This window comes from Manis javanica, chromosome 2 (genome assembly GCF_040802235.1).
Source record: "Manis javanica isolate MJ-LG chromosome 2, MJ_LKY, whole genome shotgun sequence".
NCBI classification, from domain to species: Eukaryota; Metazoa; Chordata; class Mammalia; order Pholidota; family Manidae; genus Manis; species Manis javanica.
In genome coordinates this window covers 109,232,413-109,809,128 of record NC_133157.1, presented here as the reverse complement: position 1 = coordinate 109,809,128, position 576,716 = coordinate 109,232,413, and the positions used below count along the sequence as shown (strand labels likewise).

The following is a 576,716-nucleotide window of genomic DNA, read 5'->3' as shown; positions in this document are numbered from 1 at the left end:
GTTCTTTTATTTGGCTTTTTTTCAATTTGCTTTTTGTTTTCATCAAAGTTATGAATGCACATAGTTAAGTCAAACAGTTCTTTTAAACACATCAGGAAGAACAACAGGGCCCTGATCCAATTATCCAAACATATGTGTATTTCCCCCTCCTTAGTGGCTACCATTTACAGCTTACAGCTTTTTTGTTACTATCGTTTACAGTTACCCCTGTAATTCTAAATAGCTTACAATGCTTCTTTTAGTATTTGTTTTAAAAATAATCTATCCTCTTCCTTCTATGGAAGATGAAGACTCAGGTCACTCCATTCTCTGTCAACCCAACTAACCACCAGTATCATGTTCCACTGACTTTGGTTAGATTGCTATTCAGTACTCACCTTATTGTATTTATGTGAATGCCAGGCCATACATTATTCTAAGTTTTCCTTTCTTGTTATACAATATTTTGCTTTACCACTTCATACTTGAATATATTAAAATTAGAGTTAATAATGGCAGCTTTTTGTTTGTATAATTTCATACATCCTTATCACTAATTCATCTGCAAGTTTTCCCTCAGGTGTCTAAACTTTCTCTCAGAAGTTTCCAGCATGTAAATTACTTTTATCAAGTTCATGTCAGGGAAGATGTCATCTTCTGACCTCTTCTGGTCTGGGCAGGTCTTGTCCTGGGCTGCCTCCCCAGCTGGCTGTTTCTTAACCACTAACTTCAGCTTGGAACCCTCTACCTGGACCCTGTGTTCTCCTCATGATCAGTTTAGTTCGTCATTTGGTGAAGCATATTCACAGTAGCATCCTAAGAAAGCATGTGTGTGGGAAGCAAATTTTATGAAGCGTTGATCTGAAAATACCTTTATTCCTGATTGTAAATAATTTTCCCTCAGGATATTTAAGGGATCACCACTAACTTCTTACTTCCAATACTGTTTCTGAGATGTCTAGAGCCACTCTGATTCCTGACTCTTTCTCTGGAAGCTTTCTTTGCCCCCAGTATCTGAAATTCACAATTAGATCCTTGGTGTGCTCTGTTTTTATAGATTATACTGTATCCTCAGTGGGCCTTTTTTGCCTACAAACTCATATTCCACAATTCTGGGTAAATGCTTGAATTTTTCGTTCTGGTCATTTCTTCCCCTTCCCCTTTATCTCTCTGTTATTCAGATGTCAGAATTTGTATACTAAACTTTAACTGTTGTGTTTCCTCTTTCTCTCTTATTCTCCTATATCTCTGTTGAATATTTCATTTTTATCATATTCTTATTTCCCAGTGGCTTCTTCTTTCTATTGTTTGCTAATTGTTCTGTTTATACAGAATGTGTTTTTATTGCATACATACAAAATGTGCTCTTATCTCTCCGTTACAGTAAGTGTTTTTCCCTTCTGGCACAGCCTCGGTTTCTCTCAAGGCTCTTTCCTCTGCTTGTTTGTCTTGCTCACTTTCATTCCTATTAGAAATTTTTGTCAGATGACCCCAGATCTTAAAGAATTCACTTAAAAAACAAAAACTGAATGGAAAACACTTAAAAACAAATACTGCTTGGAAAACTTCTGCAAGCTGATGAGCTTATCAACAGTGAACTCCTTCCTTTATTACACGGGAATTTGCTCTAACCTTCTTGTTTGGATACCCCCAGAGCAGAGATTTTTCCTGTTGGCCTAGTCTGAGCACCCAGAGAAGACTCTTCTAGTCCCCTGCCTTGAGGCTAAAAGCCTGACCCTCTGCTTGGGAAGCCAAAGTGGAGAAGAGCTCAGGTGACTCAAAACTCAGCATGTAAACTTTCCCTTAATCCCTTTGTTTGTGGAACGGTGTCGCACCTCACAGGATTGCTCACGGCTTCCTGCTCAGAGCCACACTTTGCCTCTGGCTTGCATAACCCATCCTCTGGCTTTCTTATTTTCCCCCCAAACAGTGATTTTAATATCATCAAAGTTCTTTACTCCTGTCATCCAAATATTGTTAATACACAGTCTACCATAACAGGGCCAAAATTTTGTTTCTTTCCCCAACCATTTATGCTTCCCATTTTACTCTCTCCTACAAGATATGAAACATAGGATATATGGCAATATAGAAAATATAGTCAGTTTTGCTATAGTGAGACTATTTCCTAAAACCACCAATGCTGTCCAAAATTTTGCATTTAACACCAGAGAGTTTTTAGGAAAATGAGGTTAGAGAAACAGCACTTAGATGCTGGCAGTCAGTGATACTTTAAAGAGACAGAATTAAATAGTAGCACCATTGTACACATGAGAAGTGGCTAAGAAATATACAAGTACAGTAAATCTCGGGCTTTATCTTTAAACAGCCTGCAGTTTGCCTGGAGATGAGGGCATCACAAGAATGGAAACCTGTGAGCTATTAGGAAGGTGGATGGAGGGACAACTGAAATGGGAGGGACATTGTCACACCAGGTGTGCATGAGTGTCACTTACAGCCCCTGGTGAACTGAGGGCCCTGGGAGGCATTGAAGGTGTGTACTTTGTGTATCCTAAGTGGCTGTATTCAAGTGGCACACATTTCCTGCTTCCCCTAGCATTTCTTGTGGATGAAGTAAACTATGCACAACAAACACAAAGCTTCAGCTTCCCACTGATCTCTATATCATGCTGGGACAAATTCATGTTTCCAGATCAAGCTGTATAATGAAACAGACCGTAGTCTTCCCCAGCCCAGGCAGCTGGGCCTCATTGCAGCCCCCTGCTTTAGACCTGATTCTGTGAGCAAGCTTTTGATTCATCTGGATATCATTGAATCCTCCTCTGTAGATTCAGTGAAAGACAGGGACGAAGTCAGAACTCCATAGTGTGCAACAGTATCATTTTAAAATAATTGTTATCTGGTCACAATTTTTAAACAAAATGATTCCACCAACCTCTAATTCCATAAAGGAGAGAACTGCGCCTTGTACGTGGCATGTAGTAGGTGCCAAGTGATGATGATGAGTGTCCATTCCACGTGAATAACAGCTATACTGTGATTCCTAACATCCCTCATATTCTGTTCTGGACTCCATAACTAGAGCAGTATGTTTAAAAAGGAATTAAGCTGATATACAGAGAGTTGGTAGCAATGTCTTAAGAGCCAAACAAATAATTATATACACATCATCCAACTTTTAACAATGAAAGAAATTGTCTATTTCACAAGACGAAGGGAAAAAAGAACATGTTCTCTAAAGACATATGACTGGGCTGAAGACAGTGTGCCACGTAAATGAGAGAGGAAAACTTCGGGTCTGGAGAGCCCTGTATTACTCTATTTCTGTGTCAGGAATTTATGGCCTTAAAGTGTCTACCACCAAAGTTTAGAAAAATTAAGTTCTTGCTTGCATTGATTTGTGTCCCAAATCTTCATCCTATCCTTAAGAACCAAAGAGATTTCTATCTGCTTTGCAAGGATTTCAGAAGTATGTAGCAGCTTCTAAGATGGAAGAGAGAGAGAATTAGCTAAGCCAAGGAGATTTTCTGGAAAGAATGTTCTGTGATGTTCCTCATCCTAAGCACTAAACAGAAATTGCACATTCAGAAGTTTCTTTCAAGAAATGCCTATTTAGTTTGGTGAAGAAGCTGTCTAATGCCCTGTGGTTCCTAATATTTTCTCAGTCTATACTAGTTGTTTTTAAAGATACTTCAATTGGAAGATTATCAGACATAGCACATTTTTTACATGAAAATAACTTAGATTTAAAAATAGTAAATGGCCAAATTTCACATTGTAAGGCCTATATAAAATTAAAAGATCACCAAATAAAATTGCATACATTTGGAGAAAAGTGTCAATAAATATTTGGAAAGATCAAAAATCTATTGCAAAATTATCATTTCAAAGAATTTTGCAATAAAGTCAATAATGTGGAAATCAAAATATATGCCAGCCCTCATTTGTCAATTGTAAGACTTCCAAGGGCCATTAAATGCCTTTTTTTTTTGTAAAAGAAATTATTAAACACAACCATTTGCACTAAACTATAGATTCTCTTTAGGATGAAAGAGATATACAATGTACCATTCCCCAAAGGGTCTATTTGATTTCAGCTATCAAAATGCATAATAAAGAGTAGGAACTATAAGCAGGATGAAAGAGTTCCTAAAAGTATTGATCTACTTCCAGTAGCAACTGGAACTATGGAAAATAAAGCCACAAATTGGCAAACATTCTAGCGTGCCCTTCCAGAAAGGACAGGTATTTCGCCTTGGTCATCAAACAGTTTTTAAATGAGAGAGCATGAACTGAATCTTTCAACAGAAGAGACAGAGCACTTAACACACAGTTGTCTCCTTGCTGTGAGGGATGGGCTTGGTTTACAGTCTCTGCCTTCCAAGAGTTTACAGTCTAAATAGAGAAAATAACACCAATGATACAAGAATTAAATATAAAACAACTGCTCAAGGGACACCACAAAGCAATGTACTGTTATTTACGACATGTGTGATCACAATCTTTGCCTTTCTTTTGGAAAGGTATATATAAAATCCAATTATTCCTATAGTTAATTCAATGCCAAGTACTGCATTATTGTGCTTACACTACAATAAATATTAACTTATTACAATATGAGATTCAGAACATGGCCAGACTTGGTAACACAAATAATTCAGTACAAAGAAAGAAATCGTTTGTCTCTGAGTGGTAAAAACCTTACAAGGGATTCATATTTATTCTGGCAAGACAAATTTTCAGAAGCTTACTAGGGAAGCACAAAATTGATTTTGAGGAAAAGCAACAAATATTTTAATGATGTTATTAAGTACTAATCCCTGAGAAAATAAATGATTCAACATTCCCTCAGATTTGTCTAAGGACTTGGCCATATGTGGCCAAAAAGGACACTTTGTTACAAAAAATTGGGGTTTATCCCTTCAACCTCTGACCCTATATTTTTCTTCCCCAGTATTTCCTCCCCCAACAGCTCTATTCTCTTCAAAACTTTTCTCCCAATATTTCTCCAAAACTGCTCTCAAAAGTCAGTAATGACCTCCATGTCACTACATCCAGTGATCAATTTTCAGTCATCATACTTGACTGCCCCAAAGCTTATCACATTGACAACACTCTCCTCTTTAATATACTCTCTTCAGCTGACAATACACCCACTGGGTTCTTCCCCTATTCTGTGGGCCCTTTGCCGAATCTACCATTGTTCCCTCCTTCTGAATGTTGGATTGTCTTTGACCTCCTTCTTAGCGCCACTCATTCCCCATGTGACCTCATCCATTGCCTGTGGTTCCAAACACCAACCTTGTATCTCCCTCTAGGAATGTATACCTCCAGCCCAAAACTCTCCCCTGAGCACAAGACTTGAATAGCCAGCCACCAACCTGATTCCTTCCCTTGCGTGTCTACAAGGCATCTCAAGCCCAAAGCAGAATTCCCCGTCTCCCCCACCTCACACACAGATCAGAGCCTCGATCATCTCAGTCAGTGGGGACTCCATCGTCCTGCCTTTTCAGGCCCAAACCACTGTTTCCTAATCTGTCAGGAAAACAAGGGTGCTCTGTCTTCGACGTTCCTAGCATCTGGCCACTTGCTGCCCCTGGCATGGCAATCTCTCTCAACCAAGCCACATCAGCTCTCAGCTGGGTTAGTGCAGTAACCCCAAAACAGGTCTCCCTGCTCCATCTTTGCAGCCCTGCAATATATTCTTAAAAGTGAGACTTTTAAGAATAAGTTAGATCATATCACTCCTCTGCTGAAATGACCTTCAAATGACCACATTCATTCAGAATAAAAGCCAAATCACAATGGCCTTCAAGGCTCTACACAGTCAGGCCTCCTGGTTGCCTGTCCTGCGTCATCACCCACCTCTTAGCTCCACCGCGGGCTGCAGCCACGCGGGCTGCTTTGTGCAAGATCAGATTTCACCCTCTCAGCGAGGCCCATCCTGATGACCCTGGTTATAAAGGAGCCTCTTCTGCAGCCCACCCCGCTAACGCTCCCCGTTGCTTTCTTTTCTCCACACCTACCACCTTCCAACATGCTTAAAATGTGTTTTTATTTATGTTCACTTCTATTATCTTTTTCTTCTAGGGACCTTTTGACACGTCGATTTTGACACGTCTGAGCACCTAATACACTTCTTAGCACAAGTCTGCATTTAATTAATACTTGAGAGGAGAACGAATAATGGGCTCAACCATGTCCTAGGGGCTCAGACCAACTACTTTGGAATCATCCTCGATTCCTCACTTTCCCTAACACACACTCAATCTATGAGAAGCGTCTTGTCATTCCTGGCTTTGAACTCTGTCTACACTAGACCTACACTTGCCGCTCCGCTGTTGTAGCTCTGAGAGAAGAAGTGGTGTCCGCGGGCCCGTGACCTTGCTCTGGGCTTCCTCGCTCCCACTTTTGTCCTCCCCTACGGAATGCCCCCACAGAACAGCCAGAAACACGTAACAATCTGAACTGTTTAATGTTGCTCTTCTCCAAATCTTTCAGTGATCACCATCATAATTAAAATAAATTTAAATCCTAACCTGACTTCATATGGCTTTTTGATTTGGGCTTTATCTATGCTCAGATGTATTGTTTTCCTCTCTCCACTTGCTCCAGCAAAACTGATTTTCTCCAGGATCCCCCCCCCAAAAGTCCTGCATTAGAACTTCTGTCCTTGCTCCTCCCTCTGACTCTTCTTCCCGCTTCTTCCAGATTTCAGACTTGCTCATAGCTCCCTGCCTCCCTTCACTGAGTCCCACCTTAAATATTAAGGGGAGCCTCAAAGACTTGCCTGGCCACCCTATGTAAGAGAGCCCCTTTACTCATTTTCAATATTTCCCTTCCATCCTGCTTTTTCTCCATAATGTGCACTATATATGGTAACATTATACTATATAAATACTATGTATTTGTTTATTGACTCTTTCCTCCAAAATATCCTTCCCAGGGAATCAGGGCCTTTGACCTACCTACTGCTCTGGAACAGTCCTGGCACATAGTGGGCGCTCAACAAATATTTAGTAAATGAATGAGTGAATTTTCAAGAGATTTATTTTAATTCTTGAGCTGGATAAAGGAACAAATGGAAATATGTTCCAATGCATTAGTTTTTAATGTTGATAGGTACTAAATTCCATCCAATAGACTGAGCTTTGTATAAAACATGAGTTCACTCAAAACAATCCATAACATTACTCGGTTCCAAATTGTAGACAGACAGCATTTAAGTTGTAGGCATAAAAATGACTAAGTCTTTTTATGAAGATCTGTGATTTCTTTCTAAATGGAATAACTCTGTAAAATTGAAAAGGTTTTTATTCTCTTCTAGTCAGCTATGACCTCATGTGGAAATTCAGCTATGTAAATTAATTGCCAAAGCAAGAATGAATAATCCCAGAAAAAGGTTATGCTTGAGATTTAGAGCCACAAATCAGAATTATTTGGATATAGTCCCATCGTCCAGATGCTCAACCAAAAGAATCCTCTTGGAGGTTTCTCCCATTACATTTTTGCATTGCAGGCAGTGTTTGCTGAGTATTTATGGATAAAGTAGACAGACCTACCCCTAAACACTTAGTAAGATTTTATCTACAAAACTTCATCCATCTACCTAGGTCATAACAAGAAAAAGCAGTGATAAGGAGGGGAAAAAATATGAGAAAAATCTGCCATGACATATCAGATGATTGCTACTGTTAGTTTAGTTTTTTTCTTTTTTGGATTTGGGTTTTGACTGTGTGATAAATGTTGGCTTCTGATAAAGTTTCATCAAATGTTTCTTCCCTCAGGTTTTGTCTAAGTGCTCACCATGTGGAAATAATTACAACATGCTATTATACATACATGAATTGTTTTATTAGTAGAGCATAAGAAACATCCTTGAAAATTGGCTAAAATCTCAATGATGGTGTAGGCAGTAATCCCTGAGCCATTTGCTAACCATTAGAGCAAACAGAGCATTGTTTACTTACCTCTTGTTAGCTCCCCATGTGCCTTCTTGGAATGAGGTTGTAGGTTTTCTGTTTGATTTTAAGGGAGGCCACAACCCGAAAATCATAACCCTGAACTAAAGAAGCCACATAGACATTCTTTGCAAAAAAAATTTTTGTGATTCTAACCTGTCTGCAATGACTTCCCTAGCTCCAAAGTATCTCCTGATGATCTTTGCTTTTTCCTGATCTCACCTTTAAATGTAAATAGATAATTACATATTCTAACAGCACTTTTTAACCACTGGAGTCAATGGCCTGTGCTGGCCTGGGGATTCAAAAGACTTTAAGGTCAAGTTCCAGAGTAAAATGTTCTTCCCACAGCTGGGCCTGAGGTCCCAGCCTTGTTTCTGACTGTTCCCTTCTACATCCAAACGCCCACCTCTCAGTCTAAAATGTCAGAGGGAATCATTTTCTGCTGTAGCTCCTGTTTTGGTCTGCTGTAACACCACCCCGAAGACAATCAGAGCTTTCAGTGGCATGAAAGCTAAGGGCAGAAGAGGCTGAGACCATCTAATCCATCTCCTTTCCTAAAGCAAGATCACACCTTAATGATCTCAGTGGAGCAGTAATTTAGGAACAAAAGGTCTGGTAAGCAATTTCAGACAGTCTTATTCCAAGCTATCCAACCTAATTGATTGTTCTATACTCTGGGCCTCTTTCAAGTCATGTTCATCAGAAAAAAATGTCACACACCTTTTCATGGAAGAAAAAAATCCTTGAACAATGAACGCATTTAAGAGCAATACTCTATTGCACTGTCTCAATTTGTTATTATCATTTAAATTTAAGATTATTCAGCAAGAAGTTTGTAAAACAGACTCATGTTTTCTGTGTTTGGGACAAGGATGTTTTATGAAGTAGTGGCAACTCATATCTTTTGCAGTCCAGTGTCCTTGACTGGTTTTTAGTGGAACTGTGCAAATAAATGAGATCCTTGGAGCAGAAACATCAGGAAGGTCACAGCATGGTTTATAGATTGAAGCTTTTGCTACTGAACTTCCCAATTTACTTCTCAAAGAACAGAAAGAGAGAATGAACATTTATACGAATATTTCTAACACTAATAGGTTACTTTTAGCTATTTTATTTTTAATAATATAATATTTTACAATTACAGATACAAAGATAAATGAGTAAATGAAAAAAAATATTTTAACTTAGCTACAAATTAATTTTTAATTTTAGAGCTGTCATTTGAATGCAGACCAGTTAGTGTTTTAGGGGCAAAATATGCAGATAAAAAGCTAATTAAGTTATTTTATTATACACTAAGGATATTTCAAAGAATATATAATACATACCTTCCAAGGTTTTAGAAATCACAACACCTTTGGTTCTAACTTACTTAAATTTCAGTTTTTGTTCTTTCTCTGGATCTAATATTCAGAACTATATTAACTTTCTAAGATCTTTTCATTCCTGTTTCACATCCATATTAAAATTAGGTACTTAGCTTCCTGAATTAGGGAAGGATTTTAAATTGAGAACAGCGCTTTGTCACCCTCCTGTTAACTGGGAGCACCATATCACTTAAAACCTAAATAACTTGTTTGAAGAGAACTTTCTTCCATTTCTGAAAGAGTCCTCTTGCCTGGCTGCCCTGTAAGCCCATTGGCTTTAAAGTCCAATAATATTTTTGGATCTATCAGCATTGGCTCTACTGGATCAGATTTTCCTGAAAGATGATATGCCTTTGCATGTACATATGCACATATGTGGGTATAAAAATATATATCATTTTCTTAGTAAAAAAGATCAGATATAAATATAACAAAATGTGATGTGTGAATTAAGGGTGGTGGTATTTGTTGTATAATTATTATTTTCTGCTTTACAAAATTTCTAAATTATTAAAAAGAAAGAAAAACAAAGACTGTTTATCCTTTAAACAGTCATAAACATCATTCTTTATTTAGGCTTTTCATGGGAGCTGGAAAGGAAGGTGAAGATTTTCTGACAAGGGTCTGGACTATATATTAATGGAACCACAGAGTATTTTTTAATTTGAATTTGACTTTTCTTGTTCACATGATGTCTATTACATTCATCCATGTGGTTTGATACGCTTTTTTAAATATGCAGATTCAAGTCTTCTTTAAGGAATGTTTTCTTTTAGTTTAAAATACTTAATTCAAAAGCCCTCTTTTCACTCAGCTCTGCTCTACTGTACATTACATTTTCATTATAACTCACTGGTGGACTATAACATTTGGGAATGTCTGTTTTTTATGAGGCTTTGTCCAAACTATTTTACATATGTTGTTATGCATTATGTATTTACAACCCCATGAGGTAGGCATCGATATTCTCATTTTTACAGCTGATGACCAGGGTCAGATCTAGTAGGTATCAGAGCTGGGACTTGAACCATGTCATGTTCACCTACAAACCATATATTTTCCAGTATATCATCATCATAAAAGGTAGATGTACACAGATTACATAGTAACATAGAAAATAATATACATACATTCACTTTTAGATGCTCAATTATCTGAACATAAAGCAATGTGAAAAAATTAAAAATTGTCAATATTAGCAGTTTTTTTAAATGTTGCCTTTGGCTATTACAGCATCTGTTTAAGGTAGAAATTCCATTTCAGAGAGAAAAATGGTATAAAAACAGTGATTTCTTAACTGCAGGACTAGATGTCTTTGGCAAGTCACAACTGTGAAACACTGTTAGTGTAGTGGATAAAGTTCTCCCTGATGATGTGTTTGTGGACCTTCTTAAGAACTTACTGTAGAAAAGAAAGGTGCAAAAAGATGAAGTTCTAGCTATGCCTGAGTCAGAAAAAATATATATTTAGACTTATCTCACTCTGTCTTCTTATTCTGTAAATGAGAAAAACCAAGACCCAGAGAATTGAAGTCAAGTGTCCAAGATTACGGAATAACCAGTTAGATGCAGTGCTAGAGTTTCTCTGAGAATTTGAAACAGTCCCTACTATGAGAAGAGAGATATGAAGAGGAGTTCAGTGTAATTTGGAACTCTTCTCACTTTACAAGATGATTTGCCTTCTTAAATTAATTTTGACCTTCCAGAATGGGGTTGAATAAGGGAACTAAGACTCAGTGTAGCAGATGCCAAACTTTGTCATGTTCATTGATTTAATGACAAGGTTTTAGTGCTTAGATGACTCCTGCTTTGACTGTTCATGTAGAAGCAAGCCATGGATGTACAGCTAAGTCACCTTGTGCAGTTCACAAACGATATCTCAGTGACCTGTTCAGACCATCACACTATCCCTTTATCAATGGTGGCAACTGTAAGATAATATGCCTGCAGACATAGTAAACTATATTATGGCAGAATTCACCGAGGCAGTAGAGAATCTGAACACTCATGGAATAAGATGACAGTTAATAGATCAAATATTCACAAACTTAAATATTATCTAACAACTCCTCTTACTGACTTCTCATGTCTTATAGGAAGTAATTCCTCTGTGGTCTGATATGCATCTTACTCTTTCTGCTTTTGAAGCACTGGTTACTAATCCTCTTCCCTTTAGTATATGGTTTTCTCAATCTAGTCTAGTATAACATGAAATTGTTGCTTCCATATTTGGGGTATATGTTGTAAATTAGAGACATTTTACCATGTCTTTGTATATTATTCAGACTTGAAGTACTTAATTTGTAGTGTGAAAAGATCATTCTGGCCCCTAAGTGGAGAATAGGTATAAGAGAAGCAACAGTGAAGAGGGAGATCAGCATGTAGATCACATGAAACACAAAGATGGTTGGGACTAGAATGATGGCAGGGAAAAGAAATAAAAAATCACCAACTTTGTTTTTTGCTGAGATAGTTACAGGACTCGCTGATGCTTAAGTGAAGTAGAAAAAATAACCAAGGATAATATCTAGACTTCTGGCTTGAGCAATTTACTAGACAGTAATGCATTTTTCTATGATAGATAGGACTATCACAAAAATAGGTTTCACAAAAGGAAACAATCAGATTTCATTTTGGGCACCTAATGGAAGAACCCTATTACACATCAAATGAAGATATGTGGTAAGCAGTGGCAACAGAGAAGGGCCAACTTGGAGTAAATTTGGGTGTTTTTCACAATATAAATGATATTTAAAGCCAAGAAGAATGGATATAATGAATATAAAGAACAGAAGAGAGCCCAGAATCCAGCCCCAATGAACTTCCACATTTGGTGGTTGGGTAGAAGAGCCACCAGGGATGGGTGGAGACGCTGCCATCTCACGGACAATGAGAGCAGTGTTCTAGAGACAAGGGGATGCTCCTCTGGGCCACGCGCTGCTGCTGCGTTCAAAGCCATGAGCGGTGAGTTGGTTGGGCTGGGTAACGTGAAAGTCATTAGTGTCCAGGATGAGAACAACGTTCGCAGAGTGGCGGGGCAGAACTAATATTGTAAAGGGACACAGCATGAAGGCACTGAAGGCAAACTGAGTTGTCACTGCTTCTGGAAAGCTCAGCCATGACCAGAAACAGAGAGACCTGACTCTGTTTCAGAGACCTTTCCTGAAAAACAAAGAAAGGTTTTTCAGTTTTGATCAAAATTTCACCTTCTACCTGGTGCAAAGGTACTTGTCTGTTACCGTGGTCATGTGTTTTTCAAGTATCTTCCTTGGCTACAACTAATGGGGATATTTACCACTTACTCATTTCACTTCTGCTGTATACTTTAGGCAGCACATCTCCTAATAAATGCCTTGATCCTGATATTTGTTTTCTTTTTTCTTTAGTGAAGAATGTATGGTTTATTTTATATTGTATTAAATAATAACGTGAACGTTGATTAAGTCCTTATCGCAGCCTTGTTCTGAGAGTTTTACATATAGGTATTCATTGATTCCTTACAGCAGTACCGATAGGTAGGAACCACAATGATTCCTATTTCACACACGAAGTAACTGAGGCTTAACAGAGATTGAGTAGATCAAGAAATTTAGAAGTGCTAAAGCCAGTAACTCCAGAACCCACATGTCAAGTCAGTTGTTTTCATACATTTTTTTTAAATAGAGGGATTATTTTCAATGTGATATTAGATTGCACCCAATATTCACAAAAGAAGAAAGAAAGGGTGAGGTCTGGGGACTTGGCAGGCTAGCATCTCCCTCACCCTTGCTCCTTCCCTCTCTCTCTCTCCTCCATGGCAGCCCCGGGTGAGATTCCATGGGAACCTAAGGTATGTTGATTGCACATCTGGATTTCCCTCAGGTAGGCTCTGCTCATGTCATCATATTTAATATTTTCATTTATATTTCTCAATTATACCATATCCAATTTTATTTTGTTATTTATTTATTTACTTTCATTTTACAGGGGAAAGTGCAAACACAGTCCCCCACTACCACAAATTATGCAGTCGAGTTCCCCACATTTGGGGAAATGGCAGGGGTCAGCACATACGGAGTGCAATGGATCAGCCTCGCCCTGGGAAAACCACCTTCGTGACCATGGCATGTCCCCTGCCAGGGAAGTATTACCATATCCAATTTAGCATGAATTCTTTCTAATCCAAATGTCTTCTTTTAGTATTTGTGCTTTTCTTTGGCTATCTTCATTCAAGGCTGGAGTACTTCTCTCAATGGCTGCATTCTGATTTTTTCCTACATTCTTAGTACAACTGCTATGAAACAAATTTGGAAGTAAATTTCTCAGAATCAGTCATTTGCTTTTCTGGTATAGCAGTGTTCACGAAGGCTGTAGAGTTCTCTTCCAGGCAAAGTGTATGCATCTCTCACTCTCACTTTCATTTTATAATCATTATATTGTGTTATCACAATAGGTAATAGCAATACGTATTGCAGAATTAGAAAATTCCTTATAAGGGACTTATAAAATAAACTTTACTGCTGTTAGTGGGGATCAATGTATTGAAAACTTTTACTGGGAAACTATTTTTCAGTGAAGTGAATGTTTGTTACTCTCACGGTGAGAACTGAAAAGTATATGAAATCAAACACGGAGCAATCCAGAAGAAGAGAATGTTTAAAAGTAGAAGGGATGTTAAAATATCTATATCACTAATTTCCTATCCTTGGTGCTACCCACTAAGCAGATGGAGTCAATTCCTTGCCTCTTACTCGTATTGTTTCTCATGGAGGTGGTCAGTGACCTTAGACATTAGAAATTTACTGTGCATAAAGTCACACAGATTGAGGTGGGGAAGAGAACCTTTCAACCAAGTAATTGCAGAAGCTGCGCCACTGCCTTAAATATCTTGACTAATTCAAAAGAAGTTGAATTTTCATGGAAAGGATTCAATAATAATTATGAGCATGAGCCTCAATTTTATTTGATATTACATACAGGGTTCTGATAAGAGTGAGTTCTACTTCATTAGTACAAAACAAGATAGAAGGGACATATTGCTTTAATTTAAAGGCATTCCAACACCTGTAGGAATTTATTTTATCATCTTGTCAGGTCAATACGATTTAACACAATTAATGAGGGACCTGTTTCTCAGCCTCTCTTTTCATCAGGCTGGACTTACTCAAATTAGTGAAACTGGCCTAGTTTATTTTTTCCAACTGTTTTATTTATCTTTCTCAGGGTCTTCTCTTTGATTGACGTCTAGTTGACATACCGTCTCATATTACCGTCAGGTGGACAACACAGCGATGTGACAATATATGGTTTCCTGTTCATCCTCAGTGAAGCTGATTTTGCATTTGCATTATTTGCCTTTATTCTGAGCACCAGTAACTGTGCTGCCTAATACAAAACTTCTTGATAGTGGCCATTTCTCCAGTATTGAATCTATGAGGGTGAAAGAATTCTTCATGTGATTTAATCCATTGGGGAGGATGAGCATGTTTCTCTGAGATCCCAGGAAAGATGTCTTGTGCTGGGGCAAGGAACTTGACCCACTTACCTGAGGCACACAGAGATTCTGTTAGTGAACAGAGGTCAGCATGTGTACCAGCTGCTCTTCACACTCACAATTTGTCAGCATCTCAGGGGGGAAGGGAGTCTGTGAGTGATCATAGATCAAAGCAAGTCTAATAAGCCAGGTTTTATTCTATCTCTGCAATTCTCTCAGCTCTTTTAAAATACCAGGGACAACTACTAACTTATCCTTTAGTATTTGAGGAAAGGCTTGTAGCTTTTATTTTATATTTGTCCTACTAATTAAGGTAATATGGTATCTAAAATAAAGCAGATTTTGAGTTTTTATTCACACAGTAGGTACATTTTTAGTCGATAGTTTGCCTTCCCACTGATGAGGCTTTGGTAATAAGTAATCTTTTTAATATAGGAAAAGGAAACATTTTCAGATATCTCTGATGTCAAAACAAGAGATCATGGCCAGGGTAAGACCTGCAAACATAGTTCCATTTCAATTATCTGTAAATGGCTCAATACATTACAAGCTGTGGGTGTGGTCTGGGATTTTGTCCGTATCATAATTTAACTGCTTCAACAGTTCTCTAACAAATTCTCCTGTCCCCCTGCAAAGTATATGACTATGCAGTGACAATACAACCTTAGGAGATACATGAGGCGACCAGAATACATGTTAGAGGCCACACTGAAGTGATAAGAATTTAGGAGCATGTTCATCTATGGAGACTCAGACCCCAGGACTTGGACTTGAGGAAACTTCCTAAAAATGCCCATGGGTAACAGAAATCTTCCCTGGTCATGAGCGCTGTAGTGCTGGGAGGAAATAGCCAGGCCAATACTTCTAGATCTTAGAATGCTTAAACAAAGAAGAATACATTTTCCATGAATTCAGTCATTCAACATGTATTTGTTAAGCTTTTGCTGGGAATCAAGTGCTATTTGGCATATACTACCTGGCTCTGAAAAACCAACAGCTTAATTTACAAAATTTACAAAGTAAATTCTACAAAAACTAAAAAATCTGGCCACCTCCAGAATAGACGTTTACTTAGGTCCCTGCTAAAGAAAATGGATACACACACACACATACGTGTGCCTATACACACATACCCAAAGCAGGTAAGATGATGTCATATATCCACATGATAAGAATGATGTTACCTGTAGTTTCAAAGTTATAATATGCTGTGAAAATTTATGTTATTCTGAATGTTTTTGCCCTCCTGGATAGATAAGTCCAAAGAGATATGTTGGACATACAGTGTTTTCCATTCCACTTGAATCTCAACAAAGAGTTATGTCTCTATTGTCAAGGGGCATTAAGTGTATTTACAAGCCTGTGAGATGGGGGGATGTCCCACGGGACACTATCTGGCAATGGTGCTCTCTATTCCACCTCAGCAAATATCCAGAAGGCCCCCCGCTGGCTCCTATCCAGCACAGCCAATGGCTGCCAACTAGAGACACAAGGACAGTAGAAGGAGATGTCATCCTTCTAAGATGAGGGTATATAAGCAGCTCCAAAGGGAGGTCCCAGCACTAACTCTGGGGCTAGCACTGCAGGGGCAGCTGCAAAGGTACACAGAGGTGGATATCGTCAGTCTTGAAAAGATGAGGAATATTCCCCAAATATCACCATTGTGCATTTAACTAAATGTTTTTTCTAGATTGGAACTGATTAAGCTTAGACTTTGACTCTGGAACTGACTAAAAAATTGTCTTACTCCTTTGCATGTTATAATCTGTGGATCTCTCATGAGGAAATGATTCTCATGTGGCTTCAATGTCCTGGAGCATCCTCTGGTTTCATGTCCTACCTCACGGGGTTCCTTTATGTCACCTAGGCAGGGGGCTGGTTAAGTCAGGGGACATCTTGAGACATAAGTCCCAAGTGGCACAAGAAAGCTTCTCACCACTCCCTTAAGATTACTCTGGATTTACTTCTGTCTTTTTGACTTATCTGGTATGGTTATGGACTCCTATGCCACCTTCACATTCCTGGTTAAGGGATTTCTCAATAAATTCCTAGAACATGAATATCAGCAGATGCTTCTTGATGATGTCCATTGGCATCACTCCAGAGCAGCTAGTGGAACCCCTTCTTTCACTCACTCAAAGTGATCTGGCCAAAAGAATCCTGATCTGATGATGGACACCAGAGCCAGCGAGGCCTCGCCCACAGAGTTAAGGGAACAGCCTCACCCTGTCTCACTCACCCTCTTCCTCCTTCTGTCCAAGGGAGTCCCTACTCTCCCCCGACAGCAAAATTCACTCCGGTCAGGAACGGTGAACAGAGAGATTAGTAATTGAATTTGCCTCCAGCCAGTTACAAATGACCAGGATTTAGAAAATGCCCGATTTAAATGAATAAGGTAGGTTTTGCCAGAAAAAAGAAAAATATCTTTCTACCCTTGTAGAGGTATCCTTTCAAGGTTATTGAAATCCTTCCCCTTACTTCTCACACCCTCTCCAATACAAGGAACAGCCCCAGAAAGATAAATGTTAGAGTAACCCATCTAGCCACTAATTCTTCCAGAAAATACCAGATAGATATGTCATCATGACAAAAGAAATAATTGGAAAGGGATTCAGAGTCACCCTAAACACCAGTGAGCAAATTTTAGCAGCCCTGACCTCTGGCTTACCCCTGCATCCCAGAGGCACTGATGGTCTAGGCAGGGGGATCACCATTTGGGTTCCTGGCATTGTGACTGAATGAACCAAAGTGACAGGTAGGAGCATGCAAGCTCCTGGCAAAAACATAATCCTTTTTTTTAAAATTTTTTATTAAGGTATTATTGGCAGACACTCTTATGAAGGTTTCACACGAAAAAACAATGTGGTTACCACTTTTACGCATATTATCAAGTCCCCACCCATACGCCAATGCAGTCACTGTCCATCAGTTCAGCAAGATACCCAGATCCACTATTTGCCTTCTCTGTGCTACACTGTTTTCCCCGTGATACCCCACACCATGTGTACTAAACATAATACCCCTCAATCCCCATCTCCATCCCTCCCAACCTGCCTTCCCACACCCCTCCCCTTTGGTAACCACTAGTTCCTTCTTGAAGTCTCTGAGTCTAATGCTATTTTGGTTCTTCAGTTTTGCTTTGTTGTTATACTCCACAAAATGAGGGAAATCATTTGGAACTTGTATTTCTCCACCTGGCTTATTTCACTGAGCATAATGTCCTCCAGCTCCATCCATGTTGTTGCAAATGGTAGGATTTGTTTCTTTCTTATGGCCAAATAGTATTCCATTGTGTATATGTACCACCTCTTCTTTACCCATTCATTTACTGATGGACACTTAGGTGGCTTCCATATCTTGGCTATTGTAAAAAGTGCTGCAATAAACATAGGGGTGTATATGTCTTTTTGAATCTGAGAAGTTTTAATCTTTGGGTAAATTCTAAGGAGTGGGATTCTTGGGTCAAATGGTATTTCTATTTTTAGTTTTTTGAGGAACTTCCATATTGCTTTCCACAAAGGTTGAACTAGCTTACATTCCCACCAGCAGTGTAGGAGGGTTCCCCTTTCTCCACATCCTCGCCAGCATTTGTTGTTCTTAGCCTTTTTGATGCTGGCCATCCTTACTGGTGTGTGTGAGGTGATATCTCATTGTGGTTTTAATTTGCATTTCCCTGATGAGTAGTGATGCGGAGCATCTTTTCATGTGTCTGTTGGCCATCTGAATTTCTTCTTTGGAGAAGTGTCTCTGCATACCCTCTGCCCATTTGTTAATCAGGTTATTTACTTTTTGGGTGTTGAGGCATGTAAGTTCTTTATATATTTTGAATGTTAAACCCTTGTCGGATATGTCATTTACAAATATATTATCCAATACTGTAGGATGTCTTTTTATTCTATTGATGGTGTCCTTTGCCGTACAAAAACTTTTTAGTTTGATGTAATCCCATGAGTTCATTTTTGCTTTGTTTCCCTTGCTCAAGGAGATGCATCCAGGAAGAAGTTGCTCATGCTTATATTCAGGAGATATTTGCCTATGTTGTCTTCTAAGAGTTTTATGGTTTCATGACTTACATTCAGGTCTTTGACCCATTTTGAGTCTACTTTTGTGTATGGGGTTAAACAATAATCCAGTTTCATTCTCTTGCATGTAGTTGTCCAGTTTTGCCAACACCAGCTGTTGAAGGGGCTGTCATTTCCCCATTGTATGTCTATGGCTCCTTTTTCATACATTAATTGACCATATATGGTTGGGTTGATATCAGGGCTCTCTAGTCTGTTCCATTGGTCTATAGGTCTGTTCTTGTGCCAGTACCAAATTGTCTTGATTACTGTGGCTTTGTAGTAGAGCTTGAAGTTGGAGGAGTATAATCCCCACTGCTTTATTCTTCCTTCTCAGGATTGCTTTGGCTATTCAGAGTCTTTTTGTGGCTCCATATGAATTTTAGGACAATTTTCTCTAGTTTGTTGAAGAATGCTGTTGGTATTTTGATAGGAACTGCACTGAATCTGTAGATTGCTTTAGGCAGGATGGCCATTTTGACAATATTAATTGTTCCTATCCATGAGCACAGGATGTGTTTCCATTTATTGGTATCTTCTTTAATTTCTCTCGTGAGTGTCTTGTAGTTTTCAGAGTATAGGTCTTTCACTTCCTTGGCTAGGTTTATTCCTAGGTATTTTATTCTTTTTGATGCAACTGTGAATGGAATTGTTTTCCTGATTTCTCTTTCTGCTAGTTCATCATTAGTGTATAGGAAAGCAACAGATTTCTGTGTATTAATTTTGCATCCTGCAACTTTGCTGAATTCAGATATCAGTTCTAGTAGTTTTGGAGTGGAGTCTTTAGGGTTTTTTATGTACAATATCATGTTATCTGCAAATAGTGACAGTTTAACTTCTTCTTTACCAATCTGGATTCCTTGTATTTCTTTGTTTTGTCTAATTGCCATGACTAGGACCTCCAGTACTATGTTAAATAACAGTGGGGAGAGTGGGCATCCTGTCTTGTTCCCGATCTCAGAGGAAAAGCTTTCAGCTTCTCGCTGTTTAGTATGATGTTGGCTGTGGGTTTATCTTATATGGCCTTTATTATGTTGAGGTATTTGCCCTCTATACCCATTTTGTTGAGAGTTTTTATCATGAATGGATGTTGAACTTTGTCAAATGCTTTTTCAGCATCTATGGAGATGATCATGTGGTTTTTGTCCTTCTTTTTGTTGATGTGATGGATGATGTTGATGGATTTTTGAATGTTGTACCATCCTTGCATCCTGGAATAAATCCTACTTGATCATGATTGATGATCTTTTTGATGTATTTTTGAATTCAGTTTGCTAATATTTTCTTAAGCATTTTTGCATCTATGTTCATCAGGGATATTGGTCTGTAATTTTCTTTTTTTGTGGTGTCTTTGCTTGGTTTTGGTATTAGAGTGATGCTGGCCTCATAGAATGAGTTTGGAAGTATTCCCTCTTCTTCTACTCTTAGGAAATCTTTAAGGAGGGTGGGTATTAGGTCTTCAATAAATGTTTGATAAAATTCAGCGGTGAAGCCTTCTGGTCTACGAGTCTTATTCTTTGGTAGGTTTTTGATGACCAGTTCAATTTTGTTGTGGTAATTGTACTCTTCAGATTTTCTGTTTCTTTCTGGGTCAGCCTTGGAAATTTGTATTTTTCTAGAAAGTTCTCCATTTCTTCTAGGTTATCCAGCTTGTTAGCATATAATTTTTCATAGTATTCTCTAATAATTCTTTATATTTCTGTGGTATCTGCAGTGATTTTTCCTTTCTCATTTTTGATTGTTAATGTGAGTAGACTCTCTTTTTTTCTTGATAAGTCTGGCTAAGGGTTTATCTATTTTGTTTATTTTCTCAAAGAACCAGCTCTTGCTTTCATTGATTCTTTCTATTGTTTTATTCTTCTTGATATTATTTATTTCTGCACTAATTTTTATTATGTCCCTCCTTCCTCTGACTTTGGGCCTCATCTGTTCTTCTTTTTCTAGTTTCATTAATTGTGAGTTTAGATGGCTCATATGGGATTTTTCTTCTTTCCTGAGGTAGGCCCATATTGCAATATACTTTCTTCTCAGCATGGCCTTCACTGCACCCCACAGATTTTGCGGTGTTGAATTATTGTTGTTATTTGTCTCCATATATTGCTTGATCTCTGTTTTTATTTGGTTATTGATCCATTGGTTATTTAGGAGCATGTTGTGAAGCCTCCGTGTGTTTGTGGGATTTTTCATTTTCTTTACATAATTTATTTCTAGTTTCATACCTTTGTGGTCTGAGAAACTGGTTGGTACAATTTCAATCTTTTGGAATTTACCAAGGCTCTTTTTGTGGCCTAGTATATGATCTATTCTTGAAAATGTTCCATGTGCACTTGAGAAGAATGTGCATTCTGCTGCTTTTGGGTGTAGAGTTCTGTTGAGGTCTATTAGGTCCATCTGTTCTAATGTGTTCTTCAGTGCTTCTATGTCCTTACTTATTTTCTGTCTGATTGATTTGTCCTTCAGAGTGAGTGGAGTGTTGAAGTCTCCTAGAATGAATGCATTGCATTCTATTTCCCGTTTTAATTCTGTTAGTATTTGTTTTACATATGTAGGTGCTCCTGTGTTGAGAGCATAGATATTTATAACAGTTATATCTTCTCGTTGGATTGACCCTTTTTTCACTATGTAATGTTCTTCTTTGTCTCTTGTGACTTTCTTTGTTTTGAAGCCTAGTTTGTCTGATACAAGTTCTGCAACTCCTGCTTTTTTCTCCCTATGAGTTGCATGAAATATCTTTTTCCATCCCTTCACTTTTAGTCTGTGTATGTCTTTAGGTTTAAAGTGAGTCTCTTGTAGGCAGCATATAGATGGGTCTTGTTTTTTTATCCATTCATTGACTCTATGTCTTTTGATTGGTGCATCAGTCCATTTACATTTAGGGTGAGTATCGATATGTATGTACTTATTGCCATTGCAGACTTTAGATTCGTGGATACCAAAGGTTCAAGGTTAACTTCCTTACTATCTAACAGTCTAACTTAACTAACTTAATGATGTGCTATTACAAACACAATCTAAAGGTTCTTTTCTTTTTCTCTTCCTTTTTCTTCCTCCTCCATTCTTTATATATTAGGTATCATATTCTGTACTCTCTGTTTATCCCTTGAATGACTTTGGGGATAGTTAATTTAATTTTGCTTTTGCTTAATTCACTGTTCTATTTTCTTTACTGTGGTTTTATTACCTCTGGTGACAGCTATTAAACCTTAGGAACACTTCCATCTATAGCAGTCCCTCCAAAATAGACTGTAGAGATGGTTTGTGGGAGGTAAATTCTCTCAACTTTTGCTTATCTGGATATTGTTTAATCCTTCCTTCAAATTTAAATGATTATCTTGATAGATAAAGTAATCTTGATTCCAGGCCCTTCTGCTTCACTGTATTAAATACATCATGCATTTCCCTTCTGGCCTATAAGGTTTCTGCTAAGAAGTCTGATGATAGCCTGATGGGCTTTCCTTCATATGTGATCTTATTTCTGTCTCTGGCTGCTTTTTGTAGTCTGTCCTTATTCCTGATCTTTACCATTTTAATTACTATATGTCTTGGTGTTGTTTTCCTTGGGTCCCCTATGTTGAGAGATCTGTGGATCTCCATGGCCTGAGAGACTATCTGCCCAGCAGGCTGGGAGATTTCATGATTTTCAGATGCTCCCAAGATTGGGAAAATTTTCAGCAATTACCTCCTCGAAGACACTTTCTATCCCTTTTTCTCTCTTCTTCTTCTGATACCCTTATAATGTGAATATTATTCCATTTGGATTGGTCACACAGTTCTCTCAACATTCTTTCATTCTTAGAGATCCTGTTTTCTCTCTATGCCTCAGCTTCTTTGTATTCCTCTTCTCTAGTTTCTATTTCATTTATCATCTCCTCCACTGTATCTAATCTGCTTTTAATACCCTCCATTGTGCTCTTCAATGATTGGATCTCTAACTAGAATTCATTCTTAAGTTCTTGAATATCTTTCCATGCCTCTATGAGCATGTTAATGATTTTTATTTTGAACTCCCTTCCAGGAAGATTCATGAGGTCAATGTCATCTCAGCAGTTGTATTAATAATTTTACTCTGAACCAGGTTCCTCTGGCATTTCATATTTGTATATGGTGCCCTCTAGTGTCCAAAGCTCTACTCTCTGGAGCTGCTCAGTCCCTGAAGCAATGTCAGGGATTGCAGGGGAGTGGGATTGGTGCCTAGGGGAAGGAAAGAGCTGTTTCCTGCTTCCCAGCAGCTATGCCTGTCTCCACTGCCTGAACCCTTGGGCCTCGCATACAGGTATAAGCCTCTATGCTTTGTGTTTGTAGTTGCTGTAGACAGGGCTTCCCTCTGAATGGACTAACACCACGGTAGGATTTGCCGGTTTGCGAGCCAGGTGGGGCTGGCCAGGAGAAAGGCGCAGTAGGCTGTGTATCACAGAGGGGGTCCTTGGAGCTGTGTAGTGAGCCAAGAAGCTGGCACACCTGAAAATTGTGAAAGCTCCCAGCCTGCTGGGCAGAGTGCACCCAGACAATTTTGTCTACTTGTCCTTTCTCCTGAGCAGTAAGCTCTGTGCAATCCTTGCCCCTTTAGCAGTCCTCTTGCTAAGGGCTTCCTTGTTAGGAAGTCTCTCAGACTGCTCACATTTCTTTTGTCCCAGAGCAGCTGGATATGGATCCCTGCTTTCCACAAGTGGCTGGAATCTCAGTCTTTCCAGGAATTCTGCCTGTCTTAGCTTTTCAATCCCCTAATCACGAGAGTCTCATGAAAGCACCATGAAATGTTGGTTTGTGCTCCCAGAGCAGATCTCCGGAATTAGTCCCAGGCATCCACTCCCTCCCCGCCCCTTTTCTCTTCATCCCGCCGGTGAGTTGGGGTGAGGGAAGGGCTTGGGTCCTGCCAGGCCACAGCTTTGGTACATTACCCTATTCCATGAGGTCTTCTCTTTTCTCCAGGTGTATGCAGTCTGGTGCAGTCCTCTTTCCTGTCGCTCTTTCAGGATTAATTGTATTAATTATATTTTCATATTATATGCGGTTTTAGGAGGAAGCCTCTGTCTTACCTCTCATGCCACCACCCTTAATCTTTCCAAACATAATCTCTTTACATATTAGGAGATGTAAAAGGATATAAGCAAATGCTCCATTATTTGTCTGGAGCATTAAATTGTCACAGTATGAGAGCACATAATATATTTGTTATTCTAGACACAGACAACTGTTAAAACTGAACTTTCAAAATGCCACTTGGATTCACACAATTAACAAAGGAGTGGCTTCTGGAATTGGACTCTGCTCCCCCACTAAATAAATATTTGACCTTGAGCCAGTTAAATAACACTCTGAGCCTCAGTTTCCTCATTTGTAAAATGGAAATAATAATAGTGCCCCCAGCAGATCATTGCTTTGTGTGTTATGTGAACTAACCTGGAAAAAAATCTTTAGCAGAATGTCTAACACAAAATAAGACCTCAAAAGTATTAGCTCTGTGTGAGAAAAGCAAGAGCAGGCAAATAAAAGAATCTGGAGGCAGGAAGACTGAAGAAAGGGTCCTGCTTTACAAAGATGAACATCAGACATCTAAAATCTGGGTCAAAATCAACCAAGAAGGGACATGATACAATTCTTAAAAGCACACTCCAAAGAAGTATAGACCCAAGGTGTGTAAGGAAATGTGTCAAAATGACAAATTTATGTACTAGAAATATATAATAGGCCATTAGAGAAAACCTGGGATTTTCTGAGACCTATTTATATGTATTTTGAGAATGTTAAGGAAAAAATACATGACCTTCTCACAGGCTGCTTCCCAGCATTACTACTGGAGAGAACAGCTCACTTAATACATGACAACATTTTTTGTCCATAAGAGACAGAGAGAGTTTCAGTGGAGAAGAGTCACTATTTCAGGACAGTGCTGACCGCATCATTTTGTCATCAAGTCAGCTACTGGTGGTGAGTGCCCTCCGCGTGAAGGCACGGAAAGGCACCGGGCATTAAAAAGACAAAAAACAGTGGACAAGGCCAATGTGGCCCAGTTGTTTCCCTCTGTTGGCTGTTGCAAACACTGCTGCCAGGAACATGTGCAGATGTTTCATGATCCTGATTTCAATTTTTTTGGATAAATACCCAGAAGTGGGATTCCTGGATCATAGGATTGTTCTTCTTTTTTTTTTTTTTTGAGGAAATTCCATACTGTTTTCCATAGTGGCTGCACTAATTTACATTCCCACCAACAGTACACAAGGGTTCCAACTTCTCCACATCCTTGCCAACATTGTTTTTCTTTTCTTTTCTTTTTGATAATCACCATCCTAACAGGTGTAAGGTGATAACTCACTGTGGTTTCGATGTGCATTTCCCTGATGATAAGTGGTGTTGAACACCTTTTCATATACCTGTTGTTCATTTGCATGTCTTCTTTGAAGAAATGTCTATTCAACATATGGAAACAGAGAATAAAATGGGAGTGGGGAGTAGCTAGCTATTCAATGGGAATAAAGTTGCAAATAAGCAAGATGAATAAGTATTAGTGTTCTGCTGTACATCATCATAACTATAGGTAATAATACTGTATCGTGCACTTAAAATTTTGTTGAGAAGGTAACTCCCATGTTAAATCAGAAAAAAAAATACAAATTATAAAAATAAATAAAATTGATTGTGGTAAAAATTAAGAAAGGCAAACATGGCCTACACTTTCACAGTACACACACTCCAATGGTGAAAGACTGATATTAAACAAATAGTAAACCAAATAGTTGTTTATCACAATCTGGGGCAAAGTGCTATGAGGGAAAGGAAAGAGATGAGGCTGTAAGAGATCACAGGAAAATAGAAAATCTTGAGGGTGGGGTGTACGTGGTATATGGAGAATAAAGATTTGTACTGAGATCTGAAGAACGAATAGTAATTATTTATAGTTATATTGTAACCATTTAGGTATGGAGGTTGAGTAGGGAAAAAGAAAGGGTGTTTCCAGCCCTAGGGAACAGAATGTGCAAAAGCCCTGTCCTAGTACAGAGCTTACCTGGTTTAGCTAAGAGGCCTGTGTACCTGGAGAGCAGAAAGGGGAGAGCTGGAGAGAAAGCCCAAATCAGGGGTTTTCTGGGTTAAATCCATGTGAAGTGAACAACACTCACAGTTAAGAACTCGTTTATGACTCTTTCTAAGCATCTTATAAAACTGTGGGTGCCTCCTTTTTGGGGCATGCTAGTACTTGAATTCTTTAGATAATCATGAAATAGAAGTACCAGAATATAAGAGGCAAAAAAATTATTAAAGACTTTCATTTCATTCTCCCTTTATTCCTTACCAATTGTGTGAGAAATACCCTGTGAACACCCATGCTGATCCTACACTCTCTGAAGATGGGATTTCTCAGCTTTTCCAAATAGTCTCGGGATCCCAGAGCAACTGAGGTTCAACCTCTAAACCAGCATGATTTCTAGACGAGGAACATTTAAAAGAGTTTTTTTTTTTTTCAGCACTTATGGCTCTTCTCATTCATGATGAATAACAAGGTTTCTCCAGGGGGACTTAAGACAACTATGGACAAGACTCGAAACTGCTACCTTCCCACTTCCCCTGAGAAACCATTATATGGTGGCACTGGAATGACTTAGGCCCCCAGGAGACGTTCCTGAGCAAACCTGTTACACAGGCTGTTACCACAATCCAGGTGAGAGACAATAAGGGCCTAAAGAGCAGTAATAAGAGGGGTGACAGAGAACAAAGGGATTCCCAAGGTGTAAGTGCTCATATTGCCAGGATTTGTACCTGAAAGAATTTTGTGGGAGAGAGTGGAGGAGGAGGAGCCATGGCTATCAGGTGAGGTGATGGGAGGTGGAGGTGGGGGGCGCACAAGATGATTTTTGCACATTTTATATTTACCTGAAGAACATATGGTCAATTGTCCAAAAGCAAGTGGATTTTAAAACCTAAGACTAGCTCTAACCTGAAGATTTAGGATCTCTCAGATTGAAAGTAACAGATTTTAGCACCAGAGGTGACAAAAGGAGCCCCAGAAAGAACACAGAGTGAGGGGAGTCAGGGGACAGACACGGTAAGACGTGGAGGGATGGACGTGAGGCCTCAGAGAGGAGGGCACTCAGTGAAACGGAAGGAAATGATCAGTGACAGTAAAGGCATCAAAGAATTTCAGGGAGATAAGACCTGAACAAATTCTCTGATGTGTGTGACAGTTGGAAGCCACTGTAGGTGTTGGAGCAGAAGTTAGATTTCAAACGGCTAAGGAATGAACGGCAGGTAAGAAATAGAGCTGGGGATGTAGTCTTTGATTCACATGCCTTGATTTAAAAAAAAGAGATATTAATAAGTATTACATGGTGGTTGGGGGTTTGGGGGAGCTGAAATTGCTGTTTTCAGGTTTTTAAGGAAAAGGCTGAAATGGAGAAACTGAACAGAAATTAGAATTCAAAGTTTCAATTCAGTTACTTTATCAGCTAGGTTAAGTCATTTAATTCCTTAAGAAAAGATTCACTCTCTTTATCTCTGTAGTGAAATTCATGTTTGTGTGGTCTTCTCTTAGGAAGGATTGCTGTTCATTTCAGAAGAGCCTGGGGGAGCCATTTGGTGCCTTGACAAGAAAGACCCATTTTCCAGACTTTAAAAATAAATGTTTCCATCCAGGCACAGCGATGAGAGTGAACACAGTTCAGGATTAATTCTGTGAGGCCAAATTAAGTCAAGCCTTTGCCCAAGGCTCCAGAAAACCCATTTCTGGAGGACAGTAATGTCCAAATAACTGTTTCCAAGGGGAAAAAAATACAATTTTCTCTACTTGGGAGTAGGCATTTTTGCCTATTTGTTCTGTTTCATTACATTTCATCAATTTGCAGACCCATCTCAGGTTAAAATGTGCCATTTGTCAGCCCTCCAATTTACCATGTCTGGGGTTTATCCTGTGTTTGCTGACCCCTGACAGATCTCTGCCAGGACAGGGTGCCCTCCTTTTCACTACGCCTGTCTTGATGGATTGCCTTTACCAAGGGCTCTCCTAAGTATGGAAGATGTCCTTGCTCTGGGAGGTTTCTATTTACATTTGGTCTTAGTGACATTTGTTTAAGGCTGCATCCCATTCTTTTAGGATGCCTGGGCCCTACCTCTCCTGATGTTCTCAGGGTTACATGTTAGTTACAAGCAGCCCTTTGTCCCAACAGCTATTTACTTACAGAGCTTAGTTACAAAGCTTATTTGACTAAGATTTATCAAATGACCTAGATAAAGAGTTTCAAAGCATATAATCTGTTTGTTGTCCAAAGATAAATACTCCTTGTTTCAGACATAACATGACTATAGATCAAAACTGTGATGCACCATCATCTCAGGAGTCTTTGAAGGAAATTTTTAAAAAGAAAGAAATTTACAGAGGTCAATAAAGAACAGACTGGTGGTGATAGACAACGCAGTTGGTATGTTCTGGAAGGTTCAAATCACTAAAAATAAGCTGAGTTTGACTTTAAAAAGATAAACTAAAGATGAATACATTATCAGATATGTGTTCTGTATGTAACTCCATAGCACTGCTGAGTTGAATAATAACCATGGTCAGATCATTTTCAGATAATTAGTGACTTGTGGGTAATAAAGCATAGAAATATTTATTGAGTACTTACTGTGTGCCAGACATTGTTCTAGGTTCTAGAGTTAAAGTAATAAAGAAAAAAGAAAGCTCAGGTCCTCACAGAGCTTAAACTTCAGGACAGAAAGACATGCCACAATATAAGCAAGTGAAAATATAATGTAGCAAATGGTGATAACAGGTAAGAGTGAAGTATTTAAGTCTTTTCTTGGATCTTCAAGCCTTTAATACCTCTATCCTCAGCCTTAGCTGCTGACACTGCTTCCTACTTCACTAAGAAAATAGAAGCCTTCACAAGGTAACTTTAATTAGCAACTACTCTTCCCCCATGGACTTGCTCCTGGGTCCTGGATGACTTCCTGGCTCCCGGAAAAGGCCAACCCTACTTTTTGTGCACTGGTCCCATCTCTCCCCCTCATTCAGGGACACCGTTCCTAAGATTCTCTTCCCTCTCTTCTTGCATCATCAATTTTTTCCTCACACAGTTTCATTCCTATTGGCATAAAACTATACTATGATTTCACTTACCTGAAAAAACAGCCTCTTAACTCTATATCCTCTCCCACCTGCAGCCTATTTCCCTCCTTCCCTCACAACCATACACCTGGACTTATCTCAGTGATTAATTTTGTGTGCCAAGCTGGCTCCACCATGGTACCTAGATATTTGATTAAACATTGTTCTAGAAGTTTCTGTGAAGGCATTTTTTCTTTTTTATATTGGAGGAGAGGAGACAAGAACATTCAAAGGCCAAGATAGTGAAGTGTTCATCTTTGTGGTTATTGAAATCACTGCAACTATGAGGAAAAGCACAGTTGGAGAGAGTAACAGTGAGCCAGGAGCTGAAATCTTCAAAGGAAGTGGAAAGTGGCTTGGAAGTTAGTGGGCAACCAGCAGCAGAAGGGGTGGTGGGTCGGCGGTCACACTGACTAAGGAGGTTCCCCCGCACCCGCACATCGCAAGGGCAGGGGCAGGGGCGGGGCCTAGAGCTCGTTGACGGGTTCTAGGAAGAGAGATAGACCATGATCTGCAAGTGGCAAAAGAAGCAAGGGCTACAGTTCTCCCGTTTCCAGACCACTGGGGTGAGGGGAAGGAAGCGGCCACCCCGCGGACCACGCGGTGGTCTGCAGGAGATCGCCTGGTCTCAAGCCAGGCCAGGTTTCAGGAGAGCAAGCAGGTAACAGTGGCTTTTGGCAAAGAGGTTGAGGAGGGAAGGGATGCTGCGGGCGACCAACTGGGAGCCCCTAGTGGTGTCAGGAGGTCAGGGGCAGGTGAAGAGGAAGCAAAAATGACTTAGAGCGATTAGAGTCTGGGGACAGGAGTTCTGTGCTGTTGTGGGGACCAACAGGAGGAGGACAGAGGATTCAGTGAGAATGGTCTTGATGTTCTCAAAACAGATACTTAATACTGTTCATTTATACTGTTAGCAAACAGCTTATACGACTGTTAGTCCATGTCATTTGTACTGCGGGACAAGAGGGGGCAGAGTTCCAGGCCCTATTTCCACTCCAGTCCCTAGTGACATGGGGGCAGCGAGGGCCCGGCTCGTCTGACCTGTGCGCCCGGAGCCCCGAGCCCCTCCTTGGCTCACTCAGCTCACCGCAGGCTCCCAGAGGCACAGTGGATCTAACAGTGTATGTTTCTCCTCTGTCCATGAGCAGGGTCTCTTAACCCAACCTGACTTCCAGCTGCTGTGAACATGCCAGCTCATGGGAAATGTCCTTAACTTCTCCAGAGCACACCTGTCTCTCAGAGAACATTCACTAAGGCTCAGCTCCTGCTGGGTCTTCATTTGTTCTGGCTTAGGGGGAGGGAACTGGGGCTCTAATCCTGTTTTTGCCACAGGGGAAACCCCGCACCTCTTTCAGCTTGCAGCTCTTGAAGGAAAGCGTGATGTGAGAACAACCTACCTCACAAATTCTGTATTGGTCCTTGAGCTTGATATGATGTGCACACTGAATGAACAGTTCTTGGCAACACTATTTAAGGATAAAGGAAACAAGAGGAATAAGGTAACCATTTTCAATGGTGTGCTCTACATCAAAAGAATAATGTCACATGCTGTTGAGAACATCTCCCCTGGGCTGGAGATAGATCCAAATCTCCCCAGGATCATTAAGAATGGTCTGGACTTTAAGAGAAATCCTTATGGACCTAGCAATTAAGAAAGAGATCACAAACTCAAATACCTACAGAGCTCTAGAAGGAAATAAAGCTAAGTAATGTGGGGCAGCTATATTACAATAGGGCACAGCGGGGACTGTGGCAAACTCAAATGGGTACTGCTTTAAATGGCAGCCATTAATTAGTTCCAGCTGATTTGCTGTCTTCCAGAAATTCAGGTATTGTGTTGCCAGATCTTCTGTTTTTAAAAGCAGAATCTTGATTTTATGAGAAATCACCTGTTTCTAAAATTTGCAACTAATCAAAGCATTAAAACAACTCCATGAATCATAAAAAACACATATGGACAGGTTTGGCCTTTAGACCACCAATGTGCAAACAGTATAAGCTTACAGATGGCTGCTGAATCCAAACAGTTCAAGGAGAAGTTCAAGTTTAATCAGTGCACCTCGAAGACTCTGATATATGGAATCACAGAGTTACCAAATCATATAATCCTTGGCACATACAGGTTTTCTTTAAATGTTTATTGAATGAAGGAACATATGCACACAGAGCTGCAGCAATCATTCAGTCCGTGGTTTTCACTTGTCTCTTAGCTTCTTTCCTTTGATCAGGTTTCCTGGGAGACAGATTCTCAGCTGGAGCCTTGTGAGCAGCATGTTTGCCAGGAGGAGCCCTCAGGAGCAACCCCTCTAAGGGAGCACGGGCGCTGGGCTGGCAGAGGAGCAGATGAGCTGTGAGCTGGCGACACAGACCTCAGCCAGGCCCCAAGGGAGCTCTGAAGCTGGGCTGGCCCTGCAGTGATCTCCTGAAATGAGGTTGGGGGCTGTGTCTTTGTCATTAGGTCTGGGATGCCCCTAGGGAGGGTCACCTAGAGAGGGACTCTGCTGTGAGCAGTCATCAGCCAACACCCATGGAAGCTGGACAAAGAGTGCCAAGACACTAAATGATTGGGCCAAGCACCATGGCATCCGCTGTACTTCTCAACCCTTGGGTGTATGTGAATTTCTGCACAGAGTTCAGTATAAAGCAGAGCCAGGAGAAGTTGCTCTGGTTATAAATGGGCCATAGCACCCTACCTAACCCTAACTGTTCCTCTCCTCACTTCTTGCCCAGGGTAGCTCTACGAATGTGGAAACAGCCCTCAGAAGTTAGTCACTTCATCCTCAAGAATCCCCTTTTCTGAAACCCTAGAGAATCTCTTTGGGGAGATGACTCCCCACCTTCTACTCTGCTCCCTTTCACTTCCCACCCAGCTCTCCCCACTATCAGTCACCTCTTGGGAGAGGAGCTGCACACCTCAGGGGAACCAGTCAAATAGTTCATGTCATCTCTTACAGGAATATTCTATGATAAGAGCAAAATGATCTGAAAATCACGATCAAGGTTTCTTTCATTGTAAGTGATTCATCCCTGCAGAGATTGTTCAGGTTTTCTTTCTCAGAGAACTCTCCCCAGCATACTTGGCTTCCTCTTTGAAGAACAATATAATTATAGGAAAGAACAGAGAACACCATGCAGATTAAAATGACAGGTTGCTAGTCCTTACAGAAACCTTGGTGCTAAATTGAACAGTGTTCAGATGCCCTTTACTTCACCTTCCAATGTGAGCTTTTTCATAACTGGAAACTGGTTCAAATGAGGCATATTAGCTGACTGAATGCCTCTCTCTAACTTAATCACTTACCTTCCTTGCCTCATGCAAAGGAGCTCATTAAACTGCCTTCTTGCCTGTTTATTTTCCTCAGAAATCACCTCTCTCTTAGCCTCCCATTGAGTTTCTTTGATATCTCTGTTTGAACAGAGAATAATACATTTTAGTCACTGCTATGAAATTTTAAAAAAAGGTTACTGGCTGCTCAGAATGACCCATACATTGCATCCATCATTTACAAGCTTTTCCACAAAATGAGGTCGAATTTGTATTCACGATGCTTCTCTTTTCTTCTTCCTTGACTACCCTCTCACCTCTCCTCACCTTTTCCATCACCCACCCAACGACACATACTCAAATTGCTACGGGCAATTATCGGAGTAAGATGCATGCTTCCTTATCCCAGCAATGAAACACTTTCTGCTCATTATCCTTAAAAGTAGATTGAGATGGACACCTATTTCTTCACTGCTTATCCAGCTAAAGCAGGTAGTCTGGAAAGATTTCAACTATCAAATTCAAGAAAGTAACTTTAGGACAGTGTTTGAAATGGAGACCCCTTTATTGACACATGCTACAGATTCACAGTTGACGCTATATCCAGTGGGGCCAGGTCACCTGTTCCATCAGGCACCAAAATAAGAAATGGTGACATGCAACAGCAAGGCAGGCCACCATCAAACCACCGAGAAGCTGACATGCCGGCAGGAAGGGCAGCAAAGGGGCCATCTTGCCTGTCAATGTAGCCTATTCTTCTCAGCCTATATTCTCTGAAAAGGCAGGGAATAATTGCTTACTTTTCTTTGGTGGTATATTAAAAATTCTGGAAAATAGCACACAAAGCACTTGATTGCTCATGAGGGACTTATTTCTATCTCAATATCACAGACTCTGTCCCACATATATATATGTATGGTTCCCTACTGCAGCCATCTTTAGTCCTTTGCAGGAACCCAGAACCCCACTGCCTCTCTAACTGTTCCCCTGAGGGGACCCTCAATGCCTACCCTCAGGACTGGCTTCACAGACCCCATGTCACGCCTCGCCCTCTGCCCCCTCAGCAAAAATTCGCGTAGCCCTCAGGACAAGAATCATCCAGTGAGAAACCACAGTACAACTACATGCAACAGCTGAGTGAAAGGATTTTCCATGTGCACACAATAGATCCCTTTCCCACAAAGGCTAATATGTCTGATTTCATCAATAAATCATTTGTAATCAAGATGATATTCAAGCCCAGGTTCAATAAACTGGAAGTTCAGCTCCTGGAACAGACAGGGATAAATCTGTCAGATGTAGACTCTTGAGGATAAATAATAGAAAAGGAGAATCTACTACCTCAGGAATTTTTAAAGCTGGAATTTTGAGCCAGACATAAAATTAAAGGTGAAAGTTTATTAAGGATTTGTCCTTCCCTTTCCCACTGCTGTCTTTTCTATGATCTGAAATATATATTCTTGAAAGTCATAGTTGTCAGTCTAGTCCAATTTGTGTAGCTTAACTGGAAAAAAATAAACTTCTCTTTATAGTCCATCAACCACATAATCAAATTACATTAGAAAAATTCCACATAAAAACAATCAGAATTCATGGACATATACTATCTAGAAACACTTGCAGAGATGCATCCACTCTGAGAGTCACCAGGTCTGGCCAAAGAAAATACAGAGAAGCTGTTTTTTGTGTTTTCAAAGAGACAATAGTTGATGTTTTTATCAACACTAAAAGTAAGAAGATGGTGTCTTTATAAAATGCATTATGCATAAGCCCAGATGGAGTGGTATTTATAAACCAACCCATTTTGAAATGACCAAAATGAAAGATTTTTAGAACAAGATGGGATTACCCAGTCCCGTCCCTTTTATTTTACAAATGAAGTCACTGAGGGCTACAGACATAATAGAAGGAATATCTATTTCTACTTCCTGGGATAAACTCAGTACACCCAATAACCAACAGTCTGTCCTTCTACCTTTTTCAACTGAAACTGCAAAGCCATTGGAACCAGACTCATCCTGAAGAGACAAAGTGGCAGCTACATGACATCAAAATGAAAATTTCCCTTTGGTCTCCACATTCAAAGTCCAATGACTTTCTAAATTATGCTTTAAGAAGGAACTTTCTAAATTTTCCTTTAGGAAGGAACAGTATTCATTTTTCACCAAATAATGTCATTAAACATTCCACTTTATAAATGACTGACAATGTGGCAGAAAGAGATTATTAAATTACCAACAAAAAAGTTTCTTACTTCAAGGTCTGAGCTGGTCAGAGAATTTTCATATCCTGCCGTCCAATGGTAATCAAGCAACAGGGATTGAATATAGGTTCAGAAGGAAGAATCAGAAAGCCATATCCATGCTCTTTTACTTTTAAAAAGGAGACAATAGTGAAGAGCTCTGTTATATCTGAGGCACATCAACTGTATATGTATCTTGTACAGTTAAGTAGCCATTGTACTTTTCATGCCTTTGGCAATTTATTTTCTTTTGTTTTTTAGGTTAGGCTTCACAACAAGGCCACCTCGATAAATATCTTGTGACTCCCTGTTTAAGTGTTTGCTAGATCTAGATTATTTAGAAATATGAGGTTTCCTAACAAGGGAGAGAGATCGAAATCACCTCTTTATACAGTAAGCTCACTTTAACGTGAATGGAATCTTGAATCACTACATTAGGTAGAGAAATACTTTCTTGCTGGTATGACTTCCTAGACATGATTACTGAAGAACGAATACTTCTCATTTCCATGTAAACGACGTCTAGGAAATGGAATAGTAAGAAACGAACTACTGCTTGTCTCATGCAAAAATACAGTATTTCCAGAGATCCAATGACCACTAGCATCTGTAATTATGTGAATGAAATGAAGAAAATGTCATGAGTACCCTCAAATTGTCAAGACTCACCTGGAGATATAATAATGCAAAATCCAAAAGGGAGTTGGAAGGTGTAGAGTTTCTATTATATTCCTGACAGGCAGTGTTAACAGTTGATGAACAGTCCTGGCCTCCACCTCTCTTGGTTTTTACATTATTATTTTCTTAAGTTTAAAAAAAAAAAGACAAAGTCGTTCATAAAAGGGTTAAGGAAACCTATAAGGAGAAACCATTAACACTTAAATTTATAGCCTCTAAAAGACACAGTTCAAGGGAAATTTAACTTTTGTATATATGCAGTCTTAACCAACCTCGTTAATCTCAAACACTGTTACTATTTCTTCAAAAGATAAATAAGAAACCTCCAAGCATAATTGCAAAATAAAGAAAAATATATTTGAAACAGATGTCATAAAATAGTTTCCCATGCTTACTTTTTTAATTTTAGAAAAATCATGAGCTACTTATTTAACCAATATCATACAGGGAAAAGATAGCAAAAACTTGTATATACTGGGAGAGCTTTCAAGAAACAATTGCTATACCCAGAATCCTGAGGGAATTGGAATATTAAGAGAAGATAAAGCTTAAAGGACTGAATAGGCTTCAATTATTCCCTGAAACTTTATATTTTCCCAAACCTGAAAGGAAGGATAGTAGAAAATGATACATTAGGATGGCCTAGGCAGGCTAAGTTTTCTTTTCCCTATAAATTTGATTCCTATGACAGAACCAAAGTTCAGATTTATATATTTTTAAATGTTTGTAAGGGTCAATTTTTTGTCTTCAGGAAAGTCCAATGGGCTCAGCTTTGCCTATGTTTCATTCAGCTACTCCTATGCCTTTAATATTGGTTCAGCAGCTTAAGACATCTGGGACATTTGCAGAAAAAACCAGTAAGTATGCAGATCCTTAATATGAGCAAAGAAAAGGAAGAGAGAGTGATCATGACAAAATGTACCATCCTAGCACCCAATTGTCAAACAATGTGTTTTGACAGCAATATTTTGCTTCTGAACATTTAGGTGATTCAGACAAAAATTTACTAGTTTAGATTTTATTTCCCATGTGGCAATTCTCTTAGCTAAAAATATATTTTTCTTTGTTTTGGTTGAGTTGTTTGGAAAAACAGAAATTTTAAAAATTCCATTTAGTGACTGGAAAGAGGGATGGCTAGATGAACAATAAATCAAATAGGATAATGGTAGAATCTAGGCCATAGAAAAATAAGTGTTCACTATATACTTCTTTCAAGATTACTGTGTATTTGAAAAAAATTATAATTAAATGCTGGAAGAAAAAAAAATCACACTTAAAAAGGAATGATTTTTTGAACTCCATACCAACAAAACAAAAGCTTATTTCACCAGATGCGAGCCAGACCAAATAGCAAAGAACCTTGAAATGAGTCCATGGTGGGTGATTAGATCACATCATGTAAAGGAATTAGACCCAAATACTTGGGTCCAAATTGAAGAGGCATTTAGCAGATATTCCAGGTCAGCAAAAAGACCAAGTATGTATGAGGATTGAGTATTATTCATTCAAAACTATGTATCTTAACCTATCTGCCAAGCCTGTACCCTAGGAATAGATGAGGCACTCAGAAGACCTCATGATGTCTAAGGCAGAAAGGGAGTAGGGGTCTAGACAAATGACGTCCACAGTCCAGAACTTCCCTCACCTCCCCAGAGTCCTATGTCCCCAAACCTGGTCTCATCTCTCTATACGCATCATTAATAAACTATCATTTGGAAGCATCTGGCAAGACCTGTTGGTTTCAGTAGCAACAGAAAGAGGTCCAATGCTTGCAGGAGCCCAGGAGGCCAGAAGCAGAGCAGAGGAAACTAGTTTTGCTCCTCTGATATAGGGCTGGCTTTTGGACTCGAACTTTGTCATTTAGCCACCTAGGGAAGATAAGAGCTCTACGTGTATTTTTTCAGACAAAGAAAGGCCCATAATCATCAATGGGTCCCAGATGACCATAAAGCAGCAGTTCTCCATGTTTCTGACCTCAGGATCCCCTCACACTCTAAAATTATTGAGAGCCTCCCAAGTGCTTTTGTGTCTGTAGATTATCTATCAGTACTTGCAACGTTAGAAATCAAAAGGGAGAATTTTGGTATTTATTTATTTATTCATTTTTAAAATGACAATAATGAATTCATGATATGTCATTGTAAATAACATTTTCAATGTGACATGAGTCTCTGAACAACTCTGTTGTTATTTACTCTTGAAACAGAGTTTAAAAAAAGGAATATCATAGCATTATTATGAAAATAGCTTTGACCTCATGGTTCCCCTGAGAGGGTCTTGGCACTTCCTTTCCAGTAGTCCCTGGAACACACTTTGAGAACCACTGCCACAAAGGCATGACTTTGGAGATTCATAACAGTATCTGCCATTGTAAAAGTTGCCTCCAGACTGGTAATGGTAGTACACTCACACACACACTTTGTAATATAAATGAACTTCAAGAAGAGGTAAGTGACCTACTTCCTTTGTGCATGCTACCAAGCTGGCAAAGATAATTTTGAAATACTAGGCACATTATTCTCCAGATTTGAGCTCTTCAGGGAGTGTGCTTTCTTCCCCCTCTCAGCCTTTAAAACTGATGTTCAACAATTTTGCAGCTTGGTAGCAGTTACAAATGATTTCCTCACGTCTCCAAATCCGTGTTTCAGACAAGTCAATTGCTAAGCCCTACACAAGGCATCGAGGACAAGCTAGTTTTAGGAAGATTGGTTTTTCCCACTCCACGGTCATGCGGAAAGCTCCTGCCTCTGTGCACAGGTCACTGAGCCCACACTAACTCCCCACGTACCCCGGAACCAGGAACCGTCCCTTTGGGCATGCCCTCTCCCTAGGTAGCAAACTCTGACTCCCTCTAAAGGGCAACTAAAATAAGTTTTAGAAACCTTTTAGCACTTCTCTTCTAATAACTAACTCTAAGTCCAGTTTTTTAAGAACAAACTGAACCATGGGGAGGAAGGAAATCTACCCAGATGCCATACAGTTAATTGACCTGGACAACAATAATATGAGGTCATCTGTGATCATCATCCACAATCCAATTAATTGTTCCCTGTGCAAAGTAGACAACATTCCTGACTCAGCAAGTCACATGTATTTACAGTATGCATTATACATTTTTGGACTTCACTAAAAAAATGCAGAATTCTGTAAAAATGAACTCAATTTGAGTTTAAGTCTGAACTACAAGTTGTCCAAGGCTGTGTCCTACATTTCCTCAGCATCCTCCTGGGGATTTATGTAGTGCTCTCTTGCATCACTGACTGGTTTTCACATAAGCCTGACATGAGCCAGAAAGGAAAGATTCAAGTGCCTTTAACACAACACAGAGCCAGTCAGCATCAAGTCCTTTTGACAAAAAAAAAAGAAAAAGGAAAAAATGAATATTTTTATAAAGGCTTTTTTCTTGCACGTATATTTTCACTTGACTTGGGAAATTACCTAGGATAATTGATGAGTCATAGAGTAGAAGCTTATTTAACTTTATAAGAAATAATAAAACTGTTCCCAAAGTGGTTGTACCATGTTAGAACCCCCCCCAAGTAAAGTATGAAAAGTCCCATTGATTAACTTGTACCTTTTAACCAGAAGTGGAAACCAATACTTCCTAATGATGGATTAAAATTCAATGTAGAGAAGATGATGTACAATTTACTCCTTGTTGCCTCATAAAATGACCAAGTGTTTCAGCAACAACAACCCTTTCCCCAAAGAGAGAAAAATGACATATGGTTCACTTTCAGGAAAAATAAAAATGAGAAGGAATAAATGCTGCCTTGCATTCCAGTAATTGAAAAATAGCTTTGTTGCTGCTACTGACACTGGAAATTCATATCATCTGTCTGCACTAGAAACCTTTGTTATGTATTAAACTAGCATTTACTATAAATGGAGTTGGTCATAGGCAGTAAATATTTGCAATCTAACTTCCATAAAGATTTTTGGTCAGTGAACTGAAAATAACCATGACACACAATGGATGGGTAGGTGCTAAAGCTCTATGACAGTCAAAATTCTCCTTTCTCAGCTTGCATTGGCATCACAGATTTTAATATAAATGCAGTACTGCTATCAGTCTATCAATGTTTTACAAAGAGCTCTAAATACTTTATGAATTAGAAGTAATATTCTGAGAGAGTGTCATTGGTAGTAATTTGCCACTGCTACAGCAAAGCACCCCCTCCCCCAGGGTGCATGGAGCTACAGAGCACTGCTCTTCTCTGGGTAACAGGACACTAGATTGGGACATGCCAGCATCTTAAAGCATCATGAGTGAGAATCTTAGAGTCTGTTTCCTGGACCTGGGGTGTCCAGGGCCAACCAATGATGTACTCTCACTCAACTAGGAATAACACCATGTTTTCATCATTGTCGTAGATGAAGACTTCTTTCCATGACTCCTTTTTGTATTTTATGAACTATTCTTATGATTGGTTTTATGAATTTGTTTGAGGAAAGTTCTTGTTTTATTGGGAAATACATTTTGTGGATTCAAGTGATATTGATCTTCTAGGAATTGATGGCAGATGGAACTACCATTCCAGAGATGTCTTTATTCTAAAAGGAAATTCTTGGCCTCTGATCAAAAAATGAGGAAACAAATCATTTAAAAAAGTCCCTTATCTCTTGACTTTTGTTGCTGATCACACTGGAGTCCTTTATCCTAGCTGCCTATCTCCCACTTTGCCCCCCTAATACAAAATGCACACACTTTTTCCCAGCACCCTGGCATGGCAGGGACTGGTTGGGAAACACTGACACCACACCCCAGATGAGGAATCCCTGAATGCAGAAAATCGAGTCATTCCTTGGTTTCCTTGACCACATTCTCAATCCACTAACAGTCATAACTTGCAACTTGAAAAGCACCCATCCAGAGGGAATGAGCAAAACGCAGAGAAAGCTAATGTACTCTGAATAAAACAATTAACAGGAGTTTGGTGGTGAAAGAGAGAAGTGGGGAAATGACAGAAATGAGAAAGAACTGGTGAGAGTTTGGGAGCTGGAGAAACAGGTCAGGGAGAAATTCTCCATGACAAACATGCAAGAAGACTTCTAAGATAAGGGTTAGTAGTTCACCTTAAAGAGTCTAGAGACAGCAGGGTAAAAAAAAAAAATCACCCCATTGCTATGAAGAGTCATCAAAATTGTTTTGCATTTTACAGTTTTGTATTTGTTGCATTTTAGAGAGACAAATAAGAGTCATGTGCATAAGGCAGAAGAAAAAGAGCATGTACAACATGGCAAGATCATTCAGAGGCTGACATAGTTCGATGAAGTAAAGCTCACTGCCAGTAGAGACCATGTAAACAACTTCTTCCTGTCTCCCCTAAACCTCCCATGCAAAAAAATAAAAACCAAAAATCCTCACAGATATTTCAAGGACACTGGATGTCTTAGGACTTGTGGAGTGGCCACAAGTCTATTTTATTTGAGTCTCAAAGGCTGGGGTGATTGCAGGTAATATCAGTTTGCATGTTCTCAATTTTATTTGGAGCCAAGTCAAGTGATTGAGGTAAGATATCAAGGTGGGTATTTCTGTTTGGAGGAAAATGTTTCATGGGAAGCACACAGCCTTTTGAGTGCTGTTATAGTAAAAGCATCAAATATGGGGACTTGGGTCACTCTCTTTGCTTTGCATAGACGTTCTTCAACACTTCCGAACTTGATGCCCAGTGTCCCCTGTGAAGACAAATTCTGCAAAGTCTTTGAGCTCAAGGAAACAAATTCACTTTGTCTTCACTTGGTGTTATGTATGTACTTTCGTAGGCATCAGATGTTTGGCTTTGATATTTGGTTTCTGTAGAAAGAATCTGTTATAGTCGATATCTATTCTTGGCTTCTCTGGCCCCTGTGACCCTTGAATCCATCCAATCATCAAGTTCCTAAATCAGTCTTAGCCAAAGTGGGTCAGAGATCAGTAGGCTGTGACCTACTAGATGGTGCCTCTGAAACTACTCTCATTGGTACTAATCCAGCATCCAGCCCAGGTCATCTGCCTGCCCATTGAACACTGGCCATCAGGTAACCTTTGCTCTTTGTCTGAGTCCATCCGACAATGGTTTTGCCTAAATTTTTAAGAGACCCTCTCCCAAATTCCAGCAACCTTGACTTTGACCCTCTGCCTGTCTAGCCACTGAATCCTCTCACTGTACTCCTAACACTATAGGCAGGAATCCTAGTAAGTTCTATGGAACCCTCCCACAGATACACATGCACCCAGCTACCACCGAGTGACACTGGAGCTGTGGCTGCCAAGTCCTGTGCCAGGATCAGAGTGTCTTAGAGACCAGCATCAGTGCAGACAGAATATGGACACCACCTCCTCCCCTCATTCCCAACAGTCCTGGGGCTGGCCCAGGAGACCTCCGTCAGTGGGCCTCACTTCAGCCACCTTCCCCTCTCACCCACTCTCCTTGCAGCCTGTTCTGTGCCTGAACTCACCCAGCAGACAGTCAACATTAGGCCATTTTAACCTGCTTCTTGAAAAGAACATAATAAATATTAGACCCTTTCTATTTCCCTCCCAAGATATGGCAATATCTTCACAGAAATATTTTTCATGTTCATACTTTTGTTTCAGAGCAGATCTACTTGCTTACCTTAATCTTCAATAGCTTGAAGACTGTCCACTGGAGAGGTCCATGTCTCTGAGCTCTGGAAAGTGGCTCTGTGCCTCACCACACATGCCTGCCCTGCTTCCAGAAAACCCAGCACTCATCAAAAGCTCTAGCTCGTGGCTTGGTTTTGTGCATGCTCACTCTGCCTTGTCACGGGAGCTACTCAAAGATATTTTATACACTTTAATATACATTCTTTGCTCTAAGGAATGTTTATTTTTATACCTGTTTTTATGCTTACTTGACATAATGCATATAAACAAACGTCACACAAGGTGGCTGACACTGTAGACCAAAGGCTGTGCTGCCCAGCTGTGCTGATTTGTGTTCCTCTGGTGATGGCTGTCACTTACTTATGCCTTTCTCTATTCATACCCTAGGTATGCTTTTAAAATTAACTGTGACCTAAAATTTTAGTATCTCTAATACTCAGAAAGTTCACCTTGGAATAACATTAGGACATGACAAGTGCTTCTCAGCCATGTTACCAACTCACAGAGACCCAGCCCATGTGTCGATAGAATAAAGACTTCAGAAATCACTGGTCTTTCTGCAATTTCAGACCCCAGAGATAAGCTGGCACCAGAGGTACCCTTTTTCTTCACAGAAGTTCCTCACCAGTTATTTAATGAGGCAATAATTCTGTCTTTGTTTGAAAGCAAGGTTGTGAAACCTAATTGTTTTAAGTCAGTAAGGAAAAGGCATATCATTGATGTTCTAAAATTGTTTATCTAAATGGAGAAATTAAGTAGTGTGTGTAATGGGAAAATATACGCCTCTCTTAAAAATTCCTTACAAAATTAAAGAAGTACGTTGCTATCAGCCTCACTTTAATTTTCTTCCCAAACAGCATCATTGCCCTGAAATACGTTTTTCCTGGGGCCCTGCTGTCTGAATACACTGAGTCCACTCGTGCAGTAGCCGTGCACAGGTGAGGGCAGTGGTGGGGGTGCAGAGGATCATCCCGGACCAGCTGCTGAGTCTCTCCTGCTGGGACTGACCACAGTTCACCTGCCAAGGTCACCGTACTCCCCTGATAGATGTGCTAGACTTTGCCATAGGAAATTTAGTCCAAGTAATTTTAAAAATTATTTCTGACTCTCAAGAATGGGTGACAGGATTTTATATGACTAGAAAGTGACTCTTGGGAATTCTACAGAATTCCAAATGCATCGTGGGTTGGGCGCTTGTTCCCCCCCGCACATACCCACTTTGTCTTTAAGGAAAGTTTGCAGCTCAGGGAAGCCTGACCTAAATGAAAAAGGAGCAGGAGGAGACGGAGAAGGCACAAGAGGAGAATCTCCACCCCCGCCCCCTCTCCCCTGTGAAGGAGTCTCGGTGAGGATTTCTTCCTGACTGCCAGGACAGAGAAAGGCAGATGAGGCAAAGGAGTGAACGTTCCTTCCTCTATTCAAATACAATACAGCAAGATGCAGGTTACTATCACTATACAGAGAGGTTTCTCAAGTTTCAGATGTTGTGGCTGGCCGCTCAAAAGTCTCCACAAGGTTGCACATACCTTGATGAATTCCCTACACCCTCAGGTTGGGTCTCAGGCTTGCAGTAAGAAACCTAATTTAACTGAGTATGGTGGAAGTAGCTCTGTCATCCCTTAGAGGCAAACTTGCCTTAATCAAGTTCACAGAGAACGAATGCCTACTTATTATATCATGAAATGCAAGCATTTGGAAGCCAAGTTATTAGAGGGTTTCATGGAGAACATGGAAGCACAATGAGGAAAGAATAATCTTAAAATGAATCTCCCAGAGAAAGGTGCTTCAGACCCTCTTACCAGACAAAGGAACAGCTCTGCTGATGAAACCACAGTGTCAATTTATTGAACCAAGGTCTCCTCCTCCCCGGATAGTATTTGCATAGCACAGCATTGATTGGTTGGGGGGGAGCTTTCTTTTTTTTCTCAGCTTTCATTATTGACCAGCCCTTTGGCTTATGCATTTATGGATAAGAGGTTGGCTTCTGATTGTTTACCCACCCACTGTGTTCCACTCCCAAATCCTTGAGATGGTTGGAAATATATCCAATGTGTGCGTTGAGTTCCCATGTACTCACATCAGTGATTATGTCAATTAATAAGTCCACTGATAATTAATGAACACCAACTAAATACATTAATGATAATTAATGTGCTCATTAATTGTATGTACTCTACTGGGCAGGGTAGTGTGCACAGAAGAGGTCGTAGATGCCTTTCAGACCCCAAACACTTTGGTCTGTCTGTGGAGGGCCAACTACTACATGTAAAAAATTGTTAAATCCATAAATGGTAGTATAAAATCATAAATGCAACAGGAAGAATCGCTGTTGACTTAAAATAGGAGTGGCTTTCTGGAGAAAGTAGGGCAGAGCTATATCTTGAAGGGTTAGTGGAAAAAATAACAGGAAGTACCCCAACAAAGATCCATGCACTGCTACAGGTGTAGATGCACTCATCCCACCAGTTACTGGACTTGCCATGGGAATGAAGAAGGAGATATCTAAGCTGGCCTGTGCATACAGCAAAACAACAAATTTGACTGGATCTAAACTGTTGGAACTCAACCAAGAATTAGGAGAAGTGCAAATTGTAGTGCTCCAAAATCTTACAACTACAGACTATTTACTGTTAAAAGAACATATTAGATGTGTACAGTCCCCAGGAATGGGTTGTTTTAATTTGTCTGATTTCTCTCAGACTGTTCAAGTTTAGTTGGACAATATTCACCATATTATAGATAAGTTTTCACAAATGCCTAAGGTGCCTAACTGGTTTTCTTGGTTTCACTGGAGATGGCTGGTAATTATAGGTCTGCTTTGGTTACATAACTGTACTCCTATTATGTTAATGTGTGTGTGCAATTTAATTAGTAGTTTAAAACCTATACATGCTGAAGTTACTCTACAAGAAGGTATGTCAAAAAAATAATCAATCTTCCCAGGTTTTCTTCCACCTGCTACTTCTATAGCTTTTCTTCTTCCTTCCTAATTATAACCCTTAAGTAGAATTCGTGCCTCATATCAAATTTACCGAGTATCATAATTCTTCCAAGTGGTAAAGACACCACAAGACAAATGCTGGGCATAGAAGCCACAGGGCATAAAATATACAAAGAAGTAAAAAGCTAACCTTTTCAAACAATAAGGCTTCTCTCTCATTTACCAACTTAACATTTCCCTGTATGGCCCCGGAAGATGACCGGTTAGCCAGAGACGGGTAAGATTCCTCAAGGGAGGAACAACCTAAGACAGGCACAGTCGCAGGAGGGCCATCAGGTGAGAAAATGGGGATCAACAGAGGTGAGGCTTAGAACCTTCCCCCTCCCCCGTTCTGAGAGAAATCTTCTGCATACGTGGATGTTTTATTGCCCTTGTTTAGCTTGGATTAACACATAGTCTACAGGCACACACCTGATCATCTACATTTGCTCTCTTACAACACTAAACTATGTTTTCTACCTTTATCTTGTATCTACCTACCACTTCAGCATTTTATTAAAAATAATAATAATAAAGAGAGAAATGTGGTATCCACATATAAATCAAGTATAAAAATCAAATGAATATTCATATTTGAACTGACTATTTATAGTCCATAATGCATGATCAAAACCAAAAGCCTCTGTGATGACTGCCCTTGTAATGTTCACCATGTAACTTATTCACTATGTAAGAATTTGTTCTCCATGTAAGAACTTGTTCATTATGCTTCAGAAGATTGGAGACTGACGAAAATTAGGCTTGGGGTGGATTAATGATTGTGCATTGAGCATTGACCCCCCTATACAGAATTTTATTGTGGTTAACAACCATTTGATCAATAAATATGAGAGATGCCCTCACAAAAAAAAAAAAAAAGTACACACTTCCAATTGTAAAATAAATAAGTAACCAGGATGTAATGTATAGCATAAGGAATATAGTCAAAATATTGTAACAACTTGGTATGGTGATAGCTGGTACCTAGAATTATCATGTATATAAATGTTAAATCACTGTGTTGTACACCTGAAACTAATGTAATACTGTGTGTCAACTACCCTTCAATAAAAAAATAAAATAAAATAAAATAACAGGAAGTGATTTTATAGTCTGGAAAAGTAGCATAAACAAAGGAAGTGATATGGGAATTAGTGCAACAGTCTGGAAAGTATTAGGACATAGTAGGCACCTGGAAATACATAATGAATAAATGAATGTAGGTAAGGGTACGTAGCTGGAACACCATGAGAACCAAGATCCATTTAGTAGTATGAGAAAGAACAAAGGATCAAAAGCCAGGAAAAGTAACATCGATGTGTCTAATAATACTGATATCTTATTACATATACATATGCATATACTGATATTTTATTACAGTTAAAAGGCAAGAAATTTTGTGGCCTATAATTCCATCTGTAGAAATTGCACTCAAAACACACAGTGCTTAATATGAAATTCCCAGACAAATTACATGTAATGATCCAAGTAGATAGTTTTATACAATCACCACTCAGCCACTGCATTCTCTACAGTTAGTTTTCTTGAAATTCAAAAGCTTTTTCTAACTTTAAAATCATGAGTAGGGGGAGGATTCATTTATTCTCATTTTTCCCCTTTCCCTCTCCCTCTCTTCTACATTCACATTCATTTATCCACTCAACAAATATTTAGTGTTTATTATTTGTCAGGCATGTGCCAGGGACACAGTCTGCTCTGATGAAGAAAACCTATTTTGTGCCACCTCTCTAGTGTAGACAATGGACTGGAAGAAGTCAGGAAATAAGGAATACTCAACAGCAAAACTGTGTGGCTAATGTACAATAAAGGGACAGGAGGAAGCAGTGGAGAATGACAGGAGGGAAAGCATTCAGACAGGGGGGCCTAAAAGGGCTTCCTTGAAAGGGAGACAGTGAAGCCCAGACCTACATGGTTGTGTGCAGGCGTGTATGTGTGTGTCTGCATGAGTACGAGTGTGTGTCTGTGTGTGCACATCTGTGCAGGCAGGGAATGGTGGCAGGAGCTCCTGGTCCCACCAGAGGCACCAGCATGCGGGAAGGCCCTCCACCTCCTTGAAGAACCCAAGAGGAGTGCAGGTGTGGAGAGTGTGCTGGGTTAGAGGAGCAGGGCATGTGCCCAGAGGAGGGCAGTGTGGAACTTGAGGCGGAGCTTACGGAGCACTTCACAAGCTGTTTGGAGTTTAGTCAAAGGGTGAGCAGGACAGTGACAGATTCGTGTTTCCAGAGATTACCCTGTTTTCCAGGTGGAGACTAGGTGTGATGGGAGCAAAGTTAAAAGCCTAGGAGCGGTTGGCAGGACCAGGGCAGCAGCCCAGGCAAGAGCCAGTGCTGGCTCAGCCTAGGAGGAGTGGTTAGGGAAGCGGGTGGCTTTCAGACATACCTTGGAGATAGAAAAGATAAGACTTACTGATGGACTGGAGTTCAGGAAGGAGAAGAAGAAGAAATAAGAATGTCTGCTTATCTCTCTCCCCACCTCCTCCCTAAATACATCCCACAGACAGTTAATGACATTTTTATAGTACATGGCATCTCCCCGCCTTAGGTTAAAAAAGGGTTTAACAGCAGTCAAACCCAAATAAGCAGTCCAATTTTAGAGAGTGTTATGAATAAGTTGTGGAAATATCTGAAATACAATTCTCAGATGGCAGTTTTAATTGTATAAGAAAGAAAAGCAGGGGATAATGGCATGCCGCACATTTGTCATCAAACAAGAAACCATTATCTTTCCTAATGAATCTGCTATAGAGACCACAATTAAAGTTAGAGCCTCTATCTCCTGGTGATTTAATTAACATAAGAAGGTTTTAATCATATGAACCACTGTAATGTAAAGGAAAGTCTCCATACACACCTCCTCTAGTCAATGTATCCCATGGTGGCAATTGTTTAATGTACGAAACCAAAAAATTGGGGAAGGGCGAGCATGTGTTCCTGAGTGCCACAGCCATATCACAGCATGGGAAGTCCATCCCACACTGAGTCCAGCCCCCGGATGAAGGTCTTCTCCCCCTCCAAGATGCACGGCCTGGTACAACAAACAGATTATAAGAAAGTCCCATCTTGGAATATGCAGACTGGCTTATCAGGAGAAACAGAGCAGAATTGTAATGTTTTCTCAACACTACCTTTAGAAACAAGATTTTTCGCCCTTGTGGATTGTAGCAAGTTGAAAAATTAAGTATGTAGTTTCCTTCATCTCCTGAGTCCCTGCCTTAACACAGTCAATACCAGAAGGGCTTGTTCAATTTGAAGTCTGATCATGAAGTTAGAGGTGACTTAAAGGAAATAACTGTGCACAGGAGAATTGTTCCTTTCAAGCACAGAGCCCCATAACAGCCTATATTCTGAATCACAACTGTGATCAAAACAGGAGCGTGCCTTATTTTGTCACAGTGACCCAAGTGAACTACTGTAAGGACCTTGAAAGTATTCCCCTGCATTTACCTTCCTTATGAGCTGCTATGTTCATTAAAAGCACTTTCTTTCAATACTATACATTTTTCATACTCAGTAAAACCCTTACCCAGCTTAGCTGATGGCTTCTGTATCCTGGGACCTAGGAACCAGGCAATTCCTAGGTTCAGCCTGGGTAGAAATCACTGTCCATCTTCCCATAGGCCTGAATATTCAGCTGCGAGATCCACTGAGAGCAGCCATTGGCACAGAGGGACCAGACTCCCATATTTTAAAAAAAGGATGAAACTAATGCAGTAAGTTGGATGACTCTTCTGTAATAGGATTTCCAGATTAGCCCAAGTTATGTCCATCTTGGGATTCAGAAATGAGAAAATTGGGGCAGGATCTTCAGAAGACCATTTGCAAGATGAACCAAGGTTATTCCCTGAAGTTAGTGGGGAGAAGGGAGAATTATATTAGGAGAAAATGATTGAAAGTGAAAACCATTCTGAGAACCACAGAGGTTGTATTATATAGGCAGCCTTCTAACCCCTCACCCATGGATTCATGTGCAAAAATGCAAAACACAAAAATAAACAATAAAGGGTTTATGGCACTGAGAATTTAAGATGTGGAGATCAGGAATGAGAGCCCTCACCACCAAGAAGCCATCACTCCTGACAGTGGGCATGGCAAGCCTCACTGAAGGCTTCTGGAAGCGGCTTCTGCACTGGGCATGACAAGCAAATCCTGCAATGAGGGGGTAAATCATGCCACAGAGCAAGAAAAATTGGGAGCTAGCCTAACTCTTCTGGAGGAAATTAAGAAGGGGCTATGAGCAGGACAGATAGGGGAGGAGCCAGAGAATGCAATTATTTGATTCTTCTTGTCATTCTGTTTTATCCCCAGGAAAGACTGCCGTGAGAAAAAGGGATGCGACTTTTTTCTTTCCTGTAGTTTACATTAGTGGAGAGACATATATGAACACAGTGTCAGGCACAGTAAACTCAAATCCAACTGGGAGTACTCATGAGTGCTCTGACAATCTGGGACACTTTAGTGAGTTACACCATTGTTATCCAAAAATCAATTTCATGAATGAGTGCCTATTCGCTAAGACTCTCACTTTATCAAGGGAAGGAAAGATATGATTGATATGCTTCAAGAGTCCTTAAAACCCAGTCCAAACTACTGCAGAAGGACTGGCCCAGAAGAAGAGAGGTATAAATGCAAAGGCAGGCGTGGCTCTGAGAGAAAAGCTGTCACAGTGCCATGAGGGCCAAGACCCAAGGTGGAGCGAATCCTGTAGAAAACAGAACAGCATTTCAAAAACATCTAAAAGCCGTATCATACACTTCCAACTTCTCTAACAAAGAAGGCAATGGGCTTTTCTAATAAGCAGTACTCTAGCTATGATTCTGGGAAAACTGAATCTCACAGGAAGTTGCTCAAGTTCAAATAAGTTATTTTAAAAACTATGGAAAGACACTAAAACTCTTAAAATACTACCTGGTCCTTTGCTCTAGTCAAAACGCTAAGTTGTGATTCTGTTTGCCACCTTCCTAAGCTAAAATAAAAAGCTCATAAAGCCTGACAGGAGCATCAAATAGCCTTCCCTCGTATGGGAAGGAATCTGCTTTCCTTAGCACCAAGGACTCCAACTTTTCCCTTATATTTCCCATCATAAATTCTGTCACAATCTTTCACAGATGCCCTACTTATGAGACTAAATGTTGAACTGCTAACCTAAGCCCTTCTGACTGAGAAATGGGTGTGTGTCTCTCACTACCAACCCACTGGGTTCAGACACAGCTCCTCCATGAGGCCATGGGGGCTCCAGAGGAGATCATATGTCTGACTGGGCTTTTGCAGCTGATGAAGGGTGTGGGGCCCAGTAAGGACCCATGGGAGTATGGGAAGAGAATGCCTTCAAAGCTCATGGCATGGTCCCAGTTGCATGTGTGGTGTGAGTGGAAAGGGGAAACAGGAAAGTGTAGACACACTTGAAGCATGGCTCTACAATGAGCAAAAAACCTGAGGATTAGGCTAGGATCAAAGCTCTACAACAGCCTACCAAAATATCAGCCCATGAGAAGGGCCACAGAGGAGGAATTGCTGACAAATTCACTATTATGTTCCTTAAACTTAAAAAAAAGAAACAAAGAAGAAAGAAAGGAAGAGAAAAAACCCTTACTATATCTTCTTCTCTTTACCAGCCTAGAAACTTTGTGTCACATTTTACCTTCTGTAATTGATATTAGTAAAACATAGTCATATGGAAAATAAATTCAACAGCAAATACCGTCTCCTGCATGCCACTGTATGCTTCACTGTTGGGAATCTCTTTCAGACATTTAGAAGAAAACAGTAGCCATTTCTGGAGATGTGGTGTTGCTCACATAGAACAGGTCCAAGAAGAGGCCGAGTAGTAGGTGTCCACACCAAGGGGAGGGGGTGGGGTTCCACAAGGAGTGTCCTGCAATGACTTCCTGTACCACAGAGAATGTTTTCATCTAGGTCTCCAAGTTCAAGCTGTATTTCCCGACAAAGAAGAAAAATTAAAGACACGATTGCCATCACTGTTGAGTGAATGAGTGAATCAAAGATGCCTTTGAATAAGAGACACAGATAAACACGAGGGCCGCAATACCATCACATCAGGGTTGACACCATTTCCAGTGATAAATATGAGCAGTGGACTTTTTGTAGCACACCGAATGGAGAGCAAACCACTTGGAAAGCAATTGATAAAACTCTATTTATGGTGTACTTTGAATTTTTTTTTTACAAGTCAGACTAAAGCTTCTGAATTTTTTCAAAATCTTAAACAGAATTATTTTTATATCTTGGTCAGTTTTGATTTAGAATGACATAAGATGAGTCTGGGGCAGGACTCTTCAAACAGAATCAACAGAACACAAATTGTATGAGATGAAATAAGAGAACTCTCCAGGCCTGATTGGTTGAGGATGCCATCAATGTCTATTGAGGAAGAATTGAAAGTTTAGAAGTCCATATCAGAAAGTTCTTTTGTATCATGTCTGGTTCACAGACTTCAGTTTTGTACTTCAGTTAACTGTGTGGTGAACTATTCTCATTCTGTAAATTACCTCTGTTTCAAATAAATTTACTGGAACCTTCTATGAACCAGACAGGCCCTGAAGATACAAAAAGTAGGATTCAATTATTCTCAAAATGCTTTTGTCTTTTCACAATTCTTAGTTAAATCCCCCTCCAAATATTGCCATACAAACCGTGTAAAGCCCATAGAACTAGTCACAATTCCAGTGGCTACAGAGGGAGTACAAAATAGATCAGTGTCCCAGCTGAAGAATTCTGCCTTAAAGCTTTTACTCAACTGGGGGTGCTGAATGTAAAAAATGCATTCACTTTTTTCCTGATTAGATATTTCCATGACCTACTTTTCTGGTTTTTTTTTTTTTTTAGAAACTATTTGGTAACCATACAACCCACTAAAATGGAATTTTAAAAGTTCAAAGGTACTTTTGAAACCAGACACCTAACATACATTTTGGACCCTTTAAAATTTTAAAGTGGATATTTTTGAATTGTGCTCATTAATGCACACTCTACTAACAGTCAAGCAGATGTGGTTGACCTAATGTTTAAGTGACCTAACAGCCTGGAAATCTAGGGATTTTTAACACCTTGCTTTCATCGTTGGGCAAAACCATGAGCTTTCATTACAATGAAAATCAAATTTAAATAGCTTGGACACTTTCAAGCTGTGAACACCAACCATATGTGCAAACATGGGCAAGTTTTATCTCTGCGGGATTTTGGGAGTGGGAGGAAAAAAATGGATGATCAGATGACTGGACAGATGTGCAAAGAGATCCGGTATAGCAAGACAACCTGTATCCATTTCAGCTTCTTAGGGGCAAACTGGAAGTACAAACAAACAAGCCTGGAGGGAAGGCGAAGAAAGCAGATGCAGGCTGTTGATAAAGCAACTTGAAGACACAAGATGCAGCTAATAGCAAACACTTTTTCTGAGGAACAAAATCACTGAGAAAGGAAATAAAACTATGGTGTTGGCATCTAGTAAATGTGTAACCACCACAGAGAGTCTGAATGCACGACAGTTGCTCAAATCTATGCGTTGTAACTCACGTATAAAAACAAAAGGATGAGACTCAATCTACACCAATCAGAAGTGACCTTTCCTCTGTGTGTGGTCTCTAAAGAAATGTGCATCATGTTTTCTTCTGTGTTCAGTGAATCATAAGTGCCTCTGTAGGAACTGATCTATGAAAAGAAACTGAGAAAGGCTGCATGAAAACCCAAGAAAATGAAGAGAAAAAGGTGGAAGTCTTAAAGAATTTTTGTCATACATTTCTCTGTAAGGGATCCTGCTCTTTGGGTTTTTTTACACTGGGCATCAGAATCATGACTAAAAGACCAGTAGAGTTCATCATTGGTTGGACTGGATAGAAACGTGACCAGCATGACACTTATTATAACATTGTTAAACATCTCACCCCTGGACCAACTGGTTAGAACCATTTCACACCTGTCTTCCTGGGGCCCACACTTATAGCTCATTAAAACCAATCTGTTTCTAACTTTTCTGAGTTACATAGTAAGAGATACTGATAAGTATAGGAAGTGTTGCTTAACCTCATACCCTCATTTTACCAAATCACATGGCTGCCTTCTTTACACAAGACACTTTGCTCTAGGACCTCCCTTCATTTGGCCAAGCACCTCCCTATGCCTTGACTTAAGAGTCTACTTCCAAAATTATGTTCTACCAAGATGAATGCTTGTAGGCTCAATTGTCAACAACACAATAAAGGCTGAACTAATTAGGTTCTCCTGTCTCCCTGATCCCCAATGGGGGTGCTTCCCTGTTTCTCATTTTCCTAACTAAGCTGTTATAGATTCATCAATAAGTTAGAGATTCTCTGCTTCTTTTGACTGAAGTGAGTATAGTTCAGATTAAAAATAAATAAATAAAATGAACACTTACATCCACTCAAAAACCTGCACATGAATATTTATAGAGTTTTTATCCATAATAATCCAAAACAAAGATTATCCCAAATGCACAGTACCAGCCAAGTGGGTAAATAAAATGGCACATACATACACTGGGGTGCCACACAACAGTGACCTTTCTATCAGTACTGAATACTGCAAAAATATGGATAAGCTCCAAATGCATTATGCTAAGTGAAAGAAGCAAGATTCCAAAGGCTATTACTATATGATTCAATTTACATGACATTCTGGAAAATGCAAAACTGTGGGAACAGAATACAAAGGAGTGATTGTCAGACACTGGGGAGGGGTTGACTACAAGGAACAAAGGAGCTTGAGAGAATTTGAGGGATAATGGAAATGCTCTTTGATTATGTTGATTATATACTGTATGTGTTTGTCAAAGGGTGAAATGAAACAGTACAGAAATTATACCTAAAAGAAAAAATGAAAAAAGTTAATTAAAAAACTAAACTCCAGGGATCCACGTTAAAATCTCTCTGAGATTTTTATTGGCTTAAAGATGGTGGTGTGAAAAGTGAGAAAGAAACCTCCTCCCAAAACCACATATAATATGAAAATATAGCAAATACAACTAATCCTGAAAGAGTGACAGGAAAGAAGACTGCAATAGACTGTCTACATCACAGAAAAAGGTAAAGTAGCAAAACTATGATCCATCAGAACCCAAACCCTTTCCCTACCCCAGCTCACCAGTAGGAGGAAGAAAAACAGAGTGGGGAGGGGGTGGAGGCCTAAGACTGCTGAGCACCCAGCCCTGAAGATCTTCTCCGACAGCAGGAACCTACACTACATGGTGCTATGGAGATTAGTGGGGTTGGAAAGCTAAGAAAGGTGGAATACTTGGAGAGACTGATATTCCAGCTGATTGTGGAGAACAGATACCCACAGCTAGCTGCTTTAGGACAAAAGAAAGGCAAGCACTCTGAGAGACTTCCCAACAGTGAGAGGGCTGCTAAAGGGGCAACGATTGCACAGAGCTTGCTGCTCAGGAAAAAGGAAAGGTGGAAAAAATATTCCCAGTGCACTCAGCTCATCAGGTTGGAAAAATTCTGGAGCTCCAGGAGCTCCATCCCCCTGGCGGGCAACACATCCTTGAAAGCCACCACTATGATACGTAGCCTGCCACTCCTTCCTCCTAACCAGTACCAGGTCACAAACCTGCTGCCCCCACCACTGAGCCAGGCCAGCCAGAGGGCAGCCCTGCCTAGGGCAGATACAGGGGTATAGCATAGAGGCTCTGCCTTGTGCACTCAGCCCACTGACCCTGGCAGGGGAGGGAGGCACTGCAGCTGGGAAGCAGGAAAGAGCTCTTTCCTCCCAGCAGGCACCAGCACTGCTCACCTGCAAAGCCCGCCATAGCTCAAGGTGCTGAGCAGCTCCAGAGAGCAGAGCTTCTGGTCACTAGAGGGACCAGTTATTATTCCATACTATTCATTACAAATATGAAATGTCAAAAGAACCTGGTACAAATCAAAATCCCACAAACACTAGAAAGAGGACCAAGTGAAACTGAACTCACCAATTTTCCTAAAAAAGATTTCAAAATAAAAATTATAAACATGCACACTGAGCTAAAGAAATATTCAAGACCTCAGGGAGGAATTCAAGAATGAAATACAAACTTTGAAAAATACAGTATCCAAAAGAAAACATACAATGGAGGGATTTAAAAGCAGATTAGATGATGTAGAGGAAATGGTAAGTAAAATATAAATTAGAGAACAGGAATACAAAGAAGCTGAGGCACAGAAAAAAGGATCTCTAGGAATGAAAGAATATTAAGAAAACTTTGTGACCAATCCAAATGGAACAATATTTGCATTATAAAGGGACCAGAAGAAGAGGAGGGAGGAAAAGGGATAGAAAGTGTCTTTGAGAAAATAATTGCTAAAAACTTCCCCAATCTGGGGAAGGAAATAGTCTCTCAGGCCATTGAAGTGCACAGAACTCCCAACACAAGGGACCCAAGGAAGACAACACCAAGACATATAATAATTAAAATAGCAAAGATCAAGAACAAGGACAGAGTATTAAAAGCAGCCAAAGAGAGAAAAAAGATCACATACAAAGGAAAACCCATCAGGCTATCAGCAGACTTCTAAGCAGAGACCTCACAGGCCAGAAAGGAGTGGCATAAAATACTTAATGCAATGAAACAGAAGGACCTCAACCAAGAATACTCTATGTGGCAAGATTATCATTTAAATTTGAAGGCGGGATTAAACAATTTCCAGATAAGCAAAAGTTGTGGGAATTTACCTCCCACAAAATGTCTCTACAGTATATTTTGGAGGGACTGCTACATATAGAAGTGCTCCTAAGGCTAACCAGTTGTCACCAGAGAAAATAAAACCACAGTAGAGGAAGTAGACCAATTAATTACCAAGCAAATAAAAAATTAAATCAACTACCCACAAAGTCAGTCAATGAATACACAAAGAGTACAGAATATGACACCTAATATATAAAGAATGAAGGAGGAAAAAAAGGGAGGGAGGGGAAAAAAAGAACCTTTAGATTGTGTTTGAAATAGTATACTAAGTGAGTTAAGTTAGACTGTTAGATAGTAAAGAAGCTTCCCTTGAACCTTTGGTAACTACGAATCTAAAGCCTGCAATGATAATAAGTAGATGCCTGCAGTGACAGTAAGTAAAAGGACTGAATGCACTAATCAAAAGACATAGAGTTACTGAATGGATAAAAAACAAGACACATCTATATGCGGCCTACAAGAGACTCACTTCAAACCAAAAGACATACACAGATGAAAGGTGAAGGGATGGAAAAAGATATTTCATGCAACTAATAGGGAGAAAAAAGCAGGTGTTGCAGTACTTGTATCAGACAAAATAGACTTCAAAACAAAGAAAGTAACAAGAGACAAAGAAGGACATTACATAATGATAAAGGGGTCAATCCAACAAGAAGATATCACCATTATAAATATCTATGCACCCAACACAGGAGCACCCACATATGTGAAACAAATATTATCAGAATTAAAGTGGGAAATAGAATGTAAGGCATTCATTTTAGGAGACTAAAACACACCACTCACTCCAAAGGAAAGAACAACCAGACAGAAAATAAGTAAGGACACAGAGGCACTGAACAACACATTAGAACAGATGGACCTAACAGACATCTACAGAACATTCTGCCCAAAAGCAGCAGGATACACATTCTTCTCAAGTGCACATGGAACATTTTCAAGAATAGATCATATACCAGGCCACAAAAAGAGACTGAATAAATTCAGGAGGATTTAAATTGTACCCTCCAACTCCTCAGAAGACAAAGGTATTGAAACTAGAAATAAATTATGCAAAGAAAACAAAAAAGCCAACAAACAAATGGAGTCTTAACAACATGCTCCTAAATAATCAGTGGATCAATGACCAAATAAAAAGAGAGATCAAACAATACATGGAGACAAATGAAAACAACTCATCAGTCCCAAACCTGTGGGATACAGCAAAGGCAGCTCTAAAAGTAAAGTAGATAGCAATATAGGCTTACCTCAAGAAAGAAGAGCAATCCCAAATGAACAGTCTATAATCACAACTAATAAAACAAGAAAAAGAAAAACAAATGAGACCTAAAATCAGTAGAAAGAGGTACAAAATAAAGATCAGAGCAGAAATAAATAAAATTGAGAAGAATAAAACAAGAGAAAGATTCAATGAATCTTCAATAATAATTTTCTTCAAGAAAATTAATAAAATAGATATATCCCTAGCCAGCTTATCAAGAAAAAAAAAGAGTCTACACACATGAACAGATTCGGAAATGAGAAAGGAGAAATCACTAAAAACACCACAGAAATACAAAGAATTATTAGAGAATACTAGGAAAAATTACATGCTAACAAGCTGGATAACATAGAGGAAATGGACCACTTTCTAGAAAAATATGACCTTCTAAGGCTGCCCCAGGAAGAAACAGAAAATCTGAACAGTCCAATTACCAGCAATGATATTGAACTGGTAACCAAAAAACTACCTAAGAACAAAATACCCAGACCAGATGACTTCACCATTGAATTTTATTAAACATTTAGTGAAGAGGATGATAATCCAGTTTCATACCCATCCTCCTTAACATTTTCCAAAAAGTAGAAAAAGAAGGGAATACTTCCAAACTCATTCTATGAGGCCAGAATTACTCTAATACCAAAACCAGGCAAAGACACCCAAAAAAAGAAAATTACAGACCAATATCCCTGATGAACACAGATGCAAAAATACTCAACAAAATATTAGCAAACCGAATTCAAAAATACAAGAGGATCATCCAACATGATCCAGTAGGATTTATTCCTGGAATGCAAGAATGGTACAGTATTTGAAAATCCATCAACATCATACACCACATCAACAAAAAGAACAAAAATCACATTATCATCTCCATAGATGCTAAAAAAGCATTTAACAAAATTCAACATCCAACTCTCAACAAAATAGTTATAGAGGGAAAGAACCTCAACATAATAAAGGCCATATATGACAAACCAACAGCCAACAACATATCTAAACAGCAAAGAGCTGAAAGCTTTTCCTTCAAGATTGGAAACAAGACAAGGATGCCCACTCTCCCCACTTTTATTCAACATAGGTCTGGAGGTCCTAGCCATACCAATCAGACAACACAAAGAAATAAATGGCATCTAGATTGGAAAGGAAGAAGTTAGACTGTCCCTGTTTGCAGATGACATGATATTGTACATAAAGTACCCTAAAAAATCCACCCCAAAACTACTAGAACTAATAACTCAATTCAGCAAAGTTGCAGGATACAAAATTAATACACAGAAACCAGTTGCATTTCTATATGCTAACAATGAACTAACAGAAAGAGAAATCAAGAAAACAATTCCATTCACAATTGCATCAAAAACAATAAAATACATAGGAATAAACCTAACCAAGAAGGTGAAAGACTTATACCATGAAAACTATAAGACACTCATGAGAGAAATTAAAGAAGACACAAATAAATGGAAATACATCGTGCTCATGGATAGGAAGAACTAATATTGTCAAAATGGCCTTCCTTCACAAAGCTATCTACAGATTCTATGGAATCCCTATCAAAATATCAACAACATTCTTCAACTAACTAGAACAATAATTCTAAAATTCATATGGAACCACAAAAGACCCCGAATAGCCGAAGCAATCCTGAGAAGGAAGAATAAAGCTGGGGGTTTAGGCTCCCTGACTTCAAGCTCTACTACAAAGCCACAGTAATTAAGACAATTCGGTACTGGCACAAGAACAGACTCATAAATCAATGGAACAGAATAGAGAGCCCAGATATAAACCCACACATATATGGTCAATAAATATACAATAAAGGAGCCATGGATATACAATGGAGAAAGGACACCCTCTTCAACAACTGGTGCTGGCAGAACTGAACAGCTACTCGTAAGAGAACGAAACTGGATTATATCTAACTTTGTAAACAAAAGTAAACTCAAAATGGATCAAAAACCTGAATGTCAGGTTACTTTAGATTGTGTTTGAAATAGTATACTAAGTGAGTTAAGTTAGACTGTTAGATAGTAAAGAAGCTTCCCTTGAACCTTTGGTAACTACGAATCTAAAGCCTGCAATGATAATAAGTAGATGCCTGCAGTGACAGTAAGTAAGTTACTTACTTACTGGAAGTTACTTACTTCCATAAAACTCTTGGAAGAAAATATAATATACACAAAAATCTCTTGGAGAAGCAAATTTTTTTCTGAACACATCTCCTCAGGCAAGAGAAACGAAAGTAAAAATGAACAAATGGGACTACATCAAACTAAGTTTTTTTACAGCAAAGGACACCATCAGCAGAACAAAAAGGCATCCTACAGTATGGGAGAATATATTCATAAATGACATATCCAACAAGGGGTTAACATCTAAAATATATAAAGAACTCACACCCCTCCATACCCAAAAAGCAAATAGCCCTATTAAAAAATAGGCAGAGGATATGAACAAACAATTCTCCAAAGAAGATATTCAGATGGCCAACAGGCACATGAAAAGATGCTCCACATCACTAATCATCAGGGAAATGCAAATTAAAAACACAATGATATATCACCTCACACCATTTAGGATGGCCAACATCGAAAAGACTAGGAACAGCAAATGCTGGTGAGGATGCAGAAAAAGGGGAACCCTCCTACATTGCTGGTGGAAATGTAAATCAGTTCAACCATTGTGGAAAGCAATATGGAGGTTCCCCATAAAATGAAAAATAGAAATACCATTTGACCAAAGAATTTTACTTCTAGGAATTTACCTGAAGAAAACAAGAGCCCAGATTCAAAAAGACATATGCACCCCTATGTTTATCACAGCACTATTTACAATAGCCAAGATATGGAAGCAACCTAAGTGCCCATCAGTAGATAAATGGGTAAATAAGATGTTGTACATATACACAATGGAATATTATTCAGCCATAAGAAGAAAACAAATCCTACCATTTGCAACAGCATGGATGGAGCTAAACAGTATTATGCTCAGTGAAATAAGCCAGGTGGAGAAAGACAAGTACCAAACTATTTCCCTCATTTGTGGAGTATAATAACAAGGCAAAACTGAAGAAACAAAACAGCAGCAGACTCACAGACTCCAAGAAGGGACTAGCGATTACCAAAGAGGAGGGTTGGAGGACAGTTGTGGAGGACGGGAGAAGGGGATTGAGGGTCATTATGATTAGCACACATGGTGTGGAGGGGTCACAGGGAAGAGAGTGTAGCACAGAGAAGACAAGTAGTGACTGTGGCATCTTACTATGCTGATGGACAGTGATTGCAGTGTGGTGTGGGGGGACTTGATAATATGGGTGAATGTAGTTATTACAATGTTGCTCATGTGAAACTTTCATAAGAGTATACATCAATGATACCTTAATAAAAAAAAACTTACCTCCATTTGAAATTAGAAATTCAAAGTAATGTTTAGGACCTGAAAGAACTGAAGAGAAATATGATTTCCTCTGAGACTAAACTTACCTGGTGTTAATGGTATCAATGTCACCAGATTGAAGGTCATAACTAATGAGATCAAGAGATAGAAGAAAAAATAAGAAAAATTTGCTTTAACACAACTTATTTAAATAAATAAACCATAGCCTAAGATAAAGTTTCCTGCCCACGATAAGAATCTTTTTAACCCAGGTAAATCACAGATATATAACAAAATTTTTTTAAAAAAGCAAGTAAAAGGAACAAGGTTTTTATGTCTGTGTACAGAAACAAAGTTAATGTTTGAATGGAATTAAATTCCTGTTTTCTCAGGTGGTATCACTTGCAACTTTTCTATTCTTGTTCTCCATCGCTATAATGTCTACATTACAAGCAAGTGGAAAAGTTTATATATTTAAGTTCTCAATACTTGCAAGTGAATCCATGCAACAAAAATTCAGCTTTTATTTCAAATCAGTAGAAACCTGTAGTAATCATCACACGATTTCCCCAAACTCCAATCCATTGGGCACTACCCTTATAATTTTTTACTGTAACCACTATGCTATTATGTCCTTAGTACTTTTCTTTATCTGGAATTACATTAAAAGGAAAGTTTATATTACTACTTAAAATCAAAACTCAATAATTAATGAATTAATTAATGGATGTGATGAATATTAACTAGACTTACTGTGGTAATAATTTCACAGTATATACAAATATTGAATCAGACATATGAAACTAATATAATGTTATATATCAGTTATACCTCAATTTTTAAAAAAGGACATATGTAATAAACAGGTTTCTAAGAATGCTCCTTGCAAGAATGCAAAAAAATGAATAATAATCAATGAAAATAAATGTCACTCTCAGGATAAAGCCTGATGAAGTGAAAATTAGCTCTGCTGTTGCAGACTGGACTGTTGCTAACAGACTATCAACAGTATTCTCACAGAACCTGTGCAAAGCCACAGAGCAGACACAAAATGGCCAAAAATTCTTCCTTTCAAATAATCAGTGTTTTCTTACAACTAATATTCCTAGCTCCCTATCATTCCTCCCAGTCTCTAAACAAAGGTCACTGAGATAGCCATTTGCCCAACTGACAGCAACAATCCAGAACTGTGCTCAGCTCCCTCAACCCCTGTATCAGCTTCCTACTGTAACAAAGTTCCATAAACATGGTGATGCTCTGAGGTGCTAGGGGACACGATGACAGCATATCTTTGTGGGGAGGATATGATTCAACCTGCAACACCCCCTTCTTAGCATCAGCCAGCACAAGCACAGACTCTGTAGCAGGTAGTCTTTGCTCCCCCTTACTGGGAGACTCCACAGCTCCTTGGGGGCTACCTCGTGCAGCAAATTGAATCTTTCTAACTTTAACTTTAGATGTGTTCCTCATGGTCTTCCACAGGGGACTTAGAAAGTTGTGATATCATTTTAGACTGTCTCACAAACCTCCATGGTCTATGCACCATGCTTTGCTAAACTCGGTGCTAACAAGCCCAGACTAAGCTGGGTACTAACCAAATACTTTTTCTGGGTGGCATACATAATGGCTAAAGAGTATAACCAGACCATAAATATCACATAAGCAGTGTTCATTTGCTGTAAGTTACTGGTTCTTTTGCAACTCGGGTCATCTTCTCTGTAAAATGAAGGTATAATCTCACTTACCTCTATGTGATAAAGATGATATGAAGTAATGCATACAAATTGACCACTCAGCACAGCCTCAGGTACATGCTAATTATTCAATTAATGTCAGCATTAATGATGATGAATAGTGATGTCAGGACCCATAAAATTCAGAATGATGGTGCTAGACTTGCCTTCGGAGACCCTGGCCCAATCTCTGCACCTGTTGGAGGGAGAAGCTGAGCACAGGATGGATTAGGCGTCACAAGAGACCACTTTGAAGTGGCTTGGTTCTCCTTGTCAGTGGCACCCAAAAATCAAAGGCCTTTGCTCAACTCTTTGATTAGGCACAACTTTATGTAAGTCCTCTTTCCTGGAAACAAAGCACAGGCTGATGAACTGCTTCCTATGGCTCTAGTTTTCCATCAATTCTCTTCAAATGTCAACGTTAAATCCTCAGTAGGAGGATTTAATCATACAGAGGGTGGAAACATAAAACATGGCAATAATCCTGCTTATATTAAACATAATAAAGTTGTTTTGGAAAGGGAATTATATTGAAATACCACTTATTTTCATTCCCCCACCTGGCCAAGTAAATAAATAAAATTAAGTTTTATAACTAACTTTATCAATCTTGGAACACAGAGTTTTTCTCATTCTCTAAAGTTAAACACAATCTGAAAGGAAATGATAGAAATGAATATCCTTTTTAAGAAAAGGAGGAAATTTAAAAATTTTTAAATTATAAATTATAAAATATACCTATCTCTTTAAATTGTAGTAGCTCTCTACACTCAAAATAATATTTTATAAAGTATAATGTAAGTGCTTTCCTCTTTTCCTCTGGCTTCAGGAAGTCAAAATTGAGCCTAGCAGTAAGTTCAGGGCAAAGATTCAGCAACATCGTCACCTCAGGTTCCTGGTTTCATCTTTTACCCATATCTTCCTTTTCTTTTCCCTCCTTCCTCTTTTCTGATCACTTTCTTCTCCATGACCCTTAGTTTCATACTCTTTCATTGATTCTCATATTTATTGTGACTCTACTTATGCCAGATGTTGGCAAAGTGAAAATACAAGGGTATCATGGGTTAAACTAAATTTATGTCTTCCCAAAATTCATATATTGAAGACCTAACCCCCAGTTCAGGCTACTATAACAAAAATACCATAAAGCAGTTTGCTTATAAACAACAAACATTTCTTTCTCATGGTTCTAAAGCCTGGAAAGTCCAAGATCAGAGTACCAGCAGATTCAGTGTCCAGTGAGAACCCACTTCCTACACGACTGTCTTTTGCTGTGTCCTCACATGGTGGAAAGGACGAGGGGCTCCTGAGGGGCTCTTCAGAAGGGCACTGACCCCATTCACGAGGGCCCCACCCTCCTCCCTCATGATCTAACCACTTCCCAAAGGTGCCACCTCCTAATGCCATCACTCTGGGGATTAGGGCTCCAGCAAATCAATTTTGAGGGGACACAAACATTGAGGCCATAGCAGCCACACATGATTCCAGTTACATGAAATGTCCAGAACAGATAAGTCTACAGAAACAGAAAGTAGGTAAGTACAGAGTTTCTCTTTGGGGTGATGAAAATATTCTGAAATTAGATAGTGGTGATGGTTACACAACTTTACAAACATACTAAACCCACTGAATTGTATACTTAAAAGTATGTGTTATGCTTTGCATTTATATACAGTTTATGGTATGTGGATTAGAAGTCAATAAGAAAAGAATTTTGGACACAGGAAAAAAATCAATCATAACATATAAGTGATTGTTGAAGTCACAGGCTTGGATGTTTTCCCAGAGAGAGTAGGAAAAGATAAAAACATATAAATTATGCCTTTATTGTAAAAACCTGAAGTTCTTTTTGAAAGTGACCTAGATAGAAACCCACAAATAAATAAGAACATGAGGCTATCTCTACCTTTTAGCAAAGCTGAACTCTTTGGATATATCTGTGAACCTTCCTCATTACAACAACCTTGGGTAAACTGTGACTGACAGCAGCACACATCACCAAGGCTTGTAGTGTCTAGCCCCTGTGTGGCCATGAGTTCTGCCCCCATACTTGCTGATTATGCTGCTAGGTTCATAGCAAATGACCAACTGTGATTGGAACCTAATCTATATTCAAATTTCAATATACCAGTTTTTTCATTCAACAATTGGTCACCATCTCCATTAGGGGCTGTTACCCCCTCAAAACAGTGTTTGTTGAGTGTTCGTTGTCATTTAGAATTAGCTTCCAGCTAAGTGTTGGTTGTGTAAGGAAAGATGGTGGCTGCTGGGTAATCAAATGTAAACTGTACGGGTAGGTTTTGTAACTTCTTTATGGCTATAATTCTATTTAGTGAATGCTTATTAAGTGCAACATACCTAAAAGCAGCAGATTTTCCCCACCATCCATTCCAGGACATTTGGCTATGTCTGGAGACATTTTTAATAAGACTTTGGGCAGAGGGGTGGGGTAGAAACTAGGGATGGTGCCAAACATCCCATAATGCACAGGACAGTCCCCTACAATAAAAAGTTATCCAGCCTAGTATGTCCATAGTGCTGAGGTTAAGAAAATCTGCCTTAAAGTAACGCTGACATGTAATGGTCATAATTTATCAGCAGACCATCCAGGACAGATCCATTTCAGGATCATACATGAGTCCATCTGGCATAATGCTTTGGCATAATGAGGTCAGACTGAGGCAGGATTTATGCAAACTTTTACCATTTTTCCTAAACTTCTGCATTAAAAAGCCATGCCATTTATTGTAAATGGCCCAACAGCATTACATAACACATGTATTACATCATTTGATGTGTTCTCCATCTTGCTCTCACATTATCTGAACTCACATCACAGACTGCCAGACAACAGGGACACGATAATGAACAGGAGAGCACCGGCCCCATCACAGATGGATGGAGATCCTCACCTGGGCAGACCAATTTGCACTGAGCAGAGAGAGTGTCGATTTTGGTGTTTTCTCTGCTCATTTAAATTAGTGAATGAAGAAGCTTGTGAAACAACTTCATGGCCTGTGTAGAGTCTGGCACGTCTTTGAAACTTTTACCTCATTATGTGGGTTTAATATAAACATGAATTCAACTTAATTAATCTTGACATCAGAGCTATAAAAATTCTTCCCAGCAAGATTTCCCATAAGCCCCAGGGGCATATGTAAGGCTAATTTAACCACCTAACTACCCTCTTCCTGAACCAGAAAGCTGTGACTTCCTGGTCATTTCCTCCTTCCTAATAAGGAAAAGGAAAATGAGCATTGCACACAATGAGTGAGTATAAATGAAGAGATGACAGAAATGTGCCCTGCTTTATGTTCCACAAAGATAATCATGGTCCAGAGTTTCAGCTCCTTTGGAATGGTACAGTCCTGTCAGTTTTTCAGCCTTAGGGCCCAAGAGAATTTGAAAATATTTCTCCTCCAACTTTCTGTTAACTATGATAAATCAGGGGGTAATGGTGGCAGCTTGGAGAACGAAAACAAAGCCTTTTTTCATGAAAGAGCCACATTTCTGAGCCTCCTGTTCTCTGGAAGTCATTTGGCTGGAGTCTACTAGCCTTCAAGAAAGAGTAACAAAACTAACTGTAGTTCAGATTTATTCTAAAGAAGAAGTAGAGGGTAGCTCTCTGGATTTTAGGCCCTCATTTTTAATCACTCTGTTTCTATCTTGATTTATCATTGATTTGATGACACTGTGTTTTGAATATGAAAATCAAAAGTGGAACAAAGAATAGATGATTCTACTCACATCAGTGCCCAAAGACACTGCTGTAACACAGTAAGTGACTTGCTAAATAAGCCTAAAGGTAAATCCAAAATCTTTGTCAGTCTATAAAAATGAAACAAATGAATAAGCATTCTTTAGATGAGAAAAAATTCTAAGATGTTCTTATTTCATTCATTCATTAATCCAAACCATCCTAGAAAATCTGCTATCTACACAGTGTTCTGGTGGCCCCTGTACTAAATGCAGAGATGAGATAAATACAGGCTCTGTCCACACGGAAGATGCAGTCTAGTTTGGAAAATATATCTATAAATATGTCATCATAATGTAAGGTAGAGAAAGATGACAAGTGAATTAAAATCTGTTTGTCAACTGCTCCCATAACTCACAGAATGAAGTCCAAATTCCACCACTCATCATATAAAACCCTACATTTCCTCCCTGATTTCCTGACTCTTTTCTACATGGTCTGTTTACTTCCCCCAAAAGGAACTCCTACCACCTCGCTTTTACATCCAACTTTCCCCTTTGGCTGGAATATGCTTCCCATCTCCCTTTCCATCTAATCAACCCTTGGTCTTCAAAACCCAACCCAAGCATCACTGTTGTAGAAACCTTCCATGAAGACTGTCCCCTCTGCCAGCCCTGAGGCCTGGGCTTCCCTTTCTCATCTCACTCACCACACCATTTCATTTGTCCTTCCCATGAAGTTCTTGAGTGCCAATACAGACCCAGAGCAGTGAAAGAACTTAGGAAGAGATTTCATCTGTCACTTAAGTTGTACCTAAAGGAAGGTAGGGTTTGGACAATTAGAGCTCAGACCAGGGGTTTTTTTTCCAGATGGATGCAATGAGGTAAGAGCAAAATTTGGTACAAAATAGGTACAGGTGCAGAGGAGCTCCTGCCCCTGCAGGGCCTTTACTGGGTGCAAAGAGTGTACAAGTTGCTTTATTGATTTATCCCATTGAATCTTCACAGCAGCAAGTAGACACTATTATGTCTGCGGCATACTACTCTGTCAGAATGGGAATATAGGTGGGAATGGTAAATTGAGGCCATATTCTGAAAGGGTCATTCTGTGTAGGGACCTTACTAACCCCTAGGAATCATTAGGGAAATATGGTTGTCCGAGTGACAGGAGGCCCATGCATGCAAACGTCCTGCAGTGCTCAGGTAACCCCTCACAGCGGACTGTCCTGTTGAAATGTCATTATGGACCAACTGAATGTCCTCAAAGGCCTCAAAAGTCAGGCTAAGGAGCTGGCATATTCTTTGGTAACTAATGAGGGGTGACTGAAGACTTTAGAGCAGGCCTATTATTTAAAGAATAAGGCTTCCAACTCTCATACCTCTTGATGGACTTCCGGTCACATCCCAGGGGTAACCCAAGTAGGAATGGCTGTGAAAACAGAATTCCTCACATACCCTTCTCAAGTGGAGGTGGAGGTTAGAGCATCCTGTCCAAGAACTCATTTGGAAATCTGCACCATGATATTCACCCTGCCCCAGATGCCCTGTGTGAACAACCTAAAGTTCCACAAAACAGTTCTTGAACTTCTTCAAGCTTTTCAGAAAGATTACACTTGTTTCAAGACATTTCTGTTGCTTTTGGAAAAGTCTTCCAATAAGCAGCCTTTCAAAAAGATCACATCACTTCACAGATGTGAGAAGTTGAACCTAGTCCAGAGGTCTTACAATTATCATGGTTTAATTTGACCATTGGTCCCTAGGGGTTCTGCCAGGAGATATTATCATAAATAAGCCTTCAAGTGCAAAACACAATAACATCCCAGGCCTCGGAGAGAAGAACAGGACCTAAGCAGGGTTTCTGAAGTAGTTATGACTGACTTTGGTCGGAGGTACAGTCCTCAGTGCCTCCAGTCTAGACAGTTAACAGTGGAAACTTCCCAAGTAACAGCTGCCTTCTTCTAACTTAGGACTCAGAAAATGAGGCTGAACATGGGAATCAGGAGGATAATTAAGTAATTCGAGCATTTTGGTGGACAAATTTATACCTCTGAGTGGCCCTGATGGCCCATTTTCAAAGACCCTGTGAGTAATAGAAGCCTCATACATCTGCACTCTAAAGATATAAAATATCCCACATGGGGAAAAGCAAATGGCAGGCACTACATTCTACAATTGTACACCGAAGACTAGATTTTGCATTTTACATTTGCCAAAGTGATGAGATTCTGTTTTCAACTCTTTTCCTTGGTTCTTTGCATCACCTGCACTACATATTTATTTATCTGGATTTATAAAAGCACTCTGATATGAAAATTGTAAATGTCCTTCTATCCTCATCTGAATCCTGGTAACAACAGCTGGTCCACCCAGCTGCAAAATATCATGTCTTAATGACGTGAGTTTGGGGTGAACCAGGAGAGGATTATGGATGTAAATTGCTGCAGTTAAGAAATCAGATTTCCTTTTTTTCTGCCCCTTTTTTCAAAGGCCTCTACCTCTATTTGCAGATGCTAGTAATTCTGAATTTGTGGGGATTCTCAGTATGTAGCACCAAGGAGTCCTTTCTTCATTCATAAGTTCAGAATCAGAGAGTAACAAGGAGAAGGAGGACTGGATAATAGTCTTGACTGGATTCCTTAGCTACATCAAGATCAAAGTTGCCAGAAAAATACATTTACATTTGAAGTTCAGATCCACAAAGAATAATGCTTTTGAATAAGGTATGCCCCATGCAGTATTTACCCATGTACTGCATGGAACACACTTATACCCCAAAACTATCCATTATAAATCTGAATTTCTAATTTAACTGGGTACCCTATCTCTTGGTTTGCTAAATCTGACAACTCTGAGATGAAAAATTGATGGGTGGAGAAAATCATTCAGTTCCCAAATTACAATGTGTTGAAGGCAGCAGAGATGCCATTATTAACAACAAAGGTATGACTTTTTCAATTTATACTGAGCTCAGAGGTAATCTGAAATATTTATATTTGAACATGCATGTGCTCTGATGCTCTAGAATTCATATAACAAAAAGTTGGGGTGGGGCCACCAAGGAACTGAATGTTATCAACGGTCCCTTCAGCCTCTGGCCACCCTTATTATCCCCACAGCAGGTAAGACTCCTTCCCAAACTAACGAAAAACAGAAACCAGAGCGGGAAGGTGTGTGTTCACCAGCTTTTCAACAATTTACAACTGAATTAGGTTTTTACATCTTAAGAGTTTTTCCTTACTGTAGGCTCCACTCAGACTTAAAGCAAATGGCATATGATTTGCCTTCAACCGGGACACAGCACAACAAATGTCAGTGTTGATTTGGAAGGAAAAAAATAATAAACAATAGGCTTTGGGTACATTGAAATGTCAACATCTTGTGAAAATGAAGTGCTAGCTGTGGTCCCCAGTGGTATATACCAAGTAGCTGTGTGCTGCTAGGAAGAGTCCAGGAAAAAGTCTTTTACCTCCCAGAAACCTACTGTATCTCCTGGCTGGTTAGGTCCTCGCTGGGTCCTGAGGGAAAACACAAAGCAACATGTGGGAAAACCAGCAAACATTGTTCTTAAGCCTCCCCTGAAATACCTCAGCACAGGAAGATGGTCACAAATATTGATGCGACACCATCTTCATAAAGCAAATGTCGGAGATGCAAAGGAAAACCTCACTGCAACAAAGCCAGACTCTCAAGGTTCGGAAACCTGAAGCACGCAAAACGCCAAATGACAGAAATTGTTTAGATTTCTGGGGCTCTGCCTGACTTACACTCCAGCCAAATAAACACAATGAGACTGAGACAGAGCAGGCCGTGTAAACAGTGTTTACCAACCATGTCTCCTCAAGATGGTGTGGAAACAAGCTGCAGCTGTGGCTTCTGAGGGACCCATACTGCAGCCTGGAGATTGCAAAGCAAATGTATCCAATGTACAAATGACTTTCTTCTGGATTCAAAGAGTTTTGGTGAAGTGGCAGGAGGTGCTAGAGAAGCCACACTTCTAATAAACAACTGGAGTCCAGAAAAGAGCCCATAGACCAAATGGTCTTCCCTAATGAGGCTGATATGCTAAAAAGTTTTAGTGACAAGAACACAACCCCAAAAAATGACTGTCACATTGTTTGGCAGAGATGTAGCTGGGAAAACACTATGATTTCAAAAATCACAAACACTGTAGGCATGAAAGTGAAATTCTAATTCCTCACGCACAAACCTTCTTTCAATCCAATTCAACCCAAGACGCATTTGGAAGGCCTTGGTGAGGGACTTAGCGCAGGAATAACCAGATCCTTAACTGAGCTATAACACGAAGAAAGGGACTCCTCCCTTGCTCTTTTTACCTTTGTACCTCTTCCCTTTTGAAAAAAAAATATATCTCTGTCTTTGGGCTTTCGATGTAAATTTAAAATGGATTGAAAAAGACTTCAGTCAGAAAGGGTCAACCTATGAATTGGACTTAGAAGAGTTTGCTAATCTTAGCTCGGATCTGGAAAAGTGAGGATCTATCATCATTCTTCAAGATTAAACTTCTGGCTTTATCAGCAGGAGAATTCTGCTGATTTTCAATGTCCTTCTAGCATATAGGGAAAAATGGGGAGCCTAAGGTAAAGAGATTTAACACTGTGACTCTTGTAATAAAAAAAAAAAAAAAAAAGGCAAAAAAAACCCTTAGAGTAGAATCCACAAAAATATAAGAAATTATTACGACTCACCGATGTTGGTATAGGAGGACTGATAAAACTCCCACTACCAAGAACACTCCCAGGGAGCATATAAATATTACAGACTCCTTTGTACTGAAACAATAAGAGTTGCTGTTTAAAGGTTAGGACCTTCACCTGGGGAACCAGGCCTCAATGACACCCATTAACACCTCAGCATCTGACTGATAAGTGACAAAATAAGGTTTTCCAAGGGAAGCGTCCAACAAGCCAGGTGGGGGGACCAGAAGCGGCAAGGCAGTGAGAAAGCAAGAGGAGAGCCTGTGAGTGCTGGAGGGAGGCCAGAGGCCGAGGAAAGGTACTCAAGGCCTCAAATAACCAACTTGCTGCCAAATGGATCCTAGACACCTGGGGTCCTGAGGCTCACTTTCCACAGCTCAGCACATGTGTGATGATGCGTCCCCACCTGTGAGTCCAGGGACAGTAAACCAGGGACCCCACAGGCGGTAAACTAAGTGGCAGTAACCAAAGTATAATAGAGTGCGTAGTAAAACATAATTGTGATTTGGGGGAGGATAGCTACAGTTCTGTAAGCTGGGCCACTTGTGAGGAATATAGTTCTCTGACACATGTGGCAATAAGAACTTCACAGTTTCCAACATTATTTTCCTTCTCCCAGGATATGGCTGTGTTGAGATATGGAGACCCATCTAGCCATCCTTATTTACCACTTCAATAAACATTCATGAAACACTCTACTGCAGTCCTTGTGGGCTCCCACGCCATGGAATGGTACAATTAATCTACCCACAAGTCTTTTGCCATAGAAAATGCTGGAATGTACATCTGTTTATACCCTGTATGTTTGGTAGTTGAATTTCCTTACCCAGAATGTCTATAGCTCGGCTCTAAAAAGAAATGCCACCTCCCACTTGAGGTCAGGATTCAGTACTGAGTGAGAAAAGAAAGTGAGCTTCATGAAGAAAACTGAACAATAACAGGCCAGAGAATCTGCTGCTGTTCATCTTTCTCTTTTTATCCTGTTGTCTATCATGGAAACTTGCCCAACTGACCTCTCTCCTGGTAGCTACAAAAATGAGCTGTTAACCAAATCCAAGTCTATATGGTCATTTAACTTGAGTTTACCAAGGCATGGAATGATGTCAGATGTGCATCTATGATGTGTAACATATCGGCAGGAACTCCGTATCATAAGGAATTTTGTTTCCATCAACAAGATCAGCAAGGAGTGTGCTACTGCCAAGTGTTTTAAATCTACATACAATTCAGCCACTTGCTAATCTGTTTTTTCTGCTGTCTGAATCTTCCTTGACGGCAGTCAGTACTTTTACTGACATCAAATTTTTTATTCACATTAGCACATTTTTGTTTAGTTGATTTGTTTGGGAGTGGAAGTCTCCTTCTGTCTTTCACTCCACTTCTTTTTAGAATTGCTTTCAGGCACTGCATTGACTCTTCCCAGAGTGTATTGACTTTGGGGTGTGTATTCATGATTGCCCATTGTATCTGGCATCTACTTTCTCATTTCACATAAATAGGATTTTCTCCCCTTTGCAGTCTATATTTTGCCTACCCCTACTTCAAGCTCATGCCTTGTCAGCTTCAGTCCTGCAGAAAATGAAATACAAGCAAATGATTTCCACTCTGAATTGGGTGACTTTAAATTGGGACACTCTACATTCATTTTTATTCTATTTCTATGCTTCAGTAATCAAACCTTTCTAGGTAGTTCAGCCAAGAAGCCTCAGTTGCTATTGTTATTTGATTTAATTCTTATCTTGTGATGATTTCCCCAAAAAAGACAAAAAAAAAAAAATTAAACTAACATTCTTACTTCTCAGCAAGGAAATGGGTGAAACCAGAAAATGGTGGCTTTCTTTCTAGTTTCTTCCTTTCAGTTCTTTCCTAATATCTTTTCACTGTCCATCATATAGTGCCTACTGTTTTCCCTGTACCATCTCACTTCCATTCATCCCAGTCTTCAGCTATTCACTTGAAAAGGTTCGGATAAATGAATTCACACTTCTATGACCTGAGACCAAAGTGTCTGCTCTCTCTGAGGATTTCATCTCATTAGGAAATATTTCTTTATCCAAAGGAATGAATCTCTAATGGAAGAATTTCAAGTACTCCTGAGAAGTAGAAAGGAAAAGATATTTGAGGGTAGAAGGAAATTTCTGATGCCTTTCAAATTGTGCCAGATTTAATACTTGTTTGATCTGTACTCTACCTCCTTTGAAAAGTGTTTTTGAGGTAACATAAGAATACACAAAAATTTAATAAATGATGAAGTTAGGTACCAAATATACTAGAGAGTAAGTTAAGTCAGGGATAATGTTTGCACACACAAAATATATATACAACAACTTGAACAATTGCTAGAGCTGGCCTTCAAATTTATCTCTGAGCATCCTAGAGACAAAAGCGAAGGGAAGGCATGACTAGTTGCAAATTTGCAGGGTTCATAAGACTGAAAACATTGTTCAGAAACTACCCTCAGTAGTAACCAACTAGCTTCTGTATAGGATGTTTTTGTAGAATCCATACAATGAAACTCTTAAATCCATGTAAACAGTTGTCAGAAATTATCCTTAGCAGCTATTCCCAGTGGTTCCAAACTGGAAACAATCCAAATGTTCCTTTAATAAATAAACAAATAATGGTATTACATTCAATGGCATACTAGTCAGCAATGAAATGGAGTGAAATACCAATAAACACAATAGCATGAGTGAATTTAAAATCATTACACTGAATAAAAGAAGACTAGCACAAAAGCACACATAGGGCATGATTCCACTTATATAAAATTCTTGAAAATGCAAACTAACCTTTAATGACAGAAAACAGATTAATGGCTGCCTGGGGCCAAGGGTTGGGGAGGGGTGGGCTACAAATGGTCACAAAGCAACTTTTGAGGATGATAGAAATGTTCTGTATTTTTTTTATTGAAGTATAGTTGAGATACAATCTTATATTGGTTTCAAGTATATAATACAGTGGTTCAACAATTATCCATATTAATAAGTCTTCTTGGTTGTGGCAGGGTTCCCACTGCTTGATTTTCTTAAATATTTTATATCTCTGTTGAAATTCTCACTTTGTTCACATGTCATTCTCTTGATTTTTTTTTAAGCATCTTTATGACAGCTATTTTGAATTCTTTGTCAGGTAAATCCTATAACTACATTCCATTAGAATCCATTTCTGGAGATTTTTTCCTTTGTTTGGAACATCTTTGCCTGATGCTACATTTGTGTTGACTGTATTTGTTTTTCTATCATGAGACCAAGCAAGCACCTCTCCACTGACTGGCCTCAGAGGAGATGACCTCCACCCAACAGCCCAGCCAGAGACTCTGGGAACCTCTACCAACTCTTTCTACCCCCAGAGAGAAGCTGGCAGCTCTGGTTTTTGTCAGATGACTTTGTGGGGAGACAGGAGGAAGTCTAAGGCGTCAGCCATCCATGTTGCCTTTTCTATTCCCAAGCTGCCCAACTGGTGGACTCATCCTAGCTCCACGATTGTCAGGACAGAATTCAGTCCTATGGGTTGCCCTCTCAGAAAATTTGGGTTCTTGGCATGTGAATAAACCTCTTTCCTCCCTCAGGAGATGCTAAGAGGTGGGGAGGCTCTTTCTGATCATATGGGGACAGGACTCTGGTGAGAAGGTGTCCCAAATCTCTCTGCTGGCTGCAGGGAGCCTGGTTTTCTTGTCAACTGGAGTATAGGAGCCTTTCACTTAGTTTCTGGATTTCTTGCAAAGGGAGTATGTCTGCGAATTATTGCTGAATTTTCCTGTGTTTGTGGAAGGAAGTTGCCCAGGGCTTCCTACTCTGTTATTCTGCTGACAACAGATTCATATATGGTCATTTTATTTTTATTTGTTCATAAGATTTCTTCTACCTTGTTCAAGGTTTTGTTTTAAGGTTAACAAATTTGGAATTGCTTATACTTCAATGGACTCTACTCTGGAGGTGCTGAAGTGTTTCATAAAGAGAAAAAATCTACTGAATATGAAAGTATGGGAGCCCTAATATTCTCATAAGTATTGACTTTTATCCCTGTTTAAGCACATTTCTGCACATTTTTTCAAAATGAAATTTATCAAATAATTTGCCTCTGTTTCTGATTCTTTTGACTATTTGGCGAACTTTAGATGCTGTATCATCTTAGGACTTCCCAATTGCATTTCTTTCTTATAAAGAGTATAAATTTGACCAATTAAAAAGGAAGATACATCCAAAGAGTCTTCCCATAAATGAAGATACCCCAAAGAGCAACTGGTGAATTTTAAATCTAGTATCCACTTAAACTCTTATCTTCTAAGTGATTATACTCCTCTCTTGCTTTGAAGATAAAGTTCACACACATTTAGAATTGTGTCTTCCTGATGAGCTAAACTTTTATGAAATTGTGAAAAATGAAGGAGGAGGAGGAGGAAGGCAGCTATAGAAAGAAATGGTGTAACAAAGGTAACTTGGAAAAGTGAGTCTTATTGGACGCAAAAAGATGCTGTTTGGTTCTGGTTTGGCCCTTAACAGCGTGCCTTTGTTTCTTCTCACCCCTTTCCAAAAATGATTGAGGTTTATTCAATTGCTAAAAGTAATAAACTAGATATTACATAAAATTCTTCTAGCTCTCACATAGTGTGGTCTCTTTCTAGCCTTTTTTAGCCTAACATAAAAAATATCAAAAATGTCACTATGCTGTGCAACAGGTTCAAAGCTAATTGAATGGTTTTCATCACCATTCTATTTTTATACTAACAGTTCATCACATACAATATACTGAAATATTGCATAGTTTGAATACTATGTAACAATCTGCATAAGTGACTTAGGCTTATTCAGCTGTGAATTTTAAACATAATTACTCTATAGTTGAAAAGATGTAACATCATCTTTTTTTTCTTTGCATAATAGTTGTCAGTCCCAATACTGCTGCTAATGAAAGCAACTCTCCTGTTTCTCAAAATAGACAGTGGTTGCCTCCTTCACCCTTTCCACTTTACTTTCAGGTTACTCAGCACTTACGACTTACACTAATTAAATTGTGTGGCCTTCATTAAATGTGCATTGATTGAAGGCAGCAGTTAAGCCCTGAGATGTTCACGAACAGTTGCATCTACTTTTCGTATAATGAACCCACCGGGAGCATCAGCCATTCCTGATCTGCAGACTCCTCAGACAACAGCTACCAGCTTCGCTCCACGTGGAGGGCCAGCTGCTGAGCTTGACCTTGTGGGTAGCTCTGCCCCGTGGTTTGGCTCCTAACCCAACAGCACCACTTACATCCCTGGAGTTGCAGACGTGGGCATCTCCAGAGGCAGGAGGGATGTGCAGGTTCTTAAACAGTGGATTTCTAGGACTATAGCTACCACCCCAGGCTACAAGTTCAAAATTATGAGCAGCTACTTTGAGTCCTCATTCTGTTCCTGGGCAGCATCTTGACCCATCCTACCTCGGGTAGATAACCCGCTTTCCTATGGACCCATACTCATAAAGGCCTATAAGGTCTCAGTGAAATATAGATCAATTGATGTCCTTTCTGAAGGTGAATGCACACTGAAAATGGGTCATGGATTTCACCTTAAAGGTCAGAAAGTCTTAGGTGTCCATTTCCAGATTCTGGCTGTAATCACCTCCCAGCTGGGGGAATAAGAACAAGCTCAGAGTCTCCCTAACTGAGCACTGTGAATTACTAGTGGGCCATGAATAAGCCAATGGACCTAAATCAGCAAATTTTTTAATGAAGCAGGAAAGAATTGAAAATATCAGAACAGTATATGTGCATTAAGTGTGCGTATTGTTTCCTGAAACATGTATTTAGTGTGTGTGTGTGTGTGTGTGTGTGTGTGTGTGTGTGTGTGTGTGTGTGTGTGTGTGTGGTGGGTTATGGGCTGTGATGACAATATTAATTTTTTCACTGAATCAAAACAAGTTGGGAGGCCACTCCCTTGAGTTACTCAGAATATTTACCAAAGAGAAAGCAACCTTACTTGAAGGCCTCAGTAGGAAAAAGAAAGACTAATGCTATAGGGAGGAAGTCATAGAACTGAAGGTAGAAAATGTAAACTGGGAATGACAAATTTTAGTTCAGCAAACTACAGAACAATTCCTTTCCAGTGAAGAAACATACAGGACCTGAGGAAATGGGTTTGTATTTAAGAAGTAGCTACATAGTCACCTGCATGAGCTGTAGACCAGATGGTTCCTACATTTAGTGAGTAGCAACTCTCCATGAGTTCTGTCCACTTTTTTGGATGTTTTTATCTTTCTACAATGATTACAAACCCCCAAATTGCTGATTTCTGCTATTGAACTCTAAATTTTGAAACTATTAAGTATTTTTTTTTAATGTATAACTTGGCCCTTTTTCTGTAATTCATATATAATGTCCTTATTTTAAAAGAGCACTTTTAGGGATGGGGACTGAGAAATTTCAAAATGGTATTTCAATTGCTTTAGTTGAAAAGAAGTCCAGGTTATGTTCCATTTTATTTTCCTTTACTTTCTGCTCTAAAAAAAATGTATGATGTATTACAAAATAGGCCAAAACAAATAAAATAATACCAGTTGCAGTGGGAACACTTGGAAATCAGTAGTTATAAAAACAGCCTTATTTTCCACTGATGGTTACAGAATATTTTTAAATGAAAACTCTATTAAAAAAAAGTGCTCAGTATCAATATACTTATGTTCCTCAGTCAGGAAGGCCTATAAATATAGGACAGGATGCTATGTTGGATGAAGATGCCACAAAAATAAAATGAGTATTTGTGTGGGTTTTGATTTCTTATCTCAAAATTTAACATGCTGAATTTATAGGTTCTCAGCTATAGGTCTGGACCTTAGGATCTGATTATAAAGGTTTAAGTATTTCAGATAGAGGAAATCTCTGGTAAATGGGATGAAACACCATCCTGGGTTTTAAAAACATAATCTTTGTAAAGAAAATTTACAAGTAGAGTTCACTTGAACTTTACGACATGGTTCCACATTTGATGAGGGTTACAGAAGGTAGCATGGCTGGCCAGAGAGAATGCAGACTTGGAACACTAATCCTCTATTCTTTCTTCCATTCTATTTTACTTAAGCTAATGGTCCCTAATTGCCAAGAGGAAGCAAATAATTCATAATCCACAGAAAACCATATGCAACTTTGGCCTTCAGGGTTCCCCATGGGTGAATGTAAAGCAGATGGAAGCAAGAAGATACGGCAGCAAACTGGTAACTCACTCCAACATGACAAACCAAGGAAGACATTCATATGATCACGAGCTATAAAAAGTAAAAATTAATTTTACATTAAATCAATTCAAATATTCAGCTGCAATAAGAAAGCTGTTAATAATTAACTCAATTGCATTAAGTGCACAAAACAGACATTCTTCTATATGCTTAATCATGGGGGCTGGCATATCCACAAAATTACTTCACAAACACAGAAACAATATATTTTCCTGGCATAGAAGCTCAAATTTCTCACCCAGTCCAGCTTTCCACCAGCAGTAAAATTTCCATTGTAGCTTAAGAAAAATCAGGAAGCATAATGAGTAATACATATGAGATCTAGAAAGTTCTTGATTTCTTTTTGCTTTTTCCATAATGAAGATACGTATGCTCCTGTTACATAGGAAAAAAGAGAGAGAGTTGGTACAGGGGCCTGGTTCTAGGATGACTAGATTTTAAAAGCCCTAGTAATTAGTTAGCTATTTATGCCCTGGGAAGATGGTGTCAAACAGTTGTCATTGGCAAGAGTACTGTCACCCTCACTACTGCTTTTTCTGTCACAGTCTTATTACACCAATGCTTTTATAAAACTTTCTTTCATCTATGACCTTGGCTTTGCCATGGGTAGGAGAGGTATTGTGTTAATTTAGTGGTATTTTCTTTTCCTATGTTTCATTTTTTTTCTCACCAATTAATATCACTGCTAATCTAGAAGTGTGATGTCCTGTCTCTCTGAGTCATCATTCCTTTGATAGTGCCTCTCATCTGCAACATCTTTCTCATATTCCCTAAACTACTAGAGTATCATTTCTTAAAAATTCATTTTTATTTCCTCTAAATCCTACAGGCTGCTTTTCAGTTCATGGGTACTTTTTGCCTCAGCTGCTTGTTAAGTAACAAATCTTTTCTGCCCAACTACTCCCTAATTTCTTCTTCAACAGGATTTTCAGAAATTCATACTGAAGCAATATAGGCCATTCCACTTTACTTTTCTGTTTAAAGGAAAGAAGTCTGCTGTGTTTAATTATGCTCTCTAAGGATGCTTCCAAGTTTCTACCGCACTCATGAATTTTAACTCTTCTTTCTAGTACACAAAGCTGACTCCGTTTCTAAAGTCACCTCCAAAAGAGACTCTACTAAGTCTAATACCCTCATCCTGCTGCCACCTATAAACAAATTAATATGGAGCAGCTTATGGGCTCCTAGGGTTTTCTTTTTTCTATTTCTCAGTCTTAACTAGGCATTTTTATTTTAAATCTTGAATCTACTATGACAAATCCCCATTCTACAACTGACCTAATCAACCCAAAGTGGTTTATTTCCACGTAGGACAGAAATTCTATGCCAGCAGGGGGAGGAGAAGTGAAGGCTAAATCCCAGTTCAGGAAGAACCAGCCACACGCAGACCCCAGCCCTCCCCATGACTGATTCCAGAGCTTTTCAGGCAATGCATGTGATAGGCTGAGGGTACCTTCCTGGGCTGGGAGCTTGTAGATTTGCATCCCAGCTCTACCTCTTACTAACTCTGGGATCTTAGGCATATTATTTAACCTTTCAGATCCTCAACTTCCCCCCAGGCTGCAGTTAGGAAGAATAGACTGTGTATATAGTAGCCCTTATCCTCCTTATCAATAGGATTTCAGCAGTGTTAATTGCTTCTCATTCTTTTATTTAAAGATTTTGTGTTTCACAGCACATTGGGGTTAGAATAATTTACCCTGCTGTTACAGTAGCTTCTTTGAGTGTTCCTACAGATCAATCTCTAAGGTCCTTTATATTTCAGCTACTTGCCATGAAATGGACCATGGGGAAAAAAGGAAAACAATTCAAACCTAACAGGTAGAAAATGATCCTTGTTACTGAGACAGTATGTTTCTCCAGATTGGAGATCTTCTTTTTGCTTCTTTTCCATCAGTTCAGTCAATAGTTGTTGGGGCAGTACCATGCTATACTCTTTGGAAAATCAAGAGAAAAGATAACCTGGTGTTCAATTCACAGAAGTTTCAAGGTGATTCAGGAAACAGGATTCATGCACATGAGTGATGTCAGTATAGGATGGAATATACAGTTGGCTCTTGAATAACGTAAGATTTGGGGCATCCACCCACCAACACAGTCAAAAATCCACATATACTCTTAACTGGGAGCATTACCAATAACACTTGATTAATGCATATGTTTTGTATTTTATATATTATGTACTATATTCTTACAGCAAAGCTAGGGAAAAGAAAATGTTTTCTCAAATTGCTGCAAACCTTCAAAAAATGTCCAATTTATTTATTGAAAAAATCCACATATAACTAGACCCACACAGTTCAAACCATGTTGTTCAACGGTCAACTATACTTAGAAATTAGGAAGGACTAGTTTGGTGCTCTTCCACAGCCAATACTCAGCCAATGCTTGTTAACTGATACCAGTTATTACTTGTATCCAATAACATTGGAAAGTATGTGCCTGAGCATCCTAAGATAATAATTTTCAGAATATGAAAATTGATTGTCCTTGCCACCAATACCAGTAGGGGCTGTAAAAATTGTCTTCTTGTTTTTATTTTAAATAACAAATAAAACAACTTAAAAGAAACAAAAATTTTAAAACACACTGAATCATAGAAGGGTTGCATAGAGGGCTAGATAAGGTGAATGGAGTGAGGGTCATTTCCCTTGTGGAGCCTGGCAATTGTAGTAATTCACATATATTTGAGATCCTGTGATACTCTGACTTTGTGTTCCCATGAAACCATCTTATCAGCAAGGTTCCCTCTGAGCCTCTCTCTAGTGTTCACCTCTACAAAGGCACTTTCTTTCACTAGATTCTTGTCATTGCTCCTGTCAACTGCTGATGAGAGATCACAGCCCAGACATAACCTGCAGCCTATCTACCTGGAGCAGAGAACCAGTGGGAAGGCTAAGAGGACACAGTATTTCTTCTTGGATAAGTACCTCTCCTTTGTCACTTTATCCTCATGCCTAGGATAGCCTATGGCTTGAAATAAGAAACCTTCTTAAGATTCTTTATATCAAAAGAAGCCAAGAAAACATTATCATTCACCAACCTGAAGCTATATTCCATTATTATAGTACAAAGCAGAGAAAACCTGTGTTGTGTATAAATTTCATTATCCTACCGGATATTAAAATCCTGATAACAAGGTTGTCAACATTGTGATAACAAATACAGCTCTAAAAGTGATTGCTTCTTGGAATGTATCGTAAAGATCATTTATAATTCAGTAATATCTCTACTACCCTGACTGCTAGCATTGATTAGCAGTCAACTACATTAATCAACTCATACAATGAAAAACCCAAGAGGAACACAGCAATGAGAAGAAGCCAGAAGGAACCTTCACAGAACAGTTTCTACCAAGGGAGAAACCACTTTGTTTTGCTTCCACTCCCAGTTTCTCTGTAATAACAATAACCGAAAGAAAGGTGCAATTTCAATAGCAAATTGGAGAATACAGAGAACACACTGGAAACTTGCTATAACACTGAACTTGACTTCTGCAGTCGAAGTTTAAAAATAAAATAAAACCAAAGGATTTAAAGAGACCTCTGGCATCTTTAGTAAGAAATCATTTATGATAAGATTCAAAGCTGTTAGGCAGAACTTTGTTAGAAGATGCATTTCCCATACTAGAAGAGCTACAAGCCAGTACTACTGAAACCTGGAGGCCAAGATTCATAATGGTACATAATGCTCCCAAACTCAGCTTTGGGACATGGGTACAATATTCAAGCAAGTAACTGAAAAGGAAGACCTAAAAAGACTCCATTTCATTTATATAAAAGGACCAGGTGCAATCCCTGTAATATATGTTTCTAGAATTCTTCTACCTTCCTTGCTCTAGACACACTGGCTGTCAGATGGTACTTTAGCAAGCCCCAGGATATGCATGTGTAGAAAACTTGGGAGGTTTAAATGCCTCCATCACCTGGTCAGCAATGGCCACAGTACTGACCCCATGTTGCACTTTTAGTCCAAGAATGGACCCTTTTTACTCAATAAATCAATGACAATGGACTTAAGGATGGTTAGTGTTTGAGCACCTCCTATGCAAACATGCCTATCACCAGCCCATTTTCTATGTTCCTGTCTGGAAACAATTCTTGGGATCTCCATGAGACAGAGACTGTGGGCTTAGACAGAGTAGGATGAGGGCCTCCGAAAAAAGCAAGGCAGGATATTTACATGCAGAGCAATGTAACTACATGCAAAGAAACCCCCTACCAAACTCTGTGTTAAACATTAAGCTCTAGAGTCATTCTTCAGTGAGATCAGTTGGTACTCCCCAGATAAAGGAAAGTAGCCCATGTTTTTATTATGCTAATTGTTTATAAATCATGTGTAAGAATCACTTTAGCATGCTAAAAGACTTAATGTCTCATCAAGGACAAACATCCTAAGGCCACTTTTAACAAGTCCACACCCTAGGTACTTTATCAGTTCCCCAAAATCCTCAACTGCCTAATAAATCCCCTAGAAAATGCACCACTCCAGGCTCTCTTGTCCCCTCCTGGTGTGAGCCAGGAGCTCTGTTCTCTCACTGTATCTCTAAATAAAAGCCTCTCCCTGGCTCTCCCACCTTCTGTGTTTGCTAAGTTCATTCTTCAACTCCGCAAACCAGAACCCTGGCATCATCCAGATGCCCATTTGTGTCCACATAGGTCATGGAAACACTGCTTTATAAAAGCAACTATAAGACATTTTCCATTCCAAAGATGAACACTAGAGAGAGAGGGCCTAGTTGAAAACACCATAAGAAGCATATAAGTACCTGTAGTTTTATCCATATGTGCACATACAACCAATCCAGCCTCCTGTGGTATGGGAGGCAGGGAGTAAAATATTTGCTATTTTTCCTCTTGCTTATTCTTAATCTTAACATTCAGGGACTCCTGTAATCTCTACTGACCTCCAGATGCCAGTAGCTATTTTGAAATTTTATAATCCTTTAGTCCAATTATCTCTCAAGCCCCTAGGCTCAGCAGTTTGGACATACTGTCTTTTCTCTCCGTTTTGGAGGTGACATTAATAGTCTCTGTGGAAAAGGTTAAAAGGCAGACTCTTCCCTTAGCAACAGCAGGTTGTTTGTTTACATTCTTTTCTTTTTAAAAATAATACTTCCTTACCTCCCACACAAATATGATGCAAGGGAAAACTATACCCATTTACACAACTATGATGCAAGGGAAAGATGAACATTCATAAAATAAAAGAGCTTGCTTCCTCTCTCTGCTTGGCACCATGTGACGATACAAGGAGAGAATAGTCACATGCCGACCAGAAAGCTGATCCTTACCAGACACCAGGTCTGACAGCATCTTGATCTTGGGCTTCCCACCCTCCAGAACTGGGAAAAATCAATAGTCCCCCAACCTGTGGTATTTTGTCACTGCAGCCCAAACAGATTAAGACAGAGGTAGTGGAATGACTCACTTACAGGTCTTAGATGACTTGGACATGTTTTCATGCCTTAGCATGCAATAACTAGCAGATGTGATCCAATAAACCAAAACCAATGCGGAAAAGAAGAGTCAGAAATTTCCTTTGGAAATGTGGTAAGCAATCCTGGACAGTTCCTACCCTTAGTCCATTAAGCACCACTACTTTTATCTTGTATTTCAAAGATAATTATCCTACTTAGGAGCAAAGTGGCCCATGGCACAACTGACTTGAGTTGTCACATTTCCACTCAGCAGAGTACCTCATCATTGCAACATACCACAGGTGGAGATCTAATGATTGGTGTGCATTTTTGTAAGTCCAGAAAAAGGGAATCCTGGGGCAAAATACCTCTAAAAACCAAAATCAGTCAAAGGGAGAAATGAAGTTCAAAACCCATTTATTGCTTACAAAATGCAGTCCAGGGCCATCTCTCTCCCCTGCCCCAGTAGGAAGCAAGCTAGCAAGCAAGCCAGTCCCTCCCCTTAAACTCTCAGGTTCAGACACGCCCTTGGTTGCCCAGGTAATTCCCCATTGATATGGAGATGAACTTCTCTCCACCTCGGAGGATATGCAAATACACTAAAGCCAGGTGAGATACTCTGGAAATGTTACAATTTTACCCACAATTTTATAGGTAGATTTTTTTTAATGTCAAAGGAATACTTTGGCAGCAAAACTAATACCAAATGGAGGCTTTCTAAATGTGAAAATCATAGATATTATTCAAATAAAGTAAAATGCAATCCATTGGGACTTTTGAAAGTAAACTTACTTACCTTGAGTTTCTAATCTAACATATAAATGTAACCAGTAGAAAAGAAACATTTCAGAAGAAAAGGATAATGGGGTCATAGGTAGTGAAATGACCATAGGCAGTAACTTAGGCATGATAAATAACCTACAGATGTTTTTTGAGTTTTGTGAAATATGGATGGGGAAAACAATTTTCCATGGACTTTTCTCTGAGTGTAGAAAGCCTAATTTCCTCAGCCCCACATGACCTTCCGATAGCTTCTTTACATTATTTGGATGACTGATGCCTAGACTAGAAAGCTGAGTTCATTCAGTCTCGGCAGCCACATTGCTCACTGAGAAAATATTTTGGTTTTTAGTATGTTTCTATTCCAAATATGAAATGTTTGGTTTTCAGTGATGTTCTTCTCACCACCTACTTCTCCCATACACACGAAATAAACAGTCATAGGAAGGATGTGCCAGTGTGCATGTGGGTGGATTTTAGGCAACGGAGTAGAGTGAGCCAAACCTTTCAAATGCTGCAATTGCTGTCTCTAGAAAAAAACAAAGGAAGTAATTTACAATTTCAGTTTAAATAATGCAAACTCTCTCATCAGAAGATGACAAATGGTTATGAACACCGTCTCTGACAAACACTACAAAATCACTCCCTGTTTGAGAATAAATATATATGCTGCATGCAGGTCAACAGCCTTTCCAGCATTAGCAAAGAGTGAGCTAATTTCCACACCCAAATTAGCTTAGACACAGGTTATGTGTCTCCCAAAAGTAACTGGGTAATAGCCCTGTGCTGATTATGTGGATTTTGCTGCCAGTTCTCCCCCTTGGGTTACAAAGCATCACAACACCAGAGATGGATTTGATTTCACATTATTTATGCTCAGCCTGATTTTCCCTTTGTTCTTGGCTTAGATGCTTTTATGTTAATCTTTTCTTTTTTCTTTTTTGGTATCATTAATCTAAAATTACATGAGAAACATTATGTTTACTAGACTTCCCCCATCACCAACCTCCCCCCACATACCCCATTACAGTCACCGTCCATCAGTGTAGTAAGATGCTATAGAGTCAGTACCTGTATTCCCTGTCTTGTACAGCCCTCCCTGTGCCCCACACACACATTATACATGCTAATCATAATGCCGCCTTTCCTTTTCCCCCCCCTTATCCCTCCCTTCCCACCCATCCTCCCCAATACCTTTCCCTTTGGCAACTGTCAGTCCATTCTTGGGTTCTGTGAGTCTTCTGCTGTTTTGCTCCTTCACTTTTTTATTTGTTCTTATACTCCACAGATGAATGAAATCATTTTATACTTGTCTTTCTCTGCCTGGCTTATTTCACTGAGCATAACACCCTCTAGCTCCATCCGTATTGTTGCAAATGGTAGGATTTGTTTTCTTCTTATGGATGAATAATATTCCATTGTGTATATGTACCACATCTTCTTTATCCATTCATCTACTGATGGACACTTAGGTTGCTTCCATATCTTGGCTATTGTGAATACTGCTGTGATAAACATAGGGGTGCATATGTCTTTTTCAAACTGGGCTGCTGCATTCTTAGGGTAAATTCCTATGAGCAGATTTCCTGGGTCAAATGGTATTTTCTATTTTGAGTTTTTGAGAAACCTCCATACTGCTTCCCACAATGGTTGAACTAATTTACATTCCCACAAGCAGTGTAGGAGGGGTCCCCTTTCTCCACATCTTCATCAACATTTGTTGTTGTTTGTCTTTTGGATATTGTCCATCCTAACAGGTGTGAGGTAATATCTCATTGTGGCTTAATTTGCATTTCTCTGATGACTAGCGATTTGGAGCTGCTTTTCATGTGTCTGTTGGCCATCTGAATTTCTTCTTTGGATAACTGTCTGTTCAGCTGCTCTGACCATTTTTTTTATTGTATGATTTGCTTTTTGTTTGTTGAGGTGCATGAGCTCTTTATATATTTTGGATGTCAAACCTTTATCACATCTGTCATTTATGAACATATTCTCCCATACTGTAGGATGCCTTTTTGTTCTATTAGTGCTTTCCTTTGCTGTACAGAAGTTTTTCAGTTTGATGTATTTCCACTTGTTCATTTTTACTTTTGTTTCCCTTGCCTGGGGAGATACGTTCATGAAGAAGTCGCTCATGTTTATGTCCGAGAGATTTTTTGCCTATGTTTTTTTCTAAGAGTTTTATGGTTTCATGACTTACATTCAGGTCTTAGATCCACTTTGAATTTACTTTTGTGTATGGTGTTAGACAATGATCCAGTTTCATTGTCTTATATGTAGCTGTCCAGTTTTGCCAATACCAGCTGTTGAAGAGGCTGTCATTTCCCCATTGTATGTCCATGGCTCCTTTATCATATATTAATTGACCATATATGTTTGGGTTAATATCTGGACTCTCTATTCTGTTTCACTGGTCTGTGAGTCTGTTCTTGTGCCAGTACCAAATTGTCTTGATTACTGTGGCTTTGTAGTAGAGTTTGAAGTTGGAACACGAGAACCCCCCTGCTTCATTCTTCCTTCTCAGGATTGTTCTGGCCATTCGGGGTCTTTTGTGGTTCCATATGAATTTTAGAACTATTTGTCCCAGTTTGTTGAAGAATGTTGTTGGTATTTTGATAGGAATTGTATTGAATCTGTAGGTTGCTTTAGGCAGGATGGCCATTTTGACAATATTAATTCTTCCTACTGAAGAGCATGGGATGAATTTCCATTTGTTAGTGTCCTCTTTTAATTTCTCTTAAGAGTGTCTTGTAGTTTTCAGAGTATATGTCTTTCACTTCCTTGGTTAGATTTGTTCCTAGGTATTTTATTCTTTTTGATGCAATTGTGAATGGAATTGTTTTCCTGATTTCTCTTTCTGCTAGTTCATCATTAGTGTATAGGAAAACAAGAGATTTCTGTATATTCATTTTGTATCCTGCAACTTTGCTGAATTCATATATTAGTTCTAGCAGTTTTGGAGTGGAGTCTTTAGGGTTTTTTATGTACAATATCATGTCATCTGCAAATAGTGACAGTTTGATTTCTTCTTTACCAATCTGGATGACTTGCATTTCTTTGTTTTGTCTGCTTGCCGTGGCTAGGACCTCCAGTACTATGTTGAATTACAGTGGGGAGAGTGGGCATTCCTGTCTTCTTCCCCATCTTAGAGGAAAAGCTTTCACATTCTCACTGTTAAATATGATGTTGGCTGTGGGTTTGTCATATATGGTCTTTATTATGTTGAGGTACTTGCCCTCTATGCCCATTTTGTTGAGAGTTTTTATTATGAATGGATGTTGAATTTTGTTGAATGCTTTTTCAATGTCTATGGAGATGATCATGTGGTTTTTGTCCTTCTTTTGATGTGGTGGATGAATGTTGATGGATTTTAGAATGGTGTACCATCCTTACGTTCCTGAGATGAATCCCACTTGATCATGGTGTATCATCTTGATGTATTTTTTAATTTGGCTTACTAATATTTTGTTGAGTATTTTTGCATCTATGTTCATCAGGGATATTAGTCTGCAATTTTCTTTTTTTGTGGGTCTTTGCCTAGTTTTGGTATTAGAGTGATGCTGGCTTCAAAGAATGAGTTTGGAAGTATTCCCTCCTCTTCTATTTTTTGTAAAATTTTAAGGAGAATGGGTATTATGTCTTTGTATATGTCTGATAAAACTCAGTGGTGTATCCATTTGGCCCAGTGGTTTTCTTCTTGGGTAGTTTTTTTATTACCAGTTCAATTTCTTTGCTGGTAAATGGTCTGTTTAGATTTTCTGTTTCTTCCTTGGTCAGTCTTGGAAGGTTGTATTTTTCTAGGAAGTCGTCCATTTCTTCTAGGTTTTCCAGCTTGTTAGCATATAGATTTTCATAGTATTCTCTAATAATTCTTTGTATTTCTGTGGGGTCTGTCATGATTTTTCCTTTCTCATTTCTGATTCTGTTGATGTGTGTAGATGCTCTTTTTCTCTTAATAAGTCTGTCTAGGGGCTTATCTATTTTCTTTATTTTCTCAAAGAACCAGCTGTTGGTTTCATTGATTTTTTCTATTATTTTATTCTTCTCAATTTTATTTATTTCTTCTCTGATCTTTATTATGTCTCTCCTGCTGTCTTCAGGCCTCATTTGCTCTTCTTTTTCCAATTTCAATAATTGTGACTTTAGACTATTTCTTTGGGTTTGTTTTTCCTTCTTTAAATAGGCCTGGATTCCTGTATACTTTCCTGTTAGAACTGCCTTTGCTGCATCCCACAGTCCCACAGAAGTTGGGGCTTCATGCTGTTGTTGTCATTTTTCTCCATATATTGCTTGATTTCTGTTTTGATTTGGTCATTGATCCATTGATTATTTAGGAGCATGTTGTTAGGCCTCCATGTGTTTGTGAGCCTTTTTGTTTTCTTTGTATAATTTATTTCTAGTTTTATGCCTTTGTGGTCTGAGAAGTAGGTTGGTAGAATTTCAATCTTTTTTAATTTACTGAGGCTCTTTTTGTGGCCTAGTATATGGTCTATTCTGGAAAATGTTCCATGTGCACTTGAGAAGAATGTGTATTCTGCTGCTTTTGGGTGTAGAGTTCTGTAGATGTCTATTAAGTCCACCTGTTCTAGTGTGTTGTTCAGTGCCTCTGTGTCCTTACTTATTTTCTGTCTAGTGGATCTCTCCTTTGGAGTGAGTGGTGTGTTGAAGTCTCCTAGAATGAATGCATTCCATTCTATTTCCTCCTTTAATTCCGTTAGTATTTATTTCTCATATGTTAATGCTCCTGTATTAGGTTCATATATATTTATAATGGTTATATCCTCTTGTTGGACAGACCCCTTTATCATTATGTTATGTCCTTCTTTATCTCTTGTTACTTTCTTTGTTTAAAAGTCTATTTTCTCTGATGCAAGTACTGCAACACCTGCTTTTTTCTCCCTATTGTTTACATGAAATACCTTTTTCCATCCCTTGACTTTTAGACTGTGTATGTCTTTGGGTTTGAGGTGTGTCTCTTATAAGTGGCGTATAGATGGGTCTTGCTTTTTTATCCATTCTATTACTCTGTGTCTTTTGATTGGTGCATTCAGTCCATTTACATTTAGGGCAATTATTGAAAGATATGAACTTTTTGCCATTGCAGGCTTTAGAATTGTGGTATCCAAAGGTTCAAGGATAGCTTCTTTGCTATCTAACCATCTAACTTAACTTTTTTATTAAGCTATTATAAACACATTCTGATGATTCTTTATTTCTCTCCCTTCTTATTCCTCCTCCTCCATTCTTTATATGTTAGGTGTTTTATTCTGTACTCTTTTGTGTTTCCTTTGACTGCTTTTGTGAATAGTTGGTTTTATTTTTTGCCTTTAGTTAGTATTTGGTTGGTCTGCTTTCTTTGCTGCTATTTTATTTTCTCTGGTGATATCTATTTAGCCTTAGGAGTGCTCCCATCTAGAGCAGTCCCTTTAAGATTTCCTGTAGACGTGGTTTGTGGGAGGCAAATTCTCTCAACTTTTGCTTGTCTGGGAATTGTTTAATCCCTCCTTCATATTTGAATGATAATCATCTGGATACAGTATTCTTGGTTCAAGGCCCTTCTGTTTCATTGTATTAAATATATCATGCCATTCTCTTCTGGCCTGCTCATTTCTGTTGAGAAGTCTGATGATAGCCTGATAGGTTTTCCTTTGCAAGTGATCTCTTTTTCTCTCTGGCTGCCTTTAATACTCTGTCCTTATCTTCTATCTTTGCCATTTTAATTATTATATGTCTTGGTGTTGTCTTCCTTGGGTCCCTTGTGTTGGAAGTTCTGTGGGCTTCCATGGTCTGAGAGACTATTTCCTCCCCCAATTTGGGGAAGTTTTCAGCAATTATTTCTTCAAAGACACTTTCTATCCCTCTTTCTCTCTCTTCTTCCTCTAGTACTCCTATAATGTGAATATTGTTCCATTTGGATTGGTCACACAGTTCTCTTAATATTCTTTCATTCCTGGAGATCCTTTTATCTCTCTCTGCTTCATCTTCTCTGTGTTCCTGTTCTCTGAATTCTATTCCATTAACGGCCTCTTGCACCTCATCCAGTCTGCTCTTAAGTCCTTCCAGAGATTGTTTTATTTCTGTATTCTCCCTCCCAACTTGATTCTTTAGCTCTTGCATATTTCTCTGCAGGTCCATCAGCATGGTTATGACCTTTATTTTGAATTCTTTTTCAGGAAGATTGATTAAACCTATCTCCCCAGGCCCTCTCTCTAGAGTTATCTGGGTAATTTTGGCCTGGACCAAATTCTTCTGCCTTTTCATGGCAATAGCGGTAGCTGTAGGCAGGTAGTGCATGTGTCAGCTGGGAGAACAAAGTCCTTTCCTGCTTGTTGGTCACCTTGCCCTTCTTTGCTACCCATGTCGGTTACCCACACTCCTGGAGCAGCCTCCGGATTAATCCCCTAAGCTGCCGTGGGTGAGTTCACTGTCAGGGTAGCCGAGAGCCCTGTGGGGAGTGGCAGGCATGCCAGGTGTGCTCTCCTGCAGGAACAGTGTCCCTTCACGCCTTGCCTCGGTTTCCTCTGCCTGTGCCAGGCTGCTGTGCACCGTCAGCGGCCTCTGGGTCTGGCCTGGGTGGCTGCGCACAGGGAGGACATTCTGGGCAGTTGCTGTGGGCGTGGCCACTCTTTGGCTGCTCCGCCGCCACTGGTGCACATTGCCACTCTCTGGCTACTCGGCCGCCATGGGCGTGCAAGGCTGTTCTCTGCCTGTGTCAGGTCTGTGCTGGCCAGGGGAACAACTGGCAGGCTGCCTATCACCATGAGGGGCTTCAGGGGTGCATTGCCACTCAGGGGTCTGGGGCACCCGAAGTTCCTCAGAAATCCCAGCCTGCTAGGTTGAGTGTGCCGGGACACTTCCATCTAGCTGTGAGGCCCCTGTCCCTTTTACACTTTCAAAAAGCACTCACTTTTCTTTTGTCCCTGAGAGCTGGCTGTGGGGACCCGCTCACAGATTTTACTGTTCTGTTTCCGTAATATCCAGCACACCATGCAATGTGTGTCTGCGCTCCCAGTGTGGATTACTAGAGCTGGTTATTTAGCAGTCCTGTGATCCCACTCCCTCCCCACTCTGACTCCTTTCCTCCTGCCAGGGAGCTGGGGTGGGGGAAGTGCTCAGATCCTGCCGGGCAGTGGCTTGTATCTTACCCCTTTCATGAGGTCCTGAGTTCTCACAGATGCAGATGTAGCCTGGTTGTTGTACTGTTTCCACTGGTCTCTCTTTAGGAATAGTTGTATTTGTTGTATTTTCAAAAATATATATGGTTTTGGGAGGAGATTTCCGCTGCCCTACTCATACTGCCATCTTGGCTCCCCTGCTTACCTGTTAATCTTGATGATTCTTTATGATCTTTCCACATTACATCTATCCATCACTACAGCCTGTCAAATATCACAGGACCTCTGCTAAAGGGTATGCTCTTGAAGGATTAACTTGTTCAATCTTCCAACATTTTCAAAGCCAGTTTTCTTGCATCCTAGTGCCAATGAACATATGCCACATCCAGGCATATATGAGGTATGCTTTCATTATCAGTTATGTGCATGTCCCAGTACCTCCTACGCTAGATCTTCTCCTGCCACTCATCAACAGCAGCAGACTAACAGAACAACACCTTGTTATTTTTGAGGGCCTAAAATCTATCCTGAATGAATGTCAGTGTTGGAGCTGATAAGAAGCTGGACCCCAAATCCATGAGTATTAGTCAGGGTTCTCCATTGAAAGGGAACAATATAAATGTATATATATATATATATAGTTGAGAGAGAGAGAGAGAGAATTTGGTCACAGAATTATAGAGGCTGAGATGTTTCAAGATCTGAGATCAGCAAGCTGGACACCCAGGAGGACCAATGGTATAAATTCTAGCCCAAAAGTCAGAGGGTCCAAGACCCAAGAATAGATGATGTTTCAGTTCATGTTCAGGAAAAATCCTGTAGGGAAAATGGAAATTCCTATGGCCAGGATACTCACATGACCCTAATCTACTTGATGATGTAACTGGCCTACTTTGCAGGCTAATGCTTACACACCCATTGACAATGAGTCATTGTTGTTGTTGTTACTACATAAAGAGCTCCACCCAGTGCTCTGCCTGGAGGAAGAGAGGGAGATAGATTGCAAACTTGCCTGAGGCAGATGTGATTCTAGCACTTGACCTGCTATCTTGAAAATAAAGCTTTGTATAAAACCTTTTACCCACAACATTCCACTGTTGTTATTTGGTCTCACTGAATCCAGAGTGAACTTGCCTTGGCCTGAAACCTTCCAGCAAGACATTGGCATAGTCAGCAATATTCACTGCCAATCAAAAATGGAATAAGCTGCCTTCATGGGAAGGGTACTTCAACAGGCTGCCCCTATGGATGGGAAGAAACCCAGGTAACCCCCAGTGGGCATATGGTGCAAGGTGGCTTGCCTCCCAGGGCTGTGGGGAGGTGAAGGTGATGCCCAAGACAGTAGAGGAGGCCCTCTGCAAAATAGGCAGGGGCCCAGGAGAAACAGTGCCCACGTGGCAGCAGGAACTGTGAGTTGGCTGTTCCTTACAGTGTTTAGAAGGGTCATAAAGGAGAAGAATGTGCTCCTGCAAGAAGCACAAAATGAGGTAAAGATGAAGGAGGAAAAAAATAGATGATTGTGATGGCATCAGAGTGGGGCATTATGGAGAAGGAACAGGATAGAATGGTAGCATGAGAAAAGGCAGCACAAGAATGCAGTCTGTGAGATGCTTCAGAGAAGGTAAAAGATTTGCTGATGAGAGGGCATCATTGCAAGGCACTGTGGAAGAAATGAAGGCCAAGAAGGAGAGGGACGTGCCTCTGCAGGAGGCATGAGAAAAGGCGACGCAAGGACACAGCCTACTGGGTGCTACAGAGGAAGTAAAAGATTCTTTGCAGAATGATGCAGTGACACTGCAAGGCACTGTGGAAGAGGTGGAGGCTATAGGGCAGAGTGATGTAGTCTTGCAAGAAGCACAAGAAGAGGCAGCACAAGAATGTCAGATGCAAGGTCCTAAGGTGAAGGTAAGAGAGTTGTTGAAGACATTGCATTGAAGACAAGTAGCATTGCTGCAAGGCACTGTAGAGAAGGCAATGGATATAGCAGAGGAGGTGCTTTGTGGAGTGGCAAGAGAGCTGCTGTCAGCCCTGGAAATAGCAGAGATGCTGGGGAAGAACAAGGAGGTAGAGGCAGTGCCCTCTTCTATTAAAATCCCACCTGGTTGTTCATAGCCCATCCTTTCTCCTGTAGATGGTGCAGAAAGAAAATAAAGACACAGCAACAGAAGGTTCCTCCAGGAAAGGTATAGCACTCTCCCCAGGTTGTGGAGCACTCTATGTTCTACCTTTATACACAGGTAGAGCTGGTGGATTTGGGCTCCTCACTTCCGCAGAAGCCTATGGAGTTCATATCAGCCTGGCTCCTGCAACAGGATGTAGGGGTGGATAGGATCATTCTGTTTGGATCAGAGATGGGAAAGCTGGCTTCCCTGACAGCTCATCCTGCCTTGCAGCAACAACTGCAGAATGCACACCAGACCCCTGAGACCCATTCCCTCCTTGAATGGCTGATGCCCACCCTTTGCACTGCATGGCTCAATCAGTTACTTATAATCTTCCTCCATTAGAAGGCAGACATATGCTGAGCTCCAACAGGTGTTATGGGAGTTGGGCATGGAAAATGCCATTTATAACCCAGTAAATTATGACCCAAACAAGAAGCTGTTTACTGTGGGGATGAGGGATGGGGTGCTGCAAATGGCTCCCTTGTCCCTCTTTGGGCTCTAGTGGCTGTCCTTGACCTCACATAGGGAAACCCATAAATGCAGTTACCTGTACTGTGACAGATTTGGGGGAGGCTGAAGCAATGTGGACATGGAAAGGAGTACAGCTTACTACTCAGGAGAAGGGCTTAAAGTGCCCCATGAAGGTCATGAGGACTCAGATGTGGATTGATTTAATAGGGGCAGGAGCATTCAGAGAGAAATCAGATGGGAAGTCAAATAGAATCTTACTAGAACTGTGGCAACAATGGAAACTGGAGCAGAGGTTTTGGCCAATGAAGACCAAGAAGTGGAGGCTGGATACATCGCCATAGTCCAGCCTGTGTGGCTACAAGACTTCCTGCTGGATAGCGAGCTGACCTTGCCTGGACCATCACAGGAAGACAGTTGGGTGATATGGGCTGAATGAGGGGAGCATTAAGGCACCCACCTTCAATGAGGTGGAGACTGGCAGCTACATGTTAAAATATCAATTCATTGGCCCCCAGTGAATGTACAACATATCCTGGCTCTGGTAGACACAGGAGCTGAATGCTCACTGACTTATGGTAACCCTGAATGGTTTCCTGGAACCTCCACTGTTAAAGATGATATGAAGGTAAGGCTATCAGACTAAAACAAGCTCAAATCCCATTGGGAATAGGGCATCTACCTGCAAAGGAGTATACTGTGTATATCTCTCTCATCCCCAAATATATTTTGGGGATGGATATCCTGCAGGGCCTATGGTTGCATACCACTGCAGGCGAGTTCAGAATGAGGAAATGTGGGTAAAGGCTGTTCTGAAGGGACATGCTAAGCACCCACCTATAGTTTTGCCTGTGTCTGGATACAATACAAATTGCCTGGTGGACATAAAGGAACTGGAGAAACCCTCCAGGAACTAGAGAAGATAGGTATTATAAAGCCCATCCATATAAAGCCCTTTTAATTCCCTGGTGTGGTCAGTAGAAAAGCTCAACAGCTCCTGACATATGACATGGGTTACAGAGAATTGAATAAAGTCATATCTCCCATGGTATATGGACTCCTGTATTGTCCATAATGCCTCCCATGCCCCCTATTGCAGGCCTTGTGGACACCCTCAGTCATGAACTAGGTACATATCATTATGTTGTAGATCTTGTTCATGTCTTCTCTCCCATTGACATAGAACAGGAAAGTCAGGAACAGAAGGACAGCCGTGGCTTTCACTGTCCTAAGGGGTACTTCCAGAGCCCCACCATCTCTCATGGACTTGTAGCCCAGGACTTGGCAGCATGGGAGAAACTGCCAATGGTGTGGCTGTACCATTATATTGATGACATCATGCTTACTTCGGATTCTCTTACAGACCTAGAAGGTGCAGCACCTAGATTGTTGCATCATCAACAGGAGAAAGGATGGGCTGTGAACAGCACAAAGTTTCAGGGACCTGGTTTGTCAGTCAAATTCTTGGGGGTTTTCTGGTCAGGTAAAACTAAAGTCAACTCAGAAACAATCATAGATAAGTACAGGCCTTCCCTACCCCTACAACTGTGGCACTATTACAAGAGTTCTTGGATATTTCAGGCTACCAGAGAGTGTTTGCCCTGAACTTGGCACAAATTCTAGCCCATATACAATTTAGTATGAAAGGATTTCAGGTGGTACTGGGATGAGACATGTACTACTCTTTTACAGCTGTGAAACAGTCAGTTAAGGCCATGAAGGCCTTGAGTGTGATAGACCCTCAAAGCCCTGTGAGCTGGATGTTCATGTGACTGAAGACAGTTATGGCTGAGGTCTCTGGCAGAGGCTTGAACAAACCCACCAACCTATTGGATTCTGGTCCCTACCCTGGAAAAGAACAGAGGTATGGTACACCTTAATAGAGAAACAATTGGCTGCTGTATACCACACCTTGCTGGGCACAGAACACATCACTGGAAGGGCCCCAATAATGGTAATAACCACCTGTCACATTGCAGGATAGGTACAAGACTGGACACAAAAAGTCACAGAGTAGAGTGGCACAGATGCCTACACTGACCAAGTGGGGTGCATACCCACAGCAGTGTAGTGCCTCCCCACTAGCCCCTTAAGTGAAGAACTCTAATGCTTCTAATATGTCACTGGAGCCAGTGACATATACCAGTGAAAAGCAGGAAGCATTTGCTTTAGAGTCATTAGTAGCAGAGAACCCTTAAAAGGAGGGAAGAGCCACTATACCTAAAGGTGCATGGTACACAGATGGCCCTAGCCATGGGCAGCCTCTGAAATGGAGGGCTGTAGCTTTCTCTCCAAGACTGAGACAATATAGATGGAGGATGGAGAGGGGAAGAGCAGTCAATGGGCAGAGTTGTGGGCAGTATGGCTCATGATCACCCAGGAGCCCTCCCTACTACTTGTTTGCACTGACAGTTGGGCCATCTATTGAGGCTTGACTCTGTGACTCCCAACATGGTACCATGCCAGCTGGATGATAAGTCACCAACCCCTTTGGGGGCAAGGGTTGTGGCAAGACTTATGGGCCTCTGGTCAGACTAAAACAGTTGCAGTAAACCATGTGACAGGTCACTTGCTCCAGGTATCCCCCCAAAATTATGAAGCAGATAAATTGGCCTAGGTACATTGGTCAGAAGGAAAGCCTACCTCTGACATGGCCCAATGGTTACATCAACAGTTGTTGCATGCAGGGCAGAAGACAATGTGAGCTGTAGCCCATCAGTTTGAACTGCCTTTAACCTCTGAAGAAGTCATCAGAACCCAGCAGGAGTGCATTGTGTGCTCTAAGAGGGACTTACACTGGGTCCCACAGCAACCTGGGATGATAGCTCAGGGGCTAATATCCTTCGTCAGGTGGCAGATAGACTATATTGGGCCTCTACCTGTGTCAGAAAGGTATCAATATGTCATGCCTGATGTGGACACAGCTACTGGACTTCTGGTTGCTTTTTCTGCATGTTTCACAGACCTGCGAATGTCCAAAAGAGGACCAGAGTGTCTCTTTGCAGCCTATGGCTCACCACAGGTAATTGAGAGTGATCAAGACACCCAGTTTATTGGACACACACTACAGTAATTGGTGCAACAATTAGGTATAAGTGGAAGTTTCATGTACTATATAATCCTACTGTGGCAGACATGATAGAGAGGTACAATAGTTTGTTAAAATCTGGCCTGAAGTCAGACACCAGTATTCTATGGGGATGGGCGGTCCTCTTACAATGTTATGCTGTTAAAATGAGAAGGCCTGGAAAGGGGCATTTATCCCCATAGACATGCTGGCACAATTCCTACCTCCCCTATACAACTACAAGTATGAACCAAAGAGGAATTGCTGAAGCTGGGATTTGGCTACCAGAATATCTTGCTGCCAACACTGACTGCAATAAACCCCAGAGATTTCATTCAGTGGACATGGCCTTGGATGTTTTGACACATGGACCAGCAATAGCTGGCCCTCCTGGCACCTTTGGGACAAGGCCTAGAGGCTAGCCTCCTGTGTATTCTTGTAGTAAAGGCAGAGCAGCCCCCAAAGATCACAGTAGTGTACCCTAACTGGCTGGCAGGTAAGAGCATCTTACCAGGGAGTTTTGTTTTATCTTTATGGCTGGTGCATGCACCTCCAGTAGCACTATACATAGACCCCCTCAGTGACCCCTACAGAGAGATGGGTAAAATTACGGTATACTAGACCTAAGCAGGACCCCCTTCCTGCCATGGTCCTATCACAGGACCATTCTCTTGCAGGCATCCCACCTGATGGACAAGATTTGCCTGGTTGGTGTCATTAAAACATGTGTGTTATTGCTCTTAAGGTTAATCAAATAATTGTAGATTGGACACACACCCTAGCAAAAACTTACTCCATGTGCATGGAGCTCCTTATCTGGTCTGCTACTAGCCTTTATGGAAAGTGTGAATTGTGAACTGGGACTGGTTTGAATATAGTTGGAATGACCACTTGGTGATGATCACTTTCTTCAGACTTGAGGATGACTATTATTATAATTTTTGTTGTTACAAGGTTCCAGCTTTCTTGCACAGGAACCACTGCAGAAGATTGATTTCTCCCACGGAAAGTACAAGCTATGAACTCATCTCAGTAGAAATGGTTTGAATACAGCTGGAATGACCACTTGGTGGCAATCAATCTCCTCAGGTTTGAGGATTATTATAATGTTTGTTGTTATTCTGTATATTGTTGTAGCTTCTGTTCCTGTCGTGGAATCTGGTTTCAATGCTCCAGCTTTCTCACACAGAAAGATGGAGGGCACGTAGATGGTGAGGTGAGAATCCTGGAGGGGTGCAGTGTAGGGAAAATGGAAGTTTCCTATGGCCAGAGTCCTCATTTGACCCTAATCTACTTGATAATACAATTGGCCTACTGCTTAGCCTAATGCTTACACACCCATTGGCAATGAGCCATTATTGTCAGTGTTGCTACATAAAGAGCTCTACCCAGTGCTCTTCCCAGAGGCAGAGACAGAGATGGGTTGTGACTTTGCTAGAGGCAGTGGTTCTAGCACTCATCTACCACCATGAGAATAGAGCTTGAAATAAACCCTTTTTACCTGCAACACTCCATTGTTGTTATTGTCTCACTGAACTCAGAGTGAACTTGTATGGAGAAACTGTCTGGCAAGACACTTAGGTAAAGCATTCAGGCAGGAGGAGCTCCCTCTTGCTGGAGGGAATTTGGGCTTTTTGTTTTCTTTAGGCCTTCATCTGAATGAATGAAGGCCACCACATTAGGGAGAGCAATCTGCTTTACTTAGTCTGCCATTTCAAATGTTAATCTCATCCAAAACCACTCACACACATATCCAGAATAATGTCTGACCAAATATCTGGGCACCCCGTGGCCCAGGCAAGCTGACATAGGAACTTAACTATCATACCTTGGTTTACAATCTCCAGCTGTCAACTAGAATCAACTGAGTGCTTTTAAAAAAACTTCTGTTCCCCAGAAAACTTCAATCAGAATCCTGGAAGACATAATCATTTTTAATGAATATCCAGGCAATTGCAATTTAAGCCCAAGGTGGAGAGGTTCTGCCTAAGCAATCACCCTAACTGGAATTATTCTTTTCTCCATGTAATACAGCATTTGCACACGAACAGGAATGCAGTACAGATGTGAGCCATGTGAGGAAACAGGGTCTGTGCGGAGCTTCCACTTTTGCTGTAAATTGCAGATGTCAGTAGAGCTGCCCAGTTTGCAGAAGTAGGAGTGGTTGTATGGTGGTGTTTCCAAAGACAAGTATGTATTCCTGGCAATGGTGGTAGTTGCAGAAGATTTGAGTTAATGGCATTTATTTCTTGGTGATGCTGCACATCGCACCACAGTTGGTAGTGACCGCAATAAGACAATATTCTTGCAAACTGCTCAGAAAGCTCAGCCTTAACCTGCTTCTCCACATCCCCCAGTGATTAGGAGAGCTAATAAAAATCCTTCAATAAAGGTCTTTCCTGTTTGTAACCCAGTGCCCTCACCAATCCATCTCTATGAATCTCAAGCCAGGATAAATGTTCCTCCCAGCTGGGGGTATAGATCAGTGTCATTATTTTATTAGTTACTGTAGAATTGGAAATGGAGAAAGCAAGCCAAAAAAAATCAACATCTTTAGTTTCAGTGAGGTACAACCTTTGATAATAAAGGTAACTTTATTTGTCCTAAAATGTTGTCTCTCTTATATTTCATTCCAACTTAAAAATAATTCCAGCTTTACTAGCACAAACACAGCTTGGTTGAAAGTTCAGAGACGCCACTTTGGTTTGCCAGCTCAGTACAAAAGTACACATTCAGGAAGTGAAGCCATGCACATCCAACCTAGGTAAATACAAATTTATTGAGCACCTACCAAGAAGACAGCAGCAGGATGGTTCTATCTCCTCCAGCTGTGTTCATTTCTTGCAGTTACCTTAACACAGGCAATTGTCTGATGAGAATGGGATCTGAAAGGGAAGTTCATTGAAATGAATGGAATGATTCACCCACTGGCAAATCCTAAGACACATTCTCCTAGCAGGATGCAATCCACTCAGGACAAATCACACAGTTTTTAGAATAAACTGGCTCACTCAGTTAAATTAGCTTTGGGGCTAATGGCTTCTCTAAGTTTCCTAATTGTTTCCTTGAACTGATGGAACTGCCAGGCTATTTTGGTATTGCACAAATTCATTATTATTCTCAATCTCAATCATGCCATAAGGTAAGTGGTCTCATTTTAATGTATACAGTCTGCCCAAGCTCACAGAAAAAGGGCATCACAATTCTTAAAACTATCAATGCTAACAATCACAAATGAATTTTTCAGTATCATTTTCTCCTGGCCAAAAAAATAAATAACTAAATAATAACAATGTGCTAGAAAGAGTACTAGATAAGGGAGTTGAGATATGATTTTGTCATGTCATTGTCACCAACTAGCTCTATGGGCCAAAGAGAAGGCCTCCTTGTCCTCATTTTTGTTGTGAATCTGTGATTCTAAGATACTGAACTATGCTACTTTGGCTAAATAAATGAGCAATGGCCTAGGCTTTAACAAATACTATAAATATCAAGTTACATTTTAAATGTTTTGTTGTGGGAATCTGAGTCCCAGGATTTTAATTCCTGATCCAAGTAATAGTCTGGGATAAACAAATGTGCTTTTAGGTTTTTCAGCTCCCAGAGAAGCTGCTTACATTTGGCAAATCAAAGGAAGCCACACTGGAGAGCTAATTAAAAACCCAGAACTAGTTTTAGCTTTACTGTTATGACTACTGATCCCCAAGGCTTTTTAGTTGCTGTGGTTCTTCATTGCTTTGGGTTACAGTTCTTGGCCTTTGTGATTTGGTTTGAAAGAACAGAAGAGAAAATAAACTAATATTTACCAAATGAATAACATTTGTTATGCACCTAGTCTGCTTCTGGAGAGAAAAAAAAAGTTACTGCAAGTTTTCAAAATAACTCTGTGGGACCAAGATCATTTTCCTAAGGTCATCCAGGTTTTACAAAGTAGAACTGGGACCTAAACCTAGCTCTCTCTGGCCACCAAATTCATTTCCCACTTCACAATGCAGAAAAGACACTGGCAAAATATTGGAGCAAATGTTGACCTCAAATGGCTTCCTTTCTTCAAAATATCTCACCAACAACAATTTCTGGAGCCCTGAATTCTATATTATTGACATGATTTAATCATATCAGCTCATTCATATGACATATTGATCCCCATTAAAATAAAAATCACTATAGGAGAACATAGCAAACAGCTAACTAATTATTCCCATTTTACTTTCATCTTAGTGTGCATTTCATCAAACCTTTCCCAACACACATTTTTGTAAGCAGGCATTGGAAAATACATGTACATTAGAAAAGGTTTGATAAAGGCTCTTTATCATGGGACAAGGGCACACAGATGTTTCTGGACCGGAAGAACTCATGGTCTAAGGGGTGCTGATAGAAATATAAATCTTTGTGCTGCAATGTTTACAATCGAAGGCCCGTAATAGAATTTAAAAAGTGATGCAGTGATCCAGAAAAGAGTCAGAGAAGGTTTCAGGTAAGTGGTGACAGAGGTCATTGGGGATTGGAATGGATGTTGTCAGTTTTGTCACGAAGAGAAGAAATGGTGAAAAGAAAATGCATTAGTCAGGGTTCCAGGTAGAAGGAAAGACAGTGTCTCAAAGTGCATATTTTGAGGAGAATATAGCCAAGGGATGACTTACAAAGTAGGGGCAGAGGTGTCCCCACAGGGACAATGCAATGATCCAGAACAAGTTACAGCAGTGCATTACCAGCCCTGACTGCACTGACAGGGAGGCATGAGAATAAATTCCGCGGACTCAACCCCTCCTTCTCTCCTTCCTGCTGGTGCTCCCCACTAGCCAGACCCAATGAGAAGCTAGAGATCAAAGGAACCAGCTTGTATAGTTTGAAAAATCTAGCCTTCTAGGACAGAAAGTAAAGTAGAAATAAATCTGGATGGGCAAATAAATCAGACTGGGAAATAAGGATGCAATCCTCCAGTATAGTGAGGAAATATGACAGAGCCTTAGGTAGCAAAGCGTGGCCCTGAACCCTCACTTCACAAGTTTAGAGTCACGTGTTGATTTAGAAAACAATGATCCAACATACAGCCTTTTTGATTATATGCTTGAAGCTGATAGTGCTATCTGCGTAGCTCATGGAAAAGACTTCATCTTTTTGAGGAAACAATGTAGGGGAAGTAATGACCCACTTCTATTTGGAAAAAGAACAATATATGTTTTAAAGGCTCTTATCAAATGGAAAAGAGAATAATTCATCAGAAAGCTATGTTCCCACCAGCTACATACACAGATAGAAAGGCTGCCAACCACATTACCAGGGCTGAAAAGAATTTGTACAATCATTGCATTTTCTGAAAGCTAAAAATACACTTTCCCCAGAAACTAAAAATAATAATTGAGTAAAAATTTAAAGCACAGAACCCCCACAGACTTTAGGGATTGTAACAGTTTCAAATAATGTCGAATTTAAAGGTTTTATTGTTTCCTGGAATTAACTAGAATCAAACAGTTTTATACACAGTCTGGAGCTCTTACATGTTTCGTTTACGGAAGAGTCTTCTTGTTATTTTTTCTTTACCACATTAATATAATTGTAGAAATTTTAATGATTTAAGAAACTACCAGAATTCTCGGTTTACAAAAGTGGAGACATGTAATTCCAAGAGAGCAGAGAAGCTGTGCTCCTTCCCATTTAGGACCACCTGCATTGAAAAGCACCCCTCCCAATCAATGACCAACACTATCACAGGAGCTTAATTGCCTAGTAAACTGGACTGAACATATTTCAGGAAATTGAACTAGAAATTCGTTTCTTTCAGAGTAGCCTGCTCAGTCATACTCCAATAAGTTTAGCCCCATGTGATCTCCAAGAAGACAGATTAAACCATTTCCCCAACCCTTAAACCCACCTGAATATGAAACCACCCCTATTCAAGTGTAAAGCAGATGAACTTTGTATGAATACTTCAAGAGTGTGCAAAGACCCAGGAGAATTTAACCACTGTCTTGGACTAGCTGGGCTCGGCTGGGCCCAAGCAGAAAGTAACTTTCTCTCCTCGGCTCTCTTTCAGCTGCTCTGGTGGGTCTCTCTTCCCCACCCTGACATGGGAAGAACCCATCATTTTTTCTGGGTACTCTGGGTACTAATGAATAAATCAATATTAATAAATGGCCCATAATCAGGCATTAAAACTTTCCATTTGTCATCCATCTAACTTTCTCCCTTTCCTACAGCGCAGAGTTTGTCCACCCTCAAGAGCCTGGAGCAGGGATTTCTTTCCTCCTTTCTCAATGTCTTCTCCCACTCAGGAGCTCTTTGTGGTTCTTCTGGGGTTGAGGCCAGAGGAGCCAGAAAAGGGAAGGTGACAAAAGGTCTTAGTGGACTGGTGCCACAGTGGCCAGCGGTCGGTGTCCTCTGTGTGGGAGATCTCAGTGGCAGCACCCCTGCCCCATGGCTGGAGGTGCCGCGGGCCTGGGACCACTGCTTAGCCCCGTATCAACAAGCCCCACCAATGAGGTGCTGACAACTCATTTTAATGTGTATAATTCTCAGCTAAGGACCAAGACCAGAAATTCCGCTTTAACATTCTTCTATACCATTAAAACTACCTGTGTGTACTGGGGGATAACAAATCAAAGCTGCTGTACAGTGACAGCATATAACGAGAGCAGCGCTGTCCTTGATATCACAGCATGTGGACTTGTCCCACACCTGCTGCTCTGCCTGGTCAGGCCAGTTAACCTTTCTAGGCCTTCATTGCTTCATCTGTATTCTGTACTTGGCTGGATAACAAGATCGCAAAATTCTTTCCCATATCTAGTATACTATTTTCCTATGAAATAACTACTGAGGAAATAATAATTGAGTAAAAATTTAAATACTTTTTACAGTATTACTTAAATACTATTGTATAGTCCCAAAGTATTGGAAATGTTCCAATCTATGCAGTAGAAGAGTTCCACAAAGCATCTCACTGACAGGTCAGAAGTCATGTCCAGGCAGATGTAGGACATGAACCCACAAGCCCTAAAATCTGTAACTCTTGCTGTTGTCTTAAATCTGTCTGCCTACCCTATCTTGTCCTGCCTCCACAAACATCCTTTATTATATGTATTTTCTTTTCTCATGCTCTGCCATATTTACATGAGTTTCTACCTAATATTTTTTAAAAAGTATTTCAAAAGGCATCCAAACCAGAGTCAGAAAATAAATATCTCCCATGGACTCAGGCTGTCAGAAAATATAAAACTCTGCAATTCTGAGACACTAGAGTTTTTTGACCCAAAACTGCCTGTCAAGCCAATCCTTGTCCATCTGCCTCAATGCCCAATTTTGCCTTTCTCTGATTGTAATTCATTAATTATCAAAATAGGAGAAATGGACAGTTTGCTGGAAGATATTCTTTTTCATTGCTAACTTAAGAGGCATCACAAAAGAAGCAAAGAAATCAAAAAACAGAAAATAAAAAAAGATGTTTATTAATGGCATTAGATAAAGGCAGCCCTTGAGGAACAAAATTTCCACTGTTAGGACTTTAGAGTAAATCAGATTACAATTCATGTGGCCAGTTGGGTATGTACCATTTTGGATGCCTGTTGTTAAATCTCAGTTTCTTTGTAGTGGAATGGATTCTAAAAACATACTGGAAAAAATCACCTACCATATAAATTCAGACTACATTCCATACCAACTGAAGACAGGTGTACCAAACTACTCTTAAAGGAAGCATCATGGACAATAGGAACCACACCAAATCAACAAATTAGAAGTTGTGGCCCTGTGGACTTTGAATAATTTATTTACTTTCTCTGGGCCACAGTTGCCACCATTTTTAATTTTCTCATTTATTAATCCAGTTTATGCAATTGTTCTAGAACTTTCCCCGTTGAAGTACATTGACACCTTTGTCAGAATCAATTGGCCACAGAATAGTGTGGGACTATTTCTAGACTCTATAGGACTATTTATAGGACTACTTCTAGACTCTATTCTATTCCATCATCGATACAATACCACTATCATATCTTTTACCATCATTTTGAAGTCTTGAATTTTGAGGTGTTAAGTCCTCTAACTTTACAATTTGCAAGATTGTTTTGACTAATCTTAGCCTTTTGTATTTCCATATGAACTTCAGAATTGGCTTGCCAATTCTGCCCCCAAAATGATGTACTTTGGATGCACTGCATCCAGAGATGAAATTAAGGAGAATTGATGCCTTAATTAATAAGTAAATGTTCCCAGCCCATGAACAGCAATTGTTTCAGTAAAACAATCTTGCACATTTTTTGTTTAATTTATCCCTAACAATTTTAAGATTTATGCTATTGCAAATGATTGATAAAGTTTTGTTTTCTGCATACTTACTACTATTCATAGAAATATATTTTATTTGTGTATATTGATTTTGTATCCTGAGAATTGTTCCTTCTGGCTGTTATTTTGTATCCTCCTAGGGTTTCTGACATACATAAACATGTCATCTATAAATAAAGGCAGTTTCATTTCTTTTATAATATTTATGCCTTTTGTTTCCTTTTCTTGCTTTGTTGCACTATGAACTTCAATACAATATAGAAGTGATAAGGGCAGGCATCCTTGCCCTGCTCCATTCCTAGAAGAAAGTATTCGAATTTCCTTTTTAAATCTTATATAGGTGCCCTTTTGCAGATTGAGAACACTTCCTTCTATTTCTAGTTTGAGAACATTTTAAATTGTAAATAAGTTTTTAATTTTTCAAATGCCTGCTTTAAACTACTTGAAATAATCATACAACTTTTGTCTTTATTCTACTAATTCTTGGTTTTGACGCACATTAGTCTGCTAGGGCCACCATCACAGAGTACAGAGTAGGAGACTTAAACAACAGGCTTATTTCCTAACATGTCTGGAGACCAAAAGACCCAATCAAGACGTCGGCAAGTGTGATTTTATCGAGGACCATGAGGGAAGGGTTTGTGTCATACCTCTCTCCTTGGCTCTTAGGTGGGCAGCTTCTCCCCGTATCTTCACAAGGTCTTTCTTCCCTGTGTGTCTGTGTCCAAATTTCTTCTTATTAGGACACCAGTCATACTAGATTAGGGTCCCCCAGTGGGCTCCTTGTAACTAAATTACCTCTTTAAAGACCTTATCCCCAAATACAGGTACATTTTGAGCTCCTGGGGATTAGGACTTCATATGTGAATCTGGGAGGGGTGAGGGACACAATTCAGCCCATAAACATAACGCATTAAGTTTTCTATATGTTGCTGGATTTTTTTGCTAACATTTTGTTAAGGATTTTTGCATTTTATTTATGAGGAATGTTGGTCTATAATTTTAATTTCTTGATCTCCTTATTAGGTGATGAGTCTTTCAACACTAACATGCAATGATAATGTGACCCTGAGAAGAACAAAGCTATGAAATTGAAATGTTCACTTTGCCTGAGCTAATTACCAGGAAAGCACTTTAATATGCAAAGTGGTGTGACCCAGTCAGCTGCACCATTACATAGGGAAGTATGTTCTGCTTGGCAAACAGACATTCGTCACTACTATGTGCCAGGATCTGAGATTCAAAAGCAAGTAAGACAAATCCATTGTCGCAAAAGTGCTCACAATCCAACACGGTGAACACTACAGACAAGTTGACATCCAATCAAAAGAGTGAAGTAGAAGACATCACTGAGAACCAGTTCAGACTCCAGAAATATGAGGATAAAGATATTTATATGATTACAAATAAGAAAATAAGACACGGAGGAGAAATCCTGAGGCTCCGAAGGCAAGACCCAAATGAATGGAGCAGACACAGTAATGCACCAAATGGAGGACTTGGCAGCCTTTCTCCCCGTATTGCACACCTCTAGGCCCATGCATTTCCCTGCCTGCAGTGTCCTCCCCAGCTCCTCATGTCCAAGTTCACCCATCCTCCAGTCTTTATGAAGGCTCTCCTATGGGCTCCAAGAAGAAGTAATTGCCCCACACCTCTCACCACTTCATAATGTACATGTGGTCTCATTGTTACTAGAAATAAATTCCTTAAGGGAAAAAAAATCTCTGTATTTTTGTATGTCCAATGTGTCTGTATGTGTCTGTCAGAATCTAGGAAACAGTGGAGGTAAAATATACATTCAGTAAAAGGAAATTCCACCTCCTGGCCTGCAGCATACGTAATTTTGGCATGATTCATAGTCCTGCATCATTTCAATGCACCAAGTTTTCATTTCACTCCAGGCCCAGAGTCTGTATGGGACAACCCTCCTTGACAGTGATGTAATTGCTCTTACTAGACTATATGAATCCCTTTTCCTCAAATTTCTAAATCTCCTTTGACTAGGCTATAGAGCCTGCATCAAAGACATTTAGCTGAATTACCAGTCACTGTAGCAATGATACATTTGTAAAACTACAGTTTTCATAATTTTTAATGTATCCCAGTGTTTCCTCATGATACCTACATGTAAGTCCCTATTTTATTATGGTTGGAAGCATTTACTCTTTTATTTATTAGTTTAATGCACTAGATAATGGAATTGGCTGGAGTTAACAGTGTTTCAAGGTACCACATGGTCCTGAAACTCAGCAAGGAAGCAAGATGGCAGATAACACAAACCCTGCTCCAGGAACAGCTGCTTGATGCACAGCATCTGTCCGCTAAGTGTGAAATGGCAGCAACAGCTCATGGGGAATGCAGAGGTTTTCAGATCCTAATGTACCTTCCTATGAGATAGGTGCCTGGTTTATTTTGTCTTCTTTCAAATGTGAGTACTTGAAGTATGCAGCTGAAGAAAACTCAGAGTAATTCTGTTTGGAAAATTTACTCTTAGTCAAAGAACTCGATTTGGTATCAAGAGTCATTATCCAGACTCTTGATAAAAGGAGACTGCATCCAGAGACTGGCTCCTAGGTGATCGCTCTCTGTTCACCAGACTATTATGTTTTAAGTGACTGGTTTAATATGCCACAGTGTTTGTCTTCCCTGCTCGAGACTCCTGTGGTCTACAGGGGTGACTGCACCTTCCAAGTGTCTGTAATATATAGTCAGGAAGATTCAGGGCTAAGGTGGTCTAATCTCTATTAACAGCTGTTACAGTCACAGAACATCTGGTTCTCTTATCAGTTTCATAACTAACCAGCTGTGTCATCTTGGACAAACACTTTGAATCTCTATTAAACCAGTTTCCATTCTAGAGGAATTCTCATACTGTAAACACCTCGAGGAGAGGTGTAGAGGTGTTTACAATATACCATTCTAGCCAGATAGATCTGACCAGAGATGTTTTCTATGAAATGTTGCTTGAGATGATAACAGTTCCTTAGGATACTGTTTTGGGAAACACCAACCTATGCAGATGTGAGAAACAAAGGGTGTGACTCATCAGTTACCTATAGAAGTCATAATATTAATATTCGCAAAGCAAAGATGGATCACAAAAGACTCAAGGATTACAACTTCAAGGGCCTGGCTACTGATTGTCTGGGTTTGTAGAACAAATGGGGATCCTGTGAATGCCAGCCTTTCCAGATATGTTAGAATCTGGGGCTACTAAGCAGAAGAAAGGCTAAACAGATTTTGTTTAATCCCATTCAAATGACGGATAGCCTAGCCTGGCCACTGACACAGGAGATGATAAAAGAGAAAAGGCTCAGCTAGGATTTAGACAAGCAAACCCTTCCATCCTCCTTGGACAAGCTCCACAAAGGACAAAGACCACAGCTGTACGGACAGGCAGAATGATGCAGCAGATGGAACAAGGCCCTGGGTTCAGATAGACCGGGAGCTGAGCTCTGCCACTCTGCCTGTCTGTCAGAGGCCTCAGGCCAAAAGTGTTACTCATGAAAGCCTCAAGGGATCTGCACTCGTTAGCCAACAGAGGAGAGGGGGTGTTCTAGGCAAAAGGCACAATGTAGTTGAAGGTCTGAAGGCTAGAGAGGGTATGCATGTTTGAGACCTGAGAGTAGCTTAGTGGGGTGGGAGCACAGAGCTGAGGAAGGAAGGTGGGAACAAATGGGCTGGAGAGAGGAACTGGGTCCCAACAGGCCCGAAAAGGATAGGGCTGCATCGAAAATCAATGGTTTCGGCAGAGGGAAGTGCCTAACTAAGACATGGTTGGGGAAAGAGATGACTAGGTTCTCTATGTGGGGCACCAGATGCAAGGAAGGAGAGAGACAAGTCAGGAAGGGTGTCCTGTTTTCTGGATTAGGCGACTGGGTGAATGAGCAGAAGTTGGAATGTGGACATGAGGCCAAGAGACACAGTTGTAATCACAGTCCAATATCAGATTCCAAAGTGAGAGCTACTCATGGCAATGGTAGCAGAAGGAATTAAAATAAACAAACCAGCCTTTCTCAGCTGCATGGAAACATCAGCAGCTCATCAATAACCTTAAATAAGAAGAAAAATGCTCACCACAGCACTATATTGAGTGTCATTTCAATTAAATAATTTAGATAATGAGATTGGAATCCTTCTAAAAGGCACCAGGCCAGGCCAGGCATCTAGCAAATATTTGTGGCATTATAGACTATTTTATTTTTATTTTTTATTTTTTGAGAGGGCATCTCTCATATTTATTGATCAAATGGTTGTTAACAACAATAAAATTCAGTATAGGGGGGTCAACGCTCAATGTACAACCATTAATCCATCTCAAGCCTAATTCTCATCAGTATAGACTATTTTAGAAGCCAAATATCTGCTTTGCCTTCTTAGCACAAGAAATTCAATAAGCCTGGAAAAAGTTCAGTTTCACCAGCCAGCGTGATGCAATACCCACACGGTGGAAGTCACTGAAGGTAAAAGAAAAATTTCAGGCATTGACTGTTCAGCTTAGCAAGAAATAGTCCAGTGAAGGACTCTGAGACCTTCAAAATAGAATAGTGTGGTGGATGGTGGCGACTACAATTTCTACAGGGTGTTGGTCTTAACAAGAAATAGAGCTCTCAAAGCCTCTGTTTATTTTTTTCAACGTGGCTATTTAAGCACTTCGGAGGTTAAGAACTTAGAAGGTCTTCTGCCTTCTTGAGCAGCAGTCTGGACTGCATGTTTCTGGGGGGAGTCCCATGGAAAGTCAGGAAGAACACAGAGCTGGCTCACTTCCCCCACTTACTTGGCACAACGGTTTTGTCATGAGATAGAATCAGGCTTGGATGTACATGTTGCAGCCCCGTGGGTCCCTAAACAATTTCTAAAATGTATAGTTTCTCTCTTCTCCTTTACCCATAATTCTCTTGCATGCTTTGGCTTTTGATGTCCTTGAGGTTCAGTTATGTTTGTTATCTGTCTTTCCTAGGAACCTAAGACGCTACCAAGATTTTTTAAATGTGGGCTCCTTTTATCATCATCCCTTATTATCAGCCACGTTTGGGTGTCACTCTCGCGCTGGTTCCGCCAGCTTCCTCTTCTTTACAGCTGCCAACCAAACTGCCTCCAGCTATAGGCACATCGAAGCTGAACAGAAGGAAGACGCATCCCTCCGGCATCAGAGCATCTTCAGTGAAGATGCATGGCTGTATTTAGTGAGCATTTATGAGGCACTGAGTCATGCTAAAGGAGACATTCCTTATGCATCATCTATTTAGTAAGTTTTTCGAAAACATGTACTACATTGTTTTTTGGAAAAATTAAATGTGATGGCCTAACTGAAAGGCAATATTTAATAATAATAAGATTTGGAGTTCTATACATTAATTTTGTAGAGGGATTTTGGGGATTTCCTTCCCTTACCATCCACTCCCATATGGGAGTCATCTCCACTGTGTCTAATAATCAGACCCACAAACAAGATTTTAATAGGATATAAGGACATGTAGTTATTTCTAATGTCTCAGCAGTAAACTTTAGCGGAACAATCAGCCCTTAGCCATTTTTGTTCCCTGAAAAACATAAAGTTGGCAATAAATCTATAAGCAAAGGCCAGTTCTGCATTAGCAAAATGAAGCAGAGAATTAAAGCAATTATCTAAGTAATTTATCATGAACCTGGGGTAGGTAGCTGAATTACTTAAATGAGTATTTCAGGGTGAAAATGCCTTATTGGTAAACGGTTTTTGAAGGCTCTCTTGGTTCACTGCACATAGAACAGGAAAATCATTATGATGATGAAATCTATGTGTGTGTGGAAGGGATCCCCTGTTGGAACTTTGCTTTGAAACGGAGACAGTTCAGAGATGTTACTGTGGTTGAGAATTTTTAGCGTTTGGGGCCAAAAGACAAAAGAAAGAAAGAAAAACTGAGGCGGACCAAACAATGATTCAATCACTTGGGGGTTCAGTTCCTACTCGCCATCCTGTCCTGGATTCCACGGCATAAAAGCTCAAAGAAGTTTTAATTTCTTTCCCTGAACTCGAGTCCCCAGGTCAACACTTACCCCAGCTGCAGGAGAGAGAGGGAATTTTGAAAGTTTCTCAAGATGGGATGCGACTCTGCTTGCTTCTTCAGTGCTCAATAAATCTCAGAAGCAAGGATCACATCAATCTAATTTTGTCTAATTTTGTTCCTATATTCTCATCACTCATGAGCCTTGATGTCATGACTCTGAACAGGCCAGAGGATACAAAGCAAGGAAATTGGCTCTTTTTCCAAGAAGATCTTCAGATCCTTGCAACTGAAGATCTGGTTCAAGGACCAGCAGCAGGCACAGCACCAAGGACCTTGCTAGCGATACTGAGTCTCAGACCCCGCCCAGACCTGCTGGTGAGGAGCGACTGTGAAGCGCTGATCTTGATGATGCAGTGGGTCTAGGAGAGCAAGTGGGGAGATGTGGGCAAGGGAGCAAAGGGAGAGGGAAAGGGAGAGAATAACCACAAAGGGCTGCAGGATCCAGGGCTCAGAGGTCTGAGACAATGCAAAAGCAATGCCAACAAACCAGGTGACTGAGTCATGATGCAGGGCCTTGGGTGTGCTCTCTGAGGTTCCCAGCTGAGGGTCAGCATGTGGGGATGACAGGTGTTAATTATGGCCACCCGGGGCTGTGGCGCCCAGCTGGAAATCATCGAATCATCAGGCAAGGGGAATACTGCCTCCCTGTGGATGGCTTCCTTGCGCTAAGGCAGGCTGTAGTCCCTTCTGTACTTACTCATTAGGGGCTGGGGGAGGGGGTGGTGGCAAGATAGATGAGAATGCCCCACTTTTAAAAAGTTCCTTACCTGGGTGGAGTTTGAGGCAAACATGCTGTTTCCACGGTACATATTGTGTTAGCTTTTCTCTGAACATCCTCTTGCTGCCATTAATTTAATTTTTTTTATTGACTGATTTGGCCAAGCTTGCATCCTGGGCATTTTTTTTTTTTTAAGGAGAGAGCTCACTTCAGAGTACATGCACAGATTCCACATGGAGCTGAAACATTTCCTCTTGTTCGGTCTTTGGAAAAGATGGAGAGCAGCTGGCCAACTTCCGCCACATGTCCTCAAAGAGTATGACTGAGTCACATGGATGCCCTCATTTCCAGGGGAAGAACCCCAGCCCCTCCCCCCATTTCAGCAATACTAACAGTGGCCATTTACTGAACACCAGTTAAGTGTGAGGCATTGTGGTCTTGTCTCCTAACTGGTTCAGTGCAGCTTCAAATAATCCTCTGCTTAACTGTGCTTTTCCTCAGCCCACCCACTCTTAAAAAGATGGCAAGGGTGCCTGCCATGGCCACACACAGGAATTGCTTCAAGGACCCAGTGAGAGACCCTGGTGAGGAGGTATGCAGACGTGAGGCCTCAGCGTTCCTGTAGTTTTCACCTGGAACTTCTCCATGCCCTCCATAAAAATCCCCATGCAGGAAGCAGAGCTGTGCTCTTACCTGGGCTGAAAAGCTCCGAAGCCCTTTCTGCTGCTGCCTTCAGCTGACCACACTAATGCACCCCTCTGAGCTGCTACCATCCAGCAAAGAGCCTGCCTCCCTCATGGGGCACCGTGGAGTCGGTTTTCCCTCCCTAAGTGAATGGCAATCTCTTGTTCATTATTAAATTTGTCAAACTTCAGATTTAATTCCAATCCTGTCCTTCACACTATTAGTCACACATACCCCAGCTGAAGTGGTCAGTAAGTCATCCCCAGAGCCATGCTCACATCACCCCAACACCACCAGTTACCCCCTTCATTCACCAACAGCAAGGGAGTTTCATTGATTTGAACATTAGCTGTCTTAGTGAGGTCTGACTGCACCACAACATACCTACTCAATACTTCAAATGATCTAGGATGAATGTTTAGATTCCAGAAAACCAATCTGGTGACTCAGATTCAATACAGTGCTTATTAAATGGCACCTTTCTCTCCCTGGGCCCTATGCCATGGATTTCACCTAAATTATATTATTTAGTCCCTACAGTAGCTTTGTGAGATAAATATTAATATCCCAATTCTACATTAAAGGAAACAGAAGCTTAGAAACTAAACGGCTAGTCCAGAGTCATAGAGCTACTTGGAAAAACTGAAGTTCAAAGCCAGGACTCCCAGTGCCAAGTCCAGACAACTGTCCACAATGCTGGTTACCATCGAGAGTAATGTGGAAGAAATATTGCAGCACTCTTCATGGAAAACCTTGCTTTTATGATAGCCAGGAGCTTTGTAAAAGCATCTTGATATGCTTATGGAGGAATGTCACTTGCTTGGTGTCGCTGAATATCTAGTTTCCTGTCACAACTCACTCCATAAGTGTGTAAAACACATGAGGTCCTTACTAACACTTCATACTGCACATTGGAAAGGACTAAGTGTTACTTCATGTTTGGCAAGGACCCATCCATTCTGTCAGCCTGAAAGAATTTTTGGCCAACAGGTTTTGTTCAGATCCACAGTTGTTAACTATTAAAGATGTCTGGAAAAACATTCAGGTTGGGCTGGCTGCAGTATTTAATGGATGGCTGAGGTCAATCAAAGCAGAGAATCTCCAGTTCTACAATGCCACTAGTGTCCAAAAATGAAGGAGCACTTCATTTTCTCACACCTCCAAACAGATTTCTGGGTATGAATTAAACCTTTCTGTTCTGAAGATGAGCTCTGTGGACTATGCCACTCGACAGGTTTACACACTCCATCCTGCTAAAGGATTTATCGTTTACAAGAGAAAGCCAAATGGGTTGTATTATTTTGAAATTTCATTCAACTACTGGCAACAAAGGCCAAAAGTAACAGTGACTTCTTTCATTTCTTTTTCACATAAAAAAGATATGGAGGCAGGCAATTTAGAGTTTGTGTGGCAGCTCTACTATGTCATTGACAACCCAGGGTCCTTCTGTCTTTCTCCCAACCTTTGCATATGGTTGCCATTGTTAATATGGTTTCTTGGTCTTTGCTGGCTGCTGGGCTCCAGCCAGTATTCCACAATCCAAGGGAGCAGGAGGGAAGATAGGAGCAAAAGAGGCCCCAACGGCCATCTGTCACCTCCTTCAGAAGCTTTCTTAGACGTTCTATACAAAGCTTTCAGCTTCAAGAGAAGCCACATTGTATTTTTTAGTGCCCAGCCTGTTAAAACTGGAATTTCTGACCAAAGAAGAAAGAGTGGGGCCTGGACTTGGCCAAGAAAGCAGAGGCACTGAGCTTTAGAGCCTGGCCTAGACACGGGGCCCAGTCAATCCAAACTAGAGCGGCTTTGACCGCACCACACTCCTTACAAAGCTGAGCTATACAACTCTTCTTATTTTCTAGGGTGTCTACACAGAGCAGTGAGAAGACTGAGATTGGATCCCAGGTTTACTACTGATAAAGGTGACTGGGTGGTGTGGCTATAGAGCAGTACCCAAACGGGCTTCCCCAGGCCCTTCCATCAGGCACACCGCCCCACGGTCCCATTAGCTTGGGAGGCTGCACCACCACCACATGCTGGTGGCTCGAACCACAAACTTAATTTCTCACAATTTTGGAGGCTGGAGGTCTGAGATCAGGGAGCTGGCCTGGTCAGGGTCTTGGGGAGGGCTCTCTCCTGATCATGTCCGTGTGGGCTTTCCTTGGTGAGCATACACAGAAAGAAATCTTTGTATTTCTTGCTCTTTTAATAAGAGAATTAACCCCATCAGTTGGAGCTACACCCTCATGACTTAACTCATCCCTAATCACTTCCCAACGGCCCACCTCCAAATCCCACTACAATGGGGATTAAGATTTCAACGTATGAATTTGGGGAACACAAACATTGGGTCCTAGCACCCACCTAATCACAAGCAGCAACCTACTCCAGGCCACGCCACAAGGCAGCCTCTGGGTGGAGGAGGGTGGCAGATGCAGAGCGCACCAGAGTTCATGCCCCCTGCAGCACGCGAGTTCATGCCCCCTGCAGCAGACTGAGTCCCCAAGCCCAGGCTGGGCTGAGCTGAGCAAGCTCTGCCCCTCCTCCCAGCGAAAGGTCCCTTCTCCATCTTTGTAGGTGACAGGAGGAGGCAAGGAAAGGCCAGAAATGGTCCTCCAGTGAGCTCCAAATGGAACTCCCTCCATAAGAGGCCAGAGAAAAAGGACATCTCCCTTCACACCTACAATGTTTTCTCCCAGAACCTTCTTTCTTGTTTTCTCCCGGAACCTTCCACACAGCTACCAGAGTGTGCCCTCACTAACTTACTATAAGGTTACTCTAGGAACAGAAAGGTTAGGGGACTTGTTCAGAGTCACACAGTAAGCTGGAGACAAAGCTGAAACCAGGGCCCAAGTCTCCAGACACCCTTTCTGGCATTTTCTCTACACTTGGCTGGCTGTGGATGGACACCCTGGTCTGTCAAGCCAGCTCATGACCACCCGGAGCCCTGAGATGGCTCCTGAGGTTTCTGCAGTATTTAGATCGGCGCCCCTTGCAGTGAGGAAACATCTCTGAGGGAAAAGGGTGTTCAAGCTTTATGAAGCTTCCTGGTGGGCTGGAGAATCAACTCAATCCATCAAGAAACATTTTTAATCACCTTCTGGGTGCCAGGCTATCACTGGGATAAAGTGGCAAAAACCATACTAGCAGAAAGCTGTCAGAGCCCAGCAGGGGAGACAGACAAGGTGCCGGTGTGACAAGTGCAGTTCGGCCGCACTCAAGGGGAGGGAGAGGCTTTTGGAGCAGAAAGCACGCTGAGGGAGGAGATCATATCTCCTGATAATTGCAAGTCACTTGGATGGCTAGGCCACAGGGTGTGTAAGTGTGGAGGGAAGAACGGAAGGAAAAGAACTTTCCCAGGGATACAGTGCCAGTTGAGGTTGCAGCTATTTAGGCACAGGGGCCCCTCAAGGTGAGGGGGCCATCACAGGTCACAGGCATCCCCCAGTGTCTGTCACTTGAATAAGAATAAACTAGAGGCCATCCATTTGAAAACTGTTTTTTTGAATCTCGTTTCAGCTGTTCCAGCCGCTGTGGTGAAGTATTACCACTAACAGCAACAGACACATGGACTTGCCTGCTGCCCTACACAGAGTCCCTTGCCTGTGGATCTGGACAGGCACCCAGGGAGGCAGCTGACGTGCCTCCTTCAGACGGACCCCTCTCCTGCTGCGTTCAACCTCTGTGCTCCAGCTAGGGCTGGGGGCTCTAACTCCTTCCTCAGCAGGCTGAGGGTAGGTTGGGAGTCAGTTCAGACAGACTTGGTACATCCAGAGCTGGCAACTGAACAGACTGCAGTGGAAACGGGGGCTTCATTCATAGTCTCAACTATAGGTTTTAAGTCCCCAAAATGATTACCCCCCTTTCAAAAATTTTAAGCCACAAATCCTTTTTTGAAAAGTTGCCTTGCCCAGGACCCCACAGAAGAAACAAGCATTGTCCTGCCACACCAAGCCCTCCCTCAACAGCCCCTGGCACCCTCTTCAGACCCCACGACTCCCTGGCAGACACAGGGAACCCACACGGGGCCCCTGCACATGGTGGCCCTCTGGTGGTCCAACCCCTCCTCATCCAGTCTGGGTTGCAGATGAGTGCCCCATCCAAACCCTGCAAGTGCCTTGGTGAATTCCCTGTTCCAATCCCATCGGAACAGGAGGGACTACAGGATTCCTCTGCCAGAGATTTCCAACCCCTGGTCAGAGGCTCACTTACTTTAAAAACAGCAAATGCAGCACACTCCTGCAGCTCACTGTTCCCCATGTAATGTGGTTTCTAGGCCTGCTCTTTACCTTGAGTATTTTCTTCTGGATATATTCCAGTTTGCTGGAGTCTAAGAAAAACAAAATTTAAGAATACAATGTAATTCTTCATTGCTGACAGGAAGAACTTGAAAAGATTTTCTTCTCTGTATTTCTTTATTTTGTATTTCTATTTTCACTCATTTCTTTATTTATATGGTGGGAAAGGCATGGAAGACAAAACATTCAGTGAGGCTTACAATGTCTTGGGTATGCCACATATGCTATACTTTCTAAGCTTTATGTCACAGGTAGGATAAATTTAGACCAGTGGTCAGAGAAAAGGCCTCCTTCTGTTGATTTCTCTTTACTGTAGAAAAACAAACAAACAACAACAAAACAGAAAAATGAGAAAAATCTTATCAACATATAAGAAGGTTTACACGCCACAACTGAGTGGGATTTATGCAAGTCTGGCTCAATATGCAGGAACCCATGATATTAACAAGCTAAAAAAGAAAAATCTTACAATTACCTTTTAATAGTTTATGTTTACATCTTCCAGCATTTATTTTGGTATGGCACACAACAGGCTCTAATTTGATTTTTTTAAACTATTTTTTTTGTTAACTAATCCCTCCATTCTTCACCGGTTTGTCACACACAAATTTCCAAATACACTAGGAACAGTTTTCTTTACTGTTTATTTGTTCTAGATTCACGCAGAATCTTTTTATCAAATCCAAAAAATAATTTCATGATTTTGTTAGGATCTATTAAACTTATAATTATTTATGGAAGAATTAACTTATCTACAATGTTTAATCTTCCCACTCAGGGATGGGGTTTTCCATTTATTCATATTCTTTCACATGGCTCTGCAAAGCTCTGTAACTTTCTTCTTCGAGATCTGCTTATTTCTTGCTAGAATTACTCCCAGGATTTGTTGTTCTGGTAACTGGAGCCTTTGTTCCTGTGCAGAGGGGCTAGATGACCAGTTTCCTACTTTTATAGATCCCACATTTCTAAGGCAGAGACTGAACAGGGGAGGAGAAGAACAGGTCTTCCTACCTACACGTGGGCACTCATTCACAGATCACTGATGGTCATTTTTATCGGCCATGAATTCAGTGGAAATCCCCCCAGGTACCAGCACTAATGCGGAAGCAGTCCTAAACCCAGTTTTCTGATTTCCTGTGCCTTCTCAGTACTCCCGTAAGAATCTGCAAGAGGCAACACGGACACTCACCGAATGTCACTGTTCACCCCACCTTTTTTTCTTCCATTCTGAGCCCAGAGTCTTCAAACGGGTCTCAACCAGCCAAGAGCACTGTCATACTATGTGTATTTTGCCATATTATCCATGGTGGTATCTTGACAGATCTTGTCAAATGTTTACCTGAGAAACACTAGGCCTATGTTACTCGCCCCATCTTGCCGCACAGTGAAATGCTTTCACAAAAGGACATGAGGTTAGTTTGGCATGACTTGTCCCTGGTGGCTCCACGTCTTTCAGCAGTCAACACATTCCTTTCAAAGTGCTCACAAAACATCTGCTTAAAATTCGTTCTGAAATTTGACCAAACGCTAGAGTCCACCCCTTTTCAAAATTGTGACATTTACTTGTCATCAATTTCTGGTTCCTCTCTTGTTGTACAGGATTTTTTAGATGACTCCCCGATTATTTATCTAAATTCCCCCAGCACCGTGGGAGGAAACTTGGCTGCACCTGAAGACGTAAACTCATGACACGAATCAAGGCTTGCTCTGCACCTCCAGTCCTTTATTCTATAGATTATTCTACTGACTTAGAATTCCGAGACTCTCAAGAGAACCAGCAGCTGTAGGAATGTTCTTTCCTTACCAGGAAAAGTGTTTTAACCCAACACAGAAAGCATAGTGCTTCCTGCCTTGGAGTCAACAACTGCATCCAGGCTCACGTGGCGTGGTTCACTCTCCAACCTGGACGCTTTCCCTGTTTTCTCAGTTTCAGAGCTTGGTCACCTCTCACTGGAACCCCCCACACACCATGCCCATTTTAAATATCCAGCTTGAACTTCTGGACTTATGTCCTGCCCCTAATGCTTGAATAGGAACGGGAATTATGATCATGAAGTCACACATGCTGTGTGACTGTGAGACACACCAGCACCTCCAGGGTCTTCTCCCAGGCTCCCCGGGGGTGGCAGGGGATGGGGTGGGTATTACTTGCTCCTGACCTCAGGCGGCATTTGGGTGGAGAGGGCAGGTTGTGGGGGGTGGGGCAGATAGTGGGCCAGGAAGACTGTCCAGGAAGCAGACACCAGGCCTATCCGGAGGCCCCTGCCCGGGCCATCATCACAGGCCCCAGGTCATAGTCACAGGCAGTCCAGGGATTCTGGCTCTGCAGCAGAGCCCCCACCCCTCCTGCCGCCCAAGGATGCTGAAAGGAGCCCGCCCACGTCCTGGGGTGGGCTCGCTGGACAGGGGGCCGGCCTCCTCAGGAGGCTGAGGCGAGGAATGAGCTGTGAGACCTGTAAACACCCGCCTTGCAGGTCTGCGGCTGGGGTGCCCTCTTCCCACACCCATCTCCGGCTTCCCTCCCTGCCCATAACCTCTCAAGTTGGATTGGTGCCCCACAGGGAGAAGGCAGGGCCTTGGTTGGGGGGATGGTCAAACACAGGGCTGTTGTGGTGTGTTTATGGGTCACCCCCGAGGTGGGTGAGGAGCATGCTTCTGGCCCCTCTGGGTCAGTGAACCCTGGTGGGCAGTTGTAGGCCAGACACCCAACACCAGCTTGTCTTGCTAGAGTTCACCTAGATTTGCATGGGCCCCGCTGCAGAAAAAAGAAAAAAGTTTGTCAGACCAGCACACCTGCTGGCACAAACTAATGACTCCCTGGCCAAAGCACTGCTCCCTGGGAACATACTGTGTCCAGTGACTGAGGGTCTTCAACACACCCCACCCCGTCCACCTGCCCCCAGTCAACTCCACTCTTGTCAGAAGACCCTGTATGGCTTCTCTGCACCCACCATGAACTGGACTGTGCCGCATATGTGTAATGAATAGAGGTTTATTGACATGATTTAGGTAACAGTGATCTACTGCATTTGGTTTGGGAAAGGCTCTGTGCTTTTTGTAGTTGCCCATTTTCACAGGCAGATGTGTCCTTCCAAAACCAAAGCTATCTTTGCTAAGCACAGAAGACCCAGTGCAACTCCATTTCCCACCTGTGCTGAGACACAGCCCTCTCTCCTACTGCTCCCACACAACTGCAAAACCCTTAAACTGGCTGGAGTGCCAACATGGAACAGTCCAGGCGGCCTCAGGGTGCATTGTCCTGGTGCCCAGGACCTCATCACCAGGCAGGGACCCGTCTAGAGGCCATACCCCTGCTCTGGCAGAACCCCAGGTACAGGCAGGATATTCACCTGCTGTGAGCTCTAAGGCCGCCAACCAAAGGTGCCTGAAGTAAGCAACCTTCCAGGATCTGTGTGAAAACACGGGAGCTGACACATTCCTGTCAATCCCACGGGATTGCTAAATTCTGATGCAGAGAACACATGTTTCAGTCCAACATATGTGCACCCCAAAGGGACCAGAATGTCCCCTGATTTATGAGAACCTCCACCCATTCTCCCACCTCACCCTCAGATCAGTCCAGTGGTCCTCAAGACCTCACCAGGGAGCTATATATAGAGCTATATATGTAATGTAGAGGCTATGGCTAATCAGGAGGGCCATGAAGGATTTGAGTGGTCTGAAGAATTAGCTTGTTTCTAAATAATTTTACTTCATCTGTACAATAAGAAGTTTATAAAAGACAATTTCCTGTCCTGCTAATTATTCACATATTCAATTGGAGCCTAATACATTGTAGTGAAAGGTATTCAGAAATAGTACACAGCTGCCCTCTTGTGTCACTTTCATATAATGAAATATATTCGTGCTTAACTACCAGTGATACAATTAGCTATGTGTTTTTAAAGGTCACTGTGTACCACTACCCTTCCACATATGAAACTGATGTCTTGAATATTAATTTACAAAGCACAATATGTAAACATATACCATCTCTCTCTGTCAATTTAATCAGAACCTATTGGTATAAACATCTAAATATTTGAAAGGTGGTATCATTTACTCTCTCCAGGTCCTCTCCTAATCCAAACACCCAAAATTTTTAAAGTGCTCTTGTAGCATCTCCTTACACTCAGTGCTCAATTACCATTTAACTTGTTCTTATTGAGTGCATGGATTTGCACTAACCCTTCACTACTGGACCCTCAATTCCCCCACAGAAGACAAAATGGAAACAAGTTCTCTTTTATAACATTGATGAGGGCATCACTCACAGAGGGCCACCTGTGGTCTCTGTAGCCATTTATTAAGCATCTACTATGACAGAAGTACTATGCTAAGTTCTTTTAAACAGAATAAGCAGAATACACATAAAGGGAAAACATCTCCATTGAAGAGATAAACCCAGGTTACAGGAGTTAGGTGACATCTTCCAAGAAGCTGTAGGTGGTCCCTTTCTTCCAACTCTAACTCTGCCAAGCAAGGCGGTTGCTCTCTCCTGTGGCACACCCCTCCACCATAAAAAGCCATCTCCATAAGTTCACAGTCAGCCAGCCATTCAGCATCCTGGAAACAATCTCATTAAAGTGTGAGGAAGTTTAGTCAGTGAAGATCAGTTATCATCAGTGTCAACACAAATGGATGCTCTGTTTCTTTATTAAGTTGTTGCATTTCCTTATTAAGTACCATGTGGTATAAGAAATTGAAAGCAAGTCATGCTGTTTTGGGGAACTGTACTTTTGCACTGGTCAATACTGATTTGGTGGCTACATGCCATAACCAGGTAGAGATGGTCCAGTGGCGATGCCAGAGGACCAACCACTGTGTACCTCCTGGGAGGTAAAGCTTGTAGAAGAATTCATCACAAAAAGATAGGAATAAGATATAGTAAGAAAATATAAGCTGAGGTGCAACATCCTGCAGCCATAACCAGGTACACATGGATCCCTTCCCAGCTACACCTGATTGGCTGCCCACAGTGCTCATCTTTATATTGGTGTTGGGCTGAACTGTGCCCCCTCCCATATTCATATGTGAAAGTCTTAACCCGCAGGACCTCAGAATGTAACTATTCAGAGATAGGGTCTTTAAAAAGGTAATTAAGGTAAAAGCAGGGCATGAGGATCACCCTAATCCAGTAGTACAACTGGTGTCCTTATAAGGAAAGGAAATCTGGACACAGACAGGTACAGAGGGATGACCATGTGAAGTCACAGAGGGAGGATGGTCATCTAAAAGCCAAGAGGGAAAGCCTCAGAAGGAACCAGAGCTGCTCACGCCTGGATGCTGGATGTCCACCTCCAGAGCTGTGAGAAAATAAATATCTACTGTTTAAACTCCCAGCCTGTGCTTCTCGGTTACAGCCGGCTGAGCAGATTCACACACTCTGTACCCTCTCCCTAGTCATCCACCCTCCTTTATATCCATTCCCGGTCAGCATCTTCCTTTCTACTTATACTTCCTCTCACTCAGCAATCTCACACAACCACGGGCAGTCTCCACTACATCCTTCCTGCTTCTTTCCTGCAAAGCTCCCTCTCTCCCTCCTTTTTCTCTGTCCGTCCTGTGTACAGTCTGTGAGGTTTTAACACACAGCAATCATATCTATAAAAATGATGGCATTAACATACACCAGATATAAAGCATATTTTTGTAGTTCAGAGGGGTATCACCACAATTAAAACAGTGCTACTGAAAGGGCTTTAATGAAACACACAAACTGCCAATCAGGATGTAAATTCATAGATGTTTTCTGGAGGGTAATTTGACCATACACATCAAAACTTTAAAAAAAACAAAAATCATACCCAAGTGCCAAATGTCACAGGCAATAAAGTAGAAGACCAGAAAGTTGGGGTGGGAGTGAGCAGTGAACGGAAAGTGGCAATAAGTGTATGAAGAAAATGTTCCACCTCCTAGCAATCACAGAAGTGAAAAGATCATAACAGAGAACAATTCTCGAATGGCAGGTGCCTAAATTGGTGAATCCTGCCGAGTGACAAGTTAACAAGATTTATTAAAAACCTGAAAATTACATGCTCCCTTTGTCCCAGCAATTCCACTGTGAGGGATTTAACTTAAGGAAATGACAGTATGGAAACATACACTGTGTCATTTTAAAACAGAAACGATCTGAAAGTCCAATAGAGGGTTAAATAAATCACAATTTACTGATGTTATGGAATTGTTTCAAAATTATTTAATGATCAAAGAAATTTTTCTTCATTATTAAGTAGGGAAAAGGTACAAAAAATGCCCATAAGACAGTTATTATTAAAAACATTTGCAGATATATATCTAAATACTCTGCAAGGATACACATGAACACCAATAATTTCTGATGGTAAGTTTATACCGTCACTTTTTCTTCTTTGTACTCTGAATGCTTTATCATTAGGATGGATTGCTCTTTCAAGTAGAGAAACAACACATTGTTTAAAAAACAGGAAACAGGAGGCATGCGATAGAAGGTTGGGGGAAAGCAAAAGACAGCTTCACACAAGTGAGAAGGGGAACAGGCCACAGATTCATCTTACTGGTCCGTCTGAACCCGGCCAGCATCACAACTGGGTATCCATTAGGTGTTTTAGAAAATGCTCGTGGAAATGACATTTAAAAACAAACTGGGTAGAAGTCCTGAGCCAGTCTAACTACCCAAACTGCAAGAGGTTTAAGTTTGGACAGGGCTGCCTAACTGGCCTACTGCAGTCTCGCTGGGAGGAGCATGGGCGGACATGGACAGGAGGGCGTAGTCAGACTGCCTGGCAGGACTTGGAAGACTATGTTCCCCTTTTATCTTCATTTACAGTTGCAGAGTCTTAAAGGAAATGAGAGGCAGACTTTCCAACCGGCGATGTGAGAGTCTGCACACCATCACTACTTCTGCTCCCAAGCGTCCTTGCTGTGGTTTGGGTAATCAAAGCTGGCTGCCTGGGATCACTTTCCTTGGTAATCCCAGCTGTGCAGCAAAGCAGCTGTTGGGGCATTAAAGGAACACGATGGGCACCTGCAGCTCGGGCTCACGCCCCCGGTCCAGTCTCCAGTGGACCAGGAGCACGTCAAGGCAGGCAGGGTGCAATGCAAGGGGCCGAGTGGCAGCAGACATAGCCTGGGCTTTATCTGCTGCTCAATTGTCACAAAGTCACCAGTTCTCTCAGGTCCTGGTCTCCTCTGATCTATAAAATGAGACAATCAGGCCATGTCTTCCTAAAGGTGGGGGGCAGTCAGACTACAGGTCTCTGTTGCCCCTGAAAATCTATGAGTTCAGGGGGAAGTGCAGAGAAGGTCAGCCGGGTTGCTGGCCTAAACTCATCCACCTCAGAAACGTGAGGGTCGCCAAAGTCAGCAGAATATAGAACCTACGCAGCTCGCCTCAATTCAGATGACCTTCTCGGGCTTTAAAAAAATCCATATACACACTGGGGCATCCCACAATCCTCAATTCATAGAACGTATCTCAGCTTGCACTCACTTGAAATTTGTAACATTTTCCAGATGCATTCAGAATCTAGCTTTCCCCAAGGCTGAGCTACACATTGGGTGCAGTATTACTCTGTGGATATCACTAAATTGCAGAGTTATGAGAAGATAAACCCAGAGAGATTCTACTTCCTGATACTGAAATAACTTTGAAAGATGCAATTCTACTTGCAGCTAAAACTTTCTTAAAAACTTTTGGAGTTTTTCACCCAAGTGAAACACTGGGAGCTTCCGGGCTGGCCCTGCCACGATGCCTGTCTTCCTCCCTTCCCCTCCCAGAGGGGTGGCAGCCCCACAGGTATTCACCCACCTGACATGGTCATTTTGGCACTAGGCCTTCATTCTGCTGCATACTCCTGTCATAAGCTAGATCTTTGATCTGTGCATAAATATAATTAGATTGAATTTGTCAGTCTTAAGGTTATAGATTATGAAACTACCATTTTAGGGTCTCAGTATGATCAAGTAACAGCTTCAGACCAGAAGCCCCATTCGAAGTTCTGAAAATGTTTTGATATCCTTTGAACACAAACCTTTTTAGTGATACTAAGGCTGGCATAATTTAATTATTGTTCTTATACTATTAGCATTTTTATTTGCCTGCTTTGAAAATGAGTCATCATTAGAAACTTCCTCTCCCCCGCTTCCCTGGTTTCCTAGAACATAGGTCACAGAAAACAGGAAAAATCTCCCTGTGCCTGTCCCATGCTTTTCCAGCTGGAGGATGGCTGCAGGCAGACAGGAGCCACATTGCCTGGACCTTAGGAGCTGATTCTCAGACATGCCTAGAAGGATGGTTATGTGCATCACATAACAAAAGTTTGTCCTGCTAGATTTACAGGCCCTTCTTCTCCGGACCTCCCTAAAATTAATGCAAACTAGTGGGAACATGATTTGCAAACCCAAGAAAGTAAGTGTTGTTATAATACAAATAGGACACTATAGATGGATCATTAGTGTGAACCGTTTTGAAAAAAAACCAACATAACAAAAAGATGTGAAGGTTCAGAGGTCACTTTTTGTGGCACCACCTTGAAAGTCAAAACATTTCTTTCTAAAAGAAAGCTCTACATGTATCCAGGAAATGTTTCATAACATCAAGGAGTGTCCCCACAGCAAGCATTTTATTAAAGGAACCAAATATATCCAAGGTGTTATCAATCATTAATTTAAATGGAGAGAGGGTACCCACATAAAGTGTGCAAACAGTGTCAGACTGTGCAAGGAGGCAGAAGTTCAATATTCATGTCAGAATTCTTCTCTATTTTATTTATTTCTTCTCTGATCTTTATTATGTCCCTCCTTCTGCTGTCTTCAGGCCTCATTTGTTCTTCTTTTTCCAGTTTCAATAATTGTGACTTTAGACTATTCATTTGGGTTTGTTCTTCCTTCTTAAATAGGCCTGGATTGCTATATGCTTTCCTCTTACAACTGCCTTCACTGCATCCCACAGAAGTTGGGGCTTTGTGCTGTTGTTGTCATTTGTCTCCATATATTGCTTGATCTCTGTTTTAATTTGGTCATTGATTCATTGATTATTTAGGGGCATGTTGTTAAGCCTCCATGTGTTTGTGAGCCTTTTTGTTTTCTTTGTACAATTTATTTATAGTTTAATGCCTTGTGGTCTGAGAAGTTGGTTGGTAGAATTTCAATCTTTTTTAATTTACTGAGGCTCTTTTTGTGGCCAGTTTAATGCCTTGTGGTCTGAGAAGTTGGTTGGTAGAATTTCAATCTTTTTTAATTTACTGAGGCTCTTTTTGTGGCCTAGTATGTGGTCTATTCTGGAAAATGTTCCATGTGCACTTGAGAAGAATGTGTATCCTGCTGCTTTTGGGTGTAGAGTTCTGTAGATGTCTGTTAAACCCATCTGTTCTAGTGTGTTGTTCAGTGCCTCTGTGTCCTTACTTATTTTCTGTCTGGTGGATCTGTCCTTTGGAGTGAGTGGTGTGTTAAAGTCTCCTACAATGAATGCATTGCATTCTATTTCCTCCTTTAATTCTGTTAGTATTTGTTTCACATATGCTGGTGCTCCTGTATTGGGTGCATATATAGTTATAATGGTTATATCCTCTTGTTGAACTGACCCCTTTATCATTATGTAATGTCCTTCTTTATCTCTTGTTACTTTCTTTGTTTTGAAGTCTATTTTGTCTGATACCAGTACTTTAACACCTGTTTTTTTCTCCCTATTGTTTGCATGAAATATCTTTTTCCATCCCTTGACTTTTAGTCTGTCTATGTCTTTGGGTTTGAGGTGTCTCCCTTGTAAGCAGCATATAGATGGGTCTTGCTTTTTTATCCATTCTATTACTCTGTGTCTTTTGATTGGTGCATTCAGTCCATTTACATTTAGGGTGATTATTGAAAGACATGTACTTATTGCCATTGCAGGCTTTAGATTCGTAGTTACTGAAGGTTTAAGGGTAGCTTCTCTACTATCTTACTGTCTAACTCTCTTATTAAGATATTATAGACAGTCTGATGATTCTTTATTTCTCTCCCTTCTTATTCCTCCTCCTCTATTCTTTATATGTTAAGTGTTTTATTCTGTACTCTTTTGTGTTTCCTTTGACTGCTTTTGTGAGTAGTTGATTTCACTTTTTGCCTTTAGTTAGTATTTGGTTGGCCTGTTTTCTTTGTTGTGATTTTATTTTCTCTGTTGACATCTATTTAGCCTGAGGAGTGCTTCCATTTAGAGCAGTCCCTTTAAAATATCCTGTAGAGGTGGTTTGTGGGAGGCAAATTCTCTCAACTTTTGCTTGTCTGGGAATTGTTTAATCCCTCCTTCATATTTGAATGATAATCATGCTGGATACAGTATTCTTGGTTCAAGGCCCTTCTATTTCATTGCCTTAAATATATCATGCCATTCTCTTTTGACCTATAAGGTTTCTGTTGAGAAGTTTGATGATAGCCTGATGGGTTTTCCTTTGTAGGTGACCTTTTTTCTCTCTCTGGCTGCCTTTAATGCTCTGTCCTTGTCTTTGATCCTTGCCATTTTAATTATTATATGTCTTGGTGTTGTCCTCCTTGGGTACCTTGTGTTGGGGGTTCTGTGGGCTTCCATGGTCTGGGAGACTATTTCCTCCCCCAATTTGGGGAAGTTTTCAGCAATTATTTCTTCAAAGACACTTTCTATCCCTTTTTCTCTCTCTTCTTCCTCTGGTACTCCTATAATGCAAATATTGTTCCATTTGGATTGGTCACACAGTTCTCTTAATATTCTTTCATTCCTGGGGATCCTTTTATCTCTCTCTGTCTCAGCTTCCCTGTGTTCCTGTTCTCTGAATTCTATTCCATTAACGGCCTCTTGCATCTCATCCAGTCTGCTCTTAAGTCCTTCCAGAGATTGTATTATTTCTGTATTCTCCCTCCCAACTTGATCCTTTATCTCTTGCATATTTCTCTGCAGGTCCATCAGCATGGTTATGACCTTTATTTTGAATTCTTTTTCAGGAAGATTGATTAAATCTATGTCCCCAGGCCCTCTCTTGGGGGTTGTCTGGGTAATTCTGGGCTGGAGCAAATTCTTCTGCCTCTTCATGGCGATAGCGGTAGCTGTAGGCAGGTAGCGCGTGTGTCAGCTGGGAGAACAAAGTCCTTTCCTGCTTGTTGGTCACCTTGCCCTTCTCCGCTGCCTGTGTTGGTTACCCACACATGTGGAGCAGTCTCCGGGTTAATCCCCTGAGCTGCCATGTGTGGAGTCACTGTCAGGGCAGCCCAGAGCTCTGTGGGGAGTGGCAGGCACGCTAGGTGTGCTCTCCTGCAGGAACAGCACTCCTTCACACCTTGCCCCTTTTTCCTCTGCCTGCACCAGGCAGCTGAGCAACAGTGGTGGCCTCTGGGTCTTGCCTGCGTGGCTGCGTGCCAGGAGTAGATTCTGGGTGGTTGCTGTGGGCATGGCTGCTCTCCAGCTGCTCCACTTCCATGGGCATGAGTGGCACCTCTCAGGGTGCTTGTCCACTGTGTAAGAGCCACGCCAGCAGGGGGAATGACTGGCAGGCTGCCTATCACTGTGAGGGGCTTCAGGGGTGTGTTGCCACCCAGGAGGCTGGGGCACCCGAAGTTCCTCAGAATTCCCAGCCTGCTGGGTTGAGTGTGCTGGGATGCTTCCATCCAGCTACGAGGTGCCTGTCCCTTTAAGACTTTCAAAAAGCACTCGCTTTTCTTTTGTCCCAGGGGAGCCAGCTGTGGGGACCCGCTCACAGGTTTTACTTTTCCATTTCCCTAATATCCAGCACACCATGCAATGTGTGTCTGTGCTCCCAGTGCAGATGACTAGGGCTGGTTATTTAGCAGTCCTGTGCTTCCACTCCCTCTCTGCTCCAACTCCTTTCCTCCTACCTGGGAGCTGGGGTTGGGGGAGTGCTTGGGTCCCGCTGGGCCATGGCTTCTATCTTACCCCCTTCATGAAGTGCTGAGTTCTCGCAGATGTAGATGTAGCCTGGCTGTTGTACTGTATTCACTGGTCTTTCTTTTAGTAATAATTGTATTTGTTGTATTTTCAAAAATATATATCATTTTGGAAGGAGATTTCCGCTGCCCTACTCATGCAGCCATCTTGGCTCCTCCTCCTCATGTTAGAATTCTATAAACACAGCAATTATTTACCTCAGAGCAAGGACTTATTGTAAATAATTACCAACAGTTTTCTTGCAGTGTGTGTAATTTTTCCATGTTGTCCAGTTGGCATAGCAAATCTAACTCATATCACATATTAGATGGGAATGGCAACTCCCAAATCTGTCAAATTTAAAGTGGGAGAGAAGAGCATTTTAATCAATGGCTCTGCTGCAGGCTGCATAACAATGAACTCCAGGACACACACACTTTCCAAAAATACTCAGGGAGGAAGGAAGGACACAGGAAAGCCTGCCTAATAACCAATTATCCAAAAAAGGAAGTGAAGTAGTTCACATCTGTAAAACTTTCGGCAGATAATTAACTCTTCGCAGCCTGCTGGAATTTTTTTAAGTTCACAATTAGAGTAATATTCATTAACTACAATAATAAAAGGGCTGCACATACACATGAATGCATGCATGTGCATACCTGGCTTTTGTCCACAAGGAATGTAATATTATTAAAATTATGAAAACCTGCCATGGTTACTTAAATTAAAATTTGGCAGAACCCTGGGGTATTTCTATTACTAACTGCTGATGACTAAATGTTCCCAGGTGTCTTAGATGGACAAATACGCTCTGATGGTTAGATGGACAGAGATGCGCTGAGCACAGCCATTAACACTCAGTTCAAAACAGTTTTGCAAAGAAGCTTTGCCCACCCTCCCAAGCTAACCATTCACCCCTCCCCAGTTCTAGGAACTAGGGGTTCCCTGGCCTCCCCTTTCACACCATCTCTTAATCTGCAAGTAAGAAGTTAGCTGTGTAAGTGTATATACAAGTACACGTGAGCATTATAAATGTGAATCCTTAGTTATCTAATATCAGTGTCCCCTAAGCAGTATGTATAAGTTTGCTGAGGAAAGCATCTGTCTTCTGCTTGACCACAGAAACTGAAAATAAATATATGATGAATGAAAAAGTCACAATTACTGCTTCATCCTTCTTAATCAAGAACTACCACCAAGTAAATCTGTAAGAATTAGGTGTTTCTGGAACCTCTGCAAAAACAATTCCTTTTTCAACCCTGAAACACCAGTCCCTATGCCACTCTGCAAGGCGGCCCCAGCGATTCTCTGGTTCTTTGCCAAACGTTTAGAAATCAGTGAGAACATTCTTCTAAACCCCCAACCTTGTCTTCATGCATACCCACTGGTTGAAGTTGAATTCATTTGCTATTAGTATGATATCCTTCATAGGGCCCAGGGAAACAACTTCCAGCTAAAATGACTTTCAATTATATATACAATGTATAAGGCAAATACCATGAAATTATTTAAGACAACCTTGGAATATTTGAACTGTGACAATGCAACTGGCATTTCAGTCACATCTGCCACTTACGTTTCATTTGCGGGATATCATGCAAGCCTTTCCAGCATTCATTAGACCTGTTCCTTGTCAAGATAAGAGGAGGTGGCGTCCATGTGGCAGTAGGACGGTGCCTCACACATCTGACATGGATGCGGCCTGCCTGGTGTTCTCAGCACATCACCAAGGCACCTCTTCTTCCCATCTCTATGGGCTCATGGAAATACCAACCATCTACTTTACCTTTTACTTCCTCTACCCTAAATACCTTTTCTCTGCCTCCTGGCTTTTTCTTGCTCAGGCTTCCTGGCAACTCACAGCTTATGCTTATTCCTGACTTCTTCCTTCTTTTTCTATATTCAGCTTTCTGTATTCAGTTAACCAACTCACTTTATATTGTGAATTCAGGCTCTTCAGGGAGATTTGCACCAATTCAGTCACCAACACCCCCGCCAGACCAAGTTCTTGTGCGCACTCCCTGCCCCTGCCACCCACCACCCGTCAAGGGCTCCTGGGCTGCCTAGAAAGGGGCCACCTCAATCCAGTTGGCTGTGCCGGAGAGGTGAGGTTACAAGAGATAACAAAAGCTAATGTAGGCACAGGGCCTGGGGAAGCAACCCTCAGGAAAAAGGCAGTAAGTGTGGCTATTCCAAGTCAAGAACAAGAAACAAGTTCATTTAAAGAGAAATCTATCAAGTAATTTGGGGTGCAGTAAAGTTCCTCATTTTCACAGGAGTTCGAAGGTGCTCATTTCTCTGCGTCAGCCTACTACTCCCTTTCATGTGGGCTATTTAAGAAAAAGAAGCCAAGAGTGGCCAAGATCAAAATGTCATGGTATAAACACAAAATCAGCAACTGGGTCCTTTCTTCTAATATTGACTTTTCACCCTTTAAATCCATTTTCTCATTCTATTTTTCATAACTCTGCAGCTCCCAAATACAAATACAGTAGAGAAAGGCCTGAGAATTCTTAGAACTGCAGAAAGTTGTTGAGTTCACATTTGGACCATATCCAGTTTTCTGCCACCACAAAACTCTTGTTCAGTCTCTCTGTGTAGGAGATGCAGATTACATAAAGAAAGGAATAAACCTTTCCTTTCACCTACTTTTTAATCTATTATGTCTGAGTATTTTTGTAAAGTTATTTGATAGACTTCTGGTGGTCATGTCTCAATCACCTGTAAAACTAACTTCACAAATTTTTAAGTTAATAATAGTATAAGCATAGAATATTCTAAACCTAAATTATTTTAGCTCAGGAAAAAAAAAAACTCACAAAGTTATTCTTGTCTCTGTGGCTTGGGTTCCAAAGAGTAAGTTTATTATCATGCAGGGGAAAACTTTGTGGAGGGAGGAAAGACAGTAAATTCTTCAAATAAATAAATGAGCTGTATTGCAATTTGAAATATCATCGATATGTTTGATGATTAATATATAAATATTTATTTCATACTTTTGGAGGATGAATAACAGAAAATTCAAGATTAAGAAGAATTGTTTACTCTATGTGTAAGTGTAGCTGCAAAGTTTATCAATTTATAATTAGGAGGACTGGTGTACCTTTTTTTTGTTATAGAGGAACTTTTACAAAATGACACAATAAGGCTAAGATCCTAGTCTCAATAGATTTATATGAGGATAAAAACAGGGCCTTCCTTATTTCTTCCAACTATGGGAAAATTAGGGGAAAAAAGCAATTCTGTTCTATGATAAATGAGCCATTCTTAGCTGAGAAATAAGAGCATCTTCCCATTTCATGTAGTCAGTTTTTACATCTTCTTTCCTTTGCTTCAAGCCATTTCTTTCATCTTACAAATACAAGAAAGTTAAAATTGCATTATTGAGGACATATGAGGAATTTAATCTTGAAAGAAGTGAACTACAAGGATGTATTATTGAAGTACTGTGATATGAAATCAGAAAGAAACTGAGCCTGAAGCAGCATAAATACTGTTATCATTTAAAACTAAGTTTATTTGGGGGCGAAGGCACATTTTGAATGACTCACTAATGGAAGCACACTAAGGGTTTGCTTTCATGTGGGCTATTTAAGAAAAAGAAGGGGGATTTTATGTGAATTGTCACAATAAACCGAACACCCGAGGAATCAGCAATGACCCATGCTCCGAGAACCCAAGGTGAGAACCAAGAAGTAGAACCATTTTGTTACATCCTGCATTTATTTAAGCAAACCAAGTGTGTAGAGATAGGAAATTAAAGCGTTATGTTTTACAAATACAGAAAGAAGACACAGACTAACAATACCCTGGAGAGAATGCATCTGAGAACGCAGTCTATCATAGGAGAACACTGGTGGTAACCACATCGAAGCCATGGTCAGTGTATCCATCTGACATTCTTGTTCTGACATCATTTAGTAGTTTTAATAGATAAGTCAGTGATTTGCTTTTAAACAATAATAATACTAACAATTAGGGTAGCCTTAAAGAATTTGTGAGTGACTGTACCATACATACATGTTGCTAGGCTTAAGGTGTTAGTTCAGTGCTGCTGTACAATATACAGGGGAAAATAATGCCTTACTACACAAGTACTGTGACATCCACTAAAATGTGAACTAGTTTGCATAGGTTTAGCCCTCTGGGCAGCATGATGTTGCTCTAGTCCACCAAGGCTTAAAGATTCACAGTGTAGAGGAAAAAAATGTAAATTAAAGCATTTCTACTAAAATATATTTTAATAGCTGGTGTTAACAACTTGCATAACAAAAGCCAAATTATAACAATAACAGTTTATCATTCTGTAAGCCCCTTTGTTTTAAAAACATTGTTTCCTTCAGAACTGTGTACTTTCAAAGTTAGTACAATTCTGCAAAGTAATCAACCACAATTCTACCTATTTTGAAGCAGACAGAAGCCAAACTGCACAATGATTCAATGTTGCATTTTTATCACAGATCAAACAGTTCCACACCATGCCTATAACATACTCCGTGCGCTTCTAAACGCTCAGCCATTCATTGTATGGACACCGAAGGATGCGACTGTGATGCAGTTTTCTCTTTTCCTTTAAAGTAAATAATTCTTAACAGCAACAGGATTACAAAGAAGAGTATACTATGCAAACTGGATACCATATCTCAAACACGAAAAGCATATGGAATTCCCCTGAATATACTGAAGTAATATGGATAACTGGGGAGGAAATTTGCCCTGGGGATCATTTTAGGCTTGTGGATTCCAGCAGTCTAAGCATCAAGGAATGATGGCCACAGAAGTATCACACAATATCTTGATGTTTTTTTATCATCAGTAGTTGACAATTAGTTGCCTGGAAGGGACCCTAGTGGGCATGGAATACTTCATGTTTCAAAATAGGCTTTCCTGTTAGCATTCTTAACAGATACACAGCTTCTTATTTAACTTCAGTTTCTCAACTCCACATCACATTACACCAAATACCGTACCCTAGCCACTTTGAGATTACCAAAGCAAACAGCCAAGGTAGAATGAATTTATGAAGTGAATTTCATCTTCTGTAATGAATTCAGCCTCATACTATAAGCCTTATATGTTACAACAGGTACTTTAAATCTCAAACCTAAAGTTAATGTTTATGCATCTTCACTACATAAAAAATCCACAAAGAACCTTTCAGAAATAGATGCAAGAAATATTTTCTAAAGTTCTAAATCTTTAGAGGTAAAATAAATCAGTTATCACTTTTCCTATCTGTCAGGGACATCTCAGTTCCCTGCTCCAAAAATACCAAACATGTATCATAAAATATTACTATAGAATAGGCAGAAACATGCTTGCTTGGTTTTCTTTCCAAAATTGTAATGGATAAACAAGGTTAATCAGAAAGGCACCTATATTTTTATATGTTTATATTATAATTTTGGTATAAAACTCTATCCACTTTATGGAGGGATGTGTTATTAAAGGATCAACACATTTTCTTTATTTTTTCATTAAAAACATTCCTCTGGAGATGAATGAACAGGACAAGGAGATGCATCGCCTTAAACTGCACTGTTTGTTTTAGACAAGTCGGCTTCCCAACTTCCAGAGCGTCATCGAGCCCAACAGAAAAAGGAGAGGATGAGGAGAGTCAGACTGCAGTAAAACTGGCAAAACTGTATCTTCATCATCTTCAAGCCATGAACCTAGAGGTCTAATCTCATCTGTATTCATACCAGCTGCTTGTGGAATTGTGCTTGGAAACCCCGTGCGGTCTGCGGAGCAGGGAGAAGCCTGAGGAAACGCCGCGTGGCGATCTGACGACCAGGTAAGAATTTCAAACACCGGTGGGGGTTGGGGGGGGTGTAAACAATAAAAAGAGGACAATGAAGAATTTGTTTTGCCACAGATTAGAAAGAAAGATTTCCTAGAGAACAAGAATTAGTAGAAAGGTTGACTACAAAAACTACAACAATAGCAATATATTTGTTGCTGTCCATTTCTCAAGAGATATATGATCCACAAACGGTTTGGGAACCTTTTAAAAGCTATCAAATTGCCCTTGTGCTTTCATCAGGCTTGAGAACACATCAGATTTAGAAAATCACATGCACGTGCTCCGTGCATGGGCATTTTCAGTCTTTTTAACTTGAGTTTTAAAAAGACTTCATTTTTAAACCCCTCTTTAGCTTCCAGTGTTACATGGGAAATACCTGTTGCCAAATTGAAGGTAAGGCGGCATGTGGAAAGTGGGAAAATTGCTCAAGAATGTAGTTTGAAAAATGATGCTATAAAAATTGCACTTTGGTATTAAACTTATCTGTTCCCTATATTTCTGCTGAGATGCTTAAAATCCTGACCAGCTTTAGTAACATGACAACACCATCAAGTTACAGTTTCGGGAGCATGTGACATCTTGATCTCCCTCAGTCTTTATTGTAAAGTAACTGCCGTCTAGTTAAATTCTGATTGGACTTTAATTCTGAAAGGCTGGCAACAGAAACATCTTGCTATGCAAATACCATGTGGAGCTTAAAATTTTCAGAGACTTATTTCCCAAGTAAGTATTGACTCTACATTCAGTGAATCTGATTTTGAAATCAGCAGATGAGAAAAACAATGAAATGTCAAGCTGCTACTTTATGGTAACTTTCCTGACTATAATCAGCATTTCAAGTCAGTTTCCTTTGAGTTTCCTATAAATGTGCTATTTATCAAAAATTGTACCTGTCCTACATTTAATCTGCAAATTCAGTGAACCGCTACTCTTTTTTTATAATGACAAAAAGTGGTCGGTTGGGGTCACCATCAGTTTTAATACAGAGACATTTTTGTGAGACTATTCCTAGTTCAGCTTGCCTTTGTAGGTTTGTTAAACAAGACATCAAAACAGATGTGGGTGTAATCAATTTAATTGTGACTGGTCATTTCAAAGATAGAAAATCAGTCAAGCAGGTTATGTGGCCAACTGTAAAAACTCCTCAAAAAAAAATCTCTAGTTATTTGCCTGAATTTTTCTCTTTTCAATTTATGTCTGTGTCACATAGGTACAGTTTAAGGGTAATAAATTGTATTTACTCTTTTAGACAGATAAAATAACACCAGATTTTCAAAAGTATGTGCTAACTTTTCAAAAATGTAAATGAGTAACATTTGTCTTTGGACTCATAAACATTTCAATAGAAAATATTTTACAGGACATTTTGTTAATTTCTTTGAATGTTTTATGTAAGGAGATGTCTTCAAGACCCATACACTTCATGACATTTTTGTAACCTTGCCTTTTCAGTTTCATCGCAACTACAGCATCAGACCCTACCTGAACACTACCCTGTTGCAGGTCCCAATAAATGGCACAATCAGAAAAACACAGAGCTGCTGCTGGACGTTAATCTCGATGGTGGTCTTGGCTGCAGACTGCAGAGAAAACCATAACCCACCAGCAAGGGCGGCAGTCAGAGCTGTGAATCCACTAACAGTCTGCAAGGTCAGTCTGCAAGGTCATGCACTTGAAAATCAAAATGTGATGACAATTTTTTTCATGAACAGCCTCTTGGACCTGGACCTGAAGTCTCTTATGCCATTCCTGTCTTGCCCAAATCATGGAAAGGAAGTCTTTTCATTAACTGGTTTCAGTGGCTAGATTTCCTTTCCAATCTGACTGCCATCTTCTAAAATAGGAAACCAGATTGGGTCTCTCTCCATGTGGAGTTGGTAACTGTGGGTTCTGGCCTTCCCCAGGACACTTCATGTCCCCCTTTGTCTCTGGCTCTTGTTTTCTCTATTTTTAAATCAGTAGCAGCACTAAGTTACTGAAAGCTGTTCAATAAACACTTAAATCACTTATGTACTAGAGTATATGCCTATTTCCTAAGGTGTAAATCCTTCACAACTAGGGTGCAATGCAGCAGGAGAATCTCAAGCAACTTTTCAAAATACATTTTTCTGATGAGTTGGCAACTAGAGGAAAGGGCTTTTAGATGTCAGCCACATTTTTTGCTTTCATAACAGGAATGGCAGTGCAGCTGCCTATGTTACAGAAGCTCAAACCTACATGACATGCAACAGGGTAAAGGCTATTAGGGAAATAATATAGGTGACCTTAAAATTTGCCCTTTGCAGAGTAGCTGTGAACTTAGTTGGTCCTAACAGCCTGTGAAATCAAGCATATACTTGGGAGCACAGAATGTAAATGGACAGTAGGATATACCTTGGTACAAATGAGAAAGAAATAGACTCAAGTTGGCCCAGGGAACAAAGACATTTCTTTGTTTGGTAGAAGCTTCTAAGTCCCTAAAGTCACCAGTCAATATAAATTTAACCAAACTGTCAATCTGCCACTGCTTACATTTATTGTAACAGGCAAATTTCACTTGAATTGAAAATTCTCTAATGATTTGAAAGCTACACAGTTTTTGTATCATTGGCTGTGTTACTGAATTAAAAGAACTGGCTTCTGCTGATTCCAAAATGACAGCTAAGAAGTTTCATATACTTGTTACATTTAAGGGACAATCAACATCACTATTAAAGTCTACAAAAATACATTTCCCAGAAGGGTTCAATAGTCAATCAAAGGAAACCATTAACACAATTAGCAGCACCAGGTCTCCAGACCTATTTATTTTGTTTGTAGGATTTACTGAAAATGCTGCTGTTTTCAGCCGAGGAGTCATTCCTTCTTCCTGGTGCCTGTGTATCTAATTGTCAACATAAGGAGCGATTATTGTAAAATAACTGCCAAGTTGTCTTAAAAGTATCTTCTATCTTTTAAAAAGGTTAGATTTAGTATACATTAGAATCAAGCTCAGAGGACAAGGAGAAATAATTAATTAACAAACTCAATGTAATTCGCTGGGAGCATCCCCGTCTTCCCAGTTCTCTGCACTGTGCCATACATCCAGCCGTCATCGATGGGCTGCACGTTGACAATGTAGTCGCCATCCCGGAAGGAGACTTCATCTTCGTCCTGGGCACTGTAATCGTACATGGCTCGGTAGGTCCTCTGAGAAAAGAAGGAACAGGTAACATGCCACAGACAGAGAAAAGTCACCCCCACAGATGCCAATCACAACAAGCCAACCTGCACATAAAGTAAGTACTAGGAAGATTTTCAAGCACATTTATTTCTGACGATCTGCAAACCAGAGCCTAGTGTCTATCCTGTGTTTACATACACTAGTCTAGCAAAAAGAATGATATTTGGGGGCCAGAGAATGCCATAAATAGATTAGCTAGCCCATCAAAACCCAACTACCTCCAGCTTCAGATAACCCCAAGATTATGTAGGTTCTCTCCTATTCCACAATCTTCAGAGAAAACCCGACATAATGGCAGACAGATCCATGTCACCGCCACACGTACCCTGGCAGAGGCAACAGACTTTGCTTAAACTGGATACTAAGCCTGTTTGTTCCCTCTTAAAAATATATAATACAAGTAAAAGAAAAAATATCCATAATTTACTCATTTTATAGGGTTTTGTATCACAGTGATAGAAATTTAGCATATAAATGTTCTGAATATTGAGGTATATATAACTAAATCTTGTTATAATGTGGAAATTTTTCACTTCCTGACTTCAAGCTACATTGTAAAACTATAGTAGTCAAAACAGTGTGGTATTGGCATAAAAACAGACATATAGATCAATGGAACAGAACAGAGAGCCCAGAAATAAGCCCATGTATACATGGTCTTTATATTATTAATGACAAAGGAGGCAAATATATACAACCGGGAAAGGAGAGTCTCTTCAGTAATTGGACAGCTATGTGTGAAAGAATGAAACTGTATCACTATCTTGCATCTACACAAAAGTTAACTCAGAATGGATTGAAGGATTGAACATAGACCTGAAACCATATAACTCCTAGAAAAAAAAAATAGGTTTCTTGACATGTCTTGGCAATAACTTTCTGCATTTGACACCAAAAGCTTTTTCTGAACATGGTACTACATCTAACTAAAGAGCTTCTGCACAGGAAAGGAAACCACCAACAAAATGAAAAGACAACCTACCAAATGGGATAAAATATTTGCAAATCACATATCTGATAAGGGGCTAATATACAAGATATAATTGAGTTTTACTATATTTGTTTTCATTTACAGCCAAGAATTTAGTTCATTTTTACATCAGACAATATCAAAATCATGTAAATTTATAGACTGAGGAAATAGAACTTCACAGATACTTCAATAGAACTGAGACACAAAGAACTTAAGAGCAATTGAAGATGAGAAGGGCCAACTGTGTCTAAGTGCTCAGGCAAAAGCCAAGTGACTGTCAGCAGCTTGGAGACACAGTTTTAGCATGAGACCCCACATTTGCTAAATGACCTTGAGTACTGCCTCCAAACGTTAAAGAATGAATCAGTACTTCAGGATTTCCAATACAAGGTTTTGAAGACATTCACTGGCTATGTCATTTAGATTTTGTTGGCCATTTTTATTAACATCAAGATTAATCAGTTAATATAACCAAATATTTATGCTTTTTAGACCTGAATGAAGATCACAGTTGGTTAATGCCAATCATGAGGTAACAATTAGATATTGTACTGGTTGATTCTTTGTACTGCTTACAGTTTTCATTAGTCTTTTGCTTCCTTCTAACATGAATGGGTCACACAAATGGCAACGTGTATCCTTATGTGAAAATGTACAATATTCAATTCAACTCTCTTCCACATGTATCTATATTTTGGAGATGAAATGGAAAGGGCAGGGAAGAAAGAACCCCTCAAGTTGATACTTACAAGATTTGGTGAATGCTGCATTGACCGTACAGATGACAGGCTGGTCTGGTGCGCGTACCCATAGCCCTGGGAATGGCTCTGCTGGTAGGCTCCAGGAAGGACAGGTGCTGTGCATTAAACATAGACACACTCAAATATTTCTTACAGCAAGACTCAAAGTCCTCCTCCCAGGCCCTCAGGTGACTTCATGCTCTGCTCAAATCTTCTGAAACAAAGTGTTCTTTTCAGTGTCATACAACATTTAGGTAATGAGGTTATAAGTGATCTCCAGATTAGTATAAATTTCAGCAATTAAGGACATGTATAGAAAATCAACTTAACATGCACTTAAAATATATTAGAACAATTTGTATTACTCTATTGCAGATACTATGTTAAAACAACACAAATACCAAACAAAAATTTCCAGTAATCTCTTAAACAAAATTATGTTTTCACTTGACCATGTGATCCTCTCATTTTCCAAAATGAAAATAAAAATTTAAAGGTATTTAGAAGGATTGTCAAATCAATGACAGAGTATAAATGCTTTTACAGGATATTTATATAACAGGATGCTCTCAATTTTTGAGAAACAGAGTTGAATGTTACCTTTACAATGATGGTAAATACAGCATGTATTTGTTTAGTAGTTAGTAATAAGTTTATATGCTTAAGAGGAAACTTTATTTAAAATATGTAAGTTCTCCATTTTATTTTGGCTGTAAGTTAAGACTAAGTAAGTTGGCCAAATAGATTACAAAAGCCTGAGAAACCAAACCAGGTAAATAATTTTATAAACATTTTTCTTCTATCAAAAAAGAAAGTATCAAAATAATATTCACTCACTCTGTGCTGTTCTCACCACTAATTATGACATTCAAAAGACATAGTTCCTGTTTTGAAAAACACACTGAATTCTAGAGAAATCATCACAGAAGCTAGTTTAAAAACCCCACAAAACCAGTAGATATTTGCTTAAGTCTGTGTCTCTCTGTTAGGATGTAGAAGTGTTTGCAACCAAAAAGCATGGGCTTTAAAGGAGGATATTTTAGCAGCATGCTAGGTAAAGGAGGGTATTTATTCACCTAAATAATTACATGATACATTAGTAAAACTTGTATGATATATGTGCTATAAAAATCAATAATAGGTTGTCTTTTTTGTTCAATCAGATTGAATATATAAAGTAATTCAAAGATTTATTCAGGATAGATTTTACAATAAAAGAATTAAGCAGATATAATTATTGGGTATTATGATTTATTAATATTTTATTAAGTGTGTGTTCATTCTAATTATATGTGAAAACATCAAACTTTAAAGGTCAATCATCAGAAAATTACAAATCATTAATGTGCTCTCCAGATGATGATGATATGAGCCTGAATGGGGATTTTTTTACACAGTTCTTCAATTAATTCATATTACAATGTTGTTACAAATTGTATTTACTTAATGTCTAGATGTGACATCAAAGAGAAACTGCCAAGCTCTTTACTTGGATTGTAGTATATTAAAAAGTTATGAAAGCATTGAATATCCAATACTTCAGAAAATAGCACTTTTTAACATTATCAACTCAATTTAAATATTTCATGCTGAAATGTGAAGGATATTGTCAAAATTCACTCACAAAGGAAAAATAATGGAATTCCCGTATCTAGGCCCACTTAATTAGCTAACGAAAAGAGCCTCTTCTGGGTGTTGGAAGCTGGAAGCATTGATCAATCATTTATTCATTCCCTAAGTTCTCTGCAAACATTGATTACATAAGTTATGTGCTCAGAGGACTCACCGTATTGCCTGTCACTTAGTAAGCCTCCATGAATTTAACTGATTACTGCTGTCCACTATATTCAAGGCATGCCAAGTGTAAGAGGAGGGAAGTGATAGAAACAATCGCCCTCCCAGAGCAGTGATAGCCTTGGACATCTGCCCTTTGCCCATTTAAAGAAATGGCTTTGCACACGGTGGGCATTTCCAGGTAACTGCAGAAGTCAACAACTCCAATTGCATTCCCCAGACTGGCAGTCCTGAACTTGGGCCATTTAAACAAGCCATTTCATCATTAATTATTATATTAATCTATTTATAAATTATAAATATTAAGTAAATAACCCCATCAACTTACTTAAAATAAAAAAATAAGCCTTTAATCCTTTGTTACACTATTTAACTGTGACCTGTCAATTTTGATATACATAGTAAAGCACAACTATCTTAAAATATTTGGGGGAAAAAATCTATCAGGAAAAGACATTGAGAAAAAAAATTAAATATGCTATCTCAGATGCAGTAGGCAGGTAATATGCTTAGATTTACATAGTTTGAACACCAAAATCCCAGTTCCGTGCTCATCCGTCCTGAAAGTTCAACAATGTTATTTAACTGTGTTCTATCATTTTGGCTTTTAAAAATCAAGTATATTCATGCCTACTCAATTGCTCAAATCTGACCCTCAAAGGGAATGTAGCTATTTTCAAATACAGCAGGAAAAGAATAATGTATTTGCCCTCAATATGTGTGGGTTGGAGAGAGCAGGAGAGTTTAGAATGAGAAACTGGGAGGAAATACAATCTATCCGGTCCATACAGTTCCTCTTCATGCCTTTATTGGTTATTTCCATCTCCTCTGGCTGCATTACCTAATGCCAGTCGCTTTAGGGTTATCAAGCCTTGTTATCTACGTTATTCCTGATAGAATAAAAGAGTTTTTAGGTTGTTCCTATTAGGGTTTCAGAAAAACATAATTGAGAGTCCAGTAGCATCAACTTACTAAAAGCAAATGTCAACTTAACAAAGGCACAGACACAGCCTTGTAATTGTTTTGCTCCACAAATGCTTTTTATGAACCACAGGTAAAAGAAGCAAAAGGAAATTGAAAGCCACCCTTTGAAACTGCGTTCTTACAAATTTGGGTGAAGACAGCTATTCTGTATATGAGATCTCTTCTGTGAAAATATGGAATTCCAAGGGCTTTGCAAAATCCAGATGTTAGGATAATTTTGCAACAAACAAGGCCTTCATGTCAAAGAAGAAAACTCACACTGCCCTCTCTATTAAACCAGTGGTCACATCCCATGGGTGCTGGCACAGAGGGCTGATGGCGAAGGCAGGACAGACTTCCAACCCAACAGTCTTGCCATGGAGGGATTTTCATTTCAGTAACATCAAAGCCCCAAAACAACAGCTCTTGTTATCCTAGGGCAACGACAAAACACAAAAGTGTGCCTCAACTTTCATTTCACACTGGTGAGATGGGTTGACAAGCGATCTGGAAGCTGACTGAAGCTCTAAGGATTCCAGGCTCCATTTGCATGTCCTGCAGCATTTATAAAATGAAAATTTTTCCTCTCGTGCACAAGAGAGTTTTCTACGAACAGCCAGTACTAACATTTTGTATTTAATGTTTACTCCAACAGTAGAAGTTAAAAAGAAGCATGAATAGGCATGAAGATCATAAAACAGAAGGTGAAAATGGGGGAAGAACAATTTTCAAGAGGCTTCACAAATGAAACTGGAAAATAAGGAAATAGATGAAACACACAAAGATCAGAGTAAATAAACCAAAGAAATACACCCACAGTGAAAGGAGAAAAGTACCCAAAAGGAAGCCCACTTTGGGGGACAGACCTAGAGAGGGAAAGCAGAGGAAGAGGACTGCACTGGCATAAAAAAATATTGACTAGTGGCTTAAACAACAAACATTTATTTATCACAGTTCTGCAGACTGGGAAGTCCAAGGTCAAGGCTTTGGCAGGTTCAGTGTCTAATGAGGACCAGCTTCCTGATTCATAGACGGCTGTCTTTTTGCTGAGTCCTGACATGGCAGGAGGGAGTGAGGTTGCTCTCTGGAGTCTCTTTTATAAGGACACTAAATCCTTTTCCTGAGGATTCCACCCTCACAATCTAAGCACCTCCCACAGGCCCCATCTCCTCATACCACCACCTTGCGGGGTAGGATTTCAACATGTGAATTTTGGGGGAGCCATTTATATATTTGACTTAGTTGACTCAAGTAAGAATTTCTAAAATATTTTTCTGGGACTCTGCAGTTCCTAAATAGTGAACAAAAGCACAAAGTTAGTTACTTCTTAAATTACTCATCAGTTAAACTTAACTAGTCTCACATGCCCAGAAAAGCTGTGCATTTTGATTTCAAAGCTAACTGGTTTTTTTCTCCAGAAAATTCTGTGAATGTTCTCCTACAGAACTGAGCTAAGACATGATGTGGTTTGAATAGAGCTAGAGAGCTTGAGATTTAAGAAGATCTGATATTTTACTTTGGACTAATTTAGCCAATTTCCTCCTACATTTAGATTTGAGCTTCAACTTGTTTATTTTCTGATTCGTTCCTAACATTTAGGTATATAATTCAGGATAAACTTCCCAATTTGAACCTCTAACCCAAACCACAAATATACACAGGATTGTCACTGAGGGAAAATGAAATAATTTCAGCCTCAAATATTCTCATGCACAAAATGCATACTATGTCTACAGTACATGTGCATGCTACTGCCCCAGACAAAACAAAACAAGATGCAGGTGTACATAAAATGAAGGCTCCTGTGGCCACGATTCTCACCTGGCCCTGGTTGCCTCGCTCACTACACACGTGTAGGCAATATGTCATTATTGACTCTATATAAAGAGCTCTGCCCAGTGCTCTGGCGACATGGTGGCAGGGCTGCAAGACTGCAGGAGAGCAGAGCAGAGGCTGGAGTGGTGGCAGCGCCGAGGACAGAGAGACCCAGAGAATGGCTGTGCAGGTAGAGAGGCCTAGAGGTGGAGACCAGCATGCTGTATGCAGACTCACTCTGAGTGGATGGGATTTTAGTGATTGACCTGCCACTGTGGAAATAAAGTTAGGTATAACCCTTTCACTCCAAGAATGTTCTGCTGTCATTTCTTTGGTCACATTGAATCCATAGTGAACTTGCCCAGGGCTGAAACCCATTGGCAAGACAACAGGAATGTACAGAATGGATATATATGTGTTGTTTCCTGAGAAGAACTACATACTTTGGGGCAGTTCTTTGAGAAGGTGAAATCAATAAAGAACATAAGGGTAGCAAGTAGACAGGGATACTGTTCTCACTTGGGTAAACCATATCACTGAACTGGCTTCTGAACACAAATTTCAACACTGTGCCTGAAAAGTCAGCTTGTAGCAAATCCCAATTTTCCTCAGTGAATACTACTGCCAATATTGTGTAAATCTGTCTTATGTAAGAAGATTTATTATTCAAGTACAATGAAAGAAACTCTTATTATGTCACTCAGAGGGTATTCCATAAAACTTACTGTATAAATATATCCATAACACATCTGGAGGAGCAGAAATGGATAACATTTCTTTTTTTCTTTTTCAATCAATAAACACATATGAAATGGATTCAATGCGTCCCTGACATGAATTGAAGATAGGGAAATATGGAAAAATGAATGTAGAGAATGCACTGCATCTCCGAGAGCCCAAGCTGTAAGTTCAAGGTCAGTGGCTGGATCTGGAGACATAGGCAGGTATAAAGAGTCACAGTCAGGCAGGGAGGTGAGCAACAGGTCGTTGGGGTCGAAGGCACACAATTATAAAGACATTTAGACAGGATCTAGGTAAAAACTTGAGAGACAGATGAGTAAACAAGTTCAGTACACATGGGGCAGGTATATGGGGTATAAAGATCAAGAACAGGAATGTCTGAAAAGGGGGGGGATGGGCAGATCAGGAATATATTCAGATTAGGCAGTAAGGAGTAGGAAATCTGGCAGCAAGAGAAGAAGCACATGACCACAGCCTGGAGATAATGACCAACCAGCATGCAGAAACACAGCAGCCACCCAGCTGCATCAGCCCACGGAGATGGTTAAATGGTTCCTGTGAAGTCAGGATCCAAGCCTGGGACTTGAAACAGGAGGATGAGGGCACCTGGACGAAATAGGAAGTTGGGGGAAAGCAGGGAAATCTGTGACTACAAAGATAACACTGTGACTTTACTGTTTTATATTTAAGAAAGGAATGTAAATATGTATGCACACTCAATTATTCTACTTGGACATCAGGTTTGATCCATAAAAACCTAAACGTACTGTATCGATTTTCATTACTAATATTCAAAATACAAAAACCATGAACACCTGTTCTCTCCTTTACATGAATACACCTTTAAAAATGTACGAAGTTCTTCCAAAGTTTTCTCATTTGGTACACATGCTATAGCCATATTTATATCCTTCCTGATGAGCAAACCTTCTCTTTTTACCAATCAACTCAGCTTCACAGGAAATATATTTTTAATTTTTTATTGTTTGCTACTTAAAGTGTCAGATGTTTCTCCTTCATACACATATGGAACCCTTTGATTTAATTTTGGCAAATCAATGAAAGACACATGTACCTCTTGGAACACAGGCTATTCATTAGTATTTGATCCTTCCCCTAACTTCATACTCAGAACTTATGTTTCTTTCATTCCAAGTTTATTGATACTAGGAATATGAGTTTCTCTAAGGACTTCAAATTCAGTCAGAATTCTGAGCCTTTGTCTTGGGGTAGCAATAAAATGAACAAAAATTTCTAACGATTTACAGTATGTGCTTTTTTATAGGCTTGATGGCTAAATATAATCATGTAATATTCTACTAACTGGATTCTATATTATAAAGGAATAATTCATTTTCCTATAATTTCATCACAGAGATTTAATATTTTTGATCAACTCTTTAAACCTTCCTAAATTTAAATGAAGATACTAATACATGCTTTTCTGACACATAATAGCACACTTCTCAGATTCAAATCAGAAATGAGACTCAAATACAGTAGGAAAATAATACAACTGAGATTCTCTTGTTGAATATATTTTCTTTACAGACATCAGGCTAAGAGGGAGTTGGATTTTGTCAGGGAATTGGGGATTGCCAATCAGTATCCAAAAACTGAAGTAGTGGCTAACATAGGATTACTGGCAAGTTTGTTTTAAATGAAAACAAAGAGTTCAAAATCAGAACTGTATTTTCTAGCAGGTTGTTCTGATTATCTAATTTTAAACTATGTTCATAGCTTAAAACACTGAATTTGGGGCAGAATGGCATCTGTAAATCACAAAACACAAATGGGAAAAGAGAATCAACAGAAAAATTAATGTGAATACTGGGCAAATGATTATGACTTTATGGAAACTTGTCATGTCAGTGGGTTTCAGCCCCAGGAAAGTTCACTGTGGATTCAGTGACTGTGGATAAAATGAGAGTTCCTGTGGCCAGGATTCTCACCGGGCCATGGCTGATTAGCTCACTACACACCTGTGGGCAATACATGGCTGTTAAAAAGAGCTCTGCCCACTGCTCTGGGCACGACACCGTGGCAGGGCTGCAAGGCTGCAGGAGAGCAGAGCAGAAGCTGGAGTGGTGGCAGCGCCGAGGACAGAGGCCAGAGGATGGCTGTGCAGGACGACTGTGCAGAGAGGCCCAGAGGACAGCTGTGTGGGACGACTGTGCGGGATAGCTATGCAGGCAGAGAGGCCCAGAGGATGGCTGTGCGGGATGGCTGTGCAGAGAAGCCCAGAGAACAGCTGTGCAGACAGAGGGGCCCAGAGGCAGAGACTGGCTTGCTGCATGCAGACTCGCTCTGAGTGAAAGGGATTTTTAGTGACTGACCTGCCACCTAGGAGCCTAACCACATTTTCACCCCAAGAACATTTTCTGTCATTTTCTTTAGTCACACTGAATCCATTGCGAACTTGCCATAGGCTGAAACCCATTGGCAAGACAGTGACTGACCAAAGAAATGACAGTAGAACGTATTAAAAGAGATTTTGAAACACTGCTGGTTGGGTGTATCTCCATTACTATCAAAATATATTAATAGCTTATCATTGTACCTGCACTTAATATTTCTGTTCACAAATTAATGGCGATTTTAACTTCTAAGGATGGCCACTGTCCTTAGGAGCTTAGGGCCCATTCTAGTGGTCTTCACTGAGTCCAAGACAGTGAAGCCTTGTTCCTGCATTTTTGTCTCCTTTCATTCTCTGCTTTCATTCACCATTTGCTCAGTGGGCACTGCCAGTCCTGTGCTGGGTGCTGGAAGGGAAGCCAGTAAGACAGTCACTTTCTCACCATGATGTTCATGATCTAACAATAAACTAGAATACAGACATAGAAGCCATAAAAGTTATGAATTCAAAGTTCTGATGGGCTGTGGATAAAGTGAAGGTTCCTGTGGCCAGGATTCTCACCTGGCCCTGGTCGGCTAGCTTACTACACACGTGTGGGCAATGTGTTGTTACTGACTCTATATAAAGAGCTCCACCCAGTGCTCTGGGCGACACGGTGGCACAGCTGCAAGGCTGCAGGAAAGCAGAGCAGAGGCTAGAGTAGTGGCAGTGCTGAGGACAGAGGCCCAGAGTGCGGCTGTGTGGGTAGAAGGGCCCAGAGGCAGAGACCAGCTTGCTGCATGCAGAATCTCTCTAAGTGGACAAGATTTTAGTGATTGACCTGCCACCGTGGGAATAAAGTCGGGTATAACCCTTTCACCCAAGAACGTTCTACTGTCATTCCTTTGGTCACGCTGAATCCATAGTGAACTTGCCTGGGGCTGAAACCCACTGGCAAGACAGGGGCACTTCTGCTTTACTGAGGACAGTTGTCTCAAGTTAAAAAAAAATACACTGAGAGGAGAAGCATTTATATGAGAACAGAAATGTTGATGTAGCAATAATTTACTGATTTCTTAGTTAGGAATAGTCATTAGCTGACTCAACATTTGTAATAGGTTAAAATATTAGGCACCATAGATACATCTTATATTACTGCTTTTTTAAAAACCACAATAAGGATTATTATTGCACTGTTACCTTCAAATAAAATGAGCTCTAATTAGACCCTCATAAATTAAAGACTAATGCCAAGTTTTGGTGATTTAACACATGTAGCAAAGCTGTTTCTCTCTCTGTATTTCAGATCAAACTTAGAATATATTTATATATTCAACAATATTTATTGAGTGTCTATAGTAATACTGGTACTGCTTTAAATGCTAGTTATAGAATAGAGAACAAAGCAGGCAGAAAGATTCCATTCTAATAGAGTTTGTATTCTGGGGGTGTCATACACACTATAAAAACAGACTACTAATTGGTACATAATGAGAAATCAGGTAGTAAAAAGAGCTATGGATGTACCCAGAAGTGGAACTTATGGATCATATCATGATTCTGTTTTTAATTTTTTGAGGAACCTCTATACTGTTTTCCTTAGTGTCTGTACCATTCTACATTCCTGCCAATGGTGTATGTGTTCCAATTTTTCCACATTTTCACCAACATTTATCTTTTTTGTATGTTTTTTTTTAAATAATAGCCATTCTAACAAATGTGAGGTGATACCTCATTGTGGTTTTGATATGCATTTCTCTGATCTCTAAGAGCACGTGTATGTAGCCCTTTGGGTCACTGGCTATTCATAATAGCGAAGATATGAATACAACCCAAATGACCACTGACAGATTAATGGACAAAGAAAATGTGATATATAAATTTAATGGAATATTATTTAGCCTTTAAAACCATTTTGATAAACTTGACATTTTGTTAAGTGAAATAAGCCAGTCATAGAGGACAAAAACTGCATGATTCTACATATATGAGGCACCTAAAATAGTCAAACTCATATAGCAGAAAATAGAATGGAAGTTACCAGGGATTGGGGAAGGGAAATGGAAAACAGTTGCTCAATGGGTATAAAGCTTCAGTTATGCAAGATGAATGAGTTTGAGAGATCTGTGGTACAACATATTGTCTATAGTGTATAATACTGTATTGTGAACTTTAAAATATGTTAAGAAGATCACACACATACATCCCAAACCAAATATATACACACAAGAACACAGAAATTTTTAGAGGTGGTATATTTAATACCTTGATTATGGTGACAGTATCACAGGTATACACCTATACCCAAACACATGATAATTTATAAATTACATGCAAATTTTGTATATCAATTATGCCTCAATAAAGCTTAAGAAAGTTATAGAGAAAAATAAAGCAGGATAAGGGGATAGAGCGTATGTGTGTCAAGTTTTCTAGGCAGAGTAGTCAAGAGAGCCTGATTAGTTGGTGTTTAATCAGAGGCCAGGAAGACGTGAACAAGCCACTGGAACAGCTGGGAAAGTGTTCCAGGCAAACGTACCGAGAGGAGAAGACGCCTGATGTGCTGAAAGAGCCAGAGGTCCGTGTGGCTGGAGCAAGCAGGCTAGTAGATGAAACTGGAGACATGAGCAAGGCCTGGACCATGTGACACCTTGTAGACCATGGATCTAGCTTTTAGTCTAAGTGTGATCAGAGCCATTCAAGTATTCTGAGCAAGGATGTAATGAGATGAGGCCCAGGTTTCTGACGGATCAGCGGCAGCTTGGTGGAAGCCAGACCAAAGCAGGTAAGAGTGGCATTAACAAGGGCCAGGGGCCTATTCCTGCAATCTCAAGGATATGGATTGGAAATTCACTCAGGGTGCTGTGGAAGTGGTGAGAAGTGGCTGGATTCGGGACAGAGATATTTTGAAGATTGAGCCAACAGGCCTTCAGATGGATTAGATGTGAAATGTAAGAGAAAGAGCACAGATAAGGATGATGCCTGAGAATCATAGTGAATCACTGTGTCATCAGCAGAGATGGTACACAGTGGCAAGAACAGGTGGTTGTTTGAGAGATAGGACATAACACTCAGGTTCCAGACATCAGATTTAAGAAGCCTATTAAATATCCAGTAGTTGGCTACTTTGTCTAAAGTCTGGGAGTCATCAGGAGTAGGAAGGGACTTTGGTTCCTGTGTTTCTGCTTTTCTACATAAATGACAAATGTCATCAATAAGAGAGCTCATGATATTTGAATAAAAATCCACAATGCTGTCCCTACATTAGCCCCTAGGGAACTGCTAAGAAGGCCTTCTGGTCATTTGATGCCTGAATTGTTGATTCTCTTGGTAGAATCTTAGTCATCCAATGCAGATTGGATTCGTAGACTAGCTCTCCAAGTGGATTGAATGTCCACAGTAGAGGCTCAATCACATACCAGTCCAGGTAACTGGTCTTCTAACTAGTCTCTAAATCTGCTGCAGGATAAATCCCATGGAAAGTGCCCAGAAATTACATTCAGCTGAAGCCTGTCTCTGCCAATGCTGTGGCTCAGCACTGCCCACACTGTGGTTCTAGCCTCCTTCAGCTCAGCAACTAGACACAAGCCTCTGGGTTCAAGATGTGTCAAAACACACCAAGTGTCCACTGTGCTATGTACACCACTTCTCTGCCTAAAACACCACTTTCCCACTTCTCTACTTGGCTAATTCTAACCCCGTATATTGCTCCATCACAATGCCTTCCTGAGCACTGTGAGTTCATGCAACTGGTTCACCGACCAGAACAAGAGTTCTTTGAAGACAGTAACTATATCTTTATTTCTGGGTCATCATCTCACACATATGGAAGATACGTTTTGTGAATGAACAGATGGAGCTATGGGTGCCTATAGAACACTGTCAGTCGGCTAGCTAACATGTGCCCTGCTGTCTTGGTACACTACAGATAATACACTGAGAGTTTCAGAATGTACGGATGCATCCCTTGCAATCCAGCCTCGTTTAAGGACACATTACAGGGGGTGGAGTGCTTTAAGCACAGCCCAGCAGGGGCTGTCACAGAATTCAGAAACTTGTTTTCCAACAGTTAAGGCAGGACTAGGTCATACCAATGAGACTCTTCCACAGAATGGAAAAGTTCGCAAGGTTGGAACACTGAAAATGTCGATTTTGAAAAGTGCATCTGCCTTTGCTTCTCCACCACATTCACATACCCTGGTGTGATCCAGAGGAAAAGAGAAACATAAAATACCTGAAGCAAAACTGAACACAAGTTCACCCTGGGAAGGGTGCACACTGGGTGAGACTGCAAACACAGAAACATTAGCAATACCGAGCACTGTGAGTGACAGAAAACCAAAGAAATACAAAGTGGTACCAGAGGGCAAATACATGTTGCAGGCAAATGACTAAAGGCAAACACAAAGATCAAAGGAAACCTCACAGTGAAATAAGCATAAGCCAACAGGATTATTTCCACTCAAGGAAGAACTATGTGTCAAATGAAAATAAGTTAGCCTGATTGAATACCAAAAAGCAGTAAAAATAATTTCAAATAATACTATTCAAGAATCAAAACAAAATCAGATGAAGTTTAAATAAAAGCATGCTTCACTGAATCAAAGTAACACAAGAGAGATGCAAAATGAAAACCCTGTGATAACTTAATACCTTAGAAGTAGATTGAAGAGTAAAGAAAGCCCAAAATAATCACATAAGAAAATGAAAATATTCAGCAATCAAAGCAAGATGGGGAAATATCATGAGAAATATGTAACTAAAACAATGATAAAGGCTTAAAGGAGAAGGAAGACTTCTGTGTTAAAGCTCATGGAAACCAAATGCAGATGATGAAAACATTGTACTTTTGCCTCAAGGAACTGGGCCGACAGTCTAACCCTTTGTCCCGATCACCAGGATTTCCTCTGACTCATAAGAAAGGCCCTAAAATACGACTCTCATAACTGAGCAGCCACTTATTTCACAAAGTAAAATGGATCACCTTCAGGACACAAACACACTCTCATACGTAGAAAGAAATATCAAGGTTTATTTCAATTTACGGCACACAGCTTGGGAAATTTACAATGTCTTAGAAACCTGCATTTTCTACACCCTTGTTACAGGTGCGAAGTCCGAGTCCAATAAGGTCCGATGGCCTCCCAGGAGCCCAGCCCAAGGAGGAGGGAGCAGGGGTGGATGAAGCCCGAGGTCTCACTGCAGAGCCGTGTCTCCCACAGGATGGCAATTGCCATGCACACCTCCCACAGAGGCGAGACAACCGGTATCAAAGGACCTCTCTCTGGGACATGGCACGTTCTAGCATAGAAAGTCCTACTGTAAATTTAAAGAAGTCAACAATCTAGAAGGAAAAAATAGCATTTCTAGCTACAAATATTTTCCTTTATCTTCATCTTACCCTTAACAAGGATTGTTTTGAAATTCTTTTCGATTTCTAGAATGGTATTTAAGCAAGTGAATATGATTACCTGTTACTGCTAAAAACACTCAAGGTTTTCATCAAATAGCTGTCATCACCATAAAAGCTCCCCCTTCTCCAGAGTCAGTCAGCACCTCCTTTCACAGGCCCAGCATATACACATTTCAAAGGGGACCCTGCATTTCAAAGCAACCGGGAGTCATGGATACTATTTCTTCCCTTCTCCATCAGAAAAAAAAACAAAACAAAAACAAAAACAAAAGCCCTGGGAGTGTTTCCACTTTAGGTTTTTCTTTCCAGCTATGCTTTAATGTTACTGAAATACATCAAAACAAAGATGGAAGAATTTCCTTGAAAGCCTTCGCAACACAGTTTTCTTCAAGAAAATAATTATACTTAGATATATTTATACATGTAGTTCTAGTTTTTAAGATATTAATTTGTTGTATGCCTGAAATACATATGTTAATTATATCTCAATCTAAGAGCAAAAAAAAGAATGGAGGGGATATTAATTTATCCATTTATTCATTTGCCAAATATTTGCTGAATGCTATTGTGAGAGAGGAAGAACGGATAGCATATAAAGCAGCCAACGTGTCTGCTTTCGTAGGGCTTGTATTGTAGTGAGGCAAAGACAGAGAAGCAAAGGAACAAATAATATCTCAGGTGGTGTCCCAGTGCTAATGAGGAAAAAAAAGCAGAGTAAAAAGACAGAAGTGAAAGGGTCTCTGATAAAGTGATGCCCCAGAAGAAACATGCAGAAAAATGAAACTAGGCAAGCAAATACAGGGCAGGGGGAGTGCTCCAGGCAGAGGAAAGAGTATGTGCAGAGGCCCAGGTGCACCCTTTCTAGGAAGGTTTGAGGCAAGCGGGGAGAGCAGGATTGTGGGAGTGGATGCATGCCCAAGAACGGGAGGAAGTGTGAGCTCAGGGTGGCAGCCACGGCCGAGAGCGCATGACAGCCGTGGAGGCAATGGTGAGCATTCGGGTTGCATTCAGAGTGAAGTGGTAGCAGAAGAGAGACATGCCCCAACTAATGTTTCAAACAGATCCATCTGGCTGCCAGGTGGAAAGCAGAACAAGGCATATAGGGTTGGTGGCCCGGGATGGCAAGAGCAGAGGCAGAACTGGCGGGGAGTTACGGTGATGAGCCCAGGGAGGTGGTGGCACCTGGAACAGGAGTGAGGGCAGAGGCGGGTGCCAGACGTCAGATTCTGGCACGACTGGTGTTTCCCCTGGCCAGGCTGACAAGATCTGCTAATGGTTCGAGGTAGTGTAAGGTAAGAGTCAGGATGACTCCAAAGGGTTTGACCTCAGTACCTGGCAAGTTGCAGCTGCCACTTAGCAAACTGGGAACCTAAAAAAGAAGCAGAATTCAGGGAGGTAGGTGGGGAGTGTGGGTTTGGTACATCCCTAATCATCTGAATACAGACACAAGCTGTCAGGTGATAGAATTTGCCTCGCTTCACTTAAATGAACAAGGAGTATATTCCTATGAATCCTAGTCTTTTTGGAGTGACACCGCTGTCTTGTGGGTATACCATCCCTGGTGTTTAGAACTTATTGGTACTCTTTACTTTTGCTTCAGAACTTAATATCTATTTTGTAAACTAGGAAATGTCACTATGACCAAAGTTATAAATGCCTCCAGAAAGTCAGCTTTTCTTACAAGGCATTATTTGAGTCACAGGGACGCCCCTCTTGCCAATTATCTCCCTCTTGCAACCTTCTATGAAGTCTGAAATTCCTCCTTTCTAAAAAATGTAATTATTCCCTCTTAGCTGTGTGCTACTCTGACTCAAATTCTAATGTAAATCCAAGAATATTTGTGTATCCCTTCTCTCAATGGAGATATTTTTTCATTCAGTTTGCTCAGTATAGGGTCTTCCTGCTAGAAGTAATTAGAAAAAAGAGCTGTGGCTTAAGAAAATGAGGAAGATACTAAGCCAGCAGACACGGGTTTCTGTAACACAGTCTTGGAGGAGAGAATAAAATCAACATGAGCAAACCCGGGCTTTGCTGGAGCAGAGGTAGCTGAGACACTCACAGCAGGGGTGTCCAGACTCCTCTGCTCAGATTCACCCAGGACCTTATCAGTGACACGGAGCAAGGCTCCCATTTATCTCCAGAGCAGGCTTCTCCCGGGCTCTGAATGTCACTCAGCACCGTCTTCTGAATGTCTCGCTGACACACCATTTCAGAGTACTGTTCCGTCTACCAGAAAGTCCCCTCCAAAAGCCCCTTGGCTTTGCTAACTTCCATCTAGCATTCACATCTTAACTCAATTCTGCCTCCCCCAGGGAAGGCTTTCCTGGCAACAAGACCAGATGGAATGGCCTGGTTATACATCCTGTGGCCACCATGCCTTCCCTCACAGCACTTATTCCATTCATTATTACAAATTATGTGGGTTAATATCTGCTTAGTGTCAGGTCCCCGTCTAGACTCTAAGCCCCATAGAGCAGAGGCAGTTTTCTTTTTCTCCCTGCTATTTGCATGAGCAGAGCCAAGCTCTTGGCTGCTGTGCAAAATGCACTCAGCGAACAGTGGGTGAATAACGAATGGATGCTGTTGGGGCTGGGGGGTGAGGATGTACAGACTTGAAGAGAAAGGGCCACCACTAAAGCAAAGACTCTAAGGTACATTGTGGTGGGAAGAAACAGCAACGCCAACATGCTGGGTTTAGTGTAGTTACACATGGTTGATCAAAATTCATTCTTGCATCTGCTTTGGGTTTCATTCATCTCCTCAAGCACCAACATCACTCTGTGCCTCCAGAGCCATGCAGGACACTGAAAGGAGAAGTCAATAACCCCAAGTCCAAAATAAAGCCCTCGGCAAGATACAGAGCCCTTTGTCAGAGAACCAGACGCAGAAGGGGGAGGCCCCTCGTGTCTAGCTTACCCACAAGACAGCAGAACTAAGGGACAAATGTTTCAGTAGAATCAAAGGAGATCTTTAAAAACTTTCTCCAAGTGGGGTCTAAAAAACAATAGTTAAACTCATAGAAATGGTAGAAAAGCAGTTGCTAGGGGCTGAGGGGTAGGAGAAATAGAGAGAGGATAGACAAAGGGTACAACCTTTCAGCTGTAAGATGAATGAGGTCTGAGGATCTGATGTATAACATGGTGACTACAGTTGCTAAGACCATATTGCATAATTGAAATTTGCTAAGAGAGTAGAACTAAAGTGTTCTCACCAAGGAAAAGGTAAATATATGAGATGATGGATGTGTTAATTAGCTGGATGGGGGAAGCCTGTCACAATGTATATCTATATTTATCAAATCACCACCAGGTACATTTTACAAATCCTACAATTTTACATGGTGGTTATACCTCAATAAAGCTGAAATTAAAAATGGAACCTTCTGCTAAGCGAAGGCCAGTCTGGATGTATAATTTAAGATGTATACTATGTAACTGATTTTATTCACTTAAGTATTTGGTTCTCATGAACGCCAAGAACAATCACACAATTACAAGAGCTTTCATAATTTCATCAGGTCCTCAGTTACATGACTTTGTCCCCCAAAGATGTTTAGTGGCTCAACAACAAAATTTCCTGCCTTAGGGATTTCAGCAATATAACCTGGTGATTGCAAAGAAAATTCAGGATTTTTTCTGCTCTTATATGCTACCAGCCTCTGCCCTCCCATGTGCCTGTGATACAGGAGGGAGCTACGCCTGAGTTTTAGCCCTTAGGAACTACTTTATCAGCAGGATTAGTTGAACATCCAAAACAATTTCAACAAAAAGGTCTCAACCTAATCCACCAGCTTGGAGGTAGAAAACAAAGGACAGAGGGAAAAGATGGTTATATAAAATATAGAGAAAATTATTAACCAAAATTTTTTTTTAATCTCATATTCCCAGCATCACACTCAATTTCTTTTGGGCAAGATCTGTCTGCAAATGTGTATCAATACTTAAACACACAAAACAATCATAAAAACCTCTTAGGCACTCAAATATAACAGTGAGATTGATTTTCCTTAATGGAAATCAGATTGACTCCACAGAACTCAAGGTCCTGGTCTGGCTCTGAACATCCATCCCATACAACTCGCAGAAAACAGACTCATGGAGCAGATTTCAAGACCCTTTTGCCATTAAAGGTCCATTTGCAGTAAAAATAGTGAAGACAGGAAAAACAAATATACAAAAATGAAATTAGTAGGCTTTTTTTAAGGACTCAATTTTCTACACATAATTAAAAATGTTCAAATACACCCAGGCTAAATGTTCATGCAAAGGTGAAGGAGCTGTTAAAGACACGCTTGTGACACACTGAAAAAGATGCACACATTTCCTTTGAGAGTGGTTGATGTTTGATACCTCCTTCATCCGACGGTCTCGTTCCCTCACTGCAGCAGGAGAAGCTAGGGTAAATCTCAGACAGCTCTGACTTGTCATCGCCCGGAGCTGTACCGAAAGTACTGCTCGAGTAAGACCGAGACCGGTGTCTCCTATAGTGACTCGCCTTCTCTATATTGGAGGGAAGATATTTGTGCTTGTGATAAGTGACTTGGTGAACAAAGGAAACAAAAAATCACTCTAAAGTTTAACAAGGAAGAAAAACAACACCTTATTAAATAACAATCCAAAAGCTCAGCTAAGTTCTAGTCACCCACTCCCAGACTTCAGCACACACTGCATCAACTATGCAAATGACTTAACCGTCATCTGTACTCATTTTTTTCATCTAGATGTTAAAGGAGAGTTGGGAATAGGAAACTGACAGCTAAGAAAACATTGGCAAACTAAACACTTCCTATCAAGCATGATGTCTGGTTATAAATCCTTGTTTTCAGGAACCACCAAGTGTACAGTATTGGTGGCTTAGTCTTCTAGAGAAAATGAAATGATAATTTGGCTGACATGTGGACCAAACCGACCACTGAAGTATTAGAATCTAACTTGGCCTGGGGCTTTCAATTTTATTAACATCAACAAATTAAATCTAGAGTAGAAAGTGAGGGACAGAGTAAGGTATGATGTATCTATTTGTAGTGTTTAAAAATAACTGCATAACTGTCAAAGCTTAAGTTTGTTAAAGGCAGTCTGAAAGGCTGAAATCTCAAAGCCCACTATCACTATACCCAAAAATCCAAAGCATTTGGGTTTTTGTTTTTAATTACAAACATGCAGTCTAAGTTAAAAATCAAATAAACTTCCTATGTAAACTATACATTTTGCATTATATAAAAGCTCAGAGATAAAAGGATACTTAAAAGTCTATTTCATTTTAAGACATATATGATGCTATATAGAAAACCTCGCCACTTTTTTATATGTAATTCTTTGGATATACCCTAAAATGTTGTAACAGTGTTTCCATAAGACGAATCTCCTTTATGTTTCAGAAGTTCAGCACAATCTAAATAACTTCATTTAAAAGCCCACAAAACCTATTGAAACATATTCACTAATAAAGAGCAGATATAAGTACACTCTATATACTTAGAAAGTCTTTTAAATGAGTCTAGAACAAACTGGAATAAATTTAAAAAGCCTTTTTGCAAGTTCTGTTTTCATAAATGATTAATGGTACTTTAAAACAGCATAGCACTTTTTCTGGTTTTTCAAATCCTCAACTTTAACATTTATGTCGGACCGTCTGCATAGTGAACCTCTCCAGCTCACAGCAGGTGCACTTTCAGGACAAAACCACGTAAATGAGGAGGAGCTCAAAATGTAGGCAGTACCAGAGAGCATATGGAGGCTTCTAGACTGAATGTTGTCCTCCAGGGGATCGATGTCGAAGATGGAGCCAGGATCTGTGCGCCAGACTTTGAGGTCTTTTACCAGAAGGAAGAAATTAACAAATCAAGAATGAATTTTAAAAAGCACCAAAGACAGTCAATTACAAGTCCGGAAAGGGACGTATGTAAAACGCAAACAGGTTATGAGCAAACCCACGCCCAGCGCTGCAGACTTCCGAGGGAGACGAAGGGACACTGAGAGTCACAAGGATTTGTTAGGCAAACTCTGTGATCAACTTTAAGCTGCCAGGTTTATTCTTCACGGACCTTCCCTGGAGCCCGTGACTCATCACCCAGCACACGTGCACCCCGTACAACGCCTCACGCTGAAACAGGTGAGATGTTTGATTAACACTCCTGATTCACGAGTGACTCATAGGAAGAGACCAAGGTTTCTGACTGAGAAAATAAAACAAACAAAAATCTCTCTCCCTGTAACAGAAACAAATATCTGGAATGTAGGCAAGTGGCAAACCCAGTTTTCATCCTGAGCCAGTGCACACAAGCTAATCCACATGAGATACATTTTTTAGAAAAGTGCAATGAGGCAAGACACCGTGCGAGAAATGATAAGGGATCAAAGATGAGTAAGAGCCGCCTCCTGCCCTCCGTGGACCAAGATCAGTTCCCTGCGATAGTAATCAGACTGTGCAGCCAATTTACCCTCCTATTTTAGTTGGAGGCAAAATCCAAATGTAATAACTTATAGTTTATCAGTCTCTCCTACTCATGGTTCTCAGGTCCTAAAATGACCTGTACAGTGCTGTTCCAGCAATAGGAAAATAAAAACCTGGTTATAGACACATGGCAGAAATGGAGCTTGAGTGAAAACAATCCATTACTAAACTAGAGACCTGCTTGTCTGTGTTTAATTAATACTGTGCAGTACTTACCATACACCAGGCACCTTGCTCAGTTATAACATAACTCATTTTAGCTTCACAACAGATTAAAGTAGGTACCATTACTATCCCTATTTTACAGGTGAGGGCACGGAGGCATAGAAAGTGAGTCTAGCTTGACCAAGGTTATACAGTTAGTAAGCAACAGAGCCTCCAACAAAAAGTAGAAACAGCACAAACTGGCTTACTCTGAATCACTCAGAAAATCCCTAAGCCTGCATTTCTATGCTTCCCTCATAAATTTAATGTTTGTTGAATGGACTTCATTTTGTGATTTCATAGGCAAGTCCTCAATGAAAAGTTTCCCCACTAAGAAGAAATAAAACTGACTTCTGGATAGTCCACTAAGTGAATAATTTAGAGTAATACATCTTATATTTTAAAAAATTATAATTTCTCTTTCAAAGGTAGGGAGCACTGAAGTCTGACAGCTCAAAGTCTAAACCATCTTATGGTTTCTAGCAAGGTTCTCACTGTCATTCCTGGCCCCTGACCGTGGATCAGGCCCTGATGTAAGCTATGCAGCATTTTCACCCTTGTGGGATGAATCAGAACCTCTGCACAATCCCTTATGAGACGTTAATACAAAGCAGTGAAGCTCTCTGTATGTTACTTTCAGTGAAACATCACAACTTCTTCATCCAACTGAATGTGAGCCTTTTAAACAATCAACTTGGGAAGATAACAAAGCTATCAATTGCCTACAAATATGTTTGGAATCCCTCTTCAGAAAATACTTTCAGAGCTGCCTAATAATCATCCAAGTAACTTAGTGCCCAGACTGCAGTACCTGTGTTTTACTCACACAATGCCCTGTGAAATATACACCTGCCTTGCCCACCTCACCTCCAAATGGTCTTTCACTGGTTCCCAAACCAAGCTCTTACCTTTGAAGTTGAAGTTAACCTAACACTGAGATTACCAAAAGATGTGCTGCAGGGTTGCCAAAAATATCATTAGAGCTACATAATTTGGCTAATTGCTAACTGTTCTGAAGAAGACAATAGTGGTCAGGAAGAATGGGTGTATTGTCATATATTAAAAAATCAGTAACTTTCCTTTCTAGCCCTGCCTTAACATCGGTGTGATTGTTGCTGTCTCAGCCACATTCAATACTCTGCTCCTAAGATTTCCCCTGGCTGCCTGAAAGGAGCGGGAAGAGCAGATTCCTTCTTCTCTGATTTCTGGGACTTTCAGATAGCTCAACTGTCCCAGTTCAAAGATAATATTCAAAAAAATAGAAACTTTTCACATTATGGAATACCATCAGACTCTCTCTCTGGCATGCCTATTTATGGTAAAAGTACCTAAATGGGATTACCTCTGTTTTCTGTCACCCATGCAGACAATGTCTGCAGGACAACGTGTTGACTGAGTACATCAACTAAAGGAAAACAAAATAATTGCTCAACCTTTGTTATCACCCATATATGATATCTGGGTTGCTCCTCTGCTTAATAAGTAGGAACACTGTTAAAACCAGAAAGTTATTAAAGACACAGAACATCCAAAAACAGAAAAGATCTGCAAATGTACCAAGTGAATTCCATTAGACATGGTGCTAACAATAACACTGCCTGTGGTCCATTTTCAATAGTGTACATCAAACATTTGAGGAGGAGTCCGTGAATAAGGAGACTAATTCTAAAGCAAGGGGACAAGCACCATCTTTTTGGCCATGCAGACGCACCGAGAAGCACTGTGAGCTTACCAACAATGATGCCAGGTCTCCTGTCCATCTCTACGATGTGAGGATGGACGCCCTTATAGGCAGCATCACTGACAACCTGGGTGTTCTTCCTCACTCGCTCTGTCACAGGGTCATCCACGACAGGGGTAAAACCCCTTCCCTTTGTCTTTTCAAAATCTTCATGATATTTTACCTGAAAAAAGGGAAACCATTATAAACTCAAACTAAAATTTCTGGATTGTGACATAGCTTGTAAAATGCTGACAGCATGGCAGCTCCTTCTGCACCAGCAGCATCTAGATCATTTTCTACATATACATATCTTTTCCAATTATCCCAAAAGTAATGTCTGAAACTTCAGCTTCCTAGCATCAGGAATCAAGTGCTGATACTTTTGTGGTGTTTTCCATCATTATGGTTAGCAGCTCTTTTAAGTCATTTATAAATCTGCATGTCAGTAAGAAGTTTTAAAAGATAAATATTTTTTTAATCCTGGTTACTTCCTAAAATGTCCTAATTTGGGTATAAATTAAGTTCCTATCTCTTAACCTTTAATATGCAGTACATGGTAAGTTACTGGCACACAATATTCAAGAAAACAGTACCATGTACAATTAGATTACAAGTTACAAATAACTATATATGTAAATAATTATGAAAATTTGAACATACACTTTTCATGTTCCAAAATTGGATTAGGGTGATGGATGTTCAGCTCTGTAAATGATACTAGAAACCATTGAACTATACACTATAAATGGGTGGACTTTATGGTATATAAATGATATCTCATGAAACTGGTCCCAAAATCATATATACTTTATATTCTTTACACTCTTTGCAATATGCAAACACAGCAAACTCCATGTTAAAATTAATTGAAAAGAAGTCCAAGCAAATGTCTTTCATAAAATGCATTTATAGTAGTCACATTAAAAATAAAAACATGCTCAAAAATCAGAGAAAAATCATTTTATTAGATTAAATATTTCCATTACATTTCAGTATGATTAGAAAGTCTCCCCCAAAAGACAGACACATTCATGTTTCCAAGCTTTGTTAGTTATCCAAGTTAATGATGAACAACGCAGTCAGGACACTGGGTAGTGCCATTCCTTAGTGTGTTTAATCATAGAAGAGGATCTGGCTGGACCCTACCATTGATATATGATTTTGTGCTTCTTTGACATATCTCAGACCTGGTGTATCTAAAATCAGACTTGGTCTACCCTTCATCTGCTTTTGGTCCTGGGTGTATTTTACCTGCAAAATAAATAGTAGAATATACTTAGCAATAAGACAATTATTTTTAAAAATTGCATAATGTTTTCAAGCTTCCCAAATGAGTGAAGCATCTACAACTTATTCTGAATTACTTCCCAGGTAATTTGTTCAGTGAATTACATTTCATTCTAGAATATCAATCCAAAATTTTACTCTCAGAAGTCACTTTGAAAAGCAATAGCAAAATTGACCTAAATCTCTCTAGCAACTGAACTCATGTGAGTGACCAATATCCACTAACAAAGTAGTCAGTAAGGGTGATTATATTTAAACAGGGAAAATCCAAAACCAAATGAAACCTAAGTGTATTTTTCCATTTCTGTATTTCCCCATTTTCTGACATAATGCTGTTGAAGAATGCATACCAAACCTCCCTCTAATACCTTCTAATTTCTTCCCTCTTAGAGAATAAGAAACAATGAGTAACAAATTTGGTTTATTTCCAAGCAGCCTCATCTTAAGAGTAATTTATGTCGAATACAGTCAGCATCTCTGGATAGAAATGTCACTTGAAAGTTGTAAATTGTAAAACCTAAATGCTGATTCATAGGTATAAAGCTCTTCTTGACAGCTGACCACCAGAATTTGTGAAGCTTATTATATATATAAGATAAGGATACCAATTATTGCAGACCTGAAGGTATATTGCAATGCAGAACTGAAGCCCTGATATTTACTAAGAGAAAGTATATTATCTAAAGAAGATAGTGAAGCACACCATGGGATTTTAATGAGTAAATAAATTCTATATTAAATGTATTTGAAGATTTTTTTTCCTCTAAGTAGTTACTTTGGCTTAATGATTCATTTCTTGGTTTGTTTTGCAGAGAGCATTTAACAATCCACATTCAATGGCATACATCTGCAAAATGACAATTACTTAACTTACGCACCAAATACTTTACCACTTTCAAAGACACTGGCTGCAATAACATGAATCATTGTTTGAATGAATAAAATATAGTTTGAAACTAAACTTCAAATGAAACTGTTAGTCACACCTGGAAATATCAATGAAAGATTGCAAGATAAGGTAAAGTGATTCAGTGGCAGCTTTTGGAAGTCATCTGAAATATCACGTGAACTTATTGCATGTATCCCAAATGTTCTTGAAAACAGACTTTATTTTCACAGAAAAAAACAGGACAAGTAAATAATAAAGGATACATCTCATGATAGCAAGAAAAGAATAGAACAACTTGCCGAACTGATATTTTCTTGATTCTTCTTTACTCTTTCCATTTCTGGAGTTATACTTAGAGCAGTAGCTCTTCCCAGCTGACCTTTATAACAGACCTATCATTACGAGAGCAAAAAACAGAGCGCTGTGAATCAATTCAACTGAGTAAGAGTCTCATAGTATTTATTTAAAGACCTAGCCAAAGGAAAGAAGCTATAAAAAAAAAAAAAGAGGATGTTATCAGAGGTCTAGTCATATTTAAAATGCTTGCATCTGAAATCAGTCTATCTTAATTCACCCCCTAGCAGTGAAATTCTGGAAATGTACTCAAATATTTGGGCATACCATCAGCAAAGGTGTCATAAGCATTCATCACAAAGGAATATGATAAGAAATGTCTTATGGATATTACTTAAAGGTAATCCTACCCATACAGAATGGTACTATACTGTTAGAATTTCTTAGTAATTAACTGCAGCAGAACTTCTGGAAGGATGCTGACCAAGAGACGGCGGTCATCCATAAGACAGTGGCACGCTTCCCACTACTTCACATCTTACTGAGAAATAATGATGCTCCTTTTTGAGAGCGATGGAGTTGCATCAACTGTGACTCTAAATATATCAGGAAAGGATGAGTATCTACTTCTCCAAAATATGGTCATTAGGAAAAGTGCCAAACAATAACCTGCCTGTGCTTTATAATCTAGTCACACATGACTTTAAAGGCTTAAAGAATAAAAGATTTCTTTGCACCTAACAGATTTCCAAATTTCCTCTTCCAAAGAACCCAATCTATATGTTAATGACTTTAAAAAGGATTCTCTCAGTGAATTGCATCCAGGGATTACATAAACAGAAGGGAGTTAAAGCAGGCCAGGAGTTGGTGTCTGAGTAAAAACTAATAGCCCCTTAGCCAGCACCTGTCCTATGTGACCTATCCAGCTGTGCACACTTTATACAGGTGACCCTTGGACAACATGGGTTTGAACTGCATGGATCCACTTGTATGCATATATTTATATTTCTTATATTCAATAAATATACTAAAAATTTTTTGGAAATTGGCTACAATTTGAAAAAACTCATAAATTATACAGCCTAGAAATATTGAAAAAAATAAAGAGAAAGTTAGGTATATGGTGAATGTATAAAATATATGCAGATACTAGTCTATGTTATCATTTACTGCCGTACAATTAGCAGCAGGCTATTAGCTAAATTTTTGGGAAGTCAAAAGTTGTATGTAGGTTTTTGACTGCACAGGGGGCGGGGGGGCGGGGAGGTGGAGAAGCCACGCCCCTAACCCCTATGTTGTTCAAGGGTCAACCGTAATTTCTCCCCAGACATTATCCAAAAATAAAGTGGGAGCAGGAGGTGGGGCTAGCTGGATAGGCTACAGCGAGAACGGACACAGGTTAGAAAGGCAGCAGGCAAGCTTATTTGTACAGCCAAGGAGCCAGAAGGTACTGCTGCATCCCTTTGGGAACCACAGCAACTCTAAGAATGGAGACAAAATAAGAGATTACCCAATAACCTGTCAATAAAAATCACTCTGGACCTGAGAATGCATGGCTGTCCTCCTAGTACCTCAGAAGCTGAAACCTTTCAAATAAATTAGTAGCCAATTGAGATCAGAGTATCAACTCAAGGCTATGAAAATTTCATAAGCACAATCTCTTTGTGGACATATTGGTGATTGTTTGCTATCACAAGAATAAAGTTACAAAGATCTCACATCGCTGATGTTCTTCTGGTTTTCTTTAACTCGCTTCAGCTCTGGGGGATCAGAAATGGCTGTTGCCTGTTTCATCTCTCCTTTGTATTTTACCTGCGGAGGATAAATAAGAACTTGAACAGAGAGCAGTAGGGTCTCCAACCAAACACTACAGACCATGAACCTCAAAAACAGCCCTATCTTTCTAGACACCTTTTCCCACAGTGGGCAAGCATCAAGCTGCCAGTTCCTACCTACCCCTGTATTCTAACTCTTCTGACTTAACAAAGTGTTGGCTGTGCTTCTTATTTATAAAAATAACTTTGCTGTTCAATACCAAGACTAACTGTAAATTCCATGACTAAAAGTAATAGAAATTTAAGGGAGAAACATCAGAATGAAGTCGCAGCCCAGGACTTCCACCTTCACAAGAAGCTAAAGATCCTCCCCCCTGCCACCCTACAGGGATGCAAGAAGGATGCAGTGTTCAGCCTAATTTTCCCCTCCACCTGGAGAATGCACTCTTAAGTTTTAAAAGTCTTTCAAAATTGCCTGTTCTGGAAGAAAAAGGCTATTGTTTTTACTGGTAAAAGTTCCATCAAAGGGTCAAAAAGTGGGAAAAATAGTAATGGGGAGGGCACATTTGGAAGGGATTTCTGAATTCAGGGAGGCCTGGGTTCAACCCCAGCCAAGGTACAAACCTTGGGCCCCTGGCATGTCCTCTAACCTCCCCAAGGCCCAGTCGCCCCACTTACAAACCAGAGAAATAAATGGTGCCCACCTAGTGGGTTCGCAGAAGCCGCTCAGCACAGGGCCCACATGGGAGGAGCCTCCTGGTTGTTAACTGTTGCTACCTCACCATAGTGGGTTGTTGAATGACTGACGGAATAAAGTTCTCCATCTAGTCACAAGGTTCCCTCTCCTGACGTCATGTCTTAGACCCCCAGTCATGCCAGGGCTTCTTTGACCCTATTCCAATAGGCAATTCTTTTTCTCAAATTGACAAAAGACCACCACCCTCCAGGTTCTACCCTGGATATAGTTCTATAGCTTCACCAACTAAACTGTGAGGTCCATGCTGATAGGAACTGGGTCTTCTCCATCTCTGTGGTCCAGTGACCAGGATAATGCCCGGCACACCGGGATGCCTAACAAAGACTTCCTGAGTGCACAAACATGGCTAAATAAAGCACAACAGTCCCACATTTCCTGGAGCCACACAAGAGGGCCCTGCCATTCATGCCCTTCACTATGTGGCTGTGATAAGAAGCATCCAATAGAGAGAGGATTTAAAGTTTTTGTGTTGTGAGGAATAAAAATAGATAAGGTTTGGTGAAATGTCAGAGGAAAGAAAAGCCACTCGCCGCGCTCTGCTGATCCTGGCTTCTCCTCGCTCTCTCCAGCTCCGGGGTGCTGCTCACAGGCGTGGCTCTGTGGCACTGCTCCCTGTACTGCAGCTGGGAGACAAGGCACGAGACAGCACTGGGTTATGGGGTGGAAATGCGTACCGATACACCAGAGCAGCTTAAAGGAAATGTCACATGGCTATGCGCAGAGCAGCCAGTAGGTAAGGTCTTCATTAGGGTTTTGGAGTGAAGAAGTCTGTATCACTAACAGACTCCTCAACGCAGTGATCCCAGACTGCACTTTTCCTGTGTAAATGTTTTGAATTCCACTTCGGTTGTTATTCTTCTAATTGTATTCTTTCTTGGTTGGCTGGCTTCTTGGAGTTTGATCTTATCTGTGATAATAAATTATCCCTTCTGTGACTTCATTTCTTCAGAGCACTAAAGCAACATGATTAAATTGCCATTTTTAATTTAAATTTAAAATTTCTATTTTAATTTTATTAATATGCATATTTAAAAATAAAAATCCTGCACTCTTACCATTAGAAAGGAGGCCTGCACCTGAGTGACAGACCACCACTATACAAGGAAACCCTGAACCTCAATGTTTCCCTCTCTACAAAGTTCTGACATTGGAAGGCCTGTGCTTCAACTAGTACATGAAAATTGTCTGGACCTACTACATAGAGGTGCTCTTTCTTAGCAGGGGGATCAGGCCCCAGCATTTGTGGAAAGCTTTCCCAGCAATTCCACAACACCCGGGGAAATAAATAAGCATCCTACACAGAGAAACAGACCGGCACGTCCATCAGATGAGCTTTTGGCAGGCAAAAGTAACCTAGGGATTAAAGTCCCATTATAAGGAACTCCACAGGGACAGTCTAATAAGTTTTTGGAGTTTAAATTTAGTGTAAGGCAAATTTTTTGCAAGCCATCACAAGGCCTCAAGGGCCTGCAGACAAAATGGACTTGAGATGCACACCCTCAGCAGTGCGTATGAGAGTGGAGAGAACTTGATAAGCCTGGAAAATAAATGGCAAAAGGTCATGTCTCTTGCAGTGTGGCTTCTTTTCTCAATGGGTGACTTTCTTTGTGCTGTGGTGTGTAGTCTGAGAGTTTAAGCAGACTATGTCTGCAATAATTGTCTGAGTTAAAATGTGGAAAGGCCCAATGAATGGAGGACTCAGGAAAGAGCCCCCTAGATAGAGCTCAGAGGGGGAATCTGTTGAACTGCATTATTGCTGTAGAGAGAGTGCTATAGCTGATTTCTAGTGGATATAAGTTTGGGGACATAAATTTGATATGGAAACTCTTCGCGTCTTATATTCATTGCTAATGCTTTACAGGCCATATCTCTCTTAATACCCTAGACCCTGTTTATAGACAAGGAATCTAATTCTTGGGGAGGTTGATGACTTACAAAGGTTATACAGCAAGGAAGGTGTGGAGCTGGGATCCAACCAACAGTCCAGAGTCCACATTCTTCCCCACCACTCCAGGGTTACCCAAATTTCCACCATATGGATACCATTCACCATATATCACACTAGATACCACCTGGGCTGTGATATACAGTCTTATGTTTTCATTAAATTAACTATTATTTTCAAATAAAGTATTTTAAGGAAATGTTATATTTCTATGATAAGTTGAGAAATGTAACCCTTCTTTTAGAAATAGGGACACATTAAAACAACTTAATCCCTAAGTCTCGAGGCCTGATTATTGGTGGGCCACTCATCTGTACATGATCCACACCTGAGGGACACTGCACTCCCAAGTGCCTCCTGATGACCTGAATTTCAACTTCTCTCTCTGCTGTCACCTTCTGCCATCCTTTACCTGGAGTACCCATCACACTGAACCCCCTCTCCTTGGGTCAGCCCTGCCGGGAAAGCCTTCCTCACAAAATCCACCCCAAATTGTTACTAATTCTTCAAGATCTATCCCAAATGTTTCTTTCTCCCAGGGTTTTTCACTCTTGCACTGACAAACCTTCCTTCTCTGCACTCCCACAGCATTTTGCAAAAGTAATCGATACTTGTCATTAAATGAGATACTGCATGTACACTATTTGAAAAAGCATTGTAAACACTCCATAAATGTTCATTATTGTTACTGTATTTAATGCTTAATTGTTATTTATTTGCACATCTATTTCTCCTAGAGACCTTGAGAATACTTACAGCCCCTAACCTCAGGGGTTATCCCGTTCACCTCTGAATTCCCCAAGAACAAGAAAAGAGCAGACATTCGATGCTTTCTGATAAACAAGTGCACACACTAAGTGTAATGGCAGCTGAACATAAAGATGTGTGACATCTTATCTCCACCTTTCAGGGACTGGTCCCTGAAACGGGGCCAGGTGTAATGGGGTTTCACCTCTTTAAGTGTCATGTCTTTGTTGTGTATTTGCCATCCAACAAAAGACAATGGGATACTTGAAAAAATATGAGTGCACATTGCTAGTGTTCTGGTTTTCTATAACTCTCTTCAGCTCTGGAGGATCAGAAAATCAGAAATGGCTGTTGCTTGTTCCATCTCTTCTTTGTATTTTACCTGCATAATTTACTAAAAAAGGATGTAAGTTTTATTTAAAATAAGGTTTAAAAAGCAGTTAAGAAGTCTTCGCTTGTAACTATTGCATAGTTGAATTTTTAAATCCTACCATTAATTTCCCGTCAGCTGGGGACACAGATTTTTATTTTCTCTGGTCCTTTCAGGACTCCTTTATCCTAAAGTGCAAATAAACCCATATCTACTCACCTATCCATCACTGAAGAGTTTTTCTTATTAAAATAAGCAACTGTTGCTTATGGAAAATAAATTTTATCATTGGGCAGATGCCAAAAAAAAACTTGGAAATTATCTTAAGAATGTAATAACTTATTATTTTCTAACTGAAAAACAGTTTCTATTTATTACTGTTAAAGTCAAATTGAGTTAGCTCCAGTTTTAGGAACACAGCTTATCTGAGAACACACAAATAATCCAGAATAAGGAAAAAGCTAAAATGGGCACAATGAAAGAAAAAGGCGAAGGTGGAGAGAAATGTCCTAAAGGCAGAGACCCTGAGTCCTGATCACTGTAGAAGGGCAGCTGCAGAGGGGAACATGTTCTACCCACACAGTCATGATACGCAGAAACAGCCTGCATCCCAGCATCCACTTCATTCAAGAGTTCCTCCAAATCTACTGAGAGTCAACCAGACAAATGGCAATGCCAGCACATGGGACAAGAAACCAGTTTTTTAAACTTACAAAATGACTGGGGTGCCATCCTATCAGATGATATTTATTGTCTGAAATCCGTGGAAGATGGAATTCAAAAGAATACACATATGTATCTTTATATGTATGGAAACAGGCTAGATTTAAGAGGCATATGTTAAAATTCAGCAAAGACTTAAATCTACAGAAAACATATTTTAGAAATCACTTGGTTACGTTTAAATTATTAAGGCTGAAATCCATGCTTGCAGTCATAAAGAAATGGTCCCTAAATATCTTAAACATAATCTATGTCTTGGTGTCTGCATATTCAATATGAGTAACAAGGCCAATATTAGTCCAGATCCAAAACAGTTAAATGAAGAGCACACTGAGATGGCAACCCCTAAGTAAGATTCCAAAAGAGTTCTTAACAGAGAAAGCTGATAGCTGAAAGGCTTGTGCTCTGGAAGTGGAAAATGTCGGGATCTCTTAAGTGCCAGAGAATCATACCAGGGTTTGACAGATCTAGCTGATCTTGAAAGGGCAAGTTTCCATCTGAATACTAAGCAGGAGTATATGGCCCAATCTTATAGAAATACAGAACCATGCATTTATTCTTTGCCAGAAGAGGACATCGGCTGCTGGGAGAAGAAAGGATACACTGTAATATTTTGTGTGACTTCCCTCAGGTGAGATGCTAAACACGATTAAAGACGTTGTTTTTTAATACAGCTCTAAACTAATCAATCCGGCACAGTCCTTCCACTGTGGGCAATAGAACCACACACTACAGAACATTTATAACATTGCATCCCTGTGCATTAATGGGTACATTTCAAATGCCATCACTTGCAAGTGAAGGAAACAAACACTTCACACTTCCCTGCCACACTAACTTCTCTACCAGACCCGAGTGTTGCCCGCCACAGACTCTCAACCTAGTGCTCAGAGCACATTTATACGCGCTTGTTGTAGGCCTCCTCCTCAGGCTTCCTTCACAGTGCAGAGCTTCACTGCCCTCCCCGGTCTGCAGTAGCATTAGAAATCCCTTTGAAGCACGCTGTACAGAAGCATTACCATGCGTTTCCTGCTCCTCACATGGATGGCAGCGCTCACTCACATCCTAGGCTGCCACGTGACCACCAGAGTTCCTAAGAGAAGAGTCTAGTCAAGGCAGCTCTACTGGGATTATTTAAAGAAAGGCTCTGTCTCTGAGGGATAAGGCGAAGAGGAAGGTCAAAAGGGGATTTAAGGAAAATCTTCCTCAATGAGAAACTAAATGCATTTTTTTATTGAAACATAGTTGATATCCAATATCACATTATATGTAAATACTATATATATATATTGGCTTCAGGTGTTCAACACAGTGATTCAACAATTATATACAGTACAAAATGCTCACCACAGTAAAGTGTAGTTGCCTTACTGTGCCACCTGTCTCCATGCAGAGATATCACAATATTACTGACTATATTCCCTACGCTGCACTTCCATCCCCGGGACTAATGAATTTTATAATCAGAACTTTTTACCTCTTCACAAAATAAATAAATATAAAAATATAAATAATAAAAAGAAATATACACTAAATATACATGGAGAATATCAGGTGGTAAGAGAGCAATTATCCATTGTAAATGTTGAGCATTGAATGGAGGAGTCTTTTACTCATAACAGAAGCACATCCTCTACCCATTCCCAAGCTCAGGGAGAACTGGAGGGTAAGTTATCTTACAAATTGTAGTGAAAGTGTATGTTTTTCTTTGCTGGAAGCTGGAAGAGGTAGACAGCAAGTGGTGCCTCTGAAACCATTTTAGACACTAAATAAATGTTCTGGGGCCTTTAATCATTCTACAGGGTAAAATTTCTTTCCTCCAAGTTGTGGACAGGCACTGAAATGTATCCTTTCTCTGAAAAAATTAATACAGTTAAAATTCTGTTCAAAAAGATGAAATCTAATCTTAGATTTCATTACTTTACTACTAAAGTGCTCTGTCTCTTGTGCACTATAATATATCAAATGATACACAGGTTTAGGTTCAAGGGGAACAAGGCTACATTTTTCCTTCTGGAAGTCAGACCTTTGAAAGTTGATGAAATAGCATTTCAACAATGTGAAGAAGAAAAAGGCAGTCAGGTTTGGTAAAGAGCTAAAAACATTTATCTAGCTTATGTTTGCTTTTGAAAAAGACAACTAATGCTGTAGAGTACTTACCAAACTAATATTCTGCTGAGTTTTCTTCACTCGATTCATCTCCAGAGTATCTTTCACTGTGGTGCCAGTTCCTATTGCTTTCTTATAAAATATCTTTATTATAAGGGAAAGGAAAGGGTAACTATAATATTCCTTAAATTAAAATTCAAGTCCTATATCATATTCTTAAAAAGACATAGTTTCTCTGGTTTTAAAGTAATGTGAATAATGCTTTTGTTTATGAGTACTAAGGTTATGTTAATTAATTAAATAAGGCATTATGAAAATAAATGTCCAGTTTTGGTTTCATATTCAATAACTCTACAAGTAATCCTCTCAATCCTGCTCCAGGGCATACCTGGCACCTGAGGTGGCTATAAGACTATTGGCTCTAAAAATGTAAATTGCCAAACCAGAGTTTTCTTCTTCAAATATAAATATATGTCACATATGTATCTGAGAAAAATCAAAGCCCATATTATAAAAACTCACTAAGCAGTCATCATTTAATTCAAAACCATCTTGAAATTTTAAGTAAGTGCCATTCTCCAAAGACAAAGATGCCCTCATTTTCTACAAAGAAAATATTGGCCCTATGGTCAACATCAAAGTCAATTCGGTCTATTTTTCTTATTTTTCACTTGTTTACCTTCCTACATGTCTCCTACCAACATCCACCCCTTTCAAATATAAAGCAAAACAAAAAACAAAGTGCTCTATAGAAAAATTATAAGCAAGGCTTATGAGGACAGAACTGCGCCCTCTTGATACTTGGTAATCCTGTGGGCCAGAGGGGCTTAGAAGAATATGACAGGACAGATGTTTTACTCTAAAAGATAGAAATCAGAAATACCATGGAATCACAGGAGATAACCCTGGATCTTCTCTTCCAGCAAGATTTGTCCATTTCTTAGCACAGCCTGCCTATAAAAACCCTAGAGATACCTGACTTTATACCTTGAGGTTTAGAGCTTGCTGATTTATTAGAAAGTAGAAAATATTGCAGAAGTTCTCAGACTGAATAGAATTTATATTTTGATGAGGCATTTGCTAACTACTAAATGACTGATGAGTTAATTCTACATTAAATTATTAGCTGTATGGTCAATTTTTGTCATGTTAGAATTCAAGCTTATATATATTAAACATAACCCAATCTCTTAATTAAAGGCGCTGATACAATTCTTATTCCTCAAAATAAAAATCTGAAAGTTTAGGAATTGGTTGCAAATTAGTAAATCCCTAGGTACATTACCATTGCAAATAATCAGTGACCAGGAAAGAAATCATTTCATGTGACTACTTTCATCTTGAAAATAAAATCGGTGTGGAAGATGAAGACCTCATTCCTAAGTGGAATTTTAAACTCAATTAAAAATAGCTGTTGCTTGTACCAAAGAAGAAAATTTGAATTTGTAATTCCAAAATAACCATGAAAAATTATACCTTGTAAGAACATTTGGTACTGTTAAAAAGAAACAACAGGCTCAAAAAGGAGTCTCTCAAATTAAGCCACATCAAGACTTAAACTGAACCAAATAGCAGTTTCAGCCTCTCCAAGGAGTAGAATTTTAAACCAATCAGTCTGGAGTTTCCTGATCAGCATTAGTGAGGTAATCTGCGTGATAAGACCCCCCCTCTTCCCCCTAGGGGAAGGTGATCTTGACTAAAATAATCCTTTTCTTTCTTTTTTTTTTTGCTAATAACTTCCTTGCCCTACTTGGTTTCTGCCTATAAAATCCATCTAGTTTGTACGGCTCCCGGGAACATCCTTCCTTCTGTTCGTTAGATGGGCTACTGCCCGATTCATGAGTCACTGAAGAAAGCCAATTAGATCTTTAAATTTGCTGGGTGGAATTCTTGTTCTTTAACAGTCCCCTTACTTTCTAAAGAAATAAAGACAATATATTTGACACAAAAAATTCAAGCAACGCAGGAAGAAATTAGACAATGAGGGAAGAAGTCCTTCCTTACAAAAACAAAAAATTTCAAGGTGGTAACTGAAAAGAAATAATGGCTACTCACCGCACTAATATTTTGTTGAGCTGTCTTAATTCTCTGAATTTCAGGAGTATCTGGGACAGTACAATAGTTTGAAAGCATCTTCTCTGCTTCATCTTTATACTTTTTCTAAAAATATAAAGCTATTATGAATCTCAGACTGAGTATATGTGCACATGAGAAAATGATAATACTTCTTCCAACTCTGCCATAACACATGACTCATATAATCATACATTTATTTTATCTTATGATTTTCAAAGCAGTTGATGTGACAGCAAAAATAAATGAAATTTGCACACAGAGTAAGCAAACAGTCCAGGGAAGCAGCCTCACTCAAGCAAGCGTTCCTACTCCAGTCCATTCAAACACCTCTGGAGGGCTTGACCTCTATGCCACTCCTAAATTTAATCCTTGTGATACTGTGACTTACAGTAAGAAATATATGCTTGGTCTTCATCCCATTTCTGACATAGAGCTCCTAAAACCCTTGGAATTTCCTAAGTGATGAGAGCCAAAATGTTGTCTTTTGTTATGCTATGAGGTGACTATGGTAAAGAACCTAAGGGTGGAACTTTGTGTCAGGGAACCAGCCATGTGGTTATAGGGTTAGAATGTTCATCGTACTCCAGACCCCCAGCCTCTGGAGTACTGAGAGGGGCTAATGGTTGAATCAATCACCAATAGCCAAGGCATAATCCATCATGCCTATGCAATGAGGCCTCTGTAAAAACCCAAAAGGCCAGGGTTTGCAGAACTTCCAGGCTGGTGGGTGCAGGGAGATCTGGTGGGTGCAGACAGTGGACCCTTCACACCCCTCCCCCCTGTCTTACCTTGTGCATCTCTTCCATCTGGCTGTCCCTGATTATATCTGTTATAATAAGCCAGTATCTAGTAAGTAAAATGTCTCTGAGTTCTATAAGCCACTCTAGCAAATGAACTGAACCTGAGAACAGGTCATGGGAACCTCTGCTTTATGCGCAGTCGGTCAGAAGCACAGGTGACAACCTGGACTTGCAACAGCATCCGAAGGGGGGAGGGAAGCAATCCTGTGGGACTGAGCCCTTAACCTATAGAACCTGATGCCACAGGGAACAGTGTCAGAATTGAGTTGAATTCTTGGACATACTGCTGGTGTGCAAAAATTGCTTACTGGTGTGGAGAAGCCTCCGTATGTTCACTGGAATTGATGACCAAAACCCAGAAGAAACCGACTCTTTCCCGTCCGTGTTCAAAGTAGCCTCGAGCTCCTGCAAGTACCCATGTTTTTTATGCTTCTGTATTTATGCTTTGCATCCTACTTCAGATAAAGATACATTTGAATAAGGGAAAGGTACTAGTACCTTTGTAGTTGAGATAAAAATCTCAATTTTCTGTCTTCTAAATTTACTACTATGAGCTCAGAAACAACCTGGGCAATACCTTCCGCTCATACTAGCATTTATACATAGTAGGAAGTATTATCTCATTAAATTAACCTTACAAGCAGATACTATTATTAGCTCCTCCAACAGATGTGAAAACTGAAGCATTAGCTAAGAGTGTCAGAGCTAGGATTTAAACCTGGGAATTCTGGCTCCAAAGTGAGTGAAGTTAACCATTATGCACACTGATGCCTGTTAGGAAAGGTAATTATTGTTCCCATTGAAATGCAGTGCTGCATCATTACATCCTCTTCAGTATTCCATTGTATCCAAAGTAATTAAAATTCCTTTAAATCAGATGTATCCTCATATCACACTGAAAAAATCAACACTGTGAAGTTAAATCAGGAATTCTGATGGTCCAGGCCTCATTTCCTACAGGAAGTCTTTATTCTTGATACCTTTACTTTCTGGTGGTATATATCTGTGGGGTAAATTCCAGAACTTCCAGAACCTCCTGCCAGACCTTAGTCTATTTACAAATCAATAGCTTCCTGCAGCCTCCAGGGCAAGGGGTGGAGAGATAACAGCCATTCTCTCCTCCCCTCTGTTCCTGGTACGTAACCGGTCTGGCATCTTCCAGTCACCAAGGACCCGCCAATGAGTTCCTCCCAGAAGGGGAAGGCAGAAAGTGAGAGCGCTGAGGGAGCAGAGAGCAGCCGCTGTAGGAGACAGATGGGGCCAGGCCTAGCTAGCGAATTTGGGCAAGCTGTGAGCAATAAAAATGGTTTCTCCCAACCTATCCTTTTCCTTGACTTAGTTCAGTTTCACCAGTTTCATAGATGATTTGCCCTGGGCCAGGAATAACCTTCCCCCCCGAACTACATCTGGCGTGAATTGGCAGGACCAGTGAACTTGAAATCTGTCCTCATGGGTGTGATGTCTGGGTGGGCTGCTCCTATAGATGGTGGGGAAATACACTTGGACCCCCTTGCAGGTGGTGGGGACACACCTGGGAGCCCTTCTGTGGGTGGTAGTGAGATACCCAGGAACCCCCCCATGTGGTTGGTGGGGCTTCACTCAAGGTTCCCTCTGTGGGTGGTGAGAATTCACCAGGGGATTCTCCAGTGAGGATTTGGTCTGGGGTGAAGTGCCTCCTAGAAGAGTGGGCCTCTCCCCAGAACTGGGGATGGGTGGGGATACCAGAGGCAGTGGAGCTGGTCCTCCATGAAACAGGGGACTGCTTGTGGGGACTGAGTGGCTGCAGAGCCACATGAATTGTGGGGTGGCTGTATATCATGGCATTGTGAAGGGCTACCAAGAAGAAAGACACACTTCAGTATCAACTTGAAGAACAGGGAGACAAGTTGTGCAATGCTCTGAAAAAGGAATGAAAGCTATTGAGAACTGAGATTGTGCTGCTGAAAGACATACTAGCAGCAAGAGAGGAGAAGCACAAAAATGCAAAATGCAAGATGCCATGGGGGAGATGAAGGAAGGAGTGGTGCCTTCATGCCAGGAGATGGTAGAGGAGAGGTCAGGGGAGGAGGATCTGGAGGAAGATGAGGGGTGGGGCCGAAGGTGGAAATGATGCTGAGGCCACGGGCTGAGGCACCAGCCCTCCAGTATTAAAGGTCCACCCAGTTGTAGTTAAGAAAATAAAGGTGGCAACAACTGCAGGTTTCTCAGGGAGAGGAGCAACCTCCTCCCCAGTTTATGGAGCACTCCATGCTTCACCCCTATACCCAGGCTGAGCTGATGGATTTGAGTACCCAGTTTCGACAGAAGACCTCAGAGCCTCTTCCTACTTGGCTTTTGCATCTTTGAGATTTAGGAGTAGAGGGTATTATTCAGTCTGTGTCAGAAATAGTTAAACTAGCTTCCCTGACAACTCACCCCTCTCCAGCAGAGGTTGCAAAATGCCCATCAGACCCCAGGGAATCATGCACTTTGGATTGGTTGACAGCAGACCTCAGGGCAATTTGGCCTAATCGGGGTGACTTACCATACTTTCCCACTAGCTGGAAAATGTATGCAGAGCTCCTGTAGGTTTTATGTGAGTTAGGCATAAAAAAAATCATCTATAGTATGGACCCTCAGAGCCCTGATAAGGAGTTGTTCACCACTGAGATGAAAAATCTGGTGCTCTATAGAGCTCCCTGATCCCACTTTGGGTCCCCCTAGTGACTATTCATGTCTCATAGGGCAACCAATACGTGAGGATACTTGTACTATAGCAGATCTGGGACAGATTGAAATAATAAGAGCATGGAAGGAAATACGGTCTGCAACTGAAAGAAGACATTCAAAGGGCCCCATAAAGGTATGAGGACCCAGATATGGGTTGATTTGATAAAGGTGGGGGCAGTGAAAGAAAAACCTGATGGACAGCTCAACAGAATCTTGCTAGAGCTGTGGCATCAATTAAAGCTGGAGCAGCAGTTTCAGCTACTGATGTCGAAGACACAGAAGTCAGAAGCAAAGCCCCACATCTGACCCTTTTGTCTGTAGGCCTTCCTGGCAGAGAGTACTCAGACCCTGCCTGAACTTCCTCTCCAGAGGAGGGTAATTGGGCATTGCAGTTTGACTGAGGCAGGGGTTAAGTTCCCCACCTTGGGGGACATGATGGGCACCTGAGGCCATATGTAGAATTAGCAATTCATTGGTCCCCTGTGAATGTACAATGTGTCCTGGCACTAATGGAGACAGGAGCTGAATGTTCTCTGACTTACGGCAAACTTGAGCAGTTTCCTAGGACTGTTGCTATAATAGATGGGTATGGGGGTAAGGCAATTAGAGTGAAGAAAGCCCAAATCCTATGGGGAGTAGGGCGTTTACCCCAAAGGAGTATACTGTGTATATATCTCCCAACACTGAATGTATTTTAGGGGTGGATATCTTGCAAGGTCTGGTTACAGACTGCTGCAGGTGAGTTCAGATTGAGGATATGTGTGGTAAAGGCAGTTTTGAGGGGACATGCTCAGCACCCACCTATAGCTCTGACTATATCTCAGGTGGGTGACAAATACTAAGCAATAAATTGCCTAAGGGGCACAAAGGAATTGGAGAAACTCTACAAGAGTTGGGGAAGGTGGGCATCATAAAGCCCACTCATAATCCTTTTATGGCCTCACATTCCTTGGTGTGGCTAGTGAAAATGCTAGATGGCTCTTGGCATATGACCATGGACTACTGGGAACTGAATAAAGTCACATCCCCTTTGCATGCTTTGCAGCCCTATGGACACCCTCAGTTGTGAACTACAGATGTATCATTATGTTGTGGACCTTGCTAATGCTTTCTTCTCTATTGACATAGCACAAGGAAGTCAGGAACAGTTTGCCTTCACATGAGAAGACCAGCAGTGGACATTCACTATCCTTCCAAGGTAATAACCATCTATTCCATCGCAGGGTGAGTGCAAGACTGGACCAAAAGGCCATTGAGTGGCATGGCACAGACTCCTACACTGGCCAAATGGGGCACATATTTACAGCAGCATAGTGCCCTCTCCACTGGCCCCTTAATTGGAGAACTCCAACGCTTATTGGGGCCAGTGATATACACCACTGGAAAACAGAAGAAACTTGCTTTGGAGCCATTAGTAACAGAGAGTCCTTATTGGGAGGGAAGAGCCCCTCTACCTGAAGATACTTGGTATACAGATGGCTCCAGCCATGAAAAGCCCCCAAAGTGGAGGGCTATGGCTTTTCATCCTAAGACTGAGACTATATGGGTGGAGGATGGAGAGGGGAAGAGCAGTCAATGGGCAGAATTGTGGGCAGTATGGCTCGTGATCACCCAGGAGCCCTCCCCTATAGTTGTCTGCACTGACAGCTGGGTGTCTATCAGGGCTTGACCCTGTGGCTACCGACATGGTACCATGCCAACTGGATGGTTGGTCACATGCCCCTCTCGGGGCAAGAGTTGTGGCAAGACCCATGGGCCTCTGGTCAGACTAAGACAGTTACTGTATATCATGTGACTGGCCATTTGCCTTTGGCATCCCCAGGAAATAATGAAGCAGACACATTGGCCCAGGTATGTTGGCTAGAAGGAAAGCCTGCCTCTGATGTAGCTCAATGGTTAAATCAGCATTTGTTGCATGTGAGGCCAAAGACAACATGGGCTGCAGGCCGATGTGGGGCCTGTCGTTGACCTTTGAGGAAGTCAGCAGAGCCCGGCAGGAGTGCCTTGTGTGCTCTAAGGGGGACTTACACTGAGTCCTGAAGCAACATGGGACAATAGTAAAGGGGCCCATACCCCTTGTTAGGTGACAGATAGACTAGATTGGGCCTCTGCCTTTATCAGAAGGGTAACAGTATGCCATGACTTGTGTGGACACAGCTACTGGACTATTGGTTGCTTTTCCTGCACATTGTGCAGATCTGCATATGACCAAAAAGGGCCTACAGTGTCTTTTTGCAGTATTTGGCAGGCTGGAGGTGATTGAGAGCAATCAAACCAACCACTTTACCAGAGATGAGTTAAAAGAATAGGTGCAACAATTAGGGATAAGGTGGAAGTTGCATGTCTCATATAACCCTGCCAGGGCAGGCATGACAGAAAGGTTCAATGGTTTGTTGAAATCTGGCCTGAAGTCAGACACCAATAGTGCACGGGGCTGGTCAGTTGCTTATGGACAGTGCTATGGCATTTGAATGAGAAGCCCTGGAAAGGATCCTTGAACCCTGTGAACATGCTAACACACATTTCTGCCTCTCCTATACAACTGCATGTGCAAACCAAAGAAGAATTATTGAAGCCAGGATATGGCCAGCAGAGCAACATCCTGCAGCCAGCATCAACCATGTTAAATCCTGGAGACTGTTGAATGGACATGGCCCTGAACATTTTGACACATGGTCCAGAGATGGCTGGCCCTTTGGCACCTTGGGGACAAGGCCTAGAAGCTGGCCTCCTGCGTGTTCCTGGAGTAACAGCAGAGTGGCCCCCAAAGTTTACAGTAGTGTACCCAAGATGTCTGGGAGGTAAGAACATCTTACAGGGAAATTTTGTTTTATCTTCATGGCCAGTGCATGTACCTCCCGTAGCCCTATATACTGACCCATCTGTAACTCCCACAGGGGTGGAGGTGAAAGCCTGGTATACTAGACCAGGACAAGACCCCATTCCTGCCACTGTTCTATCACAGGACCACTCTCTTGCATGCATCCTACCTTATTGATAGGATTTGCCTATGCTGGTGTCATAAAAACATATATCTTATCTCCCTTAAGTTTATTTTCTTCTACATTCCTCGTGGATTGGGTCCACCTCCTAGCCACAGCTGCTGCCTGCTGAAAGTACAAGGAGCTCCCTACTGGTTCAGCTGCTGGCCTCCTGTGGAATGGGCCAGCTATGGACTTAATCTGAGTGGGACTTTGAACCCAGCTGGATTCTCAGGCTTGAGGGCTATCATGATTTTATTGCTACCTGTATTTCTGTGGTTATTGTATATTATTAGTCTGGTTATAGTGCTCCAGTTTTCTCATACAGGTGCCATTGCAGAAGACTGGGGGCAAGTAGATTGTGAGGTGAGATTTCTGGAGGGATAGAATGTGGAGTAAGTTGCAGAATTTCCAGGCTCTCCTACCTAGCCTTAGTCCATTTACATATCAATAGGTGTTTACCACCGCAGCCTCACACAGACTCTGGGGCAAGGGGTGGAGAGATATCAGCCATTCTTTCCCCTCCTCCATTCCTGATATGTAATTGGTCTGGTGTCTGCCAGTCACCAAGGACCCGCCAATGGAGTTCCTCCTGGAAGGGGCAGGTGGGAAGTAGAGAGCACGCTGAGGGGGCAGAGGGTTAGCAGTAGCCAGAGGAGACACTTGGGGCCAGGTCTAGCTGGTGAACTGGAGCAAGCTGTGAGCAGTAAAAATGGTTTCTCTCAACCTATCCTTTCCTTTGATTTATTTCAGTTTCAGTAGTTTCACACGAAACACCCTTCCCCCTGAAGCTACAATATCATAGTTTGTGATACTATATTTGCATGATTATTTGATTAGATTCACCTGCAGCTCCCAAAGGACAAAACCATATCTAATTTTGCCTGTAAATGGATGCTTAGGAAATGTTTGCTGAGTGAATGAATGATCTTGATATCTTGAAATAGCAGCTTTTCTCCACTGACTCAAATAGCTATTAGCCTGTTTTATGTGTTTATATTTTCAGTTCAGCTGATACAGTTATAGCCAATTTCTACAAGTTCACAGGCCACCATGAGACACTAGGGACTGATGGACATGCACTTTAGGATAATCCCAAATGCTGTGTCATCCGAAAAGGCTGAGAAGCAGACAACGCCCCGAGCATTTGACTCTGCCATCTTGATACTGCCATTTTGAATGAGTAGATATTTATATTCTTTGCTTACACATTCACCAGAATTTTAACAAATTTGGTCAAATTTTATTAAAAATTATTTTCAGCATAAACTCCATTAATCAAACTTAAATCCTTGGTCAGTTTTCTATAGCCATTTTAATTTTTTCATTCCCTTTACTCTTTTTTTCCATTGGGATTCATTCTTTTCCTTGCAAATTTTATTGCAAAGATACTATTCACTAAAGAATTTTTTGCCCAAATCAGATTTTATCAATAATTTCTTCTTCCAAGTATTTTCTTTTGTGGTCATTATTTCTCTCACATCCAATTTTTCTAGAAGACATGTGGCAGGTATACTTGACAAATTAAATTTTACCAAGAAAATGTTCTTCTGTTAATTTTTAGTTAATATTCAATTTCACTTTACACATTGTGCAGTTTTACTCACTCCTAGTTTTAGTTGGAGCTGACTATTTTAATGATAATATTCCTTATGAAATGGATAAAACACAACTCATTTGTAATCTTTTTTTCTGTAGTTTAAGCATTGGAGACAAGTGTGCAATAGAGTCAAAAAATAATAAAAAGGTCAAAATGTCCTTGGACTCAAAACAGAGGACCCCCACAGGGGAGCTCTGACATTTAATAACGTCTGTTGAATTGAATCTACAGCAGTTGTCCCTTTCATTAGTGAGATTAATCAAGTTCGGCCAATAGTTCCTTTATCCTAGGTTGTACTGACTTTGAATACAATGCCCTAAAAAAGACATCAATCATAGAGATGCACAAAGCATGTGGGAACTGAATATCAGAATGCATTCTTCTGAGCATTTCATTCTCTACCAACCTCGCTGTAGATCTCAGATGCCCTCTTGGCTCGAAGCATATCCGGAATATCCATGCTCACTTGCATTCCTTTGCCTTTAATTTCATTTTCTAAGTCTTTCTTATATTCTTTCTAAAAAAAAAAATGGGCAATAATCTTCAGAGCTTTGCTTAACCTCCTATAGCAGATATCCATGCATTTGAATCTCCAAGCCACACAGGTGGAAACTCATGTGTACTGTCTATACACAATTCAGTGTGCTTGTTTTAAACTTTGAATCCCATTTGTTTCTTACCTGGCTGGCCATTTCTGATGCTTTCATGGCTCTCTGGATATCAAGAGTGTCTGCGCTCACCTGCATGCCTCTCCCCTTAATTTCAGTCTCCAGATCCCTTTTATAGTCTTTCTGTAGAAAATAAAACATGCAATTAGGGCTCAACAACAGTTTGAAAAATGGTTGAAAAACTGTGACATCAGGATCATGGCTTTTGATGTGTATCTCTTTTATTTCCATAGAACCAGAAAGAATTTTAACTTGTGGTAGGAACATGACTTGGACTGACATACTCCCAAGCAGTTGGGAGGCTTTTTTCTACTAACCTAAATTAAGAAAGAAAATAGTTAGCTAAGGGGAATTTTTTTAATATTCATATAATAAAATGAATAAATAATAGGTTAATGCAGAACTCATTTGATGAATAGGAATAAAATGTCATTGTAAAATTGTCACTTTTCGCTCTACAATGAATAATTGCTTGTTGCTTGCTTGGCATCTGATCACTCTTTTCCCTTCATTAGCTCAGGCAACTCACTGCTCCCCATCCTAAGCCATTCAGCTTGGATGAGACCGGCCCCTGTTCACAGGCCTTGCTGGGCTTAAGTAAATCATTATACCCCATCTCCAGCACTTCATGATTGCTTTAGAGATAGGTGCTTTGCCTCCCTTTTCCTGCTAGACATGACAGGAGAAGATTCTAGGAACCTCTTTGCAAAGAGAAAAAAGTCTGCCCGGGAATTGAGAGATAGAAACTAACTAAATCACATTGCTTGAGTCCTAGATCAAGCCATGCCTAAGAATTCTTCTGCTGTTTGGTTATAAGAACAATAAATTATCTGCTTGCTTTGAGCCAGCTTGAATTGAATTTCCTGTTACTTATAAAATAGTCACAAATACAGGCACACATTTCAAGAGAGACTCCAGGCACATCTTAAACTGATTGTAAAATGCAACAAGCTGTACATTTACAATTAGACACTTCTCTGTATGTATTCTTCAATGAAAAGTTTTATTAAAAGGAAAAAAGTTGTTGATTACCTCTTATTATATTTCTTCCAAACAGTTATTTCCTATTATGTCAGCATATTCTAAATTTGTAGATTACCTGCTACAAAATAAGTGTTGGCTTGCTTACTTGTGAAAATCTAAATTTAGAGAAGTTGTGTAAATGGAATTCTCAATCTCAGAGAAACATAGTTTTCCCCATCTTCTACTCATATCTCTGCCAATTTTCACCGACTTAAATTCTTAGTCTTACTTTTCTGAATAAAAACTCAAGTAAAAATATTTAACTTTCAGAATCAAAATATTCAATTATTATTATGTCTGTGGAAAGCTGCCAGCTTTGTAAGTCTCTTTAAGGCACCAAAACAAAACCTTTCATTTGAAGAACAATACATACAGGAACTGGGGCACTGAGCCACCAAGTCCCATGAAAGAAGTCTGCCATTTAATTTTCCAATATGAACTTCCAAATCTAAAAGAGATCAAAAGCACATAAACAGACTACACAGGACACTAACTATATCAGTTATTTACTGGTGAAAAAAAAAACACCCTAAAACCGAGAAGGCTTAAAACAACATGATGGCACCTATGGTCCACAAGGCAAGCCCCAGGACTAGTGCTCTTAAAGCCTATGCCTGACACAGGCTTGCTAATGTCCTACTGGCTAAAGAAACTCATACTGTCCAGCCCACAAGTATTAGAAGGTACATATACCACACTGATTTTACTTGAGAAATTAAACTTTGAACTAATGCAAACACCCCAACTTTGGTGAAAATGGATTTTGGAGTCTTTCATTTGGGCAAAATGGGATGTGGCTATGATTATATACAAATGTGTGTGTGTGTTCTATTAAAATGCCTTTCCCCAAGTTTTCATTGATATATTTAAAGGAAATGCACAAAGCAGAAACTGTAAATCTTCAAATAAGCATGATGATTTGGAATGGTTTCCATTCTAAACTGTTAAACTAGTCAAACACCTGTGAACTTCATGTACTACTCAAGCTGTCAATATGATCTGTGACATCCCAAAATTCGGGTTTCGAGGTCTGCGCCGCCCATTGCACTGACCTCACTGGCTATATCTGAGGCTTTCTTGGCATGCTGCATTTCAAGGGTGTCGGTGCCAGTTTGCATACCCTTCCCTTTAATTTCTGACTCCAGGTCTTTCTTGTATTCTTTCTGTAACAAAGCAACATTTTACAACATTCAGACATTCAAGGGACAAACATATCTGTATTCAATGACACCAAAAAATGGTTAACCCCTTTTTTTTTTTTAAGGAAGAAAATACAGCTTACTTTGTATTATGAATGGTCACCTAGAACTAAATTTTCTGAACTGCTCAGAACTATATCACTATTGTCACTGAAGAATGGCCTATAAAGCTTGGAAGATTTTCATTATAAAAGATAAGAAGCTTCCCTGACACATGTCCTGGGGACTGAGGGAAAGGAAGGTGGGTTGAAATGTGTTAATATTGTAGAAAGAAGGCTGGCTTTAAAGGCAGAGAGCTCAGTAGCTGTGTGGCACTGGGAATGTTTCTTAAAATTTCTGGTTTACTTATCTGCAAGATGGGGACAACAATTCATCCATGCAGGATCACTTGTGAAGATCGGTGAGGCAGCATATAGCACAGAGCCTGGTACAGAATAGGTGTCAGTCATTGACGGCAACTTCTGGTCTTTTACTCCAATAATAGGCGCTAAGGCTGACTTAGCACTGCTCCCCCCAACGCCTTGCCAATTCAGTTGCACCGCGTGGGATTCAGGCATTAAGAGTTTAAAACAATCGTTCCAAGTGTTACTGACAAGAAATTATAAAATCTGCCTCTGAAAGTGAACTGGACATGTCATCGTAACAGAAGAACTTGTAGAAAATGACAAACGTAGGGATATGTAAGGACAATATTAGCCAAAGACATCATAGTGTACATCTACTGTTTTTGCCTAACCAATGTCCATTCCTCCCTCTTCTGGCAAAAAGTTCCACAATTTTCTTTTGAGGAATTACCTCTGATCCATCTCAATCCATAGATTTTAGGCAAGTTGATCTCCCTACTCTCTCACATATATTTTCAGTTCCACTAACATTGCCTTTAATTTATTTAAAGAACATGAGTATGGACAACGATGAATGCAAATCTTTTAAAAATACCTAACAATGTAGAGTGTTTTATACTTAAAACATTTTTAAACTAAATACATGGATGACCATAGCAGGTCATCAGCACCCTGCACTGCCCTGGCCGCAGACACAGTGACTGGGACAGCTGTGTGCAGAGGACAAAAGCTCTCCCACCAGGACTCAATCCTAGGACCTTAACTCTAAAAAGAGATGCTCACTTCCCTCTCGGGTTACTGGCCACAGATACTAGATGTCCTATTGTAAAGAGGGATCATCACATGGAAATAACCCCCCGAGAGTGAAGCAACAGAGAAGGAAACAGAATTGAGAAAAGAAGGAAGAGAGACATTTGAATTCCAACCTGAAGGAAACTTGACTTTGGACTTCTCAATTCATAAGCCAAAACATCTCCCTGGTGGCCTAGCCCAGTTTGAGATGGATTTCTATCCCTTGCAACCTGACTAGTAGAGTCATCACTATCACCATCACCACAGTTTATTAACATATGGGGATAACACTTTACATTTTTTCTCTGCTAAATAAGCTAGGTTCTCCTCAAAGCTTGGTGCCATTATCTGATACCAAAGTAATGACATAAAACAAGAATTAAAAGACTGAAAGCACTTCAGAGGCATTTCATTCCTTCTTATGAATTCCATGTGAAGTGAGTAATGGCCACTTTCATCTTATAAAGAGGTTCCTGCAGACTCGTGCAGCATCCTAGGCAAGCCTGGGAGTCAGCGGGGCTGTGAGCAGGAGAGCATGTGAACTTTCAGACTGCAGTTCCTGACAGCCCATAGTGACGTACCTTCTAATTTTCTGCTTACCATTTGCCTAAAAAAATCAAGTTAAATCTCATAAAATTATTTTTGTTTATTGTATAGATTTTTTTCTACAACAGGGAAATGGTCTTATTTTCCCATACCACACAGAAAGAAGATTGGAGCTTTTTTTTTTTAAATCATTGATTTCCTGGGAAAAGACTACTAAGACATAGCTGCTTATAATCATCTTACATATAAAAGTTGTGTAGCCTATAAATCTTTGAGAAAGATATACAAAAAATCAGGTGAAAATTCATAATTCCCAGATGTTAAATAAATATACTCACTTCACTAGCCATTTCAGAAGCACGTTTTGCTCTTTGAATATCAAGAACTTCTGAATTAAGTTCCATTCCTCTCCCTTTTATTTCATTTTCCCAATCTTTTTTATATTCTTTCTATGAGACAAGAATATCATAGTTCATATTTTACCAAGAAGCTCTTTAGCTGATACACATTTCACGTTTTCTAAAAACCACAAAAAAAGGAGAAAATACTTCTAGAAAGGAATGATTCAGACTCCTGAATATTTATTCTCCATATTTCCTATAAAGACTTCATTTTCTCATTAATCATGTTTAGAGTAGCTTTCAATACTATCAATCTTTTCTCTTTCATCCTTTTTCCAATGTATTTTGGTACCATGTTGGTACCATATTTTTAAAAAATGTCTTTAAGTGGCAAGAGAGACCTTAAGAGGGATGCTTCTTATTATTTGAAGTATTTCTTTGAAACCTGTCTATAAAATATGAATTGCCAAAAGATCATAGCTGAAAAAAAAAAGAATGGGAAATTACAGAATTAAGGAACCAAAGTAAGAGTTTCCATTTTATTCAAAGATTCATAAAACCAAATAATTTCCTATAGATTAACGATACATAGTTTGAATTTCATCTACTTTGGTATCATATTTTAAGTACATCCAAATATCTTTACTAATACTTAGATGTGACTTGGGGGGATTCTTTGTGCTAATGAATGTCTTGTTTCCTTGCAAATTGCATTATGAAAATAATATATATCTTAATCCAAGTCAACTAAGCTACACTTATGACTAATTTGCCAGATGAAAGATGAGACTTGCTTTAAAGATAAAGAATCACGTTCCAAGTAATTCTAGGGATCATCTGACGTTATTTTCTCTTTGTCCAGTATAATTAAATTAGCCTGTCTTCTGCTTAACTAATAGCCCACAAGATATTGTAATGACCGGAATGTAATTTTGGAAACAGCCCTGGAGTCAAATGAGCTGGATGAAAGTCAGAGTTCTTTCACTTAGTTGGCCATGTGACCTTCAAAGGACTTTAAGTAACTGAGCCTTGGTTTCCACATGGGCAAAATGAGAATAAAAACACTTGTTCTACCAATGTCAAAGGGCAATTGAGAGAATCAAATGAAGTGAAGTATAAAATGATACTCTGAACACTCTAAATGGCAATATAAATGCAAAAACCTTAATAAAGTAAAGAATGTAAGGGTAATTTAAAGCTAAATACTTACACTAGAAAGGGAAGTTACAATTTCATTAAATCACTGAGAGTCCCCTTCTAGAATCAGACACTGCTATAACTTAAAAAGATGTTTAATCATAGTCTTCTAGGACTTTTCCCTGATGCATACATCTGTCTCAATATATCTAAAATAAGATTCATTCAAAAAGAGGAATAAAAGAAAAAACAATGGCCTGTATACTTAAGTCATTTATATACTTTAAAATAGATCTTTCATTGTCATTTGTATGTAGATGATGAAAAGATTCCCCTTTAAAAAAGTCACATAAATAGTGCATATTCTTTAAATGGAAGACAATACCAGTAGGAAGTTGCCATTTGATCAGCTTTCAACTTCAAAAATTTTGTAGGAACTAGAAATAAGGAAGGGTAAGGTATTAAAGCACTCTTCTATAAATTATATGCTGATTTCAGCCCAACATACACTACACAGTGGCTCACACTGAATTTTTAAAAACAGTTCAATGGTAAATGCCAGTTGACATTTGGTTATTATAGAAGTTATAATGTTGTGTGTCCATGTAGGTAAATGTACTGTAATTTATATCACTGGTTTAAGACGTTTCATTCAGGAATAGATTCTTCAGTTCAGAATTCAGGGTGAAATGGAGTTCTCCAGTGCGCCCTCTTAATGTCAAGAGAATCTATTTAAACAGAGATTTGGAAGAAACTCTAGGTTACTTTCTAGCCATCTTAAAAAAAACAAACAAAAAAAACTTTTAAAGGGATGGATTATGAGCATAATATTTTTAATTGTTAGATTTGAATACCTTGATGTCCAACACATTTAATACAGTAATTGTGAACCAACATGCACCACTAAGTTTGTGGGGGAATCCTGCTGAGAATACAATGAAACATCAGCATGAGTTCCTATGTTATATTTATTTTTTCCCTACTTTGAACACAATCCACTTATACATAATGTGCCAGATAATGATCCAGATCCTCACAGGCAAGCACCTCATTTCCAATGTCAAATGTCATAAGAATACTGCAGGGGAGTCACAGAGAAAGCTGTTTCTAATATGCATTTTCAATAACTAAGTTTGAAAGAATCAAGCTTGCCTCACTCATATTCAAAATAGGTATTTTTTTAAAAAGGCTATAAAACTTATTACTTAGCTTCTTTCTACCAAAACACAAAATCTGAATGTTCTTCAAGTTTTCCCAGGAATTCTGGTTGATTTCTTCCATGAACTTTAAATACAAAGGTTAACACACTTTCCAATTTTTAATGAAAATGAAAAACTCCATTAAGACAAAGGTCAAAGAAAAGGAAAGTAATGAATTAATATCTCAAACACTGAACTAAAGGACAAATAAGTAAATGTTTCCTAGATTATTCGTTTCATTTTCTTTTGTAGTGTTTAAGAGTGAAGAGCAGAATCATACCTCCTTCAGAAGGTTGGTGATGTACTTTACATGTAAAAATTCTGGAGTCTTGTCTAAATCCAGTGATGACCTTCCTTTAATCTCCTTCTCAAAATCTTCTCTGTAGACTTTCTGTTAAATTAAGACCACATAATTTCAAATTTAGAAAACATCAGTGACAGTTGAAAAGATACTAAAACAAGAGTTCCCAGACAAAATCAATGTTTTTCTTCTATAACCCTGCCACCTCAGTCTTCTTATTAACAGGAAGATAACTCCAATGTATCATTAAGTTTAGAATTCAGGCAAACAAAAACAGAATCATCAAGCACCCACTCCCTCTGGGAAAGCATTCTAAGGGAGGCAGCTTCATGTCTTACTAGTCTATTACTGTTGACAGCAGCCTGTTTGGAGAGGAGAACCAATCAAGTTGGCTGTTTGATTAAACTACCTGCCTGGTTCACCCTAATGGCCATCTGCTGGAAGGAAATTGGGCTGCATGGAAGGCCATTCAACACAAAATAGCGTCAGTGTTGGGGTTCTCATCATCCCTCTGATGGACCTTTTGTGAATTTAGGAAAGACCATTTCTAAATTGTAGAAATGAAGGCTGCAGGGGAAGGTTTTCCTTGAATGATTTTGGCATTGGGAATATTTCTCTCCCATCTATGGAACTTGATATGAATCAATTACACTGTGAGGAGAATCTTACCTTGAATTTGATAAATTGTCTTTTAGGCAAGAGTTCACCACAAGAAACGACAAGGGGAATCTGACATGGTTGTGAAGGCCTAACTCCACACCCCCACCTGGCCATTTTACATCCTCTGCCACCTTTTGGCTATGATTCTCCAAATTCTTGTGTTTGAACTACACATTGAGAACCAATGGCAACTCAGGTTTTATGACTATGAGAACAGTCTCTCACAATAACAAAAATATCCATCCATGTGAAATACTGAATAAATAAGAGCCCACATTTTACCAACTAAATATTTTATTCAGATTGCATGACAAAGATGACAAAAATGAACAAATTCTGCATGATTATTATTAATGCAAAACTAAAATCTATTTCCAGGTTCATAATATACTTATTACAGAGAAGCATGTCATTGCCTCACACACATTTGTGTTTTATTCATCTGTTTAACAAATAATCCATGTAGAGCCACCAAAAAAGTCCACAACAGATGTTTTATAAATACTAAAACCTAACAAAGCTAATTAAGAAGTTGCATTGAGAACATTCTGAATTAAAGGAACTATAAATACACCAAAGAGCAATGAGAAACTGTCCTCTTCCTACACAGAACTGAGATAACACAGTCATAAGGCTGAACTTAGGGCATTTCCAGACCAAAAATGATTCTTTAAAAGGTGAAATATAAATATGTGTGTTTATTTCAGATATTTCATTTCAAAAAGCCATTCTCCTATGAAAAAGTTATTTTACTAAAGTCAGTCATTAGGGAAGGTTGATTATGACTAGAACTGGCCAACACACTAGGAAAAAAACCTATAATATGCTTTTTTATTAGGAGAGTTGTATTTGTAAGACCTTTTCTAAGGCAGACTTTGAGATTTCTTCTAGAAAACACACTGATGAAACCTGTATCTGGCATTTGGAGAAAGTAATAACTATAGGCTGTAACAAAACACTAGAGGCCATTCCAGAGATCATAAACACTTACCTTTACCTGTCTGCAGCTTCAGGAAGCTCATAGTCAAGTTTACCTCTTAGGAATAAACACCACCTGTAAGCCAGACAGTCCTCTTTGTGTCTAATTTACTGGTCCTATATTTAAAGACATCTTTTGCATCAAACTTGGTCTAAGATTTTTAGATATTTTATCTTTTTTAGCGTTTAGAGTATAAATTTGGCCCAAAGATATTTTCTGTTGGAAGATTTCTCTCTCCTCAAACCCTGCTGAGCAGAAACATAATTGCTGAGCCTAAAAATTTAATAGCCACCAGCTATGATTAAAGGAAAAAACATGCCTTAGCCTCTGCAAAGGATAATCCCCCCTGGTGATGACACCAGAAATCAGGATAGCAAAAATTGAAAGCCAATATTAAAAAAGACGCACATGGCCCCCAATGAAAGTTAATTCTACAACATAGAATAAATGTATTACTCCAGTTAAACGTTAAAGCTGGTTGTACCTGATGTCAAAGCAGCTGATCAAAAGCAATTAACCAGTTCATTTGACTGATTTATTTTTAAGTTGTCAACATTTTATTTTCCCTTTGTACTGTACAGCCACATCAATGGGGCAAGTAAAGTGGTACTTATCAAACTTCCAAGATCTGAATAAGGAAACATGCCTATGTAGAAACAATAGCACTTTTCCGTCCTTCACTCTAAGAAAGGGACCATCAGACCCCATTTCACAGGGTGGGTCTAAAGCTCGAGTGACCAGGAAGGCACAGCTCAGGGAGGAAGAGAAAGGACTGGAAAACCAGAGAGTCCTGGAACTTGACCGGCATCTTCATGCAAACAACATACTTGACAGGAGTCAAAGATACAGTTGGGTGAAGAAAGGAGAGACTATGACAACAGATAAGGATCTAAAATTCCATATCATCAAATACCAGCCCCCACAACTGTTCAGTTGTTGAAGCGTGTCTTCAGTACTGTGTTCTAGCAGCCCAAACTAAGACTAAGCTATTCCAGTAAGAATTATCCCATTAAATGTACATTTTTGTAGGGCTTCCAAACTTGGACCAAATTTACCAGCTCTGTCAGTTCAGTTCAAACAAATAGCTTATTTAGTCAAAATATTCACCTGACTATTCTTGATCAAATTCCCTTTTACTGGCTTAGGAAGACTTGGGATATGAAAATTACAAATTATTATTTTCTCCTCTCTCATTTGAAGAAGACATTAAACAACTTTAATGATTCAACAAGCCACAGGAATGTCTGAAGACCCTTTCCCTGAAAAGATGAATGATTGCATTTCAACAAATAGTACATATAATGTTTATAAAATTCCGTGAGAGTTTTATTGTCTAGAAGTTATCATTTCCCCCTGTTTTGATGGTGTTATTGGAGAAGAGAATAGATCTTATCCACTAACTATCCCTGGATGGGATTGTAATCAGCTGATACCACTGCCTGATATTTCAGGTTGTAATAACTTGGTTGTATCCACAGAGCTAGGATGTTAGCTGAGGACAAAAATCTTCCATGTCTGTGTCTGGTCCCCAGAAACATAGGGGAGAAAATCCAGCATCAGTCAAAGAAATTTTGCTGGCACATGGCAATACTGGTGTGGGAATGTCTGGATGTGACCTAGCAGGATCTCAGGTAGAGATGGATAAGCAGAAAAAAATTCTTAACTCATCTCTTCTCTTGATATTTGAAAACTTACATGACATTGTTTATTGGGGACTGGGGAGGAACCAATTAAATGAGCTACCAGAGAAAAGAGAATCATTCATGACTTTGACCAGGTCCTAAAACATTGGCATTCACTGGAAACATGATTTTAAGTAAGACAACTCATTTCACTGGATGCATTGTCGATCTAGGGATGAAACCATCATTATTTTGAAAGGATTTAATGAGTTGACATTATATAAAGCACTTAGCATATTACTTAGCACAGAGTAAGTATTAAATAAATGTTAGTTCTATCGCCACTGGCGGGGGGGAAAGGTAAATGAAGCAATCAGCTCTTCATTTCCTGTTCATTCTTTTCCCTACTCATCAGAGTTTTGCATGAACACAACCTGAAACTGTCAATTTTTATAATCATAGAATGTGAGGGCTAAAAGGGATGTTAAGAGCTCACTTGGCCTGATACCCATATTTGCCAAGTGGGAAAAACAGAACCAGAGACTCCCAAAGACTCAGGCAATCTAGAATGGGATCTAGCATGCTTTCTTCTAGACCCACTCAACCTTCTGAACCAGTTTCCTGGTTCCTTTCACATGATAACACATCAAATATGTATTAAACAGTTGATGATAAATCAAAGGGACCCACCTCACTCTGCATCTTCTGAGCCTCCTTTGAAGCTTGATATAATGGTGTCTCAATAAATTCAAGCATTGATTTCCCCTTATTTTTCTCATATTCTTCTTTGTACTTAACCTTCAGTGAAAAAAATATAAAAAGCATATAAAGCTCACAAGCCCTTATACAAAGAGCCAAGTAAAATAAATATGTCCAAAATTAGTCATCCTATTTTCTAAAGTCACATTATTCTGGCCATTTACGTTCATCATAGGGTTCCCTGTGGTTAATGACATTAATTACAAAAAAAGTAAACAGGTAATTATCTTTCAAGGGATAAAAATAACTTAGAACTACTATATAATATAGTTCTAAGATTTGTATGAAGTATTTAGATAGCTAGGATAAATAGATACATAGCATATATATGGGATTATATATGAATACACACACCGTGTACAAACTCACACATAGACAGAGACAGAGAGACAAAGAGAGAGAAAAAGAGAGAGAGAGATCCCTGTGGTCGCTTTGGATGTCTATCAGTAAATTATGAGCAAGAATGAAAACATAGGTGTGATTCTCTATCTTTCTGTCAAAGGGAATGTCCTCAGGAACCACTGAATTTTCCCATGGACATTGAGTAACACACAGAGCTTCTACTGCACTCTTTCAGTTTCCTTCTGCATATTTAAAAATGTCATATCATGAATTATTTATTTCAATTATACCCAATCTCCATCTTATTTCAGCTTATACAATGATTAATATTTTCTATTTCCTAATAACAAAAACTAGACTTACAGGTGTGTTTGGCTTTTTTTTAGCAATATACCTTTTTAAATTAAATTCACAGAAAAGTTTTGATCATGGATTCATTTCATCCAGAAATGTATTGTCATTAAAATTCTTGTTTAATAACTATTTTTAAAAATTGTTTCTTAAATTGTATAATAATAACAGTTTTAATGAGAATTAAATCTGAAAGCAATTTTTCAATACTTAGAATTTTGTGGCTGCAGGAAATATAACAGATTTAAAAATTCCTGTTTGTAGGCCTTTTTGTTTCAGATAGTATGATAGAGGGCTCAATAAAGTGTTTAAAGTATGATATGCTACATTAGGATAAAATTTTGTGGGAAAAATGATACGAAAATAATGCAAAGAGGAAAAAAAGTGTATTTCCAAACTTTAAAGGAGAGCTGGTTTTTATATTTTTAAATAGATGAAGGTGTGTATCTAATCATTGTGGAATTTATGTCCCATAGAACACATTTAAAAGAGTGATGTAAAATTTTATCCTAATAGGTGCTAGACTGACATCTTTTTCAACTACTGCAACTCACAAGTTAAAAAATTAGATAACTTTAAAGTGTGAGGATTTTTTTTAAATTTCTTTTAGTGAGTACATAGAATTTCATAGTTGAAAGGAACATTAATATAGAATACACTGGTAAGATAGTTTTCCCTTTTTAATAACACTTATAATTGAGAATTATAATAAACTTTGAAGCTGGAAAATTAATTTTGCAGCTCCAAAAGACAAATCAGCACACTATAAAAATTGAAGTCATCATGAGATTTGATCGTCATTTAATTGATATATTGCAAGTTTTGAATTGTAGGAAGTAACTGTTATTTTATGAAACAGCTTTGTTTCTAAACATGCTTCAAGCTTCCCCAACCCTATAAATCTAAAGAGAATAGTGTTTGAGATTTTCCAGAGCGATGTTCACTTTCTCAAAACGTATGTTCTTTTGAGTGGTGCACATTATTGGTCAAGGTGCGTGGCAGGTGTGGTTCCAGGGCCCGGAGGGGAGGGTGTGTTACCTGACTCTGGAGTGCGGCGTTGCCCTTATGGTACAGGTGTTCTGCAGCATCTGCGTCAAAATGATATGTTCCTTTGTTTTCCTCAAAAAGCTTTCTGTACTCTCGCTAAAGGAGAAGACATGAAAATAAATTCAGAAAAAAAGAAACTGATTAGAGCAACTAAGGCTTAGGAATGCAAAGTGAAAGACACAAGCCAATAAAAGCTGCAAAGTTGCAAAAGCTGCTCTCAGGTTCCCACCTGCAGTCACGGAGGAAAACCAGCAAGGCAAGACAGACCAGCTCCAGGCGGCCAGTGCGAACAGCATAGGAAACACCCAAGAGAAGCAGTAAATGCAACATACAAGACGCTCACGCCACTGGGGAGTGGCAACAGAAAGACCGGACTCATGTGAACCAGCAAGAGGGGTAAAATAAAGGCGATCTGTCTGGCTCTTACCCTTGAACAGAAATGAGTTTCATAGTGTCTACAAGAGAACGAAAGAAGGAACAGAGGACAGCAAAGCTGGAGGGAGGAAAGAAAAAGGTTGTACCCAAGGGCTCAGCCAGGAGGAAGGTTGGGGGGGCCACCAGGGACATGAGAGGGTGAGAAATAATTCCACTACTTTTCCTTAAGGAGAGAGGAGGAGGTGCCTGGGAGAAAAACTGAGGAATCTGGCACAGTCAGTTGAATTTTTAAGGTGAAGCAATTAGCCGAAGATTACTATGTAGACATAAAGACAAAAAAAGTGAATTTGGAAGCTCCCAGAGTGGGTAAGGAGGTCAAATCTGACAACTGTAGGACTCCAGGTAGAATAGGCAGTGGAACTGCTCAGGATTCTATCACTGGAGGTGGGACACCAAGATATTTTGCCATATTTGGAAAAGATTTTTAGAGATAAATGGTAACCCACAAAGATTCATGGCCACAGAGCCTTAAGCTCAAGTTGGTTGGTCCACAGGCAGTGAGGACGGCTGAGAAATGGCAACACTGTGCAGAGTGGAGAAAGCGGTGAGCATAAAAGAGCCAGTCATAACAGAACAGACACTGGGGTCTCAGCAGCTGCCCAGCCCTTTGCGGGGGAAATGGAAGAAGGCCCAGTGCCGGAGGTGGGAAGCCTGGGAGGAAGCCCAGGACTGCTGGTCCCTGGGGGCAAGGGAACAGCCACTGGGTGCTCTCAGTTGTTACAGACATGTATCTCCCAAAACTCTAACCAGAATCAAGTAGGTTTGATGAAAGCACTCACAAAGTAAATCTTGAATAAAGAGAGCAAGTTCTAAACTTTGGCCTCTCTGCAAATTAAAAGAAGAAAAAAACTAATCTCAAGGGTAACAATATACTTAGAGACTTTATAAGTTAATTCGAAGTTATTTTATAACATGTATTAATAAAATAATCACAAACCAAATGTAACATGCTAGGACATATTCCAGGTTGTTAAAATCGAGAACTAATAAAGCCTAGGATATGATGCCTGAATAATGGATGTATGTACTAAGAGAAATTCAATAAATACCCTCTCCAATCAATGATCTATTTCAGTTATAGAGAATTTCAGAAACGCCTATAAAAAAACAAGAAACAAAACCAATTTGAACTACGATTGCAGTTTTCAATACTCGCTATTATTTATATAATAATCTCTGTTGCCTCCTAGTGGTAGTTAGAGTAATAAACAATATGTATTTTAAGCTTATGCAAAGTTATAAAAGAAACTGAATGCTATTAGGGCTCTCTATTAGGGTTCTATTTTTCCAGGGAAACTATTGCCTCAAAAAGTCTATTACTATGGCTGTCCAAACACATAAACATTAATTTCATGCTACCACACTACACATTAAATTTTTTTTAAATTATGATTTACACCGAAGACATTTAGAGGTCTTTAAAAAACAGCCATTCATAACAAACTGACAACTAGTTTTGGTAGAATGTCTGTTTATTAAGCATTCTTCTGTTTAATCTTCTACTAAAATTAGGTTGCCTTCATAAATCAACAAAATTCCAATTATCTCTACATTAAAATTTTTAAAAAGGCAATTCTACATACAATAAATTTGAGCCAATGTATTGTCATACGACTTAAATAAGTAGACACTCCAGAGTAATACATTTATTGAGTCTTAAGTTTTCTCTCCCACAAAGTAATCACTCAGTCACAAGTTTTTGATGGGGGAAAAAAAAATCTATAGTCTAGGCCAAAGCACCACCTGAACAGAGACTTAAAGTTTATAAATAGTATATAAAATAATGTACAAAATGTATATAATTATATAAAATGTAATATATGACTTTTCCACTTTTTTTCTCTTGAAGAGATGATAGAAACAATTTATATTAAAAGATTATTTTTCACCATTACACAATAAAGGTCAATATTCTTGAAAAGAAATATTGCCTATGAGTGGCATGCATTCTCTAACCACCAAATTCTTTAAATTACCACCATGATATTTTCCCTGGCTTATTTGCACATGAATACTCATGTCCTTAAGAAATTTAACCCAAGTATGGATGAGGAATAGGCAAGAGGAAAATGTCACCATAGTGATCAAACTTGGGTGTCAAAGACTGGACAGTGGAGAAAGCAGCAGGCTCAGAGAATAGAAACATAGATTTTTACACACAACCCTATGAGTCATGGAGGAAAATGTGAAACTGAAAAAGAGCTGCTTGAGGAACAGAGGAATGTGTGAGAGGAGCAGGGCTGAGCCCTGGAATGGCAGGACAGCGTTAAAGAAGTGTCCTGAGCTGGGTCTGGTTCCGCGCCTGACAGCCTCAAAGCTCCCCTGCCTGCTCAATAGATGGGAAAGAACCATGGACTGCTCTTCCTCTGACGTCCAGTGATAAAAACTCATCAACTAATGAATTCATTAATTTAGAACTTTCTGCAATTATTTACACACAGAATACATTTTAAGAAGGACAGCACCAGTGGGGGTGGAGAAAGGGATTACAGTACAATGAACAGAAGTTTCCATATCTCAGGGCCAAATGTAGACCTTTTCAAACCTGAACTAACGCTGAGTCTTATCATTTAATAATCTGGGAAGCAGATTTTGACTACAGCTTTTTAAACTCATGACAGTGGACACACCTCCTGAAGACTATGTTCATTTTTTTCATATTCCTTGCTGCATACTTTTCCACCTGATCGGTACCTGGCCCAAAGGAGAAATTCAATAAATCTGGACAATTTTGAGTGAGTGGGTAATTATTAAAATAAGCTTAGAAATAACCTGAGGTCAAATTTGAGTTCATCATCAGCATGGGACATTCTGAGGTGGAGTGGAGGCTCAGGTGAGCCGGGGTTACCACTTAGGAGAGTTGGTGAGATCAGGGCCCAGATGCACCAAGAGGCTCAGGTGAGCCAGGGTTACCACTTAGGAGAGTCGGTGAGATCAGGGCCAGGACGCACCAAGTGCATGGAACATTGTCCAGAAGGTGAGTTTTGATGGAATGACCACTTAGCAGTGTACACAGATATTTTCAGCAGGATATGAAGAAATGACCCTCCCCTCCTAGCTGCACTGAAGGAAACATGGAAACCTCCATGGGACTCAAAGTGTAGTATCAATGCAAATGGTTTTAGGATTTATTTTCAGAGAAAATACAAAATAACCTAAGACAGGGTTTTATGTTACAGAGCACAATTAAATACCAGACCCTCTGCTCTGGTCTGCATAAAACGAAAGGTCTCTGACTTAAGCCTGGCCTTCAAGTGGCTTCAACTTAAGAGAGAGGAAGGGAAGAAGAAAGGCAGAAAGAACACTGCCAGCAGCACTAGGAAGTGTGTTGTTCAGGAAGAGAGCTTGCATTCAAGAGATATTAAAGAGCTAGCAAGAACCCCCTTGCAAAGCCACAGCTTTGGTGGGGGTTGAAGCGAGCAGACCACTACTTTTCAATGGATTAGTTGTTACGGGAGGAGTGACATAAGGCACGTCTACAGAAGCATGTGTGCTCATGAGCGCTGCAGGCATTCCGACAGGCCCACCGGCCAGGCACCTACAGCTGCTCCAACAACACACTTACTCTGCTGACCATTTTGCTGGTTCTCAAAGCATGGTCTAGAAACAAGTTTGGGAGATTCGAAACCGGATCATGCATACCGTCAATGTTTTTCTTGTACTTCACCTATGAAAATAACACGGAGCAAAATACTTTTCAGAAGAAAACATATTGCTTTTGCATTATCACCATTACTACTTCTAACACATCAATAACTATTTCGTGGTGAACTGATGGACAAATTTACAAGTAGCCACTAGATGGTGCTCATTTACTACTATTGAGTTTAAAAAGTTACTTCTTGGGAGTTACAAATATTTTGCTAATTGCTTTCACTGTTTACATATTCAGAGTGATGTTAACAGAATCAAGTAATTTTAACAGAAATTCTGTTTCCAAAACATACAGGGAGTAAAATTTATTCTTTAGAATAAAGAAATATCACTGTATTTTAATTATGCTTTGTGGTGTTTTTAGGGCTTTGGGCATTTTTTATCCTGTTGTCATATAGACCTTTTTATTTTTTTTTACAAAATGCTTTGCAAATAGAATAATATTAGTAATCATAATAAAATTTCAATAGAAAATATATTGAGCACTTACTGTGGGCCAAACACTTCCCTAAACATGTCATATGTATTAAGTGTTTAATAGCCATGACAACCTTAGGAGGTAGGTTAAATATCCCCATTTCACAGACAAGAAAACTAAGGAACAAAGAAGAAGGTGTCATTTTAGGAGGTGCAGCAGGATTCAAAACGAGGAGATCTGATTTTAAGCCCTGCACTTTCAGCACTACGCTCTAGGTTCCTTTAAGTATATCCAACTGTATTTGCTTTACATTTTTACACATAAACCAAATAAAAAGAAATCATTCTGATATTCCCAGTGGTCCTAAAAGACAGAAATGTCCATTTCAATTGTTGACTAGCAAACACAAATAACAGTAACTTCTAAATATTAATGAAAATCAGATGTATTGAGACGTCAGGATATGACAGGAGCTGAAAGGCCCACATGATCTAACAAAGCAGAACTGCTGAACTAACAGGACAACAATAGTTCATCTTGATACTTGAAAAGGTTCCCTACACATCCTTCCACTATAGCAAAGTAATCCATTTTTTTCCATGTTTCCCTTTTTATACTAGGCCTAATTCAAACAAAAATTTAAGGCGTCTTTTCCTGTAAGTTGAAACTTGACTACTTTTGAAGACATGAATTGAAAATAAATCTTATGAAGCAGTATTTCACAGCATTTTCATAAGGGATAAGAAAGAAATTGCCAGCCACCACAAGTACAATTTCTGAAATTTCATTTTGATAAACTACCATGTACCAGGAGGTACTTTACAATAAGCCTCATTTCACAGGCATAATTACATGAATTAACTATTGTCATAACCGCCAATTAATGATACTACCCACCACTTTTCTGTAAAACTCTGTAATCTACTTCTACTCATGAAAGATATAATAGTTTTATTAGTGATATTATTCCTATTTATTAACTAGTCATCAGTAACCATTAATGGTAAATTACAATAGTACATTTTTCTTAAAAAGCTTCAGGACACTATGTTTCAGTATTTTCAACTAAAATGACTTGGAAATTACATGATCTTGATTAAGTATCAGTAATTACAACACAGCTGATTCTGAAAAAGCAAGAATCAAAAGATTTGAAAATAATTTTCTATGAATTCCAAGTTGTGAGGCACAAAGTGACTTACATTGCTCGCCAGTGCAGTAGCAAGCTGACTTTGCCTAAAAGAAGCACTTTCCAGGGGATTGTACTGATGTTTTTTGTCCTTCATTTCATTATCAAATTTTTCTTTGTATTTAATCTGTCATAAAAGAAAAAACAGGATGAATTAAATGGCACATTTATCTTTATGCTTTCAAAATAACACATTTGCTTTTTAATTCTATCACATAAAAGCTACTTTCAAAAAATAGTAGCAAAGTTTAAGTTCCTGATATTTTCTCCTTTATAAAACTTAATTAGGCATAAAAAGTTTTTGATTAAAAAACCCTCTACTTGACCATTGATCTTAAATACAATTAGGCATGAATTCAAATCCTATTAACAAGAATTACGCACTAAGATCTCAGGATTTTTAAATATTGGTTTCCATTTCTGCATTCCTATAATCTATGATCAATTAGATATTGAGAACACAACCGAACTAAGTCTACCACATTTAGAACATGGATTCTAAGCCCCAGAAGGTGAAATAGAATTTTCCTGAGGGAATTATTCCACTTACAGGACATGATTTGTACTATGGTTTTTCTTGATTCTCATTCATTCAAAAATGTAATTATATTTTCTGAAATGTCCTGGGTTGATTTAATATCATTTTTTATTCTTCTGCTTTAACTTCACATTGTATTCAGCAGCAAAATTATCTCTAATATTGACATTGAATTATTTTTTCTCTCTCTGTTTTACAGTCTTACAGCAACCAAAGAAAGATTTACAAACTTATCCAATAGAACTCTACTTTTCTCCATGGACAGAGAAATATGTGAATGTATGCCATGATAACTAACTGGAATACAGATATAAGTTGTTTACCAAAAAAAATTTTTTAAATAAAAGAACAGCTACTCAAATCTTACATCCCCTTTGATTTCCTATAGCTAGGAAAGAATGCAAAAACCTCAAAAGCAAAAGTAAGCTGTTTTGTTCTAACACTTTTACAGTATTTCACTTCTTACAATATTTTGTTTTCTTACAACATTCTCATAAGGCACCTGTATTCATATATCTTTAGGCTTTGTCTTGAACAAAACTGTATTAAAAAGCGATCTGGGTGGTGGGGACTTGATAATGGGGGGAATCTAGTAACCACAATGTTGCTCATGTGATTGTATATTAATGATACCATAATAAAAAAAATTTTTTTAATAAAAAGCAATCTGGGGATGGCTCACGTTATCTGTTTTAATCAAGTGTGTATTGGGCGAGGGTCTCCCTTGGGAACACATGACTGGGACCTATGGAGGTTAGCTAGTGAAAATCTTGGCAGGAATACAACATTTGGAAAATATTTCAAGATGGTTTATAAGAAATATTTTCTGTTGATGTTTCATTTGCAAATAATAATTTTATGATATTCACCTTCCCTTATAAATTCAAGAAAATACTCATTTATTCTAATTAATTGGTAGGGCCACTCTAAAACATGAAAAACTGATTTTTTAAAAATTATTTTATGCCCTGATATGAGGGACAACATCACCAATGACAGATCTCATTCACCACTGCCCACAGTAGCTGGCACCCAAAGCAAGGGTTTCCCTACCTGGTCCTCCTCTAAACACACAATTCCACCACTTTTGCACCTTCTATATCCTCTGCTAGGCACTATGGGTTTGCATCAAGTGTTCTTTTGATTATTCACATTTGCCAACCTCAGGCACCATGAGTGTCTTTGTTACATATCAGCTAAGTGGCAAAAATAGGTTATATCGTCTTTGAGCAGAGAATGCCCATCGTACCTTTGCAAATCCTGTAGTTCTCAGAATAGTTACACCAGGCACAGAGACAACAGAGAGAGAGTGTTCCTTGGAAATTAACTTGACAGGTTCTCACCTGCTGTTAAACCTGGCATTTGCTCTTCTCACCAAAAGCTATAGTTCTGCAAAACAACAGTCCATCCACATTGTACTGATTCCTTCTTTCCTCTACTTTTTAAAAATGGAGCCTGGGCCAAGTTCCTACCTGAGGCTGAGAATGCTGGTATGATCAACAATTAGCAAAGCTTTTGTACACGTGAACATAGGGTTTTATGTCTCCATTACCTTTTTGGGTTCAATCCGACAGAACTCACTTTACAGGTAAAAGGGAGTATTCTGCCACCTACAATCTCATTCTCAACTTGTCACCAGGCAGGCTTTACTCTACACACCATCAGCACTGCCTTGTTCTGCCCTCCCTCTCACAGTGCTTCTGGGGCCATCTAGCTCTTTCCTTCCTGTATCCACCCCTGGCTTGGGGCATTCCTGAAACATTTCCCTTCTATGCATTTGCTTGCTCCTGTATTCACAATGTGTCATTAGTTCAGGAGCAAGCGAATACATGACCTCCAAAGTGGTCACTAAAAATCAGAAACTACACTTCCTGCCCTTTCAATTGAAATACATTTGAAAATACAAATGGAACGTACAAATGAATTTCATCCCAGAAGTCCTATATATTCATCTGCCCAGTTTTCCCCTTCTCCAGGGAGTTTATAGACCAAGAGATGAGCAAGAATGTCAGGAAAAATAAAGAAAATAGATACAATGTAACTTGTAAGTTACAATCTGCTTAAGTATCTGGTCATTCAGTTGCTAAATGACTTGAGTTTTTTTCTTTTTTAAAATCTTTCTAAAAATGCAGGTAGAATCAAATGGTAGGATTTTTGGTGATAGAATTTGAAATATGAAAACAAAAAGCTCAAAAAAACAAAACTTTCTTCTGAAGATTATCAAATAATATCATGAAAGAATGAATTTAAGAGCCAACTCTAAGGACTAATGTTACTATCCTGGCTTCATTCTGTGCATGAATTCCTGTAAAAATGTACGGTTGAAAACTATTCTGTATATCTACAGTCAGATTATTCCTGTGAAAGTGTCCCTATGGGCCAGATGGCACTTTAAGTGCTTGCCTTTCGGCGGCTCCTTTAGCCCCTGACACCAAGCACGGGTGCGGGACGCTGCCATTGCCATCTCAGAGACGAGGAAACCGCAGAGGGAGAAATGAAGCAATTTTTGTCGGAGGTCCCTCAGCTAGCAAGTGGCAGAACCAGGAGTTTACCCCGCGCAGTCCTACCTCACAGCCCATTTTCTTTTTCTCTCATCCGTACTGTGGACTGCTCCTCTAGAATCTGCTATTCTCCTATCTTTGCCCCAGGAAAGGCTGAAACTGCAAGAAGTCAGCTGGCTGTGTTGGAAATCTAAAGCGGCACCAGAAGAGCTGCCAAGCATGTTTCAGTATTAGCCTTTGCTCTGCAGCAGGTGTTACTTGGAATGTAAAGAGCTTGGAGTCACAGCCCAGTCTCTGCCCCTGGAAGAGAATCCTGGCCTCTTCGACTATCAGCAGCCTCCCAAGTCACAAAGCCATTTTACAGTAGAAGCGCCTTCTGAACCGAAAGACAGGAGACACACTTCCATGGAGGCATCTCTCACTTAGCCCTTCTCTGCTCATTTTCACCTCACAGTCGGCAAGCCTTTACAGATTTTTTTCAAATTCCGGACATTCCGCGTGTGGAGTGTGGCAAGAACATCTTAGAGGGCCTCCGGGACTTCCGTTCCTTGCGAAGCCAGCCTCTACTGCACTGTTGCCACATTAGCCTTCCTTTAATAGTGTCTTCTTCACAATGGTTCTCTGCTCAAAATGTCCCACAATAATTCACTTCTTACCTGAAAACCCATTTCTGAGCCCCTTGAGAGATGTAAGTTAAAAAAGTGAGAAACACTACTGGGGAGTCTTTTTCTGAATTCAGCTCTAAAAATGTTCCCTGGAATAATTACATTCCAAAATTCCTTTTTCTTTTTTACCTCTTCTTTTATAGAACACATTATTCCTATCCTGCTCTGTAAATATGCCTGTAGTCCATATGAACACAACACTGGCCCTTTTATCATCAAGCAGCATCTAAACTCCCCCAAATTCCCGTGCGTGTTCACGACTCGCATCGCCGTGCTGGAGCCTCTGCTGTCAGCCCTCATCGCCGCTGTGCTGCATGTTCCCGGCCTTCATTTGGGGTCCTCCCCTGAACAGAGATTTTTCTCCCTTTAAATCCAACTTGCCACAAAGCTACCTCTTACCCAAAACCTTTCTAACTACTCAATCCTTGCCGACATCCTTCTCCACACTCACAGGATGTGATGTGTATAAATACTTTATTGGCATTATATATTATAAATCTGAGCAACTTTTACAATGTTTACTGGCTTTTTGTTTGCTCTTCTGTGAATTGTCTCTTCACCGCCTTGCTCATCTTTCTACGGGGCTGTTAGTCTGTTTCTTTTCGGTATTAAAGAACTTGTGTATATCCTAAAGAACTTGTTGAATATCCAAATATTTCAACACCTCTTATCTTCTTTCTGTATTTAAAAAACCCTCTCCCAGGCACTTTCTTCTCCACATAAAAATCTAACTTGCCTGATTTATTCAAATATTTACTTTTATTCAAAGTTTTTAAAATCCTATTTGGATTCTAATTGGAACTGCACGGAATTTTTGAAATTAATTTTGGAAGAATTAACACTTTTACGATATTGAGTGTTGAAACTCCAGAGCCAAGAGCATAATAAATCTTTTTATCTGTTCAGACATTATTTTATGTTAAGTTAGATTTAATAGTTTTCCTCACATGGCACCATTTTGAAATGTAATTCAATTAACAATTTTGCAACTTGAGGGATGGACATCTTCAAAGTTGAAAATACCACAAAAGAATAAAAATTACTCTTTGATGTCATTATTATGGACTTTGCAAATACTGTCTTTTTCCATTGAAAGAGTTTTAAATCTTTATATGGTCAAGTACACCTAACTATTTTTTTTGTATCTTCTGGATCTGCAGTCTTATTCAAGAACAACTCAGTTATCCCTGTGTGATATATATAATCTCCTGGATTTTCTTTTAAGATTTTTAAATTATTTTATTGTTGACATTCATATCTTTAATCCATCTGGAAATCATCATGTAAATAGTTTAAGATTCAGGTCCAATGTCATTTTCCCCCTGATGGATGGCCAGTTATGTCAGCACCATTTTTTTAACTCAACCAACTTTTTCTCATTGACTTGAACCAACATATTTATCACATATTAAATTCTTCTGCCTACTGGGATCCATTTCAGGATCCCCTATTCTAGCCTACTGAGTATTTTATCTCTTGCTATACTAATCCCATATTGATTAAATTTCAGTGGTTTTGTATTAAGTTCTGGTAACTCATGTAAGTTCTTCATTACTGGTCTTCATTTTCATACTTTTAAAAGACTATATTCTCAGGCATTTCCTTTCCATTCAAACTCTAAGATCACTTATCCATACTTTTAAAAAAGTCTGTTGAATTATAATTGAAATTGCATGACATATATTAATTCTGGGATAACTGAAATTTTTTATCTATTGAAACTTTCAGCCAAAAATATGTCATGTCTTCACACTTTCTCAGATCTTGTTATGTTCTTTAATAAGATTTCAGTTTTCTTTATTTACATCACCTCTTTTCATCACCTCTTTTTTATTTGATGATTGAACTAAAGCACTTAAAATTTGCAAAAATTGATATTTTATTACTAAGTTAAAAGTTGTATGTATAGAAATCTAATAATCGATCTAATCTACCCTAATTCAATTGGCTATTGCTGAATTGTAGAAATTCTAGAAAATGCAAAAACATGGCAAAACTCACTGAAGAAGGTTTTGAATCAGGAAATGAGAAAACTTGGTTTTATGCTTAAAACTGGACTTACTCTATCCCTTACTGAAATTTATAATTATTGAAACCCTATCTGAAATGGTTTCAGAAATATTATCTCTGTATATTTTTGCAATTAAAGATTATTATCTAAAATGAAATATTTCCCTATGCTGCTAGTAACAAAATCTCTGAATAAAGTCATTGTAAAATCATCACTAGAGTCTTACTTGACTAGAAAGTTTAGAAGCTTCCACAGCATGTTCAAAATCTGGTCTTCCAATTACAGCCGGCTCTTTACTCATTACTCCTTGCCCTTTCTTGTATTCTGCCTAAAACAAATAAATAAGAAAATGTTAAATATTTCTACTCTTCAATGAAGAATTACCTTGATATTACCCCAAAAAAAATATAATAGGCCTTCAGCCCATAAAAAATATTCCTTACAATTCACCAAATATTAAAATGTTGACTGCTAAAATAGAAACTGATTTTATAGTGTGGTTATTTAAATAAACGCAACTTTTTTGAAGTAAAATAATTACTAAGTTTGAGTTTATGTATCTAGTCACTATCATCATTGGGTTCATGTATACACACTAAAAAAGAAATTAGGAGAAAGTGCTGGATAATTAAGACCCTGCATTCTGCATGGAGATAGCTTTTATGGCTTTGTTTAGTTTTGAGAACTGATTGAACCCTGTTTGGTTATCATGCAGTTGAATGTAGTCAATAGCTATTTATTTTTAAGGTGAGTATAGCCTATGTTATTCAAATATTTGGTTCAAGGGAAGTCATCATTTTTAACCAGGGTGTAAGTTATGTTAAAATAAAAAGATATTAAATGAGAAGGATATAGTAGAGAAGATAACTAGTAGCCATAATTTGTAGAAAATGTTCAAGGGTAAAATGGCAGAAAGGAATCTACACAATTAACAGCAACAAGCTGGGAACAAAGTCAAGTGAAGTTCTTTGGGACAGGGAAAAATGAGGATTATAGGGGACCAGATAACTGATAAACTTGACTTCCAGGCTGAGACATTTGAATGTTATCTTATTCCCCAACAGTACTTCTTTTTTCTAAAAGAATGATAATGCTAGCCACACTCAAACTGAGTTAGGGCAGCTTCTGCATATATCTGAATAATTTACATAGTCAAATAATTCAGATTTTGAAAATTGAGATATCTTTAATCCAGACTGATTAATTTCACTAATTAAATGAACTATCCAACTATAAAGTTTTGAACTTTATCCTCCTGAAAAAGTAAAAAATCATTTCTGCTCAAGAGAAGAAAAAGAGATTACATTGCTTATGATTTTGGAGATCTGTGTTGCCATCTTGATGTCCGGTCTGTTGAGCTCCGCACTGTACATATGGGTGTCCTGCACATCTTTCCTATAAGAAATCTGATCAAAGACACAGTTTTGATTGAAAAAGAGAAATTAACAACTTCATATAGCTACTGGCCTCAATGTCCATAACATCATTTATCCTCACCATAATCATCTTAGAGAGCCCACTGACCATAAATTCTCTCTCTGAATGTTTTATGCACAACATTCATTTGGATAGATATATTCTCTTTACTCTACCCATGCCTCACTAACATTATTGCAGATGAACTGAATTTATATAACATGAGGAATGTGAGTTCAACTCTTCCTGGTTCAGCATAAAACCAACCTTATAGGATTTTATATATACCACCCTCATAAGCATGTCATTGTGTATAGATGTGTATGTGCCTAGTCACATACAGAATATCCTCATTAAGGGCTTTAACTTGCCCATCACACAGTCTCAACCCCCAGTGGATGCAGAAGCCCCAGCACATGAATATAGAAAATAATTTCCAGGGTAAGGGTATGTGAAGCTCTGTAACCTGCCAGCTGTCAACCTCCCAACCACACCCTTCTCTTTCTTTTCTGTCCAGACTCTTAAAATGCCCATGTCTCTGGTACTAAGAGGTTTTTTTTTTTTATCTAGTAAATATCATTGCAGCATTATCCTCCAAAAGTAAGCACGTTAACGGACATTCTTCCCCTGAATGCACATTAGATATAATCAAACCAAGGTGTGGAAAAGAGAAACTTAAAGAGAAAAATATGCATAAATTTTGCCAGACATACTTTATATGATAGTGGTCATTAAGATCAACTTTACTGATAAATGGGAGAAGAGATAAGAAGTGAACTGGCAGTATGTCTGATGGCCAACATCACACCTGTCTGTCCACTTCTCTGTTTCTTGAGCTCAGTTAGGAGCAGAAGAAATATCTATCTATTTGCCAGACATAATTCTATTTGGCCATGTCACCTGGGGCTGGTAGACTTGTCCATTATATTAGAGTCTTTTAAAGTTATAAAGGTGAAGTAGTGGTCATTTTTTTAACTCATCTTCATTTCTCAAGGCACAGAAAAGTAGAACACAGAAATGTGCAACTACATAGTGATACCAAAATGCAGAATTAATTATATTTGTACAAAACAAACATCTTTAATGTTCCCTTCCGACTTTCTGCAACAGCATTATCTGGGGTACTTACTAAAAATTTAGGTTCCTGAGGACCATCCTTGACCCTCTATTGAATTTAGGCAAATGGGGTTCACGAATCTGACTTTTTCAGTGATACCTTGTCTTTTTTCCCATCTTGCGAGTTAAAAACCTTTGTACTTTCTAACTTCTTTCATAAATAGTATCAGGTGTAAGAAATGGTAATGTATTAATATTTCAATAGGCTCCCAATGCATTATATTATTTTATTTCAATGAAATATTTATATACATTTCTATTTACTCTTTTAAGATCTCGCAGTGGCCTCCCCACCAAGATTAGTTTTTAAACTATGTTTATAATCATGAATCTGTCTCATACATGAGCACAGCTTAAATAGGATTAACATCATTTCAGCAAGAACATGTTTCTCCAATATTTCTATTTTCATAGGCTTTACCTTAACAAGTAATTTCAGGTTGGTTTTGTGCATACAGGTAGCAAAAGAAACACAGAAATAAGATGAAAACAGAGTTGTTCTGTTGGGTGGATTTTATATCTCTAGAGATTTATAATAAGCCAATTTCATTGGCTTCAAAAAGCAACACACTCACCCACAAATGATGGCCAATCAACCTCAGCCTGCACTGAGTTAAACACATCGTGTAAATAGAAACCAACTCTCAGGTGAAAACAATCCAAAATTATTACCCACCTACAGACTAACTGTTTCTAAGTTACAACATTCATATGAAAACCATAGGGGGGAAATATCTTTTTGTTTAGGAAAGAATGAGGGTAAAAATGGAAACCTTTACTTTTTGAAAAGAGGTGTAACCTTTCAAAAATCTAAGCTTGACGTGGGTTACCTAATTATATGCTGTTCAGCCTAATACTGCGTGAAGAGAGGTGAAGAGCACAAAGGCAACGGGAGCAGGACTCTGAATAGGGCCCCATCATCCATGTAAATTGAAAATTAGGGGCCGGCATATGTGACTCAAAACAAATATTAAGATTGACATGAGCTGCAAATTCAAAGCAGCAGACACCACAGAGCCACACGGGAGAAAAGCACCGGCGCCTAGTCACTAATCAGACGTCCCAGAATCTCACTGCTGGGGGATATTCTGCGGGAACAGGGCTGTGCTGAATGACACTGAGAGCAGCACGCTCCTGGCTTTCACTCTGTGCAAGGCTGTCCCAACATAAGTGGTACGGCAACGTGGCTGCCTGGGCACACTTCTCATCCTCCCCCACCCGTTACTTTGGTCTGGCATTGCTCAAATGACTGTGCGATGCAGTCCATCGGGACCAGGGAAGAAGGAAAATGTTACACAGCCGAAGAGAGGTCTGTCAGTGGAGAGTCAAAGACACTATATGGGTGTTTTTGATAATTCAAACTCCAAATGCTAACCGTATGGGAACAATAAACAGGCCTCCCCTCACAGGCAGTCTTCATGATTTTATAATATTGCTTGGAGTAAGAAGAGAGAAAGAGAGTCCTGACAACCATCCCCGACTTCCACAACAGGATGTCAGTAAATGGGGCTCAAGAATCAGCCTTTTAATGAATCCCCTGTTGATCACCATGAATTGCTATTCCAGGTAAGATCAATGTACTTTGTTATTTTCCTTTCCATCTTGCAGAGTTAAAAAATATTTATACTTTGTTCTTTTAAAAATAATATCAGGTTTAAGAAATGATAATGTATAGACTTCAACAGGCTCAAGGATCAATGATTGATTTTACCTCATGATTGAATGAGGTTTTGTTCTCTCCTGTGTCCTCAGAGCATAGGGGAGAGAGTGAAAAAGAAAGAGGAGGAAGGAGGGAGGAGTGAAAAAGAGGAGGAAGAAAAGAAGAAATACTAGTAACAGTAATAATAGTGTCTATTTTAGGCCACTTATTATGTACCAGGTACCACATTAAGGTCTTAATGTTTATGGCCTTACTCACACATTTCTTAAATGTATAACTATAAAGATTTATACCTGGTAAACCACGTTCTCTTTACTTCATTTCAATTTCTACTTCATTTCCCTTCTATTTCAGTTTTTTTCTTAATTTTTAACTATTCTCATTAATGAACATTAGAATCATTCTAGTATGTTCCACAAAGAAAACAAATGAAATTTCAGTGGGCATTACACTAAACCTTCAAAATGATTTAGGGACAGGATATCTCAACAAAATTTTAATCTGTTTCCAGGAGAAGGTGAAGCTCTCCATTTCTTTACATCCCTTATTTTACCTTTCAGTGATATTGCATCATATTCTTCTACAGATTCTGCACTGAGCAATAAAATAATGAGCATATGTTTATCATTTTTATACACTTTCTTGGACCCAAGATAAACTACTTTATCTTTTTAGTAGTATACAACAGTCTATAATCTTATCTGCAAAGAACGACTGAGATGCCATCCCCAAGAACACCCAGAATTATTATTTCACATGCTTCATCTCTTCCTTCTTTTTTTGTTTTTTAAACTAAATTTATCTCCTTGCCCTTTTCCACTTATCTGGGTCATTTTCCTAAATTATTTCTTTGCAGTGGACATGTGTTACATTTTATTTCAATCTGCCTACCATTCCCTATTTGGAAACTGCCCCTCTCCCACTCCAACTGATTTGGCGGTGCTCTCAAATGCAGCCACCTCCCTCCAGTGACAGGAGGGGCCACGTGACAGGCTGTCCAATCAGACACCCTATCCTTTTGGAAACCATGATTAATAAGAGGGCAGACACACCTGAGTCATTGATGGATCTGAGGCTGGGGGAGAAAAAGCTGCCATACTTTCCTCTGGGATCAGCTGCAGTGAGGGTGATTTAATTTTACAAGCATCAGCTAACGTCTTGAGACCACCTAGACAGAGTGTGTCTGCGAGCGAAGTCACAGAAGCAAACACAGCCAAGAGACGGGGAGAGAGGATGATCTGGGTGACACAGTGGGCTCTGGGTCCAGTTATGTCTGGAGGCAGCTTCCATTTCCAATTATGTAAACCAATCAATTCTCATTTTTTACTTGAGCTAACTTGAGATACAGTTCTGTTACCTAATCTAGAAACTCCTGACTAACACAGCCTCCATTTCATGTGGTTTTCTGCAGTGTCAAATCTGTTCTTTATTGCCTCCAATAAAGATCTCAATTCCATCAAAATCTGCCTTTGATTCTGAAGAAATTCTTCCTGCTCTTACCATGTTCATTTCCTTTCCACTTGTATTTTCATCTCATTTTACTGTCTTTTAATCTCCGCTTATTCTCCCCTTAAAATCCTTCTACTTCTGTTTCATAAGGTCACGTCTTTTGTATGTTTTTTACATTCATTCAGCATGTCCAATGTGCCAGGCACTGTTCTAAACACTTTACATGCATTAATTCATTAAATTATCATTCCACCCCTTTTTGTGCTGAATTTTCTGTACTGAATAAGGCCCCACCAACATTCTGTCTCAGGCTGGACCTAGTAATCTAGAAGCCCCTGCCTGGTGTTCGTCGGCTTAGACTGAGCCAACAAGAGACTCAGATTAGATTTTGAAAATAGAAGTGAAACGGTCACCTTTATTACTCTTGTACACCAGACTCAGGCAGATGAAGGATTCTCAGCAACTTTGCAGCAAGCTTTTCATATTTAGATGACAGTGACTTGAGGCTCCTCAATAAGTGAGTTAATAAACTAGAGAAAAGCAAAACCTCCACCAGACCATCCTTACAGTGAGTCAAGCACTTGGAGGTGTGAAGCTTGGGAGCTGAGGAATGCCCATCCAGGAAGGAAGCCACGGAGAGACACCTGAGAGATTAAGGCAGTGCCAGGGCACATACATAAAGAAATAAAATCCAACTGGCCTGGGACAATCCATTCCCTCTGCTACACTGCTGAAGGTTAACATGACTCTTGGTGAGAACAAACTAGAGAGGATATATTTCTGGTTATGGAACAGAAATGAGTATTGTAATTAGATTCAGTTTTAATCTAGAAACAGCAGTTCAGTCATTCTCAAGAAATATGTTTATCCTCATCATGAACTCTTAACAGTAGAACAGTCCTATCATCTCATAGACACATGGACTGGAAATTCTATCTTAGGTTTATTTCTGGTTGGGCATGCTGTATGTAAAAAACTAAGTTATTAAATTGTAACTTATTGTTACAAGAGAATGGCAATCCTTTAAATGTAAGTAAATGCAGGATCTGATATCAGAACACAGAAAAGTTTTCAATCTTCTAAAAGCTGGAGTGAAATACAGAGCTGGGCCTAGAACAGCCTAAAGATATTATTATTGGCACTCATTATAAAAGCATCTCTCATTTGATTTTATCACCACCACAGTCTTGAGAAGAAGGTAGAGTAGGTATTTCTATTCTGCCATAGAGATGAAAAAAATACTAATACATCTATTTTAATACTAAATCCTAAAGTGCTGTTATTGTAAGTCAGATCATGAGACCATGTAGAGCCATAATGTTTTTCCAATATCATTTTACTGATTTACCTTTAAGCTTTTTCACTTTCTGATGAATAGACATTTTATCTATTGATAAGTTTTCATTAACATTAAGAAAGCATATGTATCATTCTTGAAAAGAACATTAAGTCTTGTGTCTCCCCTGCTGAAGACTTCTTTCTAATATACATTAATTGATTACCAATATGGTTTTTTAGAAGTTTACCACTCCAATTTCATCACAAGACTATACAGACCACATTACTTATAAAACTTAAAATGACAGTTTAAAATCTGTTTGATTTACTTCAGAACTCTTGAATTTCATGTCTCTGTTAAGATTGATGAGAAGTAATAGTGTTATTAGGGTTTTCATTTCAAGCCCATCTTTAAGGGAAAGTAATAGGATAGAATATCCCTGCTTCTCTAATTGCATTAGAAAAATTTGGCAGGGGTACATCCCTTAAGATACAAAAGGATTTACATTGACTGTTTCTAATCATTTTTTTATTATAGTAGCTTCAGGGTAAGTAGCAGGATATAAAGTATCAAGAATCTTTTGAATATGCCCTTCTGACTTAAATGCTTTTAATATAAATTTCATATTGATTTGGCTCTCTTCTAAATTCAACCTCTTTTAATTATTTCAAATTAGCTATGAAATCACCCTAAATTCTCAAATCACCCTTTACAATTAGAGGAGGACCAAATAGGGCTAATATTTCATGGTGGGTGTTTTCTGCAGTGTCCTTTACATATTCATCTCCTTTAATAATTGTGAGAGCCCAGTGAAGTAGACATCATTGCCCCAGTTTTACAGATTAGAAACAGAGATTTGAAGATGTTAAGTAACTTGTCCAAAGTCATCCAGGCAACATGTATCAAAGCAAACATTTTAACCTGGTCTGACTCTGAATTCCTTTTCTAATATATGTCACAGTGGAGGACATTCTGCAAAATGATTTTTTTCCCTTGTTTTGTGATCATGGAATCTTGGAATCTAGGGGTGACAGAAGAAAGTATTGCCACTAGAATACTCTTCCCCTTGGAACTTGTAGTTATTCAGAGGGGAAAAGGCAGCTGGCCCGTCATAAGGCAGCCACTCCTGTGCTCACTCACATCCCTAAAGGTTTAAGGGAGAGAAAGGTTCTGAAAGAAAAAATTATTCCCTCTGGCCCATTCCCTCTGATGAATGTTCTAAGAAAAGGCTGGAGCAGAAAGAAGGTAGAAATGAGAAGGTTTGAACTGTAATTGCCCCAGGTTCTTGGTTCCCTAACAGATCCTGGAAAGCTGACTTGATTTTGGTGGGACCATGAAAAGATAAGCAAAGATGCTGACTTGCACTGCTTCTATTAAGTCATATACATGTGTGACACATTTTATTTTAAATTAAATTATTTATAGTCATAGTGTCAAGTCACATTCCACATTATAAAAGGGTAATTCTATTCATAAATTCTCTGCAAATGAGTTTTACTGGACTGTGGTCTTATGAGAAACAGGGTTGTGTCTTTCACGGAGACGCTGTAGCCTCACCTGCTGAACTGCGAGACGTACTTGGTTTCCTGTGGTGTTCAAAGCCTACATTTAAATTTCATATCATAAGGACAACAAATGTATTATTCTACGTGTCTTGACTCTAGGGGAATATCAGCTACTTCACAGGTAGAATACAAATATCATTCTCACTTTAAATCTGAGTAAATAGTCTTAAACACTTTCTAAATCCTATTATATGTACAAACTTTGCATGTAAAGGTTGAGCCAAGTAGGCAGAGGAGTGTAAGTAAATACATTCTTCTCCCGTAAGTACACAGTATTGAATGGAGGGAGAAAAGGGCTTTATACTCTATTCCCTCAGTCCCTCAATCAAAGACCTTTTAAAAGAAAAGGCAGCTTTAAAATAATAACCCCAGTTCTACGATAGGGAACTTCCGTATTTGAATTTCATTGAATTACAGAGTTAGAAAGGGCCTCGTGAGGGTCTGTGTAGCGTTAGCCCCCTGCCCAGACCACCAGTTCCACCTTCTTCTTCCCTCCAGTGTGATGAATCTGTTGATCTGAATTCTGATAATAACCTATTCTGCTGCACAATTTAAAAATTTCATTTAAAAACCGGACCAATAACCAGTGACCTTTAAGAGGAAGGCGGCAGAGCAGAACAAAGAGTGTGCTTGGGATTATTCATTAGTCCCATTTTCTTCATCCACAAAGTGGGAATCAGGACAGGGTCCTGTGAGAAGTGGAAGTGTTCGAAGTGTTGGCACAGTTCCGGGTGTGCTGCAGCACTTGCTGAGTGCTGGGGATGAGGATGATGGTGACAATAGTCTTCTATAAGCAAACCGTTCTTAGAAAGCGGCCCCTTCAAATGGCCTTGCTTCTCATCTCAATCTTAAACCATCTTAGAAAAGTGATTTGGTACTGGCATATGTTTATACATTTGGATTGGAATGCAAAACCTCACTCAGTTTTTACTTAAGCAATGGTCCTATTGCAGCTTAACATCAGGTAACTGCTCTCATCCTGCAGAGACTCCGCAGTCGGAGCTCAGGGGCAGAGTCAGCCAAGCACCACTCAGTTAGGGAACTAATGGTGGGACAGAGCCTGTGTGAGATGACAAAGATGTTTCAGGTACTTTCCAAAAAGAGAGAGTTCCTTGACCCAACTAAGGCAGGATCTTTATCTTAACTGATTCTAACCTCTGAAGAACCTAACAAATATTCTCAAACGCCTTGTAGATGGATGAGAATTCATGATGGGGAGACAATAAGCTTCCATTGAAATTTCAGGCAGAAATTATGCTTCTAGGCCACCAGGATAGCAGTGGTAATTGTGCAAACACATGGAAGTTTTGAGGTAACTGCTAACCTTAAAACCAAAGAAGAAACGCATTTTCTACAGGCACATTTCCCCACTTGGCTTCAGCCAGCCATCAGGCATCTATCGCTTTCATATTCCCCGTGGGTTTTAAGTCTGACAGTTTGCTCCCCACAAGCATTCCAAAAGAAAACAGTAGTGGAGTACAATCTCACTAGCATTTGTGAATGATTCTTTCCTGAGCCACTGATTTTCCACACTCTCTCCCAGTTACTCTGCAGTTCTAGACTGGAAACTATGGGAGGTTCACCATTCAGTCAAGGAAGCTCTAGGGAAATGCTAATAACCAAAGGACCCAGACATGTCTTATTCGAAGCAGAATTTCCCATGTCTGCCAGCACCTGACATTTTAAGGGCATTCTACAAGGTTTTAATGACTTTTGATGGAGTAATTCAGATGTACTTCTGACTGAAAACTGAGAGATAAAAAAAAGAAATTTTAAAGTCCTTTTTGAACAGGAGAGTTGTAATATTTAAATTTCAACAACATATTCATTAGCCTTGAGGAGGATTGACTACAATTTTCCAGAAAATCAAGAGGAATAGCTTCCTTACATTGCTCTGGTGTTTATTAACTTCCATGGCATGTTTGATCTCAGGTGGCTCCTTCATATGGGCATAATCTGAGAATCCTTTGGCACCATCATGTTTCTGCTTGTAGGCAACCTTTAAAAAACACAAATGTTTATTAGTTTCATTTAAAGGTGTATTAAATTCCTACCTGTTCAATTTCAGTGTTTTGCTAGGATTTTATATATTCGAATACCACCACTGATGATCAAATTTGCCTAAACCTCAATAACAAGATAATATACACAATGCTTAAATGTTATGCTTCAGTTTAGATTCCTAATTCTAACTCCCTCATTTGTTTCAAAAGCCCTTGGCCATATGTGAAATCTTCAACTATATTCACCTAACAAATCTCAGCTATGGTCTTGAATAAACTTGCGCATCGAAGAGCTACCACGGTTAAAAATGTTTAAGATTTAATCTCAGGAAAGCAACTGAAAAGTGGGGGAAATGACCAGACATTTAAAGTGAATTGTTCATTTTTAAATTAATCATTACAACTTTATTTAGGCACAGCTTAAATATCATATGAACCTCATTAAACACTCTAACCTTTGGGAGGAAATACAACATGCAGGCAAAATTCTCAGATATGCCAAGCCCTGTCCTCTATTAGGGAAATGAGCGTAATACCAACACCAAATATTACCATCTCATAAAATCCGTTCCCTTCTAGGATGGAGAGAAGGCATGAGAATGATGACTTCAAAAGTGAAAGTAAACAAATAACAACAGAAGTGAAAACAGAAGATCCATAAGACAGCAAAATATCCCCTTACTTTGTCTAATTCATTATCCTATTGATTTCCTGCATACTTTTTAATTGCTTTAATTTTTGTTGAATTACTTATCCTCTATCTTCCCTTACTAGAATATATCTGTCTAGTTCACTGAATATTCAGATAAATAATAAATGTACAACTGAATTAATGAAAATAAAACAGGAATACATGAATGGATTATTTTAAGTTAATTTTAAATATATATTTAAAGTTTAAAAATATATTAAATGGAGTTAGAATTACTTAGCACAAGAGAATAAAGGCAACTTAAAAAGAAAAACTGGAACAGTATTCTCCAAGAACAAAACAAGATCTAATTTTTAATGAACAAGAATGCAGTTAAACTTAAGGAAATGTTTTTACCAATATGAGCTCTTTGAGAGCTATACCTTTATCTTACACATCTTTTAATATCCTGTGCCTATCATAGTGAAAAGCATAGAGTAGAAATGCAATAAATGTATAGTGAATGAATAAATGAATTTATTAAACATTCTCATGAACTTAAACTCCTCATAGGTTTTAATAAAGAGAATTAACCACCCATGTAACAGATAATATACTTGCCTAAAGGATTAAGGTGGTAATTACAAAACTCATGTTTAAACATAAAATCCTTAAATCTTGCCATGAAAAAGAAAGCCATCTCTTATAGCTATCAAGGTTCCAATCTCCTCTCTGGCTCCCACATCAAGTTTTTCTTCAAAACTTCTACTGAAACAAAAGTCACATGGGGGCATCACAGTCTCTAAATTTTGAAAGCTCTGATACAAAGCTCCTCCTTCAATGAAACCCAAATCTATCTCCCCATAGCTGTATCTCTTTCAGCATATGGAAAGAGTCTAGTTCACTGGAATGAACTTCAGCCACGGGAACACAGCTTCCCATGACATCCATTCCTCCAGACTGTCTGTATTAAGACACTGAATGAACCCCTGTATGCCTAAATGCTCTCCTCAGTGCTAATTCCAGTTAATCCATCTCTTTCTTTAAATGCCCACAATGTTGCAGATATAGTCTGACCTCTCCTAACTGGAACTGTTTGGTTTAACCCAGTTTATCATCTCTCATGCTACATGCTATTAATGTATCCTCAGATCATGCCTTCCTTTTGATGCAATGTTGAGATTTCTGTCAACTCATGCCTTTACATCTTGTTCAGTACTGCCCAGCCATGTAGCACATCCAATTCTGTGTATCTAGTTGACCATCAGGACTCCCATGCAGTATCTCACATCATTCCAGGGATATTCATTTCATTAGAGTCTGTCCACTTATTTAAACCATCAGGATACCTAATCCTCATGAACATGTCTTTACATTTTCACCAATTAGTTATGTTAAACAGGAAAACCATTAAGAACTTCCACTTAGGTTGACAAAGGCCATTATGTCAGTTCCATTACATACTATATTATAACGTGGGAGGAGGGAGGAGGAGTTTAATGAGTAGCCCAGTCTATTAAGCCAAGAACGAACTTTCATGAGATTTGTTCCTTCTTCTTAATCAGAAAGAACATATGCCTATTTCCTTTCTGCTGGATACCTGGTTTATTTTCTAGTTTAGTCTGACTTGATAAATGTAACCAATGCAGCTGATCATTTTGTGAGTTATCATAGAAATGGTGAGTCGCCATGCACAATTTTAAAAAACACTCTTCCTTAAAAAGGCTATGTAATTTTCTACTTGCAGCATTAAAATAGTCATTTCATTTATAGCTGCTACTAAGCACCACTTTAGAATTAAGATTACATCAAATTGGAGGTAGCTGAACTTTAATTTATCATATTAATTTTCATCCTTAAAATAGCTAGTGGAAAATTAAGTCAAGCTAATAAATTTTCTGACCAAGTTGATTTCTTAGGATTTGGCATTATTATGTGGAATTTCCCTGGATCATTACTGTTTTCTTCAAACCTTGAGAATTAAGATTGCTATGGTACTGGACATCTAACTTAGTGAAAGACACCTGCAGTAGTCTTATATACTTGATATATAAATATGTTTAAGTAATATATACATTTATCTTATGTATTTGTTTGAATAGTATTTTTATATCTCATATATATATAAGATAGATATACATTTCTAATCTACAATATTTATATCACTATATAGGTAAGTGTGCTTCTAATCCCACAGCATAGACACTTCTAATGCAGGAACCTGTGGCCACTATAGACAAAGACATAGGTTCTTATAAATTTCCTGAGTTCAGATGCCTGACTGAGTAGCCTGTATTACTTCTGTGACAAGGGACAGTTTAGCCTCTGCCTGAGAACAGTCTGGGTGAGAGAAGCTCTCACTACTTCAGGGCACATTCCATCCATTTCCAGAAGCTTTCTTTATGATCTTTGTTTATAAAACTTTTAATGGAGGATATCTAAAAAAAAATGGCCTCTTAACATCTCCACATCTCTTTTTTTTCTTTTTTAAAAAGGCAATGTTTCCTAGCAGTCATTTTCTGTAGAGTATTACCTAGAAGCTTCACTTTACCACTCCAGTTTGAATATAAACACCTAAGTCTGTAAATTGATTTTAAGATAATATTTTGTTCCAGTGTCAAACATTTAGAAGACTTTTCATTAGAACCTGGAACACCATTAAATTTCAGAATTTGTCTAATACTCTAAACAGGTTGCCACAAATATGGTACTATTGGGATGCAGTAAAAGGTTAGTTCCTTAATTATCACAGATACCACCAAATAGTTCTCCTTTCTTGCCTGTCTTATTATGATAAGCTCTGAGAACTGCAATTTTACAATAATAAAATTTATTTATATAAATCTAAAGAAATGTTATTACAACTATGTAAATCTTCAGACTAGATACCTTATTCAGAATCCAAGCTTTTCCTTACTAACAAGACAGTGGCTAGTTACAACACTGGGAAGTGGTGTACCTTGAAAGCACATACGTAACTTTCCCAAAGTGCACACTCTGCTCTAAGATAACACATGTTAACAATGTGAGTGACAACCCATTCTGTAAAAAACAAAGGGTAGATCCCTGTGAGTTATTTTCATTTGAAGTTCAGTGTTGCACATATTTGTATTCAACTCATTTATACCATAAACAGGTGAGAAAAGTGCCCTTCCAAAGCAATGAGGATATAAATGTCTGCAAATGTTACCTCCCCGACTAAGTATAAAAATAAGAGATTGCTTCTTTTCTTTTTTTATTGCATAATTGTTGTTTGTCATACATCAAGTGTTGTGTTGTAATTACTTGCTTTATTTAGTCCATATTATCAGCAACTGGCTAGATGACCAGATGTGGCAATGAAAAAGGCGTAGTGGGGTGGGGGGGCGTTATTAGTCATGGTCAGCCATGCAGAACCCTGATATCATGTATTTTTAGCCTCCTGTTGCACAGCTGAGATTAGCTTACTGCCAGTTTGGGGACACAGTGGACATTTAAATTTGTAAAAATAAAGTACTTAAAGATGTTCTGCGAAGAATAACCATGCTCAGTTTCTTTTCAAGAGTAATCTATTTTCAGACTCTTTAAAAATTACTCTACTTAAAAGTAAAAAGATTCTAGAGAAAGAAGTAAACTTGTTACTTAAAAAAAGAGAGGTAGAAATGGTAAGAAAGAGGTGGTACAGTGTGTGGTTAAGAACCCAGACTTTGAAGCCAGACTATCCATGTTCCTGTGCTGACTTTGCCAACTTTTAGCTGTGTGACCTTGAGCAAGTTATTTAGCCTCTCTGTGCTCTGGTTTCCACATCTCCAGAATGGGGATAGCTCATGGAGTGATTGTGCTGATTAAATGATATAAATATATGTGACATGCATAAAACACCTGACACATAGTAAACATTTCTACATGTTTACTTATTGTTAACCTGAGATTTAGCAGAAAGAATATAAACTATGTAAAAGGTGAAATACTCTATTTTGAAAGCCTGTTTTAAGAAATACAACAAAATAAATGCATTAAGGATCCCTTCTGTCTTGATGAGCGATAAAGGAAAAATTAGTCTTCTAGATTCAAAATGAATTTATATAATGACAGTTCTTAAATTCGTCTGTGACTTGCAATCACAAAAATGACCACTTCCTTTTGATAGAGGCCTTTTTTGGTGGCCTGAGATGCTCTAAATGACAAACATAATCCACAGAAAAGGAAATTCAGGAGCCACTTTCTAAGTGATGGAGCACAGACTCCTGAATTTGACCATTAACTCTTCATGTGACTTTTAATAAGCTACTGGAAGGTTCTCCACTTAGCACATGTGAAATCAGAGACAACTTTACTATTTGCTGTAGGATTTTAATCTAAGTAAACTGCCTAAATAAGATTAAAATTTGTTCTATTAACAGTTGTGAATGGAACTAGGAAAAACACCATCAAGTGACTAACATGAGCTTACATATCCCTTTCATTTTGAGATTCCACCAGACACTCCTGAGAGCACATGAATCAGTTGCTTCCAACTTTCATTCAATATTCAATACCCAAGATAAACAACATTCTTTAAATGATTTCTATTAAGTTACATTTTTATACACATAATTATATAACAATTTAGGAAAGCACACCTCACTCTGAAGCTGTGTAACTTCTCTCGCAAAGACGCTGTCAATTGTGGCTGGCATCTGTTTATAAAGAGAATTGGAGAGGTCCGCCTTAATGGTGCCTTTGTATTTTGCCTAATGGAAATAAGAAAGAAAAGGAAAAAAATAAATTAGCATTAGGGTTTTTTCTTTTTGTGTGTGTGTGTGAGTACTGAAAGAGAATATAAAGAAACTTTCTTCAGAAATAGAATTAATTAAAAAATCTGAAGACCATTTACTGTAACCTTAGATACTGGACCTGAAGAACATATTTTAAGAGATAAAGTCAATTTATCATGGAGAAAGCTTTAAGAGAGACACAAGGAAATAACGACTATTTTTCCATTTAAACCAACGCACATTTCTTAAAGTAGGTCTATTCATGTGTATTCACAGTGTCATATGTTTAACCAGTGAAGAAAATCTGAGAACAGTGAGACATTTGGTTGTCTGGAAAATACAAGCCATTAGAATATACTACTGTCTAAAACCTGAATGTAAAGGACGGTGCTTTTTTATTCAAATCTTAAACTCCTTCTACCAACAAGTGGGGGAAGGGTGCTTTTTTGCTGTTCCTGCACCTTCCCACCTCCAATCTGCACTGTGTCTAAGAGTTCCCAATCATTACCCATAAACAGAAACACTCAGTCACCATTTCCTCTTGGAAAGACTGGGTTCAAGTAACACAACAGGCTGCCCACTTCCATTTCATTTTTTCTCTAAAGTTAACTCCTTCAGGGAAGAGAATCAATTAATAATTAAGAACACCAAGAATTCCTCTCCACAGGAGAAGTAACAGATAACACAAACAGATACAGCCATATGTTTCCACACCCTGCCGCCAAGTCCCTGATATCACTCCCATTCAGAGCTACAGTTGAGCATCGGTTTTTTGAGCATATAGTCCCTATAAGCCTTATGTTTCCACAACTCTGGATTTGGGTACTGAATAAAAGAAAACTTCCCAATTTTCCTCAAAATATTTTGATGTTAGCAGAAATAATCCTAAGACTCATGTTGATGTTTTCCCAAGGTAACTTACACAACACTAGAGGTCAGTCATTCACAATACAATGGTATTCATCCTCTCAAGTTTCTCTCTTCTAAGTGATCTATTCACAGAACTGCAGAAATGCCTCTTCGGAGGAATCACTGCCTACCGGACATTGTGCTTTAAAATGCTGCAGAGAGGTTCTAAATGCTCTCAGAAAGAGACTAAGTTATTTCCCAGCTGGGAAATCATTGCCGTGCCTTTCTTGCTCTGTGGTTTCATAACAGGTGTTTCTGTGGAACTGGTCCTACTCAAAAATAGTTTGAATCCATTTAAAATGACTTATGAAAGATACCACATGTTATGGAATCAGCTAGTAAATTTTACTTATTTTCAAATTGATGTTTAATAATTTACATCTCATATGTCTATTAGGAAATAAAATAATGGAACTTCTAAAATTATTTTGCCAGTACTTTCTACTTACTGAATAACAATATCCACTTTCAAGACTAATCTTACATAAAGAAGAAAGGGTTGGAATCAAAGTATGGATATATATAATAAAGTGTGTGTGTATATATATATATATATATATATATATATATAATAAAGGGAATATATATAATAAGGATATATATAATAAAGGGAAATATATCATTACATGAGTTAACTGACATTGTGCATAGAATTAGATAATTATGTAGATAGATATTACCAACATTCAGTAGTTACTCCTGAAAACATTATTCTTCAACTTGAATGCACAGACTTTTAACTACACAAACAGAAAAAAAGAAAATGCAAGCCGTTTTACAAGATTTGATACTTTACCTCAGAAATAAAAGCACCAATATTTTTTACATGGTTTAGCATAGGAGTGTCAGCCACAAATGTACACTTGTCCTTAGACTTCTTATACTCTTCTTTATAATGGATCTAAAAGAAAGAATAATTTACATAAGAGAAAGAAGAAAAGCAATTTTAATGCTCCTTTTGAGCAGAAGAATGAACTTGAGAAAGTCTGCTTTCTGAGCAAATGTTCAAATGTGGAATGATGATCAAAACAAACCAAATCAAACAAACAGACACCCAGCACAGAATTGCATAGGTGATGAGGCATAATAAGGAAAAACCGTCCTTTAGATAAGAAAGGGCCCCAGCTATCACCAAGGGTCACGTGTCTTGAGCTATGGGTCCACAGTGACTATGAGTCCTGTCTGCTCCATTTGCTCAGTGTAATTATTAAACATTCTCCATTCCTCTCGTACAAGTGTCCTAGTTTATTGTTACTTTTAGCCACTGACCTTAACAGTTGAACCTATGGTCGAACAGAAACATAGCTGCCCACCTCTGGGTTTAAAACAAGTAGTCATCAGGACAGATGTAACCAATTATGAAGTAGAGGCAGAAATTAAACAAACAGGATTACTATTAGCATCATTATCTACAAAGGCTGGACTAGAGGAAGGGGCTTAAATGCGGCCACAATGAGCTCCTGTTCCTGATTAATTCCACTCAAACAAAATTTACCCAATTTCTGAGCACCCATGGGCCACCTCATCCTCCTCCCCTCCCCCAACAAGAGCAGAACCTGCCCAGAAAACTTGCGACGTGCTGGAGATCATTCCAGAAAGCTACAGGTAGGCAGATAAGCAAGACAAAGTCCAGAGGGGTTTAGCTGAACATGCTCATTTCTTCTCTGGAATTAATGAAGTGAGTCGTTTCCCCTTGAGGAGAAGCCAGAATTATTACTCTGGGAGAAGACCATATGAATACATGAGCTAAAAAGAAGTCAAAAATTAAGGAAAAGGACCTAAAGTGCAATCCCACTGTCATGCTAATTGCTACCCAAGCTGGAACCTGGGGAGACAATATTTATAACTGCTTGAGGGGATGAAGGTGATTACTACCCAAGACTGAAAATACTTAGGCTGGAAACTAAGTCCAAGTTCAGATAATAAATTATATGGTCTCCTTAATTACAACCTAAAAGTGAAGCTTAATTGTATATACTACCTGGTTCTTAAAAAACATAAGTAATATTGATGTTATACATGATCATGACATAGAGATGTTCCCATATGTAAACCTGATTTGCGGGGCATTGTTTGACCTGACGTATAACCAGATACCAACATACTAAGTAAAGTCATTACAAAACACCATTTTTCACTGCCGTGACTCTAAGATATTACATGCCAACCACATTAAACATTTGCTTTATTCATGAAATCAACATTAGAACATATTTATCTTATCTGAGCACTAAATTACTTTTTTTCTTCTCAGAGATTAGCCATAATTTTAGGTCTCTGCAAATCACCCTCCTTAGTCACTAGTAATTAAACCGTTAATGGCAGTGTGATAAATAGTAAGCTATTTTGATCAGAAGGAGGGGAAAAAAAGTATCTCCGTTATGCAATTAAGTGTGAGAGAAAATACCCTATCATTAGGCTCACGTTTAGCTCATTATTTTTATCTGGTGCCGCCATCTCTGCTCTCTCACATTCACATCATCATGGCAGTGGTCTGTGCTCTGGCCGCCAGCCTCCTGATAAGCTCTGACCCGAGCAGAATGTTCAGGACAGGGGCACAGGATAAGGGCGAAGTATTTGCTTCCTTCACTAGGCAGGCCAATGGCTCCATCCTAAGTGTAGTCTCCATTCCTTCCTTTTGTTTTCATTTAAAAGACACACACATACATACACACATTATTTGCTTATTGTCACTCATACTGTATTTCTAGTGAATTTCACAATATGACTGACAACGAGCAGATGATCTTAGATTTTTATGTAAAGAATGCCACATATTCATAGCCTTTCTATACCAAGGTAACAGGAAAAGATAGATGAGAGGGAATAGCACCTACGACTGGTACAAAACCTTAGGTAAAATAAAAATCATGGACATGAGTGGACAGCCATGTCCTAGTACAACCATGTATGCATTCCTCCTAGAACCATGGCCTGTCATGGGATAGATTGCCTATGCAGCCCCCACTTCTTCCTTAATAACAGAACCCAAATGTATTTATGAGCATAGCCAGGCCCCTACCTAGCCCCAGACAACAAACTGCTGTAAGCCAAGCATGGTTATCTCATTCTCCATGGCCAGTGATCAGCCTGGAGAGGCCAATGCCCAGCTCTGACCACGAGACATCCGTGGAAGCACCCCCCCCCCCCAGCAGTGCTTCTGGGTTGTTTCTGGTAAGGGAGACGCTTGCTGGCACATCCCTTTGACACTCTGCCCTTCCACCTCTTTCCTTCCCCAGTCCCAGGGACGCAGCAGGAATGAGGTCCCCAATAAGCCACCACACTAATGATGACAGCAGAGGGAAAGGAATGTGAGCAACCAATGACACCCATGGGCTGGGACTGCAGCCGCTGTGTCCAGGCCTTGCATGCGCCAGAGTTTCCTGCTACTTGGGGTCATCTGCATTCACAACCAATATGCCAGCCTATATGTAACAGTCCATGTTATTTTCTAATTGGGAAAAATAAGGGTGGGGGACAAAGTTGATGACTTAACGAGCATTAAGATGTCTCAAATTTTTAAGTTTTGCTTTGACCTCACCACTTAATCCCAGCACATCTCAACTACGGTTAGTGAAATTCATTCAGCGGTGCTTCCTCCTCTGAGCCTACTTTCTTTTAGTATGAGATTAGCTAATGTGTGAGATTAGCTAGGCTGAAATTGGATGACAGATGTAGAAATGATTGAGGATATTTCCTTTTACAAGCATTCTTAACCAAAAGAATCTAAAACTCTTTCCACAAATGGAGCCCTGCTGGCTCAATGGGGTGAAGCCCGGTGGAAAGAGCTGCATGCCCATCACTGTGTTCACTGGGCGCTCATGGCCAAGGCTGCTCTCCCAGATTTTCTAACATCATCAGAGCTGTCTCTGGAGGGGTAACCGCACATCTAATGTTTTCAGCATTGGAAGGATTTACCCACAACAAACAATGTTTATTTGTCCGGAAAATTTCTGCCAGGCAAATGAACACCCCAAAAGGTCTGAACCAAAACGGTGAGTCAAAGGCTTCGTGCAGATGCTGCCAACCTTGCTCTACACAGACTCTTTATGCCTAATTTACAACATACATACAAAAGATCCCCTTTAACCTAATATATTTTGACCACCTAAAAAAAAAGACTACAATGGCGGAGCCAGGATGGCGGCGTAAGTAGAGCAGTGGAAATCTCCTCCCAAAAACACATAGATCTATAAAAATATAACAAAGAAAACTCTTCCTAAAATAGAGACCAGAGGACACAGGACAACATCCAGACCACATCCACACCTGTAAGAACCCAGCGCCTTCCGAAGGGGGTAAGATACAAGCCCCGGCCCGGCGGGACCCGAGCACCCCTCCCCCCAGCTCCCGGCAGGTGGAAAGAAACCGGAGCAGTTTTTTTTTTTTGGCGAGTGCTTTTTGGAAGCCTTAAAGGGACAGGGACCCCAGTGCTAGGGAGGCAGGGTAGCAGGACCAGTGAGCGGGTGCCTGGGACCAGCACCTGAAGACAAAGAATATCACGTGTTTTTCCCTGTGGGACCGGTGCACAGGTGCCTGAGACTGGTGTCTGAGGACAGAGGAAATCGCGTGTTTTTCCCCTTTTTTTTTTTCTCTTTTTGGCGAGTGCTTTTTGGAAGCCTTAAAGGGACAGGGACCCCAATACCAGCGAAACAGGGCAAGACTGGTGAGCAGGTGCCTGAGACCAGCGCCTGGGGACAAAGAAAATCACGCATTTTTCCCAATACTAGGGAGGCAGGGCTGCGGGACCAGTGGGCGGGGCCTGGGGCCGGTGCCTGAGGACAAAGAAAATCGCGCGTTTTACCCTTTTCTTTTTTTTTTGGCAAGTGTTTTTGGAAGCCTTGGAGGGACGGGGACCCCAATACCAGGGAGGCAGAGCAGCAAGACTGGTGGGCAGGTGCCTGGGACCGGCGCATGAGGACAAAGAAAATCGCATGTTTCTCCCATTTTTTTCTTTTTGGCAAGTGCTTTTTGGAGGCCTTAGGGGGACAGGGACCCCAGTGCCAGGGAGGCAGGGTGGCAGGGCGGAAGGGCCGGTGAGCAGGTGCCTGGGACCGGCACCTGGGGATGGAGAGGGTCGCGCGTTTTTCCCTTTTTTTTTGGCGAGTGTTTTTTGGAGGCCTTGGAGGGACGGGGACCCCAGTGCTAGGGAGGCAGGGCGGCAGGACCAGTGGGCAGGTGCCTGGGACCAGTGCCTAAGGACAAACAATATTGCGCATTTTTCCCTTCTTTTTTTATTTTTTATTTTTGGCGGGTGCTTTTTAGAAGCCTTGAAGGGACAGAGACCCTGGTGCTAGGGAGGCAGGGCAGCAGGACCGGTGAGCAGGTGCCTGGGACCGGCGCCTGAGGACAAAAATAATCGCGTGTATTTTCCTTTTTTTTTTTTTTTTTTTCTGTTCCCTCTTTCATTGTTGCTCTGGTTGTTTTGGTTTGGAGAGTGCTTTTTGGAAGTCTTAAAGGGGCAGGACAGGACACTTAGAACAGAGGCAGGGAATCTGGGGATCTCTGGGCACTCTAACACCCTGGGCAACAGGGAGCACAGAGGCCCCTTACAGAGATAAATAGCCTCCCGGCTGCTCCCCCTCCAACGAGGCTCCACCATTTTGGAGGAGCAGCCCCAGCCAGGCCACGCCTACAGCAACAGCGAAGATAAACTCCATAGCAAATGGGCAGGAAGCAGAAGCCCTGTCTGCACACAGCTGACAAGCATAAGCCACTAGAGGTCGCTATTCTCCCAGGATAGGAAGGCCACAAACCAACAAGAAGGGAAGCTCTTCCAGCGGTCACTCATACCAGCTCTGCAAACTATCTATATCACGATGAAAAGGCAAAACTACAGGCAGACAAAGATCACAGAGACAACACCTGAGAAGGAGACAGACCTAACCAGTCCTCCTGAAAAAGAATTCAAAATAAAAATCATGAACATGCTGACAGAGATGCAGAGAAAAATGCAAGAACAATGGGATGAGATGCAGAGAAAAATGCAAGAGCAATGGGATGAAGTCCGGAGGGAGATCAGAGATGGCAGGAAGGAGATCACAGAATTGAAACAATCCCTGGAAGGATTTATAAGCAGAATGGATAAGATACAAGAGGCCATTGAAGGAATAGAAGCCAGAGAACAGGAATGTATAGAAGCTGACATAGAGAGAGATAAAAGGATGTACAGGAATGAAACAACACTAAGAGAACTATGTGACCAATCCAAAAGGAATAATATTCATATTATAGGGGTACCAGAAGAAGAAGAAAGAGGAAAAGGGATAGAAAGTCTCTTTGAAGAAATAATTGCTGAAAACTTCCCCAAACTGGGGGAGGAAATAATCGAACAGACCATGGAATTACACAGAACCCCCAACACAAAGGATCCATGGAGGACAACACCAAGACACATAATAATTAAAATGGCAAGGATCAAGGACAAGGAAAGAGTTTTAAAGGCAGCTAGAGAGAAAAAACATCACCTATAAAGGAAAACCCATCAGGCTAACATCAGACTTCTTGACAGAAACCCTACAGGCCAGAAGAGAATGGCATGATACATTTAATGCAATGAAATAGAAGGGCCTTGAACCAAGGATACTATATCGAGCATGACTATCATTTAAATATGATGGTGGGATTAAACAATTCCAGACAAGCAAAAGCTGAGGGAATTTGCATCCCACAAACCACCTCTACAGGGCATCCTACAGGGACTGCTCTAGATGGGAGCACCCCTAAAAAGAGCACAGAACAAAACACACAACATATGAAGAATGGAGGAGGAGGAATAAGAAGGGAGAGAAGAAAAGAATCTCCAGACAGTGTATATAACAGCTCAATAAGCAAGCTAAGTTAGGCAGTAAGATACTAAAGAAGCTAACATTGAACCTTTGGTAACCACGAATCTAAAGCCTGCAATGGCAATAAGTACATATCTCTCAATAGTCACCCTAAATGTAAATGGACTTAATGCACCAGTCAAAAGACACAGAGTAATAGAATGGATAAAAAAGCAAGACCCATCTATATGCTGCTTACAAGAAACTCACCTTAAACCCAAAGACAAGCATAGACTAAAAGTCAAGGGATGGAAAAACATATTTCAGGCAAACAACAGTGAGAAGAAAGCAGGGGTTGCAGTACTAATATCAGACAAAATAGACTTCAAAACAAAGAAAGTAACAAGAGATAAAGAAGGACACTACATAATGATAAAGGGCTCAGTCCAACAAGAGGATATAACCATTCTAAATATATATGCACCCAATACAGGAGCACCAGCATATGTGAAACAAATACTAACAGAACTAAAGAGGGAAATAGACTGCAATACACTCATTTTAGGAGACTTCAACACACCACTCACCCCAAAGGATAGATCCACTGGGCAGAAAATAAGTAAGGACAAACAGGCACTGAATAACACACTAGAACACATGGACCTAATAGACATCTATAGAACTCTACATCCAAAAGCAACAGGATATACATTCTTCTCAAGTGCACATGGAACATTCTCCAGAATAGACCACATACTAGCCCACAAAAAGAGCCTCAGTAAATTCCAAAATATTGAAATTCTACCAACCAATTTTTCAGACCACAAAGGTATAAAAGTGGAAATAAATTCTACAAAGAAAACAAAAAGGCTCACAAACACATGGAGGCTTAACAACATGCTACTAAATAATCAATGGATCAATGAACAAATCAAAATAGAGATCAGGGAATATATTGAAACAAATGACAACAACAACACAAAGCCCCAACTTCTGTGGGACGCAGCGAAAGCACTCTTAAGACGAAAGTATATAGCAACCCAGGCACACTTGAAGAAGGAAGAACAATCCCAAATGAATGGTCTAACATCACAATTATCGAAACTGGAAAAAGAAGAACAAATGAGGCCTAAAGTCAGCAGAAGGTGGGACATAATAAAGATCAGAGAAGAAATAAACAAATTGAGAAGAATAAAAGAATAGCAAAAATCAACGAAACCAAGAGCTGGTTCTTTGAGAAAATAAACGAAATAGATAAGCCTCTAACCAAACTTATTAAGAGAAAAAGAGAATCAACACAAATCAACAGAATCAGAAATGAGAATGGAAAAATCACGACAGACTCCACAGAAATACAAAGAATTATTAAAGACTACTATGAAAACCTATATGCCAACAAGCTGGAAAACCTAGAAGAAATGGACAACTTCCTAGAAAAATACAACCTCCCAAGACTGACCAAGGAAGAAACACAAAAGTTAAACAAACCAATTTTGAGCAAAGAAATTGAAACGGTAATCAAAAAACTACCCAAGAACAAAACCCCGGGGCCGGACGGATTTACCTCAGAATTTTATCAGACACACAGAGAAGACATAATACCCATTCTCCTTAAAGTGTTCCAAAAAATAGAAGAAGAGGGAATACTCCCAAACTCATTCTATGAGGCCAACATCACCCTAATACCAAAAGCAGGCAAAGACCCCACCAAAAAAGAAAACTACAGACCAATATCCCTGATGAATGTAGATGCAAAAATACTCAATAAAATATTAGCAAACAGAATTCAACAGTATATCAAAAGGATCATACACCATGACCAAGTGGAATTCATCCCAGGGATGCAAGGATGGTACAACATTCGAAAATCCATCAACATCATCCACCACATCAACAAAAAGAAAGACAAAAACCACATGATCATCTCCATAGATGCTGAAAAAGCATTTGACAAAATTCAACATCCATTCATGATAAAAACTCTCAGCAAAATGGGAATAGAGGGCAAGTACCTCAACATAATAAAGGCCATATATGATAAACCCACAGCCAGCATTATACTGAACAGCGAGAAGCTGAAAGCATTTCCACTGAGATCGGGAACAAGACAGGGATGCCCACTCTTCCCACTGTTATTTAACATAGTACTGGAGGTCCTAGCCATGGCAATCAGACAAAACAAAGAAATACAAGGAATCCAGATTGGTAAAGAAGAAGTTAAACTGTCACTATTTGCAGATGATATGATACTGTACATAAAAAACCCTAAAGACTCCACTCCAAAACTACTAGAACTGATATCGGAATACAGCAAAGTTGCAGGATACAAAATTAACACACAGAAATCTGTTGCTTTCCTATACACTAACAATGAATCAATAGAAAGAGAAATCAGGAAAACAATTCCATTCACTATTGCATCAAAAAGAATAAAATACCTAGGAATAAACCTAACCAAAGAAGTGAAAGACTTATACTCTGAAAACCACAAGTCACTCTTAAGAGAAATTAAAGGGGACACTACTAAATGGAAACTCATCCCATGCTCATGGCTAGGAAGAATTAGTATCGTCAAAATGGCCATCCTGCCCAAAGCAATATACAGATTTGATGCAATCCCTCTCAAATTACCAGCAACATTCTTCAATGAATTGCAACAAATAATTCAAACATTCATATGGAAACACCAAAGACCCCGAATAGCCAAAGCAATCCTGAAAAAGAAGAATAAAGTAGGGGGGATCTCACTCCCCAACTTCAAGCTCTACTACAAAGCCATAGTAATCAAGACAATTTGGTACTTGCACAAGAACAGAGCCACAGACCAGTGGAACAGATTAGAGACTCCAGAAATTAACCCAAACATATATGGTCAATTAATATTTGATAAAGGAGCCATGGACATACAATGGTAAAATGACAGTCTCTTCAACAGATGGTGCTGGCAAAACTGGACAGCTACATGTAGGGGAATGAAACTGGACCATTGTCTAACCCCATATACAAAGGTAAACTCAAAATGGATCAAAGACCTGAATTTAAGTCATGAAACCATTAAACTCTTGGAAAAAAACATAGGCAAAAACCTCTTAGACAGAAACATGAGTGACCTCTTCTTGAACATGTCTCCCCAGGGAAGGAAAACAACAGCAGAAATGAGCAAGTGGGACTACATTAAGCTGAAAAGCTTCTGTACAGCGAAAGACACCATCAATAGAACAAAAAGGAACCCTACAGTATGGGAGGATATATTTGAAAATGACACATCCGATAAAGGCTTGACGTCCAGAATATATAAAGAGCTCACATGCCTCAACAAACAAAAAACAAATAACCCAATTAAAAAATGGGCAAAGGAACTGAACAGACAGTTCTCTAAAAAAGAAATACAGAGGGCCAACAGACACATGAAAAAATGCTCCACATCGCTAATTATCAGAGAAATGCAAATTAAAACTACAATGAGGTATCACCTCACACCAGTAAGGATAGCTGCCATCCATAAGACAAACAACAACAAATGTTGGCGAGGCTGTGGAGAAAGGATAACCCTCCTACACTGCTGGTGGGAATGTAAATTAGTTCAAACATTGTGGAAAGCAGTATGGAAGTTCATCAAAATGCTCAAAACAGACCTACCATTTGACCCAGGAATTCCACTTCTAGGAATTTACCCTAAGAACGCAGCAATCAAGTTTGAGAAAGACAGATGCACTCCTATGTTTATCACAGCACTATTTACAATAGCCAAGAATTGGAAGCAACCTAAATGTCCATCGGTGGATGAATGGATAAAGAAGATGTGGTACATGTACACAATGGAATACTACTCAGCCATAAGAAGTGGAAAAATCCAACCATTTGCAGCAACATGGATGGAGCTGGAGAGTATTATGCTCAGTGAAATAAGCCACTGAGCACTCTCTCATTGTTGGAATGGAGAGTATTATGCTCAGTGAAATAAGCCACTGAAATACCAAATGATTTCACTCATCTGAGGAGTATAAGAACAAAGGAAAAACTGAAGGAACAAAACAGCAGCGGAATTACAGAACCCAAAAATGGACTAACAGGTACCCAAGGGAAAGGAACTGGGGAGGATGGGTGGGCAGAGAGGGATAAGGGGGGGGGAAAAAGAAGGGGGGTATTAAGATTAGCATGCATGGGGGGGTAGGGAGAAAGAGGAGGGTGGGCTGTAGAACACAGAGAGGACAAGTAGAGATTCTACAACATTTTGCTAAGCTGATGGAGAGTAACCGTAATGTGGTTTTTAGGGGGGACCTGATGTAGGGGAGAGCGTAGTAAACATAGTATTCTTCATGTAAGTGTAGATTAAAGATTAAAAAAAAAAAAAAGAAAGAAAGAAAGAAAAGGGGGATTACTCCTTGATAGGATAAAACTATTGGTAAATCAAAGATCAACGCATGCTTTAAATATCCTTAATGTTGATCACTTAAAGGGTGTCAGATGATCAGCTTTGGAGGTACTCTTTTCTGATAATATTCCTTTCTCTTAATAAAAAAAAGAAAAAAAAAGTTCCTGTGTGTTGACCTCCAATGAGTTCTGCACAGTGGTATAGAGGGCTTGTCAAAGTGTGGGCAAAGGGTCTGTTTGTTTCTATGCAGAAGATCAAGGCCTAGCTTGGCTACCCAGAAAATGAACTAAGATATGATATGAGGAGGAGCTTCTGGCATCAGCAGTCTCTGGAGGACTTGTGCCAGGGGATGATCATCAAAAAGCCTCCACAGGGATCCGGACGATGCTGCGGTTGTGGCTGAATCCACCCCACTGTTTCCTGGACTTGCCATAGGAATGAGGAAGGAGATGTCTAGGCTGGCATGTGCATATAGTGAGAAAACGAATTTGACCGGATCTGTACTGTTGGAACTCAACCAGGATTTGGGAGGGGTGCAAGTTGTAGCACTCCAAAATCTTATGACTGTAGACTATCTACGGTTAAAAGAACATATGGGATGTAAACAGATCCCAGAAATGGGTTGCTTTAATTTGTCTGATTTCTCTCAGACTCTTCAAGTACAGATGGACAATATCCATCATATCATAGACAAATTTTCACAAATGCCTAGGGTGCCTAAATGGTTTTTTTGGCTTCACTGAAGATGGATGGTAATTATAGATTTGCTTTGTTTATGTCACCGTATTCCTATTATGTTAATATGTGAGCGCAAGTTAGTTGGTAGTTTAAAACCTATACATGCTTAAGGTACTCTACAACAAGTTATGTCAAAGAAATAATCAATCCTCCCATGTTTTCTTCCATATGCTACCTCTATAGCTTTTCTTCTTTCTTCCTAATTACAACCCTTAAATAGAATTCGTGCCTCATATCGAATTTACCGAGTATCATAATTCCCCCAGGTGGTAAAGATACCTTGAGACAAGTGCTGGGCATAGAAGCCACAGGGCATAAATCTGCAAAGAAGTAAAAAGCTAACCTTTTCAAACAATATGGCTTCTCTCTCACTTACCAACTTTACATTTCCCTGTACGGCCCCAGAAGATGACTGGTTAGCCAGAGACGGGTAAGATTCCTCAAGGGAGGAACAACCTAAGACAGGCACAGTTGCAGGGGGGCCATCAGGTGAGAAATTGGGGATCAACATAGGTGAGGCTCAGAACCTCACCCCCCCTGTTTTGAGAGAAATCTTCTGCATCCGTGGATGTTTTGCTGCCCTTGTCTAGCTTGGATTAATACTTAGTCCATAGGCACACAACTGATCATCTACATTTGCCCTCTTACAGCACTAAACTATGTTTTCTACCTTTATCTTGCATCTACCTACCACTTCAGCATTTTATTAAAAATAAAAATAATAATAAAAATAAAGGGAGAAATGTGGGATCCACATATAAATCAAGTATAAAAATCAAACAAATATTCATATTTGACCTGATTGTTTATAGTCCATAATGCGTGATCAAAACCGAAAGTTTCTGTGTTGAATGCCCTTGTACTGTTCACCATGTAAGAATTTATTCACTATGTAAGAATTCGTTCACCATGTAAGAACTTTCTGGTTATGCTTCAGAAGATTGGAAACTGACAAGAATTAGGCTTGAGATGGATTAATGATTGCACATTGAGCATTGACCCCCCCTACAGAATTTTTTTGTTTTTTAAAAAATAAAAGTAAAAATAAAAATAAAATAAAAAATAAAAATAAATTAAAAAAATTAAAAAAGACTACTACATCCATAATTCTGATGGCTCAATAGAGTTGATAGGTTTGATTTATTCAAGGAATTGGTTCGACAAGACTAAATAACACACAGAGTGAGGATATGTAGGGAAATCAAAAGTGTTACGTCGATAACAGAAAAATACAAGAGGGTGCCTCAGAGGATCAGGCGTCTTTCAAGATTGGGTTATGCAGAGAGAAACCCCTCAATATGGCAGGGTGAGGGCAAAGCAGAACTAGGTGGAGGAGAAAAAACCTGGAAAATACCTATCACCTAACTGAAGCCACCTGACCTGAAAAACAAACATTTCTTTCTCTGGAGGATCCTGAACAGTGCAGGCTTCCCCTGGACTTATCTCTAGACCAGTCTTACTCAACAGTTTACTAAGTTATCTGGCAAGTCTGTGATACAGCTGAGCTGCTGCGGACCCCAAGCTCTTCCACGGACTGAAATGGCCAACAGGCAAAGGGCTGTGCAAGAGGGCAGAAAACCAGGATAGATTCATCACTAGCAAGATGACAATCATCCAGACTACTATTAAAAGATGATGGACATTTGAAAATCCATCAACATCATCCACCACATCAACAAAAAGAAGGACAAAAACCACATGATCATCTCCATAGATGCTGAAAAAGCATTTGACAAAATTCAACATCCATTCATGATAAAAACTCTCAACAAAATGGGTATAGAGGGCAAGTACCTCAACATAATAAAGACCATTTATGATAAACCCACAGCCAACATCATACTGAACAGCAAGAAGCTGAAAGCTTTTCCCCTAAGATCAGGAACAAGACAAGGATGCCCACTCTCCCCACTGTTTTTCAACATAGTACTGGAGGTCCTAGCCATGGCAATCAGGCAAGACAAAGAAATACAAGGTATCCAGATTGGTAAAGAAGAAGTCAAACTGTCACTATTTGCAGATGACATGATATTGTACACAAAAAACCCTAAAGACTCCACTCCAAGACTACTAGAACTAATATCTGAATTCAGCAAAGTTGCAGGATGCAAAATTAATACACAGAAATCTGTTGCTTTCCTATACACTAATGATGAACTAGCAGAAAGAGAAATCAGGAAAACAATTCCCCTCACAATTGCATCAAAAAGAATAAAATACCTAGGAATAAACCTAACCAAAGAAGTGAAAGACCTATACCCTGAAAAATACAAGACACTCTTAAGAGAAATTAAAGAGGACACTAACAAATGGAAACTATTCCCATGATCTTGGCTAGGAAGAATTAATATTGTCAAAATGGCCATTCTGCCTAAAGCAATCTACAGATTCAATGCAATCCCTATCAAAATACCAACAGCATACTTCAACGAACTGGAACAAATTGTTTAAGAATTCATATGGAACTACAAAAGACCCTGAATAGCCAAAGCAATCCTGAGAAGGAAGAATAAAGCAGGGGGGGATCTTGCTCCCCAACTTCAAGCTCTACTACAATGCCACAGTAATCAAGACAATTTGATACTGGCACAAGAACAGAGCCACAGACCAGTGGGACAGAATAGAGAGTCCAGATATTAACCCAAGCATATATGGTCAATTAATATACAATAAAGAAGCCATGAATATACAATGGGAAAATGACAGCCCCTTCAACAGCTTGGCAAAACTGGACAGTTACATGTAAGAGAATGAAACTGGATCATTGTCTAACCCCATACACAAAAGAAAATTCAAAATGGATCAAAATCCTGAATGTAAGTCATGAAACCACAAAACTCTTAGAAAAAAACATAGGCAAAAATCTCTTGGACATAAACATGAGCAACTTCTTCATGAACATATCTCCCCGGGCAAGGGAAATAAAAGCAAAAATGAACAAGTGAGACTATATCAAGCTGAAAAGCTTCCTTACAGCAAAGGATACCATCGATAGAACAAAAAGGCATCCTACAGTATGGGAGAATATATTCATAAATGACATATCCAATAAAGGGTTGACATCCAAAATATATAAAGAGCTCATGCACCTCAACAAACAAAAAGCAAATAATCCAATTTAAAAATGGGGAGAGGAGCTGAATAGACACTTCTTCAAAGAAGAAATTCAGATGGCCAAACAGGCACAGGAAAAGATGCTCCACATTGCTAATCATCAGAGAAATGCAAATTAAAACCACACTGAGATATCACCTCACACCAGTTAGGATGGCCAATATCCAAAAGACAAACAACAACAAATATTGGCAAGGATGTGGAGAAAGGGGAACTCTCCTACACTGCTGGTGGGAATGTAAATTAGTTCAACCACTGTGGAAAGCAGTATGGAGGTTCCTCAAAAAACTCAAAATAGAAATACCGTTTGACTCAGGAATTCCACTCCTAGGAATTTACCCTGAGAATGCAGTAGCCCCGTTTCAAAAAGACATATGCACCCCTATGTTTATCACAGCACTATTTACAATAGCCAAGAAATGGAAGCAACCTAAGTGTCCATCAGTAGATGAATGGATAAAGAGGATGTGGTACATATACACAATGGAATATTATTCAGCCATAAGAAGAAAACAAGTCCTATTATTTGCATCAACACGGATGGAGCTAGAGGGTATTATGCTCAGTGAAATAAGCCAGGTGGAGAAAGACAAGTATCAAATAATTTCATTCATCTGTGGAGTATAAGAACAAAGAAAAAACTGAAGGAACAAAACAGCAGCAGACTCACAGAACCCAAGAATGGACTAACAGTTACCAAAGGGAAAGGGACTGGGGAGGGTGGGTGAGAAGGGAGGGCTAAGAGGGGAAAAGGGGCATTACGATTAGCATACATAATGTGGGGGGGGTGCACGGGGAAGGCTGTACAACACAGAGAAGACAAGTAGTGATTCTGTAGTATCTTGCTATGCTGATGGACAGTGACTGTATGTGGTGGGGACTTGATAATAGGGGGAGTCTGGTAACCATAATGTTGCTCATGTAACTGTAGATTAATGATACCAAAAAAAGAAAAAAAAGATGATAGGTCCCATGCAATCAGGGCCAAGTCATAAATTAGGACCAAAAATGGCCAAGGATGAAGCCCTACAGAAGTGACATAATAGTTTTGTGCAGGCCCTAAGCCCAGGAAAGTAACTGTCATCACAAAGGTGCAGGCAGCCGAGAGAGCATGACCTGCCCTGCTCACAGCCACAGGCCATGCGCCATGGGCTGCTGTGCACACACCTGCTTATACCCCAGTAAAGATACCTGGAGCTAGAAGAGGTCCAAAGACTGCTAAACAGGATGGTGACGGGGAAGTTGAAAGATCGCTCCATGAATAAAAACTCGTGAAACCATCCTTCTCATCTAAAATATGGAGCAGTGATGAGTGTCAATGAGCTGGGCTCTGGACTTAGAAGCCAGAAGCCAGAATCCTGTCCCCACCCCTGACTAGCCAGGTGGCCTTGGACAAGCTACTCAACCTTGCGTTTCACGCTCTGAACTGAGACTCACAGAACCTATGGCCTTGGCTTGCTGTGACGTGGAATATAATAATATATGGAGTGTCTGACACATAGCAGGAGAGGAGGAACATGATGATGGCCAGAGCTTGGGAGTCAGACAGACCATGTTTAAGGCCAGTGGGCCGCTGGCTGTGCGATTTGAACAACAATGGTGAGGCTGCTTCTTAAAGCCTCAGGCTGGAGGAGCCTGCAGAGGAGGCACACACACCAAGTGCGCCTGGTGATAGAGGCTGCAAAGAGATTGCCTTCGAACAAACCAAAAGCCTCCAGTAAACACACAAATGGCCCTTTGGGATATAGTGGATTATAAAACAAAGCCAAGGGGCTTGACAGCTTGTCTTCAGATTTAAGTTTGAGACCAAGGAAAAGACCACTGCACTAAATTAAACACGGGACGCTAACAAATGGGCACGATCAGAGTCATAACGGAGACATTGCTGATCTCTGTTCTAACTTGTCCATTTTTTTAATCTGTTTCAGCTCCCTGATTGATGGAACTCAGATATACATTTTAGACAACCATCTAGCCATGCAGACAAGATAGCAGAGATAAGAAAACCTGAAACGTAAGTTCATCTGCTTCATCTGAAAACACTGATGACAGTGAGAGTGAACAAGCAAGTTAGTACTCAGTGATACTTCTTAACGGAACTTCTAAAAACTAGATATTTGATTTAGTCCACTACACGAAGGGTAAATTAAAACTTGTCTCAAACTGACTGTACAAACCCCTGTTTTCCTTTTTCTTACTTAAAAAAAAAAAGAAAAAGAAAATTGCTCAGATTATTCACTGGTAAATATAAAAATTCCAAAAATTAAACCAGTATCTTAACAAGTATAGAATTCTACTTGGAAACAACATGTGAACATGTACACCGATATAAATTAGGCCACGGTAATATGATTTAAATATTTAAGTAGTACAGATCTTCTGCCATGCAACATAAATCTATAATAAACAGAAATTACTCCCACTTGTTTGATTTCACATACATGGGAGTGAAATAACATAGCTTTTGCCTTTGCAAAATGATAAAGGCCATCACCCCTCACCAGAAAGTTGGCTTTAACATCACTGGTTCTTTCTAAAACAACTCCAACAAAATTACTACCTGAAGCTGCCACATCAGTTCTAATGGTTTATATGATTATGTAGCTCAGCCACAATTACACTTTCCTAAAAACATAACAACATTGGCAGAAGTACTATCTCCAGAGTCATAGAACTTAAGGTTTTAAATGGCAGCATTGCTATTACCAATATTAGTGTGATAAATAATAAAGCTAAGGTAAATTTTGCATGGAAATCTAGTGAGAGACAACACAGCAGGGAGGCTGAGACAGGGCTTTGTGTTCAAGGCCTGCTCCCCATTGTTTAACTGTGTGACCCAGGCAAGTTATTTAACCTCTCTGAGCCTTTGTCTCTCACCTCTAAAATGGGAAAAAGCCGTAGAACCAACTTCACAAGGTGCAGCGCCAGGCACAGAGTCCTTCATAAATCTTTGCTGTGGCTGACATTATTGTTGTCACTGACCTTTCATTTTTATTACACTTTACAAAAAACTTTCACATGTAGTAGCTTATGACTATTAAGTAATAGCACAAAGAAATGCTCCATTTAAAATTCAGTTACATCACATGTCAAATATATGGAAAGAGGTATGATTCCCACCATCCTCTGACTCTTCTGGACAAACCACAAGGCAATAGAGAGTCATACAGAAGTGTGATTGGATGGCTACAAAAGTGATTTACAGAGTAGTGAATAGCCACCAGCATCACCTGAGTACTCACATGATTCCAGACAGTTTACTATACATTTCATTGTTTAATCTTACCATTATGGATGATGCCCTTGAGGAGCTGAGCCCAGTCAGGCTAACCTCCCCATGATTACTGTTAAGTTGACTCAGGCAGGTTGACTTCTGAGAACATGGCAGTACACTACCCCAACCACCCAGGACTGATTTCCTTTGAAAACAAACATTTGAAAAATATTCTGAGCAGTTTGCTCATTAACAACAGAAACAACCAGTACTGAGTTCACCTCTCTACAGACATAGGCATCCACTCATTTTTTCCTGAGTCACCTTCCCTCTGTGCCAGCAATTCCTTTACAACTGTTTTAATGAGGATCATGTACATGCTTGTCCCTGCCGAACAATGTTTTTCTTGGTGCTTCTAGAATCTTAGTTTAGATATTTACTGGCTTATCAATACATAATTTCAAGTGTATATGTATGTAAAATAATTCTGTAATTCTAGGATTCCCTGGAAACATAATATAAACTGATCCCAGTTCATGAAAACAGTCACAACAAAAATGCTCCTTTGCACTAACATCAGCATCATTAAGTTTGCAGTTCAGTAATCCATGAATCCTAAATTGTAAATTAATGTTATATACATTTAGGTATAGGCATTTTCCTGGTTTGCAAAATTATTGCTTTCTTCAGAGTCCTCGAAAGGTCCCCAAACATTTTTTTTTAAAGTCCCTCATTTAGATAGAGATCCTCCCTAAACAAGTTACATCATTATACAAGTTTTAAAAGGTTTTGGGATTCTCAAATGGAACATGCTCTGAAATTTGACGTTTTATGGTTTCATGCCAGAGTGACTATGAAATTCATAAGGCACAGGCTTCTGGATTAAGAACACAGAGACCAGCTCCCACAGGAATGATCTGTAAAGGTGACCTTGGGGAGATCACCTAAAATTTCTGGGCTTAGTTCCATGATCTGGAAAATAACTGTGTCTTTATGGATGATTCCATGGTTTTCTCCCCTGCTCCATGACTCTATGACATAACAGTGCCGCACTTGTCATGCAAAGTAAGACAAAAATGACTTAAGTCACTTACATCACTAATGAGTTTGGTGCATTTTTTGGCCAATTCCATCCTTAGATCTTCTATCACAGGCTTAAAGAATATCTGTGTAGAGAAAAAGGAAAGGACACATTTTTCTAACCACTGCCTTAGAGGAACAAACACCTTCTTCAGCAGGGGTTTTCCCACTTACCTGGTCTTCCTCATTTTCTTCTTCCCCTGGTTTTTCCTCTTCAGTTTCATTTTTTATATCCTCAATTACAGGGACCCTCATTTTTAGTCTTTCCATATGTACATACTTTTTTTTAATTCACTAATGTAGCGCCTTTCTGTGTACTACACTACCCTTGAGAGCTTGGAGTCTCTGGTGTCCTGGCAGAATGACCTTGCCCAGCTTCCTCCTTATTTAGCTCATACTTCCCCCTCCTTATCATAACTGCATGTAAGTGGAGGGAACAGGGCTAGCCTCGCAAGTGGAAATGCCATTTTAACAGGCAAAATTAAATTTTATAAATGTTTAAAGTCAACATTCTTCAAACTGCTGAAGAAATCCAAAAGAAACCATTAATTTATACTTCACTAATTCAATTCACTCATAAAGTAGTTTGAAAGAGACTTAAAGAATCTGAGAAAATTACCCAGCTGTAGCACTCAAGATAGCACAGTCCAGAGCCTGTTATCACAAAGATTCCTCAATTCCATCTAAATAAAGCTTTCACTGGAATGGCAGGCGTATCTCTGCTTGGGTATGGTGAATCTGGATCATGCAAACTCATTTCATTAACCTAAATTAAATTTTTTATGAGACAAACACATACTTCTCACATTCTAAAAAAATGATCACTTTTTATTAACTGATTAAAGGTTAGTAATTTATAATGAAAAGCCCTTTAAACCACTTCAAAGAATCTATTCTGAGTTAATTATGACTGTTAATCTTACACTGCTACTGCATTATTTTAATTGTAAACATCATTACACATGAGAAGTTGCTGTTAACATAGGTTGATATATCATTTAAGAATTCTAGAAACACCACTGTTTCAAAAAAAATAATCATCCTCTTTCAATTCTGCCCATTGTGTCAATTTTTACACATTCACTAGTTATTTGTATATTCTTAAGTTATACTGCATGCTTAGAAAGTTTGTAAAAATAAATTATAATAATATTTATAATGTGGTATGTGTCATCAGTTATATGATTAAAAATATATTTCACAAAACAATCCTTTAATGTCAATTTAGCCTAAGATTCTATACAACTTTATAATTAATCCATTTGGATATTTAAATCCTAGAGTAAATTAATTTTTACAAAGACAGAGCATATCTGTGCAAAATATACACTATGGTCAATAATGAAACATTATAAAATATAAATTTTATACAAAATACATCACTCTAAGTAGCCAAGTATAATGCTATTTTCTCCTGATACCATATCAAATTTTAAAAAAATTTTTTTAATTGACTTGGCCTCACCTAAACTAAAAATTCTGATCAGGAAAAATATTCTTCAGTCATCATGTAATACTATTTCTCAAATTGTTTTCCATATGGCTAAAGTTCCACAAAATACTCTGGAGGAGAAAACAGGATCTCATAAACAAACGTATTTGGGGAAACGCATATACTAATCTTTACTTCTGTCTCTTAGAGATCTACATGGTATAATGACACATGAGAATCTCTGAGAAGATTTGCAGCCAAGAAAACTAAGTCTATTTAACCCAGAATTTTCCAAACATGAAACTTTATTCATTTAATCTAATCTACCTACCTACTTACCTTTTTTTTTGAATGATACCCAATACTCCAGAGAACAAACATCCTTCTATGAAATGCTACTTAGGGAAACATCGTTCTACTCTGAAAAAATAAATACTCTAGAAAATTTGCTGGTCTTTTCATGAAATAGTTTTTGACCTAGGTTAAATTAAGGGCATTACATTTCCTGATTACCAGCCAAACACCAAAAAGAAACTCAGAGTGATGAATTTGAAAACTTTCGCTTTAAAATAAAATAATAATAACATATCATTCCAGTTTAGAGGATTCTACAAGGAAATTCTCTGTACATTATATTTGCTCCTTATAGGTCCATAATGTGTGGACTCAGTCTGCTTCATCAAGTCCTCTGCCAAAAGACCATTCTAACATTCTACAGAAGATCCATAACAATATCTTTAGTTGAAAAATAGAGAAGAGCAATTTCTATCAGACTTTCCTGTAAACCTTTAGAGGTACAGGGAGAAAATCTTGCCAAAACTCCCTAAGACGCCCTTTCTGGCTAGTATTTGAAGTGACAATACCTGTTTGCTCATGGTGACATCTATTCCCCCTTGGTGAATTACCTTCATTGGGCTTCCATGGTTGCTATTTTCTCACTTCCCATCATGTAATAGATTCTTATTGACACTTCACCACACTGAAAGAAGAAAATTTGTTGAGATTATGCACAGAAGTTTGGGGAGCAAAACCAAGTACCATATGCAATGTAAAAGCAAATTTTCCATTTGAGATTTTAGAATCAGAAGTTTAAAGCTACAGGGATTCTAGAAATCAACCCTACTAAAGCCCTCTCTTTTACAGAGGACAAGATTAAGCTCCAGAGAAATTAATTATTTGTCTTATTCACAAAGTTATTCAATGGAGCACTGGGAGCGGAACTTAACCATAGCCTATGTTCATTCATTTAGATGTTGTTATTCCAGGCACTGTGCTTGGTGTTAGAGATCAAGTACTAAGTAAAACACACTTTGTGCTAAGATCAGGTAGGAAAGGAAATAAAACCCATCCTTCAATATTTGCTGGATGAACTCCTTAATGTTGGCAAGCTAGATACATTATTCCTTTTTTTGAATGCATTTTTTTTCATTTTACCTAAATACAAAATTCATGTACAGTTTTCTCTAAAACATGTTAAGCCCTGTACTGTCTCAAAGCAAAGCTCAAAAATGTGACTTAGGGAATTAAAAGAATGTGTTCTTCATGGAGCTATGAGGTTTCAAAATTCCCTATCATCCTCTTTTTCCTTCTTATAATCCAAGTTCAGTGTTGTGCTTTATTACCTGCTTTCACCTCAAGGCACCCCAAAAGGGAATATGTGGATAATTACTAATCCCTTTTACTTACTGAGCATTTCATTTATTTTGTTAACTTTTTACTTTAGTCCTCGACCCATGCCCTGATGCAGAGACAAAGTGGGATCATATTACTTATACTAGAACCCCTACTTTCAGGTCTGGCTCTCCCATACCCTCCAGGGCAAATTATTTAATCCCCCTGCCTTTATTCTCCATAAAGAGAAAAACTGAATCGCCAAAAGTTAAGAAAAGGAAAGCATTTAAAATATAGCAAAGCCCCTTAACAAACACAAGACTTTTCAGCTATTCAGTAAAGGTACACAGTTCCAGGAAAAGTGCTTGATACTAAGGGTCTTCTCATTTGAAAGGGCAATACTCTTATACCATAGGTATGTTTTCAAAAGCCACAAGGGCCTCATGTAGCATAACAGCCTAAAGACAAGAGCTAACTTGTATATTATAATACAGAAGTCTTCTGTGTTTTTAGGGTTTGATGTTTGTATGTCAGCAGATGTGTTTCCATAGCAACTGTCTAGTCTCATGGTCATGCAGGTCTCAGTGGACACAGCCCCTGGCCAAGGAAATGAGTATATACCACCATAATGAGTCATGCAGTGCTTGGCTGTATTCAGTGTTCTGAAGGTCGCATGTCCTAAGAATCTCCTGGATTTTACAATTGTTTTGTACCTATTTCACTTTTTCCTCCCTTCTCTTCTTTCTAGTGATAGAACATGTGCTTTCCCTCAACACGGTGATGAATGAAAAAAATGAGCAAATGAGAATTCATGATAATTGAAATTGCTGGAAATTCAGTTCTACCTTGAGGAAAACTTAAAGAGATAAACTGAATTTTTGCACTTTAAAAGTTATTTCAACATTATTATAAAATATATTCCCTAAATGGTTAGGTGGCAGAGGAATTAGTTCATCTGATGTGTTTGCCTGCCATGGCAGTCTTTCATATGTTCATTTCCAGTTGCCTGGATTTTGTTAATGACTGTCTCCCAGAAGGTTCCTGCTTCTCAGTTGAATCACTGGTTATTTTACTTTTGCCTCATATTTTTCTTCACTGTTTGGCATCTGTCCAAAAGAGAACTTCTACCAAAACATGACAAAAGGGAGAAATCATTTCTTAAAACGAGAAATGTAAGCTCTCTAGGACAATCTGTCTTCTTTATAAAAGAGAAGAGTTATGCTTAATATTAGCCCAATCTATTTTTACAATTTACATTCATTAAGCCTATTTTTTTCCTTTGTAATAGCGATTTCATTACTGGTTCTTAATTAGAAAGCAAAAGAATACAAAGCAACCTGAATAATTGTCACCATTACCAATTATCCCATTAAAATAAGCTTTAAGAGTGTTCTCTGTATTCATATTCCTGTTTTCACAAATATAGATCTTCTTCAAAAATGATAGCTACATATCTAGACTGGTATTGGAGAACAACAAATTGCAAATAATTTTTGGCACAGTTTCCAGGTTGGGTGTGGTTGGGATGCCACAGTTAAAAATATCTATTATTCTAAACATGTTCACAAGGATAAAAGTATTCCTATTCAGCATCTAAAATAACCTAACTCCATGAACTGAAAGACTTTTGGCTTAATATGCTACTTACTGTGATATTAGTTCAGTTTTAATAACAACAAAGCTAATACCACAATCACATCCATAATCCTTCCCAATTAGAGAAGCCCAAGGTTTGAATGGCCTCTGTGTGGCCTGTAATCAGAACCAAAGGATCAGGCACTATCAAAGTATCCCTTTCCTAGAATATGGCAGGAAAAACTGTGAAAGACTTAAAAAAAAATTACATTGTGTCTTATCTAGTGTTACCTTCTAGCTAATTTGGCCTTTCACTGTCTTGGAACTACTTTACAATACCATAAATTATTGAAAATTGATAACAACACTAATGATGCTTTATTCATACAAATGCAAATTAATTGTATCCTGGGGAAAGCAATTGATTATTGCCTTGTTGAGAGTCCCTTTTTACATATATTTGTAAATTCCTTTCAGCATCCTTTATTCCTCATTTATGCATGGTTCTTCCAATTCACCTTTAAACCAATTGTAACATCTTACTGGTGCCCTCATTAGTTAATGAGTTAAAATCTTTGAGATGGGTTCATTTTACATTTTATGAGTTATAATTTCACCATTATTTGAAAAAAATACTCTTTAAGAGATGTAAATGATTTAATTATCCTTATTGCTTTCTTAACATTCTGCAAAAAACAGAAAGAGAGAAGACTTATTGGATTAAGCCCTATTCTCTCAATTGTGAAATATAGCTGCAATAATTTTTGGTGTTGATTGCAATTAGTTTTTTGTTTTGTTTTCAGGTCTGATATCACTTGATTATTGGCAAAGGGCACATGTATGCTTGTATATATATATATTCACACACAATACACACATACACATAACACACACATGCACCCAGGCAGAGTTAATTCATCACAGCTGCCAGTTCCCTCTTGAAAAGCATTCAAGTCTTCAATAGATGCAAAGATTTAATTACTTCTCACATCTGGAAAAACTTGAATATGAGAGTGGATTTATTGAAGAAGCTCTTTCTTTGGCTGTCAACACCATATCAAGAACCAGAAAGAAATCAGGCTTGATCAGTGTTGGCAATTCTTGAACTCTTCAGGATAGATGTTCTACCAATTAATTCAAAACATATCCTGCTTACATGATTTATGAATTTTATGAAAACACAGTAAATAATTTCCTAGACATTTGCAGAAAAAAGCTGTTTTTGTCATGTTTCCAGGGTGAAAAAATAATATATTAAGATGTAGAAATCAGATAATAAGGAGAAAATCCTTATATTCAAGAAAGAAAAGGAAAGGCTTGGGGACTGTAGAGCGTATTGAAAACAACCACTAGGACAATAACTCCTGTAAATACATGCAAAAATAGACAATTTGGCCCTTTTTTGGCAAAAGTGTAATAATGTTTCTAAGAGGGAAGTAAGGGAGCTATATGACTTCATAGGAAGAATATTTAACAGAAACCAAGAAACATTCACATCTCCCCCTAGAGAGGTTATTTAAGCCGAATTATTAGGTGAAGAGATGGTGTACAGAGAAGGCATCCAAAGTGCATTTGCAAAAATCTAGAGACGAGAGTTGGAGACACCAAACGTTCAGTGTCACTGGAGTATACAATGGAGAGAGAAGAAGACAGCAGAGCATGGGAGGAGCCTCTAGCCACTGGTGACCTCAGAGGAGAGATTGATGAAATAAATATACGGAAATCACTTATCCTAGCACAAAAAGGTTAAGCCTGTTTGAACTTTGAACCCTTTATAAATAACTCAGTTGCTGGTCAGTTAACTGCAGAAACAGAGCCTTTACACCTACTCTATTTCCTGTATAAGCCTTGAATTTAATTTTTACCCCTTCATTTTATCATTTATTTTCATTTATCTATTGTGTATCTGGACTTTATGAAAATTCATAGTGAAAAAAATTATTCCCAGGTTTATCAGTCTAATGAAGAAAAATATTAACTCTTTCTTTATCTAAACAGCAAAAAGTCCAAATAGTGAAATATCCTCCACTGATCCTCCCATTTTTAACTCACATAACCCAATTTAAAACACACCAGCAATTTGCTCATCAATTTGGTTAGGTAAATCCTTTCTAAACCATGTTGTAAAGCAGTGTCCGTTTGAAGTATAAAATCTTAATAAAGAGGCTGATGGATCATTTAAGGAATCTAAGTGTTTAACTGAGATGATATTTTTCTATTAAAACCTTTAAATTTCAAATTCTCAACAGAAAAGATCTTGAGCAACAAGCAGAACACATATCTCCTACTTCTCTTCCCCAGAGGACTCGGCTTCTTTCCTGGATGGAGACAGCAAAACGGGTATTTTTTTAGCTGCTGGGATCTTCAATAATACACAAATGTAATGAAGTGCTTTGAGTCAAAAATACTGTTACATAAAGCAATATCTATGGACTTAAATTCTATCTGTGTAATTCCTCATCCAAGCTCTGCTGAAAATTCTGTAGAAAGATGAACCCTGGGATTTGAAATAACTTAACCAAGTTCTCACAGAGATTCAAGCCCAGGTCTGTACTGCTTCAGTTTATGTACAACCTACTGGCGCATACAGCAGTACAACAGAGAACAATTCCTATTTCTTTCTGGTAGGGATACTTTCTATCAGCTTTTTCAATTTCCATCTTTATACAGAATTGTCATCACTAATGGTTCTTTAAAAGAACAGTACTTGTGGTAGGGAGACAATTTAGTTCCTATGATCAGCAAAAGCAAGACTCCCCAGGAGTTCAAAGCAATGGTAAAAGCAAATGACAATGAAAATATTATGACCATCTTTGACCTGATAGGTACCTAACTGGAGAAGCTTTCCTGCTTTCCATTAATGTACATTTATAAGCAGTGGTAAGCTGGCAAATATTTAACAGTCTATCCCAGGGAAAGGAAAAGAGGGAGAAGGAAAGGAAGGAAGAAAGGGAGGGAGGAAGGGAAGGACGGACAGATGAGAACAATTGCCTCAGATGAGCTGATCCGAGCTGGTACCGTGAAATGTTGTAACAACAATAAAAGCCTACATCTCATAGTGAATGGACCAACAGTTGCCAGTCAATCTAAGAGACTAACCTTCCAAATTTTAAAAAAGGCATTTCAAGGTATACACTTATGCCGTGGTGCTATTCTGTTCCTTATCTGTATGTTGATGAAATCGCTCTAAAGAATAAGAGTTCAAATATATTTAAGCAGCATTTTTTTCTACTGATCACCATATACTGACAACATAAATTTTGTAATATACTTAAAGACAATTTAGATGCATATAAGATATTGTTCACACCAACAAAGGAAGTAGAATGGAAAATAATTTAAGAGGCAGATTTTATTGTATCCAAAATAGAGCCTGCCCTTTGTACAAAGCTGCCTTCATACCCAAAAAGATTTGGTGAGTTTTCTTTTAATGGGATTTAATACATAACAATTTACACAGAAGGGAATTTTCTCAAAGAATTAAAAATAGATCTACCACATGATTCAGCTATTCCACTTCTGGGTATTTATCTGAAGAAAATAAAAACACTAACTCCAGAAAATATATACACCCCATGTTCATTGCAGCATCACATATAATGGGCAAGACTGTCTGTCTATTGATGGAGGAGTGGATAAAGAAAGTGTGGTGTTTGTAGATATACATTTATATATGTGTGTGTATATATATATATATATATACACACACACACACACAGAATGGAATTATATATTATTGTGTGTATTATACACATTATATACACACAGTGGAATATTACTTACTTTGAGGGCATTATGCTCAGTGAAATAAGAGAGAACAAATACTATATGATCTCATTATATGTGGAATCTAAAAAAACTTAAAAATTTAAAATAAAATGAGCTCATAGATGCAGAGAACAGATTAGTGGTTACCAAAGGTGGGGGTAGCGGTAGATGAAATGGGTTAAGGTGGTCAAAAGGTACAAACTTCTATTATAAAATAAATAAGTCTTGGGGATAATGTACAGCACAATGACTAGAGTTGATAATACTGTATTGCATATTTGAAAATTATTAAGGAACTAAATCTTAAAAGGTCTCATCGCAAGAAAAAAAACTTGTAACTACATATGGTAACAATTGTTAATTATACTTACTGCAATGATCATTTTGCAATATATACAAATATAAAATACTTATGTTGTATACTTGAAACTAATATACCTTAATAAATTTTTTAATTTTTAAAAACTAAACAATTTAGAATATAGTAAGAATTCATTGTAAATAGGATAACAGTGACTTTAAGTATGTATTCTGTAATTTACACAAGACTGATTAAAATAATTGTCAAAATAACTGAAGAATATTAGGAAAAATTCATCCCAAAATATAATAGCAATAATAACTGTATAAGAGAAATACTGGCCTTGTAAGCACTCTGAGCTGAAAATCAGACTTTCATTTAATAATATGGTTAATTTTTTAAATTATTTGCTTAGCCATTCCCTATAAACCCAGCCATTTTTAAAGCACAGAGTAACTATTTTTAAAGTCTTCTATGACACTATTTTTAAAAAGCGATCTTTTTAAAGAGCAATCCCTCTCTGTCTTTTTTCATGTCAAAAACTTTACTTAAATATAAAGTTTGCTGAAAAGGACATATTCTTGCTGACATATGTAAATGAAGTAGCAAGGACATCTTTTTTCAAGATTTTATTTAAGCTTTGATACTAGACACATTATCATAATCCTATGAAATGTTTCCTACAGAAATATCACTGCATGTGCATTTGATCAAGGCTGTACTTGGTTTCTTATATTAAGACTTAAAATCATTACATGTATTTCCTTTGACAATTCTTTATGGCATTTACTTTCTCTTATACTAATAGTCATGAGTTAGGGAAACCTCAGATTTTAATTTAATCAGGATAAATAGCTAAATTGTATTATCCCATCTTGAACAAAGCATTCATATGTATGGTTTTTAAAAATGTACTCTAACAGCTTTAGATTTTCTTAACAAACCTTAACAAGATATTTTAAAGGGAACACCTGATTGCCAATTAAGTGTGGCCAACTCAAAATACAAACATTTCTGTAAAGGGGTAAATTATCCGTTTGATAAAATCTAATCTTCCAGAGTAGAATTGCAGAAGAGTTTACAAAGAAAATTACACACAGTTTTATGCTTTAACTAGTTCTTTATTTAGTTTATTTTTTTATTTTACTTTAAGTTCAGTATTTTATTAACTTTTTTTTACTTCCCCAAAACACAACAATGGTGAACATCCTATCTAAACAATCTTTGTTTAAATATTCAATATTCGAAGGCTTAAATGTTTATGATATAAGGTCTAAATATTTTTTAAAACATCATCCAAAATGTATCTTTTAAAGATATTACAGGTTTTTATGATGTTTGTATTATAAAGACAGAACCAGTGATTATATCTGGCCATGATTTGACAAAGATTGTAACCAATTCATGTACTATGCTAAAACGGGGCTTCTGTTCAAGTTATGTTATACTCAAAAAACAGAACACATGCATGAGATTACATTCCACACTGAACTGATAGCAAAACTTTATTCTCTAGCTTAGCAAAAACACTATGACCAATTAGCAAGAATGACCGAGCACAGAAGAGTTTTCAAACCCTCTAGATGCTCACCGAATGAACCATAGTCAGAGCCATCATGTGAAGAAGCATAAGCTCTGGAAGTGCCATGTCTGGTGGGCAGAGTGGAAAGAGCACCTACCACCCGAGGCGTCCCAAGATGTGGGTCCAAAACCCCACACTACTGACCTGCCATGTGGTGGTAGGGGGTCATGTGATGTCTTTGGTCCATTAGTTCTCATCTGTAAAAAGCTACAAATGAGGAAAAGGAAAAAAGAGATTTTATTATACAGACAATTTACCCCTTCATAGGATTTTTTGTATTTCAAATTGGTCACACTTAACTGGCAATCAGGTGTTCTCTTAAAAAAAAATCTTGGTAGGTTTGTAAAGAAAACTTATAGCTATTATAAATTTTTAAAAGCCCATATAGCTGTAGAAGTCTAACTCTGTAAAGACTTGGAAGTCTTTCAAGTTCTAAGATTGTATGATTACCAACTTTGTCAGCTTATCTACTGTAGTACAAAGAGCATAAAGGTAAAAATGTCATCCAGCAACAAATTCTTTTATCAAATCACTTTTTTTTGGTGGCGCATGGGGGGCAGTCAAAGAGAAATAGAAGTGATCTATATTGAATAGGGTAGTCTTTGAAGAGGCTCTATTAAGTTGCCTAGTCATCCTATAAAGGCACTGTGGTATCTTTACATATCTCATGGCCTATTCATAAACTTTCTGGGAAGCAAATACTATCAAGATCCCAAAACTGAAGCTCAAAAATGTATAGTAATTTTCTTAAAAGTAACATTGACAGGACTGGAATCAAGACCTTCTATATATGTTCATGTATGCCTCACCATATATACCCACTGTGTGCATTCAACATTGTAGTGTTATACAGCTGGAATCTACTTTTTAAAACTCCCTTTGTGTTTTGACACAGGTCAGAACCTAACTAGGTATGATTGAATGGCTAACAAAGTTTAGGATATTTATAAAACCATTCCCATATACATCAAAATGTTTTTAACTATTATAAAGACACAACCTTTAAACAACTACACGGACATTTTCATAGTCTAGTCTAATACCTAGTATGCCATATATATGACAGTATAAGTGGGTTCCGTATGCACATAAAATAGGGATGTATCCCCAAGACATGGGAAAATCATCAGTTAGAACTATGCTGAATATATTCATGGCTCTATGTTCCAAAATCGATATAAACATAATCAGTGGGAAATTAAATTCCGATAGAGCCAAGAATATGGCTTTGAAAAGTTTTTAAGCATTTATCTCACAATGATCTAACCAGGAATTCAAGCTCACTTCTCAAGCAACAACACTGTCCAAAGCTCTAAAAAGCAGATATTTATCATAGCATTCAATTGTTGCAAGAATTTCTTGACAGTCTATTGCAATATAAAAAAATTAAGTTTTCATGTCATCACAAATGGGAAAAAATATCTCTTAAGCACTACTTTTCCTTACCTCTCAATTTAACTAACATTCTCTCTCAAGGTTATAATAACTTCTCTTATTCTTCACACTAATAATAATTTAGTTGCTCTGAAAATATGAATGTAAAAATAAAAAAATAAAAAACACTTTTAAAAAATAAACTAGGTGACCAACACAACTTTATTCCATATTTGTTCCATTTTATATTTTCAGTTATATTACCATCTCCCAAAGGAATGCTTTGGGACTGACTTAGAAGAGCAAATCAACAGCATTGATAAATTTGAAATACAAATGTATATTGCTTGCATATATATTAGCAAATAATTCAGTATTTGATTGAAAATAGCAATATTTGAACTACTATGTATGAATCACTACATTAGGTATTATAAGAAATATAAAACTGAATAAAATCTAGACTCCTAAAGAAAAGCAATTACTCTCCAAATGACACTGCTGATTGCTGATGTTATACAGGAAAAGATAAACTCCTGAAACAAGGTCTCCTGTAAGGAAAGGAAAAAAATCTCTCTTTCTGTTTTCTTAACAATTCTCAGAAACTATAAAATAATATTTTAATGGAATGTTCCATTTAAAATGCTTATTGAGACACCATTATATGAATAAGGAACATGGAATACAAAGAAATGTATTATCTTCCCTCAAGGGCTTATAAACTTTTATATATTCTTGTCTCATTATAAAATTGATAAGTGTTCATGGTTTACTGGAAAGAGCAAAAAGCACAAAAACCAAGTGTTTGAAATGCTGTGTCATGAATTGTAGAATTTTATCAAATGCTTCTTCAGCAGCAGATGGTTTTTCTTATTTGACTTTTTAATCAGTAGAAACAGCATATTAATTTTATTACATTAGACTTCCTAATATCAAACCATCCTTGCTTTCTAGGGTTAAACATAACTTGCTTTTGGTAGATGATTCTTTGAATGAATATGATTTTATAGTATTTGTTTACAAAATACTATGTGTGGTAATACACAGTTTCATGAATGGGAGTTTTCTTTTGAGGCTGTTACCCTTTTTGTGTTCTATGCCAATTTATGTACCCTTGAAATGGCTATTCATTGAAAATAGGACAGACTCATGAATAAAGCTATAGCAGACATGTCAATAAATTTACCACAGTCAGGCCCCAGGCTCTCATAAGCAGTATGAGTCACATGGCCTGACAATCCAGCTACAGCTCATTAGACCTGGAGCAGGCATTGCACTTGGGAAGAGAAAGTGCACTGGCCATTCAGTGACTAATTACAATGTGTTTTGTAAGTTTGAATCAAGAGACATTTAGCTGTAGATAATTAGATGGTGGTGAGTGCTGGAGCTATAAGGCCCTGTAGACCCTGGCAAGTGGCTATTTTTCAATCACAAACTGACAAGCACACTAAGAAATCCTATATTCAGAGAAAAACAGAGACAAAGAACAACCGAAACCCTAAAAGTCACAGTGAAAGACATTTGCTTTCTAACAACTAGACAGTTCCCATGAAGTCCAGCCTTACTCGTTGAACTGTTTTCCATTAGATCACCCAATATCCTTCCTAGAAATCCCTTTTTCCTTTAGCCATTCCTTAGAATCAAACATCCCTAAGACAATACAAGGGGCAGAAGCCTTTTAGAAGGCTAATATTTTGTAATATTTTTCTGTTTTCCTTTGTTATTGCTTTGCTCAGCTTTTCTAATTCCTCTAGTGTCAATTTTGGTAGTCCACAAATTTCTTTCAAAAATCCATTTCATTTATATTTTCTAGGTTTAGTGACATAATGCCTTCATACAGGTTTCCAATTTAAGTTAACCTAATCAGACTCTGAGCCAGAGGTAATATCCAGACACATGTTCAAAACTTAAATGTATGAGAGAGTAAAAATAACAGAAATGAATATTTTGAATGATCAAGACAACTTTACTAACAAATTTAATATTTGACAATACTATCTCTCAAGGTATTTTTTATTGAAGTATAGTTGATATACTCAAGATTTTTTTACATATTTTCTTAAAATTTTTTATAGTACACAGCAGGGATCTAATAATGAATTGAAATAAATGAACCTATCACTACAATAATATTTCACTAACAAGTACTTTGTAAGCACTTAGATACAAAAGGTGCTAGGCTTTGAAAATTTTAATGTTGATGTGTTAAATCCCATGCAAGCTAAGAGAGTATATTTACATCCAGTTATTAAATGAACATTCTATTAAAACCATAATTGTTAAAACTCATTTCCAAATGTTATCATAACCTTATCACTTGGTTATATAGCATTGTAAGACAAAAAAGATTTTTTTTCTATGATTAATCCTTATTAACTAAGTTATCCCTTACTTCAGAAATAGCAAGCCTTTCATTTCCTAGGTGAGAAGTAAAACTTAGTGAATCATGGGGTGATCAACAAGTCATCTAGCTTGATAACATATCTGATGAGTACAGATTGCCAAATGTCAGGATTCTAGAACTATAGGCTGGAACTGTTGTTTATGGAGTTCCCAGTATCTTAGTCTATACAATCCTGAAGTATGACTATACTGGAACAATACAGAAGGGGAGAGGATGGAAACAAAAACAAACTATCTATTTAAAATATAAAAAATTTAAAACATAGGAATATCTAGAGTCCTATTATGAAATCTTCTTAGGCAGCTCTCAAAGAAACAATTTAGCTTTCAAATACTCCCTTGATTAAAAGCTTCAAATCTTGTTTAGGGATAAAATGTTAGTTTCCAACTGAAGCTCCTCAAAGTAATAAACCGTTGGGTACTTCACTGCAGTGACAGACCAGAAATATCTGGAACAGGAAATATTCATCTTGCACTGCATTGACATGCAGGAAAAATCATTAGGCTGTATCAACAATTTTTTATACCCTTAAAATTTAAGAAAGAAGACTTCTACTAATTTATCGATGTACAGTAGCACATGTACATAATTTAAAAGTAAATATAAAATATACGGGAGAATAAGCTCAGACTTTTATTTACTGATAGGGATTGCATGATAAAAAAAAAAGATGAGTTCTGTACATTCAATTATAAACCTCTGGATGCCAGGAATTGCCCTGGTTTAGTCTATAACCAGGGTGTACCTAGCACACAGCTCGTAAGAGTATTAACTTTTTACAAAGCTAAAAATCGGCTTGTATATCCAAAGCCCACCATTTCATTCTCTCCCAGAACACAGACACAAAATTGCACTCAAAATGCTGCTAGCAAAACACTGTATTCTATAATAGTCAATTAGAATTACTAATATTGTAATTTCACACTGGCCTGATACATTTAACTCATTTCTCTCCTCAAAATGTCCTCTCCACCATTTCTCTGAGGGAACAAGTCTATAACGGTACTGAAGTTTCATCTTTCTTACCAGTATGCCTATTGATGTCACAACTGAATAAACGGTGGACTGTGCATTGCTGACATGGGTTGCAATTTGAGGCATTTCAGGAAATGTCTATATTATTTACTTCTGATGGTAGATAAACCTCCAAACTACTCACACTTCAGCCGTACTTCACTAGGCATCACATATCTCATCTCTAACTCGGAATTTGAGAGAATTTAGATCTGGGAAAAGCTGGAAAAAATGAAGGTGCAAATTCTGGTATAAATTAATTTTTAGGGAGGTTGTTCAGTCACCATAGGGAAAAAACCCTCTCTAAACATCATGCAAAACTCTTGAGCAGCAACCATGCCTATAAAATCAATGTGTTCTTCTCTCTCACTCTGGCCTTCATTATAATTATGCTATTTTACTTTCAAAATACCTCTTTGTGTAGATGCCAAGATCATATCAATAATATCTGAAGGAAAAAAACAGTAGCAAAAATATTTTTAACTCCCTCTTCTTATAGTCTGGCATATTTAATTTGTTAAAAGAAAGGTGATACTGTGAGTGAAATTTAATATGATTGAGGAAACAAGGATGAACATTTCTGTTAAAATATTAATAAAATAATAGGATCTGAAATATATACACAGGACATAATGAGCACAGTGGTTAAAATATAAGTACTGGAGTAAACACAGGAGTTAGAATCCAAGCTCTATTATTTTCCAGCTCTGTGAAGTTGGACAAGTTGTTTGACTTCTCAGAGCCAAGCATTCCTCATCAGTCATACTGAAATAATTAAGATTGCATCCCTACATGGGTTTTGTGGTAATTAAATAAGATAATGTTCTTAGAGTACTTTGATCAGTGCACCTAAGTGCTTAATAAATGCTTAATATTATTGCCATTCTCTCAAGATTGTTTCCAATTAACCTGATTATAATAAAGCAAGATTGACCAAAATATTAACATACCTGGGAATTAGTAATAGGGTTCCTTTCCAAATGTTCTAAAATGCCAATTTTTTAACATGCAATTTTATTATGTTAAATTAAAAGCAAGTAAACCGGATCATGTATTCTTTTAAATATTCAAAACTAAAACTATTTCATGGAAAGAGAAGGCATCCAACCTGGGCCTAGGTCCTTGCTAGGACACTAGTCATTCATATTTCATGAGAAAATACTTTTCCTTATGAGAATATTATGAAATATATTGGTTGAGAACAGGGATTTCAGTCCCAGTGGTGACAACCTGGGTGATCTTGGATGAGTCCATACTCTATAAGCCCTATCTCCCTTCTTTGCAAAATGGAATAATAAAAGTAGCCAATTCATTGCATATCTCTAAAAATGCTTCTATCTCAAACTTTGTTTATGTAAACACAGGAATCATGTCACCATGACTTTGTCTAAAAAGATTTTTTAACACATATTCAGAGCCTCGATTATTAGAACTGTATGCATTCTGCTGGAGCCTTAATACACAGAATGGGACAAACAGTCCAGAGATAGACTCAAGTGCATATGATAAAGGACATTCCAGTTAATGGGGAAAAGGAAGCACCCTAATAAATAATGTTAGAACAACATGGGAAGCAAATATAATCCAGTCCACTCCTCATATCTCACACCAAGATAAATTCCAAATGAGATCTAAATGTAAAACACAAAACCATGGAAGAAAACAGGGGGTATTGCTTTATAACCTGGGAGTGGGAAAATATTTCTATCTCAAAATCCAAAGCCAATGGAGAAAAGAATGACTACATAAAAATAAGCTTGACCATATAAAAATAAAAATGAATAATAATCTAAAATTTATACATGAAAATAAAATACCATAAGCAAAATAAAGATGGGTGGGTTGCAACAGATCATGAAGGAAAAACAGCCCCAATATATAAGAAATTTCTAAAAATCCAGAAGGAGGGATCAACATCCCAATATGGATAAAAGACAAACATACAGTTCACAGGAAAAGAAACGTAATGGTCCTCAACATAAGAAAAGATGCTCAGGTTCATTAATAATAACATAAATACCAAGAAAAACAACACAAGGTCCCATTTATTTTTACCTTTCAAATCAGCAAAAGCTACAAAAGCTTATAACATACTCTGTTAGCAAGATGTGAAATAACTAGCCTTCTGGTCTATTACTGTTAGGACACAAAATTGTTTTACCCCAAAGGAGGTGAATTTGGCAATATCTAGCAAAATTACATATGTACTTACCCTGTGACCTCTCAGTTCCTCTTATAAATATCAATCCCAAAAAGTATGGGTAAAAAATACAAGATGATATTTGTACAAGACTATGCATTACAAGGCTAATAATAGCAAAGGACTGAAAATAACCCAAATGTCTACCAGTAGGGACTGGTTAAATAAACTATATGGTACAGCCACACACAGGAGCTGTCAGATATAAATAAAGCAGATCTACCCATCCTGCTACAGCATGTTCTCCAAATAATGAAAGAAAAAAGCAAGAAAGGGACAGAACAGGAAGAAATGGGCTAATTGGGAGGTGTCTCCCAATATATTTTATTTCATAGTTTTGATTTTGGAAAATCATGTACAATTTTACATAATTAAAACATATACACATGAAAAGATGCTCCACACTGGTAGTCATCAGAGAACGCAAATTAAAACCACAGTGAGATATCACCTCATACCAGGAAGGATCGCCACCATCCAAAAGACAAACAACAACAAATGTTGGCGAGGTTGTGGAGAAAGGGGAACCCTCCTACACTGCTGGTGGGAATGTAAATTAGTTCAACCATTGTGGAAAGCAGTATGGAGGTTCCTCAAAAAGCTCAAAATAGAAATACCATTTGACCTAGGAATTCCACTTCTAGGAATTTACCCTAAGAATGCAGCAGCCCAGTTTGAAAAAGACAGATGCACCCCTATGTTTATCACAGCACTATTTACAATAGCCAAGAAATGGAAACAACCTAAGTGTCCATCGGTAGATGAATGGATAAAGAAGATGTGTTACATATGCACAATGGAATATTATTCAGCCATAAGAAGAAAACAAATCCTACCATTTGCAACAACATGGATGGAGCTGGCGGGTATTATGCTCAGTGAGTGAAATAAGCCAGGCAGAGAAAGACAAGTACCAAATGATTTCACTCATATGTGGAGTATATGAACAAAGAAAAACTGAAGGAACAAAACAGCAGCAGAATCACAGAACCCAAGAATTGACTAACAGTTACCAAAGGGAAAGGGACTGGGGAGGATAGGTGGGAAGGAAGGGATAAGGGTGGGGAAAAAGAAAGGGGGCATTATGATTAGCATGTATAATGTGGGTGGGGGGGCACAGGGAGGGCTGTGCAACACAGAGAAGACAAGTAGTGATTCTACAGCATCTTACTATGCTAATGAACAGTGACTGTAATGGGGTTTGTGGGGGACTTGATGAAGGGGGGAGCCTAGTAAACATAATGTTCTTCATGTAATTGTAGATTAATGACAACAAAATTAAAAATAAATAAATAAAACTGACATCTAAAATTCAAAATCAAACTGAAATAAATGGACCTAACTGTATACCTAATTAAGTAAAACCACACAGAAAAAGGATTCATTCTAGTATTTTGACATGCTGCATTCAGTATATTTGGTACTAATAAGATGGTTATTATATAAATCTTATATTTTTTTCTTCCTAAAAAAATGTGTTTACTAGCCCTGTCCACTGGAAGTGTTTAGAAGATGCAACCCAGAAAAATGGGCAATCTAAATATAAAGAAGACAATTTGCAATCTGTCTTCATGAGCAGTCCAAGATAATCACTGAGAAAGTGAATTTATTTGTTTTTCTAACTTGGGAAACATGTTAAACTTGGATCTCAACTGTTAAGAGAATACAGAGTAGTGCTGTTCTGTGGCAAATTTTTCAGGTCTAAGATAAAATTAGAAGAATAAGGACAAGTTCACACACACACACACACACACAAGCCTGCTTATTCTCCATTTGCCCCAGCTCAGCTCTCCTCTCCCTGCGCTGGCTGTGGTCCAGGAGGAGGACGCTGGGCACAGCACTTCGGGGTGTCCTTGCAGGCTCTCTCCTAATGGAGTTTAGCCACTGGAAGGCAGGGAGAGGAGATCAGAAGGTAGAAGAGAAAAGTAGGGGTATTTCTTCCCAGCACCCTCTTTCCTGAAGTGCCCAGTGTCTGACAGGAGCTTCGTCCTCACAGCGGCAGCACCACGGTGCCAGCTCGCCAGCCCAAAGTGCGGTCATGCCTCATTAATCACTGGGCGCCTCACGACCTCTTGCTTTTTCTCCTGACTATCCCATACCTCGGAAAACTGTCTCTTTATTTTCTATCAAGTGGGTTTACTCTGTTTCCTATGCACTCTAATCAATACAGGAGCACACACACACTGCTATGCCTATCTACCCACATACATACATACACAAGCTCTCCCATATTCATATATACACACACAAACACATATATATGCACATATGAATACATATATATGAACATATGTGTGTGGGAGCATGAAGTCAGCAATAATCCTAACTACAATTTTACATGAAAATACATGTTTTTGGAAGGGAAAATAGAGTAAGTAATGGTCCTAGTAGGTTCCCAAAAAATTTTTTTTTAATTTTTGGCCCCAAATCAAATACTGGGACACAGTATAACAGAGCAAAACCCACACACACAAAGAGGCAGGAGGGTCAAGAGAGAAGAGTGTGAGCCTGGGGAGCAGACAGTGAGGAATGGCATCTCCAGCCTGACTCTGGGCCAGTACTGAACATCTGGGTGCCTTGCTGAGTCCTCTGTGCCCTAGGAACCGACAGAAGAGCCCCACCCACCTCTCAGGGTGGTTGCAAGGCTCCAAATGCACCAAGTGTTTTGGAAACATTAAAAGCATGAGAAAGATATAATTTATTCTGTTTAATCAGGCTGTGTACAGTGATACATCAGTAAATTCATAGTGTCACTTTACATCCTTCCCTCCCCCAACCAAAACACAGACTTAGCCATTTAAGAGCACTTAAGACCAAAATGAACCTTGACAAAAAAATCTAGCCTATTCCTTCTAATCAGTGGGACTGCATCAAAACCATCCTGGACAGATGGGTATTTAGTTCTATTTTTAAAGACCTCCAGGGAGGAGATTCTACAAACTGCCTTGGCAGCTGATGTGCCAGTGCATTGTAGGATAGCTTATAAATATAAAAGCAGCTGAGGAGGCCTCCAGAATTCAGCCAGCACGTGTGTGCACTCGTGGAGCATTGACACACAGCTAAGGATTATCCTCAAGATTGCAGCATCTCTTTGATTGCTCTTCCTGGTCGTCTTCATTATAATTGATCTTTCAGAAATCAAGTAAGTTATGTAGGGGGAAGACTCATGTTAACAAGAAAGAGTCTACATAATATAAAATGATCATATCAAAGGCACAGAAATAGAACATGTCCTGCAGAAATAAGGGTGAAGGGAGGGGAGCATTTTTCGTCCTAGCACTTGGTAGACACTCAATAAACATTTGTTAGGCGAATGTATCTGAGCAGTATAATCTACCTCTTGTCCACATTAACAAGGAAGCGTTTTCTTGATACACTGTATGGAAGCGAGCAAAGCACCGCTGAGTTAATGTGGAAGCCAGTCCGATCTGTCATTCCATCCTTTCACGTGGATACTGGCTCTAAGATCTTGTTATTTACCAACTCAGGTAGACTCCCAGACTTAGTTTCAGGCTATAGGAAATCCTCATATCCAAAACCCAGCAGAAATGATAGGAGGGGACAAATTGGGGATGAAATCCAGCCTACCTGTGCCTTCCTCGGCCCTTCTCTAATCATTTGTCCAAGCACTGTGTAAGCTCTCAGAAAGCCTTGATTGTCCCCTCCTCTCTGTCTCCAAGATTTGAACACTTCTCTTTCAATAAAGAACAGTTCTTGGAGACTGAATAGCAAATCCAAAATCACTTCAGTTCAGTGATTGTCAGCTCAGGCAATTCTGTCCCCAGGAGACATTTGGCAATGTCTACAGACATTCCTGGTTGTTCTGACTGGGGGTTCATTTAGAGGGTAAGGGCCAGGGATGTGCTAAACCTCCTGTAATGCACAGGACAGTGGCCCACAACAAAGAAGGATCTGCCCAAGAGGTCACCAACCCCAATGTTGAGAAGCTCTGTGCCAGATTAAAGTCCTTTCAACAACTTCTCTAAGGCCAGGAAGTTTTATCGATGACAGTTTACAGTGAATAATCTGCTTAGGCACCCACACCTTAACTCACTGAGCCAACAAATATGTACTGATTGCCTACAGCTCTCTACTCAACATGCAGACAAATAAAAGGCACTACTTTCCTCAGAAAATTTTAAGCTAGTTCACTTTTTAAGAAAGTGAAACGCAGACAATCTCTTGTTGGAAAAAACAAACTAAAACCCAAAAGGATTCAAGCACATCACCTCACACTGTTTGCTGTCATTTCTGATGAGTGAGAATGTGACAGACAGGGCCTCCTGGAATAAGTCTTAAGTCCTTTTTTTTTAAAGGAATATAACAGAGTATAGACAGAAAATTGGGAGAGAATGGGTGGAGACAGAGCGGCTTAATATGTTCTCTGGAACGCGGTAGAGTTTTCCCCACAGAGGGAGATTAGAAATAGTAGTTCAGTTCCAGGTCAGCCCAGAAACAGTTACTTAACCATAATCCAGCTGAGATAATAAAACCAGAAGAGTCTGAGAGTACAAAAGGCCTGAGTTTTGTGGCTCAGAAGAAAGGGCAAAGAGATTATCTGCCCCCACCCCCTCCTCCGGTCCCCCTCCTCCCTGCCTCCACCCACCAACTTCCCTAAGGTTAAGAGTAATCCTAAAAAACTTCTAACCAGTTCTTTTTTAATTTAAAAACAACGTACATAAAAATTCAAACTGTACTAAAAAAATTGAAACAACAAAAAAATGCCAGGTCCTCAGGCTCCTTTCCCAGTGGCAGCCAAAGTTACTATTACATTTGCTCCAGAAATACTCCCTGAATATACTCATACAAACAAATGCACACATACCTAAGTGTAAATGCACACTTACAAATTCATACACAGAAGAGTGAGCACACTATACAGTTTGTTTTACACTGTCTTGTTTTATTTTATTTTTTTTAAATTAAGTATAGTTGACATAATATTATATTGTTTTCAGGTGTACAACATAGTGATCTGACATCTATATACATTATGAAATGCTCACCACAATAAGCACAGTTACCATCTGTCACTGCACCAAATTATTACACTATTCTGGACTATATTCCCCATGCTGCACATTTCACCTGTGACTTAGCAAACTTTTTTTTTAGCCATAAATCTACCTTGTTTCTTGAATGGCTGCAGAACATGCCATCATATGGATGTATCATTTGTATCAACATTAGGGTGTCTCCTAGGACAGTTTGAAAAAGCAAAAGTTTATCTTTCCTATCTTAGAACCTGGTACCCCACACCCAAAGGTTTCCCTGTTCTCGGTGCACAACTGCCCTAAACCCTTTTCCTTCTCTCTAGGGACTGCTTCTGCTCCATCCTCTGCCCCAAAGTGTTCACCTTCCAAAATTCCTGCCTGCTTCTCTCCACCAAACACACTTCCCTGCCTTCAGAGGGGCTGACTCCACTGACCTTATTTTGAAGAAAGCAATCTGATTCCCACTGATTATTCCATGAACTACTGACTAGTCCTTAACCATCACATTTGAAAAAGGAGATGTTTGTTAACCAACTTGAACCCAGTCACTGGAATTTCAGGGAGAACAACAAAATTTAAAATCAACATAATGCAAAACAGAAGCTGTCGAGGGCACACAGGTTTGAGGTGGGGGGTACCCTTCCGACTATTGGCTCATGTCAGAGAATCCAAGGAGAGAGTGCTTCCACTAACCGACGATATGTTCGGCAGTTTCTTCTTTTCCTACAGCTGAAAATCCACCTATTTTTCAAAAGTTCTGAGATTTTTCACAATACTCTTATTCAGTAGGGGTACTGGTCAGGGGAGCCAGCTGCCTGTAGGTATGGGTCATTCATAAATAGGTATTTGTAACATAGGGGACCCACCACTCTGAGGCTTGCCACCAGTAAATTGAGAAAGAGTAGAAAAGAACATTTTGTTTAACTACACTCTCCATTATACTGCCTATGAAATCCTATAAGCCATATAAAAATACCAATATCTCTTCATCAGATGCACAAAAAAATTGCCTGAGTGGCTACTGGCATCTTGTTGCTACATTACAGGCAGAAAGAACTGTTCTTTTTCACCAGGGACAGGATGATTTCATTTCTGAAATCATATCCCGTTTGAAGAGAGACCCAAGTAAAAACTAAAGTAATATGGCAACGTGGAGCTCTAAGCATGATTTACATTATTGGGATTCTTTTACTGCCCTTATGAAATTCAACTTATTTTTCAAAGAGGATTTAAACAAACTAGCAATTTTATTATATGAAATTCTGCTTCTTTTACATCCCCTTTTGACTCTTTCTCTCTTTCCAGTTTCCTATTGCAAGTTTGGCTCATAACAGTGAGTCAAATCTCTGCCTACACATGGAAATTATCCCAAGGTTTGTCCCATGGTTATTGGGTATTAGACTCCCCAGGGGTATGTTCTATAGGACTCAGACTCCAGGAAAGCAAGCTATCTCTCATGAGCTGGGACAGCCAAGGAGGGATTTTCATTGGGTCCATGAGAGCCGAGCGGGTACCCGGATATGGCATGCTAACTCGGATCAGCACAGGCCTGCAGCCTGGCTGCTGCTGGTGAGCCCAGCAGAGGAGCTATGCTGAGTAAGCTTCACCAACAGTATTCAGGAGTCGGGGAGAAAAGAGTTTTCACAAGGAGGGAAACACAGCCTATGAATATTCCTGTCAACAGCACCAGCTCTCAGCTAAGATCTAAAACCTCAATGATGAAAGAAGACAAAGGCCTGAAAGAGATGTCTCCTGAAAGAGATTGCAGAAGAGGGGGGAAGATAAACGAGCAGGCAATCACAAGTGAATGCAAACAAGACCAGGTAGAGATGCTGAAGGTCTGAGCTAGGCAGCGGCCGCGGGTAGGAAGAAGGGCACAGAGAGTCGCTCTAACACGATAGATGGTGCATGCTAGGGATGATTAAGAGCAGGAGTTGAAGAGGGCAGAGGTGTGTGACTTTGGTGACTGGATGTGTGGCGAAGGAGCTAAATGAGATATGGAATGAAGAAGCAGCAGGATGGTAGTGAGTTCAGCTAGGGATGTGCTGCCTTTCAGATGCCCACGAAACTCTGTGGTAGATCACAAACTTTAACCCTTGAAAATTTATATTAACTTTAAATTATTCTTATAAAAATAAATAATAAATAAAAATAAAATAAGACAATAAATCTTTTCTTCCCAAGGATTCTTAATGAAAGTTTAACAAGGGCAAGACAAACAGAATGTATCATCAAATATAGAAAAAATGGAGCACATGCATTCCAGCATTTGGTGATCATAGATCCAGTGCATGGAGCAAATGGTGGCCATCGTGAGTAGTAAATAAGAAACATGAAAAGACAGTTAGTCTTTCAATTCAAGAATGGAGAGAGGCCGAACTATAAACTGTGTATTATCAGTTAAATCAAAGCAAAGTAAGTAACAGTACATTAAAACCATACCCCGAGAGTCCTAATTTCAACTGCTTGAGTTTAAAACCAAATAAGTGTCCATGTAAATATCCTTTGCTAATGTAAACATGGACTAACTCAAGAGAAAGAATGTACAAAATGACTTCCATGTGGTGTAGGGTCCAGGGCATTGTCTGCAGACAGCCAGACAGTCAGGGTTCAAATCCCAGTTTTACTGCCCTGATACCTTAGCAAGTAGCATCAATCCTGTGAGGTCTCATTTCCTAAACTGTCACTGCTCTTTCTGGTGAGATATTAGTTCACTCCTACATAGGCATGACCAAGTAGACACCTAAAATCTGAGCCTTCCTTAAAGGCACAGCATCTAAGTGCTATCAAGTGAAACAGCATGTTATTGTTACATACTAATTTTACATATTAATTTTAACTTTTCTAGTAGCTACTTTGAAAAAGAAAAAAATTTTACATCAAGTGAAATCAATTTAACAGCATAATTTAACTCCATATATCCAAATTATGATCATTTCAACATGTAACCAATATAAAATTTGTGAAACACTTTACCTATTTTTTTAGCTACATCTTCAAAATCAGGGCACAATTTACACTCACAGCACATCTCAGCCCAGGCACTAAATTTTACTGGAGATGCTTGGTATAGATGAAAAAGAAGACACGTCTCTATACTGTCACCAACACAGTAAAAGCTTTCCAAAAACTGAATCAAGTATTGGTTAAGTTAAATAAATAAAATTAAATGTTGAATTTTTCTGTGGCACTGGCCACATTTCAGGGACTCAATAGCCACCTGTGCCCAGTGGCTACCCTACGGGACAAGTCAGCACTGAGAAAAAATAAAAACTCTGAGACTCACTCTGAGTGTGGCTGTGCCATTGCTTGATAGCCCCTGCAACAGGTCTTGGTTATACACTAGAGAGCTGAGCCTGGAGTTACGAAGAACCAATTCTTCCACACTGAGAAAAAGGAGATTGCAGCACAGCAGCAGGAAGGCAGAGCCAGCAGAGTCCAGAGATGCAGGCTTATTGGAACTTACGCGCCATCCCACCGACGATGACAAACCTTCAGAATCCATACTTGCCACTTCCCTTCCTGGATCCTATCAAAGGCCAGCCCCTACCCCTGGGCTGTGAATGCCTTCCCCAGCACCCAGTGCCTCCTGCTGCCCCTCTGTCTCCTGCCTCTTCATTGTCTGCTGTACCACCGAATCAATTCCATCAATGTTCAATTAGGCTTTAGGAGTCCCCATGTGAAAAACAACCAAAGATAAAGAAAAACAAATCTTGTGGCCTGCATTTATCTCCACCTTCAGTCCCTTCTTTGCTGTCCTTCACAGCAGAAGGCCTTGAACAACTTGCCTCTACTCATTCTTTCCAACTCCTCAGCCCTAACTCCGACCTGAACTTCCTCCCCACCGCTCCACTGAAACTACTCTTGCCAGGCAAGGTCAGAAATCCCTTGATTGTGCCAAATTTAATGATCATTTCAACATCCTCCCTTTCTTTGACCCCTCAGCAGCATTTTCCAGTTAACTACTGTCCTTTTTTTAAAAAACACTTTCTTCCCTTGGTTTCTGTTTCCTAATTTACCTTCATGCTCTGTCCTCATTGGACCCACCTGGTCTCACTCCTCGCCTCCTGCCAGACCTCTGAAAGTCAGAGCTCAGGGCTTGGTCCTGGCCCCTCTTCCCGCCACTGCACATTCCCCCTAGGTGACCTCAGCTAATTACAGGGTTTTAAATGCCACTGAGATATGAACGGCCCTCTGAAATTTACACCTCGTTCCCTGCTCTCACCTCTGAGTTTCATTCTGTAGAGACAAGAACTTAACAGCTGCTTCCACTTGGATGTTCATATCCAACCAAACAGAATTCTACCTTCCCCTTGCTCCTTCCTGGTCTTCCCGGTCTGCTTAGAGGTAGACCAGGTAAATGCCAACAAGTAAGACAAAATCCCCCTGGCAAATGATTCTGAGCCTTCTCCAACACACAGAAGCATATGTGATCCAGGCCCCAATCTCTCTAAACATAGGGTCTAGAACAATAACTGGCAAATGTTCAAAGCAGGCAGAACTTCATGCCCATTAGAAATCTGGAACATTTAAACCAGCCACCTCTGCCACGTAGTTGTGACAGACTTCCACATATGAGACACAGAAATAAAACCCTACGTCTTCATCCAGTTAATTGCGGAAAATAAGTCCTTTGAGAAAGGACAATATAAATCCAAGCAATCAGTTCCTTTCAAATCCACAACTAAGTCATTCATAATTTTCTCAACCTTCCCTTTCCCATAAGAAAAAAAATTAATTCCCTGACATTTCAGCTTAAAATCAGTTAACCAAGATTTCACTTAGAAGACATTGCTTAAGCCTGACAAGGACATACCAAAAGTCTCAATCCCTTCCAAACAGCTGGTAGATTTAAAATTCTTCAGCAATGGGATGCAAAAAAAAAAAAAAAATGAAAAAGAAAAGAAATCTTTAACACATCTTTAAACCACAACACTGGTATTTCGAAATCAACTCTGTTTATTCTTGGCCTACCATGAACTCTTAACATGAAGGACTGGAAATTTACCAATCAGTAAGTTTATAAATGGAGATAAATACCTTCCCAGCTGAACCTAATAAACAGATAAAACAGAATCAGAAATACAAAGAGATCAGAGTGAAATTTTCCTCTGGACTGGCAAAGACATGGTGTGGGGGGTAAGTAGATCACTGAGCATGGAGGACCGTCAACCCTGTGCTCCATTGCAGAATTCCAGAAATGTCCCATTTCCTTAGGCAGGCTCCTTAGATTGCCTAGGGAGGCTGGACCCCAGAGAGATCAGGGTTTCCAGCTTGGGAAAGATTCCAGAAGCCAGATTACCTGAGATAACATGGACAAGCAAATCAACAGTGACCACAAGGGATGTGAAATTAGACCCCTTTCTCCCCACCCAAGCCCCTGCCATTGGTCATCCTCACATGCATCTAAAATCAGCCACGGAAACCCCATAGTGACTGAGCCAATTATTTCTGGGGGCCAAATCCAAGCTCAAATGAAGGAAGAAATGATAAAGAAAGCCAATATTTCTGGAAAAAATTATTTCATTACTAATAACATGTTCTTTGTATTGGCAATGTATTGGAATAAGTGCTCTTTATGAAAATCACTACATATTCTAAAACAGTTTTCTAAAAATACATTGCAGGTTAAAGAAGCTTCAATAGCTTTGTCATTCACATCTCTTGAACGCAGTTAAATAATATCATTTTATTTGTCAATATTAATGCTTGTGCTATTTCTCTGCATGCCTTTTCTAATCAAGGAAATTTTGTCAAAAGGACAAAAGTTGAAAACTATAACCTCAGCAATCACTAACTTTGCGGACTTATCCCCTGGTACAAATGTTCATGCATATGCATATTTTTATCACAAACTCAGACAGATGCCCTGGCATTGATTTGAATACTTGCATAAATATTAATGTGTGCAAATGCTTGCATGCAGAAAACCCATTTATGAAATATCCAATTGCATAAATTAGGAACATTAGATACTAACTGCATTAACACTTCATAAAATAGAGGCACAAGTTTGCATGATCAAAAAAAGACATAGTCCATTTGAAGAGGCCAGATTCTATGTGTTTGCCATTCTGTAGCCATAAACTGGGAATTTTCACAAACCTTCAGATTACTCCTAATTCACTATTTACATTTACATACATGTATCCTGGTCTGAAATCTAACTAAATTCTTTCTTAGAGTAAATTCATAAATTGTTACCTATGACCCCAAAAGGAAATGTCAATTTTCTAACTCACCAAATGGCCTCAGAAACAAGCTTTTTCAGAAAGAATATGACTCAAAAGTAATTTTCACAAAACGTCATCCTCAAAACTTACTGCATACTGTTCATTCACAGGTGTGCATGTCTGATTCATTCACAGGTGTGGCAAGTAAATGTAAACATTTTGAAATTACAGAAGAAAATACACAGAGAACAGATTGGTGGTGGCCAGAGGCAGGGAGTGAAGAGAGATGAAGGGGGCAAAAGGTACAAACTTACAGATATAAAATAAATAAGTCCTGGGGGTGTAAGGTACAGCATTGTGACTATAATTAGTACTATACGGTACATTTGAAAATTGCTAGGAGTTGATTTTAAAAGGTTTCATCACAAGAAAAAATTTTATAACTACATATATGATAGATATTAATTAGGGTTCTTGTGATGATCATTTCACAATATGCACATGCATTCAATCCTTAGGATTTTTAAACTAATATGTTATATGTCAATTACATCTCAATTTTTAAAAAAAGACACGGTAAAGCCCCATGGATGGTTTGGTAATTTGGACACAACACGATCGTGACGTGGCAGATGGCTCCTGTCCTCCACCTAGCTTCAGTTTCCAACTGGGGACACGCTAAGGTTCTTATCTGGGGGAGAAACACGTTTAGGGAATAATTTTCCTGCCACCATTTGGAGCTTCTCCATTCAGTGGATGGCCCATTGGGTACATTATAAGTTCTACTTTCTTTACTTTTGCACTTTTTGTGACAGTGCAGATTAAGTTAAAAATAGTTTTTCATTGATTTTGAAAAAAAAAACCAAGTCTTCATGTTACCCTTGAACTTTTTCATGAGTGGACCATGGCCCCCCAGACCCACTTTTTCTTCCTTTTTGGCACACCAATACTCCACATTCAAAGCACTCTGCAGCCAAGGGAGCTCACAGGACTGACTTCTGGCCCATGGATTGTGGATGGATGTACAGAACTTCCGGACCTAGCCCCTAAATCTTATTCTGATTCACTGTGGTGGCTCTCTCAGTTTGACTGCATGCTATATGTACCTCATCCAGTGGGGAACTCCAAGGCTCAGGGGACAGAAGAGACACTAGGAAAAAGAGGCCTGGATCACTGAATGACTACATGGAGCAGAGTCCCTAAAGCTCCCTCTCTGTTACCAACCTGTACTAGCTATGTGGCAGGGAAAAAAGAAACCCCTTTGTGCTCAGATCCAAGGGTTGCTTAGGTCAGTAGTTAGCCTATTTTAGGTTATATAATGTGCAACCATAGTGCATAGAATGTAACCAATATTTCCTTAACAGACAAATCTCTGATACATTGCAACATATCTCTGCTAGGAGACAAGCGGGAGGAGAAGATTTCTAGGACTGTGCAAGATAGGTCAAGGCCTACTTAGACTTTTGAGTGAAAATGAAACTGGAAGTAATCTTACATGCAGGGCAACAGTGAGGCAAAGTGCCACTCAATTTTATTTACTTATTAAAACATTTATTGGATGCTAATACATGCATACCATTATGTCTAGCACAGAGGTTAAAATATGACTGCCCACATTCCCAGAGCTCAAGGAACCACAGTCTAGCTGGCTAGGGAGAAAGAAAAATAAATCAGTCCTTGGACACAGTAAGTATAGTCAAAGTCACCCTGAGGAAGCATTAACAAATCCCTCTCAGATGGGGATTTTTGTATAACATACAACGTGGGGATCCATAACAAAGGTCACAAAATAAATTCATTTCTGGATGAAAAATAACAGAAATTTTTGAATCTGCCAAGATTATGTTAAACATGACAAATGGCTACTGTAGGCATATGAGCAATGCTACTATTTACTAACACTGTAGATGACTATTGTCATCTCTTTATTGAAGTCACTGAGCACTACCTGGACACAAGGTAACAACAGGGATCCCCCCAGGGCGCTGGTCCCCCCACAGAAATAGGCTTGAAAATATCTCTATAACCTGGAAATTGCCATGGAACTGGTAGATCTCCTTGAGGTCAAATACTGAATCTGGCATCTTTTAATGAAGCAGAAGCAAAATTTAGACGGTAGTTTCTATCCTTTTCAGTTAAAATACAGAATTCCAGCAGAAATATAGGTTATCCTCCACCCTATTTAAATTCTGGCATTTAAATAACTCTGATGTTTATCATAATGCTTGTGAAGAAGCAAAACATTACTAGGGATTTGTCTAAAAATCTTATGGTCCTGAGACCAAATTGGGAAACAATTCATTTGCAAACTTAGAATTGTATGTGTTGTGCCAAGCTGCATTAATGAAAATTTTTTTCCACCTGGAATACATGAGAATCATTAAATCAATATACTCATTCTCATGAAAAGGACCAACTTCTATGCTCATAAATGGAAACTTTATAATGGACGTCAGCTCCCAGGAACATTTTGCAACTAGCTTTATACAAAACTAAGAGTGACAGTAACCAAAATAATGTTACTTTGAGGAAGCCCAAATAAAATAAAATAAAATAAATTGTTATAAATGGGAATAAATTTGAAGGTTGGAAATACTATTCCTATTTCTACAAATACAAAATGAAGTACCTCGAAACATTTTCATGCCAAGATCTTTTCTCAATTTTCAGCTTATTTCACAATAATAACAAGATTATCAGTTACAGAGCACTATGCCAAGGGTTTTTATTTTATTATAAGAGCTAATATTTAATTCTCATTATAATCCTGCAAGTTAGGTGTTTCTTCATTTCCATTTTACAGATGTGGTAACTTAGATACAGTGAAATGAATGAAGCAGAAACCCTTTATTACTTTATTTCCTGGAGTAACAGGTCATAAAAGGAGATGCTATCATTCAAATCCATCTTGTCTGCCTCTACAACCAGCTTTTAGGGTCCAAAGGTCCACCAGGAAAAGAATGTAGGAAATGCTAAGTCGTGACGATGGAATTGGTACAAGCAGAATCCAAGCCCAGGTCTGTCTGTCACTACAGTCCATGTCCTTTCTGCCCTGAGTCACGTAGTCACCAGACTCTGTTCCCCCACTTCACTTTACAGTTAGATCTGACCTAAGAGCAAGAATGGAACAAGAGCTTAAATCTGACTGACAGCTTCTTTTCTAGTCTACAAACATCCCAAAGAGCAGACAGCCAGCTGCCTCTCCCTTGGCAAGTTCCCACTGAATCGAAATAAATAATGCAGTGTTTTCTGTGTTTTAATTTTTTTTAGGATTACTGTTCATTATGGCTTATTTCTCCCTGTTCTAATTATTGCCCATTCTGTCCTTCAAAATGACCTTGCAATCCACCGTTGTTCAGACTTGAACATTCTCCCACCTTATGAATAAGGTTAGGTCAACTTTTAAACAGGGCCATAAACACGAGTTCATCTCAAATATACTTCTTAAAAGAACAAAAACATAAGGGAGAAGAAAACAGGATCTTTCATAAAACATAGCACTTTTTGCTTGCTATTAATCCCCACTTCAGAATATAAGATTTTGGGATCCTCAGGAATAATTACCACCACTTGGTTTTCCATGTGTGATCTGGAGGGATTTAGGGAGCATCTGCCAGGTGCAGAGCAGCCCAGTGATGTTACCCTCTCTACATCAGAGCGCATGCATTTCCCTGACTTGGCCAGGCCAGACTACACTGCTTTGCCCATGTTTCTCAATAACAATTTAGTAAAACTGTAACAGGCCAAAAAAGGAAAGCCAGTCATCCCTCCGACTACCTGTCTCCGTAGTGAGAGCTCAGATTTCATAGTTTTAACAGTGCCTTTCTACTGCATCATGCAAAGGGCTTTTCCATCAGGCTTTTATTGATCCTCTCAACTTAAAATAAGCATCAAATATTACCATTCCCATCTGAGATGGTGGTAGAGAAGAGAAGCCTAATGATTGAGATAAAACATTTTACTAAAACAGGGCATTTTAAAAGGTGAGCCTTAAGACTTTATCATCTAATCCACATATGGAAGGAAGTTATTTCTTGCTTCTTATCCACATATCTTGCTACAATTCAAAACCAACTTCCTTTGCTTTTAATTAGGATCAAGTCCCCAATTCCTTACACACATAAAACTAACTAATTCAAAACTATTCAAGTACTAGAATTTTGTTCCTTTGCATTCTGACTTTAGGAGTCAAAAGTAAATAATCTCAAATGGGCAACCTCATAAAATGCCAAAAAACTATTATTTCTAGAGAGTGTCCTGAGGATGAGAGGGATCCAGGTCATCTCTTGGACCATCTATACACACTCAATAGTGATCTGGGCTGATCGAGGTCTATGATCTCTGTCCTGGTCAGAGAGCAAGAGGCAATTAATTTTTTAGTTAAAGTTAGCTGCATTCTGGTGTGTCACCTAACTTTTTGGAAACACTGTCAAAGAAGCAACAGAGATATAGGCTTAATCTTTATTAAAACAGAGTAAGTTTACCAGAACAACCTCCCATCAGAGACATCTTCATTAACTGAGGGTTTTCTCTCCATATTTGTATGGAACTAATATAGCATTTGCATGCAATGCTAAAGGCATACATATTTATGCAGGTTTACACTCTCCGACCTGCCAACCTGACACTGTGTCTGAGACAAGCCATCCCAGGCCTGTATCACAGTTGGGGCGTGAACACACCACTGCCCTATTTACATACCACGCAGACACCTGTGCTCAACGTGTGTCATTCAGCTCTACATCCTTGCAATAAAACTGCTTGTTTTCTTTTTATTAGCATAGCTAAAAAATCACAGACACAAGAATCATGACTTTTTTCCTTTTGTTTTCAAACACAGACCTCTACAAACACTAATGCTGTATTCATCCCAGGTCCCAGAGCCAAACATGAGGCACATTAAGACCCCATGGTGGCGATCACACTGAAACCCCACCCACAGAAGGCCAAGGTGACAACAGGGCTAGATAAACCACTCCCGACATTTAGACAAATAGTGACCCTGAAATCTAATATTATTCCCTTACTAGATATGATCTTTTAGTTAGTTACTCCCTAAAATCTTCAGGATAAAATTAGTATTTGCAGTTCTTCAAACACACCATGTGGTTTTGTTCTCAACTGCTTGCATAAGTGCTTCCGCCACAGAGGAAGATTTTTTACTACCCACCATCCACCACCACCTCTCCTTGTTTGCCTCTAACCTTACTCATTCCTAGAAACTTCTCATGCCTCCTTCTTCTGTGACCATCTGTGACTATCACCATACCCCAGCTAGGGCTAGGGGCCTGACTCTGTACTATCCAAACCCCAAAAACCTCCTCTCTCTCCTGACACATTTACCAAGCTGGGCTGTGTGTTCTGGACTGAGAGAGAACTGTGCTTTGATCTTGTGGTCTCAGCTCCTAACACAGTACCAAGTCCAGAGGAGGAACCTTCAGACAAGGACAGAACAAGAAAGGTCAGTCTATCCTGAAGGAGAATATGCATTAGATCTTAACACCACATAACGCAGGGATAAATCCCATGTTCACACCGCCTGGACAGTGCAGCACCTTCCTGTACCCCAGCACACACAGGAACATTTGAAGGAGAAATTCTACTCACAGGCGATAAAACTGTCCCCAGTGTTAAGAAGTTTGAAGCTTCTAAATTTGGTCCCAATATGACCATGTGACATCCGAAATGTCACTGAATGGTAAATTACCTTTTGCACTTACAAAAAGAAACTCCTATCATTCACATTTGCCGTATGGCATAAGGGCTCTAGTTACAACATAAGCAATGATCCCAAAATTCTGGTGTAAAAGGGAAAGCCTGAATTTTAAAGTCCAAAAACACCTGGCCTCAAAACCCTGTTGTTTTTTTTACTGGCCATATGCATTTAGGCAATCTGTCCTCTCTGAGCTTCTTTCATCTGTGACATAGAATAATAACAACTATTTCTAGGAATTTTTTAGAAAAGAGATGAAATAACAAATAGTAAGCCCTTCAGAGCCACTTGTCTGCATCCCCTAGGTCCTCAGCCCAGGAAGTAGGTGTAACCTACCCACAAACAGGGGTACACAGTGATGGATAGGCTCATGCTTGAGTCTTGACCAGTCAAATAAAGGTGTGCTTTATTGGGGCAAGAAGCCAATCAAGTTCCCCCAAAATTTGTACATTGTTTCCAAACATGTGAATTGAATTTTTTCATATCATCTTTTCATTATTTCACATGAAAATCTGTGTTTTCAAGATACTGTGTCCCTGGTGTTGTTGGTAGCTAATCAGGGAACTGAGGTATGAACCTAAGGGACACAGAGGCCTCAGAAGTGTCCAAACACACTATTTCTTAAGCTGGGTGGTAGGTACACAGATGCCCATTTTATAACTACTCTTCAAACTGTACATAAGGTTCTATAGACTGTTCCATATGTGTGATACATTTCACAATTTAATAGGAGGAATAGTCTTAATATTAGAAGACTGGAATCAGGAATCCTAGGCCTGAGAAACTCGCTGGCATTTACTAAGGAGAACACATTAATATTTTGCCCAGATAAAAATTAAGGGATCTTTTTGAGCCAATCATGATATTTTGGAGGATTTGCAGTTTAATATATAGAGATCCTTTAAAAAGTCACCTTGAAAATCCATTTCTGAATGACTGTAAATTTCAACAGTGCCCACCATTGGAGAGTCATACACACAAAAAGAAAGGCAATCCAGATTAGAGGACAGAAACCTCAGCTCTAGCCCCAGTTCTCTCCCTGGCAGTGTGGCAGGACTGCAAGCTAACTTCCAAAGCACTCAAATAACACAGACCTCAGGTCTGGTAGGACTTCATCTAATATTCTCACTGAGGATAACTGTAAAATACAGGCTACTTTATGAAGACAGGCTAAAAACCGCTCCTCTCTTTTCAGGTCTTCTCAGGACATTTTTTTACCCCGTTTTTGGTGTATTTAATACCTTAAGTTTAAAAAAATACTTGGTTACTCAACTTTTAAACTGTTATTGTAGTCATTGCAGCAATACTCTGGAGCAATCTGCAGAAATGACCAGCACTGGGGAGACGCACGGCATTAGAATGTGTCACGCTTTGCCATTCACAGATCAGTCACAGACGTTTGTACTGAGAGATCACACACACACACACACACACACACACACACATGAGGTGTCAGGAGACAAGTGGGTAATAATGTAGAAGGCAGATGGGAGGATTGTCTCAGAAGCAGACTGAGCACATGCTTCATACATAAGCAAAGTAAGGGGTCCCCAAAATAAAAAAGAGCTTGATGAACTTATCCAAAAGCCTGCAATCAGAAACTTTAACAAACTAATTATTTTCAGGGTATCTATATGTCTATGCTTTAGAGTTGAGCATCTTGTTGATTTTTTTTTTTTTACTTCACTTACGGGGAGCACGATAATCTGTAGAATTTAGAACTTTCAAAGGCTGTAATCTAACCCTAGAAGAAAAAAATAGTCTTGAATACAGGTTGAAAGCCATGTAAATAATTTTGGCCATCCATCCTGCCCCTTGGTGAATATTTCACAATTTTCAACCAATGTAAAGCATATGATCAGAATGCAATATGTCAATCAGTTTACTCTAAATAACCCAGTGATGTGGTTCATTCAATTATATAGTGACATTAAGTTAATTTTATAAGTAAAAAAAAATGGTTTTCCTCCTTAAATAAAAATGACTTAGCCTTCACAGTACTTAGTATATTCAAATGTCTCATCTGGCAAAACATACATTTTGAAATAAAGTTATGAAAATGTTTATAATAAATGCCCAGGGTACACAGGAGTGACTTTGTGAGAAAACAAGGGAAATAAATGGTTAATTGCCAGCACACACATTCACGCTGGAGGACACAAAAAGGTTCACAGCAGCCATTAAATTCATTTAGAGAAACTCACTTTATTTTTCCAACAGAGCTCTCACCAGCTAATCTGTATTAGAACCTGCAGGAGTCTTAATATTCTCAGCAGGATCTAGAATCGGGCCACACTGATTCAGCTATTCAATCTTGCAAGAGAACAATATTTGGCAGGAAAAGACCCCACAGCACTGAGGGGACGTCCCAGAGGTTTGCTGTCAGCACAGCCTGGGCCAAGAACACCAAAGGCGGAAAGCAAACAGAATGAACCAATGTTTATCATACCCTTTCAGTAGCTCTCTGCTCAAACAGGTATGCACACTCTATAGATGTATGCAAAACACACATAGTGCATGTGCATATACAGCTTTTTCCAATCCATGTATGTTTTTAAAAGACAAAAAGTTTTCTCAATATCTTTTGAACCCAATCCTGAAACTCAAACTATCTCTACAGAGGTTGGGAGTAGGAAAGAGATGAATAAAAATAAGCATAATTTTACTTCCAACTTCTTTCAACTTCTTAAGCACTGAAAACCAAAATAGAGCACATAACTGAGTTTCTAAATGTAGGCAAATATTTATAAAATAGTCTTTTTAACCAGCCTAAAGTTAATTAGCTAATCAATGCTCTTCTATAAATCATTATTTTTAGAATTTTATACATTATACTATGGTTTGATTAATTTTGAATGATATTTTCTGGAAACCCATCCTGATAGGCAAACAGGGAATAGGGAAAATGGACATAAGGGGACAGGCAAACTTAACAGGAAAATCAGCTGCACCTATTCTACAAATAAATGGTATGAATCACTAGTCAAGAAAATGATTCAGTAAAATATTTCAAAGACTATTTTAAAATAATGATGGCTTGCCCTTAAAGGCCTCATAATAAATGTACAACAAAAGTATATATTTAAAGCATTTTGTTTGGAGGACATCAATTCTATCAAAAATAACAAATATTAAGAAGAACAGAACGATTTTCTTTCTTTCATTCCTTTCTCTAAATCTGTATACTTTTACAGTTTGTAAACACAGGCAAATTCTCTCACAATTCTAAGAATGAAACGCTGTAAAAGCTTAATGCAAACAAGTTAAAGCTTGACTTCATTGCAGTCAATGTAACCACAAGAAGAAAACTCAGTCATTACTATGAGCACACAAAAACATGATCATAACTTCTTGCTTCTTGTCCTTGGAACCAAGTCTGGGGGTACTTCACAAAAAAGCAACAGGCCCTTCGAACGAGTATTTAGAGATATACTTTTGCAAGGCGCATTGGATGGGATTCTATACAAAAGAGAAGAAGCTAAAAATCAGCCCTGACGATAGTGGACAAGAAAACCAGAGTAGAAAGTATGAACAAAAAATAAAGAAAAGCTATTCTTGTGACATTATTCTTCTAGGAAAATGAAATGCAAATTAAAGAACATACCTGTATATATTTTTTTAAAAAGACATTATTGATTCATGACCTCCTAATAAGTTAAAACTCCTGAAAAGATAGAAGACATTTGACTATTATGCCTATTAACTGAAAAAACAATGGGTTTTAAACCTACCTCCAAAAATCCATTGAAATTATAATTATGTGGCATGATCATTGATACGTCACATCTGGGCACCTCACAAATACATATGTGAGATTTCTGGTTTTCTTTAACATTTCAGTATATGCTCACTGTAGGTATGTCCCAAAAGGTATAATAAAATCTAGAAGAAAGTTCAGGTTCTTTCTAAGTTTCCAATCTGTATAATGCACTGGAAATTGAGATTTTTTTTTTAAAGCTGGTCTGTAATAGACTCTCCCTGTGGCACAGGCATACTTCTTTCCTGTTGTCACACCTCTGTCTTCCTTTTTCTTCACATCTGCCCAGGCCAAACTGCCAGCCCAGGACATGGGAAATCTATATTCTGAGCTATGTAATTCAGCTGAGGCCCAGAACACTTAAAAAAATAATGACTACTATAATTTATCTTTGTTTCTATAAATGACTGTGGCTCAAAACTACCAATAAAAAGAGACTTGAAAGGGCCAATTAGAGCCCAGAAATAGGACCTAGAAGGAAATTTTTTTTTTAGTAAAGATTGTTTAGTCAGAAAGCAGGAAAAAATAAAAAACGGAATGTAGACATTTTCCTGGAATGGCAACAGGTGGTTGTCACCTCCCTCCACTGAAGAAACTGGCTCTTGTTGTAGCTCACAGTTGCAAAATGCACGTCACTTAATTATCTTAGAACTACCCTGTGATCACAGTAGATCATTTCTCATTAGCCCCATTTTGGACTGAATTTAGCCCACCAAATGCATATCTATCTTGAAACCCTAACCCCCAGTGTGACTGCATTTGGAGATGGGCCCTTAAGAAAGTAATTAAGATTAAATGGGGTCATAAGGCTGGGCCCATGATCCAATTCAGTTGGTGTCCTTACAGGAGGAGGGAGAGACACCAAAGAGCTCGTTCACTCGCTCCCTCTCTCCCTCTCTCTCCTCCCCTCCCCCTCACACATGTACCAAGAGAAGACCCCATGAGGACACAGTGAGAAGGTGGCCAGCAGCAAGCCAGGAAGAGGGCTCTCAGTGGAACCCGACCTGCTGAACCTTCACTTCACAGCCAGCCACTAGGACTGTGAGAAAATACATTTCTGTTGTTTAAGTCATAAAGCCTGTGGTGTTTTGTTAGGGAAGCCCAAGCAGATTAATGCAAGCCCGATTTTTTCAGGTACTTAGACACCAAAAAGAATTAATTACCGGGTGTTTATCAAACAGCACATAAATAAAAGAAATGACAAAGTCAAAGCAATTTTAAAAGCTAAGTGGTCTTTTGAAGGCAAATAGTCCAGCTTTACAGAGAGGATACTGCTACAGACTTTTGATAGAACAATAGAAATCACTGAATATTTCAGTAAAAATAGGACAAAGTAAAAAATAGGTGTTTAATCAAGCAGCACAAAAACAAATGACAATTTCAAAGCAATTTTAAAAGCTAAAATCTCTCTTGCAAAGAGGGGCCTCAAGAGAAAGAATATGCAAAATTAGTCAATATTTTAAATACTATTGCCTCTTCACTTACTGAGCACCTGCTATATGTCAAATACTATTCTAGGCATTAGCAATTATGTTGATAAATTAGCTCCTACCCTACCTGTAGCACACATCCTAGGAAAGATTCTATTTGCCTAGACAGAGAAGTAGTTGGAAAGGAAGACCCTTCTGAAAAGGAAAAAAAAAAAAAAACTAGAGGGAATGGAAGAAATAACACCCTTAAAATAATTTAGTCATGGACTGAACAAATATTTATTAGGCAGCTACTTGTGTTAGAGAATGATGGGATGGAAGAAAGATTTGGAGTTTGAAGGAAGAGAACAGATGCGCTATCTACACAGACCTTAAAAGAGATGTTTGATTAAAATAAATCTGTAAAAATCAGAACTCTTAGTAATAATCTCCATTATAAGATGAAATTCAATTCGCAAAGTTATCAGAATGAGTGTGTTTCTCAGGGGCAGTCCTGGGTAAGCCATCACAGAGCCGGCTGCCTTGAGCAGAGCCAGAGGCCACAGCAAGAAAGTTTGTTGGCACAATAAGTCAATTCATTTGTTTATCCATGCTAGGCCCTGAGGCTCCAGAGGAAAAGACACAGCTTGAATCTTCACAGAGCTCAGTCTAGGAGGAAGACACATTGCAGCTACAGAACCAGACCGCCACGGCAGCAAGAGGAAGAACAAGTTCATGGAAGAGGAAAGAGCAAAGAGGAAAGAGAAGACAGCCTGAATGCTGAGACAGCTATGGAGAGGGTGCAGCTGGCCTTCTGGATGGAAGTTTGAAGCGGAGGGGCTCAGGGTCACCCAGGCTGGAGATCCCAGCTGCCACTCAACCAGGGGCAGTCTCACATTCTGTGATAAAGGTTTTACATTGTATCCCAAAGGCAATACCGAGCCACTGACAGATTTGAAGAAAGAGAGTGACATGATCAGACATGCTTTCAATAACCTTGCAAGAAACTTTGAGAAGAGCTTGGGAGGGAGAAGAGGTAGCCATGTGACAGGTGAGAACAGGCAGGAGGCTTATTTCATCAATGCCAGCAGGAGGTGCGAGGGCCTGAATCCAGGGTGTGACGAGGGAGGGAAAGTACAAAGGGCCATGACAGGCATTCTTGGGGATGCAAACAGTAAACTGAAAGAGGTGTGGATGATCTTCACCCTCATGAAGTTATTAGGAAGGTAAAATGCATACACATGGAACGCTAATTAAAACCAAGACATGGGATGTGATGTGTGAAATGAGTGCTACACATCATAAGACCATCGTGCAGAGCTCTATCATGATTCAGAGAGGAGAAAGATCACACTGGGGTCTGAATCAGGTGCTGGGCATGTCATCCACAGACAGTGCGAAATCGTTCCAAACAGGAGGAATGATTCATGCAGAAGCCAGAATGAAGCCCGTTAGCCCAGCCTACAGGAAATGGAAGAACAGCACTGAAGGGCAGTAAACAATAAGGTGGGAAATGATTTAGGAGCAGATCATGGTGGGTCCTGAGAGTCACAATGGAGTGCTTAGGAGATCACAGGTGATCCTACTCAGAGTGGAGGCCCAAGGAAAGCTTTTTAGTGGGTCATAGTTAGGGTCTTGATGAAAAGATATTTTGGAAAGACTCCTCTGGTGGCGGTGTTTAAAACTCAACGGAAGCCGCAGCAAGAGCCAGGAAGGAGAGCAGACCAATCAGGAGGCTCCTGCAATGACTCAGGCAGGATAAGGGCCAGGACACAGGGGAGATGAAAAGAATGGAGAAAGGGGAGGTCCCAAAAGAAGGATCTTCAGAAATGGTTTGCTGGATCCTCACTCTCTGTTTCCAAAAAGAAATCCTATGTGTTAATTCTTTCATTATGGGGGCCCTTTTCAAACCTCCCCTTTAGACGATTCCATTTTATAACCACAACGTTTGTCCTGGACGTGCACGAGTAATTACTGGTCTGGGATGAGCTTGTCTCTTTAAGTGACTGTGGCTAAAAAGTTAAGGATAAAAAGAAGAGATCAACCTTTGAAGTTCTGCCTTAGGTGGAAAAATAAAGCAAAACCAGGTGTAAGGGAAACCACAGATTTGGAAACAAGAAAGGACCAACAGGTAATTTTCCATATATTTTTCTCATGAAAGTACAGAAATACTTTCCCCGAGGAGAGGTTGTTCGGAGGATCTCATTAGACTGGGTATGTCACTGAGTGCTTCAAAATGAATAAAGCATTCCTACATGTGTTAGGTATTATAAGGAAAATAAACGTCATTATCCCATCACTTTCTTTGACATAGTTCATTTTTGCTTTAAAGATAATGCTACTGACCCCCTATCACCTAGGAATGCATCAGAGTTACTGGTTCAGATAAGCTGGAGGTAACTTACAGTCCATTAAAGTAACACACAAATTCATTCTGTGAAAAGACTTGCCTTTGGGGCTTAAATCGAAACCATTGATCTCATAACTAATCATCTATGTTAATCAAGCCAGTTACAAGTTATAACAAGAATAAAATACCATTCTCTTTCCAAACTACTTAGTATATGAAATGTTACTTCTCAGAATCAGAAGCATTCATATAAATCTTTCATTAGTTGTAAAACAGTTTTGTTTATTGTACAGGAAACAAAATTAACAAATATTCTATGTTAAGGCCAAGTGACTTTCTAATTTTTACCTTCTCACCTTTAAAAAAAAAACTTTTATTATGTTTCCTGAATATAAAGCGAAAAATCCTTCTATGTCAGTTGTTCGGGTTCATGTAAGACCTAATTGCCTCATACACTATAATTTTGCCACCAGTTTACAATTAGCATGCATTTCTCATGCATGAGTTGACCCAATTACATAACAAATTTTGCCTTTGGGGATTTTTCTTGACTGCTTGTCTTCTGTCCACCATACAACTCAATTTCACACCGTCAGCAGCCTGAACATGGCCACAGTCAGTCTCTGTCAAAATGATTTATTTAGATTACAAACAGAGACCAGATCCCTAGATAATCATCCCTACCCTCATGCTCCCCCTGACACTCAACCTAACTTTGAATCAAATCTTTTGATAGTCCATAGACACTGCTATTCAATTATTAGGCCATGTTTACCTCTAATATAATCTAATCTTTTTTAAGCTAACTCACAAAATCTCAGGAAACTAAATCAGCAGTATCTATGGCAGCTTATTAATAAGCATATAATTTATTTTGCATTCTAAGAAGTTAGTGAAAAAATAAGTAGCTGTTTCTAAAAATAATTACATTTCAATATAAAATTACAGAGAGACACTTTTTTTCTGTAATGTTAAAAAATAGCTTTCAACCTTAGCTTTTCTTATAAAGTAAGTAAGCAATTCTAAGGAAAATGGGTATGCTAAACTGAAAATGGTAGTCAAAAAGAATATTTGGGAAACAGGATAGAAAACCAAAATTACAGATACTGACAGAATAAGGGAAAGAACATAGAGCAGGTGAAAATACTATTGTCTGTATTGTCTGTGGGCCAGTGATCTAAGGACATTGGGTTCTAAGGATTCTCAGTGAAGCCAACACACAGGCACATGGGCACACAAACATGCACAATTCTTTCCTCTCAAAGTCAAGGATAGGAACAACTCTTGACAAACCACATAATGGTACACTTACTATTTCAGTCAGTCTGTAAAACACAGGATTTTGTCTGGGTTTTTTTTTTTTCCTTCTCCACCTGAAATAAATTAGAAAATAAACATCTAGATTTTTATCTACAGCACAAAGATTGTAAAAGTCTCCTGGTGTTGGACATTACACTTTTATTTCGCAATTTATCCACAGAGAGTCTCAGCTAATTGAAAGTGCAGCTGGAAAAATGTGGAAACTGGAAGAACAAAACACACAAGTCTTCTCAAGGCTGGACTGAGGAGGTCCTTACATGTCTGGCAGGGATTCTGCCTTCCTGCCCTGCTGCAGGTTCTCTGAATGCACTACTTACAAACTTGAGGGTGGTAACCACCTGAATGAGAAGCAGTCTTTACAATTACCCACACAAGCTAGAGCTGTAAGGACAACAGAAAAAAGGTTTTGAGAAAGGCACAGTATTCTTCCATTCACATTTGTACATTGTCCTTCAAGAACGTTTTCCTGAAATCTCACTAAGAAAAGAAAATGCAGAGATGCTCTAGGACATTTCTACCATTTCTGAATTTATGCCCTAAGAACTGGTGGCCGAGGAAGGCAATTAGACAACTTCTGAAAGTTCATGAAAAAAAAATTATTTTAGAAAATGTTGTTTCTTTGCAACCATTCAGTTAATTCTCAAATCCTGCCCTTTTCTTATTCTTCCTGCAGCTATACTAATATAGCAGAAGAATTTGAAATTGCAGCATGTAATAAATCTCCCAGGTTCAATTGTCATTACAGACCCCACCCTGCAAAAGAGAAGTCCAGGCTAAACCCAATCACCACTTTCACTACACACAATTTCAAAGTTAGAGTTGTGTTCTAGCCCACACATCAGGCAACTGAGTGGGTATATTTCCAAGTGATTTCGAACCCTGGACAAATGAGTATGAGAGTGGCTGAAAAAAACTTCATAGCACAGACACAGACTCAAGCAATCAAAAATGCCCATTCATCTATAGTATATTACCCCAAACATCTAGAGGTTGTCATTAAATCCACTGTTTTAGGTCTTTATACTTTCTTCAGCCCAAAAGGGATTAAAGGTAGCTTAGAAAGATGCACACAATATGCAAAGGTATAATAAGTAAAAGTGAAAACAAATACAAAAATGAAGCTAACGGGAAAATAAAGATTGCAACAACCCTGACTTCGTTAACACACCTACATCAACCCATATTAACCTTGGAGCTCAAATCTCATATCCTTTGTAATTTTTCAGAATGAGTCCTCTCCATCCCAGCATCTTCCACAGGAAGATTCTGGTGTCTCCCCAGGCTGGACATTTTCTTACCATCTTCCTTTCAAACATGACACAATTCAGACCACAGTCAAAAATATTTGTCTGAATTTGACCAATATATTTAAGTGTTTGGATTTATCTGCAAGTAATATGGAAAATTGGACCACCTTTCAGATTAACCCAAGTTTCTTAAAGAAAAAAATGCCATCGGGTAATATGGAAAACTCTGTGAGGTCATGGAAAAAATTCATGAAGTTGCAGCCTTATAAATGAATAATGAATTCACTAGACCTTGGAATATTTAACAGCTCCCTTTCTTCAAGAGTAAATCCCTAACAGGAATATTATGACTATATTTTTTACTGCTTTCCAAACATTAACATGCCTCATCATGGCTGAAAGAACCACTTGTAAGACTGCAAGACTTGCTAACATCAGGACAGTTGTGGAAAAAAAAACTTTTTTTAAGATGTTAGGTAACTATATACTTTTAAAAATAAGTGTTATATAAATTATAGGCTTTATCTAAATGGTATTTTGTATATACAACTATGTATATGATATAGATTTATACATACCTGTGTTATAAAGGTTTTTTGCATAATTAAGAGTGGATCTGCAAACAGCCTCTGGTATTGAATAAAATGTACATTCCTGCTAACGATAAAGGTTGGTGAAATGATCAGTTCTTTTCTTATAAATATGAACATTGACTTAATTTCAATATAAATTAAAAGGCTTACCTTTGAATGGATTGCAATCCTTATGTCAGCTGTCATGTGGATGTCTTAAGTAGGAATATTTAGTTCTTTCTGAACCAAATTTCTGTGATGGTTGAAGATTTACAATGTAATTTTGTTTTGTGCAACACTATTTTTTTTAATTCCCCAAAAACAATCCAAAGAAAGTTACATATTACCAGATGTAACTGCAGGTGTAATATATCTCTAATTTGCATTTTTTAAAGCAAAAATAGGTTTTTGTTTTAAGGAAAGAATGAAAAGGAATAAAGATGAGGGGAAGTAATCTTCAGTCTACATGATTGGTGGGTTGTTTGGATGCGGTAGAAAAACTAAGAGGCGAAAGCTACAAATCCTTAAAATTCAACCATATGTCTTCAAAGGAAAAAAGTTTTTACCAAAACAAAGCCCAGTGAAAAAGCAAACAATGGATAAAACTTAGAGACTGTGGTAAAACAAAGTGTTTACTCAATCTTCACTTACTCCCTAAGTTTTTTAAACATCAAATCATTGTTTCTGAACTTTTGACAAATAAAATACTTTCTCAAATGATATACTATAATTCTAAATGCAAATTGTCACTACATATATAATGATGATGGCCAAATACCAGTTGAGTTTAAACCCATCTACTAATTAAACACTTCCCAGAAAATAAGACTACATCATTTATAACATCCAGATATTCAAAGGCCAGTGACTGTACAATGACATACCATCTATACTTCTCATGAAAAATGATATGAATGTTGCATATTTTTTTACATACTTTCATAGCATGTACACAGTTGTTAATTCACACCATATTTCCCCTTGGATTTCTAACACTGAACTCATTTTCTTCTTGAAAAAAATATATTCTGACAAACTGCATATAATATTTTGGAAGAAACATAATCACAGGCATGAATTACAAAAATTAAGACAAACTGTTTATCGACCTTTAGTACTGAATTGATACTTTTTGGTCCCTAATATGTTTTAAACTTCTGCTACTCTTAGTTTTCATTTTCAAGAAAAATATGTTACTTCACAAGTCACAGCTTTCAAATCCAAAGCAACTCCACATGTAGATGTATATTTCAAAATTACATGTAATAACTTCATTTCAACAAATAACTAATTCAAAGTATGAATCTTATATACACATTAGCAAATATGAGATTTCTCATGATAAGTAAGCTTGTATGTACTTTTTTTGTGTTTACCACAGCAAAATTAAGTGCCACGTTCTTAAAATTAACTATAAAAGTCTTCTTTGGGAAAAATTCAAAAGCTGAGAACCATTGAAAATGAAATAAGATGCTAAATTACAATAGCTTCTTTTAATAGCGATGACTATGTTTCGGAATACTCATTTAACTAAGTTGATTTATTTAGTAAATGTATTTAGTAAATCTACTTAATTAAATGTGTATTCAGAAATACAGTCATTGTTCTTAAAGTGTTAGGCTCTAGGCAACAGTGATGAAATCAAAGGGAAGGAGTTTAACAGATGAACTTGGCATCTCTTATGGGTACACTGAGGACTGCTTGTGTACCACAGCAACGAGGACACTTCCAAGTCACCCAGTCTCATTTTTTCATCGAGAAACACAAGTTAGGGCTATCACGGGAATGAACAAATGGTCACCTACGTTACTGATTTGTTCCTGAGTCCTCTTCAGCCTCTGTAGCTCTGGAGTGTCTGTAACAATGCTGAAGCCCCTTCCTTTGCTTTCTTCAAAATCTCTTTTGTACTTGACCTGAGAGGAGGTGGGATGGGGAGGAATGAAAGAACGAAAAAAAAAAGTAAAGTAAGCAGAGGAATCCCAAATCCCACTTAGGCTAGGCCAGGAGCACAGAAACTGCTGAACTTGGAAGCATTGCCTCCTGACAGCTCTGCACAGCAGGAGGCAGTGGGGCACAGCCAGACTGCCTGGTTTGTATCCCAGCAGCTCCACTGACTGCATGATCTTAGGCAAGTTACTTAACCATACTGTGCCTTGGTGGGCTCCTCCACAAAATGGCAAACAACAATATCTAAATAATGCTATTTAATAAGTCATAAGGAGAGGCTCAAATGTCCTCATTACATACCTGGCTGACAGCAAACAAGCAAGAGATCCATAATAGTTACTATTATCATGATTAATAATTGTACTACTACTCAAGGAATAAAAATGTGGAAAAAGAAACCTAAATCTGTTCCCGTGCTCATCTTGTCCGGGACAAAGCATCATGTGGAGCCTGGGCTTGGGAAGGAAGACATACAAAAATAACCAACAGCTAGCCCTGCCCTGAGGGAGTTTGCGTTCTAGTGGGTAAGGCAAAGCAAACTGCTCTGGTTACAGCAGACTGTACGGCCAAATGTCAAGTACAGAAATACTTACGGAACCATTTATGAAACAGGCCACACCTAGAGATGAAAAAACGTCAAGCACATGCCCTTGGCATTCCGTGAGCTGAGGTATCTAAGATTTTTTTGGTATTTAAATAAACTTCTTTTCTAATTACAACCCAGGGAAGCTGAATTTTAGTTTCCTCGAGGGACTGGAATAGTTAATGCTTTATCTTAAAGAGACCCAACTTCTACTATTAGCATAATGACAATAACAGTCACGCCACTTAAATATTCTGCTTGTTAATGACAGAAGCGGTGACATCACTTTGTTCTTATTTCTTTAAAAGCCTAAATACCAAGAAATATGGAAACACATTCTTGAGAACCCATATAATCCCCATTTTATATTCATAATTATCAGCCTCAAAGTAACACTTAAATGAATAATTAACATTCAGGTTCATAAAAATATGATTCTGTACATGGAACTTTCTGCATAAATTTGAAGTTGGCTTGGTTGAGCATGGAATGACTGTTTTTGTTGAGTCATGTCTGTGTTTAAATACTTGATTCTCTCAGGCATCGTTGTGCTTGAGCCTACTGGAAGATTTCCTTTTTTACCAGAGAAGCTTGAAAGAAAAAAAAGTCCCAGATGACAACAAATAGAAACAGACATTCTGAACACTTTTAGCTTAACAGTAACTCATTTTCTCTCCATATTTTTGTTTAAATTTATAAAAGTATGAAAACCCTTACTTTAACTATTTTCATAAATAAATGATCAAATAATCCACATTATTTTTCTCCCTCAGAAAATGCTGAATGAGATTAGCCTTCTGACCCTCCATCTCCCAGCATGTGTGAAGACACAGCACTCCAGTACCTTCTCAGTGTTTCATGCCTAACTAAGCAGGGAAGCCACTTAGCTTTGCTTGCAGCAAGCATAAGGTGCAAAGTAGTAATATAATAAAAGCAAGAAAAATGATGTGATTATAACAGTGACAGGCATGAAGAAGAAAGACGGAAAATATATAGGTGAAGTTTTAACATCCTTACTACAGTTTCAGAGAAGGCTTATAATCATATATTCCTTGTGTGATTAGTTTGGCGGTTTTTTAATGGCAATTTACAGAGAAAGAACAGAAAGGAAAAAAACATTAAATTCCAGGTTTTGAGCTGATTACTACTTAATGGTCCATTCTACATTCACAAGACATGTAAGAATCAACTGAGTTGGATTTGCCTCGTTACTAGTTTTGAAGAGTATTAAATCATCTCCATGATTGGTTTGCAGAGTGTGAGAAGATGGTGTGACCCCTTCAAGGGTATATATATTAAGCCTCATATACTCTCAGCACCAACTCAAACCCTAGCCCACTGGATCAATTCTACCTGCACACAGGGAGGCTTTAAACCTTTCACCAGCCCACCTCTTTATACTCCTGCCCACCTACATCCTGTATCTCTAATTTTAAATGTTGTATCTGATTGTTTCCCAGTCATGCATAGTTTGATTTTGAGAGAAAAGTGGATATAAAAAGAGATCAGATGGCAGAGAGAATTCCCCTCTTCAATCTTAGGTATCCACTTTGCCCTCACAATATGACCCTATCCAGCCAATGAGAATACTGCACCCTCAGACCCAAGAACTGACCCATACACACAATCCAGTATGTCCATGAGCCACAGATCCAGGACTTGGGTAGGAACTCTTGGGAAAGGGTTGTTCTTTCTCCATGGCCTGGCTAGTTTAGTAGGCTGTAAAACTGAAGCTGTTGGTCACCATCTGGCCACTACCCAAAAATGATGAAGCCAGCACAGAGGCAAGCAAGAGATTGAGAGGCCTCACAGCATCACGTGAGCACTGGGATCTAACTCGTCCGAAAGCCAGACCCACTAGGCTTATCAGTTATGTGAGCTAATGGAAAAGGCTCTCCCTTTTATGACCAAAAGTTTTTATTAATACAACCCACCCCTATTGTGTCTAGATGTATACACATGTACAGGAAGGTTCCCAATAAATATTAATGTGTGAATTTCTCCTCTTTTACTTTTATGGTCTGGTTCTTCCTAATTGGGACACAAGATTTAATAGTTTAAAAGACTGGATAATATCATGGAAAAAGCATTCTTTAGTGGACAAAAGCCTGGAATTCCTATTACATCCCTGTCACTTGCCAGCCAGCTCACAGATATCAGCTTCCCTGTGCCAAAGTTTCTTCATCTCTAATTACAGACCTGATAAGTCCCTAACTAACAAAGCTGTAAAGACTGAATGACATAAAGCACAGAAAAGAACTTCAGGAAGTTTAAGATGTGCAAATACCAAGCAATATCATCATCATATTAGTTTTTGTTTGATTTGAAAGGATTATCTAGTTTGTCATGAGCCATCAGAAGAAACAGTTCTACAACAATCAGAAAGATCCTGGTTAACAAAGCAAAATATACTGGATTAAGAATCAGCCATTAGTTCACATTTACAAATTTTACTACTATTCTAGAATAGAAACGTATTTTTGGTTGGATTTTGCTGACGGTCAGACCCCTACAAAACACTTTGGATGTGTCATCAGGTGACCACACAAGTAGGAATGAATCCTGAACCCCATCTGTGCAGGTGCTGGGTGACAATTTGTCTGCCAAGAGTCACACCACAGGATTTTAAAAATATTCTCCTAAGACTACTCAGGATTCTCTGTCGCTGACAGGATGTTCCCTTTTGCTCCCTACCTTTGGCAGATGGGAAGCATGATCCGTTTATTCATCCACACTAAGTGCCAGCAGTCCTCCTTTGTAAGTAGGACTGGCTCCTCTCAGCCCTGGGGCCCCATAGCTTTACACCTGGCCGTTGGAACAGTTATCACCCTGCACTGCAGTTACAATGGGGTCACAGTTCCCACTCTAAATACATGGAACTCAGGGACCAGAGCAAAGTCACATTGATCTTTGCAATCCCAGAACCCAGCATAGCACCTGGCTGATGGGAATTGATTAATAAATGATAAAGAAAGGGAAGAAGGGAGGGAGAAGGGAAAGAGAAAGAAAAGGGGTTGAAGCAGAGAGGGCAGGACGCTGGCCCAGGTTCAGAGGTAAGAATGCTGCCCTTTTAGATCCAGTGGTCAGAGAGGGCCCCAGTGAGAAGGTGACATTTCAATAAGACCTATAGGAGGTAAGGGCTGTAAGCAGAGCAATTTAACAGACACTTTCTGGTCACGGTACTAACCTACTAGAGATAAGCAGGACAGGAGACTGGCTAGGCGGCAGTGATTTTAGTCTTCCCCCCCCAGTCGTCGGCTATTACAGAACTGCCTCAGGACCACAGAATGCAGAGTTCTTGGGCCCAGCCTCAGACCTGGCCTCCCTCAGATAGCAACCCAGGTGGGCTGTATGCTGTGTGAGGAGGGGGCAGGAAGGACACAGAAGGGGAGAGAACAGAATGAAGATGCCATGGTGAGTTCAGAAAAGAAAGTGCTGGAAAGTAATGTGGTCTGTCTCAGTTTCTTATAGGTTTATCCCTTCAAGACTGGATGGAGGCACTCTGAAAATGCATTCTGAAAGTCAAATGCAAGAAACATACATAAGAGGCAATTTCACTTGATGTATTTTTCTTTAGATGTAATGTAAAAAATGTATTCCATATACTGAATGAACAGAATATGGACATGCCATTTATGTGTGTATATGCACATGCACACACACATTTATCTTCCTCTACTGTAGATTAGAACCCTAAATCAAATATTAAAAGACCTGAATTTAAACCCTAATTCTGCCCTGTAATCTTAATTTGTTCAATTTCTCCAAAACTCCTGATCCTCAGCTACAAGAAGGAAAAAGAAAAGAAAAGGAAAAAGAACAATATCCACACAATGTTTGGAGGGTTAAAATAAGTGTGGAAGCACCAAGTAAGGGCATGCCTTCAGCAGGTCATTAGTAGGTATTAGTTTCCTACTTCTCACTAAATTTCAAAAATGGCACTTGTCACTTTCATGTGATCATTTCTGCCAACGTGGGCATGCTCAGTGATAGTCTGTGTTTGGGGTCATCAGCAACACTCACAAATTCACACAGAGGAACAGCCCAGCTCAAGAAAAGGCTCACAATGACTGATAAGGAAGACGGTGAAAAAGCAAAATGGTAAAGTGAGCTGCAAGTTGAAATCTTTGCTAATTCTCAGATCAAAGTTTTCTCCCCCAAATGCTGCAAGTACCATGTAATTAATACTACGCAAGATGGATAAATGAAGAAAATAAAAACCCTTACAGAGAAAGGCCATTCTTAGACAGAAAGCCACTTCTGATGAAAAAAGTCAAATGGACCCATAAACTGATAAGTTGTTGAACGATGAAGTGAAAGCAGAGTAAGAATCAGTAGCAAAATTAAAAATGGGCACATCATACAGTCCAGCAGCTCTGCCCCCGAAGAGTCTCATCACCAAAGAAACCCCTGCCTGTGAGCCTCTCAGGACACAGACCAACATGTTCATAGTAACGTGTTTGAATTGTGCAGATCCACTTACATGTGGATTTTTTCAATAAATACATTGGAAAATTTCTTGGAGATCTATGACAATTTGAAAAAAACTTGCAGATGACCCATATAGCCCAGGAATATTTTTTTTAATTAAGAAAAAGTTAGGTATGTCATGAATGCATAAAACATATGCAGTCTATTTTACTAGTCTATTTATCATTTCCCACCCTAAAATCAACAGTAGATTATTAGTAGTTAAGTTTTGGGGCAGTCAAAAGTTAAATGTGGATTTTCAGCTGTATGGGGAGTTAGCACCCTTAACTCCCACATTGTTAAAGGGTCAACTGTACTATCAAAAACATTGGAAACAACCTAAATATCCATTCACAAGAGAATGAATAAACTGTTGTATATTCATACTGTATAATATTATCCAGGAGTGAAAATGAATGACCTACAGCTACGTGGATCCATACAGATGAATCTGGGAAACATTTTGTTGAAGGGGAAAAAAATCAAGGAACACATACATAGACGGCAATTCCAGGGGAGTGTGAGGAAATCTGCCCACGGAAGGATGGGCAGGAAGCTTCCCTGTTCCTGATGATGTTCAAGTTCTTAAACTGCAAGGTAGATTCACACGTGATCCTTTTCATGCTGTAATGCTTACATGTACACTTCATGTACTCTTTTGTATTGTTCAAATACTTTACAATAAGACATTTTCAAAGAAAGTAGGGACAGAGTTTTAAAACTCCAGAGGGGAAGCTGAGGTGCCCAGAGGTTAAACAAAAATCCCGAGTAGGAGAATAGGAAAGAACATGGGAACCAGTAATTGAGTTGGTATTTTCAGTCAGCTTAACCACAAGACTCGGGTTTTCCATACATGGCAAGCGACAGAGCCGGTGGACAGCCATATCCAGAAAGTTAGATCAGTCACTCCAAGTTTCATCTTAATGAAGCTGTCTCAATATATTGGCAAACACTGAACTGCACCAAAAGGACAGGAAAAATAGAAAGAAGGGAAAGGGCATTGTAAAAAGTACTCCAAACATTCATTAATGAGGAAGAGCAGGCACAGAAGGGGACCCTGGCCTCTCACAATAGACCAGATGTCTAAGAAAAATCCAGGAAGGAGGAAGTGAGAGGGGAACATGATTCAGCATTACTACCTTGTCAGAATATGTTTAATGGAAGTCAAAAATCTATAGGCATATTGATTATGATTCAGGTTATTCTCTTTATCTCACACATCTAAAAGTCTCCAACTGATACAATGAAATCAATTACCAATTTTATTATCTTTCATGACATGATCGATTTTTACATTCCTTTATATTTCTTCAAGGAAAGATTGTGAGGGTCACATAAGTTCTAAACTACATGCAAATTTCTTAGTTTGAACTGCAAAATTTAGCACTCAATTATGTACCATCTTTTATAGTTTCATAGATTTTAAACTCCTGGGGAATGTGGACCATATGCTTCTTTCTATCTCATTGCATTTTGCTTGGTGCTAAGCATATATGAAAAACTTAATAACTATTTCATGATTGTTTATTACTGGTTTTATATTTTTAATGTCTAAAATGCAGAAAATTAGCTGATCTCATAATGCTAGATAGGAAGTAAACAACTACAAAGGAAAATCTGATTAAGGGCTTTTTTTTTTAAGGTGAAGTTAATTTTAACAAATGTTAAGGCAAATGAGCTCAAAAGCAAATCTTTTTTATAAATTAATCTCATGATTTGTAAATTTATGGTTAATTAAATAGAATTAAATTTTTAATTGCTTTTTAAGCATAATTAAAAAGCATTGAAATAATTTTCATAGATTATAAGCTTTCAATTAGCTTTCCACTGCATTCAGAGATACATACTGGTATTTATAGATTTGTCAGTAGTCTATGTATATTCACACTCCATCCTCACCAGAGTTCCAGAGTTCTTTTACTTAGAGAACATTAAAATCTAAATTTTATTCTAAACAAATATTCTGGATACATAATAAAGCACATCTTAATTAATTTCTCAATAAGCTAAGAAAATCAAAGATCACCCACTAAAACACTAAAATGTAACTTAGAAGTTAACAGCTCAGGCTCAAGATTTTGACAAACTCGTCTTGGGCCCTAACTCCACCTCTTAATAATTGTGTGACCTTGGGCAAGTTACTTCATCTCTCTGAGCCTCAGGATAATATTCTTTTGAATATTTATTCATTTATTTATTTATTATATAATCCTTATTTATATTTATTTATTACAAGTGTACAAAATAAGCATAATGTAGTACAATACTGATAGCACTTTTATGAGAATTAAATACGATGATAATCATAATGTCACCTATTAACTCTCTATAATGTCCAAGACACTGCACTGAGCACTTGCAGATCATGCAAGCAGAGCCAGGATGGGAAGGCCAGCAGGTGCTATGGAAGGAATGCTCAGCACTCAATGTCCATAGGCAAGCACTGACTCCCAGTAACTAAACATCTAGAGGATGCATTCTACCTATCACATGGGCCAAGCTCTGTACCACCTGCCTTTGGGAGTGCCTTCAGTCTTTTGGGGATCACAACAGAATGAATGAATGAATGAATGAATGAATGAATGAATGAATGAATGAATGAATGAATATATAAACAAACAAACAAGCAAATTAATTAATTAATTAATTAAAATTTATATATGCTTTCCCTGTATTATTCTCAGATAAACCCTAGCAGGTCCACATTTTAATGACCATTTTTATCCATGAAGAAGGGAGTTCTAGAAGGTGACAGAGCTAACAGGAGGCAGAATTCTCTCTCTGGCATCTCCCCAGACATTATCTTTTAATTCACCTGACAATGAAAAAAAAGCCAAAATGAAAAACATCAAACTGAATACACATGAGATATAAACAATGTCCTGTAAATAAGAAGAGTAAAATGGAACCAACTGAATATTTCTTCTGAGAAGATGCCAGAAGATCTGCATAACTTAAAATTTAAGCTAATTCATTCTCTGTGATGGAACCTCATGTGCCACTGAAGGAAGAAAATGTATCATCCAAAGTAGAGTTCAACACAGTCTGTACATCGCATTCAAAATGTGTTCTCAGTTATTTCTTTGAAGGAAATTACTGTTTACATTTTTTATTAGTAAAGTCAGGCCTGGGGGGTAGAATTCCATTGCCAAAATTTTAGTGTTGGTGGAAATATTGATGCAAACCAAAACACCATTATCTATATTAATGAGGAGAACTGGGGCCTAAAATATATACCCATAATGCATACTTTTACCAAGAATTTCAAGATAGAAAAATGTAACTAATCTACTAAATTCTGCTTACGAGTTATAAATTACTCTGGGGGGGAAATTAAGTATCTGGTGATGAAGATTAACTTTTTCAGGAGAGAAAAGTATCATCCAGTTAACTATTCAGGTACTAAAGAAGCAAAAAAGAATTATTCTAATATCTGATGTAGTCCTGAAGAGTAATTGACCCATAGAGCCTGACTATTGCTGACTTATATTGCCATGGTACTTTTCAAATAACATTTAATAATTCAGACAATTTATGAATTTTGATCTCTATGTGTTCTCTTAATTATTAATCCTTTAGAGAGAGCTAGCTTCATCCCATTGCATGATTATGATTATTGTATTTTTAATATAAACAGCTTAATTCACATAAAGAGTAGAATAAGACTGAAATGATTTTGAAGCAGTAGATATCATGCATAGTTCAATTAAAGAGAAGATAGGAAGTTACATTCCTGTGTGCATATTCCAAATTATAAAGCATTAATGGGTAATTTCCAGTTAGGAACAAATAATGAGTAAATTAGAAATCAGTAATTCAGAAAAGCAAGCTACATCCAAATGACAGTGAAGAAAAGATAAAATCAAGAATCAAGCAAATGCACCCAGTCATGAGCAGAACACAAAACAGTCATGAAAGTGAAAATAACCTGTCCTTAATCCCAAAGAGTCACTGCTGATGAAAGTGACAGATGATTCCTCCCTTTCCTTACATATGGCTGCTCCCCCAGCAGATTGATAATGTCATTAAAATTGGTCCTAACAACTCCTACACCTGCAATGGCATTATCCATCAGGTAACAGCGACTGTTTTCTGTAAGAAAACACTTTCATCTCTTCCACTTCTACAAAACAGAAAAAAAAGGAAAATAAAAACAGTAACAGCAGAAACAAACAAAAAATAATGCAAAAGAAGAAAAAAATCTAAATGCATTCTACTTAATGTGCACACCAGTGACACCCTGAACAGCTCCCATGACAGATAGCTTTCACCACCAAGAAAAACCTGTAGATCTCAGCAAGGCATTTTAATCAAACAAATTTTAAAGATTAAATCCTTAATGCAGAATTTCATTTAAAACATAAATACCCCAGAAATTTTTACAGGTTATTAACATATCTGTGCTACCACTAGAAACCTAGTACTAATTCAGGTCTTCCACAGAGAAGAAACTATTAGAAATAAAAATATGAGCAGTGTTGAAGAACGAAGTGAGGAATTATGACTCCTTCAGCTTCTCAGTCAACAAGGAGAGCTTCACATTGATTACACACATCAGTTTTGAGAAATGCTTGTTTTTTACCTCCCTGCTATGCAATAGCAGCTATGATCTATTAAAGAGCTACAGGGTGTCAGGCCTTATACTACACATTTGACAGACTATCTTGCTTAATCTTGAAAATCACTCTGTAAAAGAGAGATCTGCTTTGCCACTGTTTACATATGAAAAATGTAGTAGAAACCTACTGTTTGGGCCACCCAAAACCTCCTTCCTTCTAGTAAGTCCCATGCCTCACTCCGTCCATTTACGTTTTCTCAATAAGTGCCATTTTCCTACATGACCCACTTCTTTAACCCCATAGATGGGCAAAAGTAGCCAGTCATGTAGCCTAAGCTAGTTCAAGTCAAGCTATTTGGAGAATTTGGGAACTGGGACCCAAAGTGCACAGTAAGTCTCTCCTTTTGATACCTTAAACACTAATATTTAAAACTTGGGAATTAACAGCAGTCACGTCAGCCTCCACCTGAAGCCAAGGGGCAGTTGCAGCTTGGCTGCCAAAAAGGGAGTCCCAGCTAGTGGTGATTGGGTCCTGATTCCTGCTGTTTTGAAGCCCAGACAGACACAGTCTGTGGATTTTAGTGCCCTAATATCCTCAAAATATATTATTTCGTCCAAGTTAATGAGGGTTGGGTTTTCCATCACTTGCAGCCAAGAATTTTAACGAATACAGGAGACCTCAGCTTAGTGGTAAGACAAGCCTAACATCACCACCTGTTGAGAAGCAGAATGAGGAGTCAAAATCCGACCACTCTCCCAAAACCCTTTGCTCCTCCTACCCTAGCACTCCTTGAGATGTGATCCAAATGCTTTGTAAAGTGCCAAGGCCTTCACTTGGACTGAAATGTAATTTTAATGAAAATACACCATTTCTTTAAAAGACCAGATTTTAAACACTGTGCAAACAATATCTTAAATGATTTTTAAATTGTTTTACATGAATACATTAGTCAGTGTTGGATCTCTGAATGGTTAAGCACACTACCAATTAGATGCTCAGTGGATGTTCATCAAATGAGTGGGTAAATGACTAAAGTCACTACTTCAAAATGAAACTTCAGTAATTGCCATCTGAAAGCACCAACTTAGAAAAGAGTGTAGGTTATTTTTACTTTTAAATTAATTCTGATTTCCCACAGGAAAAATTAGATACTAGGAAATCCCAAATTTAACTTTAACATTATAATTAGAGAAACTGAACTCTGCACACCAATTAATATAGCATCGTGGTTATATCTCTATGAACTTTCAAATTCAGTATAATCTCATGGTGCTAGAGGTGCAATTATATTCTTTCCTTGCTGACCTAAAAGTCTCCCTTGGGTCTGAAAATACAGAGTCTGGGTGAATCCATTTCCCAAAAGGACAAAGGGTCTTTCTTTTCCCTCCAGAACAAACATCTCAGGAAGCAAAACTATTTTTTACTTTGCAGGTGGAAATAAAGAACTGGGTTTATAGTTGCAAAGAGAAAGAGACTCTAAAAGTAATGGAAGTGGAGGAGAGGGGCCAGTTGGAGGTGACATGGAGCAATGTTTTATTTTCTATTAATAATCCTAATTTTGGAATGTTGCTCTGCCTGCGCTCTTGAACGTCTCCCTTACACATTTCACAGTCCATGAGAGTACAGCTATTTCAGAAACGGGGATAAGTTGGCATTGCCAAGGAGCCAGGTGGTTCCACTGTTTGGAAACCATCTGGCCTGAGTTTTCTCTTTGTCAGCACCATCAATACTACAGTAGCAAGAGCTATTATGGGGATCGTGTGTGTTCCATTTCTTTAAATAAACTCAAACAAAACTATCCTGAATATAAATTCATTATTTCTTTGAAGTGTGCTTGCCGAATATAATGAAACCCCTGTCAAGATGAGTTACACTTGAATATTGCCATTCATTCCATAACCTCACAAAACAAAGTGGCGAAATACTCAAAGTCTGCATACAACTCCAGAAGCAGCTCTTGGTCATGTTAACCTTTAACAGGGTAACAAATGCCCAAACCCACCACTAGCAAATGGGGAATTTCCCAGTGAGGTAAATGCCAAAGCAAAGCTATATATTCAATGTGGGCTTTAAAGAGATTTAGATTGGTAAAGTTCCAAAGTATGTGTTATTTGATCAATCAAGAAAAAAGAATGAAGGGCTCTTAAGAAACTTAAACCTACTCATCAGAGTCTCGACCACCTCCTCATCCAGCAGACAATATGCCAAGCCAGTGAGCAATAGTCCTGCAGTCCTTGCCTCCACTGCAGAACCCCACACCGCAAACATGGACTGCAGAGCACTGGGTCCTTACCTCCACCTAAAGGAATGGAGCATAGCTTAGCAAAAATTCTAGGCCCTCTGTAATACATATGTGTGAATGGACACTGGCATTAATAGACCTTGTCTTCTAAGGCCTTAATCTCAGCTTCAGTCAAAGATAAGGTTCCCAGACCCAAATGTTTTCATCAGAACACCAAAGTCAAATCTCCCCAAATGCCAGCATCTACCCTCCAAAGGCAGGCTCCCATTTCATTGCCCTTTAGATAGAAGCTGGAAGTCACCTTGTCACATTCACTTAAGAAGGAACAAATTAAAGAGGTTCAAGTACTGACCTAGAGTTAAAAGAGAAAAGAAAGTGAGGCTGGGAGAGATTTTACTTTCTCCTGTCGGAAGGTCATCCCTGTCGCTGCTTTTTGCACCAGTGTTTGACTTGTCAAAATTGCTTTGCTGCATCTATACCTGAGATCTAAATCATTTGACAGGCACATAACCTTATCAAATTTCTAGTTATAGTACAAATAGAGGTAACAAACCATAGCCACTGCAACTGATAGCAGCTCAGGTTAAGAGCCACAAGGCAGTGATGGTGGCAGGAGAGGACCAAGCCCCTGCAGGGCCCCTGGGGAGGGAGCCCGGAGGAGGCCGAGGAGGAGGGGCCGGTGCCGCACACAGGCAACCAAAGGCCCCTCACTGGGGGTGAAGGGAATTGTGAAATCAGTGGTGGCTGTCCACTCCACCTAGCACTTACACCAAAAAGGCAAATAGAGCCAAAGCACTGGAATGCTCCCTTTGAAGGTTCCCTGCCAAACAGCATGAGCACTGTCAGGCTGTGAAGGACCACTTCTTAACTCAGCAGGGCGATGCAAGGAAAAGGCATTCCATCCTGGTTTTGTCTGGAACTCAAGATAAACCTCCCTGCTTATCGCTAGCAATTCTCAAGAACAAATAGCGAAAATAGTATTCACCCAAAAAGAATGAAATAATACATCACATTAACAAATTAGTCTTATGTATGTCTCATTAGACCCAATGTAAGAAACATAAATCCTTTTAAACATATCCAGGTTCCCAACACTTCCAGAAATACTGCAGAAGAAATTAAGGAACTAAATATGAAAAACATATATAGTCAGCTAGGAAATTTCCTATTTAAAGGACAAACACAAAATTCTATTTAAATTCACCCAATCATAAATTTCTCAGCTTCCTGAACACTCCCCTGGCCTGGTTTGAGACCTTTTAATCCCTGTCCCAAGAAAGGCTCATCCCTGATTAAATACTCTACTCAGAGCACCAAATCCTTTCAAGTTTCTAAATGAAGAATATGCAGCTCATTAGGAGAAGATGCTTTGATCTGTGAGCCTACCCTATTCATGACAAGTTAATTTCCAGGTTCCCAATTTCTTCTCACTCCTTTTCCTCCACCTCATCCCAGCCACAAATGCTGATGATTTTCTTTCATCATTATCTCAAATCCAATCTGACTGTCTCCAACCCCCTCGCCACTACCATATTCCAGCCACCATCATTGCTCACTCAGACGAACAAAATACCTCCCACCAATCTTCCTGTTGTCATCCTGCTTCTGCAGTCTGCATCCAAAGTGAACATTCAAAACTGCAAACCTGGGAACTTCATTGTTCAGCTGAGACTCGTCAACGTGTCCTGGAACCTCATCTCTGATGATTGGACCCTTGCATTCTCTGGTCACATCCTGTGCCATCTTGTGGATAAAATGAGAGTTCCTGTGGCCAGGATTCTCTCCTGGCCCTGGTTGACTGGCTCACTGCACACCTGTGGGCAATACATGGGTGTTGACTCTATATAAAGAGCTCCGCCCAGTGCTCTGGGCACAACATGGTGGCAGGGCTGCAAGGCTGCAGGAGAGCAGAGCAGAGGCTGGAGTGGTGGCAGCGCCGAGGAGACAGGCCCAGAGGATGGCTGTGCAGGATGACTGTGCAGAGAGGCCCAGAGGACGGCTGTGCAGACAGAGGGGCCCAGAGGCAGAGACTAACTTGCTGCCTGCAGACTCACTCTGAGTGAACGGGATTATAGTGACTGACCTACCACCTGGAAATAAACTTGGGTATAACCCTTTCACCCCAAGAACATTTTGCTGTCAATTTCTTTGGTCACACTGAATCCATAGCGAACTTGCCTGGGGCTGAAACCCATTGGCAAGACACATCTCTATCCTGCATTCATGCCCCCAGGAAGCCTTACCTGCCCTCTGCTCAAGAACACTCGGTGGAGTAGAGGTGACCGTCACTAAGCATGGCCCTTACTGGTAAACTCGGCAGATTGTCCTCAGGGGCCACTGAAGCAGAGTGAGCCTCTCGTACCTCAAGGCCAGCATGCTCGCACTGCTGACACCACCCTGAGCCCCAGAAGAGGCATCAGTGAGAAGCCCAGCAGGGCGATTACTGCCCCAGCACCTGGCCCTTCTTGTGGCTTTTGCTAGTTATTTTCTATACAGAAAATATGTTTTCTATATAGGTATCGAGTTATTTTCTATATAGGTATCAATACTGTTTGAGTCATCATATAAATTGATCATATTTTAAATTTAAATTTCTCCAACAGGAAAGAATTTAGTATTTTCACAAGTCTAATCAGCACTGTGCTCAAAACAGTCCATTGAACCCTCATCATACATGTATTCCCAGCTGTCACTGAAATCCAGTGGGTGCCCCACTTTAACACACCACTGATTTCATTCACTGTCTTACTACATGGGTACAGAGCAAACCTCATGTATCAAAGGAGCATAGACTAGATCAAGAACACATGGAGTTCAAAAATAGACATGTTAATTCACAGATAAGCCCTACTGGATGCACAGTTTCCCCAAAGCAGTTTCAAATACTAATATAGGCCCAAAGGCGGTAGGGGTGGAGATCATTTTAATTGTTGGCTTCACAAACACAGAAAAATAGTTTGTCTCCTTCCCTTCCTAGTATTATGAAACAAAGGATTTTTTAGCATTTCACAATAAATGCAAATTGCAAAATGATTATATGGGGGAAGACACAAACTCTCACATATATTGTGGTCAGCATTTGTTATTTCTGACCAGCCAGCATGCATCACCATCTTTTGGGACAAAACCATTACTTTGTTCTGAAAACCCAGTTCTTCCGAAAGTGGATAATGCAACGTAGAAATGGCCAGAGGACTGCCTTCCTGGATCTCAGTGATTGGTTCAGCCGTGGACACAGTATCCAATCAGGGCCAGGGTGAAATGGTGACATCACTGGTGGGGGCCCCTCCTTCCCTGAACTGACCCAACAGGATGTGAGTAGAAAGGGTGGCAGCTATCTTGTGACCACCAGGTAAGCCAGCCTGAACACAGAGTTGTCACAGACAACATAGAGCTGAGAGATAGAGAGAAACTGGGTGTGGATGACTTTCTCTGAGAAACTCCAGGCAGCCCTGCCCTACAGACAGTTTTACCCCTGGCCTCCTCAGGTACCTGAGCCACCCACCCTAATGCCACACAGAGTTCCATTTTCTAGCACTTGCAACAAAAAAAGTCCTAACTGATACGTGCACATGCATTTTGTTGGCATATAAAATATCTAAATGGGTTTTAGAGACTTCCAGATTACTCTCCTTTCAGTATCATATCTTTCATCTGTTGGGCTAAGACTTAACACAGATGTTTGTGATCAAAGCTCAATTACTCACACAAACAGAAAAGCATTTTAGATAATCCTAAACAGTGGATATTTGAAAATCATTTGCATATGGTTTGGGGATCTGTCATGCAGTTAAAGAAACAAACAAACAAGAAATCATAAAGCATTGTTTAAATATTTTTACAGCTCCTCAGATGGGAATCTCCTTCCCCAAATGACCACAGATAAGTATAAAATAGTTAAAATTGAGCAAGATTTCTGTCTTCCAGAATTTTCTGGGATGTCACTATTTGAGCTGCTGATGATACTATACTTAATTAAGCAGAGTAAACAACAATATAACTAAGATGCTATTTAAAACAATTTACAGAAGAGAGCGTAATTCCACAAAAATGATTGAAAACAAGATAACTGTGGCTTAGCTGCACACTTCCATGTTTCAGCTGAAAAGTGTTTGCTCCCATTATGCAAAATTCCTAAGAACCTAAGAGCAGGTTCTGGCAAAGCATCCCATTTATGCCCTTTGAATCACTTTGTACCTAGTAGGTATTCAAAAGTTCTTACCCTCAAAAAACTTACCTCACTGTCTTTTGGTTTTTTTTCTAGCCATCTTAACATCTTATTTTTCAATCACTGTCTTGTTAAGAAATGCCCATATAAATAATACATAAATTATCATATCAGGACAATCTTGTCTTTAGTAAGAATGCCAAGTTTTACATGGACTCAAGCAGATATACAATAAACTTAAAATAGATCATGGTAATTAATACCTCAGAATAGTCTCTAGAATGTTTTACCCATAACCTAATCTCAATAAAGGATAAAGAAAATGTTAAGGCTGGAAGCCAGTATCTTGGGTGGGTAGAGACCCCACTCCCTGGGAACAGGGATGGAGGAATGGGTCAAGCTGGAGAAGGAACCTTGAATCTAAACTTGGCACTGAGCCCAACATACTGTGTGACCTCAGTTTCCCTGAGAATCATGTTTCTTCACTTGGCAGGTGAGAAAATGAAACCAGATGATCTCTATAGAGCTCATAAAATACTAAACATTTATGATTCTATAAAATTATGTAGAGGATTAAACATGAAAGATGGTGAGAACAGTTATCCTGATAGCTTATAATAAGCGCCAAATAAAAATAAAATGAGTATGCTTCTATTCTAATGCAAAACTGTGTACTAAACTTCAACCATGGTTTAATTCAGATACATTTCTGACTTAAACTTTAACCTTTAGCTAACCACAACATTGAACTTGGAAAAAACCTCTTTGTTTAATCATTCCAGTTCTCTATAGCAATAAACATACCAGTTGTTCTCAAACTGCAAGAAGTTATGTCCAAAATATCTGTTTCTCTGTATTCACAGACATCCGGTGATAACTAGCACAATCTAATGTGTACAGGGCAGGAGGAACTGCACTAATCGGCTTGTCCAGGAACAAAACCCAAACTTGGCCTCATTAATTATTTGGCTAGGACAACTGAGCAGCCCAACCACAAACTAATGAGACATACACACTTACCTCTGCTGTAAGAGGCTCCAGAAAAACATTACAAATGATATGTACTAGGAAAAGATGCCTAAACATATCAACTGCTAAGAAATACTGGTTTCTTACGGTTGGCTGTAAGTTATACTTTAGTTAATAAAATCCTATTTTAAATACCTCAACAAGTTGGTATTTAAAATTCTGCTACAGAGAGGCGGAGCCAGGATGGCGGCGTGAGTAGAGTAGTGGAAATCTCCCAAAAACACATAGAGCTATGAAAATATAAGAAAGAAAAATCTTCCTAAAATAGAGACCACAGGACACAGGACAACATCCAGACCGCACCCCCACCTGCAAGAACCCAGCACCTTGCAAAGGGGGTAAGATACAAGCCCCGGCCGGCAGGACCTGAGCGCCCCTCCCCCCGGCTCCCGGCGGGTGGAAAGAAACCAGAGCGGTTTTTTTTGGCGAGTGCTTTTTGGAAGCCTTAAAGGGACGGGCCCCCGTTGCTAGGGAGGCAGGGTGGCGGGGCCGGTGAGCAGGTGCCTGGGACCGGCACCTGAGGACAAAGAATATCCCGCGTTTCTCCCTGCGGGACCGGCGGGCGGGTGCCTGAGACCGGCGCCTGAGGACGGAGGAAATGGCGCGTTTTTCCCCCTTTTTTTTTTCTCTTTTTGGCGAGCGCTTTTTGGAAGCCTTAAAGGGACAGGGACCCCGGTGCTAGGGAGGCAGGGCGGTGGGACTGGTGAGCAGGTGCCTGGGACCGGCGCCTAAGGACAAAGAATTTCCCATGTTTTCCCCTGCGGGACCGGTGGGCGGGTGCCTGAGAACGGCACTTGAGGACAGAGGAAATCGCGAGTTTTTCCCCTTTTTTTTTCTCTTTTTTGCGAGTGCTTTTTGGAAGCCTAAAAGGGACAGGGACCCCGGTGCTAGGGAGGCAGGGCGGCGGGACTGGTGAGCGGGTGCCTGGGACCGGCACCTGAGGACGGAGGAAATCGTGCGTTTTTCCCCTTTTTTTCTCTCTTTTTGGCGAGGGCTTTTTGGAAGCCTTAAAGGGACAGGGACCCCGGTGCTAGGGAGGCAGGGTGGCGGGACTGGTGAGCGGGTGCCTGGGACCAGCGCCTGAGGACAAAGAATATCGAGCGTTCTTTCCCTGCGGGACCGGTGGGTGGGTGCTTTTCGGAAGCCTTGAAAGGACAGGGACCCTGGTGCTAGGGAGACAGGGCAGCAGGACCAGTGAGCGGGTGCCTGGGACCGGCACCTGAGGACAAAAAAAGAAAAAATCACATGTTTTTTCCTTTATTTTTCTTTCTGTTCCCTCTCTCATTGTTGCTGTTGTTGTTTTGGTTTGGAGAGTGCTTTTTGGAAGACTTAAAGGGGCAGGACAGGTCACTGAGACCAGAGGCAGGGAATCTGGGGATCTCTGGGCACTCAAATCCCCTGGGCGGCAGGGAGCACAGAGGCCCCTTACCGAGATAAATAGCCTCCCGGCCGCTCCCCCTCCAATGGGGCTCCACCATTTGGGAGGAGCAGCCCCAGCCAGGCCACGCCCACAGCAACAGTGGAGATAAACCCCATAGCAACCAGGCAGAAAGCAGAAGCCCTGTCTGCACACAGCTGCCCAGCACAAGCCACTAGAGGTCGCTATTCTCCCAGGAGAAGGCCACAAACCAACAAGAAGGGAAGCTCTTCCAGCGGTCACTTGTACCAGCTCTGCAAACTATCTCTATCACCATGAAAAGGCAAAACTACAGGCAGACAAAGATCACAGAGACAACACCTGAGAGGGAGACAGACCTAACTAGTCCTCCTGAGAAAGAATTCAAAATAAAAATCATGAACATGCTGACAGAGATGTAGAGAAAAATGCAAGAGCAATGGGATGAGATGCAGAGAAAAATGCAAGAGCAGTGGGATGAGATGCAGAGAAAAATGCAAGAGCAGTGGGATGAAGTCCGGAAGGAGATCACAGATGTCAGGAAAGAGATCACAGAAGTGAAACAATCCCTGGAAGGATTTATAAGCAGAATGGATAAGATGCAAGAGGCCATTGAAGGAATAGAAGCCAGAGAACAGGAACGTATAGAAGCTGACATAGAGAGAGATAAAAGGATCTCCAGGAATGAAACAACACTAAGAGAAATATGTGACCAAGCCAAAAGGAATAATATTCATATTATAGGGATACCAGAAGAAGAAGAAAGAGGAAAAGGGATAGAAAGTCTCTTTGAAGAAATAATTCCTGAAAACTTCCCCAAACTGGGGGAGGAAATAATCGAACAGACCATGGAATTACACAGAACTCCCAACAGAAAGGATCCAAGGAGGACAACACCAAGACACATAATAATTAAAATGGCAAGGATCAAGGACAAGGAAAGAGTTTTAAAGGCAGCTAGAGAGAAAAAGGTCACCTATAAAGGAAAACCCATCAGGCTAACATCAGACTTCTCGACAGAAACCCTACAGGCCAGAAGAGAATGGCATGATATACTTAATGCAATGAAACAGAAGGGCCTTGAACCAAGGATACTGTATCCAGCATGACTATCATTTAAATATGATGGCGGGATTAAACAATTCCTAGACAAGCAAAAGCTGAGGGAATTTGCATCCCACAAACCACCTCTACAGGGCATCCTACGGGGACTGCTCTAGATGGGAGCACCCCTAAAAAGAGCACAGAACAAAATACACAACATATGAAGAATGGAGGAGGAGGAATAAGAAGGGAGAGAAGAAAAGAATCTCCAGACAGTGTATATAACAGCTCAATAAGCAAGCTAAGTTAGGCAGTAAGATACTAAAGAAGCTAACCTTGAACCTTTGGTAACCACGAATCTAAAGCCTGCAATGGCAATAAGTACATATCTCTCAATAGTCACCCTAAATGTAAATGGACTTAATGCACCAATCAAAAGACATAGAGTAATAGAATGGATAAAAAAGCAAGACCCATCTATATGCTGCTTACAAGAAACTCACCTTAAACCCAAAGATAAGCATAGACTAAAAGTCAAGGGATGGAAAAACATATTTCAGGCAAACAACAGTGAGAAGAAAGCAGGGGTTGCAGTACTAATATCAGACAAAATAGACTTCAAAACAAAGAAAGTAACAAGAGATACAGAAGGCCACTACATAATGATAAAGGGCTCAGTCCAACAAGAGGATATAACCATTCTAAATATATATGCACCCAATACAGGAGAACCAGCATATGTGAAGCAAATACTAACAGAACTAAAGAGGGAAATAGACTGCAATGCATTCATTGTAGGAGACTTCAACACACCACTCACCCCAAAGGATAGATCCACCGGGCAGAAAATAAGTAAAGACACACAGGCACTGAACAACACACTAGAACAGATGGACCTAATAGACATCTATAGAACTCTACATCCAAAAGCAACAGGATATACATTCTTCTCAAGTGCACATGGAACATTCTCCAGAATAGACCACATACTAGCTCACAAAAAGAGCCTCAGTAAATTCCAAAATATTGAAATTCTACCAACCAATTTTTCAGACCATAAAGGTATGAAAGTAGAAATAAATTCTACAAAGAAAACAAAAAGGCTCACAAACACATGGAGGCTTAACAACATGCTACTAAATAATCAATGGATCAATGAACAAATCAAAATAGAGATCAAGGAATATATAGAAACAAATGACAACAACAACACTAAGCCCCAACTACTGTGGAATGCAGCGAAAGCAGTCTTAACAGGAAAGTATATAGCAATCCAGGCACACTTGAAGAAGAAAGAACAATCCCAAATGAATAGTCTAACATCACAATTATTAAAACTGAAAAAAGAAGAACAAATGAGGCCTAAAGTCAGCAGAAGGAGGGACATAATAAAGATCAGAGAAGAAATAAACAAAATTGAGAAGAATAAAACAATAGCAAAAATCAACGAAACCAAGAGCTGGTTCTTTGAGAAAATAAACAAAATAGATAAGCCTCTAGCCCAACTTATTAAGAGAAAAAGAGAGTCAAGACAAATCAACATAATCAGAAATGAGAATGGAAAAATCACGACAGACTCCACAGAAATACAAAGAATTATTAAAGACTACTATGAAAACCTATATGCCAACAAGCTGGAAAACCTAGAAGAAATGGACAACTTCCTAGAAAAATACAACCTCCCAAGACTGACCAAGGAAGAAACACAAAAGTTAAACAAACCAATTACGAGCAAAGAAATTGAAACGGTAATCAAAAAACTACCCAAGAACAAAACCCCGGGGCCGGACGGATTTACCTCGGAATTTTATCAGACACACAGAGAAGACATAATACCCATTCTCCTTAAAGTGTTCCACAAAATAGAAGAAGAGGGAATACTCCCAAACTCATTCCATGAGGCCAACATCACCCTAATACCAAAACCAGGCAAAGACCCCACCAAAAAAGAAAATTACAGACCAATATCCCTGATGAATGTAGATGCAAAAATACTCAATAAAATATTAGCAAACAGAATTCAACAGTATATCAAAAGGATCATACACCATGACCAAGCGGGGTTCATCCCAGGGATGCAAGGATGGTACAACATTCAAAAATCCATCAACATCAACCACCACATCAACAAAAAGAAAGACAAAAACCACATGATCATCTCCATAGATGCTGAAAAAGCATTTGACAAAATTCAACATCCATTCATGATAAAAACTCTCAGCAAAATGGGAATAGAGGGCAAGTACCTCAACATAATAAAGGCCATATATGATAAACCCACAGCCAGCATTATACTGAACAGCGAGAAGCTGAAAGCATTTTCTCTGAGATCGGGAACCAGACAGGGATGCCCACTCTCCCCACTGCTATTTAACATAGCACTGGAGGTCCTAGCCACGGCAATCAGACAAAACAAAGAAATACAAGGAATCCAGATTGGTAAAGAAGAAGTTAAACTGTCACTATTTGCAGATGATATGATACTGTACATAAAAAACTCTAAAGACTCCACTCCAAAACTACTAGAACTGATATAGGAATACAGCAAAGTTGCAGGATACAAAATTAACACACAGAAATCTGTAGCTTTCCTATACACTAACAACGAATCAATAGAAAGAGAAATCAGGAAAACAAATCCATTCACCATTGCATCAAAAAGAATAAAATACCTAGGAATAAACCTAACCAAAGAAGTGAAAGACTTATACTCTGAAAACTACAAGTCACTCTTAAGAGAAATTAAAGGGGACGCTAATAAATGGAAATTCATCCCATGCTCATGGCTAGGAAGAATTAATATCGTCAAAATGGCCATCCTGCCCAAAGCAATATACAGATTTGATGCAATCCCTCTCAAATTACCAGCAACATTCTTCAATGAATTGCAACAAATAATTCAAACATTCATATGGAAACACCAAAGACCCCGAATAGCCAAAGCAATCCTGAAAAAGAAGAATAAAGTAGGGGGGATCTCACTCCCCAACTTCAAGCTCTACTACAAAGCCATAGTAATCAAGACAATTTGGTACTGGCACAAGAACAGAGCCACAGACCAGTGGAACAGATTAGAGACTCCAGAAATTAACCCAAACATATATGGTCAATTAATATTTGATAAAGGAGCCATGGACATACAATGGCAAAATGACAGTCTCTTCAACAGATGGTGCTGGCAAAACTGGACAGCTACATGTAGGAGAATGAAACTGGACCATTGTCTAACCCCATATACAAAGGTAAACTCAAAATGGATCAAAGACCTGAATGTAAGTCATGAAACCATTAAACTCTTGGAATAAAACATAGGCAAAAAACTCTTAGACATAAACATGAGTGATCTCTTCTTGAACATATCTCCCCGGGCAAGGAAAACAACAGCAAAAATGAGCAAGTGGGACTACATTAAGCTGAAAAGCTTCTGTACAGCGAAAGACACCATCAATAGAACAAAAAGGAACCCTACAGTATGGGAGAATATATTTGAAAATGACACATCCGATCAAGGCTTGACGTCCAGAATATATAAAGAGCTCACATGCCTCAACAAACAGAAAACAAATAACCCAATTAAAAAATGGGCAAAGGAACTGAACAGACAGTTCTCTAAAAAAGAAATACAGATGGCCAAGAGACACATGAAAAGATGCTCCACATCGCTAATTATCAGAGAAATGCAAATTAAAACTACAATGAGGTATCACCTCACACCAGTAAGGATAGCTGCCATCCAAAAGACAAACAACAACAAATGTTGGCGAGGCTGTGGAGAAAGGGGAACCCTCCTACACTGCTGGTGGGAATGTAAATTAGTTCAACCATTGTGGAAAGCAGTATGGAGGTGCATTAAAATGCTCAAAACAGACCTACCATTTGACCCAGGAATTCCACTCCTAGGAATTTACCCTAAGAACGCAGCAATCAAGTTTGAGAAAGACAGATGCACCCCTATGTTTATCGCAGCACTATTTACAATAGCCAAAAATTGGAAGCAACCTAAATGTCCATCGGTAGATGAATGGATAAAGAAGATGTGGTACATATACACAATGGAATACTACTCAGCCATAAGAAGTGGAAAAATCCAACCATTTGCAGCAACATGGATGGAGCTGGAGAGTATTATGCTCAGTGAAATAAACCAAGAGGAGAAAGAGAAATACCAAATGATTTCACTCATCTGAGGAGTATAGGAACAAAGGAAAAACTGAAGGAACAAAACAGCAGCAGAATTACAGAACCCAAAAATGGACTAACAGGTACCAAAGGGAAAGGAACTGGGGAGGATGGGTGGGCAGGGAGGGATAGGGGGCGAAGAAGAAGGGGGGTATTAAGATTAGCATGCATGGGGGGGAGGGAGAAGGGGGGGGGTGGGCTGCACAACACAGAGAGGACAAGTAGTGACTCTACAACATTTTGCTAAGCTGATGGACAGTAACCGTAATGTGGTTGTTAGGGGGGACCTGATATAGGGGAGAGCATAGTAAACATAGTATTCTTCATGTAAGTGTAGATTAAAAATTAAAAAAAAAAAAAAAAAAAAAAAAGAAAGAAAGAAAGAAAAGGGGGATTACTCCTTGACAGGATAAAACTATTGGTAAATCAAAGATCAACGCATGCTTTAAATATCCTTAATGTTGATCACTTAAAGGGTGTCAGATGATCAGGTATGGAGGTACTCTTTTCTGATAATATTCCTTTCTCTTAATTAAAAAAAAAAAAAAAAGCAGTTACTGTGTGCTGACCTCCAATGAGTTCTGCACAGTGGTATAGAGGGCATGTCAAAGTGTGGGCAAAGGGTCTGTTTGTTTCTATGCAGAAGATCAAGGCCTAGCTTGGATACCCAGAAAATGAACTAAGGTACGATATGAGGAGGAGCTTCCGGCATCAGCACTCTCTGGAGGACTTGTGCCGGGGGAGGATCATCAAAAAGCCTCCACAGGTATCCGGACAATGCTGCGGTTGTGGCTGCATCCAGCCCACCGTCTCCTGGACCTGCCATAGGAATGAGGAGGGAGATGTCTAGGCTGGCATGTGCATACAGTGAGACAACGAATTTGACCGGATCTGTACTGTTGGAACTCAACCAGGAGTTGGGAGGGGTGCAAGTTGTATCACTCCAAAATCTCGTGACTATAGACTATCTATGGTTAAAAGAACATATGGGATGTGAACAGATCCCAGAAATGGGCTGCTTTAATTTGTCTGATGGTTCAAGTACAGTTGGACAATATCCATCATATCATAGATAAATTTTCACAAATGCCTAGGGTGCCTAAATGGTTTTCTTGGCTTCACTGGAGATGGATGGTAATTATAGATTTGCTTTGTTTATGTCACCGTATTCCTATTATGTTAATATGTGTGTGCAAATTAGTTAGTAGTTTAAAACCTATACATACTTAAGGTACTATACAAGAAGATATGTCAAAGAAATAATCAATCCTCCCATGTTTCCTTCATATGCTACATCTATAGCTTTTCTTCTTCCTTCCTAATTACAACCCTTAAATAGAATTCGTGCCTCATATCGAATTTACCAAGTATCATAATTCCTCCAGGTGGTAAAGATACCTCGAGACAAGTGCTGGGCATAGAAGCCACAAGGCATAAATATGCAAAGAAGTAAAAAGCTAACCTTTGGAAACAATATGGCTTCTCTCTCACTTACCAACTTTACATTTCCCTGTATGGCCCCGGAAGATGACTGGTTAGCCAGAGACGGGTAAGATTCCTCAAGGGAGGAACAACCTAAGACAGGCACAGTCGCAGGGGGGGCCATCAGGTGAGAATTTGGTGATCAACAGAGGTGAGGCGCAGAACCTCACCACCCCCTGCTTTGAGAGAAATCTTCTGCATCCGTCGATGTCTTGCTGCCCTGGTCTAGCCTGGATTAATACTTAGTCCATAGGCACACACCTGATCATCTGATCATCTACATTTGCCCTCTTACAGCACTAAACTATGTTTTCTACCTTTATCTTGCATCTACCTACCACTTCAGCATTTTATTAAAAATAAAAATAATAATAATAATAGGAGAAATGTGGGATCAACATATAAATCAAGTACAAAAATCAAACGAATATTCATATTTGACCTGATTTTTTATAGGTCATAATGCGTGATCAAAACTGAAAGTTTCTTTGATGAATGCCCTTGTACTGTTCACCATGTAAGAATTTATTCACTATGTAAGAATTCGTTCACCATGTAAGAACTTGTTCGTTATGCTTCAGAAGATTGGAGACTGACGAGAATTAGGCTTGAGATGGATTAATGATTGTACATTGAGCGTTGACCCCCTATACTGAATTTTATTGTTGTTAACAACCATTTGATCAATAAATATGAGAGATGCCCTCTCAAAAAAAGAAAGCAGAGAAAGTGCTTAAGTCTACAGGTCTTCCCCGAAAGCTTCAAGAATGTTTTACTCTTTAATAGTAGATATAAGCTGCTATGCAAATTCTATTAAAAGCTCTAAGATCATTTGCATTAAAAAAAAAATTCTGCTACAGTACTTACTTTCTTAAGGAGAAAGTAAATTGCTCTAATTTATCTACTTGTAAATCTATGTCATTTATCAAAAGGCAAAAATATTAAACAGCTCACCCAACAATTAATTTTTAATTAAAACCTATAAAGAGACAAAAAAGCACTTTCCATTCCAGGTAGACATTCAAATATGCAAAAACAAAGTTTAGTTAAAAAAAAATCCTCCAAACTTCTACAAAAGTAAAGATTGTATTAAAAACAAGTACACAGAGAACACGGAGTAAAAATCTAATATCAAACTTGTGTAAGCTACATTGATTTCCACCATCATTTTAAATCAAACTATCACAATGTTATCATGATGTTATTTCAACTTAATAACAAAATTATTTGTTTCTAAGCTATCTGAACAATGTAGTTGTCAGTTTATTTGACAGGGTCCAAGGGACAAAACTAATAATCTAGTGGAATGGAAGGTTATTTGTGTTTTTCATATAGAACATAATAAAATATTGAACTAAAACTATTATTTCTACAGAGATGGCAAACTGCTAAAAATTTTCAACCTGACACAGAACATCTTCGTTTCATTCGGTTTTGGCAATGAGAGATTTTTACCCCACAAAACTTTGAATTCAACTTTTTTTAAGCTAGAAGAGAGAGGAATTGGGGGCATTCTAATAAACCGAGGTCAATCCTTTTAGTCAATTCTTTACAAGGAGCCCTGGCAAACCTCCTCCCAGGCATTCCTGAGCTCCTGCCCACTGCAGTCCTTCCTCCTTACCCCTGCAGAAGTTGGTCTTGATTTTATGCTCTGAAGAAAATACTCACATTTCTACAGTGCCCTCAATCTCCCCTGGATCCTGGCAGTACCATCCCCATGGGCAAGGTAATCAAGAAGGTGCCTTCACCCATGAAAAATTGTATTCAAAAATATTATTCTTTAATCAGGCTCTGTGACATTCTAAGAAGATTATCGCCACATAAAACACCAGAACAGGGATCAACTTTATAACCATGAAATCTCAATCTAAGTTGCCAGTTAAATATCAGGCTAACTTCAGCAAAAGTTCTCTTTGAAACCAGCTACTCACATGAGTTAGCCAGAAATGTCCATAGTAGTATAAATAAACAAACAAACAAACCTCTTTTACTAACCAAAAACCGAAGCAAAACAAAACTCCGCCCAAACACATTCCACAATTACTTACACTCCACGTTCATGCCAAACGTACAATATTCACAATGGGAGCAGCACTGAATAAAAGGTATATGGAAGCTATGACTAAAATTATGTTTTAAAAAAAGCATGCATCCATGCATAAAAGGGCTGGAAGGAAAATAAAAGTTTATTATGATGCATTAGCTTCTTAGCAAATGGACTTCTAAATGATTTCAGAGCTTTATTTCTATTATTGCTGTTATAAAATTATTTGTGCAGTAAATTAAGAGTGTAAATACACATCTCTGCAGATTAAGAGCACTGGGATATTCTGGACCCAGTGGCTTTATAAGCATGGGAAATGCACCCTGCTCTACAAGGCGGAAATGGGCAGCAACACAGTGGGCCAGTGTTAAATGAGGACTCCCCAGCAGAGGCAGTCACATATCACAGTGTATTGTCTAATACAAATGTATGCAAAGTTCTAATACATATGTATGTAACTGTGTATATTTGCTTTTCCAAATAAATAAAAAATTATCACATAATATCTACCATATATATAGTGCATGCAAAGCAATCCATGTGTATAATTATGGTTTGTATATATAATCCATATGATAATATGAATAATACAGTATATAGAATTAACACAATCAACCCAACAGCTCAAATGTTGGTTCAGCTATTGTAATAACCAGATTAGCTAAATAAAATAAATACAAATTTTAAAATAAGGCTAACAGTAATGGAAATGTAACATATCTCATCAACCTAACCAAAATAATTAGGCTGAAAGTAATTCAGTAACTATTATCTTCCTTTCAAAATGCAAAGTTTCTACATTGGGGTTAGATCCTCACACAGGCATTAATGTCACAGTTAGCCCAGTCAGTCATCTTCCAAAGCGTGCCAGCATTGGAATGGTGTTAAGTAGCCTAAATGATGGCTTAAGGAAGATCAACCCAAATGACATCTAAAATCTCTTTCAAAAATAAATTCTGCAGCTCTCTAGTTATTAAATTAAAACACAGACACACAAACAGGACTTACAGGTTCTTAAATAAAGTAAAGCATCAAATTATAATGAACAACTCAAAGTTTTGTAACTTCATCCCATATGTTTAGATGAATGACCTAGAACCTTGTTCTCTCTAGAGTATTAATTTCTATGATATATCTTAGCCAAAATTACTTGAAAATTTTAAATGAAACAGATGAGAATGAAGAAATGAAAACCTATGTTTTTCAAATACTAAAATAAAGAAGCAAGAGAATAAATCCAAGGATCCACTTTATTTTTGCATCGATGGATGAGTGGATAAAAAAGACATGGTACACACACACATGGAATATTACTTGGCCACTAGAAAGAAGGAAAGAGTGCCACCTACACCAACATGGAAGGAATTTGAGGGCATTATGTTAAGTGAAATAAATCAGAACAAGAAAGACAAAAAGAGTATGACTTTACTCATTTGTGGACTGTACAAACAAAACAAAACAGAAACAAGCTCGTACACAGAAAGAACAGATTGCTAGTAACCAGAAGGGAGGGGTTTGGAGGGTCAGCAAAATGGGTGAAGAGGGTCAAATGGATGGTGATGGATGGTAACTAGACTTTTAGAGATGATCACTTTGTAATGAAAGCAGATGTTGAATCACAATGTTGTACACATGAAACTTATTTTTTTTAATGTCTAAGTAGCCACAACTTATGCAATTCATTCAACATCCTGGCCCCTCAGTCCTTGACCACCGCTCCTCTGTCCACTCATCTCAGCCCCTCACTGCCAAAGCCAGAGCCCAGAGCCCAGAGCCTGTGGCCAGCAGCTGTGCTACCTCCAAGGGCTGTTTCAAGCCTCCCAATCAATGACCAGCACAGTTATTTCTCAGCTCACACCTTTTATAGCTCCAACCTGGACTTCCAATCCTACTGCTTATTGTCCATCACTCTGCATGTCTTCATTCCCTCCACATATAACTGAGAAGCTACGATCCATCACGATCACATCCCAGAAACCACCCTCAAATGCTTCACCCCTCTCTCCATCTGTTGTACTCTCCTAGCAAAACCCAGCCCTGGTGGAAACCCAACTCTCTGCCTGCTCTGCACTGCTCCCAAAAGGCCCAGTGTGGTGGAGGGTAACACACAACTGTTATCTGATCTCCATTTAATTAATGATCATTTCAGCAGGCCTGCAGCTCTGTCTGGCAACCTCATGTCTTGCCCCAAGTCCATCACTTTCTCACTAGTCAGAAAAACCATTTCCACACTCTTCCATCTCCCCAACATTCTGTGCTTGTTCCCTCACTGGGAACCTTCTGTTTTGTCCCACTGATCAATTAACCTGTCCCTGTGCCAGTTATTTACAGTTCATAGCTTTAAATTTTTATTTCATTGTGGAAATGGAACTACTCAGAATAAAGCTTCACCATTTTCCCATCAAAAAACCTTTCTGTGTCTGTGCCCATGTGCCTTGCTTTGGGGGATACAGCAGGACTAACCAGACTGGCTCCTAGATAAGCCCAAAACCTCCGTTTGTGCACTGGTTCTGATCATCTCTTGTCCAGTCAAGGACTTCACTCCAAAAATGAGCTCCCTTCTCAACACCATCAAATCTTCCTCTCTAGTAAATCATTGCCATTAGTATACAAATATAGTGTATCACCTAGAACTTGATTTTTCTGCTTGTTTTTATAGCAGCAAGTCTTCAGATAGTTATATAAACTCACAGTTCTTACTTGTCTCCTATTATTTGGTCACGATTCCATTCCAAGCAGACTTTTGTCCCACTACACCAAAGAAACTACTCTTGGCAAAGCCACCAGTAAGGTCCATGTTGCTAAATCCAGTGGGCAATACTCAGTCATCAATCTCTCAGAAACATTTTGACAGAGATATCGTCTGTCTCCTTGAGCCCCTTCTTCACCTGGCTACATCCCCAGCAGCTAGAAAAGTTGCCTGGTACACATTAGGTACTCAATTAATACACATTGTGTGAATGAATGAACTAGTCCACTTAAATTTAGGCTGCTTAGGTGTTTGATACCAATATTCTCAGTATGAGGTTATAGTAAATGTCAAGGACATGATTGCTTTAAGAACTTCAGCTGCCACATTTAGTTCATTATTTATTTAAATGCCTGGTCAATTTTGTAAAGTGGCACCTTTAAAACAAATAAACAAGTTTGTGATCTTGAGAGGTATGCTCATAATAAGTATTTGTCTATTGAGACAGCCAAAATCTTCTCAAAGCAACTATTTCCCCCAATTTATCTAGTTAAAAAATGTACATTTAATTACTTTACCCTGTCAATTCTTCTTCAAATTGATAAATGGATCCAATGTAACTGCAATCAAAATCCCAGCAGATTATTTTTCAGAATATGACCAGTTATATGGAAGAACAAAGAACCAAAAGAAGGCAAATACTGCTTACGGGTGAGACTGCGGCAGAAAGGGGACCGCACATCTGCCTGGACAGTGCGAATATCACAGTCATAGTGCTGGGTTGGCCCGGGGACAGATAAATTGATCCATGAAACAAAACAGGCCAGGCAACAGAACCACACTTTACAGAGACAGTTGATTTATGACCTTTTCATGTGAGGGATTCCCTTCTACGAAGGTACACCTGCTCAGTGAACATTCAGGCAACCCTTTGGAGAATGGGCTCTTTACCCTGAGGTCAGCAAGGGCTTGGGTGACACCTGTGGATAGAGCTCAGGGAGTCGGCAAACGTGGATGGGGAAGAGGCATCCTTATTTTCACTTGTTTCCAACTGAAATGTAGCATTTACAGCAATTATTAAGGAAGTGCTACCAGAACCTGTGACTTTAACCTTGATAAAAATCAGGGATGTTTTTCATATTACACTGGAGTTGCTGCAGATACCCCTGAAGTACCACTTACACTCAGCATTACTTTGAGATGATGTTACTTAGTGCCCTATTTTACTCTATTACAAATTCATTTTTTAGTATTTCAACAATTCTATTTTAATACTTTCTTCCCTTGTAATTACATTGTGTTTTATGCAATTAAAAACTTTCTGATAAGGAGACAATTAGCTTCACCCAACTGTCAAAGGCGTCCACTGGCACACAAAAAGCTGAAGGCTCTTGCTCTAGGACGCAGCAGCACCTACCACTACAGACTGAGTGTCTGCGTGCCCCAGATCCCTGGGCTGGAGCCTCATCCCCGGGGGGGATGGCATTTGGAGGTGGGGCCTCTTTGGTGGGCATGAGAGTGGAGCCCTCTTGGATGGGATCAGTGTGCTCATAAGAAGGTACCAGGGAGCTAGCTTGCTTTCTCCACCACCAAGAAGACAGCCATCTGTGAGCCAGGAAGTGGGCACTCACCAGACACCAGCTCTGCCCCCAGAACTGTGAAAAATATGTTTGTTGACAAACCACCCCATCTATGGTATCGCTAAACTAAGATACTGATCTGCAGGCCAAAGAAATCTCAGAGCACAGACACTATATAAAGAATTTATGCACGTTAAATAATGCACCAAATCCAGCTAGCCAGCCTCACAAAATAACAGTGTTCTCTCTGTCCCATCCCCACTGGGACAGGCTCACTAACCTCTGCCCTGACTCTACATGCCACTGCTCATCACATCAGTGCATGCACATCACCATATGATCCGTCTCAGATTTTTCATCTCCTCTTGTTTTCTGATTACCAACCTGACTGCTCCGTCCTCCCCAGATTCTGCTGGCCTCCTCCAAACAGCTCTCTCCTTCCCCTCAGCAGCCCTACTCCCTGCCACATGTCTGGACACTGCAGTTGACTTGCCCCAGCCATGCCATCCATCAATTACACTCTGCTCCACACAACGAATTAGCATCCCTAACACAAACCCTTACATTTGATAGCTTTTCTCTACAGGACTCAGGGGCTATAATTTAACATCTGAGACATACAGAGAAGTGTAGGATATTTCCTCACAGGTTCATTTAACAATTTTCTCTGCAGCAAATGAAATGTTCTAGACTTCATTCCTATTACTAAATGAGAAATTGGGTCTCTGTCTTAACGAAGAGTTTATACAGTAGACTTTTAAAAGTAGATTTATGACTGTCAAGCCCTAAAGGAAATCAAGCAATGCTACCAGCTTCATGAAAAAGAATGCTGAATTAAGTAGAATTGAACATAAATAGGTGGTTCTAAACTTTGAGAATTTTTTTAACTTAGTGTTATAAACACAGCCATGTTGTGAATGTTTGATTATCTTTATCTGGCATCTTAGGGCAGCAGAAGCCTTGAACTCCCCCTAGCACAGAGGGTCCTTGCTGACACCATCATGGTGCCACCTGGGAGCACCATCTCTGGGAGCAGAGCCTCCTGCCCTCACTTTGAACTACCTTCCTTCAACTTCCTAACATCCTCTACTAGACTTGTTTTCTCCTGAAATTGAAAAGAAACTGGTTATATGCAACTAAGAGCTCTTCCACAGGACTGTTTTAAGTCATTTACATTTTTAAACCTCCATAAATGTAGACACATGTCAAACTTCATCAAGTTGTACTTTATGATTTGTACATTTTACTGTAGGTACATCAATATAAAAATTTTTAAATAAAAATAAATTGTCCACAGTGGAAAATAAGTTACCATACTGATTAATAGCAACTAAAGGTCGGTTTTAAAATAGGTATTATGAATTTATATGGACAGTTTTCATGCTTTATGACTATCTCATATCTTTGGAACAACCTTTCTAAGTTTCAGTGATTTTCCACATTTGAAGTCTTGCTTCCCCAAGGAAGAAGTGATAAACTCACTTTCTCACCCCGGCAGCTAGGATATCCACATGGGACATAGGCACCACCGCCGCCAACTCAGTGTACCCACCACAGCCTTTAATTCAGAAGAGAACCTGAAGCTGCAGAACCTTCTTTCTGATAAGCATGATGGCAAAGGTTGCTGGGCATGGAGCACAGGACATGGGTGGCAGAGGGCTGGGGCCCAGTGACATCTTAGGGCAGCAGAAGCCTTGAACTCCCCCTAGCACAGAGGGTCCTTGCTGACACCATCATGGTGCCACCTGGGAGCACCATCTCTGGGAGCAGAGCCTCCTGTCCTCACTTTGAAGTACCTTCCTTCAACTACCTAACATCCTCTACTAGACTTATTTTCTCCTGAAATTGAAAAGAAACTGGTTATGTGCAACTAAGATCTCTTCCACAGGACTATTTTAAGTCATTTACATTTTCTTTTTAAACCTATATAAAGTTTTAAAATATGTAAAATCTTCTAAATACTTGACTAAGTAGGCATGTCTAATTGTACTAATACTTAAGAGGTTATATTGATAGAACCTCTGGTTAAGCTACCTTGCCAGCAAGGGACAACTGTGCATGGCAGCCAGAGGGTGCCACCAAGCTATGAAGGACAGAGCATTGATTTCCTGCTGGTTCAAGGGAGCCTGTTGACCCACATAAAATTCTTACAAAGGCTGGGATTTTTTTTTAATATATGTACCTATTAGCTTTTTCCACATTTGTGCTGCATAACAAAATCCCCAAAGTCAGTGGCTCATAATCATAAGCACTTATTTTTCTCGCTCACAGGTCTGCAAGTCAATTGTCAAGTCTGCTTAATTCCAGGTTTCAGGTCGGGTTCACTTCTGCTCCATGTGTCTCCATGTTCTCCTTAGACCAGCAGCCACCAGAACATGTTCTTCCCATAGTGGATGGCAGGAGCACCAGAGGCCGAGCCAAACCACAGAAGCATGTCTAAGATCTCTGCAGCTTCATGGCTACTAAAAATCCATTGACTGGCATGAGTCACATGACCACATCAATGGGACGATACTACCTCCCCTATTGGAAGGTTCTACAAAGTCACGTAGCAAAGGTGTGGTCACACAACTCTAAAAGGGGGAAATGAAAAATGGGGAAAAACACTGCAACAAAAACATAGAAGGTGCCCACTCTCTACTCCTACTCTAGGGCATTGTCATTCTAAATAACTCTGTAAAGAGCAAAATACATTGGCTTATCATGGTTTAACAGTCTTAGTCACACATCACCCACCCTCACTTTAGCCAAAGGCACCAAAATTTATGCAGAAAGATTGTACCAGTGCACTGTCATACTAAACAATACTCACATAAACAAATGCAACCATCTCACAACAGGAACGTCTCACAGCAAACACAATAAATATTAACTATCTCCAATTACCAAACCTCAGAATGCACAGGGATTCCTCCCATCCAATAATGTAAACTGGATTTAAATTATGTTTTTTCACATTTTGAATTGCACTGACCTAAATAGAATACACCTTGTCACTGAGTCGTTTATTTGATGTCATATATAATTGCTCTCTTTAGTTCTTCCATGTGTAGCCAATTTATCAGACAAAATGTATTTGAACTTGAAACTGACTCCATATAAAAGAAGCTAAAGGCAAAGTACAGCTAATGCATCTCCAGAGGGATGGTTAATGAATTTAATCTATGGGATCCAAAAAAAGTAACTGTATCTACAACATGTATTATTCTAAGACCCAAAAGTCACTGCAGTAATTGATAGATATAAAGATGATTCAAATATAACTGATTCGATGACTTTTTACTTTCAAAATTCAGACTAAAAGGTAATTGGTTTCAGTGGCCATAATCTGAGAAGCCAACAGTGATAGTGTTACACCAAGTTATCCCATAAAAGTGATGAGCTAGTGCACTTGCAAACACCTCTCCTGGTAGCAGACCACAGATACCCATCTTGGGCTGGAGAAACTGTCGAGGGCCCTGAGAACCCCTCATCTCTGAAGCAAAGGCTGAAAGCCAGGACAGGGTAATGCAAAGGCTTTTCCCCTCTGAAAAATGCAGAGCATCCCCCAGTAACTGAGAAGAGGAGTGCAGGGCTGACAGACCCTGCAGCACAGACATCAGAACAAATGACGTTTATAGTCCCCAGGGGTGGGGACAGCAAAGGCTGCCTCTTAGGGAAGGAGACATATTAGTAATTGCATCAGATGTGAAGGTAGCTGTTTGACCATCCTGCTAGTGACACCGAAGATGCCGGTCAGTAGCTGCTGTTTTTGTACAAAAACTAAAGCTGCCACACAAAAGAAAAAGGAGCCCTGAGCTTGAGCAAGGCCTAAAAAGTACAGACTCTCTCGTTCAGCGTAATTATGAAGGGATTCGCAGCACCACCGCACGCTGAGGAATACCAATGAGCAGTGCTATGGTAACCGAGGAGACAAATATATCAGGAAGATAAATAGAAAGATGCGGCAGAAACTAAATGAACCCCCAACTTTACTGTGCTGCATTTTTGTAAACTGTTGCTAATAATCCCTACACATCAAAACATCCTTGAATTTTTTTTTTTAATTTCCAAAACCTACTTTTATGGCTTATTCTTGAGCAGTTTTCACACATTCTGAAGCTGACACAGCTGTTTGGGAGCCATCTCTGCAAATGCTGCTCAGTTTGAAAATAATTATTTCTGAGTGGATAAGGCTAGCTATGAGCTAGATGCTGTGAACAGCAATTCGTTACTGCTGTCTCAAACCACTTACTCTTTGTGGTACTAATTCTTTTTCCTTTACAGTGTATTAAAAAAAAATCTGCACTCCACTTTTAATCTTAAAAAGGGAGTACACCCCCTTCCACGGCCAGCTTCTTTTACACCACTAATCCCTGACAACAGGTTTGAACAACAGCTTGCTCTGGCTCATAACTCAAAGCAATATATACTCAGAGTGGCAATACTAACAGGGCATCTTGGGGCCATTCACACTCATCGTAAACCTTGGGAGGTTTTAAGACTTCTAAATGCCTCTTACATGAAGCAATACAAATTCCGTTGATGCACCACTGTCATGCGGTGCATCCTCATGGCCGAGAGCTTTAGGATTACTAGGCAATGGCCAGGCTACTAAAGTTATTTCCTTCCCAATGTAGCCTTTTTGACATAAAATACACCAAAAATGCTATGCCATCTCAACCAAACTGAGATTTGCTGTTCAAAATGCCTTTGGCACAAATGGACTTTTTGCTTGATTTGTTCATCGAAGTAGTATAATTTTACACCTTGCTTTTGGTATAAGGCAATGGAATACACCAGGAAAAGCTCATGAGTCTTAACGATCATATCCATAATGCCTTATGATTTGTCAAAGGTTTCTAGGGATTTAAAAAATAATTTGACCTGTTTTTATTTGTTTTACTACTTTCATAAAATTCCATTAATTCAACAACTCACCAAAACACGGTGTGGGGAAAATGGAAGTTGCTATGGCCAGGATCCTCCCCTGACCCTAAACTATTTGATGATGTAGCTGGCCTGCTGCTAAGCTAGTGCTTCCACACCCATAGGCAATAAGCTATTACTGGCTGAGTCACTATATAAAGAGCCCCACCCAGTGCTCTGGGAGGAGGCAGAGACAGAGGTGGATTATGAACCTGCAGACTGCTGGATGCAGATGTGATTCTAGTGCTCCACCTACCACCAGGAGACTAAAGCTGGGTATAAACCCTTTTACCCCAAGAATGTTCCATTGTCATTTCTCAGTCTCACTGAATCCATAGTGAACTTGCCCAGGGCTGGTACCCTCAGGAAAGACACATGGGTAGAGACGCCTTACTGAAAGGGACAATCCAGATTAGGGGAAGAGATAAATTTACCTTTCATAATCTCTCCTGAGACTCCACTGTCACTCTCTAAACTCTCAGATTACCACTCTTCCTTGGGTATTTTCCATAACAAGTTGATAGATTACTTAAGCATCCTTGCTGTTACCTAATAAGTAATTTCACTATTTTTATAAATCAGAATTTCACTAAGCTTTAAATAGATCAACAAGTAGTATGTTTTCCCCCCTTTTTCTTTTTTAACTTTGGAAGTAATAGTGCCAAGAATATGTAAATACATTCACCAGTGTCCTCATAAGGTGGCCCTTGCCTGGTTCTCCCACTTTTGTCTCCAGCCAAATACCTGGCTCTACTTAACTTATCCCAGGTGATTCCTACAGGATGGGTTGTAGGTACTGTAACCATATTTTTCAGAAATAGATTAAAAAATTAAAAGACTTCCCAAAGTCACGTAACTAGTAAGGGACAGCCAGTATTTTCACCCAGATCTGCATCTGTGCTCTTTGACCCGATCTTCCAAGTTTTCCTTACCATGTTTCAGGACAGTGCTTTTCCCTAGACAGGAGGCCAGCTAACAAAGTTTGGGGATGTTATTTCCAGAATGCTTTCTTGCTCACAATCCTCAACCACCTTCTAACTAAGAATAATAGCCATCATTTTCACAGCTGATCAGTATCATTCTATGGACAACCAAGTGAAAACATACAGTATCCTGGGAAAAGTGGGTGTAATAAACATGTGCCTGCTATGTGCCAAGAGCTGTCATAGGCCTGCTTGCTCGATACACGATCACCAACCTCACAGTAATCATCAAAGAGAGAGAAAAATCAACATTTTAAAATGAAGAAAGTGAGAGTTTAAGAAACTTGTCCAAGACCATATAATATTAAGTGGTGAAGACAAATTGAAATGAACCCCAAAGCTTTCACTCCCCTTCACATTCTGCTGTCTCTCCAGGGGTTAGATACATGAAGGGCAGCTTTACTAGCCATGCCACCAAACTGCATCATGTTCCCCTTCAGAAGTGTTGTATTCTTTGCCTAAAAACAACTCGTTTTTAGAGTTATACAGGGTTTTTTTTTTTTTTACTTCTCTCAACATCAAGACTAATGGCAAAGCTAAACAAATACTTTGGTGGCAGCCTGACCACCAATACTAACTACCTCTGTGCTGAGAGTTTTGCTCTGCTCTCTTCCTTTCTCTGGAAACCCCAGAACAAATTTTGAAATTGTGTGCAATCATTCACCACCTTGGCCATTCTGAAAAACAAATGTTCAAGCTGGATAACAATTCATTATGTATAATCTATAACATTTGTGTAATTTATCCATGCACCATAAAGGCTTTTTTCCCAAGATTCAACTTTCTATATTGCAAGTGGACACAGTCTTAGAAAGCCACAAATATTTGACTTTCTCCCAAATGCCACTGTTTGTCCATCTGCATGGATGTTATTTCCCCTTATATAACCACCAGACTCTTCAAATCAATGCTAATACTAAATTCACTCCCTTGTTCTCAGCCCTTTATTCATTCAAACATTATACCTGTGAGACCACAGAGACAATGGGCCCCAGACCAAGGTAGCTCTGATCACAGGCCTGCCGACAGTCCCAGCTGCAGGCCTGGAGCCTCCAAGGCCCCAGGCACCTCAGACTGCAGCTCTCCTGGCGACAGTGCCAAGGCGGTCTGGGTGGGGAGGGGCATGGCCACAACCTTCATCAGACAATCCCCCACAGCCACAGACCACACCAAATCAACACCCAATCTCAGGACAAACACATGCATGTGCCATGAACTATAGCACCCAGACATATTGCCTAATGGCCCCTCCCCACTTCAACGGGTTTGCCAGCTGGACCCTCCTGCAACACAAGGGCCAGGGCCCTACACCTTTTCCCCTCACATACAACCAGCTCTTCCTAATGTGCCTTCTTTGTAGTTCCTTCCCCTCTCTTCCACTGCCGCCATACCTGCCTGATTATCACGAGCTTTCATTCAGCACACATTTCTGACTTGGCTCCCTACTTCACATCTGCCCATCCAACCCATTCTGTTGCCTGATTATTCTTGCTCTGATATCATTTTCAGCAAATCATTCCCCAGCCTGAAAAAGTACTGATCCCCAAGCCTAAAGATAAAGGCCCACCTCCTTTGCCATTCAGGTCTTCCACAATCAGCCTGACCCTTTCTGGATTTTCTGTAGGGTCCCTGGTCCACTGATGGTCAATCAACACATCTATCACATTTTCAGCTCCACCCACAGTATCTGGGGCCCTGCCATCTCTCTGGCCACCTGTCAAAGCCCTGCTCCTCCATTAAGGCACTTCTTCCTTCAAAAGACCTTGCTTTCCTTCTCATTCTATTCATAAATATCCTCTAAGCATTTTCCACTGAGTGATCTTAAATCCTCTTTGGCACCAGCAGAGCACAGGATAAAGATCACATAGGTGTGTGTGCATGCACACATAGAAACCCCCAGAGAGCCTGCCTAACCCAGGACACTGAGCTTGATCTTCTCAGAGCACAGCAAGTGCTCACTGCAACGCCACTAGCTAGATTCATGTCTCTCCTATGGAAATGCGCTGAGCAAAGCCAGAAGCCACTGCACACACTGCCCTGATGCTTCAGAGCACCCAGAAAGAGCAGTGTGATAGTCATGGAATAACGGAATGCTCTCTGTTGCTGAGCTGTCTTAGAAGAGAAGGGCAATGGATGTGATGAGATGGAAAACATCTTTGGAAAAAAACTTAGCACCTGAAGACTTTATGATTAACAATCAATTCTCCAACACAATGTATTAAAGTGTTTGACCAATTCCTCAGCAAATAAAATACAGCTGCACTGAAAATTAAATTTCTAATATAACTAGGTATTCTCTATGATCAGACCTACTTTTAAAAAATGTTTTTGAAATGTGAATGATTTACCCTTCTTCCATTGGCTTTATTGTAAGGTAAATGGCAACTCTGATTGGCAGTAGTAAGTGTAGAAATATAAAGTTTAAAAATTAGCTACATGAGATATGAGTCTATGTAGAATGAGAATTTAAAAATTAGTGAGCTCAGAGAACCTGGGGACATTTATTCAACATAAATTTAAATGGATAAGGCAAATGAAAAGCAGTGCTGTTAAAATAATAGTTAAATTGGCCAAAATCATTGACATGCAAACAAAATGTTACTGTGCAATTTAAACAAAAGTATTAAAAACCTCCAGGAATTATAAAAACCCAACTGAAGGTAAAATAAACCAAAGAACGAATAAAATAAAAAATAAGATGTCTACTAGCAATTACAACTTTCAAAAATGCAAATATTTGAAATTTTACCTTATGAAGAGAACCTGGAGAACTTTAAACCTGAAATGCCATAGCCCTGCTACAATATGGTATCAAAATCACAAAGATGTCACTGTAATAATGGCTGTCACTGAGGTAGCCTGGCCTGTTGAGAAATGTCCTATCTTCCGAGTCAGAAAGCCCTGCATCCAAATGCTAGCCAGAGCGCTGAACAGCTGTGTGACCCCAGGTAGTTTACAGAACCTCTCTGAGCTGCAGCTTCTTCATCTACAAAATGAGAACAGACATGCTTACCTAAGAAAGTTACTGTGAAAATTTAAGGAGAGACTGTACAAAAAGCACATGACCGGCCATCATCAATGCCCAGTACATAATGTCTGTTACTATTTCCAACCATTCGCTCATTTGTTCATCTACAGTCTATGAGGAAAACAAAAGGTCTCCATCCTTGCTGGAGCCCTCACAACACAGGGATTTGGACACCAAGGGCTCTGACTTCTACAAGAACTGTGCAGATGAGAGAGGGCATGAGAAACAGCAAGACAGCAAAAATGTGGCACCTACATCTCAAGCTTGACATCTGAATAACCAAATATATAACCCGGAAGGTGGCTGGGAGGGAAAATAGAAATTACATGAAAGCACACAGCAATCCTACTACCCTATCTGCATAGCCAAGTGTTCTTAGCCCCCTGCACCATGTCGCCTCGGACACTCCATAAAAGCCACAATCTGAATTCACAATCAGCCCTAATTAAGTCACTTAATCCCATCCCTTCATTTTTCACTGAGTGGCTACTGTCTGTCCAGTACACAGATCAGAAGGATGGTGGGAGAGGTGAGACTGCAGGATGAGGACGGGCCCGGGAGCAGGTCTCACAACAAGGTCTGGAAGCCGACAGGAAGGCAAGGTCAGCTGTCTGGAACCAGCGAACATGCTGCACGTTCAGGTCAGAGCCAAAGTAAATGAACCCAAGCAGGATCTAATTCTCCTTCCCAGGCTTGTCTTAACTGTTTATTCCCATCTGCAGCGCCTGAATTTTCCCAGCCGTAGGCTTGGCTTTTACTATATAAGGGGTGGGGGGTAAAGTCTTCACCTGCGTGCGTAAAGACTTTTCCAGTTTATTTCAACAATCCTTTGTTGACTGCCTGCTGTGTATTAGGGCCTTGAGATAAAAGTAAGAACTCGCAGTGATGCTGTATTTTCCTAGCCTCACAAGAAAAGCACACCAAACTGATGACACGCCCAGGATTTATACACCCAGGGCTTGAATAGCCGAGGTGGTTTGCCTCCATTCGCTCGGAGACATGTCTGAGCGAGGGGCTACGGCTTCATGTTCCCTTACAACCTCTCCTTTAACTGCCTCTGAAGCCATTAAGCTTTTCACATTTATTCAGACATAAACGTGAGCATTTCCCCTTTAATGTCTCTTTTTTCCCATAATAATCTGTACTCTAATTCACAGAAATGCAATTTCATCGTTGGTTCACCAGGCTGATGTTTGAGAAAAGATCACGTGATGCAAACTGTAATGACTCAGGCACGTAATGAGGACTACACGGCAGATGAGTTCAAGCAGTACAGTCATTTTCTACAAAGTGCTCCTTCCCTGATGAAAGGTTTAAAAAAATTCAGCTCTAACTGAAGCCATGAATTGTTACATTTTGGATGCTGGCCTGTGGCTGTGTCACCCACCATTCTCGTCATAGGTGAATCTCTAACCCAGAAGGGACTCGGGCCACCAGGCAGAAGGGAAAGGAAAGTCAGGTACAAGGGGCTGAAGAGGCCGGTAGCCACCACAAGAGATTTATCATCCTTCTGCTGTGAAGTATTAGCCCTGGTGTGACCCACATGAGCAGCCACACAGGGGCCCGGAGGTGCAGCGGCAATGGGGGGATTCAGCTTTTCCTATGTCCTCAGTCAAAAGTTACTGTGCAATTTAAACAGAAGTATTAAAGACTTTTCCTGGCCAAACAAAGCCTCTCATCTCCCCCATCTCCAACCCTACAGGATGCTGACCTTCTAGACAACAGAGATCTTTGAAGAGAAAGAAGCCACTCCTAGGTAACTGAGAGAACAGGAGACCAGCATTTACAAAGATGGGAATGAAATATCTGTAGGAAAAAAATCACATGAGTTTAGAATCTGTTTGTATCTCCACTCTGCACATTTGGACATGGACCAGCTAAATACTTATTGCAACCTGAAGTAAGGCCCTCAAAACAAGAAAGTTATCCCAAGACGGACCTAAGTAAGCAAAAGCTTTTTGCATGGAGCAGAGGACACGAGGGGTGCATCTCTAGTCTCTGGATGCTTGGCCATTTGGGAGACTGGCGGAGACCTGGAAGAGTGTTGATGCACTGATGGGAAATCAAGTGCAATGAGGGAAGAAAAGGCAGGCAGTGGCCAGATGGTCATGAACATCCACATTGGGAGCCAAGGGCAGAGGACAAGGATAGAGAGTGCAGGGGAAAGGTGGAGAGCCAGCAAAGGATTCCCTTAAGAGCTTCCATAGATACTCCCTTCTCTCCAGAAAGTAGCAGGCAAGATGTAAGAGACAGATGCAGGATGTCAGGAAAAAGCTAGTCTAGAGTCAGTCCTGGACATCAGGTCCTGCCCCACCAGAGCAAGCCAACTGACAAAAAGCTGACATTGCCTGGCTGCCACAGTCCATGGGAAGAGTGGGGACTTGGGATAAGAGGAAGACTGGCACGTATGGAGTGGGCACCTGTGGCACACAGACCTTCCACGAACATGCTCGGAACCTGCGTAGCAGCTGGGAGCTGGTGCAGCCACAAAAGAAACACAGCCAGAAAGATTCTCCCTACCCAAAGTTTTTTCCTAGTTATAAGATACACATAATTCAATGGTCTACCAAAATAAATGATTTGGAGGGTAATACAGGGCAATATCACAGATACTCCAGGGAAATAAAAACCCAGGAAATAGTACCACTATTGGTAAAGCCCAAGCACTAGTAATTAGGAGGTGACTAACTTAGCACCCCACATGTGAGCAGATTGTGGAAGCTCAAGGTTCCTTGGCAAATCAGCACATTCTTTCAAAACTAAGTCTTTTTTTTTTCTTTATTTTAATAGCCTTATATTTTGTTTCCCAAAACATGAGCTAGTTTTCCTTGTTCTGGTAGGTCCTAATTTGATGTACCCGTTCTCTATGCCCACTGCCCCAAATATCCAAACAGGCTCTCTCCATTATCTATTACACTATTTCTCACACACGGATTGATTTAAAAACATGCACAAGAAAAAAAAATAAGCCAGTTCTTTTTCTCTGTAGGTAATAATCAAGGTGATTTCTTTGGTGAGTTGGGTTTTTCTGTGTGTTTCTTTTTTTTCCTTTCCAAAGGAAAATAAGTACAAACTCAATGCAAATGCCACCCTCTAAACAGAAGTGGGCGCTTTTTAGACAAGAAAATATCTCTGATGTGGGAAGGAGGGGGGCTTTTTTATGTTGATGAAACTGTTCTTTTAAATGTTAATTTACAAGCATCTTACTAACATGAGTCATAAAAAATTATTCATAAATAATTGTGGTAGAGCTTTGTGTCCCATGCAGGAAAACATGTCGTATAGAATTGCCAATTACTTTGCAAGATAAACACCAGAATTTAGTCAGCTAGCACTTACTTACCACCTGCTATGTGAGAGCCTATAAAACCATCCTAAACTGTAGACTATTTACCATGTCAAAGACCTGTCCAATGATATTTGCATAACATTATCAAATGAATTTCTAAAATCACAAGTGGACAGAAAATTAAAGATCTCAAAGTCAATTAAGCAGGTCTGTTACATACCACCAGCCACTGTTTCTCCTCAAATTTAAATGTCTCAGATTGAGCCCACCATGGTGCACTTGATAGCATCACAAATAGTTTCACTACATGGCTTTATTTTTTTTCCAACTTATCCCTGGTATCCAATTTTCTCCAAAAGTATCTTTAAGTTTTGCTTCTCAGTGTCCATGGCCACCACCCTACCCAGCCTCCTAACTTCCTCACACTGGACTTCTTTGATTTCTGCAAGTTTTGCATTTCACAAAACCCCTAAAGCATGATTCTGCGATGGCTTTTTCACACCCTGGTTGAGGCCCTCATCATTTGTTTCCAACTACCCTCCTAGCATGTTCTCCCTACTGGCCATCCACACCATCCATTTGACATCTTGTGGATGGAAAACGCCTTATGGATTATGCTCAGACCTGCCTCAGGTCTTGCTCCTGTTTGACTGCCTCTCTGCCAACTCATGTCCCTGCTCTCCAGTACCCACCTGTCCCCACCATTACCCCTTCATGTCGGTTTCCCTAGTATTCGTTGAAAGGACATTTGTTACAGAGCCATGTCATAACATGCACATTTGAACTACTTTCTAAACTAGATTATACTTCACATTTGAACTACTTTCTAAACTAGATTATACTTCAAAAACAGAAACTATGACTCTCCCTTCTGTGTCCCTTGGGGTATCTAATACAGATCTCTGCAGCCAACTCTACTCAGTCGATGATTATTGATTGAGGGATGATGTCATGGGTTTCATGCATCGACTTGGGTTGCATATATCCCACTGTGGAGATAAAACATTCTCAGACAGGGCCTTTTGAATCAAAACAGCACTCAGGTTGTTGTCTACACAGGTACAATCACAGGAGGAATGCAAAGAAATAGTCACTATCTCTGCCTATCATGAACTAGTCCATGCTTCGATTATTTTGACATTTTAGATAAAAGGATTGGGGAAGAAACGTGAAGGGGATAAATATGAGATATCTGAAAAACACTTTAGTTCTTGTGTCTATTATGGTTACTGAGAAATAGACCAAAAGTACTCCAAAGAATCAAGAATTCCAAAAATATTTTGCATCATGTGTGCAAATGCCAGCTTTACTCCTGTAGTTATAAGCAAAAAAATGTATTGTAACCTGAAATTTTCCCTTATATTTATGTATATACTGACTTTTCTATGTTAAAGACACTTGAATTGAACCATCAGATTGCTGACTCTTCAAACCATTCTAGTGTTTTTCTGACCCACATTGTTTTATTTCCATTCAGAATGAAATGGTGTGTGCTTAGTAGGGGCAATGTTATCTGAAAAAGTTTTCATAAAATCTCCTCTAAAAATGCAGGCATCACTAATTAACAAAAGATGACAATGAAAAGCCATTTCAATATTAGATAAATTTCTGTAAGAGCATCTGCTGAGTCAAATACCTAAATGTCTTAAAATCGAATTGAAGTGTTCCTTTCTCTTATCTGTATTCCCTTGACTGGGAGTCTGAGCAATGGTATACATTTTCAGAAGCCTGTCACAGCAACACAGAGCTCCAAAAATCCCGCCTTACAGACATAGGTCAGTCCTGTGATAAACCAGTGAAGATAGACACAGCATGTAGAAAAGGAGTTCAAGGAAATGGGAAAATCTTGGTAAAATTCTGGGGAAAAAATACCAGTAGGCTTTTGAAACACAATTTAATGGAACAGGCTCAAATACTAACATGTGTAAGAGTTTCATGGGGCCTTTAAGAATAATACAGATTTCTGGGCCTCCCTCTCAGTGGGACTGGGGCCAGGTCCACAAAGCAGCCTTTTTAACATGCTTACCAGGTAACAGCAATGCAAGAAACCACAATTTTGAGGAACAGTGTTGTCTACAGGAAGAACCTCATGTTCCTCTCTCCTCTAAAATCCTGTGACACTATCCTCTCTCAAGGCCTTTGTGCCTTTCTGAGGAAAAGAGCTGGAGAAGTGGGCGACAGGTTATTTTATAGAGCTAAAGACGGAAAGACGGAAAATCAAGACCTCACTCCTAACAAGCTCTTACTAATATGAGAGCGGCAGCTATGCTCTCCATTTTACACACCTACAACCAATACACAGACACATAACAGATGGAGTGGAGGAGGCTCCAGTGTGGCTGCACAGTCCCTGACTTGTACACACACACACACACACACAAACATGCACACTTAGCTCATTGACTCCCCAGCACAAAGCCTAGCGCATGACCTAAAGTAGACATTCAGTAAACATTTTTTAAAAAAACAAGTAACTTTCAAGCAGTAGTCACAAGAAATCTATCTAATAAGGTTATCAGGGAGATCCCAGGCTGGCCAAGTAAACCCCAGCAAACTGACCTGAAAAGCTAGTGTCACTGACTAGAAAGAAGTAAAAGAATGGAATGTTAAATACACGGAAGCAAAGAGGTTTCTACATCATTGTTTTATTTCTTTTTACATATACCCACCATTACATATATACAAATTTATACATATATGTGTGTGTGTATATAATTGGGTATAAATGCACTTTTTTTAATTATTGCAACTTCTTCCCCCTTCATTTGTTTGGCTAACCATGGATAAGCCCCAAAACCAATGTTAAGAACCTAGTACATATTAGTCCGTATTTTTCTCCCACCATAGTAATCTTAATCAGACATATGTAAATATAAATACAGATATGCACACAGGGCGAATTTTGTAATTTATATACACCTTTCTGTATGTGTATTTCTCACTGGGCATACCACATGGACATCCCTGCAAGGCATCTGGTATACCCCTACTCCATTCTTTTTTAATGGCTGCTTTAATTCTGTATGGATTATCATAATTTATTCTACTATTGCCTTACTAAGGGGCTTTCACTATGTTTCCAGTGTTTTGTCACTACATTCAGTGCTGTCCTAAACATCCCTGTGTGCTGATCGCTTGTTTCTACAGTAGATTCCCAGGAATGGAACCGCTGGATCAAAGAGTCCATGTTATTTTTAGGTTTTAACACAGTTGCTAGGTTGCTTTTTTTAAAAGGCAGTAACATTTAACATTTCCAAAACAGTTAATAATTTAATCAAGATAAAATAAAATTTTGCTCCGACGGCAGGGAATGCACAGTCTTTCTGTGACAATCCTCAACTCTGCTAAACCTCCAAGCTCAGCCAGTTCTCCGTCCCTGTTCCTCCTGTTGGCCAACCGGGCCCTTCCCCCTAAAGATGGAGACTCTGATGGCCTTTGCTGTTCCATGAACTCCCTGCAATTATATTCTAAAGTTGGCATAGTTTTGCTTTCATACGTTTTTCAAAGGAGTTCAATGGCTTTCATCAAACTTCCAAAGGGGTCCATGAACTGAAAAGGGCCAGGAGTCACTCCTCTGCAATCTGGAGGATAAAGAGGGTTGGGATATTGCTGATAACATGATTTAATTCTCCCGATGATAACCAAAAATGGGGGGGTTTGTTGGAGAAGCCTTCCAATGTCCATGAAGCAATCAAAACCATTTTTGATCCACTAAAGAAGAAGCAAGCTCTATAAACAGTTTACAAAAGGGCATCAGTGATGGGAGGAAAAAGTGCTATTTCCAAACCCAGCTGAAAGACCGTTTCTTCTCCAATGCATTGTTTCCAAGCCATTGGTATGTGATCTAGGTAAACGGAAAAAGAGTCATTTGGGGCTTCCATTCAAAGAAGGAGTAAACATTTTAGTGAAGAATGAATGGCGATACCAATATGGGGTACAGGAAAAACAACTGTTTACAGAATGGGGCAAAAGATCTTTTGAGGCCCCAATAAATACCTGTCCGCCAGGAGACGTGTCTCCCCAGACTCTCCTTTTCTCCCCACTGCTGTGGCTTCTCCCACACACCCTCACCCCAAGGGCAGGCAGTGGCTGACCACAGGAGGTCTTCATTAAATGTAAATTAACTCAATAAATAATTGAAGCAGCTTTATACAGAATTAAACTGCAGGAAATATGGGTGGATCCGTAAATGAAATTTCTTGGCTGGTAAAGGTTTAAAATCAAGAATGCCACGATTTTTCTTGATTTATATTTAATGCCAAGAAAGAATTAGAAAGGCATCTGTCTACCTCCCAAGAAAGCATCTAATTCTTCATTCTCTTAAGAATCCTGATTTTCATGGAATTACCTTCTATTGTTCCTACTGCATTTCATACATTATTACCCTTATCATCAAATGGTGTAATGTAATCCTGACAATTGCTTAGCACGGTTATTAAATAATAAGTGTTAAATTAATAATATCTCTAGCTGCCAGTTTAAAATCTGAAACATATGACAATGATGAAAAGAGCTATAAAAAAACATTAACTTAATTAACAAACTACAGCTAGAGTAAGGCCCATCAAAACAGGTAAAGCTTTAACTGTCTCTGCTCATTATGTTATAGAATGACTGCTGTGTCCTCTGGAATAGGTGATATTTTGAAGAAGATCTCATTACCTCACTTTCAGAAATAAAACAAATTCTGTTACACTTTTTCACTTTAGCTCTTTCTTCAAACATATGGAATGGCTAAAGGACACAGGAACTTCAAGGCTAATTTGCACGATGGGAACTTGGATTTCAGTGGGGCAGCTGTTTCAGGGCCCAGCAGTGAATTAAATCACACTTAACCACTGATAACAAGAGAGCACTTCATTCAGGTTTTCTCAGTATCTCAGGTTTTCAAGATTATTTTTTGAACACTGTCTTCCCAAGTTAACTTTATTATATTATTATATGTATGTGTGTATATATGTGTGTGTATGCATATCATATACATATGTATATACATGTGTACAAATATATGCATATTATATGTGTGTATATTACATACATATAAGCATTTTATATGTATTACATATGCTAATATAGAGAGTATATATACATAAGACTTTAAGTGGTGTTCCTATAGAGAATGAGATATTCCAGAATGAGACATCTCAGAGCCTTGGAGATCTCCCAGTTCTAAAGAAACTTTGTAAAGCATATGCTCTCTGTCCAATAGCAGAAATGCAGTTAAGATTTACTTTGGTTTTAATTTTAATGATTTATAAGCATTATACACATTCTAGAGTTTAAGAAAAATCTGCATAATGGCTCTGAGGATTGTTTGTTTAATTAAAAATAAGGTAGGATCCTCAGTTTCACTATTCTTCACTTCCTCAGTTTAAAAATGTGAAATGTGGTATATTTAGTTTTTTGGCATCTAAGAGTACTGTGTCTCAGGAAGCTAACGCTGTGGCTGAACATGCTTTCCCTTAGAAGATACTTGCAGATTATGGATTCCCTTGAAATAAAAACAATTCTGCATAAATAGGAATTCAGAGTGTCAGCTAAAAGGAGCCCAGAACTCCCTGCTAGCTAGGATCTAATTTGTGTTACTGTAATTTTTCATTTACCACCATCCTGACCCTTCATTTCACCAAAAATCAAAAGAGATGCAGGAGAGATGAAGGAGGGAAAGGAAGTTCTAATTGTTCTCCTCAAACACTTTGTAATGGGAAACTCTCCATTGAAAAAGTACAACCAATATTTTTGGAAGGCCAAGTAGAGATCTTGTTTCAGAACACAACACAATGATTGTTCCAAATGGAAGCTTTTTTAAGTAAGGAAACCAACATAGCCACCTTTCTGCACAGAATTTCTACATTTACCAGGCCCCTGCAGAATTCCAGTAGATGTCCTTCTGAAGTCAGTGGAAGCTATCAGCAAAGTTCTGAGTTAAGGTGAAGTGCTAATTAGGCCAAATAATTTCTGATAAAAGAAAACACAGGTACTTTCTGGGAGTTGAAACATTCAATACACTAATAAGGCTTACTGTGTGCCACTGGCTGCTACCAAGGGGCCTTTCTGAATCTGATCTTGTGCTACAAATTTGGTTTTGTTGCCCGGTTCCATAATGAGCCCGTGATTTCAGAGCATCTTCCACTCAAAAATACATTAGTAGAAAATTAGGAGTATTAATTAATTCAGAGTATCAAGAAAGACTCAATCCCCTCATGAATCTAGCCATTTAGTGAAATTGGATTGCTTTAAGTGAGCGATTTTCTGTGAGAAAGAGCAGAGAATGGCTGGGCTGGGCAATGCCACATTTTATCACAGGAGACTGGTTGGGTCACAGAATCAACTCAAGGGTGTGGGCTACAGCAAAATGTATCACTTCTAGAATGGAAAACAGGGTGGTGTAAAAGCAAATAGTAGAACTTTAGAGAGAAGAGACCCACTTTTAATATCCAAAAGCTACCACATAATCAAAGTCATTCAAGAAAAAGTTTAAAAATCATAAATCATAAAGAAAGTGAGCTAAAATAACTGAATGCATTTCCTAAAAGTATACTGTTATGCAGAGTCATTCTAGTTACTTCTACATAGAAACTCTGAAAAATAGGACTATGGACAAGACTAGTGCTATCAGTAGACAGGTAGTATGAATGTAGAGATTTTTTGTCTTCTTTTGTTCTCTGTTGTTTTTAAACATGTTTAGTGCAAAATTAGACACATCTCCCAGTGGCAAGCTGATATGCCTGTCCCCTTCTCTGATCTATAGCCCTCAGCCAAAACCTGAGACTAGGGAATGAGATTTTAAAGGAATAGCCAAATGAAATGGCAGGTCTGTTATTTGAGCAGAAAAGAAAGAAAAAATCGTTCTTTCTTTCAAGTTCTTTACTGCTGAGTTGAAGTGTGTTATTGCAGAATGTTTCTCTATCACGATCAAGATCATCACAATGGGAAGGAACTTTAGGGATCATTTAGTAGGACCCACTATCTCATGCCCTGAAAAGGTCAATGGGACGGGACCCAAAGTCACATTCAGGGACACAGGCAGGACTTGAATGAGACATCCTGATAGCTGGTCTAGTTCTCTATTTTACTAAATAAAACAATTCATTTACAATGTATTCAGATACAAAAAATAAATAAAATCCTCTGTTTCCTATAGCTGCTCTGCTATTCCTCACACAGAAGTGAGAGGAACTAAATTTAGTCCCATCCATTAAACCAAATCCATTCAATGATTTAAAAAGTCAACTTGGGTAACTTCCGATTCCCTCCTGCTCCCTGGGGGCTCCTCTCCATGATGGCATCTTGGTTCGTGTGAGTGGGAAGGTGACCTCAGAGTGAAGGAAGGGGGACATCTTGGACTCATGAACACACTTCCTCATTCTCTCTAGTTCCTTTGGCCTCAGTGGCATCTCCTTGTCCTCTTGGCCCCCGGGATCCCTGTGAGTGTCCCTTACTGAAGGCTGTGGCTGGTGACTTCTGGGTGTATTCTCCCCTTGGCTCAGGAAGAGCCTGCTGGCATTGCCACCCTCCTCGCTGAGGTCTTGCCACTGCTTCCCGCCTGTGTAATCCACCCCTACTACAGGGTCAGGATGCCCCTACAGTGGCAGTGCCCGTTTGCTCCCTAGCATGCACTTGGCATTCCTCAGCAAGGCACACCACAATTTCCATCACCTTCCATGCCCCATGCAACACTAAGTGCAGGGAGCAGAACTCATGTTCTCCCCTGCCCATTAAGCCACGGAGGTGCCAGGCTCGCTGCTGAATGGCAGGGAGCTTGGCAGTACATCTTGTGGTGGGGGTCGGGGGGTGGTCTTGCCTGCTTTGTGTCTTCCTCCCACTTACCCCCCCCATGCATGTCTCCCCCACCTTCCCTCTCAGAGCCTCAGCCAGAGGTTCTTCCTTCTTCCTACAATCTACCATGGCCAGCAGTGGGGACAGGCAATCCCCTTCGTGTGGGCCCTCGTCCCTCCTTCTCAAAGAGGGTTCATAAGAATATGACTTATAAAAGAGAAAGATGAAAAACATTCTCCTCATCAGGGCTATTATATGCATGACCCCAGAGTCACAAAATTGGTAGTCTATTTATTCAAATGCCTAATTAAAGGACCAGTATCCGATTCTGGCTCAGAGAACAATAACAAACAGCCTGCGGCCAGCAGCATGCACACCCTCCGTGAGCCACAGGAAGGTGGGGACGGGATGCACAGGCAGGCAGTGAAGGACCCGATGCTGAGCCCCCGCGAACACATGGGAAGAACACGGGTTGTTTCAGAGGGCTGAGGAGGAGGAGACTGGGCCACTGTGCTCTGCTGAAAGGCTCTAAAGCCCTGCATGACACAGCAAAACAAAACACCTTGGTTATTTTGCTATCTGTCACTACTGGCATGTTCATCTCTTACAACATTTTATCGAGAGGTAAAATCGAAAAACAATCTGACTTATGGGAAACGGTGGGCGTTAGCGTTAACATCTGCACAGCATGCTGCATTCCCTGAAAGAAACGTGCCACATCAAGTGAATTAATATTTCTCCTTTGAATTCCTTATTCACATTCACCCCATCCTATAAGTGAAACATAATATCTCAGCCTTTTCACTTCCCAAGACCTTGAAAAGAAACATGCTGAAGCTTCTCTCTGTGAACTTTTACCTTGAGATACATGAGAAACTGCTTATTGTGGGGAAATATGAAGTATCACCATAGGATCAGAAAACAGCAGCCAATGGCAAGAAATCAAAAGATAGGAACCATAAGCTGCCAAACTTAGGTTCAAAGAAAATGGAGAATTAAAAGGCAAGTAGGATAAGGCTTCTTGTCCAAGATCAGTAGAACAGAAGAACTACCCACAAAAACTAGCTAGAGAGACAGCATTAGCGTTTACAAGTCTGAGGTTGTCAGATGAGGTAAGGGATGAGAAGAGGACCCAGCAAAGAGCAAAGATCAGGAAATGGGAAAAAAAATAATAGCTATGCATTTAGAAATGGGAGCCATAGCTGGGCAGGCTGCTGCAGATGCTCTGAGACCCCAGTATGCATCTGCCTGTGGAAAAATGCTCAGGCTTCCAACTCCCTGAAAATATTTTCAGCAATTAAAACACACACAATGCTCTCTCTGCAGTTCTTGTTGCAGGTGCAATTTTACCAACTTGTGTTAATTTTGTATTGCCATCCCCTCCCCCACAAGACTATAAATCCCCTGAGAGTGAGGGCTTCATCTGATTTTTGCTCACTATAATATCCTCAATATCTAGCCCAGAATTTGGCCTATGACTGGTGCTCAGCGGCCAAGGAAATTTAGTCAAACTGATGACTGGGTGGGGGCCCATGGGTGGGATTGGAAACATATAGAGGATGCTATCCAAACTCTCTCCAATCGCCTTTCACAGTAACTAAAGTTCCCTAGTCAGGGACTGGTTGCTTTGAAGGAAGTTATCTTCAGTGACACACTATTAAAATGCAACTGCCACCTGAAAGGGGTCTTGCTTTAGGTAATTATTTAACACCTTATTGGATAGTGATGGGGAAAACCCTCCAGAAAGGAGCCTACAATGAGGTGGCACAGAAAGGGCCCAAGGGCAACCTGGAAGAAGAGGAAGTTCACCACACACACAAACTCCTTGAGCTTCCACAGGCTTATACTAAACCCATGTCTTCCTTTTCTGCACAAAGATGTTTAACTATCTTGTTCCCTATACAAATTCACGACACCTTCTCACACTTTAGCACTAGTGTATACCACATTTCCTGTGAGCCATATTTTTATGTCTCCATAGAAACATGGAAGATTAAAAAAGAATCCACAGAGATTACCAAATGAAGACTTCAGGGTTCCAGAATGATTTGTATTCTATCCATAATCATTTTCAATCTTTCAGCTGATCAGTGCTCATAAACTACACACACTCCATTTAAGAACACAGTGAGCCTAAGATCTCTATTATTTTCAGCATGATTGCAAACAGTTAAGCCAATCACATAAACAACTGTGTGGGGAAGTAGCTAACATTTCACCTTCTCCAGCAGTACTTTTCAGTATTCTGTCCTGTAGAAGCCCAGGGCGTCCTGAGGGAGCCACCGAGACCCTGGGGGTGGGAAGATGGGGGGAAAGTGAGAGCACAGTGGTTTCGCCATCCCCTGCATCTGCCACAACAACAGCTCTGCTTTGCTCTCTTTTCTTTGGGGACTTCCACTCAACATCCCATTTGAAGAACCATTTCCACAGCTGCAAGAAGTCTGCAGACCCCCCTAGTCCAGAGCACTCAAAACATCTGCACCTTTCCTTCCAGTAAGAGTATGCTACCCAGCTTGAGGGAGCAAACCCTTGCTACAACGTGATAATAAAATAATACAAAAATTTCTCTCATAAGGGGCTTTTAATCTCACATTTTTAGAGTTTAAGGGGTCCCCAACTTAAAAAGAGTTTGTGTTCCAAAAGTGCCATTTATAAAAGCAGGGCTTTGAAACTCAGGGATCTCTTTCCTAGAGAAATGATTTCATAGGGGTCCCAAGGCAAGCAACGAGAGCTTGAAGCCCCACAGGTGAAGTATGATGTGACCAGTCCCACTAGAAGGGAAGTTTTACTTCTGCTCCATGTTGAGTGAGCTATTGTGGGCCAGCGGGGGCACCGAACCACCATTTCTGTCCTTTCTTTGAAGCTGTTCATCTTGTGATAGGTGCTGAGAAGGAGACTAGTGACCAGGGCAGTGCTTCCTCCCTCTCCCAAGCCTTTCTCTCCTGCTCCTGCCAAGTTCCAGGGCAGCCCGTATCCGCCGCTCGGGGGCTGGCCAGGTGGCCACATGCTAGTGCAAGCTGGAGAATGCCTGTAAGCCACTGCCTACCACCAGCTCTGGAAAGTCAGCTCATGGTTTGCTTGTTTATTCTCTAGTATTTCATATCATTTATGATGACAATCTGGCACCTAATATAGATCCCAAAAAAACTTGAGAGGATTTAACATGAAGGCAAAAAAAAAAAGAAAATGCTGGTAGTGTTTATAACCCTTTCAAAAAGAAAAAAGAAAAGGGGAAAAGAATAGATAACAATGCATACCTATAAATAACTTCTAGGTTGAACTGAAAATTAATTTTTGTTTTTCCTTCATTTTGGCTCATTTGGTTAGCTAATGAACTGGAAGAAAAGGACAAGCTTTAACCACCAAACAATTCTAAAAGAGGATTTCAGACTTTCAAAACTTTCAGTCATGAATAGATTGGACTCATTTAGCATCATAAATTATCAAAACAAGTACATAAAATATTAATAGTCGATTTTCCACCAAAACCATTGAGTTGTTCAGAATTCTTGATATTAAAATGCTAAGGAAATGCTCTGCCATAGAATCAAATCATTTAATATGCTAAGATTAAATCAATTGCCATTAATGAGTATTACCATTAGGACAGATATCTTTGCATGCTTTTGCAAAAACAGAAATGCTTTTGTAGAAGTATTTTTATCTCTTACCCAGAAAAATAATAATAATAAAGAGGAGGAGGAAAAGGATCTTCCTATGTGTGGCTTTTGCACTTCATGCAAAATTCTACCTTTGCATATACTGCCTGCCCCACCACCTCATATTGCAATTATTTGCCTATAGGTCTCCTTTGTAGGTGCTGAATAAATGAGTACCTATTTGATACTTGCAGCCACCCTCCAGACAAGTAGATAAGATGGGATAGACTGTCTTGCTTAACATAAGCAAAAAGAATCAGAGTGACTGATTTGAGGTCCCAAGCAATGAATACATACCAGGTAACAGAGTGGACACCGGGGGCTCACAGACCTAGGTTCTGTCCCAGTTTCAGCTCTTTACTAAGTTTGCAAGGACATGGTATCTGAAGTCTCTAAAGATTGAGTGCTTCATCTACACAGGGATAATAATTAATATTATGAACCCTGTCTCATAAAACTATTTGAGATAAAGTGAAATAACACATGTAAAATCATATGTCCAAAAAATAGCAAGATTGACAATGATGACAATATCTTTATATACCCAATGCCAAGCACAATGCATTGTGCATAGGACCAGTTAAAATATTTCTCAAATTGAATTGAATTTCCCCACCCTGTCTGTCTGAAGAAGTCCTACATTTTCTTTCCAGAGAGGACATTTGAGCAAAACCTTTAAGAAAATCTGATGCCTTCACCTGACCCCTGCTTGGGGACCCTGCAGAGCTGTGCGATTCCTCCATAAGCTCTTGTCCTACCACTGTGCACGCTGCCTTCTGAGATTGCAGGTTGCTACATGAGGGAGAATAAAATCAGCCTTTTGTAAACAGGGAACTCCTTTCTTTCTTTGCATTTCCAGAGTCAGGATGTGGTAGGAAAACTATAAATGCTTGTTCCTGGACCAAGCTGAAGGCACCTATAACCATCAACTGAACCCAAAGGGAGCAGTAGGCCTTCCAAAGGAAGGAGACCCATGTTTACCTCAGATTGCTTCTCAGCCTCCACAGCTGCACCCAAATCCCACCTCCAGCATCAACCCACACTCGTCTCTCCGTTTCTGAGTCCTTATCATAAAAACCAGAGTCATTCTGGGGGTGCATTAGTCCTGTTTCCTCAGGCACCCTAGGAGCTGTGCAACAGAGGATTAAGTAATCATGAACTCTTTTGTATAGAACAAGGACATGTAATAGGCAGAAACAAACATTTGATTGCTTGGTCTCATTCTGTTTTCCAGTGTGCTCCAAGTACTCCTCCAGAATTATCTAATTAATCCCCAGTCACTGAGAAGAAAGGCATATTGGATCTGCACAAACTGGAGCCAAGTCCTGGCACCCTCCACGGTGTGAACGAGCAAGGGGTGTTCTCGCCGGCTCCACAACTGCCTCTCTTTGGCCAGGACTCAATTTTTTGAACTAATGGCTTAGCACACAAAATGTTAACATTTTACGTAAACCAAAAACTAACTGCCAACCGAGTCTTTATGGCATTTTTAACCTACAGCAGACTCTACCTTGAGTTATATTCCCTCTAATTAAATGGACTGAGAGATAGTCCCATGTCTGCCAGAAAGAGAGGGACCACAATATCCCCTGTGATCAGATAAACCTGCACAGAAATAATTAGACCCAGTTCAGCTGAGAGCTGACTACTTTCATTAAGAACAGCCACGACTGACATTTTCAAAGAGAATTAGCTGGAAGCTGCATTCCTTCACAAATTCTGCTTTTCTCCTTTTTTCATATCATGGATTTCAAGGGACCATAATAATAATAACTTCCACAGTCACATAATCTTTTTTAGCTTTTCAAAATGCTTTCACACCTAACTACCTATTTGATACTTGCAGCCACCCTCAAGACAGGTAAGACAAGATGGAACAGATGGTCTCACTTCACATAAGCACAAAGAATCAGAGTGGCTAGCTCGAGGTCCCACCCAGTGAACAGCAGAAAAGAGACCATGACCCAGCCTCCTCTCCCACTCTTCAGTGTTGTTTTACTACACCAGCAACCCAAGGGCTGCAATGTGGTTGTCCAGCATCTTCCTACACCATGGCAGGAAACACATCCTCTATGAAAGAGAGCACCCTGGCTGTCCCTGCAAAAAAACAGTGCCATTCAAATCCCTAGCCTTAACCAGTGTGCCTCGCCATATTGAAGGCAAGTTTCCATCCAAAATGGTTGACTGGGAGCCAACTGTGGTGTTCTAATCTTTGTTCATGCTGTCAGTGTGACATATGAAAGAAATATGAATTAAGTGACAGGATGAAAACAAAGCTAGTGGCTGGTGTGAGATACACAGACGGGGTGTTAGCCCCACACGCACTGCCATCGGGTCAAGTTAACACCTCTTTCTTCCCCTACATATGCAGTGTGGAAAAGCTATTTATAAAATGTTTTTAAATATTTAGGACCAAATAAATCAATATTGTTGGGAAACACTTACTCGGACCAGAACTCATTTACTTGCCCCAGTCCCGTGTAAATAAAGAACCGAGAATGCCAGGACCATCCAAGACAAGGAAGAGAACAGATGTTCAGCACATCGCCCGGATGCCCACCCAGGCCTGCCTTTAGTCTCCACGCTGGCCAGCAACCCGGCATGAATAGTAGTACAATGACAACACCTCAGAAGGGCGGCCTTACACGTAATATTTAGTACCAAGGTAACAAAAATAGGCCTTGCAGAAATTACCTGACTCTGCAATTCACTTTGCTGCTTCAAGCGAAGATTTTCAGGTGTATCTGCCACAGTAGTGAAGGACTGCTTTGGGTAGTGTCTGTGGAGAAATTTTTTTGAAAGAACATAGTTAAAATACTGTGTTACAAAGCATTGCTTTAACGCCAATCGTTTTATCTTTCTCTTCTATCACAATGCAACAGGGGTCTCCCTCTTGGTTAAGGTCATCTGTCTGTTGTTACTCTGGACTCCACCCCCTCCTCCTCATGACGTTCCATCATCCAGGGGGCCCCACTATCTTCTGAAATTCCAACCTCAGCCTCCCTCCTCCATTAGCTGCATGCCGTCAGCATCTAAGCACACTCAAGTCTCTCCCAACTATTCTATCCCTCCTTCCCCGACCCAATCTTCGAGCATGTGGGGCTGGAATCTATTCTCTCCCGCAGCCACACTTCCTTACAAAGAGGGTGAAACTCACTGTCCCTGCTCATTTCCTCACCAACTCTTTCCTCCACACTATGCATTCAGGCTTCCCTCCTGTTTCCATAAATTTCTCTGGTCAAAGTTATAATGACTTCCTGTGGACATGCCCAAAAGACACCTTTCTGTCTTCCTCTTGTTTATCCTCTCTCCATCTTAAAATGTCCTCTTTCTTGGATTCTGCGTCACCACATACTCCCAGCTGGCTTCTCTCCCTCTTTATGCTCCAAAGAATCCTTTGCCCCACTTCCATCTCCGATGGGCCCCCCTCCATCTGCCCATCCCCCTTCAGAATTCTAACACTGGCTTTCTTCTCAGCCCGTATCTGGAAGATCACCTGGGTGATCTCACTCATCCTCACAGTTCTGGGTACCTTCTGTACATATATGTTGATTACTTTCAAATCTCTCTAGCCCAAAGTTCTCTCCTGGATTTCAGATCCATTGACATTTTCACTTGTGTATATCCCACACCCACCATAAACTCAACCCGCCTGAAACGCAACTGTCCAGCATTCCACGCCATCCCCAAAGGAAGTTCCTCCTCCTGTATTCTCTCTTTCATTTATTAGTGCCCAGCTGCCCAAGCCAGAAACTGGGGAGTAATATGGACTCCTCACACACCCAAGTGATTAAGCACCATGTCTATTGATTCTGTCTCCTAAATATGCCTCAGTTATATTTACATCTCTCCATCTCCACTACATTTTTCATTATAGGCCTCATTTATCTTTCAGGTAACCACAACACTAGCCAGTCTTTCTCTTCCAATCTGAATTGCCAGAACAATGCTCTAAAATGCCAATCTGATCCCATAATTCCTCTGAGTAACACCGCTCAACAGCTTCCCAATCATCTGAGCATAAAGCCCAGCCTCCTGTCTCCTCAGGCCCCCATGGTCAGCCTTCTGCTGGGAGACAGCCTTCTTCTACCATTTACACTCAATTAAAAATTAGACAGAATTTTTAAGTAGACATAATTTCAAAGTGAACATAACTTTCTAGTTAGACAACATCCTGAGATGGAAAAGCGAACTTTGGTGGAGAGGGTACAGTTTGCAGCTGCTTCTCTCTCTGCACATGAATGTCCCCCACAGCGGGAAAAAATAATTTCTATTTGGATGCTCACAAAACTTCACTTGCCACTGATACCTCTTGATTTGAAGCATCATTTCCTGAAAATAATCCCATTACTCTCACCATCTGACTTCACAACAAGAAAATATAACAGATTTGAACTTTTAAAGTACATGCATATACATAAAACACCTATTTTATATGTCTGATATTGGCATCCCATAAAGTTCTACCTGCAACAAGGGTTACATCAAAAAGAACAAACTGAAAAGATTCTGTTTTTAATTTTCTTAGAAGATGTACTCTGCTGACCTCATGACCAAATCAGCAGACTTACTAACACGCTGTGCAACTTGATGATACCATAACCGACAGCAATGATTCATTTTGCACTTTTTCCAAAATCCTTTCCAACCCTCAAGTTCAAGATTTTGTTATAGTGGATTTATCTAAATATATAACATAACTTTGTCTAAAGATGCATAACAGGAAGAAAATTATCCAAAATCTAGATCTAGGAGAAAAACTTCAATTTAGTATTACTAATCAAGTAATAAATGCTGAGGGAAAGAAGGAATCCCATGTGAACCGAGTAGGGATCATGAGTACTACAACAGATTTAAAACCTGGGGCTTTGGAGATCCAAATTCTCTTCAGAGCTAGCAAAATTCAAGAGAAATCCTTGAAAAAAACTGCCTGACAGCCAAGAGTGGGGCCATGTCATGAGCTGGAACCGTAAGACTCAGAAGAAGTGTGTTCATTATGGCCAGGGCAGCGCACGTGCGTTATGCTGAAAATGATCATTTACAATATCTGAAGAAGCGGGATCATTCTGCCAAACTTGATGCACAGGAAAATCCTAGATCTCTCACCATCGTGTCCATGTAGTAACAGCCAAGCTAATCCAACAATGTCCCACTCTGAAGGCACAGCCACAACTCTCACCAGCCCACCACCCACCCACCAGAGAAAAAAGAGGAAACTCAGACACAGAAACAAACTGAGAGGCCAGGGTGAGAACAGAGAAGCAAAGCACTTTAAAATGAACTGATGGGGCTGTACAGTTCATTGTAGCTCTACCCAAATACTACATTTAAGTTGTTTGAGAAGGTCTTTCTAAAATAAATGTCTGGAATAGCTTAAGGAAAGTAGATTGCTTCACCAGGCCTAGAGGAGGAATGATATTTTTTATTTGTCCATATCTGGGGCCAGAATGTAGGACAGAAGGCCTGGTGGCATGAGAAATGGATGTTCCAAGAGAACTAGGAAAAAGCATTTTTAAAAAATACGAAAAAAAAGGTGAATGAGTTGGTACATTAATACATTTCCTAGGAAATAAAACACAACTATGGAAATATGACATACAACACACTGGGAGCCAGTGGGAAGATCTGAAGAATATCATGGGATGTTCAAGCATCATAAATACAAGTCTCTCAGCTGGAACACATAGGAATTGCATTAGGTGTATGTATCAAGAGTAGGATGACAGTTGAAACAAATCCAGATTTCAAGAATGTGCTATATTCCAAAGAAAAAGAGAAAGAATTACAATAACAACAGAAGACTACATCTGAAACAACAAAGGTAAGGCTCAGAAAGAAGACTTCCAGTTTTTTAGCACTATGAGATTCAGTTGATAAGAATACAGAAAAAGTCATATGCAGACCAGCAGACTAGAGCTAGTCACAGGGAGGAAACAATACGAGCCAATACCCATCTCCACAGACACAATTAGAGGGAAGACCACTAACAGGAAATGTAAGAATCCAGGACCTCACTTTCTATCCAGAGCCCAGTGGTCTGGAGCCAAACTCCCTGAGTTTGGACCTGGCCTTTCCATCTACTAGCTGTGTGCCTCTGGCCAGGTTTCTTAACCTCTCTGGTGTCAATTTCCTCATTTGTAAAATCAACAGGATGGTAGCACTTCTTAAGCTTGTTGTAAAATGAACACCTGTAAAGCATTTCAACTAATGACTGGCTCAGAGTAAGCACTCTATAAAATATATACTATTAATAGCAACAATATCATTCCTAGTCCTACGAGTACCACAACTGCTACTTTCTCTTCGCTCTACTGTAAAGTGACAACCTTTGTGCTTCACTGCTTTCATCTACATGATGAGGTTGAAATACTCCTGGCTCTCTCACGAGGCTGTGGCTAAAACCACATGAAAGACCTTTATAAATGGAAAAATCCTGTAAATATCAGATATTAGTAAAGCACTTAGACATATAAAGCTCTTTATGAATTTATCTGCTATAAATCCTGTGTTAATACCATGGTTCTCAACCACTGTTCCCAGGACATATTTGGCAAAAGGCAATGTCTGGAAACATAGTTGGTTGCCGAACAGGGGCAGGTGGTGGGGAGGTGGGTGCTACTGGCCTTTAGTGGGCAGAGACCAGCAAAACTGCTCAACACACTAGGATGCCCAGGACAGCCCCCCACACTCAGCCCAACAAAGGTCATCTTGTCCAAAATGTCAGTACTGCCGAGGTTGAAAAACACTGAATAATAGATATAAATCTCTGGCATCACAGGAGCCTGCTAATTTTGAAACTGCTAGCTCTTTCTAACCATCTCTAATCTTTGTTTCCATTGTCATCTACCAGGCAAACCCCAAAAGTCCACTGTCTCCCCCTAATCCTTTGCCCCACTGCAAGTCAATTACTCTGGTCCGAGTCTTCTCACTCATGAGCTCTTAATTCTTCCCTATCCCATGTTTTGTTTACCTGGCCACTGTTACAGTTCCACCCAAACTAGAAAATGGGAGAGCAGGACTCAGATGTCAGAATAATCTATTATAACATTATTTCCTTACAGGCCCTGTCCAGAAAAGAGTCAATGTAGCAGGCCTGAATGCTGCATTTGAAAGCTTACAAGGTTAGTGTCTAAGAACTTGAACTTTGTCTAAGAACACCACAATTAACTGGGCAGACTGTGCCTAAGCTGTTTGTACAAACAATATGGTTTATGCTGAGCATTTGCTCTCCTTCTGGGAGGCTGGAATTCGGGTACCTGCCAGGTACCACGTGCCTCTGTAGACAGCCCCCAGTAAAAACCCTGAGTCTCTAATGAGCTTTACTGGTTAGTAACAGTTGACAGACACATGTCACAATTCGTTGGTGGGGGATTCATCCTACTTAACCCTTCCAGTAGAAGATTGTGCAAGTTTGTTCTTGGTGCCCTGTAGAGCCTGCACCATGCACCCTTTCCCTTTGCTGATTTTGCTTTCTATCCTTTTGCTATAATAAATCATAGCTGTGAGTACAAATCTGTGCTGAGTGCTGGGAGACCTTCAAGAGAATCATCAAACCTGGGGGGGTCCTGGGGACCATCAACATAGGCTCCTGTGTACTAACAATGTATCATTCATGAAAGAAGTGTATTAACATTTTTAATATACTACCTGCTTTGACTCACAGACTCCAAGAAGGGACTAGCAGTTACCAAAGGGGAGGGGTGTGGGAAGCCCGGTTGAGGAGGGAGGGAGAAGGGGATTAAGGGGTGTTATGATTGGTACACATGGTGTGGGGGGGGTCACAGGGAAGACAGTGTAGCACAGAGAAGACAAGTAGTGACTCTGTGGCATCTTACTACACTGATGGACAGTGACTGCATTGTGGTATGGGGGGGACTTGATAATATGGGTGAATGTAGTAACCACAATGTTTTTCATGTGAAACCTTCATAAAAGTGCAGATCAATGATACCTTAATAAACAATATATATATATATATATATATATATATATATATATATATATATATATATATATATATACACATACACTACCTGCTTTAAGAAAATGCAACTTCATCATCTCTTAAGAACATTTAAAAGGCAAAGGTCCTGACCTCACATTATTAAACTGGCTTTTTAGCTCTGCCATTCTGAGTGAGGTTGAGGACTCAGTGGCTTTGCTTCAGATCATCTTTTCATGCTCTGATTTTAACCAAGGAACTAATTTTATCCAAGGACCAAGATCATAACTATATAGGATGGTGGGGAGATGATAGAAGGTTTCAACATAATTTTGAGTATTTCTCCCACATCTGAACAACTTCATTTTGTAGCAGTAATGATTGTTTCATATCATTCCAAATTATCTTTAATAAAGAATGAAAATAAAATATTTTTAAAGAAATAGACCCTGAGAGAGAATACAACCACCAAATCTTTTGTGAAGCTACTTATAAAGGATGCACTTCAGCAAGAAAGAAAATAATTCCAGGACAAGCTAAAATGCAAAAAGAATGGTAAACAGATGAAATGGTAATTACAAATGTGCACACATGCACACACACTCAAATACACATACACACACTGTGTGGAATGATAACAATGTCTATCATCTGGGGTTTTTTTTTTTTTAAAGACAAAGCTACAATATTGGACAAGAATATGACAAAGTAGTATCAGAATTTAAAAAAAAACCTAGGGTCTCTCTATTCTTCATAAGAAAAGTTAAAATATTATAGAGTTTTAGATGGTGCTTAAATAACTGTGAAAAAACTTTAAGGGCAACAACAAAAAATGGAAATACAGCATGTAAATTTAAATCCTACAGAAGGAAAAAATCAAATTTTTGGTACTTTCCAAAACTCTTAACTCAAAACGAGAAAGGAAAGGAATAGAAAGAGAAGCCTAAAATAACCAAACAGAAATTTAACAGTGGGGAGAAAATTCAATATCACAAAAATGTATATGGGTTAAATTTGCCTGCTAAGGGACCAATATAGTCATATTTGTAACTCCACTATAATAAAATATTTATATTAGTATGAAACAAAAAACACTTAAAAATGAAAGTGCCATTAAGCATAGAGATCAGTGTGATCAAGGTTCAAATGGCCCAAAAAGAAAGTATCATCTCAAATGTAAATGTACCTAATATTCATCTCAAAAAATTATAAATATACGTGTCCATATGTATATTTAGAGAGAAAGAGGTGGGCAGGGAGAGGAAGAACAAGCACCTGTGTGTACACAGTCATGCAAAATTGATGTGGAGCAACTGGCATATCCACCAACATAGTGAGAGAGTTCAACAACCCCTCCCAATTATTGTTAGGTCAAGCATGCAGACACAAATCAGTAAATATATGATATATGTGAAATATGGAATTTGTGATAATACTACTAAAATGTCTCCTGGGATGTGAGTTATATAATGAGTCATATGAATGACCAAAATATGTATTTCTCAGGTACATTTGGTCTTCATCCACAGCTCCTGAAAACAATGCAGGGTCTTAAAGGTGAAAGGGGTGTCCTGTGATGTTAATGAGAGACTTTTAGATGCTCACTCCAGGGTGATGGCTAGAGGCTGAATCAGCCAATGGACAATAATTTAGTCAGTCATGACTATGCAACGAAGCCCTCACAAGACCTCTGAGAAGAGCTTATGCTCTGCAGGATCCTGCTTCTCAGTGGGGGAGAGCTTCTATGCTTGGGGAACCAGAACGCCTCCATGTGTCACCGAGCCAGGCCCCAGGGTCCACGAGGAGAGAAGCTCCTTTATTGGGGACCTTGCCCTGTGTCTCTCTTCATCTGGCTGTTAGCTTGTATCCTTTATTAAACTGGTAAATGCAAGTGTTTTCCTGAGTTCAGTGAGCTGCTCTAGCAAATTAATCGAACTTAAGGGGGAGGTTGTGGGAACCTCCAATCTGTAGCCAGTAGGTCAGAAGCACAGGTAATAGCCTGGGGCTTGCAAGTAGAACCCAAATGGAGTTATACTACTATTACTGCTATGTATGATATTGTTATTGTTTGTTTGTTTGTTTGTTTGTTTGTAGGAAAAGATGACACCATCTCATCTTTTGTATGGGAAAAGCCTCCATACAGGGGTGGTACTAAGCCTATATTACAATATAACACCATGGGCATTTGCCAATCAGAGAAGGTCTCAGAGCAGGCCCGGCCATGAGTCACTTGCAGGACTGGCCAGTGTGCCCCGGTGACTACAGCCTGCCAGCAAATGCCCCCACGTGCAGAAAAAAGCAGGATCCCAGAGTGTGCCCTGTGGGATGAACCAAAGAGTGAAAGGAAAAGAAGGCTCCCTCTGCTGTGACACTGACTCTTGATACATGGATTCCTACTCGGCCTGATGGAGATTCCCTGAGATGTCTGTATTCAATCCAGATGTGGCTAGACAAGGTAACAGCATAAAAGTGGGGGCGGAGTGACAGCATAAAGAGAAAGAAAGATGGTAATCCATCAACTATCACACACGCCCTATCAGCTACCCACTTTAAGGAAGAAAAGCGTTGAGCAAGAAGGGCCCACAGAGCCTCATGCTCCACACAGAGCAGTTTCTGATGGTAAAGGAGCAATCAGAGGGCATGGGCGCCAGGCCCACCTGTGATGGCTGGACCAAACCACACTCTCTCGTGAAGAGCTGGGGTCCCTGGGGACGGGGAAGACAGAGCAGCCTCAGGCAGACGGATGAGCGGGTGCATTTACAGCTAAGTTGCACTGTGTTCCCCAAAAAACTAAAATGCTAACAGATTTGTTTAAGGAAGACCTCCTCCGATGCCTAGAAAATCTGAACTAAGGCCAGCTCAGGCTGCGTGGCAGGAACGGGGAACAGCCTCACAGTGTCCTCTGCAAACGCTTTTGCTGCCTGAGCACACTTTGCCAGACACGTCAGGGAGTTTTTCCTACAACTTTCACTCCCACCCGGAGCCCAAGTCCCAGCAGGTCTGAACGCCCAAAAGCCAAGCACTGGGTTTTCCTCACTAGATTCTCCAACATGCACTCATGTTCCCAGTCCTCATTTCTTATTTCATTCTCAGAAAGAATATCTTAAAACTCACATTCACTGTATTGGAAAGATTTTGTTAAAGAGCCATAAAGGAAAAAGGCATATTATATGAGAGAAGGAGAAAACCTGGGAGTTTTTTCCCTTGGATACAACTTCCTAGGAAATTTCATAGCTATTAATAATGTGCAAAAATAATCCAAAAGTTGGTTTTCTTTTCAGGTGTATAAAATTGTATAAATTAAGAGATTCTTACGTAAAATGTTTTAAGACTCAGATGATAATATCAGTAAGTGATCAATTCTACATTATTTCTTCTGAAATTCCAGACTGAGTACTGCTGGAAGAATCACTATTTAATGGGTAAAGGCATTTTTAAATATGTTTTTTACATGCTGGGGTCAAACTGGGTATTTTCCACCTATTAGAACCCCTTAAGCAAAATGTGTTGGTATACCATTAGCACCATTCAGCTATTTAGTGTGCACATCAGCCAAACATATCCAGTTCTACTCCTGACATTCTTCAGGATCTTCAGGCTTAAATGCATCTTGCTGTGTCATTGATGTGATGTCTATTCATGAGTTTCCTTCCCAGCCATCATCTTGTTCTTAATTCGACCACTAATCTTCTTCCCTGTAGCACCTCTATAAACAACTCACACATAATGTCACTGGTTGCAAACATCAATTTTATGATAAAAATAAAAAGGTAGTGAATTAGAGCAAGTAAGTGGGGAATGCTCTTCAGAAAGAAGGCTTATGAGAGCTCCTGGTAGATCACATAAAAGCGAAAAATGGATTATGATAATGTAGGCCTCTTGTACATGAAATACAAGCCCCAGTTGAAAGGAGGTACAGAATGTAAACCCCCGGCCCTCTAAAGGGCAGTCAATAAACTGTCTGACAATTTACCAAATTCTCTTTCTGGTGGTAAGGGTCAAACAACTTGCCACCTTCTGACTTACTTCCTCAGCAGGACTCCATTGTAACTTCTATGGTGTGTTTACAAAAGAGGGCATTATCAAAGGGATTACACTGGAAACCTGACCTGCACACTGTGAGGTGCTTATCAGCTGTGGGAACATGTCGCCTAGATTTTGAGTTACAGTGTAAAAGTGAGAAATTAATACCCACACACATACACTTAGATATTATTTAAGTAAAACATGAGATAGTGGAGAGTGAATTCCATATGCTTCTGCTGATACTGACCTGGGCCTGGGTGGGAATGTACAAACAGGGAAGTGCGTGTGGCTGCGCAGCTCTCTGATTTGTGCCCAGGAACATGAAATGGCCCTGGTAATTATAGCCAAGAGGAATACATGGAGACTGGGGACATTATTAGTGTCTTAGACATTATTACAGTCTGAAAAATGCTAAAAACATTTACAGGAAAACAAAATGTTAGAAACATAAGAATGATCACATTACATTCCTTTGCTAAAAAATATAGTACTTCGAGTTAATGCTCAGTATCAATAAAATAATTAAAGCCTAAAAAAGGGGGGAAAAGCATAATATAATTCTTTGTTTAAGAAAATATCTACACAAACTTAAAAATGTAATATTACACCCAGCTGGGTATTTCTGTAAAAACGCTATAGTCTCACAGATAAACATATGGCCAAAAAACAAGTAATAAATTGTGGGAAACTAACAATAAAGAAAAAGAAGCACCACCACTGGTGTAAAGGTCTGTACTTAGCCCGGGTACTGCCTCCCACCGCAGGGCAGAATCACTAGTCACACCACTCTTTCTGGTGGTTGTGATTGCACCACTAACCTTCCTTGTAGCACTTCCATAAACAACTCCATATAATCTTCTCCATTTACTTCCTGTACACAGCATATTCCACTGGCAGGAGAGGTGTTTACCTCAGGGAGATACCTTGGCCTGTCTCTAAACAAAGTGAGTGATCAGCCTGCAGACAAATCCCTTCTTGAGGACTGAGATGAGGAGAGTAGGCCTTGAGGGGACATATGGAACTATCCATCAGACTCAGGGATGGCAGGGGACAAATAAAATATTCTAAAGCACTCAACCCACAGAGTACAGCCCTCCTCACTTTTTTGTTTGTTTATTCCAGGAACTTGAGGGGTTCTCCACCTTTGCTGGTCCCATGAGTGCACCTTCAGGAGGCTGGCCTGCTGACCCCCTGGCCACATGCAGCACCTGCAGAATGCCACAGTTGGCACTCCCCCACTAGGGCAGGCCCTGCTGGACTATCCAACACTCCCATGGCAGTGGAGATCAAAGAACAAAAATGTGAGTGTGGCAGAGTGTGTGTGCACATGAGAAAACACAGCTAACTCTAGGGGAGACGATTCATGCACAAAAATCCTGAAAGTCATTTGAGAGGATATTAAGATCCCATTACATTGAATAGTACATAGTCAAGTTACATCAACAAAGAACAATTTGCTAAGGATAAAAGGAAAATCAAAAACACTAGGGTTACAAGAAAATTTAAAAATAAAAATATATGTGAAATTAGAGGTTCACATGAGCTGAGGGTGGAAGTGAGTCGACTGAAAAAGAGGCAACAGGAGAGAATTTGGGGGTGATGGAAGGTCTGCATATTTTGACCACGATGGTTGTCACCCAACTACATACGTCTGTCACAATTTAATGGACCATACTCCAAAAAGAGTAAGTTTTACTCTATGTAAAATTTTATAAGTGAATTTTAAAATAGATGGTCATTGAAATAAAGTAGCCAATGGAGAGATGGAATAACAAGATAAATGAGCAAACTAGTTATCTTCAAGATAAATTGGGAAAAACTCCCATAATGAAGAGCAAAAAATTGAAGAGGCAACATAATCTGTAAACAAATCCATTTAACAGGAAGTTCAAAAACAAGAAAGGGTAAATGAACAACCACTGCGCCATCAGCTGGAAAGGACAAACTGTATATCCAGCGAAACAATCCCTATTCAAACGTACTGTGGTGAGATTTCAGAGTCTAAAAATAAAGTGAATCTGAAGAAGGGTTCCTGAGAGAGAAAAAGAAATTTGCCTATGAAGTCATGGTATCAATAATTTTCTCTTTAGAAATGCCTTTGAAATTTTCAGGGGAAACCATTTCCACTGCATCAATGTCCTGACGCAGTAATGGGTGCAACACTCATCTTGAAGAGCACAGCCCTGACAGAAGCAAAGCAAGAAAAAACAAACAGATAACCATACAAAACGTGAGCATCCCTGAACCTCGACGTGTGGGGGCTCTATTGACTGGCATCCTAATCTTACAAATTTAGGACTATGTGGCTGGAGAATATTTTTGAAATACCAACTGGTTTTTTTTTTTCCTTTCCATTTTCTCTTTCCATCTCCCCGTCTCTTGCTCACTCACCAACGTGGGAGTTCACCATCTCAGTGGGGGCAGCAGGAAGACAACAGGAATGGCCGGATAGTCTCTGCTTTGTGCGTCCTGATGCCTGAGACCACCGAGAGTGGGCCTGGGTGGCCCTGCAGGGAGCACATCACAGAGGAAGTGCCCTTAAGAGAACATCTCTCAGGTGGAGAAGAGAAAGAGGGGACTTGCACCCCAAGGCTAGCTCAGAGCCCACATCCAGGCAGAAAGCACCACAGGCAGCCCGGGAAGGCAGGAGCTGCAGGGTCTGGAGACTGCAGCCTAAGGGGGGCACTAGTGTGCCCCCCTAGGCAGGACACACAACCAGTACAACCACAAAGGCCACAGACACAGAAACAAGGAACATCTCAGAGGGAGAGGACTGTGTGGACCTGGGATTGAGAACAGACAAAAGGTCAGAATGGGGCCTTCACCAAGGTCCTGGCAATACACATACCCCAGTAATTCAGCCCCAGTCCCAGGGAAAAGGAACCCCACATTTGCTGATACTGCTGACCTTTGAACAACACGCCTAGGAACACTGACCCACCCACGCAGTCGAAAATCCACGTGTAACTTTTGCCTGCCTGAAAACCTAACTATTAATAACCTACTGTTGACTAGAAGCTTTACTGATAACATAAACAGTGGATTAACACATACTGTGTATGTTATAGCTAGTACATGCTGTATCCTTACAATAAAGTAAACTAGAGGAGAGAAAACATTTTTTTTTAATTGTTGCAAATCTCTAAAAAAGTTTCCAATATATTGATTGAAAAAAATCCACGTATAAGAGGACCACATAGTTTGAACCTGTATTGCTCAAGGGTCAACTGTATTAAGTTTTCATCAACCTGCCAGAATGAGGGCTTGAGCAGAAATTAGTTGTTACAGGAAAATAAAATTACATTTCTGGTACACTTCACTTCAGGACTGATACACAACAATTACGTCTCCTTCTTAGTGGGCCAAACCACATATATGATTCTCCAATGAAGATTATTCACATAATCTAAACTTTCTGTGCTGTTTTTATAAGATTTAATTTTGTAGGATCAATCTATAATCAAAGAACAAAAGAACTATAAATTACTACATAAATGCAAATATTATAAATACAAACCTTTCAATTGCTTAAAATGTAAATATCAATAGATAAAAGCAAAACCTTTTTCTCAATCATTTCTAAGAGCTTAAAGAGATCCTGAGACAAAAAATATTGAGAACCACTGGTTCAAACCAATGTTGGTGAAACTCTCCATTACTTGAAATCATAAACATTCCTAATCAATGAAATTATTTACTGGGCTGAAATAAAAGTTACACATTAAAGAATTCTGACTTTAGATGAGATTTGCTTATTCGTGATAACCAGAAAGTTCAGATAACGAAAAAAAATGCAAAAAAAAATTGTAGTGACTTTTTGTCTGAATTTTCAGATTTTAAGTTAGTGAAAGGTTCAATTTAGTGAGATGATACTTAATAAATATTTTTTAATTATTTTAATGGTCACTACTAAACAATTTAGATTGAAATCATCTTACTGATTATTTAACTTTCAAATAACTGATTTTTCCCTCCTACCCCATATCCCCAGGGCAGCCTTTCTTTCAGGGACTCTGAATAACCTGCCAGCTTCGTTCTAGAGCCACATATGCTCCCTGTGTCCAAAGCTTACAGAGACACTCTGGCATCAACACCACAGCAGCACTGAGGAAGCTGAATAAAGTTGATAGCTTCCTTGCCAGTGAAACTGAGACGATTCAGACTGCATGGAAAAAGCCATGGAGAGGAGAATTTTCTATTTACTTTTACTAAAACCAAGAGATAAAATTAAAAGGTTTATACTAATTTTAGATTCCACATGAAAGTGAAATCATATGGTATTTGTCTTACTCTGAAAAACAAAACAAAGCAAATGAACAAAACAGAAACAGACTCACAGATGCTGAGAAGTAACTGGTGGAAGGGCTACCAAGGAGGAGGGGCAGAGGCGGATGAAATAGGCAAAGGGGAGAAAGAGGCACAAAATCTCAATCAAAATATAAATTAGTCACAGGGGTGAAAGTACAGCATACAGAATAAAGTTAATAGTACTGTAATATCTTTCTACCTTGACAGAGAGTAACTGTACTCTTTGGGGGTGAGCATTTAATAATGTAGATAACTGTCAAATCACTATTACATACTTGAAACCAATATAATATTGTATATCAACTATACAATAAAAAAGGAAGAAAATAAAAAGGGGTCAGAAAGATACTTGGGAAAAAAGGGATATACTAATTTAGTTTATTGCCAACCTTCAGCCCATTCTTAAACTCATTTAATTTAAAATAACTAGGAGGATACTTACATATAGAGCTGTACCACACTCCCTTCACTAGGGAAGGACCAACAGTAATCGTGACTTAACATTTGCTGAGCACACAGCACAGCACCAGGGACTACTCTTAAGGACATGTATTCAATACCTCATTTAATTCTCTCAACAACCTATGAGCTAGGTATTCTTATCACACAGCTAGTAAGTGTTAAATCCCCAAATCTAATAACTCAGGTCTCTCCCCCAAGAGTGGTGTGTACACTGGAGCCAGCTCATGTGGCTTATGAGAGCCGATTTAAATTGGGGGATTTTGTGGGCAAGTTGCTAAATAAGCCATTGTTTAAAATTAAATTACATAAACTTAGAGTTAAATTAATTATAATACAAGCAAAAGTAATAAATACTCCAATCTCATCACTTTCTAAGTATCTTACTACATTCTTTAATACATTACACAGTATTATTGTCTATGCCCTTGACATTATTTACACCCACTATATATGTAAAGGAAACCACTCTGTACACACACTGTTGTGTATCTCTCCCACTCCATGTTGTGTAATGTCACATTAGTGGGCTGAAATTAACATGTGGGGAGTATTTTCACCATAGAAAATGGCAAACACTGCAAATCAGACCTCCAGTTCCCCAGAGAGCCAGTTGCTAAACATTTACCAGCACACCCCTCAGTGCTTCCAGCAAACCACAAGATCTTCTGCAGTTTTCTCTTTCCCCCAATAGGTATTATACATTAATTTTGATTAACAAAAACAAATGGCTTTCACAGAGAGATTTCACTTTTACTTATAAAATTAAGCCACATGAAAAGTAAAAGCAGTTCACACCATTGAACCATTTAATTAAGTTCTCAGAGGAAGACTTTGCCTTTCTGGTTCAAAATTAACATTTCCGAAGAAATTAAGGATGTGGGAGAGGTGTGGGGGAGTTGTGGGGGGACTGCTCTGTAAACAAGAAAGGAATATATTCCCACCAATATCTTCCTTTAACCTACTTATTTATACTGCTTCTACTGAAGACTTAAATCTGACAGAAGTAATTTCCTTTCTTAAAAAGGGTCTGGGATTACAGCTCAGCAATACCCTCTCCTCACTAGGTGCTATCCATCACTCTTCCATCCCATGTTTCACATCCAACAGATGGTGGGGCCATTTTTTATGCTTTTCTTCTTTCAGTAAAATGGAGCAACACCAACCAGTTGTCAGTCTGCAAGAAGACAGCACTCAACATTGACTAATTTAGAAGCAGCCTTGTCAGAATTTTGAAAGCCTGCAATCATAAAACTCCAGGATCTTCAAGTGTGCTTTCTATGCACAATGAACGAGATAATTAGCTCCTTTCCTGGAATACTTAACTTTCCCATATAAGAGGGACAGCTGCTAGATATCATTCTTCAAAATTTAATTTTCCCTTTAACAAAATAACATGCATGTGACTCGTATCTGTGCATAGAGACACACATATATGATTAAAGGAATTATCTTATTAATTTATTGATAAACTGGGTTTTCTTTTTACTCAAAAGGAAATGTAGATGGGAATATCATAGATGGAAATATTTTAGTATCATCACCTTTCCTACTGAAAGGGCTGCATATGTTGTAACTGTCACTCCTCAGTAAAATATCTGCCAAGCCAGAACTCTGAGCTCTCTCAAACCTTTATCCTATCAGTGAGTAATTAAGTATCTAATAACCATGTAGTTACAATTATTCAACATAGATGCATCAGACTATGTAATCATATATATGATTATGTATTTGTTCTCTATTATCACCAATCAAATATCATAAAATAAAAATAGTTGCCCAAGTTCAAGGGGAGGAAGGGAATCCTAAAGTGAGTTATTTCCTCCCTGACCCACTAGTCTTTATTACAGTGTGTGTACCACTACCTGAAGCTGCTTTCTACAGAACTGTTTTGAAACAAGGTAGGGTATTTCTTTGAACAGGAAGCTGAGGTTGGAAAATATGATTGCAGGCCAATGTTCCCTAAACAATGCTCCATGGAACACAAATTCCATGGAATGTTGTTCAAAAAAATGGTGGAGGGTGCTTTGCCATCAGATATATTTTGGCAATGACGGCAACAAATTTAAACAGGATCTTTACAGCAAGATTTCTCAGATTTGGCCTTTTTCAGCCATAACAGCTTATACAACTGGTGTTCCTCAAAACACATCCTAAGAAATGCTCTTTTATCAGCACGTTAGCCTAAATATGTAGACTGGAAAGAAAAATTTAGAAAAATCGAAAATAAGTTCACATGACTGTCTGCAGAGTCTTTGTTCAGCACTGAGATCTCCAGCTGGCCTCATTTGCTTTTGCCTCTCCTTGAATGTGCTCTGTCTGCTTGCTGAATAGCTAACACCTATCTGCTTGGGGCTGTGTTCAAATTCTCCTGTTCTATAAACATTTTTCAGATCCACCAGCCTCACACTCAAAGCAGCCCTTGTGTGACTCACTGTGACAACCCATTGCATCCACACTTGCACACCCACCAGATGTCCCTGATCTCTGTATGCTTCCTGCAGCAGGGAGGAGAACTTGCAAAAACAGTGAATGAATATATGAGTAACTGAAAACTGGAAGAATGACACAGTGAACAACTCAACTGGAAGATAAAAAAATGTAACTGGCTCGAAATGTGGACATTCTCATTAGATGGCTAATTATAGACTATTTTGTTAAAATGGAAAGTAAGCTGTTCTCTTCCAATATATCTAGGTTTCCATAAATTGTTAAAATTAAAACGATACTTAAAAATTCTTTAAAATTATTCCTTCGATTATGAACCATTTTTTAAAAATCAGTAACCTTTTTATGGTTTCTAAATTGTAGGAAATATTACAGTAAATTAATAGAATCCATGAATTTATGCTCACAGATTAAATCTGGCCGCTCAAGCATTGAGCAAATCATAATCTGTTGGAAAATTCAAGTAACGTGTTGAAAGAAACATGTGCATTTTCTTTTAGGTGTCCTAATCCCAGTCTTTAAGCATTAAGTGCTGAAAACAGAAAGCCCATACAAAAATGCTATTGCCCTCAGCACCCAGAAACTCAGAAGGCACCAAAAACACCAAAAATGTGCAATTTCTTAAAAAAGAAAATCCTCTTTGGGTAAGAAATAAAGGCAGACACATGACTTCTCATTTGCTTCCAGCTTTTTAAAAAATTGAGGTTCTTTAGTGCCTAGTTATAACCTAATTAAACTACTTTTATCATTTGCCACTGTCTTTCAACAATTAAAGGGGGAAATGTCCATTTTGGATGGGAAAACGAAGTATACATACAGTTTTAGTCTACCTCCTATAGTTTATGTTTTTAAGGAAGCATGATTTACAGCATAACAATTTTATGAATGTATCTGCCAAGCAGCCTTTTCAGACACACTGGAAGTTGATCACTAATGACATCCCAGGAATGAAAAAGCCACAAATTTAAACCATGGAAAAAAACAGATCATATATTTAGTCATCTCACTCACTATTTTCTTTTTTTAAAATGTCTTGCTGATTTACTCAGAAACAGAAGTAAAAGATTGTTTCAAGTTATACGCACTGATTACAGTCAGGAACAAAGTGATGATGGAGACACCCCTTGTCAAAATGTCTGTCGACACCTGGACATGAAGAGCTCGGGAGAACTCTATTTCCCAGGAAAGTCTCCAGGCAGGCACTTGATAAGGGCAGTGGGACAGAAGGCAATAAAAATATCTATGGGACTCTGCAATGTTTTCATTATTTTGAGAGAAGGATATATCGATAACACAACTCACATTTCTCCTAAGCTCACTGAATAACAGATCTCTTTGTATTAGTACCTTCCCAAATGAAGATATAAAGAGATTTTTTTTAAATATACTCTACTTTGTCCCACAAATAAATAAGGTAGAGATAGAGTAAATATAGCTAAGTACCTAGTAGGGACCAAACAATGTGCAGGGGTTTTATGGAAATCTAGTACCCAAAACACCCTAAACAAAAATCGTGTGAATCAGAAGAGATGAGTCTTAATTCTCTGTGACCTTGACCAAGTCAGCTCATCTCAAGAGCCTCCCTTTCCTCATATTGTAAGAGGATCATAATACTCTCCCGCATGCTTGAGTGATGTTGTCAAAGGCCTTCCACTGAAATAAATCATGAAAGAATATATAAATTTCAAGCATTATTCACTTTGTCAAGAGGGCTACTTTTATCCCACAATGACATCGCCATATAGCTTATGCATTTCCCTCCTTTGTGGGGCACAGAAGAACCATAGAATATTTATACAACTCATAAAGCTGGAGTCTACTCAACAAAAGACTTCTGTACATCACACTATCAACATATTTCAATGCAAAGTGAGCAACTTTCCAAGACAAAAATTTCCGCTGCGGCAGCTTTGCCAAGAGGAACACCCTGCCCTGCATTCTTACAGCATCCCTGGTCATTTGCCTGGGCACTTTCAGTCTGTTGTTTTTCCCTCGTACACTGTTCTGAAAGAGTAGGCATCCCATCAGTCACTGTGACAGCCCCACATTACAGATCAATGTAATTTGTTTACGGACTTCTGAATACCAAATTCCTCCAAGGAGAGTCACGGATCCACAACATGCTGGGAAAACAGAGCTGGAAAACATGTAAATACAGATGTACCCTGACAGCTCTTGATGGCTGCCACTCAGAAGATCTCCTAGAGTGCACTCCTTCCTTCAAGGGCCAGCCTACTCTTGAACATGATAAATTTCTTCAAAAGAAAAAATTAGATAACAGAAGGCAAACAATAGATTTTATACCACATGAGTTTTGAAAACACATCTTTGGTAAAGATGTAAATAGATGCTCTATTAGGCAGGGTTCTCCAAAAAAATAAAACAATAAGAGAAAGATTTATTTTAAGGAATTTGCTAATGCAATTGTGGAAGCTGGCTGAGTCCTACATCTACAGGCCAAGCCAGCAGGCTGGAAACCTTGGGAAGAACTGAGTATCGCATCTGGAGTCTGAAGGCAGTCTGGAGGCAGAATTTCTCCTCCAATGACAGATCCCAGTCTTTCTCAAAGCCTTCAGCTGATTAGATGAAGCCCACCCACATGATACAGAGCAATCTGCTTTACTCAAAGTCTACTGATACAAATATTAATCTCATCTAAGAAATACCTTCATAGCAACATCTAGACTGGTGTTACCAAAAGCTGAGTACAGAATGGGTCCTGTCCAGTCCACTGTTATGGAAATGTCACCTTCCCAAATACTGTGAGAACTGGAGCCAGGCATTGACTGTAGAGAGGAAATGCTCAGGACTCCTCCGTTCTGGCCTAGTCCTCCTAATGACCCCACTAGAGGACCTGAGGCCAACATAAAGAAATCAGTGACCACATTGCAAAGTGAACAACTTTCCAAGACAAAAATGTCTGCTGCGGCAGCTTTGCCAAGAGAAACACCCTGCCCTGCATTCTTACAGCATCCCTGGTCATTTGCCTGGGCACTTTCAGTCTGTTGTTTTTCCCTCGTACACTATTCTGAAAGAGTAGGCATCCCATCAGTCACTGTGACAGCCCCACATTACAGATGCCCCAACCATCTTGACCACGTGGAATATAAGATTTGTAATTTGGAGATTTTTGAGGCAAAAAAGAAAATGGTGGGGTGTTACCTGACTTACTTATCATTTCCTGTTTTTTTCTTAATTGTGGCTATCTTTCTAGGTGTTTTCTGTATGTAATGAGCACTCATACAGACTAGTGAGGTTGTGCTTAACTGTGATTTTTTCTGGATGATGGGTGTTTCAGGTAGTTTTTTTCTCTTCTTCATCCTTATATTGTTTAAAACACATATAATGAGCATTAACAAAGGAAATGACAGACAGTAGAGTTATTTTCATTTTTCAAATATAAAAATAAACTAATCCATTAAATTCTTTATAAACCTCATACAGAGGTTCCTCATTATACTAATTTCCAAGGAGATATGCAAACTAAATATTTAGCAATTCTTTAAGGGTGTCTCTGAGACTTCAGCTAAACCAGTAAGAAGAGTCATGTGTGAGCAAGACAAAGTGGCACTTAACAAACATGCCTAAACACTCAGAATGCCAGGGCAAGAGGCAAAGCAGAAAAAAATGGAAATGTTTACTGAAATATTTTTTGAAAAGGGCTTCTGATGTGTGACAAATGGCTAGAAATAGTACAAAGGTGGCTTTGGATCCATCAATAGTTTCTCTTTTTTATGCTGTTTTCTTCTTATTGTCATTAGTCTTACCAAGAAAAAATAATAATAATAATAACTATTTTCCAGTCAGTTTTACACTGTACAGGTGACTTTCTGGCCTTGTCCCGAAAACGCCAAATCAACCATCTGCCTCAAGCACTGGTGCGTCACATGCGTAGCTCTGCGGGGCAGCTGCACCTCTTCCCTGACAGTGGTCATTGGTCAGAGTGTCATTTTTTTCCCTGGCCCAAAAATAAGCTTTTTCTGTTTTCTTGGAAATGGGATAGATTCAAAGAATCTCTGTAAGCCTCTTTTTTTTTAAGTCTTTTCCAATTCACATTTCCCGTTTAAATTCTCTTTAACATAGATAAGGGACAGGAACAGAGCACAAACGGATTTTTCCCAAAATGTTCTAAGAATTTTGAAAAGTTAGGAAAATGCCAGGCTCTGCCTGACATCCCTATTAATGTCATTCAAATTAATTGCATTTTATTGAAGCTCGAGATCAGGAGAAATGTATGACTTGGCATTTACTCTAAGGCACAGAGCACAATTACAGTACCCAAAAATGCTCAAATATTTCAATGTCAAGCAACTTGAGAGCTCATTACCCAGGTACAGCAAGATAAGTGCTATATAAACACCAAGACAGATTTAAATGTCTTAATGTTAACCTTATAAAACAAAGTTGTTTTTAAAGAGTTCTTACTTCTGGACTGAAAATAGAAAGTAATGAAGTTTCATTTCTTTTGAGGAGATTAATGTCAGCCCTGAAGCAGAAAATGTATCCAGTTAATTTTAAAATCAACACAGTTCTTTCTTATCTGGAGGAGTCGCTGGTAGATACTGAGCATTTTTTTAACCTCCTGCTATTAAAAAGTTTACAACCATATGCTTTCTTAATTTTATCAGAAGTATTATAACAAGTTATAGTTTTAAGACTAGGAAATTGGAAGACAGCCCAAGCAAATCTTTTTAAATCCATAATTTTAGGAAAAAATATTTGCTAGTAAGAGACATAAAGAGGGTGATGTTCAGTTGGCAGTAATTCTTTAGATCTGTTCATTCACACACCAGAAAGAAGCAGGGCTGGGGCAGGGCATGCTGTGTGAAAGGTACAGCTCTTTTAACTTTGATATAAACACTGTATTGACACACAAACATTGCAGCACAGAGTGGACACATGAAATACATGAAACTCCACTCACCTGCTTCCCTAGGATAAAGTGCCCCCTATGCATATCACTGTATCCTGGCTCTACCACCCACCAGCTCTGCCACTTGCACATGTGATTTTACTTCTCAGTTCTGTTTCCTTATCTTTAAAATGGCAATAACAACAGTATATACCTTGTAGAGTTGCTGAGGATAATAAGAATAAACATTTACCAAGTGCTTAGTGACAAGCAGTGTGTTTTAGATAGACACACAACCTCTTCCGCCACCCCACTCTGTGGCCAGCCTATAGTCCAGAGGACCCAACCTGGTCAGCTCCCAAAGGAGCCACAATGGCTGCAAGAGAGTCCAGAGGGCTCCCATGTGAGAATGAAAAGAAATCACCCACAATGACCCAGAGCAGATGCACTCTGTGACACACACTGACAGCAGCCAGAAGTCACTTGGCTACAGGCCACCCTGCGCCTGCACAGGCAAATGCATGCTTTGTCCTGAAGCTTAGCTGTCTCTGGGGAATTCAGCACAACGCAGACGAACAAGCCATGTTCAAAACATCCTGCATTAATACCAGACTGAGTTAGATGGGAAGCACAGAGCAACAGGCATACAAACGGAACTCTGAAATGGGCTGGCCACGAAGGCAGGTGCCTCCAGATTATGAGAGAGATGATCACGTTCTGCAGAGTAAAGAACATTTTGTCATCATCAAGCTAGTAAGGGATGAGGCCGCATCTCATATCTGGATCCCTGATTCCAGTTTGGACTTTTTCCTACAGTGTTCTTTTAGTTCATAAAAACTAATATGGAATACTTCAGAAAGGAAGGGAAATTTTGCTTGATTCCTGAATTCAGTATTTCCCAGATTTGTGAAAGGTTTGGTGTTAAAAATTAGAACTGCACAGAGATGGTGACTGTCCAGGTGTTTTCAAAGCAGTCAGGAAACGCTGTGAACAAAGGAAGTAAATGCATGCTACTAGTGAGGGAATAAATTTGCACAACTACTTCAGAAAATAAAATAGCATTGCACCCAAAATGCTAAAATGCATATAGACTCAGCAGTTCCACTCCCAGGTACATCTTCTAGACTTGGAACCCTTGCACATTTACACCAAAACTTGGACCTAGTCTACGTGGGACCTCCACACAGCAGTGACAATCATGTGAGCAAGGCACAGCAGCAGCACAGAGGTCCCAAAAGCATGACAGGGAGTGAAGTAAAGCAAGTTATAGGAGAGTAAACATGGTTTTAATCCCCTAATATTAAGTTCAAGAAAGTACAAAATCAAGAAACACCTTGTTTATGGAATCATCCACATATGGATTGACTATAAAAGAAAGCAAGGAAATTATAAACACAAAATTCAGGGCGGCAGTTACTCCAGGAGAGAGAGGAATGTGGTCAGGGAAGGTGTTATGGTTTGAATGTTTATGTGCCTCCAAAATTCACATGTTGAACCCTAACCTTCAAGGTGACAGCATTAGGAGGTGGGGCCTTTGGGAAGGGATTAGGTCTTGAGGGTGGAGCCCTCATGAATGGGGTTAGTGCCTTTATAAAACAGACCCCTGAGAGCTACTCCGCCCCTTCCACCAGGTGAGGACACTGTGAGAAGACAGCCATCTATGAACTAAGAAAGGGCCCACATCAGATACCAGATCTGCCCAGTACCTTGATCTTGGACTTTTCAGCCTTCATAACTGTAAGAAATAAGGTCTGTTGTTTAAGCCTTCCAGGATATAGAATTATTGTGACAGCTGCCTGGATGGACTAAGGCAGAGGTCTCCATGCTCTACTGGCAGGTACACAGATGTTAATTTTATGATTCTTTAAACTGTGTTTTTAATGTATAGCCTTTTGCACGTATAATGTATTCTATAAAATGAAGTATTTCTAAAACAAGTAGAAAGGATTAAATTTACTCTATTAGTTTCTAAGAGCAAAATAGGTACAAATAGCCACAAAATAAGACAAAAAAAGATGGAAAGTTGATGTTCCCTGAGGGTCTATGTGCCAGGCTTTCACCTAAGTAATTTCACAAAAAGAAGCAGGAAGGTTATATGGCATTTCGGAGGAAAGAGAGATGATACCTGGTTGGGAGCAGGATTTCCTGAAGAGGGCTGCTACCTGACTCCTGCACTAAGATGGGGTAACGCATTTGAGTAAGTAGTTACGGGGAAACCAGGCATCTTGTAGAGATAGAGAGAAATTCAACATTTTGAAAGAGGGCAGCAGAGGGTCACTGGGCATGGTCAAGAAACGTCAAATAGTCTACTTGGATGCTGGTCTAAATAATATGTAGCCAAAGATAGAAGTTACCATGCATCAGTTCCCAAATCTGAGATTTGTTAAGAGTTTGAATGACTCCTAATAGCCTGTGAAATCCCAAGCCCAAGCTCCCAGTAAAACTCTGTTTGAAATGCCTGTACTATTAATTTATTCATAACCTAATATGACATGAAAAGAATGTTTAAAACTGGATTTATCTTGCTGCCCCAAATTTCTTCAGTAAATCAGATAGTCTTGAACATCAGCTTACTCATCCACCAAAAGTGAAAGATCTAACTGTAAACCTACTTTTACTGGAAGATCCAGCAATTAACTGAAAATGGGGCAATCTTCAAGTCATGTTTATAGTCAACTGTGTTTTGTGTTTTCCCAGAAAATTACCAAGAATGGCTACTATCAAAATGAGTAACATTCACCTGGATACCAGGGCCACCATCCATAAGATCTTTCCATTCTGGCCAAGCACAGTTTCCTTTCATTTTCCTGTTATCCTGGGAACAGCACATCCTCTCTATCACTGCAGAACACATATGATCTGTTCTTGCTCACCTAGCCTTTTGGAAGGTGTTTGGAGCTAAACTTGGCATTACATCGTTCTGTAGATAAAGTATCACTGCAAGTTTTAAAGCATTCAAACAAAAATAATTTCAAACACACACAATACAGCTTCAACCACCTATAAAGATGAGGCTTAAAAACATGGGGAGACAGGGCTATCAATCATAAAATTTCATATTTGAAAACAATGAGCCAATAACTTTTCCTTCAGAAACAATGACAGCAGGCACAAAGTTTTATAATGCGTTTTTAAAATAACTTGTAAAAGAACTAAGATTTTATGGCATGCTGATCAAAGGCAACGTTAGACACAAATTATCTCAGTCATCTACCTCAAACTAAACTTGCTTAAAATTTTGCAAAGTTATTATAGCATCAGAGTTGCATCTAAAGATTTACAATTTCAAGGAAACTTAAAGACAGTTTAAACATCCTTTAAATGATGGCCGACTGTTAATTGTTCTAGAACATGAGTTGGTTTGTTTCAGAACCAAAGATTTCCTTCACTCTGGGTGTAAAACATTTGGAGCAGTACTCAGATACCCTGACTTTTAGGCCTGCCTCCTACACATGCCAATTATGTGAACCTGGGCAAGTCTAAGGGTCTAAGCCTTGATTTTTGTTCCTGGTCTGTCTATATATAGTGTGTTGATGAGTATATAATGGAAGCTAGAAAAGCAATTGAATATAAAGATATGAAATGTTAATAATGTTATTATAAAGTATTTTAAAAACCATATATTGGAGAAGCTCCATTTCTGTCCATTTGCCATGCTTACTGCTGACCACCACACCCCGCCATGACAAGTAAGCCCCATGTCTGGGCAGCCAGGACCCGAGCGCCTACAGCTATGACCACAGCAGATGCTACAAATGCTGTCTGCAGAACTGTCAGCCCCACAAGACCTGCATCCCTCGTCACCTGTCCTATGCACAGAGACACTCACCTGGGGGATGCTGAATGAATGCCCCAGAGTAAAAATGTTACCAGCTGACATTAGCACAAACAAAATTAGCAGAATCCCAGAATACTAAAAGGCAAGTTTCATTCCAAATTTCCTTAAACACATTCAGAGAAACTAGGAAAATAACTTTCTAGTACCAAAAGGCGATTCAAACCCTGACTCCTTCAAAGCGGAGGAGGAAATATCCTCTTAAGAAATATAAACCTAGAAGAGTGACTGACATAGAGCTCAGTAATCTTGTACCTCCTATCAAATAACATGCAGGCAATATCTCAAAGTTCCACAGGTTGTAAAGCACAGTTCTCGATGCGAGCCAAACATATGTTCACACCAAGTTATTTTAGTAAAACTGAAGTCAGTTGCTGCTCTGATTAAAACTCTTTCCATTGTCTCAACTTTTTTCTGTGCTCTCTTGCATTAGGGAAATAAAAGTCAACTTCAATGGCCTTGAAAAAGAATGTATGGCTATCTTATTGGAAACTACATTTTAGAATAAAACTGAGTCAAAAGAGTCATAAGGTGACAACACTAACCTATAGCTATCATTGATAATAAACAAAATAAAATTGTAAAGTGGTCAGACCATCCAAACTGGGGGCTTTCCTTTGGAAGGGTTTTAATGGAAACACTAGATCATGTCTTAAGAAATTCAATATACAAAAATTTGATAGAGTAGCATTTGGGTATTAGGATATTAGTTCGTTATGCAGTGTTTGATTCCTGCCACATACAAATATTTCAAGTTGCCAAGAAACGCTCTTCACTCCTCTGGGGACTGATGGAGGGTCATCTAAAAATAGCAGCTGGAGATGAAGCCAGATCTCCCAGGCAATGCTGAAGGGGCATCTCTGAATGGCAGGAGCTGTAGTTTAAAGAGACAGCACAGCTTATTAAGCCCCTCAGAGTAAAGCACAGCCAGAGAGCTGCCAGTCCCTACTACGCAACGCCCTCTACAAAATGCAGGCACGTTCCATCTTGGCTCATTCGTTGTGCGCATTAGGCCACAGTCATCATTCTAAACAAAAGGGAGATTTCAGACTTATCTAATGGGATAAAATACATCACAGGACAGAATTTCAGAAGGCTCTAGGGACTGTGCAACAGTGGTTCTCGAACCTGGGCATGCATAAGAACCACCTGCAGCTGTGGAGAGCTTCAGGATGGCTGTTAGATCCCACGCCGTCCTGCCCACTCCAAGGCATTGCTCTAGAAAGTGTCCCCTTTTCTGAACCATCTCCCCCTCCACAGGTTTGATCACACTGATATATAAACATGTTGCTTTTTCTACCGGCGTTTTAAAAAATTCCTTTGAACTCTGATTTCTCCATTGCCACTGCCCCTTTCTTCTTTTGCCCTAAATGAAAAACCACAAAAAACTGTGTACACTGGCTTTCTCTAATTCCTATGTCCATTCTCTCTCAAACTTCAGTCCAGTTCTCATCCTCAGCACTGAATGAAGTCAGTCATGGCGAGGACACAATGAGCCCCACACTGCCCCACCCTAAGGTCAGTCCTTGGTCCTCATCTGGTTTGCTCTGTCAGCAGCATCTGACTCAGTTTATCCATCCTTCCTGCCTGAAGCATATTCACCTGGCTTCCAGAACACAATGCCCTCTCAGTTCTCTTACTACCTTACTGGCTTTTAGGGTTTGAATTGTGTCCCACAAAAAAGGCATGTTGAAATCCTCACCCCCAGTGCCTGAGAATGTGACCTTACTTGGAAATAGGGTCTTTGCAGATTTAACCAGGTTCAGATGAGGTCATTTGGGTGGGCCTTAATCTGGTATGACTGGTGTCCTTGTGAAAAGGGGAAATGTGGACACAGAAAAGCACAGAGGAAAAATGATGTGCAGACACATGGGGAGAAGAGGGCCATGGGGACTAGAGTGAAGCATCTACAAGACAAGGATACACAGCAAACACCAGAAGCTGGAAGAGGCAAGGAAGGACTCTCCCCTAGAGCCATCAGAGGGAGTATGGCCTTGCTGACACCTTGATTTTGGACTTCAAGCCTCCAGAACTGTGAGACAATAAATTTCTATTGCTTAAGTCCCCTAGTTTTGCTACTTTGTTATAGCAGCTGTAGGAAACTAATACACTGGCCAATCCTTCTTGGCATCTGTGCATGGAGTCTCATCTCCCTAACACTGGAATCCCTCAGGGCTCAGTCCCTGTACCTCTTTACTTTTGTGAATATATAGCCACACCTAGTTGGTCTCAACCTAGTCTCACGACTTTAAACATCTACTCTGTGTTCATGACTCCAGCCCATAAATGTGCCCTGATCTCCAGGATCAGGTATCCACCAGCCTTCTTGACACCTCATCTTCAATGTCTAGGAGACATCTCAAACCTAACAAGTTCTACACCAAACTCCTGACTGTCTCCTTCTCTCCAGAAAACCTGTGCCTCTGCCATCATTTCTTACCTGGATTACTGTGATAGACTCCCAAAGGGTCTCCCATGTCTACCCTTGCCTTCCATATCCTATTCTTAACATAGCAACCAGGCACAATGTTTAAAACGTACATCAGATACCATCACTCAGAGTAAAATCCAAAATTCTTCAAATTGCCTAAAGATCCTTTATGATTCCGGCTTCCCCCAACCCATCTCTCTGTGCCCATATCTGCCCTGTCCTCTCTCCATTCATTGTTCTTCTTATTGTTTTTTCCAACACCTTATACACTTTTGCCTCCTTTATATTTTCTCTTCCCCAAACACCTTCACAGCCTACCCCCTCACCTTCATCAGATCTCTGCTAAAGTATCAGTTCATTAGAAACCACCCTTGGACCTAGCATAAAACAGTAACCTACCCCTCCACCCAGAATTCTCTTCCCCTGCCTTACTGTTTCCATAGCATCCAGCACCATGTGATACATGAGCTATTTGCCTTTTTGTTTTAATCTGTCTCCCATCACTGGAATGAGGGTCCCTGAAAGCAAAGAAACTCCTATATCCTCATTTCCTAAACAGGACCTTGAACTTTACAGGCATCTGATACACATTTCTTGAGTGGATGAATAAATTAACAAACAGGTAGAAATTTCTAACAGAAAATGAAATTTGATTTTTTTTTTTTATATAAACACCATTTTCACAAGTTCATCGACCTCACCTTCTGCAAAGCTGGGACAAATACAGCTCTAACTCAGTATTGCAAACACTGTAGCCATGAAAGAGACTCAAGGAGTCTAGGAGGAAGAAAAACTCTTCAGATGTTCTAAAAAGTGGGGGCGGCGTATGCCAACATCATTCTTCCTTTAAGTGATGCTTTTGCCCCTAAAGATGGCCAGGTTCTCCTCAGCCTCACAGTCACTAGGTGGGTTACCCTAAATTGACTCTCCAGCACCCATTTCTCACCTGCAGGGGATGAACCTGGGAAGAACAAAAGGACCGTCTTGAAATTTATTTACCTACTTCCCCATATGCAAAATGCAAACCTGATGAAAAAGAACAAAGAAGTAAAAAGAGAATATCAAGGCAGTCAGTGCTGAAGATTCTAGTAGTGCTCTATATGTACATGGCAGCTGCATAGTTTGTGAGGTTTAATTTTATCAGACTGACTTCCACGTGCCAAGTTTTTTTTCTGTGAGGATTTCATCAGGTGCAATGTGACAAATCAATACAGCTAAATTCTTAGCCACTGAGCTAAGAAAACCCACTATCACAACCCATCAGGGTGAGAGACAGAAGTTGCAAGAAGGGGAAGAAATAAAGAGAAAGAGATGAGATTTTTTAAAGGAGTGCTGTGAGAAATTCTGTTCCTTTGTTTCCATAGCTGAAGGGTTTAGACATGTGTCTTACATGGCCAACCCTTAAGTCCCCCACCAGCCTGTTACTACTACAACACAGAAGAAGTAGGATGTGAATGGGGTCTCTGGAAGTGTTCTGATGTTCATTTTTTTAATAGTTTCAGCATTTGAGAAGAGTGTATGCATAAAGGAAACAGAGAAGGGAAAGAGAGACTAAGCTGTGGTCTAGGAGATGAATCTAGAAGAGAGATTTTGAAGCAGAGGAGACCCAAAAGTAGAAGTTGACTATATAGAAGATACAGGAATAGAATTAAAAGCTGCACAAGAGGCCATATCTGTAAGGGCCATCATGATGTGACCTGGGGGCACCTGGGACGTTACTATAAATGCCCAGTTGCTCTGAGGACTGAGGAAGGACACAGCAAAACCCCTGGCATTAACCACACAGCCACAACTGCAATCCGGCTCCTGGCTACCTTTCCACCTTCTTTCTGACCTCCTCAGATGCCCACCCACACACATGGTGCATGCGTGGCAGTGCCCTTGAGCACGCAGGCTGTGTCTCCTGCAGGGTACCGAATGCTCTCAATTTGCAATTAATATTATATCAGTAATAGTACTTAGATACTAATAGTTTAGACTAATATTAAAATAACATTTAATTAAATGTAATAAGTTAGTAATAATGAGAAACATGAAGCTGAAATGTCTCTTTAATGAAATCCATGGAAACATGACTGAGATCATCAAAGTTTTCTCTTGAAACCTAGAATATCAATATTGGTTATTTTTTTCTTCTTATGACCAGAAACTTCTGTTTCTTTAAAAACAAAAATGCTTTTAAAGATCTTTGGAGTTAAAGTTGAGGTTTTTTTTCTCTTGGGGATTTTGTTTTATTTTTTATTTTTTTGCTTTGTTTATTGTTTAAAAATCACACACAAGGGCAGAGGCTTAAAATAGAAAACTAGCACGTATTTAAATATATAGTAGAGGTCAAAAAACAATTTGAATTCAAATGAATTTTCTAAAAGTATGTACACATTTCCTTTCTGATTTCTACAAATTTGTTCACTCCTCAAAAACTTTTATGCTATTTTGGGGTTTTTTTTACTGCAAAGTCAAGATAAGCACTGATCTTTATCTGGTAAGGACATTTCCTTCTCAGAAAAACAATCCAGGTTGATTGCCACAATTATAGTAAACACAATGGCCAAATTCATGATTCCACATTCAGTGCATAGGTCTCTAACTCAACCGGAAGAAAAAATTAACAATACATACAATTCCCTTTACAAGTCTAGTTTTATTAACCATTTAAGGCAACTGAAAATTTTTATTAACTTTTCCTAATTAAATGTGTTCTGCTTCTTTATTAATTATTATTGCTGTTTTAAAAGAAATGATTTCAAGAGATGTATTTCTAATTACTATTTTTAAAAATATTGCAAACCATGTTTTTACCATATCATTGTTAAGCAATTACCTGTAAATGCCCATAATTAGAAATGCAATATAAATTCTGTTCTAACAAACCAACCCATTGTGTCTTCAAGATAGGATAATGAGCACAGATACTGTTTAACTGGATGCTATGGTGATAGGTACCATAGAGATATAAAGATAAATTTTTAAATGAAAAAAGTAGACTGAAAAAGGAAATTAAGTGGTTTGTGCAAGCAGGAAAAAAAATAAAATAACATCTTTGAGAATGAAATACACAAAAGAAAGGAAGAAATCAGGGGACAGAGAGGCCTTGTAACTGGTATTAGGAATGTGTGTTGGAATAAATATTCAGTATGTAGTACTCCCTACCTGTCTGAGCCCACCCAATAGTGAGTCAGTGTGACTTTTGGCTGAATTGAAAGATTTTCTTCTTGAAGACACTGGAAAAAGATCCTTCATAAACACAAAGTGGATTTAAAGAACAGGAAGAAAACCCCCTTTTGAGTGAAGAGAAGAATCTGACGTGCAGCTTGTGCTTTAGTTCTGGAGGAACACTGAACTCCTGCAAGTTTGTTTTGTATTTAAGTCGTGAAATTGGCCACAATTTTCTGTTTAACCAACAAATGAATAAAAGTGTTTTGTTTTCTTTAGCCTTCACAATAATTTTGGGAGGATTTGGGATGATTTTTTTCAAAAGCACTGTCAGGGGCAAAAAAATCGGTACACAGTCTCGACTTCATATAAAACAGGGATTATATAATTGCTTTTCCACCACAGTGCCCAAAATGAATTAAGTACTTAGCAGGTTCTCAGAAAGTACTTGTTGAAGAAGAAAGAAAGGTGGGAAGGACAGAAGTTGTTTACTTCTGAATTGGAGGTAGAAACTGTTCTAAAGCATGTTAACATCTTAACTCATTTTTCTTACTGCAAAAGCTGCCGCATACAACTAGTGTCTTCCCTCAAACTCCATGGCATTCACTGAGCACCTACTATTATGAGGACTGCCCCTTTTGCATCTGTCTCTCCATATTCGTCTTTAATCCTGCAGCTGAAAAGCCCCAGGGGCAATGAGCAGATGGGACTAGTAATAGTGTATCTCCCGACCAGTAACACTTCCACTCCATGTGGCACACTATTCCTGCAACAGTCCCTGGAAAAGAAATTGCACTCCGTAACAACATTAACAAAGGCAGGCTGATGGGTTTCAGTAGAAATTGCATATGACAAGTAGCTCTTCTGGCCTTTCCATAGGCAACATCCCACCTCTATTCTACCTGGTTACACGTTAGCTCTCCTCTCTATCATTCCACACCGGCATCCTCAATTCGTCCTCCTCTTAGACTAACAGTTCTGCTAACTCAGGATCCATCAATTTTCCACATCTGCATTAAGCTGTATGGGAAATGGAAGACAAAGTGAAGTACGATTCCCTTAAGGCTTGGATCACCTCCTGCATTCCCACAGCAGCGGATAGCTCACTTCAAAACCACTCAGTGTCTCCTTCCTATCTTGCAAGAAGTACACACTCTCTAAAAATGCCAAATTTCCTTTTCCACACACTTTTACAGACCAGACATATGATATGTTGAAGCTGTCAAAAAAAATGCTGATTATTAGCGAACATACAGTAAAAACAGTAAAAATCACCCTAAATAAATGAACAGATTTTCTATTTCTTACAAAGAATAGCAATTCATTGTCGATAAGTTTTATGAATGCTGATGCTTATAAGCTAAAATAAAAGGTAAGAGTTACCAAAAAGTTAAGTGATTAGGTATCTGATTTAAAATAGAAAACCCAGAAAATGGAATGATATACACCTTCTGTAAGACAAATAATGTTTAAGATATTTTAGCTAAAGGGGAATGACACTGATTCAGAATGTAAATGGCAAATACATGCAGAGAATTATTAATAAAGGAATTTTATTTTAAGCCTCTGAACTTCCTTTAAAAATCCAACCTTTTAACATTCTTTGCTTGTATTTTCCATGCTTAAAAACACAGCAAGGCAAAAGAGAACAATGAGACATCCTTCTTAAAGAGTTCATTTATTAGGTCAAGTATGCATTAGAATCTTAATTCAGATCTACAAAATCATTGTCCTCTTACCATTTAACTGGATATTTATATTCATGGGCTACATAAGGACTCTTCAGAATTATTTTCATCATGCTCCATTTGCCCCATCTTATACAATCCTTTAAATACACACAAGAAAAGTTTAAAGGCCTGTGTTTCTGAAATATATTTCTGAAGTAATTTGACTTCACTGATAAAATTGAATACATAAATGTTTGAGAGTGCTATTTTAAAAGTTCACTTTCATGATAAAGTCTTTATATTGAGCCCCAAACTGTAATTCATAAGGAAACTTGAGAAACTTTTAAAAATGAATTACATGTCCAACAACTGTCATAAAATTGGATAGAGTTCTCTCTGATAATGAACATCTTATATACTTTCTTTATATGATAAAAGAGAAGGAGGAGGGGTAGGAGCAGAAGGGAACAATGAAGAGAAATAGGCATATATGGCCAAGAGAGAAAATGGAATTTGAAAGAGCTGAGAGATCGTGGCTTGGAAAGAGTAGATTTACTCTCTCTATACTCCAAAGGGCAGGGAAGGGACCATTAGCACTAAGTCAAGAGAAGAGGGGGTAAACTTTCAGCTTAATAAGAGAAAGAAGAACTTCCTATTAAAATGGAGTACCTGCCTAATTAAGTACAAATTCCCTGGACAAATTCAAGTAGAAACTAAAAGACTACTTAGCCTGACACTGAAATTGTGAATTTCTCTACAAGGCAGAAAACAGGACTAGGGGGCCAGCTCCAAGATTCTACATCTTATACGTGTAGCATCAAATGTGTTGAACCCTTTTAAAAGTCAAAAAAGTGTAGGTCAGCACTTTTAAATTTACATTCATGGACATCTGCATGTCGGAGCTCGGCATCCCCAGTCTTCCTCCTGGTGATATCACCCTGTTCTTTGGTTTGAGTGCAACTGGACTAACCTCCACACTTGTTCTTTGTCTCACCCTTCTGCCCACAGAAAAAGACATGTGACTAAAATCAGACCCAGCCAAGTAATCCTAGAACTTTTATTCAAACTCTTGGGGAAAGAACATTGCTTCTGCTGAGCTAGCTAGAATGTAAGCCTGAAGCTGCTGAAGAGCATCTTGCCGCCAACGAGACACAGGCTACCTGGAAGAGTTGAAAATGGGGGAAGAGCTGAAACCTGATGATAACCCCAGGACCCATCACCACCTACATCAGCTACACAAGCCAGTACTTCCTCTCTTTCTGCTTCACACTGGTTTGTGTTGAGTTTCTGTCACTCTCAACCAAAAAAATCTTAACTGATGTCAAAAGAAATTAGAGAAAGGAAGCTTGAATGTCTAAATACTGGCTGATTATCTAATTCACTGTAAGTTTCAACCTTTGAAACCTGAAATATTTAAGTACCCCTCTGGTGCCGTTTGAACTTTCTCACCCTCTTCATGATGACTATTTTCCAATTCGAATGAATGAACCCACTTTTCTCCCAGCTTTCTGCCTTGGTCTCCCTTAATCCCTCAAGAGGGTTACTCTTAATTTCTCTTAATCCCCCAAGAAAGAAATGACATGGGGCACTTCCAAGTCTCATGAGCAGTCTTGCTCATGAAAGGCAGCCAGCTCTTCCATGAGCCATTGCACTCATGTGCATCATCTGGAAATATCCCCTCCCTAAGTGAACAGACTGTCGCAGAAAAACAGGATTTCAGCAACAGTTTATCAAGCTGTCTAGGTTTGCTATTATGAAACCACTGACGAGGCCAGAAGAACCAATCTCTCTGCTCCCTGAATCCAGGTCTTCTCAGAGATCCTACAGCCCATTAACCAGGGTATCCTGAATCTCATCACTCCACACTTAAGCTTTCTGCATCTTTGAGCATTTTTAAATCTTTACTTACATTTTCTTAACAAACTGATAAATGGTTCATTTTATGAATTTTAATATAACCTGGCATGGACCACTGCAATGGTAGAAATCTCACTGGTGGCTATAATTGTTTCTATCCTGCTACAGAACACAATAATGTACAAAAAGATAAAAATACACACACTTGTATTCATATCAGATCATTACCTAATTGTACCTAATGATACTAATCCCAACATCATTCTTACAAAAGAAGAAAATGAGCTTTCCAAAGAATAAGTCCTCTGCAATTGTCCCCTGATAGCACAAGTCACGTAAATATCCCCCACCATGTATGTACTTAGGGCAGCTTAGCCAAAATGCAGGCACTCATAATAGAAATGAAGCATCGGATTTGCCACACACAGTGCCACCTCCGCACAAAGCCTCTCGCTTTGGGACAGGAAGGGAAGAATAATACTGTATCCACTGGTAGCTGCAGGGGGACTTTTCGGAAGGCAAAATGGCATTACTTGAGTTGGAATTTGGCCAGGACACTGGGGCTAAATACCCAGACCCTTATGAAAAGTGCCCTGGGATTGTTAATGCCCTTGAGTTGTCAGGACCTCAGTTTTGTGTCTTCCATGAAAAGAAAAGCTGATTAGATCATTTGAGTAAATCTCTCGGTGGGCTTCTTTAGCTTCTGATTATCTGGATATGCTTTAATCACCATCAGATTGCCCTGTTAAAATTAATGATAGATTAATGTGAGACACTTCAAGGTATCAAAGAACCAAAATGTATACCTCAATAATATATCACATATATATTTTTTCATTTGTTCCCCAGGGGATTAATTTAGAGCCCCAGCAACTCCTGCTTGGACTAAATCATGCTGTTTTAAAGAGTACATAATATCCCAATTATCCTGTTGCCCTTATCTTTATGAGTCTCCAAAGGGGGGATAACGTAAGTGGCATGATTAGATTTAATACCACATCCCTGAAACCCAGGTCCTGTTTCTTTTTTTTTTAAACAATTACCCTGAACATTAAATCTTCTATGTTATTTACTAAAAACACTCACCCATAATAAGACTTCAAACAAAATTATTCATCTCCTTTGCCATAAGGAAATACAGACTCTATTCACATTTCTAAGGGACATAAAGGCACCAAGAATCTTCATTTCAGGTGGTAATAAAATTCATAACTATTTTAAACTGGCAAACATGTCCAAGAAGGAAACCATGTCTTGTAACTGAAGTCTGTGAGCAAATGCCCTTTAAACACCAGGGCTGGGGCTGGTCACTGGGAAATATTAGCAGATGAGTCCTTCCTCCTCATCATCATCATTAGCACCTCAACCCCAAAATGAAACGCATTCATTAATTTCTTTTCCTTTCCTCTTTACATTTTTATTTTACACACTTTTTTGTCCTTCTTGAGTTGTTTTTATCCTTCCCATGCATCACAGGATGTTTTAAAGTTTTCTTTGACCCACAAGGCAGCTTTGCTGAGTCTTGGTTTCCTCATCTGTAAAATGGGACAGTTGGAATAGCCATGGTTCTGACCCCAGGCTGTGCATTAAAATCACCTAGGATGCTTTTTTAAAACATTAATACCTTTTACCCCAGCTCCAAAAGAGCCTTTTTAAAAAGATCCTCTCATTTTCTAAAGTTCTGCAGATGATTCCAGTGTAGAACCAGGGCTAAAAATGACTGAACTTGGTGTCTGCAGGATTCTTGCAGGCCAAGCTCCAGGGTCCATCCACTCATTTAAAGGCCATCTAGGAAACACTGTCCAGCACCCCAGAGGTAATGCTTTCCCAGGGCAGCTGTAACAGGTTACCCCAAACCTGGTGGCTTAAAAGAATAGGAATTCATCCTCTCACAGTTCTGGAGGCCAGGTTTTTCCCATCATAAGACTGCAGCAGGGGTGGTTCTTTCTGAGGGAGAAGCTGCCTCACCCCCTCTCCCTGCTGGCGTCCCTCGGCACCCCTCAGCTTAGGGCTGTGCCATCTGGTATCTGCCTTCACATGCCTTCCCCTCTCAGTCTCTGCGTGTCTTCTCCTTTTCTGTCTCTTGTAAGGACACTCATCACAGGACTCTGCACCCACCCTAATCCAGGATGCTGTCACGTAGAAAGATGACCTTAATCACATCAGCAAAGACCCTTATTCCACAGTCACACTTTGAGGTTCAGTGTACACATAGCTTTTGGGGTCACCATTCAAACCTCTACACTAGAGGCACCACCTTTATCAGAAGCCAATAACAAAATCCTCTGAAATAGGTGCCAGCACGAAGGCACACTGCACAGAAGCAAACAGGCCCCAGGTTCTGGGCTGCCATCAGAGAGAGGACATGGGGCAGGATGGGGAGCAAGCGAAGGGCAGGCCAAGGAGGCTCCAGGCGGGCTCCACAGGCAGCTCAGGGCTTGGCTGTCAAGGCCACTCTGCTCCGGCTACAGATGGAATGAGTCAAGAGAGAAGCAAGTGCTGGAGGCAGGGCTCGCCAGCACCGCCTCTGCATGGGACAGGCTGGGACAGGGAGGTGTGTGTGTGACTCCACAGAGAGGGGCCACGGAGTTTGGAGAGGCCTACCAAGACCCCTTAGGAGATGATGCATTCCCCAGCCCTGGAAAAAGGGCTTTGTCCATAACATTCAATAATCTTACTACTTTCTTTCCCCTACTCTCTCCGCCAACCCCAGAGTAAAACAAACTCTCCTACCTGATGGATTTCCAGAACTCCTGTTACACAGAACGAGGAAAAGATACACGAATGCTATAAAAGGCTTACTACAACTGTAATTGTGTTTTTATGCCTATCGATGGTGTTCCTTTCTTCCAAAACTGTACTTAAAACCCTTGCCCTCTCATGGTTTCTCCCCCCACGTGGGCCTAAGGATCATCACAGTCCACATCCTTTAGCATGAACATTTATGATTTTAACTGCATCTGCTTGTACTTATAAATATGTTTACTCCTGGCATCCCTGTCTTCTTTGACCTAGGCCCAGGGAAGCACAACACCAGCAGAGGTCTTGCCATTGGCACCTATGGGTTCCTCCCAAAACTGACACTGTCCTCACAGAGGATGTGATCAACTGAAAGACTATTATATTAGTGCATCTCTAGTAAAACACTATTCTCATTTATTCATTTAAGTTCTTTTAGGATTACAACCCAAAAAAAAAGAAGACAGAGGAAAATAGGATGAAAGAAATGTTTCTCTATTCTGAAAGGACAGTGGCACACCACTGTCGAAATACAACGATAACATCTGTACAACACATCCACGAAGGGACTAGTGACAGACACTTACATAAACACGAAGGCAAAAACACTGCTCAAACACCCTCCCATTTCTCTTTTTCTTTTAAATGGCTTGAGGCTGCCTGGGCTGTGTCACTGACTGATAACAAATGGGCAGCTAGCTTTTCTTCTTCATCTCCTGAAGTAACAAGACCAAAAAGTGCTCTGCCATCACAGAACTGCCTGATCTCACATAGTCACATTTGCAGTCTGTGATGTTACCACCAGTGGCAATGATTTCACACAACCAACCTATCACACTGGAGAGAACACATAATAGCAGCTGTACCCTGGCGGACCCAGTCCCCCTGGGGTCTTTAGTTGCCCAAAAGTGAAAGATTCAGCCCATGCTCTGCAGTGTGGACTGCCTGTCCAGAGCATATCCTTCACTTCCTTTAAACCTGAACATCAGTGGCTCTCTATTAACTCAAATTGCAGGATGGTAGGTTTTCTCAACCTAAGGTATCATCCATTTAAATAAAGCTACCTGCAAAAAATACTTGCAAATCATGCAACTGATGAGGGATTGATAACCAGAACACACAAAGAGCTCCTGCAACTCAACAACATAAAAGCAAACAACCTAATTTAAAAATGAGCAAAAGACTTGAATGGACATTTCTCCACAGAAAATCTACAAATGGCCAAGAAGCACATGAAAAGATGCACAACATCACTAATCACTAGGGAAATGCAAATCAAAACCACAATGAGATACCACTTGACACACAAGAGAATGGCTATTACAAAAACATAATAACAAGTGTTGACAAGGATGTGAAGAAACCAGAACCTTTACACATTGCTGGTGGGACTGTAAATTGGTATAGCCACTTTGGAAAACAGTATGGCAGTTCCTCAAAGAGTTAAACAGAATTATCATATGACTTGGCAATTCTGCCTCTGGATATATACCTAAAAGAATTGAAGATGGGAACTCTAACAGATGTTTGTATATCTATAGTCATAGCAGCATTATTCACAATAGCCCAAGGTGGAAACAACCCAAGTGTCCATTGATGGGTGAACAAATAAACAAAACATGTTTCAAAGATATAATGGAATATTATTCAGCCTTTAAAAAGGAAATTCTGACACATGCTAAAACACAGATGAACCTTGAAGCCATGCTAAGTGAATTAAACCAGTCACAGAAGGACAAATATTGTATGATTCTGCATACATGAGGCACCTAGATAGTCAAATTCATAGAGACAGAAAGTGGCAACCAGGGAGTTGGTGTTTAACAGTACAGAGTTTCCCTTGGAAAGACAAAAACATTCTAGAGATGGATGGTGGCAATGATTGCACAGCCTCATGCACATACTTTATGCCACAGAACTGTATACTTTTTTAAATTGTTGAAATGGGAACTTTAATGTTATATATATTTTACCACAATAAAAAATATGTTAAAATCCAAGTCCAAAAATGATCTACATTGTAATGTTAGTTCTTAAATTAAGGCAAGCTGTTAGAGTCTACCTTGCTTTTTGTACCGAACAGTACTGAAAAACCAACTTCTACCTTCTCTCTCCTTAAAATAAAGAGGGGGGATAAAAAGAAACACAAGTTTTTCTCCCATCCATCCCCCTCATGTTTGCTGCACAGTAAGGTAAGTTTTATATTGCTTTTGATAGTAAAACAACCACCATTTTCAGAGTTAGAATCCCACTGATGATCTGTTGGGGCCTTCTCCCCTTTCTACCTGGTCTTCCTGTCTAGACCCCACTCCCATCCCATTCATAAACCCCTAGCACCAGTCCCTCCCACCCATACACCTAGGGACGAGGAGGAAATCCCACTCCTCTGGGGCTGATGCACAATGGGATGGACAGACCTCTCACCAGCCCAAGATACTGGCACTACCCCACCATTAATGACCACAAGACAGTGCTTTAGCTTTTAGAAAAGCAATGGTACAAGTATCCAAAATGTAGAACAAATAAATCCTGCAGACTCAGGGTCAAAAAAGGGACAATGACAGACTGGCTCCAGGACATTGGCTCTCAACACTGGTACGATTCTGAAAACCAGGTTTTGTAGTGAGTGGAGCAGGGGGTGGGCGCAGGGAATGCATTCTATGGGAGAGACAAAAGGAAAGTAATGGGAAGCAACATTCAAAGCTGGCAGCTTCTCTCACTTTTTGCATCTAAAATTAGATCTAAAAATGAACACAAAGCACAAATATGCTCTCGTCTTCATGATAGAATGGACAAGGATAAAGTGTCTGCATATCTTTAAAATCTTAACATTTCATGTTACTTACAAAGCATTTAGCAGCAAGTGAAATGTATTGTTTTTCAAATTATAAATCTTCCAGATTATTACAATGAACACTTCTTTGATCAGAAAAACAAAGCATCTAAATAAAAAATGAAAAGATCACAGACTGTAATAATATAAATATTTTCCTAAACATAGTCATTTATGTTTTCTATACTATTTACAATTATCAGTAGTTTTTGTTAACCTGGATCTTCATTCCTAGTCAGTACACCTTGAAATACTTTTCAGGTCCCAACACACACGGCTCCATCATTCTGTTCTCATAAATGATCAGTATACACATATGCTGAGGTATCTACTTCCATGACATACTCAGTGATCAGGCCTTCAGTGCTTTTGATTGCTTAATAAGGAAGAATCTTCTATCCAAACGTTGCAACATGCCAGAGGAAGGTTCATTTCCCAGATTATTCTCTCAATATCCATCCAAGGAAAACATGCTTGACCTTATTTTTAGAGAAAGACACACAGACAGACCCGGCCGAAGCTCTGGGAGAAGTTGCCGTCTCAAGAGTTTCCACCTGCGGATTAGCGTGGTGCCACTTGGTGGCGCTGTTGATTCCAGTTTGCTCTCTGATCCCAGGATGAGTATATCCAATGATCCAACTATACAACAAACCCGTGTGGCTCTGGTGCCATGAGGAACTTCATTAAGCCCTGACAGCCTTAATAGAAACATTGGACTGTCTATATTCTTGTCACTGCCAAATCTAAATGGCAAATTCTATAGTAAATGCCCTCTTCTCAAAACCTTCCCATGCTTTTCTCCAAATACAGAAATCCAACCTTCCCTTCAAGGCGTTAATCTCAGCCTGCCTCTGTGAAACTCTCCCTATTAACTCCAGCTGGTGTCTCCCCACAGGACATGACAATCCGGGGAAGTATCGGGGTGCCGTCCTGCTAAAGAGACGACGAGGCAGGGGCTGAGAAAGAAAATGAGTGGTGGAAAGGAAGCAGTACCACCATCTTGAGATTTTAAAAAATACAATAAAAAATGCAGGGAAACATTTTGTTAAGACTTTCATTTATGTATTTGATGGGTACTTTCCTTTAACTTCATTATGTGGCAGGGGCTCCCACCACACCAGCAAGAGCATCCTGCTGTGGCACCAAGGCAGTAAGGTTTGTAGGAGTTAAGTCACCTGCTCAAGGGCAGACACACAGAAATTATGGGTCAAGGACTGGAAATTCATCCTCTCCAACTCCCAACACCACACTACCTTGACATAACAGGGGCTATAAATAAGGGCCTCCAATGTAAATATATATGGAGACCCAACCACCTCTGATGCACGCCTAAGGGCTGACATGGGGCAGGCCACCTTGCACGGAAGTCGATGGCTCTTGTCTTCACTGACCTGCTCCCTGTCCACCCCACAGACACACACCCATACACATATACTAGACTGCATATGCCTTCATTTTTTTCTTCCTTGAAAATTGCCAAAATGGTTAATTTTTAAGAGATGCCACATATACAAATATTTGGAGGAAGCAACACACCATGCCATACATGATCATTGTCTTGGTCTCTGCACCCCTCGGGATAGCTCTGCCTCTGTTCTACACTGACCTTTCCTTTTTTGTATAATAAGTGAGATGACAGAAGCCTTGAACAATGACAATATAAAATCTCAGCGGAGAGGCAGAATATGGATATTTTATATCAATAATTATTATGTTATTGCTTTGAACAACATGTATTACATCCTTTAGTAGCAAGAATAGTGTTATATGATATCTCAGCCAGCTGAGAGCATAAATCATCATCAGCGAAGTATGAAACACAGGGAGATCTTTCCGGTGGCTGCAATCTTATTATCAGCATTTAGTTTACAAGGCACATAAAATATAACTGACTGTAAAGTAGTGATGCTGATCTTTTAACAAATACCACAATTCATATATACAGTAGAAGAAAGCTGTCACCTCTAAATAGACACTTCAGAATATTACATATTCTTGAGACTACTCAAAACTCTGTATAAATTCCCCTTTGGTGTTGCTTTCAATGCCTGAGACATACATTTTTTATTCTTCTCAATTGTGGTAAGTATTCATACTTTGAGGGTGGATTTCATTTTTGGAAACCACTGAGTCATTTGCAACTAAATCTGGCATATAAACTGAAGAAAACTGAATCAAAAGTTAAGATTTATTCATTGAATTATTCAACAAATATTGCATTGGGCCCTGAACAATAGGAAATTAGCTCAACTCTTAAGGGCTCCAATTCTATAGGGCAAGATGAACATGTAAATAAATAATTATAATATAAAAGGTTTCCTAAAGACATTTAAGCAGCTCTGGTGACTTTTAAGTAAGACTATGACTGGAAAGTAACAAGGCTGGGTTTCTGGATTGGCCCATAACACAGTAAGAAAAGCAAGTCTAGACGGAAGTGCACCAAACCTGCTCACGGACAAATAACAGCTTCAGGGGCACACGTGAGCCACCTCCCAACAGGGCTCCTCCAGCCAAGGATGCCCATCCAGCAGTTACATTCTGGTGTGTGCTCCTCCTACCATCCAATACTACTTCATAGTCACATCTACCAATCCCAACAAAACTGCAGTCACGGGCATGATACCAAATGATAAGGAATCTCTCCACTTTGTTTCCTAAGCTGGCCCATAATCAATGTGGCCACCATCAAAGTTAGGGGAGAGCTATCGTGGCTTGGCACAGGGTGGCAGGTCTCCTGGCTGGGGTGTGGGTGGAGGGTAGTCAAACAAATAAATATATAGAAGATGACAGGTGCCAGGCTTCTCACTATCAGAAAAGGGAGTTACAAAAATGGAAAAGGAGAAAACTGCAACTGGAGATAAGGGTGTGAACTCAAAAATACAGAATTAATACCTAGCACACACATATAAACAGAAATATTTCCCAGCTCAGACAACTGAGAGGCCTGAGAACAGTGACACCTCAATAGCAGTAAGTATACCTAATGCCCTAAGGTTTGGCTTCTAAATACTATTCTTCACTAAAAGGAATCAGGGATCCTTGGGAAAATGGTTGATTCCAGGGATGGACAAGGAAAACATCAGATGAGGCTGGAACATCTTACTGTGCCAGAAAGTAAGCAGATGCCTGAAGAACAACAGAATGGTATCAAAAGGACACAGAAAATTACTTACAGGGTTTTTCACACCAGCCAGGTGTGAGACAACTGAAGGATCAAAGTAAACAGTGATAGTGATGGATTTTAACCCACAAATGACATGGGAAATCATAGCTCTGATAAATAAATAAATGAACATATTAAAAATTTGATGATGACTAGGATACATATCTAGTCTTACAATACTCTCAACAGAATTCATATTAATAACAAAGGGGAAAAAAGTAATTTCACAGTGGAGAAGCCTGGCAGACACCTTAATCAGATGATCAAAGTGAACATCATTGGGAATGGAACAAATCAAAATGGGTGTCACCTGGTAGGATACATGAAAAGCATACAGCACCATGTCCATGAAATCCTGGCCAGTGATGCCTAACCTGAATCTAACCATGAAGAAACATCAGCCAGACTCAAGCTGAGAAATATTAATTGACCTTCAAAGGTGTCACGGAAGCCCCCAGATGACTAAGGAATTGCTCCCAGTTGAAGGAAGCTACAAACATGAAAAGCAAATGCAGTGCATGATTCTGGACTTGATGCTTCTGCTATGAAGGGCATCACGGGGACAATGGGAAGGACTTAAACAGGGTCTGGGGATCAGATGAAGTGGTCACTCGGTCTGAGAATCCAGATTTTGAGGGCTGCGCTATGACTATGCAGAATGCTCTTGTTTGTAAGAAATCCACAGGAAAACATTTGGTGGTAAAGGGCATCATGCTGGTAACTTACTTTCAAATGGCTGAGGGGCAAAAGAAATGTTCCTTGTACTATACTTCAATTCTGTAAGCCTGAAGTACCACCCCACCACCACCAAGAAAAAAAAAAAGGTTAATGAAAAGAATGTGTAAAAAGAGTAGAAAAAACAATTTGACTCCAAACAGGCCATTTCCTCCTGCTACTCCACTGTCCTGCTTGATCCTGTACCAGCCAGCGAATGAGCACGGGTGGGAAAAATACTGTCCTTATCCTCAGGACTTGAAAATACATTTGTCTAAAAAGGGAAAATTATGGGAAATACAGGAGAGATATGCCTTTTTTTGTTAATGACTTCAAAGACCATGACCACAGTAATGAGCAGAAACATTAATACTTTGCAAAGGCCATCAGAGCCCCTTTGGGTATAAAAAAAGCTTTAAAGATTCTTTAGTGTATAAGAATACAAAGTAAGTTAGGAGGGCCTATCAGGGCAGTATAGCAGGAACCTCAGGACAAGCAATCGTCTATTTAATTGGTTTCACCAACAGTCTGCCAAAAGCAACTATGTGGCCCTTGTGTTGGTCCAGGAAGTTTCCCTGTCCCTTCTCTGGGTGTAGACCCTCCTCCACTACCACCACAGCACCCAACCCCTTCACAGAAGTCATCTGTTTAAGGCATACATGTAGCTCAATAAAAGGCCAATCTGAGTTCTTTCTGAAATATTTCCATAACGTTACAGGAGAAACACTCTCTCTCTCTGCTCTGTGGTCACCTAGTTCTTCCTGCGACTCCAACAGATCTGGTATCCCTCCAGAGCCAGTGGTCCCTTTCTTACCGAGGCTGCTATGGACTGGGTTTCTCTCCCTTGTCCCCAGAGGGTCCTAATACAGCTGCCATCTTGGAAAAAGATAGTCTCTGGTGTAAATCAGTGACCTGAGCTTCTGGCACCAGGTCCCATGTGCTTGAGTGCCATACTCTGGTTTCCAGGCCCTAGCCAACTGCTGAGCAGATACACCAGACACTGAGGTCCCAGAATGGTGCAGCTGGGACATTAAGTCCTGGAGTCCTGAAGAATGGAAGTGGCCTTCAGGTGCCCTCAAATTTCTCTGCCCCTTTCATTTAAGGACAAATGGCCAGTTTTGCACAACATATCCGTTTATGGTCTGAGTACTGAGTGCAGTTGTAACAGTTACCCTGTTCCCCAGTTGCCTGTGTTTGTACTCATCTCATCAGTTACACTTTAACTGCTTTCTGGGCAAGAACTGAGACTTCATTTCTCTCTCACTGCAAATACTTGAATAGACACTCAATAAACATGACTGAATATTTATAGCAAATATAAAAAGATCATGTTAAAGTCCAAGGCTCTAAGTGAAAAATGAGACTAAAGATAGCTGAAGAGTTTCACTACAAATTCATAGCACTGGATTCAAGGTAGACTTCCAAAAAACACTGAATGAATGAAGCAACCTCACCTTCCCCCTCCTGTTAAATCGCCAGCAACATTTGAGCCAAAACTCAGGGGTCTTGCACACCAGTGGAGAGCATGCCTGCTTGCTGCCAAGCCTTGACACGACTTTACCACCTGGTCTGGTCATAGATCTTGGTCAGCTCATTAGGAAGCCTGGCAGGGAGTTTATGCGTGACTAGCTCTGCTGCATATGAATGCTTTTTAGAAAAGAGACCAGTGGAAGAAAAATGTGCAGAAAAATGTGAACAGGTTATGCCGATTCAGTCTCTGCTGTCCTAAGGTGGTGTCGCTGTGCCTGTCACACTCACTGTGCCTAAACAGCTTCTCCCTAACCATGAGCCTAGACCATGAACACCTGGGAGACAAGTGACTGCAGATTTGGAAAGAACCACCTTCTAAAACCACTTGACTTTCATGTTAGGAGACCCATTTTATTTCTTATGCTACATCATGTGGTATTCTTGAAACCTTTATATTTCCTCCAAGAGTACAATGTACTTCAGAGATTTTATGAAGTCATATCAGCTTTCTTCTCATTGTTTCAGAAACATTGAATTTTACAATAGTGTATCTTCAGCTACTACAGTTTACAACATGTAAATGCTCATTTAATTAATACATTTAAACTATTTTCTCCATAAACATGAAAAAGTTTACATTTGTTAAAGTAAAATTATATCCTAATATGAATGTGTAACCATGAACATATACTTGAATATATGCATTATATCATATATATATAACATGAATATATTGAAACCTCAAGGCAACTAGGTAACAGGCTGAAAGTGGGCAAAAATATTTCTTCCTGATTAGTATCACTCTGCAGGGTAGTCAATTCACTCAGACATCATGAATAAACCTAAAATATTTTGGATATATTGGGGATTTTTTAATGGAAATTTGTACCTTTTCATTTAGGGTTTTCTTAAGTGGTCACATTCATTTATTTTTCTATCTCTGTGAACTCCTGGAGGACAGAGACAATTCACATTTCTTAGTGTCCCCAACAATTAACAGTGTCTACTGTAGCAATAAGCAATGTTTGTTGAATGAATGAATAAGTTTTCTGACAACTAGAGCTTACCATTTTTTTATCTCATTTTTTCTTTTTATTGGTTAATCCTTCTAAGAGACTCTGCCTCTTTAGGGCACTGAACACATAATTAAACTTTCTTTCTTGATAAGGCAAGTTCATCCTCATTGTATAAAAACACCACTACAGCCCTCTGGCTTCTGATATGTACAGGACTGCCTGGTCCCAAAAGCTTCCACAGGCAGGAATTTATGAATTCCTAAGCTATTTCTTAAGTTTCTCTGTTCTTCCTCTTTTGGCTGACTTTTTCTTCTCCCAGTTTTTAGCAAAATTGTGTCTAATAGTATGCATAATCCACTTCTCTTAATTGGTCGTCTTTAATCCACTACAGGCAGAGGAATTTGGTAACTAAGCTTCTTAAACCTGTGCAACGAAGACTGACTAGGCTTTGAATTGGTGCCTATCAAGTAATATTATCTTGGAGTCTGCTATTTGGAATGTGTGACAACTACTTCAGTTTTTTTGAGGTCTTTGAAATACCTCACAGGTTCTCTGCCTTAGTGTGCAGCCCTGACCTCCACAAAATTGAGGTTTTACAATAATTAGTTATCTTAGATAGGATTTGCCACAATCCATCCTTAGAAGGAAAAGATTCACATGGAAATTACTCAGAAATTAGAAGTTTGAAATGAATTAAAAGGCTCTTGGTACATTCTGAAATAGACTAATCAATTTTTGTACTGAATCAGATTATTTGAAAAATCAGAAAGCACCACTAAACTACTGTATGTAGATATTATGTATTAGTCAGGATCGGTTTGATTATGCTGTGAAACAAAGCACCTGCACCTCTCAGTGCCTCCTGCTGACAGTGCTTTATTCTCACTCATGCTGGTGTCCCTCACGAATCACTTGAGGGTCTACGTTCTCACCCAAGCATCTGTCACAGTATTATCTACCTCCTGGCAGAAGGACAGAGATGTACAGCAACACAAACTGGCCTATAAAACTTCTGCCCAGCAACGACACGCACCACCTCTTCCCTGACTTCACTGGCCAAGGTGAGTCATGTGGCTCTCCTGAACTCGGCCCAGCAGGAAGGTACAGTCCTCCTGCAGGGCACGGAGCTGCGAGGAAGGAAACTGGAAAAGTTGGTAAACAGAAATACAATCTACTATAGTTACTGCAAAGGAAGGAGTGTAGACATCAGGCATAGGGCTTGTCGACAAGAATAATGACTGTGCTCCTTCCACAGAGGGTGGACTTTCCTCCGAACCTCTCTCATCTCAGTGCTCCCGACAGCCATTGCTAAGTCACTGAGGTTGGGTGCGAGATAAAAAGTGTATCCCAACCCTTACGTAAAGAGTCAAATAACCCACCGTGCAGGATAAGGGAACACTTCTTGTAGGTAGTATCTGTGGTGCGGAAGGTCCCACCCTAACCTGGGGATGAGGAATGACAATGAGGCAGAAAGAGCAGCACCCACAAGCTCCCACGGCCAGGGGGTGTGGCACAAAATGAGGTCTACACCACACTCCCCAGGGCAGTGACAGGCGGGCGTGAGGCCTAAGACCCGACAGGTGCCCGGGAGCTCAGACTGACTGGATCATGTAGGGTGAGAGAAGAAATCAGAGCTGACATTTCGGGTTTCTGGCTTGAGCAGAGTGTGGGTGAGGCTGACACCCAGGAACTAACGAGGAAGGAGGAACACATCTTTGGGGAACGGGAGGCCAGTCCTGGGCACGTGACGTGGGAGTTACTTGGGGACATGCATTTAGACCTGTGAGTGGGGCTTGCCCAGGGCCTGGCCAGAGAACTCAAGGTGAGAGGTGCACTCCAAAATGAGATGGGCAACATCAGCTTAGAGACAATACCTGAAGTCTGGGACTGATGAGACTGCTCAGGGGGCAATTAGAGGGAGACACACAGAAGCCAGGACAGAGCTCAGAGCCCCCACCAAGACATGACAGAGTGTGGGGTCAGGAAGCTGAGGGCAGAAGACCAAGAAAGACAGGGCTGAAGAGAAGCCACAGAATATACCCAAAAGGTGGGGTTCCGGTGACCCAGGAAGAGCAGCACGGAGTCTGGGGGGTGGGTACAGGCGTGTGGCTCCTTGCAGTGACTGAAAGAGGGAATGGGAGGTGGGAAGGCAAAGACTGCCTTCACTCACCAAGCGGCTCCAACAACACATGTTCTTCCCTCCACACCCTCCTCCCCACACAAACCAAGTGCTCCTCGGGATAGAAGTCCCATTCAAGTTCAAGTAAGAAGATGAAAACAGATGTGTTTTTCTAAAAACTACTGTTCTGGTTCTAATATTAAAAACTGAAAAACTGTTTGCAGCACTGTGCCTTCTTTTAAACTTAAAAACTGATTACACATCATGTTTTACAGTGTGGCAAAGATTCAAAGCATACACACTGCCTCTATGTTGAGGACTACCAAAGTCGTACTTCCAGCCCAGATCTCCGCCCCCAGTCCCTGCTGTCCCTTGGACTGTCCTGCTGGCCACTCAGACCTAACCAGACTGTAGCTCACCTCTGCCTCTTCCCCCAAGTGCACTGTGAGCCCCAGGAAAATGGAATTCTGTCTGGTCAGACAAATATGATACTTAAGTTGCTCAAGAGTCACAGTCTCTGCAGTGAACTGCTTACAAAACAGTATTTATCACCGCAAGAGCCTCTGCCTAGTAAAACTGCAAACATAATTCTTGCTGTAAACAAGGATAATGTCTACCTTCTAAATCACAATATGTATGCATTCACACTTTTGCTCTGTCTTAATTATAAAAAAATTTTTATAATGAACAGATTAGTCCTTATCTATCTCACTGACGTGTGTCACACCTAGACACCTGGGGCCAAATGCCAGCTTCCAGGAACTAGAAAGTTGAGCAGCCTTCCTGTCCCACCCAAGTTTGTCATTATCCATCTCCCACTTGAATCAGACTTACACACAGATCAGGGCTGCTGGTCCCTGCTGTGTGTTCCCTTCCTGCAGTTCAGTGTGAATACATGCCTCTACTGAACTTTGGATAGAGAGACCCAGCAGGCTAGCAGACAGATCACACAGATGTCCTATGGACACTTCAGACTCAACATGACCAAGTTCTTCACCCATCCCCACATTAAAAAAAAAAATCCTACTTCCTCCCCTCCAACCCTATCACCACCATCCAACTAATCATCCCAACTAGAACCTAGGCATGAACTACCCTCTCCTCCATACCTCAAGGTCAGCTCCTCTTCCTAAGTCTCACTCCTGTTTGTCAACATATTTCCCTTCCTACCACTACTGCCTGGGTACACGACTCCACCTGCTCTTCCTGGGCTTACAAAAACAGCCCCCAGCTGGAAGCAAAGAAACAAGGTAGTACTTCACAATGAGCTAAGAAAACTTGAAATGCCTATAAGTGCCATCTGTTGTGTTTGGGCAGCACGGGAGATGGCCCATACAATGTCTCAGTTATGACATTTTTCTCTCAGAACATTTGAACTTAGATCCTTGTTTTCCTCAAAAAAATCTGGATAGTGTTTAATGTGGCTGTGACATGTTAATAAATGAAAGAAATAAAGGAAAAAAGATCCTAGCTAGATTTTATATTCTTCCTACTATAAAGAAATAGAGTACAAAACTAATGCCTACAAAACAGTGTCAATACAAAACATAAACACTTTTCCCTCTTTACACAGTTAGCTATATACCTTCAAATTTTCCTCTAAAATTCTTTCAAATCCAATCATGCTCTGGGTCCCTCCAAGTGAGATCCTTCCTATGACATGCTTAGATTGCTACCATAGCATAGTTTAACCTCTTCTTGTATTTGCTGCTGATATTTTATCCATAATTAACTTAATCCTACAGCATGTCATTTTTCCAATTTGTTAGGATCATTTTGAATTCTTTGATATTTTACAGAGTATTTGCAACTCCATGAAATCTGCACAGCTGGTATGTTCTCTAATTCTTCATTAAGTTACCCACAGATATATTAGGCAGAACTGGTCCCTATGTGCTGTCACTGCTCATTTCACTTCATTGACAGTGGGAACAATGATAAATGTTCTGTGGATGTGACATCCATCTACTCTTTCATATACCATTACTACAGTCAAGAGCAACTACCAGCTTACACAAGTTAAAATGAACACATTATTTACCTGTCCTTTTTCTCTATAGATTAGTTTGATGCCATTTAGTTTGCCAGTTGGATTACTAGGTTCCTCTAGAAATGATAGTAAATTATTTGATGACTTGTTCTTATATCACTTCATATACTTGATGGTAGTCTGACTTGTCTATCATCTCCATGGTCAAACTATTTTGGCGTGTATTTTTTAAGCTAGTCACAATACTTAACATATTTTAATTTTCAGGGATTTCTCTTTATTTCCATAATTAAAAAATAATGACAATAATGACTCACCACCATAGTGGCACCTGCCGGTTCTTTCAGTACCCAGCATGCCTGACTAGTACAAATAGTTCCAGTTCTTCAAAGCACTTTTTTAACTCCTTTTCTATTTTGACTCTCTCTACTTTCATCAAAACTAGGAACTGCTCCAGGCCTCTTCACATCTGATATCTCTTATGAAGAGAGAATTGAATAAGACATTAAAAACCTCTGCCTTTTCACCAGCTTCTGTTATCACTTTTCCCAGCCCTTCCATCAGGGATCCGTGCCAAGCGACTGGTGAAATCATATTACAACAAAGTCCTTCTGAAACGCACAGTAACCAGCCCATGTGGACAAGGTCCTAAGTGGACTCACAGTATGTCCTCTGATGTAGGCAAAGTTTATGACAAGAGAATATAGATTGCCTTTTCAATTTATTATATATATATTTTTTTATCCTGGCCTCTTATGCACCTTCGGAGAGGAAATAATTTTTTAAGAGGATTTTTATTTAAAATCATGTCAATCCATTTTTTTATTTAAACACAGGCAAATGAAGATTCTTTAAGATTTGATGTCTTTTCAGCTGGCGGTGTCCACCTTGGTGACTCAGAGGAGTATATTTGACATAGAAATGTATGGCAGTGCCATGCCATTTATGCCAAGCATAAAATATGTGGGACATTTTATTGGAGAGGCATTATTGTCTAACATTTACGAGTTAGACAAAGTTTTATAGGTGGAAAGGAGAAACTGGAAGGAAAGGCAGGCTTCTGGTCTCTCGCAGTTTGCTTGTCTCCTCCTCCTATCACAAGTGCTTCGAACCAACCAGGCACCCAGAGCCGAGCTCCTCGGCCCTCCACCAGCATTGGGGTTTCTCCAGTCTGCAAAGCCCATGAACACTGAATAGCATTTCCAAATTGCCACTCTTGCCAGCAAGCTGGAACAGGAGAAAGAATATGCAACTAAATGTGGTCACAATGTTTTAAGTGCTTTCTTCAAGGTTAAAGAGAACTGGTAGAATCAAGAAAAGGAAAAACTATGTGGAGTTTCTTCAGCTCCTGTATCCACAAATCTTTGTCTTGATCAAATATATCAAGTTCACCCACTAGAAGAAGAGAAAAACATTTCTTCCTGGAAAACCTACTGCTTCATACACAAATCCCTACACTTGTTGTGAAACTGTGAGGGTTTTTTTAAGTGCCCCAGACTGTTTTCCTAAGCCTCTACTGCATGTGTTATTCATACTCCATGAATCACACCAAAGTTCTCACTGACCTTCTTTTGTACAAAGACCATTTTTTTTTAGAACCAGGAAACATTTTGTCATTTTTGTGTAAGTCTGTTTTCCATTCCAAGCTTTCCACAGAAAATTCTATTTATCTGTGGTTTGACAGTTTAAGCATCATTACTCAACTCAATTTGTTCTTATGCGTTCTTAAGAATCTAAAGAAGGCCTCCGTTCAGCTACTGTTTAAAACCTGTTCCTTCCCAAATGTCCCTCTATGATGGTAGCATGTGTTTCACAGGTTCCTGTTAACATGAGATGAAAAAGTAAGGTCACATCACTGAAAATGCATTTCACTGAACCATCTTCATCAACTGGAAGGTGACAGTCTGGTATGAAAAACTAGAATTCTTCCCCATTGACTATTTGTAAGAGCTCATGAGGAAAAAACGAGGGCCCACAGAGCTAGTGTCTGCGGTGGCACAGAAAACACTCCCTATAATTAAGTAAAGGGATCCCAAGTATAGATGTTCCTATGATTTATTTAATGCATCCAAAATCTGACACCATTCAGCACTGTGGTTCATAGACCACCTGCATCAAAGTCAGTGGGAGTACTTGTTTTAAGATACAGGTTCCTGGGCCTCATCTCAGTCCAGCTGAATTGGAATCTAAGAGATGATACCAGGAATCAGCTCCCTAGATTGTTCTCAGATCCTCTAAAGTTTCAGAACCTCAGCCCCGAAAGATGAGTCTCACAAATGTTTACCCAGTAGAGAACTACCCAGCTGGTGGTAAAATGTGCAGACATTTGGCCAAGGTGTGGACTGAGTTGGGGAAAATCTAGCCTAAGAAAATCAGGAAGAAGGAGCTGTAGGGACTGAGGTCTGAGTGAAGGGAACTGATGAAGAGAAATGGCTAAAACTAACTATAAGTACCCCGAGGTGTATAAATCTTTTTAAACTCTCAGTCAATAAACTTTTGGAAAACAAAGTGAAGGCTGTTAAATGATATTAGCATAATTCTACCTTTTGAAATCAAACCAATAAGCTGCCATTCGAATTGTTGAACTTAAGGATCTTTAAGCAAATCAGATTATCTAGAGGCTATGTAACATATGTACGATAGAATATGGAAGTTTGGCTCAAATAAGAATCACAATTTTCTCTTAAGTCCTGAACTTTTTCTATATTAACTCACCTTGAATTGAATTGCGAGCACTCCGCTCAAGGACAGGAGGACCCCTCCCTGGGGTCTGCCTCCTGGCCACCTGTTGGCTTCACTGTATCTCAGAGGTGGTCTGCTGCGACAGCTTTCTGCAGAAGTGATGGGGAAGACTTCAGTGTGGCTTTCTCATGCCTCCTTCCTCAATTGGTCCTCCTTGTAGTATACAGAAGGGGCCATATTGGAATGTGAGAAAACCTGGGCTGTCTCTACTAATCCACTGACAAGATCGGGGAAGTCCTTTAACCTTGCAAGTGGCAGCTTCCCCATCAGCACAATGAAGAGGATGGACCACATCACCCTCTTACTCTAACACCCTAAATGTGACTTTTCAGCAGTGCTGGGCTTTTGCTTTTGAGAGGACAGAACCCGTCAGCATCTCAATTTGTTTTCCCCCAAAGAGAAATGTACTGTGTCAAAATGGCCCTGTTAGTATTTTGACTTTGATTGGGAAAACAAAACAAACTGTGACTAAAAGAAAGGCTACCTTGGGCCTCAGATACCAGTGAAATTCTAAGCATCAAGAAACTCTCTCCCTTACCCTCCCTCCGCCGCCTCCCTCAGCTGTCCCCTCCCTGTCCTCCCTGCAGCCAGCTCATTCCTTCAGCTTGAGCTGGGGGCACAATGTGATTCACACATAGAACTTACCCTCAAAAAAACTTGGCTGAGCACAGTATCTTCAATTAGCCTGAAGAACACATTTAGACATTCTTAAAGGATCCAAAAAGAACAGACAATTTACATGAGCATTTAGAGCTACTTGGTTTTGAGTGTGCATTTTTCACAGAGACTTAAGAGTGGTTTCATCACATGCATCTAATTTTTGCTTAACTTGCCACTACTTTCCAACTTCCTCTGAGCCCATCTAGTCAATCATGGCTTCCCCACAAGATCCTCTACCTTTCTTGATCATGGTTATCAACAAACAGCAAGCTGGCCTTAAAAACAAAAAAGTAGCATCTCTCAGCTTATCTTTCAGTTAAATACACTTGTAGGAGTTTTAGCTTCTCAGATTCCACTGAGTTGGAAAACTTTGGCCCACACGCTGCCAGTTCTTCATTGATTCGAAATAAAATTCACAATAAATATATGTTGCCTTTTAGCAAAATGCACTCAGTATTAGGGTGTGTCTCTTTCATTCCCTACAGCAACAGGCTTGCCTTTATTTTGGCACTGCTTAAACTAGTCATTTTATGTTTAGCCAGGCTTTCGGAGCTCCACCTGTACTATTCTGGTTACATCACCAACAACAAAACATTTACAGACAGGTTTCCATGGCAAAGAACAAGAACAAATGGAAAAGTCCAAGGAAATGTAAACAGAAAAGATAAGGCCGAGTCAATCTCTGATGAAATTGGAATGCAACCCTCCCAAAAGCAACTGCTTTATTAATCTAGACAGCTGAAATTATCGGCATGTCTCTGAAATATGACAGGAACCACTGAAGAACAGAAGACGCTGAACTTCTTCCTTGACGTAAGAGTCACACATAGCTCCCTGCAAAAGACTCAAGTGACACAGGGCAGTCACCTTCTGCAAACAAATTCTTTGCCTTGTTTAATGGACTAGACAAGCGTTGCCATTTTAATTCATGACCCTACATAAAATGAACATTATAATAATCTCTTTTTGAATCTTTATGTTTTCTGTAACCCTGGTAGCTAAGTGTTGATACCAGCAATTATCTAAGCATAAATAGCTGTTGGGAAAGGCAGAAATTAGTAATGATGGGTCAACTGAAAAGATGCAAGAGTATGTAGGGTGGGTGTGGATTCACCAGAGACTGGACCCCAGCTGTAGGCCCCTCTCAGGTAATAACATAGCAGAACACACACAGAGCGCGGATATGAAAGGAGACACTTCCCTTCATTCATGCAAAAGACAAAGGCAGAAGCAGAAGCATGACTTTTCTTCTCTGTAGCCCTAGAACTCATCCTGGCACATAGTAGGCAATCAACAAATGCTCACTGAATGAAAATACAGCGCCAAATTCAGAGCTCAGGAAACCCACTGATGTCAAGTAAATAATATGCAAATAAAACTGCATTGTTTCACAGAAAGGGAATGTGCATGAACTCTTCTATCCCTCTCAGCAATGAAAAGCTACTCTTAAAACTAGTAGCAGAGTAATTTCTTGTTTCTCAATTTCCTTCCCCTCCAATCAATGCATGAGATAAATTCATGAATTCAGGTCATATAAGCTTCTATAGATTGTTCCAGGAAAGCCTAAATATCCTTTAATATGTATCACCAGAATTCGAATGTATATAGAATAAAGCAAAATCTGATGAAGTCCCCCTCTGGCCCACTACGTCCAGGGCCCCTCATGGATGATGATTTGAATAGCCGTTTTGCATACATCACCTGAGTAAACTGTCAAAGTGAAACAAATTTGGCTTTTCATAAGCATATCATAAAACAACGTCTGTTACAAACAGGAACATACTAAGTAAATTATTAAGCTCAAAGTGAAGGGTATGATTCAATTTCTCTAGAACCCCAAACACTGTTGGTAGGCGCCCACCCATATGGCAGCCTCCCTGGCTGGGCCTCCCCTCTGCACTCGCTTCCTCCCCCGTCTGGTGCCAGCCTGAGCTCTGTCCCTTCACACCAGCCTGCCACTGCTATTCCCGCCATCTGGAGTCGGGCTGCAGTATCTCTGTCTCATCAACTCTCCGTCTATTTTAAAATATCATCTGAAAACATATGTTTCCCCCTCACACACCCCTTTCAATTTCCTCTCGCTTTTATTTATTTCATCCTCTGACTTCCTTCAGCTCTGAAAAACCCATCTGATTCACTTCAGAAAACCACTCTACAAAGGGCTGTAGCTGCATCTGATATGAAAGACTGTAATCTCTCAGGTTTGAAATGTCTCATGTGAGTGGTCCGCACATGCTCCTCCATTTTCTCTCCATGATATGATGGAAAGAGCAAGAAGGAATAGGAACTGGGAAGCGAGGGTGTTTCTAACATTGGAATCACCTCAAATGCTGTGCATCGTTTTGGAGGGTCCAGGGCTGTGCTGCCCTGTTGCACAGGCCACAAAGGAGCCAATCCCAGATCACCACGGAAAGTTTCTGTCCTGAACATCTTTAAGTACTTGGAACTCATTAGAAGCTGTTTCACCCATTTTTAGCGTTGCCAACAAGAGAGTTGGAAGAAAAAAATCAAAAAGCCTCATCCCTCTTTCCCTTCAAAAACTTGTGTGATAACTTGGACTAAAAGAAAATAAAGGAAGCAAAAACCCCAAAAACAGAGACAGGACAAACATGCTCTAGACACCCAGGTGGTCAGATGTCCATTTCCAGCTGCCAGGCCACCTCATCCTCTTGCACCTTTACTTTCCCTAATTAACCTTTGCCACCATGATTACCCCTTTATTTCTCCCTGCCAGCACTTATTCATCTCGTGTAGGGTGCAGAGCCCTCGACCACTCTCCACCGTAGGCCCAGGCTTTCTGCACTGTGCTGTTGACCATGAGGCTTTCATCCTATTTGCCTTTTCTTTCTTTACCCGCTTCACCACAGTGAAGACGCTGAAAACTGAGGATTTAACTCCAAACTCCATCTATTGTCAGTTGGGCGGCTGCAGCAGGTGTGAGAGCTGGCAGATCGCTGTTGCTAAGCAACACTTTTGCGCCCTGTGTAAAAGATAAAGAGCACCGTGCCTGGCTCTGAGGACCAGCCGGTGCAGGTCCCAGTGAACGCCGGGAGGCCGACCTCAGGACAATCAGCAGAGAAATGTCGATGCTATTAACACAGGGCTTGGGGAGGAAAGTTCTTAAATATTCTCTTTTCCTTCAGATCTTTTCTCATTTTCTCCAAAAGAATGAAGACCTAATGGGCAAAGAAATGGATGGGTTTCCAGGGTTGACGTGGGCCACAGATTGCCTTGCTGAACAATATCCCGTGCCATGACCTCGTTATATCCCCTGCCATGACTCAGTTTCTTCCCCTTGAAAACATGAAAATGAAAACCAGCTGCTTCACAAAATTGTAAGAAATTGGTTTTTTAAACAGTACTATGAAGTCCTCAGCAATGCCTAACCCACCATCCAAGTTATTAAATGACAGTAACACAGTAACACATTTCCTGCCAGTCTTCATCAGTGTCCCTTATGGTGATATTTCTTACAGGGGTTCCACTCCCACATACCCACCTTCCATGGGAACATTTCACGGTTTTTTGGAGAACTTCTTCACTGCCAGAATGTAACTTTAGAGAAGAGAGGGGGCCTTCACTCACAGCTTGAAACAGAGGTGGGTGGGCCAGTGATGGGGTGCAAGCCTGAGCTTGCCCTCCCTGTTCCATCTCTCAGGCCTTCTCCCCAAGTTTCCTCCTGAACTGAGGCAAGAAGTGAAGGTTTGGGTGACATTACAATATCATGAACTTTTTGAACTCTAGTCCCCTGTAAGGCAAAAACTCCTGGGATATACAGAACCTTCCCCATGGCTAAGACTGCTGGTCTCCCCATAGTATCACTTCTCCATTCTTCCAAGTTGAGCCCTCATGCCCAGCTCCTCTGTAGCTATGTACGGCCAAGGCTAAGTAACAGCTCTGGCCAACACAGTCAAGACAGAAGTGGTGGGTGAAACTTCCTGGGCCTAGCTTGCTTTTCTCCTCCCCAATCCTTCTTGTTGGAGGGAAAATGGACATGGTGGGAGCTACCAGGAAACATCTGGACAAGGGCAAGACCTGGGATGGTGGAAAAGCAACAATGAGCCTGGGTCTCTGATGGCCCCACAAAACAGAGCCACTGCATCAGCTCAGACTTACTGACAAAGAAACTCACTGCCATCTCATTGGAGCTGCTGCTATTTGGCATCTCTGTCAACTTGCAGACCCTAAATAATGTGTGCCACAATGACCTACGTTCCTCCTCAGAGGCTTTCCCAGACTCAGGAATTCTCAAGCATGCCAGTAAAACAACTTTGTCACCAAAGGAAACTCCAAAAAGTTTTGTAAGTGGAAATTGTAATAAGATCTACTCACTTACTGAGCACATCTTTCCACTAAACCAAGAAAGTGAAGCAGTTCTCATCTATAATTCAGTTTAGGAAACATCATGCCTTCAACTAACCAGCATATATTTACTAAGCACCACTATGTACAAAACACTGCCTGACACAGAATGAAAGACACAGAGAGGGACAGGACATGCCAGTCTTCCTGAAACATTCCCATGGGGGTACCATGAGATACAGCATTCTGTTTGGACTTGAAGGAATGGTGTGTGATCATCACAGACAAATCATTTTACTTCTTGGTGACAATGAAGATCATCTCTAAGGTCTCATCTGCTCTGGGCATCTAGGCTTCTACCACAGCTATTAATATGCTACTTGCGTCTCGCCAGTAGCACGTTAGGATTCTTTTTCCAGCTATAATGAGGTATTATTGGCCACAATATAATGCACTTATTAAAAGTGTACCATGTCATGGGTTTTGACATATGTATGCCCATGAAACCATCACCACAGTCAAGATCATGAACATTTCCATCACTGACAGTTCCTCAAATCCCTTTGCATTCCATCCCCCAACCTTCCCCACTCACCCAAACCCCAGGAACCACCAATATGCTTTCTGTTGCCATAGATCAGTTTGTATTTTCTAGAATTTTATTGAAATGGAATCACACGTGTGTATGTTACTTCCTGATTCGTCTCACCCAGTATAATTATTTTGAGATTCATCCATGTTGTTGAGTGTATAGATATGGTGTTCCTTTTCATTGCTGAGTAGTGCTACATTATATGGGTATATAAAAGTTTGTTCATTGACATGTTGATGGACTTTCATTTGGTTTGTTTCCAGTTTGGGGCTATTAGAAATAAAGCTACAGACTATGAACATTCATGTACAAGTCTTTATACTCATATGATGTGCACATATGTTTTATTTCTCTTGGATAACTATATCGGATCCAGCTTTTTAGGAAACAACCAAATTGTTTTATAAGATGTTTGTACCATTTTACATACCAGCAGTATGTGAGAGTTCTAGTTTCTCCACATCCTTTTCAATTCTTCCTACAGTCCATCTTTTTAGTTTCCCCATCTGGGGACACCCTGTTCTCTGTCCCTGGAAAAGTAATATATACTGCAGCAGTAAGCTGGAGCAATCTCACTTATTTCCCTTCCCTGAAAGATTATGTTTTGTGCTATTTGTCAGATGTCTGAAAATTGTTGATCCATATATTTTCCCTAGTTAGTTTTAGTTGTTTAAATTGAGAGAATAATTCCAGTCCCTCTTACTTCATCATCACTAAAGACATGTCTTATCTCTAAAAAAGCCTCCACAGCTTCTTAATCTGTGCTCTCCAGTATCAACTTTAGAAAGTCAGTTGGCTATAGCAGTGTGGCTATAAACGGGCTCTGAACTCAGACCACCTGGTTCAGATAAGACCTCGCTTATCTGTAAAATAAGAGTATTAACACCTATCTCAGAGGGATGTCATGAAATTTAACAGAGAAAATACACATAAAGCATTTAACACTACTCCAGCTATGTAGTAATTACTCAATGACTCTTGTCATTAAAAATATTCATCATCAATATCTCCTCTATGCCAAGTGACAAAGATAGTTACCTAGTGTCTCTCTGGCTAATCTAGCAAAACCCCACAGCTATTACCAGTGAAACCTGTGCCCCCCACAGGTACACCTCAACTGTCTGCACTTGCTGAGCAATCTTGTCAAGTTCAGTAACTGGCAAGAACACCCCTTTGAGCTACTAATGGGTTATTTGTGTATCTCCCTAATTCTCTCCTTATCATCATTCTTTCTCTACAGTTTACTTTCAGGGAGGGCCAAAATATCACCATTTTATAGGTGTTCTGGCCTGCCTCCCTCTGAAGGACTAAAATGCTCATTTTTCATATTCATTCCAAGTATTCCACATACATTGACTCAATTTTATATTTAGTGAAACAATAAAACTCTGAGAGCATACTTAAAAACCTAAATTGAAATGATCACAAGATAATAGCACAGCAAGCAATTCTGAGCTTCTCTACTTAATGTTGTACTGACTTACATTAAAGCTCTTGTTTGCTTTTTTCTTACCCTCTGGAGAAAGATTTTTGCATAAGTGCAACTAGTTAAGTGAGCATAAAAAGTAAGGGAAGCTTTGTTTCATTACTGAAAATGCTAATAATTGCTATATGTACTTAGACACTGTATAGATATGCCATAAGGCAGAACTGTGTTAATCTCATCTAAATGGAGGCAGCTTTATTTTTCTAAATTACATATGTTATGGAATGGATCTTAATAAAGTCTCTGATCTAGTTTGTCTTCCTATGAATGCATATTCTCTATACCAATAAAATACAGCAGTGAGTATTATAATGCAGTACAAGTAACACCCTAAACACAAAGAAATTTAGAGACATTTGTTTCACAGTTTACTAACCACTCTCCCATACATCATCTCATTAATTCTAGAACAATCCCATGAGCTAAGAACTCACAACAGAAGAAAGTCAATATTGTGGCAACAAAAGAGAAAGATTAAGATGTCCAACACCAATCCCTTCTCTCCTCTAAAAATGCTTCATTCCAGACCAAGTCAAGCTCACTTAACAGTTGATGTTTGTGAATACTTGTTTTCAATAAGCTGTATCATCTCACTTTGCTCTGTTCGACAGTAGCAAAAGGCCATTTTCTCACGAACGTCCATTTAACAGCTCAGCATTTTTCTCCATTACTTGTCCCTAAAACAAAAGTTCTTTGTCTCCCACTTTTTATTAGGAATATTTTCAAACCTCAGAAAGTTTTCAAAAGTAGTGCAAGGAATATGGCCCCCGGTTTTGCCAATTGCCAGTATTTTACCATATTTGCTTTATGCGTGCACACAAATGTATGTATGCATGAATGTGTGTATTCAAGCAAATATGTATATTTAATATGATGTATTATATTTGAATATAGTATGTGAATTTGATATAGTATGTGAATCTATTACATAAATTTTATGTATACTATCATATATAATATATTTTTAAGATTCATATGAAAGTTAGTAGCAAGCACCATGACAATTAAGTCATAAATACTTCAATATAAATCTCCTAAGAACAAAGACATTCTCTTACATACACAAAATTATTGCACTCAGGAAATTTCACATTGACACAGTGGTATTATCTAAGACATAGTTCATTTTCAAATTTCCCCAAATGACCCAATAAACGTCCTTTATTGCTGTTTCCCTGATCTAAAGTGCAATCTGAGATGGCACACTGCATTTAGATGTCACATTCAAAAACAGCACCTCCAGCTTTTTTGGTTTATAATGACTGGCATTGCTTAAGAAAACAAGCCCTCATTTTCAGATTTGTCTGAGTATTTCCTCATATTAAATTCAGGTTAAACATTTGGGGCAGAAAAGCTTCCTAAGTCACAGGCAGAGATCAAACTGATGGGCACATGACATTAATTTGTTCCTCTTTTGATGATGTTAAATTGCTTAAATTTGATCATATGTTTAAGGAATTATCGATTGTAAAGGTGCCTTCTCCCCTTTGTAATTAAGTAGACCAAAACGTGACACTTTGAGAATATTCTGTTCCCCAAAATCTTCCACTAAATTATTTTAGCATCATTTTAGATCATTCTTGCCTGAATCTCTAATTAATTATGACAGTCTTCATAAAATAGGGGTTTTCTCTTCTGTCATTTCTTCTACATCTATTAAACGGCATTTTTTAAGAGTACTTCATGACAGCACAAAAACACCCAGGACCACCTATATGAGGGGATTAGAACAAGAGTGAAGCAGCTGGCTGAGGAGAACTCCGAGCTCTAGAGGAAGGGCACGCATCCACGTGAGCTCTGGAGCCAGGGTGAGATACACACAGCCCTGTGCTCGCTGCTCTGAAGATGTTTTTTTTGTGGTCGATCTGGTTCAAAGGAATTCTTGCATTTTGTAAGCCTGGATGTTTACCATGTTCTTTGTTGCAAGATGATGATAGAATCCTGGCAAAGGATCTAAAAGAGCTACACTTTTCAAGCTTCGTACAATAACCTCTCACTTCCTCCCTGGAGTAGAGGGAGAACTTGTGAAAGCATCAGACCGAGAAAATTGGACACGGCTGAAAAAGCCAGGAGATCATTTCTAAAGTATGCTTGGCTCTGAAACGGTTTTTTACAGTACAGATCAAGCACTCCAAAATTACACCCTTTTATCCCTTGTCTTGCATGGATTCAGTTCAAAGAAGGTAAGGGTATTTCCTTCTATCCCTTTCTATCTCTCTTATAGAGAGATGCCTTGAGCCTTTTTAACTATCTAGTCTTTATAAACTTGGTCAGGCTGTCTGCGGGCCACCTTAATGCCATCATAATGCGAAATGTAGTGCTTCCAAGACTTAGATCCTACCACTGAGTTCCATGTCCGACATCAAAAGAGTACTTTATTTCAACAACCACAGTGCAATCCACAAACATTCTGCCACCAACAGTGGTGCCACCCTTGGATGCTACTTGTTAGTGTTTAACTTTGTGCCTTCCAAGGTGCCAAAAAGAAAGCCAAAATCAATGCACACCAATTGCCAGTATATTACATAAAAGTAGAAAGATATTATTAATTATCTTATGAATCACTATAAAATGATAAAATCTTAATATTAGAAGGGGTTGTAGAGAGCTAATACATCTCCTACCCAATGCCTGGCTCATATCTTCAGTATCTGAAATAGTAATACCATCTCTGTTTAAATACCACAAGTGAGAGACAGCTCACAACACATGAGTTCATTCCACTAATCAACAGCTACACATGAGACAGACTGGAGATCATGCAGCTAAGAACCAGTGTGTATTACATGTAAGCCTATCAGTATAACAGGAAAAGACAGTAATAGAAAAACACAAATTTAGTAATGGCTTCCTTTCAACTTTTCCAAAACATTTAAAGCAAAATTCTATTGATCAAAATTTGATATGCTAGTATTAAGCAAGTTCACAGGTAACATATGTTTCAGGGCAAGGGATGTAAGGATTTCTCCCACTCTTGCCCTGACACAGAGCTTTTCTCACTACCATTAAGTCAAAACTTGGCTGCTATGTCTTCGACCAGAGTCCCAAATACATCACTTGATTTCCTTCTATCCACCACATTTGCTCTGCATATTTGGGTTCACTTGGTTAAAAGCCTCTTCTGTTCTCTTGATCAACTCGCAATCCAGAATCAATAGCAATGGCAACTGATAAACATAAGGAAATATGGATGTACAGAAACAGCTAGTAATTTTGAACCTGAGTGATTAGAACAATAATGCTGTAATGGATGGAAAAAGAAAAAGGGACTTAAGCTGGTTGGGTTTAGAGATATAAAGTTTGAGATGATGAAAAAGTGCTCAGTGTCCAGGTACAAAATCTAGGACATTTGGGTCATCAGTAGAGACAGCAGCTGAAAATATGACCAGATCAATTTCCTAAGGGAAAGAGAAATGAAGAAAAGAGCAAGAGTGGAGATACAAACTCAAGTATTTCTGCCTAGTATATTGTCTTTTGACTTTCTAATTTTTCCCCAATGAATACTCTTATCTTCCCAATATAACATGATTTCTATAATATCAAGAATCAAGTCTCACACAGACACTGAGAAGTGACTGGTGGTTACCATGGGGGAGGGGTTGGGGTGCATGGGAAGGGTAAGGGGGATAAAGTGGCACAAAAATTCTCAGTCATAATGTAGGTTTGGTCACAGGGATGGTAGTACAGCATAGAGAATATAGCCAATGATTCTGTAACATCTTCCTATGTTGACAGATAGTAACTACACTAGTGGGGGTGAGGATTTAATAATATGAGTAACTGTTAAACCACTGTGTTATATACTTGAAACCAATCTAAGATTGCATGTCAATGATATATCAAGAAAAAAGAAAAAAGAATCAAGTCTCCCATACCTTCTGTGTTACTGTAGTCATAGAAGATACTTGACAAAATCATTTTGCCTGATTCTAATAACCACCCCAAAATACTTACCAAAAACTTAGTAGCAGTGTACCTTACCAATGCATAACACATTCCCTGGAAAATGACAACCACCTTCTGGGGACTCTGGAGTGTCATTTATAATGCCTCTTTGAGACCAACACCAAAGGATGTCTTTATATTAAATCCATGCATTCATTTTATGAAAACTATTAAAAATCTGCCATGTGCAAGGTACAATAAGATGCACCTCTTGGGAAACACAGAACTAAATAAGATCCTCACTCTTACATATAGCTTTTATTTCTTGTGCAAGGTCAAGATCAATTTGTGCCTTGAATCATCCCAGGGTACTCCACTGTATTTGCTAAAACAACTGCTTATATTTTATAGTGTTTTCAACTTTGGCAAATAGTCTAAACTACTTGAATGAGCAATAATATGATTTGAGTATAATTGCTACTTATTTCATATCTGTAAATAAAACTTCATATTCTTGACATTTTCTACCAACTTCATTCATACACTGAAAGTATCAGTAAAAAGCTCACTCTTTCAAACACATAAGTCCTCAATTCAAGTCACTCTGGCCATCCCAGCAGCCCTTAAATTCTCACCCCTTCGTCCTTCTTTCTGAACTTAGAAATTGTATTTCCCATACCTTAAGTTCTCCTCCTCCGTACCTCACCTCCTACTCAAGTTATCCAACTTCTTCTTTCCATTTCATGTGGCATCTCCAACTCATCTACTCTACAGTCTCCATTCTCTGAATTCCAGTGATTAAAATAGATACATAGATATAAATACATAGATATACAGATAGATATAGATATAGATAAAGATATAGATATAGATAGATAGAATAGATAGATAGATAGATAGATAGATAGATAGATAGATAGATAGATAGATAGATAGATAGATAGGTAGATAGATAGATAGATAGATAGATAGATAGATAGATAGATAGATAGATAGATAGATAGATAGATAGATAGAGATTAGCCAGCCTCAACCAATTTCACCTTTAGGTTTAAGTTTATTTGTTATTCAATAAATGTCTCATGTAAATTCTTTTTTCTCTCTACTAGAATATACTAGAAAGCCCTTTGAGGAAAATCCATGTGTGCGTGTGTGTGTGTGTGTGTGTGTGTGTGTGTGTGTGTGTGTGTGTGTTCACCAGCACCATTTTATGCAAGTTTGTACATACAGAAAGTAGACAATATATGAAAATAACTGAAATACTTCTGGGTACTTACAGTTTCATATAATATCTTGCATACTTGGCCCTTTGATTGTAATATTGCTTACTAGGCCAGCGTAAATTCCTTCTACTCATAACCCAACTCTCCAGGGAAGGCTATATACAGTAAAGGTAATTAATTAGTGAAATATTCTGATGGACAATGAGGGGGACAGGGGAAATCTTACAGCATATTGACGTAACTATTATCATTACTGTATCACTGTCCTTTATATTTGATGACATCACTAACAAAGATTAAAGCAAAGACCAATGAGTTATGGTTATGAATATAGGGATAAAAAGAAGTTAATACAAAGCTACCAAAGCTACCACTAGCTTGCACTTCATTTGCTGACCTGTAATAATCAGAAGAGTACTCCTTCCCCTGGTAGTGGTGATGAGTTCACAGAGTGGACATCTCGTCCTGAGAAGTCACAAGACCCTTCTGGCAACAAAAGCAACCACTTTCAGCTCATTAGGATCACCCCCTAAGTTAAGCAGAACCACTGCCCAACCATATCAGCATTCAAAGTTTCAAACAGGATAGGGAATACAGGGCTTGGAAAAGCATAATAAAAGTGATCAGGAATAAACAGGCTGAAAGAAATAAAAACAGCATAGTCTGATCAGTCTATGAAGTCCGGGTGTGAAGGAGCTGCAGGAAGGGCAGGCACAGGGCCACGAAGGAAACTTGCCTCAAAAGCAAGCTGGAAGGAACCGTCCTGCTTTGCTAAGGGAGAGACGCGGTCACTGAAAACAACCTTGGCATTTCTAATTTCTATGATTAATGGAATCTCGAGGTCTCTGGAAGCTTACACACACACACACACACACACACACACACACACATACACACACACACAGCCACTGTGCACATGCATTAGACTGAAGCTATATTTGCTTATCACCAAGGGGTCCCACAGATTAAAATGAAGCCAGGAGCTCCTTTTTTCAGCATAAGACTCCTGTTAAAAGGGTGTCTCATGGTTTTCAACAGCCTTATAACCAAATGTTTTAAATTCCGAAGATGCTTACTGCGGTGGCAAGAAAACAAGAGTCGAGAGAGGACAATTAATGAGCGGGGCTGATCGAGGCTTCACCTGAAATCATCTAACATCACCCTCACCTTTTTCCTGCGAAATAGCACCTCAAAGCTGGGAGAACACACAGGTTGAAGCAGTGGAAACTGTCACCATAGAAAAGTAAAGGTGGACTGGCTCAATGCAAATGAATTTAGAGGGAGTGGAAGTTTTGTTCCCTGGCCATCAAAAATAGTTTGGAGGATTTGTGCCAGAATGAAACATAAAAGCATGCTCTTCTCTCCCTGCACCCTACTGAGCTGCCTTTGGCATCACATGTGCTCCACAGAGCACAAACAGAAACAAGACTCAGGCCACTCTTAAATGTTATTATATTCAGTTCAGTATGAGACAGTGTCCTTCAAGCATTTATAAAAAGTCATTGTCAGCTCCTTCTTCTTAGATATGAGCTTTTGTCTTATGCCCTGGAATTTAAATCCATGCTTCCCTCTGGTTATGCATTCTGGTCCCTGGGACAGCCTTGGGGACTTGGCCCAGTTGCCTGGATCTGGTTCAGGCACTGCCCGAATGGATGGGGTCCAGCTCCCAGCTTGTAGGAACTGGGGCTGACTCTCTACAACCACCTGGCAAGCCTTGGCCAGCTTTGCAGCCTTCTGGACTTCCCTGAACAGCTCACTGGGGAGCCCCAGGCCCTCCACAGCTCCCCATTCTGCCTTACCAGGGCTATGGGATGAACTGTATCTATCAGGTCTTCCTGCCTGGTACCTCACATAAAAGGTGAGAAAAATATCACATTAGGAATAACAATTACTATGCTGGTATATTTCAAAACCAATCCATCTTCAAAATCAGGGACCTCCTTCCTAAGCTTCATTACAGCCTTAAGAATATAAATGTTTATATCATTTGTTTTGTTTTGTTTTCTACCTAGATACGGAGCTTAGAGTGTGGAAGTGCTCTGAGCCAGTGTCATATAAGTGGGGGCTGAAAGATCAGAGTCAGAAAAATGAAAACATTCCATATATTCCAGTGCACTAACTCACCCACTGTGTGAACTGTGAAGAGAAAAAAAAAATAGTATGTTTTTGCATAAGAAATTTTACTGTAGAATATTATAATACAGGCTCTTTTCTCTGGAAGGAAACGAGAACTTAAAAGGAAATCTTAAAGATTAACTAATCTAATTATATAAAGTGGAAACTGTTGCCTAGAAATTTATGGGTCAGATAAATATAAGGCCAGTGTCAGTATAAGCCAATTAGAAAGTATCTCCACCAGCCAAAGATGGGACAAAGTGAATATCAAAAAAAATGATTGCACCTGATTCACACATCAAATCAAGAGTCCATGGGTTTATAATGAGTTGATAAGATGTCCTTCTACTTCCACTCTCAAAATAAAAAGCAAGACTAAAGAATGTATCCTGCTTTTCCTTTTCAAACTCTATTTTAGGATAACCAAATAACTGATGATGGAAAATTCATGCATATAAAAGAGTCCCAAGAAATAAATGAAGAAATAATAGAAATTTTCCATTTTACAACTCCTAGGTACAACATACTAGTTGCAAAACCCATTAAGTGAAAGGTAGATGGGAAACTTTAGAAAGGGTGAACCAGACATACAGCTAAATCTTCTGATCAATCTTAACATCACTAAAACTGGGAAAATCAGATATTATGTTCCCTTAATGTGATGCAATAGGAAGTACAGAGCACCACCTATAAACTGTTCTTGCCATAAAAATAAATAAAAATTGAGCCAGAATATAATCAGGCCTCTTGATCTAATTATGAGTTTACAGTAAATACAAGGATAGAGGAACAAGTTAAATGACACTACAAGGAAGCAATCCACCAAACCCAAATGTGGGACATTCTATAGGGTGAATGACTTTTGTTTCTCTAACAAAGAGGATAATAAAGTAGGACAGGAGTAAAAGGAGACAATTACAGATATAAAAATACTTACTAGACAAAAGAGCCAAGTTGGTGAATGTACCCTGTTTGGCTCCTAATTTGACCAACTATTTAAAAAACAACCTTGTTAGGATAAGCAACGAAATGCGATAACAGACTGTATGTTAGAGTATATTAAGGAATTATTAAAAATTTTGCAATATTTATGTTTATGTTATGTTTTGGCCATATTTATGTTGTAACTATACATAAAAGTACTTAATTATTAGAGATGCATACTAAAATATTTGGGGATGATAACTTTTTTTTAAAAGGAAGTTAATGACTCAATCAGGAATGGAACTTGCTCTTATGATACCCAGCACATGCTCTTTTCATTATAACCAAATTCAGAGGAAGCATAAATAATAAGCTTTTTTATAAGTTCTTGAAACAAGAGCAACACCAACCATCATTTGTGCTCTTTTTTCCCTCCATTAATAAAAGACAATGTATGTTTGAACAACACAGATAAGCCATATTTTCTCTGTGTGGAAACAAAAAACCAAATATGTACATAAGATTACATAAAATCTTGTAGATTATGGTGGTTACTGTGGGGTTTTGTGCATTTCACACTTTGAAGGTGTGAAATGAGAAGGAAGAGGTTCCCTTTACCAAAGATCCCACAAGACCCCAAGAGTGCTTCAAATTCCTACACACACTTCCCATTTGGCAAAAACAGCACATTGAACCACATATAACTGGATTACTTTATCATCTTAAATTCAGCCTTTAAACCAGGGCCTAAGAAATGAACACAGGACAGCTAAGACTCATTGAAAGGAGAGGGGAGGATAAAATCCTACAGTAAAGGTAATTAATTAGTGAAATATAAAAGGAACAAGTATCTGGAAAAGAATGCTCAGAATGGAAGCAGGGCAGCAAAAATGGGGTCCAAGGAAGAAAAAAAAACACCATCAACACCCTTTCCTAATCTCAGTTTAGCTCAGTATTGTTTAAAAAGAAAAAAAAGTATGACAAAAGTGAGAACGTACACAAAGCATAGAAACATAACATTGGCTTGGCCAGGGGGGAAGAAAAATAAAAGATGATTGCTTCATTGCAGCATTATTTACAATAGCCAAGACATGGAAACAACTTGAGTATCTATCAGACAAATAAAGGCAAATACTGTATAATCTCACTTGTAAGTGGAATCCTAAGAAGAAAAAAAAACAATGAACTCACAGATACAGAGAACAGATTGGTGGATGCCAGAGACAGGGATAAAAAAGACAAAATGGGTGAAAGAGGTCAAAAGGTACAAACTTCCAGTTATAAGGTAAGTTCTGGGCATGTAATATACAGCATGGTGACTATAGTTAATAATACTGTATTGTATATTGGAAGTTGCTAAGAGAGTAAATCTTAAAAGTTGTCATCACAAGAAAAAAATGTGAAACTATGTATGGTAATGGATGTTAACTAAATTTGCTGTGGTGATCATTTTACTATATATATATAGAGAGAGAGAGAGAGAGATCAAATCATTCTGTTGCACACCTAAAACAAATACAGTGTTATATGTAAATTGTATCTCAATTTTTTTTTAAAGCTGGTCCTGAAAGTCCCACTTGACCCCCCCACCCTAATGAACAGCATGAAAGAAGGACACACTGGGATTAAGGTTGACAGTAGACTGAAAGCCCCATGTCAGATAAGCCCCATGCCTATTAAGTAGAAACAATAAAATTTGCAAAACAATGACAGCATGTATCCACCACAGTTAGGTCTCAGTGGGTTGTGCTTTGCTCACTATGAGGATTCTCTCTGTCAAAACAAGTAAATGAGCAGAAGTAACAAAACCAAAAAAAAAAAATCCAGCTAGAAGAAAGCACAGCACAGAACAAAATTAATAAAGACAGTGTAGAGAGGGTCAACATTGTGAAATGTTGTTGTTTTGTAATATGTGTGGAACCTCTGGAGTGTTTGAAGGGTCATGACACACAATGCTGACCTCAAGGCTGAAACAGACGTGCCATCTTTTTTTCTCCCCACTGAACTACTAGTCATTTCTTTCGGCTGCTGGGTATGAAAGAGGGAATGAGAAACAGGGAAGAAGAAACGGTGGCTCATTTGGTGAGTGGGATCCCAGTTTCCCTTGGTTCCTGTCCTCAAGATGAGGTTGGTGAAATTTCCTGCTGTTATGTTTTTTGAATGGTCAATAGCAACTTTGTTTCCCTTTTTCTAGAAGGGCAGATACAGCTCTCAATTTTATTTTTTAGTATGTTTATACTCAACTTTTTAAGTGTATAATTTAGCGGGTTTTAGTACATTCTCAAAGTAGTAAAACAATCACCAGTATATAACTCCAGAACATCTGATCACTCCAAAAAGAAACCCGGTGCCCAGTGGCAGTCACTCCATTCTCCCCTTGTCCTGAGAACCTTTGGCAAATACTAATCTGTCTCTGTAGATTTACCTGTCCTGAACATTTCACATAAAAGAATCATACAATATTGGCCTTTGGTGTCTGGTTTCTTTCATTTAGCTTGATGGTTTTATGTTCATCATGTTATATCATGTATCATTCCTTCTTAGGGCTGAACAATGTTCCATTATATAGATATACCATCTTTTGCTTATCCATTCATCAGCTGATGGACATTTCCACTTTTTGATGGATTCACTTTTCTTTAATGGATTCCACTGCTTTAATGGATTATTCCCACTTTTTGGCTCTCATGAATAATGCTACCATGAACATGCATGTGCAAGTTTTGTGTGGATGTATGCTTTCAATTCTCTTAGGTATATGCCAAGAAACAGAACTACTGATTCATATGGTAAATCTAACTTTTTGAGGAACTGTCAGTGTTTCAAAGTAGCTGCACCATTTTACATTCCCACCAGCAACGTATGAGGGCTCTAATCTCTCCATATCCTCACCAACACTTGTTATTGTCCATCTTTTTGACTATGCATATTCCAGTGGGTGTGAAGTGGTACATCATCATGGTTTTGATTTGCATTTCCCTAACAACTAAGCCTCTTTTCATATGCTTATTGGCCCTTTGTATATCTTCTTTGGAGAAACGTCTAAAATCTTTTGCCCATTTTTAATTGGGCTTTTAATATTAAGTGGTAAAATGTCTTCATATATTCTAGATACTAGGCCTTTATCAGATTCATGATTTGCAAATATTTTCTCACCTGTTGTGGTCCTTTCATTTTCTGGATACTGTCCTTTGAAGCACAAGAGTTTTAAAAATTTGATGAAGTCTGATTTATTTTTTTCTTTTGCTTCTTGTGCTCTTGGTGTTATATACAAAGGCACCACCTAATCCACGGTCACAAAGATGTATGCCTGTTTTCTCTTAAGAGTTTTATAACTTTCAGCTCTTATGTCTAAGTCTTTGATTCATTTTGAGTTAATAATTTTATATGATATGAGGTAGAAGTTCTACTTCATTCTTTTGCCAGCTTTCTTTTTGTGAATCTTTCAGTATGTTTATAAGGCTTCAGCCCTCATATCATTTACCTCAGTACAAGTCACAGCTTCAGGTTAAGGGAAGCAGTATTATTTTTAACAAAATGAAATCACTGGGGAGGCAGTACACAAGGCAGTGGTGAAGAGCACAAGTTCTGAAGCCAGACTCTATCTTGATTCTACAACTTAAAAGCTGTGTGACTTTGAGTGGAGTTAGGGTCCTCTCTGTACTCAGATTCTCCTCATCTTAAATGAGGAGAGGAAAAAAACAGAGCAACTTCAGAGAGTTGTCAGGATTATATCAGTTCATACAGGCAAAGCATGCCAAGCAGTGCATAGTCCACTGGGAACATCATGTACATGTTAGCTACTATTATCAGTAAAGATCCAATTATATTAATCCTAGGGCTATAGTTTCCGAAGAAATATAGGTCTCAAAATAATGGCAGAGTAGAGCCTGGATGGATGATATAGCTTCTATGACAGCATCTCTGATTTCCCAGGTGATGTCCTCACATCCCAGAGCTCCCAGCTGGGGACCACTTGATGTTGATGGTAATCTTTGTCCTGTGTACAAGCCACTCTGTTTTGTTTTCCACAGACATGCAAGTTTACCTAAGGCCAATCCTAAACAGATGCCAAATTTTTCATGCCATCAAAAAAACTATTACACTTGAATTTATTCAAGTAATGCTCTACTCTTTAAGAGCAAAATTTTCTTTCCTTATAATATTTTTGTTTCCAGGTCATTTTAGCAATGGTGTTAGAAATATTTTGTAATGCTAGAGTCAGAGGACAGGATTAATTCTTTCAGTCTTGATTTTTTTCAGGAATCTGCTATACATTTCATAAGTTTTAAGAGACACCATTCAATACATGTAAACCCATATCATAAACAGCTGAGTGTCTCCCTTCCAAGGGTTATCTTTTTAATTGTTAATCCCTAATTATCCAGGTTAGAACAAGTTTCCATTCAAAGGTGATTTCCCATCCATTAAAAAACTTCTGGAACATTTCCTTCCTATACTCACAACTATCCCTTCAATTAGTATGTATTTAGCAATTGCAAATTACTTTTAATATTAGCATATGCAAATATAATTAGATGGGAAGCCTTCTGGGATCAAATCACGTACTGAGTTCTGACACTGTTTTAACGAACATCAGGATATGTTCATAACAAACATCAGGATAACATTCAGGAAGAAAGTTATCCCCTTTCACCTAGCAAGTGTGCTACTCTGATTCTACCATATGCTTTGGCTTCAAACAGTTTTCGAATTCCTCTTGAGAATTATTTTCAGACTCTGTTATCTATGTACATACACTTCCATGTTTTATTTCTTTTTTAAAAATCAAAAATGGGTTCATTCAGCTTGTTCTGCTCATTTGTCAGCCCACCCCCAACTGAGGACAGGCGGTGCTCAGGTCCCAGCACACTCATTCATTTCCCTCTTGGACCTCTTCTGAGTCATTGTAGTTCAAAAGAGCTGTGTCTGTAGGCCCTATCTCACCACAGAGCCCAGGCTGAGAGAAAGCAGCCTGAACTCCACCCTCAAGACATTCCTCGCTCACAAAAACACACTTCCCTCTTGCAAACTGAGTTCAGAAAGAGTATACTAGGGTCTCTCTAAGCTACCTTAAAAGAGCAAAACCACTGGGTGAGGTGAGGCCACAGGACGTCTGCCAACAGGACAGCTCATCCTCTCTACACCCCTTTCTCTGACGTTTCCCTACCCCCGATCCTCCCAAGGGGCTATTTGAAGATCTAATTTCTCCAGTCTCAGTAAACCCACATCCTGGTTATAGCCACAGTGGAGAATGGGCGGGGGAAGCTGGCAATGATTCTTGGCATAATAATATTTGACAAAATGAAGAATTGAGAAGTTACTGCTTGGGCCAGGTGAGGCTACCTGCATTCAGCCTCCTGCAGCTTCAGGGAATGAGACTGAAGAGCAAAAGAAACTAAACCACAAAGGGCTTCTCCACTATGGAAAAGAGACAGCTGTGACTGACCTATGGAACATGCCTGCTGGGCTAGTCACTTGGCCTGAGACACCAAGGTACAGCCCTTCTGCATGCTAAGCCCAGTTACTGCAGGGTATGCACAGTGGGGGCTTCTGTGCTGCTAGCTGGGCCAGCCATCCCATTTGCCTGGGACTGTCCGCTTCTCAACAGTGAAAGTCCTCAGTGGCCACCAGTGACTCTCTGCTGGCCTCTTCCTCTTTCCCCTTACTCCAAAACAGGCCGGGACAAGAGAGGAAGCCAGAAACTATTTTATCCCAGACACCATAAGTAAGCAAGATGAAATTAAATTACCAAAAGTAAATAGCTCATCATAATAAACAGTAGGCCCTATCATGACTTTATGATATTCTCACACAGGATCTATTCCAACTTGATTCTACATATTCAACTGTGATTATGCCTTTAAATCTGCTGAAAAGCAATTCAGTGACAAAATTCAAAGAACACATTTTGTCATCTCTAGTTACAATATATACAGAACTCTGTATGTTAAGAGCAGTGGCTGGCCTAGGAATTTTCATAATCAAGTTACATAGCACAAGTGGAACCCTTTCTGGGAATCAAAGCCAAGCTCCAAAGGCTATAATTCAAATAACATGGAGAAATTAGAGAAAGACATTTTCATTAACATGAAGCTTTAGAGTTGTGGCCAAAAATCTGAAGGGTAATGCAAAATCCATTCAGATGGAATAAAATGACTATATAATGCTGCCAACAACTAAAGAAATGCAGAATGTAATCAAGCAGTGCAGGAAACTAGTTGCAGCTTGGATGAGGATGCAGATGTATGTCTACCCAAATGAGATGAAGGAAGGACATAGGGATATCAACCAAGGAGACCAATGTTGAAAACCCATCACACCTGAAGGGTAGGGACTGCTCTCTGTTGTCATAGCAACTATACAGGGCTTAGCCTTCTGCAGTCATAGCAATTATAAAATGGACTTATCAGCAATTCCGAAAGAACCTGGACTTAGGCCTCCTCAACCCCAAATTTCTGCCAGATAAACAACCGTATGGCATGGCAACAGTCAGCATGGCAACCTCAGCCTACCTCCCAGGACTGACCCTTTCCCCATAGCAAGCACATGGGAAGATTTGGAATTACACATAGAGATACTAAAGTAAATAAAAACCATAGTAGTGGTAGTTTTGTGTTAAGTTCAGAATAACTTTGTACCTTAGGTATTTAACTGTATGGAGGGCTTAAAAATATGACATCTTTGAGAATGTGCCAGATTGCAACTGATTTTAGACATGTGATGGAGTAAAAAGGTGAAAATATGAGTCTTTTCAAACAGTATTAAGAATGTTTAGAAGAATGAGAAATCCACTGTACATATAAGTTTAATTTTTAAATTTAAGGATTATTTACAGACTTAAGGTGTTGTTTGCTGAGATTGTTAGAAGGCATTCGAGGTGATTAAAAAGAAGATCAGATATATTAATTTACAAAGGCAAATTTAAATGTTTGAGAAAATGTGACTAACATACAAACTAAATGGATTAATGGGAATTTAGACTGTCCAACTTGAATTTATTGACCATTACTTAAAGCAAACACCCAAAACCAGTTTCTTTTTATTTATCACTTACTTGATTTGTATATAGAATGACTGGTATTTCAGGTAAAATAAAGGCAAATAAATAAATCATTTTTTACTTTAATAAATCAGTATTTATTAAACATGAATATTAATATAAACTAATATTAATTTCATTCCTGCCAAAAATGCATAACCTGAGGGTTTAACCATGAGGAGATATCAAATGTAAAATAAGGAGCAGTCTACAAAAAAGAAAAAGAAAGAAAGGGCTGGGGGGAGAGTGGGAGAAAAGAAGGAATAAAACCGGACTACGTGCCTCAAAAATGTCACAATCACCAAAGAAAAGAAAGAACTGTTCCAAGTTAAAGAAACCAAAGTGACATGACAATTCAATAAAATATATGATATGGGATTTGCTTTCACTAAAAATGACATTATTGTTTCAGTTAGTAAATTCTAAATGAAGTCTGTATATGAGATAGTACTATGGTATTAATAATGTTAATTTCCCAATTGTAAAAACTATATGGTATTTATGTAAGAGAATTCCTCTTAGGAATTTTTTAAGGAATTTTAGGAAATACAGAGTTAAGTATTTAGGGATATATCCTGTCTGTATTTATCTCAGTGGTTCAGGGGGAAAAAACAAAGAGAAAAGAATAAAGCAAATGTATTAAAATGCCATCACTTGGAGAATCTGGGTGAAAAGTACACAGCAATTCTTTTTATTATTCATGCAACTTTCCTGTATATCTAGTATTATGTCAAAATAAAAGTTAAATAAAGAAAAACTAATAGTAACAGTTTTTTTTAATGCTACCTTTGACATTAAAAATCACCCACTGAGAGATAAGCACAGAAAGATGATTAAAAGCTGAGAAAGTAAATCTAAAAGAGTAGAAAAAGGCTGAATAAAATGAAAAAGAAACTTCACATTCTTAATTCTTAAGAAAAGTCTGAAAATTAGAGAAAGGATTATTTAATGTGTGCTAGGCTTTCCTCTACTTTGCACCCAGTCAGTTATACCCCTTCAGATGGGGGTTCTAACACCAAGAACCAAACCTGTGGAGCTGATGTTCAGGGTTATTACCCTCTTGCCACCCCTTCCACAGAAATCCTCTTCTGGAAAATCTCCCTCTTGATCTAATACCAATGCTTCTAGGTAGAAGGTAGGTCCCACCCCTGGCATCCACATTTCAACTCCAGCCAGGCCGGGACTAAAGCACTGTGAATCATTCTTTGTAACAGGACAAAAGACCTTATTCAGTGGAGAAACTCATAGGAACGGCGATTCTCTTAACATGCTCCTTGGTAATATGACCCATCCTTTATTGGTGGATCCTTTAAAGGATTCCTGAGCATCCTTTATTGGTGGTGTTTCCAGCACACAGATGTCTGATTTCAAATGTTCTGGCCGCTCTCTGAGACCATAACCAGAAAGACCAACCAGATCTGGTTTCACTGTGGGTTGTGCCAGGCTCATGTACTCTGTAACCAAGCTTCCTTACTCTGAGGGCAAGTCACTCTGCAAGACAAGCCCGTCTTTCCTCTCACCTGAGAGTAAACTACCCAGCCAGGGGGCATAACAGAGTGCTCAGGACAGAGCAGGAAAGAAAGAACAGAAGTCACAGAAGCCTGTGAAACAGACTAAAGCAGACAAATTTTCTAACAGAAACAATGAACATCTAAATCAAAATGAACATCTAAAGGAAGTTGTGGATCCCCTTGTCTAAATTCTTTAAAGTCATGGGATAATTTTTTTACTCTGAATATTTCAAATATCCCTGTGTCTGAAACCAGGAGACAAACTATATAATCTTGAAGTGGTTATACATTGGTGAATTTGAGACTAAGAACATGTGTGTGTGTGCGTGTGTGTGACTGAAGCATAAAAATACATAACAATTACTGTAACCTTTCATTAATTCAACAAGTACTGACTAAGCACATTTCATATGCATGATGGAAGCAGGGAAAGGAAGGGTTTTCAAAACCATGCAAACATGGAGGTTAAAATTCAAGCATGAAAAGTGCTTTATTAACTACCTAGCACAACATTTCAATGAAGTAAATACCAGCTTCATTTTCAAGGTAAGAAATCTGGAGGGAAAAGGAGAAAAAATTAGACAAATGTCAGAAAGATATTAAATATCAAAAGTCTTAATAGAATTGAAGAGTCCACAGTCCTGGTCCTTAATCACCCCACTTCCGGAGATCTTGGATTCCCTATCTGTTCAATAAGTGAATTGAACCAGATGGCCCCTAAGGCTGCTTCCAGCCTTAAAAAGATTAGAATTTCTGTCCTAGGACACACCCCACTAAACACACATCACAAGCCAGATAGGGAAAAGAAGGGGAAAAAAAGGCCTAAAATAAGGGCATTTCAGAAAAATTTTCCACCTAGTTTGCTCTCTTACACAGAAAAGGAAATAGTAATTATTCAATCAGAAAAAAGGTTATGATTATTCAAATAAGGTGCTGCAGACGCCTGCCCTGGGAGGGAGGCAAGGTGGCCCCCCACACCACCAGGCGTCACTCTTCGTCTGCTTCGCCTTGGCATCCACCCCCTAAGGAACAAAGACTCAGCCAACAGTCTACAATCCCTCAGTTACCTTCACTTTTTCCCAGATAAGGTAGCTCCTGCAAGTGGGCCTGAAAGGGGCACTGGCCCACGGACAAGCCTGTGTTCAGCCCCATTTCCTTTCTATGACCCAATGCCTCCTTCATGCCACTTCTAGTCATCCAATTGCCCCACTGAGGTAATCCACCCTCCCTGGCCTGCTGAGCCTCCCAAGTGACCTTCTCTGGTCAAATAAGAGCAGACTGAACCAGGAGGAGCCAAGTCCCACCATTCATTGGCCATGTGACCTGTAACTAGCTATGTAACTTCACATGCCTCTTACTTCCTCTGTATAATAGCGGTAAACCTTGGACCTGTCATCTCAATGGAAAAGTATGTAAAATCAAATACATTTTAAATGAATAAAATATCCATTCAAATTAATATATATCTCCCAGTAGGTAAAGGTCTAACTCCTAGTACAAAGATGTTCAATATGGCACTGTTAACTTAAATGTCCATTAATTAGAGGATGGTTAAATAATGAAATACCTATACTATGGAATATTAAACTGCCATTAAAAATAATTAAGTAGCTCTATTTACTTGTTCTGACATGAAATATATTGTGAAACTGGAACCATGCCTGGCACATAAGAGCCACTCAATAAAAACTTGTTGAATGAATGAATACATATGCACCTCTCATAGCACTATTTCATATTCTACCTCATCTAATTCTTATGGCAACCCTACTATGTGAGCTAAGTAGATATGACAGTCCCTAGAGGAAGGACAAGGAAATTAAAGTTCAAGGGCATTATGACTTGCCCAAGATCATAAACCTAAGGTATGGGTCAGCATTCTGGTGTCTGAGCCCTGCTCTGCCTTTAGCGGGGCCAACCTGCAAGAAAACCCCAAAGGCAGCACCAAGTTGACAGGCAGCTGGAGGGTCACTCCGTGATTATTGGTTGACTGGGGGTGGACTGGTTCCTCTTTTACCAGCAAAGTCTTCTTTTAGGTGAGGCTTGGCTCTATGAACTTCTACTCAGGTCCAGGGCCATCTAACAATAGGTCTGAAAGGAGGTCATTCAACAACAGGTTGTCATGGAAACCCCACTCGCCTCCCCTCCTTGCCCCTGGAACAGGAGTGGGAAGGGAAAGAAGAGCATTTGTCAAGTGCCTGCTATGAGCCAGGCACAATGAATAGGAAAAAATTCATCTGAGCCTTCCCTTACAAATCCCACAAAGAAAAAGACTGCACGTTGTTCAACAAAGTACAGAACATGCCTACATCGTGGCTTAATCTAGGTCAGTCACGGCTGCAGAGGAAGCTGAGTTCACGGGGGCCCGCTGCGTGGCCCCATCCACCAGCGCACCTGTCAGACGGCAGGAGTCTGTCCGGCCACCGGCCGTTTCCACCAGGCACTCACCTGCTCTCACCCGGTCTCCTCAGAGAGTCGCGGGTCAGGGACAAGAGACAAAACGGCGGGGCGATTTGCAGCACACAGACCCTCTGTCCCGGAGAGGCCACAGGACAGCCAACATACTCAGAAATTTCAGGTGCTGTGCTCTCACTAAAACGGAGCCTTCTCTCACTTTCATTCACTCTACTCTGGCATTATTAGAAAACGGTGGGAAAGCTGCTGTGTTGGGCATTGTTACCTTGGAACTTTCATCTTAATTACAGACGCTCTTAGTAACCGTTGCTTAGTAACAAAAGCATTTGAAATAGATTTGTTGACAGTATAAAATACTCTGAAAAGACCTTAGAGTGAAATTCACTGATGGGAAAAACATCCGGATAGCCTGGTAAAAACTCTAAGACAATTTTTAACTGACAAAGTACTTGCAAACTTAAGGTGTTATCAGATTCCAAAGGGATTACTGAATGTCTACAGCAGTTTGAGAGTAGTTGAGGCTACTTTATTGCCCACCTATTCTTTCAGAACCATTTGAAATGCAGTTCTCCGACTAAAGGACGGCGAGCTCTAGGAGACAGGTCTCCGACTATTAGCCAAAGCGCATCCTACACGGAAAGGCAGCAGCTTCTGGCCACAGGTCTGGAATGTCCCCGATGGTAAGGTTTGGAACCCTGCTTCTTGTGACCATTTCAGAAAATGGAGGCAGCTTCTGCTGCGCTTTCAAGTCAGAAGGAAAAAGCAAGGGAAGCTTCCCCTGAACTTCCCAGGAGTGTTTCTTTAGCACCTGTTAATACAGTCTCTGATGATGGTGGAAATGGAAACATAGTTTAGGAAGAGGTCCTACACATAGCTTCCCCAAAGCAAAACCCCGCACATTCCCCTCAGTGTGCGCTGACCTCCTCCTGCCTCCTGCCAAGACCTCGGCGCTCGCCATCTCTGCCTCTGGAGCTGGGAGTCCTCACCTGCTCTTCTTGGCCACACGCTATTGTAGAAGAAAGGATCCTCCTGGACATTTCTGGTACTTTCCTCTGCCACTGCCTCTGCTCTAGTCTCTTTCCTCCCTTTTTTCAAAAACTCCTCAAAAGAGAAGTCTCCATTCATGGGCTTTCCCATCTCACTTCCACCTCCATCCCCACCCCACAGCAATCTGCTTTATCTCCCGATTTCCTTTTTCAGTCACCATTTCTGTGGATTCTAGAAAGACTTTTTAATTAAAGAGTTGTAAATTTCCAGAAATCTGTTTTTCTGACACATGTTTGTGTTTGTATTTCAAAAGTACTGCCAGATATGAAAACACTAGGCGCTGCCACCCCACTTCTCCTCGTGCCCTGTTCCATGAAGCTCTGTTGTGGACTATCAGGTCAGCCTCAGAACCTACTGATCCCCTGGTCTACGTTATGACACCCCATGCTGCCAAAGCCTTCTTCCTAAACACATCCTCCTCTCATCATCCCTCCCCTCTGCTCAGCAATCATCTCGGCTCTCCATGCCTTCCAGCAGTTTCCTCCCAGTTTTCCCTGCTACTTAAGTTTCTCTACCCTGCTGTACCCAGAAAGTCCTTCAAATTCACCACAGTCCCAGCCTATACCCCTATAGTGAGAAGAATTAGCCTCCACTGAAGGAAGGACAAGAACATCCTGCCAGGATCTGCTGCCTGGTTGCCTAGCGCAGCTCAGGTTGTTCCCAAAATCTCTTTGACTCATTGACTTTGGCTGCCTGGCTGCATCAGCATTTGAATTTGAGACCTAGATCTTGTACCAGCCTTCCTAGAACCACCCAAACTCAATTCATTCATGGATTTCTTCACTGAACAAATATTTCTCCGTTATAAATATTCATCAATGTGCCAGGCACTGTTTATAGGCACTAATGACACAATAATATCAAAAAATAGGAAGGAAACCCCCACCCCTTATCTCACAGAGATCACAGAATAAGGAATGAGTCAAAGTTTAAGTCAGGGGAAAGGAAATTCCAGGGCAAAATATCTCTAAAAAATGAAATCAGTCAAAGGGAGAAATAAAGTTTAAAACCCGTTTATTGCTTACAAACTGCAGTCTGGGGCAGGCTCTCTCTCCTGCTCTGGCAGAAGCAAGCCAGCCAGCCCCTCCCCTTAAACTATCAGGTTCAGATAAGCCCTCAGTTGCCCAGGTAATTACCCATTGATATGGAGATGAACTTCTCTTCACCCCTGAGGATATGCAAATGCACTAAAGCCAAGCGAGATATTCTAGAAATGTTACAATTTTACCCACAGGCCAACCCTCCAAAAATCTCACTTTACAATCTACTAATTCCCCTTCTTCCGCAATGGTCCCTGGGTGAGAAAACTGGAGCATTCTGACCAGACTAATGACATAATAGCAACAACAATAAAAACATAAAAATCCTCAAGCCAGAGGATTCATCTAGGTTCAAAGTCCCATGTAGATTAAGTCCACAGCTGGCCCATTCCACAGGCAGTCAGCAGCTGAACAGGTAGGGAGTACAGAGTAGTCTCATATGGAAGCTGAAGCCAGGGGGTGCGTTCAGGCCACAAGGACTGTAGGAGAAAATAACCTTAAGGGCGATAAGATACATGTTTTATTGACACCAGCATAGGCAAATCTTGTCCACCAGGTAGGATACATACAAGAGAGGGGTCCTGTGATAGGACAGTGGCAGGAATGGGATCTCGTCCTGGTCTAGTATACCAGACTTTCACCCCCCAGCCTGTGGGAGTTACAGATGGGTCAGTATATAGGGCTATGGGAGGTACATGCACTGACCATAAAGATAAAACAAAACTTCCCCACAAGATGCTCTTACCTCCTGGATACACTACCATGATCTTTGGGGGTCACTCTGCTGTTATTCCAGGAATACACACGAGGTCAGCTTCTAGGCCTTTCCCCCAAGTTGCCAGAAAGAACAGCCATTGCTGGTCCATGTGTTGAAACGTCCAGGGCCAGGTCCATTCAACAGAGTCTCCAGGGCTTAATGCAGTAGGGGCTGGCAGCAGGATGTTGCTCTGCTGGCCATATACTGGCTTCAATAACTCTTCTTTGGTTTGGACGTACAGTTGTATAGGAGAGGCAGCAAGGTGTGTGAGCATATCCACAAGGTTCAAAGCTCCTTTAAGTGGCTTCTCATTTAAACACTGTAGCACTGTCCAAAGGTGAACTGACCAGCTGCGTAGACTATTGGTGTCCAACTTCAGGTCAGATTTCAATAAACCATTATCTCTCTCTGTCATGCCTGCCCCAGTAGAATTATATGGTACATAAAATTTCTACTTTATTCCTAATTGCTGCACCCATTCTTGTAATACATGTCCAGTAATGTGGGTGCCTTGATCGCTCTCAGTCACCAGTGGCCGGCCATAGGCTGCAAAGAGACGCTCCAGGCCCCTCTTGGTGGTTTGTTGATCCACCTGTCATGCAGGAAAAGCAACCAATAGTCCAGTAGCCATGTCTACACAAGTCACAGCATACTGATATCCTTCTGATATGGGCAGAGGCCCAATATAGTTTATCTGCCTACCTGACAAGGGGTATTGGCCCCCTTACTATTGTCCCATGTTGCTGTGGGACTCAGTGTAAGTCCCTCTTAGAGCACACAAGGCACTTCTTCCAGGCTCTGCTGACTTCTTCAAAGGTCAATGGCAAGTCTCACCAACAGGCTACAGCCCACATTGTCTTTTGCCCCTCATGCAACAAACACTGCTGCAGCCATTGGGCCACATCAGAGGTAGGCTTTCCTTCTAGCCCCAGCACCTGGGCCAATATGTCTGCTTCATCATTCCCTGGGGATGCCAAAGGCAAATGGCCAGTCACATGATATGTAACAGTAACAGTCTTAGTCTGACCAGAGGCCCATAGGTCTTGCCACAACTCTTGCACACCAAAGGGGCCAGTGACCAGCCATCCAGTTGGCATGGTACCATGTCAGTAGCCACAGGGTCAAGACCTGATAGACGGCCCAGCTGTCAGTGCAGACAACTATGTGGAAAGGCTCCTGGGTGATCACAAGACATACTGCCCGCAACTCAGCCCTAGACTGCACTTCCCCTCTCCATCATCCCTCCATAATGTTTCAGACTTAGGATAGGAAGCCATAGCCCTCCACTTCAGAGACAGCCCACCACTAAAGTCGTCTGTGTACCAAGCATCTTCAGGTATAGGGGCTTTTCCCTCCTGATAAGGAGTCTCAGCTACCAATGGCTCAAAAGCAAGTTCTTTCTGCTTCCCACTGGTATAGATCGCTGGCCCCAATAAGCACTGGAGTTCTCCACTTAAGGGGTAGTGGAGAGGATGCTGTGCTGCTGTAAATATGCACCCCATTTTGCCAGTGTAGGTGTCTGTGCCATGTCACTTCATAACCTTCAGGTCCAGTCTCACACTCACCTCATGACAGGATAGGTGGTTATTACCTTGGTTGGGGTTGTTCCGGCAATGGGCTCCATAGCAAGCAAGGCATGGTACACAGCAGCCAGTTGCTTCTCTATCAAGGTATACCAAACCTCTGCTCTTTTCATAGTTGTGGCCAGAATCCAATAGGTTGGTATGTTCATTCAAGCCACTGCCAAAGGCCCCATCCATAACCATCTTCGGTTACATGAACATCTAGCTCACAGGGCCTTGATGAGTCTATTACATTCAAGGCCTGTACGGCCTTGACTGCCCACCTGGCAGCAGTAAAAGCAGCTGCACATGTCTCATCCCAGTCCCACCTGATGCCCTTTCGTACCAACCATTTATAAGGGCTTCAGAATTTGGGCCAAGTGCAGGATAAACACTCTCCAGTAGCCCAAAAGACCCAAAAACTCTTTTAATACTGCCACAGTGGTAGGCAGGAAAAGCCTGGACCTTGTCTATGACTGCTTCTGAGATAACTTTAATTTTAACCAGTCAGACAACCTGCAAGATTTCACAGACAATCCAGGTCCCTGAATCTTTGTGTTATTCACAGCCCATCTTTTTTCCTCTAGATGTTGCAACAGTCTAGGAACTGCCCCTTCTAAATCTGAAGAGAATCAGATGTGAGCATAATATCATCAATGTAGTGATACAACCACACCATTTGTGGTTTCTTCCATGTGGCGAAGTCCTGGGCTACAAGTCCATGACAGATGGTGGGACTGTGGTGGTATCCCTGTAGAAGGACAGTGAATGTCCACAGCTGGCCTTCCCAAATGAAGGCAAACAGTTCCTGGCTTTCCTGTGCTATGCCAATAGAGAAGAAAGCATTAGCAAGATCTATTGCATAATGATACATTCCCAGCTCATGGCTGAGGGTGTCCAGAATGTGTGCTATAGAGGGGCCAGCAGCATGCAAAGGGGGTGTGACTTTATTCAATTCTCTGTATTCTACAGTCATAGACCAGGAGCTGTCTGGCTTTCTCACTGGCCACACTGGGGAATTAAAAGGACTATGAGTGGGCTTTACGATGCCCACCCTCTCCAACTCCTGCAGAGTTTCTCCAATTTCCTTGTGCCTCCCAGGCAATTTATACTGCTTTGTAATTGTACTGGACCTTGTCTGTGATATTATGATATTATACTCACATCTGATTCTCTTTCAGATTTAGAAGAGGCAGTTCCTAGACTATTGCAACATCTCCAGGAAAAAGGATGGGCTGTACACTCACCGAGGTACATGCAGAGCTACAGGTGGGTGCTTAGCATGTCCCCTCAGAACTGCCTTTACCACACATACCCTCAGTCTGAACTCATCTGCAGTGGTCTGTAACCACAGACCCTGCAGGATATCTACCCCCAAAATATATTCAGGAATGGGAGAAAAGTACATGGTATACTCCTTTGGGGGTAAATGCCCTATCCCCAATGAGATTTGGGCTTTCTTCACTCTAATCGCCTTACCCCCATAGCCATCTATCACAGCAGGGGCCCCGGGAAAGTGATCAGCATTGCCATGAATCAAAGAACACGCAGCTCCTGTGTCCACCAGCACCAGGACGTGTTGTAATTCACAGGGGACCAATGAATTGCTAATTCTACATGTGGCATCTGGTCCCCACCATGTCCCCCAAGGTGGGTACTTTGACCCCACCCTCAGTCGAACCATTATGCCCAATCATCCTCCTGCAGGGCTGAGGGCCCAGGTGAATCCTGAGTACTGTCTCCCATGAAGTTTTTTAGGGACACAGGTCAGGCATGAAGCCTTGACTCTGGTTTCTGTGTCCTGGACCTCGGTGGCTAGAACTGCTGCTCTGGCTTTAATTGGTGCCACAGTTCTAACAATATTATATTGGACTGACCACTGAGTTTTTCTTTCACTACCCCAGCCTTTATCAAATCAACCCACATCTGGGTCCTCAAGACCTCCACGGGGCCTTTTGCACCTCTCCTTTCAGTCCTGGCCCATACTTCCCTCCATGCCCTTATTGTTTCAACCCCCCGAGACCTGCTAAAGTACTAGTAGCCTCACTTATGGGTTGCCCTAGGTGGGTGGGGGGGGGGGGGCGGAGAGTATTCACTAGGGACCCAAAGAGAGATGTGGGAGCTGTATGCAGCACCAAATTTCTCATTCCTATAGTGAACACCTTGTCATCAGGGCCCTGGGGGTCCATATTATAGGTGATATTTTTCATACCCAAATCCCTCAGTACCTGTTGGAGCTCTGCATACATTTTCCAACTACTGGGAAAATATGGTAAATCACCCTGATTAGGCCAGACTACCCTGATGGCAGCTGTCAGCCATTCCAGGAGTGTCTGATTCCCTGAGGTGCGACAGGCATTTTGCAACCACTGCCGGAGGAAAAGGTGAGTCCTCAGGGAAGCCATTCTACTCATCTCAGGACCCGACACAACAATGTTTTCCACCTCCATATCCCAGAGACATAAAAGCCACATACGCAGATATTCCTAGGCAGATGGCCTCTGCCTATATCTGATACTCATGTCCACCAGCTCATCCTGGGTATGGGGGCAGGGCATGGAGTGCTCCACAACCTGGGAGGGGGCTGCTTCTCCCCCTGAGAAGCCCACGGTTGTTTCATTTTTATTTTCTTAATTACAGTTGGGTGGGCCTTTAAAACAGGAGAGGATGGTACCTCTGGCGGTGGCCTGGGTAGCAACCCACCCATGGCCCCACCTCCTCCTCTTCTCCCCCAGGCTCCTCCATCTCTGGGGCTGAAGTCACCACTCTTTCTTCCCCCTCCCCCACGGCCTCCTGCAATGAGGCTTTTCCTGCCATCTCCCCACTTGCCACTGGCAAGGAATCTTCTAGGACTGTCACCTGCCTTTTCAGTAACTATCTCTCTTCTTTAACAGCATCCCATAGGTTATCGCCCAGCTCCTCCAAGCAATACTGAAGTGTGTCTCTCTCCTGCCTAATCCCTCTCTCTCCTCGCTAACCCTCTTATTAATCCTCTCTTTCTCCTGGATAACATTTTCCACTATCTCGATGAAAGGAGACCCTACAAAGCCAGCCACTACATGGTCCCCTAAGGTCTCCAAGCAGTCTTCCAACTCACGGAGGGCTAATTCTGCAGCTTCTGGTGTTTCCACCCTTCCCCAGTTCCGGGGAAAGCCCCACCCCTTTAAGAGGTACTTCACCCTAGACTAGTTCCCCACTAGGGGTTCCCAACTTGGAAGTTCCACAGCTGGGGGGATAACAGCTGAAGCAGCACCCTCTGCCGCTGCATCCACTGGGGCCTCCCACCATCCATAGGGGGGCTTCCAGGCATTTCCCCATCATTTGTAGGAGCAGTCCTCCCAAAGGTTTCACTCATTATGACAGATTTAGGGTTCAGAGGAATCCTGCCCACTAACGCCAGGTGTAAACCTGGGGAAAGGAAATCCTGGGACAAAATACCTCTAAAAACTGTAATCAGTCAAAGGGAGAAATAAAGTTTAAAACCCGTTTATTGCTTACAAACTTCAGTCCAGGGCTGTCTCTCTCTCTCTCCTTCTCGGGCAGAAGCAAGCAAGCAAGAACCTCCCCCTAACTTCTCTGGTACAGATAAGCCCTCAGTTGCCCAGGTAATTACCCATTAATATGGAGATGAACTTCTCTCCACCCTTGAGGATATGCAAATGTACAAAAGCCAGGTGAGATATTCTGGAAATATTACAATCTTACCCACACAAAGTAATATAAAATAAGTGCTAAGAAAAACTATATGAGGCTATAAGAGTTTACAACAGAAAGAACTGGCCCAGTCAGGAAAGGCTGTTGAGATTTGAGAGCTAAAGAAGAAAATGCACCCATGAGGCAAAGCTGTGGGGGTGAGGAGAAAGGAGGAACTCCAGGATGGGAACAACATGTGCAAAGGTCCCGTGGCTTCTCAGATTCTTTACCTAGTATGCTCACCATGAGGGAGTCTCCCTACTATGTTATATTTCTTTTGTAGCAAGTCATTATTGACTTCTAAACCAAACAAAGATGCCTTTTGCAAAATCAGAGCAATCGTTGTTTTTGAAAGACTTAAGCTGAAATGTGAAACAACAGGGCCTAGGTTTTAAAACATATATTTAAAGAAGTATTTTTCTACATTTCAGTACCCCAGTGTACTGGCAGTGTGCATCTTTTTTAAACTGAGGATTTATATCAGAGTATTGTAAGCATTCACTTCTCATCAACTTTCTGACAAATTCCACTCATAACAGCTGCAACCATAAAATTCAACTTGCTGCTTCCAAAAAAAAAGTCACTCTGAGGTAAAATAACTGCCTTCCTACTAATATTCTACAACTAGTTAAAACTGAAACAATGGGCTACGAGTCCTCCCAGGCTGGCTCCACCCAGAGACCTGCACAATTACAGCCTGCGGGAGAAAACCCTAGGTCACAAGTGCTGGGGAACACACACGTCTCCAAATACCTGCACTGCCAAGAAACAAAACTGGTAGAGATGTTCAGGAGATATAAAAATGAGATATGAAAACTTCAGAACAATTATCTATGTAAATCAATTTCCATATTTCAAAGGTTCACAAGACAAGAATCCTCGTGTGCTCCTAATTAACCTGTATGGTAACCACTGCTGGTATACAGCTTCTGCACGAAAATCACAGCCGAAGCCAACGGTCCAGCAAACCAACTCATGGCATTTATCATGAGCCCATAAAATGGAAATGTTCTTCAAATGTTTTCCTAGGTGCCTTAATTGTACAAGAAAATTAATAGGAAGTGGAACCACGCCAACATCTAACTGTAGAACAAGGTTCTGTTGTCAAAACTCATTCACATCAAAGCAATACTTAAAAGAGGTGAGGGGAATGTTTCTTCAACCAGGCCAGGAGAATTAACAGCCACGACTCAGATACATACGGCTTGTTAGGGCAATGGCCTCAGCTCTCTCACAGAAGGGCAGAACGGAGAGGATGGAATGGGGGGAGGCAAGGAAAGGAACGAGGCCCGTCAGGAAATCCACAGGACTCGATCATTCTACAGGATTTTTCCAAATTCCCTCTAAAGCAATCTAGGCCTAAATTGTATTCAGGAAATAAAAGATCTACTTTTGCACATGAAACACCACACACATGTCCACCCTCCTTGCATTAAAAGTAGCATTTAGTCACTGATGAGGACAGAAACCCTGGAGCTGCCTCTTCCCTCAGACCCTCATGTCCCAGCAACTTCCAGGAGAGAAAGCTCCATCGAGGAAGGGGGCCTCATGGTGACTCTGGGTTCATTGTCATGATAAAATATGATAGATTTTTTATAATAAAATATACTCTTGTTGACAGTAAATACATCCACCATGGGTCTGTCCCTCTGGCATACACACACAAAAAAAGCCCTTTTTTTTGGCCATAAGTACATTGTTTTCACAGCAGCCAGAGTGCCCCTGTTAAAACCTTAAGTCACACAGCATGTCACTCCTCAACTCAGCACCACCAGCAGCCCCCGCCAGCTCAGTCACTCCAACTCCTCATAACAGTCTCTGGGCCCTTCGTGGTCCCTGCCCCAGCCCTGCTCTCCCTCCCTGGAATAGTTGGCTGCCTTCCATCTCACCTGCCACCCTCCTCTTCTGCACTCCCTGCAGACTCCCTAGCTGGCTTGCCTCTCCTGCCCTCCCCACCCCTGGTTCGTTTAAACCTCTGCTGTTGCTTGGTCTGAGCCTCCATGGGGCTCACTCCCTTGCCTTCCCCAAGTTTTGCTCTCTCCCTTCTCTGCTTGATTTTCCTCTACAGTACATATCACTTTCTAACACATCACTTAATGTTTTGCTTCGTGTATTGTCCACTTCATCCCTTTAAAGTGGAAGCTCCACAAAGACAGGGATCTATCTGCTTTGTTTGCTCTGCATTCTCAAGTGCATAGGACAGGGCCTGGTTCACAGTAGATGCTCAGTCAACAGGAGCCAAATGAATGAATTCCACCATTGATGAGTAAGTGTCTGAATTCCCTTCCTCAAGAAATGGGGCACAGATGAGCCCTACTGGGCTCGATTGGAAAGCATGCAGATTCAAGCCCAATTTTCTCCCACCACAGTCAGCTTCCAAGGAGCCTGGGATTGCAAGACAGCACAGTCCAGGAAGGAGCCTCTCATGCTCTCCAACTGGCCATCCCTCTAGCCCAATGACAAGCTTCTGGTAATAACTCGAGTATAACATTTTGAATCTATTTGTCCCAAGAACTACCTTGGTACCATCTGCCCATCTCCATTTCCCAAAGCCACACAATGCCCCCAGGGCCATTCTTCAAGACAGAGGCTACAAGGACAGAGGAATCCACCAGACAAACACCCAACATTAATCCAAGACAGAAAAGACCCAAAAGAAAAAGCAAAGCACATCACCACATCCAAACATTTAACCAGCCTGGCTGAGCACAGATCAGGACACATAGTTCCAAGCACAAACTCCACTCTGAACTCACAAACCTCACAATAATAATTTAATTTCCTGTTTGGAAAGAAAGAGACAGACACATCAAGTTCTAGTCCAGGAATCCAAAAACCACAAATCTTTTCCTATTTAACCTGTTAAAGTGAAAAGTGACTTTAGGAAAAAAAAAAATCTGTATCCATTTCCTTGTTTTTAGCAATATGAATAATAGAAAAATCCAACAGAAATGCAACATTTACTCTTGGTCTCCTTAGCCTCAGCCTCTTCTTCCAGCCTTTGTGGATTTCCCCTAAAATCCCAGATCTCCAGTCTGCTAGCCCAAAATTGCTTATCCCACATCGTGTATCATCTGGCTGGTAAATGTGCAATGATGATGGGCCAGGCACTTGCATGCATTGCCTCATGTAAACCTCTCAACAACTCCAGATGGCAGATGCTACTATCATCCTCATTTTACACATAAGGAAACTCATCTTGGCGAAATGAAGTGACTTTCCAATTGAGTCCAGAGCTGAAGATGAAATGTCCAACTTCAAAGCTGGGGCACTTGATGGCATTATTTTTTTTTAATTGAAGTATAGGTGATACACAATATTATATTGGTTTCAAGCATATAACACAGAGGTTTAACAGTTACCCACATTATGAAATCCTCACCCTAACTAGTGCAGTTACTATCTGTCAACATAGGAAGATGTTACAGAACCACTGACTATACTCTCCATGCTGTACTACTATCCCCATGACCAACTTATATTATGATCGAGAATTTTTATGCCCTTTTATCCCCCTCACCTTTCCCACCCACCCACCCCAACCCATCCACCATGGTAACCACTCACTTCTTAGTGTCTCTAAGTCTACTGCTATTTTGTTCATTTTGTTCTGTTGTGTTTTTAGATTCCACAAATAAGTGAAATCATAGGTATTTGTCTTTTCCTACCTGGTTTATTTTACTTAGCATTAACACCTTCTAGGTCCATCCATGTTGTCACAAATGGCAAGGTTTCTTTTTTATGGCTGAATAATATTCTATTATGTATATGTATCACATCTTCTTTATCCATTCTTTTATTTATGAAAACTCTGGTTGCTTACATGTCTTGGCTATTTTAAAGAATGTGGCAATAAACACAGGGGTGCATTTATCTTCTAAATCAGAGATTTTGCTGTTGTTTTTTTCAAATAAATTCCTAGGAGTGAGGTTACTGGGTCATATGGTATTTTTATTTTCAGTTTTTTGAGGAACCTCAATACTGCTTTCCACAGTGACTTTTTACATTCCCACCAACAGTGTAAGAGGGTTCCCTTTTCTCCACATCCTCGCCAACCCTTGTTATTTCTTGTTTTTTGGATTGTGGCCATTTTAACAGCAATTGACTTCTTGAAGTCAAAGTATTTAAGAAATAAAATGTAAGTCTGTACAGCATAAACATAAGATTCAGAGCTAAGATTGTATTTGTTAGATGGTGCATAATGTAATAAAGCCACATATAGGTAAAAGAGGAAATTCATAGTGAGTATATACATGGTATGTGTTCTTCAGAAATGTTTCACCTTCTTCTGAGTTTTTGAGAAATGTTTACTGAAAATTGACTTAATGATGAAGAGAACAATTCCCCAGTTCAGAGGAGAATGACTTATATTGTTAAGACTATATACAAAAGAAACATTCCTTAAGGCAAATACTAAAGTCAAATTTAGAAAGTGAGCCACAACAGGAATGAGCTCTAACATTAAATTTTCCTCTCTGTCCTCTGCACTCATGGGTCTCCCCAACATCTGTACATTTAGAAACTCACAATATGAAATAGAGTATGAAAAAAAAGAAAGTACAACTCTCAACGTTACTCAAAATGTTAAAGAGACGATGTGTGTGCATTTTCCTCAACAATGTCATAAAATAAATCTACGTGGCTATAAGTCTCTTTAATATGTTCACCAGCAGAAAATTTAATTGACGTTTTAAGCTAACAAAAAAAAGAATTTCCCTCTCAAACTCTCAATCGAAATTTAAATCTCAAAGAAAACCTAAAATAATTTAAAAATGCATTCCAACTGTAAAAATACACACAAGCACTTTTGAAATCTTGAGTACTGTGCCTCTAAAGATGTACCACTTCAGCTTTAAAATTCACACTTAAAAGCCAGGCAATTACCGATTTGCCAAGGTTCAAACGAGGGCTACATTTGAGAAGGCCAGGAGAGCAGAACAGGTACAGCACTGCCCAGTTCTAGAAAGAAGAAAACAGATCCCTGGGAAAAGCTGTCAGCTGGTCCTTCCTACCCCTGTTTACAGAGAGCTCTGCACTGCTCTTTAACACTCATTTTCTCTCTTCTTCTCACAATTGATCCCTCTGCAGAGACTAACCGCACTGCACGATGAGGGCAGAGGTGGAGGAGGCACGGCCACCTGTCTTTGGGTAATTCTGTAACATCTTCCTATGTTAACAGATAGTAACTGCACTAGAGGGGGTGAGGGTTTAATAATGTGGGTAACTGGTGAACAACCATACTGTTCCAATATCAGATTGTCTATCAACTATACTTCAACTGAAAAAAAAAAAGAAAACAAAAACAGATGGGTAACTGCTCTGGAGTCTCAAGCAGGGCCCAGAAGTCCTATTTGGGAACAAAGGTTTTAGAAAAGTTGAAAATTTCCACCATACCACAGGGCTGAATTTCTGGCCACTCAAGCGGTAAAAACAGAGAGGGCCGGTAGAAACTATAAGGAAAAAAGAAAAATCTAGAGGCGTTCATTTATTTGGATTATAATGTAGGATTATATGATTTATGCCACTGTAACTGGGGAGAAGTAGCTTTGCCCTGTTTTTAAAGGCCCAAAGAGCTTTCCATTGGGCATACTACAATTATAAATCTTGTCAATGGGGTTGAAAGCACTGAATAAAAACCAGCCATGTATAAACAGCATAAACAGGTCCCAAAAAATTAATTCAAGATAGAAACTTCAGCAGCACTTGGAAGTTAAGATCTGATTATGAGGAGGACAAAGGAGGAATGTGTTCAGGGTTTTTTTTCAAAGTCAGATGGTGGGGGAATGAGAAATATTTCAAAATCCACATGAACTCAACAGGTGGAGAAGATTCCTAACTACTCATGAAGTTCACCTGGGAATATGTCTCCTGAAACCAAACCAAGACCATCATGAGCCTTATCACAGGACCCACATTGTACACATCGCTTTTAGGAGCCTAGCCCTTCCACATCTAAATGCCAGTGTTACTAGAAAGTATCTACTCAACTAACACTTGAAACACAGATAAAATTCTTCATTTTTAACAAAATAATAAGGGAAGTTTTAAGAAAGGAAAGCCATCTGAGAAAGTTGCACAATAAAACTAATAACTACATAGACATGGATATACAGTGGGGAAATGACAGCCTCTTCAACAGCTGGTGTTGGCAAAACTGGACAGCTCCATGCAAGAGAATGAAACTGGATTATTATCTATACCCATACACAAAAGTAAACTCGAAGTGGATCAAGGACCAGAGTGTAAATCATGAAATCATAAAACTCTTAGAAGAAAACATAGGCAAAACTCTCTTGAATATGAACATGAGCAACTTCTTCATGAACATATATCCCCAGGCAAAGGAAACAAAAGCAAAAAGAACAAGTGGGACTATAGCAAACTAAAAAGCTTTTGTACAGCAAAGGACACCATCAATAGAACAAAAAGGCATCCTATAGTATGGGAGAATATATTCATAAATGACATATCTGATAAGGGATTGACATCCAAAATATATAAAAAGCTCATGTGCCACAACAAACAAAAAGCAAATAATCCAATTAAAAAATGGGCAGAGGATCTGAACAGACACTTCTCCAAAGAAGAAATTCAAATGGCCAACAGACACATGAAAAGATGCTCCACATCGCTAATCATCAGAGAAATGGAAATTAAAACCACAATGAGATATCACCTCACACCAGTTAGGATGGCCAATAGCCAAAAGACAAACAACAACAAATGTCCCAAGGATGTGGAGAAAGGAGAACCCTCCTACACTGCTGGAGGGAATGTAAATGAGTTCAACCACTGTGGAAAGCAGTATGGAGGTTCCTCAAAAAAACTCAAAATAGAAATACTATTTGACCCAGGAATTCCACTCCTAGGAATTTACCCTAAGAATGCAGCAGCCCAGTTTGAAAATGCCATATGCACCCCATATGTTTATCACAGCACTATTTACAATAGCCAAGAAACGGAAGCAACCTAAGTGTCCATCAGTATATGAATGGATAAAGAGGATGTGGTACATATACACAATGGAATATTATTCAGCCATAAGAAGAAAACAAATCCTACCATTTGCAACAACATGGATGGAGCTAGAGGGTATTATGCTCAGTGAAATAAGCCAGGTAGAGAAAGACAAGTACCAAATGATTTCACTCATCTGTGGAGCATAAGAACAAAGAAAAAAACTGAAGGAACAAAATAGCAGCAGATTCACAGAACCCAAGAATGGACTAACAGTTACCAAAGGGAAAGGGACTGGGGAGGGTGGGTGAGAAGGGAGGGAGGGAGAAGGGGAATAAGGAGCATTATGATTAGGAGACATAATATGGGGGGGGCGGGCACGGGGAAGGCAGTATAGCACAGAGAAGACAAGTGGTGACTCTATAGCATCTTACTATGCTGATGGACAGTGACTGTAATGGGGTATGTGGTGGGGACTTAATAATGGAGGAATCTAGTAACCACAATGTTGCTCATATAATTGTATATTAATGATAACAAAATAAAACAAATAGAGTTTTATTGGAACACACACACATAAAAATTAATAACTACATTCTGAAATTGAAAGATAAATTCTAAATTAGAAGAATATTAAGATTACAAATCTCCATACCAAAATCTCTCAATTGAACTAGAACCTAGGTCACTGTCATGAGATGCTTCCCCCCTTTTTTAAAATAAAGTCATAAGACTGTGTCATTTTCTATGAAATTTTAAACTACATTTCTTCTGGCCTTTTCCATTTGAAACTGAAATTCATTTCCCTATAAATATTTTAATACCATTCTCCTATGAGTGGGAACAATCCATCAGAGAATAATTTCATAATTGTTTCACAAGCTTACAATGCATGTGTCACAAAGTAAAGGTCCTGGGTGAAACAGAAAGTTATTATACCTTGAAAGGTGAGGTTTTGAGAATACATGTGTCCGATGGAGAAATCATAATATACATTAATATATGCTGCTAACATATCATTCAAATGCAGACTAAACTAAGTGCCTGGGATGGGGGGAATTCACTTACCATAAATCTCCTTTATGAAAATTCATAGCACTGAATACCTTTTTAAAAATTCAGAGTTCACTGTGTATATATTTCCCTTCTTCTACACCATCAGAAAAATAAGACTAAGTTTGCTTTGCTTGACTTTTGTTACAAGTGAACCTGTTACAGATTGAATTGTGTCCCCCCAAAAAAGATATGGTGAAGTCCTAACCCCTAGTACCTCAGAATGTGACCTTATGTGGATGAAGAGTTTTAACAGAGGGAATCAGTTTGAAATGAGGTTTTCAGAGTGGGCCCTAATCATATAATTTCTGTCCTTATAAAAAGGGGAAATTTGGACAGAGAGAAATGGGGAGAAGGTAGTCAACAACTGCAAGCCATGGAGAGCAGCCTGGAACAGACACCTCCCTCACAGCCCTCAGAAAGGAACCAATCCTGTAGACACCTTAACCTGGGACTTCCAGCCTCCAGAACTGTGAGACAATAAACTTCTCTTATTTAAGCCACCCAGTTTGTAGTACTTTGTACAGCAGGTCTAGCAAACTAATACAGAAGCTCTGAGGACTTTTTATTTTGATCCTCACGAACCATCTCTGTACTTAACCCATAGGCAAACCTTGCCAGGAATTAATGTCAAATTTATTAGGCAGTGATTTCTACAATCTGTCTCTTCTCGCCCTTTCTAAAACCTGGAATATTTTCCTGCCTCCAAAACTCTCAAAGATCTCTTTTGCAGACAATTTCTCAAAGAGAAAAGGCAATAATGAGCATAACACTTAACATGGTATCAACTTTGAGCTGTCCATCAACTTAGATTATCTTATTGATTCCTCACAGAAACCAGAAGAGGTGGTAAGTACCATTATTATCATCAGCTGAGATATAGCCTCCTCATTTTGCAGATGGGATAACTGACACTACACCACCACTGTACAGATGGGGAAACTGAGGCACAGCAAGGTGAAGCACCTAACCCAGCTGAGCACCAGAGGCCATTCTTTTAACTCTCCAAGCACCACTGTCATTGGTTGCTAAGGGCTGTGGCTCCACAGGTGCAATTCCAGGGCCACCAGGGTTCTTCCCCAAAGATGCCATTCATCTGGCCCTGGATTCGAACTTCTTTTATTTCCATGAAGAATGGCTTGATGTCCTCTGATTCCCGGCTCTCCTAACCACATTTCTTAATGACGTTTGCACATCTTTTCTCATTATAAATATCCTCTCGGTTGAAAGAATGAAAACTAACTAGGAATTGAATAACTACTTTTTTCTTTGTCATTTTTTATTATCACAGCACCTTGCCCAAACCATGGTTCATCTTTTTCTTGGAATAGAAGTGCCTTTTAAAACTTGTTTCTTCCTTAGAGGCTTTCACAAGCCATTGCTCATGCTGGCTGTTAGCTCTCCTTTCTGTTTGTTCACTTTGGAAATCTCAGTTTTCCGTCTTTTAGACAGTGTTATACTAATCAGGGCTTGGAAAGCTCGCAAGGAATACATTATGCTGCTTTTGGGGGTTTTGGTTTGGTGTGGTTTTAAGAGGCCTTCCCCCTCTCCTGGATCACTGAAATAATTAACACATTTTCAGTCAGAACTTTATTTTTCAGTCTCCTATCTCACTGAGCCACCTTTCTATTCCTTCTTTCATTCATTTACTAAATCTTTATGAAAGGCCGACTGTGGGCCAAGAAGCATTTCAGGCACAAGGTATACCAGGGGACTCAAACTCTACTGCCTCCTGCATCACGGTGTGGCTCACGACCTCAGGTTCCCTGAACACACACGACTGTCACAGGTCACATGCTGTTGACTACAGGCTTCCCTACAGTCTGGGATGGAGTGGGACCAGCCAGTCCTCCCTTCACTTTGATGCACTTCAAAATAACAGGGACCACTTGTCCCAAAGTCCTCACAACCACTATCTCACCCACCAATTCTTCCTTATTTTCCATATTAAGTCTGAAGCAGCTTGAAAACAGTGAAAACTGTAAACGAAAGCACAAAAAATCAATTGACACCCTCTATTCAACTTCCAGCAGCTGTCTCTTTAAAGGCTCCCACCACCCCTGCATCTTGCCTCTGTGCCCAAGTGTAAATATGCTGAGAAAGCTTCAGTCAGAGTTCCCATCTGGGTGAGCCACACTGCTGCCTTTTCTCCTTGCTGCTGCTCCTTCAGCTCATTCTCACATAAATGTTCTCCATTATTTATTACCTTCAAGTTCCTTTCTTTCTATATCTGGGTCCACCTATTAGACAGGTTTGTTTTTTAGCAATAACAACACCTCTGCTACTAGAATTCAGTTATCAGCCTGTCCCCACCACACCTTGGCAGTATTTCTGGACCTTATGCACCTTTTTTTAGAGCCTATGCATTGGTACAGATGGATGAGAGCACAAACCTTCCCCTGTTGATCTCTTCTGAGGATCACTTGATCCTTCCTCTATTCAGGCACTTCTTTTATGTGACCACCTGTTTTCTCCTGCTAAGGAATTAATTTTTAAATCCTGAGCTGCAGTCTCTTCTGACTCACCATAAACACCAGAAAAAGATGCCAAGTTAGGAGGCTTGCTCTCAAATAAAGGATTGTTGTATCCCATTCAGAATAAATGTACTTTTAAAGTCAATCTATATGTGTTCGTTCAGTGCCTGTTACATACCCATCACTGTATTTTTTTAAAAAATACCTTTTCTGTCAACATATGTCAAACTGCCATTACACAGGACACCTCCTGGGCAACAGCCTGGTGTACAAATTACAGGTCTTTTTAGGAACCACACAGCCCCTCAGGTACATATGACACAAGAGACAAACAAATAAACCGGTTTCTTGACTCCCAGCCAAATAAACCTGACATTACATAACTACCATTAAAAAAATAAATAAAAAGACCACAGAGACAAACCCTCTAAACAGGATTTTCCCTCTTTAGCAGCCTCTGAAGAGAACTGTTCTAATATGGTGCTTCTATTCTGACAGGAATAACCCTTAATTATTATGTGCCTTAAGCATCTTGAAATTTTTAAATAGAATTTCATTTAATGTTAAGAAAAAGAAAACTACGTCAGCAGCAACAGAAGAGACTTTAAACAGAGAGAGAGGGAGCTGGCAAGGGGGAGGGCGGTGGGGGAAGAAGCACAGATCTTGCTGAGTTGTTTTTGAAGTTCTGGAAATCTGGGAGAAAAGACAGAACACTGCAGAAAGTCACCAAAGAAAATTAAATTCTTCAATAGGGAATATGAAGACCTTTCATTTACCAGGGATTTAATACATTAATCCCTGACAACATTTTGTTTCAAGAAATGAAAAAATCATACTCATTTCCAGGAAAAACAATGTACAGATACGCAAATGAATGGGCCCACAGTCTGATGTCTAACACACAGGATTCACTCCTAAGACTTTGAAAAATCTAGTTGTAACAAAGTGATTTTTACAAACTACCTTTGTAGACAACATCATTCTTGCCATCCTTGGTTTAATGCCATGTCAGTGACCAATAATCTAGCTGTAAATTTCAATATTTCACCTAAACAGAAGTGGTAGCTATTGTTTCTGTGTATTATCAGTCCAAGCATAGCTGACTCCAGCTGGATCACCACACGGATCCTCATGGAAAGAAAAGTCTGTTGCTTTGTGTTGAGCTGCTCTCTAAGCTAGGGATGCGTGACGCTGAGATGTATTCTGACAGCTTGCTGCATCCCCAGCAAAACTAGAGGGCAGTGTGCTCCATCAAGGGGACACAAAAGCAACTGAGACCATTCCTGCCCTCAAGAATGCAATTAGTGAGTAGAAAAGACTTGTTTATTATTGAAACCAAATCCTGAGTTATATCAGGGGTTCTACCACAAACAGGTCCTCCCACCTACCTCGTGTGTGCAGGCAGCGAACAGTTCATATGTCTTACTCTACTTCTACTGATTGCCTAAATAGATATGGTGGGTTTTAGATACTCATTCTTATCATAGTAGGATAGGAAGGTTCATGATATGAAAGAGCAACACTGTGTCAACAGTTCAAACTGAACATAGGATGAGGAGCCTCAGATGCACACCTGTTGCAAATAAAGAATTTGACTAGCATTTGTCCCTGGTGCCTGGGACATACTCTGAACAGTTGGAATTTCCCAAAGTAATTGGAAATACCTTTATTAATGAGCCCCTCAGTCCATACCTGAGTTATGCTAACAAGATGGCTCAGGATGGGGCTGGCCACTCCAGTAATCATGGACTTAGAGGGTTGGGGCTCTCAGTGGACCTCTGTCAGGGAGAGGAGGAGGACTGGAGATCAGCTAATCACATGGCCAATGAGTCATCGTGCCTGCCTAATGAAACCTCATTAAAAACTCTGGACACCAGTACTCTGTGGAGATTCCTGGTTGGTGAATGAACATATATGCCAGAAAGGAGACACACTCTGATTCCACAGGGAGAGGGATAATCTTCACAGTAATCTTAAATCTAGCACTTTCCTGAGTTCTATGAGCAGTTTCAGCTAATTATCACATCTGAGGGGGTTGAGGGAACCCCTGAATGTATAGCCAGTTGGTAAGAAGTGTCGTTGGCCAGAGGACTCCTGAGCTTGTGGCTGGCACCTGAAGTAAGGACTGTCTTGTTGGGTACTACACCCTTAAATTGGGGAGTTGATGCTAATTCTGGGTAGCTCATATCAGAATTGCATTGTGGCATTGCAACACCTGTTCTCAATTCCCTAAACGCTGGCCAGAAATAATCCCTTTAAGAAGCAAAGCTTTTGAGTTAACTTGACCTCCTCCAACCCCACCACCTCCACCCCCAGACTTAGAACCTCCATGGTCCACTCTCGGCAGGAAATACAATTCCACTACAACTACAGTACACACAATTACAGTATAATACAACTATATACTACAGGACAACTGCAGTACAAGGCAGGCTTTTGATAAGTGAGATACCTGAGATACAGAAACTACAGTGAGCACACAAAGAGAGAGTCCTAATGACTGAGAGCTTCAGTGGCTTATCACAACTGTGTGCCTTTAAGAGGAAAGTAACTTTAAAAAAGGGGAGAGCTGGAAGGCATAGGAACAGCATGAGTAAAGGGTCAAATTGCTGTGTCAAATTTCATAACAATAAAAATTATATCTAACCTTTATTTACTCCTGCCTATGTGCCTGAATTACACTAAATTTATGATTTTGATATTCCTTACTTCTACAAGGCAGAGTCTATTATTACACACATTTTGCAGGTGAGAATACTGAGACCCAGGTTAGGAAATGTGGTGAAGGCATCACAGTTAGCAGTCCAGAGTGGCTGGAGTGGAGGAGGGAAATGGAAGTGGGCAGAGATCAGTAGACTGTGAAAGGCCCTTGGTGTCTGTCAAAATTCAATTCTTTTTTCTGTAGGCAATGCAGAACCATCAGAGGTATGTGTACAAGGGGTAATATGACTGGAACCATTTCAAAAGATAGCTGTGGAGGCACAAAAAGCATTCAAAGAGAAAGACCAGACAGGGAGACCAGCTGGGGACAAAGGGCAGTTCACTGACCAAATATAAGAGAGCCCAAGCGCAAGGACAGAGAGACTTAATGTGGGGATGGGAGGAGGGGAAGGGAGGTGTGGAATGACCGAGAAGCTTGTGATCCGGAGCCTGGGTGAGCACGGTGGCAAGAGAAGCCAGGAGAGGGATGGTACGGACACCCAAACAGACTATGAGAAATACATGTGTTTATCCCACATGTCTTTCTGTACTGATGCGTGCATTTATTGTGCTGTTCTTGATGTTACCTGAATTTGATGGAGTTCACACACTTGATCAATTAACAGATAATAAAGTCACATTTAAAGACCGAATTCAATACTGGCAGGCAACCATCTAACTCCACCTCCCAGATCGCTGGCCCTCCACTGACAGAGTCATCCCAGTTCTCCACACTCTCCGAGGTTGACTTGCACCTGCCTTTGATGGATAATGAGCATCAGGGGAGCTAATCAAAGATTTTTGTCTAAATAGCTGTTTAGACTGCTGAGCTGCAGCAGAAGTATAACAGACCACCAGTCTACTTATCGATCTCATGCTACTCAAAAATACACACATCGAACTCGTTTTCTTCTAGCTCCTCAGATTCAATGGGAATGAGTCAACACCAAGTATGGAAAAGTTAACAGATGCTGAACACAAAGCAACCCCCTCAAGGATTCCACTAAGAAACCTGTATGACTGACTAAAGACAAAATTAACACAGAGTTTCCAGCACTGGTATAAGCAATCCTTGCCATTCAAACCTACTCCTTCTCACAACACAACTTCCTGTTTTCTGGTTATGTCTGTGCCCCATATCCAGGTTCAATGAGAGAGGAGGCTACAGAACTGTTTTATTCATTAGCAGAACTTTAGAATCAATAATAATCCTGTTGCTAAGTCTTTGAAATGTTTTGGGTACTCAGCTCATCAATATTACTCTCCCACTTCTCACACTGCTAAAAGCCTAGATCTTCCCAGGAACCCTACCGATAGAACAGAAACAGAAAGGAAAAGAAAAGAAATCTACTTCCCATGCCTCTGGAGACAGAGCTCTGTGGGAGCCTGAAGCTCTGGAGGACGGGGGTGTTGTGTGTGGGTACGTCTGCTTCTCTCTCACTCCTGACGTTCCCAGGAACTGCTCATCCTTTGTAAAGCGCTCATCTGAAAACGTTTAAAGCAGACATCCCAAAATGCATGCTTACACAGGCCCTTGACACATAATCAATATCCCTTTAAGCTCACACATCTATATCTCGCATTAACCTTGCATTTCACTGTGATTTAGAAGATATTTGCTGTGCTTCATCTCCAGATCTTTTCTAATCTGACATGGTTCCATAATAAATACATCATCATAAAGAGATGGAAACTACACATTGAAGGCACCTTCCAGAAACATTTTCTAATGTGACAGACCTGAGTATGTGATTTGTAAATATGTTCTTCTACACTAACTCCAAAGGATGCTAAAATTCATTAGATATCATGGTTCAATAAAGTAACTGAGAATCAGATCATTTTGCATACACACTGGAATCTTTTCATTGGTTTAAATGAAGTGTCTCCTTCCCTCACTTTCAATCATGCAGTTTTAACAAAACAAAACAAAAAACCCTGTCATCCTCCCATATGAAGTCTATGTCAAGGAGCAAGAGGTCTGATTTTTTTCTATGTAGTATGGAACTAAGAAGTCAGGCAAGGCATAGTATAATCAATGCTGACCAGAACTCCTACCTATCACAGCATCCTCCCATATGAATTGTTACTTTTAACAATGTGGCATTTTCTCCTCTCTTTCAGGGGGACTATGAGACAACTTTCAATTTACTATAAATAATGGAGGGGACTCATATTTGGGTGCCTAATGAGTGGCATCTGGCTTACGAATACTTCCCCCATTCAATCTCTGAATCGTTCCTGTTTGCTAGAAATTATTATCCCATTTTACAGATTATAATTAAACCCAGAAGAAAAAAATGAGCTCCAGCAAGGAATCTTCTGGAAAGATGTTTTGAAACCAAACCTGTGAGCTATGAGAGAAACTCCACCATGCTCCTTATGGATGGGCAAAGGTGAGCCTGTCCCAGCAGTGGGGAGACTGTTGCCCTTGGCATTCAGATCATGTGAAACCTGGCCACCAGGCCACCACTCAGGCTCCTCAAAGCATACTCCCAAGCAGCTCCTCCAGACCACCCGACCTCTGCATCTGCCCCCCAGAAGAAATGAGGCTGGGCAGTTTCCTGGCCTGGGGGACAAGGCAGAGACTACACTCTGCTGCAGTCTGACCTTCATTCTTACTGACCCGCCACTCACCTTTATTTGGCGCTAAGTGCCAAGTTAGGGCAGCAGGGCAGGTGAGAAGGACAGATGCCCTCAGCACCACCCCTAGCTAGAAGGGATACAGGCAGGGCAGCACATGTCCCTTCCTAGGCTAGCGACGGCTCTGGTGGTAAGCTGAGTCCTGAAGGGTCTGTTGGCAGAGTATGTAAGCAATGGCTGGCTGGCTTTGCACAGCACTGTATTAATTGGCAACAGTCCATCCTCTCTGATGTGAGGGGCATTAGGAATCTGGAACTAAACTGGCTTTTCTTTTTGGATCATCACTTTCAGTAAAAGTATTTCTTACATCATGGTCCAGTACACACTTTACACATACAACTGGAAAAAAAAACATGTTTGCCAAAACAATACTGTTTTCACTCAAATGCACTCTCATATTTTCTCTCTTCTCTCTCTCTTTTTAAGTTCTGGATACAACCTCCTATGAGTAGTAGCAAAACCCACAATGTGAAAGACATCCATAGTAACCTTTTAATACCTGGGACTATCTATCATTTCTCTGATACACTTTCTCTTCTCCCTTCTACTCTCTTTTATCCTCCTTCACCCCTGAGGAAATAAGAGCACCTCTGATGGCTGAGGTCTGCTGTGTGCCAGAAACCTCACGGAGCCTGCGCCTTCCTCCTCAGAACCCAAGTGCTACCACTCCATTTTATAGATGAAACTGAGGCTTAGTGACCAAGAGACCTGCTCAGTAGGACACGATGGAGCCAGGATTCAAATCCAGTTCCATCTTGCTTCAAAACCCCAATTGCATCACAGTGCCTTTCAAGAAAAGTTCTTAAGTAATTAAGTCTAACTTCATAGCAAGAATTTCCTAAGTCCTCTTGAGATAACTCAAGTCCTCAGAGTGTTATAGAACCAGGTTTGGGATGCTTAAGCAAAGATCAGAGAAATACACTCTGGAAAAACTCTCAGGTTTAAATTTAATTTCCTTGTATGTCCTCTGAGCACCCCTTCCTAAATGAGAGCTGGGCAGCGATGGCCTACTCACGCTAGGCGCAGGTTGGCTGCACAGCGCTGGCCGTTCTGGGTGGCTCACAATGAGCAGCACCTATCCGCACACCTCCCAGGCTGCAGTCAGTCAGTAAATGTGCACAAGACTGGATGCTAAGACAGGTGGAGTGCAAGTAGACATGAGGGACTGCTCCTACTGTTTTATTTTTAAAGTGTTCCAAAATGATGTCCAGTGAAACTATTTGGTGAAAGGGACTCTTATTTGGAAGGATAGCTAAACCCACACAGCACCAATATATTTGTGTTCTTTCAGCCCCATAATTAAAGATACATTTGACACAAATCAAGGTATAGTAAGTATGGGCAGGTCAGGACACATTTTTCAGCCCCCAGAGCATTTCTGCAAAAGTGATGATTTGGGGGAATTATTGGCAAGGTCCTACTAAACTACTGCATCATTAACTGGCCCCTCCTCTGACCCAAAATAACTTGATCTTTGGTGCAAGCACATTAACTGGCCAGTCACTGACATTGCTGTTTCTGACTGATATTATGTCTCAAAAAATCTAAAGAACTGATGTATTTTTTTAATAATTATTTTTTATTGAAGGGTAGTTGACACACAGTATTACATTAGTTTCAGGTGTACAACACAGTGACTGAACATTTATATACATGATAATTCTAGGTACCAGCTATCACCATACCAAGTTGTTACAATATTTTGACTATTTTCCTTATGCTATACATTACATCCCGGTTACTTATTTATTTTACAGTTGGAAGTGTGTACTTTTTTTTTTTTTTTGTGAGGGCATCTCTCCTATTTTTTTTGATCAAATGGTTGTTAACAACAATAAAATTCTGTATAGGGGACTCAATGCTCAATGTATAATCATTAAGCCACCCCAAGCCTAATTTTCATCAGTCTCCAATCTTCTGAAGCATAACGAACAAAGAACTGATGTGTTTTTAACAAACACATAGTAAATGTAATTTTGACTTTAACATGTGATAAGTTAAATAATTTATTTGACACATGGCCTTGAGTTTGTATTATGTTACTTGTTGGGTAGCAAAATGTCTGTAGTATAACTTGGTATATAAATTCACATACAAATATGAGCTGTATTTTTTGCCTAATCATCTAGTGTTATCCCCTCAATATCTCTTAGGCAATAAAAATATTGTCTCGTCCTCTTTTCTTTACAAGCTCTATGATCCTAAATGTACCAAAGAATCCTTTGCCTGCTTATGAAACATAAAGGCTTATGAAAACATAGCATGTACTCAAGTAGATCAGTTTGTTTTTAAATATTTGAACAGGGTGCAATGCTGCATCTGGAGTGAAATGTGTATGATGCCCCATCTTACATCTAGTATGTAATATACTTTGATCATTCTATCAAAAGATCAAAATGTAAATATTCTGTAAATTATATTTTTATGTTCTTCCTTGGGTGAAATCAAGTAGAAAACTTGTTTCTTCTCTATAAATACATCAGAATATAAATAAGCAACATATTTACACCAAACAAAAAATACTCATTACTTCATTCAATTAAAAAAGTGCCCTCCAGGATTGATTAAAACAAAAAAGCTTTATGTTTTCTTAAAATAATCCTAAATGTTTCTGGTTATGCTTACAAATTTTTAAGCATATTCTCAATACTTACAGATTTTTAATGTAATTATGTCTATTATTTTTCACAAGAAATGCTACTTAAGTCCTCTTCCTGAAAATTTGAGAGGTTATATAAATCAACAGAAATGACAGCAGAAGTTGCCATTTTTACAACTAAATATAAAGTATGAACCTTGATTGGATCCTGATTTTAAAAACACAGCTATAAAAAGGCATTCTTAGGACAATGGGGGAAATGTGATCATAAACAGTATTCAAATGTTATGAAATTTTTTATTTTCTTGAGTATGATTATGGCTCTGTAATGGATTCTTTAAGAAAATATCCTTATTCTTAGTACATGCATAATGCTGTTTTTAGAGATGAAATATCTTGATGTTGAAACCAACTTGATGAATGAGACTGACAAATGGCCCAACAATAAATAAATTTGTATCTATAACTAAATAAAAATATGATGAAAATACGGCAAAATGTTACTAAGAGTTGAATCTCAGAGGAGAATATGCAGATGTTCACTGTGCTATTATTACAACCATTTTGTGTGTATGAAAATTTTCACAATAAACAGTTATAGTGGGGAAGAAGAGTCATTTTCATTTAAGCGTGGGTGTATGTTGACCCCTGAGCCAAATGAGGTACTGATAAAACACAGCTTCACATGAACATAGAATGTTTCATTTTCCAGTCACAGTGTGCCTCAGAGAATCAATTTTCTACCATTGACCCAGAGAAATTATGGCAGCCCTTCTGGCCAAGACCACAGGGAACAGCTGATTGACACACACCATCTGAATTAGAGCAGAGGCGTCAGGATTCCCAGAGGGTAATCCATGCTGACCAGCAACCTGTGCCCTTGGAAAACTAAGGGTGGAGAACAGAGGCCTTCCACCCTGGAACCTCCACAGTAGACAGAACCTGAAACTTTTCCAGGCTCCATTTTCTAGAGAAAGCAGATCGAGCTGTGACATGAACTTGAAGCTAAATTAAACAAATTTAAACCATCTACTCTACTCATTCACCCACTAAAGATGGATTCCTGTCTTCCCCTGTCTCTGCCCAATAAAGTGGACTACTAGGTTCAATATTAAACAAACCATCTGAGATGCTACCCCAAAAATTTGACTTAAACCTAATAATAAAGTACTAGAATTATGTAAGAAATTTTAAGGCGAAAATCTATCTGCATTCAATTTAGACATATGTAAAGAATTAAAAATAAGACTCAGACCTATGAAATAACCCTGCATGATGTTTCCTATCTACAAATGGAGGTTTGGGGGTCCAAATCTCAATAATTCTGAGCACTGACTCACTACAAAGTCAGAATGCAGACCAACCATCCATGACTTGCTGCAAAATCTGATATTCTTTAATTGAACTAAACCGAAATTAAGCAGTAAGTGCTGAATTTTCAATGGCCTTATGCAATCAAAGACTCTACTTTGGTTATACCTTTTTTCTGTCTTTTTATTTTTATTATTTCCTTTTCTCCTTAATTCAATTCTTTATCTATCTATATGTATATATACATATATATAGAGTATAAGTGTGTGTGCATATATACACACACACGATTATGTATATTCATGTAACTATTGTATTACATCATATGGCATTATATTAATCTCTTTTTTTAATTAAGCTTTATTGTGTTTTGATCATAAGCTTAAAAATGTTAAAACATTATTCAGGTCTCTTTTTATACTTCAAGTGGAAGATTTCTTTGTTGTAGTGCTCAGTGATTCAGCGGGCATCTCTCCTCCTTTTCTTTCTCTCCTGTCTTTCCTCTTCCCTCCCCAATTCTGCTAGGCCTACCATGGTCACCCAAAGGTATTGTTATCACCAGGTTAAACTTCAGGCTGTGAGCTTTAAAGAATCCTGATGTGCCCCATAAAGCCTGATCGAATCAGGATGGAATAGTTACAGGAAGCATGGTTCACCTTCCTTTAATCAAAGAAAAATTATCCTATTTATGGCTTGTGGTTGGGGGTGGGGGGTGAGGAAGCTTGCCCTTCTAGTTACTGCTGTCTGCTTTTGATCTTTAACCAGTCACTTATACCTCTCTTTAAGAGAAGCAGGAGACCATGACACTGAAATCTCATTTTTGCTCCATGTTATCCCAATAAAAAGTATGGTATAAAAGGATTGAAAACACCAACGAGTTTAGAGAGTATCTGTAGACTTTGCTTATCAAAAAAGTCCTGAATTCGATTCTATGCCCTCATTTTCTGATTCCTTGAAACGTTTCTGGTCTACCTGTAAGCACTAAGCTAGGATCAAAGGAAACACAAAGAGGTTTTTTTTAAAAAAAAGTTTTTCACCAGAATGGTATGAACACATTACATTTGTTTACTAAAAATGTGCTATGAAAATCCACTCCCATGAGTGAAGCACAAATTAACCAAGGGCCCTCCTCCTCCAGGAGACCTGCTTCAAAAACTCTAGGGAGCATGAATTTCTGGCAATATTCCAGCCAAAAGACTTGGGATCCTTGGCCACCTCCAGGCTGGACAGGCCCTCACAGGGGAACTCAAAAACTGGGGCGAAGAGCCCACAGTTAAAAACAATCTGGGGTGGGAGGATGCTCAAGGAGTGGAGAAATGCATGTTCCCAGGGCAGAGAGGGAACCATTTGGAAGTACTGGTCAATGTTTAGCCCATCTGCAGACTTGAGGAGTGATATGAGTCCCTTCCTGAGGCTTATCCTCTCAATGCCTCAATTTCTTCATGGGTCAAATGGAAATAATAGTAGTACCCCTGCCAAGTCAGAGAGTCTGCAAAAATTAAATGAGTCAGTATGCGTCAAGTGCTTAGAACAGGGTCTGGTACATTGTGAGCACTGTATAAATGCTACCTAATTGCTGTTATTACGGGCTAAAAGCATGCCTACAGAAGAGCCCGCCAAAGAAAGCTTACTTTTTAATTCCCATAAACAGACCTACTTACTAACCAGCCAGAAGTACCGCTGTCTGAATTCTTTGGATCTCTATTTAAGCTCCAGTATCTCTGGCAAGGTTTCACTTCAAAGCAAGCCAGGGAGACTCCTTTCCCTAGCTACTAGGTTCAGCTGCCTTTGGGTATGGCAACATCAAGTATTTAGAATGAAAATCTATCTGACCTGCACTTGAGAGACGGCATTTCCTCCTTGTGGAAATTCTGCAGTGTCAGACACACGCCCCTAACTCTGCAACACTGTGAACGGCAACAACTAACCTTCTGGTTGAAGACACACACAAATTACCCCACTCGTTAGAACAGCATAAACGCAATGACCTTCCACAAAGTCCAGGGCCCCAGAGTATATGGCATAAACAGGTAATTGGCCACTGTCACACCTGGGTGACACAGTGAGTCAATTCTTCCAGACAGGGTGATGGCTCACTTTTACACTCTGATGCCATGCCACACCTAGCATGCCATGTTGACAATACTTACGCATTACAATAGGGCTTCTTTTCATAGCCTTTGTAGTTGTTCATGTTGAGAGCCATCTTGCAGACTTCACAGTGGAAACATCCTTTATGCCAGTACTGAAATATATAACCATTGAAAATTTAGTACAATGCCAGTTCTTTGCAGAAGGGTACAAAGGGAGACATTTTTAGTGCATCACAGTCCCACCCAGTATTTGAAAATACTACAACAAAATGATTGTAGGTAACAGTGGATGTTGATTTTCATTTATGAAAATATGTTACTTTAATTTATGTAAATAAAGCAGGCAGCTATTAAACTGAGTTTTAAATGAATCCCCGACACAGTGTACAGACTCACTGAAGATCTGCCAAGGCTCTGTCCATACTGCACCACTGTGGGCAGCCAGACTGGAATTCTGAGCTTGGTTAATGGAGAAATGGTGCTTGTGAAGGGGCTTCAAAAGGAAAAGGAACCAGTTCAAAGTGCCCAACCGCCGTGTTTGTAAGGTCCGATAACTGCGCCCACTGGATGTCAGGCCGCCCGCGGGGGCAGGTGGCGAACCACGGAAGTGTCCTTGGCCCCCTGTGTCTGGCCAGCTTCTGCTAAACTGCAGGGAAGGTGGGCTCTGTCTGGGATGACGGTATGCTCTCAGGAGGTATCTGTATCACCACACGCAAATGGCACAGGGACCGCCTCCGGCTGGTTTCAGTTGTCACTCACTCAGGACAGTGCTGGGTCTCTCAAGCAGGCTGTTCAACCCATCCCCGCAGGGAAGGGCAGGGAGCGGGCCGCGGTTTCCTTCGGAACCCCCATCGGTGGCTTAGCCCCCGCGGACCTCGCTCACCGCACTGAGCGCGGGCTCCCGGGCGGGATTATTCTTAGTACTGCGGCAGCGGCCGCCCTGTGACACATTAATTACTCTTTGCTCTCCGCCTCACCCCGTCACCGGCGGCGCTGGCGCGGGGGCACCGTGGGGATGCTCGGGTCCCGGGCGGCGTGCGGGGGCAGGGGGTACGGTTCCCGCGCACTCCCGGGACCAGCCGGGCTCTCCCCGCAGCGGCTTTGCCCAGGCCGGCTCAGCCCCTGCCGCCTGTACCCCGGCAAAAGCCTCTTCTGCTTCCAGCGTCACCCTCGCCAATCCTGTTCCCCGACACTCCTGCGGGCGTCTTCCTTCGCGTCCCCTCACCCTGCGCCAAGACGGACGCGAGCGCACAGACCCGCTCATCTCTTTCCAGCCCCGATGCCAAACTTCCCGGAGCAGGTGCAGCCCGGCGCCGCCTCGCTCACCTTATCCAGGCAGTTGACTTTCTCCGTGGGATACACGACTTTCCCGCAGCGGGCGCACTGGGGGTTCATGGTCGCGGCTCCCGGGGGCGGCGGCTGGGCGGCGGCGGCTGGGGGCTCCAAGGAGCCGCTGTGGCATCCCCCGGCTAGCCCCGCACCGCCTCCGGGCAGGCGGGAGGGCGGCGGGCGGCCGCGCACGGGCTCGGGGCTCAGCGCCGGGCCGGGGGGAGCCGGGGCGCGGGGAGGCGGCGGGGCCTGGCGCCGGGGGCGGCCGCGCTCCCGGCTCGGGCTCGGCTGCGCTCGCTCTGCGGCGCTCGCCCTCCAGGTACCGGTGACTCACACACACTCGCGCCCGCCCCTCGCGCTCACTCGCTCCCCCGCCTCGCCGCCGCCACGCAGGCCAAACCCACCGGCGCGCCCCGACCGGAGTGGCAGGGGACGAGCACGTCGGGCACCGGAGGGAGGGCCGAGCGGGGGAAAGGGCGGGCGGACTCCCGGAGCGCTGGGCAGGCGGCCGCGCGCTGCGCCTGTGAGGCCGGGAGCGAGCCCGGTGCCGCAGCCGCGCCGGGGCGGCCGGGTGGGAGCTGGGGAGCGAGGCTGGGAACCGGGCGGGCGCCGGGCCGCGGCGGCCCCACGGCGCCTCCCTGCAGTCCCCTGCGGAAAGCAAACACATTGCCCGGCCCGGGCGCCGGCTCCCAGGCTGAAGTTCCCCGGCCCCAGAGGGCGCCCTCTCCCAGCCTGGGCCCGGGGGCCGCGGCGCACGCCGCCCTGCGCAGAGCCCAGGCCCGGTCGAGGAGAAACGGACCCCCGAGACCCATGTTCCCGCGGCGCCGGGTGTGTGGCGGCCGCTCCCACCCAACCCCTTCCCTGGAAAGGCGTCCCCTGCGAGCCAGGTGGGATGTCCCTGGATCCTAGATGGGCGAGGGTCTCTGCCGGGCTCCCAACCCCTGTACTTTTTATATCTGTTCTTGCAGAACTGCTGGTCATTTTAGGCCTGAATCAAGCCTTTCTGGATTAATAAACTGTCACCGTTCATTCTGCTCTGTGTGTGTGTGTGTGTGTGTGTGTGTGTGTGTGTGTGTGTGTGTGTGTGTGTGTTTACACTGTATTTTGGTAAAGTTCTCCACCTGCATTAAGGGAAGCAAAGACAAACTCAGGATAGGAGGGCCAGAAAATCAAGCAGAAAGGGTAGGATGGAACCAAACAGAACAGGAATCTGGTTTTCATTTTAATAAAATCTCACTATATAAAAGGCAGCTAAATGGAGCTACACCGTCTGAGTTCAAAGCTCAACCCTACCATTTACTAATCATGTGACTGTGCAAATAGCCTCTCTGCACCTCAAGTCTCCAATCTACAAAATGGGGATGACATAATGCTACGAAACAACTCCTACCCTCAAAGGGTGAGGATTAAATAAGTCAGCATTTTTTAAGGGCTTCAATCTGCCTGGCTGGAGGTTTGCACTTCGTGTCAGCCAGAATTACCATAGGCTGGTTATAATAAATAAGCAAACACATTTCATTGCTAGCCTACAGATTAAGACACAGTAATGCCACACAGCAACTACTGTGACAAGTATTTCTGTCATTTTTTTTAATCATAGCTATAGTCGTTCCTGAAAAAAGAAAACTATTGATTTCTGAGCTTCTTAGGCAGGTTGCACTAATGAAATATCATTCATAATGGTTCTGGGCTGTTTGACTTCAAAAGAGATAATTTCTTAAGAGGGATTCACCGATGCAACAGCCTTTGAACCACTCATTGCCCTGCTCACAAGTCCACTCAAAAGCAAATAAACCGATAATCTGCTGTCAGAGAGGATCAACTGTCATTTCAAAACACCTCAGAGCTATTTAGAAATACCTGAAACCATGGATGAGTCTGAAGGATTTTATGCTAAGTGAAATAAGCCAGAGAAAGACAAATACTACATACTTATATGTGGAACCTTAAAAAAAAAAGTCAAACTCATAGAAACAGTATAAAAAGAAAGTGGTTGTCAGGGCCTGGTGACTGGGGGAATAGGGAGAGGTTGGCAAAAGGGTACAAACTGCCAGCTATTCGATGAATAAGGTCTGAGATTCTAATGTACAACATGGTGACTATAGTTGCCAACACTGCATTTTATAATTGAAATTTGCCAGAAGAGTAGAACTTTTAAATGTTTTCATCAAGAGAAAGGTACATATGTGAGGTGATGGCTATATTAATTCAATGGGGGGAAGCCTTGCACAATGTATGAGTATAGCAAATCATCACCCTGTACACTCCAAATACAAGTTGGCCAATTATACCTCAATCAAACTGAGGGGGTAGAAAGGACCTACACTGGATTTTCTTTTAAGAGAAAGATGAAATGCCTGAGAAGAAAAAAATGTATATGATCACCTGAAAGGCAGTGATTTTTGTTAGCATTTAGATTTTCATAATTATAGATCATAATTTAGCTTAAATCCTTAAACATGGCTTAAAAATCCTATTCCCTTCACTAGGTGGTAAGCAAAAAATTCTGAGGAACAGTGAAGTGATATGTGACATTTATAGCTGATTATTTAGATCATTTAACTATGAATTGTATAATTTCTTAGCCAACCAGCACCTATCACAATTGTCTGACACATAGTAGGGACTATTTGTTGAAAGAACATGAATAAAACAAATGAATGTATTAAAAGTGGAATCATGATGTTTTATTCTTTCAAACATAATAAATCCTCAGAGTTATATTTTCCTCTTATATATTTCTTTCTCTTATTATTTTCATTTTCTGCATTAAGCCAGCTTCTAAGTTTCTTGGTGCCATTTTACCAATGTAAGAAGAATTTTAATACCATCTGTCTTAAAGGAACTTTTTTATTTCAAAATTCAAAGTACTATAAACAGGGAACCAGCAGAAACCTGTCATCTGGTCCAGCCCTTCCTCTCCCAAGTAGATGAATGATTTAACTCTCCACAAGGAAGACCTTTGCCCCTTTCATGGCTTTTTTGCTTGACTGGTCAAGAAATCATTCCTTACAGTAACTATACCCCAATATCTCTCCTTTAATTGGATCCTTTTCTGCTGGCTTGGACATCCACAGATATAAAGAATATTGACCATCATGACCCTCATGAAGACATTTAAATTTTTTAATTTTATAAAATGTTTAAACTTATGACATTTTTTCTTTGGCTAAAATTCCCAAATCTGTTTGCTTTTACCTCTGGGTACTATTTACACAGAACCTAGTGAAGACTTTATAATTACCTTTATTATTTAAGCTATATAAATTGAATTCCAAATTACAAGCTTTGAAGAGTAGCTAATATTACATAAGGCCAAATAGTGGCTTTGACAAACATTATCTCAAACACATATTGAGATGGATTGAGATGGATGTTCACAATTTTTTGTTCACTTCCACCCTGGCAACATTTACTATAGACAGAGTGACTTTATGCTTGACCATGTGACTTCTTTGGCCAGTGAAATTTGAGTGGACAGGACATATGTTATTTTGAAGCAGGAGATTTAAAGTACTTGCATAACTGCCTCTGTTCCCCTATCCCTTGAGCTCTGGTGCCCAACCATAAGAAGACTATATCCCAGGGAGTGGCTGCTTCATTGACTTTTGCCCAAGAATGTGAAGACCTGTCTAGCTAATAGAGCCCAACTAAGTTCAGTAAGCCCAGGCATGCCCAGCAGAGCCAGCCACAGCAAGCCCACAACCCTCATGTAATGGAAGTAAGAAATAATTAGCACTGAATCCACTGAAATTTGGGAGGTTGGTCATTACTGCATCAAAAGCTGATTGATACTCCAATGGTGAGAACTGAAGACAAATGCTTTCTACTCCATCAACAATAGGAGCTAATGGATCTACATACAAGATTCAGTACATGCTTTTTGTTTTTACTTTCCTGAAAGGCATGCTGTTACAAGTGTAGTGGTCAGTAAAGCATAGCTTTTATTATTAATTAATTAAGTATGCATTCTCTTGTTACACAGTTTTATTAGGTGCCTTCTATTTGTCAAACATTATGTGAAACTGTGTACATTCTTGCCAGTTGTCTCTAATTCACCATGGAGGCCAGTTTTCCCAGCCAACAATTTTAGCAGAATTGTTAGCTCACACTTTCATTTGATAGCTGCATATATGCTTTAGTGTAATGAAGCATTTCTCCAAAGATCTTATATATTTAGAGAAATTATCTCGTTTACCATTATAGTAACCCTGCAAGTCAATGAGAAATATAAAATAAAAACATTAAGGGAAATTCAAGATTCAGAAGCTGTTATAGTAACAATTACTTGCATTCATCCATTCAATATAAAATTATTGGTGGGCAGGATGTTAGTAGGCACAAGGGGATATGGGGAATAAGGCATGATCTCTGCTTATAATAAAATCTAGCAGGACAGGTAAGTAAGCCGTGAATTGCAATACAATGTAATAAATGCCCTAAAATAAAACTGTGCCCCAGATGCCATGGAAGAACAAAGGAAGAACTTCTAATTCAGCTGGGAAGTATGGAAAAGCCACTGGAGGAAGTGGCCACTACACTTCCTACCAGGAGGAGGAATAGCTGGTGCTCCACCGACAAAAATAAAAGGCACCCTGATGTGAAGGTAGAGTGATTACCCTATTTTTCCCTATTTTAGGGATTATTTTGCTATCACACATGCTGAAAACATACTTACATCCCTTTAAAGCATAGTAACAAACTTCAAATAATAATGTACTATTTTCTAATAGACAAATCTCATCAAAAAAGCCCCACCAAACCCGATTTACCAAAAATATTTGTAATTAAAAAATGGGTAGAGGATCTGAACAGACACTTCTCCAAAGGAGAAATTCAGATGGCCAACAGGCACATGAAAAGATGCTCCACATCGGTAATCATCAGGGAAATGAAAATTAAAACCACACTGAGATATCATCTCACACCAATTATGATGGCTGACAGCCAAATAACAAACAACAACAAATGTTGGCGAGGATGTGAAGAAAGGGGAACCCTCCTACACTGCTGGTGGGAATGTAAATTAATTCAACCATTGTGGAAAGCAGTATGGAGGTTCCTCAAGAAACTCAAAATAGAAATACCATTTGACCCAGGAATTCCACTCCTAGAAATTTACCCAAAGAAAACAAGATCCCTGATTCAAAAAGACATATGCACCCATATGTTTATCGCAGCACTATTTACAATAGCCAAGATACAGAAGCAACCTAAGTGTCCATCAGTAGGTGAATGAATAAAGATGTGGTATATATACACAATGGAATATTATTCAGCCATAATAAGAAAACAAATCCTACCATTTGCAACAACATGGATGGAGCTAGAGGGTATTATACTCAGTGAAATAAGCCAGGCAGAGAAAGACAAGTACCAAATGATTTCATCATCTGTGAAGTATAACAACAAAGCAAAATGGATGGAGCAAAATAGCAGCTGACTCACAGACCCCAAGAAGGGATTAGTGATTACCAAAGGGAAGGAGGTTGGGGGGTGGGAGGGGGATGGAAAGGTAGGGAGAAGGGGATTAAGGGGCATTATGATTAGCACACATAATGTAGAGGGTGTCACGGGGAAGGCAGTATAGCACAGAGAAGACAAGCAGTGACTCTATAGCATCTTACTACGCTGATGGACAGTGACTGCAATGGAGGGGATGGTGAGGACTTGATAATATGGATGAATGTAGTAACCACAATGTTCATGTGAAACCTTCATAAGATTGTATATCAATGATATCTTAATAAAAAATATATATATATTTGTAGATGTCAACTCATGACTGTAAGTTTAACCCAAAACCTTTCAGGACTTGTAAAGAAGGAAAAGAAAGGCAGGAGGAGAAGCAACCCCTTGTTTTGGTTCTACTGGAGCTGAGCTCCCTGAGGGCTCCCTCACCCCTTCCACCATGCGAGGGCACAGCAAGAAGACACCATTACAGCAGACACCTATTTCTGTTACTAAGACACCTGTCATTTAATTCAGCTGAACTTTACATATCTGCTCTGTCACCACCAGCTTGCTAATTCCCCGCCTCCTCTGTCGATCTTACATGCTTCTCCATAGGTGGGTTTCCCTGTTCGCAGGTCCTACTTACTCACCGTTCCTTTCTTATACATTTGGCTGGCCTGGCCCCTGGTGCTCCTCACAGCATCTTTCCGTCTCCACCTCCCACAAGTAACAGCTTTGTTTTTTCCCTTTTTCCAGTTCAGGAAAACAGGCTGATCAGCCCAGCTCACTTTTTTTTTCACATCTCTGGGTCACTGGTCCAATTCTTGATTGTCCTGGAGTCTAAGTATCTCTAGAGGAAATGAGGAGAGGGCCTAGACAACTTCACGGGTGCTGTGACCTGCTCTTCAGCAGAGGCTGCAGTCAGGGAGGCATCTGACGGCTGATGCACCAAGAATAACAAAGGAAGCTCAAGAACAAAGATGAGAAAAACGCTAGGCTCATCTTTTAAAGATGGGTATCATTCTAGACCAAAATCTGACCACAAATAAGATGTGGCTGCAGGGTTGGTTTTCTTTTTTTCCTTTTAAATTAAATTTAAAATAAGTCAGCAAAAAGTCGATATGTTCTTGTATTTAAAATATACTATTCCCATCTAAGAAGTGAAAGTAAAGAACAAAGTAGTCATAATGATTTTAAATGAAAGCTCTGAGCTCTTAGCAATTGGAAAATGGCAAGTTTTGAGCAACCATTCAAAGATCTGTACATGCACTGTCCAACAGAAATACAGTGAGAGCAGCAAATGTGAGCCATACATGCAATTTCAAATTTCCTAGTAGCTACATTTTTAAAAAGTAGGAAGAAACAAGTGGAAGATACTCTAATAATATATTTTATTTGGCCTAATTGAACCAAAATATTATTTCAACATGCAATCAATATTTTTTTATTACTGAGTTTATATTCCTTTTTTTTCATATATCCTCTTTTTTTCATATATTCCCTTTTTTTTCATACTAAGACCTCAAAATCCAGTGAGTGTTTTACACTTACAGCACCCCTCAAGGAGGGCTAGCATATTTCACATGCTTAATAGTCACTGGCAGCCAGTGGACAGCAGAATACTGTTCAGCCTAAGGCAGAAAAGCACGTAGCATGAACAGGTAAGGTCAAAGAACTGGGCAAGTGTTAGTGTTTGCTTGCTCTGAAGGGCTCCAGGTAGGAGCGATTACACCAAGGTGACCAGTCATCTCCTGCTGACATCCAGTCTGCTGACACGCTCACCTCCAGCTCAGCAGTCAGAACCTGGGGCTGTGTGGTCTGGATTAGAGATGATGGCGGTGCAGCCAAATGAGTCACCATCAGAGGGAGGGAAGAAGAGGGCCAAAGATGGGGAGGGAAGAAATAAAATGAAGAAGGGAAGGAAGAAAGGTTTGGGCACAGAGAGGGAGGTATGAAGCAAGGATAGCCCCCACCATACCAAAGGCAGTTTGAACAACAGCACCAGAAAGGACACTGTGATGGGTGGAAGGGGGCTGGTGAGTGGGCCTCTGAGCACACCCCAAAGGGCCCACAGGAGAGCAGAAGGAAGGGGCCCTTGGAACTTGGGAGGCCTCCTTGAGCAATGAGAACAGCTAGGCCCAGAAATGCAGTTCATAAAAATGGAGTGCCTGGAAAAATCAACAGAGTGGCATCAAAGTCAATACCATTTATATAGTTGACAGAAGTGGAGTATATTTTGCTTTACATCAACAAATTAATTCAGTTGATTAATCTGCTTGGGTTCCTTGTAATAAGTTCCATGTGAAGGCTACCCATAACGAGAAAATAATTGCTGGACAGGTGTCCTATGAGGGAAGGAGGGAAGACCCATCCTAATGAAAACTGAGCTAGTCATTCAAGTGATCAACATTTTTTTCATTTTTCCTTGGCTAGTTATCATTTTTCAGTGGGCTATGGGTTCAAGCTTGTCAGATGTTTTCCTGTTTCAAAGGCTTGTTGCTCAGCAAAGGGGCTGGGATCTCACTGACAGATGAGAAGGTGGCTTTCTCCTCCTTTGCAATGACTCACCAAAGAAGGAAGCGTGGTGTCTGCTCTACCATTTTACAAACAGGCAAGGCACAAATTGTGCCCATTAGCAGTGGGTACCAGAGGGAGCAAGTAAGTGTTCATCATGAGCAATATAAATGAAATGGAGAGGAATGGAGAAGACAGCCTTCATTATATAAAAAAGAAATCAGCACCTCGCTGCTGCCCTGGCATAAAAATGGGTATTAAAGTTCAAATAAAACAAAACAGAGATGTGATGTTGTAACAAAGTGCCCTTAAAAAGTAAAGTGAAAGGTAAAACATAATGTTAAAGAGCATTTAACAACATGAAAAGATGTTTCTGATATTTTGGTAAGTGAAAAAAACAGGTTATAAACATATGTTCGCTATGATCTCATTTTTGTTAAATTTACGTAAGTAAGTAAATTACGTAAGAAAATGTTGGGCTGGTACACACTGGCAACAGAGATGGGATCACAGTAGCCTTATATTTTTCCATCTGTGCCTTCCAAATTTTCTACAGCAATCATTATTTTAACAAGAAAACCCTCCTATAAAGCATAAGGGTACTTTCTTCTCCCGCTTGCTAAAATCATCCCCACCCCACCTTCTCCAGAGACCCGGGCTCCACCTTGTTAAACAACTGCCATTAAGTGGCAGCCGTTCTAGTCATCCAAATGGTCCCTCGTTTTCTCCATTAGAAAGGTGGAACCAAGAGGAAGTAATGGCCAGTTTCCAGGACAAATTTTAGGGTGTGGACTTTTGTTTTGGTTCATGCACATTTTAAAGAATGTGCCAGGTAACACCCAAGTTTTTCACCCCACAGACTTTGTTTCAGCTTCTAACAAGATCCCAAGGGTGTGGAGAGGGCACTGGTTCACAGAGACTGCCACCGCCTGCCAGGCAAATGCTGATGGGAAAGAAATACAGGTCCCACCCTCTCCTGGCACTCCTGTTGGCCAGGGAATGGAGGAGGGTGGTGCTTTTCAAAGCTCACAGCTAATAACACAGAATTTCAACTTCTCTCTCTGCTCCATTTTCTTTCCACTTTCTGGCACACACATGGCCTTCATAAAATTCCAGTAGTATATACAATCGATTTTGCCATTTGGAAAATTCTCATGTCTGACCTTTTTAGACCTTCCATTTTGTCTTTCTTTTACTTCTCAACATTTTAGCTGAAAACAGGAAATTCTATTATATTCTTGCTGCTGCCTGAATTCCCAAAGCAGCTCACTAACGGCATCAGAGATTTTGTCTACCATGGGTTGGATTTCTGATGAGAGGACTGTTGTTTGGTTAATTCCCATTTGCATATCTCTCCATTCCTATCATTTAATAAAACAGCAAAGCAAAAGGTGACATTCAAATTTCAAAACTTCAGGTAAAATCCATGCAAACTTTTAAAACTTAAAAATATGTCTTTATGCCTAGGAAGATGTTAGAGATATTTCAAATGTTAAAATGTAAAAGCAGATTAAATGGAACATGCATAATGATTCCCTTTGTAAAAATTGATATGTATCTATACACATATAGATACATATTAAAAGATCTGTCATCAAGGTGTTGAAAAAGGTGTTGCTAAACAGTGGAACATCATCCTTCCCTGTACCTATCTTTCACATACATATATCCTTGATGTATTTTCTAATTTTTCTATATGTACACATTGTGTATTCTTATTTAATAACATAAACACAATTCAAATTGTATCAGGGCACTACTATACTCTGCCTACCACAAAGTAGATATTTAATGAACATTTTTAATAAATATTTGATAAGTTTAATAACATTTAAGTTTGTCAGAAAATATTGGTAGGTAGCATATATTGAGTGCTTATTATGTACCAGGCACTGTAGTAGAAGTTTTTTATATATTATCTCATTTAAACCCTACAACAGCATTAATAGTTTGGTATAACGATTCTACCCAGTTTAAATGATTAAAGATATAGAGAGTTTAAGAAATAGGATAAAGTCCCAGGACACCAAGCAGTCTGACTGTAGCCCTTCCTCTCAATCTTCCCACTAGGGAGTGGTTTGTAATGTAAATTCAAGTAAGGCTTCTGATGGTTGGACTCCTGTCTTCCATATTTGTAACTGCTTCCTATTCATTGCCTTTGCTCTTAGTTCCTGTTTTGTTTTGTTTTTTTGCCTTCCACTTTTTCCTGCTTTCTCTTTTGAGCATTTTATATGATTCCATTCTTTTCTCCTCTCTTAGTATATCAACTACACTTCTTTCTGAACTTTTTTAATGCTTGTGCTGAGTTTACAACATGCATCTACAACTAATCCAAGCCCTCTTTCAAATAATATTACACCACTTCACAGGTAGTGCAAACTTAAAAGAGAGTATTACCAATTCTTGCCCCAGGTCCATTGCAACATAACTGTCATTCATTTTACTTACCCATAAACTATCCTTACTGAATACATTGTGCCTATTATTATTGTTATCTGTTATATCAATTAAGAAAAAGAAAATTAAATATTTTATTTGACCTTTTTTTCCATCTCTAACACTATTCTGTTGTTTTCTTATGAAGGTATGAGTTTCTAACATATATATCATTTCCTTCCTCTCTAAAGAACTTCTTTTTACAGGTCCACTGGCAACAATGCCCTTAATCTCTGATTGTCTGGGAAAGTCTTTATTTATTCTTCACTTTGGAAGGATTACTTAACTAGATACAGAATCTTTGATTGGTGGGTTGTCCTTTCAACAGTTTAAATATTTCACTTCACTCTCTCCTTCCTGGCATGGTTTCTGGACAGAAGTTCAATGTAATTCTCTTTACTCTTCTGTAAGGAGTTTTTCCATCAGTTTTTTTTTCCCCAGGTTTCTCTTCATTCTTAATTTTCTGCAGTTTGAATATGATATATCTAGGTGTAATCGTTTGGTATTTATCCTAGTTGGTGCTCATTAACCTTCCTGGATCTGCGGTTCGCTGTCTAACATTAATTGGGAGAAATTCTCAGTAATTATGGCTTCAAATATCACTTCTGTTCCATTCTCTTTTTAATTCCATAAACATTGCAACTATTACATTATATATTACTATTATAATATATGTTAAACTTTGAGAAGAAATGGATGATGTTTATAAATGTGTGGGAATACAAATTTCCAATTCCCTCCTGAAGCCCCACCGTAAACATTCCTAAATCTGGCATAACATTAGCTAACACTTCTAGGATGACTACCCAATGTTAGGTACTAATCTTAACACTTCAGTGGCTAATTTACTCCTCACAAGAATACTCATAGTATTACAAGTAAAGCCGTTCTTTAAATAAGGAAAAATGAGTAAGTAACTTGTGTAAGAACCTGGACTTAAACCTGCATTGTCTGATTTTGGAGTTTGAATTCTTACCCACTGTTCAATATTGGAATGGCTTATATTTACTATATTTCCTAACTTATATTTAGGAAGTCAGACCCAAGATTTTTCCCATCACTGAAAGTTCTTATCTGTAGTACATCCTATCCTATTGCCTGAGCTTACTAATCAGAACCTTCATTGTTGTTGTCTTGGCATTTGTCAGAGTGGCCTGTTAAGCAAGAAAAGTATGAACCCAGCATCTGCTACTGGCTTTTGTAATCCCATTACGTAATTAGTTGATCATACGCCCAAAGCCTTTTACAATAGGCACATTCTAAAAATATTGTTGTTTTTAGCTTAAGGCATTCTATACAGTGAGTCATCCTTATCAAAAAATAAATCCCATCAACTTCAAGATCATTTTCCCAGCTCCTCCCTTCGTAGACACAACACACTTTCCCACAAAACATTGATGATAGAAAGCTTCCCCAACTCATAAAACTGGAAATTGCACAGGAGATCTGGGGGCTGTGGGAGGCACTGAAAGAACAACAGTTAAAGGTCTATAAAGCCAAGTCTTTAGAATTTCTCTTTCATGGGCTTAGCAGGAGCATTATGGGGAGAAGAGTTATTGATTGCTCTTCTCAAAGGGGTCCCGAGGTTTTTGTTTCTTTAATGACTTATGCAACAGAGAGGGTCTTATGGGTAACTCATCATTCCCATGTTCTCAAGAAATCTACTTCTGAATAGGTGGATTCTTCAGGCAGTGCAGTTTCTAGGTACTTCATTGGTCTTGCGATTCAAGAACCATGTATCTTTTTAAATGCCAGTCACTGTGATAAGCACCAGGAATAAAAAGTTATAGGACAAAATTCCTGATCTCAAGGTGCTCACAGACTAAAAACAATGAGACATAAAATACACCGATGACATGCTATGAGAGCCCCCTAGCATGTGCACCTTACTCCAGGGGTGAGTTGAGCATTTAAGGATGAGATGTTTGCTAGCAGTCAACAGAAAACAGGGCATTCCAGATAGAAGGAAGAACGTGTCCAAATGTGCAGAGGAAGCACCCAGGCTCTCAGGAGACAGCAAGCCAGTCACCAAGACACAAATGGAAGGATGAACTGGGAAAGAGGAGACAGGCTAGAAATCTGGAGATACAAGGTGGGTCAGCACCTGGAGGCCTAGAAGCTGCAGCAGCCTAAGGACTCAAAGAAGTCAGAGATCTGAGCACACACAGCCAGGAGCTGGAAGTGGACAGAAAGCTGATTTTTTATGACTGCAGTGAATTCAGAGAGCCAGAGCCAAAACACTGAGATGACCGCTGACCAGCAGGGGCACATCTGAAAAACACTGGGAAAGCCTCAGTACCCATCCCCACCACGATCTCCCTCAGCCCTCCCCCTGGTCGTCCCAACCTACAATCCAAGTTTGAAGAAAGGATGATCTTGCTGTGCAAACACTGTTTAAGCCAAGCCCTACAAAGCTCTTTTCAACCAGACTGCTTGTCCAGAGCCCTTCTCTATAGAAATTCTAGAGCAACCCCTGAGAACCAGAAAGACAAAAAGAGAAAAAGATGTAGATTCCACAACCTAACTCTGAGTTATAATTTGTAGTAATTATAACCAATATTGATTGAGGGCTTACTCAAACACAGTATCATACATTTTCCCTGCATTATGCCCTTAAACCTTTATAAAACCCCTAATGAACTACCCACCAGCTGTCACTTACACTGTAACACAGTTTATTTGTTGCAGATATTTCTTCAGTACAAAAGCTAACTTCTGTTAAAATTTAACAGCTTTTACATGCATATGACTTTCAAATGTTACAGATTCAAAGATAAAATGATAAGCTATTATATCTCTCCATTGAAGAATGTAGCTTCTCAAAACTGCAATGTACTTTTAAATATTTAAATTCTACAGAGTTACAAGAAATGCTGTCAAATCCAGCAATGATTGTTTTTATAGAAAACAAGTTATTGGAGCAAGTTAGCACTGATACCAAAGCAAGCCACGTAACTATTTTACCACAAACTATCAAATCATACAGATGCCAATTTTCTCATTACTAATTTGCAACCAATTACTAATTTTTATTTTGTGTTCAATAATTTGATTTGCATAACTTTACAGAATAATTTTGTAATCATTGCTCATTAGAGAAATCAAATGTTCTAGCTTAAATGTTTGCTTAAGGGAAGGGGACCTTTTTCTAAGTCACAAAGCCATTGTATGGGCCAGCAGCAGCCCTAGGAGAGGAGCCAAGAAAGGAGAGAAATAGAAATCCTGTCCTATCCTTTCAGATCACATCAATTCTTCTGGAGATCTACCCCTGCATAATTCAGTTATATAAGCCAATCAATCCCTTTTTTACATGAGCTAACTTGACTTGAGTTTTCAATAACTGGCTACCAAAAGAATTGTAGCTGTTATAAAGCCATATGATCAGATCTGCAAGATTCACTTCAGGGAAATCAGAAAGCTAATGACATAGTCTGTGTGAGGCAACACAGTGGGGACAGATTAACAGGTGGTAAATGGCTAGACCTGATAGACGGGACATATCGAGGAGGGAAAGGGACTAATCTACACTGACTCCCATTTCAAAGCAACTTTCTAGAATTTCATAAATTATTAACTGATAAAATTAGAAATTTCCTACGCCTGCCTCTTTCTCCTATCAGGATTATTGTCCAATCACTCCCAATAGTCACACTACAAGTGTCAGGTAGGTACCACCATCCTTATAAAAGGAAGAGTTTGCAGACACATCACTCAGCAAGATTAAACCACAAAGAAGAAAGCAGATAATAATAAACGATGAAATACACTCAGCTTAATTTGAGTGACAACCATAAAATTAACCCTATTTACGAGGTTTTCTAAAAACATAAATCTCCAAGTTGTCAGGGTAATGTTCAGCACAAAAACCACAACATATCCAAATATACCACACATTCTAGTAATTAAATTGACATTCTGTCACCTGAAAGGAGTTTTATTCCTTCGGAATTTATTCGATCCCCAACCCTGCCAGGGCACAACATACATGAGACTCGTACTCTCAGTGGTTCACTTAGTATTGGGTGGCAGCCATGTGATTGTGTAACCACAGTTCCAAGAGTTGAAAAGCAAACTCATCTTCACTGTTTTTGTATTATGTAGCCACATACCTGTCTCCTTCCCACTATCCCTAGAGTTTAAAATACACATGTAATTATTCTATTAGCTCCAAGTAAATTGTTAACCGAAATTGCTATCATCAAATAGAAATACTGGTCACATTAGATAATCACAAAGATTCTGCAAAGATCTTTTAAAACTTTATTTCACAAGGCCTATAGCTACACACAGCCAAAATTAAAGCAATCAGCTGAAGATACACATATACAAAATCCTCCGTAGAATTTTTGTTCATTTGTTTCACTGACTTTATGTTGACACTATTGATGCTGGCAATAGCTCTGTATTTCCAATCTCTCTACTCCACTGGCTTCAAGGACACTGCTTGGCTTCTCTCCTATATACCAGGCCTCTTTTTTACCAACTGATTTGAAAATTATTTTCTTTAAACCACTCATTGGTGTCACTTTGAGCTGATCTTATAACTGAAACCCATTCTGTGAGTGACATAATTAAGCATAAAAAGCTCAGGATTTTGTTCAAAGTTTTCTTTATAATCCTCTTTTCTTTAATACACAACCAGGCTTTGCTGCTAAGGAAATGCACAGCAGCATTTTCCATGAAGTACAATTTTCTAGAATGTTATTTCATTTTCTCACATTTCCAGTTAGCAGTTGTGATGGATCCCATACTTACAAACTAAAAGCATGGTGAGGATACATTGGCATAGATTCCTCTAAAAATAATGACATATTTAATTTTGATCTTCAACATGTGAAAAATGGTTATTTCTTTTCTGGTGAATTTTATCAAACGGTTTCCTACAGCCGTGGCGCCCAGACCTGGCTAATCATCAGAATCCCTGTGAGGTTGTTTAAACATACAGATGCCCAAGGACCAGCTGCCAGAAATTCTGAATCTAAAGCTAGCATGTGTATATTTAAAAGCTCTACAGGTAATTTGGATGGGCAGCCAGCATTGAGAACTGCTGTTCTACAATATGTCTAAAAGCTTTTCTTCTTAGGGAATGAAGTACAAAGATGAAATAATTCCTAAGTTTGAAAGCAGCAGCTCATTAATGACCCACATTTTATATCACAACTCAAATGGAGAGGGGCTGCATAAGCAAGGTTTGGAGAACAAGGAGTAGAACCTTGTTCCACTGTAGAGTCTGAAGTCACAGTTATTGCATCCTTCACCAACCTCCTCTGAACACCAGCTTCCTCCTCTGGACACAGCTGTCTGCTGCCCATATGTCCCCAAGTCCTTCAGCCTGCTGGGGTCCCCTTGTTCTCTGAGATCTTCATAAAACTGACTTAAACCCCATTCTTTAACCTTTCCCATACCTTTAGGTCTTGTTGGGATGGGGAATAGACGTGGTATAATCTTCCATTTTTCCTAGGCTCCTGGGATATAAGTTTGTTTGGCCTGCCTACAACAAAAGTACCACAGACTGAGTGCCTTAAACAATGATTATTCTCACAGTTCTGGAGGCTGGGAAGTCCAAGATCAAGGTTTTGGCAAATACGTTATTTGGGGAGAGCCTGCTCCCTGGTTCATAGACAGGCTTCTTCCTCACCTGGCGTGAGAGGATGAAGGCTCTCTGGGTGTCCTTTATGAGGGCACTGATCCCGTGTATGCAGGATCCACCCTCACGACCTCGTCCCTGTGAGCAGGCTATGAGTGGTTAAATTTGGGGGAGTCAGAAGGTATATGCAGATTTCTGACAGCACCCCTAACCACAGCACTGCTCAGGGGTCAGCTGTGGTCTTATCAGTTCTCTGACACACTGATGTGTGTCTCTAAGAGCAGATGTGACCAGCACTTTATAAATGGTAGTTAATTTTATTATGTTTATAAAAGTATCATATAAATGTAAGCTATTTTTATCATTAGTATTTTTGTGAGGTAAAAAGGATAGCCTGGGAGTTTCTGTTGCATTATCTATGATCTCTTCTCAACTCCCTGATACACATGTGACAAAACAATGGGCATACGCTTTGACAGAATAGAACTGACTGAACTTTTTTAGTCTGTGAAGGACATATTAAAGTACTGACAATGTTTTCTTCAATAAGTTGTGGTATCTTTGGTAAGTATATACCTATGGCAATTTATCTAGCTTCCTAAGAATTTCTGCTCAGACTACAGAAAACTTCCTACAGAGGAGAAATGGCACAGTAGAGCCAGTAGGTTTGGCAATGCATTTTTTGGCAGCATATTTGCATATTCATTTTTAAAATCAGCACTGCAAGAATGGGAATAAGGTTCTTGGGAATAAAATTCCAGTGCTCATGGAGATTCCTGAATCAGCTCATTACTGTAGGTACTTTAAAAAATCTGCATGATTAACATGCTGCTTGTTCTCTTGCAACAAGAATTCTCGATGAGAAAGAAGAATGCCACTGTGCTGTTACCTCATCTCCAATGAACCATCTCTCTCTCCCAAGATGGTCTCTGTGCAGTCATTAGCCAGGCCCAGCTGACCAGGAGCTCCCACATCAGAGCTTCAAAAACCCTGAGCTAAGTTTTTCCCTGGAGGATCCACAATCATTTATAAGTTAGTGTAAAAAGGACTGAGAAATTGCTTTTCTAAAAAAATGTTCTCCAACTTGTGGACTGAAACCCCAGGGGTGTTTATCTGGGTAGGAGAATTTCTCACTTCATTTCTTTTTTAGCCTAAGAGTGGTCAGTAGATAATTTTCTGTTTTCATAGAACTGCAGCAAATGCCTTATTAGTCCCTTTGTAATTGAAAAACAGAAGGGTGGGCTGAATGGTAAAGAAGAAAAAAGGAGAAAGTGTAAGATCATTATTTTCCATGCTAACAATTGCTTTTACAACAGGTCTAACACAATCTGTTTCTGTATCAGGAAAACAGAGTAACCCAGCAAAAAATATAGAGATGACCCCTCCTAAAGAACATCTATTATTTCCTTGACTGCCCTGTGTCGGAACCTCCTTCCTGAGTTTGATGGCCTGAAAGCCACTGAATGCCAGGCATTTGCTTTTCCAGGCCCCCGGGAGCTAGTGTGTGGCAGGTGATACCACGCCCGCTCCCACGTATAATCTGGGGCACAAGGAGCAGGTGCCCTATGCTCCGCACCCACTGTCAGTGTCCTTGCTGCAGGAAGGAGCCCACTGGCCCAAACTGTCTGTCAAGTCAGATGCCCCCAGAAGCGCATCCTGAGATAAGGGTTTGAAGACATGGAGCTTATTTGGACCATGATATCAGAAAGCCATGGTCAGGAAGCTGAAGAACAGAAGAAAGCCAAACAGGGGACCTCAGTGGACAGGGTACCCCTGAGAACTCAGAGGTTCAGTCCTCTGGGAAGACAGTATGCAACCAGCTTCAGAGTTGGTGCCTTAAGCAGTGAGAAATCTGGAGTGGTTATCCTCTGTTATGGACTGAATGCCTGTGTCCTCCTCCCAAATTTGTATGTTGAAGCCCTACCCCCCAGTGTGGCTATATTTGGAGTAAGGAAGTAATTAAGGTTAAATGAGGTCATGAGAATGGCTCCTTATCAGGTAGGACTAGTGTCCTTATAAGAAGAGACCCCAGAAGCACCCTTTCCTGACCATTTCCACTCACACTCAGAGAAAAGGCCATGTGAGGACACAGCAAGAAGGCTGTTCTTTCAAGCCAAGAACAGAAACTGAATCAATCGGCCTAAACCTTGATCTTGGACATCCCAGCCTCCAGAACTGTAAGAAAATCAATTTCTGTTAAGCCACCCACTCTATGATATTTGGTTATGGCAGCCTGAGCAGGCTAATATGCCTTCCATTCTCATTTGTCCTGAGGTCATTAATGCCCCCTGCCATCCCGCCCGCCCCACGTAAGGTGCGCAGAGCACGGCTACGAAGAGCCGTGAGCTCCGGGGGCTATGGTGGGGCGGTGACAAGGTCAGCTGCCCTGGCAGCTGCTGAACTGTGGCATTCACCATTTTGTGGCAGCAGAAGTGGGTTTTTCACCACTTTTCACCAGGCCAGCTCCATCATTTTCAACACTTTTCCTGATTTCCTAGCCTGTAAAAGAGTCTCCTGGCTTTCCAAGGATTCAGAGCTACTGTTTCATAAATTTGTTTTCTGCTTAAATCAGTCAGATCTGTTTGGTTGTTCACTGCACACTCCAGGTTAAACCTAGACATGAAAACAAGAATTCATCAGTGTCATTTGCATCTTACAATCCAAAATTACAGAAACAAAACTACCTAATTCCTGACTGAAAGAAGACAAATTAGTGGATGACTCTGAAGGGATATTTTTTTGCAAAATGAAATTACATTACCTGCCCAAAATATGTATCAAAAGCTTTAACATTTTGTTACTATGTGGCCCAACAGTTCTACATCTAGCTAATTGTCCAAAGGAAATAATTGGATAAGAGCTCAAAGATGAATACTTAATAATTTTTTAAGGCACTATATATAATAGCAAAAAAGTAGAAACAAATCAAAAAACAACATCAAGGGCATTTTAAATAGATTACATCTGTAATGGACTTCACAGCTATTATGAGTGACATTGAGGAAGTACAATTTTTAATCTGAAAAGGTGTTCATTACGTAAGTAAAAAACTTTAAGGAACAGTATATTCAGAGGGATCCATATGCATAAGAATTAAAATATTAAAATATTCAATAAAATTCTGAAAAGCTAAACACCAATATATTAATCAAAACTGTATTTGGGTGGTAGAAATAAGATTACTTTTATTTTCACCTTCTATTTAGATATATTTATGACTGTTCTATAATAAGCATTAAGTACTTACCAAAATTTTAAATGATAATACCCACTCTAACCTAACTTACAGGGATATTATTGTGTGAAAAATATTGTTACTAAAAATTTTATAAGCATGCAGTTAAGGAAAGCTTCTGTAGGAGATATATGAGACTCTTCAAAACAATTTAACATATAATTTAACAATGCATTACTAGGGCGCTATGATGAACATCAGCAGGCACAAAAATAACGTTAAGATTATGCATGAACAATTAGCCATCAAGTGTGAATCTGTGTGGGAATTCATTCAGTACTAAAAGTACAAACCTAAGATTGTCTCCAGCATTGGTTGCAACAGGATGCCCTGGAATAAAACAATTAAAAGAGATGAAAAAGTCCTGGCCAATAAAACAGACATTGGATTATATAAAAATATTAATAAAGCCATGGATATTACTGATATCATAATTGCTCTTAGCAGGAACACTTTCAAAACCAAAGGAGACAGAATTAAACAAGGAGGTCTGGCAGATGAATTAAAATTGAACCCTACTAAATTAAATTCTGTTGTCCTAGCAACTCTAATGCTTTGATAAATAAGTTATTTGACTTCTTACAGAACTTGGATTTTATCATGTGTTAGTGAAAATTCAGAAGTCATTCCTTCTATGTATTTGTCATATGGCCAAAAGATTTCTATCTCAAAATTAAGTTATAGTCATGTATGTAGCCCCCAGGACCTGAGATATAACCAGCAAGGTAGAAACTATGAACTGTTCCCCACTATTCCTTACCCCTTTCTGCTGTCCTTAACAAACCCAGGTTTGTGAGGGTAATTGTCCACACAGCCTCCACAGGATGTTTCCTCCAAAGCTGCTGTTCCCCCCTCCTCCACCCTGCTTTGTGCTGGGAGCCGGACATACATGAAGTACAGCATGGGTGTTCATGACCTTGCGTTCCCAGTTGGGTCTGGCCAACGGGAGCCCCTGAAGGAGATCAGAGAGCTGGAGAAGGGTACGGGGAGGGTAATTGTTCCCTCTGGCTCTCTCCCTGCAGGCTGGCTGCTTCCCTCAGGCTAAAGTCATAGGACTGGATGAGCAGCCTGCCCCCACAGCCTACCTGTGCCTGTGGGTACATCTGTCTCTCTGCTCTGGAAACCATTCACTAGCCCACCCTCAGGCTTATGTGCTAAGGCTCTGTTATTATGAGCCAAAGGTTACTGCACTCTTTTGTGGGTTCCCTATACCCCCTCCCATCTTTCTAAACAGTTGCTTGATTTAACTTGCCTCAAATTACTGTTTCCTGCTGACATCCTGACTGCACGTCTCAGGAAAAGTTGGCCCCAGCCCCAGCTCCAAGATGCACCACCGTTTCTGTAAGCCAATCAGCACATTGTATTCCATCAATTAAGGGTGGACAGAAGATGTATGATCCAATGAGAGTGAATCTCAGGATTCTTGCTGGGAATCGTAGGCCTGAAGCAGTTTCTTTTATGCCTAGTAATTTTGACTTGGCAGAGCCCAAGGAGCCCAACATCTCAGTGGATTAACTCAAGAAATGTTTCTTTGCTCACGTTACAGTACAACAACGGTTAGCACAAGGTAGGAGGGGTCTGCCCCACACACCATCACAAAGCCAGGTTGCTTTTAACCAGTGTCCCCAGAGTCCCTTAGGGCACCTTGTTCCTGCTGCAGGTATGAGAAGGACAGGAGCATGGGGTCAGGCCTAAAAGCCATATCCATTACTTCCACTCTCTTTCCACTGGCCAGAACTCAGTAATACACCCAGCCGGCTGCAGGGTTGTGGGAAGGGTAGTCTAGGAAGGAAGAAAACAAATTGGTCTGGTGGGCCACTAGCCAGCCTTTATTCACTCCTCCAGCAAAGGGTAAATGTATCAGGATTGCATTTGGCAGCAAGTAACAAAGTGGAACTAATTTTTAACCAAATGGGGCTTTCTTTGCTCTCACACAACAAAGAATCAAGGGGTAGGCAAGTCAGAGCTGCTCAAGGAACCAGGCTTCTCCTCATTTTTCTGCAATCCTTAAATGACATGTTCTCCTGGTTGCAAGATGCCTCTCTGTGTTCTATCCAAAGTCCAGGTAGGAGGAAGCAAGGAGGACAAAGTGCAAACAAAAGGAACGTGTCTGACAAGTTTGGTCCCTTCTTTAAAAAGCTTTTTTGGACACCTCATCAAACAGACTGTCTCTCATGGCCACACTCCCTTCAAGGTAGGGCTGCAGATAAAATACAGGATGTTCAGCTAAACTTGAATTTCAGATCAATAGTCACGGGTATAAGGATGTATGTCCCATGCTGGGTATCCAGTTTTTGGGGTTTTTTTGCTAAATCTGGAAAATCTAGCCTAGGGAGATGTGTATTTTCTAACAGCCTCTCTGAAGGAAGTCAAGGTTCTGATGATAAGGAAAAAGGGAGAATGGACATTAGGTGTGAGCCAACACTTGTCAGGAGCACATCAGGGGAGGTCTGTTGGGTGTGGCTTTCAGGAAAGACTTGTCCTTCTCTAGATACAAATGGCAGACTTGAATTTTTTCTGAACAATCCATATGAATCTTAGAGCACCAGCAGCCATGTTGAGACCATGAGGTAGCAAACACAAGGACAGAGGCCTACAGGTTGAGGATGGGGGAACAGAAAGATGGAAAGAACTTGGGTGCAGAAGGGATTGTTGCACTGCTATGTCAACCTGATGGGCTGCCCCAGCCTCGACTTCTTAAGATACATGACAAATGGCCATCTCCGTAGCTATTTACTATGTAGTTCATTCTTTGTTTCTTTCTCTCTTTCTTTTTGTTGCCCCTTCCCCTACTTTTTTCTTTCCTTTTTTTCCAAAACATGCATTCCCAACTGGTACATCTCTTTTTCCTTGCATTCCATGATTATAGATGTGGAGCCAGGAACGCTGCTGTGCCTTTTTGTCAGGATGAGGGAGGCAGCCTGAGAATTAAACCAACACCCAAAAGAAGGCACAACTGATGGAATTTCCCCAGGTAAACCAGACCCACCAACCCAGCAGATCCCTGTAGTTACATGAGCCAACAAACATCTTTGTTGTTTAAGATCATTTGCATTGGACTTTCTTTTTCCTGTAGGAAAAACATCCTAACTAATAAAACCAGATCCTTCAGCACAATACATATACTTCTTCTAATGGATGTGACAACACTTATCTCATTATACCAAGACACAGATATGAAATTAACATTAGGTGCTATAACACGGCAAGTATTTTAAGTAGGAATACATATACTTTTAAAAACAAAAATTCAAAGTGAAAAATCGTGTCATGAAATGTCTTTGTCAAGCATGTTTTTTCCCTATTACTCTATGTGTTTTGTAAGGCCTGTAAATAGATTAAAACTTTTAGTATTAATTATTCCCACTGGTTCCATAGTCATGCACTGAAGTACTGCATTTTTAAGTTTCAATAATTGGACTCGGGAGACTTACAGAGAGGAAGAACATACGTTAAGATGTCATATTCTATTCTCAACATGTGACTGTCATTATCTTCCAACTCAATAATGCTTATAAATGTATGAGCTATGTCTGAGCTCCTGTAAGTCTGTAAACTCCTGTAGCTTGAGACATTCATGGCCATCCTAGCCAGCAGGAGTTCAACTTAGCTGGGTCACACTTACGGTTTCAAGTATGCCCTCTAGGTTCTTTGGAAACACTGTAAAATATTGTGGCCACAACAAAACAAAACCTTGATTCATATCCTCTGTGATGTTTTCTTGACAAGACCTATGTGTCCCAGATTGATTAGGAATACAGGCCACAGGGGAAGCAGGTGACAGACTATGTCTCAGGCCTATGACTGCACAAGTGATTTGATCATTCTTATCAATGCCATGTGAGAAGGGAAGGCCCTGGAATGAAAAAATGGTCAAAATAGTTATTTGACAGACTAGTCCAGGCTGACCTGGACTAGCCCCTTTAAACGTCTTGCTTCTTTAGCAAGGAAAGCCAGCTGGCTGTGGCCTCCCCTCACACAGATGCCAAACCCAGGTTCAGCAGCTCCCAAGACCTGTCTGAGTCTCTCTGTTCAGGTAAAATTCTGTTGTGTCAAGCATTAATTGTCATTGTGGCAACTAAGTTGGCCGTTGCCAAGGGAGATGTTTTTGCTACCGAGGGATCTGCAAACTAACGTTTATTGTGTGGATGGAAACTGACATGCAGCTGTGGCTTCATTCATTCCCTGATCATAGAGTTTCTTACGGATGCTTAGGTCAGAAACCCTTCAAAAATGCTAAGTTACCACCAAGTACAATTGCTCCTATATAAGGTTATCCATGCTAGTGAACACATTCAGGGTTAAAATTACTCAATTCTCTCTCCCTCTACCCCCATATATTGTTTGTTATACATACATTATTATTATTATATATTATACATATATTGTTATTACAAAAACATAATACATACAGTAGTACATATACTGTACACATATAGTATTATCTCACTGTACACCTGAGAGGTAATACTGTTTATGTACCATATATATAATACCATATATATTATATGTATACTCTATCAGAGAGGTAATACTGAATACATTATTTATTATATGTTGTATGTAATATGCATATGTAACAACTTGTAGATTTACATATACCTGTGAAACAAAATTTTTTTAATCCTTAAGAAAATCAAACTGAAGAACAAATCTTTTCCAAGTAGCACAATCTTGCCCCAACTTCCCTTGCAAAGATTTTGAACCCCCAGCACATTTTCAGGCACCCAATGGCTGAAAGGATAGAATGAATAAACCATCACTAAATCATTTCTCGAGAACACGTGAAATGTTCCATTTTCTGCTTCTGTTCCTTCGGCATTAGTTAGGGACACTTTGGTAAAAGGCATGAATTGCAATGTGCTTCACCTTTGCCTTGCTTGGTGGGTGATCCAGGGACATCTTCACATTTCCAGCCCTGTCTGCCTCCTAAGCTGGGACCTTCTGCAGGGGCTTTCCAATGGCCCTGTGGCTACTTAACCACTGGCTTCTCACATGTCTATTCCAGTCTTACTTTTGAAATAGTTGCTGTTAATCATCATACCAAATAGCTGGCTTGACTACATTTCTCACTCTTTTAGTTGCTGTGTCAATACTTCAAAACATTCAGTCAGTTAACTCAATTCAGTCAAAAATTGTCACAATGTTTAGCACTGTGTTGACACAGCCCATGGCACTGGAGGAAATACAGCTCATTAAGTTCTTAGTGATTCTTTACGGAGCAGAGCTACACACTGTAACGGAGCTACAAATGTAACCGGACCACCTTGACAAAAGGAAGGGAATGAATTACCACTGGGGTGCCACCTATGTGCCAGGCACTATGTTAGAATGTATCACAATAATACGAGCTCTTCGTGATGACCATCACCTGGCATCGGATTAAAAGTGAGAGTTTATTATGGAATAATAACTTTCACATGCTAAAAATCAAAGGATGCAGAAAAAATAGGCTTCACAGTCAAGTTTCACTTAATGGTTTATTTCCTTTAACTGGTATTTGGTTTTGTTGCAAACTGATATGGCTCCTTTAAGAAATAGGGATGCAGAATGCAGGGTACCAAAACATAGTGCACCCAGAGAAAGTGGGCTTTGTGGGGGACTAGACACAGATGGAGAGGTGGGGCTGGCTGGGGGAATGGGAGGGTGGGGAGACAGGGGACAGCCTCCTGCTCGACCTCAAGGACAGTATCTATGAAATGCATACTTGAAACACCACCTCTGAGTGCCTACTGAGTGTTGTTAGGGCCAACCTAGAGAACCAGAGGAGACACTAAAGAGGATCCAGGCAGTATTAATGATCTATTTAGCAAGGGCTCTAAGAACCTTACAATGAGAATGTCCTGAGGCGCAGAGCCAGGGCAGAAGAAGGCCTGGGGCAGGAGAACAGAAAGTAAATAAAGAAAACCTTAGAAACAGTTCTAGAGCTGCAGTTAACTGTAATATAAATGGAGTTTATATTTGAAATGAATTATGCTGTTTTTACTCCAAATATTTCTGTCCTTACAAGAACTAGTGAAATATCTACACATTATATGCCTGCTTGTCATGGATGTTCTGTGCCCAGAGGAAGGCAGGTCGTGGGCTGGCAACAGGCTAAGATGTCCTTAAAAGCCTGCCAGCCACCTCTCCTGGACTTTCATAAAAATATCAACCTGGTAAGGGAATTGTCACAGACAGAATAGATTTTCCGCACAATTATAAAACTCAGCACTTTCGTGTCTTGAATGACAATAATATAGACAGATAATTAGATCCTAATTTCTGCGTCAATGTTCTTCAGTTCTCAACAACTAATTGGCAATTTGCTCATGTATTTCCCCTTTGCATATATCTCACATTCACACCCTAAACGTAAAAGTCAAAGAAAATTGCTTCCTAGCTTATGTTTCTTTTGTCAATTAAAATTTTGTATCTTGTGCACATTTTTAAAAGGTATAAAATAAAGTATTCTTGGAAGTTCCCAAAGAGTTATTAAGATGCTAGTAAGTCTTACGCATTATTCTAAGGAAAAAAGGGAAGGAGGGAGGGAGGGAAGAAAGGAGAGCAGGAAGGAGAATGACCTCCCAGTAAGATCAGCGTGTGTGCACATGTGCCCACACACAACACACACACACACATGGGCACACACACATGGGCACACACACTCGGGTTGTGGGTGCAGTGGGGGAAGGGGTCTTTCCATGCTTCGTTTTTCTTATTGCTAATACATTCTACTTACGGGAAGATCAGAAACTATCTGCGTAAAAGGGGGAGGAGGGAATGAAAATCACTCCATTCATTCATTCAAATTCATTCTCCCAGAACTGACCAATGTTGACATTTTGAGGTTGACCCTTAGTAATAGATTCTTTGAAGAGAACATCCTGTGTTCTTTAAATAAAAAGCAGGAAGGGATGGACATATAGGGGGACCCTGCTGCCCCCCTGGCCGGCTCTTCAGATGCTGCTCCCTCCCCTGCCTGTGAGTGGCACCAAAGTGTGATCCTCACACCCATGGCCACTCGCAGGTTCTCTCTCCACCCTTCCCTGATACCTCTAACCCCACACAGCGCTGTCACTTGCCACTCAGCCAGAGTCCTAGTCCCCATAACTGAAGAAGATCAGATCTAGACATTTAAAATAGAGTCTCAGTGTCCCTGTTTTTACCTCACATGAGATTTGATTAGCTCTTCACAAATTAAGGATGTATATTGGCATTGAATTGTCATTATAGAGGCATTTTGTGGTGTTCGTGGAATTCGCTTCAGGAGACTCTCTGGAGCAGCTGCCTCTGGAAAAGAGTTTCCGCCAAATATAAGTGACAGGACTTCATTCACATGGGGCCTGAAGCTTATACAATTTGGAGAGGAGATTTCTTCAAGAAAAAGAATTCAAATGCTCATGTGAAACCTTCATAAGATTGTATATCAAAGATACCTTAATAAAAAAAATATGTATATAAAAAAAGTTTTAAAAAGTATATGTATATACTGGCCCACCACTATAATATTTTTCTGCAGACTAGGTCCTGGCTCTACTGGCTTCTCTCCCACTCCCTCCCTCCTTGAAGTGCCAGTACCAGAGGACGGGTTCCTGTCACACTCACCTATGGCCCTATACCTTCATTCATCAATACCAGACAAGATGCCACCCTGGGCAGGAGGGAATTCCTCACACAGAGGACAGCCAGCAACATTTTGTTCCATATGGTGACTCTGAACCACATGAATATCTCCCAGGAAAGCCCACCTAAACCTATCCCCAGCTCAGCTTCTTTAAGCAGATCCCAAAAATGTCTGTGTCTGCTCCAGTGCCACCCAATGTGAGGGGAAGCTTGAGAAGAAGTCAGAAGAGAAAGACACAATGGCCCTAACAGACTGTATTTGAAATATCTTACTTTTGCCAATTTTACTAAAATGACTGCAATCCAAATACAATGCCTGGGAAGGCGAGTGCACCGAGGGGCTGGATGAAGCCTCGTTTGCTTCCTGGTAAATTGCTTCTGGCTCCATGGTATAGTTGCTGTTGTGGAGGAGTGCTCTGACCACAGAATCCCACCGTTGTAAACCTGCAGGCTTGGTGGACCACACAATTGTGGGTTCAAACCCAGACTCTGCTAGGTACTGGCTACAGGGTCCCAGATAAGACACTTGGCTGCTTATAACCCCAGTTTCCTCATCTGTACAATGGGCTTACTAATACCTTTCTAGAGGAGTGCTGAGGATTTGTGATATTTGTGACAATTCTGCCACAAATGAAACTTTCAGCAAATAGCAGCTATTATTGTAAAGGTGTCTTTCCCATTTATTTTGCCACCACACAAAGAAGGTGTCTGGATGTTTGGTGACCCTGCCTGCTATGCAAGTAAATAAATGCTCACTTGTGAAGCAGAGATTAAAATTCCAATTGAAAATTGGAAGTGTGATAGAATATTATTTGGCCATAAAAAATAAAGAAATCCCGCCATTTGCAACAACATCGATGGACCTAGAGGATACTATGCTAAGTGGAGAAACAAGCCAGGTGGCAAAAGACAAACACCATATGATTTCACTTATTTGTGGAATATAAAAACAAAACAAAATGAACAAAATAGCAGCAGACTTATATAGACATTGAGAAGTGACTAATGGTTACCATGGGGGAGGGATTGGGGTGACTGGGTGGGAAGAGTGAGAGGAATAAAGGGGCACAAAAACTCTCAATCATAAGTTGGTCATAGAGATGTAGTACAGCATGGAGAATATAGCCAGTGATCCTGTAACATCTTTCTGTGTTGACAGATAGTAACTGCACTAGAGAGGGGTGAGGATTGACAGTACGGGTAACTGTTGAACTGTGTTGTGTACTTGAAACCAATACAACTATACTTCAGTAAAAAAAATGGAAGTGTGTGGTCAGGCTACACATTGATATTTGCCTCAGCCTTTGTGGTTTGTTAAAAATAAAAACTCTCTTAGGACGTGAGTTGGGGTGGTGTATTTGGTGAGGGTGAAAGTAGAGTGGAAAGAAAAGGTATTAGTTACAAGTAATAAATAAAAGTAGTATTTTTTATAACTAAGGGCCGAGTAAACTACAAAGCAGTCAGGACATTTTTAAAAACTAGAATTTCTGCATCTAAATGTGTCTGTCGGGGGTAAACACCCATTGAGATTCATCATTAACATATGTAAACTTATATACTCCAAGACTATTATCATTTTATTTTTCCTTCAAATACCCTCAGTTTGGCATTTAAAAAAATAGCTGATGATAGAGAGTGACTGCAATACAGGGGGTGAGGACTTGATAATATGGGTGAATGTTGAAACCACAGTGTTGTTTATGTGAAACCTTCATGAGATTGTATATCGATGATAAGTTAATAAAAAAAAATAGCTGATAGAAATGTGCTTGTCTACACTCCTGGGACTCAGCCCCGTGCAGCCGCAGCCAGCCAAACCATCATTCAGTGAGGTCTGCCTCAATCATCCCTCATTTTTAACCTTCCAGTACTTTTTTCCAGGTCCTGCCTATCTTACAGGGAGAACAGAGGTACAATTACTATTTACTGCTTAAAAAACTTTCCAGCAAGTTTTATCAGAGAACTGATTATTTCATTTCAAACCACTATGAATTTCCCGGGTTCTGTGTCCTATTACTGATCTTTGTGCTGTTCACATCTTCATGTAAACATGAAGACCTAGAAACTCATGGCGGTTGCATGCCCTTTGCTGGTGAAGGATGAGGCTCTGCTGAGATGAGGTGGGAAGGCTTTTTCCTGTGCTAACCCCTGAGAGTTGTACGGGGAGCCCCATTTGGGCTGCAAACCCTGTCATGCTCACTGCAACAGGCTTTAGACTATTATCTTATTTAGAGGTTTGTATAATGTCAAGTTGTGGATTATCCAACATTGAGAGGGGCTTTTGAAAAGTTTAATGATTTAAAACCAGGTTTGAGTTTCACTCCCACCATTTTTAATCCTGGAGAATAATTCTTTCCAGCTACAGATTTTGCTTTATTTTGTTTGTTTCATTTTTACTCTTTAAGTCCTCTTTTCTCCTATGAAATCTACTAAACCTAAAATTTCTAACCCTCACAAATAGCTACTGTGTTATTTAAATGTATATCCCCCACCCCAGGATCTCACAGATCATATTTCAGCTAATTTAATTCTTAATACATTTTCCTACAAAGTAGCTGGTATCTCAAATCAGTAATAATTTTTTGCTGTTCACTAGGTAGCTATATTTAAGTGTTTTGTTTTATTTTCCAATTGGAAGTGTTCTGACCTGTGCTCTTAAATCCCACTTTGGGGACAGTTCCTTCATTTCCTTGCATTCTCCCCTGCCTGGGGACCTTTCCTGGACCTTCTCCCTCTCTCTACTCAGCTAATTCCATAATTTAGGGCTATTGTTTATCCACTGCAAGAACTCCCAAACTTTTAGGAGTTTAAGCATTTGTTCATTACTTATTTATTTACTTTCTCCTTAAAAAAAAAAGCCATATGGCACATTTCTAATTTAAAGTAGATGAACATTAATTTTTTATCAAAAATGTTGATTTTCCTTGTGCTCTTTGGAAGTTGTCTCTAGGCATGGAGAAACATTTCTCCTGGAGGCATGTGACTTTCCATCCTCTCTGGCTATAAACCATCTCCCCCAGGTCAGAGAAAAGCTGTTAGTTTTTCCAAAGTACATTTTACTTTGCCAAGAAACATTGTACTGTACTGGAGTATCACTAAGGATCATTCAAAAGCATTTGCTCTGCTTACTTAAGTTAGAGCTAGAAATCGAAAGTTTTTAATGGCTGTTTCTTTGAATTAGCCAAAGACAATCAGGCCATTTTGCTGATCTGCAGACCTATCTTCCACATGGGTTACTCCCTACAAATAGAGAGCTGGTACATTTTTTAAATTAGAATTGAATTTTTAAAATCACTTTTAAATAATCAACGAAAAACAAGTTTTCTGATTAAATAGTTACCACACATTTAATCTGAATCTTCTCTTATTTTTCATAACTATAATATCTCAAATATAATCATACTAGATATTTTTATATTCAAGATACATAGTAATTTCACCTCTTGAAATCTTTAACTCCAGGCCTGAGGTAGCTCATTTTGCCCATGGAATATGTCTAGCTCTCTAAACTTCCTACTTTTACTGCTTTTAGAGCACTAAGATTTGGGACTGTTTGTTACCACAATATAATCAATCTATCCTGACTTCCAGATGTTCCATATTATAAAATAATTATATAATAAAATTTCACCAATTTGGAATAATGTAAAAAAGTAGAATGAATTAGTAATTCCTCTGCATTAGTCTTTAAGAAAAAGATGTTACTTCTGACAACTGTCTGCTATCAAGTTAACCCACCTGATTTCACCATCTACAGGAACTCTCTCAGCTCTCATATTACTGGAGAGTGAGTGGTGTGATTTTAAATGGTTTTATTCCCAGTTGTTTCATCTCTATTCTGTGTCTCCCAAGGAGGTAGGAGGGGATAAATTCAGGTGGATACGGGTGTAGACTGGAGCAGATGGACCTGGCCTTCATTCACAACCAGATAACACACCAGCTAGTAAACTTGAGAATGCCACATACCTTTGTATGTAAGATGGGGATAATCCATGCCAGCGCAGAGCCTGGTGGGTGGCAAACCTAACCAGTACTAGTGAACCTTGTGTGGTGGCCTGGCATTACCTGAAATTGTTCAGAGCAGGAGCCTTCCCTTTTTCATTGAACCCACTCTGCACAGCACAGTGTCTGCCTGGGATGGTTTCTCTGCAAATGCCTTTAGCAGACAATGTTTTTCACAATGAATCAACTCTTCTTTCTCCAGTTCATGGTTCATCAGCTAATTCCATCTCTTGGGTTAGAGATCCCTGCTGTGGCATTTTTAGATGCAAACATTCAATTTCATTTTTAGATTGAAATTTTGTTAGCCCATAAAAATAATTCAAAGATTACCTCTGAGATCTCACTCTAGTTTTCCCCATGGGAGGCAGTGTAGGGAGATACAAAGAACCTGGGCTTGGGAATAAGTCAGGGCAGGGGTTGAGTACCACTTCTGTCTTTTACTATGATATACAGCAAGGCGACATACATTAATTCTCAATTTCCTTGCCTCTGTAAGGGGTAATAGAACATGGTCATAAAAACGAGCTGGGTATGTATGTTAAAGCACATTAGCTGGGCCACAGTAACTGCTCAGTTAAAAAAAGTAAGAAAAATGTTTATTTCTTTCCCATGTTGTGCTTCTGAGTTTTTGACATGGTTTATGCAAATTTAAATTACTGTGAGGAGAGGTTTCAAAACTGAAGGTGTCAACAATCTTGCTTTCAGTTTTTGTTCCCTTTTGTGTGGAGAGATGTCACTTCAACTCCACCTAAATGTTCTTGTACTGAAGTATTGTTGATATACAGTCTACGCCACTTGAATTTTTTTATTAAGGTATTGATATACACTTTTATGAAGGTTTCACATGAAAAACAATGTGGTTACTACATTCACCCATATTATCGAGTCCCCACCATACCCCATTGCAGTCACTGTCCATCAGTGTAGTAAGATGCCACAGAGTCCCTACTTGTCTTCTCTGTGCTACACTGTCTTCCCCATGACCCCACACACACCATGTGCACCGATCATGATACCCCTCCTTCCCTACCCACCCTCCCACACCCCTCCCCTTTGGTAACCATTAGTGCCTTCTTGGAGTCTGAGTCTGCTGCTGTTTTGTTCCTTCAGTTTTGCTTCATTGTTATACTCTACATATGAGGGAAATCATTTGGTACTTGTCTTTCTCTGCCTGGCTTATTTCACTGACCATAATGCCCTCTAGCTCCATCCATGTTGTTGCAAATGGTAAGATTTGATTCTTTCTTATGGCTGAATAGTATTCCATTGTGTGTATATACCACCTTTTCTTTATCCATTCATCTACTGATGGACACTTAGGTTGCTTCCATATTTTGGCTATTGTAAATAGTGCTGCAATAAACATAGGGGTGTATATGTCTTTTTGAATCTGAGAACTTGTATTCTTTGGGTAAATTCCTAGGAGTAGAATTTGTGGGTCAAATGGTATTTCTATTTTGAGTTTTTTGAGGAACCTCCATACTGCTTTCCACAATGTTTGAACTAATTTACATTCCCTCCAGCAGTGTAGGAGGGTTCCCTTTTCTCCACTTCCTCACCAGCATTTGTTCTTGGTCTTTTCGATGCTGGCCATCCTAACTGGTGTGAGGTGATATCTCATTGTGGTTTTTATTTGCATTTCCCTGATAATTAGTGATATACTCCACTTGAATTTTAAGCATATGATCATCTGCAAACTGGAAATCAATGCTCAGTAGTGTTAAGAAACTAAAGCATCATGATTGGTGCACAAGGTGTGTGCGGGGTCACGGGGAAAACAGTGTAGCTCAGAGAAGACAAATAGTGACTCTCTGGCATCTTACTACACTGATGGACAGTGACTGTAATGCAGTATTCAGAGGGACTCGATAATAAGGGTGAATGTAATAACCACATTTTTCTGTGTGAAACCTTCATAAGAGTGTATATCAATGATACCTCACTAAAAAAAAGAAACTAAAGCAAACTCCATGCAAGTTGATTTCCTGTTAATCGCTCAGTTAAAATGAAAACTATTAAAATTCTACTTTATATTATGTGTTCTTTCCAAATGTATCAGGATCCATTGAACAAAGGAAAATCAGCTAGTTCATGATAATGCACCACCAATGGCATAAAGACATAGGTTCATTTATTCATTCACTTTTCTTTATTAAGAACTCACTCTATGGCAGGCACTATGGATGCATTGATGAGTAAGAAAGACAAATAACTTTCTTCATGGAACTCACATTCTAGTGGAGGAGACAAGCAAATATATAAAGACATGAGGCAAAAAAAACTTGCCAAGATCAAGGAGCAGAAAACCAGCCAGTGTGGCTAGCAGGACTAGGGAGGGAAAAGAATGGTAGGAAATAAGGTTAAGAGAGCAAAGTATCAACCAGACCATGTAGGTCTCTGACCCATACAACAAACGTGGGTTTGATGTTCAGTGTTCTAGGAAGCCTTTAGAGGATTTTGATCAGGAGAGTCAAGATCTACTCTTGACCTACAGTTTTAAGCAATCACTTAAATTTCTGCATGAGTATGGATACAAAAGAGTTCAAGTGTGGGAGCAGGAAACCTGTTAGGAAGTTGCAGTAGTTAAGGGGGGCACACTTATAGCTCAGGCTGGAATGGTAGCAGTAGAGGAAGTAAAAAGTGGTCATACTAGGAGTATATTTTGAAGAAAGAGCAACTGAACACAACATATGAAGGAAAAACAGGAATGAAGCACAACTCCTACATTCTAGGCCAAAATAACAATGTGAAAAAATGGGTGCCATTTGCTGAGAAAGATGAAAATGGAGGGAAAGAAGGTTTAGGTGAGAAAGTCAATAATTTTATTAAGTTTGAGAGGCTTATTTGATATCCAAGAGATGGCCAACGGGCAGTGGGATATATAATCTGGAGTTCAAGGAAGAAGTCTGAGTCGGAGATAAACTGTAGATTCACCAGAATTAGGGAGTCACTAGGAAAGACCTTCCAGAGAGAAGATATAGACTGAGAAAAGTCTGAAGAGTCAGGACTTAACCTTAAAGGACAAAGGAGAGAAAGAGCCTCTGAAGTCAGACAAGCGAGTCAGGGTGGTGGGAGGACCCGGGACAGCATGGGGCCTCTGAACCCCCCAAGAAGAGCATGTGAGGAGTTCGGTCTGCAAAGGAGAGAAGAGCATTTGGCACAGAGGCTGGAAGCTGATGTGGGGTAAAAAACAGCGTTGGTGTCCTGCAGAGGAGCTGAAAGAATCATTCAAGAGAGTGGTTTCCCTGAGGAGAAACCCAAGCATGACAGACAGCAAAGTGGGGACATGGTGCAGGCAGGGGGATGGTGAATGATTCAGGAGTGGTGGCCTCAAGAGAGCTCATAATGACCTGGAGCTTCCAGATACAAAAGCAACAAGCAAAGGGTAAAGTTTAAGTCACCTACTTCCAGCAATCCCACTTCTCAGTATGTACCCAAAACAACTGAAAGCAACGTCTACCGAAGGCATTTGTACACACGTTTCTAGTAGCTTTTTTCACAATAGCTAAAAGGAAGCAACCCAAGCGTTCATGAGGAGATAAACAAATGTGACATATACATATGATGGAATAATATGCGGCCTTGAAAAGGAAGGCGATTCTGGTACCTGCTACAACATGTGTGAACCTTAAGGACATTATGCTAAGTGTGATAATCCCGTCACAAGAGACAAATACTGTATGATTCCATTGATATCATGTACTTAGAGCAGTCAAGTTCATAGAGACAGAAAGGAGATTGGTGGATGCCCCGGACTAGTGGGGGATTGAGGACTGGGAGTTGGCATTTAATGCATATTGCTCAGTGGGACTTTCTGACCTTCTCTGAAGCAGGTCATAAGAGCCTCGTGTGAAAGGTACCCTCCCTCTACCAGAAGGAAGGAGCATCCAGGATGGAGGGATGCTGAGAAGAATCTGAATATACAGGCCTTGCTAGGTTCCCCCAGTTTGCTACACTTAGCTCATATCCTTTGTCCTATCATATTTTCCACAACTTTCCACTCTTCATCTAACCTACTATAAAAACATGCAGGCTTAACCATTTCTTCATTTCCTTATGAAGGTTCCTGTGTCACATAAAACTTGCATTAAATAAATTTGTGTGCTTTTCTCTTGTTAATCTGTCTTTTGTTACAGAGCCCCAGCTGAGAATCTAGAAGGGTAGAAGGAAAAATATTTTTTTCCTCCCCTATATCATTAAGTATTGATGTGCTCATAATCCCCTTCTCTCTCCTTGACCCACCTTGTCATCCATCTCCAAGATAACCTCAGGGATGTGCATCATAGACCTAGCTTCCCAGAGACCAAATCAGCTTTCATGAATCCAGAGAGGCCAACTGAACCTATAGGAGTCCCCTCAAGACCTGCCCCTCAGCAACACAGTCCCTTAAAGTTTCAGAACACGTGAAAGTCATTGATTTGTCTGCAAGGAAAGGACTGGAACAGTCAGCTGGCTTCCTCTGAAACAGGCTGACACAGGCTTAGCTGTAACCTATGGCCAGCACCCAAGGACCTACAGAGGTCAAAGAAGGGCCCTGGAGAGGTCGCAAAAATACAGCCAGAGGTCAGAAGACCAGAAGCAGGAATGTTTCAAGAACTCAGCAAATGTTCTACAAAAAGTGAATGTTAGGTGGCTTCAGTAATTCGAGGCAATAGATTAAGTGGTATCTACGAACTGAGAAAGCCAAACAAAAACATTGTGGGCCAATAAAATCCTTACAGATTGCTAGCTGTTAAAAAAATATTTACCTTGTTCTCACCTATAATTAGGGATCAAGGCAGTGTCAAGGCAAAAAAAGTGTTTTATTACATCACATATTGATTTATGACTCACCTATCTCATCTGAGATGTGGAGATCATTCATGCTTCCTGAAATATAGGTCATCCGTCAAATCTCCCAGAACATATTACAAAATGAAAAAGAAATGACTTTTTCTTTAATGATATATTGCACAGTCTTGTAGCCCTTTATAGCAGAGAAGAGTTCAAGGCCACCAGCGTTGACATTCATAACCCCCACAGTGTTTATTTATGTGAGAAAACAGAAGTCAGTCCTCTCGGAATCGATTTGCTCTTTGCCTGTACCAGATTAGCATCCAGTGATTCTTACTACAGTTGTTCTGTATCAGATTAATTCACAGTGCATCCCAGGCTCAATCACCAAAGGGAAAAGTGAGCATGCTTAGCAGTTTGGGGCTATGGCATGAAATATAACCAAAAAAACACTACACCAAACATCAGACAACTGAATCTTACCATGTGGCTGCTTCCTGGTGTTTTGTTGCTGTGGCGCTGTTACTGACCTACTTTAATTAAAAAAAAAAATTTTTGAAGATTCACCTACTGCCTACCAAATTAAATATAAACTTAAGTCTGATGTATTTCAGGCCACAAAATGAACCCTGAACTCTCTGGTCTCATAAGCTCTGCATGTCCTATTGAAGTCCGATGACAATAACAGCTACCACTTTAATGCACTTACTATAAATCAGGAATAGCGCCCAGAGTCACACATCTTAAATTAATCCTCATAACTATCCAGTGATTATTGTCCTACCCCTTTATAGATGAGGCCTGAGGCCCAGGGAGGTTAGTGACTTGCCCAAGGTCACACAGCAGAATGCACTGGAGCTGCATTTAGACCCAGAAAGAGTGGGGTCTGAGCCTAAGCACTTCAACCACTTACATCCTTGAACTTGCCTGTTTTGTGGGTCCTACTCTACCCTGCTTTTTGAATGCCTTCCTTGAAAAAAGCCACTGCAAAAATTCTGTCAAGGCCCACTTCAAATACCACATCTTCCAGGAAGCCTTCTTGGCTACTCCCATTGAATTAATATCTAGTTTTCCTCTGAGCTTGGAGTCAGTTTCTTTGTAACTTTGTATCACTCGGATGACCTTAATTATATTCTACCTTTATTTATTGTTGGGGTTTTTTTGTCTCAGACCCTCCAGTCATCTGTAAATCCTGAGCCCAAAGACTAAATTGTCCTCAGCCCCTGTGGGGAAAATGGAAGTCCTCTGGCCAGGATCCTCACTTGACCTTAAACTACTTTGATGATGTAATTGGCCTACTGCTAGGGTACTGCTTCCACACCCTAGGCAATGATCTATTATTGACTGAGTCACTGTGTAAAGAGTTCCACCCGGTGCTCTGGGCAGAGGCAGAGACGGAGGTGGATTACGGGCCTGCAGACTGCTGAATGCAGGCATGATTCTAGTGCTCAACCTACCACAGTGGAAATAAAGCCGGGTATGAACCCTTTTACCCCAAGAATGTTCTGTTGTCATTTCTCAGTCTCACCAAATCTGTAGTGAACTTGCCCAGGGCTAAAACCCTCAGGCAAGACAGCCCTGGATCCCAGGCAGCAGCTAGAAGAGGCCCTGAAACACTGAGGGCTGTGGAAAGATGTGTTCAGCTAATGGATATTCTTTGTTTCAGTCTGAATTTTCCTGGGACATAAAACAAAAATAAGAGTCTCCACTTTCAGGTCTAATATCACATGGCATACCCTTGACTTGTGTCAACCTCAACACAAGGTGGGACAAATCTAGATGAATATTTCCACATTTTCTGTTAAGTCATACAGGGCAAAAGGTAATGGTATGGATTGGCAGTTGCCCCATTGCCTGGCCTGTCTTAAATGGCTGTACTTTTTCCTAAGAGTTTAAGGACATAATCCAGCTTGGCAACTTCATGCACATGAGCATGGAGTGTTTTTTCCTCTGAAATAAAGAAGGCTGGAGAGCAGGGAAGAAGAGAAACTGGGCTTTCCCTTTAGCATACTCAGCCCACAAAAAACTGTATAACTCAGTGGCAGGTGGCTGACTAGCTCAAGTGCGAGGTGCCTCTGATGTTGGTTTGGCAGGTTCGAGTTACCAAGAAAAGGAAGGCTCTGGTTACCTTGACAACACAGGAAACCCAGGGCGACAGCATGTTTGACTCTAAATTCCCTTTCAAAGCCCTTGTAGATTCAGTAGTATTTTATCAGAACTACATGCCTAAAACTCTTGTTTCTGTGAGAGATTAAAACTGAACCAGAAATGGTTTTTCAGGTAAATATATGTGTTGCTTCATGGATAAAGTTACACAGCTTTAATAATTCTGATATGCCTAATCTCCTATCTTGAGTTGCTGGGGTTGCTTATCTCTGCTGCCCAAAGGAAGGCATGACAGCCCCAGTTCTGTCCTAATTTGCCCCACTGTGATGGCACAGCACATTGTACTGCACATTTTTTCAACAAGCACAGAGCAATTAGCTTTGGCTTAATACTCAAATGCTGAGTATTTGACTCTTTATTAGGAAAAACAAATTCCCAGAAACAGTTATTTGAAGAGATCGAATTACTTCCTCAAGGATCTAGCCAGTTGCTGCTGGTACCAAGGGAAACAGACACCCGGAACCCCCACCCAGGCCTTGCAGCCCAGACTCAGCCACTTGTCACCTCCCAGCCCACCTCCACTTCAGACTCCTGGCTTTAGGCTCATGGGGACGCCCTGTTTGTAAGACCTCAGGGCCCAGAGTCTCCATAGGGCTGCTCCCCTGAAGCTCCAGGGCTCTGCTCTCTGGAGCCCTTACACTCCATCCCCACCTGCCAGAACCGCTAGGGCCTTGACTCCCCACCCATGAACTGCTAGAAGAGCCATGATCTTGTCCAGCCTGGTCAAAACTCAGGGCAGACTTAACTGTTAAAAAGTGTTGTAAGTTGTAGTTAATATCTGTACTCCCATTGGACCATAAAATATGAGCTAAATAGAATTTTATAGACTGGTCTACCCACCCCTCTATGCCTGGTATCACTCCTATCAGGAACATTCTCCAAGTTCAACCTCAAGACAAGGTGGGAGAAAACCAGCTAAGTTACAAACTCCTAAGTTGGATTTGACCATATTTATAGCTTTTCAACACCCTTACATGTTGGAAATCTGTTAGTTTAAGAGCATACAGATTCATTGCATATAAATACAGTCTGAAGAACATCAGTCACTTGTTTTGTTTAAAAAAATATCATTACGTTTGATGTATTAAGTATAAAAGCAACATTTAATATCATTGCAAGTTATTATTGGATTTTGTGTGCATGTGTGTTTTAATTTATAATAAATGAAGTTACAAGCTCAGAATTTAAAATATCATCTCTTAGTTTAAGCTAGTTTATGATAAGAAAAATCTTAAAATTAAAAAAAAAACATATATAAGAAAGTTTTATTTCCTGGTTTTAGTGTCTTCTGTGATGTCCCCCAGAAAAGGGGAAGGCATTCATTTTCAGAAATAGAACAGGGTAAGAAAAACAGTATCAGAACATTTCCCAAACTGTCTAAAACTTTTGGCATGTGGAGCATTTTCTATTGGGCCCCATTTTGTGGGTTTTCACTCTCACATTTCCTGCCTCTTCTGCTTTATTTTTATCAACTTCACAGATTTGTGAAGAGATGATTTCTTCCCAGTTTGAAACATATTTCTCTACCCTTTCACGTGTTTATTCCTGGGCATCCGTTCAAGCTGATGTCCCCATTTTATGTTAGTATCACTCAAACATGGAATGAGCTCCCTCTCTGCAGAGTGAAGCTAGAAGTCTGATGCCAGCAAAGGAGGAAGAGCAAGAGGCCTGGCCAGACCACCAAGTCACCTGTGCACAGAGTGGGTTCCGCTCCTGGTTGCATCCTCGGGCAGCACCCTGGACACCATTCCGCTTCATCCGGCCTGTGGAAACATTTCTCCTACATCAAGCCCCACAAGTGGCTGATGTTTTAAAAAGGAGTTAACATAGCACTCACACGAGCGTGGCTGACATTTCTGCCTTTTGCTAGAAAAATGTTCGTAGTGTATACTCTTGCCAAACGCTCAGTGGCTGACGCTTCATCGTCACGTTCCTAAGATGTCATTTGCTGGAGGCCTGGAAAGAGAATGGCATGAGAGAGTTTTCTGCACAGGACTGTGGCGGTAGGGTAGTTCCAGGTTGGTTAAGGGACTCACTAGTACCACCAGAGACATGGGCTTTTTCCATTTTTCCACTTCATCCTCCTCAACCAGTTGGCTTGTCTGCAGGTTAGGATGGTTCCTAGTCTCCAGAAGACTGCCTAAGCTTGTGCAGAAGAGAGATAGTTTCTTCTCCATGAATCTCTTTTTTCTCTTTTTCAAGATTATTCTTATTGTGGTAAAATACATGTAACATAAAATGTACCATTTAAAATTTTAAGTGTACAGGTCAGTAGCATTAAGTACATTCACACTGTGGAGCCATCACCACCATCCCTCTCCCATCCTTATATATTCTAGATAGTATTCCCTTATCATATAAGTGACTTGCAAATATTTCCTCTCATTCTGTGGGTTGGCTTTTTACTGTGTCCTTTGATGCACAAAAGTCTTCAATTTTGATAAATCCCAATTCGCCTGTTCTTTTCTTAGGTTGTCTGTACTCTGGGTGTCATATCCAAGGAATCACTGACAAATCCAAGGTCATGAAAATTTTGCTTTGTGTTTTTATCTAAAAATTTTATACTTTTAGGCCTTACATTTAGGTTTTTGGTCCATTTTTTAGTTAATTTTTGCATATGGTATTGGGAAAGGGGAAGATCTTATTTAAGCATTTTATTTAACTTTTACTTAGTATCATATTTACAATATTATTCAAATACTAAATTTATTTTTAAAAACCCTTTAAAATATTTCCTGAGTCTATCTAAAACTTTGTAATTTAACACATTTTTCACAAAAATCTCAATACTGAATTGTTTGTAAAACAGTTCTTACTCAAAAGGTACATGCATTCATACCTCTAGGATCTGTCCAACAGAACTTTCTGTAATGACGGAAATTTCTCTGCACAGTCCAATACAATATTCAGTAGCCACATGTGGCCATTGAGTGCTTAAAATATAACTAGTATAACATGGGAATTGGGGCTTAAGTTTCTTTCATTTTAATTCAAATTTAAATTTCAATAGCCTTGTGTGTCTAGTGGCTACTATACTGGACAAGTGCAATGTCTAGATTTCCTAAGTTTTTCCCAGAAAGTTATATACTTGGATTGTATCATTCTAGCTTGTCACACAAAAGCCTTCAGAATCTCAAACTGATACCATACCTTTAGTTTAAGATTAGATATGTTAACATCAGATACAAGAAATGCCAATAGAATTCCTTTTAAAGAAATCACTTTTCATATAGTGTCTGTTCCCTCCATAAATACTCTTTATGACAGAGTCCTCTTGTATCCAGTATTTTTTTAAACGTTAAAAAACATCTTTTGGCATTATGGATGCTTCCTTGTACCAAATACTAAGGTCCTTGTAATCTTTCATCTTCCCCTTCTTTTCTTGGTTGCCAGAAGCTCAGGATTAAGAAGTACCTTTTGATGAACTGTAACTGTTCCTCTTAAGCTTAGTTTTCTAGTATAACCATTTTCTTCTCTCTCTCCCCATCCTATGCCTTCAAACACTGCACTTTTTGTTTGTGATCTTCTACCTTATTGTAGTGATTTGGTAGCATGTTTCTTTTATTTCCTTTTGGGATAGTAGCTAGCCAGGTATACAGTGATGTGGCAACTTTAACCTTAACACTACTCAGACACAAATAGAAAATGTAATTTATTCATTTGCTAAAACCATGTAACTTCCTGGTGAGGCCCCATCCCTCTAGGTGGTGGCCAGTGGGAAGGGGGGCTATTTGAAAATACCAGCTCCTCACGTGGCACCTCATCAGGTTAAAATAGTCCACTTTGTTACTCCGTCTCTTGTGGGTGAATGTGCAGCTTCTCTTTCCTTCTGCCCAGGTAGTAGATTGAACAGTAGTTGGTGGGGTGCCTCCCTCCCAAAATCATGTCCATTTGGAAGCTGTGAATGTAATCTTATTTCTTCTTCTTTTCCAAGAAAATTCAAAATAGGGAACAGGATACACTAAGGCTTCTCAGCTTTCAGCTTTCCCTCTATCCCCAACTATAACTAGCCCCACATCCCACAACAGTGATCCAAGCAGAGAAGTCAGATTCAGAGATCTGGTGCTGGCTGCCTCTCCCTCTTCATTCTATGACCTCGGGACTGAAAGGCACCAGCTTCTTCTATTTCCCACATACATCATAGCAGTGGCTTATAGAAAAGCCTGCCGTTCAAGTTTCCCAGCTTTTGATGCATTAAAAGGAGCTTAAGAAACATAGAAAACACATCCTCTATTTAAAGTCTGGTTTTCATTGGTCTTGCTGTGGCCTCAGACATCCTCTTTTGGATATCAAACACTTAACATTGATTTGTTCTTTCTTTTTGCATTTCTGTGTAATAATCCTAGTCCTCCCCAAGGCGAGTAAATGCCCCTGGCAGGATAGGTGGAAATTCACACAAGCACTAAAAGCAGATGCGAAAAGCCAAACTATGTTGGTAGATGACAAATAGATGATTATAAGACAGATAGATAGACAGGTACATACACATATAGATAGATAGATGATAGAGATTTTATATTAGCCTCCTTACAGGGAGATAAAAAATAAATTGTACTCCTTAATTTTAGAGGATTTAGTTCTGGATCTTATAATTCTACCTGAGAACTTTTAAGGAACTGAGTTATCCAAAAGTAGTAAGTCCACAGACACTATACTTAAAGAATATACAACCTCAATGGGAAGAAAAGATATTAATGTACAAAACAATAAAAGAGGTACACTAAGGCTGCATTAAACACATACAAATAGTGTGTCCCACCTACCAAAGCAAGACAGACACCAGAGACTGATGGCTGTGGGGTGTCCAGAAGGAGGGAGGGTATGAGTCACAAACAGAAGCAGCTTTAGAGAGACAGAGTGGACAGGGAGAAGATAATCCAGGCACCACTGCCCATCCTTTTTCAAGAAAAATTGGCTGGGCATGCTGGGATAAACTAGAAGACACTGAGAGCGGGCCATTTACTGAGCCCTTAATGGAGAAAAATCATTACTTTTTTTTTTTTTTTTTTTTTTTGAGAGGGCATCTCTCATATTTATTGATCAAATGGTTGTTAACAACAATAAAATTCAGTATAGGGGGGTCAACGCTCAATGTACAATCATTAATCCATCTCAAGCCTAATTCTCGTCAGTCTCCAATCTTCTGAAGCATAACAAACAAGTTCTTACATGGTGAACGAACTCTTACATAGTGACTAAATTCTTACATGGTGAACAGTACAAGGGCATTCATCACAGAAACTTTCGGTTTTGATCATGCAATATGACCTATAAACAATCAGGTCAAATATGAATATTCGTTTGATTTTTGTACTTGATTTATATGTTGATCCCACATTTCTCCTATTATTATTATTATTTTTATTTTTAATAAAATGCTGAAGTGGTAGGTAGATGCAAGATAAAGGTAGAAAACATAGTTTAGTGCTGTAAGAAGGCAAATGTAGATGATCAGATGATCAGGTGTGTGCCTATGGACTAAGTATTAATCCAGGCTAGACCAGGGCAGCAAGACATCCACGGATGCAGAAGATTTCTCTCAAAGCAGGGGGGGTGAGGTTCTGAGCCTCACCTCTGTTGATCCCCAAATTCTCACCTGATGGCCCCCCTGCGACTGTGCCTGTCTTAGGTTGTTCCTCCCTTGAGGAATCTTACCTGTCTCTGGCTAACCAGTCATCTTCCGGGGCCATACAGGGAAATGTAAAGTTGGTAAGTGAGAGAGAAGCCATATTGTTTGCAAAGGTTAGCTTTTTTACTTCTTTGCAGATTTATGCCTTGTGGCTTCTATGCCCAGCACTTGTCTCGAGGTATCTTTACCACCTGGAGGAATTATGATACTCGGTAAATTCGATATGAGGCACGAATTCTATTTAAGGGTTGTAATTAGGAAGGAAGAAGAAAAGCTATAGATGTAGCATATGAAGGAAACATGGGAGGATTGATTATTTCTTTGACATATCTTCTTGTATAGTACCTTAAGTATGTATAGGTTTTAAACTACTAACTAATTTGCACACACATATTAACATAATAGGAATATGGTGACATAAACAAAGCAAATCTATAATTACCATGCATCTCCAGTGAAGCCAAGAAAACCATTTAGGCATCCTAGGCATTTGTGAAAATTTATCTATGATATGATGGATATTGTCCAACTGTACTTGAACCATCAGACAAATTAAAGCAGCCCATTTCTGGGATCTGTTCACATCCCATATGTTCTTTTAACCATAGATAGTCTATAGTCATGAGATTTTGGAGTGCTACAACTTGCACCCCTCCCAACTCCTGGTTGAGTTCCAACAGTACAGATCCGGTCAAATTCGTTGTCTCACTGTATGCACATGCCAGCCTAGACATCTCCCTCCTCATTCCTATGGCAAGTCCAGGAGACGGTGGGCTGGATGCAGCCACAACCGCAGCATCGTCCGGATCCCTGTAGAGGCTTTTTGATGATCCTCCCCCGGCACAAGTCCTCCAGAGAGTGCTGATGCCGGAAGCTCCTCCTCATATCGTATCTTATTTCATTTTCTGGGTATCCAAGCTAGGCCTTGATCTTCTGCACAGAAACAAACAGACCCTTTGCCCACACTTTGACATGCCCTCTATACCACTGTGCAGAACTCATTGGAGGTCAGCACACAGTAACTGCTTTTTTTTTTTTTTTTTAATTAAGAGAAAGGAATATTATCAGAAAAGAGTACCTCCATAGCTGATCATCTGACACCCTTTAAGTGATCAACATTAAGGATATTTAAAGCATGCGTTGATCTTTGATTTACCAATAGTTTTATCCTGTTAAGGAGTAATACCCCTTTTCTTTCTTTCTTTCTTTTTTTTTTTTTTAATTTTTAATCTACACTTACATGAAGAATACTATGTTTACTATGCTCTCCCCTATATCAGGTCCCCCCTAACAACCACATTACGGTTACTGTCCATCAGCTTAGCAAAATGTTGTAGAGTCACTACTTGTCCTCTCTGTGTTGTGCAGCCCACCCTCCCCATTCTCCCTCCTCCCATGCATGCTAATCTTAATACCCCCCTTCTTCTTCTCCCCCCTTATCCCTCCCTGCCCACCCATCCTCCCCAGTTCCTTTCCCTTTGGTACCTGTTAGTCCATTTTTGGGTTCTGTAATTCTGCTGCTGTTTTGTTCCTTCAGTTTTTCCTTTGTTCCTATACTCCTCAGATGAGTGAAATCATTTGGTATTTCAGTGGCTTATTTCACTGAGCATAATACTCTCCATTCCAACAATGAGAGAGTGCTCAGTGGCTTATTTCACTGAGCATAATACTCTCCAGCTCCATCCATGTTGCTGCAAATGGTTGGATTTTTCCACTTCTTATGGCTGAGTAGTATTCCATTGTGTATATGTACCACATCTTCTTTATCCATTCATCTACCGATGGACATTTAGGTTGCTTCCAATTCTTGGCTATTGTAAATAGTGCTGCGATAAACATAGGAGTGCATCTGTCTTTCTCAAACTTGATTGCTGCGTTCTTAGGGTAAATTCCTAGGAGTGGAATTCCTGGGTCAAATGGTAGGTCTGTTTTGAGCATTTTGATGAACCTCCATACTGCTTTCCACAATGGTTGAACTAATTTACATTCCCACCAGCAGTGTAGGAGGGTTCCCCTTTCTCCACAGCCTTGCCAACATTTGTTGTTGTTTGTCTTTTGGATGGCAGCTATCCTTACTGGTGTGAGGTGATACCTCATTGTAGTTTTAATTTGCATTTCTCTGATAATTAGCGATGTGGAGCATCTTTTCATGTGTCTCTTGGCCATCTGTATTTCTTTTTTGGAGAACTGTCTGTTCAGTTCTTCTGCCCATTTTTTAATTGGGTTATTTGTTTTTTGTTTGTTGAGGCGTGTGAGCTCTTTATATATTCTGGACGTCAAGCCTTTATCGGATCTGTCATTTTCAAATATATTCTCCCATACTGTAGGGTTCCTTTTTGTTCTATTGATGGTGTCTTTCGCTGTACAAAAGCTTTTCAGCTTAATGTAGTCCCACTTGCTCATTTTTGCTGTTGTTTTCCTTCCCCGGGGAGACATGTTCAAGAAGAGGTCACTCATGTTTATGTCTAAGAGGTTTTTGCCTATGTTTTATTCCAAGAGTTTAATGGTTTCATGACTTACATTCAGGTCTTTGATCCATTTTGAGTTTACCTTTGTATATGGGGTTAGACAATGGTCCAGTTTCATTCTCCTACATGTAGCTGTCCAGTTTTGCCAGCACCATCTGTTGAAGAGACTGTCATTTTGCCATTGTATGTCCATGGCTCTTTTATCAAATATTAATTGACCATATATGTTTGGGTTAATTTCTGGGGTCTCTAATCTGTTCCACTGGTCTGTGGCTCTGTTCTTGTGCCAGTACCAAATTGTCTTGATTACTATGGCTTTGTAGTAGAGCTTGAAGTTGGGGAGTGAGATCCCCCCTACTTTATTCTTCTTTTTCAGGATTGCTTTGGCTATTCGGGGTCTTTGGTGTTTCCATATGAATGTTTGAATTATTTGTTGCAATTCATTGAAGAATGTTGCTGGTAATTTGAGAGGGATTGCATCAAATCTGTATATTGCTTTGGGCAGGATGGCCATTTTGACGATATTAATTCTTCCTAGCCATGAGCATGGGATGAGTTTCCATTTATTAGTGTCCCCTTTAATTTCTCTTAAGAGTGACTTGTAGTTTTCAGAGTATAAATCTTTCACTTCTTTGGTTAGGTTTATTCCTAGGTATTTTATTCTTTTTGATGCAATGGTGAATGGAATTGTTTTCCTGATTACTCTTTCTATTGATTCGTTGTTAGTGTATAGGAAAGCTACAGATTTCTGTGTGTTAATTTTGTATCCTGCAACTTTGCTGTATTCCGATATCAGTTCTAGTAGTTTTGGAGTGGAGTCTTTAGGGTTTTTTATGTACAGTATCATATCATCTGCAAATAGTGACAGTTTAACTTCTTCTTTACCAATCTGGATTCCTTGTATTTCTTTGTTTTGTCTGATTGCCGTGGCTAGGACCTTCAGTACTATGTTAAATAACAGTGGGGAGAGTGGGCATCCCTGTCTGGTTCCCGATCTCAGTGGAAATGCTTTCAGCTTCTCGCTGTTCAGTATAATGCTGGCTGTGGGTTTATCATATATGGCCTTTATTATGTTGAGGTACTTGCCCTCTATTCCCATTTTGCTGAGAGTTTTTATCATGAATGGATGTTGAATTTTGTCAAATGCTTTTTCAGCATCTATGGAGATGATCATGTGGTTTTTGTCTTTCTTTTTGTTGATGTGGTGGATGATGTTGATGGATTTTCGAATGTTGTACCATCCTTGCATCCCTGGGATGAACCCCACTTGGTCATGGTGTATGATCCTTTTGATACTGTTGAATTCTATTTGCTAATATTTTATTGAGTATTTTTGCATCTACATTCATCAGGGATATTGGTCTGTAATTTTCTTTCTTGGTGGGGTCTTTGCCTGGTTTTGGTATTAGGGTGATGTTGGCCTCATAGAATGAGTTTGGGAGTATTCCCTCTTCTTCTATTTTGTGGAACACTTTAAGGAGAATGGGTATTATGTCTTCTCTGTGTGTCTGATAAAATTCCGAGGTAAATCCGTCTGGCCCCGGGGTTTTGTTCTTGGGTAGTTTTTTGATTACTGTTTCAATTTCTTTGCTTGTAATTGGTTTGTTTAACTTTTGTGTTTCTTCCTTGGTCAGTCTTGGGAGGTTGTATTTTTCTAGGAAGTTGTCCATTTCTTCTAGGTTTTCCAGCTTGTTGGCATATAGGTTTTCAGAGTAGTCTTTAATAATTCTTTGTATTTCTGTGGAGTCTGTCGTGATTTTTCCATTCTCATTTCTGATTATGTTGATTTGTGTTGACTCTCTTTTTCTCTTAATAAGTTGGGCTAGAGGCTTATCTATTTTGTTTATTTTCTCAAAGAACCAGCTCTTGGTTTCGTTGATTTTTGCTATTGTTTTATTCTTCTCAATTTTGTTTATTTCTTCTCTGATCTTTATTATGTCCCTCCTTCTGCTGACTTTAGGCCTCCTTTGTTCTTCTTTTTCCAGTTTTAATAATTGTGATGTTAGACTATTCATTTGGGATTGTTCTTCCTTCTTCAAGTGTGCCTGGATTGCTATATACTTTCCTCTTAAGACTGCTTTCGCTGCATCCCACAGAAGTTGGGGCTTAGTGTTGTTGTTGTCATTTGTTTCTATATATTCCTTGATCTCTATTTTGATTTGTTCATTGATCCATTGATTATTTAGTAGCATGTTGTTAAGCCTCCATGTGTTTGTGAGCCTTTTTGTTTTCTTTGTAGAATTTATTTCTACTTTCATACCTTTGTGGTCTGAAAAATTGGTTGGTAGAATTTCAATATTTTGGAATTTACTGAGGCTCTTTTTGTGAGCTAGTATGTGGTCTATTCTGGAGAATGTTCCATGTGCACTTGAGAAGAATGTATATCCTGTTGCTTTTGGATGTAGAGTTCTATAGATGTCTATTAGGTCCATCTGTTCTAGTGTGTTGTTCAGTGCCTGTGTGTCTTTACTTATTTTCTGCCCGGTGGATCTATCCTTTGGGGTGAGTGGTGTGTTGAAGTCTCCTACAATGAATGCATTGCAGTCTATTTCCCTCTTTAGTTCTGTTAGTATTTGCTTCACATATGCTGGTGCTCCTGTATTGGGTGCATATATATTTAGAATGGTTATATCCTCTTGTTGGACTGAGCCCTTTATCATTATGTAGTGGCCTTCTTTATCTCTTGTTACTTTCTTTGTTTTGAAATCTATTTTGTCTGATATTAGTACTGCAACCCCTGCTTTCTTCTCACTGTTGTTTGCCTGAAATATGTTTTTCCATCCCTTGACTTTTAGTCTATGCTTATCTTTGGGTTTAAGGTGAGTTTCTTGTAAGCAGCATATAGATGGGTCTTGCTTTTTTATCCATTCTATTACTCTGTGTCTTTTGATTGGTGCATTAAGTCCATTTACATTTAGGGTGACTATTGAGAGATATGTACTTATTGCCATTTCAGGCTTTAGATTCGTGGTTACCAAAGGTTCAAGGTTAGCTTCTTTAGTATCTTACTGCCTAACTTAGCTCGCTTATTGAGCTGTTATATACACTGTCTGGAGATTCTCTTCTTCTCTCCCTTCTTATTCCTCCTCCTCCATTCTTCATATGTTGTGTGTTTTGTTCTGTGCTCTTTTTAGGGGTGCTCCCATCTAGAGCAGTCCCCGTAGGATGCCCTGTAGAGGTGGTTTGTGGGAAGCAAATTCCCTCAGCTTTTGCTTGTCTGGGAATTGTTTAATCCCACCATCATATTTAAATGATAGTCGTGCTGGATACAGTATCCTTGGTTCAAGGCCCTTCTGTTTCATTGCATTAAGTATATCATGCCATTCTCTTCTGGCCTGTAGGGTTTCTGTTGAGAAGTCTGATGTTAGCCTGATTGGTTTTCCATTATAGGTGACCTTTTTCTCTCTAGCTGCCTTTAAAACTCTTTCCTTGTCCTTGATCCTTGCCATTTTAATTACTATGTGTCTTGGTGTTGTCCTCCTTGGATCCTTTCTGTTGGGGGTTCTGTGTAATTCCATGGTCTGTTCGATTATTTCCTCCCCCAGTTTGGGGAAGTTTTCAGCAATTATTTCTTCAAAGGCACTTTCTATCCCTTTTCCTCTTTCTTCCTCTTCTGGTATCCCTATAATACGAATGTTATTCCTTTTGTATTGGTCACATATTTCTCTTAGTGTTGTTTCATTCCTGGAGATCCTTTTATCTCTCTCTATGTCAGCTTCTATACGTTCCTGTTCTCTGGCTTCTATTCCTTCAATGGCCTCTTGCATCTTATCCATTCTGCTTATAAATCCTTCCAGGGATTGTTTCACTTCTGGGATCTCTTTCCTGACATCTGTGATCTCCTTCCGGACTTCATCCCACTGCTCTTGCATTTTTCTCTGCATCTCCTCCCACTGCTCTTGCATTTTTCTCTGCATCTCATCCCATTGCTCTTGCATTTTTCTCTGCATCTCTGTCAGCATGTTCATGATTTTTATTTTGAATTCTTTTTCAGGAGGACTAATTAGGTCTGTCTCCTTCTCAGGTGTTGTCTCTGTGATCTTTGTCTGCCTGTAGTTTTGCCTTTTCATGGTGATAGAGATAGTTTGCAGAGCTGGTACAAGTGACTGCTGGAAGAGCTTCCCTTCTTGTTGGTTTGTAGCCTTTTCCTGGGAGAATAGCGACCTCTAGTTGCTTGTGCTGGGCAGCTGTGCGCAGACAGGGCTTCTGCTTCCTGCCCAGTTGCTTTGGGGTTTATCTCCGCTGTTGCTGTGGGCTTGGCCTGGCTGGGGCTGTTCCTCCAAAATGGTGGAGCCCCGTTGGAGGGGGAGCGGCCAGGAGGCTATTTATCTCCGTAAGGGGTCTCTGTGCTCCCTGCTGCCCAGGGGGTTAGAGTGCCCAGAGATCCCCAGATTCCCTGCCTCTGGTCTAAGTGACCTGTCCTGCCCCTTTAAGACTTCCAAAAAGCACTCTCCAAACCAAAACAACAACAGCAACAATGAGAGAGGGAACAGAAAGAAAGAAAAAAAAAAAAGGAAAAAACAAGCAATTTTTTTTTTCTTTTTTTGTCCTCAGGTGCCGGTCCCAGGCACCCGCTCACTGGTCCTGCTGCCCTGTCTCCCTAGCACCAGGGTCCCTGTCCATTCAAGGCTTCCAAAAAGCACCCACCCACCGGTCCCGCAGGGAAGGAACGCTCGATATTCTTTGTCCTCAGGCACTGGTCCCAGGCACCCGCTCACCAGTCCCGCCACCCTGCCTCCCTAGCACCGCGGTCCCTGTCCCTTTTAGGCTTCCAAAAAGCACTCGCAGAAATGAGGAAAAAAAAAGGGGAAAAACGCGCGATTTCCTCTGTCCTCAAGTGCCGGTCTCAGGCACCCGCCCACCGGTCCCGCAGGGAAAAACGTGGGATATTCTTTGTCCTCAGGCGCCGGTCCCAGGCACCCGCTCACCAGTCCCGCCACCCTGCCTCCCTAACACTGGGGTCCCTGTCCCTTTAAGACTTCCAAAAAGCGCTCGCCAAAAAGAGAAAAAAAAAGGGGAAAAACACGCGATTTCCTCTGTCCTCAGGCACCAGTCTCAGGCACCTGCCCGCCGGTCCCGCAGGGAGAAACGTGGGATATTCTTTGTCCTCAGGCACCGGTCCCAGGCACCTGCTCACCATTCCCGCCACCCTGCCTCCCTAGCAACGGGGGCCCATCCCTTTAAGGCTTCCAAAAAGCGCTCGCCAAAAAAAAAAACCGCTCCGGTTTCTCTCCACCCGCCGGGAGCTGGGGGGAGGGGCGCTCGGGTCCCGCCGGGCCGGGGCTTGTATCTTACCCCCTTCGCAAGGCGCTGGGTTCTTGCAGGTGTGGATGTGGTCTGGATGTTGTCCTGTGTCCTGTGGTCTCTATTTTAGGAAGATTTTTCTTTGTTATATTTTCATAGCTCTATGTGTTTTTGGGAGGAGATTTCCACTGCTCTACTCACGCCACCATCCTGGCTCCACCCCCAAAATCATTACTTTTTAACCTTATATAATTATAAGAAGAAATATGCCAATTATTATGGAAAATATTAAATATAAAGTTGAATGAGTTCCAAATATATATTTTTGAAATTTTTAAATGAGAACATTGAGCTTACTTGCAGGAATGTAACCTTTATATACCAAGTTATGCCAGTGATGGCAAAAATGCCAGCTTTAAAAGGATGAGACCTTCAAATTCTTGAAAATCACCACCAGTGAGGAACTTTGCACAAATATGTGCTGAAGAACTTAAAACTATTTTTACAACTATCAAAAAAGTATAGCAGTTGAACTTAAATTTAAAGACTGTTAGGGGTTCATATTCTTTACTGATAAATGTAACACTTAAATGTCATATGATAATATGGGTGGATTTCTAATTCCATAGGACCTTTTTATGGAGAAAATTTCAAAAAAAATGGAATTCTTAATTTGCAGAATGTGCATGTGTTTTGAGGCAATTAACCAGCAGCTAGCTTGGACATTACCACAAGGTCCTACCCGCCATGAATGGGCAGAAGTAGCTGAACTATATAAGGAGGAAGATTTAGGAGCCCCCCAATCCCACAGCTGAACCTACAAGGAGCCTCTGGACTCCTCACACCATTCCCTTGATGGCCCACCTCTTGGGCTTGTCTTACATCCTGGGGGCCTAGAACGTGAACTGGACACACGATGCCCACCTGTCCCCAGCAGGCAGTGACCCACTCTGAGGTCAGAGGCCTGGTGGTGAAGTACCTCATTAGCCACACAGGGTGAGGTATTGGATCTGTGGAAAGCTGATGTCACCGGAGCCCTCTGCCTAAGGGCCCCGGGGGTAGTTGTCAGCCTCTGCTACTCCCTAGGTACCCACCGAGGGCCCCCCAAAAAATCAACTTGAGTAGTAGTAGCTGGGCATGATCTGGGTCTTATAAGATGGTGGAATTGGGATGGCAAGAAGCCAGAGGACATTGTGAGCAGAGAAATAGTGTGATCAAATGCTGGAAAGTGGGCAGTGAGCAGGGAGGAGGGCCTTGTCAAAGGGACGGGTGGGAAATAAGAATGGGTATGAGGGGCCAGGGGCCAAACCACCTTCTGACAGGCCAGCTGGACTGGAGAAACCACAAGTCCTCTTCCACGCCAGAGAGCACTTCCACAGAGCCAGCCTCACAGCCCAACCTCACTAGCTCAATTTTAGGATCTCCTAAACCACTGGCTAGCTGTCATTCATTCATTCAGCCTAGACCCATGGAGCCTTCGGTGTGGCAGGCGCCGGGCTGAGAGCAGAGTGTGCAAAGTCAGATGGCTGCCTTTGTCTACTGCTGGAGATGACTAGAAACACAATTTTTAATGGAATAATAATAGCTGACACTTATTGAGGACCTACTTTGGGTCAGGTGCTTTACATGTTTAAACTCCTCTAAACCTCCCAAGGATCCTATGAGTGGTACCACCATATCCCCATTTTACAGATAAGACAATTGAAGGCCAGAGATGTAAAGTAACTTGCCCAAGCCGTAAAGCTGATGGCCGGGCAGTGATGACTGTATCAGGGCCTTATTCACCAAGTTGTGCTGGTGCCTCTCTGGGGAAGGCGGGCAAGAGAGCACATGGACAGAGCACCATCTGTGAAGCAGGCTCCTAGCTTGCCCTCACTGCCCAGTGCTCAGGATGCAACTCTACCCTCTGCTCCAGCCTCTCTCTACCTAAAAGATCAGGATGTGAAGAGACACATGGTCACTGCTTCGCTGGCACCCATCCCCCTCCCACACCTCCCTTTCTCTAACAGCACCCAGATTTTCCCTGTAGGGAACACCATCTTCCTGGGAGCAAAGCCATGTGTTTGGGGTATGACGCCCAACCCCAGCTCCAGGGGAGGCCCTGAGAGGCCAAAACCAGTCAGCAGCATTCTACCCCTTTCTATACTGACGGCCACAAGGATGGGTAGTCATCCAGGCCTCAACCAACCAGCCCTGGCATTTCCAGGGCCACAATACACCTAGGGAGTGGGGGGTGACCTACAGTGGACTGGGAAGATGATGTCTGAAGGAGAAACAGGCTTTCACTCTCTCTGACCACCAGCGAGCAAGCACATTCACCTGAAGGCAGCCAGCAACCACCTTGCAACCTGGACAGAAGCCAGTCCTGGAATACGTCTGATATTCCTGGAGGCAAAACGGGAAGGGAGAAAGAAACCCCATCCTTGGCAATATCACTGAACCACTGGACCCAACCAGCCTAGTTCTGTCTTACATCTGGGCTTCCTATTAGGCAAATCGGTATTTCCTGATTGCTTGAACCACTTTCAACTGGGTTATGTTGAAACAGAAGGATTCCTTCATGATCAAGATCCGCAGGAAGCCCTAGAACTATGTATTGCATCTAAAAATGCAGTCCGGAATTCTGCAGCCGCTGGCCACTGGAGAACAACTCCAGCCAGGAGAGGGTGGGTGGATCATCCAACCCAGTCTGCTTAAGAACCACTTTCCCAAAGGCCCAGAGGCTCTGGAGAGAACCCAAGGCCTGTCCTGTGCCAAACCAGCCGACAGGGCCTGCTGGACCCAGACACAGTCTGATGGCTTCTTGATTCTATCATTACATTTCCCATTTTCTCTTTTGCAATCAGAAATGTTTCCTTTTTTTTAAATAATCTTTTTATTGAAGTATCATTGATATACAATCTTATATCGGTTTCAAATGTACAACACAGTGGTTCAACAGTTACCCACATTATCCATTCTCACCCCTCTAGTGCAGTTACTTTCTGTCAATATAGGAAGATCTTACAGAATCATTGATTATATTCTCCATACTGTACTACCATCCCTATGACCAACTTATATTATGATTGCAAATTATTGTGCCCCTTTTATCCCCTTCACTCCCCACCCACCCCAACTCCTGCCCCTTGGTAACCACTAGTCACTTCTCAGTGTCTATAAGTCTACTGCTGTTTTGTTCCTTCCCTTTTGCTTTGTATTTATATTCCACAATTGAAATCATATGGTGTTTATCTTTCCCCACATGGCCTGTTTCACTGGGCATAATACCCTCTAACTCCATCCATGTTGTTACAAATGACAGGATTTCTTTTCTTTTTATGGATGAATAATATTCCATTGTGAATATGTACCACATCTTTATCCATTCATCTACTGATAGACACTTAGGTTTCTCCCATATCTTGACTACTGTAAATACTTCAGCGATAAACATAGGGGTGCATATATCTTTTCAAATCAGGGATTTTGTTTTCTCCGGGTAAATTCCTGGAAGTGAAATTACTGGATTAAATGTATTTCTATTTTTAGTTTTTTGCAGAACCTCCATACAGCTTTCCACAGTGGTTGTACCAATTTACATTCCCGCCAACAGTGTAGGAGAGTTCCCCTTTCTCTGCATCTTCGCCAACATTTGTTATTTCTTGTATTTTCAATAGTGGTCATCCTAACTGGTACAAGGTGATATCTCATTGTGGTTTAAATTTGCATTTCCCTGGTGATTAGCGATCTTTTCATGTGCCTTTTGGACATTTGTATTTCTTCTTTGGAGAAATACAGGTCCTCCACCCATTTTTTAATCAGGTTACTTGTTTTTTGAATGTTGAGGCATATGAATTCTTTATATATTTTGGGTGTTAACCTCTTATCATATTAGTCATTTACAATTATATTCTCCCATACTGCAAGATGCCTTTTTGTTCTACTGATGGTGTCCTTTGCTGTAAGGAAGCTTTTTAGTTTCAGGATGTAACTCTACCCTCTGCTCCAGCCTTTCTTTACCTAAAACATCATGACCAGGAGAGGATACATGGTCATTTCTTCACCAACATCCATTCCCCTCCCATGCTCTTACAAGAAAACATAGACAAAAATCTCTTGAACATAAGTATGAGAGTTTTATAGTTTCATGACTTACATTCGGGTCTTTGACCCATTTCAAGTTTACCTTTATGTATGGAGTTAGACAATAACACAGTTTCAGTCTCTTACATGTAGCTGTCCAGCTTTGCCAACACCAGTTCTTAAAGAGGTTGTCTTTTCCTCATTGTATATTCATGTCTCCTTTGCCATACAGTAATTGACCATATATCCATTGGTTTATATCAGGGCCCTCTATTCTGTTCCATTGACCTGTGGGTCTGTTCTTGTGCCAGTACCAAACTGTTTTGATTACTGTGGCTTTGTAGTAGAACTTGAAGTCAGGGAGCAAATCCCCCCAGCTTTGTTCTTCCTTCTCAGGATTGCTTTGGCTATTCAGGGTCTTTTGTGGTTCCACATGAATTTTAGAACTATTTGTTCTAGTTCATTGAAAAATGTTCTTGGTGTTTTGATAGGGATTGCTTTGAATCTGTAAATTGCTTTGAGCAGAATGGCCATTTTGAAAACATTAATTCTTCTTATCCATGAACACAGGATAGATTTCCATATATTGGTGTCTTCTTCAATTTCTCTCATGAATATCTTATAATTTTCAGAGTATAGGTCTTCTTGCACTTACTTGGTTAGGTTTATTGCTAGGTATTTTTTTCTTTTTGATGCAATTGTAAATGGAGTTGTTTTCCTGATTTCTCTTTCTGCTAGTATATTACTTGTTAGTATATAGAATTGTGACAGATTTCTGTGTATTAATTTTGTATCCTGTAACTTTGCTGAATCCAGTTATTAGTTCTAATAGTTTTTTGCTGGAGTCTTTAGGGTTTTCTATGTATAATATCATGTCATCTGCAAAAAGTGACAGTTTAACTTCTTCCTTACCACTTTGGATGCCTTTTATCTCTTTGTGTTGTCTGATTGCTGTGGTGAGGACCTCCAGTACTATATTGAATGAAAGTGGGGAGAGTGAGCATCCTTCTCTTGTTCCTGATCTTAGAGGAAAAGCTTTCAGCTTCTCACTACTTTAAGTATGATGTTGGTTATGGGTCTGTCATATATGGCCTTTATAATATTGAGATACATACCCCCAAACCCATTTTATTGAGAGTTTTTATCATGAATGGATGCTGAATTTTGCCAAATGCTTTTTCAGCATCTATTGAGACCATCATGTAGTTTTTATCCTTCTTTTTGTTAATGGTGTATGATATTGATCAATTTACAAAGGTTCTAGCATCCTTGCACCCCTGGAATAAATCCCATTTGGTCATGATGGATGATATTTTTGATGTACATTTGAATTCAATTTGCTAATATTTTGTTGAGTATTTTTGCCTCTATGTTCATCAGGGAAATTGGTCTGTAATTTTCTTTTTTTGTGGTGGCTTTATCTGGTTTTGTATTAGAGTGATGCTGGCCTCAGAATGAGCTTGGAAGTATTCCCTCCTGTGGGTAAAATTGCAATATTTCCAGAATCTCTTGCCTGGCCTCAGTGCATCTCCATATCAATAGGTGTTTCCAAGGGGTGGAGAGAAGTAGTCCATCTCTGTATCAATATGTCATTACAAGGGCAAAGGAGGGCTTATCTGGACTGGAGAGGTTGAGTGGGGCCTCTTCTTCTGCAGCTGGGTCACAAGAGACAGAGGAGAGCAGGAGTGGACAACTGCTTGTAAGAAATAAATGGGTTTCTCCCACTTTATTTCTCCCTTTGACTGATCTCAGTTTCAAAGGTATTTTGCCCCAGGATTTTTCCCCCTGGAGTTACACCTTCTCTCTACTTTTTTGGAATATTTTAAGAAGGAAGGGTATTAGCTCTTCTTTAAATGTTTTGCAGAATTCAGCTGTGAAGCCATTAGGTTCTGGAATTTTGTTTTTGGTTGTTTTTTGATTACCAGTTCAATTTCATTGATGGTAATTGGTCTGTTCAGATTTTCTGTTTCTTCCTGAGTCAATCTTGGAAGGTTGTATTTTTCTAGGAAGTTGTCCATTTCTTCTAGGTTGTCCAATTTATTGGCATATAATTTTTCATCATATTTTCTTGAATAATTCTATTTTTGTATTATCCATTGTGATTATTTCTTCTTCATTTCTGGTTTTGTTTATGTGTGTACTCTCTCTTTTTTTCTTGATAAGTCTGGGTATTTCGTTTATTTTCTCAAACAACTAGCTCCTGGTTTCACTGATTTCTTTTCTGTATTGTTTCATTCTTCTCTATTTTATTTATTTCTGCTCTGATCTTTATTATGTTCTTCCTTCTATTAACTTTGGGCTTCCTTTGTTCTTCTTTTTCTAGTTTCTTTAATTGTGAGTTTAGGCTGTTTACCTGGGATTATTCTTGTTTCTTGAGGTAAGTCTGTATTGCTATATACTTTCCTCTTAGAACTGCCTTTGCAGCATCCCACAGATTTTGGGCTGTTAAGTTGTTTTCATTTGTTTCCATGTATTTCTTGATTTCTGTTTAAATTTGTTCATTGATCCATTGATTATTTAGAAGCATGATGTTTAGCCTCCATGTGTTTGTAGACTTTTTTATTCTCTTTGTATAATTTATTTCTAGTTTCATACTATTGTGGTCTGAGAAGGTGCTTGATACATTTTCCATCTTTTTAATTTACTGGTGCTCTTTTTGTGGCGTATTAGGTGATCTATTCTGGAAAACATTCCATGTACACTTGAGAAGAATGTGTATCCTGCTGTTCTTAGGTGGAGTGTTCTGTAGATGTCTGTTAGGTCCATCTGTTCTAATGTGTTGTTCAATGCCCCTGTCTCCTTACTTATTTTCTGTCTGGTTGATCTGTCCTTTGGAGTGAGTGGTATGTTGAAGTCTCCTAAAATGAATGCATTGCATTCTATTTCCCCATTTAATTCTGTTAGTATTTGTTTCACATATGTAGGTACTCCTGTGTTGGGTGCATAGATATTTATAATGGTTATATCTTCTTGTTGGACTGACCCCTTTATCATTATGTTACATCCTTCTTTGTCTCTCGTTACTTTGTTTTGAAATCTATTTTGTCTGAAGCATTTCCTTTGAATTTAGATAATTTCCCTCTGTTTCTTTTGCCTGCCTTTAATATAGATCTGTACTGTAATGCTGCTTTACAAACTGCCCTTGATTTTTGTGTTCATTTGTTCAAGTATTTGGTATGTTTACAGCCAAGAAGACTTAGGCTCCAAATTATTGTGTTCCTGTTTTCCTTCTTCAAGTTCAGCAAAAACCCATGACAAAGCCAGGCAGGCAGCACTTCCAGGCATCTTCCTGAGGTCAGGGCTTCCCTTCTGCAGCCCGGTCAGCCCACACGTGTACCCAGTGGCTCCTAAAAAGGAAGACCATTGCCCTGCTGTGTACTCTGTGCAGGTCCAGCCACACCAAAGTAGCATATCATTCTGATCAGAGAATTTTCTTTAGAGATCTTTCCAAAATCTCAACAGCAACAAACAGTAAAATCTTGCAGAAGGAACCTTACTGCAAACCACAGGAGAGAGAAGTGCCTGGTGCTTTGAAGTCCCAGGAGTGGGCAGCAGCACAGCCATTAACCAGAGGGCAGGGAGCACTCGCTCCACGTAAGGCACCCAGAAGGGACAGCTGACAGCCACAAGAGCTTTGATCTGGGGACCCTCTTCTAGGTGTTCTTTTACTTATTGTTCTACTTATGGGAATAGGCATTTGTTTGAATCACCAAAGCTCCCTTGGGTGCTGGCTCACACCTATCATTCTAAATGCACTCTGGGGCCATGGTCAGCGATTTGTCTGTACACACAGGAAACATCAGGGCACTGGCAGCTCACAAGGCTCCAGGCCTCTCTGCTTAATGTCACTGACATAGAGTCACAGGATTCTCTAAAATGAAAGCAAATTTATTTTATTCCAACCTCCAGTAATGGACACTGAGTCACATAATAAAACTGTGTTCATCTTAGCTCCCTACCTCTACTTTAACACACCAAGCAGGGTGCTCAGCTCCAACGCATACCCACCAGCCAACAAAAAGAAGCCCAGTATGGCCTGCTCCCAGCCGCAGAACACACTGCACATGGGTTCAGCCCCAAATAGCACCTGGGTAATGAGCAGAAGCCGAAGAGTTTTGAAAGCCAAAAGGCCCTCTCTTTGTAAGGCTGCTCCCAACTGAAAGCAAGCAGACAAAAGAAACAAGGACAAAATACAGACTTTGTCTTATTGACCTGGCACACATGCCTGGTGATCGGTGGCTTAGCTGGCAAACTGCAAAGACCTCAATGGTAGATTCAAAACTCAACGTGGCTGTCACTATGGAAACAGCTCAAATGAACCCCAAGAATGAAGGCCCATGGCCTGGGGAAAATGTTGGAGGAGGAGGATGGATGTGGCTAGGAATCTGCTATCATCTAACCTGCTGGGGAGGATGGTTAACCTGATTGAACAAATGCTTTGGCCTCCTGAAGTGAACACAAGAATTTTCCCTCAGGACCTTGGATTTAGAAATAATAGTGCTCTCTCTCCAGCAAGGGACCCAGGCTGACTCCAGGGCACAGCTGGCTCCAGGCCTGTGGCTTATGAGGGCCTCTGAAGAGTGTTGACCTTGAGAGGCCCATAGTGCCAGAGCTGGAAACCTGGGGTAAAACGTGGAAAAGCAAAATTCATCCAGGCTAGGAAACTAAACAAGGGCTTTAGCTAATGCAGAGCTGTGAGCAGTTAAGTATAGGGCTGGGTGTTCTCAGGAGGTGGTCAGATTCAAGGTCATATTTTGTTAAAGAAATTTCCCCAGAAAACCTTTATTGGTGAGATAAGGCCAATCTTGTGCCTGAGCTGGAGGCTGGAGGCTGGACCTAATGACATCTGTCATTCCTTCCAGCCTGTGATTCTGTGATAATTGCTGGCAAGTGTAGTGATTTCCAGGACACCGTGATTATAAGATGCTCTTTAAATGCACTGTGGAGACATTCTAAATAGCATGTTCAGAGACAAGCACCCAGACAGGAGATCACACAAACGCAGTATCTAACATGTGAGCAGAGGCCCCTTCCCACAATCAGGGACAGGAAAGGCCATCTGAAAACTGTTCCCACCATGCCTCAGGGTTTTTTTAAGACGCACAAATGTGTTATCTGCTTTGCGCCTTTAATGGATGCAGATTTAGTTCTGTACCTGGTGCTCTCTTAATAATAACAGCAACAGTGACTGAACAAATCCTTTGTTCCAGGCATCATTTTAAGTGCTTTTACGTGTATTCACCAATTTAATCCTGATACTTACTCTTTGAGATCTTCCCATTTTCTAGATAACACTGTTGAAGAAGCTGTCACTTGTATTACATAAGAAGTTTACACTCTGGGGTTGGAGGCACATCTACTTTACCCTGTGTCTCAGCTGAGGGGGACCCTCAGGGACACAGTCTGGCAGCAGAGGTGCGGGTGGCTGGAAGAGCAAAGGGCATCTCTCATCAGCCCCCAGGACAGTTCTGGGACAGTGACGGGCCACTCACCAAGGCAGCATGTGGCCACCGGGGGAGGAGCTGGAGAAGAGACACTTGCTGTATGTCAGTCCCAGAAGCGGCCTGTCCATGGCACCCCTACTAGTAGAATCCGGACAGGAGGACCACCTTCTGAATAAGCCCGCCCGCCACCTCAGAGAGACCTAGGTTTCATCTTACTTAGACTACAAGCATCCTCCAGAGGACACATCAGCAAGCCCACCTTTCCCCTGACCCCCTCCCCTCAAAGAGTCTACCAAAAAGCCTCACCATAAAAAGCCTCTTACCCTGTAAGAGATGCTTTCTTTGTTCTGCTGGCCAGATCAGAGGGATCCCTCTCAGGTTTAGCCATAAACCTGCTTGGACTGTGGAGTTCGTGTCCCCTCTTTTCCTTTCACCCATGGGAGCAAAAGTCTGCAGGGAGCAAGCTGACCCCTCCTGCAAGCATAGTCCTCAGCTCTCTCTCAGACTCACTCAGAGCATTAGTCCTGTGAGTTCTTACAAGACGTGAGGGAAGGTTTGACCTGACCTGTGCTCCCTGATACGAGACCCCTTTGGGATGCTGTCTCTTCCCCCCAGAGGCTTTCCAGGAGGGCATTCCCAAAAGCAGCTTAGCTTCTGGCTCCCAGCACCCCTCCTATGGGTGGGGCTGGGGGGGTGGAACAGTGACAGACACAAAGCCCCAGGAGCTGGGTCACATAGGCTGGACCCCAGCAACCCCACTCCCCTCCTGCCACATGAGAATGTAAACGAACAGGCTTGTCACAGCCACCTCCAGAGAGAGCGCTGGGTTCGCGGAGATGGGACCTCCCAGATAAAACCTGCAAAGGCTTTGGGCTTCTTGGGAAATACTCTCAGTGAGCTCAATAGATGTCTTTGCTTTCATCTCCGGCACCCCTTCAAAACTGGGTGCTTAATATTCCACAGCAAGCCAATTTGTCAAACAAAATAATAAATGTTCTTGGTTAAAAATATTCAGCCAACACCAGAACATTTTGACTTCAAAGGCTCTATTCTTTTTCATTATCAAATATTACAAAATATCAGCACATTAGGATGGAGCCCACAGCTCATGGACGCTGAGTGCAATTGCATCAGGCTGTCCTACTGGCTTTGCCTCTGGGCTGCTTCTATTTATCCAGATCTGCTGTAGGGAATATATTTGCATACAGAGTGGAGCAAATGCCTAATAAAGTAAAAAGTTCACCTCCGTGGTGGCCCTCCCACCTAGCCTTGGTCTCCAGGAATGTTTGTCTTCTTATTAACCTCATGGTCACTTGACTCACAGCAAATACTGAAAGTGGTGCGACCCAGCTGAGGCAATGTACAGAACTTATTGAAAAAAATTTGAGTAGTTCTTTGCTTGTTTTCAGACTCCTACTGCTAATGTTCATGGTCGCCATGTAAAATTACAATAGGAAAATTACTCGGGTCTGAAACAGGTTAAAATACCTTTCTAGCCATTATCTCAAACTCCGTGTATCCCCAAAGCAAAACTCCCTAGAATTCCACTGAATGGTGGCATCATCTGGTGGACATAAGCGATACTGCAACTCCCCTACAAGTTTTGTCATCCCTCTTGTAAATATTAATTTCTCAATGATGCTAATTGTCAGGAATTATCGTAAGCTATTCAAATTCCCTTTATTAAGCATCTTCAAATAAGTGGCAGAGCTCCAAGTTAGCATAGCACTGACAAACTGTTACACAAGCCTACAACCAGATAGCCTGAACATGTTTTCCATGCTTTTTTGAATAGTTTGATGTATAGATCTTAGCTCAACCCAAAAGGTCATGAACTCCTTGAGAGCAAATATTTGAACTATTTTACATACCTTATGCTTCCTACTATCTTAGTATGTTCTCAGTGAGGACTTGCTAAGGACTGAATAATTTCACAAGATGAAAGTATCTACATGGATAAGAGGAACTGTGCCGAGGAAAGTGTACAGAATTTAGAGGTCAAATACCAGGGTTCTGGGGCCAGATCTCCCATCTGACAGCTATGTGGCATTGTGTGATCTATGAAACCAATGAATGAAACTATGAGATGGTAATTGTGGGTTGTTTTAAGCCATTTTAAGCTTTTAATGAATATACTGGCATTCTGCATATCTCTAGGCATAACTTGGGCACTGAGTAATGCCAGACACTAAAATTATTATTATTATTATTCACATTTAACCAATGAGGAAACTGAAGATCAGGAAGGTTAAGTGTGTGCCCAAAGCCCACAGCAGTGAGTTGTAAATAAATCCTCACACCTGTTGATTAAAAAGCAGCTCAGCGTAAAGAAGCAGGCACACTCCTTCTGAGGGGATGGACTTCAATACCAGACCACTGGGGTTTGTACCCACCTCTGCATGTCCCAGTGCAAGATGCTCTCCAGCACTCTTTTCCTTCTTGTAAAATGGGAGCAATTATAGAACCTGCTTCAGTGGGTTGCTGTCTCTATTAAATGACAAAAGGCACATCATTGAGGGCTTAGCCCAGGGTCTGGCAGGTGGTAAGTGCTCAGTAAATTTTAGCTGTTATTATGATTAAGGGCATCTGGATGATGACTGATTCCCTGAGGAAAAGAGCCAGCACCCCAGAATATTCTGGTTTATCAGACCAGAATATGCAGCCTCAGAGGATGTGGAAGGTCTGGGGAATGGGGAGGAGGCACAACAAGCTCTCTGAAAAGAACTAGTCTAATCCAGTTGTGAATTCTGGGTGGCTCTTGGTGAGGGGACCTGGACCCACAGAATGCTTAACTGGCAGAGTTCTGGGGAGTTTGTGAATTTCTTCTGTGCTGTCCCTCAACTGAGGGACTCAGGCTGGGACCCCACTTGTAGCTGAGATGCTCTGCTTTTAGCTGCTTTCTGTGTTAGGGATCTATCTATGTAAGAATTGACTGGAGTAATGGATTCTGCTATGAAGGCATCAACGGAGTCAGGGAGGAAGGCAGGAAAGTACAACCACCCCCCTCACCCTTTTACAGATTTGAGGATCTGAGGCCCAGAGCAGTTAGGTGATCTGCCCCAAGTCCCACAGCGGGGAGCTCTTAGTGGTGCCACAATTAGGATCAGGCTTCCTCACTGGGGCCTTTCCGCCACGCTGGGCTGCTTCAGGTGGGGCCTCCTCCAGGGGGCACTATTCCCATTGTAGTTGATGTGAGGGGCACCTCCCTGGAGTCCTGCAATCAGAAAGCTCAAAGCCCCAGCTCCATTCAGAAAGCGGACGGCACTGATAAGAATGTCTTCTGCGTGTATTCTGTAGAGTGCTCATATCAGAAGTCAGCAAATTTTTTCTGTGAAAGCCAGGAAGCTACTATTCCCCTGTACAGGCCATCCAGTGTCTGTTGCACCTTCTTAAGTCATCCAGGGGAGTGCACAGCAGCCACAGACACTGAGTAAAGGAACTGGCATGGCTGTCTTCCAATAAAACTTTATTTATGCACACTGAAATGTGAATCTTATCAAATGTTCATACGTCACAAAATTTTTGTTTTCAACAGTTTAAAAATGTAAAAACCATTCTTTGCGGGCTATACAAAAACCAGCAGCAGGCCAGATTGACCCATGGGCCATAATTTGTTGACCCCTGGTCCATATGATTCATTCATATTCTTGTCTCTCTTGAGCTTTGTAGGAGTTATGAAAAGCAGGGAGGATAAGTATAAAACCCACATCCTACATATATGGACCAAAACTCAGAGAAGTTAATTTTATACTATATCACCCAACCTCTAAAATGCCTCTGCCTCTCTGGAGAAGCCACAAAGTCCCCTAAGGGCCCTAGAAGGAGCTGGTGTTGAAATGACCTTCTGCTTGAGGCTTCCTGAAACCGAAGCCAAACTGGCAAGCTATGGTCACCAGAGTCCCTTCTGGGGCTTGTTCCAGGCCAACATGAATCCCCACAGTGCCCGCAGGCCAACTGGAAGCAGCCTGAGCTCTAGAAGGCGTGGGAAATAGTCACACTGCCTCTTCCAGGTGTGCAGTTCTCATCTTCCCTGTATAAAACTGATCATCCACACACTCCCATAGACACCAAACCAGAAAGACCAGAGTTCAATGTTCAGTTTACAGCATAGCCCTAGGCACTAGAAGAACACATTCAATCTAAGTCCACACAGGAGTTGGATTTGGGCTGGGGAGCAATGGCTGGGGAGGAAGATTCTACAGTTTCCAGCCTGGAGAGATGCATGAGACACACAGGGGTGGAGCAAGTGAGAAAGACCGTGGGAAGTATGAGTGGTGAATTGGGATCTCCCAGGGTCCAGAAAAGTTCCAGGCTTAATGTAAGAAGCATCATGGGTCTTTTGAGGAAACACATGTGAACAAAGCAGGGAAATGCATTTTAATGAGGCATATTGTATAGGATGCCAGGAAAAGAGGCAGAAATGCCCAGGAGCAATGTCTAATTCGGGAGGCTGTTAGAGCGTTCCAGGGATAAGCTAGTCAGGGAGCCTGACCCACAGACACGGCCAAAGTCAACCAGAAGGTCAAAACAAATGTTCTTCCAAAGGAAAGATGAGGAAGCCTGGGATTCCCTGGGCCTGCAGAACAAAGCGGAGTCCACATGGGCACCCACGGATCCAGCCTGGGTGGGTGGACAGAGAAGGGATATGGGAAGAAGTGGACTGTCTCTTCCTCCTATGAATAATCATTACATCCACACTGACTATAATTAGTACAGATGTAGTAAGTCTCCCATACAAAACCCTAAGCACTGAAGGTCAGTACAAGCCCTTTTCTTTTTCCTTATTTCAATTAATAAACTTTATTTTTTACTTTTATGTTCACAGCAAAATTGAGGAGAAAGTACAGAAAGTTCCTGTATACCCCCATCTCCACACACACATACACCCTCTCCTCCCACCCCCAGCATCCTTCACCAGAATGGGACAGTCGTTACAATCAGTGACCCTACACTGAAATGCCATTAGCATTCAAAGTTCAGAGCTGACATTAGGGTTCACCAGAGGTGATGTGCATTCTATGGTCTCTGACAAATGTAGAATGACATGGATCCCCCATTTACACTACTAGACAGTATCATTTCACTGCCTTAAAAATCCTCTGCGCTCCACCTGCTAATCCCTCCCTGTCCCCAGCCACCTACTAACTACTGATCTTACTGTCTTTACAGTTCTGCCTTTCTAGAATATCCTATAACCCTTCGCTTTTTTTTTTAGGGTGTTATTATAAATTTTTATTGAGAGGGCATCTCTCATATTTATTGATCAAATGATTGATAACAACAATAAAATTCTGCATAGGGGAGTCAATGCTCAATGTACAATCATTAATCCACCCCCAGCCTAATTCTCGTCAGTCTCCAATCTTCTGAAGTATAACAAACAAGTTCTTACAAGGTGAACAAATTCTTACATAGTGAATAAGTTCTTACATGGTGAACAGTACAAGGGCAGTCATCACAAAAACTTTCGGTTTTGATCACTCATTATGAACTATAAACAATTAGGTCAAATATGAATATTCGTTTGATTTTTATACTTGATTTATATGTGAATCCTACATTTCTCCCTTTATTATTATTATTATTTTTTTAAATAAAATGCTGAAGTGGTAGGTAGATGCAAGATAAAGGTAGAAAACATAGTTTAGTGTTATAAGAGAGCAAATGTAGATGATCAGGTGTGTGCCTGTAGACTATGTGTTAATCCAAGCTAGACAAGGGCAATAAAACATCCACGGATGCAGAAGATTTCTCTCAAAACAGGGTGGGTGAGGTTCTAAGCCTCACCTCTGTTGATCCCCAATTTCTCACCTGATGGCCCCCCTGCGACTGTGCCTGTCTTAGGTTGTTCCTCCCTTGAGGAATCTTACCCATCTCTGGCTAACCAGTCATCTTCCGGGGCCATACAGGGAAATGTAAAGTTGGTAAGTGAGAGAGAAGCCATATTGTTTGAAAAGGTTAGCTTTTTACTTCTTTGCAGATTTATGCCCTGTGGCTTCTATGCCCAGCATTTGTCTTGAGGTATCTTTACCACTTGGAGGAATTATGATACTTGGTGAATTCGATATGAGACACGAATTCTATATAAGGGTTGTAATTAGGAAGGAAGAAGAAAAGCTATAGAGGTAGCAGATGGAAGAAAACATGGGAAGATTGATTATTTCTTTGACATATCTTCTTGTAGAGTAACTTAAGCATGCATAGGTTTTAAACTACTAATTAAATTGCGCACACACATTAACATGATAGGAATACAGTTACATAACCAAAGCAGATCTATAATTACCAGCCATCTCCAGTGAAGCCAAAAAAACCATTTAGGCACCCTAGGCATTTGTGAAAATTTGTCTATGATATAATGGATATTGTCCAACTGTACCTGAACAGTCTGAGAGAAATCAGACAAATTAAAACAACCCATTCCTGGGAACTGTTCACATCCCATATGTTCTTTTAACAGTAGATAGTCTGTAGTTGTGAGATTTTGGAGCACTACAACTTGCACTTCTCCTAATTCTTGGTTGAGTTCCAACAGTATAGATCCAGTCAAATTTGTTGTTTTACTATATGCACAGGCCAGCTTAGATGTCTCCTTCTTCATTCCAATGGCAAGTCCAGGAACCTCCTGGATCTTTGTTGAGGTTTTTTGATGATCATCTTCTGGTATGACTCTTCCAGAGAGTGCTGATGTTGGAAGTTCTTCTTCATATTGTATCTTAGTTCATTTTCTCGGTAGCCAAATTAGGCTTTGATCCTCTGTATAAACACAAACAGACCCCTTGCCCACACTTTGATATGCCCTTTATACCATTGTGTAGAACTCATTGGAGGTCACCACACAGGAACTGCATTTTTTTTTAAGAGAAAGGAATATTATCAGAAAAGTGTACCTCCATAGCCGATCATCTGACACCCTTTAAGTGGTCAAAATTAAGGATATTTAAAGCATGCATTAATCATTGATTTAGTTAGTTTTATCCTATCAGGGAGTAATCCCCTGTCTCTTTCTTTTTTTTTTTCTGTTATCTTTAATCTACATTTACATGAAGAATATTATGTTTACTAGGCTCTCCCCTATACCAGGATGCCCTATAAACCCTTTTACAGTCACTGTCCATCAGCATAGCAAAATGTTGTAGAATCACTACTTGTCTTCTCTGTGTTGTACAGCCCTCCCCTTTCTCCCACCACCCCCAATGCATGCTAATCTTAATACCCCTCTTCTTCTTCCCCCCCTTATCCCTCCCTACCCACCCACCCTCCCCAGTCCCTTTCCCTTTGGTACCTGTTAGTCCATTCTTGGGTTCTGTGATTCCGCTGCTGTTTTGTTCCTTCAGTTTTTTCTTTGTTCTTATACTCCACAGATGAGTGAAATCATTTGGTATTTCTCTTTCTCCGCTTGGCTTATTTCACTGAGCATAATACCCTCCAGATCCATCCATGTTGCTGCAAATGGTAGGATTTGCCCTCTTCTTATGGCTGAGTAGTATTCCATTGTGTATATGTACCACATCTTCTTTATCCATTCATCTACCGATGGACATTTAGGTTGCTTCCAATTCTTGGCTATTGTAAATAGTGCTGTGATAAACATAGGGGTGCATCTGTCTTTCTCAAACTTGATTGCTGCGTTCTTAGGGTAAATTCCTAGGAGTGGAATTCCTGGGTCAAATGGTAAGTCTGTTTTGAGCATTTTGATGAACCTCCATACTGCTTTCCACAATGGTTGAACTAATTTACATTCCCACCAGCAGTGTAGGAGGATTCCACTTTCTCCACAGCCTCGTCAACATTTGTTGTTGTTTGTCTTTTGGATGGCAGCCATCCTTACTTGTGTGAGGTGATACCTCATTGTAGTTTTAATTTGCATTTCTCTGATAATTAGTGATGTGGAGCATCTTTTCATGTGTCTGTTGGCCATCTGTATTTCTTTTTTGGAGAACTGTCTGTTCAGTTCCTCTGCCCACTTTTTAATTGGATTATTTGATTTTTGTTTGTTGAGGCGTGTGAGCTCTTTATATATTTTGGACGTCAAGCCTTTATCGGATCTGTTGTTTACAAATATATTCTCCCATACTGTAGGGTTCCTTTTTGTTCTATCGATGGTGTCTTTTGCTGTACAGAAGCTTTTCAGCTTAATATAGTCCCACTTGTTCATTTTTGCTGTTGTTTTCCTTGCCTGGGGAGATATGTTCAAGAAGAGGTCACTCATGTTTATGTCTAAGAGGTTTCAGGTCTTTGATCCATTTTGAATTTACTTTTGTTTATGGGGCTAGACAATGGTCCAGTTTCATTCTCCTACATGTAGCTGTCCAGTTTTGCCAGCACCATCTGTTGAAGAGACTATCATTTCGCCATTGTATGTCCATGGCTCCTTTATCGAATATTAATCGACCATATATGTTTGGGTTAATGTCGGGAGTCTCTAGTCTATTCCACTGGTCTGTGGCTCTGTTCTTGTGCCAGTACCAAATTGTCTTGATTACTATGGCTTTATAGTAGAGCTTGAAGTTGGGGAGTGAGATCCCCCCCACCTACTTTTTTCTTCTTTCTCAGGATTGCTTTGGCTATTCGGGGTCTTTGGTGTTTCCATATGAATTTTTGAATTATTTGTTCCAGTTCATTGAAGAGTGTTGCTGGTAATTTGATAGGGATTGCATCAAATCTGTATATTGCTTTGGGCAGGATGGCCATTTTGACGATATTGATTCTTCCTAGCCACGAGCATGAGATGAGTTTCCATTTGTTAGTGTCCCCTTTAATTTCTCTTAAGAGTGACTTGTAGTTTTCAGAGTATAGGTCATTCACTTCTTTGGTTAGGTTTATTCCTAGGTATTTTATTCTTTTTGATGCAATTGTGAATGGAATTGTTTTCCGGATTTCTCTCTCTATTGGTTCATTGTAAGTGTATAGGAAAGCTACAGATTTCTGTGTGTTAATTTTGTATCCTGCAACTTTGCTGTATTCCAATATCAGTTCTAGTAGTTTTGGGGTGGAGTCTTTAGGGATTTTTATGTACAATATCATGTCATCTGCAAATAGTGACAGTTTAACTTCTTCTTTACCAATCTGGATTCCTTGTATTTTTTTGTTTTGTCTGATTGCCGTGGCTAGGACCTCCAGTACTATGTTAAATAGCAGTGGGGAGAGTGGGCATCCCTGTCTAGTTCCTGATCTCAGAGGAAAAGCTTTCAGCTTCTCGCTGTTCAGTATAATGTTGGCTGCGGGTTTATGATAAATGGCCTTTATTATGTTGAGGTACTTGCCCTCTATTCCCATTTTGCTGAGAGTTTTTATCATGAATGGATGTTGAATTTTGTCAAATGCTTTTTCAGCATCTATGGAGATGATCATGTGGTTTTTGTCTTTCTTTTTGTTGATGTGGTGGATGATGTTGATGAATTTTCGAATGTTGTACCATCCTTGCATCCCTGGGATGAATCCCACTTGGTCATGGTGTATGATCCTTTTGATATACTGTTGAATTCTGTTTGCTAATATTTTATTGAGTATTTTTGCATCTACATTCATCAGGGATATTGGTCTGTAATTTTCTTTTTTGGTGGGGTCTTTGCCTGGTTTTGGTATTAGGGTGATGTTGGCTTCATAGAATGAGTTTGGGAGTATTCCCTCCTCTTCTATTTTTTGGAACACTTTAAGGAGAATGGGTATTATGTCTTCTCTGTGTGTCTGATAAAATTCTGAGGTAAATTCGTCCGGCCCGGGTGCTTTGTTCTTGGGTAGTTTTTTGATTACCATTTCAATTTCTTTGCTCGTAATTGGTTTGTGTAACTTTTGTGTTTCTTCCTTGGTCAGTCTTGGAAGGTTGTATTTTTCTAAGAAGTTGTCCATTTCTTCTAGGTTTTCCAGCTTGTTGGCATATAGGTTTTCAGAGTAGTCTTTAATAATTCTTTGTATTTCTGTGGAGTCTGTTGTGATTTTTCCATTCTCATTTCTGATTCTGTTGATGTGTGTTGATTCTCTTTTTCTCTTAGTAAGTTTGGCTAGAGGCTTATCTATTTCGTTTATTTTCTCAAAGAACCAGCTCTTGGTTTCGTTGATTTTTGCTATTGTTTTATTCTTCTCAATTTTGTTTATTTCTTCTCTGATCTTTATTATGTCCCTCCTTCTGCTGACTTTAGGCCTCATTTGTTCTTCTTTTTCCAATTTCGATAATTGTGAGGTAGACTATTCATTTGGGATTGTTCTGCCTTCTTCAAGTGCACCTGGATCGCTATATACTTTCCTCTTAGGACTGCTTTCGCTGCGTCCCACAGAAGTTGGGGCTTTGTGTTGTTGTTGTCATTTGTTTCTACATATTCCTTGATCTCTATTTTAATTTGTTCATTGATCCATTGATTATTTAGGAGCATGTTGTTAAGCCTCCATGTGTTTGTGAGCCTTTTTGTTTTCTTTGTACAATTTATTTATAGTTTTATACCTTTGTGGTCTGAAAAATTGGTTGGTAGAAGTTCAATATTTTGGATTTTGCTGAGGCTCTTTTTGTGGGCTAGTATGTGGACTATTCTGGAGAATGTTCCATGTGCACTTGAGAAGAATGTATATCCTGTTGCTTTTGGATGTAGAGTTCTATAGATGTCTATTAGGTCCATCTGCTCTACTGTGTTGTTCAGTGCTTCCGTGTCCTTACTTATTTTCTGCCCGGTGGATCTATCCTTTGGGGTGAGTGGTGTGTTGAAGTCTCCTAAAATGAATGCATTGCAGTCTATTTCCCCCTTTAGTTCTGTTAGTATTTGTTTCACATATGCTGGTGCTCCTGTGTTGGGTGCATATATATTTAGAATGGTTATATGCTCTTGTTGGACTGAGCTCTTTATCATTATGTAGTGTCCTTCTTTATCTCTTGTTACTTTCTTTGTTTTGAAGTCTATTTTGTCTGATATTAGTACTGCAACCCCTGCTTTCTTCTCGCTGTTGTTTGCCTGAAATATGTTTTTCCATCCCTTGACTTTTAGTCTGTGCATGTCTTTTGGTTTGAGGTGAGTTTCTTGTAAGCAGCATATAGATGGGTCTTGCTTTTTTATCCATTCTATCACTCTGTGTCTCTTGATTGGTGCATTCAGTCCATTTACATTTAGGGTGACTATTGAGAGATATGTACTTATTGCCATTGCAGGCTTTAAATTCGTGGTTACCAAAGGTTCAAGGTTAGCCTCTTTAGTATCTTACCGCCTAACTTAGCTCGCTTATTGAGCTGTTATTTACACTGTCTGGAGATTCTTATCTTCTCTCCCTTCTTATTCCTCCTCCTCCATTCTTCATATGTTGGGTGTTTTGTTCTGTGCTCTTTCTAGGAGTGCTCCCGTCTAGAGCAGTCCCTGTAAGATGCCCTGTAGAGGTGGTTTGTGGGAAGCACATTCCCTCAGCTTTTGTTTGTCTGGGAATTGTTTAATCCCACCATCATATTTAAATGATAGTCATGCTGGATACAGTATCCTTGGTTCAAGGCCCTTCTGTTTCATTGCATTAAGTATATCATGCCATTCTCTTCTGGCCTGTAGGGTTTCTGTCGAGACGTCTGATGTTAGCCTGATGGGTTTTCCTTTATAGGTGACCTTTTTCTCTCTAGCTGCCTTTAAAACTCTTTCCTTGTCCTTGATCTTTGCCATTTTAATTAAATTATTATGTGTCTTGGTGTTGTCCTCCTTGGATCCTTTCTGTTGGGGGTTCTGTGTATTTCTGTGGTCTGTTCGATTATTTCCTCCCCCAGTTTGGGGAAGTTTTCAGCAATTATTTCTTCCAAGATACTTTCCGTCCCTTTTCCTCTCTCTTCTTCTGGGACCCCTATAATACGGATATTGTTCCTTTTGGATTGGTCACACAGTTCTCTTAATATTGTTTCATTCCTGGAGATCCTTTTATCTCTCCCTATGTCAGCTTCTATGTGTTCCTGTTCTCTGGTTTCAATTCCATCAATGGCCTCTTGTATCTTATCCATTCTGCTTATAAATTCTTCCAGAGTTTGTTTCATTTCTGTAATCTCCTTTCTCGCATCTGTGATCTCTCTCCGGACTTCATCCCATTTCTCTTGCATATTTCTCTGCATCTCTGTCAGCATGTTTATGATTTTTATTTTGAATTCTTTGTCAGGAAGACTGGTTAGGTCTGTCTCCTTCTCTGGTGTCTCTGTGATCTTGGTTTGCCTGTAATTTTGTCTTTTCATGGTGATAGGAATAGTTTGCAGAGCTGGGACTAGTGACAGCTGGAAGAACTTCCCATCTTGATGGTTTGTGGCCTTCCTCTCCTGGGAGAATAGCGACCTCTAGTGGCTTGTGCTGGGTAGCTGCTCGCAGACAGGGCTTCTGCTTCCTGCCCGGCTGCTATGGAGTTTATCTCTGCTGTAACTGTGGGCGTGGCCTGGCTCGGGCTGCAGCTCCAAAGTGGCGGAGTTGCGTTGGAGGGGAGGCTATTTATCACCGTAAGGGGCCTGCATGCTCCCTACATCCCAGGGGATTAGAGTACCCAGAGATCCCCGGATTCCCTACCTCTGGACTAAGTGTCCTGCCCTGCCCCTTTAAGACTTCCAAAAAGCACCTTCCAAAACAAAACAATGACCACAAAAAGGAAAAAAAAGAAAGAAAGAAAGAAAAAAAAATGGCCGCTCGTTTTTCTTTATTTTCCAGCGCCAGCCTCGGGCACCCTCACACCAGTCTTGCTACCCTGTTTCCCGAGTATTGGGGTCCCTATCCCTTTAAGACTTCCAAAAAGCCCTCGCCAAAAAAAAAAAAAAAATGAAAGGAAAAAAGAGGTGGCCTCTCGCTTTTCTTTTGTTCAACGTCGCCGGCCTCTGATACCCGCTCACCGGTCTTGCTGCCCTGTTTCCCTAGTATTAGGGTCCCTGTCCCTTTAAGACTTGCATAAAGCACTCACCACAACAAACAACAAAAACAACAACAGCAAAAAAGGTTGGCCACTCGCTTTTCTTTTGTTCTCCGGCACCGGTCTCTGATACCCACTCGCCGTTATTGCTGCCCTGTTTCCCTAGTATTCGGGTTCGTGTCCGTTTAAGACTTCCAAAAAGCACTCACCACAACAAAACAACAACCAAAAAAAGATGGCCACTCGCTTTTCTTTTGTCCTCTGGCACCGGCCTCCAGTACCCGCTCACTGTTCTTGCTTCCCTGTTTCCCTAGTATCCAGGGCCCTGAGCATGCACTGTGTCTGTGCTCTGGTCCGGATGGCTGGGGCTGGGTGTTCAGCAGTCCTGGTCTCCTTCTCCCTCCCACTCTGACTCCTCTCCTCCTGCCGGGATCTGGGGGAAGGGGCACTTGGGATCTGCCAGTCCAGGGCTTGTATCTTACCCCCTTTGTGAGGCGCTGTGTTTTCGCAGGTGTGGATGTGGTCTGGATGTTGTCCTGTGTCCTCTGGTCTTTATTCTAGGAAGAGTTGTCTTTGTTATATTTTCATAGACATATGTGGTTTTGGGAGGAGATTTCCGCTGCTCTACTCATACCACCATCTTGGCTCCACCCCCCAACCCTTCTCTTTTTGAAAAAGAAATTATTTTATTTTTTATACACACAGAGATACAACAGTCAAAAGATACAGTAGAAATAACAAAAAATAAATAAATGAAGACAGCCTCCAGTTTTCTGTCCAACAGCTGCATAGAACCAAATTTCTACCAGTTCACTTATATGCAAAGGTGTGAATGACTTTTGAGGGGACACAGTGAAAATGAGGTGCTAGCAAGACCTTCAGGTGAAGAGATCAGTAGATATCTGCAGCAATGGAAAAGGAATTCTGGTGACAGGCCAGACCAGAGTACATAGTCAACACCCTGGGCCCAAGTGACAGCTCTGGATGAGCTCTCCCGGGAAGAGCAGTGAGAAGGAAGATAACACAGGCAGGCCTTGGGGAATTCTTTCATTCCAGTTACTTCTCAGAACCCGCAATGCATGAGGCCCAAGGAAAGGTGCAACAAAACTGGGGTTTGGTCAAGAGGCTGCAGGGAAGTGTAAATATAAGGACATCATGTGACAAAGTCAAGGAAAGAGCCAGTACAAAACGGGATGTCATTCCTTTGCCTTCACATCTGGAAGACAAGCAATTAGCTGGGGAATCTGGCCCAAAGAGGCAGTGGCGAGAGCAATTCCTGCTGGAGCCCAGGGAAACAAAGCCAGACATCAAATTCACAGGGAACACTAGTGAAGGAAGGGAGGCAAAGAAGAAACATTGTACAACAGGTGGTGACATTATATCAGAAAATTTTGGCATCTGAAGTATTTCAGAATCCATGTCTCTGGTTTCCAGAAAGGTAACACGTGCACTTACTATATGAGACTAGATGTCACACACCCAGCAGAGTCTGGGATAAAACCCCAGAATCAAACAATATTTTTGCAGAGAATCATATGAATATGCCCACCAAGAAAGAAAAATCAAAATCATAAAGTTTCAGCTCCATCTTAAGAAAATCTTTTCAGTGTCCAGAGCTTTTTGGGGTTCAGAGCAATAAAACATAGAAAGGGACCTGAGCTGAGTTTCTTCTCAGCATTTAGGTGGAACAGCACTGGCTTATTTTTATAGCTGGAATAAAATCTTATGTTGCCATAAATGAAGGTCCCCCAAGGGGTTTCACACATGTGTTCTTCCTCTAAACTGACTATAAGTGACTTGGAGACAGAATTCAAGTCCAATCATCTCTGGGTCTTCAGTGTAGGGGATAGAACCTGGCACAAGGTACATGCCCAATGCTTTTAGCTGCACTGAATTTTCACTACTTGTAATAATTCCTCTGCGCAGGCCTGATGACTGCCCGATTTGGCCTTTCCGGTAGCCTAACTCCAGCCCCTGTCACCCTCACTCCAGAAGGACTCCTGTATTGATATGCAACTGGCACATCCTATTTCTCTCCTTAAATCCAAACTCAATAGCCATCTGTTTGTTCTGGTATTCTCTCATTAATTGCCATTCCTGATTTTGTTTGATATGTTTGACCTGGCATTTTAGAACTAACTCTTAATTGTGTTTTTATTTAATATGGATAGCACATAAAAATCAAGAGCATAAGGAGAGCTATATAAATGCAAATTTTATTCTATTTCACTCCAGACCTCAGAGACTTCCCAAACTTGCTTCTGCTCTCAAGTTTTCCCCTCAAGGGCCCAGGGAGGTTTCCTCTCCCTAACACAGCCTCCTCAAAACTGGGCAAATAAAGAGACTGAACATCCATCACACACAAGCTAACATCTCACCAACTGGTCCACCAGCACTAAGGGCTTGAAAATCCTACTGAGTTTTGCAAAAAATAAACAAATCTCACACGAGGTTATGACATGTTTTATCCCACTTTTGTGAATGGATTAAGCATTTTGTGGTAAGGAGCACCCTCTTAATTGGGTCAGTAGGACCTTATTTAGTTTAAGTTTGCAAGTGAAAAGGAATATTTTAATTTTCTGCCTTTTGAAGAATAGATTCATCATTACAAAAATGTCCCAGTAACCAGTAGATAACTGTTACAATTATAAGGCTCCACTGAAATGTTTCCAGATAAGCTATTCCACTTCCAGGAAGTATCTGAAGTTATTTTAATATGATTTCAGATCCCGTAGGGCATCAATCAACATAGCAAAGAGTAACTCTTGTGCCTTGTTAGTCATTCCATTCCAGGGTCACTGAATCACCACGCTTGGTTTCTGTGCTCTTGGCAGCCAAGCTGCCCCCATGTCACATAAGAGTTTAGTGCTTCCACTGTCCAGGGTCTTAATCTTGAACTTCTCACCTTGACCCATTCCTCAGGCCACATACCATCTACACTCATGGATTTTCACATCATTGCTCATTCTTCCATTTCTGGTTTCCCCCATTTTATATTTGGCCCTCAGATTGTCTCCCTCATTATGAACTTGGCTTTCCCTCAGCCTGTCTGCAACTGAATGAATGAATGGATTTTATTTTTTATTGTCCTTTGGCCACGAATTCCATCTCACTGTATTCTTGAAACAGTCCAATGGGTTATACGTATCTGCAATGTGAAAAGCGTATTTGTTTTTTCATCTCGGGGATCAGAAAATAGCTGCCATTTCAGGAATCCTTATATTTTTTTAACAGTTTATTTAGTAACATTCTTTGTAGCCCAGAGCAGGTCATAGAAAATTACTAAGATTTTCCATTTGTGGGGCATGGCCAGGTCAATGAAATGCTACCAATATTATTAGGAAGTCTCCATTGATATTATATCAGAAGACAATTGCCATAGTAAGAAAGAGTCTGTTTTGCATATGTTACCTTGCAGGTGTCACCTTGAGGTTGAACATGCCTTTACTATTGCTGGCCTTTAGAAAATCACCTAGAGAGCACAGCTATAAAGATTGTATGAGAACTAAAATATCCATCTTTGTTCACAATGGAGCAGAGGTAACAGAAATGACAAATATGGCCAAGAAAGGGAAGTGGGGAAGCCAAAGTAATCCTGGGAGAAGAAATCAGGTAGAGGAACAAGATCTGAGTGATTAAGATGAAAAGCTGAGGAGGATTCTATGATGAGACACCAAGGCCTAGGGGTTCTAGAAGCTGAAGAGCTACAACCAGCAATAGATAAGCAAGCCCTGGATCCAGGAAATAGTGGAAATAACCAGCAAAAGTGGAAGTCAGCAAAAGTGGAAGTCAGCAAAGGCAGGTCAAGGCCAAGGGTCCAGGAAGTCGTAAGAACTCCATGGAGAGAGACAGTGGTTGAGAGGAGTAAAGGGTTAAGAGTCCAGTAAAGCCTATGTTGACGTCTTTATACTACATGAGGGATGTTGGACAAGCTACTAATCTCCCTGAGCATCAATTTTCTCATCTGAAAACAAGGGATCCTAATAATAGCATGTTTCCCCAGAGAGTGGTGAGAATGAAATGAAATAATGCATAGAGTGCTTAGCCAACTGCTTGGTACCTAGGAGTCACTAGATACACGGTAATCAGTATGACACCAGTCACCAAGGTGAGGAAGTCATACCAAGACATGAAACTAATTGTCACATGACTTCTTTTCATGTTTTACAATAGAACCAGAAACTAGAGCTAAGCCCAATAGATTCTGAATCTGGAAGAATGAGCAGGAACGTAATTGCCCCTTGTTGAATGAGGGCCTTGTAGCTACAGGAGAACCTTGACACCTGCCTGAAGCTGGGTAGGAGAAGAACTCGGTATTCAAGAAGGATTGTCTGGAAGACAGGCATGCTCCTCATTCCTTCAGCTAAATGCTCTCCATTTCCCAGGAACAGTTGACTCAAGCCCAGACCACCAGCAATCTGACTGAAGTTCTGTATGTCCTCCAATTTGTTTTTCTGAACTGTACTTTGGAATCATGCCCTTGGCTCACAGAGAGGGATGCTTAACAGCAGCTCTATGAAACTGGCTGTTGAAAATAGGATGCTGTAGACTTTCTCCCTTATATCACATACTGCCCCTTTCTCAGGACCTTAAGGAAATCATCAAAGCCACTCTGCCAGAACTTTTCCAAGGCAACTGGGGTGTGTTAATCTCATGAAAAGCATGATTTTTAAATGTGAGGCTAGATTTCCTCTTTGCTTTAACCCTCAGGAAACACATGACTAAATTTAGACCTGTCTGCAATTACACTGTCCCTTCAGCTATACAGTTCATTGTAACGTTTACATTAATATGTTTTCATGTAATATATTTTCATTAGCTTAATTTTAATAGTCTGAGTCTAGATCAGGGGTTGGAAAACTACAGCCCATGGGCAAATCCAACTTGCTGCCTATTCACTGTTCCAGTGAGCATGCTGGCCCATTTGACTGTTTTCTGTGGCTGCTTTTAAAAAACCACAGTAGAATTGATATTTGCAAAAGAAACTGTGTAGCCAGAGAAACCAAAAGAAGGTACTATCTGACCCTTTACAAAAAGAGTTTGCTCTCAACTTATCTCCCAAACTGGTGCTCTTGATTTTAAACACCTTGTGTGTTTTGTAAGCTGCCTCAAATTCATTTTGGAAGACAGCAGGCTATAAACAATCTAACATAAAGAGAGGCTAAGGGAGCACCCAATTCAGTGTAGTTAACAGTAACATACACACATGTACACATACACACACACATGCACAAGACTATCCATGGGAAACTGGAGCAGGTTCCCTGGTGTTTGCATAGATATTATACCCCAGTGCATGGAGTTACAGTCAGAGAAAAGGAATCACCACAGAGTAGGCAGTAACTGGGATTTAAGATAGAGGTGAGACAGAGCGCTCCTCCCAAAACCACATATAATACAAAAATAAAGTTAATACTACTAATCCTAAAAGAGCAACCGGAAAGAAGGCTGCACCAGACTGCATACACTTGGAGAACAGAGCAGACCTCATGAAACAGGGTAACGTACCAAAGCCTTGATCCAGCAGGACCCAAGCCCTTCCCCCACCCTAGCTCACCAGCAGGAGGAAGAGAAATGGAGTGGATTGGGAGTGGAAGCCTAGGACTGCTGAACACCCAGCCCTGGAGGTCTGCTTTACAAGCACAAACCTACACTGCATGGTGCTCTGGAGATTAGTGGGGTTGGAAAACTAAGGCAGGCAGAATACTTGAGAGACTGACATTCCAGCTGTTTGTGGAGGACAGGGATCCACATCGGCCACTCTGGGACAAAGGAAAGGTTGGTGGTCTGAGAGGCTACTTAGCAGCATGAGGGCAGCCAAAGGGGAGAGGTTTGCATGGAGCTTGCTGTGCAGGAGAAGGGATAGGTGGACAAGGTTCTCTGGGAGTGCTCTTCCCAGAAGGTTAGGAACTTTCAGGAGCTTCAGGGGCTCTATCCCTCTGGCTGGCTACTCAGCTCCAAGGGCCCCCACAATGACTCACAGCCTGCTGCACCTTCCTCCTGGTCTGCTGGCACTGGCTTGCAAACCAGCAAACACTGCCTTGGCATCAAGCCAGTCAGTGGGAGGCCCTGCCTACCTCAGCTACAGACGCAAAACACAGAGACACCTGTGTGCTCGGCTCATGGGCTCTGACAATGGAGACCGGCACTGCAGCCAGGAAGAAGGAAACAGCTCTATCCTCCCCCCAGGTACCAGCTCCACTCCCCTGCAACCCCTGACCTCACTCCAGAGGGTGAGCAGTTCCAGAGACTAGAGCTTCTGGGCACTAGAGGGTGACACATAGAAATATGAAACATCAAAGAAATCTGGTACAGACCAAAAATCACAAACACCAGAAAAAGGCCCAAATGAAACTGAACTCACCAATATTCCTGAAAGAGTTCAAAACAAAAATCATAAACATGCTCATGGAAGTACAGAAAAATATTCAAGAACTGAGGGACAAATTTAGGATGGAGATTCAATCATTAAGAAATTCCATATCTGAAATGCAACATACAATGGAGGGATTTGAAAGCAGATTAGATATAGTAGAAGAGACGGTAAATGGAATAGAAATTACAGAAGAGGAATACAAAGAAGCTGAGGCACAGAGAGAAAAAGGGATCTCTAAGAATAAAAGAATATTGAGAGAACTGTGTGACCAATCCAAACGGAACAAAATTCGCATTATAGGGGTACCAGAAGAAGAAGAATAGAGAGAAAAAGGGTTAGAAAGTGTCATTAAGGAGGTAATTGCTGAAAACATCCCCAATCTAAGGAAGGAGATAGTCTTGCAAGCCATGGAGGTGCACAGATCTCCCAACACAAGGGACCCAAGGAAAACAACACCAAGAAATACAATAATTAAACTGGCAAAGGTCAAGGATAAGGACAAACTTTTAAAAGCAGGTAGAGAGATATAAAAGATCACATGCAACCCATCAGGCTATCATCATATTTCTCTACAGAAACCTTACAGGCCAGAAGGGAGTGGCATGATATATTTAATGCAATAAACAGAAGGGCCTCAAACCAAGAATACTCTACCCAGGTTATCATTTAAATTTGAAGGAGGGATCAAACATTTTTCAGATAAGCAAAAGCTGAGAAAATTTACCTCCCACAAACCACCTCTATGGTGAATTTAAGAGGGACTGCTATAGATGAAAGTATTCCTAAGGTGAGATAGCTGTCAGTAGGGGAAACAAAACATCAGCAAAGTAAAACAATCAATTGCTAAGCATATTGCAAAATCAAATCAACTACCCCCAAAGTCAGTCAAAGAACAAAAAGTACAGAATATGATACCTAACATATAAAGAATGGAGGAGGAAGAAAAAGGAGGAAAAACAAAACCTTTAGGTTGTTTGTAATAGCATACTAAGTGAGTTAAATTAGACTGTTAGATAGTAAGGGAATTTCCCTTGAACCTTTGGTAACCACGAATCTAAAGACTACAATGGCAATCAGTACATACCTATCAATGATCACCCCAAATGTAAATGGTATGAATGCACCAATCAAAAGACATAGAGTAACTAAATGGATAAAAAAACAAGACCCATCTATATGCTGCCTACAAGAGACTTACTTTAAACCCAAAGACATACACAGACTGAAAGTAAAGGGATGGAAAAAGATATTTCATGCAACTAATAGGGAGAAAAAAGCAGAAGTTGCACTACTTGAGACCAAATAGGCTTCAAAACAAAGAAAGTAACAAGAGACAAAGAAGGACATTACAGAATGATAAAAGGGTGAGTCCAACAAGAGGTTATAAACATTATATATATCTATGCACCCAACACAGGATCACCTACATATGTGAAACAAATACTAACAGAATTAAAGGGGAAAAGAGAATGCAATCAATTCATTTTAGGAAACTACAACACACCACTTACTTGAAAGGACAGATCAACCAAACAAAAAATAAGTATGGAGACAGAGGCAATGAAAAACATCTACAGAACACTCCATCCAAAAGCAACAAGACACATATTCTTCTTAAGTGCACATGGATCATTTTGAAGAATAGATCATACAGTAGGCCACAAAAAGAGCCTCAGTAAGTTCAAAAAGATTGAAGTTGTACCAACCAGCTTCGTAGATCACAAAGGTATGAAACTAGAAATAACTTACACAAAGAAAACGACAAAGCCTGCAAACACATAGAGGCTTAATAACATGCTCCCAAACAATCAATGGATCAATGAGCAAATAAAAACAGAGATAAAGCAATATATGGAGATAAATGACAACAATAATTCAGCACCACAAAATCAGTGGGACACAGCAAAGGCTGTGCTAAGAGGGAATTATATTGCAATACCTGCCTACCTCAGGAAAGAACAGTCTAAACTCACAATTAATGAAACTAGAAAAAGAACAAATGAGGCCCACAGTCAGTAGAAGGAGGGACATAATAAAGATTAGAGAAGCAATAAATAAAATTGAGAAAAATAAAACAATAGAAAGAATCCATGAAAGCAGCAGCTGCTTCTTCAAGAAAATAAACAAAATAGATAAACTCCTAGTCATATTTATCAAGAAAACAGGAGAGTCTACACACATAAACAGAATCAGAATTGAGAAAGGAAAAACCACTAAGGACATAGAAATACAAATTATGAGAGCATACTATAAAAAATTATATGCTAACTAACTGGATAACCTAGAAGAAATGAACAAGTTTCTAGAAAAATACAACCTTCCAAGGCTGACCCAGAAAGAAACAGAAAACCTGAGCAGAGCAATTACCATCAAGAAAATTGAACTGGTAATCAAAAAACTATCTAAGAACAAAATCCTGGACCAGATGGCTTCAAAATTGAATTATATCAAGTATTATATGAAGACCTAATATCCACTCTCCTTAAAGTTTTCCAAAAAGTAGAACAGGGAGAAAAACTCATAATCTCATTCTACAAGGCCAGAATCACTCAAATCCCAAAACCAGGCAAAGACACCACAAAAAAAAAAAGAAAAAAGAAAATTACAGACCAATATCTCTGATGAACATAGATGCAAAAATACTGAGCAAAATATTACCAAACTGAATTCAAAAATACATCAAAAGGATCATCCTTAAAGATCAAGTGGAATTCATTCCAAGGATGCAAGAATGGTGCAACATTTGAAAATCCATCAACATCATCCACCACATCAACAAAAAGAAAGACAAAAACTACATGATCATCTTCATAGTTGTCAAAAAAGCATTCGACAAAATTCAACATACATTCACGATAAAAACTCTCAACATATGGGTATAGAGGGCAAGTACCTCAACATAATAAAGGCCATATATAACAAACCCACAGCCAACAATATACTTAACAGTGAGAAGCTGAAAGCTTTTCCTTGAAGAACGGGAACAAGACCAGAATGCCCACTCTCCCCACTTCTTTTCAACATGGTACTGGAGATCCTAGCCATGGCAATCAGACAACACAAAGAAATAAAAGGCATCCAGATTGGTAAGGAAGAAGTTAAACTGGCCCTGTTTGCAGATGACATGATATTATACATAAAAACCCCTTAAGAATCCACTCCAAAACTACTAGATCTAATATCTCAAATCAGCAAAGTTGCAGGATACAAAATTAATACACAGAAATCTGTTGCATTTCCATACACTAACAGTGAACTAGCGGAAAGAGAAATCAGGAAAACAATTCCATTCAAGATTGCATCAAAAAAATTAAATACCTAGGAATAAACCTAACAAAGGAAATGAAAGACCTATACCCTGAAAACTACAAAACACTCATGAGAGAAATTAAAGAACACACCAATAAATGGAAACACATCCCATGCTAATGGATAGGAAGAATTAATGCTGTGAAAATGGCCATCCTGCCTAAAACAATCTACAGATTCAATGCAATCCCTATCAAAATACAAACAGCATTCTTCAATGAACTAGAGCAAATAGGTCTAAAATTCATATGAAATCACAAAAGACCCCAAATGGCAACATCAATAGAACAAAAAGATAACCTACATTATGGGAGAATATATTCATAAATGACATATCCAATATGGGGTTGACATCCAAATTATATAAAGAGCTCACAGACCTCAACAAACAAAAAGAAAATAAACCAATTAAAAAATGTGCAGAGAAGCTGTACAGACACTTCTCCAAAGAAGAAATTCAAATGGCCAACAGACACATGAAAAGATGCTCCACATCGCTAATCATCAGAGAAATGAAAATTAAAACCACAATGAGATATCACCTCACACCAGTTAGGATGACCAATAGCCAAAAGACAAAAACAACAAATGTTGGCGAGGATGTGGAGAAAGAGGAGTTCTCCTACACTGCTGGTGGGAATGTAAATTAGTTCAACCACTGTGGAAAGCAGTATGGAGGTTCCTCAAAAAACTCAAAATGGAAATACAATTTGACCCAGAAATTCCACTCTTAGGAATTTACCCTAAGTATGAAGCAGCCCAGTTTGAAAAAGACATATGCACCCCTATGTTTATCACAGCACTGTTTACAATAGCCAAGAAATGGAAGCAACCTAAGTGTCCATCAGTAGATGAATAGATAAAGAAGATGTGCTACATATACACAATGGAATATTATTCAGCCATAAGAAGAAAACAAATCCTACCATTTGCAACAACATGGATGGAGCTAGAGGGTATTATTCTCAGTGAAAGAAGCCAGGCAGAGAAAGACAAGTACCAAATGATTTCACTCATCTGTGGAGTATAAGAACAAAGGAAAAACTGAAGGAACAATATAGCAGCAGACTCACAGAATCCAAGAATGAACTAAGAGTTACCAAAGGGAAAGGAACTGGGGAAGATGAGTGGGAAGGGAGGGATAATGGGGAAAAAGGGGTATTATGATTAGCATGTATAATATAAGGGGCAGTTACGGGAAAGGCAGTATAACACAGAGAAGACAAGTAGAGATTCTATAGCATCTTACTATGGTGCTGGACAGTGACTGAATGGGGTATGTGGTGGGGACTTGATAATAGGGGGAGTCTAGTAACCATAATATTGCTCATGTAATTGTACATTAATAATAGCAAAAAAAAAAAAAACCTGAGCAGAGACATCCATTGCTGCACACTAGTGGGAAGACAGACTCTACATTGTTAATCCAGGCAAGTCATTAAAAAAAATGGCAACAATTACCCCTGGAAGGCATAAGAATCCAGAGTTGCCACAATATATTATCTAAAATTTTCCAATTTAAAAATTACAAACCAAACTGAACCCAAAATAAAACAAAAAAAATCCAAGAAGTGGAGGAGCCAAGATGAAGGTGTGAGTAGGGCAGCAGAAACCTCCTCCGAAAACCATATATATTTTTGAAAATACAACTATTCCTAAAAGAGACCAGAAGATACAGTACAACAGACAGGCTACATCTACACCTGCGAGAACCCAGCGCCTCACAAATGGAGTAAGATACAAGCACCAGCCTGGTGGGACCTGAGTCCACCCCCCACCACCCCAGCTCCTGGGCAAGAGGAGAGGAGACAGAGCAGGGAGGGAGAGGAAGCCCAGGACTGCTAAATACCCAGCCCTAGTAATCTGCACCAGGAGTGCAGACACACAGTGCATGGTGTGCTGGATACTAGGGTAAAACCTCCGAGCGGGTTCCGAAGCTGGTGTGCCTGGGACAAAAGAAAAGTGAGTGCTTTTTGAAAGTCTTAAAAAGACAGGAGCCAAACAGCTGGACAGAAGCATCACAGCGGACTCAGCCCAGCATCTGGGAATCACGGGGAAACACTGGGCGCCCTAACCACCTGGGAGGCAATGCAGCTCTGAGACCCCTCACAGTGAAAAACAACCTCCCGCCCATTACCCCTTCAGCATGGCCCCACCATAAATGAGCAGCAGTCTGAGACCAGCCACAACCACAGCGGCTGCGCAGGGCATCCTCCGTAGCCACCCAGGCCAGACTCAGAAGCCCCATTGGGGTGCAGCTGCCCAGCACAAGCCACTGGGGGTCACCATTCTCAAGGGAAGGGAAAGCAACAGACAATCAGGAAGGGACTTTTTTCTCCCAGCTGACACATGCATCAACTGCCTACAACTACCTCTATCACCATGAAAAGGCTGAAGAATTTGATACGGACCAGAATAACCCAGACACCCCCTGAGAGGGAATCTGGGGAGATAGATTTAACCAATCTTCCTGAAGAAGAATTCAAAATAAAGTTCATAACCATGCTGATGGAGTTGCAGAAAAAAATGCAAGAGCTAACAGATAAAGTAGGCAGGGAAAATACAGAAATAAAACAATCTCTGGAAGGACTTAAACCAGAATAGATGAGGTACAAGAGGCTGTTAATGGAATAGAAATCAGAGAACAGGAATGCAGAGAAGCTTACGCAGAGATAGATAAAAGGATCTCCAGGAATGAAAGAATATTAAGAGAACTGTGTGACTAATACAAATGGAACAATAGCTACACTAAAGGGGTACCAGAAGAAGAGAGAGATAAAGGGATAGAAAGTGTATTTGAAGAAATAATTGCTGAAAACTTCCCCAAACTGGGGGAGGAAATAGTCGCACAGACCATGGAAGCACACAGAACTCCCAACAGAAGGGACCCAAGGTGGACAACGCCAAGACACATGATAATTAAAATGGCAAAGATCAAGGACAAGGACAGAGTATTAAAGGCAGCCAGAGAGAGAAAAAAGGCCACCTACAAAGGAAAACCCATCAGGCTATCCTCAGACTTCTCAACAAAGAAACCTTACAGACCAGAAGAGAATGGCATGATATATTTAATGCAATGAAACAGAAGGGCTTTGAACCAAGAATACCATATCCAGCATGATTATAATTTAAATATGAAGGATGGATTAAACAATTCCCAGACAAGCAAAAGTTGAGGGAATTTGCTTCCCACAAACCACCTCTACAGGGTATTCAAGAGGGATTGCTCTAGATGGAAGCAATCCTAAGGCTAAATAGATGTCACTAGAGAAAATAAAATCACAGCAAAGAAAGCAGACCAACCAAATACTAACTAAAGGCAAAAAAATAAAATCAACTACCCACAAAAGCAGTCAAAGGAAACATAAAAGAGCACAAAATAAAACACCTAGGATATAAAGAATGGAGAAGGAGGAATAAGAAGGGAGAGAAATAAAGAATCATCAGACTGTGTTTATAATAGCTTAATAAGCAAGTTAAGTTAGACAGTAAGATAGTAAAGAAGCTAATTTGAACCTTTGGTAACCACAAATCAAAAGCCTGCAATGGCAATAAGTACATATCTTTGAATAATCACCCTAAAAGTAAATGGATGGAATGCACCAATCAAAAGACACAGAGTAACAGAATGGATAGGATAAAAAAGTGAGACACATCTACATGCTGCTTACAAGAGACTCACCTCAAACCCAAAGGCATGCACAGACTAAAAGTGAAGGTATGGAAAAAGATATTTCATGCAAACAACAGGGAGAAAAAAGCAGGTGTTGCAGTACTAGAATCAGACAAAATAGACTTCAAAACAAAGAAAGTAACAAGAGATAAAGAAGAACATTACATAATGATAAAGGGCTCAGTCCAACAAGAGGATATAACCATTATAAATATATATGCACCCAAGACAGGAGCACCAACATATGTGAAACAAATACTAACAGAATAAAAAGAGGAAATAGAATGCAATGCATTCATTTTAGGAGATTTCAACACACCACTCACTCCAAAGGACAGATACACCAGACAGAAAATAAGTAAGAACACAGAGGCACTGAACAACATGCTAGAACAGATGGACCTAATAGATATCTATAGAACTCTACACGCAAAAGCAGCAGGATACACATTCTTCTCAACTGCACATGGAACATTCTCCAGAATAGACCACATACTAGTCCACAAAAAGAGCCTCAGTAAATTCAAAAAGATTGAAGTCCTACCAACCAACTTCTCAGATAACAAAGTATAAAACTATAAATAAATTGTACAAAGAAATCATAAAGGCTCACAAACACATGGAGGCTTAACAACATGCTCCTAAATAATCAATGGATCAATGACCAAATCAAAACAGAGATTAAACAATATACAGAAACAAATGACAACAACAGAAAGCCCCAACTTCTGTGGGACACAGCAAAAGCAGTTTTAAGAGGAAAGTATATAGCAATTCAGGCATTTTTAAAGAATGAAGAAAACTCCCAAATTAATAGTCTAAAGTCAAAATTATCAAACCTGGAAAAAGAAGGACAAATGAGCCTAAAGTCAGCAGAAGGAGGGACATAATAAAGATCAGAAAAGAAATAAATAAAATTAAGAAGAATAAAACAATAGAAAAAATCAATGAAACCAAGAGCTGGTTCTTTGAGAAAATAAACAAACTAGATAAGCCCCTAGCCAGACTTATAAAGAGAAAAAGAGAATAAACACACATCAACAGAATGAGAAATCAGAAAGGAAAAATCACGATGGACCCCACAGAAATACAAAGAATTATTAGAGAATACTATGAAAACCTATATCCTAACAAGCTGGAAAACCTAGAAGAAATGGACAACTTGCTAGAAAAATACAACCTTCCAAGACTGACCAAGGAAGAAACCGAAAATCTAAACAGACCAATTACCAGCAATGAACCTGAAGCAGTAATTTAAAAACTACCCAAGAGCAAAACCCCTGGGCCAGATGGATTTACCGTGGAATTTTATCAGACATACAGAGAAGACATAATACCTATTCTCCTTAAAGTTTTCCAAAAAATAGAAGAGGAGGGAATACTCCTAAACTCATTCTGTGAAGACAGCATCACCCTAATACAAAACCAGGCAAAGACCCTACCAAAAAAGAAAATTATGGACCAATATCCCTGATGAACATAGATGCAAAAATACTTAACAAAATATTAGCAAACCGAATTCAAAAATACATCAAGAGGATCATACACCATGACCAAGTGGGATTCATCCCAGGAACGCAAGGATGGTACAACATTCAAAAATCCATCAACATCCTCCACCACATCAACAAAAAGGAGGACAAAAACCACATGATCATCTCCATAGATGCTGAAAAAGCATTTGACAAAATTCAACATCCATTCATGATAAAAACTCTCAGCAAAATGGGAATAGAGGGCAAGTACCTCAACATAATAAAGGCCATATATCATAAACCCACAGCCAACATCATACTGAACACCGAGAAGCTGAAAGCTTTCCTCTAAGATAGGGAACAAGACAGGGATGTCCACTCTCCCCACTGTTATTCAACATACTACTGGCGGTCCTAACCATGGCAAGTAGACAAAACAAAGAAATACAACGAATCCAGATTGGTAAAGAAGAATTGAAACTGTCACTATTTGCAGATGACAAGATATTGTACATTAAAAAAACCCCTAAAAACTCCACTCCAAAACTACTAGATCTAATATCTGAATTCAGCAAAGTTGCAGGAAACAAAATTAATACACAGAAATCAGTGACTTTCCTATACACTAACAATGAACTAATAGAAAGAGAAATCAGGAAAACAATTCCATTCACAATTGCATCAAAAAGAATAAAATACCTAGGAATAAATCTAACCAAGGAAGTGAAAAATCTATACCCTGAAAACTACAAGACACTCTTAAAAGAAATTAAAGAGGAGACTAACAAATGGAAACACATCCCCTACTCTTGGCTAGGACAAATTAATATTGTCAAAATGGCCATCCTGCCCAAAGCAGATTACAGATTCAATGCAATCCCGATCAAATTATCAACAGCATTCTTCAATGAACTGGAACAAATAGTTCAAAAATTCATATGGAACAACCTATGACCCAAATAGCCAAAGCAATCCTGAGAAGGAAGAATAAAGTAGTGGGATCTCACTCACTCCCCAACTTCAAGTTCTACTAAAAAGCCATAGTAATGAAGACAATTTGGTACTCGCACAAGAACAGAGCCACAGTCAAGTGGAACAGAATAGAGACTCCAAACTTTAACCCAAACATATATCGTCAATTAATACATGATAAAGGAGCTATGGATGTACAATGGGGAAATGACAGCCTCTTCAACAGTTGGTGTTGGCAAAACTGGACAGCCACATGTAAAAGAATGAAACTGGATCATTGCCTAACCCATACACAAAAATAAATTTGAAATGGATCAAAGACCTGAATGTAAGTCATGAAAACATAAAACTCTTAGAAAAAAACATAGGCAAAAATCTCTTGGACATAAACATGAGCAACCTCTTCACGAACATATCTCCCCAAGCAAGGGAAACAAAAGCAAAAATGAACAAGTAGGACTATATCACGCTGAAAAGCTTCTGTACAGCAAAGGACACCATCAATAAAACAAAAAGGTATCCTACTGTATGGGAGAATATATTCATAAATGACAGATCCGATAAAAGGTTGACATCTAAAATATATAAAGAGCTCATGCACCTCAACAAACAAAAAGCAAATAATCCAATTAAAAAATGGGCAGAGGAGCTGAACAGCAGTTCTCCAAAGAAATTCAGATGGCCAACAGACACATGAAAAGATGCTCCACATTGTTAGTTATCAGAAAAGTGCAAATTAAAATGACAATGATATATTACCTCACACCAGTAAGGATCACCACCATCCAAAGGAGAAACAACAACAAATGTTGGCGAGGTTGTGGAGAACGGGAAATCCTCCTACACTGGTGGTGAGAGTGTAAATTAGTTCAACCATTGTGGAAAGCAGTATGGAGATTCCTCAAAAAACTCAAAATAGAAATACCATTTAACCCAGGAATTCCACCTCTAGAAATTTACCCTAAGAATACAGCAGCCCAGTTTGAAAAAGACAGATGCACCCCTATGTTTATCACAGCACTATTTACAATAGCCAAGGAAGGGAAGCAACCCCTGTGTCCATTAGTAGATGAATAGATAAAGAATATATGGTACATATACACAATGGAGTATTCAGCCACAACAAGAAAACAAATCCTACCATTTGCAACAACATGGATGTAGCTAGAGCATATTATGCTCAGTGAAATAAGCCAGGCAGAGAAAGACAAGTATCATGTGATACACTCATATGTGGAGTATAAGAACAAAGAAAAAACTGAAGGAACAAAACAGCAGCAGAGTCACAGAACCCAAGAATGGACTAACAGTTACCAAAGGGAAAGGGACTGAGGAGGATGGGTGGGAAGGGAGGGATAAAAGGGGTGGAAAAAGAAAAGGGGCAGTAAGATTAGCATGTATAACAGGGGGAGCACAGGGAGGGCTGTGCAACACAGAGAAGACAATTAGTGATTTTACAGCATTTTTCTGTGCTGATGGACAGTGACTGTAATGGGTTTTTTGGGGGGGACTTGGTGAAGAAGGGAACCTAGTAAACATAATATTCCTCATGTAATTGTAGATTAATGATACCAAAATTAATTTTTAAAAATCCAAGAAAATGAGGCAGAGCCAAGATGGTGGCATGAGTAGAGCAGCAGATATCTCCTCCCAAAACCACATATATCTATGAAAATATAACAAAGACAACTCTTCATAGAATAAAGACCAGAGGACACAGGAAAACATCCAGATGACATCCACACCTACGAGAACCCAGCGCCTCGCAAAGGGGGTAAGATACAAACCCCAGCCAAGTGGGTCCCGAGAGCCCCTCCCCCCAGCTTCTTGCGGGAGGAGAAGAGTCAGAGAGGGAGGGAGAAGGAGCCCAGGACTGCTGAACACCCAGCCCCAGCCATCCAGAACAGAGCGCAGACACAGTGCATGCACGGGGCCCTGGATACTAGGGAAACAGGGGAGCAAGAGTGGTGAGTGGGTACCGGAGGCTGGTGCCAGAGGACAAAAGAAAAGCAGGCAGCCATCTTTTTATTTTTGTTATTGTTGTTGTTTTGTTGTGGTGAGTGCTTTATGGAAGTCTTAAAGGGACAGGGACCCTAATACTAGGGAAACAGGGCAGCAAGACCGGTGAGCGGGTATCAGAGCCGGCGACGTAGAACAAAAGAAAAGCGAGAGGCCACCTCTTTTTTCTTTTCATTTTTTTTTTTTTTTTTTGGCGAGGGCTTTTTGGAAGTCTTAAAGGGATAGGGAAACAGGGTAGCAAGAATGGTGTGAGGGTGCCCGAGGCTGGCAATGGAGAATAAAGAAAAACGAGCGGCCATTTTTTTTTCTTTCTTTCTTTCTTTTTTTTCCTTTTTGTGGTCATTGTTTTGTTTTGGCAGGTGCTTTTTGGAAGTCTTAAAGGGGCAGGGCGGGACACTTAGTCCAGAGGTAGGGAATCCGGGGATCTCTGGGTACTCTAATCCCCTGGGATGTAGGGAGCATGCAGGCCCCTTACGGAGATAAATAGCCTCCCCTCCAATGCAACTCCGCCACTTTGGAGCTGCAGCCCGAGCCAGGCCACGCCCACAGTTACAGCAGAGATAAACTCCATAGCAGCCGGGCAGGAAGCAGAAGCCCTGTCTGCGAGCAGCTACCCAGCACAAGCCACTAGAGGTTGCTATTCTCCCAGGAGAGGAAGGCCACAAACCATCAAGATGGGAAGTTCTTCCAGCTGTCACTAGTCCCAGCTCTGCAAACTATTCCTATCACCATGAAAAGACAAAATTACAGGCAAACCAAGATCACAGAGACACCAGAGAAGGAGACAGACCTAACCAGTCTTCCTGACAAAGAATTCAAAATAAAAATCATAAACATGCTGACAGAGATGCAGAGAAATATGCAAGAGAAATGGGATGAAGTCCGGAGAGAGATCACAGATGCGAGAAAGGAGATTACAGAAATGAAACAAACTCTGGAAGAATTTATAAGCAGAATGGATAAGATACAAGAGGCCATTGATGGAATTGAAACCAGAGAACAGGAACACATAGAAGCTGACATAGGGAGAGATAAAAGGATCTCCAGGAATGAAACAATATTAAGAGAACTGTGTGACCAATCCAAAAGGAACAATATCCGTATTATAGGGGTCCCAGAAGAAGAGAGAGGAAAAGGGACGGAAAGTATCTTGGAAGAAATAATTGCTGAAAACTTCCCCAAACTGGGGGAGGAAATAATCGAACAGACCACAGAAATACACAGAACCCCCAACAGAAAGGATCCAAGGAGGACAACACCAAGACACATAATAATTTAATTAAAATGGCAAAGATCAAGGACAAGGAAAGAGTTTTAAAGGCAGCTAGAGAGAAAAAGGTCACCTATAAAGGAAAACCCATCAGGCTAACATCAGACGTCTCGACAGAAACCCTACAGGCCAGAAGAGAATGGCATGATATACTTAATGCAATGAAACAGAAGGGCCTTGAACCAAGGATACTGTATCCAGCATGACTATCATTTAAATATGATGGTGGGATTAAACAATTCCCAGACAAACAAAAGCTGAGGGAATGTGCTTCCCACAAACCACCTCTACAGGGCATCTTACAGGGACTGCTCTAGACGGGAGCACTCCTAGAAAGAGCACAGAACAAAACACCCAACATATGAAGAATGGAGGAGGAGGAATAAGAAGGGAGAGAAGATAAGAATCTCCAGACAGTGTAAATAACAGCTCAATAAGCGAGCTAAGTTAGGCGGTAAGATACTAAAGAGGCTAACCTTGAACCTTTGGTAACCACGAATTTAAAGCCTGCAATGGCAATAAGTACATATCTCTCAATAGTCACCCTAAATGTAAATGGACTGAATGCACCAATCAAGAGACACAGAGTGATAGAATGGATAAAAAAGCAAGACCCATCTATATGCTGCTTACAAGAAACTCACCTCAAACCAAAAGACATGCACAGACTAAAAGTCAAGGGATGGAAAAACATATTTCAGGCAAACAACAGCGAGAAGAAAGCAGGGGTTGCAGTACTAATATCAGACAAAATAGACTTCAAAACAAAGAAAGTAACAAGAGATAAAGAAGGACACTACATAATGATAAAGAGCTCAGTCCAACAAGAGCATATAACCATTCTAAATATATATGCACCCAACACAGGAGCACCAGCATATGTGAAACAAATACTAACAGAACTAAAGGGGGAAATAGACTGCAATGCATTCATTTTAGGAGACTTCAACACACCACTCACCCCAAAGGATAGATCCACCGGGCAGAAAATAAGTAAGGACACGGAAGCACTGAACAACACAGTAGAGCAGATGGACCTAATAGACATCTATAGAACTCTACATCCAAAAGCAACAGGATATACATTCTTCTCAAGTGCACATGGAACATTCTCCAGAATAGTCCACATACTAGCCCACAAAAAGAGCCTCAGCAAAATCCAAAATATTGAACTTCTACCAACCAATTTTTCAGACCACAAAGGTATAAAACTATAAATAAATTGTACAAAGAAAACAAAAAGGCTCACAAACACATGGAGGCTTAACAACATGCTCCTAAATAATCAATGGATCAATGAACAAATTAAAATAGAGATCAAGGAATATGTAGAAACAAATGACAACAACAACACAAAGCCCCAACTTCTGTGGGACGCAGCGAAAGCAGTCCTAAGAGGAAAGTATATAGCGATCCAGGTGCACTTGAAGAAGGCAGAACAATCCCAAATGAATAGTCTACCTCACAATTATCGAAATTGGAAAAAGAAGAACAAATGAGGCCTAAAGTCAGCAGAAGGAGGGACATAATAAAGATCAGAGAAGAAATAAACAAAATTGAGAAGAATAAAACAATAGCAAAAATCAACGAAACCAAGAGCTGGTTCTTTGAGAAAATAAACGAAATAGATAAGCCTCTAGCCAAACTTACTAAGAGAAAAAGAGAATCAACACACATCAACAGAATCAGAAATGAGAATGGAAAAATCACAACAGACTCCACAGAAATACAAAGAATTATTAAAGACTACTCTGAAAACCTATATGCCAACAAGCTGGAAAACCTAGAAGAAATGGACAACTTCTTAGAAAAATACAACCTTCCAAGACTGACCAAGGAAGAAACACAAAAGTTACACAAACCAATTACGAGCAAAGAAATTGAAATGGTAATCAAAAAACTACCCAAGAACAAAGCACCCGGGCCGGACGAATTTACCTCAGAATTTTATCAGACACACAGAGAAGACATAATACCCATTCTCCTTAGAGTGTTCCAAAAAATAGAAGAGGAGGGAATACTCCCAAACTCATTCTATGAAGCCAACATCACCCTAATACCAAAACCAGGCAAAGACCCCACCAAAAAAGAAAATTACAGACCAATATCCCTGATGAATGTAGATGCAAAAATACTCAATAAAATATTAGCAAACAGAATTCAACAGTATATCAAAAGGATCATACACCATGACCAAGTGGGATTCATCCCAGGGATGCAAGGATGGTACAACATTCGAAAATTCATCAACATCATCCACCACATCAACAAAAAGAAAGACAAAAACCACATGATCATCTCCATAGATGCTGAAAAAGCATTTGACAAAATTCAACATCCATTCATGATAAAAACTCTCAGCAAAATGGGAATAGAGGGCAAGTACCTCAACATAATAAAGGCCATTTATCATAAACCCGCAGCCAACATTATACTGAACAGCGAGAAGCTGAAAGCTTTTCCTCTGAGATCAGGAACTAGACAGGGATGCCCACTCTCCCCACTGCTATTTAACATAGTACTGGAGGTCCTAGCCACGGCAATCAGACAAAACAAAAAAATACAAGGAATCCAGATTGGTAAAGAAGAAGTTAAACTGTCACTATTTGCAGATGACATGATATTGTACATAAAAATCCCTAAAGACTCCACCCCAAAACTACTAGAACTGATATTGGAATACAGCAAAGTTGCAGGATACAAAATTAACACACAGAAATCTGTAGCTTTCCTATACACTTACAATGAACCAATAGAGAGAGAAATCCGGAAAACAATTCCATTCACAATTGCATCAAAAAGAATAAAATACCTAGGAATAAACCTAACCAAAGAAGTGAATGACCTATACTCTGAAAACTACAAGTCACTCTTAAGAGAAATTAAAGGGGACACTAACAAATGGAAACTCATCTCATGCTCGTGGCTAGGAAGAATCAATATCGTCAAAATGGCCATCCTGCCCAAAGCAATATACAGATTTGATGCAATCCCTATCAAATTACCAGCAACACTCTTCAATGAACTGGAACAAATAATTCAAAAATTCATATGGAAACACCAAAGACCCCGAATAGCCAAAGCAATCCTGAGAAAGAAGAAAAAAGTAGGTGGGGGGGATCTCACTCCCCAACTTCAAGCTCTACTATAAAGCCATAGTAATCAAGACAATTTGGTACTGGCACAAGAACAGAGCCACAGACCAGTGGAATAGACTAGAGACTCCCGACATTAACCCAAACATATATGGTCGATTAATATTCGATAAAGGAGCCATGGACATACAATGGCGAAATGATAGTCTCTTCAACAGATGGTGCTGGCAAAACTGGACAGCTACATGTAGGAGAATGAAACTGGACCATTGTCTAGCCCCATAAACAAAAGTAAATTCAAAATGGATCAAAGACCTGAATGTAAGTCATGAAACCATTAAACTCGTGGAAAATAACATAGGCAAAAACCTCTTAGACATAAACATGAGTGACCTCTTCTTGAACATATCTCCCCAGGCAAGGAAAACAACAGCAAAAATGAACAAGTGGGACTATATTAAGCTGAAAAGCTTCTGTACAGCAAAAGACACCATCGATAGAACAAAAAGGAACCCTACAGTATGGGAGAATATATTTGTAAACAACAGATCCGATAAAGGCTTGACGTCCAAAATATATAAAGAGCTCACACGCCTCAACAAACAAAAATCAAATAATCCAATTAAAAAGTGGGCAGAGGAACTGAACAGACAGTTCTCCAAAAAAGAAATACAGATGGCCAACAGACACATGAAAAGATGCTCCACATCACTAATTATCAGAGAAATGCAAATTAAAACTACAATGAGGTATCACCTCACACAAGTAAGGATGGCTGCCATCCAAAAGACAAACAACAACAAATGTTGGCGAGGCTGTGGAGAAAGTGGAATCCTCCTACACTGCTGGTGGGAATGTAAATTAGTTCAACCATTGTGGAAAGCAGTATGGAGGTTCATCAAAATGCTCAAAACAGACTTACCATTTGACCCAGGAATTCCACTCCTAGGAATTTACCCTAAGAACGCAGCAATCAAGTTTGAGAAAGACAGATGCACCCCTATGTTTATCACAGCACTATTTACAATAGCCAAGAATTGGAAGCAACCTAAATGTCCATCGGTAGATGAATGGATAAAGAAGATGTGGTACATATACACAATGGAATACTACTCAGCCATAAGAAGAGGGCAAATCCTACCATTTGCAGCAACATGGATGGATCTGGAGGGTATTATGCTCAGTGAAATAAGCCAAGCGGAGAAAGAGAAATACCAAATGATTTCACTCATCTGTGGAGTATAAGAACAAAGAAAAAACTGAAGGAACAAAACAGCAGCGGAATCACAGAACCCAAGAATGGACTAACAGGTACCAAAGGGAAAGGGACTGGGGAGGGTGGGTGGGTAGGGAGGGATAAGGGGGGGAAGAAGAAGAGGGGTATTAAGATTAGCATGCATTGGGGGTGGTGGGAGAAAGGGGAGGGCTGTACAACACAGAGAAGACAAGTAGTGATTCTACAACATTTTGCTATGCTGATGGACAGTGACTGTAAAAGGGTTTATAGGGCATCCTGGTATAGGGGAGAGCCTAGTAAACATAATATTCTTCATGTAAATGTAGATTAAAGATAACAGAAAAAAAAAAGAAAGAGACAGGGGATTACTCCCTGATAGGATAAAACTAACTAAATCAATGATTAATGCATGCTTTAAATATCCTTAATTTTGACCACTTAAAGGGTGTCAGATGATCGGCTATGGAGGTACACTTTTCTGATAATATTCCTTTCTCTTAAAAAAAAATGCAGTTCCTGTGTGGTGACCTCCAATGAGTTCTACACAATGGTATAAAGGGCATATCAAAGTGTGGGCAAGGGGTCTGTTTGTGTTTATACAGAGGATCAAAGCCTAATTTGGCTGCCGAGAAAATGAACTAAGATACAATATGAAGAAGAACTTCCAACATCAGCACTCTCTGGAAGAGTCATACCAGAAGATGATCATCAAAAAACCTCAACAAAGATCCAGGAGGTTCCTGGACTTGCCATTGGAATGAAGAAGGAGACATCTAAGCTGCCCTGTGCATATAGTAAAACAACAAATTTGACTGGATCTATACTGTTGGAACTCAACCAAGAATTAGGAGAAGTGCAAGTTGTAGTGCTCCAAAATCTCACAACTACAGACTATCTACTGTTAAAAGAACATATGGGATGTGAACAGTTCCCAGGAATGGGTTGTTTTAATTTGTCTGATTTCTCTCAGACTGTTCAGGTACAGTTGGACAATATCCATTATATCATAGACAAATTTTCACAAATGCCTAGGGTGCCTAAATGGTTTTTTTGGCTTCACTGGAGATGGCTGGTAATTATAGATCTGCTTTGGTTATGTAACTGTATTCCTATCATGTTAATGTGTGTGCGCAATTTAATTAGTAGTTTAAAACCTATGCATGCTTAAGTTACTCTACAAGAAGATATGTCAAAGAAATAATCAATCTTCCCATGTTTTCTTCCATCTGCTACCTCTATAGCTTTTCTTCTTCCTTCCTAATTACAACCCTTATATAGAATTCGTGTCTCATATCGAATTCACCAAGTATCATAATTCCTCCAAGTGGTAAAGATACCTCAAGACAAATGCTGGGCATAGAAGCCACAGGGCATAAATCTGCAAAGAAGTAAAAAGCTAACCTTTTCAAACAATATGGCTTCTCTCTCACTTACCAACTTTACATTTCCCTGTATGGCCCCGGAAGATGACTGGTTAGCCAGAGATGGGTAAGATTCCTCAAGGGAGGAACAACCTAAGACAGGCACAGTCGCAGGGGGGCCATCAGGTGAGAAATTGGGGATCAACAGAGGTGAGGCTTAGAACCTCACCCACCCTGTTTTGAGAGAAATCTTCTGCATCCGTGGATGTTTTATTGCCCTTGTCTAGCTTGGATTAACACATAGTCTACAGGCACACACCTGATCATCTACATTTGCTCTCTTATAACACTAAACTATGTTTTCTACCTTTATCTTGCATCTACCTACCACTTCAGCATTTTATTTAAAAAAATAATAATAATAATAAAGGGAGAAATGTGGGATTCACATATAAATCAAGTATAAAAATCAAACGAATATTCATATTTGACCTAATTGTTTATAGTTCATAATGAGTGATCAAAACCGAAAGTTTTTGTGATGACTGCCCTTGTACTGTTCACCATGTAAGAACTTATTCACTATGTAAGAATTTGTTCATCTTGTAAGAACTTGCTTGTTATGCTTCAGAAGATTGGAGACTGACGAGAATTAGGCTGGGCGTGGATTAATGATTGTGCATTGAGCATTGACTCCCCTATACAGAATTTTATTGCTGTTAACAACCATTTGATCAATAAATATGAGAGATGTCCTCTCAAAAAAAAAAAATCCATGAAAGTGTGACCATAAAAGGAAGAAAAGTGAAAGTATTTAGGACATGCCACCCCAAAATATATCAACTTGGCATGTTGATTTTTTTTAGTTAAAGCCACTTAAAATACAGCAGGTGCCAAAATGATACTCGATTCCCCTTTTCCCCCTGAAAGCATGGGTTAAAACTCCCATATGAGTGTTGCCCTCTCTTTGCCAGGAGGAAAGACACATTCTTATCAACAGAAATAGGAATCAAGGCAAAAAGAATTCTGTACAGACCTTGTTAAAATAACTCTTAACTTCCTTAGTCTTCTCATTCATTTTAGTTACTTTTCCACAATAGACTCTCTTCGTCCAACCCAGTATATAAGCATTTAGGTTTGCCACCACTTTGGCTCTCATTTCCTTATGAATGTTCCCATGTCATGTAAGCTATATCAAATAAATTTGTATGTTTTTCTGCTGTTAAAAACAAAAAAACCCTAAAGAATCTGCTCCAAAACTACTAGATCTAATATCTGAATTCAGCAAAGTTGCAAGATACAAAATTAATACACAGAACTCTGTTGTATTCCTATACACTAATGGTGAACTAGCAGAAAGAGAAATCAGGAAAACAATTCCATTCAAGATTGCATCAAAAAAATTAAATACCTAGGAATAAACCTAACTAAGGAAGTGAAAGACTTATACTCTGAAAACTACAAGACACTCATGAGAAAAATTAAAGAACATGCAAATAAATTGAAACACATTCTGTGCTCATTAATAGAAAGAATTAAATTTGTTAAAATGGCCATCCTGACTAAAGCAATTTACAGATTCAATACAATTCCTATCAAAATACAAACAGCATTCTTCAATAAACTAGAGCAAATAGTTCTCAAATTCATATGGAACCACAAAAGACCCCAAATAGCCAAAGCAATCCTGAGAAAGGAAGAATAAAGCAGGGGGGATTATGCTCCCTGACTTCCACCTCTACTACAAAGCCACAGTAATCAAGACAATTTGGTACTGGCACAGGAACACAGACTTATAGACCAATGGAACAGACTAGAAACACCAGATACAAACCCAAGCATATATGGTCAATTAATATATGATAAAGGAGTCATGGATATACAATAAGGAAATGACAGCCTCTTCAACAGCTGGTGTTGGCAAAACTGGACAGCTACATGCAAGAGAATAAAACTGGATTATTGTCTAACCCCATACACAAAAGTAAACGTAAAATGGATCAAAGACCTGAATGTAAATCATGAAACCATAAAACTCTTAGAAGAAAACATAGGCAGAAATCTCTTAAATATAAACATAAGCAACTTTTTCCTGTATGCATCTCCTTGGGCAAGGGAAAAAAAATAAAAAATGAACAAATGGGACTACATCATGCTAAAAAGCTTCTGTACAGCAAAGGACACCATCAGTAGAAGAAAAAGGCATCCTACAGTATGGGAGAGTATATTTGTAAATGACATATCCAACAAGGGGTTAACATCCAAAATATGTAAAGAACTCACACACCTCAACACCCAAAAAACAAACAACCCTATTAAAAAATGGGTGGAGGATATGAACAAACACTTCACCAAAGAAATTCAGTTAGCCAACAGGCACATGAAAAGATGCTCCACACCAGTTAAGATGGCCAACATAGAAAAGACTTAGAAACAACAAATGCTAGTGAAGATGCAGAGAAAGGGGAGTTTCCTAGACTGCTGGGGGGAACGTAAACTAATTCAACCATTGGGGAAAGCATTATGGAGATTCCTCAATAAACTAAAAATAGAAATTCCATTTGACCCAGGAATTCCAGTTCTAGGAATTTTATCTAAGAATGTAGGATCCCAGTTTCAAAAAGACATAGGCACCCCTATGTTTATTGCAGCAGTATTTACAATAGCCAAGATATGGAAGCAACCTAAGTGTCCATCAGTAGATGAATTGATAAAGCAGATGTGGTACATATACACAATGGAATACTATTCAGCCATAAGAAAGAAACAAATCCTACCATTTGCAACAACATGAATGGAGCTAGAGGGTATTATACTCAGTGAAATAAGCCAGGTGGAGAAAGACAAGTATGAAATGATTTCACTCATCTGTGGAGCATAAGAACAAAGCAAAAACTGAAGGAACAAAACAGCATCAGACTCACAGAACCCAAGAATGGACTAACAGTTGCCAAAGAGAAAGGGACTGGGGTGGGGGCTTGTAGGGGGGCTTGTAGGCACATCTTTTCATGTGCCTGTAGGGGGCTTAGAAGGGAGGGAGAAGGGTAATAAGGGGCATTACGATTAGCACACATAATGTAGGGGGTGGGCACCGGGAAGGCAGTACAGCACAGAAAAGACAAGTAGTGACTCTATAGCATCTTACTACACTGATGGACAGTGACTGTAATGGGGTATGTAGTGGGGATTTGATAATGGGGGGGAATCTAGCAACTACAATGTTGCCCATGTGATTTTATATTAATGATACCAAAATAAATAAAAATAAAAAATAAGAAAGGAATCACCACACTTCTCCATACCACATTTCAGCCCTGGATCTTGAGGATTTCTCTCTCCTAGACTGCATTACACTTATTCTCCTTAAGAGCTTTACAAAGTCCCTCCCAATAATCAGTTTTCAGCAGGTCCTCCCAGAAGCTAAAAGAATACTGGGGTGAAGAGAAGAAGAAAGACATGCCACAGGAGGGTAAGAGGTCTGGAGAGGCAGGCTGGCTTGTGACCCTTCCTGCTCAGCACCAGGCTTGACATGGAAATTGGATCATCATGATGACAATTATGAAAAACAAAAACCTTAATTTTTTTTCATAATTAAGCCCACATGCAGATGATAATTGCTGTTATGAGTTTGATGCCCAGACTTGTTTCTCTCTTCCAAAAAAGTGAAAATTCAGTCAGGCTATAACTTAATGTTCTTGACGCTGACTTAATAAGGAGCGGGAGAAAAACATCTGATTTCCAGGGTGTTTGGTATTTGGTTCTCTCTAGCTGAACATGGTTTTATTTTTCTCTCCACATAGGGTATTTCTAGGAATTCTTTCATTAAAAACAACCAGTTTAAGGGCATGTGTTTGTTTTGTACAAGATTTACATGTTCTCCTGAATCAAGTTTTAATTAACAAAGCATTGTATAATCTTAGCTAGCAAAACCCCAAAAATGCAGGTTGGCCATTTAAGTAGAGCATATTATTCAAGTTGGGCGGTGACCCTCTTAGTCTCTCACTTGGCCTCATGTCAATGCAGAAGACTGCATTTAGGAAAAAATTTATGGCTCAGGTTAGAATAAGCAGTAGGTCCCTAGGAAATTTACTGAGAAAGTAACTTTAGGGACGTTTTTCTGAAAATTGTTCAAGACTTAAGCAACTGCCTTCATACTTCTAGTTTTACAGTAAATTCTGTCTTTATAATTAAGGAAAACATCCCTTGTGCCTTCTCTTTTAAAAAGGGTCCCCCCATTGACCTAAAAAGGAAATCAGTGTTTTACATTACCTCGCGCAGTTCATAGTTTATAAGAAAAACTATGAAGGTATCTATCTTGTGAAAAAGCCCACTGGCAGCAAATGTAAAATTGTATATTGACAGATTCAGACAGATACATTGCTTCATTTGTTTCTTTAGAACATGAGAGAGTTTGAATCACATTCTTGGCGGTTTTTCCACCCACACAGAGAAACCAGGAGGAATGTGGGAATCAAAGGGCCGCATTCCTCTCTGCCACAAAGTACTCACACTTGGCAAATGGCAAAGATTTGGGTCATCATTTTTAAGTGATTGCCAAGCAGTGAGATGCTGGGCCAGGCATGCACAAACCTCCATGGTCCTCCAGCAATTTTCTGTGCTGTTAAGAATGAAAAATAAAAACCTTGATTTTTTTCATAATTAAGCCCACATGCAGAAGTGGTTGCAGGAAACGTTGCAGGGAAAAAAATCCCAATTTCTGTGTCCCAAGGGGAGGCAGTCGTAAGAAGGGAGGCAATCATTACTCAGTAGTACCCATTTTCACATCCTAAGGAGAAAAGGGCCATTTGTACAGACAGGACTTTGATGTCCCTTTAAATAGTTTCTGCATCTAGTCCAATACAATGGGTGTGGAAGTGTATTTATTGCAACCACAAGGATGTGCAAATTTATTTGTAGTATAAACGGTCTTTTCCACAAGGCCTTTCTGTCAACTGATTTTCCTAGAGTACCTTAGGAGCCAAGAATTGTTTTGTTTCTCAGGCATGGTACCTGGAGAGCTAACAAAACCATCTTGTTAATGAGAATACAATGGAACTAACTGCTGTTTTGCCTTGTTTCCACAGGCCATACCTTCTAATTGCCTAGTGCTGGCAACTTAACAGACTGTAATGACTACATTGTCCCTCCTTTTTGCACACAGCTCCAGCGGGCCTTAGAAACTGAGTTTGTTGTGTGTACAGAGCAGAGAAGACTTATTAAAAGCTGACTGAAGCATTTGGAATGAGTTTATTTTGACCGGAGAGGTATGTCTTGATAGTTTGCATTCAGATCCAAGAGGAAAAAGAGATAAAGTGGATTAGCCTCAATCATCTGGGAGATGACATTTCTCCCCATTTGAAGTATTTTATGAATTAGAGAATGGGACTGATTTTTAAGCCTAAATTAATTTAATCTGTTTGCTTTTGTTTGAAGCAGCAGCTGTGGTGACCCACTCTGCTTCTCGGAGAATCCTTAGCTTCGAGGGCCTGGGCTGGGACCAGGAGGAGTACAGCAGAGCGGTGCTGCCTGCTTGGGTGGAGAGGAAATCTGTTTGCAGTCTCTTCTTGTGGACACCTGGTTTTCTCAGACAGGATAGGTTCTGCCTCAAACTTCAAGCTGAATGCTCTCATCCTTTCCCATCATGCTTTTTATTAAAGGAGAACTTGCCTGCTGAAGCCAACAGGAGGGAAAGAAAAGAAATTATTATCCCAGCCCCTTTCCCTCCTAACACATTTTCATTAGGAAAAAAAAAAAGAACACCCTTCAGGGTGAAGATGAAAGAGGCAGAAAGTTCCCTTCAGACACTGCCCATTAATGCTGATGGATACCCAGTCTACCACACACTCGGTACTCCCACAGCGTCTCCAGTTGTGTTTAGAATTGGGATTTCTTTGGTGTTGCACAGGCCAGTATGTTCAAGTACTCGATAATAACCATGTGTACATGTCCCTGTAATCTTCATGACTCTGACTCCACCTCAGAAGAAAAGGACTATGCATTTCCAAGCAGGACAGAAAGAAAGTCTCTTTCCAATAACACTGTCTGAAGATTCACAGGTCCATTTTCCAAAAACTCTCAGTTACTAGAGGAAAGTAGGTTAACCTGGTTCATCTCAATATCAACCAAGCACCAAATCAGGGTAGCTTTCCACAGACTGACACACTGATGCAACATTAGATTATTTCCAAGTTGAGGGTGAGAAATGTGAAATTTGCCAATCATGGTGTGTTATTCAGGGTATCAGGTAATATAGGAAAACAGCCAAGCCGATTTTAGAAAAGTACTTGCAGAAATCAAAGAGACAGAGGGATTAAAGATGGCAGCATGAGAGCTTAGACAAAGATCTTCTCCTAAAACTACATATAATATGAAAATATAATTAACACAACTAATCCTGAAAGAGCAACAGGAAAGAAGGTTACGCCAGACTGCATACACCTGGAGAAAAGAACAGACCTCATTGAACAGGGTAATGTACCAGGCTGTGACCCAGCAGGACCCAAGCCCTTCCCCCACCCCAGCTCACCTGCAGGAGGAAGAGAAATGGAGCAGGGAGGGAGTGGAAGCCTAGAACTGCTGAACACCTAGCCCTGGAGATCTTCTCAGGGAGCACAAACCTACACTGCATGATGCTCTGGTGATCAGTGGGGTTGGAAAGCTAGGACAGGTGGAATACCTGGAGAGACTGAGATTCCAGCTGTTTGTGGAAAACAGGGATTCATATCCGGCTGATCTGGGTGGGCAGTCTGATAGACTTCCTATCAGCGAAAAGGCTGCTAAAGGAGCAAGGATTGCACAGAGCTTACTGCTCAGGAGAAAGGACAGGTAGACAAAATTGTCTGGGTGCACTCTACCCAGCAGGTTGGGAACTTTCAGGATCTTTAGGCACTCTGTCCTCTGTCCCCCTGGCTGGCTACACAGCTCCAAGGCCCCCCACCATGATACACAGCCTGTTGCACCTTCCTTCCGGCCAACCCAGCCAGCCCTCACCTGGCTCACAAACCAGCAACCCCTGCCCTGGCATCGGGCCCACCAAAGGAAAGCCCCACTTATAGCAGGTACAAATGCAAAGCATAGAGGCTTATACCTGTGTGTTCAGCCCACTGGTTCTGGCAATGGAGACAGGCATAGCCGGAAACAGCTCTTTCATCCCCTCAGGAACCATCACCCCTCTCCTGCAACCCTGACATCACTTAGGGGCTGAGCAGCTTCAGTAATTAGAGCTTTAACAGAATTTAAAGGGGAAATAGAATGCAATGCATTCATTCTAGGAGACTTCAACACACCATTCACTCCAAAGGACAGATCAACCAAACAGAAAATAAGTAAGGAGACAGAGGCATTGAACAACACACTAGAACAGACGGACCTACAGACACCTACAGAACTCTACACCCAAAAGCAGCAGAATACACATTCTTCTCTAAAGCACATGGAACATTTTCAAGAATAGATCATATACTAGGCCACAGAAAGAGCCTCAGTAAATTCAAAAAGATTGAAATTGTACCAATAATTCAATCAGCTTAGCAGATCACAAAGGTATGAAACTAGAAATAAATCATGCAAAGAAAATGAAAAATCCCACAAACACATGGAGGCTTCACAACATGCTCCTAAATAACCAATGGATCAATGATCAAATAAAAACAGAGATCAAGCAATATATGGAGACAAATGACAACAATAATTCAGCACCACAAAATAGGTGGGACACAGCAAAGGCTGTGCTAAGAGGAAAGTATATTGCAATACAGGCCTACCTCAGGAAAGAAGAACAGTCTAAACTCACAATTAATGAAACTAGAAAAATAAGAACAAATGAGGCCCAAAGTCAGTAGAAGGAGGGACATGATAAAGATTAGAGCAGCAATAAATAAAATCAAGAAAAATAAAACAATAGAAAGAATCAATGAAAGCAGGAGCTGATTCTTGGAGATAAATAAACAAAATAGATGAACCCCTAGCCAGACTTACCAAGAAAATAAGAGAGTTTACATATATACACAGAATCAGAAATGAGAACGGAAAAATCACTACAGACACCACAGAAATACAAAGAATTATGAGAGGATACTATGAAAAATTATATGCTAACTAACTGGATAACCTAGAAGAACAACTTTCTAGAAAAATACAACCTTCCAAGATTGACCAAGGAAGAAACAGAAAATCTGAACAGACCAATTACCAGCAAGGAAATTGAATTGGTAATCAAAAAACTACCTAAGAATAAAACTCCAGACCAGATGGCTTCACCACTGAATTTTATCAAACATTTGGTGAAGACCTAATACCTATCCTCCTTAAAGTTTTCCAAAAGGTAGAAGAGGAGGGAATACTTCCAAACTCATTCTACGAGGCCAGCCTCACTTTAATACCAAAACCAGACAAAGATACCACAAAAAAAGAAAACTACAGACCAATATTCCTGATGAATAATAGATGCAAAAATACTCAACAAAATATTAGCAAACCAAATTAAAAAATACATCAAAAAGATCATCGATCATGATCAAGTAGGATTTATGCCAGAGATGCAAGGATGGTACAATACTGGGAAATCCATCAACATCATCCACCACATCAACAAAATAAAGCACAAGAACCACATGATCATCTCCATAGATGCCAAAAAAGCATTGAACAAAATTCAACATCCATTCATGATAAAAACTCTCAACAAAATGGGTATAGAGGGCAAGTACCTCAACATAATAAAGGCCATATACAACAAACCCACAGCCAACAATATACTTAACAGCAAAAGCTGAAAGCTTTTCCTTTAAGAATGGGAACAAGACCAGGACGCCCACTCTCCCTACTTCTATTCAACATAGTACTGGAGGTCGTAGCCACGGCAATCAGACAACACAAAGAAATAAAAGGTATCCAGATTGGTATTGGTAAGGAAGAAGTTAAACTGTCCCTGTTTGCAGATGACATGATATTGTACATAAAAAACCCTAAAGAATCCACTCTAAAACTACTAGATCTAATATCTCAACTTAGCAAAGTTGTAGGGTACAAAATTAATACACAGAACTCTGTTGCATTCCTATACACTAATGGTGAACTAGCAGAAAGAGAAATCAGGAAAACAATTCCATTCACAATTGCATCAAAAAGAATTAAATACCTAGGAATAAACCTAACCAAGGAAGTGAAAGACTTATACTCTGAAAACTACAAGACACTCATGAGAAAATTAAAGAAGATGCAAATAAATTGAAACACATCCCATGCTCATTAATAGAAAGAATTAATATTGTCAAAATGGCCATCCTGACTAACGCAATCTACAAATTCAATGCAATCCCTATCAAAATATAAACAGCATTCTTCAATGAACAGGAGCAAATAGTTCTCAAATTCATATGGAACCACAAGAGACTCCAAATAGCCAAAGCAATCCTAAGAAGGAAGAATAAAGCAGGGAGGATTATGCTTCCTGACTTCAAGCTCTACTACAAAGCCACAGTAATCAAGACAATTTGGTACTGGCACAAGAACAGACCCACAGACCAATGGAACAGAGTACAGAGCCCAGGTATAAACTGAAGCATATATGGTCAATTAATATACAATAAATGAGCCATGGACATACAATGGGGAAATGACAGCCTCTTCAACAACTGGTGTTGGCAAAACTGGACAGCTACATTCAAGATAATAAAACTGGATTATTGTCTAACCCCATATGCAAAAGTAAACACAAATGGATCAAAGACCTGAATGTAAATCATGAAACCATAAAACTCTTAGAAGAAATCATAGGCAACTTTTTCCTGAACTCATCGCCTTGGGCAAGGGAAACAAAAGCAGAAATGAACACATGGGTCTACATCAAGCTAAAAAGCTTCTGTACAGCAAAAGACACCATCAGCAGAACAAAAAGGCATCCAACAGTATGGGAGAATATATTTGTAAATGACATATCTGAAAAGGGGTTAACATCCAAAATACATAAAGAACTCACATACCTCAACAACCAAAAAGCAAATAACTCAATTAAAAAATGGGTGGAGGATATGAACAGACACTTCTCCAAAGAAAAAATTCAGATGGCCAACAGGTACATGAAAAGATGCTCCACATCACTAATTATCAGGGAAATGCAAATAAAAACCACAAAGAGATATCACCTCACACCACTTAGGATGGCCAACATCGAAAAGACTAAGAACAACAAATGCTGGCGAGGAAGCAGGGAAAGGGGAACCCTCCTACACTGCTGGTGGGAATGTAAGCTAGTTCAATCATTATGGAAAGCAATATGGAGGTTCCTCAAAAACTAAAGATAGAAATACCACTTGACCCAAGAATTCCACTCCTAGGAATTTACCCAAAGAATGTAATTTATCAAATTCAAAAAGACATATGCACCCCTATGTTTATCACAGCGCTATTTACAATAGCCAAGATATGAAAGCAACCTAAGTGTCCATCAGTAGATGAATGGATAAAGAAGATGTGGTATATATACACAATGGAATACTATTCGGCCATAAGAAATAAACAAATCCTACCATTTGCAAAAACATGGATGGACCTGGAGGATATTATGCTCAGTGAAATAAGCCAGGTGGAGAAAGAAAAGTGCCAAATGATTTTTCTCATTTGTGGAGTATAACAATGAGGCAAAACTGAAGGAACAAAACAGCAACAGACTCACAGACTCCAAGAAGGGACTAGCAGTTACCAAAGGGGAGGGGTGGGAAGGGAGGGAGAAGGGGATTGAGGGGTATTATGATTGGCACACATGGTGTGGGGGCGGTCACAGGGAAGACAGAGAAGGCAAGTAGTGACTCTGTGGCATCTTGCTGCACTGATGGGCAGTGACTGCAAGAGATATGAGGGGGGACTCGATAATATGGATGAATGAAGTACCACATTGTTTTTTCATGTGAAACCTTCATAAGAGTGTATATCAATAATAGCTTAATAAAAAAATTAAATGAGAAAAAGAAAAGAAATTGAAGAGTGTCAGGAAGTGTCCAAGGACTGCCACATCAACCTGGGCAGGTTTCAGTGTCAGAATATTATTAAAAGTCCACATGGAGTTTATGGATTCACTGCTTTAAGGACCTTCAAAGACATAAGATGGAGAAACAAAAACTTGGTGAATTTTCTGATGAATGACAATTTATCAGGGCGTCAGTAACACTAGTTTAGCTGTTCCTCTGTTCTGAGATCTGTTACCTGGCGGACATGGGGCTGAATGCCTGCTTCCCTCTTTCCAGAGCAGAAAGGAGCCGCTGTTACAAGACTCAGAGCTTTGCCCTCCCAACTGTGACTGGGGTGAGGCCAGGACTTAAAGGGAGGTTAGAGGTGGAGCCTCTTCTCCAGAGCAATTCAGCTTCCGGGAAGCAGTGCTCCCTCCAGTAATAAACATACCCCATCAGCAGCCGTGCTCTTAGAATGTTCTCTCTGCATGTGGAATATTGTTTAATGTTGGATTTTTTTATTTTAATCATGGCTTGCATTTTTGGAAAAAAAGATCATTTCCTAAAATTGATGCCAACATGTTGCATTTATTTTCACAAATCCATCCTTTCCAAGATATACATTCATGTTCTGCTCAGATCAAATGGCACAGAACTTGGAGGCAAAAATGTAAGTGAGCTTTTCCCCATCATATCCATTGACACAAACACCTTCACTGATTAAGTTTTCAATGGTGAAGGGCAGCAGAATATGTCACCCCAAAATATGACTGCAGAAGTTCAGGACATGCCACCTCCAAATATGCCACTTTGGAATAGGGATTATTTTGAGCTGTAGGCACCAGAAAAACAGCGAATGCAGGGAGAGACTTTCTCCAAACTCCCTTTATCTGCCTACAGACAGATCTGCCACAAGGAACTCTTGTCTTAGATCCCCTACCAGGCAGCTTCATCAACCAGGGAAAGCCGACTCTTATCACAGGGGAGGAGATTAGAAGTGGACACCACACCCAGACAGACTTTGCCACAGACTGTCATACCTTTTGTCTCTTCTTCTAAGGGCCATCCACTTCCTGGTTGAGAGACCTATGTATTCTATCCCCTTTCCCTATTAAGATGGTATGTAAGCCTGAATTCTAACCACCTAGGGAGTTACTCATCTTTCCCTGAGTGTCTCCCATGTACACATGAGGTCTACATGTTTATAATAAACTCCTGTTTGCTTCTCTCTTATAATTCTTTTATTACAGAGATCTCAGCCAAGAACTCAGAGGGTGGAGGGAAAATCATATTTCCTCCCCTACAGTAGCAGTTCTATAATCCTGTATTTCCAAGATCAAATATTTCTATGCAGCAAAGAGGGGAGAGTAAAAATGAGAGTGGCAGAAAAAAGGAAAGACAAGCTGTATCAGGGTACCAGGATGCTAACAGTAACAGGAGATAGGGCCCTTTCCTCCCTGTATCTTCCCCTTTCCTGTCCTCTACCCCTTCCTCCATCTCTCCTTTCCTCCTCTTCCAAGGAACTAGTAGGGCAGGTTTTCACTCAAATGGCAGCTGTGGCAAGCAACCAGACAGAGCGAATCTCAGCAGTGGGCTCAACCTTAATGTAGATGCCATGAATAGGTCCTGCCCCAGTGCCTTTGCACAGCCACATCGGCCTAGTGGCCACATCACCGCAGGCTTTGGATGCAGCTCCAGTGCATCCAAAAGCAACTGGTTTTAAAAAAAGATCCCTACAGGTGCCTGGTCGGTTTTCCATGCTTTCAGGCTGGAGCTGCTTCTCCATGATGTCCAGGACAGGGCACATCTGGCTCTCATGTCCCTCCACCTTCTTGCAGAAAAGTTTACACCTTCAGATAAAAGGCTCTTTACTGGCTAAGCAATCACTTTAGTGCCATTCACTGAATTTCCACAGCCAGGAGATTCCAGCTGCACCCTATACGTAAAGCATTTTGGATTTGGGTTTGTAAAGCTGTTTCTGGGCCACACAGAGTTGGAACAAATCAAGGCCCCCCAACTTTCTGCATGGGCTCCTTGAGCCTAGAAAGTTAGAAAACAATTAAAAATGATAATTCTCCTTCAGCCAGGCAGCCTCCCTCTGGATGGCAAAACTATCCCAAATCTGCAGAGAAGGCCCTGAGCGGTTAATGATCTGCCCTCAGCCATAGGGATGTCTCCCAGGGGAGCCCTGTAGGAACTCCAGGCTAGTCGGCCAGCTCCAGCTCCAATTTTCATTTGAATCACACAATTTCTCTAAGCCTCTGTTTCCTCTTTGTAAAATGGGAATGGTAATTCCTGCATGGCAGTTCTGGTGAAAACACAGTGAGAAGATTATGTGCAGCATTTAGAGTAGGGCTTTGCTGTCGGTTTGTGCTGTAATTACTGTTACTGTTATTATTACTCCATCAAACTGCCTCATCCCCTTCACTCTGGGAAATCTTTTTGAGGTCATATCTCCTTGTCTTTTTTGTAAGGACCTCATTTGCCAGCAACTAAAGGAGAGGGTTAGCTGATATAAAATGAGAAACAATTCTTCTAGGAATACATACCGTGCCTTATTGGATTTTAATAACAATACCACACTGGAAAGTAGAACACCCCTAATTAATACTCATCCAAGATGGTAGCTTTTGTCAAAAAAAACTCTTCTGTTCTCTTTGTGTGGGTGTTTGTGTACTAAGGACATCAAGTCATCTAATTTTTTGAGCTCCTACTCTGTGTAAAATGCCATACTAAATGTTGAGAAGGACACAGAAAAATGTTAGGAAAAGCTACCTTAATTGAATTTACTTTACGAACCCACTGTCACCATAATACAGTCCCTGTACTAGTCTGTCATTTGCAAGTGACAGAATCCCAATTGAGAGTGGCTTGAGAATAATTTATTAGCTGTGTACCCCATGGAGTGACAGCAGAGTTCACTGAAGGAGAAAGGAAGCCATCTAGAAAGCAAAGAAGCCAAGTGTCTGTGCAGGGATTACAGTCCCCCACGCCTCCCAGCAGAGAACGCCATCATCGTCTTGTGCATATAAACCATGCCAGGAGTTCAATGAAAATAGCACACAAACAAGAAACTCTTTTTTAAGTTGATAAAATGGTGACCCTTGACCCTTCAGGGAATTAAATCAAAGCATACAAACATTCGCACCAAACAGATTTCCATAGGGAACATTGCCTCCATTCAGCCTAATTCTAGAAAACCTAGTACATGTGAATGGACAGAGAAGTGGAAGAACTAAGACTCTCCTTCCACCTCCAATTTTGCCAACACTGCGCCAGGTTCTTTCTCCTCCAGGCCCCTCCTTCCAGACAACGGCTGCCCCGCCTGACACTCGCTGTGCCATAGATCAGGTGTCTTCTCCCTGTCTAGCTCTCCCTCCAAAGGGGAAGCTCTGGGAGGGACACAAAGGAGTCTGCCCTGCTAACAGTTCATGTGCCAGGTATGGCCAGAGACATGAAAACGACAAGGTCCTCTTTCCCAGGCAGCTTGCATTCCAGAGCATACAAACAGGTCAATATATAAGCAGTCACGAGAGGAGCCAAGAAGAAAGTGAAAACACTGGAAGAGGATCCTTCAGTTGGACACTGGGGAAGCCTTGTCTTGCCTTCCCTAGAGGAGCTCTGGGACGCTGTGGGGAGGAGTGGGCCCAGTGGAGAAGATGCTGATGTCCGAGGCAGGAGCCCCACGGACTGTTTAAGGAGCAGCACTGGGTGGGGGTGAGGTTAGAGGGGAGAGGCCACGGTAAAGACTTGGGTTTTTATGTTAAGTACAATGAGAAGCCATTGGAGAGTTTTGGACAGTTTTGAGTTTTAGGGTTCAGGACATTAATGAAGGAGAACAGGATATGCCACCCCCAAATATGCCAATTTGGCATAAGAATTATTCTGCGCTGTAGTCATTGAGTTCCTGAAATCCCTTATCTGCCTAAAAGCACCTCCTCCCACAAGAACTCAACTGTCATAAATCCCTTTCCAGAGAGCAAAGAGCAATTCTAATCTCTTCTGGGAGACAGAAGCCCCGCACCCAAACAGACATCATCACAAAACTATCATATCTCCCTTCTGTTCCACTAAGGTCCCATTTATCTTTCAAAAAAGTGACTTGCTCTTCCAGAAGTGCCCCTCTGCCCCTCTCAATTTCCTATTCTGATGGTATAGAAGTCTCAAAATCTAACCACCTCCTTGTATCATATTTCTTTGTGAATTCCCAGGCCTAAGTAGGCAATTAAATCTTTTTTTTCTTGCCAATTTGTTTTTTGTCAAATTAATTTGCAGGCCCAATCAGGACTTTAAAGAATTGAGGAAAAGTTTTTTTCTCCCTGACCCTGCCTTCTCCTCTTTAGATGCATTATTTTCCAACACTGGCCCATTCTACTTAGGCTGAATATATGAAAACACAGGTTGTTCTCAGAATTTGTGAGATGGCATGTTAAAGTATATAAATTCCCACCTAAAAATAATGAATATGTAATAATAGTTTAATTCCTCAAAAAGTATCTTACAAATGTCATTTTTTTTTTAATTTTGAAAGTTTATTCAGAAGCTTTGGTACCCAGAATCTCTCTCACCTCCTTCTCAACTTATCTTTCATATGAAGACACTTTTTTCAGGGGCCAACCTGGGTTCTAACCGCAGAACTGTTGAATTTCACTCTCTCAGACTATTCCTCTTTCCTCAAAGATAGGGGAACCCAGGCCCTTGCTGGTTACAGCTATGGGGGGCAGTGAAGGGATAGCACAGTGATAAATGAAAAAAAGGCCAGGGGGCCAATGGAATGGTTCGGGTTTTTTTTCTCCTCATAATGAATTGCCTCTGGGTAGAATGTTCTTTATTCCTGCATCAACACATAATCACTGTCACATTCCATACCAGAAAAAAATCCCTGTAATAATGCTTATACTCTCTTAAGAGAATACTGAAACACTTTTCCAGAACCACACTGCATTGTCTTATTTGGGAAGGTAGGTGGGTGGAAACTCAGAGAGGTTAAATACTTGACTGAAATACCCAGAAGGTCAGCCGCTGACACGGAAATGGATCATAGAAGGCAATTCAGGGAGCCTGGATCCTGTCAACCACAGACACTTCATCTTGGTCTGTTACGTTCTTAGCATCTGTGTAACTTTGTCAAGTAAAGCTGCACACTCTCTTGGTCATAATCTTTACAATATTTATTTATCTACTGGGTCCTTTGATGTCTTAATTATATCTGACTTGCCTAGATTTAAAGTTCAGTGGCCAGAATCCAGGGCCAGTTCTCCCCGTATTCCAAAGAACCCGGAGAACAACACAAATACAGGAAAGCCAGGCATCCCAAGAAAAGGTGTTCCCTAACCAACTCATAAATGGGTAATTCCTCAGGGCATTGTGGCCACCAAGAAATAGGATTTCTCCACCCCTGCCCCACCTCCACCCTCTTGCTGTAAGTGTCTTCTTATTTACTTTAATTAAGTTTCTGACATCATCCCTGAAGAAGGCTTTGTATTCATGCAGCCTTGCAGAAAATAGCCCAGTAGCCCACTATGGCAGAAGTAAAGAGAAAACTCAGTCACCCAGCCAAGCCCCCCACCCTCCTTTTCCCTGCCATTAAACTGTCAATGTTATTAAATGCAACAATCAAAGAATGAACCCCTTACCTGAGGCAAAGGCATCCGGTGGCATTCTATCCTGTCTTTCTGTTCCTCTTCCACCCACCCCAGTTGACCCCCCTACCCCATACAAGGATTGATCTCTTGCTTCTCCAAAGTCAGGGCAGCTGCTCTCTTTGCAGAAACAGCCTTAAGCGATCCTGGTTTTAGCAGGGCTTCTCGCTGCTTGTACAGTGGCCTTTACACGATGGCATGTGACTATAACAGGAGAATTTCAAGAGTACTCAGAATTAGCTAAGTCTCATTCTAACAAAACTGAACAAAATGCATAGCTACTTTTGAGTTTGCACACTTCATTCAAGAAATATTTATCACACTGCTACCATATGCCAGCCTCTGTCTAGGCACTGAGGAGACTGTCAAGAAGAAACGTTTAATAAAAGGCATCTTCCCCTTAAATTCTACAGGAAAAGATACACACTAATCTGCAGTCACAAAGTAAATGTACGGTTGTAACTTCTAAAGACACAGGATGCTGACTTAGTCAAGGGGAGCGGAAGTAAGAGACCGCTGAGCTGAGGCATGGAGGAATCTGGAAGCTTTGGAAGAGGAAAGACGGGGAACAATACTATAAAAAGAGGGGCCGTCTGCAAAAGCACTGTGATAGGCAGAGCGTGGATGGTAAACGTGCCCCCAGAAGGCCAGCATGGGGTGACAGAGGGCACAGAAAACCCTGGACAAGCGGGAGCAGGAAGGGGCCACCTGCAGGTAGGGATTTGTAGGATGGTTTCCGAGCTAAGTCCCCTGAAAATTAGTAAAGGGAAACCTCACGGCCATGGCCTCAAGAGGCCTGCAGGGGATACTCTCACACCCACCACTCCTCGTAAATCTCAGACACAGAGGAAGAGGGGGCACCATACCAATTTAGCTACTCTACTCCCCAATAGGAGGAAGAAACTCCCGCCTCTGGCAGCAGCCCAGCCAATGAAAGACTCACAACTCAGCCAATGAAGAGCCACGACATATGCGACTCCCGGTTTCCTCCAATGGACTTGCTTCTTGGAACAGCCCTCCCAACTCGGCCTTTCCATTTTCCCTGTTCTGGCTTGCCTATGGTTTTGCCATAACCTGTATGTCCCAGATTGCAATTTTCTGCTATTCCCAAATAAACACATTTTTGTTTATAAAATAACTGTTCTATTTTTTAAGGTTGATAGTCCTTAACCTTAAGATAACAGGAAGCCACTGAAGAGGAGTGTCGTAGATAGGTATTTCAAAATATTTTGCTGCGGGATTTTGAGAAGGAAGGAATCAGAGCAGAGAAAGGTAAACCAGTTCAAATGCTATTGAAGCATTCACCTGAGAGATCATGAGAGCCAAGGCCCAAGAGGTAGGATGAAGGAAGGAGAGAAATGGGAGGATTCCAGAAACAGTAGGTGAAACCAGTAGGCATTAAAGATGAATCAAATATGGGGAAGGAGGAAGAGGGGGATGTCAACGTGTCATTTTTAGAAGAATATTTTGTACTTTAATGATATTCATGCAAGATAGTGAATTTTTAAGTTTTTAAAAGAATTTTAATTTCTAAGTTTTGTACTTTGATGATAGTCATATATACATACAAAATAGGTGTCTCCTTTCATGACTAATGTCCCCAAAAGCAAGTTGTCTCAGGCTCCTTCTGGGCACCTTAGCGGGAGTTCTCAGAGTCGGCATCTGTGAAGCGCTCCAACAGGTTTTGACAGTTTATGAAATGTCTGTTACCCTCCAGTATCTTGCTCATCCTGAAGCATAACTTGTATCAGACCTAATTGGTTCTTTAATGCTCTGAGTGTTTACATAACTGGCTCAAAGTGGTGATGGAGCCGTGATTAACTACTAAAGACACAACTAGGTAGGAATTGAGATATTGTGACTGAGGAAATGAGGGCATTGCTACTTCCAGAATATAAAAGTTAATATCGTATATTAGTTTACAGGGAAGCAAAACAGCATTCAAATGAAAATTCACTGGTATGCCAGTGAATCACTGTTGAAGGAGAAAGATGAGGTATATTAACACTTCATCAGAAATATTTTTATTCTTCAAGGTATTTAAAGGTACTTTGAGGTATTTAAAGCCTAAATGCAGAAATCAACCCAATTATATGCTGAGGGATAAAAACTCTCCCAAGTTCAAACCAACACCATGACATTAATGCTTGTTACTTCATCCAACAAACATTTATTAAGTGAACTACCTTGAGAAAGTTACTTAATAGTAAAAAAGTTTCCACATTAGTAAAAAAGTAAATAATAATAATAGCTGTTTTATAGAATTATTGTGAGGACCAAGTGAGTTATTGCATGTAAAATACTGAGACCAGCTCTGGCAGCTGCGGCATCAGCCATCTTGGGCCACCCTCCCCCCTCTAATCCCTAGCCAGGTATGCCCTTCTTTTCCTTCCCCTGAAGCTTTCCACATGCATTTTCTCTCACAAAACATTCTGTCTCTGGCTGCTTATTCATTCTTCACATGTTGTCAGGGCAAGAATAGCAGAAAAAGATACAGGAGCCAAAGCTGACTACACACACACACACACACACACACACACACACACACAATGCACCACAGAGTATGTAAGTATGTTTTTGTATGCATATGCCCAACAGACATATGTAGATATAGGAACTAGAGGCAGTGTCTATACGAAATCAGTGTGTTCCAATAGCGGCATGAGACCCTCATGCAGGAAGTAACCAGATGATTTTTGTCTGTATTTCATCCCGTTGTGGTCCCTGATATTTGGTTTTTTTGTTTTTTGTTTTTGTTTTTGTTTTTCAAAAAAATTGTACATGTATTAGGGAGATTCCCCAAAAGTATACTATAAATTATTAAAAGTATGAAAAATCAATCTTATGAAGGAAAGTTGTAATGATTGGAAGACAAGACCAACAGATATCCGAATGCCTCCCTTTAGAATTACAAGTAGATGCCATTTTAGATAAACAGTGTGTGCAGAAAACAGAAGGAGACAGCTTCCCTATGCAACATAACAGATTACTTTTATAACACTATAGTACACTGACAACTGGATTCTTGGTATGTAAAACTCCTAAGATTTAGAAGCCCTGAGTTAGAATTTTGGCTCTGCCACTAACTAGGCAAGTAATGTGTGACTCTGGGCAAGTAATTAATCTTTCAAAGTCTCAGTTTTCTTTTCTGCCAAATGAGAATAATAATATCTATCGCATAGGTTTTTGTAAAGTTTAAATGAGATAATTATGGCTCTGTGACACACTTCCAACCCATTCTCCTCTCAAGCTCAGTCAGTAAGCATTAAGAAATTATGAGCAAGAAACACATTTTATTTCTGCATAAACTATATATAGGAATCCCTGAGTCCAAAGCATACTACATCATAAATGAAATTAATCTGCAAATGATACACTTGGAAAAAAGATGGAGCTCATTCCAGAACAATCATCTTAAACAAAAACAAAAGTCTCAAATGGCAAGAAAGGCATCTCAGATGGATAAGCAGCAGACCATAGGATCGATAAAGATGTCTATGTGGTCGACAATTTGACTACTTCACTTGGGTGATAGACTGGGAGAAGGAAGATTCAAGAGTTAAATTTAGATAAAGACACAGACCCTTCCTTACAGAAAGCTTGAACATAAAGATTGTACCACATATTTTTGAGTCTTAGAAATAGAAAAGATGTACGCATCTTTTGTCCTTGTCTTATAGGGAAACCGAACAATGGTATGTTCTTGGAACAGAGTAAGTGGCAGTAAACCACGCATTTTCCAATATGAGCTGGAAACCAAGTGTCAGGTCAGCAGTGGATTCTCCAAAGCCTGGAAGCATCCATAAAGCTAATGTATCAAAATCACAACCGATGACAGTGTTGAGTGGTTTCTTTGACATCAGGGGCATTGTTCACGCAAAATTCATTTTCCAAGGTCGAAACAGTCCATTAAAACTTATGTAAAAATTCCAAAGCACTTGAAAGATTTTTTCTATCTAGCTCAAGGTTCTAACCCAAACTTCCTCTGTTAAGTACTTTTTATTTCAAAAAAGAAAACTTGTGACAAGGTACCCTCTTTGACCAAATTTTAGTCAGGCTCCTCTGAACCTTCTTGTTGGCTAGAACTCAACCTTTGGATGTCATACCCATCTTTGCATCTTCCAATTTTAGCAAAACTCCTGCTAAATCTCCAAAAATCACCACCCTTAATAACCTGATCAAATTCCTCATTCCCAGCCCTTGGTATCTGATCTCCTTGGCCTGCCTTCAACAAGAATCCTATGAAGTTGGTTTAGCCAGAATCCCCTATGATCCCAATGCCTTTCTTTAGTCATTTTCCATCCATAGAATCCCACCCTGCTTCTCTGCTATAAACCTCCCCCATGCTGGGATGGAGCCTCATGCTCATGGCCTGTGGTCCAGCCTACAAGCTTGCTGGTCTCTTGACAAGCTGCTCAGCCCTCAGGACCCAAGAGTCTAGGCCACAGAAGCCACCCAGCCAGTGGGAGCAGCCAGGTTTGTGGTAAGGGGAGAAGGCTGCCAGTACTGAGTATATCTAAAACCCTTCTGTTGTTTTCCTTCAAATAACTTCC

General features: G+C 40.0%; 1 protein-coding gene, 1 long non-coding RNA gene and 1 other non-coding gene across 19 annotated transcripts; all 3 read right to left on the bottom strand.

The window, feature by feature from the left end:
• Positions 1 to 13,233: 13,233 nt before the first annotated feature.
• Positions 13,234 to 13,397, bottom strand: LOC118970141 (U1 spliceosomal RNA). Its single transcript, XR_005057950.1, has one exon. It is a non-coding gene; the product is annotated as a U1 spliceosomal RNA (small nuclear RNA).
• Positions 13,398 to 60,143: 46,746 nt separating this feature from the next.
• LOC140845186 (uncharacterized) lies at positions 60,144 to 117,784 on the bottom strand. 2 transcript variants are annotated; one of them, XR_012123951.1, is made up of 5 exons: positions 117,616 to 117,784; positions 116,341 to 116,458; positions 99,188 to 99,281; positions 68,920 to 68,968; positions 60,144 to 60,173 (listed from the first exon to the last, which is right to left on the bottom strand). It is a non-coding gene; the product is annotated as an uncharacterized lncRNA (long non-coding RNA). The 2 variants fall into 2 exon arrangements; XR_012123943.1 differs by lacking the exons at positions 60,144 to 60,173; positions 68,920 to 68,968 and adding an exon at positions 83,365 to 84,110.
• A 14,218-nt stretch (positions 117,785 to 132,002) lies between these two features.
• NEBL (nebulette) lies at positions 132,003 to 457,608 on the bottom strand. Of its 16 annotated transcripts, none has more exons than XM_037006049.2 (34): positions 346,841 to 346,925; positions 288,894 to 289,001; positions 287,260 to 287,341; positions 287,095 to 287,173; positions 285,262 to 285,322; positions 252,706 to 252,758; positions 244,588 to 244,703; positions 242,307 to 242,378; positions 223,801 to 223,905; positions 221,961 to 222,071; positions 216,614 to 216,724; positions 207,545 to 207,646; positions 206,467 to 206,568; positions 200,539 to 200,652; positions 198,830 to 198,931; positions 194,821 to 194,925; positions 193,021 to 193,128; positions 189,049 to 189,159; positions 186,430 to 186,540; positions 184,263 to 184,373; positions 182,200 to 182,310; positions 181,926 to 182,036; positions 173,409 to 173,513; positions 171,405 to 171,497; positions 165,990 to 166,082; positions 164,647 to 164,739; positions 162,933 to 163,025; positions 161,604 to 161,708; positions 160,467 to 160,638; positions 157,797 to 157,889; positions 156,427 to 156,576; positions 139,026 to 139,132; positions 137,106 to 137,269; positions 132,003 to 134,081 (listed from the first exon to the last, which is right to left on the bottom strand). In XM_037006049.2, the coding sequence occupies exons 7-34, from the start codon at positions 244,633 to 244,635 to the stop codon at positions 133,985 to 133,987; spliced, it is 3,000 nt and encodes a 999-aa protein (XP_036861944.2). In that variant the 5' UTR covers positions 244,636 to 244,703; positions 252,706 to 252,758; positions 285,262 to 285,322; positions 287,095 to 287,173; positions 287,260 to 287,341; positions 288,894 to 289,001; positions 346,841 to 346,925; the 3' UTR covers positions 132,003 to 133,984. The 16 variants fall into 16 exon arrangements, with proteins under 16 accessions (XP_036861944.2, XP_036861942.2, XP_036861947.2 ...); XM_037006047.2 differs by having other exon boundaries at positions 287,095 to 287,170; XM_037006052.2 differs by having other exon boundaries at positions 244,630 to 244,703; positions 287,095 to 287,170.
• Positions 457,609 to 576,716: the final 119,108 nt, after the last annotated feature.

Excerpts from the sequence above, each read along its gene's own strand:
- NEBL (XM_037006046.2), bottom strand. The coding sequence starts at position 242,562 with ATGGAAAGACTAAAAATGAGGGTCCCTGTAATTGAGGATATAAAAAAT. Across the intron at positions 182,037-182,199 it reads CATCAGAAATGGCCAGCCAG|AAAGAATATAAGAAAGACTT; the intron begins GTAAGAAACAAA and ends TTTTTTTTTTAG. Across the intron at positions 166,083-171,404 it reads CTCAGCAGAATATTAGTTTG|CTGCAGTACAGGGAGCAGTG; the intron begins GTAAGTACTCTA and ends CTTGTCTCCCAG.